At 47.3% G+C, this 551924-nt stretch overlaps 31 protein-coding genes, 5 long non-coding RNA genes, 3 other non-coding genes and 3 pseudogenes across 193 annotated transcripts in view; 19 read left to right on the top strand and 23 right to left on the bottom strand.

Annotated features, from left to right (window-relative positions):
* Gfod2 (glucose-fructose oxidoreductase domain containing 2) overlaps positions 1-4328 on the top strand; it is a 44623-nt gene extending 40295 nt beyond the window's left edge. For 5 of the 9 annotated variants that reach the window (NM_027469.5, NM_001368385.1, NM_001368389.1 and 2 more), the window contains one exon: positions 722-4328. In NM_027469.5, coding sequence (NP_081745.1) covers positions 722-1620 — 899 coding nt within the window. In that variant the 3' untranslated portion in view covers positions 1621-4328. The remainder of the gene's footprint in view (positions 1-721) is intronic. The other 4 variants (XM_030243753.1, XM_011248499.3, XM_006531348.4 and 1 more) reach the window with 1 other exon arrangement.
* Positions 4329-8126: 3798 nt separating this feature from the next.
* On the bottom strand, positions 8127-10083 carry 4933405L10Rik (RIKEN cDNA 4933405L10 gene). 2 transcript variants are annotated; one of them, NM_027655.2, is made up of 4 exons: positions 9857-10083; positions 9359-9576; positions 8788-8972; positions 8127-8711 (listed from the first exon to the last, which is right to left on the bottom strand). In NM_027655.2, exons 1-4 carry the CDS (start codon positions 9938-9940, stop codon positions 8275-8277), a joined length of 924 nt encoding a protein of 307 aa, NP_081931.1. In that variant the 5' UTR covers positions 9941-10083; the 3' UTR covers positions 8127-8274. The 2 variants fall into 2 exon arrangements, with proteins under 2 accessions (NP_081931.1, NP_001344185.1); NM_001357256.1 differs by having other exon boundaries at positions 8127-8684.
* Positions 10084-10150: 67 nt separating this feature from the next.
* Enkd1 (enkurin domain containing 1) lies at positions 10151-14723 on the top strand. 5 transcript variants are annotated; one of them, XM_006530544.2, is made up of 8 exons: positions 10151-10201; positions 10449-10548; positions 10629-10823; positions 11634-11806; positions 13612-13737; positions 13858-14021; positions 14123-14259; positions 14351-14723. In XM_006530544.2, the coding sequence occupies exons 2-8, from the start codon at positions 10464-10466 to the stop codon at positions 14509-14511; spliced, it is 1041 nt and encodes a 346-aa protein (XP_006530607.1). In that variant the 5' UTR covers positions 10151-10201; positions 10449-10463; the 3' UTR covers positions 14512-14723. The 5 variants fall into 5 exon arrangements, 3 of the variants coding, with proteins under 3 accessions (XP_006530607.1, NP_938041.1, XP_006530606.1); NM_198299.2 differs by having other exon boundaries at positions 10164-10215; positions 14351-14720; XM_006530543.1 differs by lacking the exon at positions 10151-10201 and adding an exon at positions 10222-10328.
* Positions 14724-14877: 154 nt separating this feature from the next.
* Pard6a (par-6 family cell polarity regulator alpha) lies at positions 14878-17224 on the bottom strand. Of its 5 annotated transcripts, none has more exons than NM_001047436.2 (3): positions 17055-17224; positions 15976-16198; positions 14878-15764 (listed from the first exon to the last, which is right to left on the bottom strand). In NM_001047436.2, exons 1-3 carry the CDS (start codon positions 17067-17069, stop codon positions 15010-15012), a joined length of 993 nt encoding a protein of 330 aa, NP_001040901.1. In that variant the 5' UTR covers positions 17070-17224; the 3' UTR covers positions 14878-15009. The 5 variants fall into 5 exon arrangements, with proteins under 5 accessions (NP_001040901.1, NP_001273273.1, NP_062669.2 ...); NM_001286344.1 differs by having other exon boundaries at positions 17086-17224; NM_019695.3 differs by lacking the exon at positions 17055-17224 and adding an exon at positions 16569-16725.
* Acd (adrenocortical dysplasia) lies at positions 17144-20217 on the top strand. Of its 10 annotated transcripts, none has more exons than NR_145825.1 (11): positions 17144-17452; positions 17533-17669; positions 17832-17925; positions 18014-18079; positions 18212-18368; positions 18477-18511; positions 18642-18793; positions 18881-18977; positions 19409-19758; positions 19873-19964; positions 20044-20217. NR_145825.1 is itself a non-coding variant. In NM_001012638.2 (11 exons), the coding sequence occupies exons 1-11, from the start codon at positions 17354-17356 to the stop codon at positions 20114-20116; spliced, it is 1251 nt and encodes a 416-aa protein (NP_001012656.1). In that variant the 5' UTR covers positions 17144-17353; the 3' UTR covers positions 20117-20217. The 10 variants fall into 10 exon arrangements, 8 of the variants coding, with proteins under 8 accessions (NP_001012656.1, NP_001335278.1, XP_030099521.1 ...); NR_145824.1 differs by having other exon boundaries at positions 18014-18090; NM_001012638.2 differs by having other exon boundaries at positions 18014-18090; positions 18324-18368.
* Positions 20177-32362, bottom strand: Carmil2 (capping protein regulator and myosin 1 linker 2). Of its 8 annotated transcripts, none has more exons than XM_017312739.1 (39): positions 32059-32247; positions 31721-31812; positions 31576-31626; positions 30941-31003; positions 30695-30819; positions 30497-30588; positions 30226-30302; positions 30041-30114; positions 29832-29907; positions 29660-29748; positions 29483-29577; positions 29322-29408; positions 29124-29236; positions 28951-29028; positions 28744-28820; positions 28544-28648; positions 28304-28373; positions 28108-28189; positions 27898-27994; positions 27758-27815; positions 27453-27625; positions 27127-27289; positions 26947-27045; positions 25943-26071; positions 25742-25855; positions 25409-25569; positions 25247-25334; positions 24976-25116; positions 24781-24847; positions 24123-24358; positions 23247-23347; positions 22804-23164; positions 22598-22720; positions 21475-21511; positions 21277-21348; positions 20934-21155; positions 20731-20811; positions 20427-20504; positions 20177-20341 (listed from the first exon to the last, which is right to left on the bottom strand). In XM_017312739.1, the coding sequence occupies exons 1-39, from the start codon at positions 32096-32098 to the stop codon at positions 20229-20231; spliced, it is 4200 nt and encodes a 1399-aa protein (XP_017168228.1). In that variant the 5' UTR covers positions 32099-32247; the 3' UTR covers positions 20177-20228. The 8 variants fall into 8 exon arrangements, with proteins under 8 accessions (XP_017168228.1, NP_001344262.1, XP_011246660.1 ...); NM_001357333.1 differs by having other exon boundaries at positions 30232-30302; positions 32059-32098; XM_011248358.2 differs by lacking the exon at positions 20731-20811.
* On the top strand, positions 32152-36116 carry Gm33578. Its single transcript, XR_387987.3, has 2 exons — positions 32152-32211; positions 34560-36116. It is a non-coding gene; the product is annotated as a predicted gene, 33578 (long non-coding RNA).
* On the bottom strand, positions 35450-81898 carry Ctcf (CCCTC-binding factor). Of its 9 annotated transcripts, none has more exons than XM_030243280.1 (13): positions 81652-81898; positions 74740-74856; positions 64825-64993; positions 53829-54618; positions 53346-53516; positions 51580-51713; positions 48021-48141; positions 46932-47081; positions 43343-43503; positions 42194-42376; positions 41022-41157; positions 38113-38301; positions 35450-36937 (listed from the first exon to the last, which is right to left on the bottom strand). In XM_030243280.1, exons 3-13 carry the CDS (start codon positions 64840-64842, stop codon positions 36753-36755), a joined length of 2238 nt encoding a protein of 745 aa, XP_030099140.1. In that variant the 5' UTR covers positions 64843-64993; positions 74740-74856; positions 81652-81898; the 3' UTR covers positions 35450-36752. The 9 variants fall into 9 exon arrangements, with proteins under 9 accessions (XP_030099140.1, XP_006530709.1, XP_030099142.1 ...); XM_006530646.4 differs by having other exon boundaries at positions 35450-36931; XM_030243282.1 differs by having other exon boundaries at positions 38113-38298.
* Gm5915 (predicted pseudogene 5915) lies at positions 54620-58205 on the top strand (annotated as a pseudogene). The gene has a single exon (NR_163601.1). The product of NR_163601.1 is annotated as a predicted pseudogene 5915 (transcript).
* On the top strand, positions 80898-94036 carry Gm5914 (predicted gene 5914). Of its 2 annotated transcripts, none has more exons than NR_151742.1 (2): positions 80898-81092; positions 93897-94036. It is a non-coding gene; the product is annotated as a predicted gene 5914 (long non-coding RNA). The 2 variants fall into 2 exon arrangements; NR_151743.1 differs by having other exon boundaries at positions 81022-81256.
* A 2116-nt stretch (positions 94037-96152) lies between these two features.
* Ripor1 (RHO family interacting cell polarization regulator 1) lies at positions 96153-124285 on the bottom strand. 7 transcript variants are annotated; one of them, XM_011248531.3, is made up of 22 exons: positions 124165-124285; positions 103847-103973; positions 103579-103731; positions 103351-103429; positions 102921-102944; positions 102775-102828; positions 102507-102659; positions 102330-102393; positions 102201-102244; positions 101989-102114; positions 101346-101494; positions 101141-101270; positions 99647-101056; positions 99437-99558; positions 98452-98584; positions 98058-98193; positions 97796-97957; positions 97364-97522; positions 97062-97258; positions 96895-96978; positions 96711-96801; positions 96153-96567 (listed from the first exon to the last, which is right to left on the bottom strand). In XM_011248531.3, exons 1-22 carry the CDS (start codon positions 124181-124183, stop codon positions 96470-96472), a joined length of 3714 nt encoding a protein of 1237 aa, XP_011246833.1. In that variant the 5' UTR covers positions 124184-124285; the 3' UTR covers positions 96153-96469. The 7 variants fall into 7 exon arrangements, with proteins under 7 accessions (XP_011246833.1, XP_006531525.1, XP_006531524.1 ...); XM_006531462.4 differs by lacking the exon at positions 124165-124285 and adding an exon at positions 123022-123211; XM_006531461.4 differs by lacking the exon at positions 124165-124285 and adding an exon at positions 104999-114617.
* On the bottom strand, positions 102799-102906 carry Mir1966 (microRNA 1966). The gene has a single exon (NR_035492.1). It is a non-coding gene; the product is annotated as a microRNA 1966 (primary transcript).
* Positions 124286-131487: 7202 nt separating the features above from the next.
* Gm45855 lies at positions 131488-133053 on the top strand (annotated as a pseudogene). The gene has a single exon (XR_001778644.1). The product of XR_001778644.1 is annotated as a predicted gene 45855 (transcript).
* Positions 133054-136103: 3050 nt separating this feature from the next.
* Gm38250 (predicted gene, 38250) lies at positions 136104-152192 on the bottom strand. Of its 5 annotated transcripts, none has more exons than NR_168531.1 (4): positions 152098-152192; positions 151902-152003; positions 140519-140908; positions 136104-137076 (listed from the first exon to the last, which is right to left on the bottom strand). It is a non-coding gene; the product is annotated as a predicted gene, 38250 (long non-coding RNA). The 5 variants fall into 5 exon arrangements; NR_168532.1 differs by having other exon boundaries at positions 140519-140825; NR_168528.1 differs by lacking the exon at positions 136104-137076 and having other exon boundaries at positions 139086-140908.
* On the top strand, positions 138527-151677 carry Agrp (agouti related neuropeptide). Of its 2 annotated transcripts, none has more exons than NM_001271806.1 (5): positions 138527-138722; positions 150646-150766; positions 150880-151012; positions 151170-151252; positions 151434-151677. In NM_001271806.1, the coding sequence occupies exons 3-5, from the start codon at positions 150883-150885 to the stop codon at positions 151614-151616; spliced, it is 396 nt and encodes a 131-aa protein (NP_001258735.1). In that variant the 5' UTR covers positions 138527-138722; positions 150646-150766; positions 150880-150882; the 3' UTR covers positions 151617-151677. The 2 variants fall into 2 exon arrangements, with proteins under 2 accessions (NP_001258735.1, NP_031453.1); NM_007427.3 differs by lacking the exon at positions 138527-138722 and adding an exon at positions 150071-150156.
* Positions 152193-152307: 115 nt separating the features above from the next.
* Atp6v0d1 (ATPase, H+ transporting, lysosomal V0 subunit D1) lies at positions 152308-193911 on the top strand. The gene is made up of 8 exons (NM_013477.4): positions 152308-152589; positions 178880-179051; positions 187379-187557; positions 189119-189198; positions 192671-192748; positions 192873-193049; positions 193138-193215; positions 193308-193911. The coding sequence occupies exons 1-8, from the start codon at positions 152460-152462 to the stop codon at positions 193467-193469; spliced, it is 1056 nt and encodes a 351-aa protein (NP_038505.2). The 5' UTR covers positions 152308-152459; the 3' UTR covers positions 193470-193911.
* A 472-nt stretch (positions 193912-194383) lies between these two features.
* Hsd11b2 (hydroxysteroid 11-beta dehydrogenase 2) lies at positions 194384-199626 on the bottom strand. The gene is made up of 5 exons (NM_008289.2): positions 199243-199626; positions 196017-196229; positions 195714-195899; positions 195470-195607; positions 194384-195311 (listed from the first exon to the last, which is right to left on the bottom strand). The coding sequence occupies exons 1-5, from the start codon at positions 199505-199507 to the stop codon at positions 194953-194955; spliced, it is 1161 nt and encodes a 386-aa protein (NP_032315.2). The 5' UTR covers positions 199508-199626; the 3' UTR covers positions 194384-194952.
* On the bottom strand, positions 214288-215173 carry Gm8838 (predicted gene 8838; annotated as a pseudogene).
* On the top strand, positions 221310-245953 carry Zdhhc1 (zinc finger, DHHC domain containing 1). 17 transcript variants are annotated; one of them, NM_001357252.2, is made up of 14 exons: positions 221310-221562; positions 230506-230581; positions 232864-232910; positions 233945-234183; positions 234589-234831; positions 239445-239620; positions 241254-241355; positions 241634-241758; positions 241843-242001; positions 242236-242333; positions 244806-244888; positions 245073-245166; positions 245303-245381; positions 245491-245949. In NM_001357252.2, exons 5-14 carry the CDS (start codon positions 234589-234591, stop codon positions 245769-245771), a joined length of 1440 nt encoding a protein of 479 aa, NP_001344181.1. In that variant the 5' UTR covers positions 221310-221562; positions 230506-230581; positions 232864-232910; positions 233945-234183; the 3' UTR covers positions 245772-245949. The 17 variants fall into 17 exon arrangements, 14 of the variants coding, with proteins under 14 accessions (NP_001344181.1, NP_780369.1, NP_001365937.1 ...); NM_175160.5 differs by having other exon boundaries at positions 242236-242348; NR_166407.1 differs by lacking the exon at positions 245073-245166 and having other exon boundaries at positions 234589-234768; positions 239512-239620; positions 242236-242348.
* Positions 245954-246949: 996 nt separating this feature from the next.
* On the top strand, positions 246950-250880 carry Tppp3 (tubulin polymerization-promoting protein family member 3). 2 transcript variants are annotated; one of them, NM_026481.3, is made up of 4 exons: positions 246950-247092; positions 249739-249932; positions 250063-250216; positions 250348-250880. In NM_026481.3, exons 2-4 carry the CDS (start codon positions 249745-249747, stop codon positions 250534-250536), a joined length of 531 nt encoding a protein of 176 aa, NP_080757.1. In that variant the 5' UTR covers positions 246950-247092; positions 249739-249744; the 3' UTR covers positions 250537-250880. The 2 variants fall into 2 exon arrangements, with proteins under 2 accessions (NP_080757.1, XP_006531387.1); XM_006531324.4 differs by lacking the exon at positions 246950-247092 and adding an exon at positions 247106-249653.
* Positions 250881-254285: 3405 nt separating this feature from the next.
* Lrrc36 (leucine rich repeat containing 36) lies at positions 254286-304774 on the bottom strand. 8 transcript variants are annotated; one of them, NM_001170788.1, is made up of 14 exons: positions 304662-304750; positions 292988-293115; positions 291422-291614; positions 290549-290645; positions 286759-286847; positions 274511-274638; positions 272116-272164; positions 268545-268991; positions 266073-266365; positions 263013-263178; positions 260797-260945; positions 259853-259976; positions 257240-257354; positions 254286-254629 (listed from the first exon to the last, which is right to left on the bottom strand). In NM_001170788.1, the coding sequence occupies exons 1-14, from the start codon at positions 304729-304731 to the stop codon at positions 254404-254406; spliced, it is 2274 nt and encodes a 757-aa protein (NP_001164259.1). In that variant the 5' UTR covers positions 304732-304750; the 3' UTR covers positions 254286-254403. The 8 variants fall into 8 exon arrangements, 7 of the variants coding, with proteins under 7 accessions (NP_001164259.1, NP_001164260.1, NP_001028543.1 ...); XR_387748.3 differs by having other exon boundaries at positions 254290-254629; positions 263013-263167; positions 304662-304774; XM_006531057.3 differs by having other exon boundaries at positions 254290-254595; positions 304662-304774.
* A 95-nt stretch (positions 304775-304869) lies between these two features.
* Kctd19 (potassium channel tetramerisation domain containing 19) lies at positions 304870-335571 on the top strand. Of its 4 annotated transcripts, none has more exons than NM_177791.3 (17): positions 304870-304918; positions 309748-310044; positions 321892-322042; positions 322910-323101; positions 324415-324546; positions 324741-324809; positions 326289-326499; positions 327932-328092; positions 329225-329328; positions 329765-329907; positions 330098-330181; positions 330492-330606; positions 330995-331622; positions 332851-333042; positions 333195-333349; positions 333540-333641; positions 335303-335565. In NM_177791.3, the coding sequence occupies exons 1-17, from the start codon at positions 304916-304918 to the stop codon at positions 335414-335416; spliced, it is 2853 nt and encodes a 950-aa protein (NP_808459.1). In that variant the 5' UTR covers positions 304870-304915; the 3' UTR covers positions 335417-335565. The 4 variants fall into 4 exon arrangements, with proteins under 4 accessions (NP_808459.1, NP_001288102.1, XP_011246701.1 ...); XM_011248399.3 differs by having other exon boundaries at positions 304900-304959; positions 335303-335571; NM_001301173.1 differs by lacking the exon at positions 324741-324809.
* On the bottom strand, positions 335512-348732 carry Plekhg4 (pleckstrin homology domain containing, family G (with RhoGef domain) member 4). Of its 10 annotated transcripts, none has more exons than XM_017312497.2 (24): positions 348649-348728; positions 348104-348254; positions 344510-344562; positions 343473-343619; positions 342517-342908; positions 342261-342356; positions 342059-342182; positions 341859-341952; positions 341704-341778; positions 341507-341623; positions 341237-341335; positions 340999-341147; positions 340695-340833; positions 340489-340605; positions 339890-340072; positions 339186-339691; positions 338871-339117; positions 338160-338249; positions 337857-338078; positions 337600-337770; positions 337344-337521; positions 336861-336977; positions 336514-336738; positions 335512-336431 (listed from the first exon to the last, which is right to left on the bottom strand). In XM_017312497.2, the coding sequence occupies exons 3-24, from the start codon at positions 344551-344553 to the stop codon at positions 336256-336258; spliced, it is 3708 nt and encodes a 1235-aa protein (XP_017167986.1). In that variant the 5' UTR covers positions 344554-344562; positions 348104-348254; positions 348649-348728; the 3' UTR covers positions 335512-336255. The 10 variants fall into 10 exon arrangements, 9 of the variants coding, with proteins under 9 accessions (XP_017167986.1, XP_006530585.2, XP_006530586.1 ...); XM_006530522.4 differs by lacking the exon at positions 348649-348728 and adding an exon at positions 345918-345926 and having other exon boundaries at positions 348144-348497; XM_006530523.4 differs by lacking the exon at positions 348104-348254 and having other exon boundaries at positions 348649-348732.
* Positions 348491-370216, bottom strand: Slc9a5 (solute carrier family 9 (sodium/hydrogen exchanger), member 5). 18 transcript variants are annotated; one of them, NM_001081332.1, is made up of 16 exons: positions 368800-370114; positions 364647-364949; positions 363065-363228; positions 362823-362901; positions 362348-362525; positions 361621-361841; positions 361199-361401; positions 360889-360978; positions 360721-360791; positions 359869-359998; positions 359192-359280; positions 358919-359045; positions 354939-355109; positions 354366-354435; positions 353556-353690; positions 348491-350366 (listed from the first exon to the last, which is right to left on the bottom strand). In NM_001081332.1, the coding sequence occupies exons 1-16, from the start codon at positions 368993-368995 to the stop codon at positions 349897-349899; spliced, it is 2697 nt and encodes an 898-aa protein (NP_001074801.1). In that variant the 5' UTR covers positions 368996-370114; the 3' UTR covers positions 348491-349896. The 18 variants fall into 18 exon arrangements, 9 of the variants coding, with proteins under 9 accessions (NP_001074801.1, XP_006531129.1, XP_017168338.1 ...); XR_003947298.1 differs by adding an exon at positions 356734-356811 and having other exon boundaries at positions 349025-350366; positions 361199-361841; positions 368800-370135; XM_006531066.3 differs by having other exon boundaries at positions 349025-350366; positions 361199-361512; positions 368800-370135.
* Positions 370217-370309: 93 nt separating this feature from the next.
* On the top strand, positions 370310-389212 carry Fhod1 (formin homology 2 domain containing 1). 3 transcript variants are annotated; one of them, XR_003947263.1, is made up of 22 exons: positions 370310-370719; positions 379412-379518; positions 379906-379970; positions 380275-380342; positions 380415-380520; positions 380603-380697; positions 380943-381054; positions 381155-381249; positions 381342-381485; positions 381576-381733; positions 381811-381990; positions 383570-383685; positions 384768-385462; positions 386180-386335; positions 386548-386730; positions 386883-387002; positions 387087-387243; positions 387795-387985; positions 388085-388277; positions 388363-388525; positions 388603-388803; positions 388893-389212. XR_003947263.1 is itself a non-coding variant. In XM_030243503.1 (22 exons), the coding sequence occupies exons 9-22, from the start codon at positions 381408-381410 to the stop codon at positions 388973-388975; spliced, it is 2679 nt and encodes an 892-aa protein (XP_030099363.1). In that variant the 5' UTR covers positions 370360-370719; positions 379412-379518; positions 379906-379970; positions 380275-380342; positions 380415-380520; positions 380603-380697; positions 380891-381054; positions 381155-381249; positions 381342-381407; the 3' UTR covers positions 388976-389212. The 3 variants fall into 3 exon arrangements, 2 of the variants coding, with proteins under 2 accessions (XP_030099363.1, NP_808367.2); XM_030243503.1 differs by having other exon boundaries at positions 370360-370719; positions 380891-381054; positions 387082-387243; NM_177699.4 differs by having other exon boundaries at positions 370402-370719; positions 387082-387243.
* On the bottom strand, positions 370716-372602 carry Gm46049. The gene is made up of 4 exons (XR_003947441.1): positions 372531-372602; positions 371998-372177; positions 371534-371920; positions 370716-371297 (listed from the first exon to the last, which is right to left on the bottom strand). It is a non-coding gene; the product is annotated as a predicted gene, 46049 (long non-coding RNA).
* Tmem208 (transmembrane protein 208) lies at positions 382887-392031 on the bottom strand. 8 transcript variants are annotated; one of them, NR_166208.1, is made up of 6 exons: positions 391898-391995; positions 391226-391321; positions 390143-390202; positions 389888-390050; positions 389680-389782; positions 389315-389600 (listed from the first exon to the last, which is right to left on the bottom strand). NR_166208.1 is itself a non-coding variant. In NM_001378965.1 (6 exons), exons 1-6 carry the CDS (start codon positions 391901-391903, stop codon positions 389463-389465), a joined length of 540 nt encoding a protein of 179 aa, NP_001365894.1. In that variant the 5' UTR covers positions 391904-391995; the 3' UTR covers positions 389315-389462. The 8 variants fall into 8 exon arrangements, 6 of the variants coding, with proteins under 6 accessions (XP_006531340.1, NP_001365895.1, NP_001365894.1 ...); NR_166209.1 differs by having other exon boundaries at positions 389680-389764; NM_001378965.1 differs by having other exon boundaries at positions 389914-390050.
* Positions 392032-392051: 20 nt separating this feature from the next.
* Positions 392052-406032, top strand: Lrrc29 (leucine rich repeat containing 29). Of its 6 annotated transcripts, XM_030243502.1 has the most exons (9): positions 392096-392145; positions 395006-395107; positions 402350-402426; positions 402786-403296; positions 404476-404691; positions 404808-404951; positions 405110-405327; positions 405427-405601; positions 405715-406032. In XM_030243502.1, exons 4-8 carry the CDS (start codon positions 403183-403185, stop codon positions 405593-405595), a joined length of 861 nt encoding a protein of 286 aa, XP_030099362.1. In that variant the 5' UTR covers positions 392096-392145; positions 395006-395107; positions 402350-402426; positions 402786-403182; the 3' UTR covers positions 405596-405601; positions 405715-406032. The 6 variants fall into 6 exon arrangements, with proteins under 6 accessions (XP_006530960.1, XP_006530956.1, XP_030099362.1 ...); XM_006530893.4 differs by having other exon boundaries at positions 392058-392145; positions 402304-403296; XM_006530897.3 differs by having other exon boundaries at positions 392052-392145; positions 402350-403296; positions 405427-406032.
* Positions 406033-407748: 1716 nt separating this feature from the next.
* Positions 407749-412911, bottom strand: Elmo3 (engulfment and cell motility 3). 5 transcript variants are annotated; one of them, NM_172760.3, is made up of 20 exons: positions 412543-412771; positions 412365-412405; positions 412185-412257; positions 411944-411994; positions 411607-411776; positions 411419-411518; positions 411182-411333; positions 411006-411084; positions 410859-410909; positions 410655-410777; positions 410439-410570; positions 410237-410338; positions 410032-410140; positions 409787-409923; positions 409537-409700; positions 409338-409450; positions 409154-409258; positions 408965-409047; positions 408793-408879; positions 407749-408707 (listed from the first exon to the last, which is right to left on the bottom strand). In NM_172760.3, exons 1-20 carry the CDS (start codon positions 412618-412620, stop codon positions 408495-408497), a joined length of 2163 nt encoding a protein of 720 aa, NP_766348.3. In that variant the 5' UTR covers positions 412621-412771; the 3' UTR covers positions 407749-408494. The 5 variants fall into 5 exon arrangements, with proteins under 5 accessions (NP_766348.3, XP_030099358.1, XP_006530953.1 ...); XM_030243498.1 differs by having other exon boundaries at positions 408379-408707; positions 410655-410909; positions 412543-412911; XM_006530890.4 differs by lacking the exon at positions 411944-411994 and having other exon boundaries at positions 408379-408707; positions 412543-412911.
* Mir328 (microRNA 328) lies at positions 409912-410008 on the top strand. Its single transcript, NR_029761.1, has one exon. It is a non-coding gene; the product is annotated as a microRNA 328 (primary transcript).
* Positions 412912-413001: 90 nt separating the features above from the next.
* On the bottom strand, positions 413002-420709 carry E2f4 (E2F transcription factor 4). The gene is made up of 10 exons (NM_148952.1): positions 420497-420709; positions 419982-420091; positions 419676-419837; positions 419333-419376; positions 418253-418314; positions 417756-418053; positions 416907-417119; positions 414140-414187; positions 413895-413939; positions 413002-413799 (listed from the first exon to the last, which is right to left on the bottom strand). Exons 1-10 carry the CDS (start codon positions 420629-420631, stop codon positions 413684-413686), a joined length of 1233 nt encoding a protein of 410 aa, NP_683754.1. The 5' UTR covers positions 420632-420709; the 3' UTR covers positions 413002-413683.
* Positions 420710-421405: 696 nt separating this feature from the next.
* On the top strand, positions 421406-428449 carry Exoc3l (exocyst complex component 3-like). Of its 4 annotated transcripts, none has more exons than XR_878821.3 (14): positions 421406-422466; positions 422666-422746; positions 422937-423112; positions 423188-423407; positions 424511-425120; positions 425193-425310; positions 425395-425520; positions 425623-425723; positions 425927-426037; positions 427218-427449; positions 427568-427690; positions 427768-427923; positions 428016-428140; positions 428222-428449. XR_878821.3 is itself a non-coding variant. In NM_177788.5 (14 exons), the coding sequence occupies exons 2-14, from the start codon at positions 422713-422715 to the stop codon at positions 428409-428411; spliced, it is 2220 nt and encodes a 739-aa protein (NP_808456.1). In that variant the 5' UTR covers positions 422259-422466; positions 422666-422712; the 3' UTR covers positions 428412-428449. The 4 variants fall into 4 exon arrangements, 3 of the variants coding, with proteins under 3 accessions (NP_808456.1, NP_001344308.1, XP_006531133.1); NM_177788.5 differs by having other exon boundaries at positions 422259-422466; positions 427320-427449; XM_006531070.4 differs by having other exon boundaries at positions 422320-422466; positions 422626-422746; positions 427320-427449.
* Positions 428450-428843: 394 nt separating this feature from the next.
* Positions 428844-437963, top strand: 4931428F04Rik (RIKEN cDNA 4931428F04 gene). Of its 4 annotated transcripts, none has more exons than NM_028888.2 (8): positions 428844-428968; positions 429207-429603; positions 432503-433116; positions 433199-433342; positions 433574-433706; positions 434892-435197; positions 435288-435385; positions 436228-437963. In NM_028888.2, exons 3-8 carry the CDS (start codon positions 432559-432561, stop codon positions 436390-436392), a joined length of 1404 nt encoding a protein of 467 aa, NP_083164.1. In that variant the 5' UTR covers positions 428844-428968; positions 429207-429603; positions 432503-432558; the 3' UTR covers positions 436393-437963. The 4 variants fall into 4 exon arrangements, with proteins under 4 accessions (NP_083164.1, NP_001159866.1, XP_006531496.1 ...); XM_006531433.4 differs by having other exon boundaries at positions 428852-428968; positions 429207-429579; positions 436228-436691; NM_001166394.1 differs by lacking the exon at positions 429207-429603.
* Positions 436433-442227, bottom strand: Nol3 (nucleolar protein 3 (apoptosis repressor with CARD domain)). 2 transcript variants are annotated; one of them, NM_030152.4, is made up of 4 exons: positions 441759-441925; positions 439102-439398; positions 438597-438956; positions 436433-438477 (listed from the first exon to the last, which is right to left on the bottom strand). In NM_030152.4, the coding sequence occupies exons 2-4, from the start codon at positions 439394-439396 to the stop codon at positions 438470-438472; spliced, it is 663 nt and encodes a 220-aa protein (NP_084428.1). In that variant the 5' UTR covers positions 439397-439398; positions 441759-441925; the 3' UTR covers positions 436433-438469. The 2 variants fall into 2 exon arrangements, with proteins under 2 accessions (NP_084428.1, XP_006531566.1); XM_006531503.3 differs by having other exon boundaries at positions 438305-438477; positions 439102-439401; positions 441759-442227.
* Positions 442228-442526: 299 nt separating this feature from the next.
* On the bottom strand, positions 442527-448958 carry Hsf4 (heat shock transcription factor 4). 10 transcript variants are annotated; one of them, NR_045689.1, is made up of 13 exons: positions 448376-448571; positions 447717-447825; positions 447476-447603; positions 447260-447384; positions 446923-446998; positions 446723-446787; positions 446164-446266; positions 445788-445912; positions 445439-445562; positions 443621-443726; positions 443459-443524; positions 443260-443329; positions 442527-442868 (listed from the first exon to the last, which is right to left on the bottom strand). NR_045689.1 is itself a non-coding variant. In XM_006531041.3 (13 exons), the coding sequence occupies exons 4-13, from the start codon at positions 447353-447355 to the stop codon at positions 442714-442716; spliced, it is 1086 nt and encodes a 361-aa protein (XP_006531104.1). In that variant the 5' UTR covers positions 447356-447384; positions 447476-447603; positions 447717-447825; positions 448376-448958; the 3' UTR covers positions 442527-442713. The 10 variants fall into 10 exon arrangements, 8 of the variants coding, with proteins under 8 accessions (XP_006531104.1, NP_036069.1, NP_001242971.1 ...); XM_006531041.3 differs by having other exon boundaries at positions 445439-445666; positions 446923-446994; positions 448376-448958; NM_011939.3 differs by having other exon boundaries at positions 445788-445926.
* An 87-nt stretch (positions 448959-449045) lies between these two features.
* Fbxl8 (F-box and leucine-rich repeat protein 8) lies at positions 449046-453724 on the bottom strand. Of its 3 annotated transcripts, none has more exons than NM_015821.2 (3): positions 453612-453724; positions 451207-451677; positions 449046-450362 (listed from the first exon to the last, which is right to left on the bottom strand). In NM_015821.2, the coding sequence occupies exons 2-3, from the start codon at positions 451356-451358 to the stop codon at positions 449390-449392; spliced, it is 1125 nt and encodes a 374-aa protein (NP_056636.2). In that variant the 5' UTR covers positions 451359-451677; positions 453612-453724; the 3' UTR covers positions 449046-449389. The 3 variants fall into 3 exon arrangements, with proteins under 3 accessions (NP_056636.2, XP_030099526.1, XP_011246738.2); XM_030243666.1 differs by having other exon boundaries at positions 449048-450362; positions 451207-451402; positions 453612-453708; XM_011248436.2 differs by lacking the exons at positions 451207-451677; positions 453612-453724 and adding an exon at positions 450506-450741 and having other exon boundaries at positions 449048-450362.
* A 53-nt stretch (positions 453725-453777) lies between these two features.
* Positions 453778-459797, top strand: Tradd (TNFRSF1A-associated via death domain). Its single transcript, NM_001033161.2, has 5 exons — positions 453778-453811; positions 457692-457850; positions 458385-458662; positions 458743-458935; positions 459077-459797. Exons 2-5 carry the CDS (start codon positions 457700-457702, stop codon positions 459385-459387), a joined length of 933 nt encoding a protein of 310 aa, NP_001028333.1. The 5' UTR covers positions 453778-453811; positions 457692-457699; the 3' UTR covers positions 459388-459797.
* Positions 459798-463121: 3324 nt separating this feature from the next.
* Positions 463122-465734, top strand: B3gnt9 (UDP-GlcNAc:betaGal beta-1,3-N-acetylglucosaminyltransferase 9). 3 transcript variants are annotated; one of them, XM_006531541.4, is made up of 2 exons: positions 463122-463368; positions 463530-465734. In XM_006531541.4, exon 2 carries the CDS (start codon positions 463618-463620, stop codon positions 464815-464817), a length of 1200 nt encoding a protein of 399 aa, XP_006531604.1. In that variant the 5' UTR covers positions 463122-463368; positions 463530-463617; the 3' UTR covers positions 464818-465734. The 3 variants fall into 3 exon arrangements, with proteins under 3 accessions (XP_006531604.1, NP_849210.1, NP_001258844.1); NM_178879.4 differs by having other exon boundaries at positions 463219-463341; NM_001271915.1 differs by having other exon boundaries at positions 463219-465734.
* On the bottom strand, positions 465319-493226 carry D230025D16Rik (RIKEN cDNA D230025D16 gene). 6 transcript variants are annotated; one of them, NM_001379098.1, is made up of 16 exons: positions 492886-493185; positions 487162-487244; positions 483807-483890; positions 479906-479949; positions 478622-478701; positions 478300-478394; positions 477434-477531; positions 477233-477345; positions 471818-471951; positions 471451-471534; positions 470194-470276; positions 469586-469629; positions 468910-469043; positions 468717-468775; positions 467581-467653; positions 465319-466774 (listed from the first exon to the last, which is right to left on the bottom strand). In NM_001379098.1, the coding sequence occupies exons 1-16, from the start codon at positions 492947-492949 to the stop codon at positions 466688-466690; spliced, it is 1359 nt and encodes a 452-aa protein (NP_001366027.1). In that variant the 5' UTR covers positions 492950-493185; the 3' UTR covers positions 465319-466687. The 6 variants fall into 6 exon arrangements, 3 of the variants coding, with proteins under 3 accessions (NP_001366027.1, NP_663579.2, XP_006530951.1); NM_145604.3 differs by having other exon boundaries at positions 468910-468953; NR_166492.1 differs by lacking the exon at positions 477434-477531 and having other exon boundaries at positions 468910-468953.
* Positions 493227-500382: 7156 nt separating this feature from the next.
* On the bottom strand, positions 500383-547698 carry Cbfb (core binding factor beta). Of its 4 annotated transcripts, none has more exons than NM_001161458.1 (6): positions 547319-547698; positions 546980-547066; positions 539663-539779; positions 523781-523897; positions 515794-515920; positions 500383-502468 (listed from the first exon to the last, which is right to left on the bottom strand). In NM_001161458.1, exons 1-6 carry the CDS (start codon positions 547394-547396, stop codon positions 502446-502448), a joined length of 549 nt encoding a protein of 182 aa, NP_001154930.1. In that variant the 5' UTR covers positions 547397-547698; the 3' UTR covers positions 500383-502445. The 4 variants fall into 4 exon arrangements, with proteins under 4 accessions (NP_001154930.1, NP_071704.3, NP_001154929.1 ...); NM_022309.4 differs by having other exon boundaries at positions 515825-515920; NM_001161457.1 differs by lacking the exon at positions 515794-515920.
* On the bottom strand, positions 516945-520316 carry AI225912. Its single transcript, XR_001778641.1, has one exon. It is a non-coding gene; the product is annotated as an expressed sequence AI225912 (long non-coding RNA).
* Positions 545770-545876, bottom strand: Gm22063. The gene has a single exon (XR_003947638.1). It is a non-coding gene; the product is annotated as a U6 spliceosomal RNA (small nuclear RNA).
* Positions 547699-551924: the final 4226 nt, after the last annotated feature.

Genomic DNA, 551924 nt, shown 5'->3' with positions numbered 1-551924 from the left:
TTGTCCCTGCTCTGTTAGTCCCAGGAACTCCCCTGTCAGGCCTCCCTTGGTCCTGGCCATCTCAGTGCCCACCACACTACTGAAAGGACTTCCTCTTGCAGTTACCGAGACCTTTTCAATGCGCTCTAAGTCTCCTCCCTCTGTTCCAGATCACCTGTTTCTTTCTATAAGCAACATTCCTAGGTCATCTACCTTGGAGGGGTGTGTGTGTGTGTGTGTGTGTGTGTGTGTGTGTGTGTGTGGTCTGAATGTTAGGTAATCTTCCTGCCTCCACCCTCACTCCCACCCCAAATGCTGAGATTATAGGCATATCCCACTTTATCGGATTTGAGAAATAAATTTGTGTGGTGATGGCACATACCTTTAATCTCAGCACCTGGGAGGCAGGGACAGGCATATCTCTGAGTTCAAGGCTAGCCTGGTCTACAGATCGAGTTCTAGAATAGCCAAAGCTACCTAGAGAAACTTGTCCAAAAAATAAACAAGCCCGGCAGTGGCGGGGCATGCCTTTAATCCCAGCACTTGGGAGGCTGACACAGGCGGATTTCAGAGTTCGAGGCCAGCCTGGTCTATAGAGTGAGTTCCAGGAAAGAGGGCTATACAAAGAAACCCTATCTCGAAAAACCAAAACAACAACAACAACAAAACCAAACAAAAGATTGTTTCTCCCTCCCCCCCACCCCAAAGAATTTTGAAAATTTCCCATTGTCTTTTGTCATAGGAATTGGGAAGAACGTGGTGTGTGAGAAGGCAGCGACATCCATGGACGCCTTCCGGATGGTGACCGCATCTCGCTACTACCCACAGCTGATGAGCTTGGTGGGGAACGTTCTGCGCTTCCTGCCTGCCTTCGTGCGCATGAAACAGCTCATTGCAGAGCACTACGTGGGTGCCGTGATGATCTGCGACGCTCGCATCTACTCCGGGAGCCTGCTCAGCCCCAGCTACGGCTGGATCTGTGACGAGCTTATGGGGGGCGGGGGCCTGCACACCATGGGTACCTATATCGTGGACCTGTTGACCCACTTGACTGGCCAGAAAGCCGAGAAGGTGCACGGGCTCCTCAAGACCTTTGTGAGGCAGAATGCCACCATCCGTGGCATCCGCCATGTCACCAGTGATGACTTCTGTTTTTTCCAGATGCTCATGGGTGGGGGGGTATGCAGCACAGTGACCCTCAACTTCAACATGCCAGGTGCCTTTGTGCATGAGGTCATGGTAGTGGGCTCCGCAGGGCGCCTTGTTGCCCGGGGAGCTGACCTCTATGGGCAGAAGAACTCTGCTGCACAGGAGGAGCTGCTGGTGAGAGACTCTCTGGCTGTGGGCGCAGGGCTCCCTGAGCAAGGTCCCCAGGATGTCCCACTGCTTTACTTGAAAGGTATGGTCTATATGGTTCAGGCCTTGCGTCAGTCCTTCCAGGGGCAGGGGGATCGCCGTACCTGGGACCGCACCCCTGTCTCTATGGCTGCCTCATTCGAGGACGGACTGTATATGCAGAGCGTGGTAGATGCTATTAAAAGGTCCAGCCGGTCTGGGGAGTGGGAGACTGTGGAGATGCTGGCAGAGGAGCCAGATGCCAACCAGAATCTAAGTGAAACACTTCAGCGGAACAACCTGTGAACCTGCGCATGCGCGCTTCCTCCCAAGGGCCAGAGGCTCCAGGGAGGGCACTGGGACCTGGGATTGGCTGTAGCAGAGACACGGTGTCGTTTTTTAAATAAATCAGCTTGGGCCAGGGTTAGGAGCCAACTGAAGGTGGCCAAGGAAAACACCCATCCATCCATCATTGATTCCTCAGACTTGCCTGGGGACCCCTAGCTATGACGCACCTGCTGTCATAGCTTAGGCTAGCAGTGTGTGCAGGATAGAGCTGTAGCCTGACCCCTTGTGGTTCTGCCAGTGAGCAGGGCCAATGAAGATCAATATGGGCTCTTCAGGCTGAGTTGTGGTCTCACAGGATGAGAAAACCCAACAGGAACTAGCTTGGTTGAGTCCTTAGGGTAGATGGCAAGAAACCTTGCCTGTTGTGGACCAGGGCATCTCAGGACTGGAGAAGGCGGTGACAGGTCATCCCTTAGGGATCTTCCCCCACCCTCCCATTCGATCTGATCTTTTCAGCCCCCTTGCAAGCCCTTCCAAGAGAAAAGGAGGTTTCTGTGTTATACATAACTCTGGGGGGGGGGGGCAACTTGGCAGAGAGAAGACAAAGGGGAACTGTAGAACATCTGAGAAATGTCAGTAAATAAGTCAGAAAAGAACTGACATCATGGTGTGTGGTCGTTTGTTTGGGGTTGGATTTCTTTAATAATGGAAGGCTTGTTTATGGCTGTAGATCTGTTGTTGTTCTCCCTTCTTCACGAGCTCGAGCTCCAGAGCAGCTATGAGAATATGGCTCCCAAACGCTCTCCAAATATCTGCAGCAGAGAGGATATGAGGCTCCCTGTTAGGCTGCTGCCAAACCTGCCATTCCGAGAAGACAGGATGAGAGCCTGGGGACCCCTAGCCTGGATGTCATGAGAGGTTCTTTTTATTTTATCTGTCTGTCTGTCTCTCTGTCTGTCTGTCTGTCTGTTTGTTTGTTTGGGACAGGGTTTCTCTGTGTAGCCCTGGCTGTCCTGGAACTCACTCTGTAGACCAGGCTGGCCTCGAACTCAGAAATCCACCTGCCTCTGTCTCCCAAGTGCTGGGATTAAAGGCATGTGCCACCACACCTTGCTCTTTTTATTTTTTAAAGATTTATTATATATTTATGTGTCTGTATGTGTATCTATGTTTGTGTGAGCTCATGAGTGCAGGTGCCCACAGAGGCCAGAAGATGGCATCAGATTTCCCAGTGCAAGAAGTGGGTGCTGGGAACTGAACCTTTAACTGCTGAGCCATCTCCAGCCCCGCGGTTCTGTTATGGAAGCTGTGGTGTGGCTGGCTCCAGGAGAGCCCTCGGGAGGAGCTTAAGGAGGAAGGGGCCTGTGCCACCCTTTGGAACAGGTTTAACTGGCACTACTTGAGTCAGCCAGCAAGCCACCAGCTGTGCTTATTAACTGGGACAGGTCGGAGCTGGGTGGGGACTTGAAGGTGGAGGATTCGGCCCCTTTTGTTCCCCTTGTCATCTGCTGGATTATGATGTCTCAATGAAGCCTGTTCTTTCTTCAGATTTCCCCCTTGTCTGGGCTCCTTGCCAAAAAGGCCTAGGGAGGCCTTCCTCTTCCTCTTCCTCTTGGCCCAACTTATAGAAACCATCGGACCTATGTCCCCGTGCTGCCCTGATTTCAAACATCGTCTCTGTGAGGCAAAGTAAGGTTGGAATGTTGTTGCTGGGCTGGCTCTCCAGAGTAAACCATGTTTAAGGCCAGCCTGGTCTACGTAGCAAGAACATGTCTCAAAGGAAAACAAAATCTATGCCTATTGTCTCTGACCAGGGGAAGCAGAGGCAAAGTTACTAGGTCGGGACTTTAGCTCCTAACCTTAAGGTGCCCTTATTCCAACCCTGGGGAATCTTCTCTCAGAAACCTAGGCATTCATTGACTTTCTGCAGCAAGATTCAGCCTGGCTTGAACGACGAAGGCGCTGCACAGTGCCCACCCTCAGGAAGCTAACAAGACTGGCCATTTCTAGCCCACTCAGCTCAGCTCCAGCTGCCCTTGTATATTTAATTAATATGCCAAGATCCCGCCTAAGTTGAGGATGTCCAGGAAGACCAAAGCTGTACCTGTGAAAAGTGTTTTTTGCTGACTTGGAAATGTTGGGTAGGTTTTAGAGATGTTCGTGCTCAGAGATCGCCTCCCAGTGCTGGAAGAGGGGGTAAGTAGACATGGGGCGGGACTACTATTATGAAGACACAGGGACTTTGAGGGCACCTCTCAGAGTCTAGATCTAGACCCCTGACAACTTCCCACCTCCCTGGAACAAGAACTTGCAGTCACTAAGAATGAGGTGAGCTGAGCCTTTATGGCCCAGATGGTGAGAGTCCCTGAGCGAGTGAGCCAAACTAGTTCTAGACTTGTCCTGCAGCGCCCCCTACTGGAAGAAGGCAGCAGCTTTTAGGTAGAAGTTTCTTCTGAGTTAGCCCTTTGATAGATCCCAGCCAGATGAGAATTTCCAAAATGCCTGTTAAGTCTTCAACCTCCGGAAGGGGGTTGGGGTGGCTGAGAGATGGTTCAGTGGTTAAGAGCACCAGCTGTTCTTCCAGAGGTCCTGGGTTCAATTCCCAGCACCTACATGGCAGCTCACAACTGACTATAACTCCAGTTCTGGGGATCCTACACCATCACACAGACCTATGTGTTGGCAAAAAAACAATACACATGAAATGAAAATAAATAAAATTTTTTTTAAAAAAGGACTGGAAAGAAGGCTCAGCGGTTAAGAGCACTGACTGCTCTTCCAGAAGTCCTGAGTTCAATTCCCACCAACCACATGGTGGCTCACAACCATCTGTAATGAGATCTGATGCCCTCTTTTGGTGTGTCTGAATACAGCTATAGTGTACTTACATATAATAAATGATAATTTTAAAAAATTTCCACTTGAAAAAAGGTCTTTGACCTCCAAGTAAATCTAGGCTTTCTACTCACAAAGTCATGATACCCGCTTCCGACCTCTCACCAACAGCTCACTCCTTGTTCTTTGCTTCATAAGCAATCTCTCAACAATGTCAGACTATGAGAGAAGCAGACCCCCAAGACACCACCAATCTGCACTCGAGTGACAGAGAACTCAGCTGTCTTACCTCGGTCATCCCCGGATATCTTGTCTCAGGCACTCAATATTGGCTGGATGTACAGTGTCACCTTTGGCCATTCTCCTGATTGGTGGGGCTTTGTGATTGATAGTCTGCATGGTTACAGACTTCTAGCAAGAAACTGTTTTCTTCACGTTTTAAACACAGTGCATGTACAGAAGCAGATAGGCAGCAAGACGTGTGAGGGCAAGGCGATTATTGTGATGCTCTTTTGCAAGGCAACTAAGATGTGGCTCTCAGCATAAAGAGATAACATTTTATCCTCAGTCTAGGCTACAGTAGAGCTTGGCTCCTTCCTCCCACTTAAGTCTCTTAGGCTACAGTAGTTTATCATAGGACTCCCGCTTGTTCACACTCCTTCATGCTTGTGCAGCCTGAGTCCCTCCTAGCCGTGTTCTCTGCTTCCACTACACTAAGCAGCCCTCCTGTGGGCCTCTTCCATACCCAGACTGTTCTGTCCCTGGGTGACCTCAGGCCAGAAAGGCTCTCCAGGAACAAAGCTTCTCTAGGTATTGCTTCTCCCTAGGGTAAATGGCACTCCCAGTCTCATCCATGCCCCTCCATGAGCATCTAACCATAGCAATGCTTGTCCCATTGGCTGCATTGGAAAGATGCTAGGAAAGCAGACCACACCCATTATGCACCATGCTAAGTACAGGACTGGGCCTCAGGAATTGTTCTCTAAGCATAAATATGAACTGTCTTCGTGGTACTAGATCCCTGCCGCTCCAGCCCTGGAGAACCGAAAGAAGAAATGTTGGTACGCTTGAGTCATGCATGCTACAACAGACAAGAGTCCCTTGGTTCATAGATGCTGTAGAACTCTGCACAGGACAGGACCCCAGAGTTTACCATAAAGCCATATCTGCAGGCATCTACTGAAGTCATAAAATAAGGAAGTCAAACTCAGTTGTCTAGCTCTGAAACATTCCAAATCATGAGTGGTCATCTCAGTAGGCAAGCTTGTGTCTGCATGGCCCGGGTAGACAGTATCACCTGATGTGATCATTGGCAGGAGGCAGATGGAGAGACAAATGTCCTGACATTATAGCTTGTCCGTGACCTTGCTGTGGGCCAGAAAGCAGCTAGAGAGGCTTGCAATGGAGGGAGCAGCCTGGAATGATGGTAGGAAAGTGGAGCACGTCCATTCTGCCATGGCCTCTATCACCCCCATCCAGTGACCAGAGGCCATGCATGAGGTGGTGGCCTTTAGATGTTTTTAGCTGCTCTGGTCCTGTCAGCCTCTGTATCTTCCTCTACTTTGGCCTCCATGCCTTGAGGCCTTTGAGCCTTTGATGGGAGCCCCCCACTAGGTAGGGGTGACCCAATGATAATCTAGGGGTGCACAGTCTAATGAAAATACAGAACTCACAGTAAGAGAGGGATCAAAAGTGCTACAAACTCAGGGCAATGTAGTGCTTTCTGACTTAGCTGAAAGAGGGTGTGGTGTGGTGTGGTATGGGTATAGTGTGTGTGTGGTGTATAGCGGGGTCATGCATGTGCTAGCCAGGTAGAAGGATGCAGGAACAAAGGAATAGTAGACAGGGAAAGCCCATGTAAACAATGAAAGCAAAAAAAGGCCTGGTTGATCAGGCAATTCCACACAGCCAATAAAGAATTTCAAAGCAGCCGGGCGTGGTGCACGCCTTTAAACCCAGCAATCGGGAGGGAGAGGCAGGTAGATTTCTGAGTTCGAGGCCAGCCTGGTCTACAAAGTGAGTTCCAGGACAGCCAGGACTATACAGAGAAACCCTGTCTCGAAAAACCAAAAAAAATAAAAATAAAAAAGTTTCAAAGCACCTGAGGTAAGAGCAAAATGCTAGAGGGACAGAGACATCGAGAGTGCAGGTACTCTGTGTGACAGAGACATCAAGTACTTTAGGTAAAATAGGATTGCGGCATGAATCTGTGAGGTCAGAGACCACAGGCACAGGGAACTTGAGGGTCCTACCCGGAGATATCTGAATTCCAGGCCCAGGTGCTCACCCTCTCAATAGAGAAGGTAGACTCCCTTGTAGGGAACAGGGTTAGTGGTGACACCAGGATCTTAGCTCAAGACAGGAAGAAATGCATTTAATGTGGAAAACTAGGTTGAAGGTTTTGGAGGAGCAACAGTCTTGTCTCCACAGATCAGTCACTCAGCTCTTTCCAGAGAGCTATCTCTGGGGTGAGGCAGCCATCCTCCAGGGAAGGCCTCATAGCTCCAAAAAGTGCATTCGTTTACCACCGCTCATCACCCGGGACCACCTGTGGGCAAAGTGCAGTCTGGCTGCTCTATGACAATGAGTAGAGAACTGTATTTAGAAAGTATTTTATGTACGTGAGTGTTTGGCCTGGTGCAGGCAGGGGCTGAAAGGGTGTTAGATTTCAGGAGGTTTCAGGAGTTAGACAGGAATGAGGCATTGCAAATTGAATCTGGGAAATCCTTTGAAAGAGCAGCAAGTGTTCTTAGTTTTTTGTTTTGTTTTGTTTTTGTTGTTGTTATTTTGAGAAAGAGGGTTTCTCTGTGTAGTTTTGGCTATCCTGGTACTTGCTCTGTAGACCAGGCCGGCCACAAACTCACAGAGATCCACCTGTCTCTGTCTCCTGAGTGCTGGGTTTAAAGGTGCCACCACTGCCCAGCTTAGCAAATATCCCTAACCAAAGCCGTCTCTCCAGCCCTCTGCAAAGTCAGGCCCAAGTCTGGCTCACCTGCTACAGGTGTGCAAGACCACACCTGGTTAGTAGGAAACCTTCAGACAGAAGAAAGCTGAGCCACACCGAAGACTGTCGGGTCCAGGCCAGACGCTGGGACAAAGCAGAATGCAGGCAAACTGCCTGGAAGAGGGTTAGACCAGCTGAGGTACCTGGGCAGGACACTCTCCACTTTCCTGTTTCGCTACCTTCAGACTATACAGTGTGCTCCAGGTTCCCATCTTTGTCAGCTGTCACTCATGCTAGGATGAGCTTTGGTGATGCAAACTGTCTTTGTGTGATTTCTGCCCCCCACCAAGTCACCCCATTAAGTCGGGCGTGGTGGCACAGGCCTTTAATCCCAGCACTTGGGAGGCAGAGGCAGGCAGATTTCTGAGTTTGAGGCCAGCCTGGTCTACAGAGTGAGTTCCAGGACAGCCAGGGCTATACAGAGAAACCATGTCTCAAAAAAAAAAAAAAAAAGTCACCCCATTAAAACCCATTGTTTCACGGAGTCAGACTTTGGTGGTCTGTGTACTTTGGTCTGCCTTGGACTCCCAATCTGGGGTGAGTAGACATGTTCTCTGACACAAATCTGGTAGTACTCAGGAATCCGTCATTCAAGGTCCCCACTGATCCACACGACCAGCCATCCTCCTCCCTGCTCCCCAACCTCTTTCCCAATGCAGGCATCATATTTGAAGAATCACATTCTAAAAGGGGGGAAATGTTTATTTTCAGTGAGCGCAAATTCTCAAGTGTAGACAAAGACTAAAATTCCTTCCTCCACCTGATGGCTTAGGCCGATGGACTTAGAGCCATGGTTTAGGCCTAGACCAGGGGTATTCTCAGTGGCTAGATGGTCACTTGTACTGAGGGGATAGAGGGGGCACAAGAGGGGCAGCACAGACACTCAACATCTTGTCGATATCCACTTGCGTCGTCTTATCCACCTCAGCCTTGAGGCTGCCACTCACCCTCAGACTAGACAGACCCCCAGGCTCCTCTCCAACCTCCTCTACCAGAGGAGGAAGATTATGGGTCAGTGGCACTAACGGATTAGGGCAGGGTAAAGCAAGGCCTAAGCCCAGCTCACCTGCCACGGGCAGCAAGGTCTGCAGCTGCAGCTGTTCCACGCCCGGCTCCTCGGGAACCAGTGCTAACTCGGCCTCAGGCTCTACCTCGGGCTCCCTGTCCCCGTCCTCCTCCTGATTCAGCTCTGGGTTGCAGTAGTTGATGTATTGGTACAGTGGCCGCAGGCGCTGGGCTTTTCCTGCAAGAACCCAAGGCAGAGCAAAGGCTAGAACACCAGGCTGTGCCATGTCAGCCTCAGAAGACAAAGAAAACAAGAGAAGAGCCCAGGGACTGCCACTCACGCTCCAACCCCAAGGTCTCGGCGGCGGGTGCGGATGCGCTGGCCACAGCGGGCGGCACAGGAGCCCCGCCACTCTTGCGTTTCTTGGCTTTTTTGTGCTGTTTCGAGGACAGTGAGGATTCACTGTGGCTGCCTTCTGGCTCCTCCTTCTTCTGCAGCACCCCCGGTGGCAGCTCAACTTCTGACCTAGGATGGACATGGTGCTTGGCCCTGGGAGGGCTGGGGAACCCAAACCTGGGACAAGAGGCCTGAAAGAGGCAGGCTTCAGTCTTTGGTTCCTATATCTTGAGCCTAGGGCTTACCCCTGCCTGTCCACTAGAGCTAGTTAGCTGTCCATTTCTTAGACAGTGAAGCTCCAAGCCCAGTAGAGGCTCAGCATTTATGGTAGCTCAGTCTCCTTGCAAGATCTAGAAGTCCCAAATCCATACCAACCCCCCAGCCCCCAAGTTCTAGAGTTGGGAGTGAGGGGTATTGGTCAAAGACAAGAATCTCTGCCTTGAAGGAATGGGGATTTAGGAATCTCCGGGCATAAGACCCACCTTCCCAGCCCTTCCCTCCGAAAGCCCTCTCACTTTCTCTTGGGCCCATGAGCTGGTCTCACGATGGATGACGTAGGCTTGGGTCCTCTCTCCTCTCCTGCTTCCACCCCTGCATTGAGCCCTTCCTCTCCCACCTTTATTCCTTCCTCCTGGAGCTCTGGCTCTAAGCTGTGCCCCACGGGACACTTGTCTTCGCCTGGGCTCCTGCAGGTCTCATGTGCCGGCACCAGACACTCTTCTGTTCCTGGACACTAGAAGATACACATAGGTCATTGGGAGCCGATGGCCAGGCAAAGTATTGTGGGGATCAGTTATTCAAAGCCCAAAGCTGCTGCAATTGGAGTACATCTCCCTTGGTTGGGGGGGTGGTGGTGTCTCCTAACTACATATTGGCCACAAAATATGAAGGTAACCAGCTTAGGCCTCTCTACTTGTAGGGCTTGGCCTGGCAGTTAGAGGGTTGGGTTACCTAGAGTCCCACCTCTCCTGCCCTACCCCTCCATCTCCCGAGCTTTGAAATGCCCAAGTCACCTCAAGGCTCTCTGCAACCTGGGCTAACCCTACTGCTGCCCCATTCTGGGTTTCTGGCTGCCTCTTGGCCCCTTCTGAGGCCATAGGCTATGAGGAATCAGTGCATCCCTCGACAGTTGATCAGAGAAAACCTCAGGCCCAGAGCGGGGCTGGACTGGTACTCAGTGCTGGTAGGGGAGACAGGTTGAGAGGTAAGGCTCCTGTTGAGACCCGAGACTTAGAATCACTCCTCATCTGGAACTACAAACCCCAGAAGGCTGTTCGCCTTAGTCATTTGACCCCTGACCTCAGGAAGCCATTTGTTGCCAAGCAACAGCAACTCCTACCGGCTTGCAACAGTTGGCGGTAAAACTGCTCCAGTGAGAGCCCTCGCTGGGGCTTGGCGGGGGAGGGGCGGCGAACCCCTCTGGGCAGTGGGCTAGTCGCGGGGCGGTGGTACAGTCTGCGCCTAGAGACGGGCGGTCGTCGAGGGGTGGGGCTCGGTGATGGGGGCTACCGCGGGGATGCAGGGCTCGGGTGGAGGGTGGAAGCACCCGACAGGGATTAGAGGGGAAAGTTGCGCAGCGCAACAGGCCCTGGTGCACTGTTGCAGGGCTGCGGTAGGATCATGTGCGAGGGCCCGTCCCGCATCTCTGGACCCATCCCCCCAGACCCCACTCTCTGCCCGGACTACTACCGGCGGCCGGCCTCGGGTGAGTTGCGGGGTGCCTCGGCGGGGCGAGTACCCCGCCCCACCCCTGAGCACGGCTTTCCACCGCGTCTTGCTCCTCAGCCCAAGGACGCCTGGAAGGAAACGCGTTGAAGCTGGACCTGCTGACTTCAGGTCGGGACCTGGACTCCAGTCCTCCTCGTGGCCCTCGCATCAGGCCTGAAGCCCGAGAGATCCTAGAGCGTGGCCAGCGAGGCGTGGGGGACGTGCTGCTGCAACTGGGGTGCATCTCCCTCGGTTCGGGGGTCTCTCCTAAGAGTAAGTCCTTGCAGACGGGGTATTGAGGCATTCTTAGGTCAAAAGCAGAGATTAAAATAGGGTGCTTCTTAATTGCCTTGAGCCCATGCAGTTAATGTTCTTTTCTGGGTCTTAGTTTCTCTAGCATAAAAGAAGGGCAAAATACAATACCTCCTGGCAGGATCAGAGTCTATCCTTCTGCAGAAAGCCCTCGCTTCAAGCTTTCACACCTTGATGGAGCATTGTTTACTTAGTGCCTACTTTGTGCCAAACCCTGTAGCTGTTAGGAAAACGGGGTTAAAAAGTATGGGAGTCGTCCCAGGGTAGGGTAGTATCCAAGGGAGGCTTCCCCTTCTCTGAGGAGAAGAGAAAGGGGTAATGGGGGGGGGGGGATTTGGCACAGGCAGGACTGGGAGTAGAGGGGCTACAATTGGGATGTGTGAATTTAAAAAAAATTGGCGGGGGGAGTATGGGAGTCACAGTTGGAGGCAATGAACAAGACAGGCCATGTGTATAATATACACGGTGATTAATGGTATGCTAAATCATAAAATGTAGAAGATAACCAGGAGGGTGACTGTGGAAGGGAATAAGCTGATAACTGTGCTGTGGGTATGATGTCTAACTTCCATGAAGAGGCCTTGGTTGTATTTAAAAATGTGTGTGTATGTGTGTGTGAACCCAGGGCCTCTCTTCTACCAGACATCTCCCAGATTGTCTGAGAGGTCTTTCTGCCAAGGGTAGGGTGTGAATCTATATTCGATCTAGTCCGAGGTGCATGGCCATTTGGTAGGGCTGTCCCTAGCAATATTCCTCCCTGCACCCTTCCAGGGAAGAATCCAAAGGACCATGAGAAGGAAAACTTGAGGCGGATCAAAGAGATTCAGAGGCGCTTCCAAGACCAGGAACGCAGCCGGGAACAGGGTCAGCCTAAGCCACTGAAGGCACTGTGGCGCTCACCCAAGTATGACAATGTGGAGTCTCGAGTCAAGGCCAGGATGAAGGTATCTGTCCCAGGGAGGCAGACCTATCCATCTTGGCCAAGGCAATTATATCTGATCTAACTTACAGAGCATGTGTGTGCGTGCGTTCATGAGTGCGTGCGTTGGGGGAGATGGTGATCACAAAAGACTAAGACATCTGGGTGGACTTTCTCTGGGGAGCTGATGGCATCAGGTCAAGGATTAGGCTAGAGGAAGAGAACATTCCACAGAGATAAAACCCCACAGGTAGATTCTGGCATCAGAGGGAGTAGGGGCAATGGGCATAGTGGGCATAATTCAGTTTGTAAGGGGGAGAAGCAGAAGGTTTGAACAGAAAGCCAGCAGGGTACATATCTGAAAGAACTACCTAAGTTACCTAGTTACATGTGATATTGGAGATGGAATCGTGAGACACATGCACACTAGGTACTCATATAATATACCCACGACCTTCCTGCTAACTCATTCTCGGTTCCCCTATCTCTGTGTCTCTGTTTCACGCAGCCCAGGCTGACCTCAAACTCTTTGACTTTCTTTTTTGTTTTGTTTTTGTTTTGGTTTTTTTTTTTTTCGAGACAGGGTTTCTCTGTATAGCCCTGGCTGTCCTGGAACTCACTTTGTAGACCAGGCTGGCCTCAAACTCAGAAATCCGCTTGCCTCTGCCTCCCAAGTGCTGGGATTAAAGGCATGGGCCACCACGCCGGGCTACTCTTTGACTTTCTAACTCTCCTTTGTCCACCTCCTGAGCGCTGGGATTAAAAGTGTTCACTACCACACTACTTTCTCTTTTTCTTTTAATTCATTCATGACTTCTTTGAGATTAAAAAAAAAAATTACATGTCTGTGTGGCTACATGATTGTCTGTGCACCAGAGTCCAGAGGAGGGGATGGGCCTCCTGGGACTGGAGTTACAGAGAGCTGTGAACTGTCCTGTGCTATTGCTGAGTTGTTTCCTACTCCCACCCCCAACCATACCCCACCCCCACCCCACTATCTCCACTGCTACTTTGTTTCTAGACAGAGTCTCCCTGTGTAGCCTAGAATAGCTTCAAACCCATTATGTAGCCCAGGCTGGCCTTGAACTGGCCTAATTTTCCTGCCTTAGTCTACCGGGTTTGGACCACCACTCTCAGCTCATTTCTTTGAGTTTATAGCTTGCTCTTTAGCCCCAGGCTCTCCTTGGGTTCTCTCCATCACCTATCCTGGCCCTAAACCCTTACTCTTTCTCCTTCAGCCTCCTGAGACTACGGGCATGCACCGCTATTTCTTACATTTTTTTTTTTTTTTCCTGAGGACAGGGGCAGGCAGCAGCACTTAGGTTTTGGAGGTAGTTACTATTTCTCTATCCAGGGACCCTGAAAGAGACTCAGGATTGAGAGAAAGGACAAGGTCACATGAGACTGGAATTAGGCTGGAGCATCTGTGGCAGTGCCAGGGGGTAGGACTGTGTCCAGGAAGCAGATGGATACACAGCTCTGGGTCTCACTGGTGAGCCCAAAATGTTATTGACAATCAAATCGAGGACAGTACGTCTAAGGGAGCAGCCCTTGGTCTTGGGGGCTTGGAGGCAGCCCTTTGTAATGTTCGGGTGCTAGCTAGGAGGAAAGGGTGGTAGTAAATGAGGCCGAAGGAAGTAGTAGGTTTTTTTTGTTTTTTTTTTTTTTTTTGTTTTTTTTAAGGCTGTGAAGAGACAGGAGGGGACCCACAGAGATGAGCATAGAAAAGTTCTTAGAGGAAGGAGGGACCGAAAGGGGGATGGCCTTGTGGGTTAGAACCTTAACTTCAACCTCCCTGGTTCTAATGCCGAACCGTACCCAACCTTCCAGGAGCTTGGCCCCACCTCTGTGACAGAACCTGCCCACTTTCTGCGGGCACACTCCCGCTGTGGCCCTGGGCTCCCACCATCCCGTGCCTCCAGTCCTCAGCTCGCCCTTCCAGGTCCCCAAGCTAAGGTGAGAGAGCAGGTCTGTGGGGACTTGACGACCATTTGACAGGAGTCCCGCGGGTAGAGTCGGTACAGAGGTGCAATGTAGTGCCACGGGGTCTCCACCGTGCTTGCCATGTCTCTGCAGGGACCCGGCCTAGGCGTGGATTTCATTAGTCGCAACGCCCTAGCTGCCAAGAGAGCCCCCCGGCGCCACTCCCGCTCCCTGCAGGTCCTTGCACAGGTTCAGGAACAGCAGCGCCAAGCCCAGGAGCGCTACAACGCCACGCAGAAAGGCCATGTGCCCCATTAGTGAGTAGGTCCCGTGCGCTGTCAAGTGCGGTGAGAGACCCCTGTGGAGGCTGAGAACCAGTGTGTCTTAGTGTCTTCAGCCCCGGGCCTTGCCTTCACAGCTTGTTGGAACGCAGGGACCTGTGGCGGAAGGAAGCGGAAGCTCGCCAGCGTAGCCAGCCAGACCCGTCCATGCCCCCGGGCCACACACTCATGCCTGAGAATCAGCGGCTGGAGACCCTGAACAATCTGCTACAAAGTGAGTACTTGGGCAAGGGTGGCGGAAAGGGAGCCCATGAGAGAACCATGCATCCCTACCCAACACTCACTGGTTCCGTGCCCCTTTGTAGGCCAGAGCCAGCTGCTACGTGAGCTAGTACTATTACCTGCTGGGGCAGACTCGCTGAGAGCCCAGGGTCATCGTGCTGAACTGGACCGGAAGTTGGTGCAAATAGAAGAGGCTATCAAGATCTTTTCCCGACCCAAAGTCTTTGTGAAGATGGATACCTAGTCCTTCCCCGCTTGGTACCCACCAAGAGTAACAGGGAGATATGTGTGCGGATCACCACGTGGCTGCCAAGGGCAGACTCAAGCCCTGTCATAGCTCAAAGACAGGAGCGTTGGGGTGGGCAGAATCGAAAGCACTTCTTAGTCACCAGGGGCTGCAGAAGGGCCACCAGCCTCCCAACTTCTCTGTCAAAATTAAACCTTTTGTACACAGTGGCTGTGTTCCATAGGAGCTGTCTTAGAAATGCTAAGCCCAGTGGGCCTCCTGCTGCATCACCCACCATAGGATGCCCTCCTGCCTATGTCCAGGGAAGAAGGCAGACGTACAGGATCAGAAGAGATCGGGGCTGGGACACAGAAGGACCACATCTACATTTGTAGAAAACCTTTAATGTTCACCAGACTGAGAGGGCTCTGTGAGCAAGCTAATCTTCTCTACCCAGCTGGAAAGTCCAGGCCATGTTCCCGCAGCCTAAAGTGACAAGGGCTGCATCTTTGCCTGTCAGAGGCTGAATCCGCTAACATCACCTCGCATGCCATTCCCCCAGCCAGAATTGGCTTGCTCTCTGCTATCCAAGGAGGGCAGAGAGCTGCCAGCACCAGGAAGTAGGCAGCCAGGTTGCAGGTCCCAGCACAGGGGCCCCTGAGACAGCCCATTAGAACAGGGAGGGTGGCGATTCTCAATGACCAGGTCACTGCTGTCATCGTCACTGTCAGGATCAGTAGGCCCAGGCCCTACAGAGGAAGGCCCTGTCAGACGCCCAGATGCCCCCCGTACCACATTATTACGCTGGTTGGCAGGCTTGACAGTGACGATGAGGTTGTGGCTGTTGGCGACCATCATGTCCGTCACTTGGTCCAAGGTCTTCCCGGCCACCTCAATGCCGTTGACCTCAAGGATCTCATCACTGACCGCCAGCAGCCCTGTACTCTCAGCCAGGCCCCCACGTACCAGGCGGGAGATGAAGATACCTGGAACCCGCTCCAGGCCCTGGGGAGCCACGCGAACACTCATGCCATCTCGAATGTAGAAGCCCAGGGGACGGTCTGAACCATGTTTGTGCAGCCTCACTCGTCGGTGGGTCTCAGGTAGTAGGTCCACATCTATAACTGAAGACACCTGGCGGAAATCTTGGGGCAAGCTGATTAACAAGGGTGGCCTGGTGCGCAGAGGTGCCACTGGTCGTAGCAGGAGCCCTTTCTTGCGCCTTTGTAGAGAGTTGGAGGCAAAAGCCAGGCCACTCGAGTCACCTTCTGCTGCAGGAGAGGGGGGGGGACTAAGATTAGAGACTTCTCCCAATTGGGCCTGTGATAGGGACAATGTCAACTGTTTTCCTGCTACTTGGAGGTCAGACCAAGGGCAGAGGCTACAGAACATAAAGCCTGGGGGCCCTGGGTATGATCTACCCTGATATACCTGTCCTATCACCCTAACCCAAGAAAGCTGCCCACTGTACCCCATCCTCACCCCGTTTCTGAACCAAGAGGCGCAGAGGTGGGGGCCCGCTGGCCAGGGCCCGGTGCAAACTGTCATCGTTGGTGAGGGGCAGCAAGTCACCGTGAGCATCCGTATAGCCAAGCAGGACGTCCAGGCCAGGGATCTGGTGTACCACACACAGCAATCGCGAGAACTCCTGAAAGCCTCTCACCGAAGTGCGGGGTAGTGCAAAGCGTCGGAACTCGGCGTCAAACTGGAGGCGGGAGGGAAAGGGAACGGAGTGTCAGGACATCCCAAGCCCCTTTCTCACCACAGCACTGAGGCTGTCAGGAGAGGGAAAGGTTGCTGGAACAGCTGCAGCCTTAGGCTTAAACCTCAGCTCCAGTACAAGGGACACTGTCCAAGGTCTTTCCCTTGCTCTCCACATACCCAGGCCACAGAGGGACTCTGGAAGTCCGTAGTGGGAGGGAGGATGCGATGAGGGGAGGCAGACAGAAAAGCAGAATAGGACGGAGGATGGAGGACAGAAAGAGGTGATGGAGAGCCAAGGAACTAATAAGGGAGAGAAAGGGAATTAGGAGCCCTAGCGCAGTGGCTAGAGCCGAGACCAGAGAAGCCCTTACTTTGCTCTTCACCTCGACGATGCTATCGGGACTGCGCGCCGGAGTCCTCTGCGGCCTGGCCATTGCAGGGCCTGGCGGGCGGGGGACAGTGCCCCACAGCAGCCCGCCGAGGCGCAGGTGCACAGCCCGGCCCGCTGGCCCGAGCCGCCCCGCCCCTGGCGGTAGCACTCGCCCCGCCCTCCCACCCAAACCATGACGTCAAGGGGGACGCGACACCGAGAAACGTGGAGTCTACGTTTCCTAGGAAACGGAGACGGAGGCAGAGAGGGCTTTCTCTGTTCTTACGTCATTACGCTATGGTTCGAGCGTCCCAAAAAGGACTCGACCAATCCGAAGGCAGAATGAGGGAACAAACATTTATTAAGTTGTCCGTGCTGTCATTTTCATTTTGTAAAGGAAACTACGGCAACATTTTAGGAAAATTCTGGAGGTCTTACACAGAGCCAAAGTGGCTTCAGGCCCCATTCTCTGCTGCAGCCTCCTAACCTGGATCGCTCTCATCCAATCTAGTCCTTGCCTTTTCCTTTCCGGCTCTAGAGTTGTACTGAGGAACAGCTCACGGGCTCAGAGAGATGCCCCGGTAAGAATAAACTGTCATCAGCCAGCAGCTAGGTCAGTCAGCAGGACCCGGGAAGAGCTTGCGCAGGCGCAGAACCGCGAGGGGGGCGGAGTCTCAAACTTAGGATCCGCCTGGCGGTCACGTGCTTCCTCTCCCGCTAGAGGCGGAGCGGCGGTGCTCGCGGGAAGACCCTTTCCTGGGGGTCGCCCAGGGTGCCGCCCTGCTAATGTCCGATTCAGGGTTGCTGGCCCTACAGCCCTGGATTCGAGAGCTGATCCTAGGTTCAGAAACACTGTCAAGTCCACGAACCGGGCAGCTGCTCAAGGTAAGCAGGTCGCTCAGATCCCAGAGACCCGGGTAGAGAAGGCGGGAGTGAATTGACACTAGCCACTACTGTTGTGTTAGGTACTCCAGGACTCGGAGACTCCCGGCCCTTCTTCCGCCCCTGACACACCTGACACCGGGGCCGTGTTACTTGTGTCAGACGGAACCCACAGTGTCCGATGCGTGGTGACGCGCAACGCCATCGACACCTCCGACTGGTAAGAGAAGTGCTACTTGTCAGCGGAAGGTGGGAGGCCAGCTGGCTAGTGGGGCATTGAACCTGAAGTGGGCGGGTACTGGAGAAGTGGGGAAAGCTCATTCCCCAGGCGTATGGGGGTTTGTGCCTGTGCTCTGGACAATGAGGGCTGTGCTCGCCGCAGGGAGGAGAAGGAGCTCGGATTCCGCGGGACCGAGGGCCGGCTCCTGCTACTGCAGGCCTGCGGGCTCCGCGTTCAGGTGGCTCAGGACCATGCGGTGAGTGGTAAGGCTCACTTGGGCGGGTTGGTTACTGTACCTAGCTCTTTGTCACCACTCCTGAGACACCACTCCCCAACTCCTCCAGCCTGCGGAGTTCTACCTCCAGGTGGATCGCTTTAACCTGCTGCCCACGGAGCAGCCCCGGATACAGGTGACTGGTTGGTAAGTGGTCCCTTTAAGGGAAGGGGATGTAGCTCAGTGGCAGACTACAGGCTTCGCATGGCTGAAGTCCTGAGGGCTTCAGTCTAAATCTCTCCATATTCCTCTCCCCAAAACAAAACAGTTAAATGAAGCTTCCACCTTTTGTCTCTTCACGCGCACTTGGCATAGATCTTCAGGTGAGAGGGATGGGCATCAATAACCCTGATCACCTACCACCCTCCTCTTTCTCCCAGCAATCAGGATTCAGATGTGCAGAGAAAACTCAATGAGTGTCTTGAGTAAGTTTGGGGTTGGGCCCTGAGGCTGTGCGCGGTATGGTCACGGGTGGCAGAGCTGGGTAGATTGGCATCAGAGCTGTCCCTGAGAAGTCTTCACTGTTTCTCTAGGGACCACCTCTCAGAGTCTGCTTCTTCCAGTGCAGGTACTGGTAGGGGTTTCCCCGGTAACCCTACCTAACTCCCTCTGTGGTTCCTCAGTAAGTCACTGAAATCTCTCACTTACCCTTCCTTCTTGTTGCAACTTCAATCCTTCGGCTAAAATGCTGGCCCCAGGCCTAACCCTGTCCCAGCTTCTGGATGAGGTGAGGGAGGACCAGGATCATCGGGGAGCCCTAGTGTGTCTAGCTAAGAGCTGCCTGGTGCTGAAAGGTCCTTGTACAACCACCCCCCTCACCGACTGGATCACCTCTGGCTCCCAGGCCTTGGTCAGTGCTGGGCTTTTTCTGGGAGGTTTCAGAGGGAGGGTTAGGCAACTGCCATGCTGAGCTCTCTCCCTCTCTCGTGTCCCGCAGGGAAAAGCTGTGTTCACTGTGTCTGGCTCATTGCTGCACATCCCTGAGGGTGAGGAGCAGATTTTGAGTTCTACAGGCTCCAGTCAGAAGGCTCGGGGTAAGAACTGAATGGGGACAGGGGGGTGGGGGGGGCTCAGAGCCCACCACAGTACTGATGATTCTCTCCAGAATGCCAGGGACCCACCTTTTTTTTTTGGTGTTTTTTTTTTTTTTTTGAGACAGGGTTTCTCTGTGTAGCCCTGGCTGTCTTGGAACTCACTCTGTAGACCAGGCTGGCCTCCAACTCAGAAATCCACCTGCCTCTGCCTTCCAAGTGCTGGGATTAAAGGTGTGTGCCACCACTGCCCAGCATCCAGGGACTCATCTTTGTCCTTCACCCAGTTCCTTTGGTTCAGGCTATAAGCACTCAGTACCCTGGGTCAGATTACTTGACTGTGGAGAGGCTGTGAAATGCTGTATAACACTCGCAGGCACTCAGCTGTCCTGAGCAGAGAGGTCTGTGCTCACACCCCGTTTCCTTTCCCCCAGGAACCTCCGCTTCACCCAGCCACATGCCCCTGGAGGAAAGTGGTGCCAGCGTTAGCCTTCTGTCAGCCTTGGCTACATCGGACCCTGGGCAGATGGACAGTTCCCAGTCTCCACCAGCTGTTGGCTCAACCTCCCCAAGAGCTCAGGCCCCCACTTCTCCACCCTGCAATTCTACACCCAGCTCCCTACTCTTGAACTGCAGCCCCAGTCTTTCACCCCTTCACCCTGCCCCTAGATCACACCAGTCCTGTGAGACCAGAGCTCAGGCTCCTAAGCTGGAGTTCCAGTGCTCCTTCAAGAAACGGCAGCTTCTCCCAAGAACCAGCGCCCAGGAGCTCTGCTCTGTGTGGGTGAGGACTGTAACTGGAAGGGAAACTGGGCACAGTGTGGACAGGGGCTAAGAGTAGACTTGGGTGGTATTAGTGGTCTTTACTGGACTCTCTGAGATACTTCACCCCTTCCAGGAACCCCCAGAGAGGCATCGTGATACTTCTGCATTCCAGTATAAATACGAGACACCCTCTGCCTCCCTCCACACCCAGGTCCAAACTGCCAGGTGAGTGTTTGGGGTGGCTTTGCCCGTGTTGGTCACCAGTCTTGGGTAACCCTGACCTCTGGGTGTGGTTTCCTTCCAGGCTCTCTCCTCAGCTTGTAGCTTGGGCCTTGAATATAGTGATGGAGTCAGAGTCTGAGTTAACCCAGGTATGAGGAGTCACTGGGACATAGCAGAGGACACATGGGCTGACGGACAGACAGTATTCCACGCTGTTTCATTCAAGTTTTTTAATAAAATAATTTCATGCGGCAGGAGGAGAGAGATTCAGGGGTTGGGGCCGCCGCCTCTTTGGTCTGTGGCTGGGGAGGGAGGGCTCCGCTCAGGGCTGGAGGGTTCTGTGGGGTACGGAGGAAGAGGCTTGGATCCAAGGCCAGAGCCTGTGAAGGGTTATGGAGAGAAACAATGCTAGGCTTGTACTGAGCAGTCGTATCAGCATCCCAGCTGGCCCGTGCCCACTCTCACCTAAGCTTGGGGATGGGGGTGCCTCGAGCTTCGGCCTACGCTTGAGGACAGGGGAGCGCTGCAGCCGGAGGGGCCGTTCTAAAAAGGATACAGAAAAAACTCACTGGCTGTCCCCAACCCTCTGGTCCACCTTGAGTGCACGCAAAACCATGCACATGCTACGCCCATAGATTGTCCAGCAAGTGTCCTCCCACCCTAGCTGAGGTGGGCCTTCAGGAGGTGGCGCTGTCCAAGGACCAAGACCGATCGAGCCCACCTCCCCCTTTCTCCTGCACTCAAGCACAGGCAGAGGGGTCTCCCTCACCCGCGGGGGCCTGGAGCTGGTCCTCATGCACAGACACTGCTCGCCGGCCTGCCGAAAGAGGCCTCGGCCTCAGCTGGCCATCTAGAGGAGGCCGAGATGTCAGAGGACGTTCCCATACTCCGCCCACACCCAGCCTTCGCCTCCCACCTTTGGCCTTCCCAGATGAGTCGGGTTCCTAGCCTAGGAGTGGGGTGCCTACCTACCTTCATTCCTAGGGCCCAAGCAGGGGTCCTCTGGGAGACTCAGGATGTCTGGGGCGGGGCTGGTTCTTCGGGGACTTGGGCTGGGACATGGGGAGGGGGGCCCTGGACCATCCTGTTGGCCCCAACCACGGCCTCTGAGCTCTGCATTCAGCTGCTGTCCCAATGTCTTCCAGGTGGCAGACTCAGGCCCCTGGCCTCCTGGCCCAGGTCTGCATGAGGGATCTGGGTAGAGAAGACAATGTCAGCTAACACCCAAGCCTGTCTGTGGAATGGTTCTGAGCAACAGTCCGATCCCCTCCCAACCCTTGCACCTCCTTTAACATATCCAGTGGCCCTCACTCACCAGCAGACACAGAGTGGGTACGGGACTTGATTGAGATGGGAGGGGTCTCTGTGGAACTGTCCATAATGTCACCTGCAAGGAAGGATTAGAGGCTTAGGTGTCAGACCTTAGTGGTGGAGGGAGGGAGCCTTAGGGGTTATCTGAGGCCACCTTGTTCCCCAACATATATCTCCTTGTCCCGGGTGGGGTCCTACTCACCATCAGAGCCTGCCTTCTTGATCTCGCCGTCTTTACTCTGTAGGAAACACATGAGTCAGGCAGCAGCCCTGCCGCCCTGACCCTAGCCTTGTCTCTGTCCATGTTGTTAAAACCCAGCTACAGAATGCATAGCATAGGCTGGCCAGAGCATGGTAAAGCCAGTTTCCACCCTCTGACCTTACAGTCTGGGATAGACAGATAGCTAACATGCAAAAATGTTCATGTTGGTCATGACAGGTAGACTTTGCTTTTGAGATAGTCTTGCTGTAGACAACTCAGGCTAGTCTTACTTGCAATCCTCCTGCCCCAGTTTTCTGAATGCTGAGATTACCGCCACATCCAGCAGATAATTAGTTCTATGACTTGCCACACTTTAACATCACTACATTCAGGCCAGGTCTCACTGCATGTGTTCTTCCTGGAAAGCTATTTAAATGGATGGCATACAGAGGTGTAGTTCCTAATAAAGACCATGATTGTAGTAATGTTATCCGGGTGACCATGGAAGGGTGTCAGGGAAGGCTGGAAAGGAGCCTGTATAATCCAGTACATGACCCGACAGTCAGAGAATAAAAATCAATGGCCAAGTGAGGCTTCAAAGGAAAACAGGTCTAAGGTGGCCAGTACCAAGGTCCTGTGAGATCTCACAGCGGGATTAGGAATCTGGATAAAGGGACTGGAGAGACGGCTCAGCAGCTAAGAGCACTGACTACTCTTCCAGAGGACCCAAGTTCAACTCCCGGCAACTATCTGTAATGGGATCCAATGCTAGTTTCTGGTGTGTCTGAAGACAGAAGGCAGGGACAGTGTACTCACATAAATATTAAAACAAAAAAAAAACATAAGGCATCTGGATAAGGAAGTTCCTGGAGAACTTTCAGGTAAAACAAGGTCAAATTTCTGTTAATTTCTTCTTCAGAAAAAGGAGTTCCCTATACCCTAGAAGATCTGAACCAGGTCAGAAGCAAGAAGGAAGAAAGTTCTCCTCCTTGCCTCTTGAGGGATGAGAACATGTAACTGATAATTAGATCTATTCCCACCATGTGTTTCTCCCTTCTTGGTCACATATGTCACCCACAGATTACCACATGCCACCTGCCCCCGCAGTTCACCCCCAACTCACTTGCTTCCTCTTGCTCTCGGCACCCCCACTGGCCCGGCTCACGCCGATCCTCTGTAGCATCACTTGTACCCGCTGCTCAAAAGATGGAGCCAGTTCTGTGTCTCCCCGTTCCAGAGGCCGCCTCTGAGGACAGAGATGCCTAAGTGGTGAGAGAACCCCACTGCTCTCTGTTCCTGAGGAGCCTCAGCCCCGGCCCCTGGCCTTACCTTATCAGGTCTGGTACCCACGGCTGCTTCCTCCTCAGCAGGTAGCAGGATCATGGAGTAGGCCTTGCTTTCCCGCGTGTACCGAGGCCGATTTCTGCGAGCAGGGTCAGGGCTGCTGGTGCCGCCTTCCGCCCCTCCAGGTTCCTCACCACGGCCTGGACGGGCCGGTGGTCGCAGGAGATCCCCAAGTGTGGATTTTCTGGCTCGAGCTGCTGCTCCAGGGCTGGTCTCCAGGTCAGGTCGCGGACCCCTTGTTGAACGAGGTTTCTTAAAGGCAAAGAGCGTACCCAGCTTCTTTCGAAGTGTGCGGGGGACAGGAGTGGCACCACCCTCAGTGGCTGGATCCTCCTCTGGGGCCCAGCTGTAGGAATAACCATCAGTGAGTGAAGAAACTCGGGGATGTTCCACCCTCCTCCGCCCCCAGTCAACCGACCCTCACTCACAAGTGATCCTGCTGGATCAGCCTTTTGGAGAAGAACTCCTCCACACCCTCATCCACGCGAGCAGTGAGCCCATTTCCTTCTTGAAGCAGGGCTGGGGGCACCTGGGAGACATTGGGAGGTTAGGAGTCAGGACTGGGAACTGTGACTCTTCCTAGACATCCTCTCCTTCCCAGTGGCCTGGCCTGAGTACATCCCGGAGCTGGAGACTGTCTGTACCACTCTGGCTTTCATTCTTCATTGCTGTCACAGCGCACCCACCCAGTCCAGAGGCTGCTATACCCTGAACCACCTGGCTGTCACTAAGCAAACACCTATGGGTCGCACATTGCAAATATGCCATCCCTTCTACTCCCAACAGTTCCCTGCAGTACCCTAACCTTCCACCTCCACACCACACCACCCGGCCTCTCATCCCGGCTCAGTGGCGCCGCTGCTGCGTCAGACCCTCAGGGGGCCTCAGGCCAGCTGCTCCTCTCCTTCTGCCAGTGCCCACTACCCTTGCCAGTACCCAACCCACACATACATCCACCCGCTGGTACACAGCAGACGCAGGAGTGTCCCGCGGTCCAGCTGCCCAGTGTTTTTCAGCAACCTTAGGAGAGGGAGGGCAAGGCGGACATCCGCTCTCGCATGTTCACCCATAGAGCAGACCACTACAAGGAGGGGGTCCACCATCTAGTAGCTCCTCACAGGAAAGCCACACACCATGGCCCGTTATTGCCATGGCCTGAGTATGAGGGTGGCCAGAAAGATGATAGAGCGCGATCCGGTGGCCTTGGGCCTCCACAACCCATCTTCCAGTCTTCTATCTCAAGTGAAGAGTGAATGGTCCACCCATGACCCTCAAGAGGGGCGAGGGGGAAGGGAAGCACTTACCTGGGGGCCCCCCGGCGGCGGGCGGTGGTGGTGCTGGCGACGTGGTCTCGGTCGGGCTCGGGTTGGGTGGCGTAGGGGTTGCCCGGCGGGTGGCAGGTCCATGCGAGGCAGAGGGCCGGCGGGTGGCCCCGGGGCGGCGGGGCTTGGAGAGCCGCGTGCAGACGGCCCAGCCTGCGGCTCTGCATCTTCCCCCGGAGCTGCCAGCTCGGGGTCCCGTTCCGCTTCCTCAGCAGCACCTGAGGCAAAAGCACCAGAAGAGCACAGAGCGTCGAACCCGGGGAGGTGGCGGAGGAGCTAGGGAGGGCGGCGGGGACCCGCCCAGGGCGCGGGGAGGGGCCCGGCTACGCCGCCCGCCCCTCCCCCAGTCGCCGCTGTCCGTGGTGCTGAGCGCGGCCCCGAGTGCGCGCGACTTTGTGCAGCCGCCAAGCATGCGCGTCCTGGGGTTAGGGAAAGGGGAGGAGGAGGTAGGGAAGGAGGTGTCTTAGTGTTATTCTGTTCTGGTCCCACAGGGTTCTGAGAACAGCTGACTCTGGCTTTCTTCCTGGCTTGGCTCGGGGAAGGGCTAGGGTACACCCGGGACAGGGCTGAAAGAGTGTCCAGATTTAACAGAGCTTCAGTCCACTTGGATTAAACTCTCTTACTCCAGGGCCTGACTTACCATGAAGGGAGGAGACCAGGTGAAAACAGTTACTAGGCTCAAGCCATTTCCATGAAGAACTCTCATCCTGGTGGGATGGGTACAGCCTCAGTCTAGGGTTAGGATGACCCAGACCTGCTCCTCACCTTCTACATTCCAGAGCAAGAAGGAGAAAGCCAGCCGGGGTCCTAGGCTTGAAATTCTGAAGACACTCACCTTTTCTCTCTCCTCTTCCTTCTCCGTGGGAAAGAAAAGCTCTTCCAATCCCCCAGTCTCAAGGGGGCTGAGCTCATTTCCACCCAGTGGTGGTACAGCAGGGGCCATGGTCACTGGTGCCTGCTGAGTTAGCCTCTCCACCTGTAATACCAGGCCACCCAAAGATAGGCAGAACTAAGTAGCTAGCTTATGACCCCAGAAGTCATTTCAGGGTTGCCCGTGAGGGTTAAACAAGTTACTCTATGAAATGTGTTCAAAGCTTCCCCCTCACCAGTCGATCTCGGGCTGCATGAAGACCTGCAAGAGCCTGAGCCACAATGCTCTCTGCTAGGGTCCCAGTGATTGACAGGCGCATGTCCCTAAAGGCAGGAGACAGTGAGGATTAGTGTGCTGTCTCTGTCCAGCATTGCCCAGCCCAGTTGGGCTTGCTCACCTCAGCCTAGAGAAGGCATCTTGCAGCAGATGTTCCGGAAGCAGCTCTGGGAGGCCCCCGGAGCCCACCAGAACTCCCTCTAGCTGCTTCCTCCAGCCAGGTGTCTGCAACATCTGTGGGCAGAGGCTCCTTGTGGTATCCAGGGTGGTCTGAGTGAAGTCCTGGGCAAAGGTTACAAAATGTTAGCAGTATGCCAAAACCCAGCCCCTTTGGCTTTGAAGGTGTGAGTTCCCATTAAACCACTGCTGACTAAGGGCCTATCCCAGACAAGCGTGTGGAATGAGGGTCAAGCCTGCATGGGGAGGTGCGGCTGGGGCAGGACTAGTATCTTACCTGGATGTCCTGGCGGCAGATCTCGCCCACCTGACCCAGGAGGCTCTCTAGCTTCTGCTGCAGCTGCCAGTGGTGGCTTGGGGATCTCCCAGCCTCATAGAGAATGGGGAGGATCTGGGGAGGCCAAGGAACAAAAGGACTTGCAAACTGGCACATGATTGGGAGCGGAAAGGTCCTCAGAGCAGGAAAGAGGGTGCTTACACTGAGAGAGAAGTTGGCATTCTGGATGGCGTCCTCAGCCTGGTGCACGGCAACCTCACCCTGGGGCCCAGCCCCACAGCCCAGCAGCTCCATATGCTCCTGTACTGACTGGCATAGCTCGTTCACCTCCTGGGGGGCAGGCAGGAGGGAGTCATGGATTAGTCCTCCCTTTGTTTCTCATCAGTCTCCCCGATTCTGCCTGTCTCCCTTCCAAGGTTTTCCTACAGGAAGACAAACTGTGAGGGAAACCCTATCTGATCACTTGATTATTTTCTCCAGGCCTAAAACAGGAAGGAAAGAAGCTTTGGTCACTCTGATTTCAAAGATGTCACCTTAACCATCCATACAGAGAACAGTTGTGTGTATGTGTGTGTGTATGGTGGCGCACGCCTTTAATCCCAGCACTTGGGAGGCAGAGGCAGGCGGATTTCTGAGTTCGAGGCCAGCTTGGTCTACAGAGTGAATTCCAAGACGGCAAGGATTACACAGAGAAACCCTGTCTCAAATCAATCAATCAATCAATCAATCAATCAATCAAGGCTTGGGCTGGGCAGTGTTGGCACATGCCTTTAATCCTAGCACTTGGGAGGCAGAAGCAAGCAGATCTCTGGGAGTTCAAGGATATCCCAGGCTACACAGAGAAACCCTGTCTCAAGAAACCAAAACCAAACAAAAGAATTGAGGCTTGGGAATGCAGAGGTAAGAATAATACAAAAAGATGGGTTAATGAAAGGAAATTAAAGCCAGAGATAGGACTGCTGGAGCTAGCCACACAGTCAGTAAAGAGAGGTTAGCCCTTAAATAGGAAGTCGAATAAAGAGGCTACAGCAAGGACAGCCTATTTAAACCCTTAAAGCAGCCAAATGTTACACGGGAAGCTGTTTCAAGAACGGTGACCAAGAAAAGGAAATTGTTTGAGACATAGAACTCAGCACTGTGGCTCAGAAAAGTCAGACTCTGACTCAGGTGCTCAGGTATTCAAGATTAGGGCAAGGGGCACTAACCTGCTCTGAGTGGTCTGAAATCAGACCTAAGGGCTGAAGGCAGGGCTTGAGGTCCGAAGTAGAGTCTACTTGGTTGTTCCTCCAGAGACAGGCTTGGATCTGCAGTCAAAGAGATAGTGAGAAACGCCAGGGGGTGGAGTCACCACACACAAAAGGGCAGAGAGAAGCGCGGACCCCCACCTGATGGACCGCTCGAGTTGTGAGTTCTGGCCGGCTGCGATGAGCCTGGGTTACGTCATTCAGTGGCAGCGGCATGGACTTGAGGCTGTGGTTCTGTTCCAGGGCTTGCGCCACATCCAGCAGGCCCAGAGCAGATGTGTTGTTCCGGTCCCAGATCACAGACCTGGGCCCCACCAGGCTTCAGCAGGGGCAGAACCCCGCCCAACCCTCTGGCCTTATCCAATCACCTGTCTCATCACCATGTATACCTTAAACCCATACACCCGTCTATTATATAACTCTTGCCCTCTCCTGCGGGTCCCAGCCCTTATCATGATCATACCCACCGTAGCCTGGTGTTGACGCGTAGAGCCTTGGCTAGCATCTTGGCCCCAGCATCCCCTATGGCATTGCCACTGATATCCAGCGCTGTCAGTTTAGGATTGGTGCCCAAAGCCCGGATCAGGATGCTGGCACCCTGCTTCAACCGCGACTCAGCCACGGATAGTGACTGCAAAGGCTGGGGTTAAAAGGAAGGCACTGATGGATACATGGGCTCAGGTTCAGCAAAGAAGGTTTGAAGGAATATACATAAGAAGCATTACAAGACGTTAATTGCTTGAGGACCCCCCACAGGGCTCTGTGAACTCACACAGTCGTCATCCTGCATTAGCTGGGCTATCCGATGCAGGACATCGTCCAGGGTCTCCCTGTGGAAAGGGGCTGCTGTTAGGGAACTAAATGGGTGATGCAGTCCTTCTTGAGAGGTACAGGGGGAAGCTTGGGACTCACTTGCACCGAACGTTGAAGTTCCTTCCAAGGGCCACGTGTTTCAGAGACCGGCTCCTCCCGATGGCAAGCACCAGTGTCACCATGTCGGAGCCAAAGCCTAGGGGTAACCAGAGTGATGCACAAATCACTCCTACCAGGTCAGGGTGCCCACCCTGGGGATCTGGTACAAATAACAGGAGCATGGATGGATGGGTTCCCTGGCGGCCTCACCATTATCCGACAGATCCAAGGAACTCAAGGCACCCGCATCACAAACCAAGTCTTGTATCACCTGGGCACCCACGGAGCGGAGCTGGAGGTGGAGGTAGGGTGCACTCAGGATTATGCCTGGGTAGGGAAGGCCTCCCAGCCTCACTCTCAATAATGTGGACGTGCTCTCAGCTCACAACCAGGACCGGGTACCTACCTCACACGCGCTGAGGTCTAGGTGCAGATCATGGATCTGAGTGTTGAGTGCAAGACCTTCTAGAAGGGCCCTGAGAGAGGGGTAACACACAGGTGACAAGATCTGGGAACACGGGACTCGGTGCGAACGAATAAGCGCCAGGCAGGTTGGGGTTACGAAAGATTATGGGTGTCATAGAGGGGTGAGGCAGTAGAGGTCAAGAGACACTGCTCAAGGTTGTGACTGCACGGGAGGACTGACCTGAGCGCTTCAGGTGGCAGCTTGCAGCCCGCCAGGCCCAGGTGCCGTAGCATCCTGGTACCGCCAAGGAAGCGTTGCAGCGCGGCTGGTGCCGCTTGGGACTTCCTGCGGTGAGGGGTGGAGAGCAGAAGTGGGATTTACGCTCAGGGGAGCTGATACCCTCAAGCCTCGTCCTTCCGAGCCTGCCTGGTGCCCCTTACATGCGAGAGAAGATATTCCTTGAAGCTTCCAGATGGGTGAGGCTGGAGCAGCAGCCACCAGCTAAGGCCGTGAAGAGCTGAGAGGAAGGTGGTATTAGCGATAACCTTCCAGAAGCCCTGGCTTTCTCTGCCACGCTCCGCTCTCCTTCCTTCCCTGCTCAGGCGCAGCCAAGCCCTGCCACGCATCCCCCATGACCACACTCTTACCGTGCCTAGCGTGGCGTCAGTGCCTGCAAGATTCAAATACGCCAGGACGTTAGGACGGCTCAGGAAAGTATACAGGCCCTACGGAGGGAGAGAGGGAGGCAGGGGTTGCCTAAGGATCTGGCATCCCACTGACTCGGCCGTCCCAGTTTCTGACTTTAAAAACTGCTACTCACCCCACTATCCTGTGAGGGTCCCAGTGCCCCAGGGTTCCCAGAAAGATCCAGGTGGGTCAGGGTAGAGTCAAAGGTGGCATTCGTTGCCAGTGCCCTGCCTAGAGCTCTCATTCCTGGTGGTGGGTGGGAGGAGCGGCTGAGTATCAAGACATGCTCACCTTACCTCGAGCCCTCCCAACCCTCCCCAGTCCCACCCACCTCGAGGTGTCAAGCCTGTCTGTGCTAGGCTGAGTCTCCTCAAGGCTCCTGGACAATGCTCTAGGTGTCTGCTGAGTGCAGCCATACCTGTGGACAGAGCAGCTCTGTGAACCTCACCTCTTCCGGCTCGGCTGCCTTGGGTCTCCCAGATTCTGCCATACCTCTGTCATCCAGCAAGTTCCCAGACAGGCTGAGCTCCCGAAGTCCAGAATTAAAATGTCCTGCCAGGGCCTGGGCTAGTCGCCTAACGAAGTCTCTGAGGACCAAGACCCCAGTTAAGACTGATTCCCAGTCTCTCCGCAGATCACAGGTTCCCACGCCCAGCTCAGGCCTCTCACCCTCGCAGACCACAAGCCTCCAACACCAGCTCCTCCAAATAGGAAGATTGACTCGTCATGTGCAGAATCTGTTCTGAGACCTCCAGGCTCTGAGAGCAAGAGGGTCGTGACTCATCAGGTTGAACTTTGACCCTTACACCCTTGGCACTCCCTTTTGTGTGTACTCTCTCACCAGCTTCATGTCCTCGCAGGAGAGGCGCCGGAACCACAGGTTATAAGATAAGGCAGCTACACTCAAAGCCAGGTCTCTATCGCGGGGAAGAGAAAATGCAGTGCTCAGGGCCTTCCAAACACAGGGCTCAGTCAGCATCCCCCCTCTACAGACAGACTAGGAATTTGGGTGCTGGAGTTCTCGCCTCCCAATCCTGGCTGGCCTCATACCGGCTGCCAAAGTGGCTGAAATCTCCAAGGCAGAAGTGGCGGCAGCCCTGGCGATGGTAGATAGTGTCCACATCCTAGATGTAAAGAAAAAAAGTCACAGCTAGCCTGGGGCCACAAAGGGTAGAGGGGCTTAGCACACACAAGGGGCGTCAAACATCCCCAGAACTCCCCCAAAAGGGCCCTACCCTCACCCACTGAATCTCCTCTCGGAATGGGAAGCCATTGTAATCGCACAGAGCTTCGTATGTTTCCAAGAAGCCACCTAGAGAGGTGTCGGGGGAGTGATAGGGAAACAGACAGGCACTAAGTCAGAGACAGGGGAAGGTCAGCCCCATAGTAGATGGCGGCAGTGATAAAAGTGGCCCTGTTCACTTTGGGGAGCCCCCCCAATACCAAGAGACTAGGATTGCATGGAGGCAAACTGGAAGGTTTATGCGGCTCTGACTTGGCCCTCACCGCACGGACTGCTGGGTATGGTGGACTCTAAGGGATGGCTTCTCTCCAGTCGAGCCAGCAGAGACGAGGGTGTGGGCTTCCGGAATAGCTTCCTAGGCAGGGGATAAGGAGAAGAGGCAAAAGGGACTTCTAGCTCCTTGAAGGATGAAAAGCTTTCACTGAGGCCCTGCCCCACCCCTTGGATTTTCTAAGCCTCACCCAAGGGTTGAGCGAGGGAAGACCTTTTTGATGGCAGCAGCTACATGCTGAGCCAGCTGTTCGAGGGCAGCCACACAGGGAAACTCCAGGACCAGTTCAGGCAGGGACTCCAGCTCAAAGGTGACCTGGGGAAGGAGGAGCCTTTTGGATCCCTGTGTGGTGGAAGCGCTGTCCATTCAGAGTGATATGTGTAGGAATAAATGATCAAGCGGAGTGTATGTTCAAGTTGGGGTCCAGCTTTCTTACCCGAGGGGGTGTTTCCTGTAGTGCCATGGCCTGGACCTCCAGGTAGCTGAATGTACAGTCCACCTGGAAAGCATCAGAGTCATTCCAACTGACTGTTGCTACTCTCTTGAGCCTAGTTCGTTCTTTCTTTCTTTCTTTCTTTCTTTCTTTCTTTCTTTCTTTCTTTCTTTCTTTCTCTTTCCTGAGACAGGGTTTCTCTGTGTAGACCTGGCTGTCCTGGAGCTCACTCTGTAGACCAGGCCTGCCTGCCTCTGTCTCCCTAGTGCCAGGACTAAAGGCGTGCACCACCACCTCCTAGCTTGTTCTTAAAATTTAAAAATTGTACTATTGGGTGTTTGCTGGCATGTTTGTCTCTGTACCACTCTTGTGTGCCTGGTTCCCAAAGATGCCAGAAGACGGTGGTGGGTGCCTTCGAACTAGAGTTCCAACCACTTGTGAGCCCACCTGGTGGTGGGAGAATTGAACCCAGGTCCTCTCTCCACAGCCCATGATTTTGTGGCATCCTGAGCTAGACCTGCCCAGACTTCCCTCCTGTCTGCTGTTGGAAAGTAAAAGCCAGCATGGGCAAAGAAGACAGCTGCGCAAGGCAGTCCCTTGCTGAAGGGGAAGGGGTGTTGGCCCGGCCTGGGACTCACCCTCAGGGGAAGGCAGGTGTGCAGCAAATATGCCCTCCATCGAAGCAGTGCCTGGGGGGAGACAAAAGACTAATACTCTAGGGAAATCAAGTTTCTTTGTGCAGGGTCTGGCCACTGTCCTGAGCTTCACTCCTGGCTACCATACCAGGATATGGCTTTGCTCGGCACCCTCCTGGGGAAGCCAGGTTTTCAACAGCAGCTCCGCCTCCTTGGGCCACAGGAACCTGGTGATCTCGCCTGTGGAAAGACAGTCTACTGGGTGACTTTGGCTCCTCTATTAGGGCCACTCTGTGCCCAAGGTCTGTGCTAGACTGAGTGCCCAGGTATTCATGTGTGGATCAGCTAGGAAGAAATGAAGCGGACTTTTAGGCACTGGCCCTCCCTCCAGAACAAAAACCCCTGGTCAAGTTCCCTAAGGCGCCGAGAGGAGAGGTCTGGTTTGGAGTCAGGCTCTTCATGGCCAGGTGGGCTCCCAGGGCTTACCTCGCAGTTCACAGGATATGTCGTCTGGGGTCTGTGCCATAGGGCCGGGACGGCCCAATGAGCTCTGGCGGGAAAAAGCAGCCGGCAGGAGCGTACACAGGAAGCCAGGGGCCCAGGCAGCAGTGCAGCCACCTGCTCCTCCTGCAGCGGAAGGTACGCGCTTCTTCCTGCCAGGCCGCCCCCGGCCCGGCCCCTCCCCGCCCCGGCTTCGTTGGCTGAGTTCGCCCCGGGTGGGAGGTTGTGGGAGGATGGTCGAATCTTGACTGTTGCTGTCGCTCAGGGACTTTTCCTTCCGCGTACTCGGGTACTCATGGGTGTGGTGTGTAGGGGAGAGGGTCTTGCCTTTTCACCCCTTGCCTGGTGCCCTACTTCCACCCTGCCCCGTAGTCCCGGGCGCAAACACCAGGGGACGCCACCCTCCAGGGGATGCCAAAGGCCTAACTAACTTGATCTATCCCAAGACACAGGTTGGGTAGGTTGGAGTAACTCAAAGGAAGCCAGAGCAGTTGTGTCTCTGTGCAGTAAAAATTACCCACCACCCAAGGTTCTGCCCTGCTCAGATACGAATTTAAGAGTCTGGCAACCTATTTGTAATCCCAGCACTGTAAAAACAGGCAGGAAGAAAAGAGGCTGGGCTGCACCCTTTTTTTTTTTTTTTTCTCCCCGAGACAGGGTTTCTCTGCGTAGCCTGGGCTGTCCTGGAGCTCACTTTGTATAGACCAGGCTGGCCTCGAACTCAGAAATCCACCTGCCTCTGCCTCCCAAGTGCTGAGATTAAAGGCGTGCGCCACCACCACCCGGCCTGGGCTGCACTTTTTAGAGGTGTGCCAGACTTTTTGACTGGACCATGGTTGGTGCCTGCTTTTAATTGGGAGGTCCAGGCAGGAGGACTCTTGAGTTTGAGGTCATTCTGGTCTATAGTCCTTGTCTCAAAAACCAGATTAGCCATAATCCTTTGTAACAGGTTCCTCTCATTTAGATGCGGGCTCTTTGGGAACATCTGTAGCTAATTTATGACCTGAATCTCACTGAAGGCTGGTGCTGGTATTTGTGTTCTCAGGTTGTCTGCATTGAAGTTCAGGGAGGATTCACTTGAGCCTAGAGCTGGGATGAGTATACTAGCCAGAAGCATGCTACCCTACAAAAGGGGCTGATTCAGATCTTACCCACACACCCCCACCCCACAGACTTCATTAAATCCCACTTCTAACTGCCCTACCCACAGTTCAGCAAAAGAGAAAGACAAAGTCTTGGAGAGCAGAAGCAACTATGTATTATAATCTCTTAGGCTTCTGTCCCATCTCTACCTTTCCCAGACAGAGGATGACTTGGGAGTGTCCTCTAAGCGGGACCCTCTCCACCAAGTCCCAGTCACTCTGGTTCATGTTAAGCCCAGGACTTTCTGGCTAACCTGGACAACACAGAGAGACCCCGTGTCTTCAAAATAAAATGGCTAATGGCAGTAGTATTTATCTACATGAAACCGGAGTTCAATTTCTTGTGCTGTGAAGCGACAGCCCTTTAACATGTTTGCCGACTTGCCAACTTCCACCGAAACATAGAAGGTGGAAAGTAGATATAAAGGAGAAACAACTTGGAGGAAGGCAGTGACACTTAGGCAAGTATATGGTATGACATATAAAGGCCGACAGGGACGGCCTCGCTGGAGCTGATACAAAAGAGCTGCAGAACCAGAAGGCCCCTATGCCTCTTAGCCCGAGCCTGAAATTTAACTCTAAGGCCATCTGAAGTCACAAATGACTTATAGGGTGACAAAATTTACTCTCGTGCACGTTATTGTGAAGAATGTGGGTTTTGAAAGCAAAGTAAATGAGTTTTTCTTGACACCTAACCTCACTAGTCTTTTGGAAGCTTTTGACACTAATTATTCTCAGAACTTAATTTTGTGTGTGTGTGTATCTGTGTATGGGTGCCCACAGAGCCCGGAAGGGCATCAGGTCACCTATAGGTAGTTGTGACCTGTCTGCAGTGGGTGCTGGGAACCAAGTTCCAGTCTTCTGCAGGAGCAGCAAGTACTCATAAGCACTGAGTCATCTCTCCAGTCCCCTTTTTGTTGGCATAGTGTCTTGCCATCCCTGGCTGCCGGGTACTAAGTAGTCCATGCTGGGTTTAAACTTGTAGCGATCTTTTCTGCTTCACTTCCAAGTAGATGGAATGGTGGGAGCTACAGAGCCTTGGAACTGCTGCCTCCTCCTCCCCAGTGCTGGTATTGTAGTGGTGTGCTAGCATGCCCGGCTTCAATGTTTCCTTTGAGATGTGTGTCTTGTTTACCATGGCAACTCTGCGATGTCAAAAATAGAGAAAACCTACCCCACAGGGATTTTTTTCTGGTTAAAATGATTGACTGCCAAAGGGCTATAGCAATGCCCAAGTAGAAGCACCCTCAAGACCAAGGCCAGATTTACACTGAATTAGTTCTATGCCTTGGGTTAGTGGCCTGTGGAGGAGTGACAAAACCAACCAACACCACTCTTTTACAGTTTTCCAGGTGAAGGCGGAACTCCCAACAGAACAAATCAACTGTTTGCTGAGGAACACGGGATGAGGGCCCCTGGTGCATCGGCAAGACTTAACTCGCGACAGGTGGGTTTTACTACAAGAGGACCTAAATAAAACCAATGAAGGCTCACTCAGGTGCAAACGGGCTGAAGACAGGCCAGGGGTAGGGTACACGTTACAGATTATAGACGCAGGCTCAGTAACTGACCTAACAGTGATGACTGACTTCTGATATTGAGGGGTTTAATGGACACACAAGAGAGGAAGCATGAGTCGTTCAAGAGCACCATTCTGTCTTTGTCTTCATTAGAACCTCACTTCCTATCCGAGCCTTTCCACCAAGACAGATGTACTCTTAGGTTTTAAGGTAATTTGAATACCCATGCTGACGATGCAGGTGAAAGCTAGCTGTTCTGTTAAAGGGACTTTCTGTTACATATGCACACAGCTAAGGAACAAGAATTACTACCTGAGCTTGCTCTCAGGCCCTTTTACCATTACCAATGCTCTTTATCTCTCCAAGGTTGAACCAAGCTTCTCTCTACTCCCCTGGGCCTGGCTAAGAACAGAGATGGACCCTAAGCCTTCCTTAAGCAGATCTCAAGAGCACAGGCTCTCTCCCATCAGCATCTCTGGTGACACTTGCTGTACAAGAGCAGCAAGACTTCAGGTCTATCACGGAAGCAGGGGCTACATAGCCACGCACTTCCCTACTCCCACACCCTTGTGGGACACAACTTGAAGTGGGCTGCATTCCACAGCCCATCACCTGCTAGGACCATCTCTCTCCTGTCTGTTGCAGAAGACAGCTGTGCACAGGCCCCCATGGGACCTGGACAAATAGGAGTCCCAAAAGACGGAGTCTTCAGAATGCCTGTTAATCCGTTATGATTTATTAGCTGTACAGCAGTAGATCCTCCTCCCCAGCCTTCAACCCCATTACATATTTTATTACAGGTCTCATGTTGGCATCCTAAAATAATGAAAAATATCACACAGTACAGCTAAGTACAAAAATGCATCAACCTAGATTCTGATAGCTAACTGATGGCTCTCTTAAAAGCAATACACAGGAGAAAAAAAGTGTTTGAAATCAGTCAGACTGAGGCTCTTTAAAAAACACATATAATATGTGACAATTCATGTGCAAGAATCACTTTTTAAGTTGGTTTGTTTCACATTATTAATAATTTTTTTTCCAGATGTGAAGTTTAAATTACTGACCTACTGAAATTTTTTGGCCCAGCTTGCCAGGGTTGCTGTGGCCACTCATAATCAACTCTTCTGGCTTGAACAGAGATTTTTAAAAAAATGTAACATTCAGCTACAAACAGAGCAAAGAAAATGTTGATGAGAAAATCATAAATGAAATTTATTTGTTCAAGGTTCAAACGCTGGCTCCATGAGCTGGAAATCAGGATTTTTCACATGGGTGTCCATGACTGGCAGGCAACAGGCCCAGTGCCCTCTGCTACATGATTGTGATCCGAGTCAACATTTACATACCACTAAGTCTGTGTCTGTGGCACCTTAATTTGCAAATAATTAAAATGCTGGGTTTTCTTACACTGTACTTCTTTTCAACCTCTTAATTAATGGAAAAGATTAAAATGTAAAAAAGGTTATTTACAAGCTTGACCATACCAGAAACTTTGCCAAGAAAGAGGCAAAGCTTTCAGGACAGAAACTGATCGTAGCATGCCATCCTACTGGTGTGCAACTGACTCTGAGCAAAGGGAGTCAGGAAAAGCAAAAGCAAAACCAGGTTAAAAGTCCAAGTCCTTCCCAAGTCTGCATTTACAATTAAAAATTCTCTTGGGAAGACCATAGAACTCTGGGAAACCCGTGGCCGTTCTGGAGTGGTTTACGATCAAGAGAGAGGGCTCAATGTCTCTGTTTCCATCTAAGAAAACTAGTTAGGCATCAACACTGTCCTCAACACTTCACAGTAAACCCTCAGAGACTTAGAACATTCCATGATTTGCTAACATCAAACAAGTTCTAGTTAAATCACATTTTTCTAACATCATCCTTGAAGTTTTCGTTCTCAGTATGTTTGGTAAAATGGTGTAAAATTATGCCGTTCCCAAAGCCAAAGAAAAAAAAGAGAAAAATTAAGATTTGGGCCGTTTAAACACAGCCCAATAGTCCTGGTGCCGAGCAAGGCCCCAGCATCACCGGTCCATCATGCTGAGGATCATCTCAGGCGTGAGGTCTCCGTTGGGGGCGTCTGTGGTGGCTGCCTGAGCCTCCTCTTCTTCCCCCTCCGCAGGCTCGGCATCTGGCTCCTTTTTGACTTCAACTATAATGTTCTCAATTGCACCTGTATTCTGATCTTCGACCTGAATGATGGCTGTTGCTGGCAAAGAAGGGCAGGAACAAAACAAAGGGTACGTACATTAAAGCCCCCAGCGAGCACAGGCATTGTTCCCGATGCTGACAATGAATGGGATGCAGCAACAAGAAAGCCTCAGCAGTGATGCCCAAGTCAGCAGAAACAAAACAGCCCTGCGAACGTTAAGTGGCCACACATAAAATCCCAAAAGGCTAGAAATTGTCAGATACCAAATACTGACATTTACCTCACAGGCCTCCACTTTAACATTTTTAGTTTTCCTTTATGTTCTGTATTTAGGATGTATAGTAATGCAGGGCAGGGAAAAAAAAATCCAGCCCTAGACTGCACATGACAAGGAGTATTTCACAGAGTATATGATGCAGTTGACATTTCTGACCCTGTACTGCTCTGAAATAGTTGTGTGTAGGTGAAATGACTGGGCGGTTCTAGATGCAGAGTTATCCCCCTGTTCTGTGATGGACATTTGGACATGGCGCTCAGGGAGCATAATTATAGATTAAGCCCTGAATTTAAAGAGAAGAAAAGGCTGCTTTGAGGCGATCTAAGACCCACTACATCCAGGCACTGTGCTAGAAAGGGAACACTCCTGGGACAATCCTTTCACCTGAATGGTTTCCCCTTCCCTTCTTCTTTCCATGTAGCCCAGGCCAGCCTCAGCCTCCCAAGTGTTGGGATTAGGGCTGGTAATAGCACTCCCGGCTTTAGGGGCCTGAGTTCCTCCAGCAGAACTGTCTCAGTCTATTCGTTGCTTCAGCCCTTCATTCCCTGAAAGCCTGGCTCTTTTCTACTTATAACCATGTCAGCTCTGCCATGTGACTGTGACCTTGGTTGTTTTATAATCGCTCCCAAAATAACAGCACACCCATCTTGCAGGACATTAGTACCCTTCTCCTCTAGACTTTTTCATTTGTAACAGGCTTTTAGAGACTGCCTCAGATGTTTCTCAGTAAAAAAACAAAAAACCAAAATCAAAAAACAAAACAAAAACAAAAAAACTTCCTTAAAAAACCAAAAAACCAAAAAACCAAACCAAACCAAACAAACAAAACAGGGCTTCCTGAGCATCTGTGCCTGTGTGGTGACCTTCACTTGTTCTCAAAGCTCAGTGCCCATCTTCACAAACACAGTCTGCTTCCTCACATGAGATGCTCACTGAGCCAGGGCAGGCAACTTACGCTGGTTCTGTTTGGGCTGGTTGGTTCTTCCAGGAGGTCGCCCCCTTCTCTTCTTGGCAGGTGGGGGGGCCGGGGCCACAGGCTGAGGTGGAGGCGGAGGCTGGGGCTGAGGCTCTGGCTCAGGTTCAATTTCTACAGCAGGCTCCTCCTCCTCCTCATTGTCATCGAGATCCGGCTCAGCATTTTCTTCTCAAGAAATCAAAGCACAGGTAGTGGGTCAAGCAGAGTGAGTGGTAAAAGAGAAAGCAAGCAGAGAGTTAAATGTTCTGAAAACACTGTTTTATATTCCCTTAAGGAAAGGTTGGGCACGGGGGGGGGGGGGGGGGGGGGTAGAGCAGTTGGGGGGCAGAGGCAGGCAGATCACTGTGTGTTCAAGGCTAACATGAGTTACAGGACAGCCATGGCTAAGAAGAGAGAGCCTGTATCAAAAAGAAAAATACCTACTTCCACATTTCATGTGAGCTGCTTAGTGTAAGAATACTGAGTACTCATATAAAAGTATACTGAGTCTAAGAATAAGAATGCCACATGGTGATAGAATTAATGCTTTAATTCTAGCATTCAAGAGTCAGAGACAGGTGGATCTCAGAGCTTAAGGACTACACAGAGAAATCTTGTATTAAAAAACAAAACCAACCAACAAACAAAAAAGCTGAGTTTCAAACCATACAGACAGCTTCATCTTTTATCAGTTATGTAACAAACTACAAAATAGCCCTAAAGTAAATAATAACAAATATTTCTCTTGTTATACAAAGGCAGAGCAGGAGACTGAGCTTAAGTTGACGCATGAAGACGGAGATGCTCATCTCTGACTGGACAGAGGCAGGAACATATGAGCATGTGCACACACCCACCTATATGAGAAGGAAATACAGAAACTGCAGATGCAATGAGAATCCTGTTTACCAGGGCAAGAGGCAAAGTTCTGGGACTGTTTTCTTTCTCTGATCCTCTTTGCCTCCAACTCCTAAATGTATAGGTGGATGCCATAACACCTACTTACCGCAGTGCTGGGGACTCAACTCAGAGCCGTGCATGCTGGGCAAGTACTACTGAGCTACATCCCACCTTTAAAGCTATGAAACGTAAAGGGGTAAATGAAGGGAATACTAACAAAGAACCAGAGAGTAAAGCTGTGAAGCCTCAGACCTCTTACATGGTGACTGACTTGACACACCTACCCTTCACTTCCTCAGGGAGTGTCTGTAGCGCCCACCCAACAGTGCTTTGAGGATTAAGACAGCAGACAATTGCATATGGTAGTGTGTGTATATATATATAATTCAGTTCATGAAAGGCTGAGGTAAGAGAGTGGGGAGTTTAAAGCCACCCTGGGTTATATTCTATATAAATACAGCCTTTATATCGTCCACTACAATAAAAAGTCCTTTTTATTAGGTTTCATTATTTCAGTTAAGAGGATGTATCCAGAGCTCGGGAGATAGCTCGGCTAGTAAAGTGCTTGTCATGAAAACCCGAGGACTCGAGAATTTGATCATCATCACCCATATTTTCTTTAAAGGCCTTGGAGCTGAAAGGATTGCTCAGTGGTTAAGGGCACTTCCTGCTCTTGAGTTCAGTTCCTAGCATTCACAATAGGTGGATTTAATGATTTGGGCCTCCACTGAAGTCTGAATTCATGCCACACACCTATATAAATATAAATGTGTATTAAATATAAATGTGTTATTTCCCCACATACACATATTATTAAAAGGTTAAATACTAATAAAGAGAGCCTGGAGTGATGATATGTGCCAAATAATCCTAGTATTTGGGCAATTTCCCAGGAGTATCCCGGGGGTGTGACCTCTGGTCTACGCATGCATGAGCACACACATACACACAGCACTGTCCTTATTTACAGGAAAGGCGAGCAGCTCAAACTGCTGTAGGTGGGATTCAAGCCTCTGACATTCATCTGAGGCAGCTTTGCTGTCAACACTTACAGGCAGCCAGAAAGTACTTAGTAACCCTTGCCCAGTACTATGTGTGGCACACAGGGTACACTGTCTGCTTCCCTCCAAGCTGCATGACACTCATTAACACTCATTATTAACACTCATTCACTGAGTGTTTAAAGTTAGAGCCATGGGTGAATGCCTCATCTGAAGATAAAAATGCTTCATGTTCCAGTAACTGAGGTCCTGAGAGACAGAACACACTGTAGGTGGCAGTATATCAGAAACAAGATGCTTCCTTGTGGAACTCACTCAAGTCTCCACTGCCCTATGCCTAGAAAATTAAACAGATACAGCCAGAAATGGGGGAAATGCAGAAAAAAGCTAACAAGGTCAAAAGGCTTTTGGCTTTGAGAAAGTTTGGAATAATTCTGTGGTCAACCCGTGCAGATGGCTAACAGAAATTATAGTGTAAATAAGGCTCTATGGCCTTCACTAGAATAGGATAGAGTCCAGATTGCCTCCAGTGTTCTAGTGCTACGTTATCTGTAAGACCTATGAGTGAAACCAGCGGTGAAGTCAGAAGAAAGAACAGTACAGATCTAGTAGAGGCTGTCAGTAGTTTCTTCAGAGAGAGAACATGAACATAATGAAGGGCATGGTAGGTAGCAGGGAAAGAGAAGACAATGCAGAGTCTACAGCAGCAGGGAGCACTGCAGCAAACTACACAGCTCTGCAACCTCATGCTTATGTCATCACTTCTAACTTCGGGGGCTCATCTGACATTTCAGATGCCAAGGCTAGCCTTGCACTTGCTAAGGAGAGTCTGGCATGGGAACTCTGCTTTGCTCTTCCGGCTTCCCCCTCCGTGAGTAGCACCTGGCTTTAGAAAGATTCCAAGCATAAAGGAGAGGGGCCTTCTTGCCTCTACTACCTTACACAGATTTACTGAAAACTGGGTCTCTGATGTGTCACCTCTAACCAAATCAACAATGACCCACTTACCACTGTCAGAGGAGTCTTCTTTTTTAGATCGCATCTTTCTTTTTCTTCCTCGTTTGCTCTTCTTTGTCTCCCCTCCATTTTCCCCCTCTACGCCATCTGGACCAGCACAGTTATCTGCATGTCTTGCCATTGTGTTCTGACAAAAGGAAGAAACCTTGTTTCACACTACTAAAAGAACAAAGTTCAGACTCAAAGTTCTCTTTAACTGAACAAAAACAAACTTTAAGGAATCCATAAAGTCTCAAAATTCTGCTAACTGTACTCAACATGTTCCTCCCATCCATTCAGGAAAGATGCACAGCATCTGTAGTCATCAGGGATGGGGGAGGAAACAGAAAGAGGAAAGGAGCGAGGAAGCACCAGTAAGAAGGCTGGGCCCCGTGCACATGGGTGTATGGGGGGCTGGGGTTGGGGCTGGGGAAGGGTTTGAGCTCAGTGCCTGTAGTCACACAGAAACTTGGGGGAGTTTCAGAATAGCTGGTTAGTGTTGACTTGGCTAATCAACAGAGAGAGCCGAGTCAGATTAATTAGGGATAGGATGAAATACAGATTTCAATCCACGCAAGGAAATGCCTTTTTACTCTCAGCCTACTCAAGTCATCTTATTTCTAAATATTTGACAGTTTCAACTCTCATAAAGAGCAATTTTAATGGGTATTTAATTAATTTATTTTTATTTAATTAGGTATTTTCTTCATTTACATTTCAAATGCTATCCCAAAAGTCCCCTTTACCCTCCCCCCCACCCTGCTCCCCAACCCACCCACTCCTACTTCTTGGCCCTGAGGTTCCCCTGTACTGGGGCATATAAAGTTTGCAAGTCCAAGGGGCCTCTCTTCCCAGTGATGGCCCACTAGGCCATCCTCTGATACATATGCAGCTAGAGACAAGAGCTCTGGGGGTACTGGTTAGTTCATATTGTTGTTCCACCTATAGGGTTGCAGATCCCTTTAGCTCCTTGGGTACTTTCTCTAGCTCCTCCATTGGAGGCCCTGTGATCCATCCAATAGCTGACTGTGAACATCCACTTCTGTGTTCGCTAGGCCCCCAGGAATAACTTTTCAAATGGCAAAAGTATCCCTACATTTATTACTCCAGTGGCCACAACTCCATTCTGTAACTGAAGATCAAGTGTGTGCTATTAAGAGCCATAACAGGAGCCTGAGCCTTACCCGGCGGGTGAATGTTTTCCCACACTTGGAACAGACAAAGGCAGCAGGGACAAAGTTGGGATCATGATAGCGCTTGAAATGCATGTCGAGGAGCTGTTTCTGGCGGAAGGTCTTGTCGCAGTGGCTGCAGGCATAAGGCTTCTCCCCCGTGTGAGTGCGCTTGTGCATGATCATGTGCCGCTCCTGAAACAGAACTGCTTGTCAGAAAGGCCTCCGAGAGTCACAGGGCTATCATCCTTAAGGGTTAACAATGTTTGCTGTGATGGTAACAGTCTTTTCATAGGGAAGCCAAAGTTGTCCCTAAAACCCCAGCAGAGAAAGCTGCTCACTCCAGTGTAAGAATCATTTTGGGGCCAGACTCTTCTCTCAAGTCTTGGACTGAATGCCCTTGGGATTTTTTTGGTTTGCTTTTATTCCAGGCATAGTCTCATGTAGCCAAGGCTGGACTCTAATTCACTATATAGTCAAGAATGACTGCCGGGCGGTGGTGGCGTACACCTTTAATCCCACCACAGAGGCAGGCGAATCTCTGAGTTCAAGGCCAGCCTGGTCTACAAAGTGAGTTCCAGGCCAGCCAGGTCCATATAGTGAAACCCTGTCTCAAACAAAAACAAAAAAAAAAAAATATCAATTGTGACCAATGTATATGTATATGGAGACCCAGATTCAAATGATAAAGAGTAGCATCTATGATTCCTTATACTTGTCTGAAAAATCTTCTTAGAAAGAGTTACTAGGTTGGGTGTGGTAGCACACACCTTTAATCCCAGCACTCAGGAAGCAATAGTCAGATGGATCTCTAAATTTTTTTTTTTTAAAGATTTATTTATTTTTATTATATGTAAGTACACTGTAGCTGTCTTCAGACACTCCAGAAGAGAGAGTCAGATCTCATTACGGATGGTTGTGAGCCACCATGTGGTTGCTGGGATTTGAACTTCAGACCTTCGGAAGAGCAGTTGGGTGCTCTTACCCACTGAGCCATCTCACCAGCCCGGATCTCTAAATTTAAGGCCACCCTAATGTACAAAGAGATTACACAAAGAAACCATATCTCAATTAAAAAAAAAAAAAAAAGAACCACCATACTAGTCATGATACTTGACATGGATAGAGCATCAATGGCTTTTTAACTAACACAGCACCTACCTGTCTACAAGCATAATCACACTGGTCACACTTGAAGCGCTTCTCATTTTTGTGTGATTTTTGATGCTGGATGAGAGCATATCGCTCATGAAACACAGCATCACAGTAGCGACATTTTTTGCCCTGTTCAATATAGGAATGCTGCTTTCGCAAGTGGACACCTGCAAACAAAATATAAAGCCAAGCTGAACTTGGAAAAATCACAAGTTAAATATTTCAATAAATTAGTACTATATTTAATTTACTTCTTAAGAACATGAGATCAGAAGTAAAACCTTTGGTTAGTAGGTGAGAGCCTGAGTCAGACCCTAGTGCTGTTTCGGCCCCACCCTTCTCCTTCTCCATCCAACAGTAACAACAGATGGGGAGATAACAGGTCAAAGATGGAAGCCTGAGGCCTGCACTGGACCCGGAAGCAATCGTAAGTGCTGAGGAATCCAGGAAGTGAGAGCAATGGAGCAATGGAGGTCAGAGACTAAATGTGAGGAAAGGCGAAGAGTAACGTGGGTGCTGGACATAACACCCAGTGAAGACAAAGCCACGTACTGAGGTGAGGAGTAGTGGAAAGGGATTAAGGCCAAGCTGTGTCTGTTCTGGCAGGGAAGTGTAGGTCATTCCAGACCTATAGTCTGACAGATACTGAATCCCAAACAATGACATTAAAATAGGGATGGGAACAGAAAAGGATAGTCTGGTACTAAAACAGGAGTGGAACCAGGGAGTTGATGAGGTCACTAAGACAAAAGGCCAAGAGTAAGAACTCGTATGGCCAGGCTTGTTTCACTGTTGAGTCAGGGTCTCTATGATTCAAATAGCTTACAATGTAGACCAGGCTGGCCTAGAACTCACAGATAACTGCCTAACCATCTTCTGAATGCTGGGATTAGAAGCCTTCACCACCACACCCAGCCTGGGTTAGGCTAAGAGTCAGGGCCACTGAGAAGAGGGACCAGTTTTAAAAAGGGGGGCTAGGGGAGGAACTACCAAAGAGAGAAACCCAAGAGCACTTTAATCATGGAGGCCGAGGAAAAAAAAGTGCTTTACAGAGAGTGCAGTGCACCACTTGTTTGTTGGGGTAAGGCACTGTTAGGGAAGCATATAAAATGAGTGGAGTGTTTCAGCAAGGCCCTTTACTGGAGTGCCAGTAGATAGTGCAAATGAAAGGGATGATAAACACAGGGAAGGAAAGACTACAAGGGACAAAACTGTTCATTAGGGCTGGCTGGGAGGAAGGGAGTTAAACCTAGGGCTAGAGATGTAACTCAGTGAGAAACAGCTTACCTATCACACAACATGACCCAGATTTAATTTCCAGCAATATGGGATGGTATGGAGTGTGTATGAGTGTTGTGGGATACATTTGGAAAAACTCAAGTTATTTTAAAAATGTTTTTGTGGTACTAAAGATTGAATGCAGGGCCCTACACATACCAGGTAAGCACTTGAGCACTCAGCTTTGTCACCAGCCTTCTTTTTTAAAAAAACCTTTGAGACAGGGTCTCCCTACATGGGTAAAGGCATATCCTCTTGCCTCAGCTTCTTGAGTAGCTTGATAACTTGTCTATACCATGAGGCCTTATCCAAAATAGTTCTTTTGTGGATAGGAGAGAAAGGAGTACACCAACTTGAAAAGAAAGATCCAGGAGTACGAGAGTGAAGATAAACAAAATAATAATGAAAACCTGTCAGGAAAACAGAAAAGTGGGGCTGAGGGTGAAGGGACAAAGAACAGATAAAGAAAGTCACACCAACTCCTAAAGATGGACAGGAAAGATGAAGGTAAATATAGATACAAGGATATTATAGTTGGTTTTATAACAGGAAATTTCACCCTGCTGCCTTTCTATCCTAAGAAGAAAAACCAGGAAGGTTAGTAGTTAAAAGAAAGGGAAAGACTTTTCTAACTCTACTGCATCATGGCACCTCCTACAGAGTAGAGCCAAAGGATCTGTGCCACAAATGAATTAATATACTAAGGAACAATAGGAGCAGCCCTGAAAGAGCAAGTCGGAGGACTGCTCCGGAGGAGAGCAGCCCATGTTGGGATTATAAACATATGATATGCAAAGCCAGTGTCTCTTCCCTAAGAGAAACTAAAACCCAAAAAGACGAGAGGACCAATTCTATGGACCAGGCTCAATCCCAGCATGGGAGGTGGGGGGAAGAGATAGATGGTACACACACTTCATACACTCATCTCTGGGCTCAGAGGCTGCAGAAGGACATCAGTGTCCGGCTATATTACTCTTCATGTTACTTCTGAGATGGCCTGGGTTCAATTCCCAGTACAATCAACAAAACACAACAACCCCTAAAGATCAAAATAAGACAAAAAACAAAGCAAAACAAACAACAACCCGAGGGAACTCTGGCTTCTGCCCAGCTTTGCCACTCATAAATTATATTGAACATCTGGTACATCTTTGTGAGCATTAAACTCACCGCTGTGGTAAAACTAGATACACCTTGCTTACTTCATACTGTAAAGATCAACTGTAAACAGAAAAATCTAAACCACAAAAATGTAAGTGAGGGCTGGAGAGATGGCTCAGCGGTTAAGAGCACTGACTGCTTTTCCGAAGGTCCTGAGTTCAAATCCCAGCAACCACATGGTGGCTCACAACCATCTGTAATGAAATCTGACACCCTTCTCTCTTCTTTGGTCTGTCTGAAGACAGCTACAGTGTTTACATATAACAATAAATAAATCTTTAAAAGAAAAAGTAAGTGAATGTAAAGAGTATTTCTAAGAATATAACTTAGTGGTACAGTGCTTGACTGCTAGCAGATGAGAGGCTCTGGCTTTGACAGTCAACACTTAAAAGTTCAAATATGTTCAGGAAGCAGTGAATTTTGGGTCGAGAGCACAGACTGAGTAGTATTTATGATTTTTTCATGTAGTAAAGCAGAGCCTACTAATTTGGCTAAAGCTAGGCTTAAACTCCCCAGAATCAAAGGATTCCCCTGCTTAAGACTTCTGAGAAACTGGGACCACAGGTGTTTGTCAATAAGTAATCTCTTTATCTTCTGTCTACGACAGTCTCACATAACCCAGTCTGGCCTTGATGCTTCTGCTTCAACTTTCCAAACGCTGGCACTTACTATTCCTGACTTCTATTTTTTGTTAGTAAGAAAGATGAAGCGAGAACTCTAGATGATCTAATGTGCAAGTGTGTGTTACATTAAAATTCCTATAGATGAATTCTCCCTCTGCTTAACTCTGGCTTACCAATACATAGGAATAGTTACCACCAAACCAATTACTCACAGAATGCACAAATACTCTTGAACAACCTGAAGGAACCTGGCCTTAACTGAAACCTTTTCCGTCCCTGTTTAGAGAATGGAAGCTACTATGACAGGCACACTGCTTCCCATTACAGTTCCCATTACCTTATGTATAATCTATATTTTAGATAGATTTAACTTGTGGTTTCACTCCAATAAAGAGAAAGCAGCCAGGGGGAGGAGGAGCTAAGCAATGGCATCACTAAGTGGTAAGCCATTCATTAACATACACAAAAGTTTGAGTTTAAGGTCAAGTTTTTATCTTGTTTTCATGAATTCTTTGTTTCTTACTGCTACTTACCCAAATCACTTTTTCGGGCTATGACAGTGTCACAATGGGGACAATGAAATTTGGCCACATTTTCTGTGTGCTTCTGTAAAATGTGCATCTTCATGGTACCACTCTGGGTAAACCGAGCGTGACAAATATAACATTCATAAGGTTTTTCCCCTTAAAAGGAAATACAGAATGAACAAATTAAATGAATGAATACTATAGCTTTAGCTTTGTAGGTGAATAGAGGAATGGTAGACAAATATAAAACCTAAGTAAGGCCTTGACTGAGAAAATAAAACTTGGTGTAATTAATTGTTCAACTCATATCTATCTTCAGAATTAGCAAACAAATCCTAGACCTAAGCTCAGCTTGGCTTTCTACACTCTTCTATTTTAGGACAGGATTTCTTATGGCAAAGCTTACTTTGGGCAGGGGGACTAGAACTAAATTGTTCTTTCTCTTTTATTTTATTTTTTTGTTTTTCGTGTAGCCAACTCAGAAATCTACCTGCCTCTGCCTTCCAAGTGCTGGGTTTAAAGGCATGCACCACCATGCCCGGCTTCTCTTTTATTTTTTGAAGCACGGTCTTGTCCTGTTGCCTAGGATGGTTTGGCACCAGAGATGCTCTTACTAAGTGCTATGACACTGAGCACAAGCTTTTCTTTTTATAAAATGATAGTACTTAGAAACCAGAGTAAATTGGATAATCTATCCAGACATAATTTTATTTTTTGAAACACAAAACAAGGAGTCACTATGCAGCCCTGGCTAGTCTGGAATTTGCCGTGTAGACCAAGCTGGCCTCAAATTCCAAATAGCTGCTCGCCTTTGCTGGGATTAGAAGTGTGTACCACCACATCCAGCTTCTACCCGGATTTTTAAAGATAAACATGAGATTTTAATTTCACTTGATGTCTCCCTTAAAAGGACCATTTTCACATTATAAGACTCAAATAAAATCGCCTTTGAGTGTATTTTCAAACCATCAATTCAGAGGATATTCCAGAGCTTTTCTTAATAGTCTTCCATTCAGGTAAGCCCTGGGTGCACATGGCAGTTTACAGGATTCACTGAGGAGCAGCTCATTAGTACCAGGAGGGGAGAAGTCCTACCTGAATGGGTTCTCATATGCCTTTTCAGCTTGTATGTGTCCCTGCTGGCATAACTGCACAAACTGCACTGGAACGGGCGCTCTCCAGTATGAGAGCGAATGTGTCGTTTTAATTTGCTGACCTGAAACATGAAAGCAACCGAACGAACCTCTTATACTTCTGTTAACATGGACTATAATATGAACTCTATGGCTTAGGTACAAAACCTTAATTTGGAGGCACTAAAGTTAAAGTCCCTTTGCTTCCTCTCAGCAATATTATAATCCAAGGAGACAGGGGTAAATTGACAGGACACACATTAGGCAAAACAGGCACACTAATAATTGAGTTGAGTTGGGTGGTAAGGCACATGATAGTATACTAATCTTTACCACTTAGTGTGTGTGGTGATGGTGGTCCTAAAGATTGAACCCAGGGACTTGTATTAGGCAAGAGCTCTCTACCACTGAGCCACACCTCCAGCCCTTTTATTCTATTTGAAAATCCACAATACTTTAGTAAACAACTCATGCCATATACATACATATATTTCCTACAAAATTCAACTCCAAGGTCATGTTTTAATTCCCCTACAAGCTGTCATCTCATTTGTATTTCCTAGACAGGCTGAGATTTATGAGTCTGGTCTCTCTTCCTTGCCACTCACCGTGCTTTCCATCTCTTAGTAAGTACCCTATCCCAAACTATAAGTTTCAAACATGACTCTAAAAAGTACTTTGGATATTCATAATATCTCTCTGAAATTTTTGGAAAAATCCTTCTGATTTTAAGAGAAACCTCTCCCATACCCATGAGAATTCTATATTAACTGTTCTCATTTGTTCAGTGGTCAAGTACCTATCCCTGCAGTTTCCTCAATGCCTGCTCCTTTTGCCATGTTCAGGATATGCCAAACGCAGGCTAAGAGTGCTCTTCCACTCACAGTAGTAGTACCTTGTCCCCATACCTGCCTGATTTACCAGAGTCTCACAAATCAACAGAACACATCTCTCTATATACTTTCAAATTTTTCTTTAACTTTTCATTCACATTTAGTCTGTTGCTAAAACTTTGGAATCAACTTGTAATCTTCACTTATTTATGCCCTTTGCAAAAATGTGTAACCTTTTCTGTCTAAAGATACAACAGAGAGCTGGGCATGATGGAACACACCTTTAATCCCAGCACTTGGGAGGTGGAGGCAGGTAGATCTCTGAGTTTGAGAACAGTCTAGTCTTGCTTACAGAGTGAGTTCTAGGACAACCAAGGGATACACCGAGAAACTCTGTCTCAAAAACAAAAATTACAAAAATGGTTTTTACTGTTATTTCAATCATTTCACTACTATCAGATTTGGAACCACCTCAAGGTTTCATAGTTCCTATTATTCTTAGTATAGGTGGTCTAACTCCAATTGAAAGAGGTTTAAAATTATTACTATTTAAATAATTAAATATTATTATTAATTTTAAATAATTAAATATTATTACTATTTTTCTCTTTAACAGTACTGGAGACTCAAGACAGGGCCTAGTATTCTTCCACTGAGCTACATCTACACCCAGTGTCCCAAATTAAAAAATTTTAAGAACCAACACATCAGCAAGTAGCAAATTTGATACTGATCTTATGTGGTGGGTCTCACCGAAAACAGTTACACCATAAGTAACTGCATAAAATTACATCTCTGTGCACAAACTTATGCTTACACTTCAGTCCCTTTGCCAAGATATCAGTATATTTATACAAATATTCTAAAATCCAAAACAAGGTGGGGTTGGAGAGATAGCTCAGATCAGTGGTTAGGACTGTCCAGTGTTCTTCCAAAGATCCATGGCAGGGTTACAGCAGCTCACAACTAATCTTCTGCAACTCCATATCCAAGGGACCCAACTTCTTGTGGCCCTTTGAACCCAAACCACTCCACACATAATATAATTTAAAAAATAAAATCTTAACTCACCAACCCCCAACAAATAACCACAAAAATCAAAACCTGGAAGAAATCTTCAAGCACCTTTGGTGTTAAGCATTACTGGTAAGAGATACACAACCTTTACACTAGTACGAGATGTTTGGAAACTGGAGACACAGCTCAGTGGTTGAGTTCATGCCTAAGAAACTGGGTTCAAACACTGGGTTCGTGCAAAAAAAAATGTTCATTTCTATATACTTGTTGTTGTTGAGGTAGGGTTTCTTTGTGTAGCCTTGGCTATCCTGGAACAAATACTGTAGACCTGGTTGAGCTCAAAGTCATAGAGATCCACCTGCCTCTGCCTCCCAAGTGCTGGGATTAAAGGTGTGCACCACCACTGCCCGGCCCATACTTTTATATTTGGTCTCCCTCCATTGAATTCCTCTAAGGTCTTTTACTGCTGTATATTCTCTAAAATTAAAAAATAAAAATTTTTAAGAAATGATGTTTTAAGGCCTGGGAAAATGACTGAGTAAATCATTTACTAATGATAGAGTTTCAAAGTAAAAATCCAAAGGGTGAAAGAAAAACTGCTATAGTCAAGGATCGGCAGGAAGCATCCCCACCCCCAACCCAAATAGAAAAATAGATAAGAAAAAAAAACCAAACAGCTGGGTGTGGAGGAACAGGCCTCTAATCCCAACACTCAGGAGGCAGGGGCAAGCAGAATTCTGTGAGCTCCAGGCCAGCCTAGTATACATAAATAGTTAGACCTTGTCTCAAATAATTAAAAAATCGTAATTTTTGTCTACTTGTAACATACTCTCTTCCCTTAGCTGTAATTCTCAATACAACAATGAAACAGTAGCATTCAGATACTAGATGATGATGATGATGATCTGAGACAAGGTTTCTAATGCTTAGGCTGGCTTAAAGCCTGCAGCACTCCACCTGCTTCAGCCTCCCCACTGCTGAGGTTATAGGCATGATAGATCACTTCAGTGATTCAGTTAATTAAGAGGGATTTGCTCTGGCTTTTCCCTAGTCTTGTTGGAACTTGACACAGTAATGAGAACTGAATTTTATTACCCCTCTTCCAGCTCCCTATAAAGTAATACACACACTGCTGAATTAGTTTTGTTTTGGATATACTTCATCACTTATTTTTCAATATAATATTTGATTTGGTTGCTTACTAATGTCATGTAACCTCCCCCTTTGTTAGTATCCTTATCCAGTTTTGGCAATAGGGAAATTCAAATAATAAAGCCAATTATCTTTCCTACACCCCCCAGCCCCTTTTTTCTAAGTGATGGGAATCAAACTCAGAGGCTCATGAACTCGGCTGCTTGGCAAGCACTGTACCACTCATCTATAGCTCCAACCCTAAACCTTCTAGCACTGCATTTATTAAGACAGGCTCTTAACTATATTCCAGTTGGTTTCAAACTCAGTATCTAGTCCAAGGTAATTTCAAACTAACAATTCTCAGCCTGTCCAATGCTACGATCAAAAGGGTATACCTCATCCGCTTCTGGTTCCTAAATGATGTGATTAAAGGCATGAACTAGCATGCTCAGCCTTAGAATAGGTATTCTTTAGAACAAACAAAAAAGCCCACCATAGTCTAAGAGAGCTCTCAATAATAAAGAACTAGACACTCACTTCTACACTGGCATAATCACACATGGAACACTTAAATGGTTTCTCATGAGTGTGTTTATAACGACGATGCCGCACCAATTCTCCACTGGTCACAAAGGCCATATCGCAGTCTGGGCACTTGTGAGGACGAGTACCTAAAGGAAGGAGGGAATAACAGGAATTAATGGCACAATTCATGACAGGGTTCAATGTATGGCTACCAGCTCTACAAGCTACAGGAGCCCTGGATAAATTCTCATCACTAGTCCCTAAGATGTGAGAACACATGCTAAACTTTAGTTTCTGCTAATTATCTGATTCTAGTGCCTTTGAATAGAAAAATCCTTATTTCTGTTTTGCAAATATAGTGGTTACTATGAATCCAACCATTAATAGAAATTCCAGTGTATTTTAGTCCTAAATATAACAACATTAAGTGGGCAGTGGTGTTGCATGCCTTTAACCTAGCACTTGGGAGACAGAGGCAGAGTTCGGGGATAGTCTAAGTTCAAGGCCATCCTGGTCTACATACTAAGTTCCAGGACAGCCAGGGCTACATTGAAACCCTGTTTCTAAACACCTCCTCCCACCAAAAACAATTGTAATTTGGAAAATCACAATGTCAAGAATAAGAAAAGACACCTGCAGAAATTATTCTTCCTTCCTTTCAAAGGTAAGGTCTCAATACATAAATATATAACCCAGACTGACCTTAAACTCTTGTGCCCAGTGCCCAGCCTCCCGAGTGCCCAGCCTCCTGAGTGCTTAGGTTCACAGGCATAAAAGACCATGAACAACTCTACAAAAATGACTTTCTAAAAAGATGAAGTATGAACAGGGAAGTGCTGATGGAAGAATTACAGTAAGAAAGAAATGGAAAGGAATGGCTATTCACTCGTTAAATTTGCTTCTTCAGTACCACTAAGTTAGGAGAGAATGGAGAAACTCTTTCTATGAAGCGTGTATATATAATCTGGTGGCACAGAAAAATAAAACAATTATCAAGGGAAGGAAAGCAGCACTAATTTCAGGAACAAGGTAATCAAAATAATGACCTCTGGTTTTTATCTAGTGTTATTTCGGGAAGAAAAGAGTTCTGTCTCTGGGAAACAAAGCTTGACGATTATTAAGCTGGAGACTGTTGTGGAGCATCCATCAGGCTGTACTACAAGACCACCATGTCCTCTGCTCAAGGTTCATGTTCAGCAAGTCTTTTTTTTGTTTGTTTGTTTGCTATAACTTTATAGCCAAGAGTACCCACTAGAAGCCTGGCACTGTGGTTCATGCCTTTAATCCCAGCACTATAAGCCAACCTAGTCTACATAGTAAATTTTAGGACAGCCAGGGCTATGTAGAAGACTCTGTCTTAGTAAAACAAACAATCCAAAGAATGCCTCCTAGAATGTAATATAAGCACATTTAGAAGATGAAAAGCTTATCTTCATCGGAAGTGGCACTCAATATGTGCGCATTTGACTTTTGCTGGCTTAACTAGGTGAGTAACTAGGTGAGTAAGTTTTACCAAGTCTGGACAACCACAGAATGAACTTTTCACAGCTTAAGCACAGTTTAAGACAGAGTACTCATGTCAATGTGTACACACTGACAAATTCTACCAATCCTTAACAACATAATGTTATAAAATCTTTATGAATTATGTCAGAGAAAAACTGCAGGTTACAAGAAGAAACAAAAATAATATTCTTCAACTTCTTACTGCAGTAATCGTGAATTAGGAACCGAGTTTTAACCTTTACCATGCCGTAGCCCACATTACTATGCAGCACCTGTGTGTGTGTTCAGATGATTCCTCAGGAGGGTCACTGTTCTGAATGCTCTGCCACACAGATGGCATTTGTGTGGTCTCTCATCAGTGTGGCTTTTCATGTGACGATCCAAATTTGAACGCCGGGGACATGTGTAACTGCAAAGCTCACACTGGAATGTTTTCTTTACACCTATATGCAAAACAAAACATAAGACTTGTTACAGTGCTTCAATGTTTAGATTAATCCCAAACTACAATGATATTCTCTTAACTTTTTATAATCAAAGTCAATCTAAGTAGAAATTAATTCACAGAATTAATACTCACTTCTCTTGAGAACTTAAAAACATAAATAAAACCCTTCTTTTGGACTGATTAAAAGCCATGGCACCCACTAGACATTTAAAAAAATTTTTTTTTTGACAAAATAACTTGCATAGAGGCTGTTGTATCCTTTTCCCCAAATGGTTGTACAAGTCCATTAGAGATAAACTCACTTTACCTTTTTTTTTAATTTTTGTTGGCTTCGGAGGCTTCATATTACCAACTACTTTCTCTGCATTAACCTCAGACAGCAGTCCTTCCTGCTGTTCTTCCTCAAAATCATACACAGACACATCCACGTCTTTGCCCTCTTCTGTGTAACGAAGTTTGCTCTTTTTGGTTTTCTTTGTTTTTTTGGCTGGTGGCTGATAGTCTGGGTCTTTTTGCCAGCTAGAGTCTTCCTGAGGAGGAAGCTCGCCCTGCTCTAGTGTCTCCACTTCTCCATTGGCCCCCACTTTCACCACCTGAAATCCTTCAGGCAAAGGTAAGGTGTGACATATCATCGGTTCACTTTCTGCAAGGCCCTCTTTAGACACTTCATTCTCATAAGCCCCCTGAAGTTCTTCTACTGAAGTAGTAGCAACAGGTACCGTCACAGGAACAGGTACTTGGACAAGCTGAAGCTCTCCTATGTTAATGGGCTGTTCCTCCATATTTACAACCTGCAAGGTTATGATCTGGGTATCGTCCACTGCAGCCTCTGCTTCCGGAGCCACTGTACCCTCCATGACTTCAGTCTTCATCTGGAGAAGGGTAGGATCCAGCTGTTCCATCATTACCATCTGTACACTGCTGTTGACATCCTGGACCACCTCACCCCCATCTGTCTGGTTCTGGGGCAGGTGGCAAGCATCTTCTTCCTGGCCCCCTTCCCGGCGTCTCTGGTAAGTCTTTCTTTCTTTTCCTTTAATGAAAGTTTCAGACTCCTCCACAATGGCTTCAACCGCCTCACCTTCCATCTCCCCTTCCTTTATTAAGGAGAACACAGATGTTATTTATGATGTGGTTTGCTCAAATCAAAGCACACATTTTAAACTAAAATCATTTGAGTGGCAGGTGGTAGTGGTGCACACACCTTTAATCCCAGCACTTAGAACCCACAGGCAGGCAGATTTCTGAGTTTGAGGCCAGCCTGGCCTGCACAGAGAAACCCTATCTCTAAGAACCAAAAACCAAGCCAAACCCCTAAAACTCAACCTCCTGACCCCCCAAAAAACCCACCTTAGTGAATGAATTAGGCATCCATCAATGGTTATTTAATAGATATCTTCCTCTTTGATGGAAGAAAAAAAAATTCACCACCTATATTATAAATCTTGCCAATCAAAACAAAAAAATCTGAAACTGATCAAGACTCTAGATTATACTCAAAATTAACAGAAAACTGGTGACAGCAGGTGTTAAATATACTGCAGAAGTTCAGTCTAAGAGAAACACTACAATGTTAATTTTGGTTTCTTATGCGAATAAACTGCCAAAAGAAAAAACAAGGAAAAGTTGAAGCTACAACTGAGAGAACTTAGCTTCTTGAGACAGTTGGCAAGGTCTAAGGCTATTTTTTAGTTGTTATTACTGAGATGTTATTAATGACATCAGGTGAATCACAGAAGGCATAGGTCAGTCTTCTACCACAAAGAACTACCAGTGCTAAGTACTGTGGGGCATGACTAGAAAGCTAGCATGTGTACAGCTGAGACTGGAGGATGAAATTTGAGAGTAGCTTGGCCACACAATGACACCCAATCATAAACAACAAAGAGACACCAGACTTTAGAAACTTTAATTCTGGATATTTAATTATATTAGAAATTACCAGTAAAGCTAGTTAAAAGCTTACTCATTTGGAGCACAATGAAGAATAAAAAATTTCAGTCAGAAGAATAAAGTTTAAGATAGCTATTGTACACTGTGCAGACAATAGTTAGCATTCTACATATCTACCTTTTCTTACTACAAATGAGAAAATATATGTTAAATTTAATGATTCCTCAACATATACACATTTCAAAATGTTAAACACAAATGCATTTACTTTTTTCTTCCAATTAAAAATTAGTTTAGCTGGGCAGTGGTGGTGCACGCCTTTAATCCCAGCACTCGGGAGGCAGAGGCAGGCGGATTTCTGAGTTCGAAGCCAGCCTGGTCTACAAAGTGAGTTCCAGGACAGCCAGAGCTACACAGAGAAACCCTGTCTCGAAAAAAACAAAACAAACAAACAAAAAAATTTAGTTTAGGGGCCTGGAGAGATGGCTCAGCAGTTAAAAGCACTGATTGCTCTAAAGAAGGTTGTGAGTTCGAATCCCAGCAATCACATGGTGGCTCACAACCATCCTTAATGAGATCTGATGCCCTCTTCTGGTGTGTCTGAAGACAGCTACAGTGTACTTAGATATAATAATAAATAAATCTTTTTAAAAAATTAGTTTAAAAAATACATTGTAGAGAGTAGGGCATGGTGGTGCACAGCTTTAATCCCACCACTATTGAGTCATTGAGTTTATGGTTAGACTACAATAGATAGGGCTACATAATGAGACCCCGACTCAAAAACAAGAAAGTACGCTTTATATCTATTTATAAAGCACTAGAAGAGACTTTGCTTGCTTTTAAATGGCTCTGGGTGTCAAATCCACGGCCTCACTGAACTACACTCCTAGCCCATGCCTTCCTTGCTGTTTTTCCTAAATTCTCCCTAATGACCATACTTTGTCATACCACTTTTCAGAAAGCTTTATTGTGTGGGGCTAGGAAGATGGCTCAGTGGGTGAAGTGCTTTCTGAGAAAGCAATGAAGACATGAGTTTGATCCCCAACACCCACTTGGAAAGTTGGGCATGGCAGTGTGGGCCTGTAATCACACTGCTAGGGAGGCCTGACTGCCTCTGCCATCATGCCTGTCTACAGTTTCTGTCTCTTGAATCTTGGTAGTATCTAGAGTAAAGTAACAGTCCAGCAAGATGACTCAGAAGTAGCACTTGCTACTAATCGTAATGACCCAACTCTGATGCCCAGGACTACTGTAGTAGAAGGAATCAACTCCTACAAATTTTCTTCTGACTTTCATGTGTACTGTGGCATGCCTGTGTGTGTGTGTGTGTGTGTGTGTGTGTGTGTGTGTGTGTGTGCGCGCGCACGCGCGCGCGCATGCGCGCACAAACACTAAATAACTAAGAACTAAAACAAACAAACAAACAAACAAACAAAAACAACAACAACAAAAACAACTTCATGAGTAAAACGGGGAGCTGGAGATGGCTTCTTGGTCAGGAGTACTTATTGCTCTTTCAGAGGACTAGGTTCAGATGGAGCTCACAACTGGCTCTAACTCAAGTTCCAGGAGTTGCAATTCCTTCTTCTAACCTCTTGGGGCACCACGCATGTGACTGGTATATGTACATGCACGCAGGAAAAACACCCATACACATAGATCTAAAAATAAGCAAAAAAACTAGCTGACAGTAAAGTGAGTCTGATTTAAAGCAATGCTGTAACCTAACAAAAACAAGAGAGAGAGAGAGAGAGAGAGAGAGAGAATGTGTGTGAGTGAGTGTGAGTGTGTGTGTGTGTGTGTGTGTGTGTCCCTAAACAATTTAAAGTGCTTTATGTTCTTGGTCCAGTCTCAAACAAAGCTCTGGCTACTTTACTAGAGACACAGTTCATGAATTCTCTGTGTGGGCACTGTGTCTTAGCCAGCATTCTGGGAAGGCATTATGAAATCTACAGAGAAAGAGCCATGGTCTGATTCAGGATGAAAAGGGTTCAAGGTAAAATAAGGTAGGCTTGGAGAAAAGTAGCATGACCATGTCAAAAGTTCTTGTATAAATTACAATTGGAATGTTATGAAACCCTACCTCAAAACAAGAAAAGAAGTCTGAGAATACAGTTCACTGTCAAAGCACCTGTCTAAAAAGGTCCCGCAGAGCTCAGCAGCCAAGATGTGACTTCACTGAGGACCAGACTGCAGAATTCAAGGAGGCTTTCCAGCTGTTTGACCGAACAGGCGATGGCAAGATCCTGTACAGCCAGCGTGGGGATGTGATGCGGGCCCTGGGCCAGAACCCTACCAACGCCGAGGTGCTCAAGGTCCTGGGGAACCCCAAGAGTGATGAGATGAATGTGAAGGTGCTGGACTTTGAGCACTTCCTGCCCATGCTACAGACCGTGGCCAAGAACAAGGACCAGGGAACCTACGAGGATTATGTTGAAGGCCTTCGTGTGTTTGACAAGGAAGGAAATGGCACCGTCATGGGTGCTGAAATCCGTCATGTCCTAGTCACACTGGGTGAGAAGATGACAGAGGAAGAAGTAGAGATGCTAGTGGCGGGGCATGAGGACAGCAATGGTTGCATCAACTATGAAGAGCTTGTCTGGACGGTGCTGAACGGCTGAGGACATTCTGTATCCCGAGCCTGTTCCTTGCCCAGTGTGATTTCTGTGTGGCCCCAGAGGCTCCCCTGTCACAGCACCTTGCCCATCTGGTTTCTTTTGGATGATGTTTGCCTTCACCAAATAAAATTTGCTCTCTTTGCAAAAAAAAAAAAAAAAAAAAAAAAAAACCAAACACCTGTCTAGTACTAATGAGGCCCTAAATTCAATCCCAGTACTGTCCTTCCTTCTCACCCAAATTGAAAGATGTATTTGGTTCACAACTTTTAACCCTAGGCTTGAGAGGCAGCTGTATCTCTGTAAATTTGAGGCCAGGCTGGTCTACATAGTGAGTTCCAGGAGAGCCAAGGATATATAGTGAGACCCTGTCTTAAAACAAAACATTATGTCCAACAACAACAACAACAACAACAAAAAACAACGAAACAATGATTACAACAAGAAATTGTATTTTTACCCAAACACTGTTGTTCTCCCTCCTTGTCCTATCCCTGTGTCCTTCCCATTTTCTTCAGATCCAGCTCATTCTTAGATAGTAAAGTTTCCTGAGGCCATTACTTTGCTGTTATATGGCTGCTAATAAAATAAAGCACTGGCTTTGTGTTGAACAATGCCTCAGAATAGTTGGGTATGGTGATGTACACTGTAATCCTAACCATTCAGGAGCAAGAGGCAGATTAGGAGAAACTTAAAGTCAGTCTTGGGTATATAGCAACTTCAATGCTAGCCTGAGCTATTTTAAAAAACTGTCATGCATCTTTTTAAAAGAAAGAAAGAAAGAAAGAAAGAAAGAAAGAAAGAAAGAAAGAAAGAAACAAACAAACAAACAAACAAACAAACATACATACATTCTATCCAGGACAGGATAGAATAGGGAGACTCAGAAGACAAAGGGAACTAAGGAAAATATAAGCCTAAGGAAGTTCATGAAATTTAATGGCTGAAGAACCTTAGAAAGTTAAAAGTTCTACAAACTCCCTCTTCAAGCACTTCTATACAAAGCGCACAATTATTGGGGTGTGGGGAAGACACTTTTCAGCAGAGTTGCTTTCAAAAGTTGGGCAGGGAATTCCTGTCCTGTGGTGGAACGTTTGGTCACACAACTGTCTGAGTAATATATGCTCCTATAAGTAACCCCAATAAATTTACAAATTGGTTTGTTCACGGAACTCAAATTGAGTGGAATCATTCTATGATTGTAGTTGATACCATACCTAAGGTAAAGGAATATCAGCTAGGGTTAGGGTTAGGTCACTTCAGGTAAAGTCATGCAACATACCACCTCAAAAACACAAAACAGAACCATCAAATTTAAAATAAAAGGAAAATCTATGAGACTAGGCATGTACAAGTTGTTTATCTCTGTCTGTGTCTCTCTCATGTTAGTTATTTTGTCAGTGGTGCTGAGGATTGCAAGACCTCTACCTCTGACCCATATCCTCAATATAGCAACTTTTTGGACCAATTCAACAAAGTCCAACATGTGTGGAATAAAGACAAGGATGATGGAAAACTTCTTAGATAGCCATTTTGGTTTGTATTGCTGTTATCTGCTTTTATTGTCCTTTGCTCTAAATATCTAAGAGCAAAACAATACAACAGGTTTTTTGTTGTTGTTGTTTTCTTTTTTAAAGATTTATTTATGTCATTGGTCTTCAGACATACAAGAAGAGGGTATCAGATCCCATTACAGATGGTTGTGAGCAACCATGGGGTTGCTGGGAATTTAACTCAGGACCTCTGGAAGATCGAAGTCAGTGTACCTAACTCCTGAGCCATGTCTCTAGCTCCCTTGGTTTTTTTTTTTTTTTTTTTTTTTTTTTGAGACAGCCTAGGCTGTCCTGGAATTAGCTCTGTAGACCAGGCTGGCCTTGAACTCTCTGCTTCCCCAAAGGTGACATCACCATTTGGCTAAATAATACAATGTTTTAGCACAATGGAGACAAATATAACAAAATGTTACTATAAAAGATAAGAGTCGGGCTGTAGAGATGGCTCAGAGGTTAAGAGTGCACTTCCAGAGATCCTGAGTTCAATTCCCAGCAACCACGTGGTGGCTCACAACCATCTGTCACGGGATCTGATGCCCTCTTCTGACGTGCCCAAAGAGAGTGACAGTGTAATCACATACATAAAATAAATTTAAAAAAAGAAAAAAAAAAGTAGGAGTCAAGGAACTTTATAATCTACCTATAAATTTAAAATTTCTAAGCATCAGCATGCCAGAGTTTTGTAAGATCTAGTACTTCTGATTATGAAAGTTCTCAACACCAACACTAGAACCCATGACTAGGCAACTGTGTTGCTCAAAGTAAGGTCTGAGGACCAACAACACTGGGATAATTCTGACATTTGTTTGAAACACAGAATTTTGGGCTCACCCCTACCCAACAATCAGGATCTGCCATTTAACTTTAAGCTATCATTCTTCTCATTTCCTTCTTTACTTCAGATAGGTGTTACTCTGTAGCCAGGCCAGCCTAATTCTGCCTCAGCTTCCAGGGTACTGGAATTGTTACTATGTAGCTTCAGAGCTCATAGAGAACCACCAGCCTCTGCCTCCTCTGCTGGGGTTAAAGGTGAGTGTGCCACCATGTCCTCACCAGCTATGACTATTTTTAAGTTTTCCAGATCATACAAGCTCCAAAGTTAGCATCATAGCAAACAAGACCAATAATACAAATAGCTGGAGTTAGGGAACAGAGAAAAGGCCCTATTTACATTACAGACACCATTAGAAAAGATACTAATTTCCATGTGTGGTAATGTTTAATGGTAGCCCTGCCAGAGAATCACTACATTATCTGGATTATTTAAATAAAGATCCCATAAAAACGGAAGCAGGATTCCGTATAGTAACACTCACATGTAAGCCTACCACTTGGTAAGTGGAGAGGAAAAAAAAAAAAAAAAAAATCAGGATTTAATGTTAAGCCTTGTTTAGAATGAGTTGAGGCAGGCCTGGGCTACATGACACCCTGTTTCTTTATAAACAAACAAACAAACAAACAAATGATTATAGTCAAATCAACAGTCGAGGAAAATTTTTTTTTCTTTAACGCCTTCTTTGGGGTTTTGTAGCACATAATTTGAACCCATAAAAATCAATTGTCTGAAAACTTAAAACATTAAATATTAAATAAAAATCCTATATAAAAGAAGTCACAGAATTATACCAGGTAGAAAAAAAAATAACATATAAAGGAATGCAAATCGAAAACAATTGTGTGCCAAGGAGTTGAGCTGACAATACTCAATGAAAGGAATACAGGACTTAAAATCCATGAACATCAGCATCTACTTAAGTCTTAAAGCAACAGCTTCTAGAGAAACATCACATAAAGGAAAAAGCAACCTATCCCTGCTTAGAAATCTCAGTGCATCTCTTTGAGCAGTAGATTCATTCCTTCGTCTAGCTTTTCTCCAGAAGTGATTCCCTCCTCTGAATCAATAACTAACCCAACAGTCTCTGGCTTCTTTCCTTTACTCCCTGGAGGGAATACTCTCCAGCTGCCTTGTCCCTGTTAGCAGTTTTAATCCATCTCCTCCCTTCTTGACTCCTGCTTTAATCCTCATTGCTTAAATCTCTGTCCTCTCCCATCTTCCTTGTTTATGACCACCACACCTTTCATAGATTTTATTAAACCTCATTTGTGGAATGATACTACTAAAAAGGGGTCTACAACATTGAATTTTCCTTAACCCCAAGGAAAGGAGTCTTTCTTTCTTTAGCTGCTCCTTGTCATGGTTCTTTTCCCTGAGCCTCTGAGAGCGATCTGTTTCTGAGCCTAAAGGTCACTTTCTCCATACAGATGACTACCTATTACTTTCTCAACTCAAAGAAAGGCAGATTGTAGCCTTCGGCATATCACAAAAAAAGGAAAAAATTATTTGGTTAAATAGTTCTACCCTGGGGGTTGCAGTATTACTATAAAATGATACATTGTTTCTTTGGTAATTGGGGTTTGTTTTTGTTTTTCTTTGGGGGCAGTGCTTGGGATAGAATCCAGGGCCTCATACCTATGAGAGGCTCTCTGCCCCTCTCCCACTCAATAATAGTCCCTTCCCTATCACAATGGTATTCTCAGAACAGGAATCTTCTATCATCAAGGTGGAAAAAATGAAATTAAAAAGAGGGGTTATGGGGCTGGTGAGATGGTTCAGTGGGTAAGAGCACCGACTGCTCTTCCAAAGGTACTGAGTTCAAATCCCAGCAACCACATGGTGGCTCACAACCACCCATAATGAGATCTGATACCCTCTTCTGGTGCATTTGAAGACAGCTACAGTGAACTTATTCTAATAAATAAATCTTTGGAAAAAAAAACAAAAAAGAAAAAAAAGAAAAAAAAAAAAGAGGGGTTACACCGGGCAGTGGTGGCGCATGCCTTTAATCCCAGCACTTGGGAGGCAGAGGCAGGCGGATTTCTGAGTTTGAGGCCAGCCTGGTCTACAAAGTGAATTCTAGGACAGCCAGGGCTATATAGAGAAACCCTGTCTTAAAAAAAACAAAAAACAAAAAAACAAAACCAAGATCACCCTCGCTTACATAGAAAGGTCTCAAGTACATCCCAAGCTACATAACACCTGTTTGAAAATAAAACAAGTTTTGTTTTTGAGACAGGGTTTCTCTGTATAATAGCCCTAGGCGTCTTGGAACTCACTCTGTAGACCAGGTCTGCCCTGAACTCAGGGATCTATCTATCTATCTGCCTCCAGAGGCTTGTGCCACCACTCGAGCTCAAATAATTTTTAAGGGGAAAAAAATTAGCAACTAAACCATTATCCCATCAACTTCTAGACAGAAGAGGGAGGGGGAGCTTCCTTTAGATTGAGCAAGTGAGATCGTAGACAATTGGGGGTGAAGGGTTAGAAGAAGGAAAACTGGTTCAAATAGTTTTGTGACCTTTGACAGAGTGGATACAAGGACCTAACTCTAACTGAAGACACCTGAAAAGTCATGCTCCTATGTCGTAACTTAATTATATATCCCTCAGGCAGTCTGCTAAATCAATCCCCTTTAGCCTTCTCTTGGCTTTTCTCTCAGCTCTCTGCTGTCCAAATATCTCCCATCTTCAATCTCATTTCACCGTGTAGTCTTTATCAGGTATTTTCTGTATACTTGACTCCACATCTGCTGTTTCTAATTCTTCTCTTCCACCTCTTAGTTCAGCAATTTTGGTTTTTATTCCTTAGAATTCTATTGAACTGCTGCTCTGAGGCAAACAATGACTGCTAATGGGTAAATCCAAAAGGGACTTTTCTGTCCTTATCTGACTAGATCTCCCTGTGGAATTTAATATTCTACCCTAGGCCTTCTGCCCAGTCTGGATCTTGACATCCAGGTCTATATACACATACACAGCCACACCCTGTCCCAAGAAAAGAAAAAGAAACAAACAAATAATAGTATGAACTAAAAAAAACTGAAATACCTATTTCAAAGTCAAAGAACTCAGAGCCAGGAGTTAGTGACAAATGCAGTAAAATCTCAGAAATCTTTACCTTAGCCTTAAGGCAGAGTATTAGGAGTCTGGGGGTGTCCTTCCTGAGCTACTGAGAATTCAAGGCCACTCTGAGCTAAGTAAGAGCCAAATCTATAAAACAAAACAAAAACTATACAGTACCTCAGTGGTTCAGTATATAACACACATACTCAAAGCAGTAAGTTCTAACTTCAGCATCAGTAAAGGAAAAGAAGAAAAATGACACAGATGAACAGTTTTTAAATCTGAGAACAAAGGCTATATAACATATACTTCGAAACAGGGTCCTGCTTGGTGGTACGCATCTTTAATGCCAGCACCTGGGAGGCAGAGGCAAGCAGATCTGAGTCCCAGGCCTGGTCTACAAAGCCCGAGGGAGCCAGGGCTCTGGTACAGAGAAACATTAAAAAGCCTAGAACGTGTGCACAGAGGGAACAGAAAATAGATATGATCACCTTAAACAAAATAAAGACTAGCAGGGATATACAGCTCAGTTGGTAGAGTGTAGTTGCTTAGCATGCACAAGGCCCTGTGCTCAATTCTCAGCACTATATAAACGGGAATGAAGTCAAGTACCTACAATCCTAGCACTCCAAAGATGGAGGCAGGACAATCTGAAGCACACGGTCACCTTCATCTTAACAGGAAGTTTGAGGGAAGCTTAGCCTACAGATCCTGTCCAAAAAAGAAGTATTCACAGCATCTATAACAATATATTAATCTTGTTATATAAAACAAAGAAACACTAATATTTATATGTACAGTATAAAGCCAAAAGAAAAAGCTGGGCAAAAACCACAAATATACTGGGGAAACCTGGAACAGTTTGCTCAAGTCAATACTCCAGAGGTACAAGCAAAGGACCAGAAGTTCAAAGACACCACAGGTTCTACCCGACATCCCCTTCCTTGAAGAAAACAAAACAAAAACCCAACCACCACCAACAACAACAACAACAAAAACCTCCAAAACACCACCACTACCAATGGTAGTAAAAACAAATGGCATAGCTTAATGGCAGAAGGCATGCCTGAGGCTCTGGGTCCCATCCTGTATACCAAATCTAACAAAACCCTCAAATGGGAGATAAAGAAAAAATATTTGGAACCTCACTAGTAAAGAAAGAAATAGAAGTAGTGTGGCAGCACTGGCTATAGCTGTCTAACAGTTACTTTCCAATGTTTGTCATGTTGCAGTGAAATTAGTAACTGATAACGTGAAGAAAGGAAAGCCCGGGATAGTTAAGTGCCATGATTAGCTGAGTGCTGCACATGTTCAAAACTGACACAAAATTTCCAAGTACCTTTGACAAAGGTTCCATTAATAGGTGGTCATGGAAACTCCTGATAAAGACAGTGCATGCTCCTTTGCACACTTGGGAGGCAGAGGCAGGTGAATCTCTGAATTAGAGGCTTGTCTGCTCTGCAGAGCAAGTTCCAGGACAGCCAGGGATTCATAGAGAAATACTGTCTCTAAAAACAAAACAAAAAACAAAAGAGTAAAGGGATCAGATTTGTTAACCACTAATATTAGAAAAATATTGTAGTGTATTTTTTTATTTTAATATTTTGTGTGTGTGTGTGTGTCTTGCACTCAGGAGCCATAGGAAATCAGAAGAGAGCATCAGATTCCCTGACACAGTATTTACAGACAGTTATGTTCCACCTAGTAGGTGCTAGGAACTGAAGCTAGGTCCTCTGCAAGAGCAGTTAAGTACTCATTTTTGGTTTTGTTTTCCTCTGTATCCCTGGCTATCCTGGAACTCACTCTGTAGATCAGGCTGGCCTCGAACTCAGATCCACTGGTCAAGTGAATCCCCTCCCCAGCGCTGGGACTTTGTGTGCCACCTTGTCCTGTCAGTTCAGTATTCTTGATTGCTGAGCAGTAGGTAGTTCCCCCCAAGGGTAAGAATAAACAGAATTAGTCATTAAGAACCAAAACCTTGGTGCTAGTGAGATGGCTTTGCTTTAGTCGGCAGACATGACAACCTGAATCCAACACTCTGGATTCCCTAGGTAGAGACAACCAATACCTGCAAGTTATCTGCTAACATACCCATGCCACTGTAAATGTGCTCATGAGTGCACAAACACACAAACCAAGAATAACAAAACACACACCAGAATTCCAATTCTTGTTTTTTCTACCAATAAGCAAGGAGATCTACAGTATATTATCTTCTTTGCCTCAGTTTCTCTTTCTGTAAAAAAATAATGGTACCTACTCCACAGATTTCTTTAAAGATAAGAGAACTACTGTATGGCGGCAGGCTTCTGGGACCTTAAAGGCCACCATCCAAGATGACAAAGAGCGTTTTAGGCATTTAGGTGAACTGTAGCACTAACATGCCTTTTTTGTTTGTTTGTTTTGAGACAAGTTTTCTCTGTGTAACCCTGGCTGTCCTGAAACTTGTTTTGTAGACCCTGCCTCTGCCTCCCAAATACTAAGAACAAATATGGGCATCACTACCCTCTGTTTGTGCATGCCTTAATTGCCTAAAATTCTAATAAAAAATCTTAAAAGTCCCCCCTGAAAATGTCTTTTTGGATAAATTCCTAAGTTTCTATAAGAATTGGTGACTGATTAAATACCAAAGGGGAGATTAAGACTTCTTTAAAGAGCCAGGCGTGGTGGTGCACGCCTTTAATCCCAGCTCTTGGGAGGCAGAGGCAGGCGGATCTCTGATTTCGATAGAGACCAGCTTGGTCTACAAAGTGAGTTCCAGGACAGCCAAGGCTACACAGAGAAGCCCTGTCTTGAAAAAGAGAGAAAAAAAGAATTCTTTAAAGAAACATGACTGCTGCACATTTGTGGCACACGTATATACATATACTCAGGTATACATACTTATCAGAATATACATATGTTTTAGTTTTGTAAGAAATCAAATTGGGAGGTAGAGTTGGGAGCCAAGTACTTTTGATGTCCCGGGTTTGGTCTCTAGTATTGCAAAAACAAAATAACAAGTAAAACAGGTAGGGAAATAGCTAAGTAAAACATTGGTCACACATGTGAGGACCCAGAGTCTAATTCACAGAACCTATGTAAAAAAGCTGGCCACCCAGCAAATCAAACCAGCACCATCAAATTTGCAATCACATGCCCAGGTATTAATTTTTGACTACATAAATCTTAGTAGTGTAGCATGTAAGATAATGTAGTTAAATGTATTCAATTGTTCCTAGGAAACTATCAAAACAAATACTTCATATTCATCACTGCAGCATTTAGTCATTGGGAGAAAAGTTATATTTTCAACAATCTGTTACTGATAAGATAAAACTGGGTTTGGCTAGATATAGTGGCATATTCCTTTAATCCCAGCACTCAGGCGACAAGAGGCACACGATCAATATACATAGAGATGCTGAGGAGAGCAAAAACCTGGGTTTCATGGTACATGCCTGTAACTGCACATGAAAGGCAGAAAGAGAGGACTGCTGAGAATGCTGAGGTCATCCTGATCTACATAGTGTTCCAGAGCAGCCAGGGATATGTGAGTGCTCGCCTCACAACAGGAAGTAAGGCCTGTGAGGTGGTGGGGCGAGCACTCAGGAGACAAGGGCAGCAGGATCTGGAGCCAGGGCCATCACTGGCCACAAAGCTGGAAGCCAATCTAAGCTGTATGAAACCCTAGCTCAAAAGTCCTATATGTACCATATATTGTAACGTCTGCTTCACAGCTTATATGAGAAATTCATTCTTATTATAAATTTACACTGTAAACAACAATAACAACAAAAGTCCTTCATGAACTGGGAATATAAGGTGCCCAGTGACAAAGTGCCTGCCTAGCATGGAGAGAATGATTAACAAGACAGTCTTAATTATTTGTTACAGAAAACAGATAGAATGTTAAACAAAAAGTTGTGACTTTGTTTGTAAAACAGACTCCAGTTGACTGACCAACTTATGATCCTGCCTTAGCCTCTCAAGTAGCTCAGATTATAAACCTATGGTAGCAAGCCAGGCATAATATATACACTATGCAAACAAACAAAAGTCAATTGGGATCTAGCTCAGTGGTAGAGTGCTTGCCTAGCAAGTGCAAGGCCCTGGGATTGGTCCTCAGCTCTGAAAAAAATAAAAGTAGGTAGCCTCAGCTGGGGATATCCTATATATATCAAGCCAACTGGAGCTGCCCACTTAAGACCCTGTCTCAAGAAGACAAAGGAGCCCTCAAGTAGTTCAATCAGTAGAGAGGACTTGGTTTGATAGATACTAAACACTGGGTTTGAATCTCAGAACCATATAAACCATGCAAAGTGCCTCCAACCTCAGCACTCAGAAGATAGAGGCAGAAAGACTGGAGCTCAAGGCCAGCCTGAGGCTACAAGAAACCAAGGAAAGAAAACAGGAAAGTAATAAAAGGAGGGAACAGTAGCACCAAGTTTTTACTGGCTTAAAACAAATTTTTTTTTGAGCCAGGCGTGGCGCACACCTTTAGTCCCAGCACTCGGGAGGCAGAGGCAGGCAGATTTCTGAGTTCGAGGCTAGCCTGGTCTACAAAGTGAGTTCCAGGACAGCCAGGGCTATACAGAGAAACCCTGTCTCGAAAAACCAAAAAAAAAAAAAAAAAAAAAAAAAAAAAATTTTTTTTAAAGCAACAATTATGAAAGTCTAACATGAAGGTCACTGAACAAAGGTCAATATGAACCATGAGATATCAACATAAGGCAGAAAACGAGGCAGATACTTTGATTTGCAACTTACTACGTAAATCAGGCTAGTCTTGAAACTTTTAAGTCTTTCCTGCCTCTTGCCTCTGAGCAGCTCGTGTAACTCAATTTACTTTGCAGATCTTTTGTTTTGTTTTTCAAGACAGCATCTCTCTGTGTATCTTTGGCTGTCCTAAAACTCACCCTGTACACCAGGCTGACCTCAAATTCAGAGATCCACCTGCCTCTGCCTATCCCAGCTTCCAGGTATTTTTCTAAAAAAGACTTTAAGTGCTCTGTGTCGTCACCTTGGCTGTCCTGGAACTCCATCTGTATACCAGGCTGGTCTTTTGCCTCTACACCTGGCAATTTTTCTCTTCTTTCTTTTGCTTTTTCTTCCCTCCTTTCTTTTTTTTAAAGAGATATTTCATTATGGCCAAGCTGCTTGTGAATCTTCTACCTCAGCCTCCAAAGAGTGTTAAGATTACAAGTGTGTGCTATCACACAAGCTTAAAATTACATGTATTTTTTTTATTTAAAAAAAAAAAAAAAAAAAAAAAAAGAACGCTACCTGGGTTAGAATTCTAAGTGTGTGGGCTGGTGAGATGGCTCAGTGGGTAAGAGCACCTGACTGCTCTTCCAAAGGTCCGAAGTTCAAATCCCAGCAACCACATGATGGCTCACAACCATCCATAATGAGATCTGACTCCCTCTTCTGGAGTGTCTGAAGACAGCTACAGTGTATTTACATATAATAAAAATAAATAAATCCTAAAAAAAAAAAAAAAGGAGATAGCTTACTGTTTTAAAAAAAAAAGAATTCTAAGTGTGTGATATCATGCCAGCTTGCAGATAAATAGATAGATGTGTTTAAAAAAAAAAAAAAAAAAAGGGGGGGGGGGCTAGCACAAGCCTTTAATCTCAGCACTCAGGAGGCAGGGGAAAGAAAAGAATGAGTTCAAGGCTAGCCTGGCCTACAAATCAAGTTCTTGAACAACCAAGACCACAAACTCTTGTCTTGGGAGGGAGCCAATCTGGTCACACAGTGATTTTGATGCCAGACTAGACTATGTTAGACTCTGTCTCAAGAAACTGCAAGAGGTGTTATGAGAGATGGCTGAGTGGTTAAGAGCTTGGACTGCTTTTGCAGAGGACCCAAGTTTAATTCTCAGCACTCAAAGCAGTGCATACAACATCCTTTAACTCTAGCTCCAGAGGAATCCAGGTCCAACAGTTCTGACCTCCAAATGTACGTACACTCATGAGCACATACTAACCTAACCCCCCAATCACTTAATCAAAAAAGATACCTGATGCTTTAAAAACAATTAGTAGCTCCTTAGCAAGTTAAAAGAAGTCGGACAAAGGTTGCAAGTAAAGCAGAGAGCACAAGCCTTAGAGGCATCAACCAATTGGTAACACTGCTCATTCCCAAACAAGCTTTCTACACACCACTTAGTTATTAGCTTCCTCATCTGACAGCGAGACAGGCAAAGGAAAAAATAGCAGCTAAATAATAGGATGAGTGCTGTGAAGAGAGGGTAACATGGGCTGGAGAGATGGCTCAGCCATTAAAGGCTAAGCTCATGACCAAAAACATAAGAGAAGTTAACATACTTCCTATGACTGTGGCAGAGAGGGCAACTCGTGTGGATGAAAAAGGATTTCAAGAGCCAAGCATAGTGTTCCACGCCTCCCAGCACTTGGAGGCAGATCTGTTTGAGGCTGGTCTGGTGTATAATGAGCTCCAGGACAGCCAGGGCCACATGGTGTGACCTGGTCTCAAAACCAAAACCAAAAAGACTGAAAACAAAAAAACAAAACAAAACAAAACAAAAAGAACTTCAATAAATCACTAAAGCCATAATCTCTCTCTCTCACAAGTGACTTATCTGTAGTTCATACATATGAACATTTTGCCTATACATATGTATGTGCCCCACTTGTGTGCCTAGAGGCCAGAAGTGGGCATCGCATCAGATCTTAGAACTGCACTTAACCTACATTTGTAAGCTGCTATATGAATGTTGGGAAAAAAAACTCCCATCTTCCACAACTTAACTGCTGAGTGTTCTTCTCTTCAGCCCCATAATTAGAATCTACTCCACCCCAAACTCATCTTGGTGGTGGTCCTAGCACCTGGATTGTAAACAAAGCATGTGCCAGTCCTCTGCTAGTTCCCCAGTACCCTGTCTTGGCTAGGGTTTTACTGCTAAAGATACAGGCACCATGACCAAGGCAACTCTTTTTTTTCCCCCAAAGATGTATTCGTTTTATTTATATGAATACATTGTAGCTGACTTTAGACACACCAGAAGACATCAGATTCCATTACAGATGGTTGTGAGCCATCATGTGGTTGCTGGGAATTGAACTCAGCACCTCTAGAAGAACAGTCAGTGCTCTTATCCACTGAGCCATCTCTCCAGCCCCAGGCAACTCTTACAAAGACAACATTTAATTGAGGCTGACTTACAGATTCAGAGGTTCAGTCAAGTATCATCAAGGCAGGAACATGGCAGTATCCAGGCAGGTTTAAGAGGAGCTGAGAGTTCAACATCTTCATCTGAAGGCTGCCAGCAGAGTACTCACTTCCAGGCAGCTAGGATGAGGGTCTTAAAGCCCACGCCCACAGTGACACACCTAATCCAATAGGTCTCCAACAGGGCCATACTCTCTAATAGTGCCACTTCCTGGGCTGAGCATATACAGACCACCACAACCACAAAACCCAAAAGTCTCAAATGTATAATTGTGATCTGGTCTTAGAGGCTCTTTATTAAGGGTAGCCCATTTATTCCACTTACTAAACATTTGCACAGAGAAAAGGCTTAGAGGAAGTCAACATTAGTGTCCCAGTATTAATGGAAAACTGGGTCCCAAGTAACTTCTCTACAACCCAACTCTAGAGTAATGCAACCTAACACCTTCCTTTCCTTACTTTCCTAAGAGTGACTGCCAAAAGTCACCAGAGCCTCTCTTATCCCTCCCTGAGCAGCAGCTCAGAATCATCATCCCTCAACGGTCCTACAGGCTTTCATCAGTCAGAATACTGAAAAAAGCTGAAATTGTGCTAAGCTTACATAATTGTGCTAATAATTACACAAGAGGAATAAAACACAGACACAATTTAGGGTTTATACAGAGCTAACAGGTAACCTATGTTTGGGGGCGGGGACACCCAGGACCAGTGTTTCTTAAAACGTTTTTTTAATACATCAGAATCATCTGGTGATCGCAGAGACTTTGATGCAGGAGATGTGGGGCAGATAAAACCTTATTTCATTACGATCCCCAGGGCACTAGGTATGACAACAGATCCTGTTTATAATCTAAACACTTGGGAAGCGGACAGGTGATTTCAGACTATAATCATATTTCATATAGAATGTATGTTCCACAGTTTTAAAGTCACTGGCCTAAAATATAATACTTTAAATATAGTTTATATTTTTCTAATTTGATACCCCCGTCACCCCCCCCCCCCTTTGAGACAAGACTTCACACTAGCCTCAAACTCACTGATGGAATCCTCTATCTCTGGAATGCTAGGAATGCAAGTATGAGCTACAATATCTGGCTTGTTTATTTTTAGATAAAAATCGGCAAAGTTGCTTAGGTGCAGTGGTGCATGACCTTAATTAATCCCAGCACTTAGGAGACAGAGGCAGGAGGATCTCGGAGTTCAAGGATTATACAGAGATCGTATCTCAAAAAGACAAAAATACCCTGCAAAGTCATCTCAGATTTATTATATCTCAGAGTAGGTCTTTAGGTTTCACCTCTCTCCTTTCTTAGGAGAAAAGAACGAGATTAGTTTTGCGATGTATCTCAGTACGTCATACACTGTACTACCACACAAAAACTACTTGATAGAACCACTACCATTTCTATTTGGCTGAAGGTGGGGAGTAGGGAGGAGTTCCTATAAGGTTAACATTAAGTCAGAAACCTCACAGCTTATATTCAACAACAATTACCTATACCACATAGCATGATGGTAAGAATAAATAGCAACATAATGCTCTTAACACAGATCAAGACTAGTTGGAACAAGCTCCAACATTCACACTGAGTATAATAAAGTACCATAGAATAAAATATGGATAATAAAATAATTATTTACCAGAAAAATCTGAAAAGCAAAGATACACATATATTCCATACTACTCATTAAAATTTAAAGAACAAAGAAATATTAGATTTTTAAAACAAGTTGTCAAACAGGATACTTCTTAGAAATACAGTGTTCTGCTTAAGAGCACCAAAGGGAAGTGTCTTTGTACTGTAAAGAAACTAACAATGGACACCCACTTAGTGACCCTGAACCTAAAAGTCAGTCAATGGTATATATCTAGAGAATGTAACACATAGAAATGAAAACCCAAGGATCCAGCCAGCCAAATCAAAGAATGCAGATACAAAAATAATGTCAGAACTGGAGTTACAGTTGGATGTGAGGAATCTAATCCTGGTCCTCTTGCAAGAACAGCAAGCACAAAGACATCTCTCCAAGTCCATGACATCACCCTCCAGCACAAATAAGAAACACTATGCTATATCCTCAACCCTCAAAATTGAGTATGAACTGTTAAAGGAGTGAGTATGTGGGGGTTGATGAGATGGCTCAGGAGGTAAAAACACATGCAACCAAATCTGATGGTCTGCATTTGGTCTTCAGAATTTACCTGGTGGAGGGAACTGACTCCTCCAAGTTGTCCTCGGACCTCCAATATGCACAAGAGCACAAACATGTATGTTCATGTACACAAACACACACACACACAAATTGAGACAGCCAGGCTTGGTGGACTGCCTGGAATTCTAGCACATGGGAGGCTGAGGCAGAATTGTCTCTTATTTCAGACTCAAAGTCTAGGTTATACACAGCCAGAGCTCTCTCAACAAGCCAGCAAGCAACAAAAACATCACTTCTCTCACATGTTCCCACTATGATGCCCACAAGTAATACTTTCCACTCTAGGCATTCATACCTCATTTTGTTGAAGACCTTACTTTTTAAGACAGTAATACAGTTTGCACTCTGCTTCAAATATAGTGACTTATTTAAATATAATTTTTGTTTTATTTTTGACAAGGTCTCACTTAGTAGTCTTGGCTGGCCTAGAACTCCTGGATGCTTGTCTTAAAGTCAACCTAACTGTATTTGATCCCTATTTTTCAAATTTGGGTATGAATGCCTTTAGGGTACAAAGTGATACAATTTTAGGGCATTTGAAGCCAAACATAAAATTGACCATTTTCCTGGAGCTTAAATTATGCTGATTTAGGGTGCAGTGACTTAAATAATTTAGTCAGAAGTAACTTTAAAAAATTGATATGTTTGCTAGGTATAGCGGCATATGCCTTTAGTCCTAGTGCTGGGAGGCAGAGGCAGGCAGACCTCTGAGTTCGAGGTCAGACTGGACTACAAAGTGAGTTCTAGGACAACAAGTGTTACACACAGAGAAACCCTGTCTTGAACTTGAAAAACCAAAACAACAACAAAAGGGGAAAAAGTTCTAGTAACCACTTAAATAGACTCATGTCAGTTTACATAATATTAGCATCTGAAGTTTCCACCTCTTTGGTAGGTGAGATGGCACAGTGGGTAAAGGCACTTGCCAGCAAGCCTGATGAACACAGAGAGAGAATGGTCCCCAAACTCGTCCTCTATCCTCCGACATTCAGCATACCCCCACTGACAGACACAACAAACATAGCTTCTTTTTTTTAAATGAACTTTGAATTCTAAACTCCTTTTTCCATTACACAAATGTACACAAAATTTTATATTTCCCCCCCAAGGGTTAAAAAAGGATGTGCTTTTGTTTGCTTTCATGCAACCTCCTTTCATGGAGGTAATCTTATATCAAATCCTACTTAGTTATTTAGAAATCTGAGAGCAGAAAAGACCCCCAATGTTATGAGATCTTTTCTAAATACCCTATGATAATCCATTTTAATAGCAAAAAGTACAGGTTGGCAATAATTGATAATGGCTATCATAATAAAAAGCAAACATGGGCCAGTTAGACTAACTCCAATTAATTAAGAAAAATTTTATCCCAGATACTATATACTCGAAGATAAAAAATTATACCTATTCCATATCAAAATTATAAAACTATAAACTGTCATTCACCATTTCACATCATCTCCCAAAGGTCAAAACACATAACCCAAAGTTGTCTACAGAAAGACATCATACCTGCTCTGTCAACCCACTAGTCTATGGTACTGACAGTTTCATATCCAGAATCTCATCCTGTACTGTTCTTGTCTGCTCTGAATTACACATGTGCTGCATCTTCTATGCTCAAAACTACCCAAAAAATCCTCTAGACCCAAGACATGTCATTACATCATACTCCTACCCACTGCACCCCCAGTACTGGAGGGTGAACTTAGGTTCCTGAATGCTGGCAGGGATTACACCATGCCTATTTTCTTACTTTTTAATTTTCCCAAGGGTGGCCTTCAACTTGTGGTTCTCAGGCATGCACTATTGGGCCCAGCTAGTCCCTTTATAAAGAGCAAACAATGGAATAGGCACTTACCTCTCCGTGGCTGCAAAATCAGTTTGAGGAAGGACAAAAGAACCCAGATCTCCAGTCTCTAGCTTCGAGTCTGTCTGCTAGTGCATCGTGTTCTTTGGTTCTAGATTTGTGGTCATTCTAAAAGAAAAACAGAAATCATTTCATGAAAACAGCAAATTCACATAAATACACCGTACAGCTTTAAAAAAAAAGGAGAGAAAACTAAAGATTACTATGACTGGGGAGAAAAAACAAAAAAACAAACAAAAAAAATCCAATAGACTAGGTGGTTGTGATAATGAAGGCCTACAACATCAGCACCTGGAAGCAAAGGTAGGAGATTGCCAACAGTCCAAAGCCAACCTGGGCTACAGACCAAGATCCTTTCTCAAAAACAACAAAACCCCACCACCACGCAATTGCTGCTACTATACTGACTGACTGAATCGTTTTTATGAATGCCTGTCATGCCATCAGTACAACAGTCATGTACTTTTCAGTCATTCACTGAATATATACAGATTAAAAGAATCTGCAATTGTTAAAACAGTACTCTTATAATCATGGCATATATACTCAAACACCAAAAATTAATTCCTATAGTTGAAGTAACAACCTTTTAGTTTGTTTTCTTATCTTCAATCAACAGTGAGTAGTGTTACTGATTAAGTTAGTTTACATCACAACTGGTAAGCTTATTAACAAATGAGACAGGAAGCTTTTGCTGACCTTCGAAAATCCCCGACACACAACAATCAATCAAATACTTGTTTCAGTGAAATAATGAATGCAATATTTTTCCTCCCAGAACTACCAATAAACTGCCATGTCTCAAGTAATGGTAGAATGAAATCTATCTCTACTTAAAAAAAGAGAGAGCGAGCCAGATCTAGTGACTCAGTATCTTTTAATCCCAGTTCTCTAGACTCTAAAGTCAAAAGCAGGAAGATTCCTCCAAACTTGAGGCTAACCTCATCTATACAACAAATACCAGAATTGCCCTCGCCCGAGCTACTTAAAAAAGACCGAGAGAGAGAGAGAGAGAGAGAGAGAGAGAGAGAGAGAGAGAATATGAATCACCCAAGTGAAATACGTCTTCAAAGATGGTGGTGTATACTCATAGTTCCAGCACTTGGGGAACAGAAGTAGGATTGATTTTGAGGTGAGACTATCTAAAAAAAACCAAAACAAAACAACAACAACAAAAAGAGAAAGGGGGGCTGGAGGGACGGCTCGGCAGTAAATACCACTTGCTGCTCTTGCAGAGGACCCAGGTTCAGTTCCCAATACCCATGTGGTGGCTTACAATTACAATTGTCTATACTCCAGTTCCAGGGACTCTGACCCCCCCCCCCCACCTTCATAGGTACCATGTATGCACGTGAGATATATAAATACATGCAGTCAAAAACATTCCTACACACAAAAAAATTAAAAATTCTTATAAACAACAAAGATTTAAAAAATGATATATAAGGTATAACAAAAATCCATCTCATAATTTAACTAGCTCAATTAGACCGATATAATACCTTTAAAATTCATGATAATGGACTGAGGAGATGGCTCAGCAGTTAAGAGCACTAGCTGCTCTTCTAGAGGACCTGGGTTCAATTCCCAGCACCTACATGGGCAGCTCAAAACCGTCTATAACTCCAGCTTTAGGGGATATAACACCTTCAGGAAGACATACATGCAGTCAAAACACCAATGTATATAAAATAAAAATAAATAAAATTTAAAAATAAATAAAAACAAAAAACAAAAACCCCTCAAAATATAGATATGGCATGACTCTTTGTTAGGAGGTAGCTTGCCATAAACTTATTTTTAATCCAAGAAACAATTTCATATTGAAGTTCATATTACCAAAGGGAATAGAATTTACATCCCTGAAAAAAATTAAGTTATTCCAGAAAAAAGACCAAGTGTATGAAAAATATACTACTCCCTAAGTATATGTTAATAGTTTATATACTGTTCCATCTTTACATTAAAGTACTGAACCACTAAAACAACAACAACAACAACAAACACTGAAAGTCCGTATGGTATTTTCTCCCAACAACATAGGGTGATATAAGCCTGTAATTCCTTCCTGTAGAAGCAGGACAAAGGCTTGAAGTTTGAGGCTAGTTTACTCTATCTACATCACAGTTTCTAGGCCAACCACAACTATATCTGCAACCTGTCTCACAACTAGCTTTTTTTATCTTTAAGAAAAAAATAAATTAAAAAAAAAAAATCAAAGAGATTTGTTTTTATTTTTTGAATGAGCGTTTTGCCTACATGTACCTAAGTAAGTACATGGAGGCCAGAAGTCAGGATAGTGAATATCCCTAAACAGGAGTTAGAGATGGTTGTGAGCCACCAAGTAGGTGATGGAACAGAACCTGGATCCTCTTAACTACTGATCCATTCCTCCATTTGCAGAGGGGGTTTCTTTATGTTTTGTTTTTAGTATTGAGACAGGAATCATATGGACGAAGATGGTCTCAAACTCATGATCCTCCTGCCTCAGCTTCCTGAGTGCTGCGATTACAGGCTTGTACCACCACCATGCTTGGCTTTAGGTGTTTTTGAAAATTAATGGGCTATGACAAGTCTATATATCTGAGAGCAGCTATCTGCAACATTATACATATTTGTTTCTATTGTTCTTCTGAAACCTGGACACTCTTTTAAGTTATTTGAAGGATCTATTTTTATCAACAGTTTGAAGCCATCTCAAGCCAAGACATGTAAATACGATATAAAGATGGCCAAGTCAGAGTTCCTACATTAAAGAAAAAGAGATGGTGCCTGTAAAGATGACAATGTGTGATGGCTGTGATGCTAGCAGCATCCCAGAAAAAAGGCTCAAAAGGAAACTTTCTGCCAGTAAGTACAACTGTTCAAGATTCTGTCCTAAGACTCCTCCCTAAAGCATTAGTCAGCCAAGTACGGAGTCTGCCAAGAACTCCCAAGCCAGTCATTAGTCCCAGTTGGGTTCCTTTAATTCTGGACATCCTTTTTAAAAATCTTAAAACTCTTTAGAACATACCTTAAGGTTAACTCTTGTACCTCTTACATTTTCTTACAAGGTTGGAGAGACCCCTAAGAATTTTTCAACTACTCTTAAGTAAGCAGGATTTTCTTATATATGCAGACATTAGTGTAACTGTGTCACATTATTGATTTAAGTAAGTTAAATCCTTAGGCTAGGCAAGAATGCTCTGTGGGTAAAATCTATTTCCAGGAAAGCCTAATAGCCTGAATTGAGAATCCAAGTAAAACCCCAGGGTTTTAATCCCAACACTCAAGAGCTAGAAGTAAACAGATCAAGTGGTGTGAGGCCAGCCTGGGCTACATAAGTCAGTTCCGGGACAGACAGGGCTACGGTTACAGACAAAACAAAAAAAAAAAAAAGAAGAAGAAGAAAAAGAAAAGAAAATGAGTATAGGGGAAGGATCTCCAAGAAGTCAGCTGTGATATGACCCAAGACTTCACTCTCAGCCCTTGGAAGGCAGATCTGTTCAGCAACAACCTAGTCTGCATAGCAAGTTCTAGATCAACCAGAGCTCCAAAGAGAAAGGAGAAAATGGACTCTACCGTGTTGTCCTGACTTTCACACACACAAAGGCCACTGAACATGGTGACTCATGTCTTTAGTCATGGTTAGAAGCAGGTGGATCTGAGTGGGTAATCTAGTCTGTTCTACACAGCCAGTTCCTGGCTAGCCAGAGCTAAATAGTGGGACACTATCTCAAAATAAAAACAACAAAAACTTAAAAACCTTTTTTTTCTTTTTGATTTTTGAGACAGGATCTCTCTAAGCAGTGCAGGCTAGTCTTAAACTCAAAGATCAGCCTATCTCTGCCTTTCAAGAGCTGGGATTAAAGATATGTAGCACTATACCCAACAAAAATAGTTTTTAAAAAAGTAGTCCCTTTGGGTTATCTTGCATTAATTCCCCTCCTCCAATTTATTTTCCTTATAGACTTAGTTGTTTCCTTTCCATTTTTAAAAATCATAAGCATACAAAACAACACATTTCATGACATTTTCAAAGGAATCATTGTACTTTGCTAATATTTGCTATTTATTTGTTCCAGTAGTATTGGGGACTAAATTTAGCCACTCAATCCTGACCCACCCTAACTTTAAATGTATCTGGATTCAAGCTTGTAATCCCAGGTATTTCGGAATTAGGAGGATTGAAAGTGGGAGGCCTACCTAAGCTACACAGTAAATTCAAGGCCAACCTAGGCAACTTAAAGAGACTTTACCTCAAAACTAGAAAGGGGCTAAAGAAATAGCTCAGAGAGCACTTGCCTGGCTTACCCAGGGCACTGAGTTCAAACCCCAGTGCTACAAAAACAAATCCCAACCACTCAATCTGCTAAGGCAGTCTCATGCAGCAAAGGGTTGCCTTATATTTGCTACAAAGCCAAGGATAACCTTGAACTCCTATGCTCCTGCCTCTACTTCTGAAGCACTGTCATTCACTACCATTGGGAACTTGTGCAGCTTCTTTTCATAAACAAAATATGGCACTTGTCAAACACAAACTTGACAGTAAAACTCTAAGAATATAATAAATTACATAGTTTGGCTTAATACATTTTAAAAACAAAGTTCTACAAGGCTGGCACTCTACACTACTACTAAAGAGAGAAGGTGAGGAAGGACATTCTGGAGAATTAAAAAAGGAATGAGGTGCTGCTGAAATGACTAAGAACACAGTGCACAGGCCGAACACTTGCATAGCATGCCCAAGCATCACGAAAGCAGTTTCATAGGATTTCAATGTGTGGCTAGTGTGGCCTAACCAGCCAGAGAATCCTGGGTTCATTTATGGAGGGCAGAAAGGTTGGGGAGTGTTCAAAGAGTTGCATACAATGTGGGTTGCTAAAACCTCCAAACTGAAATCACACACAGTAAACAACACAATCTTTCTTAGCATCAAGATGATGGAAGCGAGTGCGTCGTTGGAGCACATCTTTAACCACAGGGCTAGGAAGACAGAGAGAGAAGCAGGTGAATCTGAGTTTGAGGCCAGCCTGGTCTGCAGAGCTCCAAGGACAGCCAGAGCTAGAGAGACAGTGTGTTTGTGTGTGTGTGTTGGTGTGTTAAAGCACCTCATTATCTTTTCTTTCTGAAAATGTCAACCTAGATTTTTTTCTTAAGAACCTAAGCCACACATCAGTGGCTAATTGGTAAGAAAATCCGTGTTAAGCGTGGTGGGGAAAGGCTTTTATCCCAGCACTCGGGAGGCAGAGGCAGGCGGATTCTGAGTTCGAGGCCAGCCTGGTCTACAAAGTGAGCTCCAAGGCAGCCAGGGCTATACAGAGAAACCCTGTCTCGAAAAACCAAAAAAAAAAAAAGAAAATCCGTGTTAGAGTGGGTACGAAAAGGTTACTCCAGCAGTTTATCAAAGGAAGCTTTTAAATGCAAAAGACTTAATGCCAGGATAAATACCCTGTTTAATTTCTTTTCCTGCCTATGGATGCCTTGGAATTTTAGCTTTCTTAGTTGATCTAAACTCCAAAAAAGTATTAAGTCTCTTTGCTAATGTTTACTTAATGCTAAACTCAATACAGGAAGTCAGATACTAAAGAGTAGTTACATTAGGCACAGAAATTTATAAACCATCTGCTGCAAGTGACCCAGGATCCAATTACAACATCAACCCTCACATTTCATCCAACAGTCAAATTACCAGTCCAGTCATGAATAAGTTCATTCTACCCTATTGGCGCATTAGATCGGTTTGCACGATCTCTAGAGAGGGGCTGAACTGTCTTAGCCTAGCCCTAGAGCATCAGGTCCTAAGTGGAGTGCAAAGTTAGCGTCAGGACATTTTAAATAGGAGGCAAACTCCAGCGTCGCCTGTACCATCGCAACCAGCCCATGCTCCCGAATTTATGAGTTTATCACATCACTTGAGATGAGAGTGAAATTAAGTTTCAGTCCCTTTTGAGATTTCTGAGCGCACCAAGTCTGACTGCTATCGTTTCAAGGGGCTGAAAGAGTGCGAATACAGCTGGAGAAAAACTACTTTGGTGCAGGAATTCGTGTCTTTTTCCGCGCACCATTGGGGGCCGCACCGGTCGGGTCCCGCGCGATGCCCTGGCGTGAGTTTGGGGGCGCAGCGGGGCCCGGCGGGGGCGGCGAGCGCGCGTTCCCCCGCCCGCTCGGGCGGCGTCGAGGCGCGAGCAGCTCAGCCAGCCTTGCAGAGGGAGCTCTCGGCAGCTCAGGGGTCCCCTCTGCTCGCAGCCACAGCAGCGCCGCCTGCGACACTCGGCGGCGACGGAGACCGGCAGCGGGGACGATCGGACTACGAGAGACTAGAGAGCACCCCAGCTGCTGGAGAAGCAACGCAGGGAGATCGGGTAGGTTCCGGGACCGGCTGGACTTGAAGATGGGGAGTCTGAGGCGCGTCGGTCGGGACCCGACACCCACACGGTTCCGGGACCTGGCTAAGCGGCCGGCCGAGGGTTCAGAACCCCTAGGCGAAGCAAGCGGCGGCAACCGAGCCTCAGAGGGTCCAGACTCGGTAAGGGGTATCCGTCGCGGGAGGGGCAGAGGGCGGGCCGTGGCCCGAAGATCAGCCGGGCCAAAAGCCGGCCTCGAGGGTAGAGACAAAGGAAGGAAAATGGAGTCGCCGAGCGCGCAGGCCTCTGTCGCCACCGCCGCCAGAGGCCTACCATGTTGGGAGGAGGGAAGCTTAGCGGGCGGGCGGGCGGGCGTGGAGGGGGTTGGCCAGGCCCTGGCGGCGGCGCCGGGCAATGGCGGCGGCCGCGCCGCAGCAGGGACGGTAGAGGGAGACAAACACCCCCCGGCGGCGGCGCTGGCGCTGGCGCCGGGCTGCAGCCAGCGCCGACCGGAGCGGCCCCATCGTGACACCTAGAGGCGGCCCGCGAAACCTCCTCCACCCCGGGCCCCCTTTACCTTCGCGCCACACCCCCCGCGGCGCCCGCTCCGCCGCCGCTCCACCGCTCCGGCCACCTGGCGTCCCCGGCCGGCTCCGCGCGCCCGCACCGGCTGCTGCTGGTCGCCGCTGCCGCCAAAGAAGCAGCTCCGCGCACGGTTTAATCGCTCCACAGGCTCGGACACAAAATGGCGGCGGCGCGGTGCAGTGCGCCTGCGTCGGCGCTGCCGGGGCCGCGGGTGCTGATAAGGGAAGAGTCGGGTGGGGGGGGCCGGCCGGCGGCGACGAGGGCGGGGGAGGAAAGGTGAGGGGAGGGGTTGGCGCAGGGCAGCATGGGAGGCGGCCCCGGGCGCCAACTTTCAAAAGCCGGCGCGATGGCGTCACGGGGATGCGCCGCGAGGCGCGGCGTCACGCCGCACGCGCCCTCCCGCGCCCTCGCCGGGTCGCGCGTGGGCTCTGCCGGCGGCGCGGAGGCGGCCTGGTTCCCATTGGGGTGGGGCTTCCCTGGGCGGAGGCTGGCGGCTTCTGGGCGATCGGGTCTCCGCCTAGTTGCCCTGATTTCCTTAGCTCGCTCATTTTCCCTCCAAGCTGCGAAGGGCGGGAGGACGACGGGGAGCTGAAGTAAGCGCGCGGGGCTGGGGCCGTGGGGGTTGAGGAAGCGCCAGGGTTCTACCCTGCCCGGTCTCCTCCCACCCGGGGTTAGCTCTGCACCCTGTCCCGCCGCCGAGTCAAATGCAGTGAGTTCCCGCACTCTCTCACTTCTCCGACACTTGCCCAGTGCTCAAGATCGACTGCTAGGGGCTTCGCCCGGGGATCTTAGTAGTCTTCCTCCCAAGAAAAGGGCCTTAGAAAACCGAATGTGAAATTAAGAGAATCGGGACAGAGTCACCTCAGTCCGGAGATATAGCAGACCACACCACAGCAGTCGTGTTTAGCTGTATTTGGCACCGTGAACGTCTAAGTTTTTAAGACTGTTCTTTTTATTTCGGTTCCCAGTCGGTGGTACTTAATCCCTTCCCTTTCCCGGGAAGACCCTATTGGCAGGTGTTCTAATCATCTTCTCTCCCCGCCCCCCATAGCCTTGGAATGTGACTCGGGATTGTAGTCCCAGTTCTCTTGCTTTAGCTGTTTGGATAACAAATGCACCTGGCAGCAAGCTTCTGCCCTATTCATATACATCTGGGCTGTGTTGTGGGTATGCTGGTCCATTATCAATAGATATTGTTTATTCCCCCCAAAAGAATCGGAAAGTTAGAAGCATGTAAGATCCCACTGTTCAGATGTCAGTAACTAAGGCAAATGTGTTTAAACATCTTGAGTCCATTCACCCACTGTTGTGGAGCTTCCCTCCATGACTGGACTTAGAGGAAAGATAGAAGAGAAAGTCCAAGATTAGAAAGAGGATAATAGACAAGGAAGTAAACAGAAAGACAAGTCTAGACTGTTGGATTGTAGAATCCAAGACCAGAAGTAAGTTTGAGGCAGGAAGAGAGGTTTCTGGTTTTCAGATGCTGAGAGTTCCGGTACAGTTCAGCCAGAGGCTTAGCTATTGAGTTTATTACCTTGGAGATAGCTGGGAAAGATCATGGTGACTTTAGCTTGACTCATATGGATTAACTGAAGAGGTTAACCTGAGTAGAATGGGTTAAAAAGTAAACAGGAGAGTAAGGAAATAGAGACAGTGCATGAAGGCAGCCTGAGTTCTGCTGTGGGTAGAGCAGACATTGGGGAATAGGTGCAGAAGGATGTGAGGTCAGGGGGGAGTTTTGTTCTGTCTCCCTTTGGGCGGTATGAATCCAACCCAAAGCCATGGTCTCTGCCCTTGAGCATCATCTCAACTCTGGGGATGTTTTAAAAGGTGGTAGAGGGGGTCAAGTGGTGATGGCTTACACATTTAATCCTAACACTTGGGAGATAGAGGCAGCCAGATCACTTTGAGTTTAAAGCCAGCCTGTTCTACAGAGTTACTTATAGCCAGTGCTACACAGAGAAACCCGTCACACACACACACACACACACACACACACACACACACACACACACAACCTAACTAAAAGAGATGATATTGCCAGACAATGGTGGCACATGCCTTTAATCTCAGCACTTGGGAGGCAGAGGCAGGAGGATTTCTGAGTTCGAGGCCAGCCTGGTCTACAGCATGAGTTCGAGGACAGCCAAGGATATACAGAGAAACCCTGTCTCAAAAAAAAAAAAAAAAAAAAAAAAAAAAAAAGGATGCTATTATTCCCAAGCATTTTTATGAACTATCAGAAGTGATGCAGGGAAAGGGAAGCTTGCTTGACCTTAAAAGACTGAAATTGGCGGGAGGATGTATGAGAACCAGGAGAAATGGCCTTGGAAAGGAAGGCCCCATTGATTATAAGGGTAACGAGGTGAAGGGGTATGCAGGGGTGTGCAAATGTAGGAGGGAAGAAACCTGAGTTAGTAGGACAGCCCTGCTGGGATAGGGTGCCCATTTAAGGCTTGTGATCATTAGTGTAAAGTTAAACCAGATGACCCAGTCTGTGTTTTTTCTCCAGTAGCATTCAGCTTTTAAAGTATGTGTGTTTTTTATCTATAGAGTGTTTTGCCTACATATGTGTGTCTGTGTACCACGTGTATGCAGTGCCCATGGAGGCCAGAAGAGGGGAGGTACATCCCTTGGAACTGGAGTTAACAGAATGTGATAATCCACCATGTGGATGCTAACCCTAGGTCCTCTGGAAGAGCAGCCAGTGCTACTAACCATCAAGCCACTTTTCTGGTCTGCATTCAGCTTCTTGAAATACAGACATGAAAAAAGGGATAGTTTGGTTTCTCAATATCTGGACACCAAGTTTTTCACTCTTAGCCCTAGTTACTTGCTGTATATTAAATACTGTTTTTTAAATGTGTGAAATATTTGAAACTTTACCTCAGATCACCTTGAAAGTAATTTACAATAATAGCTGATGTGTGGGCAAATAAAGGCATTGTCTTTGGAAAGAAGGGAGAAAAAAAATAAAAACACTTCAGCTGTAGTTACTATGTATGACCTCTGAGGTATCAGAAGCCAGGAATAGGGTCCAAGTAACCTTAGGACTGCTTTCTGGAAAACAAAAAAACCTCTGTGCTGTTCTATCAGCTGAGAAAATGCTGAAAACACATAGGAAAGAACTAAAGGATGTTTTCTTTCCTATAGGAAATCCTGATGTCTTAAAGGAAAGCCAAACCAAAGAACAAGCCGTTTCAAGCTAGAAAGAGACAGGCTGAGAGGGAAGACACACATGATGGGGACAGGATAATAAGAGTAGAGTCTAAGGAGTACAGCTCAGTAGCAGACTGCCTCACATGTTTGACGCCCTGGATTTAATCCTCAGAACCGAAAAATAAGAGCAGATTTGTTGGACTGGAGAGATGGCTCAGTGGTTAAGAGCACTGTTTTTCCAAAGGTCCTGAGTTCAATTCCCAGCAACTACATGGTGGCTCACAACCATCTGTAATGGGATCTGATGCCCTCTTTTGGTGTATCTGAAGACAGCTACAAAAAAAAAAGCAGATTTGTTTCCTGAAGTACTAACCACAATCATCCTATGCAAAAAAATGATAAAGAAAACTGGGTATTATTTATGTATTTATTAATTGGGAGTAAGCATGCTTATGTGTGGAGGTCAAAGGACAACTTGCAGAAGTAAATTCTTTTTACCTTGTAGGTCCTGAGGATGGAACTTAAGTTATCAGGTTTGGTGGCAAATACCTTTACCAGCTAAGCCATCTTGCCAGCCCCTGTGTTTTATTTTTATGAATAATTGGGGTTTGGGGGTATTTTGTTTTGTTTTGTGATAGGGTCTTGCTATATAACCCTGGCTGGCCTTTTACCCACTTTTTAGCCCAATGTGGCCTCAATTTGAATTTATAGTCATCCCTCATATATTTCCTTCTGGGATTACAGGCATGAGCCACCATTCCTGACTTGTAAAGGATAGTTTTAGAATATTCTAGAATGTGATATAGACTAGAAAAAATATATATGTTTAGTATCGTTAGGTTGTCATTTAGGAAGAATTATAAGGATGCCCCCTTACTTTTTGTTTTGTTTTGTTTTGTTTTTTGTTTTGTTTTTCGAGACAGGGTTTCTCTGTATAGCCCTGGCTGTCCTAGAACTCACTTTGTAGACCAGGCTGGCCTCAAACTCAGAAATCCGCCTGCCTCTGCCTCTGCCTCCCGAGTGCTGGGATTAAAGGCGTGTGCCACGACGCCCGGCTGCCCCCTTACTTTAAAAGAAATTATACAAGCAAGCACTCTTACCTGGTGAGTCATTTCACCATTATCCCCTACACACACATATACCCTTTTTTTTTTTTTTTTTTTTTGTAAATGTAAGGAAGGGGGAATTTATTGTGATGACTTAGAGTCTGTAGTCCAGTTAACCCACCAATGGGCAGCTGAGGGTAGGAACTCCAAGAATCTAGTAGTTGCTCAGTTCCACGAAGCTAGTTGTTTAAGCTAGACTTCTGTAGAAGTAAGTTCAACAGATGTGCTGGCAAGTAAGTGTAAGCAGGCAAAGAAGAGGTAATCTTCCTTCTTCCAGTGACCCGATAGAGGCCTCCAGCAGAAGGTGTGTACCACCAAGTCTGGATCTGGGACTTGTTTTGTTCCATGCAATCCTTGAACTCAGTTGCCTCAGTCTCCTGAGATTAAAGGCGTGTACGACCTTGCCTGGGCCTAAGCTTTTCATGTCCACTATGCCTCAAGATCTCCATGTCAAGATCCAGGTCAGAAACTTGTGTCTTCTGGCCTCAAGATCTGGATCACAAGAGTACCCTCCAATTCTGGATTGTAGTTCATTCCAGATATAGTCAAGTTGACAACCAGGAATAGCCACCACAAGAGTCCTTCCCAAGGACTTTCACCTAGGTTTGTAGTCCATGGAGATTGGTCAGAACCTTTTAGCAGATAGCTGCCCAGTTTAGTATATGGTTTTAGTGATGTCACCATATTTTAGAACCTGTCCCTCAGCCTCTTTGGTGGGAGCAGATTCCTAAGAATAATTTCAAATTCTTAAGGGTTGGGCACCTGAACATGACAGATAAGCAAAATGCCAATCTGTCAAATGGTGTCCATGATGACGAAAGGGGTGTCATTGTAACTCCATGGTAGAATAATTTATCTAACTTGTGTGAGGATTTCAGGTGGATCTGTAGTGACACCAAAAAAATAAAGTTGGTGTTGTAGCCAAGTGTGGTGGTACACACCTGTAATCCCAGCATTTGAGAGGTTGAGGCAGAAGAATCATGAATTGGAAGCCAATCTGAGCTGTATAGCAAGACCTTGTCTTAAGAAGGAGGAGGGGGAAGTTTATGCCAGAAAATCACCAGATGAAAGGGCAATGTGTTAACAATAGACAAAAGGCTTTACTTTGGTATAAGACAGTGATTGTCAACCTTCCGAGTTCTCACACCCTTTAATACAGTTCCACTTGTGGTGACCCCTAACCATAAAATATTTTTTTGTTGCTACTTGGTGACTGTAACTTTCCTGCTGCTGTGAACTGTAATGTAAATGTTTTTTCCAGTGGTCTTGGGTGATCCCTGGGAAAGGACCTTTTGACCTCCCCCCCAGAGGACACACAGATCTAGAGAACCACTAGTATTAGGCCTAAGGATACATGTGAATTTTCTGTTGTCTTTGTATCTATTGAGAACATGTATGGGATATAACATGATCCATCTAGTTTATTAGATTCTCTCATATTCCCTCTCCCCTTCTCCCCCCTCCCTTGCTCCCTCTCCTTGGGCACACTAGGATGCTAGAACAGCATGGGGCCTCTGAACTATGCCTTCAGCTCCAGTCAAGCACATCTTTATTGAATACCCATTCCCTTGCAGCTCCCTGTTTTGAGCACTGGATTCAAGAAGTGCTTGTCAGCCAGGCATGGTGGTGCATGCCTTTAATCCCAGCACTTGGGAGGCAGAGGCAGGCGGATTTCTGAGTTCGAGGCCAGCCTGGTCTACAAAGTGAGTTAGTTCCAGGACAGCCAGGGCTACACAGAGAGACCCTGTCTCGAAAAACAAAAAACAAAACAAAACAAAAAGTTTAAATGTAAAAGATGCAACAACTGGGTCTGGAGAGATGGCTCAGCAGTTAAGAGCACCTGCTGTTCATTCAGAGGACCTGGGTTGGTTCCCAGAACCCACATGGCAGATTGCAACTGTCTGTAACTCCAGTGCCAGGGTATCTGACACCCTTTTCTGGCCTATGAGGGCACCAGGAATGTATATGGTAGCTACAGACACCCATACATAGACACACACACACAAAGAAAACTTTAAAAAGGGAAGAAATGGATTCACAGTAAAAAAAAAAAAAAAAAAAAAAGAGTTAAAAAAAAAAGAATCATTCTCGTAGCATCTCACTTCAGCTGGATGTGAAAGGCTGCAAAGGTATTAATAGGTGAACAACAGCTTGTAAGGTAAAGAGCATCTAAAGGCATAAGGACATAAAGGTATATAAATTGTGTTTGAGGGCAGTGGGTCAGCCCAGCAGATGTGAAGCTGAACCTCATAAAGCATTTGGATCCCTCTCAGTGTCCATGTGCATCAACTGTAAAGACATCATCTCCTGCCTGAACAATGATACCTCCTCAACAATGTCTTCCCTTATCAGCATCATCTCCTGCCCAGACCCCAGCATCATCAGCATCAGCATCATCTCCTGCCCAGACCCCAGCATCATCAGCATCAGCATCATCTCCTGCCCAGACCCCAGCAGTGTCTTCCCTTGTCAATGTCTTCTTTCTTTGGACCCCTGTTCCTTTATCCCTCAGTTGAAATGGTCGCCCTTTCAAGTACCCAAAACCCATGCTTGGGAAGTAGGTTAATTCTGGTTTTTGCTCTCTTCTGCATTTTTCAAGCATTGATTGTTTAGCTTTCTGTAATGCATCACATCTGCTTACAAAACACCTTAGCGACTGCCTTTCCAAACGTTCTGGGACTTCAGGTGTACCCCACCATGCTTAACCTAGTTTTATCTTAAATTGAGATGAACTAGGTATAGTGCTTTATACCTGTAATGCCAGTACTCGGGAGGCTCAGGCAGGAGGATTGTGAGTTTGAGACCATTCTGGTCAATACTGTGAGTTCCAGAACAGGCTGGAGGTCTTGTTTCAAAAGAAACAGAAAAGAAAAAAGAAAGAAGTTACTTATTCAAAACCAGAACGAAACACATGTGCTTCACCACACTTTTCTCGGTGTTCTTGTTCTGGCTGCTCTGGGTTCCTCCCTCCTCCATTAGACCTCTGATAACATTTCTTTCATCATCTTTTCCTTTTCTTATTTCTCTTCCCTTTGTACATTTGGGTTTAACCTGTGCCCTTGAGCACATTAGGCAGGTGCTTTACCGTTGAGCTATATCTCTGACTCTCTTTTGTTTTTTATTTGAAGTCAGGATTTTACTAAGTTGCTGGCCTTAAATTCACTCTCTAACCCAGGCTGGCCTTAAACTTTTCAGGCTTTGGAGTAGCTAAGATTATAGGCCTCTGCCAGCAGGCCTAATTTCAGACACTATCCCTCCTCTGCCTTCCCTTTCCACATCCCCTCCTTTTTTTTTTTTCTTTTTCTTTTTTTTTTTTTCCCCGAGTCAGGGTTTCTCTGTATTCTCTGTATAGCCCTGGCTGTCCTGGAAATCACTTTGTAGACCAGGCTGGTCTTGAACTCAGAAATCCACCTGCCTCTGCCTCCCAAGTGCTGGGATTAAAGGCATGCACCACCATGCCCAGCCCCTCCTTTCTTTCTTTGTCTCCACATCCCACCTGATTTTGAAGTCCTAGGCTCAAATTATCCTTCTCCTCCAGCCTGCTGAGTGCTAGGGTTACAGTTGTGCACTGTGGCTAGGTGCTCAGCATTTCTGCTTCTGTAGCAGCCCTCTAGAGAGGATGCTTTGCCTCCAAAGCTGCCTAGTAAAGAGAAGGGAGGAGATACCTCTGCCAAGAACTAAGCCCAGTACCTTGTGCCTGGTAAGCACTGAACCCCCACACTCCTAATTCCATGTGATTTGTTTAGAAGGGACAAAAAGATTTCTGACCTGAAAGCTAGCTGAACAGTAACTACTGCTTCACCTAAAAGGAAAAGCTGTCGTCAAGACTCATCAGACATGAGCAGAAGTACTTTTAACCTCTGAGCCATATAGAAAGGGCTTTAATGATGAAAATATCATGCAACCTTGGCAGACAGCAGAGATATTTGAGGCTATGATGTGCCAACTTCATGCCCTAGACAGATAATGCTGAAGGAGACAGGTGATGTGCTGAATTTTCAGGCTTTTCTCCACTAAACCTGTGGTACTTTCATCCTCAAAATGTTAGATGTTGCATTCTAGATAAGTGTAAACATAAATTGGGAAATTGAATATACGAAGCCCAGAGCTTGTAGGAATATATGTCCAGGGCTGGTGAGATGGCTCAGTGGGTAAGAGCACCACCCAACTGCTCTTCCGAAGGTCCAGAGTTCAAATCCCAGCAACCACATGGTGGCTCACAACCATCCACAACAAGATCCTCTTCTGGAGTGTCTGAAGACAGCTACAGTGTACTTACATATATTAATAAATAAATCTTTTTAAAAAAAAGGAATATATGTCCAAAGACATTTCTGTTATTGTGTTTAGAAACTGAATTCCACAATCTGGCCTGGAACTCATATGAAATCCTTCTGCCTCCGTCTCCCAAGTGCTAGGATTGCAGGTATGAGTTACCTCTCCTGGCCTTGTAAGACATTTCTTTTAAAAAAAAAAATGTGTGTATATGTTGTGTGTGTGTGATATGTATAGCTTATATTTATTTTAGTTACATATATGCCTGTGCCTGTGCAAAACAATGGGGGGGGTCAAGGGTAACTGGAAGGAGCAGGTTCTTTCTTCCCACCATGTGGTCTACAGGGATCCAACTCGTGTTGCCAAGCTTGTACATCTCATGCCTTTACCCACTAAGTAATCCCAAGAGTCTCAAAGACATTTCTTGACAACCTTCTGTGTCTCTGGCTTTAGGTACCAGAGGTAAAGGGGATACATAGCTAGGCACCATAGCACATACCTATAGTTCCAGCATTCAGGAAGTGGAAGCTGGAAGATGGCAGCTTCAAGGTCAACTTGGGCTATATAATATAATGAAGGCTTGCTTGAAACAAACCAACAAAAACAAGGAAATGCAGGCTGATCAGAGAGTAATTGCTAGGCTCTGTGGCAGACTCGCTGAATTGTCGGATATCTCTTAGAACCAGGTAAGTTGGTCTGATTCCATTTGTGAAAAAATATACAGGATAAGCAAATCTGTAGGGGCAGAAAATAGATTTCTAAATGTCTAGGCCTATGCAGGGGCTGGTGGGATAATAGCTAAAGGGGAGAAACATTCTTTTGTGGGTAGATAAAAATATTGTAAAAGTTTGGCCATTTGTTACAAAACTGAATTTATCCAAAGCCATTAGGTTAGATGCTTTATTACAATACTGGGGATTGAACCGAGGGTTTTGTTTGTGCTAGGCAAACACTCTACCAATAAGCTACATTCCGAGTCTGCCCACTCTCTCTTTTTTTTAACTTTATTTTGAGATTTGTTCTTGCTAAGTTACCCAAGATGGCCCCCTTGAGCTCACTTTATAGCCCAAGCAGTCTTGGAATTTGCAGTGCTTCTGCCTCAGGCCCCCAAGTAGCTGACATTAGACCCTTGTAGTATCAGGCATAACTGAGTTGTAGGCTTTATTGTTTAATTTTAAAAATTTGGTGGCTTCTTTTATTTTGTTTGAGACAGGGTCTCACTATGTAGCTGACTGTCCTAGAACTCACTTCTATAGACCAGGCTGTCCTGAGAACTCAGAGATCTGCCTGCTTCTGCCTCACAAGTGCTAAGATTAATGGTGCATGCACCAGACCCAGCTAAAAAATTGTTTTGTGGGGCTAGAGAGATGGTTCAGTGGTCAAGAGCACTGACTGCTCTTCCAGAGGTCTTGAGTTCAATTCCCAGAACCCACATGATGGCTCACAACCATCTCTAATGGAATCTGATGCCCTCCTCAGGTGTGTCTGAAGATAGCAACAATGTACTCATATAAAATAAATAAATAAACCTTAAAAAATATTCTGGAACAGAATCTCAAGTAGTCTGTGTTGACCTTAAACTTACTGTGTAGCTGAGGATGTCTTTGAACTCCTGATCCTCCTGCCCTAGCCTCTTAAGTGCTGTGATTATAAGCTTTATCACCATGTCTAGGAGACTGTACACTTTAAGTGGTTGAACCACATAGTATGTGAGTTGCAAATAAAGCATTGTTTAAGAAGGAGGTTGGGTGGGAAGTGAGAGCTCAGGGGTAGAGCACTTGGCTAGCAAACCCTAGGTTCAATCCACAGCACTCAGGAGGCACAGGTAGGTGGATCTCTATGAGTTCAAGGCCAGTCTAATCTACAACGCAATTTCTAGGACAAAATGAAAAGAGTAAAAGACTCTATTGGTCATCCTCAGACTTGTGTGGTGCCAGCTGCTTAGTAGACTCATCAGGGTAATTATGCATACACCAGAGATAATTATGCATACACCAGAGGTTACAAAGGAAATAAGCAATTGCAGTGAGCTGTGATTAATACAATAGAGTGGCAGTATAGGCCAAACAGGCCCCAAGATCACAGTGTTGCCCAGGCTGGTTTTGAATCACAGCAATCCTTTTATTACAAGCATTTGCTGATATAACCCAGTGAAGTTACAACGCCTAAAGAAAAGTATGTCTAAGTTGAAGGTTTTTAGGGGGTTGGCTTGAGCAAGGCTATGTAAGGGTGAAAATAATAGACCACAGGAGGAGTGATTCCAGCCTCAGGTGTAGACAAGCCCTGCAAGATAGCTCAGTGAAGCTCCAGGGCAGAGCAAGTAGTTCCAGTGGAAATGAGGATCCAGACTGGAATAGACAGACACAAAGGGCTCGTGAGCCAGGGTAAGTGGGCTGGGCTTTTCTCCCTAAAGGAAAGAAGGCTTGTAGTGGTAGACATGAGTTTTAGAAATCTTTGTGCATCGTGGAGAATAGATAGATCCAAGTAGTGCAAAGTAGGCTTTGGGCTGTTGAATTTGAAATGCTTTGGCTGCTCAAAAGGAGACATCCAGTCTGTAGTTGGAGTCAGAGAAGTGAAGTAAAAACTGAGTCACTGCCGGGCAGTGGTGGCGCATGCCTTTAATCCCAGCACTTGGGAGGCAGAGACAGGCAGATTTCTGAGTTCAAGGCCAGCCTGGTCTACAGTGTGAGTTCCAGGACAGTCAGGGCTATACAGAGAAACCCTGTCTCGAAAAACCAAAAAAAACCCCAAAAACAAAAAACTGAGTCACTGACATTAGCCTCAGCATATACATGGAGTCACGTGTTTCAAGAGTAGAACTCTGTGGAGTGACATTTAAGGGGTGCCTGAGGAGGACGAAAAGGTCAGAGAAGTGAACTAGGAACATAGATTGTTATTAGCTATAGCAAAGCAGCTGCTTAATCAGCTATCCTAAGTCAGCGTGTGCTGTATGTCCATATGCCTGGAATGTAACATAAAAGTCAGTGTTTACCGTATGTCCATATGCCTGGAATGTAGCATACATTCAGAGGCAGCTGGTCCTTGAATGTTAGCATCAACTTTAGACTATGGCTGTCACTGCAGGCCACTGACTGCCTGATTTTCTAAATGATACTTTGTGCTTCCTTAACTTTCAGAAGAGGAGGTGGAGTCTTTCCAGTCTCACCTTCTCATATTACCCACATCCAGAAAAGCTCAGCCCAGCCAGCATCCATGCCCAGAGCCAGCCTGCCTGCCTGCCTGCCTGCCTGCCTGTCTGTCTGTCTGTCTTTCTCTCTCTCTCTCTCTCTCTCTCTCTCTCTCTCTTTCTTTTTTTCTTTCTTAGACTTGTGTGTATGAGCATTTTGGCTGCATGTATGTAAGTGCCTAGAGATAGTTGTGATATTGGGAACTGAACCCAGTCCCTCTGCAAGAACAGTAAGTGCTCTTTACTGCTGAGCTGCCTCTCCAGTCCCCCAGGAGCCTTGGGGATGGGCATTCTGCATAGTACACTGCTTTCTGAGGGGATGGAGAGAAAGCAGAGAACATCTCATGTGCTGGTACTCAGCAAGTTGTGCCCACATACCAGACTCAGGATCGTACAAGGAAGGCACCCCCGCTCTGTGGGGGAGACAAAGAAGCAGTCCTCTTCCCATGTGCCAGCCCATCTGCTTCCTTGCCTGCATAAACATGCTTTTTCTTCTTTTTGGTCATGCAGCTTTGAATTCATGAGAAAGAAGAGTGTGAAACAAGAAGCAAAGATCGGGTTGGAAGAGGGCAAGAGGAAAGGGGGGGATGGAAGGAAACCCTGCAGCCACCAACACAATAAACACAATAAACTGTATCCTGACCACCTCAGCCTCTTCTTCTTCTTCTTCTTTTTTTCCAGTGTGCACATGTCAATTTCCTCCATGCAGAATTCTGAAGATGATAGCCAGGACATGGTAATGACCTAGGTGGCCTTAAATAATGAGACTCATGTTATAGAGACCTTTAATACCCATGACTCCTGATAGCATCGTAAATCTACCGCTTCCTGGGGCAGCGGTCCTGAATGTGAGCAGAAAGAACAAATGTCTCTCCAGCAGCCTAAGAAGTAAAAGGGTTCCGGGGCAGCTAGCTGAGCCCTTTGTATGCCTTCCACAATCTGACAGACAAGACCTACACTTGGGCTAAGAGACCAGCCAGCTGGACTTCAGGTCATGAGCTGAGGAGAGGTCAAGTGGTTGGTTGTCCTGCACCAAGTCCGGGAAGTCTTGAAGGACAAAGGCCTGAGGATCCCCCTGACCCTGATAGATCCTCACCTGGCTGTGCTCAAATTCTAGCTCCTATCCACCCTGGTCTCAACATTTCTCAGCTGGGACAGAAAGCCCAAGCTCTGGCCTTAGGACCCTCCTTGTAGAAGACAGAGAGAGGGGTCTTGATCTTTCTGTTTTGAAGAGCAAGATTTTCGGTGACAGCCAGAATTGAGCTCATTTCCCCATCCTATATTTCTTGCCAGGCACTGTCCTACGATGTTGTTCTGGTCCAGTCACTGCCTTCACTTTCCTAAGACCTGCTCAGCCAGGGTTTGACTCCACTTTTCCAACACTCTGAGCATTCCTGACCCACCAGTGGGCCGATTCTGTGGCTTCAGGCCTGCAGATGGTTCTGAGACTGCCTCAGAACTGACTAGCTATAGGCGGCATTGGTGTGGTCTGTCACCTAATTGTTTTATCTATCCCATTTCACTCCAGCTGACCATCCAAAAGCTGAACTGCCCTACCCTGCCCTGCTATGCCGGTATTTAAGTGCTGTCTGCCGGCCCTACCCCCACAGACCATAGTGAACCGCCAGCAGCCACTCACAGGTGTTTCCTGTTGCTGTTTCTTTTGCTCAGCATGGCCTCCCCAGCAGGTGGTGAGGGCACAGGCACAAACCTCTTCACAGCAGTTCTAAAGCACTGGGGTAAGGCTCCCCAGGGATCTGGGTCACCCCACCCCCACCTCATCTAGGCAACTGTTGACATCTAATTGGTTCTTCCGGAGTGCTCCCCATTTCATTTCCCCATGACAGCTTTGTGCACACAATGTCATACTGCTGTGTGCTATCACCTTAAGTATTGGGACAGCAGAATGGGCTCAAGCTGGGGAGCCCTTCCGCATGTCCAATCTCCTGGATACTAGAAATTGTGGTAGGCGAATGGAGGGTCCATTTTTCTAGCCATGGGTGTGGAACTCCCTCAGGACCTTCTTTGCAAAGTCCTGCCATGCCACCCTCAAGTTCCTCCCGAAGGTCTCCTAACCTGGGATAACAAACTCCTGTGCTGGAGGCAGGGAAGCCCCGTCTTGTGAGTCCTACTTCCTCAACACAGGTCTGCCGGCTGGGAGGGGACACAGAGTTCACAGGTTTGTTATTACAGGGAAGGAGGTGCCTCAGGGAGGGAAAGACCTTGCAGTCTTGGTTCACAGGGCAGCCATCCGGGTCTCCTATTTCCCAGGCGCAGGCTCCTCCCCTCAGCAAGGATTTCACACCTCTCCCCACAACCTAAAGTTGCTTCTTGAGGTCCACTGCAGGAAGGAAGCTGCCTGGTCAGAAGGGTGCAGAGAGAAGCCTGTCCACTGATGCAGTTCTGCTGCCCCCTGGTGGCGACAGCTCAGGCACTTCTTGCGGCGTACTCCTTGCTCTCTAGCCACAGCTGCCCTAGCATAATCAGTTAGGACCTTGTCTGGGCCAGCTGCAGAGCTTAGATGCACTCGGGCTATAGTTCCTGGTCTCAGCTGCAGGCTCAGCCTGCTCAGCAGTGCTAGTTCCCTTCTGTCTCTCTTCTCCAAGCCCAGCCCTGGACTCTGGGCTTCCTTCCACCAGGATTTCCAGGGCAAGCGCTCATGTGGTTGTCACAGCGGGGGTGTGGACACAACAGGGCCAGGAAGAACACATCAGAAGGCGTTGGAGCAGAGGTTCGGGAGTGCACCAAGCCATGTAGGAAACACAGTTTGCTTTTTTTTCTTTTATTTTCTGTAAAACTCTGTAAATAAAATACAAACCCAAGGGATGTGATGAGGCAAGGCAAGCTGACCAAATGGCCAGGCCTCCGACACTGTGTGTGGCAAAGACTGTGCAGAACCGCGGCTGGGAGGCACTTCATTTCAGGCATTCTGCCAACCCCAGTGGTAACAAAAGAATATATTAGATTTTCATTGATAGGAATTTGTGGGGAGAGGTGACTGGAACCAGCCTTCACCCTCCCTGCCAGTGCCTGATGAGCCCTGAAAACAAGGGAAGGGACACTGGGAGCCGGCAATTAAGAGTTCAGAATGCTGTGCTGGCCATGCTGCTGGGCCCAAAGATGCAGGGCAGAGCATCCAGGGACTCCTCTAGCTGTCGATGAGCAGACTGTCCTTCCTCCCCTGTAATGTCCAAATATAAGGTCAAGAGTGGCCCAGGCATCTTCCAGGCCTCCCCATACCTGGCATCCCCTCACCCTACCCCCAATAGCCAAGATGTTCCCAAATCCCCTTAACTCGTGGTGTCTCCCACTTCCCAGCCTCACCGCACTGCTGCAGGCTCTGCCGGGCGGCTTCCCTCACAGCTTCTGTGTCTGTTTGGCACAAGTACACCAGGGGCTCAATGCCCTCAGGAGCCTATCAGCAAACAGAATATGGAGGCAGGTTCAGTCTAACAAGTAGAAACAGCCCTGAAGTGAAAGCGTTTGAGGCAGGTCGGCAGGGACTCACCTTGATACAGCCCAAAGCCAGGCATCCGGCCACTCGAGTCTGCACGTCCCCATCTTCCAGCTGGTCCAGGAAGCACAAGAGAGCCTGGGAATGGGTAGAATGGGCAGACGTAGACACCAGGAGCCCACAACCCTAACCTCACCCCAGGAAAATCCTGCCAAACTCACCCTTTCCCGGAAGACAGGACCAAGTGACAGGCTCCGAAGCTGAGTGCTGACAGCAGCCATGACTTTGTTGTTGCCGTGGACCAGCAGGGAGCTAAGAGCCCGAAGCCCATCCTTTCGCAGGCGCCCCTCCGGTGCTAACCTTAGGGCTTTCAGCACAACGGCCTGGTCATCAGAGTTCAGGTTCTGTACTAGTAACACTGAAAGAAGTAGTTGGGGAGGGTGCTTTGTTCTCACCTTTCATCATTTACACCCTCAGGACCACCCACGGCACGAGTATTCTGTGGCCAGGGCCACCGCCTCACCCTCCTCTGCAGTCTCTGTCACATAGGCATCCATGGAGGGGCTGTCCAAGGCTTCTACATAACTCCAGAATTGGAAGATGGTGAACTGCTCCCCCGGGCCTGGTTGGGGCCTCCTGGGCAGCTTCTGTCCCAGGGCATCTTCCAGGAACTTCACACACACTGCAAAAGACAGTACCACAGCCTGAGCTGGAATAGTCCCAGGCCTCTAAGGGGGAAGACAATGCCCCTGTCTAGCTCATGCCCAGGGACTCCTTGGCCACCCTCTGGAGGGTCCCCGGTCTAGCTCATGCCCAGGGACTCCTTGGCCACACTCTGGAGGACACGGATTCTCTTCAGTGCTCAATTTGTCAGTCAGTACGGGCTGATGAGGACTTCCCTAAGGGAGCTGAGATGGAAGGAAGGGGCAGGTAGGTAGGCAGCCCACTCACTCACCAGCCTCGGCTAAGCCTGGCTGGCGCAGGGAAAGACGGGCACCGTACTGGCTGCAGAAGGTGAGGAGCACCCGCTCCACAGAGCAGATGAAGGGGCTGAGTCCCTCTGTACACTGGTCCCAAAAGGTCAGGAAGCCGGGCCGAGAGGCGGAGAACTGTACCACTGTGAAGGACGGGAAGAAGTATCAGCAACCGAGCGAACCAGGCAGGGGGAGCAGGCGGGTCCAGACGTACATCAAAGCCCAGGCCCACACGGCCTTTACCTTCCTGGGCAGATGTGGCAGAGTTCCCCCATAGCTTGCTGCGTTCACACACTTCCTGGAATACACGCGCTTCCCGCAGCAGCCGTTCCAGGGCCCAGGCCTCCTGGCAGCGCAGGGGTCCAAATGTGCCCAGTTTCTAGAGGACAAGGGTTGCCAAGTAGTTTAGGCTTCATGGCGAGGGTTGGGGAGGATGGGGGTCAGGAGAGTACAGGTCCCAGCATGCATTGGGAGAGGCCAAAGCAGGAAGAGTATAGGAGGTATTACATCCAATAGGCACCAAATGCCAGGACCCTGGGGCATTGCAGTATAGAACTGAGAGGTTTCGAGGGTTGGATTGGAGTTCAGGGCTCCTTGGGGTAAGTGGCTGGGGGTGGGGAGGACATTATCCCCTCACCAGCAGGAGGCGGCTGCAGTGGTACAGGTGCTGGACCAAGGTAGCATCCAGGGCTGAACACCCTGTGCTTAGAGACTGGCCATTTGATGAGTCTAGTCTGTCCTCTGCCACAACCTCTGGGCTGCTTGTGTGCCTGAGAGAAAAAAATGGAATCAACGCCCCACCTAAGAGCACACATCACCTTCTGGTCATCAGATTTTATTTTTATTAAGCTTCTCCCACCCAGAATGGAAGAACAACAGGAAGACACAGACACGAGGTAAGTTCACAGGGGACTTAGGGGAGAACGAGGCCATAACCAGCAATGAGAAATATGGGTCTTTATAGTCGGTCTACTTTTTGCTACCTCTGCTAGGACCAAAGGGACTGGTGGGCCCGAGATGGGCGCCAGTAGGATTGCAGGCGGGATGGTCTATGAAACGTGGGCTGTAAAGGACGCAGGGCTTGGGACTGGAACCTAGGAAGTCGTAAATGGAGGAGGGATCGGGTGCGACTCTCAAATCTGAATCGGTAAAATCTGTTCCAGGAATGAGAGCCCAGTGGCCGGGGCCTCCGGGAGAGTCGGGGTCTTGACGGAGGGGAGCGGTGCTGGAGGACACAGGGTGTAGGGGGAGGCGCTGAAAGAGCTGCTTCACAGGGTGGGTCCAAGGTGAGGTCAAGGGAAAGAAGAGAAGCAGGAGGCTCACAAGCTGATGGGGACGTGCAGGGGAGGCAGACATTGCTGAGATGAACAGGGTGGCCAGAAACACTGGGATGGACAGAGTTGGTAACATGGACATCAAAGACACATGAGGTATGCTCGGAAAAACACAGCTATTCTACCACAAGCCCATCCTCATGTATTCTACCTGGTCCCACCTGGCTACTTCCCATCCTGCATTTCTCCCAACCCACCTGCTCCTCTGCCTTACATCACTTTACCTCTTCCCCTTCATCTCTCCCTGCCCCACCAAGTTCCCAGTCTTGCCTTGCCTGGCTGCCTCACCTGTCCCCGGGACCATCGTTGTCTTCATCTTCATCATCATTGAGGAAGCTGAAGCTCTCCAGGGCATGCTCCACAGTGATGCTAAGACTGGAAGCCCGGCTTCGAGTCAGGCCTTGTCTCTGCTGGGATTGTAAAGAGGGTCAGAGCTACTGGCACTGGTTGGCAGCTGTCCCTGTGCGGCCTCAGCCCAGCCCAGTCTAGCCTCCTTACCATGAGCAGACTCTCCAGCCGAGTCACCTCCTGCTCCAGGCCCTGCAGCTCAGGGAACTGACCACGATAGTCATCAAGGGCAGACATTAGGGTCCCAAGAGCTTCTTCAAGCCTTCTGTCCCCAGCTCCTCCCGTTGCCTCAGGGACTGGGGCTTGAGCAACTGCGGCCAGGTTATGTTCTGAATGTTGGGGTTCAGGGGCACTAGATGAGGGAGAGGAACTTGGGCTCTTAGGGATTTGTTCTGGGGAATCCGGGGCAGGGCTTGTGAGGGGTTTTGAACCAGAGGAAGCAAGACTCTGGTAAGAGGTGCAGGAAGCTGTGGGGTCTGCTTTAGTGTAGGGAGGGGAGGCTGGGTGACTACAGGGCAGAGGTTCAGTGCCTGGGCCGGTGGATTCTGCAGAGGAGCTGGAGATTATAGCCACGTCTGTAGAAGGGGAGGGGCTTTCAGTTGTGGAAATGGGACTTGTAGTGGTCTGGACCGGGCCCACAGCACCGGTGGTATGAGTTGACATCTTGGCTTCTTGAGTGGGACTAGTGGTACTGTGGCCGGAGCTTGGAGTAGTGCAGGTGGGACTTACAGTGGTATGGGTGGGGCTCGGGGTAGTGTGTATGGGGCTCGGGGAGCTATGTGTAGGGCTTACAGTGGTGTGGGTGAGGCGTATAGTAGTATGGGTAGGGCTTGGGGTACTGTGAGTAGGGCTTGGGGTAGCCTGGGTTGAGTCTGTTGCATTGGGAACAGAGCCTGTGGAGGTGAGGGGAGAGGGCGTGGTTGTGTGGGCAGAACCTATAGTGGTGGAAGTTAGGCTTGGAACACTGTTGACAAGGCTTACAGCACTATATGCAGAGCTTGTCGTAGTATGTGTGATGCTGGGCAACTCAGAAGGGGCGGAGTCTGTGGTTTTGTGAACCAAGTCTAGCTGTGTCGTTGGGGCAGGGTCTATAAATGTGGGGGCGGGGCCAGTTGTACTGAGGGCGGGACTTGTGGCAGAATGGCCATTGTTGAGGACAGGCAGAACACTACTGACACGCTCCACGTGGGTGGAATCTGGATAGACAAGCGGGCTAGGCCCTGGGATTGGGCTTTGTGAGTCCACAGCTTCCACGGCCTCAGTCAAGGCAGCATCCACGCTGGCCTCGCTGATGTGGCTGAGAGTCCGGCTGTAAGGGGCATGCCCATTGACCAGGGATGGGGTCATGGCTGGCTCTTCATCCATGGAACCAGACGTGAGGCTCTCTGGCCTTCGGAAGGCAACTTGGACAGGCAGGGGCTCAGGCTGTTGCACCAGAGGCTTGGGAGTTGAGTGTCGAGCTGTGCCAGAGAGCTGCGGGCTTGATGAATCATCTGACGATTCAGAGGACAGGGACCAGGCCGTCCCATTCTCGAGCTCCTCCTGTCGCCGTAACATGTTCTAAGAGAGAAAGAAGTGCACTTCAGGGTCACACCAAAAAGACCCAGGGAGATGGTAAGATCTGGGGCCTGCAGTTTGGCTCACATAAAAGGCCTGTTCTCGGAGTGAGGGTGTGTCTGGCGGGCTCTGGCTATATGTGGAAAATCGCTTGGTGACTGTGGAAGCTTTGTTGACTGTAGAAGCAGCTGAAGGCTGGTCATCCTTGTCAAAGGGACTGTGAAGGGAAAAAAGATGTTAGTTATGCTGCCGCCTTCCTTGGCCCTGCCCTGAGCCCGTCGTGCCTACCAACCTCCATATGACTTCTAGGCTTAGCTTGATGGTGCCAAGATCATTGATATCCACAGCCACAACCTGGGGCAGGGCGGCAAACAGGTCCTTGGTCTCACAGGAGACACTGCCCACGACTACGTGGTTAGCCAGTCCCTTTAATTCTGTCACCTGTAGCCAAGAATGCACGGAGAGGTCACACAAGTGTAGGGGCTTCAGGGCATTCAGAAATCTGAGTTTGCATAGAGTTTATAAGATAGTCACAGGGTCACGAGGCCATGCAGGTTACTCGAGGAGAAGAGTTTCTAGGGACCATAAGGCCACGGAGGCAATCTGGGAACAAGAGTATCATGGAAATCCATGTTGGTATAGTCATTGGAATTACAGGTTCACAGCCTCATGGGAGTTCAGGAAACCAAAAATCCATAATGTCAGAATATCATAAAGGTCTCAGTATCAAAGTAATGAGGTATGGGAATTACAAAGTTGTCTTCAAGGCCCACAGAAAGAGGACTATGGGAGCTAAAGAGGTCATGAAGTTACATTTACAGGGCCATAGAGCCATAAGGGACCACAGGAATGAGAGATTGTCACAAGAAATTCACAGGATAACGGGGTTCACAGGAACAAGCTGGCTTATGGATCTGGTCGGAAAAAAAAATCACCTTGATAGACAGGAATTCTGTGAGTAGAGGAAGAAAGACGGTCTCTTCACTGTCCCACACCTGCTTGCCACTACTCTCTATCCGGCCTCGCAACTTCCAGCGCTGACGGCCATATTTCATGCAGATCTGGGGAGACAGGCAGGGTGAAGTAGCTCTCAGGACGGCAATTTGCTAAGCTTCCACCCCAGCTTTCTCATGCACAGCCCTCATACCTCATATTGATCGCCCACACACAGCCTGGCGAAGCCAGCCAGCCCTGGGCACAAAAGGAGAAGATGAGCCATGCTGAGGGCCTTAAGCATCCCCATTCCTGCCTCTCTTCTGCCTCTACAACTCAGTACCTTTCATCCGGAGATGAAACTCGCCCAACTGTGCCTCCAGCTCATTCTCCAGAAGACACATGCTCTGGGGGGAGGGGAAGGGTGGATATGTGAGGGAGAATGTGAGGGAACGAAGAACTAATCTACCCTCAGCAACCCACACCTTGTGACTCTGCCACAGTGGTCCTCATCTCTCACCTCTGTATACTCTCGATGGCCTCGAGTGGCCTCGGCCAGGCTGTCTCGGGCCTCTCGACTCCCTGGGGACCCAGTGCTATAGGCGCGGACCATGTTGTAGGCACCATCCCTGAGACGCCGCTGGACACAGTATGCTTCATACAACTCGTCAATCTGAAATGGTGACAATAGGGTAGAGGGAGGGGACTCACCACCGAGAACCGCTGGGGTTGTCCGGGATGGATGATCTCCTCCCACTACCCACGCTGCACGCATGCTGCACAAGTACCTTACTGGCATGGAATTCCAGTCGTCGAAGAAAGCGTTCAATGGACTTGACTTGCTAAGGGAGAGTTGAGTCAGAAAGAGCCTAAATCTCAGGACTCTCTCCTGAGCCAGCTCCCTTCCAACACTATTCTACATGCATACACTTACCTTGTCCAAGTCATACAGGAAGCCCTACAGAGGGAAATGAGAACAGATGCTTAGAAAGCAAGAGGAGGACCCCAGGAAGGTAACTGCCCATCCAGCTATTCTTCGGGACTCAACAGAAGTGTTTCCTCATTTGACAGTCCTCTTCCCAGGAAGAAGGAAGCACCCTGGCCCTCTCCTATGCACTGCCATATAATCTCTTGCTGTCCTGGGTAAGGCCTGAACTCTCGCACTGGAAATTCTTGTGGATCTCAAGCAGAAGGTACACGCCAAAGAAGTTAGGATAGATACGCCTACCAGCTCACCTCAGAACACAGCCCAGTAACCATACAAGGTTGATTTGCCCAACCCCTATACTGTAGAGGGTTGATTTGCCCGTCCCCTACTCTGTGGAGACGAGGAGTGGTCCAGGGCATCCCCTATCATTACTCACTAGGCGGGAATTCCTTTTGGACTCCTTTATCTGGCGCTGGAGCTTCTCCTGCTCCTGCTGATGCACTTCCAAGTAGGCCCTGGGGGAGAGGCAAAGGACAAGAGTCAACTTATCAAGCCTTAAGCTGACAGTTGTAAGAAAAGGGTGCAAGGCTAGAGAAGATTCAAACTTGCAGAGAGAAACCTCTGTGAAATCCTGGGACATTGCATTCAAGAGGAGATTGCTTACGTCAGTCCCCGCTTAAGAGCAGTGTACACCAGGTCCAGCCTCTCTGGCTGCGGCACCTTGGGAGCTGGATGGGCCACAGAAAACATCCTTGACACTCGGGAGAGCACTAGGGGCTTCCGTGGGGGCCCTGGTGGGCTGAAGACAGTGAAGCTCCTGAAGAAGAGACTGCCTTTAGAAAGGGATGTCAACAAGAATCCCCCAAACCCTCACTACCCCAGTCCCAACCCCATCTAACTCTCTCAACCCCACTAAAACCCTTGCCGCGTACCTGGGCCCGCGCTCGTGGCTGCCGAGGACGCCTGCGAAGGACTGGCTCCTACTGACCCGGGCGCTGAGCAGGCGGCGCTGCGGCCGCACCGACAGGGACATCATGGAATGAGTTCGCGCGGGGCTCCCTGGGGGTGGCGGGGGTGTGTGTCCAGCACCAATCGGGTCCCTGAAGCCCCTTTCCCGTGACTGGGTCCCAGGGTTGGGGCAAGCCCTCCCTGGTCGCCAGGTACAGCTGCCCCAGTGGGTTCCAGCCTCGGCAGTCTTAGCCTCATTGGCCCCCGCGCTAATGACAGGGCAGTGGCAGGAGACTCGGCCTCGGACTCAGCGTGGCCTCCGCCGGCCCCTACTTCCTGCGGAGGTGCGGGCTCCGCCTGTCGCGGGGCAGGAAGGGGGTGTCTCGCGGGGACCCTCCTCCAGCTGGGAAGGAGCAGGAAAGGGGCGGGGCGCGCAAAGAATGTGCGGAAGCGCCTGTTTACCCGGGGGCGGGGCGGCATCCCCAGCCCTTCCCCTGACCGCCCCCACCCCTTCGTGGACCGAGAGGTTGAGTACCACCACCCCGGTAGGCCGTGGGAGGTCATGGGGCGGGGCACGCATTAGGATCACAGTAGAGCTGACAGTCCAGGCCAGTGCAGGTTTGGCTCACCTAACCCACCACTCAGTGTAAACACTGCCCCCAACTCAGGCCGACTCGCGGGCGCCTAGAAGCCAGAATCCTCCAGGCTGGGAGCCCGGGGATTCCCGGGATTGGGGGTGCCGAATGAGAAGTGCCCCGCCACCTCCACTTTTCTATAAACGTGACTTGGAAACCGAGTCATGGACCCATGGTTCTCCTGCCCTTGGAGGGAAGGAGTTCACGGCCGAACCCCCAACCCAACCTATTCCCAACGAAACACGCACTCTAAGCCCCCAGAATCCCGTCTGCATCCCTTGTGGCCATCTCTGGAGACTTCGCAGCTCCAAGCCAAGTCCTACGTGACTTGGAAACCGAGTCATGGACCCATGGTTCTCCTGCCCTTGGAGGGAAGGAGTTCACGGCCGAACCCCCAACCCAACCTATTCCCAACGAAACACGCACTCTAAGCCCCCAGAATCCCGTCTGCATCCCTTGTGGCCATCTCTGGAGACTTCGCAGCTCCAAGCCAAGTCCTACCTCTCTTTTTGGAGTTCATAGTAAGTTCCGGACGGCCCCCGACTCACGCTCACCCACTGTGTCCCGCTGGCCCGGGGTTTTTGGTACCAGCCCCGTTGGGCTCCAAGCTCACTGCCAGCGGCTCTGGCCCCGGTTTCTGGCTGCTCTCGGCGCCTCCTGCCCGCCCAGTTCCTGCCTCCTGACTCAGCCCGCCGGGATGGGGCGGGACTGGTCTCCTGGACTAAGGGGACACCGAACCTCAGTCTGCTTAGCTTCTGTAAGAGGTTACTAGGGGCTTCCCTCGGCAGTGGGCTGACACAGGGTTTGTGGCTAGGAACGCTTGTGAAAGGAGTTGAATACTAGAATGAATATAAAAGGACAGAATAAAGAGACTATAGGAGGCTGTAATAGTTGTTCAAGGGTTTGGAGAGATGGCCCAGAGGTTAAGAGTGTTAGCTTCTCTTCCAGAGGTTCCAGGTTCAATTCCTAGCACCCACATGGCAGCTCACAACTTTCTGTAACTCCAGTTCCAGGGGATTTGACACCCACACACAGACATAAACAGGCAAAAAACACCAATACACATGAAATGAAATATGTCCAAATGAGCCTGCTGAGAAAAGATTCACAAAGAAAGACTGGGTTCTATATGTGTGAAGTGAGTAAGAAGGAGGTTGGGGTACAGGAGTTGTGCCAATGGATGACACTGGATAATAAGGACTCTGAAGAAGCTGAGAAGAGAGAGGAAACGAAGCGGTGGAAGTGGGGCTATCCCTAAAGCCCACTTGCACCTGTGTCTCTCCTTTCCCTTGGACCAAGGGAAAAGGATCAGGTCCTATTACCCAGCCAGGGTTTTCCCTTATAGCGGAAGATAGGACTGTTTTCTTCCACCCATAGCCTGAATTCCCTTGTACTGGCTTTCTGGATCCCAACATCTCTTACTTGAACATCCAGCATGAACTATGTGTTCCTATGGACTGCCTAGCTAACCCTTTATGCATCTTTCAGCTCCCCTACCCAAAACCCTAGCCTAATCATCTACTCTGGAATGCCCTTTTCCTAAACCACAGACAGCCTCACTGTCCGTAATCTCTCCATCATCACTACTGCATCTGTTTGTTACCTGAGACCCCTGGTCCCCCAGTCCCACAACTCATTTATTCAACTACCCACTTAATGACAAGCACGTGCCAATCACTGGAGATACAGCCTGAAGATTCATAGACACCACTGGGCACCTACCTCGTGGTCCGCCTCTGCTTGCTTTCTCTTCCAGCTCCCTCCCACCTTTCTTCCCTACCTTCTCTGCACATCCTCTTCCCAGCCTGCATCCACAGCCAGCCTTCTATCTCTTGCCTGCTGTTAGCATCCTCAGTGCCCTGCACTTCTGTCTTCCCTGGCAGACACCAAGCCTGGCAAAACACCTCCCTGTCCTTGCAGCTTCTACGCTCCGCCTGGATCGAGCTCAGAGGTCTTGGCACAGCAGCCCGGCTGGAATCACGGTGCAATCCTCAACCGCAGATGGTTCTCACTTCCTACCTGGGAAATTACCCTGTATGGCTCTAGTCTTTTTCTCCCTCCTCAGAGAAAATGGATACCTCAGATTAGACCATTCAACTCACCAGTAAATTCAAGTCACTCTCACATCAAAACTGAAAACTATCCAAATGCCCATTGATAATAACAGGATCACTATGTGATGAAAAATATGAAACATAAATAAGTACATGCAGTGGACCTTACAGGTATCGGCCAGTGACAGACACAATACACAAGTAAGTAAGGAGATATTACTCCCTTGAAAATGACGTTCAAAAACAAGTGGGAGGGCTGGAGGGTTGGCTCAGTGGTTAAGAGCACCGACTGCTCTTCCAGAGTTCCTGAGTTCAATTCCCAGCAACCACATGGGGGCTTGCAACCATCAGTAATGGGATCTGATGTCCTCTTCTGGCATGTCTGAAGACAACTACAGTGTACTCGCATACATAAAATAAAAATAAATCTTAAAAAAAGTGTGAAAGTGTCTGGGCATGGTGGCCTATCCCTGTTATCTAATCACCCAGAAGGCAGAGGCAGGAGGATAAGATGTTCATGGCTAGACTAGGCTACAAAGTTAGCCTAGGCCACATGAGAGCATGTCTCAAAAACAAATAAACAAACAAACAAAAACAAAAACAGAACAAAAAGCACACAAAAACCAATTTAGGATGGCAGGGGCTAGATTAGTAGTTGTCCTGGTCGGTTTCCTCCAACTTGACACAAGCCTAGATATATTTGGGAAGAGAATCTTACCTGAGAAAATATCTCCATCTTGGCCTGTAGGCAAGACGCCTTTTTTTGTTGTTGTTTTCTGTTTTTGTTTTGGGGGGACAGGATCTATGTAGCTATGTAGCTCTGATTGGCTGGCCTGAAACTTGCTGTGTAGACCAGGTTAACCTTGAACTCATAGAGATATCTACCTGTCTCTGCCTCCTGAGTGCTCGGATTAAAGGCAGGTGCCACCACAACTGACTTCCCAGTTTTTCTTGATTAATGATGAATTTAAGAGAGCCCAACCCAATTGGGGGTGGTGCTACCCCTTGGCAAGTGATCCTGGGGTGTATAAAAAAGCAAACTCAGCAAGCCCATGGAAAGCAAGCCAATAAGCAGCATTCTTCCGTGGCTTCTGTTTCAGTTCCTGCCACCAGGTTCCTGCCCTGCCTCAGTTCCTGCCCCAACTCTCTCAGTGATGAACTGTTACCTGGAAATATAAAATGAAATAAACCCTTTCTTCTCCAAGGTTGTTTCTGATCATAGTGCTTTATTACAATAATGAAGTCCTAAGTCAGACAGTAGTTACCCTTAGGCTGTAACTGGAAGTAGGCAAAAGGGGTCTTCCAAAGCGTTGCCAAGGTTACACTTCCTGATGGTACATTGGTGTGTTCCATTACAGAATGGTTCACGATGTACATTTAGGACAGACCTCTTTGTGTGTGTGTGTGTGTGTGTGTGTGTGTGTGTGTGTGTGTCTGTCTGTCTGTCTGTCTGTGTTTGTGTCTAGGAGTGATAGGGTCTTAGTTATATTCCCCAAGCAATTCTTAGGCTCAAGCAGTCTTGCTGCCATAGCTTTCTGATAAGCTTGGACCTTAGGTGTATGCCACAGTGCCTGCCTATTTTCTGCACACATTAAAGTACATTATACAGTTGGACTTAAGTAGATAACTACAGGTAGTCTAGAATCTAGCTCAGTGGTAAAGTATATGCTTAGTATGCTCAAAGCTTTGGATTCAATCACCAGCAACACACACACACACACACACACACACACACACACACACACACACACACAGAGCGAATGAGTAACAATAGAAAAGAAATTCCCTCCCCGTGTGTCCCGTGTCTTGCTCTCCCCATCCCCATCCCACTGCTCCTTCTGAGTCAAGTTTCTGGAAGAATGATCTACTTCCATTTCCTAGCCACACCCACCCACTCCTCTCCCCAGGCTAGCTGGCTTTTTGCACCCACCCGTCCAGTGGCTAGTCTTGACAGGGTCAACAATGACCCTCTGTTGCTGAATCAACCCTATATCTAATGTCTAGTCCTTATCCTGCTTGATCTCAATAAAGTATTCAACTTGGTGGTTCCCTTCCTATTCCTTAAGCCCTTCCTTCTCTTGAATTTCAAGAAGCAACTTACTTCTGTTTTCTACCTACCTCTTTAGCCGCACATTTTCCCTCCACAGAGGACCTGTTTCTCTGTTTATCCCCACTTAGACTTCATTGTTTGAGCCCTTGGGCTATGTACCCCTCTGTCAGCACCCTTATCTATCCTCAGCCAAACTGCCCTGCTTATCCAACTGTCTCCCAGATGTCTCCCCACAAGCTAACTGACAGTGTGTGGTGGCCTGTAAAGGAAGATGAACTGAGTTTGAGGTCACTGAACCGACCACATTTCCAGTCTTAACCACCCCAGGACAGTCCTGTTGCCTACAAGTCCAGTTGTTCAAAACAGAAACTGAGAGTCATCCTCTGTGCTGCTGTGAGTTGCACCTCACCTCCACTCAGTCACCCACTCTTGGCTCATCAAGCTGCTAGATGTCTCTAGATCCAGTGCTGATAGTACAAGCTTATAAATCCATCTACCTGGCAGGCTGAGGCAGTAGGATCAAAAGTTCAGGCCTGCCTGAACTAAAAAGTCAGCCTGGCTAGCTTACTAAAAGTCTATCACAAAATTTAATATATATGTAGATAGATAGATAGATAGATAGATAGATACATACATACATACATACATACATACATATATTTAGAGTTTGGGGGGGTATAGTTCAATGGTAAAGTGTTTGGTCAGCTTGCTTAAGGTCTTAGTTCAATATCCAGTACACACACACACACACACACACACACACACACAGACACACACACCCCTCTAGAATCCGCACCTTCACATCAGGACCAAGCTATGACTAGCTGTACTCTAGAATCATATAGCAGCATCCTAGTATGCTCCCTGTCCCCCCTTTATCCTGCAACCATCCATTCTCTATTCACCAACAGTCTAGAAAATTCTAGTCACCCACAATTAAACAAACAAACAAACAAACAAAACCATCCCTTTTAAAATGTTTACTGCACATCAGGCATTATGCTGTACAAAGATCATTTAATTCCAGCAAGGAAACCCACGTAGGTGAGTCTTATTAACCCTGCTTCACAGATGAGGTCACCTGGCTGTATGTGACCTTGGGCAAGTCTCTTAAGCTTTTGGACTTCAGATCTAATGAGGATAATAAGCACAACCCCTGCTGGAAGCATGAAGTGAGTGAGATACCTCCATCTACCGGGAGTGTTAAGGGAGATGTGTGTCATGCACAAGTATTAGCTGCTATGGCTAATGAATACTAATTTACCCAAGACTACACAGCTAGTAAGGAGCAGGGCCCAGATCCAAGCAGAGGCTTTCTGACCTAAGACCCTAAATCTTTCTATTTCGGAAAAATTCACAGCTACCTGCTGCCCCTAGAATAAAGACCTATGCTTCCTTCCCAGGTCCTTGTCCTCTTCTCTAGCAACTGTGACCCCTTCCTGTCACACTTAAGGTTCTTAGCATCTGAGCAGCAAAACCCATTCCTCCCATACCCTCTTTCCACTAGTGTGTGTGTGTGTGTGTGTGTGTGTGTGTGTGTGTGTTGTGTGTGTGTTGGTGTGTGTGTTGCTAGGTTCAGACTAAGACCTTAGGCAAGCACTCTACAACTCAGCTGCATCCCAGCCCCCCCCCCTTCTCTCTACCCTTAGCCTGCTTAACTCCCTCTCATTTTCTACTGTCCCCCTAACAACTTCTTCCAGGAAGCCTACCCTGAGTTGGTTCCCTCTTTTTGGCGCCTCTATAGCTTCCTCTCTCTGACCCTCAAGGCCACGTGGCTAGCTGTAGTTCTCCAGGTTCTATCTTCCCACCAGTCTATTAGCCTCTGAGTCCTGGGACCTACCTGCCTGCCCACTACACTCAATTCCTGGGCTCTCCACCAGCACCTAAGCATCTGAAAGAAGGAGGGAGCTGAGTTGGGGAGCTGGGCTGCTCAGTCTTTGAAACAGGATCCTGACCTGCTAGAACCCTGATTCCCTACCCAACTTAAGATTCTTCCCACTAGGGGGCGGGAGAGATGCCTCAGCGGTTAAGAACACTGACTGCTCCTCCAGAGATCCTGAGTTCAATTCCCAGCAACCATATGGTGGCTCACAACCATCTATAATGGCATCTGATGTCCTCTTCTGGTGTGTCTGAAGGCTGCTACAGTGGTAGTCATATATACAAAATAAATAATTTTTTTAAAAAAATTCTTCCCACTTCATGGGGCAGGCCTGCTCCCAGGGACAGAGACAGGATTGAGGTGTCCTGGGATTCTGATTGTTGTCATCTTTCATTTTCATCCTTCATTTTCTTTCCATGGCAACATCTCTGCTGCCATTTAACCTCTACATTCAGGAATCATGACAAGTGACACCAACCACCACCACCTCACCCCACTGCCATTAAATGGCCATAGAGAACGTACATCTGACTGCTCACTTCTGGGAGAGGCAGAATCTCCTTCCCTGTTGGACAGAAAGGGCTAACACCGCCTCCCCCGCCCCCCATCCTCACCCCTACCTGGAGCTAAGGGAGAGGAACTATCTCAACTGGTAGGTGCTGGCTGCTAAGAGAAGTCTCAGCTCCTGCCAACTCAGGTGAGTTCTGGAAACGATAAAGAATCAAGTCCCAAAGGTTATGAGGCGTGCAGCTCGACAGCGAATGGAATCTTAATTGCCTGCACGAACCCACTTTCCATAGACCTCCCGATCGTTCCTGTGTGCCAGGACAAAACCACCAGCATGGGGCGGAAAGTAAGACCAATAGTACTGTTCACCTAGCGCACACCACACTAGCTACAGCCTCTCCACGAGTCTCTAGGTCCAGCCCGACTCAGCTGTAGGGCTACAGTAGACTGAGGTAAACAGAAGCTATAAATAACCCAGGCAAAAGGGTGGCTGCAAGGGAGAAGGGGGTCGCGCGCAAAAGCCTGTCCCTGTCTCCATGGCAACTGCCCCAAACCTAGTTGCTGACGTCATCTGGCAGCCGCCAACCAGAACTGCCACTGAAAAGGGGAGGGGGGCCTGCTATGGCCTAAGACCCCCACCCCACCCCGGAACCGGGTGGAGACTACTTAGTGGCCTCACTTCCTGCCAGCCTCCTCCCTGGTCAGCTGGTCACATTCCCTGTCCCGCCGCGTTCTGGGAGCTGGACAGCCTCCCCCGGCTAGGTCTGGCTAGGTCGCGAGTCCCAGCGGTGGCGGATTGGGAACGCTCTGACTCACTCTCGCCCTCCTCGCCTGGTTTTCCACCTAGGCAGATCCTAGTCCAAACGCCTTGTGCGCTCCCCTCCCTCCCACCCAAACCCAGGCCCAGGGACTGCTCATCTCGCTCTGCTGCCCACAGGGCCCAGGACTGTGTGGGAGGTAGACGAGGGAGCCTTGGCAGTCCTTGTCCGGCTGTAGTGCTCCCAACCCCCACTGTCAATACTAGAGAGGTGGATAGTGAATTCTTGCTTCTTCCCAACCCAGCTGTGTGACCTTGAAAATGCTGCTAACCTCTCTGGCCCAGTATTTACATCTGCCAGATGGTCATACACCTTCTCAGAAGGCTGCATGTCAGTCGAATGTGCAGGTCCAAGACGCACGCAGCCACATAGACGGTGGCCAGGACACCGTTATTATTGTATTAGATTTTACACACGAGACCAGCCTGCACGCACATCAGAAATGATTTGGAAGGGCCGGTAAGAGAGGTCACACTCAGACTTAACTTAAGATAGGAGGACAGAGGGTCCTAAAAGCTGACATAGCCGGGGCTCTAGCCCTGGTTGAACAACCCCTTCCCCAAACCAGTTCTACAGGATGCTTAGTTCTGACTGTTTGCTGAGTCCCCATAGCAGCTTCCATTTCCAGGGACAGGGTCTGTCGACCGCCGCCAAAACGACCTTCTCCAGCTTCAGCTTCGGTTTGGGTGGAGAGTGTGGCCTCGGGCAAATTCAGTCTTCAGTCACCTCGGGCCTGGCCCCAAAGCAGCTTAGGTCGACCAGGGCCAGGAACACTAGCTAGCTCATCTAGGGGGTCTCCTGCACCCTGTCGCCCCGTTCCCATTCCCAGATCAGCCTCTGCCGCACCGCAGGCTCCAGGATAAAGCCAATCCCAGGCCCAGAAAGGCGTCTCAGGCTCGCCCTCGGGCCTGCCCACAGTGGAGCCCCGGGGCACTGCCGTGGCGGCCTGGGCGCGGAAGGGAAGGGAGGAGGCGGCGGGCGCGGCAGAGCCGGAGGCGGCGGCTTTTGTGGGGCGAAGCTGCGTTCTCCGTGCCCGGGGTGGGGGTGGGGGTGGGGAGAAAAGACACGGCGCGATCCGGGTCGCGAGAACGGGGTGAGGCGGGACCCGGTCGCAAGTCCGGGAGCCGATGGGCGGCGCGGGTGCAGGACGCACGGGATCCACAGCTCGCCCCTTCTCCCCGCCACGGCCTTAGGAAACGGCGCGGACACTCACATGGCTGCGCTGGGCTGCAAGGACCTCGCGCTGTCGGTACTCTCGGCGTTGCCCGGCCTGCTCGCGCTGCAGCTGCCGCTGTCGCCGCGGCCGGCGCCTGCCCCTCCCTCCTCTCCGCCGCCCCGCCCCGCCCCTCTGGGCCCCACCTCCTGCGCTCCCCTCCGGCTCCCGCACCCCGAAGGGGCGCCCACAGCTCGCTCCGCCTTCGCGAGTTACCCGGCAGAGTGGTCTGCCTACCGTGTCAACCAGCTTGTGGAAAGGGAGAGCGAAGGGAGAGCGAAGGTGTCTGCGGGAACCGGACAGCTTCCTGGGAACTGCATGCAGACCTTAAATCTGGGGTAGGGGGCGCTAGGGAACCCCTCCTACTTGCCTCTTACCCAGATCTCTGCAGCTCTAAAGACCTCAGGCTCCCTTCCTGTCACCATAAACAGGTTCTTGGAGCTGACACGGAAAGTTGGGGTGGTTGGAGGAAGTGCTTAGGGTCTGGAGAGGCTTAGATAAGGGAACCAGAATCTGGCCTAACCGTCGCACACCTTCTGGGTTGAAGTTCTGCCCCTCATCCCTTCCCACTTTTTCAGCCAGCCTCAGTTTCCCGCTGTAGGATCAGAGAGCCTTTTCGACAACGTCTTCCTTATAAATAGGGCTCATAGCTAGGCCAGGCAAGCGTGTAACCACTCAGCGGGTACTGCTTTCTGGGGAGTTACAGATTTTGTTTCTGGGATATAAGTGACTAACCTGGTAAGGTCTGGGTATGCGTACTGGGAACATACATTGGCCATGGGGGTCAAAGGCAAAAATGAGTTATGGTGTAACAGAGAGCTGGCCTGACCAACAAGCTGACTCCAATCCCCTACCCCTCCCATTATTAACCAGATGCTATTAGCTCTCTCCAACCCCCTGTCCCTATCCTCCACCTCTTGGCGTTCCTGTTTCCTGCAACATCTCATCTTTTGAGGTAGGTCAGGCATACTCAGGGGTGGTCTGATGGATTTTAAGAGGTGCCTGAATTTCTGAGCCTGACACTGATCCTGAGCGTAGGTCTCAACAACCCGATATGGTAGGATTCTGGAATACCAACATCTTCATCCCCCTAGGCTCTTTCCAGAGACACCCTCAGCCTCTTTCTCAACCCTCCAGGCTTTTCCCCCAGAACACTTGCTTGTTCCAGAGCCCTGGATGCCCTTGTGAATGCCCCCATCCCTTTCCCAGGATTTTTTTTTCTTTTAAACACAGGGTCTAACACTATGTAGCCCTGGCTGTTCTGGAACTCTCTCTGTAGAGCAGGCTGGCCTCAAACACCCAGAGATCACCCAGAGATCTACCTGCCTCTGCCTCCCAAGTGCTGGGATTAAAGGCATGCGCCACCACTGCCGGGCTCTTTTTTTTTATTTTTTATTTAATTTATTTAGTTTTATTTTATGTGCATTGGTGTTTTGCCTGCATGTATATCTGTGTGAGGATGTCAGATCCCCTGGTACTGGAATTACAATTGTGAGTGATTGGCCTGTGGGTGCTGGGAATTGAATCCAGGTTCTCTGGAAAAAACAGCCAATGTTTTGAACTGCGGAGCCATCTCTCCAGACCCCCCTCCCCAGAACTCTCAAAACTTGTCGTCCCTGGACCTCTGGCTAGCTCTAAAGCTTCCCCCTTCAGCAAAAGATTCTTCAAGTACTTTTTCGGCAGATGACCTCTTCTCTTTTTTTCTCGGTCAAGTTTCTGACCAACTCCTCTCAGACCTTGAATCAGGACCAGGTAGCAAGCAAGCCACCTGCATGTAGGGAGGGGCCCTGTGCGTGAGTTAAGGAATCTGACTGTGGTATCTAAGCATTTTAGTGCAGAGATCAACACTGTCCTGGCTCCTAGTGGGAGTTTTGAAGGACAATTTGTTGAATGAAAGAGTGAACGAGCCAGTATCAGTAACCTGCTCTGTCAACCCTCCCTCCCCTCTCTTCTTGCCCCACCCCAAACTTCCATTCTTTTCTTGACTCTTCTGGGAATCAAATCCAGGAGCAAGTGCTCTCCTACTGAGCTACACTGTCTGTCTTTGGTCCACAGAGACGGGGCCTTGCTATGAGACCAGGCTAATCCCAAACTCACACTATTCCTACTTCTGCCTGCTACGTGCTAGGATTGAGGTTGTATGCCACTGTACCTGGTTCCTAGTCCTCCAGGCTGTGCACACTTGACATCTTTAAAATGCATTATCTCCTCTTCTCTCCCACATTACCAATGCTCTGTCATCCATCCATTCACCAGTGAATATTCCTGAGCACCAAGAGTTGGGAAATGTGCTGGTTGCTAGAGTGGCAATGGCTTAGAGCTGTCCCTGTGCCACCACCACTTGGCTAATCAAGACACTTTCTGAGAAACATGTTCAGCTTTCAAAGACTGACATCATATAATTCTACTTCAAGAAACCCTTCCGGTCTATAGTACTTTGAATAGAACCCATGGCCCAAGGACTGCTGGGTAAAAATCACCCTACTGCTAAGAGCTTAATTTCAGCCTGAACATCCTCACATTATGAAAAAAAAAAAAAAAAAAAAAAAAAAGAAGAAGAAGAAGAAGAAAGAAAAAGTTTTGCCAGGCACTGTAGCACATACCTTTAATCCCAGCATTTAAGAAGCAAAGGCAGGCCGGGCACTTGGGAGGCAGAGGCAGGCAGATTTCTGAGATCAAGGCCAGCCTGGTCTACAAAGTGAGTTCCAGGACAGCCAGGGCTACACAGAGAAACCCTGTCTCGAGAAAAAAAAAAAAAAAAAAAAAAAAAAAAAAGAAGAAGCAGCAAAGGCAGGCAGATCAGTCAAGGCTACATAGTAAGACCATGTCTCTAAATGAATAAATATTTAGCAAAAAATTTTTATTTTCATTTTATATATATAAATGGTGTTTTTCTTGCCCAATGACCCAGGAGGCCAGAGAGGGTGTCAGGGTCCCTAGATTTGGAGCTCTAGGGTGGTGAGCTGCTGTGTGGGGTCTGGGTCCTCTGTAAAAGCACCAAATGTTCTTAGCTACTGAGCCATCTCTCCAGCTCCCCTGACCCCCCCTTTTTTCGATTAAAGGCATGTGCCACCACCGCCCAACCCAAACCCCATTTTTAATGAGTGATTCTTCCTCATTGGCCCCTCTGTCCTGTCTCTCTGTCCATGGCCACTACTCCTATGTTCACCTAGGCTACTATTTTTTTTTCTGCTATCCTTAGTCTTCTTTTGCTACCAAAAGTTGGTTTCCACTCATCACTCCAAGCAATCTTCTAAATCATTAACTCAGCCATAGGTTTTCCTACTTAAGAGGTTTCAATGGATCCTCATTGCCGTTTAGACTGTGAGTGCCTTAGAGAGAGCTAGCCTAAGCTAGCCTTTCTCCTTTACCTCCCACCCATTCCACCATGCCTATATTACCTCTACTAAATAGCTTGTCTATAGTTCCCACCCTCTGACTTCTGACTGTGCTCCTAACCTGTCTTCTGTTTGATATGTTATGTCCCCTACTCCATCCACTTAGAAAACAAATCAAATGCCACCCATATCTGTGCCCTCTGGTGTCCCCATTATTCAGCTGTATATCCATTCATGTGTTGTTTTCTATAGCGAGACCTGTGACCACCAGGGCGGATGGCACTTCAGGGATCAGATGGCATACTTCTGATTTTACCTGGCTCTCCCCCATCCCTTTCCAAGGAAGGGGAGGCCACGGCTCTCTGAGGGTCATGGAATGCTAGAGAAATGTCAGGCCTCTCCCCAGCCATTAGCCAGCTTGGAAAGATACAGCAGAAACTCACAAAGGAGACACCTGAAGCTAAGCGAAAGCCATAATTTTCCAGGTCATGTGGTTAGGAAGGGTTAGGCCTGACTTCCAAATTGGATCCCTGAGTCATAGTCAATTTGCTCTGCCTGAGTCAGACATCAGTTCCTGGGCACATCTTCTGCCAGGCACTGGCCTTTGAGCTGAAGCTTAGCAAGGAGACACAGGGACATCTAACCCGGGAGAGCTTGCATTCTTGGAGGGGTAGACACAGGCCCGAGAAAGTCCGTTTAGCAGAATCAGAGGGCAGTAAGGGCCCTCGTGCATGGTGCTTCTTGCCCCACTTTGAGAAACCATGCTCTCAGAGGCTTCCCTCTTCTTCATCCCCAACTCCCCAAAGGTTACAACTCTTTGAGACACAACTTTCCCTTGCTTTTTGGGATGAAATAAAATAGAACACTACCCCCCAACACACACACACACCACACACACACACACACACATACACACTCATACACACACACACACACACATACACACACACGCACAGAGGCATACACACACACACACACACTGTACTTTGGCAATGTCATTCATTCATTGGACAGATATTTACCAATTTTCAGAAAACATCCAAGAACATAATCATCTTTCAGGAACCAAAGTCAAAGCCCTCTGATAGCCTTAACTCTGGTCCTACCTTCCAGGGAGCAGAGCTAAGGCCACCACCACCCTTGTCCCTGAGGGCTCACAATCAGAACAGGTTTTGTTCTGATCTGTGAGTTTTTACACTTCTTGTGTTATCAAAACTAAGAATGTGTATACGTGAGAGTATGTGTGTGGGAGAGAGATTATGTGTGTGAGATTGTGTGTGTGCCTGTGTTCATGTTTGAGACTAGGTGTGTATGAGTGTGAGAGAGAGATTGAGTATGTGAGAGATTGTGTCTGACTGTAAGACTGTTTTTGTAAGTGTGTATATGTGTGTGTGAGATTGTGTGTATATATGTGATATTGTGTGTGTGCATGTATGTGTGTATAAGATTGTGTGTATATATATATATATATATATATATATGTGCATGTTTAAGTATTATAAGTGTATGTGTATAAGTAGTGTGTGTGTGTGTGTGTGTGTGTATGTGTGTGTGTGTACTGGTAAGTGGAAGTTGTTAGGAAAGGGCCCTTATGAGATGTTGCCAGTGTGTGTGTGTGTGTGTGTGTGTGTACTGGTAAGTGGAAGTTGTTAGGAAAGGGCCCTCATGAGATGTTGCCAGAGATTCCTTGACAGATGGGGAGCTCTTTGAGGCTCATGTGAGGTAGGATGGAAGCAGGGCTCAAGATGAGAAGAGAAGCAATCTTTTTTGCTAGAAGAGAACAAAAGCCCAACATGGCTGGAGAACTGTGCATGCATGCACGCACTGGTGAAGGGACTAGTTATGAGGAGCCTTAGGCACTGAGTGAAGCAAGACTTTATCCTTTGAGTAATGACAACCTTGGCTTTAAGCTGGTAGAGTCCTATCATATCTTTGCTTTGCAAAGGCCATCCAGGCAATAGGATATGTGTCACAAAGACCCTTGCCCTATTTCTAGATGAGTTGATATTAACTCCCTAGTTGGGGGCAAAAGGAGAAGAAGAGTGGGACCAACAGGGAATATTTAGGAGGCAGAATGCAAAGCTTGATGCTTCAAGGGCTCTGGAGAGAGGGAGGCATCCTAAATGGTTCAAGGGCCTTGGGCCTCCGTGTTTCCATGGGGAGACTTGGAGAATGGAGTTTGGAGGACAGTGACATCATTAGTCTGGAAAGGTAGCATCTGATGGGAACTCCCCACAGGACATCTGGACAGAGGGATTAGGGATCCAGGCTACAGACAGCATTCGGAAGAGCCAGGTCAGTCATGTCAGCGAGCCGTCTAAAGGGTGATGCATGCAGGCAAGCGCTTTACCAGAACACTCCAATATATGCTGCTGACAGAGACAGGCTCTCCTTAGGAAAAGGACTAAGTATGGGGGCTATTATGCCCCTACATTCATCCTCTGGACCCTTCCAGCCCCAACCTAGGTCTTACTTTGTTTGTTTGTTTTTGTTTTTTTGAGACAGGGTTTCTCTGTATAGCCCTGGCTGTCCTGGAACTCACTTTGTAGACCAGGCTGGCCTCGAACTCAGAAATTCACCTGCCTCTGCCTCCTGAGTGCTGGGTTTAAAGGCATGTGCCACCACGCCCGGCTGGGTTTGTTGTTGTTTGTTTGTTTGTTTGTTTGTTTGTTTGTTTTTGAGGGAAAGGGGATTGGTTTTTTTTTTTTTTTCAAGACAGGGTTTCTCTGTGGAGTCCTGGCTGTCCTGGAACTCACTCTATAGACCAGGTTGGCCTGGAACTCACAAAGATCTGCCTGCCTCAGCATCCTGATTGTTGCAATCAAAGGCATGTGCCACCACCGCCTAGGATTAGCTCTTACTTTTTATCATGGATGTCAAAGGTGATGGGCCAAGGGTATGCCTCAAATTCAAGTGTAAGCCTTACCCTTCCTACCTTGTTCTTGGAGACAATTCTTCCTGGGGCTTTAGCTGTATTGATCCATTCACTCATTAAAATTGCAATTAGAGGGCTGGGAATGTAGCTCATTGGGAGAGCACGAGTCAAGGATGTACAGGGAAGGTCCTGTGTTCCATCCCCTGAACTATTGAAAGAATGTGATTTAGTGGGGCACGCCCTTTATCCCAGCACTCGGGAGGCAGAGATAATCTAATCTCTGCGTTTCGAGGCCAGCCTGGTCTACAGAGTGAGTTCCAGGGCAGCTAGAGCTACACAGAGAAACCCTGTCTCAAAACACTAAAAAAAAATTTAAGGAGGGCCATCTCATTAATGAGCACCATATAAACAATGAGATACCCTCTTCAGATTGGCAATCATGGGCATACTATATGAGTGAGCACTCGGAAAAGGAGGAGGGATTAGCTTGAGTGTTTCAGAGCAATGTTGTATTATCAAAATATCAAGCACAAGCCTTGTTTTTCCCTGTTAACCTCCTTTGAAAACTTACCCCAAGGATGGAGAGATGGCTTAGTGGTTAAGAGCACTGACTGCTCTTCCAAAGGTCCTGAGTTCAAATCCCAGCAACCACATGGTGGCTCACAACCATCTGTAATGATATTGGATGCCCTCTTCCGGAGTGTCTCAAGACAGCTACAGTGTACATGTAGAGTGTATATGTAAATATAATAAATAAATAAATAAATAAATAAAAATCTGTGGGCTGGAGCAAGTTGGGCTGGAGTAAGCAGGGCCAGGAGAAGGAAAAATATGTGCTTGAAAATGTTGTTTCATCAGAGCTCAATTGATGGCGTACTGTGTAGTAGCAGGTTTGGAATTTTGGTTTCTTTAAAAAAAAAAAAAACAACAACATAAGAATATGTTTTTGTTTTAATCCCGGGGTGGGATGTGGGGCTGCTTCAGATTGCCCACAGCAGCTGACTATGATTTGCCTCATGCTCTAGCAAGGGTGAGATTCTGCCAGCTGCAGATAGTTTCTTCGACTGTGTGGTGTTTGGAATTCTGGGGACTTTTCAGATATACATGCTAGGGACCAAAGAGTCAGGGTAAATTGTTGGTTGGTTGTTTGTTGGTGTTGGTCATGTTTTTTTGTTTTGTTTTGTTTTTTATTTTTTTGAGACAGGGTTTCTCTGTGTAGCCCGAACTCAGAAATCTGCCTGCTTCTGCCTCCCAAGTGCTGAGATTAAAGGCGTTCGCCACTACTGCCCAGCTGGTCATGGTTTGTTAAGCAGTTGTGTACAAAGAAGAAACAACAAAAAGACAAAATTGGATATCCTGACTTTGAACATTAAACTTGCCCCAAGGAACTTGATGCCCCTAAGTAGTCTAACAATAACGTTTCTGACCTCTGACTTCATTCAGAGATTTCTTTTGTTCCCTCTCTATTCTTTTCTATTTCCTAGTGTTAGGGGGCTGAAGGGGTGGGGAGAAAAGGTGTGAAGAAGGGTGGAAGGAAGAAGAGCCCACAAGGCACCAAAGATCAGTGAGGGACTGGTGAAGAGTTCATAGGTACTCCATGGCCAGTGGGAAGGGAAGGTCAGAGTAGGGGCAGGGCTGGGTGGCAAGTGAGAATTTTGTATTTTTGTATATGTTGGGAGTTTTGGGTCCCTCAACACAACAAGCACAGCGTGGTAAAGAAGGCTCCAGAACCTCTGTCCATGAGAGCTGCCTGTGACTGGTTTCCTGTCCAAGTTGACCATCATGTCCCAGAGTTGTAAATGTTTGTTTGTTTTGAGACAGGGTTGTTTCTCTGTATAGCCCTGGCTGTCCTGGAACTCACTCTGTAGACCAGGTCAGAAATCTGCCAGCCTCTGCCTCCCAAGTGCTGGGATTAAAGGCATGTGCTACCACTGCCCAGCTAGAGTTGTAATTTCTTGATTAAATGTTCCTCTTAGTATTTACTTATGCCATGAAAGGTTTCAGCAAACTGGGCACCGTTTTGGAAAGGAATATGGCTATTACTTATTTGGACAACTCCAGGCTGAGTTCTGCACTCGGAGGTGTTAAGTCTCTAGGCTGGGCAAGGAAGCTGACTTCCCTGGGAGCTCACCCAGCACACCCAGCTGTGTCTCTGTTGTGGTCCTCGCTGGGCCAGTTTCAAACCTCCAGGGGGAGCAGTGAGCAGGGCCCCGCTGGTTTGGTATGGGTCAGGGGTGGGGTGATTGTGCCTCTCTGGAGTTGGGCTGGGCGTCCTTCCTTCCTTCCTGAGTCCTTTCTCCTAAGGGACAAGTGCGAGGCACGTCCTTGCCTCTCCCAGGTCATGGGATGAGCTGCTCCCCTAGGATCCTCTTAGGCCACGCCTCCTAGTAAAGGCTATGGAGTGGGGCACGCAGTTGTTTCTGTGTGTATTAGAGATCTTCTGACAGCAACCTAGGGGGAGGGCTTGGTGGAGGTGGGAAGTGTCCTAGACAGCAGGCACCTGGCATTCCCCTCCTACCCTGGATTATGACTTACTAGACTTAGGAAGGATCCCCAAACTGACCCCTGCCCAGTCAGGGCCAAATCAAAAGGCAGAGTTGGCCTTTGGTGCCACCGTGTGGGAAGTATCCACAGTGCAGTTACAAAGTTACCCGGGGTGCCCCATTAACTCAACCTGTCTTCTCGAATCGAATCGTGACTGGGGTGTGTGGTGTACAACATGCTCGGTTGCTGTTACAGTCCTGCCTATACTCAAACCTGGTCTCCGCTCAGGCACCCTGGAACACCATCACCATGAAGACTACCTACACAACCGAAAGCCTCTTTAGGAGGGACACTCACTTCCTGTCCCCTCACTTCAGTCCCCACTTCTTCCAGTCCCCATCTTTTCCTCTTTGGAAGATTCTTCTGGTTTCTGTAACTGCAACTGTGGGAATTCTAATTGCTTCTCTCTGGCTAGCTCTCTTTCTGGTTCTTGGGGGCTGGGTCTCCTTCCCTCTTCCTTGGTATCCTAACAGTTTCCAGGGCCCTGCTTCTGAATCCACAGTAGCGTCTTGAGTTTCTCTCAGTCCCTTCACTTAGGATGACCCTTGGGGACCTCAAACTCAGTGTGTGAAGTTGATCTCATCTCCTCGCAGTTGTGTTCCTGTGGCCATTTCTCTGACATTCCACTTTCTTCTATCTGTAAATAGAGGTGGACCCTGTCCACCCTTACCCATCTATCTGAAACTCTGTCCTTGATTTTCCTGACTTATTCTACTCTTCATAGGATGGGTTCCCTCTATAGGTTGGACCCTGCCCCTCCTCGCTTTCTTACTGGTTTCTCATCTCTGGCCAGTTCCCCAATAGGAGGGCCTAAGTCCTGTCAGACTTCATGTTCCCCGACTGCACCCCCTCTTATCTCTCTGTCTCTGCACAGGGTGGTCTGTGCACCTGAATGCTTTCACTGCTTTTGCCTACCTGACTCACACCCCCTTCCTTGTGAGCTCCCAGCTGGGATGCTAGTGCCTTTTGGATCATTCCTAGAGACTCCAGGCTTGGTCAGGAATCTGTCCTTTGTCCTCAGGATGTCCTAAATTTGTCACTTATCAACACCCTCATCTGCCTGTTCTTACATGGAGTACCCTCCTCCAAGGCCATATCAAGGCTGAATCACCTGACTGCTTAGTTTCCTATGCCCAGAAGACCTAGATATCAAAAACCAGTGAGTTCTAAGGATAGGAAGGTCACAGTCGCTGGTCATCACGGTAAACCGGTGACCAAGTTAAGCTGAGACCTAGGTTCTTACCTTCCTCTCCCGAGTTTCTTTGCTTCCCAAGATGCCATTGTGAACTGAGGAGTCTTGAAGGTCTGATAAGACTAGACAGGAAGAGAGTTGTCCTAGGTGATCTTGTCTTTGGACAGCAGCCATGAGCTCGGGTTCATTAGAACCCAGGAACTGTCCCAGGACACCGAGGGAGCTGGTATAGTGACCACAGGTCAACCCATCTGATGAAATCTTCCTGAGACTCCCTTTGCCTTCGGGGCTATGCCGTGGGAGTGCTGGCCGCACGTCATTCGGGGAGGGCCTGAATTCCTAAAGGGTGCTGGTGGCAGCAGTTATGGTCCCCAGGTTAATTATTTCTAATGTCATAGAGAAGAGAATGTGCTGAGTGGAACTCCCCCACTCAGCCTTGGCCTTGAAAAGTACAGATCTCCCCAGGCCTATTCTCCCCACGACCAGGCTAGCGTTTAAGGTCGGCTCAGTGTTTCTTCTGGCCTCGGGACCTCCACTGTGCTCCATACCACAGGACTTCTGCCCTGAGTGTTCATGATTACACCTTGGGAGTTTTGCTTGTTTGTTTGTTGGTTTGGTTTGGTTTGGGTTTTGTTGTTTTGTTTTGTTTTAAAAGACAGGATTTCTCTGTGTAGCCCTGGCTGTCCTGGAACTTGATTTGTAGACCAGGCTGGCCTTGAACTCAGAGATCCACCCGAGTGCTGGGCTTAAAATAATGCCTCCCCCCGACACGCTCCGCTATACCTTGGGATTTTGATACTGCTGCGTCCTCTGCCTGCCCCGCAGGTGGACCCAGTTCCCTTGTTCAGAGAGCTCAGTAAACAGAACCAAAATGCTCTGTGAGTGAACAAAAAGCCAGAGGATGCCGCCTGGCTCTTAGGAAGGGCCCCTTCCACCTTAACAAACTTACAAAGCAAACAACCAAAAATAGAATACAAAGGCTCCACCCAGTTTACTCTTGTGCCTCTGCTCCCCAAACTGCCTTCCTTGAAGTTCTTTAGAACAGCCCCCCAAATCCCCACAGTTGCGTGTCCCCCCTCCTCCCCACCATCCCCATCAATCCTCCCTCCTGTGTGTGATGCTCAAGGAAAACCTGCTGGCTTATGAGTGGCTAGAAGCCTGGGACACTGAACGGTTTTCTCGCCGTCTCCTTACCTTCCCCGGATGGTACCATCTTTGTTGCCCGGCACAGATGTTCAGAGTGCTTCTCGTCTGCGCTGCCAGGATTCACACGCTTTCTCCGGAGTTTCCAGCATAGCTCAGTGGCTTGACAGCTTCGCACTAAAATGGAAAACTTTCCCTGAGATCCCTCCTTGCTTACTTCCTGGAGTCTGCTTTCCATCTCCCTTGGCCTGTAAAGCCCGTGACTCATTTACCCAGCCCGCAGTGCTGTCTCCGCTGGGATTTCTCACAGGAAACCTGAGAGCAGCCCAGGCACCGCTGTTCTCAGCCTGCCCACTCTTGGCCCTGGCTTTTCTTATCGAAAACTCTGATTTGTTCTATCACGAGAGAGGCTGGAGTTGTTAGTTTTCCCCTAGATTTGAGCACCCTCGTTAAAACAGGGACTGATGTCCCCATGGGGCCCAGGCTGGAGCTTTGCAGAACTTCCAAATCCTGCGCAATTACAGAATCATCTTTGTTCCTGATTCTGAATAATGCGTCTCTAGATCTCCCTGGAAATCTTGAAAACTATAGGAGTATTTCTTTTTTTTTTTTTCCTTTTTTTTAAAAAAAGGAACAGAAACATCTATATCCATTTAAATATTCTTTAAAATAGTAGAATAATTGAAAGCAACCCAAATACCTATTCTTTTTTTATATGAATGCTTTTTAAAAAAATTAGGTATTTTCTTCATTTACATTTCAATGCTATCCCAAAGTCCCCCATACCCTCCCCCCATAGGAGTATTTCTAATATTTTCAATATGTGAAGTTTCTTATCCTCCCTAGGCAGCCATCACAAACACACACACACACACACACCACAAACACACACACACACCACATACACCACACACACCACAAACACACACATACACACACACCACACACACACACACACACACACACACACACACACATACACCACACACACACACACACCACATACACACTCACACCACAAACACACACATACCACATACACACTCACACCACAAACACACACACACACACCACACACATACACCACACACAGACACACACCACACACACATACACCACACACACCACATACACACACACACACACACACCACACATACACACTCACACCACATACACACACACCACACACATACATACACATACCACATACACACACACACACCACACATACACATACACCACACACACACATACACAACACACACACACACACACACCACACACCACATACACACACACACACCACACACAGACACACACCACATACACACACACCACACATACACACACACACCACACATACACACACACACCACACATACACACACACACCACATACACACCACACACACACACACACCACATACACACACACCACACACATACATACACATACCACATACACACACACACCACACACACACACACACACACACACTCACTCACTCACTCACTCTTACTTGTGTGCTCGCTTTGAGAGAATGTGTGACAACCAGTAGGGTGAGGGGTAGGGTGTGATTTTGATAGAATTGACAGATGGGATTCAAATCTAAATGGAATGTGTAACATCTCAGAAAGTGCTGGAAAGGCTGGGGAGTGTTTCTGTTGAATTCCTGAGGGTTGTGGAAGGCTCCAGTGGAACTTTAAAAATGCTTTGTTGTTGCTGTTGTTTTATTGACAGGGTCTTGCTATGTAGCCCGGACTAGCACTATATTGCCCAGGACAGTCTCAAATTCTTGGCAATCTTTCTATCTCAGCCTTGAAAGTGATGGGATTATAGGTGTGTGCACCATGCCATGCTAAAAATATGTTTTACAAATATATTGATGATAGAAGGCAGCTGGATGAACCTGGCAATGAATTAAGCTTAAATGACATTTGAAAAGCAACTTTGGCCGGGCGGTGGTGGCACACACCTTTCATTCTAGCACTTGGGAGGCAGAGGCAGCCTTTAATTCTAGCACTTGGGAGGCAGAGGCAGCCTTTAATCCTAGCACTTGGGAGGCAGAGGCAGGCAGATTTCTGAGTTCGAGGCCAGCCTGGTCTACAGAGTGAGTTCCAGGACAGCCAGGGCTATACAGAGAAACCCTGTCTCGAAAAACCAAAAAAAAAAAAAAAAAAAAAAAAAGCAACTTTGGAGTTCACTCTTATTTTCATCATTAATAACCCCCAGTAACAATAAGCATAGGTTTCTTCTAGTACTAAGGGTCGAACCCTGGACTTTGAGCATACTAGGTCTACTGTTGAATTAGATCCCAGCCCACCCCCCCTTTTTTTTTGACAAGTTTTCTCTTGTGTAGCCTTGGCTGTCCTAGAATTCGATTTGTAGACCAGGGTGGTCTCGAACTCAAAGATCATTCCAAGTGCAGGGATCAAAAGCACATAACATCATGATCAGCAGTTCTTGAGCTTTTACTTCTCCTGCCTCAGCCCCCAAGTGTCTGGAATTCCAAGTGCATGCCATCACACTTGGCAATACTTTAATATATTTTATCCAGAGCTATTCCTCCTCAGTCACCTGCTTCATTCACCCACATGGATGCTGTCGGAAACAAACCAGACAATGTAGCGGAAGCAAGAAAATTGCTATGAGTTTGAGGTCAGCCTCGGTTACCTAGAGGTGCTATATTAGCTAGGGCGTGATCCCATCTCAAATAAAAACATTCCCCAAAATAATGACAACCAAGTTGTCAGAATCAGTTGTGCCATACCCTAGCAAAATGGAGAAAGGAGACCATGAGGAAAGAGCTCTTATGAATACACATACTTGATAAAAGCTATTATTACTTCCTAAAAAGAAAAAAAAAAAAACCCTACAAACTTGCAGGAAGGTACACACGCGCACGTGTGCGCGCACACACACACACACACACACACACACACTTTTATAAGGACACTTACCTTGACACACTTCAGCCTTGAACAAAGGCCAGCTAGTTGATGGTCTTTATAGCCAAAGATAATTGTTTCCAAACTACTTGATACTTTATTTCACCTTTACAAATCTTTGTCTTCCCTTGTCTCTTCAGGTGTGCCTATGATTCATTATTAGCATGAGGAGTTTAGATTATAGTTCCCAGTTTATTCTTTTGCTGTTTCCTTTGGGACAGTGTCTCTCTATGTAGTCCTGGCTGCCCTAGAACCCCCTACTTATATCAGTCTGCTGACAAATTCACATCGATCCACCTGCCTCTGCCTCCTGAGATCTGATTTCAGAAGCGTGCACCATCATGCCCAGCCTTCCTCAGCTTATTTTTAAGTGTATCCATTTTTTTTTTGAGAGCCACTTTCTGGATATTATTTCAAACTGGCACACTTACTCTGCCTTGATCTTGAAGTATTTTACCCAGGATGCAATTTGTGGAACTCAGTGGGAAAAGAAAATGCAGAGTGCCTCATCCAGTAGACTATGAATTTCAAGATAACAATAGCAGGGCATGAAATTAATTCGTGGGACGCTTTGGAGCTTGGAGCCCATGCAATTACATAGTTACTAAATGATATTGAGAGGCTAGTTGATCTCTGATACACACCTGGACTAAAGTACAGCCTGTCCACATGAAAACGAATTTTGTACCCATCCAGTGTGCAACGTGACTGCTGCTGGTGGTGGTGTGTGTGTGCAAGATCTGTGCCTGGGTGCTTCTGATTGATGTTCACTAAACCTAGAGGGACCTCTCTATCTTGCAATTAAGTCTGTCTCTGAGAAGCAGCACTGCACAGAGGATCTAAAGTAATTTAACATGGAGTGTTGTTGTTGTTGTTATTTTTGAGTGTTGTTTTCTGGAATCTGATGAGGAGCCCAGAGACAGCAAGTGGGTTGGAGGTGAGGGTAGAGGAGGTGAGGGTGAAGGAAGAAAAGAAAAGAAAAGAAAAGAAAGGAAAAGAAAGAAAGAAAGAAAGAAAGGAAGGAAGGAAGGAAGGAAGGAAGGAAGAAAGAAAGAAAGAAAGAAAGAAAGAAAGAAAGAAAGAAAGAAAGAAAGAAAGAAAGAAAGAAAGAAAGAAAGGAGGCTGATAGGAATTCCTTCCTGCAAGATTTTTTTTCCTAGACTTTTCTCTCTTCCTCCTGGGTTTGGGCACCAGATGAATGGAAGGAAAAAGAGAAAGAAAAAGAGGACATGACTGCTCCGAAGGGGTTGAGGTTTTTATTACAGATAAAAGGGAGAGCACAGGCAGAGGCATCTGGAAGAGTCCAGACTGAACATGCCCAGCAAGCTGAACTGGGATGTGTGCGGAGAGGAGGAAGGGGGGTGGAGAGAGGATGAGCAAGAATAGCATGTGTGTAGTAAGAGAACGTCAATTTTTTTATTTTTTATTTTGTTTTGGTTTTGTGTGTGTGTGTGTGTGTGTGTGTGTGTGTGTGTGTGTGTGTGTGTGTGTGTGTGTGTTTAGGTGGAAATGTACGGGTATGTGGAGGTGCAGGTCCAGAAGAGGGAGTACCAACCCCTGGGAGTGGTGGTGGTGAGCCTTGGAAGTGAGTCTTCTGCTAGGAGCCTTCAGATGAAGCTGTACCTAGAACTCTCAGCTCCTCCTGAACCATGCCTGCCTGGACGCTGTAATGATGAACTGAGTCTCTGAACCTGTAAGCCAGCCCCAATTAAATGTTGTCCTTATAAGAGTTGCCTTGGTCATGGTGTCTGTTAACAGCAGTCAAACCCTAAGACATCTATGAAATATTTTTTTGTGTTTTGTTTTGTGCTTTCAAAATGGGGTTTCTCTGAAGCCCTGCCTAAACCTGGAACTTGATCTGTAGACCAGGCTGGCCTCAAACTGACAGAGATTCACCTGCCTCTGCCTCTGGAGTGCTGATACTAAAGAGCTGAGCTACCTCTGCCTGCCTTTACTATGAAAATTTTTACCTTTTTTTTTGTATTTTGTTTGTTTGTTTGTTTTTGTTTTTTGAGACAGGGTTTCTCTGTATAGCCCTGGCTGTCCTGGAACTCACTCTGTAGACCAGCCTGGCCTCAAACTAAGAAATCTGCCTGCCTCTGCCTCCCAAGTGCTGGGAAAAGGCGTGCTCCACCACACTGGGCATAATTTTATTCCCAGTATTCAAAACTCTGTTTTGAAACAGAACAAAAGAACTCAGCATGAAGATGATGTGTGATGTGTGCTAATCACCCCAGTACTGGGGCATGGAGGCAGGAGGATTGCTGCAAGTTTAAGATCAGCCTTGGTCTACAAATTGAGTTCCAGGCTACCCACAACAAAATATAAATGAATAAATAGATTTTTATTAACTGAGTGTGTCAGTGTATGCTTGCAGGCTCAGGTACTAAAGAGACTCAGGCAAGAGAATGGATTTCTTTTCTCTCTCTCCTCTCTCCTCTCTCCTCTCTCCTCTCCCCTCTCCCCTCTCCCCTCTCCCCTCTCTCCTCTCTCCTCTCCCTCCCCTAAAGCATGGTCTCTTTATGCAGTGCTGGATATCCTGGAGCTCATTTTGTAGACCAAGTTGGCTTTGGAAATAACAGCGATCCTCCTGCCTCTGTGTTCTCACCCGTGTGCTACCATCCCAGCCTCCCTCCAGGATTGCAAGACCAGTGAGAGCAACATAGAAAGTCGTCTTGCTGTGCCATGGTGGCAATTGGGAGGTAGACTCCTCCCAAGGTGGATCTTTGTGATGGAGGCCAGCTTGCTTGGTCTACAGAGGAAGTTCCAGGACAGTCAGGGGCTACGTAGAGGATCTCTGTCTGGAAAAGGAAGGAAAATCTTCATCTTGAGCCAGGCATGATCGCTGACAACCCCAGGAAATTATGTTGATCTGTATCATTCAACAGACCATCAACTGCTGTACCAGGTTGTGGGCCAGTCTCAGATGCCTGGGTAAGGAGGCATGAGTGCTCTGTATAATTTTGGAAAGTTGATCAGTTATTATGTCTTCTGGGGATCAGGTGGCGCCTCCTGTAGATGTACAGGTTGTGATAGGTACAGATATGTGATATGTACAGATATGTGACATGTACAGATGAAAGCCCAGGAAGAATTCCTCTCTGTAGTCCAAAGATAAGGTTCTAGGCCCATTCCTCCTAGGAGCAAGGGAGACACAGAAGAGCAGAGACGTTGTGGGGAGTCTTTAACCTCAGAAGCAAGGTGGAGAGATTCAGAATGGCAACAGGTCCCCATCTGCAGTGATCTGTAGTGATGGGGCCTAGAACTTGGCTTTCTCAGGAGCTTAACACTTGAACAATCAAAAAGACCACACCTTAAAACTCATTTGTGAAAGTCAAGACAAAGGGAACTGGGGAGGTGACTCAGAAGTTAAGAGCACTGGCTGCTCTTGCAATGGACCCGGGTTCAATTCCCAGCACCCACACAGTGACTCACAGGCATCTGTAACTCTACTTTCAGGAATCTGAAAGATCTTCTGATCTTCCTGGACACCAGGCACATATGGTGCACATACATATATGCAAGTAAAACACTCATATACATAAAATAAATCAATGTTAGGATAGCTAATCATATTAGCTTAATGTCTATCCTCTGTGCTATGAAATATGGAGTGCTAGACCGAGAAATACTCTCCAGACATTTCTCTGAGGTCTTTCTGTTTAAATTAATTCGCACAGTTCAGCACAATCCCTTCCTCAGCAAGATACTATGCCACAGCAGAGGAATCAGCTGAGCTACAGCTTGGAGGGCCAAGATCCGCCCTTCTTGAGAGCACACGCTACTCACTGAAGCCATAAACTGCTGTCGCTCCTTCACCTTGAAGGCTCTACTGCTGGCATGCATGCTATTCAGGTGTGATATCACTGAGATATAGGCCCAGTCCTTTTAGTTTCTTTTGAGATCAAGTATAAGTCATTTATCCTGGCTGCTCTGGAACAACTTTCCATCTTCCTTTGCTGCTGCTGCTGCTTCTTCTCTTTCTTCAGATTTATTAATTTTACTTGTATGAGTGCTCTATCTGCATGTGCACCTGTGTGCCAGAAGAAGGCATTATATGCCATTACAGATGGTTGTGAGCCACCATGTGGTTGCTGGGAATTGAATTCAGGACCTCTGGAAAAGGAGTCAGTGCTCTTAACTGCTGAGCCATCATCTCTCCAGTCCCTTAGATTCTTCGTCTTTTTTTGAGGGGGGGGGGATGGTTTTCGAGACAGGGTTTCTCTGTGTAGCCCTGGCTGTCCTGGAACTCACTCTGTAGACCAGGCTGGCCTCGAATTCAGAAATCCGCCTGCCTCTGCCTCCTGAGTGCTGGGATTAAAGGCATGTGTCACCATGCCCGGCTGTCCCTTAGCTTCTTAAATTGCTGGGCTTATAAGCACATGCCACCACACCTGGCTTTGAGGCAAAGTTTTGCTGTGTTGCCTAGACTGTGGTCTTAAAATGCTAGGTTTAGCCAATCCTCTTGTATCAGTCTCCCAAGCACTAGGGCACACATCACCACAACCAGTAGATTTTCTTGTGTGTGTGTGTGTGTGTGTGTGTAGTATACTTGTATGTAGTATGTATGTAGTGTGCATGTATATAGTATGTATGCATGATGTATATATGTATGCATGCATGCATGCATGTAGTGTGTATGTATGATGTATGTTTGTATGCATGTATGCATATATTTAGTGTGAGTATGTGTGTGTAGGTATGCATGTGTCATGGCATATGTGAGGGGGTCAGAGAAGAGCTCTGGGAGCCTGTTCTCTCCTGCCATGTGAGGTCTTGGGATTGACTCAGAGTAAGCTTGGTGGCAGGTATGGTTTTCCCCCTGAGCCACCTCATAGACCCCTTGTTTGTCAGTTGGTTGGTTTGAGAGTCTTGCTATGTAGTCTTGACTGGCCTGGAATTCACTCTGTAGATCAGACTGGCCTTCAGCTTGCAGACACCCTGCTACTTTGCCCCCTGAGTACTGGGATTACAGGGCTGAACTTGTCGATCCCAGTACGATCCCTTTTCATACTAGGGTGGGCGTGGTGACTAGGAGGGATGGCAAGGAAAAAAGGAAAGCCAAGAAAAGCGTCTTCCTGCTTCTTCTTCTTCGGGAAAACACCAAATGGCGGATGACGCCGGTGCAGCGGGAGGGCCCGGAGGACCTGGGGGCCCAGGATTAGGAGGCCGCGGCGGCTTCCGCGGAGGATTCGGCAGCGGTCTTAGGGGCCGTGGTCGTGGCGGAGGCCGTGGCCGTGGTCGAGGCCGCGGGGCTCGTGGAGGTAAAGCTGAAGACAAGGAGTGGATCCCCGTCACCAAGCTGGGCCGCCTGGTTAAGGACATGAAGATCAAGTCCTTGGAGGAGATCTACCTGTTCTCCCTGCCCATTAAGGAGTCTGAGATCATTGATTTCTTCCTGGGTGCGTCCCTAAAGGATGAGGTTCTGAAAATCATGCCAGTGCAGAAGCAGACTCGGGCTGGCCAGCGGACCAGGTTCAAGGCTTTCGTCGCTATTGGGGACTACAATGGTCACGTTGGTCTTGGTGTTAAGTGCTCCAAGGAGGTTGCCACTGCCATCCGAGGGGCCATCATCTTGGCCAAGCTTTCCATCGTCCCTGTGCGGAGAGGCTACTGGAGGAACAAGATTGGCAAGCCCCACACTGTTCCATGCAAGGTGACAGGCCACTGTGGCTCTGTGCTGGTGCTTCTCATCCCTGCCCCCAGAGGCACTGGCATTGTCTCTGCTCCTGTGCCCAAGAAGCTCCTGATGATGGCCGGTATAGACGACTGCTACACTTCAGCCAGAGGCTGCACTGCCACCCTGGGCAACTTTGCTAAGGCCACCTTTGATGCCATCTCCAAGACTTACAGCTACCTGACCCCCGACCTCTGGAAAGAGACTGTCTTCACCAAGTCTCCTTATCAGGAATTCACAGATCATCTTGTGAAAACCCACACCAGAGTCTCTGTTCAGAGGACCCAGGCTCCAGCTGTGGCTACCACATAAGGGTTTTTATATGAGAAAAATAAAAGAATTAAGTCTGCTGATAAAAAAAAAAAAAAGAAAAAAAAAAAAAAGAAAAGCGTCCTCCTCCAAGGGAGTTGCCCACATGAAAAACTAGGTAGAGCTTTCCATCAGGAGGGCCTCCGTGTCCCTGTGCAGGTTGAAGTTAACACAGACTTCAGAACTCCCTGGGTTCAGGATTTCCATGTGCACCTACCCACATATTTTAATTGCGAATCAAAAGGTCCCACTCTTTCCCTATCATAAATATGGATTTACGTGTGGGAGGGAGACTTTCAAGATGAAAACTGGCCTCCTCTGATGGTCTGCTGTGCTGCACTGAGTCCTGGAACTGGAGCCACTTGGCCTTCTGACATGAAGGGTTTGTGTGTGTGTGTGTGTGTGTGTGTGTGTGTGTGTGTGTGTGTGTGTTTGAGACAGGGTTTCTCTGTGTAGCCCTGGCTGTCCTGGAACTTACTTTGTAGACCAGGCTGGCCTCAAACTCAGAAATCTGCCTGCCTCTGCCTCCCAAGTGCTGGGATTAAAGGCGTGAGCCACCACGCCCGGCAACATGAAGTTTTATTAACATTAATGTTTTTTTCTTTTCTTTTTTTCCACTTTGTTTTGCTTTTGATTTTGTAGACAGGGTTTCTCCCCGCAGCCTTGGCTGACATTAATGGTTTTCACTGCTGAGTGATTCTTGTTGTTAGTGCTGGACAGGAGCAGATAATAAGCTAACGGTTTTCTTGTTGCTGTGACCAGATACCTGATTTAAAAACAAAACAATGTAAGAAAGGAAGGATTATTTTGGCTGATAGAGTAGCAGCCCCCGACAGCTGGGATGGCAAGGCTGTGGAGTATTAGTCACATTGAATGCTCAGCCAGAAGAGGCAGGGGAGGAGGGCATCTGATAATCTTTCAACCTCTCATTCTCTTTTATCCAGATGGAGACTCCAGTACATGAAAGAGCACTGTCCACATTCAGGGTAAAGTCTTTCCCTTCTTCTTCTTCTTCTTCTTTTTTTTTTTTTTTTTAAGATTTATTTATTTTATGTATATGTATATTGTAGCTGTACTGATGGTTGTGAGCCATCATGTGGTTGCTGGGAATTGAACTCAGGACCTCTGTTCACTCCGGCCCAACGATTTATTTATTATTATATGCAAGTATACTGTTAGCTGTCTTTAGACACACCAGAAGAGGGTCTCAGGTCTCATTACAGATGGTTGTGAGCCACCATGTGGTTGGTGGGATTTGAACTTAGGACCTTTGGAAGAGCAGCCAGTGCTCTTACCCACTGAGCTACCTTACCAGGCCGTCTTCTCCCAAACTCCCCCCCACCGCACCCCCGTACTGGCTGGTTTTGTGTCAACTTGACACAGGCCGGTGTTATCACAGAGAAAGGAGCTTCAGGTGAGGAAATGCCTCCATGAGATCCAGCTGTAAGGCATTTTCTCTATTAGTGACCAAGGGAAGAGCCCCTTGTGGGTGGGACCATCCCTGGGCTGGTAGTCTTGGGTTCTATAAGAAAGCAGGTTGAGCAAGCCAGGGGAAGAAAGCCAGTAATGAACATCCCTCCAAGGCCTCTGCATCAGCTCCTGTTTCCTGACCTGCTTGAGTTCCAGTCCTGACTTCCTTTGGTGATAAACAGCAATGTGGAAGTGTAAGCTGAATAAACCCTTTCCTCCCCAACTTGCTTCTTGGTCATTATGTTTTGTCCAGGAATAGAAACCCTGACTAAGACACCCTCTTAATTAAATCTCTTTGGAAACATCCTGGAAGGCTCAGCCAAAGGCATGTATCCCTAGGTGATTCTAGATCCAATCAGGTTGACAGTGAACATTAGCCATTATGCCGTTGGATGCCAGATTTCTTCCTTGGCTTGTAATCCAATGCACTAGGCTATTGCATGAATGGATGTATCTTCTTCATCCTGACTCCCGTCCCCATTTTCTGCAGTGAATATTTTATCACCTCACTGCTACAGTCTGAAGGCTCTCAGATACCACGTCCCATTAAGGACAGAATTCCTCTCACCATATAGACTAGTTCAAAACAAAACAAGCCGAGCGGTGGTGGCGCACGCCTTTAACCTCAGCCCTTGGGATGCAGAGGCAGGCAGATTTCTGAGTTTGAGGCCAGCCTGGTCTACAGAGTGAGTTCTAGGACAGCCAGGGCTACATAGAGAAACCCTGTCTTGAAAATACAAAAACAAAACAAAACAAACCATATATAGTCTAGTAGATGATCAGTTCCTGTCTCTCAATGGGTTTGATTTTTAAGACCCATCCTGTTTCTGTCTCTACCATGTAGGTGATTTATTTAGGAAGAGAATCTTCCCAGAAAAGGAATGAAAGAATCAGAAGAGGGGTCTAGAGAGGTGGCTCTATGGTTCGAAGTGTTTTTGCATGCAATCATGAGAAGTGGAGTTTAGATTTCAGCGCCTACATAATAAGCGACAAGCTGTGTAGCCTGCAAACATCTCCAACTCCAACTCCAACTCCAAGGGATCCTATGTCTCCTTTTGTCCTCTGCATGCACAGACACTTGCATCCACACATATGGACAGAAACAATTACACAGACAACACACACACACACACACACACACACACTCACGCGTAAATAGAAATAAGAAGAAACAGAGGAGTGCATGGGAGAAATTCTGGGGACAGAAGCAGTCTCATTTGGAGGCTAATTTCAGCTAGACCTCACAGGGATCTAGAATTATACCCCATAGTTGGTTCCACCGTGAAGTAAGAAAGTTGGCCTTATGGATTGTGTTCTGCCCCTGGGACTATTATCCAAGCAAGAAGGGGCTCATTAAGCTAACTAAAATTCTACAAAGAATGGGCAGCTGAGAGATGTTAGTTTTGCCAATATGTGCAGTCTGGACAGTGATGCTGTAATACAGTACTGATTGTGGAGGTAGGATGGAGAAGATGTGCCCAGTTTTTTTCCATGCACTCACACATAGACACACACACTCAGGTTTTTTGTCTGCTTACAGCCTGTGGAGTAGCTGGGTTCTGTGGGATAAAATATAGACACACTTTTTAAAAAAAGATTTATTTATTTTATGTATATGAGTACACTGCAGCTGTACATATGGTTGTGAGCCATCATATGGTTGCTGGGAATTGAACTCAAGACCTCTGCTCGCTCTGGCCTCACTTGCTCCAGCCCAAAGATTTTTTGATTATTATATGTAAGTACACTGTAGCTGTCTTTAGACACACCAGAAAAGGGCGTCAGATCTCATTACGGATGGTTGTGAGGCACTGTGTAGTTGCTGGGATTTGAACTCAGGACCTTCGGAAGAGCAGTCAGTGCTCTTACCTACTGAGCTGTCTCTCCAGCCTCTAAACATACTTTTTTTTTTTCCCTCTCCACACACAAGGAGTCAGTTCCTGCCTTCAGGTTCCTTCCTTGACTTTCCTAGACGATGGACTGTAAGCTGTAAGCTGTAAACTGTAAACCGAAGTAAACATTTCCCTTCTAAAGTTGCTTTTCGTCATAATGTTTTATCACAGCAGTAGAAATTCTCAGATGGGTTCTTGGATGAGGTTGGAACCCCAAATCTTCACACTTTAAAATGACATGTCTTTCTTTAGGTCTTTCTCCCAAAAGCCCCAGATAAAGGATCCATGCTCATCCCCCATGAACACACCAACAGCTTTTGCTGAAGCCTTGAGAGTCTGATCTCAGTATCACCTACCCTCCTCTTTGCACCCACCTTAAAGGACCTCCCTCTGTTTTCATCCTAAAGGATTTAAGTTTTATTAGTCAGTGGGAAACTGGGGAGACACTGATCCCACAATGCCCCTAGTGACTGGTATCAAATGAAGGGTAAGGCTGGTTCAGGACAGCTGCCGCTGGCACTGCCCTAACTGGGTGTTTGTCACCTGATGGTATCTTGATGGGACGGGAGTATAGATAAAAGCCTGCCAAACCCATGATGTGATTGAGCTGGTGTGAAGGCTTGTATGGCTCAGGGTCAACCTCACATCCTTTTCTCCAGTGGCTCTGGGACAAAATAGAAAGCAAACCATTATAGATCCTTCATTTTGGTGAGGACACAACCGACTCTGCTGTTCTTGAACTGATCACTTTTTTTTTTTTTTGGTTTTTCAAGACAGGGTTTCTCTGTATAGCCCTGGCTGTCCTGAAACTCACTTTGTAGACCAGGCTGGCCTGGAACTCAGAAATCCGCCTGCCTCTGCCTCTGCCTCTGCCTCCCCCTCCCGAGTGCTGGGATTAAAGGCATGCACCACCACACCCAGCTCATTGATCACTCTTGTATCCTTGCTTCCTACCAGTGAAACTCAACTAAGTACACAGCCTTTGACAGATCCATGGCCTGTCCCCTACAGGTCAGGGTATAGAGTTTCTGACACAGTCATGTGATTGTGAGGAGGACGTGATATAGAAAGAAATCCTTTAACAGTAGATCCCAGGCACGGAAGCCCTCAGGCTTTAGGCCAGAGCATACGTGTTACTGTGAGGAAGGGGAGGAAAGGGGCAGACTGCTAAACAGGAAGCAGAGGCCCAAGGAATCGTGTTTAGAAAGGATCAGGTAAGGTCATAAAACCAGCGCTGAGTTATTTCCAAAAATGTCACAAACCTTGCATTCACTCAGCTAGCAGAGTGCAGATACTGGAGCTTCTGAGAGACAAAGGCCTATCCCTGTTGTTCAACAAGGTGTCATTGTGTACCAGCTATGATCAGAGTTCCCTTAGATCGTGCCTTAGTGTTGGGGCTTGTGATGGCTATTCTTGATTGTCAAGTTGACTACATCTGGAATTAACTAAACCCCCCAAAGAGATGGCACACCTGTGAGGGCTTTCTGCTTAATTTGAAGTGAGAAGATCTACTTCTAATCCAGCTCTTTGAGGTAGGAAGACACACCTTTGATCCAGATCTAATCTGGGCCATACCTGTTGCTGGAAGCCATATAAGGACATGGAAGAAGGAAGCCTTTGCTCTTTGCCTGCTTGTTCTCCTTTGGCTAGCAAATCCATTCCTTCACTGGCATTACAGCCTACATCTTCAGGATTCCAGTGTTTACTGAAGACCAGCAGAGACATCCAGTCTCATGGACTGAGCAACTATCAGCTTCTCAGACTTTCCATTCATAGTCACCATTGTTGGATTATTTGTACCACTGCCTATAAGCCATTATAATAAATCATACACACACACACACACACACACACACACACACACGAGAGAGAGAGAGAGAGAGAGAGAGAGAGAGATTCTATAAATTCTTTTGCTATAGAGAACCCTGACTAATATAGTGTTCTTCCCTTAACACGAAAGACCTCAGGCAAGGGAGGGGATTTGAGCAGGCCTAGGCAGCAGGAGGAATCTGGTCCAGTTCCCTTAACACCTGCTTTTGTGCTGAGTCATGTAAACTTTTCTATCTACTGAGACTATCGTCACCTTGGCTGCCAGGCTCAGAGAAGGTCAACACAGCTTTGTTCCTTCTTGTCTATAGTTATTCCCCTGTCCTAGACCTTCCAGAACTGATGGGAAACTCTGACCAAATCCACCCCCTCCCCAAGAATGGACTGAGCATAAAGATGGCATGAGAGATGCCATCTTCCACCTTTGCAGCATTCCAGGCTATATAACAAAATCTGTGAGCTGGGACTGCAGACAACACAATGGTGAGTTTGGGGTCGGGGCAGGGGGCTATGATGGAGTTTTAACTGTATTTGGGATCTCCATGGTGGGCCATAACTTGTCCCAACTTATACCTTTTCTAGATTGACCCAGACACATGGTAGGCTTTGTTGTAAGGGGAGGAAGGCATTTTGTGTGCTACGTCTTCAATCCTGAAGACTTAGGCTGTAATGCTCCTCACTCTGTGAGAGTGTGTCCTGATTTCTAAGGTTATAGCCCTGTCCAACTCTGAGGGCAAGGTCTGCTCTACTGGGTTGTAGGGGAGCTTGGCAAAGACTTGAATTCTATTCTTTTTTTCCCCTCTTCTCTCGCCTGCCCTGCTCACCCCGGCTCTGCTTGCTTCTGCCCACAGATTTATTTATTTATTATATCTGAGTACACTGTACACTGTAGCTGTCTTCAGACACCCCAGAAGAGGGTATTAGATCTCATTACAGATGGTTTTGAGCCACCATGTGGCTGCTGGGATGTGAACTCAGGACCTTCAGAAGAGCAGTCTTAACGCTGAACCATCTCTCCAACCGGAATTCTATTTCTTTTTCTCTCTTCTTCTTTTTTTTTTTTTGTTTGTTTTTGTTTTTTCTAGACAGGGTTTCTCTGTGTAGCCCTGGCTGTCCTGGAACTCACTTTGTAGACTAGGCTGGCCTCGAACTCAGAAATCTGCTTGCCTCTGCCTCCCAAGTGCTGGGATTAAAGGCGTGAACTACCACCACCTGGCTAGAATTCTATTCTTTAAAGGGCTATTAGTAGCAAGAGTTGCATATGTTGTCATTGTGTGACACTAAAGGAGTTTGGAGAGTTAAGTCCTAGCATCCCGGCTGCAGGTGGAGGCTCTACACAGAAGACAAGGGGAGTTGGTGACACAGGGGGTATGGGAAGTTGTGGAAAAGGGAAGCAAAAAAGATCTATAAAATTTTCCGCCCATGGAATTCCAGAAAGCAGCCATCCCCTATCACACCCTGGAGCACAGTAGTTTCAGAAACAGACGTTCTGACTTTATCTCACATTCCAAAGCTTTTTTTTTTTTTAATTTTTCACAAAAAGCAGTACATGGATCTAGCTTCACCAGACCCTCCACCTTCCTACGTCACAGCTACGAAAACGGATTCTCAGACCTTGTGTGATGGGAGGTTCTCCTGCACCCCAGGATACTGAGTCACTCAGGGCTTAAGAACACCAACCTCTCAGACCAATAAAACTTTGCTCCAGCCATTTCGAGGCAAAACAGAGCTTTTATCCCTTCATCACTGATTTCTTTTTTTGGGGGGGGGGTTCGAGACAGGGTTTCTCTGTATAGCTCTGGCTGTCCTGCAACTCACTTTGTAGACCAGGCTGGCCTCGAACTCAGAAATCTGCCTGCTTCTGCCTCCCGAGTGCTGGGATTACCACTACGCCCAGCTATCATCACTGATTTCTTACAGAGTTACTTCAGAGGCATTGATGGGTTGGAAGAGGCAGGGCCTTTACACAGGAACCAGCAGACAGCATCCAGACCCTAAAAGATCAGTTGGGTCTAGCTTCTGAGGGCTTCTCTCTGACCTTGGTTCAACCCTGCAAGTTTGAATGTGGGTCTACCCGGTAGTCCATTATTCTTGGGTGGACTATAAGGACCATATACACTGGATGTTCCATCGATAGTGTAGACACACTGAAGTAGATGGTTCTCTTAATCATGAGAGAAGCAGGACCTTCCTGGACTGTCAAAGATGAGTTATGCCTTGCTTAGCATCTCTAAGGACTCATGGAGACCAAGGAGCTTCAAGAGACTCAGATTCCTTACCTGCCAGCCTCGGCTCTTTCATGTACTTCGTTTCCTTCATTTTCAGCCTTTTCCAAGTCCTAAGGATCGATGCCATCTCTGTATCAGGCACAGTCACACAGTAGGCACGCTGAGGGTTAATGGATGAAGATGCTCCTCTGTTGGTGATGGCTGCAGCAGCTGCTCCTTGCTCACTGGCACTTGGTCTTACATGAGGAAGTTGCTAGTAGGCACGCTGAGGGTTAATGGATGAAGATGCTCCTCTGTTGGTGATGGCTGCAGCAGCTGCTCCTTGCTCACTGGCACTTGGTCTTACATGAGGAAGTTGCTAGGGTTTGTTACAAAGTAGAATGAGGATTCTTAAAGCTCAGACACATCAAAGTCCGTTAAGACTGGGGCAGCTGGTGGGGGCTGAGAGATAGAGAACTCAGTTAGTGTTTGCTCTACTCCCACGAGGGACTGAGTCTGGTCCTCAGCCTCCACATAAAAAGCCAGGCACATTGGCTTATATGTATAATCCCTAGGATTCACTGGTCAGCTAGCTTACTCTAACTGATGAGAGCAGCCTTCCAGTGATAGACTCTGTCTCAAACAACAGGACAGCTCAGCTCCTAAGGAAAGACATCTGATGTTGATTTTTGGCTGTGACATACATGTGCACACCAGACACAAACACACACACACACACACACACACACACACACACACACACACACGAGAGAGAGAGAGAGAGAGAGAGAGAGAGAGAGAGAGAGAGAAAGTAGAGCCCAGACCTGGGAGTCTGCACAGGGCTAGATTGGAACCCTCACAATTTCTTGGACTACTGCTGTTGGTGCAAAAACTACCCTCAGAGATCTACATGCTTCGACATACTGAAACAGATGCTCTGGTATGCTACCTCTCCAGGAGAATAACTTTTTTTTTAAAAAGATTTATTTATTTATTTTATGTATATGAGTACACCATTGCAGTCTTCAGACACACCAGAAGAGGGCATCAGATCCCATTACAAATGGTTGTGAGCCACCATGTGGTTGCTGGGAATTGAACTCAGGACCTCTGGAAGAGTAGTCAGTGCTCTTAACCACTGAGCCATCTCTCTAGCCCCGAGAGTAACTCTTTTTTTTTTTTAAAGATTTATTTATTTTGGGGGCTGGTGAGATGGCTCAGCGGGTAAGAGCACCCGATTGCTCTTCCGAAGGTCCGGAGTTCAAACCCCAGCAACCACATGGTGGCTCAAAACCACCCGTAATGAGATCTGGCTCCCTCTTCTGGACTGTCGGAAGACAGCTACAGTGTACTTACATATAATAAATAAATAAATCTTAAAAAAAAAAGATTTATTTATTTTACGTATATGGGTACAGTGTAGCTGAACAGCTGGTTGTAAACCTTCATGTGGTTACTGGGAATTGAATTTTTAGGACCTCTGCTCGCTCAGGCCCAAAGATTTATTTATTATACATAAAAACACTGTAGTTGTCTTCAGATGTGCCAGAAGAGGGCATCAGATCTCATTACAGGTGGTTGGAAGCTACCATCTGGTTGCCGGGATTTGAACTCAGGACCTTCAGAAGAACAGTCAGTACTTTTAGCCGCTGAGCCATCTTGCCAGCCCCCCCCCTCCCCATGAGAGTAACTCTTAAGCTATGGGGATGCAGCTCTGTCCTCCTTTCTCTTTATTGAAGCAATAAGAGGCTCCATCCTCAAGGGTTAAGGGTAGGTGTCTCAGGAGCTTTGAGTCTTCCTTGCCAGTTCTAGGGAGTAGGCCTTAGCTTGACTTGCTTGAGATAACCAGTGGGGCTTGTTCAGCTGTTACTGGGTTTCAAGGAGGGGGGGGGGGGAAGAGCTGAATCCTATTTGATCCCGAAGCCAGGATGCTGCTGAAGGTGTACGGCATGGAGGTTAGGACCACTAGGCTTCCATTGTGAACAACTGTGCAGAAGTGGTCCTAGATACTAGATGTCTTTTTTTCCTTTTGAGATGTGCTCCTCATCTTCAGGCACCCCACTCTAACACCTTGCCAGGGAGCCCAAGCTTTGTCAGAGGCTTCATCATAGTCATGTACCCTCATTTGACACAGCAATGCCTTAGGGCATCTGAGGACCTTGGTATAGCTGGGCATTGTTCCAAACAAAACTGGGAACAGGAGTCGGGAATGCAACCATCTGTGTCTGCCCTACTGAGTGTTTATAATTCAAGAGGAGTTCTGTCGGCCCTCAATTGAAACCGGCCCTGCCTCTGTACTCTTTGAGGTATATGTGACACTATTTTTATGGCTTAAGATGATTTGGGTCAAGCTTTTAGCTTATTGAAGCTGATGTTAACTCACTGGTTTTGTTTCTCTAATAGTGTTTTGGTTTTTTGTTCTTTATTTTTTCATTGCTATTGCTGTAGCTGAATCTAAGGTTTCCTGCATGCTGGAAAGGGCTCTACCGCTAAACTACATAAGCTATAGTCTTCACCTGTGTTCTGCTTTTTGTTTTTATTTATTTATTTTTAAATATTTATCTTACATACATGAGTGCTCTATCTGCATGTACACCTGCATGCCAACCTGCATGCCAGAAGAGGGCATTCGATCCCATGACAGATGGTTGTGAGCCACCATGTGATTGCTGGGAATTGAACTCAGGACCTCTGGAAGAGCAGTCAGTGCTCTTAACCACTGAGCCATCTCTCCAGCCCCTTGTTGTTTTTTTTTTTTTTTTTTTTTGCTTTGAGACAGGGTTTCTCTGTGTAACAGCTCTGGCTGACCTGGCACTCGCTCTGTAGAACAGAACTCCCAGAGCTCCACCTCCCTCTGCCTCCTCAGTGCTGGGATTAAAGGCAGGCACCACCACACTGAGGTCTTTTTGTTTTTGAGACCTGGTTTTACTAAATTGACCTTGAACTTGTAACCCGACTGGTCAGGTTTTGTGAGTTCCGGGGATCAAACTGAGAGGTCTGGCTAAGGCGGCAAGTGCTCCACTCCCCCCCCCCCCCCCCGACCCCCCTGCTGATCCATCATGCAGGTCCCAGGTTTCTCTTTTGAATAGAGGGATACCAAGTCTTGGTCATTCTAGAAGTTCTTCTCTGTAAATCCGGTGAGAGAGAACAGCCTCAGTACTCTCCTAATGGCAAATCAGGGCCACTCTGGGGATAAGAGTACTTTACTGGCCGGGCGTGGTGGCGCACGCCTTTAATCCCAGCACTCGGGAGGCAGAGGCAGGCGGATTTCTGAGTTCGAGGCCAGCCTGGTCTACAAAGTGAGTTCCAGGACAGCCAGGGCTACACAGAGAAACACCGTCTGGGAAAAAAAAAAAAATCAAAGACTGGGCACAGTGGCACATGCTTTTAACCCCCCAGCACTCAAGAGACAGAGCTAAGTGGATCTATGTGAGTTTAAGACTAGCCTGATCAACATAGTGAGTTTCAGGCCAGCCTGATACAGTGTAGCACCCTGTATCAAAAATCACCAACTTCAGAGAAATGGCAGTAGTAAGAGTGCTTTTCCACTATATTAAAATACCTGAAGCAGGATATTTATGGGGTAATAACTTTAACTGGGAATAATGGTGCAGCTACAATCTCAGTACGTGGGAGGGAGAGGCAGGAGGATCAGGACTTCAAAACAGTAGTGGCTACCTGAGTCCTGGCAGTTGATGGCTACTGGAGAGAGAGATTTCTCTTCAGGGGTGTCAGGTGCATGCAGGCAGCACTAATTGGAGTCTGGGTTATTTTTAAAAAATTGTTTAAAGGGAACTCGTTAGGGAGGATCCAGTGGGGTTCCAAGGGGGGATAATGGCGGATATGATCAAGACATATTGCATATGTGTATGGAATTCTCAAAAAAGAAAAATTCTACTAAAAAACAAAAGGCTGGGTTGGCCAGATGGCTCAGAGGTTAGGAGTTTTTTGTTTTTATTTTTGTTTTTGCCAACTTGACACAAACTAGAGTTACCTGAGAAAAGAAACCTCAGTTAAGAAAATGCCTTCAGGGGCTGGAGAGAAGGCTCAGTGGTTAAGAGCACTGACTGCTCTTCTAGAGGTTCTGAGTTCAAATCCCAGCAACCACAAGGTGGCTCACCACCATCTGTATTGGGATCTGGTGTCTTCTTCTGGCTGGCAGGCAGAACACTATTTACATAAGTCTTAAAAAAAAAAAAAACCACCACAGCAACAAAACACCATCAACAACAATGAAACAAAACAAAAGGCTTATTTTGCTTACAGTTTTAAGGCTGAAGAAGTCATGTGGCAAACCACAGTCCTGGCAAGAGTCCAGTGGCACCTCTCCAATAGGCAGCAGAGAGAGAGAGAGAGAGAGAGAGAGAGAGAGAGAGAGAGAGAGAGAGAGCTGGGTGGAGCCAGGCTCTTGCTCCTTTTATAAGAACCCTTTGGCAAGAGCTTACAGGGTTTTCCTCAGTGACCCAAGGGCTAACTAGGTCCTTTTCTTTCTTCTTCCTTCTTCTTCTTCCTCCTCTTCTTCTTTTTTTTTTTTTGGTTTCCAAGATAGGGTTTCTCTGTATAGCCCTGGCTGTCCTGGAACTCACTTTGTAGACCAGGCAGTGACCAGGCTGGCCTTGAACTCAGAAATCTGCTTGCCTCTGCCTCCCTTCTTGATGACAAGAAATCCAAGCCACATTTAGGGGCACACTGGAAGGCGAAGGGGACTGGATTAAAGGTGTGGGCCACCACAACCGGCTCTTTTATTTTATTTTTTTAAAGATTTATTTATTTTATGTATATGAGCACACTGTAGCTGTCTTCAACCAGAAGAGGGCATTGGATCCCATTACAGATGGTTTTGAGCCACCATGTGGTTGCTGGGAATTGAACTCAGGACCTCTGGAAGAGCAGTCAGTGCTCTTAACCACTCAGCCATCTCTCCTGCCCCCAACTAGGTTCTCCTTAAAGGTTCTACCACCTCTCAGTACTGCCCTTTGGGGGTTAGCCTTTAATCACAAGAACCTGAGTAGGAAGGCAAACAGGACTTCTTAGAAACACAGGAGATTCCAATAGTAACCAATCAAAGTTGAACTGAGGCTGGGTGTGGTGGCATGTACCTTTCATCACAGATCTTGGGAGGCTGAGGGGCAGGCAGATCTCTGTGAGTTCAAGGCCAAACAGAGCTATATATTTTTTAAGACCCTGTCTTAAAAAATAGAGCATGCATGTGGTGGTGCATGCCTTTATTTCTAGCACTTAGAGGCACTTAGCAGAGGCAGGAGAATCTCTGCAAGTTCGGAGCCAACCTGGTCTACATAGTGAGTTCCAAGACAGCCAGGGCTACACAGAGACTCTGTCTCCAAATAAATAAACAAATAAATAAAATAAAAATTGAGTTTAATCAAAGATTGCTTTTTTGCCAAAAATCAATATAGGTGGAGCCTGGGGAGATGACTCAGTGGTTAGGGCACTTGCAGAACAAGCGTGAGGACCAACGTTTAGATGCCACCTAAATGCCAGGTTCTCATGATCTACCTGTAATCTTAGTGCTTGGAAGGCAGAGACATGGGATCTGAGGAGCAAGATGGCTGGCCCAACCCGTGTGTGGGTGAGCTCTCCCATTCATTGAGAGCCTCTGCCTCAATGAATGAGGTGCAATGAATGAGGTGCAGAGTGATCAAGGAGGAGTTTCCACCTGGGGGCCTCCAGGGGCACATTCACATCTGCACACGCAGAATTTTAGATCTAGCTATCTAATTATATAGAGATATATGTATACACAGAGAATGATGACAAGAAATCCAAGCCACGTTTAGGGGCACACTGGAAGGCGAAGGGGACTGGAGCGGGGAAGGGTGTCAACGTATTTATTTCCTCTTCTGGACTCCACTTGCGCTATGGATGAGGTGAGTCATATGGAGGACTGTGGCAGGCTGGCTGAGCCCACGCACACTCCCAAAGGTTGTATAACATATGATGGCTACGGATGTTTGCCGACGACTCACTGGCTGAACTACAGAGGATGGCTGGCTTTTCAGTTCCAGATGAAATTAAGTTGACTGACTCTTTAGGAACCAGGTTTGAGGCAGAGCACATTAAACAGTGCTAACTAGACTCTGAGTGGCAAAGTGTGTAAGTTATGAATCCAAGGAACTTCTCCTGTCCTGGCACTCCTCAACTCCTACTCAAGTTTCATGACCAAAGAAAGGTTTCCTCCCCTTGAAAGCCTTTCCTAACCAACACCCTGCCCACTGTTCAGCTGAGGTGGGTGCCCGAACTGGCCCAACAGGCCCTTGAATAATTCATGTATCAAGGGACTTAGCATGCTGATGTTTGTTTTGAGAAAAGTTTGATGTAGTCATGGCTGTCCTGGAACTCAGAGATCTGCCTGCCTCTGCCCGCTGTGTTCTGGAGTTAAAGGCATACCCTGACCTTAGCTGTTTTAAAAACAGCATTTTATAATGTAGCCTAGGCTAGCCTCTAAATCATGACCCCACTGCCTCTTGCTGGGATGACAGGCATGTGCCACCACACATGATCTTTGTCACTGTTTTTTAAAATTTTGATGTGACTAGTGAAACATCTCTATGTTCTACCCATCTTGTCCCCTCATGTTCCATTTCATACAGCCACTTTCTCTGAATATAGTTACAATTTTTTTTTGTATTATCTTCCTAGTCTTTTTGTTTTTTATAAGGTTTTCTTTTTTTTTTTTTTTTTTTTGGTTTTTCGAGACAGGGTTTCTCTGTATAGCCCTGGCTGTCCTGGAGCTCACTTTGTAGACCAGGCTGGCCTCGAACTCAGAAATCCGCCTGCCTCTGCCTCCCGAGTGCTGGGATTAAAGGCGTGCGCCACCACGCCCGGCAAGGTTTTCTTTTTTAAAAATGTTTAGTTTTTATGTACATTGGTGTTTTGCTTGCAAATATATCTGTGTGAGAATTACAGTTATGATCTGCCATGTCCGTGCAGGGAATTGAACCCAGGTCCTCTGAAAGAGCAGCCAGTGCTCTTAACTGCTGAGCCATCTCTCTAGCCCCCTGGTTTTATTTTATTTTTTTTAATATGAGACTTGTTCTCAACAAGGCAAAGCATCCAGATACATAAAATAAAAATCTTTAGCTGGGTGTTGGTGGTGTACACCTTTTGGAATTAAAAGAGAGGCACTAGAGAGACAGAGGCAGGCAGATCTTTGAGTTCGAGGCCAGCCTGGTCTACAGAGTGAGTTCTGGGACAGCCAGGGCTACTAAGAGAAACCCTGTCCAGAAAAAAAAAAAACAATAAATAAATAAACCAAAAAATAAAGTGAAAAGAGCATAAACAATTAGGTAAGTTTATGGAGAAGATGACCAAGCCACATAAATTAGAAGATACAAATATCTAATTTTTTAAATATTTTTCAAATTATCTATTTATAGTTAATAAAGTTTTATCTTGTTATTTTGGAAGTCCTTTACTGTAAAGAACATTCTTTTGTCTGATGGCAATCACAGCTATGATGGTTATCTGGATCTCCCCACTATATGAACTCTGTTTCTTGAGACAATTCCTTCTGTATTCCTGCACTGTCTGTTGGACCTTGATGCATCAGCAGACCTGTCGCTGACTTCCTTTCGAATGCTGTGAACTCAAGAGTGAGATGGCAGCTTTGCTGAGGCTTTGAGGTTAGGGTTGTCTCTTCTGCCAGAGAACCGTATTAAATGGAGCATGTGGCTTTGTTGCCTGGATGTCTCTGCTGGATACCCTCTTGCCGGCCTATCACCCTTGTCACTGTACTTTGGTTTGGGTTTCTTGCCCATCTCTCCTACTGGACTTGTCCAGGGTTGTGAATTGTTCCTATAAGCACCGTGGCCCTTGTTTACCATTGCGCGACGCACACTGTGCATATACAACCAGCTGAAGACAGCTGACCTTCAGGGTGGGAGGAGGAACCACCGGAGACAGGAAGACCTGTCCTGAGCATAGATGGTAAATAGGTACTGCCTAGTGTCCAGAGCTTGGCAATCCTCCTGCCTCAGCCGCCTAAGGGTTGGGATGACAGTATGCATCAGCTTGCTGGGGGCACCTTTCCAGTTCCCAAGCTGCCCCTGCTTACCTTTTCAGACAGAACGGAGGCTTAAAAAAACAAATGATCTTGAGGGCTGGAGAGATGGCTCAGTGGTTTACAGCACTGATTGCTCTTCCAGAGGTCCTGAGTTCAATTCCCAGCAACCACATGGTGGCTCACAACCATCTGTAATGGGATCTGATGCCCACTTCTGGTGTGTATGACACCAGACAGCTACAGCGTACTCATATACGTAAACTAAATCTTTAAAAAATGATCTTGGGCCGGGCAGTGGTGGCGCACGCCTTTAATCCCAGCGCTTGGGAGGCAGAGCTAGGTGGATTTCTGAGTTCGAGGCCAACCTGGTCTACAAAGTGAGTTCCAGGACAGCCAGGGCTACACAGAGAAACCCTGTCTCGAAAAACCAACCAAACAAACAAAAAAAACAAACAAAAAGATCTTGGGCAAGCACCTCATGTACACTTGGTGGATTGCTGTCCCTGTGCTCTGAGAGGCTCTGAGAGGCACAGATAGTCGCCCAATTTCTCTTCCCTGTTACTCCAAAGAAGACAAAGTCCTGAAGTGGGGCATCAGACTTCCAGATCAGCTTCCAAACAGGTCAATGACAGCCTCATCAAACTGCCTATACCATTCTTAGGGGAGAAAAAAAAGAACTGACCCTTGTTCCCTTGCTGTCTTAAGGGAGAGTTTGAGGACTTCTCCCCTAGAGGGGCTTCCCCAGCTCCTCAACCTGGGAAGTAGAAAGTAGACTCTGAGCTCTGAGGACTGTATCCCGAGTCACCTGCAGGAGAATGAAATGCCAGCCTGACTCCAGATACCAGTACTTTATTTAGGCCCATCCTCTGCAGAGCACCTTCTTCCTGTGAAGCTTGAACCCAAACATTGATGTGGACTCTAGAGAAGGCTCCCAGAGGGCAATCTGCTTTTTCATTCTTGGGGGGGAGGATTTCCTTAGGCAACCACCTTATCAGAAGAGTCAGTATGGACTGGGCTGTATACCTGACAGGTCTTTCTTCTTTTCTTATTGCCTTGTGGACTGGGGTATATCCCTTCTCCAAATGAGCATGTGTATGCTTTCTAGAAAGCCCACCAAACAGGGGCTGGAGAGTTGTCTCAGAGGTTAAGAACATTTGCTGCTTTTTGCAGAGGACCCAGATTTAGTTCCTAGCACCAATGTGGTGGTTCACAGCCATCTGTAACTCTAGTTCCAGGAGACCCAAAAGCCCTCCTCTGACCTTCGTGGGTACTGGCCATGCACTTGCTGCACATACACACATGCAGGCAAAAACAATAATAATAATAATAATAATAATAATAAAAACCTCACCAAGTGTCATGGCAAATGCCTTTAATCCCAGCACTTAGGAGGTAGAGATAGGTGAATTTCTGTAAATTGGAGGCCAGCCTGGCCTTACATAGTAAGATTCTGTCAAAAAAAAAAAAAAAAAAAAAAGTCCCATGGGTCCTGTTACACCCACAAATGTGCAGTCCTTACTCTGTCAAGCTGATGAGGCCAGGCGTAGGCAGAGACCTGACAACACAGGGCGGAAGGGAGCAGCCATTAACACTAATGAAGCAGGCGGCCTGAAAGCTTTGTCCTCTGAAGCTGTATGCCCACCGGGGGAACAGTGTTTTCTGCTCCCTTGGTTTCCAGGAACCTTAGGTAGAAAGGGGGCGTGGGGATGGAAATAGGTGTAGGGGGGGGGGTCTTAAGGAAAGCACAGAGGAGGGAGAGCCAGGAGGGTGGGTTTGGTTTTGGCTATAAGGGATTTTTTTGATCTCTCTTCCAAAGAAACCTTGGGTCTAGTTTTTCACTTCACTGCTGCATGGTGATACTGACCCTCTTTGGTGCCCTTGACAAAGTTCCTGGAAGCAAAGGAAACAACATGTCCTAGGGAGACTAAGTGAACATCTGTGGGGACAGAAATTAAATTAAGATCAGAGGGCCGCCTGCCTTATTATTGCTAATGGTTCTAGCATGACCCATCCCTAGGTTCTGCTCTTATGGAAATTTTGGGGTCTGGACACCCTATCTTGTTCCCAAAGTTTAATTGGTTCCTGGCTGTCTCATGCCAAATTGGAGATGTTCTAATAGAACACCCAAAGGTTCAGGTCTTAGGGAGAAAGCCTGAATTGTGCCTCCATTTTCCAGGGAGGCACCTCATGCCCTGGCTACAGGAAGCAGTCACGTGTGGACCCTTTATTAGGCACTGCCATATAAGCTCAGGGCACAAGAGACCAGGACATCCCTAGGCAAAGATCAGCAAGCAAAGGTAAGCACAAAGACTATACAGGAATTGGGACTTTCTGGGAGCATCTCTCTCAGCGCTGGTAGGGTACCCTAAGGATGAGGAGAGACTAAATGGGGGTTTTCCTGCTGAGCCAGGCCATGCTGACTGCAATGTTGCTGAGTTGTGTTCTGCTGTTGGCACTGCCTCCCACACTGGGGGTCCAGATGGGCGTGGCTCCACTGAAGGGCATCAGAAGGCCTGACCAGGCTCTGTTCCCAGAGTTCCCAGGTGAGTATGGTCAGGTTGGGGATATGTGGGGCAACGACCATTGCTGGCCACAGACCTGCCCGCCCAGGCTTAGACCTCCTTCCCCAATCCCAATCCCAACCTAGGGAGGTGGGTACTTGGTGCATGGTGGGTGTGGCCCTCACATCTTCTGCCCCAGGTCTAAGTCTGAATGGCCTCAAGAAGACAACTGCAGACCGAGCAGAAGAAGTTCTGCTGCAGAAGGCAGAAGCTTTGGCGGAGGTAACTCATTAGGGAAAGGGATAAAGTAGAAGGTAGGGCGCATCAGATACCATCATCTCTCCCCACTTCCGGATTACCCAACCTGGGCAGAACTGCAGCCCCTCCCTGACCTCAGTCCACTGCCACCCTACTGGGGTCGGGGTTTGAGAGTTTCCTGAACCTTATTCCCCTACGAATGCAGGTGCTAGATCCACAGAACCGCGAGTCTCGTTCTCCGCGTCGCTGTGTAAGGCTGCACGAGTCCTGCTTGGGACAGCAGGTACCTTGCTGCGACCCGTGCGCTACGTGCTACTGCCGCTTCTTCAATGCCTTTTGCTACTGCCGCAAGCTGGGTACGGCCACGAACCTCTGTAGTCGCACCTAGCCAATGGATGTTGTTTGGGCAAAGGCAGGGGATGAGAATAAAGGATGGGACGGTTTAACCTTAAAGCTGTGGTTATTTCAAACGTGGCTGTCGAAGGGTTGTCGGGGCGTCGTCATGCTGGAACCACACACACCATAACCTCGGGGTCTAAGCTACACCATCATCTGAACCACATATATGGGCGAGTTTAAGGCACCAGGCCCCTTGGGGAAATCAGAAGGCCACACCCCGGTCCTAGAGAACTAGTGCAACAAACGCCGGGAAAGCGGGCGCAGTGCGGCTTACCGGGTGTAAAGTCTAGTTGGAGGATAACCATTTGGCTCCGAAACTCTCCCCTCCTCTTCCTTGGACCTCGGTTTCTGTCTGGTAGGAGACAGCCTCGACAGCCTAAGGAATAGCACACCCGCTCAGCTTTACCCGGCTGGCCCTAATGAAGCCAGACAGAAGCGCCAAACCCAGGAAAACTCAACTTAGGGCCCACCTCGCATCCTGAGGGTATTAGCACCACCACGCGGTCGATTTCCATCATCGACCTTTCTTTGCTCTCCGCTAGGCGCTCCAGGGCCGCCTTTCCTTAGTGCGCAGGCGCCGGGAGGGCAGTTATAGCCGGTCGGGCACTCCAGAGTAACGCATGCGTGCCAGGGTGCCCGGAAACTGGAGCCATTTAAGAGCCAGGCCCTACTGCGGTCACGTGAGACGCGGTGCGTCACCTGACGCACTTGACAGCCCGCTGCGGCCGCCGCGTCAGCTGATCCGGGGAGTCTAGTTGCGTGCGGGCAGATCGGGGCTCTCTGGTCCCGCCGCCCCCCGCCTCCCCTGCCGCCTCCCACCCCCGCCGCAGCCATGTCGTTCTTCCCGGAGCTCTATTTCAACGTGGACAATGGCTACTTGGAGGGATTAGTGCGCGGCCTGAAGGCCGGGGTGCTCAGCCAGGCGGACTACCTCAACCTGGTGCAGTGCGAGACGCTCGAGGGTGAGCCGCGGGTCCGGGCTGTCTGAGGGGGGCCTCCCTGAGCCGGGAAGGGCACGCGAGGCCTCTGGGAACCCGCGAGCTGATTGATGGTGGGCATGTCAGGAAGGAGTCTGCCTCTAGCTGCGGCTCTGCGCGGGGGCCCAGACGTAAACAAGCCTTCAAGAACCGCAGTGGTTTACCTGGGCTCGGGTTGCCTCTAACCTCGTCGAGCTAGTCCTATAATTTAGAAGGACGGGTCCCCGAGGATTGGTTAGCCGGCGCGACGAGTGCGCCTCCAAGCTTCTTCCCCCTGGCCCAACCCTAGGCCTGTTGGGTGGCAGTGCCTAGGGAAGTTAGATGGAAAAGGCTTCTCTCCTCCCCCAAGGGCTTTAGAATCGTTGTGTCTTGGTGGTGTTGGTCTGAGGGTTGGGTCGTCCTGGGGAATTGCTAAGCCAGTTTAGCGAGAGGTTCCTCCCAGCTCTGAACCGCTGGCTGTGTAGAGTCTTCAAGACTGTTTGGAAAAGCAAGAGGTGGCTCTGTAAATCAGAAATTCACGTACAAGTATTTGGCCCCAACCTGCATTCACACCCCACCCCAGCACTGTTGGGGCACCAGTTTGTTTGTTTGTTTCTTTCTTTCTTTCTTGGTTTTTCGAGACAGGGTTTCTCTGTGTAGCCCTGGCTGTCTTGGAACTCACTCTGTAGACCAAGCTGGCCTCAAACTCAGAAATTCACCTGCCAAGTGCTGGGATTAAAGGCGCACACCACCACGCCCGGCAGGGCACCAGTTTCTTACACAAGAGTGACAGAAAGCTAAGTTCCTCTTTCTTTCTTTTCCTTTTTTTTTTTTTTAAGATTTATTTATTGTTATATGTAAGTACACTGTACCTGTCTTCAGATACACCAGAAGAGGGCATCAGATCTCTTTACGGATGGTTGTGAGCCACCATGTAGTTGCTGGGATTTGAACTCAGGACCTTCAGAAGAGCAATCGGTTCTCTTAACCGTTGAGCCATCTCGCCAGCCCCCAAGTTCCTCTTTCTTAACACATAAATCTAAAGCAACAGTTTCCAACTTGTGGGTCACCATCCCTTTGACGGTCATAAGGGTCACCTAAGACCATTGAAAACCACAAATATTTATGGTTAACAACAGTAGCAAAATTACAGTTGTGAAGCAGCAATGAAAATAATTTTTATAGTTGGGGGTCACCACAACATAAGGTGTTTTAAAGGGTTGCAGCTTTAGGAAGGTTGAGAACCACTGATCTAAAGTTAGATGGCTCAACTGTAGCAGATGTACTAAGCTAGAGATGTCCCTAATTCTAGACCCTCCACGCACATGGTAGTAAAGGACAGAGACATGAGTTCCCATCTCTGAGTCCTAAAGGATTCCTTTGAAGAAAGGGGCTTGTAGCTGGAAGAGGCTGGGTGATTCACCCAATGTAGAAACTTCTTATCAAATACTTCTGATGTTAAGTTGGGCTCATACAGTTAATGTTTACCTTGAAAACTAGTCCCGTCAAGTGAAAAATAATGTTAAAATAGGAAACTTACTAAAGTTAAAGAGCAGTAGTAGATTTTATGATTTTTATGTTAACCTGCAAGAAAAAATTGTTCACCTTTATCATATGAGTGGAAGCAAGGAAGGAGAGGTTCAAGATGTTGGGCTGTGGGAGCCAGCCCCAAAGGTTTAGATGTGACTGTGGGAAGAGGAGAAGTAGGCTGCCTGGCTGCCTGGGGCGGGGCTTAACACTGTGCTTGGCACTCAGTGTGAGCTCTGTGGATCAACTGGGACTTGGGAGATTTTTTTTTTCCTGTTACAAGGAATTTAGTGTTTAGTTTTGTTCTTTGAGGAAGCTCCTTACTTGGATAAATCTAGGGGTGGACACTGTTGCCTTTTCTGGCTTCTGGCATTTCTTACTCCAGCTGCTGCCAGTTCCACTGTTGAATTTCTGGGTGCTTGTGTTTCTGTCTTCCCAGCAGACACCCCATCATTGGCAATAGTCACACTAGGGTATTCTTCCTGATGAACTGTTTAGCAGTGGGCCTCCTTGTGGAACACCATCCAGATCTTTCCAGTAGCACTTAGGGACTACTTGCTCTTTTATTCATACTCATCTCCTTTACACACAGTATACCCCAGCACTTGGTGCTCAGAGGTAATAGGAGTTCAGAGTCAAGCAAACATGGGTTACTGGATTATTGTAGGCAAATTGTTTAATGTCTCTGGATATAGACTTCTTCATCAGCCATATAAGCACTATCTATCTCATAAAGACTGTGAGATGGCCACAGTGCTACTTTGTAAAACGCTTAGCCCAGCATGAAGAACCCAGTAAGCACTAAAGACAGAATCAGCATCCAGGAAAGGTGAGTTTATGTTGTCTTTTACTTAACTTACTTTTTTCTCTGCTTCCTTCTTCACCCATTAAGCACTGCCCCACTACCACCCTTTTCCTCCCACCAATTTAAGCCTTAGAGATACTTGGCAAGTGAACTTTGCTGAACTGTAGCCACAGCCCTTTTGTTTTGAGACAGGCTCTTTTTCAGTTACACTGGCTGGCCTATACGCTGTAGCTTAGGCTGGCTTTGATATCGTGATCCTCCTTTTAGCCTCCTAAATAGCTGAAATTGTTTTTGTACTTTTGTATTTGTTTTAAAAGATAATGTGAATGTGTGTATGTATGTGTGGACATGTACATATGAGTTGGAGTGTCCCTGGAGGCCAGAGAAGGAGTTGTGCCCTCTGGAGCTGGTGTTACAGATGGCCGTGTGAACCATGTGGATCTGGGAAATGAACCTAGGTCCTCTGGGAGAGCAGCCAGTGCTCTTAACTGCCACACTCTCTCTCCAGCCCCCATTCATCCATTCTCTTTCATTCTCTTTCTTTCTTCCATATTCATCCATTCTCTCTTTCTCTCTTTCTCTCTCTCATCTAGGTTGGCTTAGAGTTTACTATATATCCCTGGCTTGTTAGGAGTTAGCAAAGTCCTCCTAAATGCTGGGTTACAGGTATGATGTGAGTTTCACACCTGGCAGCCAACCTCATCTTTGAAAAAAAAATGGCCATGGTTGACTAGAATGTTGTCTCCTCCATTCAATCATAACTCCTGTGGTATTTGTCAGTCATATTTTTCTAGAAATTTCTTGACACATGTTTGGGATCCCAAGGACTTTGTATGTTGGAGCTACTCAGGACTTTTAAGGACAGAACATAATCAGAATTAGGAAGGCGGGCCATCGAGACAGTTCAATAGGTAAAGGCACTTGCTGTCAAACCCGATGACCTGAGTTCAGTCCTTAGGACTTATGTAATAGAAGGAGAAAACTCAACTCCCACAGGTTGTCCTCTGACCTCCAGAAAGTGGTACTTTTTATTTGTTTGTTTTATTTTGAGGCAGGGTTTCTCTGTGTATTCCTGGTTGTTCTGGAACTCCTCTGTAGACCAGGCTGGCTTTGACCTGCAAGATCTGCCTATCTCTGCCTCTCAAGTGCTGGGATTAAAGACCTAGCCACCACTGCCAGGCTCAGAGTGGTGCTTTTAAAAATCAGGAGGAGCAGAGAGATGGCTCAGCAGTTAAGAGCATTGGCTGTTCTTCCAGAGGACCCATGTTCAATTTGTAGCACCCTCATGGCTCACTGGAGTTTGTAACTCCAGTTTCCACTGGATCCAGCACCCTCTTCTGGCCTCCATAGGCATATATCTACATGGTACACATATATACATGCAAGCAAACACCCATACACATAAAATAACATAAAAAAAATTGAAAGGAGTTACCCAAACTTCCTTTTGCACAAAGGCTTTCTTTCTATGCTTTTGAAGGTGATAGTAAAAGCCTGGGCTTCAGGCTGCTATTGCTAGATTTTTTTTTTTTTTTTGCCTCCCCCATCTTTAAGGGGAAGACGGAAAGAGATGAGAAGTAAGAGAAGTAAGAAAACTGAAGAAACTTGTGGGTCCCAGTAAGGTGTGTGTGTGTGTGTGTGTGTGTGTGTGTGTGTGTGTGTGTGTGAAGTTTTCAAGATAAGGTCTTATCTAGCTCTGACTGTCCTGGAACTTGCTATGTGCCAGGATAGCCTAGAACTCATAGAGATCCTATTGCCTCTGCCTCCCAAGTGCTGGGATTAAAGGCGTGCACTGGCACATACAGCTCCCCATTGAAGTTTTCAGGTATGCTCTGGGGTGATACAGATTTCAAAGAGGATGTTTCAGGTGTTGGGCAGTTGGCAGAAGGAAGAGAGGGGGTGGGGCTGGAGAGATGGCTCAGTGGTTAAGAGTATTGACTGCTCTTCTGAAGGTCCTGAGATCAAATCCCAGCAACCACATGGTGGCTCACAACCATCTGTAACAAAATCTGATGCCCTCTTCTGGAGTGTCTGAAGACAGTGTACTTACATATAATAAATAAATAAATAAATAAATAAATAAATAAATAAATAAATAAAATATTAAAAAAAGAGAGAGAGAGGGCATGACTAAGGATCTTTGTTTGCTTTGCAAGACAGGGTAAGTAAAAGACAGGTCAATGGTGTGGTTCTGTAATTCCAGCACTCAAGTTTGGAGAATCATGAGTTCAAGACAGACTTAAGATCCTAACTCAAAAAATCAAAACAAAACAGAAATACATAGCAAGTATAGCATTTTAGCTTTCCTGGGTCCACTCAAATAGGGTATCTACCTCACTACACCCTCTCTCTGATAGAACTGTCTCTTTAAGATGTCCTGTACTGGTCCGGAGAGATGGCTCAGAGGCTCAGAGCCATGACTGCTCTTCCAGAGGTTTTGAGTTCAATTTCTAACAAACATATGGTAGCTCACACCTATCTGTAATGGGATCTGATGCACTTCTGGTGTGTGTCTGAAGATAGCTACAGTGTACTTGTATAAATAAAAAATAAATATATTTAAAAACAAACAAACAAAAAGATGTACAATATTTTACATGAAATATTCCTTTTGATAAGCCGAGGGAACAGAGATGGTGGTTGTAAGAGCTCTTCATAGTTCTGAGCTTTTTGTGTGTGGAGATTGGTGAATTTGTTCTTAGGTTGAATCTTGTGCTAGGAACTTGATGGTGCAGGGAGTGGAATAGAGATGTACACATGAAAATTATACAGAATTACTTTGAATATATTAGTCTACTGGGCTTTTGGTTTGTTTGTATTGGGTAGTGTTTCATGTAGCTGAGGTTGGCCTTGAATTTCTGATCCCCCTGCCTCCATTCTCCAACATGCTCAGCTTCATTCATTCTTCTTTTGCCAGACACTGTAGGGATTGAGATCCCTTATTGAATGGTGATTTCTTGAGTCATATCCTGGAGATGGCTATCAGCAGGCAGGAAAAGATATAAGAGATCGGTAGAGTATAATATAGTATAGTGGTTGCAGATGAGGACTTACTGTCATATGACCTATGGCCACGAGCAAGGTATGTAACCTCTTAGTTTTTATTTTATTTGTGTGTATGAATGTTTTACACACACACACACACACATACACACACACACACACACACTATGTACATGCCTGGTTCCACACAAGCCAGAAAATGGCTTGTGTAGAGTGACAGATGGTTGTAAGTTGCCTTGTAGGTGCTAGGAATTGAACCTAGATTCTCTGCTAGAGCAGCAAGTGCTTTAAACAACTAAGCCATCTTTCCATCCCCTCATTTATTTAGTGTGTGTGTGTGTGTGTGTGTGCGCGCGCGCACGCGCGCTAAGTGGAAAAGTACATGTACTAGGCCCTGAGTTGGATCTTCATTACACCTTCCCCTAAAGTAAAGGTTCATGTATTACCCGACTCCAGAACATTTTGAGGTAAAATTTAGACATATTCTTTCTTCTGTAAATATTTCAATAATTCTGAAAAAGGTCATGACATTAAATAGAATCAAATTAATATTATTTTAAAAAGTAATAAAGACTGGAGAGATGACTTGAGTGGATGTAGAGTTTGTTTTGCAAATGCAAGGTCTGTAGTTCAGATTCCCTGCACCCACATAAAAGGTGTCATTTCAAGGCTCAGGAAGTAAAGACAGGCTTTTAAGGCAAACTAAACTAGTCTCCAGTCTTTGAGATCAGTGAGAGACCCTGTCTCAGAAATAAACTGGAGAGTGATTGAGGAAGACACCCGACATCAAACTCAGATCTCCATTTGTACTCTCGCACGCTTATGCACCTGTATACATGCACATAGCATGCACATAGCATGTGTACCATATACATTAAAAAGCCAGTAATTGATAAAGGCCTGCAATCCCAGTGTTTGAGAGGCTGGTGGAGGAATATGAGTTTGAGGACAGCCTGGGCTGCATACTGAGATATTATCTCAAAAAACAAAAGTGAGAGAGGAAGAAGGTAAACTTAGTTAGTAGAGTACTTGCCTAGTGTGCACAGAGCCCTCAGGTCAATCCACAGCTCTGCAAAACTGGGCTTAATGGCTCACCCCAATAATCGCAGCACTCAGGAGGTGAAGACAGGAGAATCAGAAATTCAAGATCATCATCTGCTATGTAGGTTGTTTAAGACCAGCCAGGAATACATGAGACATTGCATAAAAACAAACAAACAAAAGAAAACACTCTTAGTAGCTTAATATAATCAAATATGTATTAGTGGCCAGCATCCACACGCTAGCTCACAGTCGTTTGCAATTTCAGTGCCAGGGAATCTGAACCCCTCTTCTGGCCTCTGAGGGCACCAGTCATGCACATGCTTCACAGACATATATGCAGGCAAAATATGTGCACATAAAGTAATAAAAAGGGTTTTTTTGTTTTTGTTTTGTTTTGTTTTTTTGAGACAGGGTTTCTCTGTGTAGCCCTGGCTGTCCTGGAACTCACTTTGTAGACCAGGCTGGCCTCAAACTCAGAAATCGGCCTGCCTCTGCCTCCCAAGTGCTGGGATTAAAGGTGTACACCACCATGCCCAGCTAATAAAGAGTTTTTAAAAAATAAAAAATTATTTAGTGTTAGGTTTATGATTGCTTCAAGTTGTTGTTATTTATTTATTTACTTTCTTATTTATGTTTTTTTCAAGACAGGGTTTCTTGTATAACAGCCCTGGCTGTCCTGGAGCTCACTTTGTAGACCAGGCTGTCCTGGAGCTCACTCTGTAGACCAGGCTGGCCTCAAACTCAGAGGTCCTTCTGCTTCTCCCTCCAGAGTGCTGGGATTGAAGTTGTGGGTCACCATGCCAAGCTAAAAGTTTTTAAAGTTTAATCAGAACACAGACACACATTTCAGTCCTCATGTTCTCAAGAATTTTTGGGGTGTCATCTGTTTGATGCATGCGTGTGGGGTATAGTTGCACCCAGCCATATGCTTACATGGAAGTCAGGTGAAACCTTCCGGAGTCGATTTTCTCTTTCCACCTTGAAATCTGGGCTTGCTCAACAAATGCCTTTACTCACTGAACCCTCTCAAATTGTTTTTTAGGGTGGTGATTTGCCTTCCCCCTTCCCCCCCCAAGACAGGGTTTCTCTGTGTAGCCCTGGCTGTCCTGGAACTCACTATGTAGACCAGACTGGCCTCGAACTCAGAGAAATCCTCCTGCCTTTACCTGGCAAGTGCTAGGATTAAAGGTATGCGCTGCCACTGCCTAGTGGTGATTTGTCTTGTTGATCCAGGTGGTGCATGGTAATCCCAGGCTGTCCTGAAACTCACAATGTAGCCCAGATCAACAGTAAATCTCTCTCCTCTCAGTTTAATATGTGCTAAGATTAAAGCTGTGAGCTACCATGTCTGGTTCAAATATTTTAAGATTTACTTATTTATTTAATGTATGTGAGTACTCTGTTGCTCTCTTCAGGCATACCAGAAAAGGTTAACTGATCCCATTGCAAATGATTGTGAGCCACCATGTGGTTGCTGGAAATTGAACTCAGGACCTCTGGAAGAGCAGTCAGTGCTCTTAACCACTGAGCCATCTCTCCAGCCCCTCAATTATTTTAGTATATTGTCTGTTTCTAATTTTTCTTTTTGGTTTAGTGAAGAGGTTGAGTCATTTGATTAATAGACTTTCCATCCATCTCAATTTACTCATTGTACCTCAGCTATATGTGTTTACCTGTCCCTTGAGTTTGTTAAAAAAAAAAGAAAAAAATTATTATTATTATTATTATTATTATTATTATTATTATTATATTCAAGGCAAGAGAGATTACTCAATGGCTAAGGGCACAGGTCACTCTTCTCAGGACTGGAATTTAATTCCCAGCACCCACATCAGGCAGTTTCCAGTGTTCTTAACTCTCATTCCAAGGGAGCCAATGCCCTCTTTTGGTCTTTTCAGGGACTGAATTCACATGCATAAACCTACACACACACACACACACACACACACACACACACACACACACACACAAATTTTGTGTGTATGGGTATTTTGCCTGCATGTCTTTGTACCATGAGCATCCCCACCAAGGCCAGAAGAGGTGGGTATGATTCCCTGGAACTGGAGTTACAGATGGTTTCAAGCCATTATGTGTATTCTGAGAATCAAACCCAGATACTCTGGAAGAACAACTAGTGCTCCTAACTGGACAATTCTCCAGCCCCTGTCCCTTGACTTTCTTTTCTTTTTGGGGGTGGGGTGGGGTGGGGTTGGGGGGATGGGGAGAAAGTGGGATTGAACCTAGAGCATTGGGCATGCAAAACTGTCATTCTACCATTAAGTCCTATCTTTAGGCTTTCTCTTGCTCTCTCTTTTTGCCCCTGTAAATCAATAGATCTAGATGTTTGATTAGGTTCTGATTCTGGCTGCATTCCTTCAGTTTTATTGTTTCTTGTTTGTTTATTTTGAAGCAAAGTCTTACTATATAAAGAGAACAAGGTTGTTCTTGGACTTTTTTTTAAGATTTATTTATTATATGTAAGTACACTGTAGTTGTCTTCAGACATACCAGAAGAGGGAGTCAGATCTCATTATGGATGGTTGTGAGCCACCATGTGGTGGCTGGGATATGAACTCATGACCTTCAGAAGAGCAGTCAGTGCTGTTAACCGCTGAGCCACCTCTCCAGCCCTGTTCTTGGACGTCTAAACTCACAATTGTCTTTTCTTAGCCTCATAAATTCTGGGATTGAAGGGATAGACCACCACCATGTTCAGCATGATATATGTGTGTGTGTGTGTGTGTGTATGTATGTATAATTTGTGGGTGTTTGTTTGTTTGTTTGTCTTATAAGGCAGAGTCTTGTTATGTAGCCATGGTTGGCCTGGAACTTGCTGTGTAGACTAGGCTGACCTTGAACTTGTATAGATCTGCCTGTTTTTGATAAAAGTGCTTGCTACATGTGCTGGATAGTTTTTATGTCAACTTGACATAAACTAGGGTCATCAGACAGGAGGGAGCCTCAATTAAGAAAATGCCTCCATAAGATCAAGCTGCAGGCAACAAGCTTGTAGGGCGTTTTCTTTGATTAATGTTGGAAGGCCCAGTCCATTGTGGATGGAGCTACCTCTGGGCTGGAGGTTCTTTAAGAAAGGAGGCTGAGCAATCCAGGGAGAGCAAACCAGTAAACAGCACTCCTTCATGGCTTCTGCCTTAGCTCCTGCCTCCAGAGAACTAGTGGTGTTAGACACATTAGAACAAAACTACAGGGTATCAATCTTGCAACCAGGAGTAGAAAACATGAAGTGTGTGTAGGGGTAATATTGTGTCTGAATAGATACTGAAGTATTGTGTCTGAGTAGATAGATGTCCTGCTGGTGTGTGGAAGGCCATGGAGACCTCAGAAGCACTACTGCTCAAGAGGGATGAGAGTTAAGACTTAATTATTTATTTATTTATTTATTTAATATATATGAGTACACTGTAGCTGTACAGATGGTTGTGAGCCATCATGTGGTTGCTGGGATTTGAACTCAGGACCTTCGGAAGAGCAGTCAGTGATCTTACTCAGAGAGGTCTCCCTGTGGGAGGTTAGGTTAGGGGAAGACCTGCTCCATTGCTCCAGCACTGAGGGTCCCGATGAGATGAGACAGCCTTTATTTATTTATTTATTTATTTATTTATTTATTATTTATTTAAATTTTTATTTATTTAAATTTATTTATTTATTTTTTATTTATTTAAATTTATTTATTTAAGGCCTTTATTGTAGAAAGGCAGAGGGCGGCCATGGCCACGTGGAGGGGGGGGAGAAGAAGGGGGGAGAGGGGAGGGGAGCAAAGGGAGCATGAGTAAAAGCAAGAGAATAAGAGGTAAAAGATCGAGGAGGGGCAAGTAGCTCCTTTTATAGTGGGCTGTGCCATCCTGGATGTTGCTAGGTAACTGTGGGGAGGAGCATACCTGGCTATTGCCCTGTAACCATGGGGGTGGAGTCCAGACAATACCTGGAGCTTGGGGCATTGCCTAAGTGACTGATGGCCACACACCTCTCTGCAGGGGGCTGTGGGATGCTGTAGCTGCTACTGGAGCCTGGGGCCCAGGAGGCATGGCTGAACTCCCATTGTCCCATGAAGGCGGAAGTCACCACCCACCAAGTGTCCTGGGTTCCAGGCCTGTGCTCCATCAGGAACCAGGCTGCCTCTGCACAGTTCACGGCCCCACAGTTGTAGTGTTTAGTGCCCTTACGGTAGAACACTAGAGGAAGTTTTCTAAGTGCTGATTTAGAAATATATTGTTAGGGGCAAAGTTGTAAGCCATTGAGCGTAATCCTACTGTAGTCAAACACTAGAAGGCATGCATGTGAACAAGCATTTGGAAGCAAAGGCCCTACGCTGTCTAGAGAGGCTAGGAGGGAGGAAAGTTTTCAATGGCTAATTTATGTTTTCTTCTGCTGTTTGAATTTAAGAATAAAAAACATGGAATAGGGATAGAAAGATGGATAAGTGATTAAAAACACTAACTTTTTTAGAAGACCCAGGTTCAATTCCCAGTACCCACATAGCAACTCAAAATTGTCTTGTAACTCCAGTCCCAGGGTTTCTCTGTAGCCTTCCTTGGCTGTCCTGGAATTCACTTTGTAGACCAGGCTAGCCTCAAACTCAGAAATTTGCCTGCCTCTGCCTTCCAAGTGCTAGGAATAAAGGTGTGTGCCACCACTCCCGGCCTTTATTCATTTTCTTAAAAATGTGTATGACTGTTTTACCTGCATGTATGTATGTATGTACATATATGTACCGTGTACATACATGGTCAAAAGAGAGCATTGGATTTCATTGAACTGTAGTTAGGTATGGTTAGAACCCATCATATATGTGCTAGGAATTGAGTTTGGGTCCTTTACAAGTTCAAGTGTGAGTTTGGGTCCTTTACAAGTTCAAGTGCTTTAAGCTGCTCTCCAGCCCCCCTAAATTTCCATTGTTTATGATACATGTCTGCACCTCTCTGCAGGTGTCAGCAGTTTCACACCTGCAGGGTCTGATGGTTGGGGGAGATGGAGACCTAGAGTCTGAGGCATGATGACATTGGAAGAATGTGTTGAGTGAGAACTGGAGATGGAACACCCTCTTCTTGCCAAGAGCCAACCCCCTCATGGTTGTCCATAAACCATCATTCCTTTGTCCACAAGAGGGTGCACTAGGACCACTCTGCCACTAAGAGCCTGGATGGAGGTGCAGCATGGTTCTGCTGTACCTGTCTATGGCTGGTGTCCTTTAGGGTTCTGTCCTGGGCTCTTCTGTCACTGAGTCCACAGTTAGCCTCCCAGATTAGGTATAGGGTTTAGTGTTTCCTGTTTGTTTCTTTCTACTCTTTTCCCTCTGTGTCCCATATTCCAAGCATAGGAAGAAGACCAAGGACATTCTCTGATATCATTCTCTGTCCTGAAGCCTGGTACAGGATGCTCTGACCGTGACTAATACACTGTCTGCATTTACTTGCATCTAGATCATCTGGCAGGTGTCAGACTTGGAGCAGCAGCCATTGCAGTGTACTAGTTTACGAGCTCTTAAGATGTCTTGGGGGTTTCAAATAGGACCTTAAGGTTCCCCAGGGGCCGAGGCCTTGCTTTTCAGTCTCCTAGAAATATACCCTTCATGAGCAATTCACCCTTGGTGGTTCTCCCCTTGCTGGATCTACCCAGAACTCATCCATAGTATAGACTCTCTTCAGTTCCCTTTGGAACTCTAAGAAGGACACTTAGGCATGTGTGTGGCATATCCATATGTGTAAGTGACTCTGAGAGAACTAAGCATGGTACTAAACTCCACGTAAGAAATGTTGGCTCTGGTTACTCTTTTTTTTTTTTTTCCGAGAAGGTTTCTCTGTGTAGCCCTGGCTGTCCTGGAACTCACTTTGTAGACCAGGCTGGCCTCGAACTCAGAAATCCAACTGCCTCTGCCTCCTGAGTGCTGGGACTAAAGGCGTGCGCCACAACACCCAGCCACCAATGGTCACTGTTAAATTTGCAATGAATAGTTTGATTCATAATTTGATAATTACTGCTGTCTGAATAAACAGAAACAACAAACACCCTCAAGTGACACCTCTAAGTGATTTAATACAATGCCTGTGCTCTTTAATCTTTACTATGCTCCCTTTATTTTTATATTCTGATAGTGTTTTATTCTGAATAAAAACATTAGCCCCAGCTTAAAAAAAAAAAAAGAAATGTTGGCTCTATCATTATACCAACATGGAGTCATTAATAGGTAACTCACAATTCTTTATTTTTGTTGTTGTTCCCCTCTGCTCTCACTTGAATGCCTTTCCAGTGAGGTTGGTGCTTCTGCTTAGCCAGTATTGCAAGATTGACTTCCTTTGTCTCCCTGTTCCCTTTAAGAAGACAGGAAAATGAAAGATCACTTTAGCTAGACTGCTATTTCACAACCTAGATGGCTTTTCTGCCTATTCATACCCAGCATCCTGTAGTTTCCCTGATGGACTATGAATGTGTGCTCAGAGGCCTGGACTGGACTAACCATCTGAGGACAGACTGGCTGACTTTCAGCAGAGGAAAGGTTCTCGTAGGAAAAGCCCTTACTGGTTGCTGGACACTGTTAACCTAGCCAGCTCTGCCTGGTCTAGCCAAGGGTACTTGACTTTGGACATTCAGGCAATGGATTCAGGACTTGATCTCATCTAAGACTTCATATTTGGTTGGTAGATGAGGCCCCCTTCCTTCTTGCTTGTCTTGTTGCTGCTGTATTCTGAAGGCTTTAGACTTCCCCAGTGTCTTTCCTGTATCTGCTACTAGCCCTGCCAAGACTGCTTCACTGCTGCCTAGGCCACCAATCTAACCTGAACCTTTGAGTGGCCTTTGAAGGTTGTGTTACAGGGTGTCAGAATGACCTGGGCCTGACCAGACTAGGATATGGCAGATAGGTTCCTGAGGTAACTCATCCAACCTTCTTATTTTATCTGAGAAATTAGGTCCCAGCTAAAGCCAAAGGACTTACTCATAGTCTCCTGACACCTGTTTTAGTTCTTCAGGTCCAATTATTCTAGATTCTCTCTTTTTCCCTTCATTTACTATTTAATTTGTTTATTCAAGGCTCCCTGGGCTATACCTGTGTTTATTTAGCCCCTGACTCAGTAAGGGTGGTTAGTGGAAAGAATCCCTGCTCTGGGGCTCTTGCCAATTCCTCAGGCCTTGCCAGAAGAAATCTAGATTAGAGTTAATGAGTTGGGAGTTGAGGAATTTAGGTGAGGTGTAACCATGATCTGCTGCATAGGACCCTGAGGCTTCCAGGTCACATGTGGCAGCTCATTCATTTTCTCCACCCACTAAATTTCAAACTATGTTCCACATGGCCAGACCTGGTGGGAACAGAGAGTAGGAAGGTCTTCCCGTCATTGCCAAGACAGTTTGCTTCTCACGTCTTTATAGTGGCTTCCATCATGTGGATCTAACTTTTGTTTCATTTTGTTAGAGAGAGAAAATGAGAATGTGTGTCTCTGTGTGTGTCTCTCTGTGTGAGTGTGTGTAGGAGTGTCTATGCATGTATGTTGAGGTATTCATGGAGTGCAGAGGAGTCAGGTCCCCCAGCAGCTGGAGTTATAGTAACATCCACATGATGTGGATGCTGGAAACCTAACTTTTCTGTAAGATCAGCAATGTTTTTAACTGTCGAGCCATTGAATCTACCTTTTAAATTATGAAGGAGCTGGGCGTGGTGGTGCACACCTTTAATCCCAGCACTTGGGAGGCAGAGGCAGGAGGATTTCTGAGTTTGAGGCCATCCTAGTCTACAAAGTGAATTCCAGGACAGCCAAGGCTATACAGAGAGACCCTGTCTCGAAACAAAACAACAACAACAAACCAACAAAAAAAATGAAGGTCCCTAAGCACGAAAGCACTGCCCTGCCAGAGTCCAGCCAGGACCACAGTGCTGACCACATTTAGCCTAGCATCTGACTGCTGCCCCACAAAGGTCTCACTCTCCTTGAGTGGCTATGTAACTGGGGGTAAGCTTGAGCTAGGGTGAGAGAAGGGTACTGAACAGGACCAGTCTGGATAGTTACTGCTGCATGTTGCTGTCTTCTTGCCTGGTCTAAGTCTGTTGGCTCTGCAAGACATATATATGGTGTGAATCAACTCTGCCCCTGGCCTGGGCTATTCTCTGCAGGTTCCATGAGCTATAGGGAGTGGAGTTTCTTACTGAAGGTAACATGTCTTCATATTCTTGAATGATGCTTGATCCTTTGAGCCTATTCATAAAGCTGAGGTCAAAGCAATATTGATTTATTTATTAATTATAATTATTAATTATTAATATTTTAATTAATAATGATTAATTATTAATTATTAATTTTTTCTGAGACAAGGTTTCTCTGTGTAACCCTGGTGTCCTGGAACTAACACACTCTGTAGACCAGGCTGGCCTCAAACTCACAGAGATCTGCCTGCCTCTTCCTCCTATGTGTTGGGATTAAAAGTGTGCATCATTGTTCCCTGGCTGAGTATTTCTTTCTTATGTCTCTCCCTTGGGCTCTCTCTGAGCACCATGGATTTGGCAAGATGCTCCTGCCAGGATCCTGGTATAGTGGAACAGAGATACTAGCCCTAAAACTGGCCTTCTTTATCTGAGCAAGCCCTAGCTTTCCTTCCCGTTCTTCTTCCAGAGGTCTGTGTGTAGAACAGGAGCCCAGCATCAAGGGCTGACTAGATCACCCAGGTACTGTGGTCCAGCAAACCCAGGACGCTCACTGCTACTGGGACTCTTCATTTGGCTGCTTGGCACCTAGCTGAGTCAGACCACTTTACCTCTTTTACACAAAAACAGTTCACATCTTTGAGAAGTGCAAACAGTGTTCTTTATAGCCCCAGATTTATTCCATTCTGCAGATTCTATAACTGTAGTAGCAAACCTTAAGAAGAAAGCTTACATAAGGCCAAAGTGCACAGTAGCAGCAGAAGAGGTGTGGTCCCCAACTCCCAGGGTAAGTTCCCTTGATTGTCAGGCGAGGCTGTGGTTGGAAACACAAGGAAACTACTCTGCAAGCCTTGTGTCTTTTGGGTCATACCAGTCCTGTGAAGTCTGTGAAGGACCAAGGAGGGAATAGCTTGATGAAGGCCATCCTGTTGGATTACCACTCAGTTAGAGGAGAGCTTCTTGGAACTTGCCCTGGGTGCAGCAGTAACCAGTTCTGCCCCTCCCTTTGGCACATGAAGCTATTATTGCCTGACTGGCACCCTCCTGATTGTCAGATGAGTTGACTTCCTCATGGGTTATGAGAGATGCTTTCATTGTCCTAGCTACAGGGACGGGGTGTTCCTGAGATCATGTGGGTAATTAAATGTAACTCTGCTGCCACCTGCCACCTGTCCCAAAGCTGGGAGTGGGTGGCTAACATGGGGCAGACATCCTGATGATTCTTGGGCATGGGAAGTGATCTTCCCATCAATGTTTGATGTTGGTGGGTGGTGTCACCAGTATCATCTGGACCACCTCTATGGGTTTAGCTCCATCTCCTGCTGTCAGTGCCTCACCTTAATTTATAAGCCTCCAGCATGAAATAAAATTCAGGTCTAGAGACCAAGGAGGGAGTACTCCTGTCCTTGCCGTGCAGGAGCTCTGTCTTACACCAACTGAAACTCAATAACTGAGTATGGCTATGCCAGCAGTAGACTCCAGGTTCTGATGGCTTGCCAGGTCCTAGGACTTCCCATGGAGCAGAAGCTACACTTGGCTACTCTACCTCCAGTTTACCCCCAAGACTCTAGGGCTGAAGCTCCTGAGGGAAGCCCAGAGTGTAGTGGGGGGATGGGTGTGGGGGAGTTGGGCTATAACCTTTGTCCAGATTTCTGGGCTGCTCAGAGCTTATTGATAGATGAAGTAACACATGGACTTTGGGTCATGTATTCCAGATCTTGAGCCAGCCCTATTCTTCTTTCTTCTTCCTTCTTTCTTCTTCTTTCTTCTTCTTTCTTTTTATTTCTTCTTTCTTCTTTCTTCCTTCTTCCTTCTTCCTTTTTCCTTCTTCCTTCTTCCTTCTTCTTCCTTCTTCCTTTTCTTTCTTCTTTCTTCTCTTTCTTCTCTTTCTTCTTTCTTCTTTCTCCTTTCTTCTTTCTTCTTTCTTCTTTCTTCTTTCTTCTTTCTTCTTTCTTCCTTCTTCCTTCTTCCTTCTTCCTTCTTCTTTCTTCCTTCTTCCTTCTTCCTTCTTCCTTCTTCCTTCTTCCTTCTTCCTTCTTCCTTCTTCCTTCTTCCTTCTTCCTTCTTCCTTCTTCCTTCTTCTTCTTCTTCTTCTTCTTCTTCTTCTTCTTCTTCTTCTTCTTCTTTTTGGTTTTTCAAGACAGTGTTTCTCTGTATAGCCCTGGCTGTCCTGGAACTCACTCTGTAGACCAGGCTGGCCTCAAACTCGGAAATCCGCCTGCCTCTGTCTCCTGAGTGCTGGGATTAAAGGCGTGGGCCACCACACCTGGCCCGCCCTATTCTTCTAACTCCAATAAATAGTAGAGTTGTGCTGGTGTGTTTGCATTCTCACCTACAGGTGGTAACATGGAGGACATGCTATCAGCCTGGAGGAAGGATTTCTATGGACCATGAAAAGCAGGATCAGGGAATTATTTGGAGAGCTAAATAGGGCAGCTCGATCCATGGCTGGAGTGGTGGAGACTATTGGGCTGAGAGTGTTCATTAGGAAGCTTTGTATGGCACCCTTTCTGATGAAAAAAGATGGTGTATAGTACGTTGTGCTGATATCTTTCTGTATACTATTACTTCAATTTAATGTTTGTGTGGGTTCCCTGAGAGTGGGAGTGGGCGCACAATGCATATGCTGGTCAGGAGCCAAGAGCCTGGATATACAGATGTACTATAAAATACTCAAGGCCAAGTTGCAGGACAAGATTTAAACTCACATTTTTATGGCTCCAAAGCTCAGATTTTTCTCATTTTGAGCCAGGCAAGATTGTAGGTACATACCTGTAATCCTAGCACTTATAGACAATAGGGTTTTGTTTTTTTGTTGTTGTTGTTGTTGTTGTTTTTCTTTTTTTTTAAATTGTCACAGAGCATTTATTTGCAGAATTAACAAGTTATTCCTTAAATTAACAATGAAAACATCAATTAAATAATATGAGCTAGCATTGCCATTTATAAATGAAGGTTAAAAGGGTAGGGGAGGAAAAGGAAAACCGATTTTCCATCACACTATAAGGTGAGAATACAGAAATTTGGAACATGAACTCTTAAAAATATGAAGAGGACATTGTCATTAATTTTGGAAGACCTCATTTTAAGCCAGAGAGCCACTCGTCAATCGTTGGCTGGACATTTGCCATTCGGGAAGCACTGTCCTAGGCCCTAAAGATCCAGTGACATGTTCCTGTGGAATGTGTCATACAGAGTGGATCAGTAGAGGAAGACAATATGAAAACTAGTCAACATGATAGTGTTAGAGACTGTTATATAGAGATATTGTGAGAACATGATTGACCTAGTGTCATAGAAATGGCAGGAATGTAATCTTGCTAGGAGAATATGAAATATAGCTGAAAGGTAATAGTCTTCAAATAAACATTTTGAAAATGTGATCATCAAGTCTCTATGTTCATGATAGCAGAAAGTAAAATATATGGGAGTTGTTGTTTTTCGAGACAGTGTTTCTCTGTATAGCCCTGGCTGTCCTGGAGCTCACTTTGTAGACCAGGCTGGCCTTGAACTCAGAAATCCGCCTGCCTCTGCCTCCCGAGTGCTGGGATTAAAGGCGTTCGCCACCACACCCGGCAGACAGTAGGGTTTTAAGTTTGAGGGTCACCCTAGGTTACACAGCAAGCCCTGTATTTAATAAACACACACACACACACACACACAATTTCCTTTTCTCTGTCCCAGGAGTGACCAATGGTTTGTCAAAGTGAGCTGTAGAGGGAAGGGAACTAGAACCATAAACTAGCTTTTGGAGGAAGGGTATGCCTTCACTGTCCAGGATAAGTGGCTCTTGACAATCTAGGGGTGGTAAGGAGGAACAGAAAGTTTGTGGGGAGGGAGAAAGCTAGCATTTCGTAGAAAGAGTTGAAACACAGAGGTGATTAGTTGGCATTTCCTGGGAGTTTTCGGAGCACTTTCTGCCATAGTGGAGGCTTGAAGGCTAGAGAGGATATTCAGTGTGTGCTGGTGCCTTAGGTAAACCCAGAGTTAATAGTTCTCATGCAGAGGCTCCCACGCGTGTGTTCCAGATGTGGTACTCTGACCCTGCAGATCCAGCCAGCCAGTGCACACATCTGTTTTAGAGCTGACACGAGCCTGAGAAACTCCCCTGAGCCTAGGGAGGAGGTTTTGGCACAGCATATTCATCCAGAAGTATTAGGGTGGCACAGGCTTTATTGAATCACCAGACTGGCCATCCCGTGTTTTCTCATTTTGAACCTCTAGAAGTAATAACATTGGAAGTGGATCCTTGTTCCTTCAAAGCAGATTCCTCACTTGGACCCAACAGGCCAATGGCCTAGCCACCCTTGCAGGCTTGGCACATTAGGCTCTATGGAACATATTCTGGCATCTGGTTTCATATAATTCCTGAAAACTCCTGAGCGTCCCAGGAGAGAGTCATTGAGTAACCTCTGGAAAAGCAGAAGTGAAGTCTGGGAACACACTGTCCCTTTACACTTCACTCAGGCCAGTTGGCCAGCAGGAGCTCTATGTGGATGGACCATGAGGCCATAGTGACTGTAGATCTGGGCCACCCTGTTTAGTGTGTTGGTTCCGTAAAGCATGTGGGACCAACCCCTTGACATAGGCCATGACCCTCTTTTCCTGCTTGCCTAAGTCCTTGGAGAACTACTGTAAGGGCCAGAGGGCTGGAGAGGGAGGCCATGTGCTACCTGGCCCTGGGAGCTAGTTGAGTGACCTGAAGGATCCCCTTCAGGTTGGCAAGCTTAGGGAATGCTTTCAGGAAGAGGGTGGGGGCAGGGCTGCTTAGCTCCATCTCACACAGCTTGGCTGAGTCACTGCCAAGACAATATTTTATCATACAGAGCAGAGAACACTGGTCAGGTTGTTGGTGGGACATGGTACTGTACTGTTGAGGAGTCTGGGGTCAGTCAGTATGGTCAATAGTATCAGCAGTGACCAGACCCTTACTACTGAAAGAGACAACTGGGGATTAGGGGTAACCAAGTGGGTTTTCAGGACAGATGGAAACTATGAGGCTAGCCTAAAGCTGGTGCAAGCTTATAAGCTGAATAGCTGTGCCAGGTGGGTATTAGGCTGTGGTCTTCCCAGGTACCTTCAGAGAGCTCTCTGCTGGACCTGGATCAGTGGCATTTGACACTCAACTCAAGGATGACAGAGGCTACCCTGTGGAAGAGGAGGACAGAGGCTCTTGGTTTCTAGGGTGGGGGTGTCTCTTCCTGTTCAGTCTTCCTAGCCTGGCCTGAGGAAACTTCCAATTCAGGGCTTTTTAGTAAGGTCTCCTATGGACTTCCCTGGAGCATTTTCAGGGATGATAGGAAGGTAACTGTTAAGTCAGAGAGTCGTCGAGTCGAGGGCTAAAGCAGTGTAAGGGCTGAGAGTCCGAGACCATGGGCTTTTGGGAGAAACAGAGCTGTAGCTCCAGGGCCACAGAGCCTGGAAGAAAGGTGTTAGTGACATATTGGAGTTGGGTGACTTCACTCTGAGCTTGGAAACTGAGGAGTAGAATAGGATGCCTTTCCGGCACTGGGAGTTGGAGGTCATGTCTCAGAACATCTGAGACAGGAACGTAGGAAGCATAGGTGGTTTAGGGTGGTTCTGGAGGTGGGCTGGGGAGGAGCAAGCCCAGAGTAGACACTGAATTAATCTGTCTCCTCTGAGCTAGGGTTTAACCTCACACTAAAGCAAGACTTTCCTGATCGCAGCAGCATCTTCTTCAATTTGAGAATCAGCCTCTGAGGAAGTCTTTTACTGTCAGACATCCCAACTGTCCAGACACTTGGCACTGGGCCACTGATAGAATTTGGGGTAGACAGCTGGGCTTGTGGGTAGACCAGTGTTGTCCCCAGAGTCTACTGTAACTAGAACACAGCTCATACCTCAAACCAGTCATGCCTGGTCCTCTCAAGGACTGTCACTGATGCTGTTAGGCTGCTGAGCCCAGGTCCCATAGCAAACCTAGCCCCTGTTGTCCTCGGGTGCCCTTGAGGGGCTGGGCTAGGGCCGGGTGGCTAAGTCTCCCACTAGGCATCTATAAGTTCCAGGCCTCTCCTAATGCTTGGATTCTATTCCCAGTCACATCCCCTCCTCCACAACCTTCAGAAATAGCAGGAAGCTGAGGAGAGAGAATTCTAACCCAGCTTGTCCTAGCCCTGGCCAGGCCTGTCTGAAGGGCTTAGGGTTGCCAGCCACTGTTTCTGGGCGCCAGGTTTCTCCAACAGGGTCAGAACTGGTTTAGAAGCCCTGTGTGGTCCCCTCGTGGGCGAGCTAAGGAATCAGCCTGTCTCCCTCCCTCCAGTTGCCTTGGCTGGCAGGCTGTCCCTTTTCCCTTGGTCACAGGGAAATGTGGGTCTTAGCCAGAGAAAGTGGTCTGGAACTGGCCCTTTGACATTGTCTCTGGGGGCTTTTAAAAATGAGTTTCCTGGTAAGGCAGACTCTTCCAGCCTTGGGCAGGATTCTCAGTAGAGTCTCCCGGGTTTGCTCTGATCTGACAAACTCCAGCAGAAACCACCCAGCCGCCTGCATTCCAGCAGTGCTCAGAGCCGTGGCTTCTCCCGATGCAGTGTCAGCAGAATGCAGCAATGGAAGCACAGGGGTGTCTGCTCTGAAGCTTGTGTGAAGTCCCAGGGGTGGGGCTGTACAAAGGAGCATTCTAGCTTTGTTCTGCTCAACCCCAAGCATATTTTCCTACCTTCTTTAGTAATGGTTGATGTCAAAAGTGATGCTAGTGGGATTTGTCACTGAGTCATGAGAGTGTGGGCCTATGCCTACTATTGACAAGTGGGCAGTGAGTGTCCAGGTGGTCTGCAAGCCAGTGGTCAACTCTTCTGGCTTTAAAGGCTGTTTGGACAGCTGGTTCTATACCTAAAAGGTCTGCTCTACCAATGTGTTCAAGGAGGCTCAGAGAACAAAAGACAGCCGAGGTGGGGACTGACAGAGTCCCACCAGGCCTGCCTGATATCCTAGCCTCTCTATACTCTTGACTGTGAGACTCTGGACAAGGTTCTGGCTTTTAATTGATAAGCCTTTGAAATTGACATGTCTGAGAGGTCCAGCACAAAGATTGCTCCTGGCATGGGAAGGAGACCATTGCATAGCCTGTGTATGTCCAGGCCTTCTGAGGTGAAAACTCTCACTGGAGTACCAGGTATTTGATGAAGACTATCTGGTTGTTAAAGAGAAAGTATTTGGCAGTTGGGGAAGTTGCTGAGCTAGTCTTCTGAGAGAGAAGTTTTGTGATGTAAGGCAAAGTCTGGGATAGAGGAAGTGTCATGCTGTTGGAGAGCTTATCTTCAGGATCCCCAGTGGGAGTTGATAGCTTGCCTCGGGAATCTTCCCAGAGCATGTGCCAGGGCTTAGAAGGACAGAGTGTGCAGGGGCCTGGATCCTCAATGCTTTAGGAATGAAGGATCAGGGGATCCAGTAGGGTAGTGGGCTTGCTACCCTGGGAACTGATGGGGCCAGTGACAGGAGGCACTCCAGTCAGAGGACTGAGTTTTACTCTGGAGCCTTCCTGTGCCTGTCTTGATCTCTAGGGAGCTGAAGAGGAAGTCTTTTGACCTGAAGAGAATTTTAGGCTGACTGCTATGACTGCATGGATAAACAGACAGTTTGGCCTAGCTGCTGTCAGCTCTAGAACTTCTTGTAGTAAACGTTTGAGAACTTGGTGGCCCTGGACCAAAACCCCTTGTTCATGTTGGTCCCTCAGGCTCCGGTAGCAACATGTTTGCTGGTAGATACAAATATATAAATCAGGACACGACTATGACATGGTAAATGAAGTCTGCTTCATTTCAGTACTTATTAGGTGGGATAGCTCATATTTTTAACCATTTGTTTCATACCCACAAAAACCATTTCAGAGGCATTAATAATCTTTCTTTTTCCTTTTTTCTTTTTGAAAGTCAAGTGAAGCCAAAGTTTATTTAAGAGGACAATTTTATAAGAGTTTCAAAGAAAAACCCCAGGGCAAGCAAGTTGTAAATCTCAGTAGCTGCCTGGAGGAGGAGAATGGAAAAGGAAAAACAGCCATGCAGTTTGAGTTAAACCATTGTGGAGGTCAGCCATTTGGCAGCATACAGAGCTCCATGGTGGGAAATGGGGCATTAGAGGAGTGAAGCCCAGTATGTTAAGAAAAATATGCTTAAATAAGGGAGGAGAAAAGAAGAAAGTTATGCTTCTCAAAGTAATTCAGAAAAGCTGGCAGACTTATGAAGCAGCATGGCTGTAAGGAACTACTAGACAAGTGTTCTAAGATAAAGTATTGTCCTGTCTGTACCCCACCCCCTAGTTCTGTTTTTCTTTTCTTTATCAAGACAGGGTCTTATAGCCTAAGATGGCCTTGAGCAACTGAACTACTTCTGCCTCCAAATGCTAGTATTATAGGTATGTGTCATCACACCTGGGTTTGTACAGTGTTAGGAAATGAACCCAGGACTTCGTATATGCTAGGTAAGCTTTCCGCCAGCTGACCTAAAACCTCTCTTCCATGTTTCTTTTACAAAGATTGTGCACTTGTCTAGTCTCAAGGTTATTACAATGTGGAGGTAGAAATGCAGGCAATAGACTGTTATAGACTGTTATAGCAATAGCCATCAATATAATTAGATTTTTTTTCCTTGAAAAACCCATCTGAATTACTACAATAATCCAAGTATTTCTGAGTTGAATACCTCCTGTTACCCATGCCTTACTCTCAAAGTAGCCAGATTGTGAGAATAAGAAAGAACAGAACCCCTTATCAGAGTCATTGCAGATGCCTGGGTTAGAGACATTGGAAGATGTGCACATATCACTAAAAGCCAGATGGCTTCTTTTAACTTGCTTTGCCTTCTCTTTTTTATCATCTTTAGGATGGCCATGGGAGAAAAGTAGATGAAAGTGGCCAAGTTGGCACGAACACATTGGATCCTCCTCAAGCTAAGGTGCACCCTATTAGTGCCTAGGAGCCACAGATGATATAAATTCTGTTTATCACCAGCCCCCACCCCCCAAGGCATATAGGTGGAAACCCCAAGGCATATAGGTGGAAAGTATCTATTCCAGCACGTTTATACACGTTCCCCACATTCAGCAACATGTGCTAATCCATCTCCTTTTACATACTTGACTGCAAGTTGAGCATTCTTTATTATGGTGGTTGTTCATTTGTTTGGGTTGAGACAGGGTCTAGTTATGTTGCTCTGGCTGGCCTGAAACTGCCTATGTAGAACTGGCTGGCTTGAACCCACAGACATCCTCCTGCTTCTGCCTTCTGAGTACTGGGATTGAAGTTGTATGCCTCAATGCCACACACTGCTGAGGCATTCTTCATGTGATAGAGTATGAGGGGCATCAGAGAGGTGCCTGAAGTCTATGGACGAGTTATCTGTTGTACCTTTCATTCTCTCTGAGCAGATCCAGCTGGTGTCACCCTCTGGGCCTCAAGAACACCTGGGGCATCCTTCATCTCCTTCCTACCTACCTGTCACTGGCTTTAGTATTTCCTTTGAGACCATAGTGGCCCTCATATAATAACGCAGGAGTAATTTTCCAGCCATCATCACTTATCTTCTCCTGTTTTTTTTTCTTTTTATTCTATAGTAATTTTTAGAGCACAAATAATTCTTTGTGTGTGTGTGTGTGTGTGTGTGTGTGTGTGTGTGGTGTGTGTGTGTGTGTGTGTGTGTGTGTGTGTGTGTGTGTGTGTGTGTGTTTTCAAGACAGGGTTTCTCTGTATAGCTCTGGCTGTCCTGGAACTCACTTTGTAGACCAGGCTGGCCTCGAACTCAGAAATCTGCCTGCCTCTGCCTCCCGAGTGCCGGGATTAAAGGCATTCGCCACCACGCCTGGCTTCTTCTTGTGTTTTAAGAAGACCACTCTCAACAGGCAAAGGCACTTGCTACCAAGCCTGAGTGCAGTACCTGAAGCTCATGTGGTGGAAGGAGGGAACACATTTCTGTAGGAGTCCTCTGATCTCCATAGGCACGCAGTGACACTGCATGTTGGGAACATGTGTGGGCACCTGCATGCTCACACCCACCTCCACACACATATAGATGTAACTTTTTAAGAAGTGTCAAAGCTGATGATGGGGGTTAGAGCCTGTGATCTCAATACCAGCACTGGAAAGGCTGAGGCAAGAGGATTGAAAAAGTTTGAGGCCAACCTGGTCTACATAGTGAGTTCCAGGCCAACTTGTGCTACATGACAAGATTATGTTTCAAAGAGGCTGGGTATAGTGGGACATACTTTTAATCCTACACTTGAGAGACAGAGTCAGGGACATCTCTGTGAGTTCAAGGCCAGCCAGGCTCCATAGGGAGATCTTGTCTCGAATGAAAGAATGAAGGAATGAATGAACTAGGTTGATGGCTCTGTAGTTTAGACTCCCAGAATCTGTAAAAAGCTGGGTGTGGTGGCATGTATTTTTATAACAACAATGATGAGATGGGAGGCAAGACAGTTGGATCCCTATTAAGTTGCTGGACAGCTTGTCTAGCCTACTTGGTCAGGTTCCAGGCCAGTGAGCAACCCTGTCTAAACAAAAGGAAAAGCTGAAAAATGATACCTAAGATTTTCCTCAGAACTACAATCATGCATATACATACATGTGCACACAAACATATAAAAAAGTAAAAATAATAAAATAATACCTCAGTGATACAATATAGCCTAGCATATATGAAGTGCTAAGTTCAGTTCCCAGCACTGCAAAAATAAAATAATCGGGGGCTGGTGAGATGGCTCAGTGGGTAAGAGCACCCGACTGCTCTTCCGAAGGTCCAGAGTTCAAATCCTAGCAACCACATGGTGGCTCACAACCATCCGTAACGAGATCTGACTCCCTCTTCTGGTGTGTCTGAAGACAGTGTATTTACATATAATAAATAAATAAATCTTTAAAAAAAAATAAAATAATCACTGGCTACTGTGTGAGGAATGGACTAGAGGCAGGGGTGAGTCATATTTTTTCATATGTTCCTAAAAATTGAAGAGAATTCTTAGTATTAGTTTGTCTACCTCCAGCCACTGTTAAGGGGAACCCATTCCTAGCTATAAATCCTTCAGGTCCCATCTCACTTTTCCTTCATGCTTCCTGGGCCCCACCCTTTGCTGCAGTCCAACCCAGCATGGCCTTTTCTGCTCAGCTATATCTTTGTGCTGATTCTCTCATCTACCTCCAGCAGCTTTGGATCTTTCTTTTCTTTTCTTTTCTTTTCTTTCTTTCTTCCTTTTTTTTTCTTTTTCTTTTGTTTATTTGGTTTGGTTTAGTTTGTTTTTTTTGAGACAGGGCTTCTCTGTGTAGCTCTGGCTGTCCTAGAATCCACTTTGTAGACTAGGATGGCCTTGAACTCCCAGATCTACCTGTGTGTGCCACCACTGCCTGGCAGAATTTTTTTTTTATTGTGCCTCATGTCTGAATATTTTGCTCTTCCAATTTTAATGTGCTGGAAAGTAGAGCCCATGTTATATTTTCTTCCAAGTCAGGACCTCAAAGCCCACAGATGATAAATGACACCTTATGTTGAGGCTTCCCAACCTCATCACTTTGGTGGACAGTTATTCTACTTGTGTTGTACTCTGGGGCCTGGAATGCTGACTTGTGTTCCTAGGGTCTGGGGCATCTGGGCCTTAGCCTGGCTACTTTGTAAATTGGCACTGAGCTATTAGGGAGATGAAGTCAGGCGGCAGCAGGATGCACCTTCGCGGGAGGAGCAGGGCTTAGAATTGATTAGGGATGGAAACTTAGGGCAACCGGTAAGGTTCAGAAAGCCTAGCCCTTACCATCTTTCCTTGGGTTTCAGACTTGAAGCTGCACCTACAGAGTACAGATTATGGCAACTTCCTGGCCAATGAAGCGTCACCTCTGACGGTGTCAGTCATCGATGACAAGCTCAAGGAGAAGATGGTAGTAGAGTTCCGCCACATGAGAAACCATGCTTATGAGCCGCTCGCCAGCTTCCTGGACTTCATAACGTGAGTGAGCGCACAGTGCTGGGCAAGGTAGTTCTATGCCTGCAGACGATGGCACCAGAATGGTCTTGGTCAGCAGCTATTGTGCTTCTGTCAGGTGACCAGATGGCAGCTCTGTCAGGCCAGCTGTTGTTAAAGAATGTCTTTAAAGTCTTCTCAAGTGGTATAACTAGAATGGTCATTCAACAACTCTGGACTCTAGGTCACCACCTTTAAAGTGGTGTTACCAGTTTCATTTCCTTCTCTCATTGTTGTGGAGGTGTTAGAGCTGCAAAAGCTGCGAGAATTGGAGCTCCCCTATTTACTTATTCTACAGCACCTACATCAAACACTTGTTAGGTTTCCCCTACTCCCCTCTTGGTAGAGTCAAGGTCTGGGTGTAGACAGGGCTCTGGAGATCCTGGGGTGAGCCATACAGTTCTTCTGCCCCTTTCTAGGCTGAGCATCACTGGACTGTCTCAACCCACTAGTACTCAATTAATGACATGGAGACTTACTACTGTTTATGAATGATTAGGCCTGATATCTAGGCTTGTTCTCAACTACCTCATATAACTTAATAGCCCATTTATTCTAGTCTGCTTTCTGCTGTGTGGCCCATTACCTCTGTGCCTCTGACTCTTTCCCAGAGTCCCTATCTCTCCTGGATGTCCCACCTGTCCTCTCCTGCCTTGCTACAGGCTGTTCAGTTCTTTATTAAACCAATCAGAAGAGGCAGTTGAGGAAGGACAGAGACACACCTTCATACAGTGTACAAAAAGATTATCCCAACAGCTGAGGGCTGTTCTTCATGTGCTCTGACAGGTCAGAAAGCTAGGGGATGGACTTGAGTTGGGGGAGGCCGAATGCCTTGCTGTTCTTCCCAGGAGCTAAGGGGAGTAGGTTGTTTATTAATAACCCTTGTTGCTCCAGGCTTCCCCATTGTGTAACCCTTTGATGGAACTCTTAGAGAAGCTATACACCAAGCTCTTAGAGAAGCTAAACAGAGAAGACCCTAGAGTTGAGGGCTAGAACAGGCTATTTCAACTAGACCTGTGTGTCTGGGACCCTAAAAGGTAAAGAAATTGGCTCTGAAGGAATGACGTAGAAGTCCTGAGTCAGAGCCTGGCAAACAAATAATGGCTTCAGCCCAGGTGGCTGCCTCATGCAAGTGGTGAACAGAAGTATGTTCATTGGGTAGCCTCTGAGCGTGTTGTTAGATGTATCCCCACATTCTTCTGAATGTCTTGTTTTTCCCTTCCCTAGCCTCTTGTTTAGGACCAGACACATCACTTCACTTGTCTTTTCAGAGACAGGGTTGTATGTGGCTGTCTAGCCCATCTCCTCCTTTCAGCCAAGAACAGTCACTTGCATAAAATTCATCTGTTCAAATGGGGTATTTAGGCAGAGGGCTCCAACCTCAGTTCTAACAGGCTGGGACACTTGAAAGGCACAGAGTACTCCAATAAGTTGGAAAGCAAGCCTTCTTCTGGCTGTAGATCTTTTTCTTCAGGTACCTCTTTGCTGCAGAATCCCATATGGGTTCATGATCAAACTGTCTTTCTCTTCATCAAGGTATGCCAACATGAACCTAGTGGGACAGGACAGATAGAGTGTATTATATACTGATGCTTTGTGTGTGTGTCACACATCATTCTACCATCTGTCACCTAATCCCTAGCCTGGGCCTGCGTATCCTCTACCCCACAGCGAGAGCCGAGGACATACCAGGAAACTAAATTTATTGCCATCGCTCAGCCTTCACCTTCAGCTTGTTTGCACAAGGCTTCTCCAGCTTCCTGGTTAATGTTCTGGTCTTGCCAGCCAAGCTGGCTGGATGAAGCTTGACCCCATGCCAGTGGTCAGAGAGTAGATGTTACCTATCTTGCTGCCAACTTGCCCACCTGCCTGTGCATCTACCCTGGCCTGTTTCAGTGTCAGCCTGCCAGGCTGTGAAACTGGAGAGGGCTCTGAGAGTGACTGAAACAGAGCAGCTGCCAGCTCTCTGCTGGAGGTTGGCTCCAAGCACCAAGTGTGCTTAAAGATGATGTGCGGCCAAGTGTTATCCTGTGGCAAACTTTCTGAATCTACCACTTCCTGGCCTCTTCCAATCATGGGTGATTGTGGCTTATAGCCTTTCTCTCTACCACCATCCAGGATGTCACATGTTGACCAGTCTGAGCCTGTGGCTGCTTGTCCTTGACCCCTTCATCTGCAATGCCTCCTTCTCTACTCTCCACACCCCCCCACCAAGCCCCCAACTGATGACTGCTTTGTCACCACGTAGAACTACTACACTCCTGACATTGCTCAATCAGGTGACCATCCTCCACCCACAGCCTTCAGGCTCTCCAGCCCACTCTGAGTCCCTTGTAGGACATGGGATCCAGATTCAGCAGGGTATCGGGCCTTGTTTCCTTCTTTGCTATTCCTCTGTCTTCATTTCCTTACCTCTGTAGCTGATGTTTTCTGGTCTATCATTTGAGATCTCTTCTGCCAGCATCTGTAACTCTCTTGGCTTCCCAGCTTATGGTCCCACCCTACTGGCAGCCCCCCAGCCCTGGAGGAATCCCAGAGCCTCCAGCCTGGAGTTGTCCTTCCTCCACCTCCACTTCTGGGAGCAGAGCTGGGGAAGCCAGCAATTGGCAGGGTGTGTGGGAGGGAATGTCGTTCCTACTAATAGACGTACATGCTCACCTACTCATCCTCAGCTTGTTTCTGCCCAGCAACTTCTTGCTGTCCCTACTCAGCACCCTGCAGCTCCCATCATGAGCAGGATGACCCCTCCCCATCCTAAACATCAGTCCTCTCCTTCCTGTAGCCTCTTCATCCCTGTGCAGACGGCCCACCTACTCCTCCACGGAGTCATCAGAAGCAAGTACACCTTCCAATTCTGCATCTGCATCTCGCCCCGAGTCCACTCCACCTTCCTTCCCTGAGATCCTTCTGCCCAACATTCTGAATCTCTTCACCTCACCTGGACCCTGAGTGGCCACTCCTCTTTACTTCTGTGTTGTCATGTTCCCTTTTAAGTGCTTCTAGCACCACACCTACATCTCTAAGATCATTAAACACCCTTAAAACTCATTTTATGGGGCCTATTTTTCTCATTCCTCATCTTTTTTCTCACCTCCTCTATCACTCAAGCCTGCAGTCATTTCCCAGAAGTTTTGTCACTCCATAACAAGGCCCTGGCTATGGTCACTCTTGGCCTTCATTGGCCAAGGTCTCTAGGATTGGACATTGGTTGTATCCAGCCCTCAGCAGTTTCTTCTCTCATGATATCTGACTAAATTTAACTCCTATTTTTTTAGCTGCTTTCTATTTCAGTGCCCTGTCAGACTATTCAAATGTGAATAGAACTTTAGAAAGAATTGAGTGAAGTTTTCATTTGAACCCTATACTGGGCCTGGGGACTCATGACCATGTCCTGGGACAAAGTTTCCTTCCAGGTGTTCACTTCCACTGATGGTCATTCTCCCAGATAGTACAGGTTAAACCACACAATTTCTGCCAGTGGACACGTAGGCTACAGGCAATTGTTATACACCAAGGATGGCCCTTGTTAGAGACCTGCTTCATTTAAAAACAATGGCACTTAGGTGCCACCTGAAGATGTCCCAGAGACCAGGTTGACCCTTCTACATGACTGCTTTCCTTAAGGAATGACTACTGGCTGAGAAGAAAGGTGTTTAAAGCCGGGCATAGTGGCTCGCGCCTTTAATCCCAGCACTCGGGAGGCAGAGGCAGGCAAATTTCTGAGTTCAAGACCAGCCTGGTCTACAAAGTGAGTTCCAGGACAGCCAGGGCTACACAGAGAAACCCTGTCTCGGGAAAAAAAAAAAAAGAAAGGAAGAAAGAAAGAAAGGAAGAAAGAAAGGAAGAAAGGAAGGAAGGAAGGAAGGAAGGAAGGAAGGAAGGAAGGAAGGTGGGTGTTTGAGGGAAGAACTAATAAGGATGGGAATCTAGACTGAAAAAAACTTTGGCTGAGTCCAGAGCCAGGCCAGGAGGGCACTACACAGATGCAGAGTGAGTGGTGCTGAGGGGCAGACAGTGACAACAGGGGTGGTTGTGTGCCTGCCACAGAGCAGGCAGTCTGTGTGAAGTAGACTCTCAGCGTGTAGTTTTAGGTGACCTACTCAACATTCACAATCCTAACACATTTAATATGCTGCTAAAATGAGGGCTGTTACCAGGCCTAACTTGCCCTGTAACTTGTGATAGAACCTGCATTCAGGGTTCTTTAGCCATGAAGGATACTTTTACTTGGCCCATTTCATGGTATTTTCTCACAGGAGAACCCCCTAACCTTGGAAGAGAAGTTGGGAAAGTTGTTTGTAGAGGGTCAACTTGGTCTCTGGGACATCTTCAGGTGGCCCCTAAGTGCCATTGTTTTTAAATGAAGCAGGTCTCAAGCAAGGGCCATCCCTGGTGTATAACAATTGCCTGTAGCCTACGTGTCCACTGGCAGAAATTGTGTGGTTTAACCTGTACTATCTGGGAGAATGACCATCAGTGGAAGTGGACACCTGGAAGGAACCTTTGTCCCAGGACATGGTCTCACATGTCTAGTGGGTCCCCAAAGCATCTCTTACCTCCTAAGTGAGGCCATGTTGCCTCACGTTGGCCCTTCATTGTCCTAGAGTGGTCACTGGGTTTCCTCAGGCCTTCTTATCCTGACTGTTCCCAATGAGGCTCTCGGGCTGCTGTGGGTTGTTCCCTTATTGCTCTTTAGGATGGAAAGGAAGCCAGCACTGACCCTGTTCTTTCTGACCTAGGAAAAAGCATGACTATGAGGGACCCTTCAGGATTCCAAAGGCTCAGATCAAATAGGATAACTCAACTGGGCCTTTGAGGAGGGTCAGGATTTTAATGAGGAGATGGTCAGAGCCTCACTAACTCTTCTGTAGTCCACATCTCATTCATTCTGGTTGCAAAGGGGAACTTGAGGCTTAAGGGGTAATGTGCTAAGTAGAAAAGGTCATAGCAGAGACTTCTGTTCATTTTCAGCCCTGGGTGGGGTTCCTTGGAACTAGATGTAGTTTAGTACAGATAATGTCACTAGCAACAAATGAGGCTCCTTGGTGGGGGCTGCAGATAGGCCATTTGGCACAAGTACCTGGTTATACACAGCCTGCCAGCCCAAGTGCAGAAAAGCTATGTTGCTCCAGCAGGTGGCACCAAAGGGCACAGTGGAGAGACAGGGTCGGCTAGGGACTCTAAAGGTTTCTTGAAGGAAGTAGCTTCCTAAACTGTAGCCTGAAACTTCTCCCACTCCAAGCTATTTGGAGGCACAGGGCAAGGGAGGGCCTTAGGGCAGAGGATTATAGACTGCTCTACCCCCTTCCCCCATCCCCCACTCCAAAAGGGCCTCTTTGGCCTGGCAGGCAGTGGGCCATCCACTCCCCAGCTGTCTTCCTCTGGAGGGAGATGCTGACCAGCTGGAACTTTATTCTCTCTTTTGAGGCCAAATGAGGGGAGACATGGCAAAGCAGCTTTCTGGGGGCAGGGAGGCAATTTCTGAAGACCAGGCAAAGAGGAGGGAGGTTTCCTGTTTGCTGAAGGTAGGAAGGCATATGGCTGGGTCTTATCTCTGCCAGGCCTGTCCTGCCTTCCATCTCCCAGGAAAGACGATCCTGAGCCTTGCTGTACAGGAAGGGAAAGCAGGGGCCTCCACTGAAGCAATCTTAGAGTTGGCCCCGGGGAGGGAAGTACTCAGCCTGGCACAGGATACAGGCTGGCCTGGCCTGTGTAGAAGGAGGAGTTAGAAGGGGCTGAGTGCTGTGATTGTGAGTGGCCCTAACTTGGCCCAGCATTTTTCTCTGTACTCAACTAAGGCTTATAGCAAGGAGAGGTTTGGGGAAGCTAGAAGGGAGGGGAGAGCTACTACTGACTTCTGCATACAGTGTCAGAGCTGAACCATGAACTACAGCTGGTTTCTTCTACTCACTAGAGGTATAGCAGTGAAGTCAGGTGGCAGCATTTCCCTACAGGGCTTTCTTCTGAGGCTGGTCCAGGGCTCTTAGAAGTACTCAGACAGTCTTATTCCAGTCTTGTCCCTAGCCTAAACAGATAAACAGAGACCCTGGCTTGTGGGCACAAGGGGGAAGGAAAAGTTTAGACTAAGGAAACTGGGGTTGTGGGGTCTCTCTGAGAGACAGAGGTGGGAGTTTAGAGCTAAAACATAAAGCTTTGGCTAAGCCGGGCGTGGTGGCGCACGCCTTTAATCCCAGCACTGGGAGGCAGAGGCAGGCGGATTTCTGAGTTTGAGGCCAGCCTGGTCTACAAAGTGAGTTCCAGGGCAGCCAGAGCCATACGGAGAAACCACATCTCAAAACAAGCAAACAAACAAACAAACAAACAAAAGCTTTGGCTAAAGGTAGCCATAGGTGTTTTATCTGTTGTGGCAGTAAGGTCACATAGAATCACTTGAATAATGTAAGTTCCAGAGATATGCTGTTGTTCTTCAGCATATCAAAAGGGGATATGAGGGGAAAAGGCATTCTTATCTCTGGGGTGAGGTCTCTCTGGATGTCTTAGGAAGACATTAGTTTTAGTATGGCTGGAGTGGGTGGAAGTTAACTGCCAGTTCTGTGGGGTCAAGGACAAGAGGCTGGCCATATGTTCCTTTTAGCTTGCAATTACAGATGGATCTTGCTTGAGACCCTTGTTTTTGGAAGGTGAGGTGTGACTCTTCTCAGTGCATATTCTGTAATGAACCATCTAGATTGGGTATGGAAAGAGATCAGCTGCCTAGCCCCAGGCCCAGGAGACTAGAGGTTAAAGTGGCATTGAATTGAGTGGGAGCTGTGTTCATCAAGCACAAGGAGTATGGGTTAGGCTGAGACAAAACTCAGGTATTTTGAGGGGCTTATAGGAGTACCACAGTGACTGATACACTGGGCCACCACCTTTTTCCTTTTATTCCTTTGGTACTGAGCCCCACCTCCTACCAAGGCCTTTCCTTGGTAAAGTCTCAGACTTAGGTACAAGGATTTGTTACAGGGATAGAGCCTAGCTCTGGACCTCCCAGAAACAGAACAAGAACTATGTCCAGGGCCAGATTGACAGTAGCCTCCATTTTTAGTCCTTACCCTTCCAAGGCCCAGCTTAGCCTTTAAGGACATTCTCCACTTCCTCTATACTCATAGTTTACTACTTGTAACAGGATGGATAATAGTTGGGACTACCCGGCTCCTCCTATTCTTTATACCTTCCCTTTTCCCCTACTACCTCATCCCCATAGGTGAGTACACAAAACTTTCTGTCCTAGCTCCTCTTTGGCTCTGCTTTTCAGTTGGAGACAAGTTGTCTTAGTTGTTCCTTGCCAAGTCTTAACTAGGCAGCCCCACCCTCCCCAGCTCCACAGCCCCCTCTGCTGTCCATGGTGCACAGAGTATCCGATTGCAGGGCAAGCCTATGAGACTAAGCCTAGAACTGACTTGAATCAGACCTGCTTCTGTATCTCATTCAGGTCCTCCTGAGTAATTGCTTGAACTGGCTCTAAAGAGTAGTGTATTTTTTTGTGTTCACAGTGGGGCTCTGCAGTCTGCCTGACTCTGTCCTTTATTCTAGAAGGGGCCTTTATGACTCTTCTCTGGCCCTTCTTGGAGAAGCCTTTTCCTAGCCTGTTTCTTAGTCTTTCTCCTCTCCTACTCTGGACTCCCAACTCCCATGGAGCCAGAGTGGCCCTGATAATATTGTGGTTTCTTATTTTCATCCCACTATGGCTCCGTAGTATTTGAGGTAAAGTTGGAACCCTCTGCCTGACCTGAGCTCAGTCTTCAGGCAGCCTTCTGCTGACAGCACTGCCTTGCCTACAGCTGTGCCCTCCCTTTCCCTCTGCCAGTCTTGACAATACTCAGTTCCTCAGATCAATCCAGTCTCACTCAGTGTCTGCCCCCAGGCCTCTGCATACTGTTCCCTCTATCCAGAACACACTTTCATCTCCCAGTCCTTTTATCTGTCAAGCTCCTGAGTGCATCTGTCCCTGGGATGGGTTATGTGCCTCACCTGCATGTGCCCATGCGTTCTGTGTACTGTTGGAGCACTGTTCACACTATAGGCTATTTACTTGTGTTCCAGTCGTTTATGGGGCATGACTCTACCATCCTGTTAAAGGAAAAGCTATATTTATCCGATGTTCTGTTATTGGGGGTTGGGGTCATGGTGGTAGTGGTGACAGGAGTCTGTGTGGGGAAGGGTAGTCTCTCTGGAGCCCATTTACAGCATCCACAAGCCAGCACTTACTCTTAGGAGTTGTGTGAGCAAGGATGTGAGCAAAGTTGGGGGCCAGTCCTCCCCACTCCTCTACTCTAACAGTCTGCCCTGTTGTTGTCTGCTTCTCACAGTTATAGCTACATGATTGACAACGTGATCCTGCTAATCACAGGCACACTGCACCAGCGTTCAATAGCTGAACTTGTGCCCAAGTGCCATCCGCTAGGCAGCTTTGAGCAGATGGAGGCTGTGAACATCGCACAGACACCTGCAGAGCTCTACAATGCCATTCTGGTGGACACACCCCTGGGTGAGCCTCTGTGGTAGAAACAGCAGCTAGGCAGTGGTCTTAGCATCAGAGCCTCAGTGTGGGTTTTATGGATTGTAGGAGGTGGGGCAGCCCTAAAGCAGGAGACTGTGCTGCAGCTGACCTTGCTCCCTCAGCTTCCTGTTCTCATTGTTTCCCATCCCTCTTTCTTTACTCTCCCATTGCTTTTCCTAGGCAGACGGGCAACCCAAAGGGCAGACTGAGACTATCTAACTTTGGAAAGAATGTGGTTTTTTGGGACTCAGAAGGGGGCTGAATGAACTTATGGAGAAGAGCAAGGAGCTTGTGTCTCTTGGAGTCCTGAGGGGTCTGGCAGACTGTAGCCCTAACCAGGGCTATAATAATGGCTGGCTTCTTATGAGACAGAAAACAAAAGCAAAAAGCTTCATTTGACTCCACTGAGCAGGTCCCAGGGGTCAGGTCAGATGGTGTCCAGCAGGATGCCTAGAATGCTGGAGAGAAGGCATGAGTATCATAACTAGCTAGTACCCTTATAGCCACAATCTAAACCCTGGGGAACTATTCCAGGAAGCCACCAGAGTTGAATCAGAAGGTCCTAAGCTGAGAAGTGCCAGCCATATCTACTCACCTAGTTTGCCTTTGATTGTCCCTGTAACTCTGAGCTAGTTCTGGGCTGTTTGTGGCTTCTGCAGTTTCATCTTTAAAGGAAGGACATCGGATACATCTTCAGGCCCTCCCTGGGATTCTGCCCTAGCCTCTCCTCCTGCAGTGGATTTCTAACTACTCCAATCTTAGCTTGCTCTTCTCCATAAGATCATTCTTATGTAAAGAAGAAGAGGGCTGGAGAGATGGCTCAGCAGTTAAGAGCACTGACTGCTCTTCCTCAGAGATCCTGAGTTCAATTCTCAGCAACCACATGGTGGCTTACATCCATCTGTAATGGGATCCGATGTCCTATTCTGGTGTGTTTGATAACAGCTACAGTATACCCAAATACATGAGATAAAATAAATCTTAAAAAAAAAAAAAAAGAAGAAGCCGGGCACTGGTGGCACACATCTTTAATCCCAGCACTCAGGAGGCAGAGGCAGGCGGATTTCTGAGTTCGAGGCCAGCCTGGTCTACAGAGTGAGTTCTAAGACAGCCAGGGCTACACAGAGAAACCCTGTCTCAAAAAACCAAAAGTAAAAGAGGAGGAGGAGGCTAGTTTCCCATGTGCAGGCTCTAGGCCTTCGTAGGGTATACATAGCAGTGGTTTCCAGTCCCCAAATTGATAGCTGCCCCTGGAGAAGGGAAATCTCATGGCCTCTTATGCAAGCCTGTCTTTGGCATGGTCTAAACTTGGGTCTGCCCCAGCAGTGATTAGATCATGTTATGGCTGGCCGCCTCCTTTATAAATCAATTTTAGGAGCAAAGAAGCAGGAAAAGCTCAGGTCAGCACACAGGGCCCAGAGAATTGCTTCTCCTACTTCCAAGGCAGTAGCTCAGACTGGATTGGGGGTCTCCATCCAGTACTTAGCTTAGTGCGCCCTCTCACTGAGGCTGCTGTCCTGCTCTTTACATCCTTGTCTTCCCTTCCCAGCGGCTTTTTTCCAGGACTGCATCTCAGAGCAGGACCTTGATGAGATGAACATCGAGATAATCCGAAATACGCTTTACAAGGTAGTGTTTTTGAGAAGCAGTGGGGGTGGGGGGGTTGTGTGTGACAGAAGGTAATTTATGTGAGATGCTGGGCCAGCATGCACCTGCATCAGGCTCCTTTCTGGGGGCTTAGCCTCTCACTCTCAGGTTCCTGGGGTGGTTTCAAGGTTTTGTAGAACAGGTTATCCATTCCAAGGTGTCTGCAGCAGGCTGGAGTAGCTGGTGCTCTGACACTTGGCCTGTCAGAGCTGCCTCCTGGACAGCCACTCATGTAGCATCCAGGAGTGTCATGGACCACCACCCAGGTCATTGCCCTGAAACCTACGCCACATGAACTCTTGGCAGCCAAGACAGGCACCTAGGCAAAGGCAGTGATATGTGCTTAGTTAGGTGGGGAAAGATCCAGCCAGGCACAGCCAGTTTATTATGACCCTTTCAGGTTCCCAGACCTTGAACCAATGCCATGTATCTCACTGTCTTCAGCCTTTATTCACCTTTTGCTTCCTATTAGACTATGGGCATAGACTGGCTCGTCTATGGAAAGAGAATGGGCTTGAAATTCCTCAGTTTGTACAGTCATTATGGAGATTAAAAGGTAGCTATCAGTTAGGGACATTTGGGAAAGGCTGGGTTAAGTTTGTGGTGTGATTCTAAGCTGTGATGCCAAGACTCCTGGAAGACTTTAGTCAGGAACATAGATCAGCAATAGGCAAACCTTGAAGAGAAGCCGGGGATGGCACTGGCTAAGGGACCCAAGGACATCTGTCTATCCAGTCTCCACTGGGGAGGGGGGGGTGAGGTGTGTGTCTTCTGCCCTGATTGTAGCTGGCTGGTGGACATCTGGCTCAGCCTGAGTACAGACCTAGTCTTTCTATGGGTCCTGTGTCAGCATACAGATAGGATCTGCAGGTAGATGATAGAAACTATGATAGCATAGGCAGAAGGAAGGCAAGGAGCATGAGCCAGGCCACAAGGCAAGGGGTTTACTGTGAAAGTGTAGGTTTCACATGGATAGTGGGGAGGAGATCCAAGGGAAGATACATACACTGAGTGAGCCAAGTCACCCAGGACCTTGAATGCATCGGCAAGAGTTTGAACTTTAGCTGGGAGTGGTGGTACATACTTCAGAATGCTAGGACAACTTGAGCAAGAAGATTTTTGCTAAGTTCAAGATTAGCTTAGTATATGTAGTGAGATGCAGGTCAGCCATGTCTCCATAGTAAGAGTCTCTCAAGAAAAGGTAAGCCAGGCATAGTGACTTTCAGTCCAGTGCTTGGAAGGCAGAGGCAAGCAGATCTCTGTGAATTTGAGTCTATGTAGTAAGTTTTGGGACAGCCAGGGTTACATAGTGAGACCCTGTCACAAAACAAACAACAACAATAACGAAAACCGTAACTTTGGGCTGACAACATTGCTCAGGAAATGAAAATGCTTAACTGCCAACTTGGACAAGCTGAGTTTGATATCTGGGACCCACCCACATGGTAGAAGGAGAGAACTGCTACCCACTAATTGTCTTCTTACCTTTGCACATACATGCACACAAAATAAGTAAAATGTGAAAAAAATTAAATGAACTTTAGGCTGTGAGCATAAGGTCTTCTAATAGAGCGTATCTTAGAAGGCCCTCTATGACTTTAGGGTGGAAGGCAGATTATTGGTAAGGGGTAAGGTAATATGCACACGTGTGCACATGTGTACACACACACACATAGTGCTCCCACCCACTCACCTGGCCTATTGACAGATTCCTTGCTCCAGACAGGATGAGGGGCGTGGCTATACCCCTAGCCTTGCCCACACCCTCTCTGGGCCTGACTGGTTTTAGCTGGAGTCACTGACAAGGACTGGCCAGAAACCAGCTCATAAAAACTGACCCACCGCTGTGGGCCTCATGCCAAGGCTGCCTGCCTGTCAGGCAATGTCCCAGCCCAGTGGCCACAGATGGGAGATTAGGTGGACCCTCATCCATCTGGCAAGTGAATTGTAGGCAGCTGGTGCAACAGACATGGGCTGGCAGACTCCAGGGGACAGGGTGGGGTTGTGGAGGTGACCTTGGTACCTGAGTCTTGCCAGTTTCTTTGCTGCTATAGCCTCTAGAGGAAAGTGTGAACCTTAATCCTAGGGTCAGCTTCTCTGGAGATCAATACATCTTGGCTAAGCAAGCAGGTAGGAACAGGGAATGGAACCTCAAACTGGCTAGTAGTTTCCCCCCCAGATAGGAACTACAGACTCCACTAGGGTAGGTCCTAAGATTTTTAGCATAACCAGCTTGGCTAACCACAAACAAGGCCACAGAGGACTGACTCCTGGAGGGGCTGTGAAGTACCACCGAGGTGGGAGATGGGAGCCATTTCTGCCTACAGAATGGCTGTTGATCCTCTGTGCTGGACTCTGTTGTTGCTTTCCTGGCTGTTTCTTATTGCTTACTTAATAGTAACTTTGATTCCTGTGAGCTCAGTGATCAACTTCAGGTTCTCTCCTGAGCCCATCTTGTTTAGTGTCACTGTGGCTTGTGGAGCTCTGGGAATCATCAGCTTATCTGAGTTTGAATGCACATCCTATGGGTCCCAGCCAGCTTGGATGGCTCACTCGGATGTGGAAAGCTTTCTACAGCCTCCCAATCCCAACTCAGAATAGTCCCCAACACAGAGATCTGAGTCTCTGTGGTCATGCTACATGTGGGACCTTAGGTGGGGTCTGAGGCAAGTTTCATGCAAAAGTGTTCCCCATGGAGTCTGCAAGACCTTGATGGGGGGACAGGTATTGGAAAGAAACCTCTGTGTGACCTTGCAAATGAGAGTTAGGGAAGACCTTGTGTGTGAGCTGACCTGTCCTTTTCTCACGCCCAGCAGATCAAATTTGCCTCAACAAAATTACTTGTTTCCGCTGGCAGCCCATGTCCCCAGTTAGTGACTGTGAGGCTGCTGTTCGCATAGGTGATAACCATCCTTCAGCAGGAATTGACCTGATAATTTGGTTTCTGCTGTTGAAGCCTAGGGACTGTCTGAGGGTGGGAGGAGGAGTGCTCAGTAGTGTTCTGCAAGGAGGGTGTTGCAAGGGAGGATGCATGAGTTGAGTCTGGACCTTTGTGAACTCTGAGGATAACTTCCCTCATTAGCCCTTGGACACCTGGTTTTCTGAGGCTGGGGAAGGGGAAGTCTCTGAAGACTAGGAAAGGAAGGCAAAGCACTAGAAAGAAGACAGAGCCCCCTAAACCTGGCTACAGAGAGGGGTGGGACTATGTGTTCTCAAGCAGAGAGTGGGTCAGATAGCTGGGTTTTCTCACGCAGCTAGAATGCACCAAGCTACTGCTCCTTGGATGATTAACTGTTGAAATTAGTAGATGTTCGGTAGAGGGGAAGTTGGCATAGAATGAGCTGGCCCATCCCTACCATGAAAGGTTTTGAGAGGGGAGATCAGCTGACTGGGTTTCTAACCAGTCTCCCAGCACTGCAATCCTGGCTCTAAGCAAGCACTGTCCTCTCTACAGGCCTACTTGGAGTCCTTCTACAAGTTCTGTACTCTGTTGGGTGGGACCACAGCTGATGCCATGTGTCCTATCCTAGAGGTGAGTGCCTCCCCACCTCTCTGCCTTTTGTTCCCATTGAGCCTTACTAGGGGGAACTCTGCCAACTGACTAGCGTGGTCTCCCTCATCTTCCCTCTCTCCTCACCTATGCACTGGCCCTGCAGTTTGAAGCAGACCGCCGCGCTTTCATCATCACCATCAACTCTTTCGGCACAGAGCTGTCCAAGGAGGACCGTGCCAAGCTCTTCCCGCACTGTGGCCGGCTCTACCCTGAGGGCTTGGCTCAGCTGGCGCGGGCTGATGACTATGAACAGGTCAAGAATGTAGCTGATTACTACCCGGTGAGTGCCCTAGCTGACAAGATTAGGTGGCCATGTGGGCAGCCCAGCACCCAGCACTCATACCTGTGCTCTTCCTCTTCCCGGCCAGGAATACAAACTGCTTTTTGAGGGTGCAGGTAGCAATCCTGGAGACAAGACCCTGGAGGACCGGTTTTTTGAACATGAGGTAAGAACAGGGTCTTGTAGAGCCGACCCCGTATAGGGAAGGTTGTGACTTAGGCCACAGCGCCTGTTCATCACACCTGTGTCTGTCCACAGGTGAAGCTAAACAAGCTGGCCTTCCTGAACCAGTTCCATTTTGGTGTCTTTTATGCCTTTGTGAAGCTTAAGGAACAGGAATGTCGCAACATCGTATGGATTGCTGAGTGCATTGCCCAGCGCCATCGCGCCAAGATCGACAACTACATCCCCATCTTTTAGCATTCTAACTTAAGGTTCCCAAGTGCACTGTGTGTGTGTCTGTGTGCTGTGGTGAAGCCCAGGGCTCACTTGTCTGACCTGGTGAGGTGTAGCATTGTCCTGGGATTGTTTGCCCAGCTTCCATGACCCCTTCTGGGACTACTCTTAGGCCTAAAAAGGGGTTAGGCACCTCTCCCCTGATCAAGAATGGACCAAGATTCCCTCCAGAGCAGAGAGGCCCCCAGCCCTATGTTTACAGCCACTGACATGTCTAAGAAACTTGTATGACTTTCATGTCCCTCCTTAGCCTAAGGACCCCTGGGACAGTGTCCATAGGTCATCCCCAGAACCTGTGGGAAGAGTAGAGAATATGTATTCTTGGGGTATTGGGAAAGCAGCTTTGTAGCCTTCTCCCTCCGCTCTGCCCCTCTGAGACAATAAAATTGCCCTCTTTAAAAACCCTGCTGTCTGTCTGCTCCCTCCTTTGTGTCCTTATACCTTTCCTCGGCTCTCAACTTTGTTCATTACTATACCTTGATGAGTCTCTCCTGCAGTCAGCAGCCACAGGGCCAGGGAAGTCCCTGGAGGATGGCTCTTTCTGCTGGGAGCTCAGGTAGGAAGATAGGCTGGGGTGGGGGTTGTTAGAGAATAATTATATCTTGGCTCTAGAAGTCCCACACTTCCCTAACTGCTTCACTAAGCCCTGTAACTCCCTGAAATTAGCCATTACCTTCATCTCAGTATGAAGAAACTCAGACCTAGGGACAAGATTTGCCTGAGGTCAGCAGATACGTACCACGGAGTGTCTGGGGAACATCCTCAGCTCCCCTGATGAGTCCCAAGATCTCCCAAGAAATACCCAATCTCTGTCATATCGCCATACCCTGTCACCCAGGCAACCAGGCAGTCACCTCCTCCAAACACTATCTCTCCCATTCTAGTAGAAATAAAATGTATCTTTATTTTAAAATGCCAACAACCAGGCAGGTACAACATACAGCTTCCATGTGGCTGGGGGCCAGTAATTGAGGACCTAAATCTTGAGCCAGTCAAGAGGCAGTTGGGATTTACTCTGGACTTGCAGCACTGAGACTGTGGGTCCCAAAAGAATTCTGAGGAGGTCCCCACCTGCCTAATCATTCTAAAGTTAGCACAGAAATGGTCTGTAGAGTACTATCAAAGGCTACAGCCAAAATCTTATACTAAACTCTCCATCCACCTGGGTTTTCCAAGCTGCAGTGTAGAGCATTGTGCCTGGTAGGGTATGTGTGGGCTCAAGAAGCAGAGGAGAGGTCCAGAGGCTCACTAGCAGACTTCCACGTCCTGGGCTGGACGAGGCATCAGCAATAGAGGCTGGGCTGGGCTTAACACAGACTCTAGGGTAAGGCTGGGGGGGGGGGGTGTCTATAATGGGCAGGGGAGAGGGCCAAGGGCTGAAGAAGCCCATCCTGCTAAAACACCTAGGTTTGTGGCTCACAGAGCTGCCACTGGGGAAGGGTGTGTCTTAAGCAGGAGCAGGGCCATGTTGGCCGGGCCTCAGTGCTCGGGGCAGAAGGTGATTGATAAAGAAGTTCTGTAGGAAGCAGCGTCGCAGGCCCTCTGGCAGGTAGTGGTGGATGAAATACATGAGCCCCAGGCCACGGCCTGGGTAGTAGCGGCTTCGTGGCTGAGCTGCCAGCAATGCATCGATGATGGCATCTACAACTGGGCTAAGGTCAGGCAATGCCATTCTGAGTGAATTCAGGAACTGCCCGTGCACGTGCTCAATGTAGTCTTCACCATAGGCCTGGAGCAGCTCTCTAGGAATGTTGGCCAGCAGCAGTTGCTTGCGTTTCTCCCAGAGGTTCACATTAGTCACTGCATCTGAGGAAGGGGTGACAAGGTCAGGAAGCAGCAGCCAGAAGAGCCCAAAGGCCATTAATCTATTTAATGTAAACCACGCCTGTAAACCAAGCCACACTCTATCCTCAGACCACACGTCCCTGCTGCATGGGTGTCCCACCCCAAACCTGAACCCTCACCTGTCTTGAAGCAGCCAGGCTTGATAATGCTGACCTTGATACCCCAGGGAAGCAGCTCACAGCCGAATGTGTCCATAAGCAGTGCTATTGCTGCCTTGGAGGTGCCGTAGGCTGCCAAGCAGGGGTATGGCATGTCTCCTGTGGATTGCACGGGATGCTCAGCCTCAGCCTGGGATTCCTCAAATCATTCTTCACCCGATAGCAGCTCCTTTACCGCTTTGTCTCTGAGTGGAAGAGCACTTACCTGCTGGGCTGCCAACGGTCACAATACGTCCCCTCGAGTGACGCAAGAGTGGCAGGAGGCCCTTGGTCAGCTCAAGTGCACCAAAGAAGTTCACCTCCATGCACTTGCGGAAAGTCGCCACTGGAGACAGTTCCACGTCAGCCACTACGATATTGAGGCCAGCGTTGTTAACCAGACCCCACAGGCCTGGAGGCATAAAAGCAGGAGGGAAGGTTCAGGTGATCCTGACAGCAAACATGCAGTCCCTTCCTCCCTCGTACCCACCCAGCCCTGCCCACCCCTAATGGAGACACATCTGCTGACCAGTGCTGGCCGTGTGGGCCTTGGTGATTTCCAGAACACGGCTGATGTCCTCTGCCTTGGTCAGATCCATCTGCAGCAGCTTCAGGCGAGGAGAACAGAGGTCACGCAGTTCTAGGGCACCAGGGCTATTCAAATCCAACACTGTGGCCAGCACCGTGAAGCCCATGGCATCCAGTTTCTTAGCTGTCTCCTTGCCAAAACCAGTGTCACAACCTAGCCAGGGTAGGAGAACCAATGGATTTCCAGCCCAAGACAAGCCGAAGACCACTAAGGTCTGGGAGGAATCTAGCCTCCGGGACACTCAGCCCTCCCTTCTTCCTTACAAATGTGTGTTATACGTTGGCCCTCCTGACTGAACCCTGAGCATCAGTTCTGTGACAGTTGTCATCTATCTGGTTCCCTATAGCTATCCCATCAAATGTGATTGATAAACCTTACTTTCTAGAAGAAACAGACCCACTCTGGTCCCAACTTGTCTCGTGAATCTATCATCAGCCTAAGTCAGAGGGATATTTTTTAAAATGACAGTATCACCCTGCTGCTGACAAGTCCTAAAGGCTTTTTGCTTCCCCAGGATTCTATGGGCCTTAGAATAAAGCCCAGATGCCATCATCCTGGCCGTACTCAACCTGAGTACTTCTGCAGCCTCAGTTGCTCCTACTATTGTTCCAGACTCAACTTGGAGCCCGTTCCCAACTCCCCCTTGATCTCTGCCCTTGGAATTCCAATCATTGACTTCGGACGTATGTATACATTTGCTGAGCCCCAGATCACTTTTCCTCTCAGGCTAGGAACCATGCATGGTAAGTGAAGAAAACAGACCTGCATTGGAATCCCTTCCCACACCACTAAGTGTGACCCAAGGTCGGTGACTACCCATGGAGTCTTCATTTTCTTGCCCTTGGTATGCAGAGATAAGAACCACCAGGCAAGGCCCCAGTGTGGGGGTCCCTGGTACTGATAAGCCCTTGCTTCCTTGATGGTTTCCATGCTGATCCTGGCTCTGTGGGTGGCCAGTGAGAGGATGAGGAGGGCCAGTGGGGGAGGGGAGTCTGTGGAGCTGCCAGCCCCGAGGTCCTGCTGTGCAGAAAAGCTGCTTTGCAGCCCAGCTTCCCCACTCCTGGACAAACAGCACCCCTCCTCGTCTCAGCCCCTCCCCCCTGAGCTGAGAAGAGAACAAAGCTGGTTGGGGGCTGCAAACCGGGCTTTGTGTAGCTGGGGCCTGCTAGTCTGTGTTGAGGGGTCCTTCCCAAGCAAATCTGACTGGGGGAAGGGAGTGTGTGTGCACACACATGCACTCTTGCTTCTGCTTCCTTTTGGAGGAGACAGAACTTTACTAAAAGCCTCCCAGAAACTCAGCTCCGGGGTCCTTACCCTCTTGCTCACCTGTAAACCTGCCTGCATGTTCACACACGAGCTTGACCCCTGTCTCCCTTCAGCACGAAGACACATACATAATGCATGCACACAAGGTACCAAGTCACACAGCCCAGACATGACAGCATGGCTGAGCTTGTGGCCTAGGTTTGACAAACAATTCTTGGGCATTCTTGGGGAGGGATGAGTGTAGGCAGAAAGCGCAGTGTTCTTGGCAGGTGGGTCAAGAACCGGTCACTTAAGTGCTCTTGCTGCTTGGTGGTGACTCGGAAAACCCCAGAGTTTTCAGGCATCAGGAAGCTAGAAGCCAACTTCCAGTGCTTACACGGGAGTAGGCTGGGGCCAAATTCTCTTCTCCCAAACACTGAGGTTTGCAGAGATGGAAGGAGCCTGGGGCACAGAAAGCATCCCTCTTCTCACCTCTTGCTCAGGCTCAAGACTAGACCAGTAGCAAAGACCTGAGGTGAGATCTCAGGATGCCCCAGCTGTATCAGTAGAACCTGAAGTGGCATAGGATCTGGTGAAAGCCGCTCACACAGGACAGGAAGAGATCTGTTCCATGTTTGAAGGCAGAGCCTATAACGAGTCCCTGCTTCATTTCAAGGGAATTCAGTAGCTTTCCTTCCTCAGGCTCCTGAAAGGGGGGGGGGGGGGGGGCTTGCCGTGGCTTCACACTCACTCTGGAAGTCTCTTCCATATCACCTGAGTCCTACTCAACCTCCACCCTCTCTTCCGAAGCCATATCACCTTAGTGCAATCTGGTTTCTCACCTGACATTCGGGTCTCCTCCCAAGGAAACTTCACATCCCCCCCCCCCCCCAGCCAGACTGGTTATTGACTGTCCCCTTCCCAAACCGTGCTTATTTCTTTCTGTCTTAAACCTTTGTCTCACGCCCTTTCTAGGATCCAAGACACCTTTCAGATTCCACCTGTCACTACCCAACTCCCTCCAAGGTCCAGTTCAAGGATTTCCTCCTAAAGTCTCCCGGCCCTATCCTATCATGCAGACCACCCATAAAGGACCAAGACCTCCAAGAAGCCATGGTGGTTGGGGGAGAAACAGCTGCCCCTCCCCCCATGCAATGGACCAATGCCCCCTGGCCTTCCTCCCCCTCCCCATTTCCTGCTGGGTCTGCAGCCCCCCTCCCCTCCCCTTCCCTCCTGATGACAGATTTATTCCCTGCTCCAGACAAAGAAAGCACAGGCAGGCACTAGAGACACCTGAGTCCAGCTCTCTGAGGACCCTTTCCTGGGCACCCAGGGCTGGGCAGGATGAGGTGTTAGGTGTAGACTGCAGGCGGCTGCAGTTTTGGCAGTGGGTAGCTGGATCTAAGAAGCAGCTACTCTCCAGCTGCTGTGAACTCAGGCGGTTCTGAACTCCAAGGATTCCAGCCAGAGGAGGTCGGGGAGCAGAACTCACCATCTAAGCACTCTGCCCCCAGAGAATAGCAGATACTGTGTTCTAGTGATGTGGGGGATGTCAGGCAGAGTTCAAGAGATGGCATTATCCCCGTCTCGGGTCTTCTGAAGTCCCCTAAAGTACTGTCTTCTGCTCCACACCTGATCTCTTAAGGAGCTCAGCATAAACTAAGTTTCTCCTCTTTCAGTCACTAGTTTCCTTTGAGCACCTGCCCACTCTCTACTTTCTCACCAATAATCCTCGCGGTCGCAGGTAGTTAACCCAGACTTGGTGAGGTGCCCGGAGCTTCCTACTTGGCTCACTTTCTTGCGTTTAGAGAAGGACTCTTACGTCTGAGCTGCGGAGTTCCCCTTGATGGCGCCCAAGGGAAACCCTCTAGGTGTGCGGTCCCGCCCTCCAGCCTGGAGTCCCTGCGCTCTGCACACTCACCGGTGATGAGCACCGCGCGAGTGGCCACCGGCAGGCGAGGAGGGCGCGCTAGGCGGGACAACGCGATCCAGCCAGCACCAGCCAGCACCACGAGTGCCGCCGGCGGGGGCAGCAGGCGCTGGCACAGCCAGTCGAGAGCAGCCAGCAGGGCCAGTGCCGCCAACAACGGGCGGCCCAGACGCAGGTCTGAGCGCAGCAGCTGCAGCAGCGCGCGGGCAGCCACCAGCAGCCAGGCGCCGCCCGACGGCCAAGGCCAGCGCTCCATGACTTCGGGGCCGGGCTGGGGCGGGGCGGGGGCCTGGTTGGGGAGCGCCGAGAGGGACTCGAGGCTAGGACACGGAATGCAGAGGAACACCGGCCTGGGGTGGGAGGGATACTCGCTTTCTTTGCGGGGTCCTCGGACCCAGCTTATAAAGCGCCCTGGGGGCGGGGTTGGGGCGGTGCGAAGGCGGGGCTAGGGTGGGGCTTTCCTCCACTTCTATCTTAGCACCCCACGCCAGGCAGGTGCCCCCCCGCCCAGCCCCCCTGTCTAGATCCGTTTTCGAAGAAGCCGGAACAAAGTCCCCAAGTTGCATGAGGCGGAGCCGTCAGTCGCCAGCTTCGCCCGGGAAAGGGCCAGTCTGCCCAACCCTGTGCCTTACATCTCATTCACTCCTGTGCGCCTATTGGCATGCCAAGGACTCTGAGCCTCCGAGCTCAGGAGTGCACATCCTGCTCACGCTTCCTCAGGGATACTTAACACACACATACCACCAACATCAGCACCACCACCACCAACTTTCATTCAAGTATTCCACATTGCTGTGGCTGTGACTGCCATGACTTCCAGAACACTGCATGGAAGCAGCCAGAGTCTGCTGCCAGCCACACCCGCCCCCGCATGCAGTGCCAGGCATGGCCTTAGGTCCCTGGTACACACGCCCAAATGTGCACTCTCACCTGGGTAGTTCTCAGCCACAGCTAGGAGAGAAGGGGGGTTCTGTTTCACTTCATTTTCTTCCATAGTCTAGAACTGGGGATGGAGGGAGAGGAAGGAGGAGGAGGAGAGAGACATACATACAGAGAGACAGAAACACACAGAGAAAGACAGAGATGGAAAGGTCAATGAAGGCATCAAGGTCTCCTTTTTTCTTTAGCTTCATCTACCCCCTCCCCAGGAACCAGTTAATGGGAAGACCTGGGAGAAGGGTCAGGACAGGGTGGTCCCTGATCTGCTACACTGAGTCCCCAGGGGATGAATTAAGTAGTGTGTGGGTGCATTTCCCTCCCTGTGTGTATGAAGGTCCTTGTTTGTGTGTGGCCTGGCACCCTGCGCCACCCCCGTGTCTGGCAACCTGTGCCTAACATGCATGCCAGGGCTCTGGCAGGCACTGGGGGTTAAGTGCAGAGCGAGGAGCAAAGCCGAGCTGTGGAGATCCCTACGTCTGTGAACCCCCAGACCTTCCCCCCTTGACACACACACCTCCCCATTCCTCATCTCTATCCTTTCTAGGTCCTGAGAGGGTCATAGATTCCTTATCACAGCTCTCTGTCCTGCGGTTCATTCTCTTCCCTGTATCCAGAATCCGGTCCAGTGTTTCATGTAAACACTCAAAGCCCTCCCTTCCATCCGGGTGTGGGTTCCTGAAGAGCCAGTGAACTCTTCGGGAAGGAGCTGGTGTCCAGACTCTCTTGAGAGGAAGAACTCTGCATGAAGACCCCTGTTCCCCACTCAGAGTCACTCCTCTGTCCCCACTCAGAGTCACTCGTGTGTTTCCATCCACCCATCCTCTGTCTATAAATATGGACAATGGTGGAACCCTGGCCTGGGTGTCAGGACTTGCCTGAGTAAGCTGTGTGTCCCTGACCTTGGGTGTGTGGCTTTGAGTTCTTTTATATCTGTGTCTATGGGGTTCTATGCCCTGTGTCATGTATGACCTTATGTGTGCTTGCACATAAGTGTGTATGTGCTACGTGTGCTTCCTATAGCTTCTGTCTCCTCTTCTTGCTTCTAGGAACTCAGAGAAACAATCCTTTTCTAAACCCACTGACTCCGGTTGTTCTGAGTCAATTGTCCAGGTCAAGAAATGAATGACATGCCTTGCTTTAACTAAGTTATCCTCCTTAGAATCCAGCTACAGTTTTTCCAGCCTCAGCCACTTTAAGTACTTTCCCTAAGGTAGGAAAAAGAGAGAGAGAGAGAGAGAGAGAGAGAGAGAGAGAAAGCAGAGTCCTAGGGGGAATAGTCAAGCTTCCCCCGCCACACACACACACCAGTTCTCAGAGCAAGAAATAGACACAAGAGAGCAAGGTGGGGAGAATGGGAAGCAGGGCTCTACCCTAGTCCCATGAAGTACCTGGGGAAACCCAGGACAGGGAGAGAGGGAGACTGGCTGAGAGTAGATGGGTGGAGGGAATTGTCTTTGAGTAGGATGCTTCTAGAACAAATACTTCTTCAGGTGGAACTTTTCCAAGTCTTGATGAGATTGGTTTACCTGCCACACTTACATGACACCCCTTTCCTGAGAACCCCATTTTCTAAGTCAGGAGACCAGGGCACCTTCCTCCCAACTCCCTGCGGCCTCCTCAGCCTCTGACCCTTCCCCTTCATCAGGTGGAGGTGCTCTGGAAGTGGAAAGTGTTTCAAATAGTCATAACTGGGAGGGGCTGGCCCAGCCCTGTCTGAGGCTTGGTGCCAAGTTGAGCCTGCCTTGGAATAGGGAACTAGCTTCTGCCAGAATCAGGACTCTGGGTTGGTAGGGGTCTCCATGGAAAAGCAAGAAAGTGGAGCGGGACAGAGGGCAGAAGCCCTAGCGGATAAGGCAGGTAGCCAGAAGGAGGAGAACTCCTGGAGGCTCTTGGTCCCAAGCACTCAGACCACAGTCTGAATCCTTTGTCTCGGCTCCCAGCCCCACCCCCACCCCTTCGATCAGAAACCTGGTTAGCCAACCATTGCGTGCCGCAGGCGCTGGAGGACCAAGTGTCTGGAACTAGAAGCTAGCTGCGCTCTGCTTTGGTGACCAGTAACTCACTAGCACCATCTGCTGGCTTCCTGGGAGGGTGCATCTGTAAATGCGCACTACCTGGAGCTAGACATTCATTCCGAACGGTTTCCTCTGTGGTCTGACAAAGATGCAGCCCACTCTCGGGGTTGAGGGCGGGCAGGGGGGGTACCCTATATGATGCTCACCCGCGAACGAGCTCGCCTCTCTTCTTTGGCACAGTGGCAGAGGGACTCCATTTCCTGCCAGTGACTAGCTCTTTCACTGTGTACTACACCTCAACTCACACCATTCTTAAAAAGATAGCAAGTTCTTTTTCGTATTCAATATTTCAGTCCTGGGTTTTGTGCATGCCAGGCAAACACTCTAATACAAAACAATATCCTCAGTCTCCAAGATAAGCTCCCTCTCCCTCTCCCTCTCCCTCTCCCTCTCCCTCTCCCTCTCCCTCTCCCTCTCCCTCTCTCTCTCTCTCTCTCTCTCTCTCTCTTGTGTGTGTGTGTGTGTGTGTGTGTGTGTGTGTGTGTGTGTGTGTGTTCCTCTATCCCTTTCCACCTTATTTTTTGAGAAAGGGTCTCTCACTGAGCCTGGAGCTCACCACATCAACTAGACTGGTTGATCAGAAAGTCCCTGGGATTCACCTGTCTCTGCCCCTCTGAGCAGTGGAGAGTTCCAGCTGGGCACTGCCAAGCCTAGCCTTTATGCGTGCTCTGGAGGTCTGAACCCAGGTCTTCATGCTTGCACAGCAAACACTTTACCCACAGAGCCACGACCCCGCACCCCAACATAGCAAAATTTTATTGACTTCCTCCTGGGTGCGAGATCCTATGCTTGGGCCACTTCCCGCAGCCTCTCTCCCTGGCAGCCTCAATCCTGCATCCTTTCCGCGGGCGCCGTTTTCATGCGTCCTCCTCTCTTCTCAGGCACTTGTATCCCAAGTTCTTTGAGTTGCCACCGCTCTTTTCTGTTTCCTCAGGCTAGCCCAGGGTCAGCTCCTATTACTCCTGTCTTCACCAGACTGCCTATTCATAAAAATTCAGATCCATTTCTGCCTTCAGCTGTCTTGGTCTCCTCAGAGCCTCTCTTCTGCTGGCCAGAACAGGGGCCTCTTGACTGGCCCAGATCTGTCTCTTTGATGCCTGTGAAGCCATACTGGTTTTCCTCCGAGTCCTCTGGCCTTCCTTTAGCCTTCTTCATAAACTCAGTCTTCCTTGTGGATGAGTGAGTGTCTGGTGGTGGAGGCCTCACCCTCACCTCCCCCACCCATGAGCTCATCGTCCTACTCACATGCTGGCGACACCCACACTCTCTGGCTCTCCAGCCAAGGCCTCCCTCTTGACTCCAGGCCCACACATCCAGCTGCCCTGGATGCCTCCCTTGGACACCATAAGCTACTTGCACTTAACATGTCCAAAGTTGGTCTCATTGTCTTCCTAATTTCTGGCAGATGACTTCTTCCCACCATGTCCTTCATTCCACGCACCGACCTCCAAAATACTTGTATTCTGAGCTCTGGGTTTGATGCCTAATGCTGCTGCTGCTGCTGCTGCTGATTAGGTCTGATTATCACTATTTTACCTTCAAGCGAACAGAGGCTCTCAGACCCTGCCTCAACATTTAAACTCCAGTTTAAACGCAAAATCTGTGCTTTTGAGAACTGTGTCAATCCAAAGCTGCATCCGCCACATGTGGCCTCCTGGACTTCATTTTATGGGCAAAAGGGAACATGATGTGGTCTTGAGCAAAGGAGACCTCTGTCCCAGCTGGCCCGAAAGTAGATTCTGGAGAACTTACAGGTCTGGAGTCTTGTTGCTGCAGCCAGAAAGGGATGGGAATGTATAATGTCTTAGATAGACAAACTGACCTAGGGCGTCTATAGATATGCAGGGGCCGAGGCCAGAGGCAGCTGGATGCTTGGGGGCCAATGTGGCATAGACAACAGCTCTGGAGAGTACAAACTCCTTTCCAAGTACCATACATGTGAGCCAAACCCCCCTCTCATTTTTCAAAGGTATCCATCCTCTTTAGTGTGAGTGCCTGGAGGTTCTGCACCTTGGTTACCTGGGGGAGAAAGATTAGATCCAGGATACAGCAGCATCACTTGGATTCCCAGACTGTGGCTCTCTCCTGAATTGTTTTATGGCTGCCCAGATTGAAGGCAGATGTTTAGGGAGTAGGGTCCCGGAAGGTGGGAAACATTTTGTGCTCTGCAGCATTTTCTGGATCAGCCCCAGGGGGAAAGCAAGGCCCAGCTGAGAGGCCTCTGGGAGACGACTTAGCCGACTTGAGTCAGGCCTTTTGGGTCCTCCACTGTGAGTTATCTGTAATCATTTCACATTTATTTTGTATCTTCGGCATGCCAGTTCTGTGTTCCGCTGGACTTGTGTTCAACTTGTACCTCGTCTGCAGTGCTCCGGCCTCCCTCAGAAGCAGACACTATCATTAGCCTCTCTCTATACAAAAGGGCACGGGCTCAAGAGGGATTCAGTGCTACGCTCTCCTCAGGCTTTCTTAAAATTTTCCATTCACAGCTTCCTTTACCCATGGACAAAGAGATTTTTCTGGGGGAGGGGCAGGGCAAGGTCTCACTATGTAGCTTGGGTTGGCCTGGAGCTTGCTGTGTAGACCAGGCTGGCCTCATAGAAATCCCCCGGTCTCAGCTTCAGAAGTGCTGGGATTAAAAGTGTGAACAACCCTGCCCAGCTGCCCCCAATTTTTTTTTTTTTTGTGGTCCCGGGTATAGGTATACAAAATGGGTATACTTGCCAAATGTGGCAGTGCACCTGTTTAATCTCAGTACTCAGGAGGCAGAGGCAGGCAGATCTCTGAGTTTGAGGCCAGCTTGGTCTACAAGAGTGAGTTCCAGGACAGCCAGGGCTATGCAGCAAAACCCTGCTTCAAAAAAAAAAAACCCCAAAAAACCCCCAAAATATACAAAATTATAAAAAGTACACAAATTACACATTTACTGATAAGCCATTAAAATTAATTTTAGAATAATTCTTTGGTGTATATATCATTTTATCCTCTTTAATAAAAAGGAATGAAAATGTATATGCTAATGAAGTATATATACTTGTAAAATTTTACTTATAGAATTAAATCTCTGTTGAATTGGTTGTTGTTGTTATTGTTGTTGTTGTTGTTTATTTTGGCTTTTCCAGATCAGTTTTCTCTGTGCAACAGCTCCCACTGTTCTTAAAATCACCCAGTAGACCTTACTGGCCTCGAACTCAGAGATCTGCCTGCCTCTGCCTCCTGACCTGTTGAGTGTTAGGATTAAAGGTGTGGGATACCACCACCTGGGATGTTTTGTTTTGAAATATATATTTTAAACATTTTCCCTCTCTCTCTCTCTCTCTCTCCCTCTCTCTCTTTCTCTCTCTCTCACATACACACACACACACACACACACACAGAGAGAGAGAGAGAGAGAGAGAGAGAGAGAGAGAGAGAGAGAGAGAGAGAGAGAGAGAGATTATGTATCATGTATCTGAAGGGCTGTGAGTACCAATGCACCTCTTGTGGACTCAAGTTTTCTCCTTCCACCTTTTTGTAGGTTCTGAGGATCAAACCCAGGATGTCAGGCCTGAGTAGCTGAGTCATCTTGCCTGCTCCATTTCTGTGGTTTTGAGATAGGATCTCCCTATGTAGTAGCCCAGGCTGGCCCTGAGTTTATGGAAGTCCTCTTGCTTCAGCCTGCAAGTCCTGGAGTTACAGGTATGAGCCACCATGCTCATGTTGGTTAAATGTTTGATTCTGGATGGCATAGAATATCTATATGGCATAGAACATCTGTACGACATAGAACATCTGTATGGCATAGAACATCTGTATGATATAGAAAATCTGTATGGCATAGAACATCTTCATTGTTCCTCTGAGTTGATCAGGATTTTAGTTTTATATGTGAAAGCTGGGAAACTATTTTTTTTAATAAATTTGTAGTATAAAACAGGAAATGTATGTTTTGGGAATTATTGGAAATTCTGTACTAAGACCAAAGTAAAATTCATTTAATAATTTTGCTGTTGTTCTTTTGTTTTGCTTGTCTTTCTTTTTTAAAAAAACTTTTTTTTTTGAGGGGGCTGGAGAGATGGCTTGGTGGTTAAGAGTACTCGCTGCTTTTCCAGAGGTCCTGAGTACAATTCTCAGTAGGAACATGGCATCTCACAGTCATGTATAATGGGATCCTATGTCCTCTTCTGGCCTGCAGGAAGACAGCTCTCAGATACATAAAATGAATAAATAAATCATATATATACATTCATTATACATATATACTATATGTATATGTATGTGTGTGTATGTATGTGTGTATATATATTATATATATGTATATGTGTGTGTGTATATATGTATATGTGTATATATATGTGTGTGTGTACAGGATTTACACTGTTTTCCTGGCTAGCCTGGAGCTTACTGTATAGACCAGGCTGGCCTCAAACTCACAGAGATCCATCTGTCTTTGCCTCTCAAGTGCTAAGATTAAAGACATATTCTACCACACCTAGCCTTGTTTTGCTTTTTCTTGAGACAAGGCCTCACATAGTCCAAGCTGGCTTCAAACTCTCAATCCTCCTGCCTCAGATTCTGAAATGATGGAGTTATAAGCATGTGTCACAATGCCCAGCCCCCTTTTAATGTTTTTTTTTAAATGAAACTTAACAACTGAAGCAGAAATTAAAAAAAAAAAAAAAGACACACTAAGTTAATACAATCTAAAAAAAATCTATAAATTTCAAAAGTGACAGTAACTACAGTTACAGACAGTTGGGAGCTGCCATGTGGATGCTGGGAATTGAACTCAGGTCCTCTGGAAGAACAGCCAGTGCTCTTAACCGCTGAGCCACCTCTCCAGCCCAGAAGAAGTCTTTTTTTTTTTTTTTTAAATCATAGAACCGTTATGTTTCTGTGAGAACCAAGAACCCTGTATAAATAGAAAACGATCTAAATCTATAATATGAACAGCCTCAAGTCTGAGGTAAGACGTCTCAGGCGCCCTTTGTTGCTGTTGCATAGCATAATGGTATACACAGTGCAGGGTTTGCATGTCAAGTGTTCAGAACCAAGTCTGTGGTGAATTTGCAAGTTTTAACACAGGTGAGGGCTACCAGAAACACCTCAGATTCACTACGAGTTCCGTTTTGAACTAGTTGTGTATGTGTGTATTAAAAAACATTTTATCATTGTCAAATTTTTCTCAGCCCCGCCTATATAGAGTTTCAACCTAAAGTTTCAGATGCTGGACCCCAGGTCATACAGTCCTCTAGACTCTTCCTTCTTAACACACTGCTCTGGCCTCTAGTTAGGAGATGGACATTCCTCAGTGGGAAGTCTCCAGGAGAAAGACTATCAACTCCCCCACCCCCCCTTTTGGATCAGAAACAAGTCTCCCAAAGGCAGAATTAAGGCAACTGGATGTTTACAGCTATTTCCAAAGCCATTCTCCCCTCCAGCTGCCGTGGCCTCTTATCCAGGCCCTTTCTTGGTAGAACAACCGACTGCAAGAGACTCAGAACTCGGTTACTTGGCCGGCTGGTGTCGTTTATTTGCATATACATAATTCTGCCCCACCCTTGGTGGCTAATACGACTCTGGGGAAGCCCAAGCTCTCTTCTCATTGCTGGTGGGGAGGGGTGTGTGTGTGTGTGTGTGTGTGTGTGTGTGTGTAAGCAAACTGAAACCAGATGGAGGGGTTTGTTCAGAGTCTTGCCTCCAGTAAATTCCATGAAAAGGCAAACACCTATGAAAGATGTCCTTTTCTGTGAGGTCTTTCACCCGCTGGTAGGCAAATAATAAGTAGGTGTTTCAAAATTGGTGTTTCTGAGAATGGGGTAGGGTACGGGAACGTGTGTGCTCTGTGGCCTGGGGTTTTCTGCAAGGTCATCTGTAGCCCTAACTGTTCTCTAATCTCACCAACTCTCTCCTCCCTCTGGTTCCCTTCCCTCCAGCTTGGGATCAGCCGAGGGAGGAAGTGTGGGACTAAGTTCGAGTCAGAATGACCTAAACCAAGCATTTGCTAAAAACATGAACTGCAGATAGCTATCTATATACAGCCCGCTTAACTCTCTGGATGGGTTGGGTTTTTACAGCTAGGGACCCCTAATGGAATTCAAAGCCACACTCTTGCTTCCATCCTGGGAAGGTGACCACTATAAATCTTTTATTTGCTTGCTTGTATATTTTTGAGACAGGGTCTCAGGCTATCATCCCAGTTAGCCTGAAATTCACTATGTAAATTAGAATAGCTTCAAAATGGTGTGTGTGTGTGTGTGTGTGTGTGTGTGTGTGTGTGTGTGTGTGTGTGTGCGCGCGCGCATGGAAGTGTCAATGCAGTGCACATGGGAGTGTCAATGCAGGTATGAGTGTGAGTGCCTTGGGTGTTGGTCCTCTACTTCCACCTTGTTTGAGACAGGGTCTCTTTTGTCCCCCACCCCCTGCCCCCATGTACATGTCACAGGCTAGCTGGCTAGCAAGCTTCCATGATGAACTCTTCAGTCTCCACCTCCCATCTCTCCACAGGAACACTAGGATCCCATGTACTCACGTGTTCAATCAACTTTTGTGTTGGTTCTGGGGATTCAAACTTAGGTCCTCACGCTTGTGCTTTTTATATACACCGAGCCATTTCTCCAGCCCGATTGAAGTATTTTTAACTGCCAGCCAGGTCCAGAGCTTTGTAATGTGATCATTAAGCGATTCCTTGTTCAGAGAGAACAGCCAAGTGTACCCACCGGTCCCTGTGTGTGGGGTCAGCCGTTTTTCTTTGGAACGTGAATCGGGCATTGTCATGGTGAGGTGGGACCCAGTCCCCAGGCAGGGAAGAAAACAGTGCCTTCCCAGTGCTGACCTTCGTTCCTAGCTCAGAAAGCAGTTCTTTTGGATTTGGAGCTTTTCAGATAATTGTGTCCGGTTACACAAGGCTTCAAGATAGGAGCACTCAAAGAAAGCCCTGGCAGGAGCAGGCTGAAAGGTCCCCGCAGCGATGTCTGCTTTAAAGGATTTGAGGGAAAATTCAGGTGTTTCGGCCATGCACAATTCTCCAATAAAGTAAGCAGGAGCAGCCAACAGTTTAGCATGCATGGACCATTCCCCATAGAAACAAGCAAGCAGGGTTGGATTTCAGACTGAAAGGAAATCTCCTCCCCAAGCCCTGTAGGGCCAGTGGGGGTCAGCTGCAGAGCCAGTGTCTGGAACAGGCCTGGCACAAACTTGGAAACCTCAGCACTACAGGATCCATCTCTCCTCCTCCCCACTCTCTCCCGCCTTCCCCCTCCCTTCTCCTCCCCCCCCCCCTTGCCTTTCCCCCATCACCCTTCTCCTTCCTCCCCTCCCCCCTCCATCTCTGTTTTTCCTTTCTACATCTTAGGTAACACACTCACTTGGTAAATACAAGCCTCTAGTTTTCCAAGAAACATAAAATAAAAATTGAATTATGGGCAGGCAAAGCCTTAAAAATCTTTGCTTCCTAGGACTCTCTGGGCACATTTTTCACACTCCATGATTTTTTTATTTCATTTGTCTCTGAGGAGCAGCCCTCCAGCCGATGTGTTGTGTAAGGGGCTGGTTCCAAACACCTTGTCCCCAACTAGAGACACGGAGTAAATTTTATCTAGCGCTGAGGAGAGTTCTGGAAGGATGACATTGTGTTCCAAGCCTCACTAGCTACAGTCAACAGAAGGAAGGATGCCGGACTCTCACCAAGGACGCTAAGAGACTATTTTAAACACTGGATGCTAGGACTTCTTGCTTAAAGCACAGAACAGCCATAAAAACCTCTTAACAGGGAAAAATTAATGGGTGCAAAATGTCTTGAATGTAGCAAATAAAAACCAAACAGAAACAAAAAGGTACCCCCTCCCCCAATTCACAAGGGCTGTGGGGAAGGGATAGTTCACTATGTTGTAGCACTATAGTACTACCAGAAGTGAGCCCTTTTTTCCTGTGCCATGCTGGATATCCAACAAGTCACCTCATGCATGCCAGTGGTTTGTCACTGAGCTACACCTTGAGTTCAGGAAAACCAACTTTTATGTAAAAATGATTCAGTGAGTGGTTATTTACTTTATAAAAGATGATTTTTCTGGTTCTTTTTTTGTTTTGGTTTGTTTGTGGTTGTTTGTTTATTTGTTTGTTTTGAGACCAGGTTTCTCTGTGTAGCCCTGGCTGTCCTGGAACTCACTCTGTAGACCAAGCTGGTTTTGAACTCAGACTTCTGCCTACCTCTGCCTCCCGAGTGCTGGGATTAAAGGTGTCCTTCTTGGTGTTGCATAAAAATCTCCCCAGTTTTAATTTATGCTTCACATCAGAATAACACCATTGAGGTGGCAGTGGTGGCCGACGCCTTTAATCCCAGCATTCAGGAGGCAGAGGCAGAAGGATCTCTGAGTTTGAGGACAGCCTGGTCTACAGAGTGAGTTCCAGGACTGCCAGGGCTACACAGAAAAGCCCTGCCTAGAAAAACAAAACAGAAGCACACCACCATCTCTCTCTCCTCCCTCCATCTTTTCCTGTCTCACGCAATCATCTATTGTTTATTATTATTTATTACTGTTTATTGTTGTTGTTTGTTGTTTATTTGAGACAGAGTCTCTGCTGTGTAGCCCAAGATGGCTTCCCGTTTATTGTCCTTCTGCATTGCTGTCGTCCTACGAATCTTCCGAAGGTTGAGCTGGCAGGCGTGTGCCACCACGTCCCACACTTCGGGTGTTTCCTGTGTGCTTCCCTATCATCTGTTAGGGAAGCAGTGGAGAACAAGAGAAAGGTGATTCCTCTCTGTGGTTCGCCTTCCTGTGATCTGGCTGGAGGAGCTGGCCTGAATCAGATCAATGCTGCAGAGTAGCAGAGCCCCTGACAGAAAGAAAGCAGAGTCCCCTAGAGCTCTGGGACGGAGGCACTCTCTACTTTGAAGCTCAGAGCGAGGTTTTCTGGATGAAGTGATATTACCACAGGTTTCGGTTCTGCTGGCTGAGGCCCAGATAGGATGAGCTCCCCCAACCTCCACCCAGGAGACGCCTCTGGCAGTTCTCAGAGCCAGGAGAGCCTGCCTTGCTAGGGTGGAGGGACTGAGTCTTTCCAGGAATGGAAGGGTAACCAGTTAAGCACAAAGATCAGCTGCAGTTAGCAGGCCGGCAATGTCTTGAAGACTGATGGCTTCAATTCCAATTTCACAGTAGGAAGAAATGCAACTTCTCTGCGAGAAGGAAGACTTGAGGATTGTAAGCAGGAAATAGAAGAGTGGACTTTTACTTTCCTTTTGTTTCTTTTTCTTTCTATCTTTTGCTCGTGTGTGTGTGTGTGTGTGTGTGTGTGTGTGTATCATGTATGTGTACAGATGAGTGTACACATGAAACCTATAGATTGTCATTGTCAGTCCATCCTAGCAGTAGGGGAGCAGAGGCAGGCAGATTTCTGAATTCCAGGCCCACCTGGTCTACAGAGTGAGTTCCCGGACAGCCAGGGCTACACAGAGAAACCCTGTCTTGGAAAAATGGGGGAAAAAAACACACACAAATAAAATTTGTCTGAGTGTGGTGGCGCACACCTCTAATCCCAGCACTCGGGAGGGAGGCAGAGGCAGGTACATCTCTGTGAGTCTGAAGTTAGCTGAGTTTACAGAGTGGATTCCAGGCCTGCCAAGGCTGCATAGTGAGGTTCTGTCTCAAAAGAAAAAAAAAATGATTTGGTACTGTGTGTATGAGGCGAAGAGGGGCATGTGTGCCACAGTGCATGCGTGGATGTGTGGAGGTCAGAGGTCATCCTTATGGAGTTGGTTTTCTTCTACCTTTACACGGGTTCTGGGAACCGAACTCAGGTCATCAAGTGTTTAATGTCCTGAGCCATCTTGCCTGCCCAGTTATTATTTTTGAGGTAGGGAGGCCTCCTGACTCTGGGGATTGGTGGTTTTCCTAGATTGGCTGGCCAGCAAGCTCTTTCTCTCCAGAGCTGGGGTGACCCTCCTAGCTTTTATGTGGATGCTGAGAATGGAACTCATTTGACACTTTGCCAGCTAAACCATCTCCCCAGCTCTCCCTCCCCCTTCCTAAGGTCTGCATAGCCTGTGAGGAGACAGGAGTGGGGATGAGTCCCCAATGAAAACATTAAAACCAGTTAGTTGGTGGTGATGCTCACTACGGAGGAGATGCTAGCAGCCGTTGGGGTAAGCCAAATGGATGGGCTTACTCTCCAAGGTCCACGGAAGAAGGTATTGTGACCCAGATAAAGTGGTTCCAGACAGGAAGAACTCTGGCTGGCCACCTCCTGCCCATGATCATTTGATAATTAAATCGATGAAACGAACAGACCAAACTGAGATTTAGTTGTGCCACTAGCTGGTGACTGGAAGAGCTCAGTTGGAAACAGGTAACCACCGGTCTGCCCTGTGACAGGAATCCAGTTCCAAAGAGCCTGAGTGCACACGGTCCTGCCTGAGACTTTCCTCTGGATCAGGGTAGGATGAGCCCACTCTGTCTTCAGAGTGTAGCCTCTTACAGTTCCCAGGAATCATGATAGCCAGCTCGTCGTCTCCCAACTCAAGTGTGTTTCAGACTTTAAACCAATTTAGACACATAGGCATTTTTCCTCCCAGGTTTATGGTTCTTCTGAGGTGGGAAGCCCTGCCTTATGGAATAGGGGCAAGGGGTAGGAAGAAGCCTGAGGGGCTGACTCCTGACCCAGAAAGAACACAGGTCTTGTGTTTTCACAGAAAATGGCCCCAAGGAGAGAGCATAGGACAACATTCTCAGTGAAGGGTAACCTATTAGAAAAGGCCTGAGGGGGAAGCCAGGGATGCTGGCTCGGTCACAGGGGACGAGAATGGCCTCACATGCCAGGGAGGTGGCCAGAAGGGGTTGAACAGGGCCTTGGCAGCCATGCTTGCTCTGTGTCTCCATTGATTCCCAAAGGCAAAGGGACTCCTGGAGGAGCTCAGTGCTTTTGTTTTGTTTTGGGAGTCCCGGTCTCCCAATGTCGCCCAGGCTCAATTTAAAATCATAAGCCTCCTCTTGACCTACCTTCTGCGCACTGAGGTTACAGGCCCGCCGCCACATTGGGCGTTTCCTTGAGGATAGGAAATAAGACTGTTGTGGTTGCTTTTTACACGTATATATTACTATGTATTTATTTATACTGTGTGTGTGTCTGTCCGTCTGTCTGCCTGTCTGTCTGTCTGTGTGGGTACACCTATGTGTGGAAGTCAGAAGAGTACTTGCATGAGTTGGTTTGCCTCCTCTGCCTCATGGGTCTGGGGAGGAGCTGGGAATTGAATTCCAGACAGGAAGAACCCTTCCTGTGTCTTTGGGCTTGACAGGAAGTACTTTTCCTATTGCGCCATCATACCAGGACAGGATGTTGTTTCACAGTAGGAAGACTTAGTTCTCTCTGACATTTCTCAGACAGTGAGGTCTTGGTGACCAGACTGGGAACCCCAGGCTAAGGAGAACTCAGAAAGAGATTTGGGTGAGAGCAATCCTCTTCTCTGAGAGTCTCCTTTATAGGGACATGGAGTGGGGGGTGCGGGTGAGGAGAGGGAGGCACATCTGAGCTGTTACTTAGGTTTTTGATTTAGATAAAAACAGCTGTCAGTTATACAAAAACATATCACTGGTTGTATATCTGTGTACTAATCCTTACTCAAAATTCACTTTGTTTCTTCCTGCTGCCACGATAAATTACCACAAATTTAGTGGCTTAGTACCACACAAATTTATTTTCCTGAAATTCTGGAGGTTAGAAGTTTGAAGTGGCTTCACTGGAAAATAAAGGGGTGGTAACAGCAGTCTGTTTCCCATGGAGGGGGAATCTGTTTCCTTGCCTTTTTTTGGCTTCTAGAACCTTCTTTCCCTGAATCATGGCTCCTTTTCCTATCTTCACAGTTGTCAGTGCAGTGTCTTCAAATCTTTCTGACTTCTGTTTCCATTGTTCTGATTCCACCTTGGCATTCCTGCCTCCCTCCATAAAGACTCTTGCGATTATCTTTTTCTTTTTCTTTTTCTTTTTCTTTTTCTTTTTCTTTTTCTTTTTCTTTTTCTTTTTCTTTTTCTTTCTTTTCCTTCCTTCCTTCCTTCCTTCACTTGGGAGAGGCTCCAGGGCGGTTACAAAGCTACCCAATGGCTTGAGAAGTTCATTCAGGTGGAGGTCCTGAGGTGGGCTGGTGCAGAGCAGAGGAGGGAGCCCCTTGGATGGCACAGAGGCCTCCTAGTTGTGCTTGAGAGTGAGGTATTCACCCCGAGATCCCTGGGGCACGCCAGTCTGCACTGGTTGTGGCCCCGTCAGGGTAAAGAGGTTCATCAGGTGGTTGGCCATCTTCTTGATGAGCTTCACCTCCTTATCCAGGAAGTGGCTTCCAAGAAGTCACAGAGATGAGGGTCTGTGTGGGCAGAACCCAGGATATGCAGATCCAAGAGGGCCTGGTTCAGGTTTTTCTCCAGGGCCAAGGCAGCTTCCATGGCCTCCTGGGTGTTACCCCATTCATCTTGGGATGGCTTCTGCACATCTTGGAAGAGTACATGGCCCTGCGATCTCGTTCTACAACTTGAGAAGATGCTTGGGGCTCTCACGCTTCTCCTCAGCCAATTTGCTGAAGGAGTGGCCTAACACCCCCCAAAGCCACTTCACTCCGATCAAAAGAAAAGAAGCCCAGAGAGAGGTAGGTGGAGGAGGTCCCGCAGGTGCGGGTTGACCAGGCAGTTCACGGCAGCTTCCACTTCAGTGGAATAATTCTGATGAATCTGAAGTCATGGCTGATCCAGAATAGGAGGCTAACAGTGAAGACGGTGCTGGCTGATCCTAGGAGCCCAAGGCAGCGAGGTGATGGTTCCAGAGGCTGTGGCTGGAGAGACTTAGGTGGCTGGAGGCTAATAATAAAGTGTGAGTCCCCAGGTCTGTTCCATCCAAACACTGTTGAAGCAAGACCCAGATCCACAGAACCTCCAAGGCGCTGTTCTCTTATGATTATCTTGAGTCTCTTAACTTCATTGCAAAACCCCTTTAAATGAATAAGGTCTCCTGCCCACACCTTTAATCCCAGCACTTGGGAAACAGAGGCAGGTGGATCTCTGAATTTGAGGCCAGCCTGGTCTACAGAGTGAGTTCCAGGACAGCCAGGGCTACACAGAGAAACCCTGTCTCGAAAAACAAAGCAAAGCAAAGCAAAGCAAAACAAAACAAAACAAAACAAAACAAAACAAAACAAAACAAAACAAAAAAAGCAGTTTAATGTTTTAAGCCAAATTTAATGGGTCATCCTAGCAGGAACCTGGAAAACCACAGTACTGAGAGCAAAGTGGATTGTAGAGGCCTCAGGTTTCAGAAGGAAGCAATGACTTTAACAACAATGGGGCCAAAGCCATATCTGTGATATCTTGACAAAGAATCTAACTGCCTTCTACCTTTGTCCTAAGAACTTGGCTGAGGCTAAACTAAAAAGCAATAGACTAATTTCTTTAATGGAGAAACTTCAAGACTGAATGATGTTGGGTCTGCAGTATGACTATTATTGATAATGCTTATACAGGTCTACAATGAAAAAGATCAAGGAGGGCAGAAAGAAATAAGAAATGTACAGTTTGGAGAGACAAACAGCCCCAGTAAGCTTAATGTCACAGCCAACAGTGTTTGCTGAGAAGAGAAACTGTAATTGTTTAGGAGATTGGCAGCATTAAGGAGAGGCCTGGTCTGCACTAAAACAAAGGGGAGAGCAAGACCTCTGCCAAGCAAGTGCTGGGGGATGATTTTGTGCACTGTGTATTCAGATGCTGATGTCGGTGCCCAGAGATCTGGCTGCAGTCAGGGGTTGCTATTGTCAAGCATCTCCAGTCTCAGCATTGTGTAAAAATTGGTTTCCATCACCTCTGATTGATTAATAAAGAGCTGATTCAGTCAATAGCTGGGAAGAGGAGAGAAGGCAGAACTTCTGTTCCTAGTCAGGGGGGCCCCAAAAGTGGGGAGGGGGAGGAAGAAAAGTTGTATGATATGGGTAGATCATGTGGAAGAACCAGGAGGAGTCACCATGAGGACACACATGGAGCAGAGTGAGCCAGGACAAGACTTAGATCACAGGACCGTGTGGCTTGGAAGTAGGTAGCTTTAGAGGATTAGTTATAGAGCTTGAAGCCTTTTGATGAATTTATTAGGTTTTTGTGTCATTTACTTGGAAGCTAAAACAGGCTAGAATGGGTGTAGAAGCACCCATTTTTGGGAGCGAGGGGGATGAGGCCCCGCCCCCTCATCTAAGTACTTATATATATGGCACTCAATATGGGACCAAATGTAAATGAAATTGGGGGGTTGTTTCTTTTTCACTAGCTCGGTTATGATTTATTATATGTAAGTACATTGTAGCTGTTTTTAGACACCCCAGAAGAGGGCATCAGATTTTACGAATGGCTGTGAGCCATCATGTGGTTGCTGGGATTTGAACTCACCACCTTTGGAAGAGAAGTCGGTGCTCTTAACTGCTGAGCCATCTCTTCAGCCCGAGCATAAGACTCTTAATCTCAGGGTTGTGGGTTTGTGCCTCACGTTGGGCACCAAATATAAATGTAATCCTGTTTTGTTTTGTTTTGTTTTTTTTCTACACCGCCCCCCACCTTGTTCCCAAGTAAATGACAGAGACCTTATATTTATTAATAAGCTGGAAGCACTAAGCTGGGCAGGTTCTGATCTATTCTAACCCAGCTATGCTGGCCTGGACACGTGCCCTGTTACTTGCCATCTGAGTCTTACTCTGACCTGCTCTGGTCCATGTGTGTCCTCATGGCTGCTCTCTCATCGTGACCTCATGGCAAATCCTCCGGTCCTTCCTCTTTTCTTTTTCTCTCTCCTTGGGATCCACTGATGGGTTTGGAATTCCTGCCCTATCTCTTCTCCTGCCCAGCTATTGGCTGATTCAGCTCTTTATTAACCAGAGTAGATGAAAAACAATTTTTACACCTCACTGAGACAGATGATGCTCCAATAATCACGACAGTGACAACATCTAGACCGAAACCTGATCTCTGGGCACAGTAATCACCATCTGAATACACTGTGCACAAAACTATTACCCGACAAGTAAAATCTACAACATGTATGTTTCTGTTCCTAGAACTAAGCTGTCAAGTAAGATTGCTGCTAATGTGTTCAAGCATGCGCTGCATAACCATTCTGGCTTTTGAGGCTTGACAGATACAAGAGTGAAGGATCACACACAACTCTCTCTTTGCAGTTCCAGAGAGCTACTGAGGCCAGGCAGTGTGTGGCAGAGGGAGTTCTTGCATAAAAGCCCCGAGAGAGGGAGGAAGGACTTGACAGGCCATTGCACGAGGCTGTAAAAGTGAAGTCTGGGATACAGTGGAGCTGTAAGACATCTGCCTAGGAAAGCTGCAGACAGGTAGAGGAACCAGTCCCAGAGAGATGTGTCTCGTAAGCTGCAGAGCTTGCAGGGCAGAGCTAGCTAAGCTCTCTGATACCAGATATTGAGCTACAGGGTTTGCTGTTTCCACTGCTGAGTTCCAATCTTGCTTTGGTTTAGTATTTCTTCTCTGTGTGGCCATTCCTCCCCTTTGAAGTGATAATATATATTCTGTGCTGGTATATGTTGGAGAATGTAATTTGTGTTTTTATTTTACAGAGGGTTACAATTAAGAGATTGTCTTGAAAGCCAGGCGTGGGGGCGCATGCCTTTAATCCCAGCACTTGGGAGGCAGAGGCAGGTGGATCTCTGTAAATTTGAAGCCAGTCTAGTCTAAGTAATGAGTTTCAGGCCAGCCAGGGAGACATAGTCTCAAAACCAAAACAACAAAATACAACAACAACAACAACAAATAACCAAAAACATTGCCTGAGTCTCAGAAGAGACCTGAACTTTATGCTGTGTTGAGAACTATGAAAGAAAGGCTATGAAGACTTTTGAAGTTTGATTAAATGCATTATCATAAGGCTAATGGCCTGTGGGGCCAGAGAGTGGAAGGTAGTGGTTTGAGTGAGAAATGTCTCTCACATGCTTAGGCACACTTGGTCCCCCGCTGATGGCGCTGTTTGGGGGCGGTTAGGAGCTGCAGCCTTGCAGAAGGAAGTTTGCCACTGGGAACGGACTGGAGAGAGTACGGTGTCACTGTACTTTCAGTTTGCTTTCTCTGCTTCCTGCTCCCCTCTCTCGGTTTTCCTGCCCCTGCTACACAGACTGCCGCTGGCCACCATGGCTGCCTTGCCCTGGCGGACTCATGCCTCTGCAACCATAAGCCCAAACACATGCTTCTATAATCCGCCTTGTCGTGGTATTTTAGCGCGGACACAGGAAGTAAGTAACTAATGTGTTTGTGAAGATGCCTCTGAGATGGGCTGCTAAGGAGCTTGATAGTGCTTCTTCCCAAAAGGCTCAGTTGGAGTAGTGCTCTCCAGGAGGACCAGGGTTTTCGGTAAAAAAAAAAAAATCTAAGAAGGAATATAGGGATCTGTTGCATGCAGGATGCTCTTTAGACATGCAGGAGATGTATCCTGGAGGTAGGAGACTCTGGGGTGTAGAAGGCTATGACTCTGAGTCTCTTTCCTTGCTGGGGACATTAATTAACCCTTCCTCCATCTTCATTTCTCTATCTGACTCTGGGTTCTCTGTTTCCAGATAACAACTGAGGAGTCATATGTGTTTCTGAAGCCAGAATAACCTTGATATTATCTTCAAATTTGAGCTTTATCAGTCAGTCCTAAAAGCAAGAATTTAAATTATAGAGAGGTTAACTTGCATAAGGACCCAGATTGGCATGTGACAGAGCAGAATTATGTCACATTTACTTCACACATGTGACTTACATATTTGTAGTGATAGATACACTTTCTGTTCCTATCTGCCCAGTGTGGGGTAGCTACCCCAGGAACTTACCATTTTAGAGCTTTCAAAACTGTCCTGGGTCTCACTATGTAGACCAGGCTGGCTTCAACCTCACAGAGATCTCCCTGCCTCTGCCTTCCAGTGCTAGGAGTAATATGAGTGCTGCCAGGCTAAGGGGAGAGAGAGAGAGAGAGAGGTTCTGTCCCCTAGAAGTTCCAGAAGGGGCCCCCAGAGTTCTAACTAGAAAATCTCTGTAGCCTGGGGCAGTAGCAGAGAGGAATCCTGACAGGAGAGTGTGGTGTGTGTGTGTGTGTGTGTGTGTGTGTGTGTGTGTGTGTGTGTGTGTTTCTAAGTCCTTTGGAGTAATCTGGGACGAGAGAGTCTAGTGGAGGAGACCTATATTGAATTTGAAGATGGGAGCTTCTAAAAGGAATTATGCTTGATTTAAGGGCAATAAAGAATTTAGATCTTTTGGGGCTGGAGCAATGGCTCAGTGGTCAGCAGCCTGTATTTCTTTTGTAGAGGACTTGTGTTTGGCTCCCAGCACCCAGCACAATCACCTGTAATTCCAGCTCCAACAGGCCCTGACATCTTTGGCTCCATGGAGTACAGACACAAACACATATAATAAATAGTAATAATAATAATTGTCTTTTTCCAGACAGAATCTAACTACATAGCCCTGAGTGGCTTGAAACTCACTATATAGACCAGGTTGGACTTAAACTCACAGAGATCCTCTTGCTTCTGCCTCCAGAGTGCTGGGATCAAAGGCATGAGCTGTCATTCCTGGCCCCCAAACAAGTCTTTTTATTTTAATTTTTTAAAATGTGCATTGGTGGGCTGGTGAGATGGCTCAGTGGGTAAGAGCACCCGACTGCTCTTCCGAAGGTCAGGAGTTCAAATCCCAGCAACCACATGGTGGCTCACAACCATCTGTAACAAGATCTGACTCCCTCTTCTGGAGTGTCTGAAGACAGCTACAGTGTACTTACATATAATAAATAAATAAATCTTTAAAAAAAAAATGTGCATTGGTGTTTTGCCTGCATGTGTGTCTGTGTGAGAGTGTCAGATCTTGGAGTTACAGACAGTTGTGAGCTGTCATACATGTGCTAGGGTTTGAACCTGGGTCCTTTGGAAGAGTGCTTAGTGCTCTTAACTGCTGAGCCATCTCTCTGACTCCCCCTGACCCACAAATAAATCTTTTTCTAAAGGTTTGTTTATTTATTTTATATATATGAGTGATATATATATATCACTAGGAGAGGGAATCACATCCCATTATAAATGGTTATGAACACCCCACCCCACCCCCTATGCAGTTGCTGGGAATTGAACTCAGGACCTCTGGAGGAACAGCCATTACTCTTAACCTATGATCCATCTCTTCAGCTCCCCTCAAATAAATCTTTTCTTAAAAAAAGCATGTGGTGGCACATGCTTCAATTCTAACACTCTGGAGCCTGAGGCAGGCAGATCTGTGAGTTTGAGGCCAGCCTGGTTTACATAGTGAGTTTCAGGTCAGCCAGGGCTACTACTCTGTCTCAATCCCCATCACACCCCTAAACAAAAACAATAAAACCCCCCAAAACAAAAAACAAAACATTTGAAGAAAAAAATTAGACATTTTGTGTTATCAATACTAAATTCTTATACTTCACACCTTACATTGTAGTTGCTCACATTTTCAGTTGGGTAAGGCATTTGTTTAGGTCTGTCTCCTTCAACCTGTTATTTCCTTCAAGGGCAGGAATCCCTGAGTGCTCCTCATGATGTGCCTGGCACTTAACACATACTTTGAGAGTGCAGCAGCCATATCTTTACTAGAATTCCAGCAAATTTGGGAGGCAAAGGTGGGAGAATCGCAAATTTGAGGCCAGCATGTGACCCTGTTTCTAATACACACATGCACACGTGCGCGCACATGTACACACACTCACACACAATTTAAAATAAAAGAAAATGAGCAAAAACCCTAGATTAGTTGGGGTCTTCCCAAGAGTGATTTAGAGGAGAAACTAGATACATGACACGTTTTGAGGAGAGTAGGATTCTTGGAAGACAAATTGTAGATGGGAGGTGGAAGAGAGTGTATTTTCCCTGTGAAAGGTTATGGGGGAAAATGAGAGTGGGCATGCTTTAGAGTCAGGGGGCACTTGGCAAACTCCGCCCAGAGCCACGATGCTCCTGCGAAGTGACGCAGCGCGGTTTGGCCGCTGTGGGGCGCCGTAGTTCGCGCTGTTGCCAGGGGAACGGGCCCCGCGCCGGGCAAGGCCCAGCCTGCCTTGGCCTGGCACGGCTGCACTGCCAGCGGGTCCTTGCTAAGGCGGAAGGACTCTGAGGCCCAACCTCCGTCCGGGATGGAGCCGCGCTCCGGGACGCGTCTCCTCCGTGTCCGGGGGACCGACTTTGCCCGGACGGTCTGAAGTGCGGCCGCCCTGGGGAGGGTGGACGGGCAGGGCGGGGCCGAGCCGCTGGCTGACCTTGGCAGGCCGCATCTGGCGCGGCTGCCACCACGCGCAGGTGAGGAGCGGCTGCAGCGTTTCTCACCTCCGAGCTTGGCCTGAGCCACCGGCCCGCGCTGCGCCGGTGCCTGGCGGGACTCTGGGCCTGTCTCGGCCTGCTGCTGGGTTTCGCCGACCCAGTGGAGCGCGGGACTTCCTTTTATCATTAATCAGGGCCATAGATCCGCACTGAGCGCCCACCGATCGCCAGGCAATGTGCCATGCGTCGGGCCTCCGAGCCTTCAGCCTTCGCAACCCACAGAGAATTAAGTGATGGGTTGGGGAAACAGGCGCCAGACACGTGACTAGAGTAATTTCAGGTCTCATTAAGGGTTCGGGTGGGCCCTAAAGGTGATGCTTAAACACGGAGGCTGGGAAGGAGCCGGAATTGCGACTAGGGGAAGGGTGTTTCTGAAAGAGGGAAAAGCGAACAAAAAAGTCCAGGTAGCAGAGCATTAGTATAGTATGGGACGGAAATGCTAGGGTAGTTCCTAAAGTGAGGGTTTTCAACTTTTATCCCAGAACGTGAAGGGAGTCCCTGAAGCGTTTAATGAGTTTCAAATTTTCAAAAGGGCTTTATCCTCTCTGTCTGCTGAGCAGAAATCATTTGAAGATTACCATAGTGCAGCGAGTGTAGCCGAGCCTCCTGGAACCCACAAATCTCTCCCGGTCCTCATCTGTGCATACGGAGTGTTGTTGTCATGTTCTCGTGTCACGTGTCATGAGACAAAGTAACAGGGGATCGTGGAGGTGGGGTGGATGGGGGAGGCCACATATGAGACCAAGGACTAGAGATCTGTGGGAACAGTTTGAAATCATAGGGCTACCTCAGAGTATTGAATTAAGTGAATTTCTGTGTAAGCGCTTCAAGCAGCGCCTGGCGTAGAATAAGTGCCTTCTAAGTGGCAGCAACGGCTGTTATTATGGAAACAGCATAAGGGCTCAGTGATCTTAGGGTAGCAGAGCTGGTAAGAAGTGGGTGGCTTCACTTCCTTTACCAAGGGCGAGCTAGGTTAGATGAGGGTGGTCACTCCTTTTGTGGAGCTGATGTTTTGGTTGTGGGAGACCAGCTGTATACAGATAATCACCAGGAGATGTAATAAAAGCAGCTGTGGTGTTTAATTAGCCTAGATTTTTCTCCCCCTATTGTTTTTCTTACTTTGTTCTGTCACCCTTTGTTCTTAATGACTTTTCTTGGTGGGTGTTCCCCGAGGCTGGCTCCTACAATCACCAGTTGATTTCCTGGTTAGAAGTCAGCAACCCTTGCCTCCTTCCCTTGATTTGGTTTCTGGTCCCTGCTGCCCTCTGTTACTCTTCCTGGACTTGTATCCCAGTGTTTGTGGTGGCTGCTGCGGAGGAGAACAATATGGAAATGTTTGCGCAGCATGTCAACTCAGGAACCATTTCAAGTTTCTCTTGCCATAGCAACTGACTTCAGCATATTGTTTATGAGAGAGAGAGAGTAAAGGCCCAGCCGCATTATCTGAGACCAAAGACCAGAGAGGCCTTTGAGAACAGCTTTAAGCTCTAGCTTATTTTCTGGAAGTGATGTGATATGTATCCCTCAGTTGAACCGTAGCTACTTAGACTGTTTAAGAACACAGATTTTCCTGGCACCTGTGGGGAGTTTTAATAAACACTGTACTTGCCCTAGAAGTCTTTTATAAGTGACTCTCTGCACTTAAACCAATGTGCTCTGCAAAGCGTTTTCTCCCCGGCTCCCCTGTATGCGGTCTAAACGGAGGCACAGTAGATCTCAGTGAGAATTATTTTAGAAGCAGGTCCTGGGGAAAGACTGAAAACGTGATTTAGAATTACTCAGGGGAATCTTAGGAGAGGAAGGCCAGCTGCTCAGGAGTGTACCCCTCCTGTAGAGTGCACCTCGGCCTTGTTCTGGGCTCACAGGGTACCACCCGTTCTTGGTCAAGGGCTAGACAAGTGTCCTGCCCAGCAGCTCTGTTTCATGCCCAGTGTCTGTTTCCAACTTTGACCAGACCCCTAAGAGTGCCAGGAAGTTCTGTGGCCTTTCCTCCAAGTACTGAATGGCTCAGAACTGCCTTCAAGGCTAAGAAAGCCCTTCAACAAGCACTCTTGTCAAATGGTTGTTAGGCAGGAATTCCTGGTTTTTCCAGCCAGGTATAAACCTCTAGCTCACACAGGTTCATTTGGTTCACATGGCAGCACAGTGGAGCAAGGAGGGCTAGAGGTGATATCCTTCAACGGTTTATTTGGTATGTCTGTCTCTCTCTGTCTCTCTGTCTCTCTGTCTCTCTGTCTCTCTCTCTCTGTCTGTCTGTCTCTGTGTGTGTGTGTGTGTGTTGGTCTCGTTGTTGGAGATTGAATCCAGGCCTTCCTTTCCACAGAGCTATCCTTTTTTTTTTTTTTTTTTTTTTAACTTTGAGAGCTTCATAGAAATTGCCCATATTTGGATTCTGCCATTTCCTGCCCAGAGTACTCTGTGCCTATAGAAACATAGATATCTGTCTGTCTGTCCATCCCTTCTGGGTGCTTGTTTGTGTTGACATAGTCTTGCTATCTAACCAAGGCTGGGCTTGGGACTTGTAGCCTTCCAGCTCTAGTCTCCCAAATGGTGATGGTCTTTTAAATATATGTATGTGTGTGTATACATATATATATATATATATGTGTGTGTGTGTGTGTGTGTGTGTATTAATGTGTGCATTTCTGTATGTGTTTACCTGTCACATATGTTGGGTGGGTCTCTTGGAGTAGGAGTTGTAAGTGGTTGTGAGCCTCCTGGTGTGGGTGGTGCTGGGAACTGAACTCTAGGCCCTAGAAAAGCAATAGCTGCCTTGTTGGTTTTTTTTTTTGTTTGTTTGTTTTATTTTTTATTTTTTATTTTTTTAGGTCTATTCTGAAGACTGAAGCTGTCTTCAGACACTCCAGAGGAGGGCATCAGATCCCATTACAAATGGCTGTAAGCCACTATGTGGTTGCTGAGAATTGAACTCAGGACCTCTGGAAGAGCAGTCAGTGCTCTTAACCATTGAGCCATCTCTCCAGCCCTTTTATTACTTGTTTTTTAGTATTTATTTTTATTTTATGTAAGAGTGTGTTTTGCCTGCGTGCATGTCTGTGTAACTTGAGTATGCCTGGTATCCTTGGAGATCAGAAGAGGGTGTCAAATTTCCTGGAACTGGAGTTCGAGATGGTTTTGAGCCGCCATCCTAAGGCTGGAAACTTGGTCCTCTGTAAGAGCAGCAAATGTCTGCTGCTGAGCCCTCTCTCTTTAGCTCCCTGCCTTGATTTTTATTTATTTGATAGCTCAGTCTACAATTATGTATTTTGCTTGTTCATGCAACTTTATCTTTAAAATAATGTCATCATTTACTTTTGATGCTGCTAGCATTCCCTTGTATGTATGTACCGTAGCGTGTTTATATTTGTTTTTGTTCTTTGTTGTTACAAGGAACAATACAATGAACTTTTATGTGTTAGGAGAGTGTAAGATAAATACAGCAGTGGAATGTCTGGGCCACAAGTTAAATGTGTTCGCAGCTTTGGTAGTCATTGCCAATTGCCTTCTGGTTAACTTGAAAGAAGACACCCAAAGAAGTGGGGTTTGTGAAATTTGCCCCCAGCTTCCCTGAACTGTGAAGAGCAGTGCAAGAGCCAGAGGAAGGCTCTGTCTCCAGACAGCCTGATTCCTGTTTCCAAGCCCCCACCCACACCCCCACCACACCAATGTTGTTTTGAGACAGTCTCCCTACATAGCCCTGGCTGTCCTGGAACTCACTATGTAGAACAAGCTGGCTTTGAACTCACAGAGATCTGCCTTCCTCTGCCTCCTGAGTGCTGGGATTAGAGGCTGTGCCAAGCTGCCCAGCTTCGTGTTACTTTTTTATCCGACCCAAGCAACTTACCTTCCTAGTTTCTTGGCTTCTTCCTTGCTATCCCTCATTATTAGTTGAGTTGATTCTGAAGTCCTCAGACACCTTTCAGGAATCCAGGGCTGTTCACAGGCTCTCTAGGACCTGGGCTTTGCACTTTAGTCTAGGTGATTTAGCTATCTCATGCATGAATTTCAGAACAACAGTCTGAATTTATTGCTGCTGCTGCTACTACTACTACAATAATAATAATTATAATAATCATTATTATTATTTGAGCTCGGATGTTGGCATCTTGCTGTTACCCAAGTTGGCTTTGAACTCATGGGCCAAGTGATCTTCCTGCCTTAGCCTCCTGGCTGCCTGAAGTTTTTCTTTGTTGAAGTGGTGATGGGCAGGAAATACATCAGTCATGCAGCAGTTATACCATTCATCATGAGAACTTAAAATACTAAGATTTTTTCCTTCTTATTCCTTCCTTCCTTGCTTGCTTGCTTGCTTGCTTGCTGTTTTGAGACAGGGTCTCACTCTCTATCCTTGGCTGGGCTGTAATTTGCTATTTAGAACAAGGTTGGCCTCAAACTCACGAGATTCACCTCCTTCCCCTGCTAGAGTTCTGGGATTAAAGTCATTTGCCACTACTTTTGGCTAAGATGTTCTTCATTTAATTTAAGCTTAATATAACGTTATACAAGTTAAGGAAGTTTAAGTTTATTTTGAAAATGTTATTTAAAGTGTTTAGCAAATGAATGTTAAATAGAAAAGATTATTGTCATATTAGCGATGGTCCTTATCTCATAGTGACAAGGGAAGGGCCTACATGCTCTCTTCAGTCTTCCACAGATGTCAAGCAAGTCCTTGACTTAGGTGGCAGATACTTGTGCCTTTTAACAGTCTGTGTGTCTCCTTGCCCTTTCTCCCTTCCATCCCTGACAGCATCTGTATGTTTTGTCTTTTTAAAGTAGGTTTTTATACTATTCAGCCCATTAAACATGCAGCAGGGGGCATTGTATGGGCAAGGAGGAGCTGTGCACCTGACCTTAACCCAAAGTACAGGGCTGCTGAGCCGCTGTCCTACTGGGACAGCCTCCTGCAGTGTTACCTTATCCCATGTCCTTTCTGGTTTTGTTCATACCTGAGACTTTTTTTGCTCTCCTGAGACTGGAAACAAAAGCTGTGTGTCATACTGTGCTTTAAAATTCCTATGACTCCTTATGGCATCTTCAGCAATGCCCAGAGCGTCCCACCTGGGCCTAAGTGATCCTGGAGTCACTGGGGTTCATTGCCCCCTTGCATATTCCATCTGAACAGCTAGTCCTTGCAAAGCATTACCCAAACACTCCTGTACTTACCTACTGGCCACTGTTGCTCTGTGTCTCTGGACCTCAGAAAGGAAAGCTGGAGAGGGCAGGTACCTAGCCTTATCAGTGTTTATACCCTCAGTGCACACAGGCCTGGGCCCCAGTAAGCCTTGCCAGACAAGTCGTGCTTTGGGGGAACAGAGCTACATATCTTTCAGTTTGGACTCCCAGGGTGCTGTTGAGAGGGAAGGACAGCCAGAGAAAGTTCCCAAGCCTGATGACAATACTTGGTCTCATCTGTGGACCCCATTTTGGATTTGGTCCAACCTCCCAGCCCTTGTGATGAATATCTTTTGGGCCAAAAAGAATTTGTGAACTTCAATTCAATGATAGAAAATATTATCAAGTTCACAGTCTGCTCTCTTAGGGTTTGGGGGCAGGAAGCCTCCTCCTGGCTTGTCCTTTGTGTCTGTTCCTGAATGTTGCTGCTGCTTCGAAGGTATTCGTCTGTTCCTGTATCTGAAGTCGTAGGCAAGTAGCACCTCTCTGGACCAACGAACAGTATCTTCATTTGGAGTCAAAGCTACCCCCATGAATATTAGCAGCAAGCCTCCATCTTAGGATGGTGATTCCTCCTGCCTCTGACTCGAGTAATTTAACATGTGGGATGCCGCTAGTAACTGTCAAGCACTAGGAACATATCAGCCACATGCGTGTCTCTCCTTCATGATGCAGGGCTTTTCATTTGTGGGGCTGACAAAACCAAGACCAGGCTTTGGGATTAAATCCATACATTCCCTTCAGAGTGCTTGCTTGCTTGCTTGCTTAGTTAGGATATAGCCCAGGGAGATGTGCCTATGTAGTTTATGCCAGGCCCTGGGTTCAGGACTGTGGAATAGTGCCCTGATGGTGTTGTTTCTGAGCCCACTGCAGTCCACAGAGCTCTGGCTCAGAGAACTTCTATGTCAGCTGTATTGACAGGGCTTGACATGATGACCTTTGCTGATTTTCACAAACCAGGGACAAAGATTTGTTCATTTCAGAATGTTCCAAAGGAAATGTTGTCAGTTTTTATTTTCTTTGTCACCTGTGGTCTAAATTTGGACCCAAAGCCTGACTTGCCCCCTTTGATGGCTGATCAGCCCTGAACCCTAAGGCAGTTTCCAAAGAAAGAACCAGAAACACGTGGCTGATAATGCCCTATTTTTGGTAGTGGCCATAGGCATCTCTAGGTAACAAGGTCAGAATATCAATCCAAGACAAAATGGCGGCGTATTCTTTACAATCTAAAGGCTATCCTGACCTATACATCAAGTTGAGATAAGTGGAAAATCTCTTAATCCAATTATCCAATTGCTTCAGCTAAATTCAAGGGAAAGTGCAGATAGAGAGCTTGTATGTCTGGATCCTGGAGCTGGGCATGCTGGCTCATACTTGCAGTCTCAGCTCTCAAGTGGATGAGGCAGGAGGTTTGCCAAGGGTTTGAGTTAACCTGGGCTACATAATAAGTTTTAGGTTGATCATGGTTGCAGAGTGAGACTTGGTCTTATTTTATTTTTTTGAACTTCAGTGTGGTTTTTCCATGGGGCCTTTAGCTTAAGAAAGCAACTTCAGTAACCAGACAGGTCAAGGATGCCACGAGAAAACCTACAGAATCAATCAACCTGACTCGCAGCAACTGAACTGACTGCCAACTCGGGAGCATGCATGGGGCTGACCTAGGCCCTCTGCACTTACCTTACAGTTGTGTAGGGTAGTCTTCATGAGGGACTCCTAACAGCAGGAGCAGGGGCTGTCTCCAACTCTTGCTGGTTTGGGGGACCTTTTTCCTCCTACTGGATTGCCTCATATGAGAGGAGGTGCTTAGTCCTACTGTAACTTGGTATGCCATGCTTGGTTGATATCTATGGGAGGCCTGCACTTTTCTGAAGAGAAACAGAGAAGGAGAGGGAGGGGGCTGGTCAGAGGGAGGGGGAGGGGTGATATTGGGAGAAGAGGGAGGGAAATTATGATCCATATTTAAAAAAAAAAAAAAAAGCAATGTCAGAAGTGTGTTCACAGTCAGGCTGTAACTACTCTCCAGTGCCTGGCTCTCCAGAGTCCAATGGAAGGAGAAGCAGCCACAGTCTCTATGCCATGGCTTGAGCAAAGCAGACTGCTTGCAACTCAAAAGCACCCAGGAAACTTTGGCTACAAAAGCCACTTGGAAGAATGCACCCTCTTGGGGGGTAAAAACCTCGTGGTACACATCTCTTACTGTGGGAGTTAGTGAGGTTAGATGCTATCACTGAAGCATTCACTGATTTTTAAATCTGTTATGAGAAATTGCTAAACACTTTAAAACATGGGCCAGCAAGATTGCTTAGTTAGTGGGTAAAGGCATGTGCTGCCAAGCCTGACAACCTGAGTTTGAGCTCCAAGAAGAGAACATACTCTTAGTAGTCCTCTTAGTGTACACACACACACACACACACACACACACACACACACACACACAAACACACACACACACACACAGACAAACACACACACGCACGCATACACACGCACGCACACACACACACACGCACACAAACACACACGCACACACACACACTCAAACACACACTCAAACACACACTCATGCACATACACACCCAAATGTAAAAAGAGAAAAGATTTCAAAACGGATCTGTGCTGCCAGAGTGTAGCTGTTGGTGCTTTACAGGACACAAGTGGCTTCTCTAGGTTGAGGCTGTTAAGGATCCTAGCTGTGTGCTGTCTGTGGCTTATAACATTTAACACTTATGTTAACATTGCACATTTGGGGAGAACATGCTTGAGAATCCACTATAGGGCCAGAGTTAGTAACATGTTTGCCTTGCCAGCATGTGGCCTGAGTTGGAACCCCGGAACCTACAGAAAAAGCCAGGCAGGATGGCTTGTGTAATCCTAGTACTAGGGACAGGGAGACCAGGTAGATCGCAGGTCTCACTGACCAGCCAGCCTCAGCTACTTGTTGAACTCTAGGCCAGTGAGGACAGTTTTCCCCTGTTGCAAAAGGGGGAAAATGTGGGCTGTGTCTGGAGAGGTGGTTCAATGGTTGGGAACACTCACTGGCTTCTCTACCAAAGGACCCAAGTTCAATTCCTAGCTCACAACCATCTGTAACTTCATTTCTACCGACATACATGTAGGCAAAATGCCCATAAATATCAAAATAAATTTTTTAAAAAATCATTTTTTATGTGTATGGGTGTTTTGTTTGCATGTATGTCTGTGTACCATGTGCATGCCTGGTACCTGTGGGGACTAGAAGAGGGTGTCAGATCCCTGGAAGGAGAGATACTGCTCACTGACTGTCCTGCCAGAGGATTCAGATTCAACTGCCAGCATCCACATGGTGACTCATGTAGCTCAAGTCGCCTCTCTTTTGAAAGGGTAAAATGTGTCAGGAGTGATGGCTCAGTGGGTAAGAGTACTTGCTTCTCTTGGGTGCTTTGATTCCTAGAACCAACACCAAATGGCTCTGCCTGCCTGTAACTCCAGTTCCAGGGGATCTGACGCCATCTTCTGAACTCTGGGATCCTGTGCTCATACACACGTGCACAAGCATGTGCTGACAATAAATAAGCAAATAAGGAAATAAGGGTAGATGGCACTGAAGCAGTAACACCAAGGTTACACACACACACACACACACACACACACACACACACACACACACACACACACACACACGAACTTACATGGACGCACTTATGAATACACACAAACATTGAAGGATTTATTACGACGGAAAGAACTTCATTCTCCATTTTTCCTTTGCAGCTGGGTGCGGTGGCGCATGCCTGGCATCCTGGCCCTGAGGAGGAACAGGTAGATCAAGACCAGCTATGGCTACATAGTGAGTAAGAGCTTGCCTTAAAACATTTTTTTCCTCTTTTCCTATTGTTGTTAGTTCTGAATGTTAGATTTTTTTTTTCTCCCACAGGATGCAAAGGTATGTTTTGGGGGGAGGCATAGTGGCACACTCCTTAAATCCCAGCACTTAGGAGGCAGAGGTAGGTGAATCTCTGTCCGTTCAAAGCCTGCCTAATCTACAGAGCAAATTTCAGGATAGTCTATATATAGAGAGCCTGTCTCGAAAAAAAAAAAATACATGTATGATTGTGACAGAAAAAAATAGGGACAGGAAATCAGATATTGTCCATTTTCCCATTGTGTGTGTGAATTTCTCTTTTTGAGACATGGTCTCACCGTAGATCCCTGGCTACCCCAGAACTTACCATGTACACCAGGCTGCCCTCTAACTTACAGAGATCCATCTGCCTCTGCCTCCTGAGTGCTGGGATTAAAGGTATGTGTACCACACCTAGTGTGAGTATGGATTTTGAATATATAAAGATATAAAGTATTAATGCTAGTCAAAATATTCTAGTCAATAAGTTTTGGCAGTTTAGTATTATAGCAAGTATCAATAAACCTAAATTCTGAGTAATAGTGTTTAGAATTAAAAATATAAATTTCTTTCTGAGGGCAACTGAATGGTTTTCATATCATTTTTATCATAGGGTAGATTACATTCACTGTACTTTTCTGAGTTGTCCTGTATGCAAGTATGTGCACATGCGCACATGCATGTGTTTGTTTAATCTAGGGTGTCATATATGCTAGACAAATCCTTTATCACTGAACTATATTTCCAGCCTTCAAGTCTGTGTTTTAATGCATCTGTCTTCTTACTCCTATGGAGAAATCACAGCAACCTCAATCAGTCCTGTCTTTTTATACCTTAGAGACTATCAGACACAGGAACACATTTGATTGTCTTGAAGCCTAGAAATAGGAGACAAACCAGAGAGCTGGTTAACACAATTACATTTACTATGAAGTGAACATTTCCATGTAGGATTTGCCAGCAGGATCACTGATCTATGCACTCTGGGAGGCATCCATACCCCTACTTTTTAGACGAGGAATTCCAGTCCTCTTGGCTAATAAGTGCAAAGCCAAAGCCAAACTTAGTCGTCCTGGGTTAAATATGCTTGGCCCAAGTCTGTGTTTTAAGTGGCACTATTAGGAGTTGTGGTCTTTTTGGAGTAGGTGTGGCCTTGTTGGAGGAAGTGTATCACTGTGAGGGTGGGCTCTGAGACACTTTTCCTAGCTGCCTGGAAGACAGTCTTCCGGCTGCCTTTGGATCAAGATGTAGAACTCTAGGTCCTTCTCCAGCACCATGTCTGCCTGATGTTGCCATGCTTTCTGCCATGATGATAATAGACTGAACCTCTGAAACTATAAGCCAGCCCCAATTAAATTTTGTCCTTTATAAGACTTGCTTTTGTCATGGTGTCTCTTTCCAGCAATGAAAACCCTAAGACACTAGACCTGTTTCCTTCAAAGCCAGGGAATCTCCTATCCTATGTACTTCTTATCGAAGATGGGCTAAGGGATCAGAGGACTTGACCTAAGTCTCAGAACTAAACAAAGGTCACTCCATTTAGCTTTGAGATGAGACCATTCAGAGATGACTTCACACGCTTGCTTGGCCTGCAGGAATCTCTCAGCCTTAGGAGGGCTGAGGGAAGTGTGACTATGAGTGAATGTCCAGTAGTTGGGGTGACAGCCAGTTGGCAGAGGATGTAGGGTTAAAAGGTATGTCACTGAGTAATTGTCATGGCCACGTGGAAGGGGAGAGCTAGGAGGACTGAAGGCAGAACAGACAGGCACACTGCCTTGTAAGAGAGTATAAGAGTTCTTTAATTTTGATTGTTGACAGAGAGAGGTTCACACCTCAAAGTGTCTTAGCACTGAAGCTCAGGGTGTAGTGTTTTTAAAGGAAAACCCATAAACCACAATTACATCAATATTAGGTGAGGTCAGAGTAACCTTGAAACATTTGTGTAGTCAGAACATAGTAGTTATTTCAGACACAACACGACAATTAATTTCATTTATATTTTCAGTTATTTTAGTTTATGTTTGTATAAACACTAATTATTTTGGACTATGGTCAGGGTCATGGAAACCCCAAGAGTGCTGCCAAGGCAGATGTGACCGTTGGACAGATAGAGGGCTGAAAACCGAGCAGCCGCAAAATGGAGTCAGAGCACGATGGTAGCACCTTAGTCACCTTGGTTGGCCAGAATTATACATCAGTTAACTTATTCATATTTGGCTTTATTTCAGATGTTTTCACGTCAGCGAACATTCACTGAGCATCTACTACGTACAAGGTATAGCTCCTGAATCTTGGGGGAGGAGACACCGGGGGCAGAGGTGACTGTATTATAACATGGCCACTGTCTTCAAGGGAAGCTAGAGTAGCAAAATGGTAGATCAGGGATGGCAGAGTGTTCGCAACTGCAGCCACACTCGCAATAGGGACTGAACATAAGGGGCCCTGACTCCACCTGGGACCCCAGGGCAATCTTCCTCTATTAGGGGATGCTGTAGTGGGCGGGAAGATGCAGCTGCACTCTGGTCAGGAGGTCAGGTCATCCGAGCAGAAGCCCAGGTGCTTGAGGTGCCTCTTTTCCTCATTCAGTTTATTTTCTACTGTTGTGCGGCTGCAATGACTGCAGCTGACAGACAGAAGAACCCAAGGACGCAAAGATTACTCCTCATTGTCTCAGGGGCTCTAACCTATCATGGCAGAACAGCCCATTTCATGGTGGTGGAAGCTGTCACATCATAGCTACCCAGGCAGTGGCAAGGCAGGAGGTAGGCAGGAATAACACCGGTAAAGCCATCTCCATTCCCTCTAATAGTCCTATCTCCCCGAGTTTCCAGAAGCTCCCCAAAACAGCATCTCTAGCTTGAAATCAGACATTTGTAACCTGAGCCTGTGAGGGGCATTTCAGATTCCAACCAAACCGTATTAGCGTTTGCTGATTGTGGGTCAGGGCTCTGGAAAAGACTGCCTAACTGCCAGCTCCTGGCCTTCCCACCAAGCGCTCAGACCTGTCCTGTTTTCCCAGGCATAACACTGCCTGCCTGGTTTGTCTGCCCAGAAGACACTGGTAGATAGGGCTCTTTCTCCTGTAAGAACAGGCTAGTCCCCTGCTCTGTGGGAGTCTTGGTCAGCAACTGGGCTTCAGCAAGGCAGGGCAGGGTAGGGGGTTGCTGCCCTCTGGTGGTCTGGTTCTGGCCAAGGCCTGGCTTTTCTTGTAGCTTTCTTAGTGAGTGAAAGGACATTAGACCTTCACCCTTCTGAGTAAATCAGGCCCAGAGTGACTGGGAGAAACATGCTCATTTGTTCTGCTTGAAGGAATCAAAGAAGAGTCCTCCCTTCTCTTGTGTGCGGGCTCATCCCCAGCTGAGAAACCAGAAAGAACCCCTCTGAAGCCCAGGGGAGAAGTTGTTGGTCCCTGGTCCTAAAGGGATTATGTGCCTGCCAAGCAGTGAGCAGTGAGGCCAGCTCTCTCTGAACACCCCCACTGCCTGTTTCCTTCAGCAAAGAAGAAGGGGCCCCCCTCTCTGACACTTGATTTGGATCTCAGGACGGAGGTGACTAATCCTAACAGAATCAGCATGTGTTCTCATCGCTCTGGCCCCAGCCTGATATTGTTACCAGATGAGAACATGTCTTATTGAGTTTCACTCTTATGGCTGCAGAGACAGGACACTTTGAGTAACAGGCAGCCACACGGTGTCCTTTGAATAACTCTGGACCCTCCTCCCATGACCTGGCGAGGCTGGGGTCAGAATCTGCTCTTGAGTTTTGGGACAGTACTTTATTACCACCCTGCCCCCAACTGCATATTTTAATTAGGCTAAGACCCCAGGTTTCCCTGCAGAGTGTATAGCCCCTGCCAGTCCCTGCCATCCTGCTAAATCCTGGCTGTAGCCAGGCCCCTGTGCTCCCATCGGACCTTTTTAGGCCTAATGCTCTCTACTCTTCTCCCTCTGGAGATGAACATCTGCAACAAACCCTCCAACAAGACAGCCCCCGAGAAGAGTGTGTGGACAGCGCCCTCACAGGACAGTGGGCCTTCCCCAGAACTGCAGGGCCAGCGCTCTCGAAGGAATGGATGGAGCTGGCCGCCCCACCCGCTCCAGATTGTGGCCTGGCTGCTCTACCTCTTCTTCGCGGTGATTGGCTTTGGGGTCCTTGTTCCCCTCTTGCCTCACCACTGGGTGCCTGCTGGCTATGCTGTATCCTTGGAATATATGGGACTGGAAAAGTTGGGGAGATGGATAGTTGGAAAAAAACAGAAGCCTGAAGCTGGGTGCATGTGAGGTAGAGCAGGGTTGACTCAGTTGATTCTCTGCCAGGCTTCAACTTGTAACGTGACCCTTCCTCTGGTAAAAGCAAGTGGACAGCCCCTGCGTTTCTCAGAGCACTTAAAACACCAGAGACGGTCTCACAGGGCCCTAAAGCTTCTTCAGACTCGTTATACCTGGGCTACAGGAAGGGTGTGTTAGGGGTTGGGGAGGTAGCTCAGTTGGTAGAGTGCTTGCCTGGCATGTGTAAGGTCCTGGATCCAGTCCTCATTTGAGACAGCAAGTTTGCGAGCAATGACTCCACTTGTGAAAGAATTTGTCATGGTATAGTTTTTCCATATAAGTTTCTTGGTATACTTAAAATGTGGTTTTATTTATAATCACATTATTTTGCTATGCCTGAGACTATTTACACGCTTATTGATTTTAGGATGAGGGTGCTTGTGCCAAAAAGTGGCACAGATATGTCCTTCAAGCCCCTGGGAACAGTGCAAACACTAATTTGCTTGAGTCTTATAGTATAGACTGTTCCAGTCCTGACCACAGCCCCAAAGACCTACAAGGCTGGGTGCAGGGGGTGTAGGGTGCAGTAGCCTCTGTGTGCCCCTGTGTAGGGAGTTCCTATTTCTCTCTGCTGCCATCAGCCTCCTGAAGAAGATTTCTGAGAGAGAGAGAGAGAGAGAGAGAGAGAGAGAGAGAGAGAGAGAAGGAAGGAAGGAAGGAAGGAAGGAAGGAAGGAAGGAAGGAAGGAAGGGAAGGAAGGAAGGAAGGAAGGAAGAAAGAAAGAAAGAAAGAAAGAAAGAAAGAAAGAAAGAAAGAGAAAAGAAAAGAAAGAAAGAAGGAAGGAAGGAAAGAAAGAAAGAAAAAGAAAGAAAGAAAGAAAGAAAGAAAGAAAGAAAGAAAGAAAGAAGAGAAAGAAGCTGGAGAGCCCTGGTCTCGGCTCAGCCTCCTGTGCTCCTGTGGGCTGTGCTGGCCAGAGCAGCTTCTCAAGCCCCCTGGTTCAGCCTCCTCTGTCACACAGGAAGGGTTCCATTTGCTTCCAAGGGCGGGGTTGAGAATGACGGCATCTTAGGAAGCGCATGGCCATGAAGAGCTTTAACTGTTAATGCACGTGTGCGCTCTCGGCCCCGAGCCCTGGGATGTCGAGTGACAACAGCAGCTGAATAAAGGAACTCTAGAGAAGATTGTCACCTCAGACACTGGCAGAGTCACTGGGGCCTTCCTGGTTCACAAGAGCCCAAGGCTAGACCATCAACTTGGTGAATGAATGGGAAATGACTGTTCTTAAGGTGACCATGGGCCTTAGTGTGGTTAGGTGGGACATTCTCCTGTGGTCTGGAATAATTCCATCACTGACTGGGTTACCCAGGGGCCCACCTGCAGGGCATCGGGGACCCAGAGGAGTGACCACCTGGTGAGGAGCGAGAGCATCAGCAAGTAGCAGTAAATAAGCCACTTCCGTTTGCCAAACACCAGACAGGGACGGTCTCTACTAGTCCGGCTGATAGCCCTGTGGGGAAGGTATTCTCCCCACTAAGGAAGCATATTAGTTATGTTTCTCTTGCTGTGATGAAATACCGTGGCCCAAAGCAACTGATGGAAGAAAGAGTTTATTTTAGCTCATGGTTCCAGAAGGTTAGGTATTGTTCGCAATTGTGGGAAAGGTGTACCGGAGGCAGGCAGGAGGTCGGAGCCGGAAGCTGGCTGAGCACACCTTAGCTGCACTTGGAAAGCAGAACAAGGCTGTTAAGCCTCAAAGCCTGCCCACAAGGATGTCCTTTTCACAGAGGTTCTATAACCCCCCCAACAGCGCCACCAGGTGGTGGCCAAGTGAACATATGAACATACGGGAGACAGTTCTCACTCAAGACCTTCTGAAGAAAGGTGCTCAGACAGGATGGTGACTTTCTGAGGTCACACAACTAGTACCCAGTGAGGCCAGATGGGCTGCTCAGGCTGAGGAAGTGGACTGTTTTCTCTTTTTTTGAGCCATGTGGGAACTTCAAGAGCCCCTAGTCTGGCAGCCTGACCAGGGCTCTATGGTTCCCTCAGTGTCCTTTCATTAAGCAGGCTTTCAGGACCCCTTAGGAATGACGTGGGTACCAATTCCCCACTGTGGGCCTAGAATGGCCCTAGGCTTCAGGAATGCAAAGATGAGCTCTGGGTGTTTAGGGGCCAGGTGGAGGGGAGATGGGAGGGGGGTTGGACACATTGGTCACACCCCATGTAAATGTTGGAAAGGGCTCAGACCACAGTCTAGTCTGGCACACATCCGGCAGGCAGCATTCTTGGTGCTTGCAGCCTCCTTCTCCCAGCTTCCTGCATTCATGTGTGGCTCCCCTTTCCTCCCCTGCTGACAGCCAGTCATCACACTGCAGAGTTTACCTCCCCTCCCCCCCACCCCAGCTTCCCACCTTCCCTTCCCACTGCTCTCTGCCTCCCTGACCAAGTAACTCTCCCCTGTGTGCCCCTGCTCCTGGCTACCTACAGCTGCAGGCAAAGCACTCTTACAACTCTGTCTCACACACAGCTCACCCACCTTTCTCTTTCTTGATGTCTGCCCCCTCCCCCTCTCCTCTCCCTTTCTCCTGGACATTTTTGTCCCTACAGAGCCAGAGCACTCTTTCAAAACACACACACAAACACACACACACACACACACACACACACACACACACACACACACACCCTCTGATAATGTTTCACCAGCTCAAAATCTTTTTCCTGCCTTAAACGAGGCTGAAGATCTCGTTAGGTCTGCATGGCTTTCTCCATGTGCAGTCTTCCTGTCTATTCAGCTTCCTTTTATTTCCCCGTTTTGACAACAGTGGTGTCTTTCTAGAAGCCCTTGCTCACCACCCAGCCGATCAGAGGTCAAGAAGTGACAGATGAATGGGCCAATCTGCTTGGGAAATTATGGAATCATTAATACCCAAACTGCACAGGTCCTCTACATGTTTTGAGATCTTTTATTTCTTTAACATTTAACATTGGGAGAGCTCACATGGAAGCCTAGAATTATGTTATTGTTTCCCTTGAGAGCTCAGATTTTGGAAGCATGGACCGTCATTATTATCTGATAATCATGAGCTGGGACAATAATTTGGCCACTCCTCTGATTAACACCTCTCCTGTTCCTATAGCGCTTAGCCCCAGTCCTTGCCCTCTGCCTTGCCTTCCAAGGCCCTGTTATACATTTTTTTCCATATCTCAGCTGAGATGACACTTCTTCAGAGAAGTCTTCCAGATTCTGTTGAGCTAGATAAAGTCATCAGATACAAATACATATCCTCTCCTCTAACTGACCTGTTGTTTGTGCTTTCTGTCATGCAGCAGGGTTCTTAGAGCTCAGGGCCAACGTGCCTGGCACAGAGGAAAGACCTGTGCATTCAGCTGAGTGAATGAGCCCGTGAGGGAAGCTGGGAAAGCAGGCAGCTCAATGTTTGCCCACACCAAGTGTCTAGAGTTGGGAGAAGCCAGAGGAAGGCCAGCTTTGGCCCCTGGCTGATGCATGAACTTCAGCTAGAGAGCCACTTGGAGCCACTGTAGGCCTTGATGCAGGGAAGAGCTTAAGTGTAGGCTTTTGAAAGCTCATTTCTGGAACCCATACAGGGTAGACTGTGGAGAAGAGTGTGAGGTTCTTAAGTAACCCAGGCAAGAGGTGAAGAGCTGACCAATAGCATTGGCCGTGAGGACAGAGAGCTCAGGGCTGAGCTTCCATTTGGCTCTTTGAGCTCTGTACAGCAACTTCTGGAAGAGCCTGGCTCATTCCGACAGGTAGAGGAATCTGGCTACTGAGTGACGGTAAGGATGTAGGACAGTGGATGGGTAAAGGATGAATCATGCGTAGGTCCTGAGTGACAGAGGGATGCTGTCTGCCTGGCTAGCAGGTGGAACCTGTTGGTGAGTTTGTGTATATATTTTGCAGCCAGTAGGTAGCATACTCATTTCCTGTGTCTGGCTTAGCTAAGTCCTGGGAAAGCTTCATCTCAGTGCCAGGAGTTAGCTCTGGTGCCCTGGCTAACGCTAAACATGTAAGGCCAGCCCAGACATGTAAGCCCCAGCTGAGGGCCAAGGACCTGGACCTGAGGTGGGGGGAAGCTACAAGTAGATGAACCCTGTCTGCAAGTGGCTCTCCATCTGCAAGTGGCTCTCCATCTGGCCCTGGCTATTGGAAGGGAGCAGTTACTTCCGTCTCGGAAGTAGCTTCCTGTGAAAGCAAGAGAAACAAGCTCAGAATTTCAGCTACAGTCTCTGGACTTTAGAAGGTGATGTCTTTTAGTCTCCTTCACAAACTGGCTTGTACTTGGCCTGAAATGTTAAGGCCAAGGCCATTTGGCCTCAGTGGCAGTAGTTAAGAACTACTGGTTTTTGGACTCCGTTATCATGTGACTTTTTGATGGAGGGTACAGGGGTCTGATACAGGAGCTTGGTGAGGGAACTCCTATGGGGCAGGAGAGCATAGCACAGATGTAAAGGACAGGAGAGTGGGTGGGACTCCTGGTTTGCAGAGTACGGACTGAGTCTTTAACCTGCTGGGCTAGTGCATGGGGGCCATCTTTGCTGGCCACCTTGTGGTGCACCTGACTGCTGTCTCCATCGATCCAGCAGATGCCAATGTGCGGGACAAGAGCTACTCTGGGCCCCTGCCCATCTTCAACCGCAGCCAGCATGCGCATGTCATTGAAGACCTGCACTGCAACCTATGCGACGTGGACGTGTGAGTGCGAGTGAATGTGTGGGCCGTGAGCCAGGCTCCCCTGCACACTTAGACCTCTCAGCACTTGTACTTTCCCTAATGAAGGTGTGGAGGGTGGGTGTGCTGGGGCCACGCCTTAAACTCCAGCACTCAGGAAGCAGAGGCAGGCAGAGCTCAGTGAGTTACAGGCCAGCCTAGTCTACAGAGTTCCAGGACATCCGAGCTACACAATAAGACCCAGTCTCACAAAAACAAAAAGAGTCTTGGTGGAGCTGGGCATGGTGGTGCTTACCAGTAATCCTAGCCATTGGGAGGCTGAGGTGGGATTTCAGTGAGTTTAAGGCTAGTCAGGGCTACATAAAAAGACAGGTTCAAAAAATAAAAACATCAAAAAGTTTGGTGGAGTGACCTGAGATAGTGATTAGGAAAAAAAAAAAAAAGACAAGGCATAGCATTTTCTATAGCAAAACCAGAAGGCATTTGGCAGCACCAAAAACCTTTCTAAACGACTAGCTCTGCCAGTGACAACTTTAGCCTCTAGAAAGTACCCAGATAAGGGGAGGAGGGCAGTTAAGCTTGAGTATTCTGCATTAAGTGCTACAATCTTTAACAAAAGAGTCAGAGCCTACTGCTCAGAAAGCTGGACGGTGTCCTGAAGTCACAAAGCTACTGAGCAGCAAAGTCAAGGGCACACTAGCTGTCTGGTCCCAGCACATTCACTCAGTTATCTGTGAGCAGTCTGAGGCAGAGAGGCCAGTGGCTCCAAGCCCTCCTGCTAGTGAGGAGAGGAGACAGAATGCAGAACACCCGCTCTTCTTTGGCAAATTACAGTAACTCTCTGGGACTCCTCCCTACATTACTGGAGCTTTGTCATCTCCCAGACTCATGTGTGGGTTGAGGGATAGAGTGCAGCCCGAGGCCAGCTCCACACTTGGAATCTGAAGAAGGGGTCTGTCTACAGGAACCAGAATGCCTGCTGCCATTCCCTAAGCAGCAGCCAGCACATGAGCTGAGTGGCTCTGCCAGTTTCTCACTGAGTGATGGAAGGACTCACTGTTCTCCCATGCTCATTTGGGTCTTCCGTGATGCGACCCCATCAGTATCCTGATGTGGCCCTCTCTCACCAATTCCTTGCCTATGAGTTTCGTTAATGCCCCTGGATGACAGTGAATACATCTCCATTTGGCTCCTTTACAGTTAGCCCACACATGGCTTCTGATTGAATGCCAGAAAAATTCCCGTAGGATGGCAAGGAAAGTGACCCCAAAATGGAGCTGTTAGAAGTGCAATTAAAGTACTAGTCGGGCAGCTATGCACTTTGCCTCGGGTCCCACACCTGCATCTTGTGTGTGGTCTGGCACACACGTCCTTGCTTGGAAAGGATGCCTCCTTCCCTTCTCATGTGACCTTTATGTAGGTATGTAGTTCAAGAGTAGGACCTCAAAAGACACCCATCTTCCCTCTACCGTGACCCTCAGCACCTTCTCCAGGGATCCCACCTCCTGTTTCCACCAGAGGGCGCGTGCACTCCTCATTGCTGCGGTCCGAGGAAGGGCAGAGGTGCCTGTGGGTAATCAGGAACCAGGCTTGACTCAGGTCGCTATGCTGGATGGGCTGGCTGACCATCAGGCGCCTTCCCCCCAAACTTCCACAGGAGTGCGCGATCCAAACACTGCAGCGCCTGCAATAAGTGCGTATGCGGCTTCGATCACCATTGCAAGTGGCTCAACAACTGCGTGGGCGAGAGGAACTATCGGTGAGAACCAGCTGGGGCCTGGGCTTGCCTGGTCTATTGAGGACTGCTTGTGATACACTATACAGTTGTGGGTGGGGATGTGTGCCCGCTGAGAAGGTGATACTTGGGTTGGCAGAGGGTGGGTTCAGAGCCCGCCATCCTATTGGTTCAGGCTAAGATGGGCAGTCAAAGAGTCTTCCCGCCCTAAGCCTGCGACTAATGAGTTGTTGGGGTCAGGAGCCTGGCTTCTTATTAAGCTGGTGCTCCTGAGGGCTGACAGCTGCCCGTGGTTGGGCCAGGCTCTTTCTACACAGTGTGGCATCTGCTTTATTGGGTGTCCTGCTCCTGGTGCTGGTGGCCACTTATGTCTTCGTGGAGTTCTTTGTCAACCCCATGCGACTTCGTACCAACCAACACTTTGAAGGTCGGTGTCGGTTCTAGACACAGACTTGTTTTCGTTAGCGCACCCCCGACCCCTGGCTAAGCACAGTCTGCCTGTGCCCTTCAGTCTTGAAGAACCACACGGATGTGTGGTTTGTGTTCTTGCCTGCTGCCCCTGTGGAGACCCAGGCTCCTGCCATCCTGGCCCTGGCCGCCCTGCTCATCCTTCTGGGCCTGCTTTCTACAGCCCTGCTTGGCCACCTGCTCTGCTTCCACATTTATCTAAGTAAGTGCCTCCTCCAGGTTTGCCTCGAAGGGGATAGAGTCTCCACCTTTTCGGGCTGTAGAACCTTGAAGTCCTAAACCGTACAGTGCTAGCTGTTTGTGGTTGGCCTAGTTTTGCCCTACTGCTTAGTACATGTGTGATAGGGATTTGAACCTAGTGCCGGCTGCCCTAGCTTTTGCGTTCCAGGGTTACCTCTCCACTGCTGACCCATGTCTTTCTTCCCATACCCACCAGTGTGGCACAAGCTCACCACCTATGAATACATCGTGCAGCACCGTCCAGCTCAGGAAGCAAAGGAGACCCACAAGGAGCTGGAGTCATGCCCCCGCAAGGTGCGGTCCATTCAGGTATAGAGGCCTTGAGAGGTGGGCTTGGGTGTACATGTGTGTGGTGGGGAGTGAGGCTGTGCAGCAAGAGCCATTGAGGAGACCATGCATGGGAAGCGAGCCTAGAGCAGCAGCTATAGTGGAGTCCTGGAGACGTAGGACCCCGCCTAAGCTGGGCACACCAGCACTAACATAGCCAAAAGGAGCCCCGTGTTTCTGTAGTCCTTTGTACCTTCCTGTGCTGGCACTGGCATGTGGTAGAGGAAGCCAGCCCTCAGTTGACTACTGGCTGGATTAGAATAACCATCAGCTCTCTTCATCTGTAACCTCTGCTCCTTACATCTTATTCTACTTTAGTTTTAGAGCAGGGACAACTGTTACCATCCCTGTTATAGAGAAACATATTGATGTCCAGCAAGGTTAAAAGGCAGCCTGCTGTGAGGAGAGTTAAGGTCTTCGTGCACAGAGAACTAGGAACCCTGCAACCTAGGCTTTGGCCTGCTCAGCCCAGCTGCAGACCAGCCTGTCCCCATTCCCACGCCCCCCTGGCTTCCTGAGGTCAGCAGCTGGGGATGGAGGTGGTCCAGTCTTCAAAGCCCCTAGGGACTATAAAGGCAGGGGGCCCGGGCAGGCTTCACTGGGAAGGCTGAACCCTGGATCCCAAATCCTCATGGCAACTGGATACAAACACAGGCTGGTAGGCGGTTTGGAAAAGGACCCTGCCTCTTTTTCTCATCCCCAGGGCTTGGACCCTGCCTGTGGGCCAAGCTGAAGAGTGCTACCAACTGGGAGAAAACCCTGGTCTCCCCATCCCATCCCTGCCCTTTGCTGGGCACTAACTGTATGCAGATAGTGGCAGCCATCCTAGAATAGGGTAAGTAGGCAAGGTTTGCTCTGGGATGCCGGAATCCCAGGCTCCTGGGCTCTCTGCTCTGCCTAGGCTGTGGGCCCAACTGTGACTGCAGCAGAGACATTTCATTCTGTTCTGTCTACAGCTAACGACAGGGCAAGCCTATCCTGTAGGAGCCAGGTGCTTGCTCCCTTTTACAGAAGAGAGAGTTAAGGCTAAGAGCCTCCAAAACACCACTCAGTAATGTGGCAATGTTTGAAGGTTTCTAAGGAAGGGCAAGGCTCAGCTCTGAGGAGAGGAGGAAGTCTAAGCAGGCACCTTCCTGTGATAGCTTCACTTTCTTTTAGCGGCTTAGGGCTTGGCTTCTAGCCTATCCTGGAGTCGAAGGAATCCGAGGTAGCCTGTCTTTGCTGCATTCCTACTAAAGGAGGGGAGACATGAGCAAAGTGACCGTAGGTCCCAGGACTGGGACTTGCCTCTGATCCCTGTGCTGTCCTGCTTGGGCAGCTATTCCCGTAGCCAACCCCAAAGGGTCATCCTGGGCAGAATTTGAGCCTGGGTTTCATCCGGGACCTCAGTATTTGCACCTGTGCAGTCAGCCAGTGGTTGGCTGGGCCTTGTCCTAGTCCCTAAAACTCTCAGGGACCGGGCAGGCAGCCTCCCAACCCCCACCCAGAAGGAATTTGGGAGGGGCCCCTCTCTAGAGCCGTTGCCCCCAAAACATAGGCTTGTTTTAGAGACGGCTTTCTGTTACAGTGTCGTCTCTGCCTTAGTCAGGACGCCTCTGTCACCATGGAAACGACTGCCTAGCAGGCGACAGCTGTCTGGGTGCTCCCTCCAGCTCACTGGCTCCACCCTTTGCCCTCTGCCCCACTCCCTTTCCCGAGGTGGCTTTTCCCGGTCTTTTATTTCTTCACCTACAGTTCTCTCTAGCAAATCTGGGGACATCTGGCATGCACTGCCAGCCTAGCCACTCCCAGCCCTTTTGCTTGGGGTTCCTTCTGCTGTCATCACTCCTTCACGGTTCTGGGCTGCAGCACTGTTCCGTCACCTGTACTCTTTCCTTTTGGGGAATACACATAACAATGACTGTACTCAGATTCTCCTTCCCAGCAGCCAAAAAACTATGGCTGGTACACTGAGGTGCACGCAATATGCTGCAGACCCCCCTCCACAAGGGGGGGTGTTCACAGCCTGGAGCGCACAAGCTGGCCTGTGAATAGCTTTGTGGTTTCCTGGCCCCTGAACAAGTTAGTTCAGTGGCTGGAGCCCTAAGAGGAGTCGGGCAGGTGAGGGCAACACGGTTGTCTCGTCCCTGTGAACCTCTTGGTTAAGCTACAGTCTAGGCATACTGGGCGTAAGGGCCTGCAGCTTCCCCCTGGTAGAATAGCTGCAGCTTGACTAGATAAAGCAAGTCCTTGTGATGAGGTAGGATTTAGAAATGCGTGTGTGAAGCCTTGCCTTGGAAGGGCTCTCCCAGCACATCTGAGAACCAGGAAGCCACCCCTAACCTCTGGGACATGAGACCACTCAGCTATCAGAGAGGGCAGTAACAAGGTGTGCTCGGGGCTGAAGAGCCTCTGGATCTACACATAGTCTCTTAGCCTTCCTGACCCCTCTCTCCCAAGGAGATGGAGTTCTACATGAGGACCTTCAGCCATGTGCGTCCAGAGCCCTCTGGCCAGGCTAGGACAGCAGCATTAAATGCCAAGTAAGTGTCACCTGGCTGTTCCCATCGGAGGTGGGAGAAAGGGTAGGCCAGGGTCAAAACATGGGTCTGGGACCAGCTCAGCACAGTCTTGGATGGATTAGTCTCTGTCCTGCTAGGAAGGGAACCTCTAGCAGGAGGGACTCCGGGGCAGCATCTAGAGTTTGCTCTCTGGCTTTTACCTCAGTCCTTCCCAGTTTCTTGCCACCCAAGGCCAAGTGGAACCACCACTACCCTCCTCCTCAGACACACTGGCTCTGCCTCCACGGATCCAACCCCAGGTAGGAGGGACTGGGTTTGGACCTCTGCCCAAGAAGAGGGACATGGAAAAGAAGCCTGCACTCTGATGAGCGCCTCTGCTGCTTTCGGCAAAGTGGGGTCTGGAGAAGCAGCCCACACTTCCCTCTGTCTTTACAGAAAAAGAGGAAGCGGCGAGTGTATAGATTGCCCAGGTCTGGGGTCTTGGACCGAGAGCTCCCACTGCCCAGGTTACGGGGTGAGCGCCGCTCTCTGCTTGGATCCTATTGGATTAGTTCGTGGGAGGGAAAGGTTTTAAAGCCCTAGCTGCAGCCCTTATCTCAATCTAAGTCCCCCTCTGTGCGCAGAGACTGGGACTCCTAGCCGCCGCTCCAGCTCTTCATCTGATTCCACCAGTGCCAGCCCAGTGCATGCTGGTGGCTCTGCAGGCGCCTACTACTCGGCATCAGCTGAGTCCATGGAAGAGATTCCAGTGGCCCAGACGCGCCTGGGCAGTGCCGCACTGGGTGCCCCAGGAGCCAGGGGTCGAGAGTCTGGGCTGGCTCTACAGGCACGTTCGCCTGCTGTTTTTGTGAGCCCGAGCAGTGGCGAGCCCGGAACACCTGGAGGCGGCGACGGCCTGCCTTAGCCCACTAAGGCTAAGGACTAGAGGCAGGAGGGCCTTGACTCTATGCAACACCCCACATTCGCGTAACGAGTGCACTTTAGGGACCTCAAGGTCGACAGGATCGGCCTTCCTTACCCAAGACTCAGCAATATCCGCTCCACCAGCCCTGATGCCCCAATAAACTTTTTTTTTTTTTTAATGCTTTTGCGGACTTAATGCTTATTTTCATAGTGGAAAAATCCATGGATCTCACAGAAGCAGGACCACCATTGCTAGCTTGGGGCAGAGAAAGAGGGGCGGGTTAGGAAAGGTCTCTGGACAGGGTTTTTCTTTTAAGTGTTGGGAATCAAAAACATGGGGTCTTGTTCAAGAACTACCACTCTCCTCTGTCCCTTCTCCCATTTCCCAGGGTAGCCTCGAAAATTTGAATCTACTGCTTCAGTCTCCCGAATCCCCAGATTGCAGGCTTGTGCTACCACACCCACCCAGCAAGGTTTATTAATTAATTAATTAATCAATTAATATTTAGTATTTTTATTTAGTTTTTTATTTAGTATTTGCAGTTGGAAACTGAAGAGGAAGCAGGCTAGGGAGGCGCATTGGAACAAGAAGCTGTGAGGCGGGGAGACGAGAATGGGAGGAGGCAGCCATTCTCCGAAATTTAGGAATTGCTGCCACAAAAGTACCCAGCATTTGGGGGGGTGGGGTGGGTAAGAATGCGTGATCCACTGATTGTCTCAGTCTTCTAGTGCTTCAGAATGTGGCCTGCTGAGAACCTAGGAATGAGTGAATGCCACAGGGTTAGCGGCAGCTGTGGTCTTGGAGCCAGCTGTAGATCCTTGTCAATGAGGGGCGGGATCCCCTTCTTCAGTTCAGCTCCTAGACAATCTCAGGTGGATTCTTTCAGCAGTCCCTTGAGGGTTGGGGACAATGGAATTTGGGGGGGGGCTGTTTTCCCATTGGCCATGGGAGTTCCTATCTTAGGACATCCAGGACTGCAGAGGGCAGCTCTGACCGCTTGAGGACCGCGGTTGAAGGGGAGGAGCAGGATAAGGCTGTCGCTGCAATTCTGCGGGCCCAGCGCCCACAGAGCACATAGGGCGGGGTCTGGTGGGAGGAGCTAGCGTGACCTTGGTCACTCTCCCGCCGAGACAGCCTAGGGGGTGGGACTCACTGTCTCTATGGTGACCGAGAAACAGGGGATAATACTACGGAGCCGCCCGGGCTGCAGTCCCGCCCGGGAGCCGGCAGGGAGCGGAGCTGTGGAGCCTCCTGGTCTCCAGCATCAGTTCCTGGGTCCTGTCCGAAGGCACGCTCAGGAGCAGCCAAGCGGTAGAAGCCGGTAGGAGACTGAACATCGACCACCCTAATTCGTATCCCCCAAAAGGAGGGGTGGGTGGGAGCAGCCTGAACCAACCTCAGATGGTACTGAGCTGAGCCTATCAGCTGAACACCCCGGCCCTGGCCCCAAGGGTTCCACACACACTCCTGCCCCCACCTTCTTGCCAGGCTGATTGATGACTGCAGCTGTCCCAGCAGGAGCTGACGAGCGGATTCAGTTCAGAGGCATGAACACTGTGCCCAGGGTCTGAGGACCCCAGAGCAGCTGCTGTGATTCTGTTCCACATCAACAGCCCCCAAATTCATCTTCCCATAGACAGGAGTGAGCAGTAGCCTCAGGATCCTCCCATTTCCTTGAGAAGAGCATCATGTAGCACCCCAAACTCCCCTGGACACATTTACCTGTGGTGTTCAAGTACAGGGCTTTGGGTCCCCGGGCGGGTTGACATCTTTGGGAGAGGCAAAGGGTGTGGCGGACCCCATTTACAGACCCACAGAGGTCCCTGCAGAGTGCAATCTCTGGGTTTCTGAGTCTTAAAAATTGCAACTTATGGATGAGTAGGTGTGGTCACCAGAAAAGGCCTTTCAGTGTGGACCAACTAGTAATGGAAGAAGAGGAAGTTGTTCGGGGGCCAGGTTGTGGTCATTGGACACTTTTTTTTTTTTCCCCTAAGAGGCAAGGTAAAGATGGTGGCTGAGAACAGGAGGCTGCAGTGGGTGTGGTGATGGTGGTATGTCTTAACATGATGCCTGGCGATGCCAGTGCTGGTTAGACTCTGAGGGGCTTTAGGTCAGGTCTGTGTCAATAGCTTTAGCATATGAGTAAAGAGAGAGTGCTGAGGGTGTGGTCAGGGAACTCTGCGCGTGTGTGGTGGTGGGTGTTCAATGCTTTGCATGGAAGTATGGAAGTGTTACTGCATAGACTGGGAGATTTCAAGGCAGGGCTGTGTCAGAAGCTGTAGCTATATGGATGAACGGGAATGCTCCAAGGGTATGGCCAGGGGGCCTTTGTAAGGGTGCAGAGTCCAGCTAGTGACTGTGGTTGGGGTCTTCAGGATGTGAGTTAAAAGGATGCAAAATGGATGCAGTGTACACAGGGTTTGATTTGGAGAGGGACTTTCAGGGTGGGGCTGAGGGTGTGGTCAGAGATCTGCAATGGAGCTCTGAGGAGGGTGTGGTCAGGGGTCTGTAGTAGGACATGCACTTGACTGCAGGGCTGTGGGCATGCTGGGGAGGAGTTTCATTGCAGGGGTCTTAATGTCTGTGTGGGGATGGAAAAGGAAAAAGGGTCAAATTCAAGGCTTTGGGTGTGGGTGGAGGAAGCCTCGGTGCAAGGCTGTGGGTATGGTTAGTGGGTACGAGGCAGAGGGTGTGGAGGGCCAGGGCTCAGTGCATCTGAGCTATGGGAACGTGGACAGGCGTGGTCACGCTCAGTGAAAAGAAGACCTTAGTGGAGGGCTGAAGTGTAGACAACGGGATTGTGCCTCAGTGAAGGATTGAGGCACCAAGATCATGGCCCCATGGAAGAATTTAGGGGCTACTGTCCAAGTCTCTACCCAGGTTTCTTCGTTTCCCACTCTTAAGCTCCACAGACTGGAAGCTACAGCTTCAATCAGTGGCAAGGGGCCAGGAAGCCACGGTTGTGCCCTAGGCTTAGGGAGTGCTGGTATGCCCCACCCTTGGGCCCCTGATCCCCAGCCCAGCCCAGCCCAGCCCAGCAGCACTGGGAGCTTCTCCCTCAAGCCGCCCTGACACCATCCTACCCTTAGCAACTGTCTCCAAGCAGCACCACCCTCCCTTAGCAACTGTCTCCAGGCTCCACAAACTGTGGCCAGGCCAGACCCAAGTTCCTGCTCCCCTCCTGTTTTTGTTTAACAGCAAATAGTAACAAGGCCAGGGCTGGGCCAGCTGCGCCCCTGCCTAGGGCAGGCACTGCTGCCCTTGCTCTTGCTCCATTGTCAGGCCGAGGCTGGGCCTCCCTAGGTCTCCATGACCTTTACAGAGACACTGCCCTCACTACATACCTGCCCATACACCACCCTTGTCTGGCGTTGACCCAGATTGACAGGAGTTTTCAGGGAGGCTTTTCTGCCACCACCCCCACTTCCACCCAACCAGGCTTTGTGCCAGGGACAGACAAAGCCATGGCCCTAGCTGCTATCATCACAGTCTTTCAGGACAGTGCCCTTCTGTTCCCAGGGCCGTGTGGGCATCATGACTTCATCTTCTGAGCCCTCTTGACATCCAGGGCTGGCACCGAGCGACAGCACCTTTCTGCCCATAGCTCTTCCTCAGCTCTGGGCATAGACAGACACAAGGTGCTAACCCTTAGGCATCCCAGTCCTGACTGAGGGACTGATGTGCTGCCAACTCATACCTCACAGGTTTTTTTTTTTTGTTTGTTTTGTTTTGTTTTTCGAGACAGGGTTTCTCTGTATAGCCCTGGCTGTCCCGGAACTTACTTTGTAGACCAGGCTGGCCTCGAACTCAGAAAGTTGCCTGCCTCTGCCTCCCCAGTGCTGGGATTAAAGGCGTGCGCCACCACTGCCCAGCACCTCACAGGTATTGAGAAGGCAGTAGGGGCATTCTGGGTCTAGAGGAGGTGGGAATAACTTGGCCGGGAGGTGACTGTGGCGGATCCTCGCAGGGTGGCATGGCAGCGAGCACGGACATAGCTGGGCTGGAGGAGAGCTTCCGGAAGTTTGCCATCCATGGCGACCCCAAGGCCAGCGGGCAAGAGATGAATGGCAAGAACTGGGCCAAGCTGTGCAAGGACTGTAAGGTGGCCGACGGAAAGGCCGTAACGGGCACCGACGTCGACATCGTCTTCTCCAAAGTCAAGTGAGCACCAGGCAACCCCTGTTTCTCATGCTTTCAGAAAGTGGGGGGTGTGGGGGTGGTCGTTAGGGGGCTGGAATCAGGGAGGATGTCAAAAAGGGGGGATCCTTACGGTGCACACGGTGTCTGGCAGGGCGAAATCTGCTAGAGTAATCAACTATGAGGAGTTCAAGAAGGCCCTGGAAGAGCTGGCAACTAAGCGGTTCAAGGGGAAGTCCAAGGAGGAGGCCTTTGATGCCATCTGCCAGCTGATAGCGGGCAAGGAACCGGCCAACATTGGCGTCACCGTAAGTGCCCTGCCAGCCCTGCCACGGAGATGGGTGGGGGTGGGGGAGGGGTGGATCTCAGCAGAAATGGGGGTGGGTGGGATGGGCCAGGTTCCCTCTCACAGGACTCTGTGGGAACTCTATCCAAACAGAAAGCTAAAACGGGTGGTGCTGTGGACCGGCTGACGGACACCAGTAAGTATACGGGCTCCCACAAAGAACGCTTTGATGAGAGCGGCAAGGGAAAGGGCATCGCTGGACGGCAGGACATCCTGGACGACAGTGGCTACGTGAGTGCCTACAAAAACGCAGGCACCTATGACGCCAAGGTGAAGAAGTGACACCTGCCAAAGCCCCCAGGGAGGCTGTCCCACTGGAGGCCCAGGCCTGGGGTCCAGGGTCACATGGAGCAAGAAAGCCTGGCTCCCTCCCTGCTGGATCTGCCACCAAGAGCTTCCTGCCCAGTCCCAGGGCCATCCCATCAGGCCTCTGACCCAGACTGCTGTGTCCCTTCTTCCTGTCTCCCTGTCATCTGTCTGGGAGTCAGTGCCTATATCCTCACCGCCCCAGCCTGGTCCCAGGCATGGCTGACTCTTGCCTGCTTTTGCCTCATATTTAAGCTGCTGCTCTGGCCAAGTGCCTAATTCTTACCCAGACCTCAATAAAGATACCTTTTGTACCAGGATGGACTGACTCAGTCTACAGTGATGGGGTCACTCACACTGTAGCACCCCTATCATCCCCTCCTGCATACACACCCTGCTAGGCTCTTCCTTCCCATTGGTAGCCATGCCAAGGATAGATGCTATCTCCTTCCATTAGCGATTCCTTCCCATTAGTGCAGAGCAGAGCCAGCCAGCCCAAGACAGCCTTAGGAAGATGCAGAGCTTTTTACTGGACCCTGACCCTAGGGTGATGGCATCACAGCCTGTTATCCAATCAATAAGGCCTCAATCTGCTCTCAACATTTGCACAGGATGAAACATCAGAATTGGCCTGGACCAAGCCTTGGCAGAGGCTCAGGGCCAGGCTTCAGCACTGTGGCTGCCAACAGGGGGCTACTCGGGTAAGGCATTTTGGGCTGTAGCCCAGAATCTCAGACTATTCTGGGATAGAAAGAACTAGAGAATAAACAATTGATGCCCTTACTCTATGGCCGAGGAAGCTGAGAAAGAGATTTCAACAGATGAGCCCTGAACTATAGACCTCTTATCTTCATGCCAGCCCTGTTCTGGAACAGCAAGCCCCAACACCATTTCTCAAAAACAAAAACAAAACACACACATGGGACCTAATGGCCAGTGATGAGCCTGGTGTCCCACAGTGAGGGACTTCTGGCTGACTCCCTCCCATCTGTTCACCATTCTGATGGGGAAGGTGTGGCCATTCTGTTCCCTACCAGATCATCAGTCCTCGGAGTCGCCGGTGTCTGGCTAGAGCTGTTCCCAAGCACGCCCTTCACGTCCTTGCTGTGGTAGCAAGGAGGCTGGTGGACTTAGGGCCTGTCCATCAGAGGGCAGCTTCTGGGTTTCAGAGGCTCAGGTCCACAGTAACTTCTTTTCTGTGTGCCCCATTCCCACAGGCTGTCCTGGGACGCTCTGCTCACACTGGGCTTGAGCCCAACCAGGTGGGAAGGAGACATTCAGACAAATGGTGTGAGATGGACAGGGATGAAGAAAGGTCAGGTGGAAAGCAGAGGGCCCCAGGCTAGCACCTGTCTCCCAGATGCCAGAGGGTGGCTCTTCACTGGGATGTCCCTTCTCAAGCTACCCGGGAAGAGTTCCAGCTTTCCCCTCCCCAGCAGTAAAGAAGCAGTCCCTCCATCGAGCCTGGGAAATCCGTTTGAATCCCAAGCTTCATGTCAGTGAGCATTACGGAAATGATATTCTTACTGAAAGATTGTCACAGCGAGTGGGGTTACCTGTGTGGGCCTCACTCTCAGCTAGAGTTGCAGGGGTGTGCGGAGGGAGACAGCTAATGAGGAGGGGGACAGCAGCCTGTTATCCCTGTGACTGGTGGGATGACTTGGAGAAACGGGGAGGAGGGTATTGCCTGACCCTAAACTCCATGTAGTAGGAGAAAGAGCCCTCATTTTCTCTGAAAAGGCACATAGAGCCAGAAGCAGCTCAGTGTCCACTTAGGGCCAGGGAGACTCCTGAGGTTAAAATCCACAAATGCCTTCTCTAGTAAGGCTCTGCTGATAAGGACACCCCATTAACTACCTCTCTACAGAGACTTCTGTTTCGGGAGAAACCTACCTGAGAACTGGTTGCACACCAACCTTGCACCAGTCAGTCCACTGTAGGGCAGGCTTAGAGTGCCAGCCTCTCCACTAGTTTTCCTCTGCTCCAGAGGTTTTCCTCTGCCCTCCAAGTTAGGTCCAGCTAGCCCTACGCGGTGACAACGATGGTCTTCCCCTTGACTTTATACTAGCTACCTCCTGTCCCTGGGACTACGTGACACATCAGGAAAAATCAGAATCTGAGAGAACTTACTTCCCCCAGGAGTGCCCAGCAGCTCAAGAATGGCCGGCCCGAGTCAGCCATTTCCTGTGACAAAGGGAGATGGTCATGGAGGTAGCTTTAGCATGGCAGGCTCTTCACTTCTCTTTAGAGGAGCTCTGTGGAGATGCTGGGTGACCACTGTAGGATGCTCAGACGAGAGGCAGGAAGAGGCGGATGGTACAAAGAAACACCGTGTTTGCCCATGGTGGCTCACACAGCAGGGTGGTTTGTGCCCTGAGTTGTTTCTAAAGTGACAACTCAGTCATCCCCCTTTTTAGGCAAAGCTTAGGCTCTATGGAGACTTCTTAATGGGACAAGGAGACAGAGAAGCTGGCTTTTGTAGAACATGCAGACAAAAGCTTATGTCTCCTCTTGAAAAGCCAGATAAACCCAGGTGTGTGTCTGTGGGTTTATTTATAATTCAGAAACATGGGGGCTTCACAACCCACAATGTGGCACAGGACTCCTTCCCTGCACGGCATGTGAGTTAGTTAGCTCCTTGCCTCTCTTCCTGACATGGTGGCATAGGTGAAGTGGCATCAGAGTGACAGCAGTTTTGTTTCCTGGCCACACTGGCAGCTCTGGAGAGTGCTGATATTGAAGCAGACCCACAGAAGTTTGGGATACCTGATCTATCAGGACCAAAGAATGTACAGTCCTCATGTGGGAAATGACACTGAACCCAGGCATGTCACAAGCTGCGCCTCCCGTGGGCCTGTGCCTGCCGATTCTGCTGTTCAGCTTCTCTGTGCTTAGCCTGTCCTGTTCCAGCCAGCCAGTCAGTCTCCTTGTAGAGGAAGCCTTTTAAATGCAGGCCTCTACTCTTCTACCCCTTAGTGGAAAGTCTGCACGGAGCCATGCGGCCGAGCTCCTCTGTCCTCCCAGCCCCCAGCCCTGGAGCGGTGCCACTCCCTTGGTGACACAGCAAAGCTGCAGCTCTCCTCTTGTTCTTGCCCTTAGTCCTATGCTTTGCCTGGTAACCTGCTTAGTCTCAGGTCTCATTTGACTGTCCTCTGGGGACATTTTCCTGACCTTGCATTCTCTGGGCAAAGACTGATGTCCTATCACATTCCCATGCAGTACCACATCCCACTGTTTCGTATCCCTGACCCATGATCCTTCAGGGACCACTGGACTCTGCATCCTAGTCTAAGAGGCTCTGCATCTTTTCCTTAGCATCCTAATCCATGAGACTCACTAGAGCCTCCACGTGGACCCCACCATCCACCCACATGCTCTACTTCAAGCTCCCATTAGACGGTCCTCTGTGGACCCGAGTCTTAGCAGGCCAGGGGCTCCTCCAGAGAGTATACACTTGCACTATGGCAGAAGGAGACTTCAAACACTTCAGAGTCTCTGGAAATTCTTCTAACACAAAAGACAGTGACAGATGTTCTTTTGTAACTTTCCGCCACAGTCTCGAATGACACCGAAATGTGTCCACTAATTTTTCCTTTCTGACATTTTCAATCAAATGTTTCTGTGTGAAATGGTGCCTAGGACCAAGCGCCAACAATTTGTGTGGGCAGAGGGGAAGAATGGCCAAATGGGAGGAAATAAATGGAAGAAATAAGAGAGGGACAATAGAAAGTCATCATAATACGTTTTTCTTAATCTTTGGGGGTAAACACCAGTACCCACCACAGGGACAGCGGCCCTGAGCGTCCTCCGTGGGCGAGGGAGCTGGTGGGGCGGGCTGCGGTGCTAGCTCCACAAACTAGGCTCTGGGTCGGCTTCTGAGACACTCTGTATTAGGTACTGACCCGTGTCGTGTACCATTGGTGAGGAGGAAGACAGCGTGCTTTTCCCAAAGGGCGACGATCTCCCCAAAGGATGACTCTTCTCGGGAGGCAGGAGAGATTTCCCGGAATAACCTTTCTGCTCTTTATGCAGCTGCTGCAGCAGATACTCATTAGTTACCACCAGGGACCTGAGGCCCAGGGGGGAAAGGCAGTCATGAAATCACAAAAGCAAAGCACAGGCCATTCAGGTCTGAAATGGCTGCTAAAGTCAAACTCAGTGCAGGGGCTCCTTTCAATGGAACTGTCCAACTTAGCAGTGGGTTATCTTAAAAGCAGGCCATGGTTCCTTTGTTACAGCTCATGGACTGCGCTCCACACTGACTGAAGCAGTGACGTAGCTCACATTTCATGGAATGGTTCTTCCATTCTTTCCAAAGCCCTTTCTTGTTGAGGGAAGGAGGGAGAAGCTCAGGGACACTGGCATCTGATCAGGCTGTCAACTCCCACTCCCTAGTCACCGCCTCCTTTAATAGCCTGTCTCTGTGCCAGACCAATGGTACAAGCCCCTACTGCATCCTTGAACTCAGAATTACCACACAACACCAAAAGCCATCCACACACACCAGCACAAATTATGATGTGCAACAGCCAGGTGTAGTGGCTCTTGCCTTTAATCCCAGCACTCAGGAGGCAGAGGCAGGTGGCACCCTGGAACTTAAGGCTAGCCTGGTCTACATAGTGAGTTCCAGGATAGCCAGGGCTATGTAGAGAGATCCTGTCTCTAAAAAAATGTATATAAATATTATTAATTACAGCGCTATTTTGCGTTGGGGAGTTTGGTGTTAGGAATTGAAACATGAACCTCATACTTGCCGGGTACACACACATCCCAGCTCATACTGTACTGTTTTTGGAAGCCAAATAAATACGGTTCATCTAAACTGATATTAACAGGGAACTATTTTTTTTTAAATGTATAATCATACAACGAGTACTAGGCATTTATAAAAAGGACTGAGAAGTAGCTCACAGTCCATTGTGAACTGTTTTTCAAGATAAAAGTGTTGATCCACCGATGGCTCGGTGGGTAAAGGTGCTTGCGGGCATGCTTGACAACCCAAGGCTGATCCTTGGGACTAGCACGTTCAATTCCCCCTCCCTCATCAAACAAGCAAACAAACAGGTTAAAGCAGGCCCAGGAGGTGACTCCCAGAGCCCTGACCCTCAGAGGCTCCCAGTTCAATTCCCAGCACCCACATGGTGGCTCACAACCACCAGTAACTGTGGGATCCTGGAACCCTCTTCTGGATTCCATGGGTATCAGGCCAAGTACCTGATAAAATAAAACATTTTTGAAAAGTAACAACAACAACAAAAGATTTAAATAAGTAACACCTGTGCTCCTTTTTATGCATAAAAGGTAAGCAGATAACAGCGCGGCTGGCATCCACTACAGAAGGCCAGTAAGAGGAAATAGTAGATGCTTCTGGATTTACCTTATTTATGGACTTGGCTTTGAGATGATGGTATGTTTTATAAAACTGTACAAACAAGATAAACCAAAAAAAAAAAATTTCCCTAAGCGTCAAAGTGAAAATAAAACAAATGAGCTGAGCGGCTTAGGGAAACAGAGCTGTTTCAAGTTCATTTGAGTGTCCAGCTCTTGGGAGATACTCTAATGTGTGCACAGTGTGGGCTCCAGAGCAGTAGGCACAGCACAGCCTGGAAACACCAGAAATGCAGATTCTCAAGTTCCCAGCCTACAGGACCAACTAGAACTCTGGCCTGGGACCCAGCATCTGCAGTCAACAAATCTTCCCTGTAATTCCCATGCAGACCTAGGTTTGAGAACCATGACTTTATGCTATTCTCCCTGTAAAGCTTGAGATTGTAAAAGACTTCTGTTGTTGCTTGACATTTGTTTGTTTGTTTTTAGAATCTCAGGTGGTACAGGCTAGCCTTAAACTCACTATGTAGCTGAGGCTGTCCTTGAAGTGCTGACCCTCCTACTACCGAAAGTTCCAGCAAGGTGCCACCATGACCAGCTGAAAAGCTGTGGGGCTTTGGTTTTTTGGTTTTTGTTTAAGTCACCCAGAAAGGGCCCGGATCTGACCCTCTGGCTTTAATGCTACTATTCTACTGAAAAATCAACGGTGAGATCTGGGTTTCAAGGTGAGGGTTTTGCTTTTTGTGAACATCAGTGAGAGAGTCTTAGCAGAGGTAGGGCGGGCAGATCAACTCTTCAAGAGCTTTCCATGATCGCCTCCTTCAGCCACCTCCCACGCCTCCCCCGCCCCCAGGTGTCTCCGGTCTGCAGCTTGAGGGTGCTTTCTCTGTCAAGAGGCTGATGTTAGAGTGTACTTTAGATTCTTTCCCCCATTACTCCCTACTGAGTGCTCTCGGTGAGTCTTTGGGGCCCAACAGCAAACACTTTCCAGCGGAGCCAGAGGACTGATCTGAGGGGTTGGTAATGACCAAAACAATCGGGTGACCCTAGAGTCCTATTACAGTCACCGAGGGAGAAAGTAATTATTGAGTAGGTGCAACCCACCGACGCCAGCAACAGCAACGCCAGCAAGGGTTTGTCCCTGGTGTATCAGAGCAGTACTGAAGCAGTCCTTTGATCCCTGGCTAACTGGCCAAGTACAGGAGATTTACATACAGACTGCACTAATTTACACAGGTGTGGAGTCTAGCTTCCAAGAAAAGCAGAGGAGATAAAGAGGAGTGAACACAGACTCAGAAGCCAGCCAGCCAGCCAGCCAGCCAGCCAGCCAGCCAGCCAGGCCTGCTCCTACCTCTGACTCTCATGGAGAAGAGCAACTGTCTCCTCCAGTCTTTTCAGCTGAGTCAGCTCCTGGGTCAGGCAAGCCACCTGTATGGTCAGCTGTTGGTTTTTGCGCAGAAGCTCATCTACAAAAGGTACAACAGCCAAGGAGTGAGCAGGACTCCAAGTTCACTTGTGAGTGGCGCTCATGTTCTCAGGCACATCCCAACTGTGTTCCCCCATACGCACCCCCACATGCCACCGTTCCCTCCCTTGGAGACCAGGGATATTTGACAAGAATGTGGCGTTTGGCAACAGATATCTGACTTACAATTTGGCCAGATACAGTTGCACATAGGTGTACCAAGTTTCCAGTTTCACTGCAGCTGATGGCCACAGCCTACAGTACCCCCATGAGGACCCAGGGGCACACCTGCCTCTCTCTCTACCCAGTAAACAATCTCCTGCATTCTCCATTTTGTTTTGGAACCGGGAGCCCTTCTTTTCCTAGTTTGTGAAAAACATCTACTATGGTGTCAATCTATAAAATTATCAGACTGCAATAGCTCACTGATAGCGAAGACCATTACGCCTGCCTCACACTCTGCCACCGGCCTGCAGCCCTGAGGGGGGTGAGAACACAGGAACCCTGGTTTTAGAAGAGCCAGTTTTCTAGAATTATGCTCTGAAAACGCTAACGTGCTTACCAATCACCTGGGATCTTGTTAAAAATAGATTCTGATTCAGTAGGTGGTGGAGAGGACCAATACTCCCTTGTCTAACAAGCTCCCAGGTAATGTTACCATGGATCCCGTTTTGAGTGACAAGGTCTGGAAGGTGAAGACCAGGAATGCTATAGCTGCAGTAACCCCCCCACCCCCGTAACCCACCATGCAGAACCAAGCCTTATGACTGAATGAAAGGATTGGTTCTCAAAAATAGGTAGGAGAAAATTGGTGTTCCCTCTTTATCTGGGGTTTGTGGCTATTACCAGGTGGTGCTGAGTTTAACAGTGGAGGCTCGGTGCTCCCAGGCAAGTTTCTCACAGCTGTGTGAGTGCTGTATTTACTTATGAAAGCTGGGCTAGAGGTTTGAAGTTGAGGATAGACTTTAAAGTATAAGCTAACCTATGATAATGAAATAGTGGAAACCAGTGCCTAAGTGAGTATTGTTTTTCATTCATCGCAATGGCAAACCTAAAAAGAAATGGTAGCATTTTCAGCCGGGCATGGCGGGCAACCTACACATTTAATCCCAGCACTTGGGAGGCAGAGGCAGGTGAATCTCTGGTTGAGTTTTCAACCAGCCTGGTACACAGAGCGAGTTCCAGGAGAGCCAGGGATACACAGAGAAATCCTGTCTCAAAACAAACCAAACCAAAAAGAAAGCAAACAAAACAGACAAAGGTAGCATTTGGGGGCTGGAGAGATGGCTCAGTGGTTAAGAGCACTGGCTGCTCCTCCAGAGGATCTTGAGTTCAAGGCCCAGCAACCACATGGTGGCTCACACACATCTGTAATGGGATCCAATGCTCTATTCTGGTGTGTCTGAAGACAGCTACAGTGTATGCGTATAAACAAATAAATCAATCTAAGAAGAAGAAAAAAGTAGCATTCGGAAAGATGGAGTGAAATGGGAGCTCAAATAGTGATGTGCGTAATCAAAACCACATTTCTGCGGATGATTTATCAGTGTGTGAAACGTCTATGCCCTTCGACTTCTCCTAGGAAGACGGGCTGAAGTGTGGGCCAACAGCATGAGTCTTGGGAGCTGTAGCTCTACCCCCAGGGAAGGGAGGCGGTATCAGAAAACTGTTCATCCCCGCTGTTCTCCACCTTAGCTCTTCCCTTGGAACAGTCGGAGCAAAGGCAGCTTTATGGTTATTAAATACTAGATACAACAGTATAGAATTTGACAGACAAATGAGGCCGACTCATGCAATCCTGTGGGAGTCGCCGGTGCCATTTAATTAGTGGCATTAAGTGAGGATGTAGAAATAGCTGTGTGGTTGGCTGGGGTATGGAGGGGAAAATGACTACACAAGTATAGATGGTAACTTTCTGGTGTTACAGAGTGTTTTATAATTTCCTTAGAGTCAAATTTAAGATATATAAGACTATATATAAGATATATATATATAAATATATAAATATTTATACTTATATAAAATAAAAGACTATATTTTGAATGTACATTATCTTTTAAAATCATGGTATAATTTAAATTTTTGAGTTGAATGTCTCTCACATGGAGATTATCTGGAAGAAAGAACTACTCAGACACAGGGGTGGCATTCACTGCTGGGTCACGGAGCTCTGTTTCCTTAGACATTTTCTCCTGCTGTGGTGACAAAAGGCAGTGTCATCCTAAAACCGCCATTCATGTATGTCTAACACGGACACAAAGCTTTATGTGGTAATTCAAAGATGTGCACATTACAATTTTCTGGGGACCTAGCCTGGGTTGGATTCCAAGCACCACAGAAATAAAAGTCTCTGAAGTAAGATCCTAATTCCCATTGAGTCGCAAAGACAAATAATGGCTAAAAGAGACCAAAGGCAGCCTGTGGCTGATGAAGCTCATTAAACAGGTCATTTGCCAACAGTTCTTTGGGGCAGTTTCGCTCCTGGCTTTCCTAACTTACCGTGTGTGTGTGATGGGTGCCCACTCACAATCGAGGTGGCAGCGGTTCCCTCCAACTGCTGAATTTTTTCTGACAGAACAAGGTTTTCCTCCAGCACTTTGACCAGTTTTTGCTTCAGACTTTCCTTTAGACCAGAAAACAATGCACGCACACGTTAAGAGTTTGAATTCCTGGGCAGTGCCTTTTCCTCTAGAAGCAGACAGAATGGGGAGCAGCTGTGTGGCCTCATTACAAGTTTGATTCATATGAGGGTAGCCAGACTCCTGCTGAACAGTGGTGCTTTTGCAAGGGGCTGGCATTCAGAGTCATTAATCAGAAGTTCCTAGGGCCCAGAGTGGCGCCTGAAAACCCACAGAAGGTAAGAAAACAGAAACGAGGGACTGTAAGATTCTTTCTGGCCGGGCGGTGGTGGCGCACGCCTTTAATCCCAGCACTCGGGAGGCAGAGGCAGGCAGATTTCTGAGTTCGAGGCTAGCCTGGTCTACAAAGTGAGTTCCAGGACAGCCAGGGCTACACAGAGAAACCCTGTCTCGAAAAACAAAACAAAATTCTTTCTGTCCTGAAGCCAGCATCCAGATATTCAAATATGGCCACTGCTCCAGCAGACGGGACAAAGATGGAGGCGTCATTGGGACCACGCTATGGTTCTCAACAGTATGATCCTACATATTTTTACCCTAGAGTTTTTGTCTGCTTTCAAGTATTTCTTTAGGAGATTCGGATTTGGGCTAGGAGGACGGAGTCATTCCCGAAGAGCCTGCGTGTTCCCGTCCTAACAAGTTCTGTTTCTTAATTTGTCCCACCTGCCTTTTCCCTATTTTGGTTCTGGAGTGTCTAAGTGTCCGTGGCAGTGATGCTCCCAGGGGCCCAGGGCTGTTCTAGTCATGATGCTCTACTCTCTTCTGGTAAAGAAAGAGGGGGGAGCGGTGGGGGAGGGGCCGTACCACATCGTTAGGAACTAGCAGCCCTGCTTCCTTTAGCTCGGTCTCCCTCCAGCACAAGGCTTTCCCTGCCTTATCGTCAAGCTTCGAGCGCCGCCACTGCTGAGAGGGTGCAGGGACCACCAATGACAGGAGCAAGTCTCTGGCGGGACCTGATTTAAAAAAAAAAAAATCAGGTTGGGTACGTGGGAAAATCTTAAAGACCGCGGCTCAGAATCCAAACCAACAACTGGCAGCTCTGCAATCTAACCTTATCCGCGTTTGACATGAGTTTTAAGTGACTGACCCCCCAAAGCCTCCGTGAAGGGGTAACTCAGAAACCTCTGTGGATGGTCCAGAGTGACCGTCCCAGCGAATGATTTCCCACGAAGTGGCACAGAAGACTGTTTCTTCATCCTCTCTGTCCCTTTAGAATTAAGAAGTTTTTAAACTAGCATATATTGATTATACATAATGGTGGATTTTATCATGACAGTTTCATACATGTACATAACATATTAGTATGCTCACATACATATTACCCTCTCTGACCTCTTCCCATATAATTTTTTAATTAAAAATATGGGGGTAGGGGTTTGTCGAGATGGTTCAGCAATTAGGAATATTTGCTCCTCTTGAAGAAAACCAGAGTTCAGTTTTGAGCACCCCGATCAGGTGGTTCACAGCCTCCAGCTCCAGCTCCAGGGAGTCTAACACTCTCTCTGGTCTCTGTGAGGCACCTATATGCGCATGTATACACCAATGTTCACAACTAAAGCTAAAATCTTTTTTTTTTTTTCAAGACAGGGTCTCTCTGTACAGCACTGGCTATTCTGGAACTCACAGAGATCAGCCTGCTTCTGCCTCCCAAGTGCTGAGATGAAAGATGTACACACCATTACTGCCTGGATAAAACTAATTTTTTAAAAAAGATTTGTTTATTTATTTTATGTATATGAGTACATTGTTGCAGTCTTCAGACACACCAGAAGAGGGCATCAGATCTCATTACAGATGGTTGTGAGCCACCATGTGGTTGCTGGGATTTGAACTCAGGACCTTCAGAAGAGCAGTCAGTGCTCTTAACCACTGAGCCATCTCTCCAGCCCAAAACTAAAAATCTTTAAAGAAAGTTTTTTAGTGCTGGAATGGGGCTTGTGCCTGCCGGACAGTTGTTCTACCACTGAATTATAGCCTCAGCCCTTAAAAATTAAAAATATTTTTTGCAGCCTGTACTGGCTAGTTTTGTGTCAACTTGACACAGCTGGAGTTATCACAGAGAAAGGAGCTTCAGTTGAGGAAATGCCTCCACGAGATCCAACTGTAAGGCATTTTCTCAATTAGTGATCAAGGAGGAAAGGCCCCTGGTGGGTGGTGCCATCTCTGGGCTGGTAGTCTTGGGTTCTAGAAGAGAGCAGGCTGAGTAAGCAGGGGAAGCAAGCCAGTAAAGAACATCCCTCCATGGCCTCTGCATCAGCTCCTGCTTCCTGACCTGCTTGAGTTCCAGTCCTAACTTCCTTGGTGATGAACAGCAGTATGGAAGTGTAAGCCGAATAAACCCTTTCCTCCCCAACTTGCTTCTTGGTCATGATGTTTGTGCAGGAATAGAAACCCTGACTAAGACACAGCCCAAACAATGTTTAAGTTTCTAGTTTCTCCTTAGAGCTTTTCTAACAAGTAAAAGTCCCTTGAGTTCTCTTGCCGTCAAACAACAGATAAACACTTGGAGCCAACGTTTATAAAGCTCTCTGCCCATGCATCTAAGAATTAACCCCAGAAAAGAGCCCAAGAGCATTAATTCATTTGCATTTTTAAAAATCAACATTTCAACAGTCTCTGCAAATTTCAGATAGCCAAACCTAACTTCTGTTGGCCTCAATACTGGCACTTTCAAAGGAATATAAAATGGTTTTGCAATTACTAATATAACTACTTCTATTACATATGTCTGGTCATGCAACATGTTACCAAAGACCACACACGAGCACCCACAAGCAAAGCACAAGAAGAAGAAACCCATTGCTACAAAGCAATCGGACAAACAGCTGATTTAAAAAAAATAGGGAAGACGAACGAGACAAAAATGCAGATTCGTTACTTATGGCGTTTCTGGGAAATGTCTGCGAGTGATATAAGCTTCCCCTTTTGGGGTAAGGGAACTGGATGGCTTTTAACAAAACCAACCACAGGGCAGAAGCGAGGTCCTGCCCTCCTCAGTGCAGAGAGCTATATGCACTTACCGAGAAACTTCTTGTCCAGGAGGAGGGAGCCAGAGCCATTCCAGTGCTTGTCCACCAGCTCCAGGAGCTGTCTGAGGACAGTGGCCACGTGGGGGGTTCTGGCAGAGATCGGAGGACTGTGGTTTCCTGATAAACCATGCAAACTGCCCAGGTCACTAGAGAGAGGCTCAAGAAGACAAAAACAAAACCAAGACCCAGGATCGTTTGTGTGATTCTTACACAATAAGGATCCAGACATATAAAGCATCAATAACTCTTTAAAGTAGCAAAACTTTCATCTCTTGGTTTAGATGTGAATTGCATATTATGATGTCCAAGGCAAGCACATGAAATATTCAGGGAAATTTCATGTTTCCTTTTTCTTTTTCTTTGATTATCCCCAGGACCCTGGACATACTGGTAAGTGCTCCACCATTGAGCCTCATCTCTAGGCCCTCAAGGACAAATTCAAAAGGAGTGGATCCCTCAGCGTTATTTTTCCATGGAGGTTTTTAAGAATTTGTTAACAATAAAAATATGTTACTTAGTGTACCGTGTAATACAAAAAGAAGATTAAACTGCAGGATGGTTTAAAAAGTACCATATGTGATAAGATAAAATCGAGAAATTAAAATTCATAATAAACTTCTATTTAAAATAAAATAAATGTTCTATAACATTTTAAGAATATATAAGTTAAATGTCATTGTTGGGTCAAGTACTAATTGTTTTTTTATATAATGAAATTACAGATAGATCTGTATAGTAAAATTCACATTTGCTTTTATTCATTCCAACCTGACACACGTTATTATGCATTTTTTATATATAAGTCTAGTTCCTAGTCTTTGTGTCTTGCGGACTTCAAAAAAGCTAATACCGGCTAGAGATTTAGCTCAGGGATAGAGCACTTGCTATGCATGTGCAAAGCCCTGGCTTCTATCCCCAGCACCACACACACACACACACACACACACACACACACACACACACACTGAAATAAAGACAGCCAAATCGTTTCTCAGTTCTTGGCTCCTTTGATGTAAAAGACTATGGCTGATTAATGAGGTAAGGATGCCCAACACCCGGGACAGTGACTTGAGTTGAGTAACATCTGTGGCCTGTGATTGGTAGGAAATGACATCACAACTGGGATAAGCATGCACTCAGAAAGTCTGTAGCCAGCTCTGATCAGGACAGAGTAAGGACCGGGGATGTATGAAGGACACAAGGCGGGATCATTTGGGACGTTAACCTGATTTGGGGTTAGAGCATAGAAAAGTCTAGTCATATCAAAAGGCTACTTTAGGGAAATCTATTAAAAATAAACATTTACTGTTAATGGTTTTAACTTTTTTTTTCTTTATTGGTCGAGACAGATTCTCATGTGGCCCAGGCTGGTCTTGAACTCCTGATCCTCTCACCTCTGCTCCCCAAGTGCTAGTGACACAGTCCACCATGCTGGGGACCTGGCACGTGTGTGGGCCCTGAACTCATCTCGGGCGCACATGATAAGCAAAAATGTCTGACCTTGTGTTTACATTAAGTTAGCACTTTGGACGCTCTCCATAGCAAGAAAAACAACACCTAACAGGAAAAAGTGGGAATAGTAAAGATAGTCCAAAAATGTTGAGATTTTTAACAATATATGAGATAGAATTTAACAATATATGAGATGAAATTTTCTTAGGCCGTTTTAGTAGCGTAGCATCTCAAATATACTAAGTGTTCCTGGGCCTTCACCCTAAATATACCATCACGGTTAGTGTTTTCATCTGATAAAACAGTCATTTGTGGCTGAGAATCTAAAACAAGCCAAAAAAAAAAAAAAAAAAAAAAAAAAAAGGAAAATATTGCAAGACTGCCCCCTTTAGTGCACAAAAAATATGACTGTCTCCAGAGGCCCTTTATGACTTGTGGTATGTGATTGTGCCTAGGACCTTGTATGTAACGGGCAAGCTGTACCCCAGCTTTCCCCACCAGAGTTCTGAAAACTGAGGGGGAAGAATTCAAAGGATCGAGGAACAGAAGTTGCCTTCAAGTCATGTTAATGTGCAAAGACATTCCCAACAACTGGATCTTAGAGCGGCTGGGGACAGCTTTGATCAAGCACTCTGCTTCCTTAGGAGACAGGAAATGACTGGTGCCTGCCTTACAGTCACGGACTGTTGGAGATTCGTTCTCCAGTCCAAAGGAAGGCTTAGCCTGCTGGCAAAAGCTGGAGAAAATTAGCACTCAGAAAAGATAATTCTTGATTCTGAATTCATTCCCAGCGAAAAATCCTCCGGGTGATCTAGTTCATTTGCCTGTGGACACTTTGGGGAAAATTTTTAGAATCACCTGGTTTTCTGTACAGAGAAGCAAAATAATGATTTTAGCTGAGCATGGTGAGGCACGTCTTTAAAATCTCAGCACTGAGGAGGCTGAGGTAGGCAGATCTCTCGGTTTGAGGCCAGTCTGATCTATGTATAAAATGAGTTCCAGACTAACTAGGGCTACACAGTGAGACCCTGTCTCCAAAAAAAAAAAAAAAAAAAGATTTTATAAAAACGATTTCAAGTAAGTTCCTTGTGACAACTTTTTTTTCTTCAAAGTCTATCTATCTAGATATCTATCTATCTATCTATCTATCTACCTATCTATCCACCTATCTATTTATTTATTGTATATGGGTACACTGTAGCTGTACTGATGGTTGTGAGCCACCATGTAGTTGCTGGGATTTGAGCTCAGGATCTTTGGACAAGCAGTCAGTGCTCTTAACCTCTGAGCCATCTCTCCTCATTGTGACAACTGTTTTACTGCTTCCTCTTGGCAAACCCTTGTGGGACATTAAAGTGTTCCCTACCATGTACCATGTCTATGCTCTCAAAGTAAATCAGGGCCAGGTCCTTTGTGATATAAAGCTTTTCCTAGGGGCAGGAGAATCACAGGATTTATCCTGGTAATATTGGTCATAAGCCTCGGAAAATCCCAACTAACTCCTAGCACTATTGGTGGGAACCACCCTAAACGCTGACAGTAGCACATTCTGTTCTAGAGCCTTTGTGTTTTCTTGTACACACACAAACAAGTCAATACTTGCGCCTCGCTGCCTGTAGCATCTTGGAAACCACGCTTCAGACTCGGGTTGGCAAGGATACCGTCCTTCCGCTTGAATCCTCTCCTTGAAGGGCTTAATGACCTCTTAGTCGGAATCTCCCTGTTTTCTGGAGTCCCAGGAGGCAGCAGCAGTGTCCGCAGAGAATTTCCTAGGGCAGGGCTGCTTGGGAAAGAACCAGGTGCTGGTGTAAAGTCACGGAGGCTGGAAAGCTGTTGCTCCACGTTGGCCAGCAGAGCGGGGTCACTGTTGAAATGGGTTGTGGCATAGAGATCTGTGGAGAAAGTAGCCTGGGAAATGAGCCAGCCTTTCAGCTCTCCCATACCTTGCCTCTGTTGGTATCTCGGGTCATGATAACTACCCTTTAGCATACGCCATTAGCTCTTTGTCCCCCACCTGACATACACCATTAGCTCTTTTGTCTCCCTCTACCTGACAAAACCTCAATTCTGATTATGCTCCTAGCCTATACCAGAGCAGTGGTTGGAGAACAACACATCTCTTCTGACCTTTTTTCCTTTAATCCATCACTGCTAGGTTACTTTGAATATTGTCTCTTCCCTCCTTTATCTCACTGAGAAAACAGAGACAATCAAGCCCCCCATGCCACCTCATCACTGAGTAAAAAATTATCATTTATCTGCTGTCTGAATAAATCCTCTGCCTCCCCCTTATAGATGATCACCTGAGGCCGGCTTCTTTATCAGCCAACCAAATTTCATCTCTTCTGGACAGACAAGAAGTTTCCCCTGCAGCTGTTCTGGTTTTTTTGTTTGTTTTGTTTTGTTTTGTTTTTTACTATATCATTAATGGTCCCTCTACTGATGGTTCTGGTCAGTTTTATAGGACTCCATCTCCATCCCCTCTCCCATTTCTCTGCTCCCCACCATTGCGAAACTCCTTGACGGGGTTGTACATACTTAGTATTCTATTGCTTCATGCCCAGGCTTTTTTTTTTTTAAACTCAGTTCAATAGAGCTTTTATTTTAATGTATCCCCTGAAGCTATTCATTAATTCCTTTGTGTTTCCAAATAACTGACAGACCCAGCTCTCCTTCCCTACAGCCTCCAACACAGAACACACACACACACACACACACACACACACACACACACACACACACACACTAGAGGGTTTCTCTACATAGCCCTGGCTGTCCTGGAACTTATTCTGTAGACCAGGCTGGCCTTGAACTCAGAAATTTGTCTGCCTCTGCCCCTTGAGTGCTGGGATTAAAGGCATGTGCCATCATCCATGCCCAGCTCACTTCCCCCTTCTTAACACACATTCTTCCCAGTGTAACAATCCTTGGCTTTCTGTTCTCCACTCGTCTTCATCCATTATGACAAATTATTAGATCACAAGCTCCGGGAAGTTCTAGCAGCATCTCAAACTTAAGATACCCAAAACCAAACTCTTGATGTTTATCTTAAAACTCATTTCTCCTGTCCTATTCATACACACACACACACTCCATTCTTTCAGTAGTTTAAGTTGAAACCCTGGAATCACTGAGTCTTTCTCCCACACTTTATTCCCAGGCTGTCAGCAAATCAAAGAGTAATTTTCTTATAATATAGCAGTGAGAATCTGTCATCCACACACTGTCTCCACTGCTCTCTCTAGCTGAAGCTGCCAACATTTATCAACTGACATATTTATATGTTAACTTACTATCTCATCTTTTTTAAAAGATTTATTTATTTCATGTAATTGAGTACACTGCCACTCGCCACTCTCTTCAAACACACCAGAAGAGGGCATCGGATCCCTTTACGATAATTGTGAGCCACCATGTGTTTGCTGGGAATTGAACTCAGAACCTCTGGAAGATCAGTCAGTGCTCTTAAGCATTGAGCCTCTCACCAGTTCCTACTATCTTATCTTGTTAGAATAAAAGCAGAGGTTTAAAACTTAAGATCAAGTATACATGGAATTTGAATTTGCTCTCACTTTACCTCAGAACTAGAATAGCATCTGGGTATTCAATAAGCTTTAAAAAAATATATAGCTGAAGACTACTCTCTATAACTTACCCTGAAACTATCTTTTTTGGAGGATACATTTTCCTATTTTGTTCTCAACTCATCACCTCAAGAAGTTCTTGTTGTCTTGCCCCCTCCCATACATGTGTATACATATTGCATCCACATGTGGTCACCTATGTAGAGGACAGAGATTCATGATGGCTACCAGAGAGAACTAGCTGCGGCTGGCAGTAAGTGGTGGTATGCTGCTTAACTAAAATCATGTGCACTTGTGAGACTCACATTTCTCTATTTTTCTCTAACTCACCCATCATGTCACACCCATGCCCTCCAGATTTCTTGACGTTCCATGAACCACTCATGACCCTAACACACAACTGAAGAAATACGGATGCAATTCAAGAAATCCTAACTCCGAACTTCATGAGTTTAAAAAGACTTGCAAACGGACAGGAAGCTATTACCTGAGCTAAGCCTCAGCAGCCTTCCCGTGCTGGAGTCGGGGTTTGACAGGGATGTTAGTAAGTCTCCACAGGGATGGGATGTGGTGGCCTTTTTGTCCTGTGAAGGCTTTATGCTATGTTCTCGGTAGTTCTTGCCCTTCTGAGCCCTTTTGACAAGACTTCCGTGCAGGCAAAGAGTTTGAGAATATTGATTACCATAGTGGTCCAGACAAACCTCAGAAGGTAACTGACAGGGAAGGATCTGGTTAGAATCACCCACATCCAGGCGTTTACCCAAGGAGGCATCATGGGTACATGGATAGGCATCAGGTTTTGGTATCAAGTCCTTTTCTGGAGAAGAACCTGAAGACTTAGTGTCTAGGAAAGACACTCGGTATCCATCTCTCGTCATCTTCTCTGGAGATCGGACTGTGCTCTGAGGAGGCGGGTAGAGCCTGAGTTCTAATCCTCACCAAGGGAGAGACAAAACAAAAGACGATGAGAGCATATCTTGGCCCAGGCAGGTTTCTCTGTTCACTAGACCAGGAGAGGGCACTGGAAGAGGTGGTTCTAATTCTAGTAGCCATCGAATGCCTTCCACGGGGACGATGACAACAGGACATGGGGGAATGCTTTGGAAACGACAAGCAATATATATTATTCTGGTGACAAACGTCATATTGACAGAGTACCCTAAGTATGGTCTCTTAAAACTATCATTTCAAAGGTGTCTATGTACTGTTTTTTGCTTTTTTTGTCCTTTGAGACAAGATCTGCCTGTGTATCCCAGACTGGCCTTGAAGTCACAACCCTCCTCCACCCTCCATTTCCCAAGTGCTGCTATTACTGATGTGTGTCACCACGCATGGCTTCTAGATAGGTAATTTCATATAAAAAGTGGGTGGACCTCCCCACGACAAGAGTTGTGGCTTTGTGTATTCAGTTTATAGACAATAGTTGGTCTATGATTTTATAGAGTCTTTGCCTTCGTTCACCCTTAAAACTCCACCCAGGGGTTTTAGTTCACTCACTGGGAACTGATATCTAAGACTTGAGGCTGGGTTAAAGCTGCCCCAGACTGATAGTATTCTAGGTACTGGGCAGAAGCAAAGGAAAATTTGTTCTGGAAAAGACAAACACACATAAACAGCAGGGAATGCAAACTGTATGAAAATCCTGGCCGAGGTGCTAACCCAATTCTAAAGCATTTCTCTGAGCTCTGTTTGCTATGTAATGTGTCTCACAGTTTAGCGAGTAGGACATCAGAGAAAGGAGCAGGCTCTGTGCTCCTTGATGTGCTCACAGAGTCTTATGCTTGAAGGGCTGCCTTAGGAATAGCTATGCTGTTTCTGAGTTGGTCATATTAACTCCTCTAACCGTGATGGTCCTAAGGACCTCCAGACCGGCAATGTTTTACCCAGGGCACTAGTACACACTATAGTAAGAAAATGTGGGTAGGATGCAGTGCTAAGGGTGAAGATAAGCTGGAAATAAGGCATCTCTGATAATGACTTGTGCTGGAGTCATCAGCCCCAGACTGATAGTATTCTAGGTCCTGGGCAGAAGCAAATGAAAATTTGTTCTGAAAAAGACAAACACATATAAGACTAATAATACCGTTCATATAGTTACTCAAATATAAGAGTAAGCAAACAGTCCAAACAAACAAAAACCAAAGTATTAACATGAATGAAAACCAGTAGAAAAAAAAAAGACTTCCAAAGGTCTGATGTTATAAAATAATATATGCCATATAGCTATCAGACACCTATGTTTATTCTGATTACGGAAATATTAAAAAAAAAAAAAGCTTACATTTTCCTTAGAAAAAGTGACCCAGACCAAATCAAACATACTAAACAAAGAAGAAAAATATTTGGAATTAAGAATTTAAGCCGGACAGTGGTGGCTTACGCCTTTAATCCCAGCACTTGGGAGGCAGAGGCAGGCAGATTTCTGAGTTCAAGGCCAGCCTGGTCTACAGAGTGAGTTCCAGGACAGCTGGGGCTATACAGAAAAACCCTGTCTCGAAAAAACCAAACCAAACCAAACCAAACAACAACAAAAAAAGATTTTAGCCCACAGTTTTAATAGCGGAAACATAGCTAAGGAAAATGTTAATAAGATGAAAGGTGGACTTTTTGTGCAGTGGTGGCCCACGTCTTTAATGCCAGCACTCAGGAGGCAGAGGCAGGTGGATCTCTGAGTTCCAGACCAGCCTTGACTACAGAGTGAGTTCCAGGACAGTCAGGGCTACACAGAGAAACCCTGCCTCAAAAAACAAAAAACAAAAAACAAAAAACAAAAAACAAAACAGAACAAAACCCAACAACAACAACAAAGAAAGGTGAACCAGAAGGATTATTCAAAGTGTTAATCAATCAAACAAACAAAAAAGATGAAAAATATAAAAGAACAAGAGATAAATAAATTAGCTGGGCACAGTGGAATACACATCTACTCCCAGCACAAAGGCAGAGGTAGGAGGATCTCTGTAAGTTAGAGGCCAGTCTGATCTACATAGTGAGTTCCAGGACAGCCAGTGAGATTCTGTCTTGAAACCACCACTTTGGAGGCGGGGGGTGGGGGAGGGGGGAGAGAACAAACTGTGATATATTTGTTTAATTAAGAGTTCCAGAAGAATAAGAAGAGTGTATAAACCATAGTTATATTTTTCAGAACTAATGAGTTCAGTTCATGAGTAATAGACACCAGTGATCCAGTGGAATAAGGCACCGTTCTGAAAGAAGCATCCCGCAATATAGAACCCTACCCTCACCCAAAATCCCCTTCAAGAATAATGGTGAGCTGGGTAGCGGTGGTGCACGCCTTTAGTCCCAGCACTTGGGAGGCAGAGGCAGGCAGATTTCTGAGTTCGAGGCCAGCCTGGTCTACAAAGTGAGCTCCAGGACAGCTAGGGCCACACAGAGAAACCCTGCCTCAAAAAAACCAAAAAAAAAAAAAAAAAAAACCAAAAAAAAAAAAAAAAACACCAAAACCACCAAAACCAAACCAAACCAAACCAAACCAAAACAAAACAAAACAAAACAAAACAAAAAAAAAACCAAAACCAAAAAAAAAAAAGAAAGAAAGAAAGAAAAAAAAAAGAATAATGGTGAAGGGGAAGCATTAAGCCAACAAACAGAACAGAGAGTTCATCACCAACAGGCCACACCGAAGGATGCACTATAAGCTGGAGGAAATGATCTCAGAAGGGATTGGATGCCTGGGCTAAAGAAAGAAATAAAAACAAAGATAAATCTAAATGGAAATTGCATTAAAGAAATCTTGTGGGGTTTAATCCCAATGAGCAAAAAGAAAAAAGAAGAAAAGAAAAGAAAAGAAATGGTAACGGAGATAGTTTCCTAAATGACCATATTGTCATTTGGAGGAAAGCAGGAGAAGAAAGAGAAACGGTGTAGAAGGAAACAGTCACTCTTCAAGCAGAAAAGCCTCCCAGATGGTAAGCTCTGAGCCAGTCCCTGGGGAAAGCAGAAGGGTCAGCTGACCAGAAGATGGAGCGCTGCCGGGTCATCTTGTAAATCTTATCCCATCCAGATCTCTCTGGATACCCAATGAGCAAAATATTTACCATCTTCCTGGTGAAGGTCACTTGTCTCCCTTCTTGTTGCTTCCTGCATCTAAAAAAAAAAAAGTTTGAAAATTTAGGAAGAAAGGCATCTGTGAGTGTTCAGATAAAAGCTCACTGAGAGTGGGAGTTCAGCATATTTTCCTGTTACCATGGACACACATCCCTGGAGGTTGGGAAACAGACCTTCCAGCAGGGGTTGAGCCCATTGTAAAACAGTTACAGCACGAGGAGGCTCCAGAGTTGCTTTAGAGTGGGATGGAGGCTCCTTGAAAACAAACACTGCGATGCTGAGTTTTGTCTGCATGCAAATTAGTTCAGGCCCATGTTTTCATTTTCGTCTGGAGGGGGAGGTGAGAGGGTGGTGTGTGTGGAGGGATGCGCATAAGAGTTAACCATCAAAGGTTGATGTTGGCTGTCTTCCTTTAGTACTCTGCAACCTTAATTTTTGATGCAGAGCCTCTCATTAGACTTGTAGCTCATCTATTTGATTAGTCTGGCTGGCCAGTGCGCCCGTGATCCACCTGTCCCCCTTTAACTGTACACGGCTTTTACATGGGACTCCAAACCAGCTGCCCACGCCTGCACAGCAAATGCTTCACCTACTGAGCCATCTCTCCACCCAGATCTCGGTTTCCAGTTTTATCTTCTCTATTTATTTGGTTTTTCTGATAAAGCTGAGTACTAGCTACAGAAGCTAACAAGAATTTACGTTCATTCTTCTTTTTCTCCGGAGACAGGGAGTGCAGTGCAGCCCTGGCTGGCCTGGAGCTCCCTGCATAATCAGGACAGCCTAACAGTCCTACTTCTGCCTCCTCAGTACTGGCATTACAGGTGTGTGCCCATTGTGCCAAGCAACTGCTGGAGTTTTAAGAAGCTGTAAATTAATCTGAGGCATAACTAGGCAACTGAAGCTGAAGCAAAAAGAAAGCAATCTAATATGTATTTTTTTTAAATCTTAAAATATTTGGTTATAATCTTAAAATATATTGGCTAGGGCTATACTTCTGTGGTACTGTACTAGCCCAGCATGCCCAAGGCCTTGGGTTCTATTCCAGCATATACTGGCACCCACATATACAATTTATGTAACCAAAAAAAAAAAAAAAGGAGGGGGAGGAGGAGGGAGAGGAAGAGGAAGGAGGAGGAGGAGGAGGAGGAGGAGAAGGAGGAGGAGAAGAAGAAGAAGAAGAAGAAGAAGAAGAAGGAGGAGGAGGAGGAGGAGGAGGAGGAGGAGGAGGAGAAGAAGGAGAAGGAGGAGAAGGAGGAGAAGGAGGAGAAGGAGGAGAAGGAGGAGAAGGAGAAGAAGAGAGAAGGGAAAGAATTATTTGCACTGCTTTATGCTAAATTTAAAGATTATAGTAACTTATTCAATTCTTTTTTTTTTCTTCCTTAAGGAAATAATTCTAGAGAGGGTGTTTTTATTTGTTTTTAACTCTGAAGTACTACTTAATTGTATATTGGAATAGACATTGTCTCTGTTTTCTCAAATAAATAGCAAGATTTAAAAGAAAAGAAAAGAAAAGGAAAGGAAAAGAAAAGAAAAGAAATGGTAACTGATATAGTTTCCTAGCACCCAAGTAGGACCTCTAAAAACAAAGAAACAAATGCTAAGTGCCTTGAGAACTAGAAGGCTTTATAGCACACACGTATTGAAAAACCCTCACTGTCTCTTCACTAAAGCTGCGCTGACCATTCTCATCTCCATTAGCCCTTCCTCTGGCCGACTGTTTTCCACCATTCTGTTGCTTACTTAAAAAAAAAAAAAAAAAAAAAAAGCAAAGGAAGAAGCTGTCTGTTCTTATGTCACTGGCTCACACACAAGCTTTAATAAAGAGATTACATGACTTCTACCACCTTTTTTTCCCCTCAGAAAACTTGGGGGGGGGGTTGTTTGTTTGTTTGTTTCCAATACAGGTTTCTCCGAGTAGCCTTGACTGTCCTGGAACTCACTCTGTAGACCAAGCTGGCCTCAAACTCAGAGATCTGCCTGCCTCTGCCTCCCGAGTGTGCTACCACTGTCCCGCTGTTATCTTTAATTTTTCCTAAATCTTGCACTGTCGCTAATCTCTCATTGCCTATCACTCCTTGCCACATTACCCTCCCTCGCTGTCTGTTACACAGCAGAGACTGCTTTGGGGGAAAGCTGCCTTGATACGTAAAACTTTGAGTTTAAAAAAGGAGGAGGGAGAAAATGTGAGAGGTCAGAGAACAGGAGATGGGGGCGTTTGGTAAAGAGAAGGAATTTTATAGCCAGCTCTGAGCTGTTAAACATGGATGCATCCCTGCTTGAAGACCAATGCCCAGCTTCCAGTGTGCTAAGTAAGGTCCCACATATAAGTAAAGACAACACCATATTATTAGTATTGGTCATTCGGCAGGAGAGTGAGTGGATTACCTGTGTCCCCAGCGGAAAAACGTCTAATTTCTGAGCTGGTGTGCCACTGCCCTGGGCTGCACAAATGCTGGTTAGGGAATCCTTTATTTCCCGGTTGGGGAAGGGAATAAAAAGTCCTTTGTTTGCGTCTATATTAAAAGGAAAGGAATACAGTGAAGTCCCAACATAGTTCAAAGGTAGCATGTCTTATAAAAAAGATACTAAGGTATCACAAGACCTGGGGTTAACTCATGGCGTCACCGCTTAGAAACTATGAGAACCTGGGCAGGTTGCTTCATCAGCTCTCTGAATTCCCTCACTTTGTTAGTTCAGCAATGCTGATGAGACGTATACTACCCGTCTTTCAGCAGCAAAGGGAGGCAAAAACAAGACCATGGGTACAAAATGGTCTCGTAAGTTTTGAAGTGTTCTGTAGACACTCAGAAGTCGAAACGTATTTTGCACACTTCCCATTGAGTAAACGGTGAAGCCTAACATCAATTCAACAATCCCCTTCCACAGGAGATGCTGAGAATAGACTCTGGTTTTATACACATCTCCTGGGCTCTAATCAGACCACCCTGATTTGTCCTTTCAAGACTGGCTCTTTCTACCTTGATTGCCTCATTTGTAAAAAGAGAATAATATCTAATCAGAACCTATTTCATAGAGAATACTGAATTCTTAGGTCTCCCAGTATTTCTTACATGTGATTAGAGAAATAACTTAAAAACGAAAACTATAAAACTTCTACTGGTAGGCACTCTGGAAGTCCCCATTTGAACTGGGTGGCACACCGCTGTGACCCCAGGATGGGAAAGGCTGGAGCAAGCAGGTCCCCAGCTTGTTCTTTATAAGTTCGAGGGCAGCCTCCACCTTCTGAAGGGACTTTGGAAACTAAGTACTTTGCATTGGTTTAGGGAAAATTCTTTTTTAGCAGGATTGTGCAAGATCCTTTCAAAATCTTGGCCTTCTTCAAGCCATGTGTTCTTCTGCAAGCTTTCTGGCAGCCGAAAACCACCAAGAGCCAGGCTAATGCCAACACAGCATGGCAACAGCCGTTAGGTCCATCTGAGGCTGAGATGCGTCCCATCTCTGAGTTGCCTTTTGGTTTTGAGATGTTGTCAGTAAACACAAGACAACGCTTCTTTCCCTGAGTCTGGTAAAACTACATTTCTAAGAGTAACACAAAACTCTCACTCTTTGTTTCTCTGGTAGCTTTCACGGTGGCACTGGGTACGAAACAAGGCGAAGCAGAGACTGGTGGTTGCGGCCTGAGCACTGGGGCAAAGTAACCTGATTTGGGTTCAGGCTCTGCCTGTCCTCACCCTGTACAAGATGACTTTTTCTGTTTCAACATTCAACACTGGTTTCTAGACTCACCGGTTCTTTTTCTTTCCTTCAATCTAATTTTTGGTTTGAGCAAATCCTCCATTGTCGGAGCTCTTTGCCAAGTGCTGGTATACCCCCTGGGATTAATGATACTCGGAGTCTAAATGATCCCAAATCAAAATCCCTTAGCTCTAGTCTCTGCCATTTTCAACTGGCCTCTCTTTCTTTAAAGGTAGGATGTCATGTAGCCCAGGCTGGCCTCCAATTCATTAAGTAGCTGTATCTGACCTTGAACTTCTGGTTTTTGTTGTTGTTGTTGTTGTTGTTGCTGTTGTTTTTTTCGAGACAGGGTTTCTCTGTATAGCCCTGGCTGTCCTGGAACTCACTTTGTAGACCAGGCTGGCCTCGAACTCGGAAATCCATCTGCCTCTGCCTCTTGAGTGCTGGGATTAAAGGCGTGCGCTGCCACGCCCGGCGACCTTGAATTTCTGATCCTCCTGTTTCTATCTCCCAGGTTTGGGGATTGGAGTACATCATGACACCTGGGTTTATTCTGATCTCCTCCTTCTTTCCCTACCTCCCTGTCTCCCTTCTTTCCTCCATCCCTCCCTCCCTCTTTCCTTCTCTCCCTCCCTTTCTCCCTCCCTTATTCCCTCCCCCTTTTTCTCCCTTTTCTTCTCTTTCCTATCCTTCTCCTCAAGACAGGGTCTCTCTGTGTAGTCCTGGCCTTGAACTCAGAGATCTACCTACCTCTGCTACCTGAGTGCTGGGACTAAAGCCATGTGCCACCACTGCTGGGCTCTGATCTCTCTTTATGTCCAGCTCTGCATTTCCTGAACAGTGTTCCCCATAAAAGCACAAATCCACACAAGCAGTATTCTCTAAGTCAAGCTTACTACCGTCACTTCCAAGACGCCCCCTGCTGGCACTTCTCCAATTTGCGCCCTGGCACTCCTGACCTCAACCCCTCAAATCAGGAGCTTCTTCTGGATTCTCACCCTGGAAAGCTCTCTCAGCCATCACATTCTACAGACTCCCTCTCTTCTTGGGATGAGAGGAGAGTTTTTATTTTAATCGAGATGGAATCGCTGGACTGCTGCTTTCGTCTTTTTACAGAGGACCACCCAGTGACTGAGTATGTTCACAAAGTTGAGCGACTATCTCCTTGATCTCACTCCAGAACACTTCATTATTCTAAAAAGAAGTCCCATACTTGTCAGGTTCAATTCTCCCTCTCCTGCTATCTCCTCAAAACCTTCAATACACCTTCAGTTTATATAAGCTTTTCAGTTCTAGGTACTTCATATAAATGGGTTCATACAAATATGGCCTTTATTTAGCATGATGGTTTCAAGAGACAGTCTATACATCTCAGCAATTCATTCCTTCCATGGCTGAATTCTACTTTTTGTTCTGTTTGCTTGTTTTTATATTTTTTTAATTTTTAACAGTTTATTTTATTTTACTTTATTTGCATTGGTGGTTTTCCTGCGTGTATGTTTGTGTGAGGATGATAGATCCCCTGGAACTGGAGTTTTAGATAGTTATGATCTGCCATGTGGGTGCTGGGAATTGAACTCGAGTCCTCTGGAAAAGCAGCCAGTGCTCTTAACCACTGAGCCATCTCTCCAGCCTTGAATACTTTATATGAATATATCTATCACACTTTGCTTTGTTTCTATTTTTCCCAGGAGACAGATTAGAGTGGAATTTCTGGTACCTCTATATTTAACTTCTGAAGAAATTGCTAAACTACTTTCCAAAGACTGTACAATTTTGCTCTCCTATTAGCAATGTATGAAGGATCAAAATTTCCACATCCTTGCTCTCGCTTATTATCTGTCCTTTCGAGTCTTGTAAACCTAATGCGTATGAAGTGGTTATAAATTTGCATTTCCCTGATGCTTAGTGGTGTTGAATATTTCATGAACTTGGTCAGTTGCATATGATTTTTTGGAGAAGCATCTATTTAAATCCTTTGCCCATACTTTAGTCAAGTTGCTTATCTTTTAAGAAATATTGTGTTGTCTGGGTGGGTGCGTGGGTGCCCAGATGAGCATGTGGTGACCAGTGGGCAGCTTTTAGGCGCTGCTTCTCACCTTCCTCTTGTTGAGAGGCCGGGTCTCTCCTTTACCCTGCTGTCCTGCTGTATACACAACCCTCAGACTTCCAGGGGGTGGCCCTGCTGTCACCTCTCCTGCTGGAACTGCAGATGTGTGTCTCCACAGCTTGTTTTTCCCATGGGTTCTGGAGACTGAACTCACGTTATCAGGATTTTTTGCAGCTGGTATGGCTACCTGCTGAGCCATCTTCCCAGTGCCAAGTTGGACATCTTTTTGTTACTGAGTTGTAAGAGCTCCCTGTATAAAACAGATGCTAGACCCTTATCAGATATATGATTTTTTTCAGTCCTTCCATTATTTTGTGGGCTCTCTACTTTCTAGATAGGGTCTCCCTACGTAGCTCAGGCTAGCCTAATGATCCTCCTGCCTTAGCGGCTAAAGTACTAAAATTCTAAGTGTGTGTTATCATGCCCAGCTGCTGTAGTACTTTTAAATTTTTGTTATGTTTTACTTATTTATGATGTGTCTGAATGAATCACTGCCATGGCAGACATGTGGAGATCAAGGATAATTTAGGGGAAGTTGACTCTTTCTTCCACCAAGTGGGGTCATCGTGTGTCTTCCTTATTTGCTGACCCACCTTGCCTGTCCTGCTATGTTCTCCTTGAACTAAAAACTCTGGTAATTTATTCTCACACAATTATGGCTAAATTTTACACATGCCACATCAGGAAAATTTAGGAAAAAGTAACGATTTGCATTCTTAGATACTTTTTTTAAATCTTATACTTTATTTTTCTTCAGATAGAAAATATGTTGAGTGCTTAATCCCCAAAACAAGTACAGTTTTCAAGCCCATTTTCACACCCCCATATCAAGGTAGCAGGAATACACTGTCTTTATAATGCTGGGATGGAGGCAAAGAACGAACAGTTGACTGCTTCGACTGCCAGCAATCACTTAGCTTTGTTTGGACAAAGACCCTGCAGTCCATGATAGGTTAAATAGAAATGTATTGCCCAGATCACCAGCAGGGTAGGACTTGCTGTCCAGCTATGGGAAGGCACTTCAGCTGTTTGCTCTTCAAGGTCCATGGGTATTCTGTCCCCTCAAACTTTTGTCTCCTTCCTCTCACTGTGAAACTTTACACCTTATTGAATTCCAAATAAAAAATTAAAAGCAGAAATAACTGGAGGGGGGCCTGGAGTGATGGTTCAGGGTTAATTGCACTTGCTATTCCTGAAGAGGACCTGAGGGGGGACGGGGCGGCAGGGGGGGGGGCTGGAGTGGAGTGAAGATGGTTCAGAGTTAATTGCACTTTGCTGTTCCTGAAGGGGACCTGAGCTCAGTCTCTGGAACCCCCATGAAGGCTCAGAGCCACCGGTTACTTCAGTACCAGGGGATCTGAGTCCCTCTTCTGGCCTGTGTGAGTACTGCATGCCTGTGATCTACATACATGCAGGCTAAAGTCATACACAGAAAGTTAAAATAAAAAGCCGGGCGGTGGTGGTGCACATCTTTAATCCCAGCACTCAGGAGGCAGTGGCAGGTGGATATCTGTAAGTTCAACAAGACTGGTCTACAGAGTGAGTTCCAGGACAGCCAGGGCTGTACAGAGGAACCCTGTCTCAAAAAACAAACAAATCTTAAAAAATAAGAAGTTACTTGTGTTCTACTAGTCCCTAAAAAAAAAAAAAAAAAAAAAAAAAAAAAAAAAAAAAATGAAACTGAGCCATTTTCTTTGATTTACTAAGACCTGGTAAAAATTTAATTCCCAAAGGGCCCAGATGTAGCTGTCTCTTGTGAGACTATGCCGGGGCCTAGCAAACACAGAAGTGGATGCTCACAGTCAGCTAATGGATGGATCACAGGGCTCCCAATGGAGGAGCTAGAGAAAGTACCCAAGGAGCTAAAGGAGCTAACCCTATAGGTGGAACAACATTATGAACTAACCAGTACCCCGGAGCTCTTGACTCTAGCTGCATATGTATCAAAAGATGGCCTAGCCGGCCATCACTGGAAAGAGAGGCCCATTGGACACGCAAACTTTATATGCCCTAGTACAGGGGAACGCCAGGGCCAAAAAGGGGGAGTGGGTGGGTAGGGGAGTGGGGGTGGGTGGGTATGGAGGACTTTTGGTATAGCATTGGAAATGTAAATGAGCTAAATACCTAATAAAAATGGGAAAAAAATTTAATTCCCAACTTGAAAAAAATTTTCAATGATATTCACATTAAATGACAATCGTTAAAGAAAATGAGTATTTTCCCACCACAAGACTGTCATGAATTGTAACTTCAGTATCGTTGTACTTTTATCTTTTCAACATCTCTTGAATATTTTATTCATAAATTCAATTCTTGTTAAATTTAACTTCTGTAACGAAACATCACAGGCAAACCCCCTCAGCGTTTGTCTCTAGGTTTCCCTTCATCCTTGAGGCTTCCATCCGAAGTTCCATCCCTGGGGATCTATTCAGACGGGTCCTCTTTTGACTGAATCAGGCTTCAGTTTCTCTCTAGAGACACACCTAATAAATGCCTCTCCCTTCAAACAAATTGCTACCCACTTTCCCTTGAGTATAAAAATGAACACAGTTACCAGTACAGAGGCTCTTTGCAGTTTGGTCTTTGTGCCAGTCACAAGCTGAGTCGATGTCCTTATCTGTCACACCTCTATTTGGTGACTTGATGTACCTGGACTTCCTGCCCACAAGTCTCCTTGCTTCTCAGAGCTACGTTTGCAGCTTCTTTTCTCTCTAATTTGACAACTCTTTCTTCTCAACGATGCCCACAGAGAGCCTGCTCAAGCAACTCCTGCCTAGTGAGACCTTTCCCAGGTCCCCAGGCAGCATCTGAGCACTACTGCTTCCTTTTCCCTTTGCTGTCTCTGTCACAGTGGTGTTCTTAACTCAGTCTGACCTATAACCTAATTAACTGTGATAAATCACTCTGGACTGGGAGTACAGGAAGAGTTGACACTATCATGCCATTTCCCTGATAATGTAGCACAAGTTCTGCCAGTAGACACACAGAGCTAAATTGCTCTCCTTTGGACTCCTTTGATCACTGGTTACTCCTGCATTTATTCCACTATTAAAACTCCCTGATCTCACAACAGCCTTGAAGGGCTCTTCTTTAGGAAAGAGAAATGAACTTCTGTCTTGTTTAAGCTGGTAGGTTGAGACGTCTCTGCTATTCGCCGCTGGCATTTATCCATGTAAAACACCATCATGGCCAAATTGAGATGGCGAGAACCAACAAGTTGAAATGGGATGGGTTTTAATGAGTTATAAAGAAGGCCTTGGAGCTTGTGAGATGGCTAAGAGGGTCAGGCACCTGCTGCCAGGCCTGGCCACCTGAGTTCATTCCTGAGATCCACACAGTTGAAGGAGAGAACCAACACCTTCAAGTGGTCCCCTGACCTCTGTGTTGTAGCATGAGCTTGCGTGTGGCTGGAGGTTGATGGTTGGTGTCTCTGTTTACTTCGCTCCACCTTAGGTTTTGAGGCAGGGTCTCTCCTGGATCCACTTCCCCAACCCCAGGATTATGAACATGTGCCACTGCACTTGGCTTTTTGGGTGAGTTCTAGGGCCCTGACTGGGCCCACACACCTGCTCTAGCAAACACTTTATTTACTGAACCATCTCTCTTGCTTGCGAGGTGGATTTTTGTGAACACTTTTATTTCGGTTTTTAAAAATATGATATCTTCATGAAATCAGTGTATCTTAATTGTGATTTTATTTAAAGGCAAAAAGAATTGGCTAAAAGAGATCCATTCAATTCCAAATCCATGTGCTCTATAAACACATATCCACAGGATAAAGTTCTCTGTCTTTTAAGTCAGGGTCTCACTATGTAGCTCTGGCTAGTCTAGAAATCATTATATAGAACAGACTGGCTGAAAACTTACAGAAATCCTCCATTTCCGCCTCTTGCATTCTGGGATTTATGGCATGTGTCACCCACTGGGCATCCATTCTCTTTATTAAGGCATCCATTGTTCTTTGTAATCTGATCAGATTCGACCCAACCACATTTTCATTAATGCTGTCTGTGCCAATCAAAGTGTGCTGATCATTCTTTCAGGCCTTTGCCACGTTGGCTGTAAAGCTCTTGTATAACCCCAGTGGTTTACTTGGAAGTTACTCAAGTAAGGGAAGATATGTTTATAGAAAAATCTGTACAAGGAGGACTGAGCGTGTTGGCACGCACCTCTAATGCCAGAACTCAGATGACAGAGGTAGGCAGATTTCTGAATTCATGGCTACACAGAAAAATCCTGTTTCCAAAACCAACCAATCAACCAACCAACCATCCAACCAACCAACCAAAGACAAAAACCAAAAAGAAAGATCCTATCTCAAAACAAAATCTGTACAAGGATATTTATAGCAGTTTTTTCATTATAATTTCAAAATTTAGATGCAATCAAGATATCCTTCATATGTTGAGTTTACTAAGTAAATTAAAAGTCAATGGACCACTTATTCAGTATTAAGAAGAAATGAGCTAACAACTCACAAAATGTCATAGAATAATTAGACATGTAGTACACACTTTTCTTCTTCTTCTTCTTCTTCTTCTTCTTCTTCTTCTTCTTCTTCTTCTTCTTCTTCTTCTTCTTCTTCTCCTCCTCCTCCTCCTCCTCCTCCTCCTCCTTCTTCTTCTTCTTCTCCTTCCTCCTCCTCCTCCTCCTCCTCCTCCTCCCCCCTCCTCCTCTTCCTCCTCCTCCTCCTCCTCCTGGACAGGATCTCACTATGTAGCTCTGGCTATATATCCTGAAACTCACTCTGTAGGCAGGCTAGCTTGCCTTGAACTCACAAAGATCCCCTGCCTCTGTTGCCCAAGTACTGGGCTTTTAATTCTAGTACTCAAGATGCCAAGGCAGGAAGATCTCTATGAATTTAAGACCAACATGGTCTACATAGAGAGTTCTAGTCCAGCCAGGAATACATAGTGAAAGAAGCCAGAATTGCCAAATAGCTGAATTGGTGAGCTCTAGATTCAACAAAACACCCTATTACAAAATTAATAAATAAGGAAGAAAGAGAGAGAGAGAGAGAGAGAGATTAAAAGGGCTGATGAGATTACCCAGTGGTTAGAGCACATGTCATGCAAGCATAAGGGCCAGGGTTTGGATCCCTAGCACATACCCAAGTATTGGTGGGCACAGCAGCTTGCCTGTGATCCTACTGGGGCAGGCAACTGGCAAGTTCTGGGTTCAAGTGAGAGATCCTACTTAATTAACATGCAGGATGGAAAATGACCAAAGAGGACAGCTGACATCACCCTTTGGCTTGTTTCTATGCTCCTGCCCAAACATGTGCACCCACATACATGCACACACATGTACACACATTCATGCACAACACATGCAAAATGAAAAAATATAGGTAGAGAATGATTAGAAAGACCCATCAACATCCAGCCTCCATACACATGTGTGCATGCACCCAAATACATGTACACACACAAACAAAATAGGCATTTGGTTTTTTAAAAATCAGAAACATCTTTTTGTAGATTTTTTGTTTGTTTTTGTTTTTTGAGACAGGGCTTCTCTGTACAGTCCTGGTTGTCCTGGAACTCACTCTGTAGACCAGGCTGGCCTTGAACTCAGAAATCCACCTGCCTCTGCCTCCCAAGTGCTGGGATTAAAGGCGTGCGCCATCACCGCCCGGCTTGTAGATTAATTTAAAAAGTTTTGCTAAATGAAAAGACATTGAGGTGCATCATAAAGAACAGGTGGCATTTGATGCAAGCTTTTCAGAGGCATTAGTTTGCAGACGAGAGACAGGAAGAACTACCTGGGGGAGGAGGGGAAGGTCGGGCTTCATTGGGGCATTGCACAGTGTGGTCGTGGGGGAGAAGGCTTCGGGGGTAGGCTGAAGAAAGGTTGGGACCCGAGGTCTGGGGAACTCTGTATATCGGGTTAAGGAGTTTAAAATGAATGTAGTAGTTGGGTGGGAGCCATCAAATCTTTACGCAGGACTGTATAATTAATTATCTCAGCTGTGTTTTAAGAGAATTAATCTGGCATCAAAGTACAAAATGAATGGAAAAAAAAAAGCAGAGGAAGAACTTTGATGATATATAGGTCACACTTGGCATCTGCACTCTGCCACTTACTACGTAAGTAGGGCAGGTTATTTCACCTCTCTGGGTTTCAATTTCTTCACCTGACAAACCGACTTCAAGGTTGTGTGGATTAGATGAGATCACAGACAGTCCCTGGGCCAGAATTTGTACTCCGTAAATATTAAGCAGAACTGTTAAGCAGAGGCTATTAAGGGACGGAAAGGAGTGTTCAGAGTCACACTGGAGGGTAAAAGAACTCAGAGGAGCAGCAGTGTCAAACCTGGTGCAGCTTTGTTGTTTGTTTTTGTCAACTTGACACAAGCTAAAGTCATCCAGGAAGAGGGACCGTCATCCAAGAAAATGGCTTGAAAATCTGAAAAGGGGGGCATTTTCTTTACGAATGACTGATGTGAGGGGGCCCAGCTCATCGTGGCATTGTGACCTCTGGGAAGATTGGTTCTAGGCTGAATACAGAGCAAGCTGAGCAAGCCATGGGAGTGAGCGAGTAAGCAGTGGTCCCCCTGGGCTTTGCTTCAGGACCCGCTTACAGGTTTCTGCCTTGCTTGACTGGGTTCCTGCTTGACTTTCCTCACTGATGGACTGAGATTGGAACCTGTAAGGCAAAGGCATCCTTTCCTCTCCAAGTTGGTCGTGGTGTTTATCATAGCAATAGGAAGAAAACCAGGACAACACCCATGTGATTCTGAGCCAGGATAATAGCAGAGCTGGGAAGAGTTCCATGAAATACAAAGAGCTGTTCGGGCTTTGTTTGCTCTGGGGGGACTTTTAGCTTGAGGGGCTGGAATGTTAAGCTGAGATGATTCAAGTTAGTTTAGCAGAGTTGAGGGACTGGTGCAGAAGAGACACTGGTACAGATGCCAAGCTAGACGGATATTTTTAATAAATGAGAGACTAGGAAACAAATAATAAATCTATTTACTTCATAAATAAAACCATGAAAATGGGTTAGATCAGCAAGGACAAAGGGAGGGGAGAGAGCAGGAGGCTAAAGATACAGCCTAAATTGCTTATTTCGAGGGTGTGAGAAGGGTGTCAAAGATTACGTGCTTAAGAGAACAGGACAAGAATCCAAAGCAGTGGATTCGTTGCCTGCTTGTTCAAGAGCACCACTTTGAAAACCTGAGTTGGTACAAGCTGAACTGGAGGAAAGCCTGAGGCATGTCCCTAGCTTGGCAGGACTGTATTAATTGTATTGTATTACCAATGGTGCTTACTGGCCGTCCTCCCCGAGGACCTAGCACAAACACAATTTGCAGTGGGAAGCAAGGCTCTTTAACGTCTCAAAGCAGCTAAATCAATTTTACATTAAAAAAAATTAGGGACCAGATGGTGCCTCAAAGAACCTTTGGAAATGGGGTTGTCTAGTGCAGCAGCTTTTTCTCAATAGAAGCTGTAAACTTAAAGACATTTTAGCTCATGGGGTGAAGTCTTTACATACACTAATGCTATATTACGTTAATGTAGACTAATTCAATTCAGCTCATATAAGGGCCAGTCAAATTGTGCTTCAAAGCACTTTTCCTGTCTGAAAATGGATACATAAATGTGTGTACCCAGAGAAAAAATCTAGGCTATATAACCAACGTAGTCATTGGGATTCTCGCTTGTGGGGAGACTCTGAGGAACCGGAATGTTGCTCTTCACGCACTTCAGCATTTACCAAAATAATTTCAAAATGGCATCTATTTGAAATATAAAAATGCTTTTAAATTCAAAACAAACAACCCATACTCCTCTTTTATATGCACAGAGACATCAAAGGGAAAAAGGAAAAGGAAAATATTACCTTATTATGGTTTATCAAGAAACTCTGTCAAAGTCATGTCCACATGAATAGATTAAAAAGTCAGGAAAATGAAGCATTGTATGTCAGCAACTGAAGACATTGAATATCTAAACTGCACAGTGAGTCTCTTGTTACTAGAGTTCTTTCTGGGACTTTGAACACAGTCTACTGCTTCTTAGACTTTATGTACAATTGAATAGGTCTTTTAAGGGGACTAAGCCTTGAGGCCAAATAAAACTCTCTTAAGTGAAGGTCATCTGTTTAAGAATGGCAGGCTAATTCACAAGGGTGCATCAGATACAACAGAAAGCTTTCTCTGAGTCTGAGGCGTGGCCATTAATGTGGTACAATCACCTTAATTTGTACCGGAAAACCAACAGTGGTGTTTCTAAAGCCCTTGGAAAATGGGCTGTCTACTAAGGCAGTTTATTCTCAATGGAGATTGTATACTTTAACTCATTGTATATTTTAAGTCATGAATTTTTGTCTGTGCTAATGTAATACTGTTCTGTTAATGGCAGTTACGTTACAGGTTGCAAACACAAGAGATTCTGCAGCTGGGGAGGAGCTTGGTTGAGAAGCCAGGGAGGTTGAGAGTATTCGCAGCAATGGATGCAGATGACTCACCAGTCTCTAAGGAAATCAATTATCTCAATTATCGCCGCAATCAATGTGCAGGAGCCTCGGGGATGGGAGGTGTAATTTTAGGGAGCTCTAATGATGTAAGGTGATGTAAATGAAACTGAATTCTCTGAATATATATACAGCTTGTGCTTTGAAAGGTCTGGGGTTGTATAACACAAGGTCCCCTGGCAGCTGGAAAGAAAGATTTTTTTTTTTTAAAGCAGCCAAAAAATATTGGACTGGCTTTAAATTTGTGTTTTCACAATTTTCACAATTTTGTCTTCATCCTACCCGAGATTGGCTATGACGGCAAAGGCAACCGATGTCTTGGTTATTTTACGAATACAGAGGCAATGCTGACCTGTTTCCATCCTGGCATCAACCTCAGGACTGACGTGTGACGCGGGGCCCTCATCTGTCACACAGTTTTTCATTGTCTTCTCCCTAGAGCTTCCACACAGAAGGATTTATTGAAAACTCAAAAGAAAGCCTCTGAGACCACTGGTCTATGCAGCTTATAAAATACTAGTTCTTCATTTCCCCAAATGCTCTAGGACTAATAAAACTATGCTTTACAGATATCCCAGTGGAGGCCATGATTTGTTTTTGTTTTGTTTTGTTTTGTTTTTATTTTCCAAGACAGGGTTTCTCTGTGTAGCCCTGGCTGTCCTGAAATGCCCTCTGTAGACCAGGCTGGCCTCAAACTCACAGACTGACTTCTGAGTGCTGGCACTAAAGGTGTGTACCACTGTGCCCAGCTTGAGGCCCGCTTTTCATACTCATCATCTTATTTACTCATAAAAGCCCCTCTGAAGGACTGGAGAGATGGCTCAGTGGTTAAGAGCACTGCTGCTCTTCCAGAGGACCCAGGTTCAACTCCCAGCGCCCACAAGGCAGCTCACAACTGTTTGTAACTCCAGTTCCAGGGCATCTGGCATCTGGCACCCTCATACAGACATACATGCAGGCAAAACACCAATGTACATAAAATACAAAAATTCATTAAAAATAGTGACAGCAGTGGTGGCATTAGAGGTGGCAGCAATGACCCATGTATGCACATATGCCTTTGATCCCAGCACATGGGAGCTAGAGGCAGGCAGATCTCTGAGTTAGAGAACAGCCTGGTCCACAGAGCAAGTTCCAGGACAGCCAGAGAAACCCTATCTCTAAAAAACAAACAAAGATGTTTTAAAAGCACCTTACTACCTTTTCATAGATAGGAAAACTGGGAGGCTTAAAAACTTTACCTAATACTGGGGACCTTATATGACACTGTGTAATACTGGACATAGAAGAACATTTTAACCTATGACTTAGCAATCACTTAATGGAACCTAAACAGATTAATGATGGAATTTTTTACCTAAGTAGAAATTTTATTCAGTTATACCTTGATTTATCTCTATCTTACTCTGTTAAACAGGAAATTATACAATATTTAAAATAGGATTTAGTTTACTCTATATGCTATATATATTTTTATTAGAAATATTTCATTTATGTCTATAGTAAGGTAAAATTTATTCTATGTAAATTAACCTTAATAAATGATATATATATAAAAATAGGGAACTAAGGGGAAAAATAGAAAATTATGGGTGCTTTCTGAAGGCTATACCATAAAACAAAGATCATAACAAAGATAGCTAAAATCACTTGGAAAAAAGATGGCAGCCCAACAGGTATTGGTTTCATTTATTCATCATTTTAGTTCTGTTGTTGTTATTATTGTATGAGTGTGTAATGTGTCTGGATGAGCAGGGATGTGACTATATGTGTATGGAGGTTAAAAGACACCTTTGTGGCGCTGCTTCTCTCCCCCCTGCCTTTCTTCAGTTTTCTGAGACAGGGTTTCTCTGTGTATCGCTGGCTGTCCTAGAACTAGCTCGGTAGACCAGGCTGGCCTTGAACTCACAGAGATCCACCTGCCTCTGCCTTCCCTCTCCTCCTGTCTTTATACGGGTTCCATCTCTGGAACCCAGGCCACCAGACTTACATAGCAAGCACCTGTAGGCCTGCGACGCCCCATTTTCATCACTGAACAATTAATTAATGTTTTTTAGCAACGCCTATATATCAGGCATTGCTATAGGCACTACAGATACTACAGTAAACAAGGTCCTTGTTCCCACACGTTTATGTTCTTGAGATGGGAAGAAAAGAAACAGGTAAGCAATGTGGGGGCTGTAGGAGTACCTCCGTGGTAAAGGTCTTGTCTAAAGCATCGAGGGATCTGGGCTTGATCCTCAATGCCACAAAGGAAAAGAAAGCAAAAGGTAAATAGATAAAAGACATATGGTGAGAAATAGAAAGATAATGTGGAGATATGTTCAGGATGTCTTGTTAAAGGAAATGCTGTACATGTAGGAAACAAACTACCATAAAGCCATATATGCGTGCGTACGGATACTGCACACACAACCCACGTACTTGTAACACACGTACATATATAATAAAAATAGGGTATTTAGTGTGTGTGTGTGTCTGTGTGTGTGTGTCTCCATGTGGGTGTGCACGTGGAGGCTAAAAGCGGACATCAGATGTCTTCCTTGAGTGTTCTCCATCACATTGTTTTATACTTAGTCTTCCATGGAGCCCCAGAGCACACTTATTTGGCTAGGCTGGCCGGCCATTCAGACCCCAGGTCTTGTCTTTGCCTCTCCTGCACTGGGGTTCATACATGTGCTGCTATGCCTGTTATTGATTGATTGATTGATTGTCATTGTTGTAGTTGATGATGTGGATTCTGGGGCTCCAAACTAATGTCCTCGTGTTTGTGCAAGCAGCTGCTTTTCCTGACCGAGTCACTTCCTCAGTCCTAGAGAGCGATAACTAGCATTTGTTTCCGGGTGTTGAATAATACACCAGACAAAATGAGCAGACTAATAAATATACTCATGTGTATTTAGAATACACAGAAGAGTGTTATAAATAGCTCAGTATCAATAGCAAAAGTATAGGGTGGTTTTTGACTTTTTTGAATTATTTACACTGTGAGCAATTAATTTGAGAAACTAATGAAGCTAATTTAAAATTTTCAAATTACATTCATTCACTCCTGAGCGGATTTGTTTCTGTGATATGTGTGTTCATGGGTGTTATACACATGTGTACAGAGGTCAGGAGACAACTTGTAGGAGTCAGTTCTTCCATTCTACCATGTGAGTCCCAGGGATTGACCTCAAGTTGTCAGGCTTGGTGGTCAGAGCCTTTGCCCAGCAAGCTATCTCACCAGCCCTAAGGAGGCTAACTTTTTTTTTTCCATTGTTGTTATTGTTTGGGTTTTTTTAGGTTTTGTTTTGTTTGTTTTTTGAGACAGGCTTTTTCTGTGTATACCTGGCTATCCTGGAAACTCACTCTGGAGAGCAGGCTGGCCTTGAATTCAGAGATCCACCTACCTCTGCCTCCCGAGCCCTGGTACTAAGAGTGTGCTCTACTAGGCTAACTCTTAAAAGCATGAGTTTAGTGTAGAAGATATGTTTTCCTTTGACAGGATTTTATATCCAGAAATTCAAAACTCTGCCATTCAGATACCTGGGAACCTCAAGGTCTCTTTACTCTTTGTTTTGGAGTTTTTGATCTGTTAGAAATTTGCCAAAGCAACAAAACAGCCTTGCCTATGGTCATGAAATCCTAGTTCAATGCGAACAGACTGTGCGCTAAGGATAACTCTGCCAAGATAGGGTAGGTAAGAATTCACAGAGTGAGAGATCTTCTAGTGTCCTGTCACTAAGCTGTGGCAATAATGATGGGGAATTTCAGCACTCGGGAGGCAGAGGCAGGCGGATTTCTGAGTTCAAGGCCAGCCTGGTCTACAAAGTGAGTTCCAGGACAGCCAGGGCTATAAAGAGAAACCCTGTCTTGAAAAACCAAAAAACAAACAAAAACAAAAACAAAAAAAAAAAAAAAAAAAACCCAACCAACCAACCAAACAAACAAACAAAAAAAACGATGGGGAATTTATAACAACCACAGCCAAAGGAAACTCTACAGGTCAGAAAAGAAGAGGGCTTAGTTCTCGTCCCTATAGACCTGTTTTTAAACAGACAGTTTTATTCTAGATCTGAGAGTTCTGCTGGAAAACGAGGAAAGCAAACTAGAAATCCCCTTGAACCAAACTGAAAAAAAAAATAGAGAAGTTTTCCTACCTTTTTTCCACCTCTAAGAGAAAATTTTCACTGTTGCCCAACTGACTGAAATGTAGCTTGGCCGCTCTCCTCTCGCTGTCACGGACGGCTCGGTCATCTGGAGGCGAAAGCCACGGCGTGAGCATGTTTCTTTTTCAGAGTCAGAAAACCATGTTTGCGGAGGAAAAACTGAAGCCCAGAACTCAAGGCATGTATTAGAGACAGGTCACAACACAATTCTATTATGTTGTCACTGGAGCAAGCAGTAACTCAGTTGTCACAGCAACCACTGCCACTGGTTCACCTGCTCCTTCAGGGAAGTGGAGCTGGGACAGCAAACAATCACATTGTCAGGCTCAGGGTCACATTTTTTTTCCCCTGAAACAATTTTTAACTTAGTTTCCCAACAATAGCCTTTCCAGGACCATACGAGATTAAATTGTATAGCAACAAGAAATATATATTAAACAAGGAAATTATGTAGAAATACAGAGCAGCTAGCTCACTCTAAGGAATGGGTTTTGTTTGTTGTTGTTTCGTTCCTTGACGACTAGTTCCCAGTGAATTATACTGGGCTCCTATTACTATTATGGTTAATAGAGCTGGGCACCTGGGAAACTAAGGCTCAACTTGGAAATTTTATGTTGAGGAGGAAACAGTGGAGAAACCATCAGCTGAAGAAAACTAAAGCTGGAAGTAACTGATAAAATCACAGATGGCCTTTCCCTAAACAATAAAAGTACTGCTCACACATCCTGCCAACACAAAGAGTTACGTAAATATTGACTGATAAACAAATGTGCCGGTGCACAGTTTGTCTACCATGCAATAGGTTAAGAGGCAGCTGAGTTCAGTAAGATTTTGGGAAGGAGTGGGAGAGGAAGCGGGTCTCACCCAGTTTTTCCAGCGTTTGCAGCGTGTACACGGCAAAGAGCCTATAATCTGTATCTTTCCTTACAACAGGATTGAGTCTCAAATCTAGTTCTTTGAGGAAGGGTAAGGGCTGTAGTCGGGACACCTCCACTAATGAAGGAATGTTGTTATAATATAAGTTCAGCTCTTGGAGTGAGCATAAATACTGGATTCCCTGAAAAAAATAAAATTAAAGCACATTAGGAACTATGCATTGCTGATCCTCATAAATAGATCATGTGTCTTTCTCTCTGCTGCTCTCTGTGTGTCTCTGTCTCTCGTGTGTGTGTGTGTGTGTGTGTGTGTATTTGTTCTCTCTCTGCGTCTGTTCTTTATCTCTGTCTGTCTCTCTCTCTCTCTCTCTGTGTGTGTGTGTGTGTGTGTGTGTGTGTGTGTGTGTGTGTGTGTAAGCCAAAGGATCTACCTTAATTTAAGAGTCTTCCTCAATTACCTACTACCTTATTTTTGTTGTTTGTTTGGAGACAGGGTCTCATTGTCTAGCTCTGCCTGTCCTGGAACTCACTATGTAGACCAGGTTGGCCTCAAAGTCACAGAAATCCTCCTGCCTCCTAACTGCTAGGATTAATAGCATGTGCCACTACACCAAACACCATTTTGTCATTGAGCCTGTAAGCTGGCCAGCAAGCCTCAGGGATCATACCATCTTTGCTTTCCCAGAACTTGAATTTCATGTGCTGAAATCTAGAATGAAAACCTCATGCCTTGTGCAGCAAGCACTTTACCAACTTCTTCCTACTCCTTTTCCAACCTTTCTTCCTACTCCTTGTATTGCCCTCTGCTCTTCTGACCTGAATACTTTTTTCCATTGAGATCATTTCCTGATCTTTCTAGAAAAAATATCCACAGTGACAACATTGCAAGTATTGTTCGATGTGTACTGTGCATCGCTCCACCAGAGTCTCCTGGGTATATCCTAAGCCCACCTAGTCTTCCTTTTAGAATGGGGACTAAGAATCTGTATGTTTACAAGTCAGAAACTTAGTGCTTTCTACATGCATTGAAATGTGTACTATTGCCCTTGGCAAAGCAAGTTTCATATGGTTTCCCCTGATATATATACACATATATCTATGTCTATGTCTATGTCTGTCTATGTCTATGTCTATGTCTATGTCTATGTCTATGTCTATGTCTATGTCTATGTCTATGTCTATGTCTATGTCTATGTCTATGTCTATGTCTATGTCTATGCCGTCTATGTATTGAGATTGGGTATCTCTGCATAGCCCTTGCTGTCCTGGAACTCACTGTGTAGATCAGGCTGGCCTTGAACTAAGAGATCTGCCTGCGTCTACCTCTCAAGTGCTGGAAACTAAAGGGATTTGCCACCCGCCCTGGCTTTACCTAATACTTTATAAGAAAAAATTTTAAGCATAAAGGTGAAAGAACTTATAGAAAGTAATAAAATGGAGTTGGGAGCCTGTAAAAAGAAGATCCTCTATTTCCCAGCTGACATTTTCTATCTTATTTCTTCTCGTGAGACTATAAATTGAGTTAACCTGGCTGATCATGGAATAAGGAACCCACCTTTAGACTAGTGATCAAATTCCTTGATAAATCTAAGGATCGGAGACTTTTGAAATTTCTGAAGGCATCACCAATAGAGTGGATTTTTCCGGCATAAGATCCCTGCAATGAGAGAGACTCCACCAGTTCTGAAAAGAGATCAGTGGATGCATTATCATTTCCTGCTGGATGAACAGTAGTCAGCTCACCGTCCTCCCCTGGGACTCTGAAAGGTCCTCCACCCACAGCTTGTAACGTCAGATCTTTTGCCTTACTTGTCTGTTGAGCAGGGACACCTGTCCATTTGGAAAAAAATTAGCAATTGGCTGAAGATTAAACTATTTTTTTTAAAAAAATTACTTACAAATAGCAATATTAAAAATATTTTTAAAATAGTAGTGTGGTCAAAGACACTCATATGAACTGCAGAGCAACAGCTCTTGGGGTCCCTAATCACCTGGCAGCTGTGGTGCAGGACCCTAAAAGCTCTTGAAACAAAATTTACTGATCCATTTGGAGTTTTGATGCTTTGGTCTGCTTGATTTAGTTTTATTTTGAGACTGGGTCTTACTAGGTAGCCAGGATGTTCTCAAGTGCTTAGTAGTCTTTTGTATCTGTTTTCTGAATGCTGGGATTACAGGCACAAGTCAACCACACTTCCTAAACAAAATTTGAAAGGTACTTTGCACTGCTAGAATTCAGCTTTTTAGAAAACATCCTCGGAATTTTCCCAGGATATATACTATAGACATAGACATAGACATAGACAGTGCAAGATGTCAACTTCAAAGATATTTGAAGATAAAAGCAAGCAAGCAAGTTGAAGTTGCCAAGGGTTCCTCACATGAAGCTAGAAGGAAGCCACCTAAAGAACACACACAGATACAAAGAATGAAGCACAATGCCTGTGACCTGCACTTGTCGTTTCACCTCCTGGTGCACGGGCTTCCTATCTGCAAATGAAAGGAAGTACTATAACTTCACTCATAAGATGTAAGAATTAAATTAATGTATATATAAAGTTTACGATAGTGCCCATGGGAAGTGGGGTTCAGCTTGGTGGCACAGCATTTGCCAAGAACCCTGTCCCCAAAGTGTACATGGCTCATGAGTGATATCAAAGTATTAATTAATATTTTGTGCAATAATCACAAAGAACCAAGTATTTTTTTTCAGAGCCTTACATGGAAAATCTTTAAGGTATTGATGGGGTACTGGGAAAATAGCTCAGCAATTAAGAGCACTGGCTACTCTTCCAGAGGACCCTATTTGGTTCTCAACACCCACATGGTGGCTCACAATCATTAGCAAGTCCAGTTCCTGTGGATCCAATTCTGATCTCTGCAGGCACCAGGCATGTAAACAGTGCACTTACAAACATGAAGGCAAAACAGTTACATGCATAAAGTAAAATATATCCAAAAATCATACTAAGAGGAGGAAAGAGGGAAAGTACAATCGTGTGTGCCTCTGTGTGTCACTGTGTGTATGGTTAAGTAAAGTCAACTAGACTTCCAAGATGATTGAGAAGAGATGAGTCTCAAATTTGCCAATACAAACTACTAGATTTGGTAAGCCAAACTGAAAATAGCCACTAAATCTGGAAGGGGATTCTACAAGATCCAACTTGTAGGTGAATGCCAGAGAACTTAATTGAAATAAAAATTTTAAGTTGCTGGAGCTGTTTGGGTCTCATCATTTGTTGTTGTTGTGATGGTGGTGGTGGTAGTGCAGGGTCTCACTGTATAGCCCAGGCTGGCTTCAAACTCAGAGATCCACCTGCCTCTGCCTCCTGAGTGCTAGGAGTAAAGGTGTGAGCCACCACTGCTCAGCTCTCAGGAGCTTTTAAAAGCCATAAGCTGGAGATCTCGCTCAAGACAAGAGCCATACTTCAGAGAAGTTGGTATTAGCGGAATCTAGCTAGAAAACCTCAGAGGTGATGGTTGCAGGTGAATGTGAAGGTGTAGGCACAGGTCTGGGAGGGAAGGAGACAGAGGGTGGACCTCGGGCTGCCGGAGGGCCTGGTTCTCAGTACTTTCTGAACGCAACAGAAGAGGGGGCTCCACAGCCTCCAGCTCTGAAGACTGTTCTGACCCACCCTTTCCCCAGAAGCACAGGAAACCTTACTGCATGCAAACAAAGAGCCACAAAACCAAACAAATGAATGAACAAATGGATAAACAAGTGAGTAAATAAATAAATAAATGGTTACAGTGGACTTTTCAAAGAAAAAGCAGTACAGAAACATCCATAAGGGATGAAAACCCTCTGGAGAGATCCCCCCTCCAAACAATGGGAGACATAGGTTCTTAATATGTGACCCCCTGACCCCTAAAGGTCTGTGAGACATGTCCACAAGGTGAAAATACTTTCCTTAGAAGTTATTTTCGTAACAATCTGAAAACATGAATTGCCTTTTGTATGTGTTGATTTTGCACTTACAGTACAAAAGAAACTATCCATTGGCCCTTTAGGGTCATGTGTTTCTTCTCTGGTGTGTACTGAAGAAAGCAGATGCCCAGACGCATATGGGAAAATGTGGTATAACTAGACACTTACCTTTTCATTATATTTCATTTATTCAGTGTGCGTATAAGTGTGCATGCAATCATAAGTGTGTGTGTGTGTGTGTGTGTGTGTGTGTGTGTGTGTTTGCGCGTGCGCGCATGCTACAGTGCACATGTGGCAGTCAGAGGACATCTTGAAGAATCAACAGTGGTAGGATTATAGGTGTGTGATAGCATACCTGACAGTAAACATTGTTTTAAAAATAAAGTAAGCCTGTCATCTCAGGAAAGCAACTAATAGTCACTGCTGTCTGTGATAACATTTTACGTGTATATTTATTACACACACACACACACATACATTATATATATATATATATATATACATATATATATATACATATATATATATACACATACACACACACAATTTGGGGGGGGTGTAGATGTAGCTCAGTGGTAGAACAAAGGTTTAGCATGCACATAATTCTAGGTTTGATACCTAACATTTTATTTTTCCAAAATAGAATTCTGAAACAAGTCTATCTGTCCACCCTGAATTGTATGCTTCCCAAACACTTAGGTTTTTCTAATGAGATTAGTTGGAAATACTTCAGATCTGGACTAGAGACAAGGCTCAGCAGTGGAGAGCACTTGTCCTTCTTGCATGGGACCTGGGTTTGATCCCAACACCCACATAGCCATCTGTTATTTCTAGTTCTAGGGTATATCCAACACCCTCTCCTGACTTCTGCTGGCACGAAGCACATACAGACATGCAGGCAAAACACTAATACACATAACTATATTGTTAGAAAAAAATTGATTTTTTTTCCTGTTTGTGGTGGATTAAATAAGAATGGCCTCCACAGACTCATATATTTGAATGCTTTGTCAGCAGGGAGTGGCACTATTTGAAAGGACTAGGAGGAGGAAGTGTGTCATTAGGGTTTCAAAAGCCCATCCTAGGCCTAGAGGCTCTTTTGGATCAGGATGTAGCTCTCAGCTACAACTTCAATGCCATGTGAGCAGCCGGGATGATAATGGACAAAACCTTTGAAACTATCAGCAAGCCCCCATTAAATGCTTTCTTTTATAAGAGTTGTCTTGGTCATGGTGTCCCTTCACAGCTATAGAGCAGTGATTAAGACAATGTTGTATGAAGATTATCTGTCAATATTTAGAAGAACTGCATAACTCAGGGCATCAATATTTCCAAATGACCAGTGCATGATGTTTCGGAATCACACATGGGTAAAGAGCCATTCAAATGCAAGATGTACCAATAGATTTCACTATAAAAGTGAAAAAGGACAGTTACACAATTTCAGATTCCACACACAACTAAAAGTCAAGAAACTACAAATTCCCCGGTCTTCATGTTTTATCAGAGGAGGAAAATATCCATAATCCTCATAGAGGCTATGAAAATATTCCTCCCTCTTGCAACTATGTACTGTACCATGCCAAGTTCCTAAAATAGACATTTAAACAAAACAACATCATATGAAAACAGAATTTAAAATGAAGCAAGTAAGAGAATAAGGCTGTCTTGCATTAAGCCAGATATTAAAGAAAAATTTACAAATATATATGTATATGTGTGTATATACCTATACACACATATCTAATACTCTCTTTGAATTTTTTATTTTGAAAGGCAGATGCTTTTGACCAAAATATTAGATTAAGGAATTAAAGAGATGGGTCAGCCCTTAAAAACATGTATCCATGAGAAAAAAAAAAAGGTGTGGTGGCTAGTACATGTCATCCCAGTACCAGGATGGTGGACACAAGAAGACCTTTGGGGCTTGCAAGCTGGATGGTCTATCTGAATGGGCAAGACTCGAGTTCAGGGCAAGGCCCTGTCTCAAAGGAATGAGTACTTGAGGGAGACACCCTATGTCAATGTCTGGTCTCCATACACACGCAAGCACACATAAAGAAAAGAGAGAGAGAGGCGTATGAAAACAAGGACGAGAAAAAATAACAATAATTGATAAATTCTACCTCAGTATTTTTATCCAAGACAACAGAAAGCAAGACTGAGACATGACTTGCACCTCAGTGTTCACAAAAGCATTAGTCATAATTAACCCCAAAGTAGAAACAGCATCCATGTTCATCCATGGGCAGATAAGCAACGTATATAATATACGTAAAAAGAAATCTTGTTCAGACTTAAAAATGGAGGAACTTCTGATATATGGTTCTGATGTATGCTGTAACACAGATGTCTTTGAAGACTATGCTAAATCAAAGAAGCCACACACCAAGGACAAAGTCCGCATCATTCCATTTCTATATGGAACACAGACTTTCACGAACACCAAAGCAATAGGCCACCCATTCATAGACTGAAGCCTCTAAAGGCACGATTCATCTTAACTACTTGTTACAGTAATGAGAAGCTAATTCGCACAGTGGGAGGAACTATTTGCTGACTATGTTCTCCAAGAAAGGATTAGCGTCGATCCAAAATACACCAAAAGCTCTTTAACTTCAACAATCATGAAATAAACAATCCAGTTTTAAAAAATGGGAAGACCAAAACAAACACTTCAACAAAAATCTGTGTGTGTATATGCATATATATATATACATATATATATATATAATATACATACATACACACACATGTGTGTGTTTGTACACAGATTGCAAAAATGAAAACTGTTCAACATCATAAGTCATAGGAAATAGCAAATTGAAAGAAATAGATACCACTGCATATCAAAATTATCAAAATCCTAAATATTGACATCAAGTGTTACCAAGATTGTGGGACGCAAATGCTGTAGCTACCACTTAAGACAGCTCAGCATTCTGAAAAGCTGAACACATCTTTTCATGTCATCTAGCACTCACACTCTTTGGCATTGATTCACACAAGCTCAAACTTTACGTCCACACAGAGACTGCACACAGATGTTTATAGCAATTTTATTCATGGCTGCCAAAACCAAGTGACCAAGATGTCCTGAATAGGGAAATGTATAAGCAAAACAGTAGACTACATCCACACAGTTGGAACATATTCAGCTATAAGAAGAATGAGTAACCAAAACACACAAAGACGCGGAAGAACCCTTTTTTCTTTGCAGTTCTCAGGTTGAATCTATGGTATTATGCACACTAAGCAAGTATTCTACTACTAAGATTTATTCCCAACTTTTTGTTTGTTTGTTTGTTTGTTTGTTTGAGACAGGGTCTGTGTAGCCTAGGCTGGCCTTGAACCCCTGAGACTCTTGCTGCCACCTCTCAAAGGCTGGATTTACAAATGTGTGTCACCATATAGAATAACGTATGTATCTGTTGTTAGGAGAGAGAAACCAATCAGCTAGATAGTGTGTGATTCCAACTCTGTAGCGTTCTGAATAAGGCAACAGTGAAAATATGTTGTATGGAAGGGCATAATGTCTGCACTTGGGAGCCAAGGCAAGAAGATCACACGTCAGAAAGACCATCTTTGGCAATAAGATTAGTTTAAGACCAACTGGACTATGCATAGCGAGGCCCTGTATCAAATAATCAAGCAAACAAGACCAGAGACTGTCAGGAGTTTGGGGTAAGGGAGAAATAAATAGATGAGGTCCAGAGTTGTTTATTTATCTTTTAACCTTTATTTTTAATTTATTTTTAAAGTATGGGTACTTTGCCTATATATATGTCTGTACATCATGTTGTGCAGGGCCCACAGAGGCCAGAAGAGGGCATTAGATCCCCTTGGGACTGGAATTGCAAATGATTGTGAATGCTGGGAATCAAATTTGTGTCCTAAGAGCAACCTTTAACTGCTCTTAATCCCTAAGCCATCTCTCCGTCTCCTATTTATTAATTTTAAAGTACTGTTAATTAAACCTAGGGATTTGCACAAATTAGTCAAGCTTTCTACCACTGAGCTATATCACCAGACCAACAGGGGATTTTTAGGGTATTGAAACCATTGTTTGATATTGTAATATTAGACATAGAACAACACAAACTTGTCAAAACTCACAAAACTATACAACATAGAGTAAAACCTAATATAAACTTAGTCTTCAGCTAAAAATGTATCAATATTATAGCAACTGTATCACAAGGGAAGATTATTGCTAATAATGGAAGCTGGAGGATAGGGGATAAATGTAGGTGAAGAAGGGTATATGGGAGCTCTGCATTTTATGCTCAAATTCTCTGTAAATCTAAAACTGCCCTAAAAATAAAGTCTTTTAATAAAAAGTGATAAATTATTGATATGTGCTAAAATATAGATAGATCTCCAAAATATGCCAGACAGAAAAGGGTACATTATCCCATTTATAGGAAATATCCAGAAGAAGCAAACTCACAGGGTTTAGTTAGATTGGTGATTGCCAGCGGCTATGGAAAGTGGGAAATATGTGATTGCCAGCGGCTATGGAAAGTGGGAAATAAGTGATTGCCAGCGGCTATGGAAAGTGGGAAATATGTGATTGCCAGCGGCTATGGGAAGTGGGAAATACGGCGATTTTCTAAGAGGTCCATGAAAACATTCTGGGCTAGATAGCAGAAGTGATTGTTGCCCTAGTTAGCACTAACTGTTCATTTGAAGATAGCCTCAGTTTAATTTTTGCCTAGATCAGACTGGCCTGTGGCAAGTCTGTGGAGGGTTTTCTTGATTGTTAATTGCTATAGGAGGGTCTAGGCAGGGTGAACTTGGCCGAGTAAGAAAGCTAGTGAGGCAAAAAGTGAGTCAGCAAGCAGAGTTTCTCCACAAATCCTGCCTCCAGTTCCCTCAATGACGAATTGTGACCTGGAAGTATAAGTCAAAGAAATCCTTTCCTAAGATACATTGGCTAGAATATTTTATCACAACAATCATAAGCAAACTAGAACAGTTATACAACTCTGCAAATGTTCTAGAGGACCTTGAATTTAATAGCATGCGAATATCTTTTTTAAAATGTCCTGACTTTGACAACAGTGTCTTGGTAACTTTATTCATGATAATCTAATACCCTAAGATTCTGCTATTGCGAGAAAGGCTGAGGGCAATTAGTGGTTCCACCAGTGATGTGTGGGATTTCTCGTGGTTTTCACTGCGGCCTCATTTGAAGAACAGACAACGGGACCCCAGGATCATCATTCAACAAATAAACTGTGAGGTGCAGACTGCTAAGAACATGTGCGTTTGGCTCCAGCACTTATAAAGTGTTAACTACACATAGATCAAAGAACAAATCAAACACAGCACTATCATATAGATTAACAATAGAATAGGGGTTGGGGATATGGTTCCATGATTAAGAGCACTAACTAGTGTTCCAGAGGACCCAAGTTCAATTCTCAGCATCCATGACAGCTAACTTCAATTCTAGGGGATCCAATGCCTTCTTTGGGCTTCCTCTGGAACTAGGCACACATATGGTGCACAGACACACATGCAGGCAAAGAATTCATACACATAAAACCAAAATATATACATGATACATACCTCAATGGACAAAATCTCATCTTAGTTGTAAAAACAAAAACTCAAGTTATCTCTCTCTAAAATGAAAACAGAAAGGGGAGCTGCTGGGGGAAGATCAGTGTGTGGCATGCATGGTGTCTGAGGGTTTTACTGCTGTGAACAGACACCATGACCACAGCAACTCTTATAAAGAACAACATTTAATTGGAGTTTGCTTACAGGTTCAGAGGTTAAGCATGCCAGTGTCTAGGTAGGCATGGTGCTGGAGGAAATGAGAGTTTTAAAGGCAGTTAGGAGAAGACTGGCTTTCAGGCAGCTAGGACAAGAATCTCAAAGCCCAAACTCGTAGTGGCACACTTCCCCCAACAAGGCCACACCTCCAAATAGCACCACTCCCTGGGCCAAGCATATTCAAACCACCACACATGGGGATGGATGAGAGGAAGAGATTCACAGAAACAATTGATGCAAATGTTTTTACAAAGCCATTACTTTCTCTTTTAATTTTTTAATAATACATGAAACTAAAAAAAAAAAAACCTAATAAAACATGAAACTAAAGGTGAAAAAAGAAAACCATTTATAACTTCACTAGGAAACTCAATTAATAACCTATCACAGAGCTTGTTTCTAATGACAATATAAAATTTCAAACAAAGATTTTTAAAATGTCCTCAGGAATCAAAGGGGAAGGATCTCCCATTAGCATCAATTATAATAATAACCAGAATGGATTAGGACACACCAAATATTGTTGAATCAATGTGTTTATAATGATTTGGAGAAAGTAAAGCAGTCCTCATTGGTTATCTTCAAAGAAATAAACTCACTTTTAAAACTGGTGTCAGGTGAAACAATAACAATAACAAAAAAACCCAGATACCTAATAAAAAAAAAAAGAATGAACCAAAAAAAAAAAAAAAAAAAAACCAACCAACCAAACAAACACACAAACAAAAACCCAGACATCAGTCTTGCCTTTTCTACACAACTGGTACCTCATGACAACAAATGATTGGTGTGGAGACTTTTGTTTTTATAGAATTATCAAACTAGTCAAGAACAACGGAGTTTTTGTAATTCCGCATGAATTAACAGACCTGGGCAAGCATGGTCAATGGCTATCCCAAATACAAAGAACATCAGGCATTGCACACTTCCTTATAGAAACATACAGGGTTATTCAAGAAGCAATCTGTGGGAAAGGCATGCATAATCAAGTCTGAACCTGATTAAGCCTCATATGACTACTAATTCACAGGTAACACAGAAAACAAGGAAAAGAAAACATTTTAGGGATAGAGCGAGTAAAATCCAGATTGTGTAATGAACGCTTCAAAACAAATGGTGCAATTTTCCTCCAATATGATGAAAATTCAAGGGGAAAGTAGGGAATATTTAAATCAAACAAGCTGGCATATGCACTTTATAGAGATTTTTTTTTTAATGTCTCAATCGGAGGCATGACACTATTGTATGAATATTTGTCCCACCAGACAAAAGAACTGGTAAAACTGAGCAAACCTAAATCCTGGAAAATCTCAGAACTGAGGACAGCAGGCATGGGGCCAGCTCCCTGCCAAACTACCTGATCTGGACCTACCACTACACCCAACTAAGAGGACCATGACAATCAGCTACATGGCATAAAAACCTGCTATGCTAATGAGGTGTCTAGATAGGCCCTCCTTCTCTAAGTTGTCAGTGGGCCACAATATTGACAGCACTTATGGACAAAGAGCCAGTCTACAGACTTCTTGTCTAATCTCTTGTATATTTATTAAAGATTTAAAATTTTTATCTGCCTGAGCAGATAAAAGGTGATGCACACCTTTGAGCACTTGGGAGCCTAAAACAGGCAAATCCCAGTGAGTTTGGGTCAACCTAATCTAAATAGTGAGACCCTATCTCAAATAAACCAAAATAAAATATATTTAACTGCCTTATATTGTTCTAACTGGAGAATGTAAGGGGTATATGCCCTCTTCCTCAAATATCATTACTTTTATTTTATTTTTTAAAGCTATATCTCCAGTTTGTGGATTCAGGTCCCTGTACCTCAGCCTCCCTAGTAGCTGGGATTACTGGCATTCACCGCTACAGCCAGTTTTGAACCTCTCTATCCTCAATATCAAGGTGAATCATTTCTATAAAATTATTTTAATAGGCTGGGTGCTGGTGACACATGCCTTTAGTCCCAGCACTTGGGAGGCATAAGCAGGAGAATCTCTGAGTTCAAGATCAGCCTGCCTGGTCTACAGAGCAAGTTCCAGGAGAGCCGGGAGAAACCCCAACCTGAAAAACCAATTAATTAATTAACTAACTAATTAATTAATTAAAAATATTTTAATGGAAGGGAAGACACAGATGTGTACCAAGCCAAGGATGTTTATTTTATCTGACTTGTAAAATAGAATTCACAGTAGTTTTAAAAAGAAAATTTACAGGCTGGGCAGTGGTGGCACGTGCCTGTAATTCCAGCACTTGGGAGGCAGAAGCAGGTGGATTTCTGAGTTCAAGGCCAGCCTGGTATATAGAGGACAGCAAGGACTGCACAGAGAAACCCTGTCTCGAAAAACAAAACAAAACAAAACAAAACAAAAAGAAAAGAAAAAGAGAAAAGAAAAAGAAAATTTACGCTGGGCTGAGGATGTTGTCCAGTTGGTAGAATGCTTGCCTAGCATGCACTGAGCCCTAGATTTGGTTCCTCAGAACTGCATACAACTGGGCATAGTGTCAAGTTTGAGGCCAGCCTGAGCCACATGATGAGACCTTGTATGTGTGTACATAAATATACATTCATCAAACTATTATCTTTGATTACAGAAAAAAAGATTAATACCTGTTCGACTTCTCGGTATTTGTTATGGTTTTAGCACAGACTTTGGAATCAGTCCTGGATTAATTAACCCTGTCTGTACCATCCGCTGTGACTCCGGGCAAGAGTCTAAGCTAATTTTATTGATTTGTAAAATGGGAACCATGACAGCATAAGACATTAAATGCAGGTAAGGCACTTAACCCAACGAGTGGCGATAACGACATCACTAACTTCCTAGGGAGCTAAGAGTTTTATTAGGAATACTGAAGGCTTTCCCAGCGCTCTTCTTCCTTAGACACTTAGAAAGCAAGCTTGTCAGCCCTGTCAGAGGTTAGCTCTCTCAGGAGGAAGGCAGGGCACAGCACTGGGCTCAAGACCGATGGATCGCTTAGTAGTTCCCACACAGCCTCTTGGAGCTTTTAAAAGATTGATCAAAGAAAGGCTTTGGTCTGGAAGTTCTTCACAGAGGATAACGGAATAGGGTGTCCTTTCCCAATGCACCCAACTTGAAAAGTCCTCCTAGGCGGGAAGTTTAAGAAACTGCCCAAGTTAACCTCCCTTGTTAATCTCAACAGCGCGCACCACCACAGTCGCCCATCTCAACTCTTCCCTCTCTCACCAACATCCATGTCCTCCTACTAGTGGAGACTTCTTTCTTTCTGTCAAATAATGTCCCTTGCCACACAGGGGTCCTTTCCTCCTCTCCTTCAATGCCTCACCCTCTGCCTTAGACTCTCCTATTACTTCAGCCTCTGCACCTCAGTGTCACCCTTTCTGCCTCGATTGCCTCTTTCTTCTTCGCCTTAGGAACCGCGCTCCTCTGCAGTTCCTTCTTTACCTCTGCCTGGGGCTCCCAAGACTACATACACACACCATACTTTCCTCACAGCCTCTGAGCCACGCTCCAGATCCACACCCTCCCGGCCCTACCCGGCTGCTCCAGGGTCAGCGCCCCCAGGCGGCGGAGGCACTCCTCGTCCAGATCCCACTGCTCCGCCATTCGCGCCCGCCGCTCACCTGCCGCGGCTCGCGAGACCGCCCCCTGCTCGCCAGGCCCCGCCCCGCGTGCCAGGCCCCGCCCCCGACTCGGGCCCCGCCCCTCCCACTGGCCGCGGGCCTTGGTTCTCTAGGGACCGTTAGAGGGACCGGTCACGAGTCTGTCGTCTGCCACGGAATTTAGGACTATGGTATGGAGCCCGTCCCTGAGAAGGGCGTCAAAACCACTAAGGTGGAGATTTGGGGGGAGCTGGTGCCCGAGATGAGAACCTCGGGATTAGGGATCTGACTTTGGGGTATGAGGATCCGAAGGAGCCCCCAGTTTAGAAGAATCTGGGGAGGGCTTGTCTGAGAAGTGGAGAGACCATGCCATGCTGCCTTGTGAGATGAACTGTTCCACACCGCTGAGGATTTGAGGGGGCTCCAAGTTTGTGGGGTGAAGAAGGTGTAGCTCTTTGACGGATGGAAGCCTTTGTACCTTAAAGCCCATGTTTATTCTAGAGCAAGATGAGGATGACATTTAAAGGGGAAATCCAGATCTGACAGTTGGGGGGGGGGCGGGGCAGATTTTGGAGGCACGATGGGAACTCCTGATCTGAAAAGGTCAGAGAATCCTGGCTCGGGGCATTGAGTCCTGTCTTTTGGGCACTGAATTTCTATCACTATAATGTTCTATGGAAGAAGGTTGTGTGTTAATGAGATGCTCTTTGGGATGGAGTCATGATGGATGACCCTCAACTACTACAGGTTTCCCAAGCTGTTGATGGCTGGAGGCTCTCCCCAGACTGAAATAGTTGTGCACTAATAAGTTCCTGAACAATCTTTGGGGAAGAAAGCTCTGGCAATAACAGTTACATTCCTAACTTTTACCAGTAAGCATCCCTTGAGAGTCCTCCCATGGGTGATATATGTGGAAGCAAATTCTTCCTGTTTTTTAATAAGTGGAGCTCAGCCTCCAAATCTCCTTACCTTTCTTTTCAACCAGCTATGTACCTTTAAAGAAATCAGATCAAAAATCAAATCCTTGTATATCTGTGCTTTTGGTATAGGTGGGACCGTTAGTTACCATGTTTATCATGCCCAGCCTACGTCACATTTAAAAGGCCCAGGACTCAATGACATTGGATTAGCTTTTCCAGTTCTGCTGCTGAGCCATTAATCCATTTCATAATCTGTTTCTTTCTCTTCTTGACCACCCAGTGTTCTTCTAGTCTTAAAGTGGCATGTCTAATAGCTCCTCTTGATTTCAGACATTTAGACAGGGCTTACTATAGAAGAAGTGTCCCTCTTGTTTGATACAAGGATCTATTTTCCTGACTCAGAATAAGAGATGTGGGTTTTGGATGGAAGAGGAGGCATTTCCTTTCTTGAACTTTAATAGTCTTGTTCCCACTGCCACCATTCTTAAGCAATTTTGAGTTCATTTTTTTAGTTAGCATACCAACTAGTGGGATTCACTGTGACATTTTCAAACACATACAGCCTTCTTCTTTGTTCTGATGAGCCACTGTTCCCTTAAGTAGTCCCATCCTCTGCTTTTATGCCCCTATAGTCCACTATTCTCTCTCGCTTCCCCTTCCTTTGGGGCTCTTCTTCCACTCTCATGGCCCCTCTCTCCTTTCATATCATATGTAGATCTGTGAAAATCTATATTCCACATATTAAGGAAACATGATTCTAGCTTACTTATCTCCAGTTCCATCCACTTTCTCACAAATGTCAGAATTTCATTCTTTACAGCTGCATAAAATTCCATTGTGTGTCTCTACCACATTAAAAAAAAAATCTATCTGTTGGTTCCATGTCTTGGCTATTGTGAATAATGCAGTAATAAACATGGATATGCAAATAAATCTATGGCATGCTGATTTAGAATTCTTTGTTTTCTTTTTTTTAAAGATTTATTTATTTATTATTATTATACATAAGTATACTGTATGCCTTCAGACACACCAGAAGAGGGTGTCAGATTTTGTTATGGGTGGTTGTGAGCCACCATGTGGTTGCTGGGATTTGAACTCAGGACTTTCGGAAGAGCAGTCGGTGTTCTTACCCGCTGAGCTATCTTGCCAGCCCCTGATTTAGAATTCTTTAGGAATATAGCGGCTAATCTTCATTGCCTACCTGACCAGAGTTGGAATTCCCTAAGAGGTGCTCTTCTAGCAATGCCTGTGAGAATATTTCCAGAGAAACTTAACCTAGGAAAGAAGGGTCATGCCGAATGCAGCAGCACCGTCTCATGGTCTATGGTTCCTGAGTGGAAAGGAGGGAAGGAGCTTCGGCATCCTCTGCTCTCTGCTTTCTGGTCTTCCCAGATGGAGGAGTCCTAGTCTCATGCTTCTGCTCCCGTGGATTCTGTCACACTGTCTGTGTCATGTGGACTCTGTCACACTGTCTGTGTCATGTGGATTCTGTCACACTGTCTGTGTCATGTGGATTCTGTCACATGTCTATGTCATGTGGATTCTGTCACACTGTCTGTGTCACGTGGATTCTGTCACATGTCTGTGTCATGTGGATTCTGTCACATGTCTGTGTCATGTGGATTCTGTCACATGTCTGTGTCATGTGGATTCTGTCACATGTCTGTGTCATGTGGATTCTGTCACACTGTCTGTGTCATGTGGATTCTGTCACATGTCTGTGTCATGTGGATTCTGTCACACTGTCTGTGTCATGTGGATTCTGTCACACTGTCTGTGTCATGTGGATTCTGTCACACTGTCTGTGTCATGTGGATTCTGTCACACTGTGTCATGTGGATTCTGTCACACTGTCTGTGTCATGTGGACTCTGTCACACTGTCTGTGTCATGTGGACTCTGTCACACTGTCTATGTCATGTGGATTCTGTCACACTGTCTGTGTCATGTGGATTCTGTCACACTTTCTGTGTCATGCTGGACTATGTGCTTTTAAACCAGGAGCCAAAACAAATTCTTCTCTTAAGTTACTATTATTATTATTAATTAGTTATTATTATTATTGTTATTGTGTGTGTGATGTTTATGTGTGAGTGCTGGGTGTACATGCCATGGCACATACCTAGACGTCAGAGGACAACTTTGTGGAATCAATTCTTTTTTTTTTTTTTTTTGGTTTTTCGAGACAGGGTTTCTCTGTATAGCCTTGGCTGTCCTGGAACTCACTTTGTAGACCAGGCTGGCCTCAAACTCAGAAATCAGGCCTCTGCCTCTCTAGTGCTGGGATTAAAGGCGTGCGCCACCACGCCCGGCGTGGAACCAATTCTTTTCTTCCAATTTGACATGGGAAGCCAAGTGGTGGTGGTGCACACCTTTAGTCCCAGCACTCAGGAGGCAGAGACAGGTGGATCTCTGAGTTCAAGGCCAGCCTTATCTACAGAGCAAGTTCCAGGACAGCCAGGGCTACACAGAAAAATCCTGTCTCAAACCAACCAACTAACCAAACAAACAAACAATTTGAATGGATCCCAGGGATTAAACTCAGGTCACCAAGCTTGCACAGTAGTGTCTTTACCTACAGAGCCATCTGGTGGCCCCTTAGATTGCTTTTTGTAAATATTGTCACAGCACTGAGAAATATTACTAATACAAGGTATATATCCATGAGTGGTATTAGTGAGACGTGTAATTGAATCATATGGTGGTTCTATGTTTATTTTCATTTATTTTTTTGCTCCTTAAACGGCGCGCGCGCACACACACACACACACACACACACACACACACACACACACACACGGGATGCTTTTGCATAAGACCAAGGTTTGATCCCACCACCCATATGAAAACCCACAACAGTCAGTAACTCCAGGCTCAGGAAGCAGCCGCTTGTGGCCTCTATGAGCTCCTGCGCACACTCAGATAGTGTACATAAAGTCACGCTGGCACACACACTAGACATAAGTAATAAATGGATTTCTTAAAATAACCATATACATATGATTTAATATTTTGGGTTTGTTTTAAAATAGGCTCTCACTATGTAGCCCTATCTAGCCAGGAACTCATAGAAGTAAGAGATAAGATGAAACCAACCTGCTCTGCCTCCTTAGAGCTGGGATTAATGACATACATCACCATACATGGCTGACTTACCATTTTAATAAGTATAATTCAATGATCTTATGTTTTCAGAGTTGTACAACCACCACCACAACCAAGTGTAAAATGTTTTTATCTTCCTTTAAGGAAACCTATACCCCCAGCCCTAGTAACCATTAATCTTCATCTGGGTAAATTTGCCTTTTCTTCATATCGTCTGCTTTGTTTAGCATAATGTTTCAGGATCAATCCACATTGTGACATGTATCAGTCCTTCATTCCTTTTTATTAATATTTCATGAGTAGGCCTGAGAGTACACCACACCTGTCTTTAATTGTAGCACTTGGGAGGCAGAAACAAGTGGATCTCTGTGAGTTCAAGGCCAACCTGGTCTACATAGTGAGTTTTATGCCAGCCAGGGCTCCAATGTGAGACCCTGTCTCAAATAAACAACCTACCAGAATAGTTTCAATGTATGGGTACATTATAAGTTGTTTATTCATTCACCAGTTGATGGGCAAATTCAACTGAACATAAAGATTTATTTCTAGGCTCTAGTCTATACTATGTATTCATATGGCTGTCTTTGTGCCAGTGGGGATTTTTATCCATCAGTCCAGCTTTTCTCCCACCTCCCACCTTTTAATACAGGATCTCACTGTGGCCTTGGGTTCAATATGTACTGGCCTCAGACTTGTAGTGACCTTCCTGCCTCCAACCTGAAGTGTTGGCATTACAGATGCATGCGAACATGCAACCATGGCTGGCTTTTTAAACTGTTAGTATGTAAAATATAATTGGTTTTTAAAAATATTCTTCAATATTCTGCTCATAACAGTGTGTGTGTGTGTGTGTGTGTGTGTGTGTGTGTGTATTAGTTCTCTTAGATGTTGTATGTACATTATTATGTTGACAGAAAATGTAGTTTAGTACTTCTTGTCAGGGTGCTTTCAATTTCTTTCTGTTACAGAACTCTCTCCTCATTCTCCCTTTAGGAGGAGCCTGGCGGGCTCCATGAGTCAGCAGAGGATTTGTTTCACTTCAATGTCGGGGGCTGGCATTTCTCAGTTCCCAGGAGCAAACTTGCTCAGTTCCCAGACTCGCTGTTGTGGAAAGAGGCTTCAGCCCTGACCTCTTCAGAGAACCAGCGGCTCTTCATTGACAGAGACGGCTCCACGTTTAGGCATGTGCACTATTACCTCTACACGTCCAAGCTCTCCTTCTCCAGTTGTGCAGAACTGAACTTGCTCTATGAGCAAGCCCTGGGTTTGCAGCTGATGCCCTTGCTTCAGGTAAGAAGTGCTTTCTCCAAGAGTGATGATCAGTAGCGTCACTAAAAGTGAGGCTCTTTTCTATATTGGGTTCTGAGATAACTCTTCGGTTGGGTTGTTTTCTTGTTAAGATTTATTTATTTATTTATTTATTTATTTATTTATTTATTTAATGCATATGAGTACACCACCATTGCTCTCTTCAGAGACACCAGAAAAGGGCATCAAATCCCATTACAGATGGCTGTGAGCCACCATGTGGTTGCTGGGAATTGAACTCAGGACTTCGGGAAGAGCAATCCGTGCTCTTAACTGCTGAGCCATCTCTCCAGCCCTTGTTTTGTTTTGTTAAGACTGGGTTTCTTTGCATAACCACCCTGGCTGTCCTGGAACTCACTCTGTAGACCAGGCTGGCCTCGAACTCACAGAGATCAGCCTGCCTCAAGTGCTGGGGTTAAAGGAGTGTGCCACCACAGCCAGCTCTGAGGTAACACTATTAATGGACAGTAGTCTGGAACTGCATCATGGCTTTTGAGACAAGGCCTTACTATGTAGCCAGGAACCACCTTGAATTTATGATATTCAGCCCCTGTTGGGCAAGTGCCACCATGCCCAGCTCCTCACTGCACATCCTTTACAGAAACTCTCACCCTGATTCTGCTTCATTTATCTCAGCAGCCACCAGGGACCGGAGATAGGATTTAACATCCAGGGGACCTTTGGCTCTTTCAATTCTTTTTTTTTTTTTTTCGAGACAGGGTTTCTCTGTGTCGCCCTGGCTGTCCTGGACCTCACTCGGTAGACCAGGCTGGCCTCGAACTCAGAAATCCGCCTGCTTCTGCCTCCCAAGTGCTGGGATTAAAGGCGTGCACCACTGTTGCCCTGTGATTTGGTAGTTTTTGAACAATGATTTTTTTTTTTAACTTGGAAAAACTAAATATTATGACTGGGAAGGAAACCTGGGCATGTTCGATATCAATCCCACTGTCTTGATGAGGTGTTGTTTATTCCATTTTCATAAGAGCTAGTCCATCGACTACAGTGCATCTCTGTAGACCACTAAGTATGCCTCCTCAGTACCTCTTGGAAGAAAATTGACTTAGATTGTGTTGGTATCTGGGTCAGGAGGAAAGAGACCATTTATTTTGTAATATATGTGCTTAAGGATGATTCTTGCTAAATAATTCATGTTTTATATTTAGGAATCCAAGAACTCTAGCATAGTGCAGTGCAAGTTGTAGCTTTCTGAAGTTTTTGGCTTCCCCCTTGAATCTAAATCTTGTCACCGTCTTTAGGATAAGGTATGAGAATTGCTTGCAAGTGGCTTCAAAACCATTTAAATGCCTTGGCGGGTTAGGTTTGCTCGTGGCTCTATGCCAGGCCACCTTTTTTGTGTGGAGAGGGAGTAACATGTTCATTGCAGACAATCAGAGAGATCCAGGCAATGTTTTACAGGATCATTGAGAAGAACAGGAGCTTCCCGTACAGTTTACTAAGCCCTTGAAGCCCTTTGCAGTCCTCACTTCCTAAACCCAAACCAAACCAAACATCCCCGAGAGTCAACTTCAAAGGAGGAGGCAACAACACAGAAGCCAATGGGTTGGTCTGATTCCAAGATTCCAAGATGTGTGAGTTGCGGAGTTTGAAGAATTATGAGGCTCTGCCTCCCTAACACAGCCTTCGAAACAAGTGCTGAGGCGTTGGAAATGGTGTTTTCGAAGAAATCAACATTTGGGCTGGCCCAGCCTAAGTGGTATTTATTCATTGAAGCAGAGAGTAAATACAGCTGGGAACCAACAGCCGCCTCAAGCAAGCCAACCGCACATTTCCCCCACTTTCCTCGCTGTGAAGGCCTAGCCAAGTACTGGGGTTTGCCTTAAAAGAGCAAACGGTGGTGCTTGGAGAAAATGAATTTTGCCAACTCTTCGTCTAAAGACCCTTCGCAAGCAGGCCCACTTCAAGCATTTAACTATGACTTAATGAGAGCACTCTGGGTTCTATTTTTATTCCTATGCACTTTAGGGACAACAAAGATTAGTATAATAAAACACAATGTGAGCCATGTATGTGGATGACATACGTAATCACATGTAAATTAAGAGATGTGGGTCTCCCTGTGCTGCCTCAGCTGGCCCTGCACTCCAGGATTCCACTGATCCCCCGGCCTCAGCCTCCAAAGTCACAGAGAGACCCACAGGTACATGCAATAACACCTAGTTTCATAGGCGTTATTTAAATTTTGTAGTAGCCAAACTTTAAAAAGTGTAAAGAAATGAGTGAAATCAAATTTTGATGGTATATTTTATTTAACCCAATATTTTCAAAAATTTACACTTGAGATACTTTTCTTTTATACCAAGTTTTCAATATCTGATTCTTTTTTTTTTAACATTTAGCACATCTCATGTTGAGAATACTGTAGTTCAACAAGGCATACCGTCACAATGACTGCCATATTGGATAGCACATATCTAAACTATTCCAGATTATTAATACTCCTTACTACAGAGCTCTCCATAATTAGCACTTAACAATAAAAACAGAGCTGGGCGCCTGCTAAAGGGTTGTCTTATTCAGTCAGAAGGTAGCACATATTGTTCAGGTTGGTCTGTAACAGCTTTGTTGAAAGGCAGTGTGGAAAGCTGGATATGGTGGTACACACCTATAATCCCAGGACCTGGGAGGCTGGGATAAATTCAAGGCCAGCCTTGGCTACATAGCAAGACCCTATCCCAAATAAGTAAGTAAGTAAGGGTTTTAAGAGGACAAAGGAGAGAAGAAGAGGCATAGAATGAGCCAACAAGCAGGATAAGACTGAAGCTTCTGGAAGACAGTGCCTTAGCTCCTGTGATGTACGCCGCTCCCTCCACAAATGCCCCTAATCCCAGCCCCACTCCATTTACCCACCTTTCTACAAACCTAACCTGGACCTTCACCTCTAAAAGATGCACCTGAGAGCTGGAGAGGTGGCTCGGTGGTTAAGAGTACTGACTGCTCTTCCAAAAGTCCTGAGTTCAATTCCCAGCAATCACATGGTGGATCACAACCATCTGTAATAGGATCTGATGCCCTCTTCTGGTGTGTCTGAAGACAACTACAGTGTACTCATATATATATAAACTAACTAAGTAAATAAATAAATATTTTAAAAAAAGAAAAGGTACACTTGAAGTCTCTAATTCTAATCAGAACACTGTGTATCGACAACCAATCCCATGCCAGATTCTAGAGATAAAGAAATGAGGTGGGAAGCTATACAACTCCCTACTCTTCAATACTTAGGGTTAAACACAGGTTTTTGTGGATGTTAGGTAAGTGCTGTACGATTGAGCCATATCCCCAACCCTGTACCTACATAAAAGGGCCATACATTTTATGATTGCTTTATGCAGTTTCTGGAGATAGTAACTTGTGCTTAAAACCCCAGCACTCAGAAGGTAAGCCAGAAGAAAAATTGTGAATTCAAGGGTAGTCTTGGCCACAAAATGAAACCTCAAGAGAATAAAAAAGAAGAATGCATACATTACTTCACTCCTGTTTGTTTTGCTTTTGTTTTTCAAGGCAGGGTTTCTTTGTGTAGCCCTAGCTGTCCGAGCCACCACTGCCTCTGGAGCTCTGAGACTGAAGGCATGGGCCACCACTGCCTGGCCTCCTCTTTGCTTCTTGATTATGGGTCCCATGTGCCCAGCTCTCTTGAGCTCTTGGCATTGTGACTTCCCCACAGTGATGTACTGAAACTTGGTACTATGAACTAAAATAAACACCTTCTTCTCTAGAAATTGAGAGAATTAGAGAAGTTCATAGAGACCAGAGAGAGAGAGAGAAGGACAGAGAGATGGGTAAGAGAGAATGGATAATGGGCTGGATAACAATAGGCAATGGTAACCCAGAGTGGACAGTGGATGCTGAGCAAATAGTCTAAAACCCAATGGAGCATCATTTAAACTGGTGTGCTTTAGTTGGGCCTAAGTATTTGGAAACCTAAGCAGGATTATGTCAAGTTCAAGACCAAACTTAAGTACTTTAGCAAGACTGTATTGGGATTGGGGGTGAAGCTAGGGCTATAGCTTAGTATTAGATTGCTTGCCTACCATGTACAGGCCCTGGGTTTGACTTCTAGTTTTCATAGACGTGGGTTTTAAAGTATGTAAAAATAAAGTTGTTGGAGCTGGGAAAATAGCTCGGTAGTGCTTTCTAAGTTCTTGAGGGGACCCAGGGTCAGTTCCCAGCCCCCACACCCTTGCTCACAACCGTCTGTAACTCCAGTTCCCAGGCATCGGACATTCTTCTGGCCTCTACTGGCTCCTGCATGCTCATGATACACACAAACTCATGCAGGAACATACATGTATATTTAAAAATAATAAGCAAATAGATCTTTAAAACAAAGTTGTAAGGAAAAAACCAGTGACTACTGGCTTGACAGTATTATCAGAGTCTACAAACCCCATCTAGGTCATGGACCAAATCCAGTCCACTCCAGGGTGTGATTGAAAAAATGGTCAAATTTCAGTGTTATTGGTAAAGTTTCATTCAAATACAGCTGCGGGGCCGTGGGTGTGGGGGAAAGAGGGAAGTAGGAGAGAACATACAGCCACGCTTCTCTGTTTTTATTTTGCTTATGGCTTTTTTGAACTACAAAAAGAGCTGAGTATTTGAATTGACAGAGACCATATGGCTAGCAAAGTCTAAAATATTTAGTATCTGGCCTCTCACAGGGGGGAAAATGTGTTTACTGCTGGCCTAGATTCAATTGGGGCGAAGGAAAATGCAGGAAGATCAGCCGGGAAGCTCCAGCAGCCTCCAGATCAGTGATTCTCAACCTTCCTCACGCTCTGACCCTTGTGGTGAGCCGCCGATCATAAAATAATTTTTGTTGCTACTCAATAACTGTAATTTTTGTTATGAGTTGTAAATATCTGTGTTTTCCGATGACCTTAGGCAACCCCTGTGAAAGGGTTCAACTCCCCCAGCATATTACAAGGGGCTGTGACTCACAGCTTGAGAGCCACTCATCCAGATGAAAGATAAGAATGGTTTGGTCTTGAATGGTCACAGGAACAATTTAAATCCTGGGTAAGTCTTGATGAGTTTGCTAATGAATTGGATGCAGGACATGAAAGAATGTTTCTACCCTGAGCAACCAGGTAAATGGTAAATTTTGAGAGACATGAACCTTTAGGGGGCAGGGATCACAAGACAAGGCTGAAGACCACATGTTAAGCTGAAGAAACAGTGCCCGGTCAGTAACATCCAACTAGAGAGTTGAGGAGTCACTGAATAGACAGATCTGAAATTCATGGCCGCAGTTGGGACCAGAATTATAATACAGGAATCATCAAGCTGATAAGTAAATCTTTGAACCTGAATGTTTTGGAGTGTCATATATTATTCATAGGAGAGATATAAAGAAGTCATTGCCATCCATACATCAGCATCACGAGGCTTCCGAAAACTTCATGAGGAATTTGAGAAGCCCTCTTAAACATAAGCTACTTGGAGCCTTCCACAAGCCATCAGACTGGTCAGGGGTCACAGCGGCCACTGGGGAATGTGCAGTTTCCCTTCAGGGTCACTCACAAGAGTTTAAGGTTCTATGCAGACTATTGGTTCACTGTTACATGCCTCCTGAACCCCACTGAGGCTTAAACATAGGGCCTCTCTCATGCTAACACACATTCTACCACTAAACTACACTGTGGCTCAACTTTTCCTATTTCACCTCCTTCTGGGAACTTCGAAGTTTGGACCATAAATTGCTCCATTTGTCAGCAATCTGCTCCCAGTAAGGAATCCAAGTATGTCTACATTCTTTGTGTTCAAGGAAGCTAGGGAGTTTTTGTGCTGATCACACAAATGATGCCTTTAGTAAAATAGGCCAGTGGCGGTTTCACATTTTCTATTATGATGTGAGATAGGTTACTTTGTAATGTTGGAAAAGAACACGGCAGATAATTATTCCAACAATGTGGCTTGTGAACAATGGCTTCAAGGGTCCCCATATACTGTTTATCCTGCTCATATCACATATGTGTGTGCATATATATATATATGTGTGTGCATATATATATATATATATGCACACACATATATATTTCAATCATACCCCTAAGTATCCCCTATACTTACTTTCTATGCCTCCTGCACTCATTTTTTTTTAGAATATTCCCCTTTTAAATTTTGTTATAAATATAGCCCACAGCCTAGCCTGACATTTCCAGACAAAGTTATTGTTGCTCTATTCTGATATTAGTGCTAATTCTGTTGGGATCATTTTTTTTAATGTCTTTCTCCTTTTCTGGTTTCTATTCCTTTCATGTCTGCATTTCCAATGGTTTTCAAAGTATTTGGCATCTAGAGGTGTTTAGCTACCATCTGCTGGGAGAGAAAGACTGGACCCACCAGCAGCATAACCAGCAGTAGAGAGAGAAAGAGACAAGTTTGAAACATTGAGAGCTGCACCTTGTTTGGCTTCTTTTGTTGCACATCCTTTTGGTCTAATAGCCTTGCTCCTTTTAGCATCAGCATCTTTACACAGCAGTCAGGGGTTTGCCGGGCCCCCTAAGCTCCTTTACCATGATGCTCCTCCCAATAGTCCAGAAGCACACAAAGCATCTCCAAAACCCATTCCTCCTTGAAAATCCTGTTAAGCCCAACTGCTCTGCCAGCAGGGTGCCTTGTCAGCCATCTTTTAGCAGCACACATGCCGCGCAGTCAGATTTCCATTGCTTCTGACTTGCCTTTACTACCATCTAGGCCCAAAGCAACATCAATTGTCCTTAGAGTAGCAGTTAGCCTTGTAAGTTCACTGTATTTCCCATTTTCCAGGCACAGTGGAGCATGCCTGTAATTCCAGAACTTGGGAGGCCGAGGCTGGAAAAGAACAAGTTCAAGGACACCCTGAGCTACATAGCAAGACTTTGTGGAAAGAAAAGACCCCTCTGAAATAACTTGCCATGTCATAACATAGGAAGAGTAAAGTTCCAAAAAGTAATATCCAAGTGGCCCTGAATATGAAAGTAGTCCTGAAGTCGCCTATAGAAAACCAGCCATATACACTGTGACCACTAGAGTCAGTAAAGCCAGAACCTGTCCCCACCCCCCAGAAGCAGGCTCCCTGGAGCATTTGTTATTCGTGCATTCTTTCAACAGAAAATGCAGTGACCCATTTCTAGCAGAGAACAAAACAAGCAGAGTCCTTGGGGTCTCAGGGAGGTTATACTATTAGAAGAGAGCTGACAGGGCATAAATAAGTAAAAAGGTAAGGGAGTTGCAGAGTGCTCCTGCGGTCTCTCAGAGCATCCTAATGCTTCCTGTGAGCAGAGATTTTGTTTCTAGCTATCAGAGCAAGGGCTCACTGAAGGAGTTCAGGAAACAACCTTGTTGAAGCTCCTGGGCCTAGGTGCAAGCTTGACGCCTTTGGTTAGCATATAGCATGTCCTCACTGGCTGGGGACTGCAATCTTTGTAGATTTGATTTGCCCAACTTCTTCTCCTTTTAGAGTTTGGCTGTTTCCTTTCTTGGAGAAAATCGGGCTGCCCACAGTTTACTAGAAACCCCAGAACGCAGAGGTTTCATTTCTAGAAAACGGCTCATCCTGTCCTTCATTAGCATATTTCCTCTCAAGCTAGTTGGACAGACCTACTAGATTATATACTATATGCATACATTTTTTTGCAACCTACTTTTAATAAGGGTTCAGCCTCTCCTCTAGCCCACCACCCAGCAGAGGTAGTGGGAGAAAAAATTATTAGGATACGGGGGAAGTGGACCTGTTCAGCAATGGTTCTTTGGGGGGTGAGCTGGATCTTCTTTGGCAGCAGTTCAGTCCCATGGCAAACACCAAACACAAATCAGCAGCTGCAGAGCAGTCCTCTAGGCAGGCAGACAGCACACAGAACTGGCAGCTACAATCCATTCCTTTTGTTTGTTTGTTGTTTTTTTCCAAGGCAGGGTTTCTCTGTGTAGCCTTAGCTGTCTTGGAACTCACTCTATAGACCAGGCTGGCCTCAAACTCAGAAATCCACCTGCCTCTGCCTCCCAAGTGCTGGGATTTAAAGGTGTGAGCCACCCTTGCCCAGCCAGTCCAGTCCTTTCGACAGGCAGACACACCAGGCACAAACCAACAGCTCCAGTCCAGTCCTCTAGGCCGGCAAACACCAAGCATGAACCAGCAGCTGTAGTTCAATCCTGAAGAAACCACCAGGCTTGCCAGCTGGCCTGAGGCAAGGCTGTGGAAGCCGCAGCTGCCACAGGGACCTCGAGAGCAGTTCTTGGACAAGTTTCTCTGAATGGTGGCGTTAAAACAAGCTGAGCTCAACAGTGCTATGTAAGGCGAACTAATACATGCATGTACTTAGTGAAGAACAGCGAGGCAGAGCAAACCAAACCAAAGCTCAGTGCTCATCTCCCACTATCTATGGGTTCATATTTATACTCCTTCATCAAGCGTCCTTTTATGTGTTATCTATATCAAAACATCCTTTCACCCGTGTCTGCTTCAGGAAAACAGTCTTTCCTGTGTCTGCTTTAGCAAGATATCCTTTCACCTGTGTGCCCCAACAAACTATCATTTGACATGACTAACTTTCCAAAGAAACTAGAAGTTGTCACTTCAATATACCCCATAACAAACAATACCTCCAAACAGACCTGGGGTTTGGAGATGTTGTGTGACAATGAAGTGAACAGGCCTGACTCTTAACTCAGAAGCCTATAGAGAGAAATGTTCAGGTAACAGTAGTTAAGAGGTTGGATTCTCTGGGCTGCAGAGATGGCTCAATATTTAAGAACACTGGTTGTTCTAAAGATGTAGGTTTGGGTGCTGGTCTCCAGTGCTGCTTTCTGGCCTCTGTGGTAACCAAGTATGCACATGGTACACAGATATACGCATAATGTTTTTATTATTTTGAGAGAGAGTTTCTCTATGTAACCCTGACTATCCTGGAACTCACTCTGTAGGCAGGCTGGCCTTGAACTCGGACATCTACCTGCTTCTACTTCCCAACTGCTAGGATTAAAAGTATGCACCACCACACCTTTCAGTTTGCTTCCAATACAACTTAGGACTACCTACACAGGGTTGGTACCATCCACAGTGACCTGGGCCCTCCCATATCAATCATCAATCAAGAAAATGCCCCACAGGTTTGCCCATAGACCAGTCTAGTGGGGGCACTTTTTCTACGGAGGTTCCTTCTCCCAAATGACTCTAGCACATGTCAAGTTGACACAAAACCAACTAACAGATCTTTGAAGGACTTTTATTAGCCAGCAGAATCATCAAAATGCCTTAGGCAGCATGGATGGTCCTCTGCTCTGGCCTCTTGTTTACTGTTCTCAGTCCACCACTTCTTTCCTTCAACCTCAAACAATGTTCAAGGCAGAGGTGTGTGGCTGAATATGTATACTTCTAACCCACCTTGCCCTATTCTGTCCTTCCTGGACAGTTACCATCTTCCTTCCTTTGTCCCACTTTTCAGCACAAATGCTGTCAAGTTGTCATCCTTCATCTTGATTTATTGCTTTCCCATTTGCAATGTACACTCTGTTCTGACCACCTAGTCACTATCCTGGCGCCTCACTGTACATCTCCTTTGCCCGAGGACAACTCTTTGCTCTTACAGAAACCTTTCTCTACTGATGTGTCTCCTCTGAAGAGCTGACAGTTTGACACAGAAGCTAAAGCTGTGTCCGTACTTAACCAGGAGGGAACAGAAAGCTACGTTCTTTTCAATGATGTGAAAATGAGCCCAGGGTCCCGTGGGATCCATATATTTGTAACTGATGCTAGACCTTGCTGTATAATATACAAACTATTGGCTTCTATGTCCATATGTGTGTTTTGTGTGTTTGCATGAGTGGTCATGTGTGCACATGTGTGTGCGTTGCCAATGGATGCCACAGATCAATGTCCAGTTGTCATTCTCCGTTGTTCTCTTTGGAGTGTGCAGGGAGCTTGACAGCTCAGTTGGATTTGATGGCTAGCAAGCTCCAGGGATCGACCTGCCTGTGTCTACCTACCTTCTGGGCACTGGGATTACAGATATGTGCCGTTGTACCTTTAACATCGCCTCTAGAGAGGCTCCAGTGCTTGTGCAGCAAGCGTGTTAATGAGCCATCTCCACAATCCTTCCACATCTTTCTTTTCCCCTAAGCCAAGAACTCTTTTGAGCCTAAGCAGGAACCTAGCAAAGCACAGCAAGTCTGTCTTAAGGCTCCCAATATTCCACACATGCAGTCTTCTTCGCTGTGGTGCTTAAGGGAAATACTCCCCATACCCCTGACATTGCTCAGTCCTCCCTAAGGCCCTCTAGTCACCCATAACGGGGATGATTGTCCCACTCTGGCTGGACTGCCTCCTTGTGAGACCTTAAACAGCTCTGAGAGGGCCAGTTCCTATCTATTGCCACAAGAGGGCTCTTCTCATTACTTGGGATCCCAAGAGCAAACTCCCAAGGGCTTCTTCCCACCTGGGTAGCTAATAACTAGAAGCAGTTTGGTGGTGGCGGTGGTGGTTTTTGATTTTGTTGTTGATTTGGGGGATTTTTTTTCCTGTGTTTTTGTTTTTTTGAATTGGAGGCTTTCTGATCACAACAGGGTTCTTTTTTTGTTTTTTGTTTTTTTTTCTGATCAAGGCTCAATTTTTAATTGTAGGGCCTTGGATTTGAAGTGGGGAGACCTATCCCCCACTTTGACAGGATCTCATTGCTTTTGTCAAGATCAGGAAAGCAAGCTCACTGCTCAGCAGGTAGCTTCTTGCAGGAAGCTGCAGATGTGGCACACAATAGACTTTACCCAGGTTGGAAGACTTCACCCTAGGTGGGCTAGCCACAGATCCCATTACAGATGGTTGTGAGCTACCAAGTGGTTGCTGGGAATTGAACTCAGGACCTCCGGAAGAGCAGCCACTGCTCTTAACCACTTGAGCCATCTCTCCAGCCCCCACAACACGGTTCTTAGAGGGGAAAACTGATCACATGTATGACCTATAAAGGACTGCTTGCCCCGTTGTGTCCAACAGTTTATTAGGGAAACACTATCTCCTAGAGTGAGGTCGAACATTTTGGTTTCATAGTATAATTTGTTCTCTGTTCTCTGCAAGCCTGGAGAAGGAAAATGTGTCCTTGGGTAAGGGTGGGATGAAGATCGCCCCTCACCCACCCTCTGCCCTGGGATCCAGCTGAGCTCAGTTGGTGTGCTCCACTTGACCCTCACAGCACTGGTCACCTCACTGTTAGACTACTTCCCAGAACGGGGATGAATACACATAATGAGCACATCACACCAATCATAAAAAAAGTGGGGTGCCGGGCAGTGGTGGTGCACACCTTTAATCCCAGCACTTGGGAGGCAGAGACGGGCAGATTTCCGAGTTGGCCAGCCTGGTCTACAGAGTGAGTTTCAGGACAGCCAGGGCTACACAGAGAAACCCTGAAAGGCAGCAGCAAGACAGGTTCAAGGCCACCCTTAGCTAGTCTATGAGTCTGAAATCAGCCTGTGCAGCATCAGGCCCTGTTTCAAAACAAAAAAAAAAAAAAAACAAAAACAAAAACAAACAAAAAAAAAAAAACAAAAACAAAAAAAACCAAAAAACTCCATAGATTTTTTTTCCAAGGAAAATATCCTGTTATTTGATATAAAATTAGAAGAAAAAAAATGCTTCAAACTCAGAAGAAAAAAAATCATTGAGAATTTTAATTATTACCTTGCCATTTTACATTTTGGGATTGATTCCGTTTATTTTAAAATACCGTCCCAAAGCAAGTCACATGCTATTTTTTCTGAGTATTCAGTGTCAAAACAAAACAAAACAAAGTTGGTTATGAGGTTTTGATGTTGAAGGCAGCACTCTTCTCTGTGGGACAGACCCTAGATAACCTGAAGGAAGGGAGACACCACCTCCGTGTGCGGCCTGCCGACATTCCTGTGGCTGAGAGAGCATCCCTGAACTACTGGCGGACATGGAAGTGTATCAGCAAGCCCTCGGATTTTCCAATAAAAAGCCCCGCCTTCACAGGTACCGTCACGGGCAGGCCCACACCCTGAAGTCACCAGCTTCGACTCTCCTCGCCCGAACAGACGTTAACCTCCATCTGAACTACTTCTGGGTGCTGCCTCTCTTTTCCTCTTCTCTTTTGACCCAGTACTGTCCTCTGCATGGCTGCTTGCTTACTGGGACTCAGCACCCTGTGCCATTCCGTCCTGCTGTATCTAGGCTTCCTTTAGGTGATATGATGTCATCCAGTCTCTCCTGGCTCCATCATTATTTCAACTTACCTCAGACCACTACACAAAAATGCTCAGTGGTCTCTGGCTTCTGAGGCTCTTGCAGCATAGGGACATAAGTCCCTATGCTGGGACATCAGGAGTTCATGATTATTAATGGGTTTTTAATCTGCAGTTGACAGTAGTTGGTTTGATCAATTAGAAAGACCGTGGAGGGGCTAGAGAGATGACTCGGCAGTTAAGGGCACTAGCTGCTTTTGTTGAGGACCCAGAACCCACGTGGTAGCTCCTAACTGCCAGTAATTCCAGTTCCAGAGAATCGGATGCCCTTATCTGGCCTCTACATGGAGAATGTACATACATACAGGCAAAATATTCATACATATAGATAAATCTTAAATAAGAGACGTGAGTAACTGGATATAGTGACTATGGATACATAAGCCAAGATATATCATTCAGTGTCCTTTTACTGTCTGTAGAAAAAAGATTTTTCACACTTAGCTTCCCAGAATACTTCTTCTTACCCTTAAATATACATCTGAAAAGAGAAAGGGGGGGAAGGAAGTGTATGGCAGAGACTGTCCCTGAGTGGTCCCCTGGGTCAATGGGAGCATCACAATGCCTTGGGGAGGTGATGGCACCTTCTGTATTACAGGTCTTCATGACAAGGCCCCTTTGGGACTCATGGACACACCGCTGTTGGACACAGAAGAGGAAGTGCACTACTGCTTCTTACCCCTCGACTTGGTGGCCAAGTACCCAAGCCTAGTGACCGAAGACAATCTGCTGTGGCTGGCTGAAACGGTGGCCCTGATCGAGTGCGAATGCAGCGAGTTCCGCTTCATTGGTGATTGCCCTGTCCAGCGGTGGCCACATACTCATCCCACACACCTGTACCCTCCCCTAGCAAGGGTCCATTTGTGGCTTACGGCCTGAGGGCTTTCTCTGAGCAGAGGCTGTAGGAACACGATGACCTTCCAGGAGGCAAGCAGAGCCCAGCATGGGGTTCTCACTGAACTCAGGGCTTTTTTGGCTTTGTTTTGTTTTGAAACATGTTCTCTCTATGTAGTCCTGGCTGTCCTTGAACTTGCTATATAGAACCTCAAACACACAGAGATCCACATGCCTCTGCCTCTTGAATGCTGGGATTAAAGGTGTATGCCGCCATGCACAGCCCAGCTCTGAGATATTTTAGCTCCTATTTCTTTTGTGATGGCCTCGCCATTTAGGGACACTGAAACACCCTAAGGTAGTGGTAAGGATCCTGGAGATGATGGTAAAGGTAGGGGACTCAGTTGAACTCTGGTCACGTCTCATACTTTGCTTATGTCTCAAGGCCTCAGCTAATCTCACCTACAGCAAGGAAATAGGATTGTTTCAGAGACACGATCTGCTGTCTCTCCCATTACCCTCGGAGTGTAAAGAAAGGGGGTAAATAATGGCAGTCTTCCCAGAACCACGCAGAACCGGCAGCCTGAGCTGAGGAGGGATGAGCTCTCGTATCCTTCCCAGAAAGGAGCCTCCCTTCCCTCACTGCCCCAGGATTGGCTTTGCTTGCCCGTGAGCCGAATGGCCTCTCTGCTATCTAGCTAACCACAACCCGATGGATAGGACAAGAGACCCCCAAGAACCCCAAGTTATGTCAGGGTCCAAATGCTTGAGGTCCCAGCTATCCAGATTCAGTGTCACCTAGGAAGTTGTCTGTGCTGTGCTCCTGTATCTCTGAGTTGATTCTCACAGGGACTTAGTGCTGGTTCCGTCTCTGCTTCCCCTACTGCAATCCAGCAGAGACAACCTGCAGGCGCCTGCTGGCCGCCCAGGCTCCCCCAGGCCTCTCCTCTCTAACAGGACAACTCCCTCTGTCGGAATGACTTGCTTAGGGTCAAGACTCTTAGGGTAAGTCTCAGGGTCTTAAGGTTCACAGAGAGGGCCTGGGTGTGCCAGACCAGGCCAGGGGAGGCCACACCCATGGACTCAGACACCGGAAAACTAAGTGGGGTCTTTGAAAAGCATTGCCCCAGAACAAACGTAATGAGGTATGTTTAGCAATTGTTTGAGAACAAGGAGAGCCTGACGTAAGACTAAGAGTCTGCCAGGACATGGACACATTAGTCATGAATGTGTTTCGTTAACACATGTTGTTTCTTTCTGCTTTTCAAGTGAATTTTCTACGCTCACACAAGATTTTACTACCAGATAACTTCTCCAACATAGATGTGTTAGAAGCAGAAGTAGAAATTCTGGAAATCCCTGAGCTTACAGAAGCTGTACGGTTGTACCGGATGAATATGGGTATGTTGCCTGAGAACTTTGGCTTCCCCTGGATATTCTAGAACAGTCTGGGCTTGAGCTACAGAAGCCAAGAGCATGCAGCTCCCCTGACAGCCACTTTGGACTTGGGTGGTAGTGACAAACAGGTGTAGTGACTGACTTAGACTTGGAGAAAAGGAATTTGGCTTAAAACCCTGCGTGTCCTCTCTACTCAGCGTTGCAACCAGCGTTGCCAGGGCCGAAGGGAAGCCAGCTTAGCCTGGAGCAGGAGGAGCCTAGCCTGGGTGAGAAACCAGGAGGGAATGCCCTGAGAAGCAGGCTGGTCCTGAGGACAAGCTTCCTCGGCCTATGCTGTCTGTTCCTTGGTGGAATTCCCCGAGCGTCCACCTGCAACCCCCATCTTTCCTCTTCCGGGGACCCCTAATGAGGAAGTGAAATGAAGAGCCTACTTTCTAGCAGTGTTCCAGTTACTCCGTGCCCAGTTTCCCTTCCCCCTCTCCACCTCATTTCACATCCTCTGACTTCTGGTCCCAACATGTTCTGACCCTTGTTCAGGTCAGTCCTCTGTGCTCTTGGCGTTGCCTTGTTCCACCAGCTGTCCCTGCTTCACAGTTCTGATTTGCCTGTCATCAGCTCAGTCACCAGGTCCTGCACATCGGTGGACACTACACATGTGCTTCAGGAAGCTGGCTGCATGGAGCAGGGGCAGCTGGTCCTTTGAGACTGTGTAGAGCCTTTTCAGATAACAGGGCTACCGCCATCACCACATGTAAAGTGTGGCCTGCTTGTGTGTTGTCTCATGGAATGAGGCTCAGCCTTTCCCAGGCAAATGCAATGCCTTTCCTGTATTGTGATGGGGGAGTGGGGAGTGGTATTCTGAAGCATCTGTCAGGAACCTGTTACAGGACCTTAGTTTAGTGTGAGCTCAGCACCTTCCCCAACAGCTTCTGGCCCTCAGGAAGCATGGGGGTTAAAGATGGCAGCATGTGTATAGACAGATTTTCCTCACACTTGTGAGACATTAACCTTTTTTTTTAAAGATTTATTTATTTTTATTTATATGAGTACACTGTAGCTGTCTTCAGATGCACCAGAAGAGGGCATCGGATCCCATTACAGATGGTTGTGAGCCACCATGTGGTTGCTGGGAATTGAACTCCGGACCTCTGGAAGAGCAGTCAGCTCTTAACCACTGAGCCATCTCTCCAGCCCGGTATTAACCTTTTATAAAGTAAATAATCAAGGTAAATGTCTTTCATAGCCCTTTGACTATGACAAAGCTCAAACCCCAGCCCTGCATAACTCTGAAGTTACTGGTACTTTGCCCTAAACCACAATGTCAGACAGGACAGAACACAGTTCATTCATCTGTAGATGGCTAGGTAGTAGACTGGAGATAACCTGTGAAAATTCTCCAGCAGGAGGCTGAGGAACTTGGGAGACAGAGGCAAGAGAATCACAAATTTGTAGACAGCCTGGTGTATATAGTGAGACCCTATTTCAAAATAAGGATTTGAAAATCTCCTGGAAGCTTGTCAGCTGGCTCGGTGTTGCTACTAAGTCATTTCCCATGAGTTTTGACCTCTAACCTAAACATGTGTACACCAAGTTATACCAATGTTAAGGTGATCCAAATTTGGACTGTGCAAGCACACAATTCCCATCTTACCATATAAGTCCTAACTGGGGAAGCAGGAGGACCCATGGTGTCCAGTTCAGGAATGATCAAAGATCTAGGAGTCACCTCTGTCTCTCCAACACAGGTGGCTGTTCCCGGACCTCCTGCCCACCTCTAAGTCCTGGAAAGGGGGGTCGTACAGCCAGTGTGGAGTCTGTGAAACCACTGTACTTGATGGCCCTGGGCCTGCTGGTCAAGTATCCAGACTCTGCACTGGGACAGCTGCGCATCGAGAGCACGCTGGACGGAAGCAGACTATACATCACAGGGAACGGGGCCCTTTTCCAGCACGTCAGGCAAGTCTCGGCCTCTCAGGGCACTATCAGCCTGGGCTCTTCCCACCTTGGAAAGCAACCTTAAGCCTCTCCCGTGAGCTCAAAGGGAAAGATGCCTCACTATTTTATCTCTTCCACTGCTGACACCACCAGGTTTGGGTCTCTGAGGAGCAAGCCAGGACAATTTACAAAGCTCTCCATGATTCAAAGCTTCCAATGGTCTCCTTTTGCTATTTTCTGCCATTCATTCCCCCTAGGCTAGATCTGAAGTTCCCAGGCTGCAGTCGTAAATTCAGAGTCCTGGATACCTCCAGCAAACCTCTTTACAAGGCTTCTCTCCCGTCTTAGGAGGCTTTCCAGAGCCCAGAGTATCACCTGAGAACAAAGCAAGGCAGGCTTCCCAGGGGACATGGTTCCTTGAGAAATGAGCTCAGAGTGTCCCTGCTAGTGCCAGGGCAGGGATTACTTGCCATTTCTGCAGAAGGTTAAAAAGGAACAGCTCTGGTAGGGCCACGAAATTCACTAGTTCCAAAACTGAAGATAGGAGTGGGTTTCCCAGTTCCCTGGGGAGAGGCTCGCCTGACCGAATTGTGTAATTTTGGAGCCCTTAGGCCTATACCATCATCCATCTCTCCCAAACATATGTACTTAAAATGTCACAGAAGGCAAATACCAGTGCTTTTTGAAGGCAGGTTGAACTAGAGGATTGGTGTTCATACCTTAGTCTCTTTCTAGGTACGAAGGATGTTAGTAATCTTTCAAAGTCATAATAGGCAGCCATACCGTGGATGAGAGGTCTCAAGCAGATACGTACATAAGAAGACAGGAAGGAAGTGGCTGGATGTTAAAGGCCTATCTCAGGCTTCCAGGCTTGAAATGAGTGGCTTTGGTTGGTTTTGTCTGAAGAGTGAGCTTATAGCCAGGCTTACTCTCCTTCAAGAATCACCAAGTTAAACCAGGCATGGTGACACACACCTTCAATCCCAGCAGGGAGATCTCTGTCAGCTTGGGACCAGCCTGGTCTACAAAGCAAGTTCCAGGACAGCCAGGGCTATAGAGAGAAACCCTGTTTTGAAGAACAAAACCAAACAAACAAACAAAAAAGAAGTCACCAAATTGGGGCTGGAGGGATAGCTCAGTGGTTAAGAGCACTGATTGTTCTTCCAGAGGTCTTAAGTTCAATTCCCAACCACACGGTGGCTCACAACCATCTGTAATGGGATCCGATACTCTTCCGGCATGTCTGAAGAGACTGACAGTGTACTTACATACATAAAGTAAATAAATGTTTGGAAAAAAATTTTAATCACTAAGTTAAATCAAAGAAATGATGCTTCCGATGCCATCTTTGATCCAATGCTATGACGAGACGCCTTAGTCATGGAGATTGACAGGCTAGATTCCTTTAAGGTAGAGTACTAAGGTGCCGCATAATGGGCTTTCCTCTGGGCAGGAACTGGCTGGGCACTTGTCGGCTGCCCCTGACTGAGACCATCTCCGAGGTGTATGAGCTCTGCGCCTTCCTGGACAAGAGGGACATCACCTACGAGCCAATGAAAGTGGCTCTGAAGACTCATCTGGAGCCAAGGACTTTGCTGCCCGTGGATGTGCTCAGTAAATGTTTCCTTTTCTGTGTTCTCAGACACACAAGAAAGCTTCTGTGTTTGAAATTAGCACTAAAGGAGGCTCTGTCGACTAGGGAGGGCAGGAGAGGGTGGCCAGGACCAAGAAGTGTAAATGAAAGAGGCAGAAAATGTGGGCCGCTACTCTCTTTCTAAGGGGAAACTTTCACATTACATGCTCTCTCCTCACCGTCAATTCTATAGTATATCTCAAAATTATAGACAGACCTCCCAAAAGCATGCTTGTCCTAGTCCCAGGAGCTAACACGAGTTGCCATTTCTTTCTCATAGCTCGGCAAGGAGAAATGGTCTGTAAGGCCATTTAGAATGAAGCAGAGGCACAAAGAAGAATTAAAATTACATAGTGGTCAAACTAGGGTCTACATGAGTCCAAATCCAGTGTTATCTTCATAAGCTAATAATTTTTTAAGACTGAATCTCTCTGGGTAGTCCTGACTGTCTTGGAACCCACTGTGTAGACCAGGCTAGCTTTGAACTCCCAAAGACCCACCTGCCTCTACCGCCCAAGTGCTGGGATTAGCGTGTGCCAGCTACCATGCCCAGCTAGTTAGTAAATAATTACAAGTTTTTGTGTGAAGTTTAAGCTATCTTACTATCAACCAGCAACACTTAGCGTTTATTGAGCACTACGTGCACCAGGACAGGTATAGATGTCCGTGGGTTCAGCTTCTCTCTTCTGGAGTTCACAGTCTAACCCTGTATAAAGAGAGGGATCCCTAGCTCCCTGCTGAGAGGGCTCATGAAAAGCTGCACACCCAGGACATTAGCAGCCACAGGCCAGAGGGAGCTGGCAGTGTAGACAGACAGGAGCAGCAGCAGCCTAGCATGCCTTGAGAAAGCTGCGTCAAGTGAAGGAAGAACAGTGCCTGGAACTAGTACTCCAGAGGACTTCCCAACTCACCCAAGACAGCCATCCATCTCGCTCTCCTTGGAAGCATGCCAGCAGCAGGGACGGTCTGAGTCCAGGGTGGTTGTTTCGTGGAGAGGCAAAACAATATGAGTTTTGAGAGGGTGGAGTCTTCCTGTGTAAACACCACTGACCAAAGAGCTCCACTAGTTTTCCTTCTGGTCAGACAATGTGTCCCCTCTCGTTGGTTCCTTAGGTGAGGAGTGGACAGCTGAGGTCACGATATACTCACCACAGCAGATCATCAAGCTTTATGTTGGAAGCCATTGGTATGCAACGACCCTGCAGACCCTGATGAAGGTACCGCTAGGCCCAACTGTCCTCCCACTTTGGCTTCCCCCACCCGAGCATCTTTGGGACTTGCCATGTGACCTTTGTACAGCTTCCTCTACTGCTTAGCCTAAGAACCTTTCCCTAGCTCCCTGGCCAAGAGTGCTCAGATTCTGTAGGTAGAAATGTGATGAGCAGCATGGTGGGAAGGCCTCGGGAATGTGGGGAGAGAAGAGTCTGGTTCTCAGGGGCCAAGAAGGAGGTGGGGTTGAGCTCCAAAGGCTGGGAGGTGTGGGGAGTGGGACGACCAGAAGTTGAAGCAGAGGCAATGAATGCACTCCTCCTTAGATTCTCTCCACTTTGCTTACCTATAGTCAACATACAGAGAGATAGAAATCTCCAAACCTACTCTTTACTAAAGCCCAAGACCATGGGACTGATTCTGATGTCTAACCCCTTCCTCTAGTACCCAGAACTGCTATCCAACACTCAGAGAGTGTACTGGATCGCCTACGGACAGACCTTGCTCATTCACGGGGACGGCCAAATGTTCCGACACATTCTCAACTTCCTGAGACTTGGAAAACTGTTTTTACCATCAGAATTTAAGTAAGCCAACACAGGAAATCAGATTATAAAACACTAAGGCTGACTCTCTGTAGCAAAGAGAACCCTCTGTTGTAGCCTTTGGGGAGGAGGTTCTATTATTTTCAACATGGGCATTACTGTTCAAGGCAGCTTCTTTAGAGGCCCGTGTCTCCCCTCCCCCCATAGTTTCCCATCTCCTTGTCATTTGCAGGGAATGGCCTCTCTTCTGCCAGGAGGTGGAGGAGTATCATATTCCAGCCCTCTCAGAAGCCCTGGCACAATGCGAAGCATACAAGTGAGTAGATTTCACTCTGGATTCTATGTTAACAATTTGGACCTTGATAAATTCCTCTTACAGATGTTTTTATCTGCCAGGGAGACCTACTCTCCTGAGAGTTGAAGGAGGGAGTTGGTGAAATGGGCTCTAGATGAGTCATTGCCCTATGAAAACCCCTTTAAAGGCCCCCTCCCATCCACTGTTGATAATTACTCACTCCCAGCCAATGGACAGGCCTGACCTTTGATAATTGTACAACAGACCCACAGCTACCTGACAGGCTGATGGAAGCTTCTTCTCACTGACCAATCCCTCTTGGTCTCTATAGGTCATGGACTCAGGAGAAAGAATCTGAAAATGAAGAAGCTTTTCCCATTAGGAAGCTGCATGTGGTGACCGAAGGGACAGGGCCAATGGCAGAGTTCAGCAGAGATGCCAAGGAAGTAAGGCCCAGGAGTTTTTGTTTGGTGTCCTTAAACATCACCTCCATAGGGTTCAAGGGGAAGACCTAGCTCCTGAGGGTACGGTACCGTAGAAAAGCAGGACCCCCCATGTGTTACTAGTAGAAGAACTAGTTTCTGAATTTTGAGGAGGCACAGGAGTGTGCTAGCTACTTGTGGCCTGGAGTAACAATCTCTCCTTTTGAAATATAAAAGTTGCCTGGGCTGGTATGACTCCCTCTTGGACTGAGTGAACTTAAATGATGATCCATCTCAGGGGGTAAGATTGTCCTGAGCAAACAGGCTGTCTTAAAGCCCAGTTTATTAGGTCTTGGGAAGACTTTGATAATTGTACAACAGACCCACAGCTACTGTGTCCCTCCCTCCCCAGACCACAGCCTGCATGCCTGTGGACTTCCAGGAATGCAGTGACAGGACTCCATGGAACAAGGCCAAAGGGAACCTGACCAGGTCCAGCCAGATGGAAGAGGCTGAGCAGTATACCCGGACTATTCAGGTCTCCCTCTGCAGAAATGCCAAGAGGGGAGGCAATCCCAGCACATACTCACACTGCTCTGGTTTATGTGCCAACCCCAGACATTGGGGAGGTCACTCTGAGAGTCCCCCCAAGAAGAAGTGCACCACTATAAACCTCACACAGAAACCTGATGCCAAAGACCCTCCTGTCACCCCCATGCAAAAACTCATATCTTTAGTCAGGGAATGGGACATGGTCAACTGTAAACAGTGGGAATTCCAGCCACTGCCAGCCTCCAGGAGCAGCTCTGTGGAGGAGGCTAGCCTGCATGTCCCCTCGGGAAGTGAGGCTGCTCCGCAGCCTGGTACCTCAGCTGCTTGGAAAGCTCATTCCATAACCTCTGAGAAGGATGCTGGTCCCCAGACTGGACCCGGAGCTGGAGTGAAAGACAAGGGTCCAGAGCCAACCTTTAAGCCATACTTCCCTACAAAAAGAGCTATTACCCTAAAGGACTGGGGCAAGCAGAGGCCCAAGGACAGAGGTGAGTCTTGCCCCATCCTTGACCCAAGTCTCATTTCAACTGAAAACAGATCTCCCGGCTAAGACCATAGAGAGTTCTGAGCAGGGGCCAGAACCTCCTATGCAGGTACCAGCTCTGTGCGAGGTAGCAGGCACAGAAATGAGTAGTACACTGGCTTGTTAACTTGAGGAGTGAAGAGGTCATGTGAGGAGGAGTGATGAGCATTGTGGGAGAGAACCTAAGAAATATGAGCTAGAAAGAGGCCAGCCACTGGGGAGTCAGCAGGCAGGGAGAACATGTAGGGTGTTGGTGGAAGCACAGGGCACTGCTCTAGCTGGAGGTCTGGATTCTAGTGCACAAGCCATTAGGAATGACACTGAAGCCAGGAGTCATCTGACCAGGTCTTAGGGACCAAGTTCAGAATGTGGTGCTCTCTTCTGCCCTTAATAAGGATGACCAACTCCTAGAGGATCTTTTAAAGGGAACCCATGATGAGGTGTGTGCTTCTGAAGTGAGGTCATAGGAGGCCAAGCATCAGCGGTGTGGATGCATTCCAGGCTGGACAAAGGAGGCTGAGTAGTGGAGGGAGGCAGAGGTGCCACCAAGAGGCCAATCATCTAGGGTGGCTGTGAGCAAGTGAAAGGGCCTTTAATCAAAGTGGGTGACAGTAGAAAAGAGACCTCTGGGAAAGGCACAGGTGGCATGGGAAATACTAGGGCCCTTTCACGAGGGACTTTGGGGACTGAGCTGATGCTAGTTTGTGGCTGGCAGTGGCAGGAAACACAGAGAAGTTTGCTGAGAAGTGCCATGTCAGGTTATTTTCTCAGCTTCCCTTCTAGTGGCCTGGGTCCCACTTAGAGGTGCCCTCTTGGACTCTGTGAGGCATAAAGTTGGCCTGTCACACTTATGGATAGTGCACACCATATTTTTCCAGCGTAGAGAAACGTGAAAGGCTGCCTAGAAAAGGTCTGCTCACTTTTTAGTTTTATAGCTTCCAAGTCTTCCACTGGGCTTCCGCTGATCATATTTCATGCTGGTCCTAACTGGAAGAATCGTAGAGTTCTGAAACTTAGGCTCGGGCTTGCAACAATGTCAGGACAATGAAGCGGTGAGGCCAGGGTACTCTTTACAAAAAGTGGGAGGATTCTGGGAGTTGTGAATGAATGTACTGATCTGTCACCAGGAGCCTCTCTGCTTGCACTGAGCCTAGGCTCCCAAGCCTAGGAAAATCCCTTCTTTCTTTTCACAGAAAGCCCTGCTCCTGAGCAGCCTCTGCCTAATGCTAACGGGACCGACAATCCAGGGGCCATCCTCAAAGTGGCTCACCCCCCTGTGGTGGGTAATGATGGCTCCTGCATGTTCTTTGAAGACAGCATTATCTACACCACCCAAATGGATAACATCAAGCATACATCACTCACAGCCAGCCCCCAACTTCGAGGTGAGGCCTTGCCTGTGGAGATGCAGAGCCCACACCCAGGGTATTAAGAGTGTATGTCCCTAGAGAGTTCTACACTTCTTCCTGCCCTGTGTTTCTCTCTGAGGCCTTAGCCGTGGACTGCTTTAGTCATAGCTACTCTTTCTACTCCACAGAAGTGACTTTTCTGAGCTTCTCTCTGTCCTGGGAGGAGATGTTTTATGCACAGAAATGTCACCGCTTCCTGACCGACATCATCTTGGATTCCATCAGGCAAAAGGATCCCAAAGCTATCACAGCCAAGGTGGTGTCTCTGGCCTACCGACTGTGGGTATGTATGACAGGCCTTGGAGAACCCTCTTTCTTCTCCACAGGTCCCTTACCCACTTGTGATAAGTTGTATAAAACAAGAGGAGGAGGGGAAGAAGCCAGGGACAGAAGAGTAGCTGAAAAGGCAGGAATAAGAATGCAGAAGCCGGGAGCTGGTCATGGCTCTGCCTGACTACAGGCTCTCTTGATAGACACTGAACATCAGCCCCAAGCAGTTCGTGGTGGATCTGCTGGCCATCGCTGGCTTCAAGGATGACCGGCACACTCAGGAGCGTCTGTACAGTTGGGTAGAGGTGAGGTACCTGCCCTGTATAGGGTTCGGCAACTTTGTGAATGTCACATGGATATTGTTGGGCCAGGCCAGTGCTGTCATCTAAAAAGCTAGCCAGCTAACTCAGTGGTCCCAGATCCCATGGTGGTAGATGGCTGAAATTAATCAAGTCTAGTCAAAAAGCAACATTTGGGAAACCTATTTTTATAGTTTTCCTCTAAAAACTATGACACCAGCTATGCCCTCACCACTAACAACCCTGGTCATAGTTGGGAAGCACTCCAACACATGAAATGGAGTCAGGCCTTTAGAGCCAGTAATAGCTAGTTCCCCTACTGAGCTATGATGTCACCATATTTTTTTTTTATACTTAAGTTCCTCTATAGCATTTTTTAGGATTTACTTTCAATGTATGTGTATGGGTGTTTTTGCCTGTATGAATATTTGTACACTGTGCATACAGGGCCCTCAGAGGCCAGAAGAGGGTGCTAGACCCTTGGCAACTGAAGTTACAGATAGTTGTTAGCTACCATGTAGATGCTGGAAACCAAACCCAGGTTCTCTGCGAGAGCAACAAAGCACTCTTAACCACAGATCCATCTACCCAGGCCCTAAGCATCTTCCGAAAGCATTTTTGAGGGGTTTCAAGGTTGTTTTTTGTGGGGTTTTGTTTGTTTGTTTGTTTGTTTGTTTTTGTGGGGGAGGGATGAGATAGCATCTCTCTATGTATCCCTGGCTATTTTAGAACTCACTATTACTGGCCTCAAACTCACAGAGATGCAGATCTGCCTGCCTCTGCCTCCCAGTGCTGGAATTAAAGGCCTACACTACAATACTGAAAAGGCATTTTTGTAAAGAAAAAAAAAAGTTCAATAAGGGCAAAAGGATGGTTAAGGCTTGAGAAATTTTCTCCAATTTAGTTTGGTTTTGCTGTACAGGGGATTGAACCCTGAGCATCATGCAACCCAGGCAAGTACTCATGTCCCAGCCCCTCCCTTTGAAAGTGTGAGATGCAGTGTAGCCAAGATGCCTACTCTGGCTTTGAACTCATTTTGTTTTGTTTTTTGTGGTTTTTTTTTTTTTTTTTTTTTTTTTTTTTTTTTTTTTTTTTTTTTTTTTTTTTGAGACAGGGTTTCTCTGTGTAGCCCTGGCTGTCCTGGAACTCACTCTGTAGACCAGGCTGGTCTCGAACTCAGAAGTCCGCCTGCCTCTGCCTCCCAAGTGCTGGGATTAAAGGTGTGCACCACCACTGCCCGGCTAAACTCATTTTGTAGACCAATTAAGGTTTTACATATTCTCTTTTCTGATTCTCTAGAGTAATTTCAGAATTATGTGTGATTTAGTGAACTTCTCAGGAACCTAGCCTTTTATAATCAAGTACATAATGCTAATGTCATTTACCTTAAACACATGATTACCCAATTACTGTTAGCTCTCTAGCTTGTATGTTAGTTATAAACATAAAGTCAGCATCTATGTCTAGAAAGTGGATACGAGCTTCAGGGAGCACATTTTTTATGGTCACTGTGCTCAGTTCTCTGGTAGCCAGAGCCCTAGAGCACCAGAGCTCCCTATAGCCAGGCTCCCTTCCCTTCCCTGCTCAGATAAGGGAGCACCCCTCACACGGAGCTAGAGTGAGAGGCCGGCCTAGAAATCAAGGATAAGATAGGCCTTTCCTTGCAGCTCACACTGCCTTTCGCCAGAAAATATGGCCGTTGCGTGGACCTGCTCATCCAGAGGGGACTGTCCAGGTCTGTCTCTTATTCAGTCCTGGGCAAGTATTTACACGAGGGCTAGAGAACCCAGAAATGTTGGTCCCACAGACGACCAACACAGACCAGTTGCCCAAGGCTCATTTTCTGTGGAAACCCCCAGAATGCATATGCCCAGTCAACGGTGCAAATCACTTATTTTTTATTATAAACAAATAAAAAAGTAAATAACAAGAAAAATGCCTAGATTTCTTCTCTGAGAAAACAGAGTGTCACTGCCAGTGAAACCAGTAGACAACTCTAACCAAAAGCATCAAGTCAAAATGACCAAGGGGGCCCCAAAAACAAGAGGTTGGCGATGGGTTTGCCAAGGAATTCAAGAATAAGGGGGCTATAGGGCCAGGCTAGGCCCTGTGTTTGGAGAGATTAGTGTTACCCAAGGGTTGAGGAACAGCCGCTGGGAATCCACTTGTGTCCTTCATGACTTCCGAGAGCTCCACACTACTCTACCAGCCTGCAGTCTAGAAATACTCCCCTCTGCCCTATCATGTCCTTAACTCACAATTGGGGAGGTAGTTGGAGAGGGGACAGAAGGGTCCTGGGACCCAAGGTGTGTAACTAGTCTCTGCAGCCAGATGCCCTTGGAGAGGCCCTAGGGCTGTCGGTTGATGGCTACAGACATCAGAAAGGATAATCAACAAGGATATTCCTATTGGGTATGAGGGTGCTCTGATTATAGCACATTCAAAGGCCTGGTATTCCTTGGAGTTACTGAGTGCTGTTCATCTTCAGGCCGGACTCAAACCTATGGTGCCAAGTTAAGCAAAGTCAATGTTTTGCCTCTCTGGTTCTAGGGGTGGACATGGAGTCCTCTGGGGAATGGCTCTGACCCACCCATTTCCAACTCCCCTAAAGAAAAGGCAGCTATAGCCCAGGGTAGTTTTGGGAAGGACTGATGGGCATAAGGCAAAAGATGGCACTCACACAGGACAAATCCTCAAGGCCTCTGCCCATGGTCTGCCCTGACACACAGCTGCTGTCAGAATCACTAGAGCCACTGGCTGATGGGCACTGGGATGAGACCTCTGAGTCCTCGGGAGCTAAGGAGGGAGACTGGGTGAGTTGTCAGCAGGGGAGACCCAGACCTACGCCATCCTCCCACTGGAGTAAGCCCATACATACTCAAAGAAGGCTGGCTGCCCAAATCTAGTGATGCTTCCTCTGAGAAGTTGGGTGGATACAAGGACCAGTGACCACCCATAAGAGCTGGATCTCTGTACAGGTGTAGATTAAGAGAGCCCAGAACAGAGCCAGAGGCACGGTCTCCAGGAAGGGAGCCCAAGGCACCCAGATAAGGGTTGTCACAGTCAAATGGGGCCACAGCAATGGAGGCCCTAGAGCGAACATCTGTATAAGAAAGAGGGACAGGTCAGAGCCCCATCTGGCCTGAGGCAGCCAGGGAGCACAGGCCAGCAGTAACAGAGGGTCTGGTCGCCACCTCACTCCACCCTCTGTAGGATGCCGACTACCTCGTCTCTTCAGCACATAGTTGATGTTGCGGTCATTGATAGCTTCCTCACTGGGGGCAATGTCCCAGAAGGCTTTGCTCCCCACACCCATGGATGCCATCTCAGCCATGCGCACCTCTGAGTAGAGAATAAGGTGCAAGTGAGGCCTCTGGAGAGGCATCTATAAGTTTTCCCTATATACCCATATCCCAGAAATTAACCACTCTATGCCAGACTCCTGTCCCCACAACCGCCCCTGGGAAAGGTGTCATAATGTCCCTTTCAGGGCCTAAGCCTCTGATATCCCGAGGAAAGTTATGTTCTTTTCCTGCACTGCCTGCTGCTGCCGCCCCCCCTCTTCCCAAGCTTTTCCAAGTCTCTAGGCCCAGCCCGGTCTCTGACAGGATACACTCTAGGAGCCTCACTTCTCACTCACTCCCCCCATTAAACCCTTCTCAGGCTCCTGGGAAGGCATATATTTTGGGAGTTTGTACACGGACTCACCCTTGTTATGGACAGCCTGTCTCCACAGGAGACGGGAGATATCGGCTGTCCAGGCTTGTTTGGTGGCCACATCGGAGGCCTGCAGCACAAACAGGTCCCTGGCCTTGCGTCGTCGGAACCAGATTTCAAAGCGCAGTTGGCTTTCCCCACAGCACTCAGTGAGGCCGAGGTCTGCCATCTACACGGCCAGCAGAAAGGAACACGGTGAGGCACGGATGGGGCACTGGAGGCAGAGGTCAGGGTCATGCAGACTTACTTTGAAGGATCGCTTGTAGGTGAATATGTCAACCCCTGCAGGCCCACGGCGGGGCTTGCTGAAGAGCAGCAGCTCCTCAAACAGGAAAACGCGACGACAGGCTTTGTGGCGCCCAGCCCGCACTGTGAACTCATCCTGCCGTACCAACTGGCCCTGTTCCTTGAGGTTTACCTGCAGAGTCGAAGCCCTTAGCTGCCCAGCTGGCCCACCCACTTCGGCATCCACGGTGCTTCCCCACATGGCCTGGGGTGACTCACGTCACAGCCCTGGATGGCATCCATGGCTAGCAGGTCATTGCCGTGTCTCAGCTGGAAGTGCACAAGGCTCTGGGCTGCCTGGAGGGCACCCAGCTCTTGCGCTGGGCCCCCACAGGCCCTTGCCAGCTCCTGCAGCAGTAAGGCATACTTGCTCATGTGCTGGATGGGCTTCAGTAGGTAGGAAGCCAAGTCCAGGTGGTCCCCCAGTGCTTGCTGCTTCTCCTGCCGTACGTGAGGAAATGACAAAGTGGTTTTGGGGTATGCCACCCAAGCCCTGCTCTTCCTATGGTCTCTGGCTCCTACCTTAAAGAAGGTGTGACCATAGTTTGTCATCAGAGCATCAGAACGAGGTTTGTTCTTGCTGTAGAGGGCATACATTCCAAACTGCACCCTCTGCAAGGATACACAACTCAGCCCAGGTGTTGGAGGACCAGCTCCTCAAAGCTACCCCACCTCTTAGCTTAAGAGGACAAAGATGCCAGTGATGACCTGCCCTACGCTACAGACCCCATTTTGAATGAGGATGACCCAGCATGAAGCAGTGCTATGCAAGAGCTGGCTGGGCTGCACAGCCAGCCTCACATTCAGCTCTGCCCCTCCCAGGGTTCTGGGACCGTAACTTGGATATCATAAGCACAGCTGGGGATAGTGAACACTGTGAGGCCTCTCCTGGGGTTAGAACTCACTCTCTACTCCTCCTTGGCCTCTACTCAAACATCCCCTCTTTTAAACTGGGAACCCTGCCCCAAACGTAATTCACAGACAATCGACCTGCTTATCCCATCCTAAGTGTAATCTAGAATGATCTTGTTTATTTTTATATCTCTCCTGCAGAACTTAAGTTCTGCCCTAAGAGGCAGACATTTCTGTGGGTCTCATTCATAGCTGCACCCTAGTGGCAGTTTGCTTTCCCCCACAGCACTCGATGTGACACAGTGCTCTCTGTGCACGGAGCCTGACACTAAGTATGTGTCTAGATCTCAAGGGTTCCACATGGTGGCCTATGGAACTTACATGGCGCAGGAAGGCATGAGCCACTCGAGGTGGGTGCCGGGTGCAAGCCTCTAGCTCACGCAGGAAGAAATTGTAGTGGAAGTCCCGAAGCTTTTCAAGGTTGCCAAAGAGGTGCGCACGCTGGCCACGGAGGCCCTGGGGCACATCGGGTCGATCTAACTCAGGGAAGTAGTTCTGTATGGTATAGTCAAGGGCCCGGACATACTCACGCTCTGTGGCCACCATCTCCGCCAATACTAGCTGTAGCCTATGGAGTAGGTGGAGTCAGGACCCAAGACCCTCCACAGACCTCCCTGCCCTGCCTTCTGTCTATACCTGTTGGGGCTCCTGAAGTCAGAGCTGCCTGAAAGAGGCACAGGAGGAGACGACCTGGGCCGGACACCTCCTCTGGCCTCAGGTCTGTGGCAGTCAGTAACAATGGCTGCACAGTGGCCACGACTGGAAACATCTTGGAGATGCCTCCCCAGATTCCGGTCGAAGCTGTAGGCCTTCCGCAGTGGAGGGACAGTGGGTACAGCAGGAGCCCGCCTGACATACAAAGTAGCGGTGTTGTTCGTTGCTGGCATCGGCTTCAGTGCAGCCTCACGCTTTTGGTCCAGAGCCAACCAGGTGTCCTGGCACTGTGCCCAGGCACAGCGACATTCCTGGCGGATGCCTTCAGAGCCCAGGCCTGTGGCCAGAGCCCACATTTTCCGGAAGTGGGCAGGGGGCAAGTCAGGGTGTCTGGTCCAGTGCAGCTGCAGCCGCTGCAGCACCACCTCTGGGCGCTCCTGCTCCAGCTCTGTCAGTAGCCGCCGCCCCTCCTCGGTCCACGTCGAGGCCTGCAACACCAAGGCCACAGAGACATAAAAGTGGGACCCCAGCAAGCTGCAGTGCCTTCTGTTATGCTCCCTTGTCCCACCCACTGGCTGATCTGGGGACACTGAGCCTGGGATCAGACTGAAAGCAAGAGAACAAGCAACCAAGCCGATTGAGACTCTGGTGGAGCTCGGGCAAAGCCAGGATAGGACCTCAGCCACCTGCTTGAAGAACTGAAAGAGCTTCTCAGCATCTGCCAACCGCTGGCGCCGCTGGGCCAAAGCTCTGGAAAATTCCGTCAGCTGGGATCTCAGGGCCAGAAAACGCTTTCCAGGGGACCCCAGTTCAGCAGCCTCCAAGCCAACCAGGGGCTGCAGTAACTTCTCCCCTTGCGTGACCTGTTCCTGGAGAGACAGGGCTCAGCTGGTGATCAGCTCAGACTCAGACCCTTCCTCTGGCATCACATAGCATCTCTTATGCTGTACAGTCCCGGTACAGCAATCCTCCTGCCTCTGCTTCTGGAGTGCTGGGACTAATGGCATGCATCGCCACACCTGACTTTCTGCCACAGGAAGGTTTGAACATACTATTTTCCAGCTTCCTCTCCCCATCCCTAACTCATTTTGCTCCAATGAGCCTAAACTATACTTCCATGCTGCTGCTTTCCAGAGTCCTTGTCTCTGTGTGCAAATACATCTGACTATGAGCCCTTTACTAGGCCTGATCTCCACTGACTGGACAGCCTCCAGTCAGAAAGGATTATTATTGCCCCTGGCAAGGTGGCCCAGTACCTGCAGAATGAGCAAATAACCAAACTGACCTGGGCAACCAGGTCCAGCTCTTGAAAAGGGCCTTGAGCCTGGAGCAGCGTGTCGAGCGAGGGCTCCCCTGGTTCCTCCACTCCTGGCCAACCCACCTCCTGTAACCATACTTCAATCTGGGGGAACACAAGCGGAGACACGCAAAGGCAGCTGCTATAGCTAAGACCAAGGGCGGGTGGGATGCAGTCTGGACAGTAGCCCCCACCTGGCGCAGCACACCCTCCTGGGCTTCCAGCGCTTGCAGGAGCTCGAGGGCCCGGATTCGCTGGTTGCTCTTCAGGGCTAGCTGATGCAAAAGTTCATCCACCTGACCGTAGAGCGCATCAGCCTTGTCTACTGCAGACCTGTGAAAAGCACACAATCTTGTCTTGTGCTCTGACAGTCCTGTTTCTCCACTCTGTTATGCTGGGACTCAAATCTAGCATGTGCCGAGCCAGCCGGTTGAGTGCTTGACACAAACACAGGAGGTTGAGCTGGGTTAAGTTCTGATAGCTGGGGCTTGCAGTTACCTGTAATCGGGGCTCAGGGTCACCCGGGGCGTCCCTTGCTTCAACCATGCCAGCTCCTGGCTTCCCTGGCTTTGTAACCATGACAACTGTGGCGAATCTAATACCTGCTGCATGAGGGACTGTGTCTGCTGTAGCAGCTGAGCGACTTCCTGTAATGGAGAGTAACAGGCAACTGGGTGACATGGGGGAGAAAAAGGAAGTCAAGGGACCCTCAGGGAGACTTGGGAGGGACACTCACTCCAGACTCCATGGGTGGCCGCAGTGCCTTCATACTGTCAATGACACCCTGAAGCAGGGCACAAGCCACCTGGCAACTCTGCTGCAGGGCTTCCAGACGCTGTGAGCAGAGAGAAGTATGACCGATGTCCAGGGATGCTCCCAGCCTCTAGGATCTAGACCCCTGCAGCCAGTTTCATCCTGCTCAAGCTGACCCAGGAAAGGTTCCCCAGCAGGTTCGTTCAGGTTACCTGTATAACCATAACCCTCCGCCCCCACCCAGTGCACTGACCATCCGGAAATCCAGCCAGCCTTGGTGGCAGTAAGACAGGCTCCCTCCTAGCGAAGTAGGCAACTCCACGTTAGGAATGTGGGTCAGCAGGCTCTGGTGAGAACGTAGCTGCTTCCACTGCAGAAGAAGGCACCATGATGCAGGAACATGTGGGCAAATATCTCCCCACTTCCATCCTAGCCAGCCTGGCTCCATACCTGAAGCCCGACAGGCACGTCCTCTGGCATCTTTCCAATGAGCAGCACTTGTTGTACAGACCCCGGGGATGCTTCCTGCAAGGAATCAAAGGTCAGCTCTACCCTGTGACTATCCGGAAAACAACAGGCCAGCGTGCACACCACGATCTACTCACCTGTAGCCGGCTGAGGCCCCAGGTGAGGGAAGAGCTCGGCGAGCAGACTCGGGCATCGACTAGTACGGTCAGGCCCAGTGCCTGCACTTCAGGCCTAAACGGTGAGTTTTGTTTCAACACCCGATTCACAGATCGTAGGACTTCACGGGTCTAGCCTCAGCACCCTCCTCCCCTCCCCATTCCAAGTTTCTCCCTCTAACCTGGGGATGCCTCGCAGGTAAAACAAAAGGCTCAGCAGCTCATGGCTATTAGACTTGGGATGGAGCCAAGCTGGGCTGTGGGCACACAGAAGCAACACCGCTCGGCCTTCGACATCCCGTGTCCCTGTGGAGAGGAGAGGGTGAATACTGGCCTAATCCAGCCACCGTTCCTCCACCTCATCTAAGTCCTCTTCCTAACTACCTGGTAGGGCAGCCATGCCACTGGCCAGTAGCTCCCAGGCGAGGTCTCGAGCTAGGAGACAGTCAGCAGGCTTAGGGAAGCTGGATCCACTAGGGTCTTGGGAAGAGAAATGGCTTGGGTCTGAATCGGGCCATTCGCCCAGAGACACTGTCCACAGACTAGGGCTTCAGACAGAGGAGGGTCAGAGACCTCCCAACTGTCAATGCCCACCTCCAGAGAGCCCCATTCCCTCCCCAGACTTCCCAGCCTCCCTTACCTGCCTCCAGTAGCTTTGGTGATGTCTCTGATAAAGGGCTACAGCCAGCTGGCAGCGTTCTGCCTGGACCTGGGTCCCCTATCAAGCCTTCCCCTCGATAGTCATTGTCACCCTGTGTCAGGTTAAGGTGAGAGGACCCAGAACACAAGAGGTTTTCCAATTCAGAGAAGGCTGGCTCCTCTGACTGGGTTGGGGGGGCTCCTATTATGCTCCTCTGGTAGCCCCGTGGCCCATCCTCAGCCCTTTGTTCCGGAAGCGATTGAGGCTCCTTGGCCAAGAAATCCCCCTGTAGCCCTACGCCTTGGGTTGCCCCTGCTGCTGGTCTTGAAGGTCTTGGGTCCATAGCCTGTATCTCGTGAGCAGGTTCCTCCTCCTTCCGGGTGTTCCTGAAACTGCACACAGCAAATCTCTTCCCATCTGCAACATGGCCCTGGGAGTCTGGGGACACATCCCCACACTCAAGAGGCCCTTCCATCACTCCCTGGTAAGAGTGGGTCTGCTCTGGACAAGTGGATAACGGGTTGGACTTTGACGTGAAAGGAAACTTCAGCTCATCCAGGAACTGGTTTGAAAATGGTGGGGCAAGACTCCGCGGTTAGGAGGAAGTGCTAGGCTGGGTACCAGGTCCCCTGAAAGTAAAAGTAAAGTAGTCCAGCCTGGTGTGCTGGTGAGGGAAGAAACAGGGTCTCCTTTGGGCCTAAGACTGGCTTACGCTTCCGTGAACCACTACTGGGTGGCCATACCTTCGGGCACACCTTCACGACAGGCTTAGCCGGCTCACGCGCAGCTCTCCGCTCTAGCCCACCCTGCCAGGCCTTGGCCTAGGCGCCTGTCCCAGTGCTCCCGGCCCCACACGGGTCACCCGCACACTCACACCCCTGGGACGTGCAGTGGGGAACTCTGAAGCCGGGAGGCTACACCACCAGAGCCGTCGAACTAACGAAGAACAAACGCACCGCAGCCTCGAGGATGGGTACAGCGAGGCTGCCCAGATTCCAAGGGCGCCACCTTCTGGTGGCTCGAAGGGCCGCAAGGCCGCTGTGGACGCGGCGCTCTCTAGGGGCTGGAGGACCGAATCACAGGTTCTTCCGGAAGGCGCCGCTCTGCAAGGCCGAGGGTGCGGAGGAGAGCTGGGACCACGCCTACTGCCCCCTGCCTAGAGCATCCGCGCCCGCCGGCCGCTGGGTTCCTACTCTCAGTGCCTCGGAGACTTGGCGAGCCCTCCCTTGACTTCTCATTCTGCCGACCCCGGCAACATTCATTCCACTGTGCTCACTGTGCTCAGAGCTGGAACTGTCTGAAAGGGTGAGTGAGCCGTGGCTCTGCCGATGGAAAGAAGGCTCTTGCACGAAGCAAAGGACGCCCTTGTGGGAGGAGGGCAAGGCTCCTTTACCATTCCCGTGATGGGACATGGGAATACTTGCCCAGCTTCCATGTACAAGATGAGGACCACTCAAGCCCTCGTGGTCCTCAGAGCTGTCCCACCACCCACCACCACACACTCACACACACACACATGTGAGTCCATGATTAGGGGCCGTCTCCAGAGAGACTCCCTATGCCCTGGTAGCTGCGTGTGGATAATCTTCACGGATAGTGGGAGGGACCACCACTCCTCTGTAGCCTGAATCTCCCCTTCAGGTTCTCAGGCCCACCCACCACGGAACAGGTTGGATGGGCTGTGAGGTGTAACTCAGTAGCAGAGCCCTTGCCTGACTTGTGTGAGCCCCCAGGTTTAATTAATAAAACAAACAACAAAAAGACAGAGAAATAAATTAGAGATAAACGGTGACATCCCATGACTTGTTAAACCCGGAAGGTGAAGAGGGTAGGTAGCTATGTCTCTGGGTGGGAATTGACCCAGGCCTGCCAACATACATAAGGCTCAAACCCTCATTCCCTGAGTTCTTTTTCCCTATCCACAGAAAAGGGTGGCTAAGAAAGCTGGTGCCCTGGGGCCAGAGACCAGCTGAGATCTGGTTCCATCACTCACCTCTTGTGGGCTGTTCCAGGGACCCTTTTCTCTTTGCACCTCATCTTCCTCTCCTGTAAGACAAGAAAAGCATTCTTTTCTCCTGGGGTTGCCCGATGGACCAGGGAAATCCTGATGGATGGATCAGATATCTGTGTTCATGCCCTGCCTTCCCACTTCACCCTTCGTTAGGGAATCTTGAACTGATGAAAGACACTGGGATAGCTGGGAGACCCCTACTCGTTCTTAACTCTAAAGTCTGGGGTCCTTTTGGAGGAAGTGGGCCTGGCCTAACACTCTTGAATTTGTGGAAAGATCATAAGAAAAAGGTTATCTGTGCAACCAGACAAAGGCATGTAGCCCCCACACCATGGCCTTGGTCCCTGGGAGGAGAGGACACTGGACATAATGCCTTCCCTGGCTCTAAGTCAGGCGATTCCTTCATGAATCTAGTTATCAGCTGCAGCCATGGTAGAAACAACAGGCGTCCCCACCCATCTCTGACTCTAAGGCAGATTCTGAAGAGCAAGGGGCAAGGCTGGCCTTGGAGTTGTCCTTCTCCAGCCCCAGCTCCTAGGCATGTCTTCCATCTCTCCTTCCTCTAGCTTCAGTGAGCATCAGGTCCAGTCTTGGCTTCTGTCCTTGGTTCTTGTCCCAGGCCACCCCCACTGAGTCATTGCCCCTCCCTCCCTCTCTCCTTCCCTCCCTCCTGCTTCTGAGGCTCACCTCCACCCACTAGCCAGGCCCCCAGGAGCTGTAAGAAGATGGACTTCCCGGGAGGAACATAACCCTTCCCAGGGATGAAGCAAATAAGAGGCATCAGGTCTCAGGCCCTAACTGACCCAGGCCCTCTGAACACAGCAGGCGGTTGGGGGAGCGCAGGCACGCGTGCTGAGACAGAGGCAGAACTAGGCTGTGGTTTTCTCACTCCACACAGAATGTGCCCTGTAAGCAGGCAGACTGAATATTGTCCACTTTGATATTTCGAGCTCTGTATGTCAGGCCTGGCACAGAATAAATATTTAGGGGTATCTAAGACTAGTCACACCGCCCCTCCCGTCCTGAACTCTTCCCACGTGGGTGACGTGGAAACCAAGGTTAGAGAAAATGACTGACAGACAGACTCAGACAGAAGAGGCAGAGAGCTGTGAGGCACACGTATCTGGGATGGGAAAGGCATGGAACAGCAACAGGGACAGACACTGGCCCAGTGCGGGACAGTGGGGGGCTAGGCCTGGAGCCAACCTGGGGTGGCTGACCACAGCGGGCTTCCAGAGCTGAGCTTGCAAGTCTGAACAGTGACTCACGAAGGCCATCTCTGGTTCTGCTGGTTGCTGAATCTACTCAGAGAAGTCTTTTCCACTGAGATTGTAGAATGTGGACAGCCCCCCCCCCCACTCCGCCCTCCCCCCTCCCCAGCCCTCCCTACCTCTCTTTTCTTGACAACATCCATCCATAAGGAAAGAAAAGGGAAGAAAAGAAAAGAAAAGGCGACTCCTTAGCTTTGGAGATCTGGGGATACATTCCCTTAAGTCTGTGTATGACTTAAGTCCCTTAAGCCAGGACCACTGTAATCAGCAAAGCAACTGATTTCTCAAACCTCCCAGACCCCTCTCATCTTTGACCCAAATAAACCCAGGCTCCTGGGAGTGGCATTCAAGGCCACCAGGGGCATCACAGCCTTTTCTCTTAGGTCCCAGACTGCATGGGGAAACAGAGCTGACTAAAACCCTGTTGTCTCAGACCACCTTCTTTGACGTAGAACGGCCCTCATTGTGACCAAAGAGTGCATGCCTCTAATCTAGGGCTTGAGATGAAAGGGCTGGACGATACACAAGTTCAAGGCTAGCCAGGTCTAAAAAAAAGGGGAAAAAAAAAGTTCCAGACAAGACAGAGCTTCATAACAAGATCCTGTTGTTTTTTTAAGATGGAGGGAAGCTAGGGAGATAGCTTTGTGGATAGCATAAGGCCCTGTGTTTGATTCTCAGAACACTTTTTTTTTTTTAAGCTAAACATGCTGGCACACTTGTAATCCTAGCACTGGGGAGGCAGAGGCAGGCAGATCCTGGGCTAGCCAGCCCAGCCTAAATAGCAAGCTCTAGGCCTATGACATCTGGATCCCCCCTCTCCATTCATTCCAGGTAAGATAACCACCCTGTCATTTTTGTCCAATCAAGTGGCCAAACTTTTTTTTTTTTTTTTTGGTTTTTCGAGACAGGGTTCCTCTGTATAGCTCTGGCTATCCTGGAACTCACTTTGTAGACCAGGCTGGCCTTGAACTCAGAAATCTGCCTGCCTCTGCCTCCTAAGTGCTGGGATCAAAGGCGAGCACCATCACTGCCCTGCGTGGCCAATTGACCTGCTTGCTCCTACAGAGCAAATGCCTGATAGCTTTACCTAATTCTCAAGCTGTGCTCACTAGCTTTTTGGGCTTCCCCAAGACCTGTTAAATCAAAACCCTTGGAGTAGGTGGGTGTGACCACACATGCCTTTAATCCAAGCATGGGGGCTGGGGGAGGGGCAGGAAAAGGGGATAGGGAGAACAGGTATGGGCAGGCAGATCTCTGTGAATTTGAGGCCAGTGTGGTCTGCATATTGAGTTCCAGGTTAGCCAGGTCTGCATAGTGAGACCCTGCCTCTAAAAAACGGACACCTTGGAGCAGGCTCAGAGATCTGTTGTGACAAGCTCCCCAGTTATCCTGACTGAAACCTGGTGGGAAGACTTCTTACAGTTTGGTCCTCTTCACCTACTCTGAGCCGCTGAAATAGCATCCCCAAGGCCCTTCCATGTCAAGCTTTCCTTTCTTGGAATCCACTATTGGGGCTTCCAGATAATCTACTTCTTCCTGTCCCCCTTCTTCCCAGGACCCAGAGACCCACAGCCTTTTCCATGCAACTTTACCTTGCATTATGAGCAAGATAATGCAAACAACTTAGGATCCATTACCCCGGAGCCAGGGCTGGGACACTTCTTTCCCATTTTAACCTTAGCAGTAATCTTATGGAGTGTTAAGTTAACTTTTGTTCTTGTTAAGTATGACTGTTAACTCTTTTGTCCTTATTGGTTTGCTTTGTTTTCACTGGGTACCTCTGGCTAGCCTCGAACTTGCTATATAGGCCAGGCTGGCCTCGAGCTCACAGGGATCCATCTATTTCTGACTCTTCAGTGCGTGTTCCAGCTATCCCATTTTAGAGATGAGAAAACTAAAGCTCAAAAAGCTTAGGCAACAGGCCCCAGATGATATAGATAAATAGGAACGGCTAGGACTGACTCCAGATCGTTAAATTAACTACCAGGTCTTATCATTGTGAGCAACTGGAAGGCAAAGCTACGTCACTCTTCCTTCTTATCCCCGTGCATAGCATAGGGGGAAAAAATGACCAAGTCTGTGGGTCGTTGACGTGTTTTAAGGTCCTGAGACTCAGAGACATGGATGTGGCTAGCGACTGCCTACAGTTGGGTGGTGGGTGGGTTGAAGAGTAGCTTCTCTCGAGTTCAGGGCTTCGTTGGGGGATGATGGAAGTGTTCTATCTATTCTTACATCATGAGGTTTGTACAGCTGTGTGAACACACTAAACACTGGGGCTAGACAGAAAGTTCCGTGGTTAAAGTACTTGCTGGTCTTTCTGAGAACCAGAGTTTGCTTCTCCGCACCCATGTCAGAAGGTCCACAAACACATGCGGCTTCAGCTCCAGGTGATCCAGAGCCTCTGGATTCTGAGGGCACCTGCACTCCTGTGCATACCTACATGCAGACACACGGGCCTACACACACAATTAGAAATAAAAAATTAGCCTTGTCTTGAGACAGTGTCTATGTAGCCCCGGCTGTCTTTGAACTTGCCACATAGACCACAGTGGCCCTGAAACCATAGAGACTTGAACCCATAAAGACTGGCCTGAGTGCTGGGATTAAAGACATGCACCACTGTACCCAGCAAAAAAACAAAAACAATTAAAAAAATCAAAACAAAAAACTTAACTGTACCTTTTAAACAAGTGAATTTTATGCCATTTTATTCTCAAAGATGTGTTTAAAAATTCTTCAGACATTAGGAACTGGACTTGGGGAAAGCTGTTATCTAAGGATTTCAAGGCCCACATTCCTTTGTCTAGTAAATGCTCAGGGGACCCAGCTCTCCGGAGCTTGAATTCCTACCTGTCATGTGCAGAGTGACACTTGTTCATCTGGCTCGCAGCTGTTCTTACACTTTCCTAGAAATGTCTCCGTGGTACTGCACATAGAGGCTTCGTCCGTGGATAGCGTAGACTCTCAGCTCCCTGCTGGCCTTTCCCATTTGTGGATTCCCAGTTCTGAGACGCCCTCTTCTCCAACCCATACATTGATCCCCTAGACTGACAATCCATGCCTCCTGCTAGTGGGATAATACTGGCAAAGCCCAGGGACCAGGGGGACTAATGGCTCTGCCTAAGCTATCCCCTACTATTCTCTACTCCTGAAAAATCTTGAAATAGGCAGACCCCTTCTTGTCCTTACCCCTAAAAGCTTGAGACAAATGGACAGAGGACGCTCATTCATCTGAGAGATGTTTAATGTATCTCGGGTTTAAGGTACAAAACACACGGCAGGGGCTAACCCCGGGAAAGTCACCTGTTAGTCAGCTAGCTGCCCCCAAACATTGCAGCCAGGCATCCCAGCTCCACCAGGAACGGTGCACTGGCCCTGGGAGACTTGGTCCCTTCTCCCTTTGGGAAAATTCTGAGGTGGTGACGGGCCCAGAGACCTGTCTCCTACTCTAAAAAAATCTCAGATCCAAGCCTCAGAAAGTTCAGATTTAGACCTAATGCAGTAGACTGGCTATAAAGCAGCTCTGAAGGAAAGCCTGGCCCAGCGCCTAGGTCCTAGAAAAAGACTCACCATGACCTCAATAACTGAAAGCAGAGGGAAAGGGTTAAAGCAAGATGTGGTACTCGTGTGGCTGACCCCACAAGTTAGCTGACCTGACTGAGCTCTCTCCTAGCCCAGCTGCTCTGAGGACCAGCCCCTCCGACAGCCTCGCTGCCAGGGCAATGATCCTGACCTGGTGCAGGGGAGAGGGTGGAGGTCAGGGGGGACCAGTGTCCACTGAAGAATGATGGTTTGTGGGGAGGAACAGCTGCCAACACTAAGTCCAGAAAGACGCCCTAGGGAAGGGACAGCAGCTTGGGGGCCTATCCCTTAGAACTCTGGACTGGATCCTGAGCCATTTTTCGAAATGAAAAGTGGGAAGGGTTGAGGGCAGGGAGAGAGGGGAGAAGGGTCCCTGTGAGGACCAGCCCAGGAAACCCTTCTGACCAGTCCCAAGGAGGCCGTTACCACTTCAGTCCAGGCTGGGTAGGCTCCTCTGCCCAGGCTGAAGAGCACTCCCCACAGGGGCTCCACTCCTGCTCCCCCCTGAGGCCTGGGCTACAGCCTGCCTCCTCGGTTGAACTGGATGCACCAGTGGGAGTTGGCAGTGCCCGGACTAAGGTGAGTGTGGTCCTTGTGGCCCATGAGGGGCTGCAACTCCTGCTGGGGGATGTCAGCGCTGCTCTCACTTCGAGAACGACCAGCTTTGGCCAGGCTTGGGGGGAAGGCAAAGCTAGAGCGAGGGTCAGAAGACAGGTCAATAGGAACCTGGGGCTCTTCAGTGACCAGAGGGTGGGGGGGTAAGCGGGTTAAAGTCGGGGGCTGGGTGCAGGGAGGGGATGCCAGGCTCTCCAGGGACGAGATGCTCTGGTTCCAGCCTGTCTGCATGTCCACAGGCACGATCTTGGTTGTTTCTGAAGACACATACACAGCCAGGTCTCCCTGCCCACTCTTCCAGGGTAACTCCTTCTCTGCACAGGTTGGGGATGGGGGAATGATGCGTGGGCTTGGACACACCTCAAGGCTTCCTGGGAACGCAGAGAGAGTACACATGAGTTTATTGTCAATGCAGGGGAATCCTCAAATGTACCCGAGGTCACCATATTGCACTCATCTGTGCTGTACTCAATAAATGTCTCCCTGGGAGGAAGCATCGGACTGCTTTGGTTGTCTTGTGTCCTAGCACTAGCAGAGAGTTGCACACAGAACCGCTGTCCACAGGTACATACTGAACAAATGGTAATTAACTACAGCTCAGGAAAACCAAACAAGAAGGATGCCTTGTCTCTGATCACCCTCAGTTAGCAGCAGCAGCTCAGAGACCGGATCTTGCTAAGGCTCATTCTGACCAAGCAGTGAGACACCCTACTGAGCTGTGACAACAACTGTGACAACTCCACTTGGGACTGGAGAGGTGGCTCAGAGGTCAAGAGCACTTGCTGTTCTTGCAGAAGACTCAGTTCCGTTTCCAGGACCAGGTCAGGCAGCTTACAACCGCCTGCAACTCTAGCTCGAGGGCATTCCCTGCCCTCTTCTAGCCCCTGACAGCATCCACAAATACATGGAATAGACAGACACACTCACTACACTTGTTAAAATAAATCTTTAAAATGTCTCCAGATGGGGACTGGAGAGATGGCTCAGTGGTGAAGAGCACTGGCTGCTCACCCAGAGTTCCTGAGTTCAATTCCCCCGACAAGCACATGGTGGCTCACAACCATCTATAAGGAGATCTAGTGCCCTCTTCTGGCCGCAGGCATATGTACAGGTAGAATGCTGTATACATAATAAATACATTAATTAAAAAAGAGAAGATTCTGGACTTCACTGAAGTCCCCTTTGGAGCAAATTTTTTATGTTTTGGTTGTGAGCCTAGCCTTTAACTGCTGAGCCATCTCTTCAGCCATGGAGCAAACTTACTATCCCACCACATTCTTTTGTTTTATTTTGTTTTGTTTTTTTCAGATAGGGTTTCTCTGTGTAGGGCTGGCTGTCCTGGAACTCGCTCTGTAGACCGGGTTGACCTTGAACTTAGAGACTCACCTGTCTCTGCCTCCTGAGCACTGAAATTAAAGGTGTGTGCCACTACCACCACCTGGCACCACCACCTTATAAACCTGGTATAATTTTTATAAGTGAATGAATGTCATTTTCTACAGGGAAACTTCTGAATCATAAAGTTAAGAAAAAACCCTTGATTTGTAGGTGATTTAAATTACATCAAGAAATTGTAAGTATGTATATTTAAATTTCTCAAAGTACAGAGGAGTTTAGAAGTCATGTAAAGCTGATCTGGACCCAGACAGAAAGAAATCTGTCCTTTTGAAATCTGATTCAGGGAATTAAATTATTTAAGAAATATTTTCCTGATTTTTTTCCCTAAAAGTTATTTTCATAGAAACCACAATACAAAGGCACAGCAAACTTTTGATCATACACTGTTGGGGAAAATGAGAGGGAAAAAAAGGAATATCTTTTGTTTTGAATGTACTTGAATATCAAACTCCCAAAGAGTTACTTTGTGAAAGAGATAGAATTGGTCTTGTACTGCTTCAGGCTGTGCCTGAAGATTTTACAGAAATGATGGTCCAGTATGAGGAGAAAAATTCACAGAAAGATCAGATGGTGGATTTTTGAGAAGGAAACTCTGAGGTGGCCATTTTCTCCAAGACCATGATTGTGAAGTTCAATAAGGGCCTGGATTGCTTCTTCCATAGATCCCAACGGAATGAGAGCCATCTTAAGGTCTCTCTGAAAGAACTTAAAGCCTTCACTGAACGTCCAGCCTCTGGGAACAGGTTCTTCTGATCATGCATTGTAACAGAAGGAGCAATGTTGGAAAGACACCGTGTGGCTGATGCAGAGAAGATATTTTGGAAATTCTTTTATCCGGGCTTTTTAAAGCAATGCAGGGGACTATTGCTGAAGTTCTTGGTCAGACCTTGGTCTTCCTGTCCCTCTCTAGGGAGCTGGATGGCTTGATGTTTGGACAGTGTAGCCTGAAGTACTTTAGAAGGGACTTATTAACTGAATGTAAAGTGTGGTCTATGCTGCATCTTTACTTGCACAAAACTGCTGCAAAGGGGCTGGATGAGGTAGCACACACCTTACTTCCAGGACTTGGAGGCAGGGTCAGGAGGATTGTGGGTTTGAGGCCAGCTGGGCAAGCCTGGGTTACATAATGAGACCTTGTCTCAAAATAAACAAATACAAATAAAAATCAAGGGAATCCTCCCAGCTAGGATTTTTTTTTTTTTTTTTTTTTTTTTTTTGGTTTTGGTTTTATGAGACAGGGTTTCTCTGTGTAGCCCTGGAACTCACTTTGTAGACCAGGCTGGCCTCGAACTCAGAAATCCGCCTGCCTCTGTCTCCCAAGTGCTGGAATTAAAGGCGTGCACCACCACCGCCTGGCTCCAGCTAGGTATCTTATGAGAAAGATTTTATATATATGGTTATGATACTGTGGTTGTGTCTTTCGGAAGAACACTTGTCTTGTACGTTGTATGTTTATTGGTTGATAAAATGAGGTATTTGAGATTTTCTTCCTACGAACCCTGGGAGCCGGTGTCATAGGTCACAGTATCCGTGAAGGAAGACAAGCTATGAGCAGGTCACGGCTGAAGCTGGACATGGGCAGATGGGAGGTCGTTTCACTACTGTGTCATTTCATATTTTGAAATTTTCTGCACTAAACTTCTCTAATGTCCCCTGAGCGTTTGTGCGGACTACCCTTGAAACCTAACATTAGGAGAGAGATCTCCAGGTGCAGAAACGTGAATACTGCTTTTTATGCATAAGGATTCCGTTTCGATAGACTCAGGCTCCTCCCAACCTCCTCACCCAGAGCTCTACGTGCGGGAAGGTGTGCTAAGCCTGGGTCACAAGAGACCTGGGTCACTCGCTTCTAGGTCTGCTTATCACTTTGTGTTCCTTGGGCTGTGCTCTTTGAACCACATGACAACATAGGTCAAGTTCAAAGCCCGTTTGTATCACGTGATTCTGAACCAGGTTCTAAGGCTCTGAGTTTGGTTGTGAGTCCTTGGATACGGTAACCAGAACCGAACCACATGACAACATAGGTCAAGTTCAAAGCCCGTTTGTATCACGTGATTCTGAACCAGGTTCTAAGGCTCTGAGTTTGGTTGTGAGTCCTTGGATACGGTAACCAGAACCGGCCTCATCTGCACAGGGGAGCGAGCCCACAGGGAGAGCATTACCTGAGACCTTGCCTTCCTGGAGAACCTCACTGGTGGCACGAGCCACAAAGATGATCCCTTCATCGTCCTCTTTCTCTGTCTCTGAACTGTCGCTTTCTTCCTCCTCCTCAGACTCCACGGTTAGTATCACTGCAGCTGGACAAGGGTGAAAACCGATTCAGGCCAACCAACCCAGTGGCTGCTTCTTGATATCAGACAACCTCACGTCAGCTCCTGCCCTCCCCGCTCCCCCTCTAAAAGCCATGTAAGCAGAAGCACCTGCATCTCCCTTCAGCCGTTTTGGGCAGTGGCCTAGAGTGTTGGACGTGATGGGGGGTGGGGGGTGGGGGATTCCATTGCCCAAGGAGGCAATCCAAAGGTGCTAAGTCCTCAGAGGAAGCCATGAGGGCCACACCTCTTGGCTCTTTCTGTTGTCAGCCCAGACCAACTGATGATCCCCACACCCGCAAGGCTGGAAGGTCCGCTAGCAAATGCGGCTCGCAAGGAACTAGGTTTGAGGACCTTATGCCTTTGGTTCCGCCTATCCTTGGAGGCCCAGGCCACTCTACCTGTCTGTCTCTCTGTGACCTTTCCCAAGTCCTTAATAGTCGATAGTCTGAATCATCAATTCTGCCATGCATTCTATACAGATGTGAACTATTCCAACACTCAAGTGTGCCCATCTAGTCCCTGGGGGGGGGGGGGGGGTACCCCCAGCTCCTGGCGCTAAGTGTTCCCAGAGGAGAGCCTCCAGGATTGGAATGACAGGCCTGCTCTCTCCCTTCCCCACCTCCCTTCCAGCCCTGCGGCTCCCTGCAGTTCCCTGCTTGCCTGTGTCCTGAAAGCCCAGGTCTCGAGGAGGCTTCCCATTGGTAGCTTCGGGATTAGCCACACCATCCTTCTGAGGACCAGAAAGCAAACCTAAGAGTGTGACCACCGTCTTTACCACCCCATTTCCCAAACCCTGTGAAATGGCAAAAGTCAACAGAACAAGCTTTCCTAACCTAGAAGTGGCAGGGAAGGGTCGTTTATCACAATGGTCTTCCACTCCACTATTTCTTGGTCAGCCTGGCAGTAACTGTGGAGCCTAGAGTGACCTACTTCCTATCAGAGGCTCTGAATACATGGGCCTGAATTGGCCGAAGGACTCCTTTGCCAAGAACTCTGCCCTTTTCCTGTCCGTTTCACCCCGGGTAGCAAATGGCCCCCACAGCCAAGAGGCTACCCCTCCCTCTGAAGCCCAGACTGGGCTGAAAGGAAACCCAAACTCTAGAGTCACCAAACCCTGAAGGTGATTAAACAAAGCATCTCCTCGAGCTGAGTTGAGGATGTGAGAAAACTCAGAATTATTTGTTACCAGCCTATAGCCGTAAAGGAGGTATCCCAGAGAAAAGTCACACCCACCTTCTTATGGCTGGTCTTTCGGGGCCGAGGTTTGCTCTTGGTGAAACAGATGTTATGTTTGGTGGACTTAAAGGACTCAAGCCGTCGCTTCATGTTCTGCTGGAAGATCTCCTTGTCCTGTCGCTCCTGGGCATCCTCTGAGATGAAGTGGCGGCCGCAGCTAGCTTTGTACTGGCAATGACAACCCGACCTTGCCATGAGGCTGGGGGCCTGAGCCTCCACAGGAATCTCAGGCCGCACCCCCCAGCATGTCCATCACAGGTCCTGCCAGCCTGGCGTTTCCAGAGTTCACCATGGAGTAACAAATAAAATTTAAAATATACAAATGGAATATAGCCAGAGACCCTGTATTCAGTTCACTAAGGAAAAATTGCCCTTTTTTTGACAAGTCCCTGGCTGCCTTTCCCTCAGTTCTCTCTAATTTGAAGTGATGAGAGGCAGGGAGTCCTGTACTTTGTTCCTGGGGCTACTATAAAACCACAGAGCCACATCCTCTGAGTTTATGGCTGTGTCCCGATCCCCAGATAGCAACAGAGGATCCTCCTGCCAGCTAATTTCCTTCTAACCTTTTCTACAGCTACCTCAGCACCAGGCCAATGCTCTGGACTTTCCTAAGTATCTGCCCTGAACCCTAGATCCTCTTGGTCCCAGCAACGGTTTATTTAATACAGAGGCAACCCTTTATCTGCTTCGTTTAACTCTTTCTCAGGAAGACCAAGACATCCATACAGTCCCCCAGCCTACCTATTTCTGCCGTTGGCAGCTTAGCCATCTCTTCCTCTCCAGTGGGAGGAAATCGGCCAAGTACTACCTGGACCATTCCTGGTCACTCCATTTTGCCTCACATTCTCTTTGGTTCTTTTCCTATTCCTTGTACTTCCTGTTTCTCTGACCCTCTTCTGAGAGCTCCTTCCGGTCTCCCATCTGCCTTTCTCCTTTCCCTATGGAGCTGGAAATGCCACCCTACCTCTGGGGCAAGGTGGCAGTGCTGTGTCAGCTGTGCTCAGCTGCTTCCTGGATCCCTCAGCTACGCCCCCCAACCCCTGCACCTTTGCTTTCCTTACTAAGGAATCCCAGTGTCCACTTCCCATCTGCTTTTAGAAAAGCTCCTGCCCTTGTTTTTAAAGTCCTTTCATTGACACTACCATCTCCCCCCCCCCCACTTTTTTTTTTTTTTTTTTTTTGAGGCCAGGATCTTATAAATCGATTTGGACATTTTCCTGTCTAGTACTTCCTTAAATACCAAAAACGCTACATCCAAACTTCCTGCCTGGTCACCAGTCCTGAGGCCTCTGGATGGCAGCCAGCCCTTCTTCCACCCAAGGCTTTTCCTTCTCTAAGGGGTCCCTTCTCGCCTTGGCTGGCTTCCTGGCCCTTTCTTCCATGTATATTTTTCTGTATTGCTCTTGGCCCTGTTTCTCTAAACCCTCTCCCCAGAGATCCTATGCGCTCTCTCCACTTCAGCTAACCAGGCGACACGATGTGAGGTTTCAAAACACCAGGCATCAGAGCCGCTGCACTGGAGCTATCTGGGGGCTTATTAAACACACAGCCTCTTCATCCCACTCCATATTACAGCATCTAAATCTCTAGGAGGCGAAGCCAAAAGCATTCCATCAAGCTTCTCTATGAGGAGACCTCTTCCAGAGCTTTCTCTCCAGCCCCTCCTCTCTCTTAAGCTATATCTTAGTTGACTATATACGATCTCTAACGCTGTTTCTGGAAAGAACATAAGGAGTTAGGGACTGTGTCATGGTGCGACTAAATGCATTCAGAGCTAGTCAAGTAACCGTACCCCAAAAACGCTCCATCCATGTCAGCCTGGAAGAAAGTCTTAAGGAGCTTGCCACAGGGTTCTGTCCTCAGCTCTATCCTGTTCAATGTTTATGATGGTTTAGATGGATGTAAAGTTAACAGGCTTAGCAAATGTTCAGATGATATGGATCTGAGAAAGAGACATTTGGTGGTAGACATGGGATCCAAATGATGGAATGATGGCGAAATTAAATAAGATGACATTTGACAATATCTTTAAACTATGCAAAAAAACCGAAGCCAACTCATCAGCCAGACACACACACACACACACACACACACACACACACACACACATGCACACCTCTATGTACTCTCTCTGATGTAACATAGTAAGAAGGATACAGCATACCTGAAAGGCCCTGGACCTGATCAGGCTCCAGATTTTTTTAATGATTTATTTATTTTATGTATATGAGTACACTGTAGCTGTCTTCAGACACACCAGAAGAGGGCATCAGATCCCATTACAGATGGTTGTGAGCCACCATGTAGTTGCTGGGAATTGAACTCAGTACCTCTGGAAGAGCAGTTAGTGCTCTTAACTACTGAGCCATCTCTCCAGCTGCCAGGCTTCAGATTTAATAATCAGAAAATATAAGAAATGGAGTAATATGCTAAATAACACTTGGCTGGTCAGCAAAATCTAGAAAAAATGGTAAATCCTCCAATATAAAGAATTTAGTTTCTTCAATAAATAGCAAGGAGGAAAAGAAAAACTGTTATAGGTTTGTCTTATTGGAAGACATATTTCCCAGACATAAATTGTGAGCTTCATTTGGATCCTGAGCTATGCAAACCAGCTAGGAAAAAACAGATATTTATTGAACAGTGACTGAGCATTTGCTATAAGGAATTATTATGTTATAATAGTAATACTATGATTTGATTTAACTTGATTTTTTTGCAGTGGGGGAAGTCAAACTCAGGGCCTCATAGATGCTAAGCAAACGTTCTACTACTGTCCAATATCCTCAGCCTGACCTAACGTTTTAAAGATCTTGCCAGCTCAGTGGTGGCTTCACACTTGGAACCCCAGCATTTGGGAGGCTGAGGCAAGAGGACCCCCCAATTTGAAGCCAGTCCTAGGGCGGCTAGCAAGACTGTCTTAAAGAAACCAAAAAATAAAAGAAACAAAGAGTTCTTGCCGTATACTGAGATATTTATAGATAATATCAGATGATGTCTGGAGTCTGCTGTAAGACAAAGTGTGGGCAGGGTGTGGTGGGTTATGGAGTGAAAAAATTTAATCACGCACAGATAATTATTAGAGTTGGGTAATGGATAAGTGACTTATTTCGTTCTCGCTACTAAAATTTTGCACATGAAAAACATTAAAAGGAAAAGAAAACTTGGGATGAGGTGGGTTTGCCAGCCACTATATGAAGGTCTGGCAGAATGTGAGGACAATATGGTGAACCAAATCAGGGGTCCTGGGCAGCCGAAACAGCAAGTCCAGAATAGAAAAATGAGGGAGCCCCTGTCACTTGCCCTAGACAATCACCTAGCAGCTCTTCCATGGGGTGGGGGAGGGGCTTCTCATGGGCAAACACACACCAGAGGCAGAAGGGGCTGCGAGGTGGGGTGGGGGGTGGGGTGAGGGGGGGTGGGGTCTGAGTAAAGCCACCTGCACATCTTATTCTGCAGAACTGGAAACTAACGGGAGGTGCTCCCAAATCCAGCCAATTCTGTCTCAGTGTTCTCTGTAGTGCAGCCATGAGTAACAGTCAAGATTCCTACTTCAAAAGGTCCAGGATAGTGACCTGCTGCCCCCTTGTGGGATTATAGAAGATCCTCTCCTGGATAGGATGGACCTTTCCACCCTCAAAGCTCCAAAGCTGCCTGATTTTGCACAGGACTAACCCGCCTCTCTCTCCTTAAACTGATTCCGAAGGCCTTCTCAGGTCCCTGCTTCCCTTTGACCTGCATCCTCAAAGCTCCCTGTCCTCTGTCTCTTCCTCTCCCCTCAGGGACATTAGCCATGGGTGCTCCTCTCCTTCCTAAAGCCCAGTTTCGAGTCCAAAGTGTTCCCTTCTAGAGTCCCAACCTGTTCAGCTTTCAATTCAATTCATTACAACCGAATGCCCGAAGAGTCTCCGATCATGGGCTCTACCATCCACTCCCCACCACCCTGGGAACTCCTCCCACATCCTGCAAGCCCTCACCCTGCGCCGTGGCTTGTAGAGGCCTCCACAGAGCAGATGATGCATCACGGCATCCTCCCGGTCTCGGCCGCTGCGCACCGTGTCAATCACCTGCAGATCCAGACACGCTCCACTGCCGCTCTCCCTCCTGTGGGAGGCAGGGATAAGTGTGCTGAGGACTGGGCAGGACAGGTGAGGGGAAGGGCACAGGCAAGGTGTTGACACGTCCCTCCCCAGAGGGATCTGGGGAGAAGAGCTTGGGGGAAGGGAAGAGGGAGCGGCTCGTGGACTCACAACAGGTTGGTGACAGAGGTCTCTGCCACAGAATTTCTGCTAGGCATAGAGGGCAGAGTGAGTCCTGTGGAGGACAAGACATGGCCTCCCTGTAGGAGTCAAGACAGAGGTCAGACAAGGGTCAGATGAGGAGGGGGCCCAGACAGAGAGTAATAAAAAGAATTACAAGCGTTAACAATTATTTTGAACACTTTTGTTTTGAGCCAGGGCTGGGGATCACCCAGGTTCTTGAATGCTACACAAGTGGTAAACCGTTGAGCTATACCCACGGGCATTATTTTGTTATTTGTTACAGCAGACACTGAAACACTTCACACTGAATTCTCAGAGTCGGGCCTGGGCAGTTCCATCCTTATGGTTACTTTCCCCTCACTGAGAAAACTGAAGCCCAGGCAATGTAAGTAACTTATCCAAATATCAGCCCACCCGTGATAATGGCTGAACTGTGTCTGCTGACTTCAGCACCCAGCTGTTTCCCACCTTCTTGTACAAGCCTGCCAGACTCTGTCACTACCAGGCTTGCCCCTGCAGCTGTGACTTCACGACACCGTGGGGCCAGCTGGAAATTCCGGCTAATTCCTTGCTAACAAGCCTGCCTGCCTGTCGTTCCTTACAGCCCTACTCTGCTGACCATCTGTCTAGCCGCCACTGGCCTACCTGGTAACTGCTTGGCCCACCTGGTCCACAAAGCTGATGGCATCTCGGATGTTGAGTCTGTAGTACACATCCCAGATCTGGTCGCGGATACGATAGGCTGACCGCCGCATCAAGAGCTGACTCAGGTACTTCTTGTCAAACTGTTCCCACCTATAGAGGATGCCAGGCCCAGTCCTGAGTATTACCCTCACGGTGTAGCTGGCTGCCCCTTCCCCTAGACAGGGCAGGGACAGTGCCAGCACTGGCCTGGCTTTCTTGGTATGAGTCTCAGCTAAGGAGAATCTCAAGGCTAGTCCCTGTTCTTACAGCCTTTACAGTTTCAGGAGAGAGTCTGTCATTAGTTAAAGTTATTTAAAATAACTGTAAAAAATTATAACCATGACAAAAAAACTACCAAGGATAATTATAACGGGGATTTGTCCTTGTCAGAGAGGCCAGAGGTCTCCAAGGAATCAACGCCCGTGGTTAGGTCTGAAGGATGATTCAAAGCTAAGCTAAGAGGGAGGTGAGGCAGGGTTCTGGTAGACAACACATCCAGTGGTCTTAGTGGCCAGGCTTGGACTGCATGGTGGGCTCTGAGTTCTAAATAGGGTCTGTGTAATTATCAGACAGACCACCAAACGCAGAACAGAACAGAACAGAACAGGGCGGGAGTCTGGCAAGTGCCAGACCATGCAGCGTCTAGCAGGCCACCCTGGTGGGGGGCTCTATCTTATCCTGAGGACACTGGGGTGCCACTGAAGGGCTTCAGGCAGAGGTCACGCAGCCTGAACCTGGCTGCGTCCCCTTCTCAGAAGGGTGGCATATCTCCCATGCTGCCCTGGCTGATAGGGGCCACTGTTGCTGAAGGAGCCTTGGGGCAGCTCCCTCACCTGTCCCTCCAGTAGTGGTAGCCATGGTGCCCCACAACGTCCTCCACTGCGGCCAGAATGTGGTCAAAAGTCTAGAATGGGGGTGGGTAGGGGGACTGCATCAGGACTCTGCCAACGTAGGAGGAGGGAGAGAGGGGCAGGGGAGGGGAATGGGGCTCTGGTACCCACGTGCTCATGCAGCTCCTGGTTCAAGGTGGGTTTGTGGTAATCACTCCTCTTCACCCTCAGCCACTTGACCAGTGGCTTGATGGTCAAACCCTACGGACAGGCAAGAGGTGAGCCCTGTCCTGTTCGGTTCCCTGCTGCCTTCCCCCACCCCCCCCCAAAAAAATTGGGCCTCAGTTATATCACATTCAAAGCCTGGGAAGTCAGGTCCCTGCCTCCCCCGGTGGAAACGAAAGGCCCTGTCCCAAAGTGTTCCAAGACTCTCCCAGGGCCTGCTGAACCTCTCCCCGCCTAGCCTCCTGGGCGCTCCCACCTGCACGATGACGGTGAAGAAGACCACCACAATAGTGGTGGCCACAAAGTAGTCCTTGGCAGGGACTTTGGTCCTGTCCAGGAGGATGACGAGAGCAAAGGCCACAGCCCCCCGAAGGCCCCCATAGGACATCACCACCTGGTCAATCTTGTCCAGAGGGACCAGCCGGAACTGATTCAGCGCCCACGTCTGCAAGACCACGCCTACAGCAGGAGGGAGGGCCAGCGGGAGCAAGGAGTTGGGAGTGGAGGACACTGGGAGCCCGGCACCAAGCATCTGGGCTAAGGTCTGGCAGGGGTCAGGACAGGTGAGCGCTGCGGGGAGGCATGGGAATTGATGTGGATGTGAACTTGGACTGAGGGGATGAGGGGCGGCGAGAGGGGAAAGGAAGGGGACAGGGGAGCAGAGGGCGCCAGCAATACCGAGGGCTCGGAAGAACAGGATGAAGAAGAGGGTGCCCAGCACCAGCCCAGAGTCCCAGGCCCATTTGGAAGAGTCCACGGCCGAGATGCCAAGTAACATGAAGATGACCGTTTCGGCACAGCTGGCGAGTGTTTTCATCGTGTACTTGACAGCCGTGCGGGACTTATGGGAGATGTTGGCTTCCACGTATTTCTTACATCCCAGGCCACACATGGTCACCCTGGGAGAGGGACAAAGTGCAGATGAGGGAGGGTCCCGAAGGCTCAGTCCCTCTCGGCTTGAACCTGCAGCTGGAGGGGGTGCTGCCCATCACAGGGTATCAGGTGTCCCATGTCCAAGTTCAGGGATGCATGAAGATTACTAGTTAGTGGTAGTCCTGGAATAAATACAGATCTCCGGGTTTCCCATTAGTGCCTCTTGCTCTGACTAACAAACCCTCTGGGGAGTGCTATACCCATACCACCCAGTGGTTTTGGGCCTTGAAGTATGCTGGCAACTTAACCTGCACTTCAGGTAGAGGAAGTGTGAGCCTTCAGGTGCTCAGACAATTCTGGGTGCTAGAGCACAACCTGAGGCTTGCGTCCTCTGAGGAGAGAGTATGAGGTGTCCGCTACCACAAGGGCTCCATGAGGCCTACAGGTTCCCAAAGACCTTGCGTTTGGTCACGTAAAGTATTGACTCTCCCTTTCCCGGTTTGCCTGCCTGTGATAGCCCCCCAGGACTCACGCAAGAATGGCGGACAACGAGGCCATCTCAGCAGTGAGGTAGGCTGCGTAGGCGAGGAGGAAGACCAGCAACGGCTCGATGATGCGGACCCGCTTGGTGAAGCGTGTGGTCAGGGCCAGGAGGAAGGCAAAGACTAAGCCCACCGCTGCCCCGCCCAGACTGACCACAAACAGGGAGGCTGGGGGAGGAGTGGGTTGTCAGCACGACCCCTGGCCCAGACCCTCCCCAAGCTGGGCTGACAAAGTCTGTTGCCCAGTAAGAAATAGAGAGGAAGGCACCCACCACACTCCCTGGGGCTCAGGATCCCAGACTAGAATTCCAAGGCAAGCTCCTCCCAGACCCCATTTCTCCATAGAGGAGAGGAAGGAATGAGACATCGGAATAGCCTCCTCTGTCCCAAACGCTGGCTGGGTGAGTCGCAACAATCCAGAGAAGGCAGACATTGAATGCAGGCCAAGTTGGGGGAAATACTGACCGACGCCCTTTAGGTAGTCAGTGGCCTGCACGTTGGCAGAGCCCATCTCCACAAAGGAGTTGCAGACCTTGTACAGCACCTGAGTGACAAGAGGGGAGACAGGAAGTAGGAGGGGGCCATACGGGGGAAGTGGGCGGGAACAGAAGAAAGCTCAGACATTTCCTCCCCAGGGGACTAGGAGGAAAGGTCTAAGCCCGGTCACGCCTAAGGTCAGGGGTCAGCAAGCCACCAGATGTTCTTACCACAGTTACTGCATCATTGAGCAGAGACTCGCCGAAGATGATGATAAAGAGGGTCTGATTGACATGCACCTCCTCAAAGACGGCCAACACGGCCACAGGGTCCACTGCTGAGATGAGACTCCCAAACAGCAAGAAATCCAGCAGGCCAGCCTGTACCCTAGGAGCTGCCAGCGAGAGACAAGAAGATAATAGGGCTGGTTGATGAAGATGACTCTGTCTCTGACAGGACTTCCGGTGACAAGACCACAAGCTTTCCTACTGGGAAGAAATAAACCCAAAGGGAGTTTGGAAAGGTGGGGGAACGGGCCTGTGTCCTACGGGCTTGAGCTGCCGTGTGCCTAAGACCTGGCTTTGCCCATCACCAGTTGCTGTGACATGGGCTCTTGTTGTTGTAACAGGACTCTTTCTTTGCCTAACTCACAAGATGGCTGCAAAACCATTCAGCAGGTGCTAGTAATAAAACTGCAGCAATCGTAAAAGGAAAAGTAGTTGACAGCAGGTAGAATTGGCTGGCTTTATTACCCAGGATAACAGGACATGGGTTGTCCCACACCTGTAGTTCTCAGCCAACAGATGGATGTGCTGTGTACACAGTTCTCAGAGGGAAAGGAAGGCTGGATCAGAAGGCCGGATTGCAGTAAGAAAAGTACCATAGGTGGGACTTGAGTATGTCCCATAACCCCGTGAGCCTCAGTTTCCCCATATGCAAAATGGGGATGATATCAATCTCAAAATGTTCTTTATTTAGTTAGCGCCTAACACACGGTAAGACACCAGTACCGTTATTATTTAGAATTACTACTATGCTTAGAATCTGAGGTCCTCCCTTCATTTCCTGCCCCAAATAGCTCACTTTTTATTAAGAACACGAGACTGGAGTTCCAGCTGGGAATTGCAAGCTTCTCCTTTTTTACCTTAAATGAAGTCTGATTTAATATCAGGACTGAATGGATTTCTTATGACAGGAAATAAAGAAGAGGTTGGGAGAGGGCCTAAATGCAGAGTCTCAATAAAACGGAGGCTAAGCACAGGCCCTGATTTCCAACGAACCCAGAGGGCTCTACTTTCTCTTCCATTAAATGAGGTACATTCTACCTTGCCAGAGGTAGTAAGAAGACACAATACAAAAGAATGCCCGGTTATACCAGTTAGCATTTTGTGGATGTAAAATATGCACTTATTAGAAATAAAAACTGGAAACCACCTGGCATAGCTTGGGTAGCAGACCTAGAACTATAAACCCTTGCAGGGCTGGCAAATGGCAGTGTTGTGACAGAGGGCAGGAGAGCACAGAGTGCTACTGCAGCCTCCTGAGCTCTAGCAGCCCACACACAGCTGGGAGCCTGGCCCCTGATCAGCCGTCACGCTGCAGAGGCACAGAGCCAACTGGCAGAGACCAAAATTAAGGCCAAAGCCTATCTGGAGGACCGCCATTCACTCCAGGTGAGTCGGACCTGCAACTGAGCTCCCAGGGAACAGGACTTGTGCGTCTGACCTTCAGGCTGGAGAAGGGACTTAGGGGATGGAGCTAGCAAGACTTCTAATTTTTTTTTTAAACAGCCTAGGCCCTAGGGTTACTCACCCACAAGTCCAGCCTGCTGCAGGCCCCAAAGGGCAACACCTGTTGTGAAGGCATTCCAGAGTGTGCCCACCACGGCGTAGGTGAGGATGGCACCCAAGTTGTCAAAAAACAGCCGGCTGGGCATGAAATAGCCTGAGTCTAGCACGATGGGAGGGAGCAGGAAAAGGAAGAAGGTCCCCGGCTCCAGCTGGTACTCAGCCTTCTTGGCCACGGCTAAGACAATGCCCCCTAGCACCAGGCCCAGCAAAATCAGCAGGCAGCTCTCAGGGACCAGAGATGTTACCTTCCGGGACAGGTGGAACACTGGAATGCAAGGAGGCAACAGGTAAGAAAGAAGCCGTGGGGTGGCCTCCCACAGCCTGGCTTGGAATACTTTGTCTTAAGCAGTTTACCCAAAGTTAGACTCCCTGGCCCTAGGACCAAGGGAAGAACTACAGAATCTCCGACTCCAAGGCCACAAGTCCTCCATGGCCGCAAGGCTGTTCTTGCCTCCCCTACCCCTCCTTCCTGAAAATGCCCCCTCCTCTGCATTGCCATTCCCAGGGACTGACCTTATCTTTCCCTGACTTCCTTTACCCATACAAGTGGTCTGACGTTTAGCAAATGCTAAACAGGCTCTCTATATCATATCATGTATAGGATTGCTAGGGAAGAAGAAATCAGGGCCTCTAAAATCAAGCGGACTGGGTTTGAAGACTCATCCTTTGACTCTCGAATGTTCCCATCTGCAAAATGGGAATGAAAAGGATAACTAGCTGGGCGTGGTGGCGCACGCCTTTAATCCTAGGACTCAGGAGGCAGAGGCAGGAGGATTCCCAAGTTCGAGGCCAAGCCTGGTCTACAAAGTGAGTTCCAGGACAGCCAGGGCTACACAAAGAAACCATGCCTCAAAAAACCAAACAACAACAACAACAAAAACCAAGAAAGAAAGAAAGGAAGAAAAGGATAACGATCAAATCGGATGGTTGGGAAGATTAAATAAAACACCCTGTTTTTCAGCATTTAGAGCAGGGCCTAGTAGGACAGACCTATGATCAATGTAGCAACCCTCTCTCAAAATAAGGTCAGGATGCAGCTGAGCTGTAAGACATTCAACGGCAGGGCATATCCTACCACTCACGAGGTTCTAGACTCAATCTTCAGCAACGGGATGGGGGCAGAAAAATCAAGTACAGCGGCACACATTGGTCATCCTGAGACTTACAAGGCTGAGGTAAGAGGACGGCCGTAAGTTCAAGGTAAACATTGTGTAGGGTTTTTTTTTTTAAAAAAGATTCATTTATTTATATTTTATGTGTATGAGTATTTGCTTGCATGTATGTAAGGGTGTCATGTATACGCCTGGTGTCTTAGGCCGGGAGAGGGTGTCAGATCCCCTAGAGCAGGCGCCACAGGCTACTGTATGTGTCAGTTGCTGCGTGTGCACTGGGAATTAAACTGGAGTCCTCTACAGGAACGGCCAATGCTTTTTTCTTTTTTTAAGCACTGAGCCAACTTGGTTTATATAGAGAGTTCAGGGCTAACCTGGGCTATGTAGCAAGACTTTTTCTCATCTGCTCCCCCTACCCTCCCCCCCACCCCAAAAGAAAGCACTTAGCACATTGATTTATAGTAAATACTCAATAAACCTTTGCTATTAATATAACCCAATCTATGCTAACATATGTACACATAGCTCCTTTTAGATGCACCTTGGGCCTCTCAACCTAATGTACATATTTCATTCAATAGCTCAGTTTAAAAGGCTTTCTGTAGCTGGGTACCGTGGCACATGCTTTAAGGCCAGCACTCAGGAAGCAAGTAGAGGCAGGCAGACCCCTGTGCGTGTGAGTTCCAGACTAGCCAGGGCTGTATAGTACTCTCAGTCTCAATAAAGAAAGAAGGAAAGGAAGGGAGGAAGAGAGAGAGAGAGAGAGAGAGAGAGAGAGAGACCGAGCAAGCTTTGCAGAGAGCAGTCAGATCTCAAAGCCCCTTGACCTTATCAGGGTCTAATGATGTGATCCTAGGAAATAAATTTATTTATTTATTTATTTATTTATTTATTTATTTATTTATAACGTGTATTTGTGTACCACATGAGTGCAGGAGCCCACAGATCCTCTGGAAATTGAGCCATGGTCTGACGTTAGCTGCCATGTGGGTCCTGGGAACTGAACCTGGGTCCTCAACCGGAGGTGCTCTTAGCCACTGACCCAAGTCTCCAAACCATCAGGCGAGTTCTTTGATCTACCTAAACTTCAGTTTCTCTCCTTTGGCGTAAGAAAAACATCCATCGCAAAGGGCAGGGACAGAGTATACAAGATGGGCAAGTGTGCCTAGCTTGGTGTCAGACACACAGTAGGCTCTCAACAAATATTAATTACATTTGACTCTGGAGAAAAGAAACATATCTGTCTCTAGGGGAAGAGGGTCTAAGAAAAGGATTTCTGACATTATTGCTTCTCCTACCTTTGTCCCTAATATGGTTCTCCCTTGGGTTCTTGCATGTTGGACACAGCCCATATGGCCCAGTCCCTCGGGCAGATAGGGGAAAGATCCTTATTAACCTTAAGCTTATGCCAAAGCAAGGCCCTTTGGAAACTGCACCCAAAGGCCCTACATCTTATCTAGAACATAGGGGACTCTGCATCTATATGTACTGAATGAAAGGAAATGTATGGAATGAAAGGGCATTCTAGTTTTGAAACTGGAAGGTGTTCCAGAATACTGTGAATGCCACCCCGCCCCCCCCCATCCTTTTTCGCTGGAGAGGACTCATTGTCTTCCTCTGTAGGAGGTATTATCCAAACTAGAAAAGGCACTGTTTATTTAGGATGTTTAAAGCTATAAACTTTAAGTAAGAGAAGGCTGTTCTACAACCCATGGGCTTGTCCACAAACGCAGTCCTTACTCCAAGTTGAAGCTGCTTTCTACACCTTGCTGCTGGGCCTCTAAGGTGAGCTCAGACACAGGTCCTCCTCTCTCCAGCCCCATCTCTGGTTTCCTTCTTCCCTGAGCATGTCCCATCCCCATCCCTGCAAACCCACGACCTACGAAAAAATCAGTTCTCTGGCAGAATCAGGTCCCCTGAAGATACTTAGAGCTCCATTATTAATTGAGGGCTGCCAAGGTGGAGTGGAGAGTTCTATCACATCTCCATTTCCCGTTCTATACCCCCAGCAATATCCCAGGAGAAGGAGGCAAACACTAGGCTGTGGGATTCCTACATGAAGGTTTCACTGGGGAGACTGGAGTACAAGCTGTGCCAGCATAGATGGAGAGTGAGTAGCAGCGCTCAGCTATAATTAGTCACCCCCACAGCAGAGCTTGAACAACAGTGAGAAAGGAGGAGGGTCTCCATCGAGGAGGAGGGACCACTGGCTGCCAGAAAGCGGGGAGAGGCAAGGAAAAGCATCTCTGATGGGGGAAAAATGTGTGAACCTGAAGCACAGCCTTCAATGTGAGGGCGGAAAGAGGGAGAACATATGAAAGCACCCAGGGTAGCCAGCACACAGTCAAGATCCAATAAACGCAAGTTTTTTAAACATCGAAAAGAGGAATGTGAATTGGAGGGTGAGGTTGCAAATGGGCTATAGAAGGTGGCAACAGCTTTAAGTGGAGTAGAGAGATATGCTATAGGAAAAGTGGCCTTTTAGCTATCTCAGGAGATATTAAAATCTCAGACTCTTGGCCGTCTCTCCAGGGCAGGAAAATTTCTCAGAACCAGAATGCCTAGGGTTTCCAGGAGAATATCATCCCTTCAGTGTCCCCTTGCGTCCTCATTGCTGACAGGTTTCTGAGAAGCTGGACGTCTGGAGGAGAGGCCTTACTGACGTTTATTGAGGAGAGCTAACTGCAAGGGGAAGGGGAAACTGGGGGAAAGAGTCTAAGGATGGAACGGTGAGAGGAGAGCGGCGACAGGCAGCTCTTAGGAAGGCAAATCCCCTGAACTACCAACCAAGAAGGGAGACCCACAAGAGAGCAGGAAATGGGAGAGAACCCAGATTTGTGGAATTGGAGCCTAAGTCCCCGCACAATGCAAGACGCAAATCTGGAGACCTAGGGGCTTGGGGGCGGGTCCTCTGCGGGCCGCTAGCCTGGCGTGCGGGCGCGCGAACACACACACACACACACACACACACACACACACACACACACACACACACACACTCACCGATTTTGGCTAAGCTGGCCACCAGGATCCACAGGGCCACCAGGTAGGGCGCCTCCACCTCGTGCCACTGCCAGCGGAAGAGCGCCAAGCCTGGAGGAGGCTCACCCAACGGCCCGGACTCCTGGGTGGGTTCTTCTGTGGCCCCCGCCCCCGCCAGGGGCAACCCGGGCAGAAGAAGCAGTGCGGCGCTCAGCATCTTGCTGTCCTCCGGGCACTGCACGGCCGCCGGCCCCGCGTCGCTGCCGCCGCCGCCGCCGCCGCTGCCGCCGCCTACCCGGCGCCCCCGCGTCACAGGCACGTGGGGCTCACTCCCCCCAATCCGAGCTCCGATACCCCCAGGCCAGGTCCGGACCCCGAGACCCTGCCCAGGATCCTAGCAGTTAGGATCCCCTCCTCCATCTCTTCTAGGTTAATCTCATCTCCGGAAATTCCCCAGCATAACCCTCCTAACCCCTCGAGTCCTGAAACCCACTCTTTCGAGTGTGCTCTCCTAAACCGCCTCTCCTCCGGATTCAGAAAGGTGACCAGCCACCGCGTCCCGGAGCACCAAGAAGGACGGGGGTCTCGGGAAGCAGAGACAAGCGCAGCTACTGCAGAACACCGCCCAGCAGCGGGCCACCCGTCCCAGGTGCTCAGGCTGCGGGTCCCAGTGCTAAGCTGAGAAAACCGCAGGGGGCGGTGCGCTGCCGCCTTCCAGCACGATCTCCAAAACCTGGGACCCCCCTACCGGACCACAGCTGCGCACGCGCACTGGGCACACCCAGAAAGCCTAATGGACAACGGTGCTCTCAACGTACCCAGAAACCTCAAGGCCGGGACGGACCCGGCTCTTTCCAGGCTGAAAAGCTGGCTATTCCTCATCTCTCCAGAGCCCAGAGGCGCCGCCTTCCCTTTCCTTCAAACTACAGGGAACTGTTTGCCTATTCCATGGATCTGAGAGGACCTTATGGAATTCCCTTTAAATTAGGAACAACTTGGGGCATTTGACTCATCTCGCCCCAAACCGAAGAATGTCTCCACTTTTCATTCATCACCCAAGCCGAAAAAACATGTGCTACCTGCCTCCTCACAGTGACTCATCCCATTCTTTTTCGAGAAAGAGCACCCGTCCTCTTTTTTTTTGCCCCCACAGCTAAAGGGGACTGAATCCACCTCTTCTTTCAAATATAAAATCTATTTCCACTTCTTATTCCACATTGAAAGAGATTCTTCTTACTGCTTTCCCCAAATGAGAGAAATGCTTTCATTTGTCTTTCAAGCTAGCAATTAGTCCCATCTCGTCCCTTGAGAGTGGCCCAGCTACCCAGATTATCCGAAGAGATTTACCCCCCCCCCCCCATCTGCCCTAAAAATCCTTACAAAGATCCGCTGCAGCCTCGCCCATACCAAATCTAAAGAAAGTCTCCCCGCCCTCTGCTCTGAGGCGGAGCGGGAGCTCGGGTTTTCCCGCCCTCCTAGCAATGGAACTAACGGGATCACCAGCTCTCTGAGTGGCTGGCCCAAGCGCCGCCTCCGGCGGTGGTTAACCCCGAGCGCGCGCTCGCCGCTCAGTCTTGGCTCCACCCCCTTCCTTGGTCCTACCTTCATCTGGCTCCGCCCCTCGAGCCGCGAGCGTCCGGCCCAGCCTGGCCCGGCCCTAACAGCAAAGTTTAGTCGAGTTGAAGTTGCAGCATTTGCAGGGGACACAAGAGGCGTCCAGCGGTAGCCGGTGGCAGAGCCATGGCGGGCGAGGAAGAGCGCGGGGATGGGGACCCAGTATCCGTGGTAACTGTGAGAGTGCAGTACCTGGAAGACACCGACCCTTTCGCTTGTGCCAACTTCCCGGAACCACGCCGGGCCCCCACCTGCAGCCTGGACGGGGCTCTGCCCCTGAGTGCGCAGATCCCTGCTCTGCACCGACTCCTGGGGGCGCCTCTTAAGGTGAGGGGCGCTGCGGAGGTTGAGGTGGGCGGTGGACAGACAGTGCTTCTAGGAGAGAGATCGTCACGGGCGGGTGCTCGCCTCCAGAAAAGTCTCCGGCCGGGGTCCTAAGGTCTATGCTCCTCTGCCTACAGGGGGAGACTCAAGTTGAGGGGACAGTATAGAAGCCAAATGAGAGTTTGTGATTTGTTCCACTCGGGCTTCCCTTGAAAGTTAGGCCCTCCTGAAGAGGTGCTTGGAGTCCCCTCGCTGCCTCTTTGCCAGGGTTGCTGCTGTGGTTGTAGCGGATTGGGGAAGTGGAGTTGGGAAGGGACAGACTTCCACCTGCTCCAGGTAGTCGGGGGCGGGGCCCCAAAGAGGGGCGGGTTTAGGGAGCAATCATAGAAGGGATCGAGGCTACCGGCTGGGTTGGGTCCTTGGAATACAGTCTCTCCAGCGCTGTTGAAGACTGGAGTCCCAGCCAGGATGAGAGGAGTCCCTTGGAAGCGGCCGTGCGCTCATGGGAGGCTGCCCGGGTGGGAAAGCCCTTTGCGTCACCGCCCCCATGGTCCCTTAGGCCCGCCGCTGGTGGCCTACGCCTGGAAGGGAGGGGGTGGATCAGTCTAATTTTAAACCGCTGGCCTACCCTAGTTGCCGACGTTCCTAGGCCGACTTTGCTCAGTTAGAGAGGCATTTTTCCGTATGTCCAGCAGGACCACCCCTCCCCTCCTGCTGGCCTCCCCTCCACCTCCCCGCAGGCATCCCTTTCCGGCTTGCTTTTTCCGGGCCAGGACTCCCAGAGGCATACACACTACCACCCCCCAGGGTTCCTGACCTGCGGGTTAGCTGGGAGCTGTGAGGGAGATGGGAGGGAGTTGATGGGGTGCCACAATTGGGCGCGGGGTTGCGTAAACATGGCCCTTAGCCCCGGGGTCTCCCCTGGAATGTGCCCTAGGCTCCAGGCCTCTAAACTGCATTCCTCGCGTTGCAGCCAGCCCTGCCTCCAAGTGCAGTCAGGAGGGGGTCGGCGAAACTTGGCCTGGGGAGTGGCCAGTGGCCAGGCAGAGCCCCAGCTCTTTAAGACCACAGCTGGAAGAATGCAGCATACTGCCCACCTCCAGAGTTTTCTGCGTAGTCTACTTTGTGTTCTTCTACTGCTCTGTTCAGAGGGGTCTGGAGGAAGCTTGCCCAGTCTGAGGTCACCTGGCATTTAGTATACGGACTACAGAGAAAAGGGTGCAGAATTGCAACTGTTTAGACAGACCAGGGAGAAAGGGGTGTGGAACTGAGTCCACTTACCCGCAATACTAATGAAAATCCGTGGCCAGGAATAAGGTGATGACGGAGACGGTAGCACTTTGCCTAGTATGTGCAAGGCCCTGGGTTCGATCCCCAGTATCACAAATCCATGCATGTATAAGGCTAGAGAGCAGACGATACTTCTCTTACTCTAGACCCTTCTTCACAGTGGGACCAGGCCTGGCGTGTTCAAAAACGAGATTCAGAACCTCTTCTTCATTTAGAAAACTCATTGCATGTTTTTATCTGTACAACAAGGCCCCTGAGTTCAGTGTGCGTGGTGTGTGTGTGTGTGTGTGTGTGTGTGTGTGTGTGTGTGTGTGTAGAAATATGAATGGATATAAAATTGTCTCCCCAACCAGGTGCTGTGTCCTGTTCTCTGCTCCGTAACTGAGGACACTCCGAGCCCCACCCAGCTCTGTACTTCCTGATCTGACAGGACCATCTTTAGGATCTCCTACCTGCTGCAGGGAGAACTGCCTCTACCCCACCCCCCACCCCCCACCCCGGCTTTGGGAAGGGCATAAAGTTACCACACTGTGTAGAGCCAGAACTCTCTGGAGTCGATAGCTTTGCCAGGAATGGTCAGATGCACTGTGATGTGCTTATCCCAAATATAAACTGTGACCACAGACTCAAAATAGAAGGCAGGAGGAAGAGGGACTGAGAAAAAGGGCAGGGGCAGGGACATCCAAGAATGGTGGGAGGAGGAGATCAGGGCTCCTTGCAGGAAATTTCAACAGCTGGTTCCTCTCCAGGTCTCTAAGTGGGTGCCCCAGGGGCACAGACGTGGGTTAAGTCGACCTTGCTTGCCTTCCAGAAGAGAGATGGGCTGGAAACCCAGGCATCGCATGTGTAGGCTATTGGGCAAAAATAGGATGATAGGTTTTCTCTATCCACTGCTTCCTTCTCTGTGGAATTGTCTGGCAGAAGGTAGATCACAATCAAGAGACCTCTGTCCTCCCATTCTGGATTCTGTCATCCCTGCAGACCCTGCAGCCTCCCTGGGACTCCTACCCCACACCCAGTTGGACTCAAGTTTCCCCCAGGGGCTCCTTTTTAAGCCATTCAGAGCTTTGCCAGCCTGAGAAACTTTGCTCATTTCCTCCATGTCTAGGAGGAAGCTCCTGGCCACAGCCTCTGACTCATCTTCTGTCCTGGCTGGGGGTGGGGAAGCCTGGCAATACCATAGGCTAGGCCTAGTGTCCCTAGGGGAACTCCAGAGTCTTCTGGTTGCCCAGGGACTTGTCCGGCCCCAGGGGAGAATTGACCCTTTGATGTCAATACCCTAATTCCAATTTACCAGTCCTATCTTTATTTCTGGGAAGAGCCTTAGAAGTTTTTCCTGAGAGCCAAAGCCCCACTGCATCTATAATACACATTTTCCTGGGCTCTGGGAAGAGGGACTGGAATCGATTCTTTGACCTTGCTGTAAAGGCTACAGAGTCCCCTCATCTGAGTTTGCCCTTAGGTGTCCTGCTCATTACCATTGTTTCCTCCGCTGGCTGTGACTAAAAGAGGACAAAGGTGAACAACAGTGCCAGAATATGTCCCGACACCCCTGGTCCCGCTTCAGTTTATCCCTCAGAGCTCGAGTGTGAACCTGACCCAAAGGGATAGATGCTAATCGGAGGAGTCCCCAAAGATGTTTGTGGTTCCGTTTGGTTTTGGCAGTGTTGAGGATAAAACCCAGGGCTTCCTGCAGTCTAGATAGGCACCTCGCAGCTGAGCTACAGCCCCATCCACCCTACTCCCCCACCTAGAATGTTTTCTTCCAGGCAAGTTTCATAAGTTGTCCTCAAATTCCTGTTCTTCCTACCTTGGGCTCATGAATGCTAGCTTTATAGGCATATGCCACCATGTCTCCCCCCCACTAAGGGTTAAGAGGCCTGTGGGGTTTATCTGTTGGTCAATGAGCTCTTCAGGCCCCTGCTGCAGGAGTCTTTGGAAGACTAGAAAATTGGAGCAGGAGCAAGGAGTGGCCGTTTCCCAGCCTGCCTGTAGTCTGCACGTTCCATCAGCCGGTCCTTCTAAACTAAAGGTGTTGGGCCATAGCCAGGTGAGAGAGCCCACAGCTTAGGTCCTGGAAGTGGTAGACATGTAATAGTAGATAGGTTTGTGTGTGTGTGTGTGTGTGTGTGTGTGTGTGTGTGTGTGTGTGAGAGAGAGAGAGAGAGAGAGTGTGTGTGTGTGTGCGCGTGTGTGTGTGTGTGTGTGTGTGTGTGTGTGTGTGAGAGAGAGAGAGAGAGAAAGAGAGAGAGAGAGAGAGAGTGTGTGTGTAACTGCACTTTGTGTTCTCTCACTAGAACTGGGAAGACCAGTTTGGGGTATTTGCAGAATCCAAGCAGTTTAGTAACGATATTGCAGGTCCTGGCCCTCTGTCCACTTCTCTGTCAGGGTTTTCTGGAACACATCCAAGACCCACGCACCTAAAATACGGGCCAGCTAACCCTGGTTTCATTTGGGGCTGTGTTTGCCTGCAGCAGTTAACTAACTTTTGTTTGGTTTTTATTTTTGAGACAGGATCTACCTGTGGAGGCCTAGGTGGCCTGGAACTCACAGGGACCCACCTGCTCCACTCCCTCTGCCCCCAGTGCTATTTTGTTCTTTTGAGATTGGGTCTCATCATATATCCCTGGCTGGCATGGAATTCAATATGCGTGTCATACATCAGGCTTGTGACGCTCCTCCTCTGGGTGCTGCAAGTTTAGGTGTGCACCACCAGACCTGACTGATTCACTGTATTTCTGAGCTGCTCACTTGTCAAACTCACAAACCTATAGGCAGCCTAGAGTGAGGCGTGGTGGCTTGCACCTACTACCCCAGCATTTGGATAGCTAAGTCAGGAAGCTTGCCCCGCATTTAAAGCCAGTATGGATTGCAGTAAGAGACTCCTCGATCCAGAAAGGAAGAGGGGAGGAAAGGGAACAGGAGAGGTGAAAGCAGAAAAGGAAAACTGGACATTGTAAGCCAGGCATGGTGGTATATATTATATACTATGCGTGTTATAGAGTGTGTGTATGGATGTATGTATAGGCTGTATGTCTGTGTGTATGTGTGTATATGTGTGTGTGTATAGGCTGTATGTCTGTGTGTGTGTGTATATATACACACAGTATGTCTCTGTGTGTGTGTGTATACATATATAGGCTGTATGTCTGTGTATATGTATAGGCGGTACGTGCATGTGTGTATATGTATGTATGTTTATGTATATGTGTATGTTTATGTATGTGTGTGTATATGGCCTATAACACCAAACCAACACTTGGGAGGTGGAGGCAGGAAGATCAGGACTCGGCCTCATCTATATAGCTCTAGACTAATCTGGACTATAGGTACCTTTTTACCTTTATTTTTTTTATCTTTTAAAAGGCAGTCTGTTATCTAGAACTGCAGAGGCGGATAACAAAGGCAGGTTTCTTTGCCTTAGGTACATCCTTGTCTGCTTATCTAGGTGATCACGGGGTAGCTAGAGACTCAGATAACAGGGAAGCTTGCTATTCAGAGCAAAGGGTCCTGTAGTCTGTGGTCCAATTACAAGAGTCCTTGAGCACGAATTCTACCCTCCTCTCTATCCCCCTTGTTCCCTGCCCTGTCTATTCTTTCTTAGTGATTACATTGTTAGCAAACACAGAAGGGGGCTAGTGTTATGGCCCTGGGCAAGGATGCCACGCCTGTACGGAGTACTGAGTAAGGGAGAGGTCTTCTCCTCTGTCCTCCATGAGCAGCTTGGCGTGCACACAGATACTCATACACACAGGAGTAAGAAAATAAATTTGTTTGTTTGTTTGTTTTTTAGAAATGTGTTTTGTTTTTGAGACAGAGTTTCTCTGTGTATAGCTCTGGCTGTCCTGGAACTTGCTCTGTAGACCAGGCTGGCTTCGAACTCAGAGACTGGCCTGCTGCCTTTGCTTCCCAAGTGAAGGGATTAAAGGCGTGCACCACCACTCCTGACAGTAAGCCATTTTTTATTAGATATTTTCTTTATTTACATTTCAAATGTTATGCCCTTTCCCAGTTTCCCCTCCAAAAAATCCCCTATCCTCTCCCCCTACCCCTGTTCCCCAACCCACCCACTTCCACTTCCTGGCCCAGGCGTTCCCCTATACTGGGGCATAGAACCTTCACAGGACTGAGGACCTCTCCTCCCATTGATGACCGACTAGGCCCTCCTCTGCTACATATGCAGCTAGAGACACGAGAGCCTCCGTGTGTTTTCTTTAATTGGTGCTTTAGTCCCAGGGAGCTCTGGGGGTACTGGTTAGTTCATATTGGTGTTTTAATTTTTTTTTTTTTAAGTAAGAAGTAGATAATAAAGTAAGGATTTTGCCCAGTGATCAAGTACTTGTCAACATGAAAAAGGCTGTTTGGTTCCCACCCCTGTAAAAAAATTTATTTATTTATTTATTTATTTATTTATTTATTTATTTATTAAAAACAGAGAAGCCAGGAATAGTGCTGCATGCTTTTAATCCCAGCACAGAGACAGAAGGATCTCTGAATTCAAGGCTAGCCTAGTCGATGACATGAGTTTCAGAACAGTGAGTGCTACATAGTGTGCCCTGTCTCAAAACACCAAACCAACCAACCAAAAACCCAAAAAAACAAAAAAACAGGCTTGAGCCGTTGCCTTTACTACTCCTGCAAAGGACCCCGGTCCACATGGGTTTTGGCTGCCAGGAAAGCCCAAGCTGGGGGACTAAGGAGATTCATGGCTGGTGGCCAAAGTGAAGGAAGCCTGGGAAAAATGAGGGAGGGAGTACCCGAAGATGGAGGCCAGCTGTGAGGAAGACAAGAGCCGGGGTTTGAGATAGAGGCCCATTATTGTGCCGGCCTAGAGCAATGTCATTGGAAACTAGGTCTTGCTCAAGCCCGGCCGACCCCCAGGGTGTGAGAAAAGAGTCCCAGAGGTTTGCCTCTCAGAATGTCGATCCCAGGAAGGGGCCAGAGGGTGTGAAGGATAAGCCCCATCTTGCTGGCAGGAAGTCTGTCCTTGCTCTGGGCCTGGGCCTGGCGCCCGACCTCCTATTTCCACTCAGGACAAATAGCTGAGAGCAGAAACTGACGTGATGGTACCAGGCTGCATGCTCTCTCTAGATCTTTCCCTATGATGGACCCTTGGTGGGATGGATGGGTGAAATGTTTGGAGAGCTTGCATCTGCATCCAGGACAAAAGCTTAAACCTGTTTAGCCGAGGATGCTGGAGTGGTGGCCCCTTAGCCTTCAGGGCTGGACCCTTGGCCCGGATCTCATCACGGAGGGAGAGGACCATTCCCAGTTTACTTAGGGTGGCGATGCATGTCCCATGGAGGAAGGAAGAACGGAATGGTGGGCCTAACATCTCCAGATGTGCTACTTTGGCCTGTGCTCAGCCATTCCTAGCCACACATCTGGGTATTCCAAGTTGTCAGGCACTTAAAGCAGTTTGATACCTCCTCTTAGAACTCATGGAAGTTGTGAGTCCACCTTTATTAATTAGTGAGTCTCTTCTGAGTCAAGGATGACTTGTCTCCCTGGCTGGGCTGGAAGGAAAAGTCAGCAGAGATGTTTCCTGCTGTGTCCTGCAGACCTAAAACCAGTTTCTGGTTCATGGTTGTTCTGTTGAATGAGCTAGTCTGTGTGTGATTTGGAGGCAATCCTTGGGAGAGGTATATTTAAAGTCCCCAGGTTCTGTAGTTTAACCAGTACCGGGGGCCTTGTAGCTGGGCTTCAATGGGGTGGGTTCGGGAGCAGGCTGATGAGTCTGTGTAGGAAGAGAGATTGGGAGGAATGTTGGCTGCTGTCAGTTGAGCTCGCACTGACAAGATTACCTAACCCGTGTACCTTGCTGCCTCCTCTCAGACCTGTTCCCCAGTAGACCCAGGAGATGACTCTGCTCCCCTGGAAGGAAAGAGAGGCCAAGCCTGCCCAAGGCGCCCAAGGAAGGGCAGGCAGCCAGGCAGGAAGTGGGACAAACAGGCTGGAGTGTTTGTCCTGTGTCCCATGTCCCAGGCAAGGGGGTGGGGTGGGGTGGGGTGGGGTGGGGGTGGGTGGGTCACCTAAGGGCCCCACAGGCTAAACTGTCAGGAAGGAGAAAGTTCAGGCTCTGAGCTAACCAGAGGCAGAAGAAGGGATAGAAGCTGCACTGGCCCCCAGCCCCTCCACCCAGGGACCAAGAAGAGCCGAAAGCCCTTGGGTGAGGTTCAAAGCTGGGCAGAGTTGAGCAAGTCATAGGAAAAATGATAGAGGTGACTTGCCTAGTAAGACAGCTACCAGAAGGTCCCCCTTTCTTCCCAGAGGCATTCTCACCCTGTGACACAGCACCTCAATAACAGTTACTCAGGATTGTGGGCGGGCACACAGATTTTGATTAGCTCTGCATATCAGCACTGTGCTAACGGGGGAAGTGTCAGGGAGAGAGGCACAAGGTTACCCCTGGAGGATCTGGAAGTTACCTCATTCAACCTTCTATAAACATTCTCTCTCTCTTTTTTTTAAGATTGATTTTTTTTGCTAGGAGGCAGAAGCAGGCAGACCTCTGTGAGTTCAAGGTCAGCCTGCTCCACAGAGCAAGTTTCATGACAACCGAGGATACAGAGAGAAACCTTCTCTTGATAGACAAGGAAACAAAAATAAAAAAATTCCTGTCAGGATTTTTATTTTATTTTGAATGAGTAGGAGTCTTGGCTTTCCTGTCTGACTGTGTACTACCTGTGGGCCTAGTGCCTGTGGAGGCCTGGAGCTGAAGTGACAGATTACTGTAAGCTGTCATGTGAGTGCTGGGACCTGAACCCAGATCCTCTGATAGAACAGCCAGTGCTCTTAATCACTGAGCCATCTCACTAGCACTTACAGTCATTTTTTTTTAAAGACCCAATATTGAGCCAGGATTACAGGGGTAAACAGGAGAAACAAACCAGGGATGGGGCTGGTGTCTTCTCATGTAGGGTCTGATGGCATCAGACTCAAAAATTAGCTTACCTGAAGTTTACCTAGAATGGTTGTAACTGTAGCTTACTTGGGGAAAGGACAAAAAGGGGACAAGAAGCTGCTGCGACCTGGAGGGAGTAGGGAGTCTGGATTGGCTCCTGACAGGAATTCCCAGCTGGCTCTGCACCTCCATAAACCGTTAACACTTTCTCTCTGAGCTTGAATACTTTTGCGGCTGAAGCTTATCACCCCTCCAGGCTGTGAACTTCCTTGAAGGCAGCCACTTCCCTCTCTCCTCCTCCATGGCCCTTCCTTATTTGTGGTTTGTTAATGCAAAAATAAAAAGCAAAAACCAACCAACCCCAACCCCCAAAATACCCTCCAGGGCTGTAGCTTGATGGTTTAACATGTGGGCTTGATTCCTAGTAGCACAGAAACAAAACAGACGGCAAAAATCTGAGCTGCAGCACCAGCCCTGATAGTTCTGTCCCTTTGTTTCCAGCTGGAGGACTGTGCATTGCAAGTGTCTCCCTCCGGATACTACCTGGACCCGGAGCTGTCCCTAGAAGAACAGCGGGAGATGCTGGAGGGTTTCTATGAAGAGATCAGGTCAGAGTTGAAAGGGTGAGGGAGGCCAGGGAACCCTTCCCATTTGAGGAGGTCTGGCCAGAGCCTTCAACCCCGGGCCCCACTGGGGCCCAGCTCAGGTATCAGCAGCTGAGATACTCTGTGTACAGCCTGGGCTGTAGGCCAGTGCAGAGAACAATGCCGGGGGCTGGTACCCACAATTATGTGGAAATGGGGGTACTCTCATACCTCAGTACCTGTGTTTATAAAAACTCTCCTGTTCGGCTAACCCTTGGACCCCCAGATTAGTAGTTGGGAGGGAAGGAGCGGGCCAGGGTTCACATGTAGGTGTCTTTAGATATCTCTGCTTTGAGGCTGGGGACTCAGCAGAATCTGCCGGGAGCCACTAACATGGCTACTTGCTTTTAGCAAAGGGCGGAAGCCCACGTTAATCCTGCGGACCCAGCTCTCCGTGAGGGTCAATGCTATCTTGGGTAAGTGTGTGTCGTCTCCTGCCGTCTTGTCCCCTTCTTTTCACACACAGCCTAGTGGGCCTTAGCTTCTTTCGGACCTGTGCTGGGCTATGGACTGGGTGGGTTGGAGATCTGGTGTGTCCTCCTCTCTCCCTTTCCTGTCCTTCCCTTCTGGGTCAGGATCCATGCCACAGCTGGACTGCAGTCATGGTGACAGAGGAGGGTGCCCAGAGTCAGAGTAGAAGGCAGGCTTGAGAATACTAGAAGCTTCAGTTATGCTAGTGGAAGAAGACAGTGTCTGTGTTCCCCCACTTATCCCTTGTAGAAAAGCTGTATGGCTCCAGTGGCCCCGAGCTCCGCCGATCTCTCTTCTCATTAAAGCAGATATTCCAGGTAAGATCCAGAGGTGGGCTGAGGGTTGGCGTCCCACCCAGTCCCCCTTAAACTTGCCCATGGTGCCCACAGGAAGACAAGGACCTGGTGCCCGAATTCGTGCACTCGGAGGGTCTGAGTTGCCTGATCCGCGTGGGTGCTGCTGCAGACCACAACTACCAGAGCTACATCCTTCGAGGTCAGCACCATACTTTCCCCCTTGGTCTTCGGTCCCATGCCTCCCCTCCCCGCCCTGACCTCTTCCCATTTTCTGTCTCTAGCCCTGGGCCAGCTGATGCTGTTTGTGGATGGGATGCTGGGGGTGGTGGCCCACAGCGAGACCGTGCAGTGGCTGTATACCCTGTGTGCTAGCCTGGTAAGTGGCTTTACCCAGACATATGTACCCTTTCCCCTTTGGGTCCCGCTGAGCCTCAATTTCCTCTTCTGCAAAGTGGTTGGAGTAAGCCTGAGGTCCCTAGAAAACTAAGCTGCACCTCCAAGCCCAGGCCCCAACCAGGGTCTTCCTACATCTTCGGATCCAGCCCCAGGAGCCCTTCCCCCTCCTCCAGGAACTAACAGTCTGGTCCAAGCCCCACTCATGTGGATTGGCTTCTCCCCCAGTCCCGCTTGGTGGTAAAGACAGCCCTGAAGCTGCTGCTGGTGTTTGTGGAGTATTCCGAGAACAACGCGCCGCTGTTCATCCAGGCAGTCAACGCAGTAGCCAGTGCCACCGGTCAGAGCCTCTCTTTCCCTTTCTCCATCTCTCAGCCCTCTCTCCTACTGCTCCGCCCCCCCCCCCAACCGTGGTTACTCCTCCCCTTTCTGTGCGGCAGGTACTCTTCCCTGGGCCAACTTGGTGTCCATCCTGGAGGAGAAGAATGGAGCTGATGCAGAGTTGTTGGTGTACACTGTCACTCTCATTAACAAGGTATGGAACCGAGACTAGGTGCCAACTGTGGACCCTTGGCCCACGATCCCCCACATCAACCTCAGCCTTGGCTTCCTGCATCCACCTTCCAGACGCTGGCGGCACTCCCAGACCAGGACTCCTTCTATGATGTGACAGATGCTCTGGAGCAGCAGGGCATGGAAGCGCTGGTCCAACGTTTCTTGGGCACCGCTGGCACTGATGTTGACCTGCGAACCCAGCTAACGCTCTATGAGGTGTGCCGGGGGAGGGGTGCAGCTCCCAAGTACCTATCCCATTTATTGGGCCTCAGCTGCTCGCTCACATGTCCTGACCACCTCCGATAGAGTGCCCTTCGGTTAGAGGATGGAGATATGGAAGAGGCTGCAGCCGCCGCTGCTGCAGGTGGCCGGCGAGAGCGGCGGAAGCCATCCTCGGAGGAGGGCAAAAGGAGCCGAAGATCACTAGAAGGTGGAGGCTGCCCTGTGCGTGCCCCAGAACCTGGGTAAGTACATACCTGGGTCTGTGTGAAGTGGGGAATCTGCCAGGCGTGGCGCCACTGTTAACAGGCCCCGCCTCTAGCTCTACAGGCTCCGCCTCACCAGTAGGCTCCACCCCCTCCACTGGCTCCGCCCCGCCTACAAATCCAGCCTTCAGCTCTACTGGCCCAGCCTCTGGCCTTCTTCGAACCTCAGTGAACCTCTTTCCTACCATTTCCGTGGGGCCGTCAGTGGACAGTTCCTGTGAGAGAAGCGTCTACAAGTAAGTGGGGAGGCCAAGTCCCATCCCCAAGTCCTGTCTCCCACTGTCCCTCCGCTCTGCGCGCCTCCACGGGCTCTCGGCCTCCTCTGCCCAAAACGCCTTGCTCTCTCTCTCTTTTCAGACTTCACCAAACTGCTCCCGTTTGGTAAGTGACTGCTGGAGGGTGAGGACTGTCCCTAATGGGGCCTCCTTCTCCCGTGGCTTCTCTTTATTTCTTTCCAGTGTTCCACCTCACCTGCCTTGGCCTCTTGTCATGTCTCCCTCTTCACTCTCTCCTTTCGTTTCTGTCCCTCCTTTTGTGCGCAGTCTTTGTGATCCCTGCACCCTGTCCAGCTTCTGGTCTGTTTCCCCCATGTCCCACCACCCCTAGTCCTCTCTCCTTACCACTGTGGATGGCAAGGCACTGTGACACTCCTGTCCAGCTCTGTACGGGTACAACAAGCGGGCCTTGGAATCGAGCTGGCACCATAGTTACCACGTCTTCCTCTCATCCCCCTACCCAGCTCCCCTGAGAGTCCACCTGTCCCCCAGTCCCTTCCTGGGCAGGCCAGGCTAGAGTAAGTATAGAGGCCAGTCTGCCAGGCCTGCCATGTGCTCAGGGCTTCAGCCTTGCTTGCCCAGCAGCAGCTGATGTAGCCACCCGAGGAGGATTCTCGGGAACTCATTCTTCTAGACTTAACGCTTCCTTAGTAACCCAAAGGCTTAACCACTGGGCACAGTTTCCTGGGATCATCGTGGTCCCTAAGCTTCAACAGTGATAGCTGAGTAGCTTAGACCAGAGATGTGGATGTGGCAGAGAGCTTGTGGATGCATTTGGAGACGTATTTACAGTGAGGTGTGTGTGCGCCGAGGGAGGAGGGGGTACAGGGACTTCAAGCCAAAGGAAAGTCAGGAAGTAACAGGTACGGTGGCAGCACACACCTTGTAATTCTAACACTTGGGGGTGGAGACAGAGCATCAAGAGGCAGGCAGATTTCTGAGTTCGAGGCCAGCCTGGTCTACAGAGTGAGTTCCAGGACAGCCAGGGCTAACAGAGAATTCAAGGTCATCTTCAGCTACATAGTAACTTTGGAATAGTCTGACCTACCTGAGACTTTGTCTCAAAAAGAAAAAAAAGAGGAGGTTGAGAAGAAGAGAGGAAAGGAAGGGAAGACACAAATAGGTAGCATTTATATTTCAACACAAATTGAGTGCACACTGTTAACAGAGCCTTTTCTCCACTGTAACTCCCAAAAGCAGACAGGCCTGTAAGAAGTCTGTTGTGCCTGTTGGGACAACTATCTCCTTCCCTAACTCTAAGGATCTTATTTAGAATCGGGACAATGAACATAGATTCCTTAACAAGGTTTCAAGTTAGATGTCAGTAGAACTTCTGTACTTTGACCAAGAACAGCGAGTTGGTTGTAACTCCTGGGATATGGGTTGGCGGGTTGGCAGAGGTATACCTAGTGCATGGACTGTCCCACGTGCCTGTGTGTGCTTGCAACTGAGGGCAGTGCCCAGTGGCTCAGCAAGGCATGTGTGCCACCCTGGGCTGGACTTGGGTCAGACACCACCGTTGACATGCCTCTCTCTTCAGAGCCCGGTTCCTGGAGAATGTGGCGGCAGCAGAGACGGAGAAGCAGGCTGCTCTGGCCCAAGGCCGAGCGGAGACGCTGGCTGGAGCCACGGTAGATGACACTGATGGATCATCAGGTGGGTGATGCTCAGGCAGAATCCAGCCGCTAAAGAAACCAACCCTGGGGACCGGAGAGAGGGCTCAGTTGGCAGCCGAGAGAGGTCCTGCATTGGGTTCCCAACACTCACATGGAAGTTCACAAGGGCCTAATAACTCTAGTTTGGGGAAATCCCATGCTGCCTTCTTAATAATTGTTTCTGTTTTTCAAGAGTGGGTTTCTCTGTGTAGCCCTGGCTGTCCTGGTCTTCACTCTGTAGACCAGGCTGACCTCAAACTCAGAGACCTGCCTGCCTCTGCTTCCCAATTGCAGAGATTAAAGGTCTTTATAACCACCACCAATTGATACATTTTTATTAAAATATAATTATATCATTTTCTCCTTCTCTTTTCTCCTTTCACCCCTCTCCCATGTATCCCTCATCTGGCTTTTTCAAACTCATAGCCCTCCCCCCCCTTTGTAAAATTTTATAGCTTATTACCTCTATGGGTACTGGGCATGCACCAGTTCACAGACATACATAAAGGCAAAACATTCATATACATAAAATTAGTTTGTTTTTTGAGATAAGATTTCACTGTGTAAGGCCGGGCTTGGTGGCGCACGCCTTTAATCCCAGCACTCGGGAGGCAGAGGCAGGCGGATTTCCGAGTTCGAGGCCAGCCTGGTCTACAAAGTGAGGTCCAAGACAGCCAGGGCTACACAGAGAAACTCTGTCTCGAAAAAAAAGAAAAAAGATTTCACTGTGTAGCTTTTGCTGTCCTGGAACTTGCTCTGTAAACAAGGCTGGTCTCGAACTCATAGAGATCTGCCTGCCTGCAGACTAAAGGTGTGTGCCACCACCAGCCGGCACATTAAATGTTTTTTAAGAGATACTAAAAACAAACCACCAAACCTCCTTTCATTTGTGTATCCATGGGGAAGGGGCCTTAGCGCTCTGAGACTGGAGTTCTGGGTGCTTGGTTATAACCACCCAGGAGTAGTGCTGGGAGCTGAACTCAGGGTCTTAACAGCTGAACCATCCCTCTTGTCTCTCACTGTCATGTTGCTTTAGTGCCCCACAGAGGGCCTGCGGCTGACAGTCACTTTATTTTTTCCTAGGCACAAGGGAACTGTGGGACTCCCCAGAGCCAGCCTCTGCACCCAGGACACCCCAGAGCCCTGTTTCCCGAATCCTGCTGCGCACCCAGCGGAGTCTTGAGCCAGAGCCCAAGAAGCCAGTGTCACCACCAAGCCCTAAGGCTGAGCCTATCCAGGAGCCTCCCACCTGTGTCCCCAAGCTCTGCATTGGGGACTTGGACTTCTCAGACCTAGGGGAGGATGAAGACCAGGACACACTGAATGTGGAATCTGTGGAGGCTGGAAAAGCATCTCCCTTCCTGTCATCTCTATCGCCCTCACTCTCTGGGGGTCCCCCTCCTCCGCCCCCACCTCCTCCACCCATCACAGGCTCCTGCCCCCCACCTCCGCCCCCACCTCTCCCCCCACCCGCCACAGGCTCCTGCCCTCCACCTCCGCCCCCACCTCCCCCACCCATCATAGGCTCCTGCCCACCGCCTCCACCCCTGGCTGCTCCTTTTACCCACTCAGCACTTGACGGCCCAAGGCACCCCACCAAAAGGAAGACAGTAAAACTTTTCTGGCGGGAACTAAAGCTGACTGGGGGCCCTGGGTGCTCTAGAAGCCGCTTTGGGCCTTGTCCTACCCTGTGGGCCTCGCTGGAACCCGTCTCGGTGGACACAGCCCGCCTGGAACACCTATTTGAGTCCAGAGCCAAGGATGTGCTACCAACCAAGGTAAATGGGCTTGATGGGCATGAACTGGGAGTTGAGGGGGCCGAGTTATTAGAGCTAATGCTTCCTTCCCTACATGGGGAACCGGCAAGGAAAGGAAACTCATTCTCTCTGAGTAAGCAGAACCCTCATGAGAATTATTAGTCCATTCCCAGGCTGTGTATCTCTTATCTCCAGTCATGGGTTCATTAGGCCATTCAGAGAACTTAAGTGCCCTCTTTTTATCCCCCCCAGACAAGGCTTCTTTGTGTGGCCTTGTTTGTCTGGAATTTGCTCTTTAGACCAGGCTGGCCTTAGCCTCACAGATACCCTCCTGAGTGCTGGAGTTAAAGGTGTATGCCACCATGCTAGCTTAAGGTGCTACCCCAGCTAGTCCCCCCCCCCTTTTGTAAAGATTTAGTTATTAATTTTATGTATCAGACATACCAGAAGAGGGCATTGGATCCCATTCCAGATGATTGTATCTACCATGTGGTTGCTGGGAAATGAACTCAGGACCTTCGGAAGAGCAGTCAGTGCTCTTAACCTCTGAGCCATCTCTCCAGCCCCTCTTCCCCTTCTTTTGGTTTTTCAAGACAGGATTTCTCTGTATAGCCCTGGTTGGCCTCGAAATCAGAAATCCAACTGCCTCTGCCTCCCAAGTGCTGGGATTAAAGGCCTGCACCACCATGCCCAGCTCCCTCTTCCCCTTCTTAAAATGCCATTCTCCCAACCTTGCAGAAAGCTGGTGAGGGCCGCCGGACAATGACCGTAGTGCTGGACCCCAAGCGCAGCAATGCCATCAACATTGGCCTAACCACTCTGCCACCCGTGCACGTCATCAAGGCTGCCCTGCTCAACTTCGATGAGTTTGCTGTCAGCAAAGATGGCATTGAGGTGGGGCTACCCTAAGGATAAGGAGGGAAATGCTGGCTCTTCCCTTTGGTCAGTAGAGCTTCCAGTCCTTCCAGCGGTGGGCACAGGCCTGCCATTTCTGTAAAGCATTCTCCCAAACTCAGGGCTCCCCTGGAAGGCCTAGGGCGGGGTAAGAAGACGAGGTCAGGCCTCAGGTCAGTCCTGAGCCTCTGGGGCGGTGGCTGCACCTTCAGAAACTGCTGACAATGATGCCCACGGAGGAAGAGCGGCAGAAGATTGAGGAAGCCCAGCTGGCTAACCCCGATGTACCCCTCGGCCCCGCTGAGAATTTCCTGATGACGCTTGCTTCCATTGGAGGCCTGGCTGCGCGCCTACAGCTCTGGGCTTTCAAGCTGGACTATGAAAGCATGGAGCGGGTACGCGGGGGTCATGGAGTTGGGTACGCGGGAAAGCATGGAGCGGGTACGCGGGTCATGGAGCGGGTACGCGGGTCATGGAGCGGGATGGGGTGGTAAGAACAGGTGAGTGATGACCATGTGGCCTGATGGCTCCTCGTCCCTCACACCAGGAAATTGCAGAGCCACTGTTTGATCTGAAAGTGGGCATGGAACAGCTGGTACACAATGCCACCTTCCGCTGTATTCTGGCTACCCTTTTGGCTGTGGGCAACTTCCTCAATGGTTCCCAGGTAAGTGAGAGAGCACTTGGGGACTGGAGGTCCAGGCTCTGGATCCAGCTAGGACCAGACTGAGACAGGGTCCTTTCAGAGCAGTGGCTTTGAGCTGAGCTACCTGGAGAAGGTGTCAGAAGTGAAGGACACAGTGCGACGGCAGTCATTGCTCTATCATCTCTGCTCCCTGGTGCTCCAGACCCGACCTGATTCCTCTGACCTCTACTCAGAAATTCCTGCCCTCACCCGCTGTGCCAAGGTTAGTACCAGGCAGTGATTCCACTAAGACTGGCTGATATACAACAGGGCATTGCTTCTTGGGGGTGACCCCTTCTCCTCCTACCTCACTGGGCTGCTGCCCCAGTTTCCTCAGGATGTGGGTATGCGCTGTATCCTCTGCCGGTGGGCTTTAATAGCTTAACACAGCCATTCAGTTCTCTGGGCCTATTTACTTGCCACTTCTTCTGAGTAACCTGTTCTGGTTTTGCTTGAAGCAATGGACTGCTATGTCATTGTACTGAACTCTACGGTTTTGGTTTGTTTGGTGATGCAGGGGCCTCAATCCAGAGTCTTATACAATAAATGCAAACGTTCTACATCACTGAGCTATACCACTGCCCACATTTTTGCTTTCTGAGACAGGATCTAAGTTGCCCAGGCATACAATGAACAAACACTGTCAACCAAACTATCCAGCCTGGACCCGGGCACAGCTGCGACATGGCCTTTTATTGTCACAGGCCAGGCATGGCAGTGCTAACATGAGGCATTCAGGCCTCAAGCAGTGACATGTACCCTCTTGCTTTTCAGGTGGACTTTGAACAGCTGACTGAGAACCTAGGGCAGCTGGAGTGCCGGAGCCAGGCTGCCGAGGACAGCCTCCGGAGCTTGGCTAAGCACGAGCTCTCCCCAGCTCTGCGTGCTCGCCTCACCCACTTCTTGGCCCAGTGTACCCGCCGGGTAGCCATGTTAAGAGTAGTGCATCGCCGAGTCTGCAATAGGTGGGGCCAGGAGCCAGAGGGAGGTAGGACTGCCACCACCATCCCTTAAACACCAGGAAGACTCATGATCCAGTCTCCCACTCCTTCCAACCTGCCTAGGTTCCATGCCTTCCTGCTCTACCTGGGCTACACCCCACAGGCAGCAAGGGATGTACGCATCATGCAGTTCTGCCACACACTGAGAGAGTTTGCCCTTGAGTATCGGACTTGTCGGGAACGGGTACTGCAGCAGCAGCAGAAGCGGGCTACATACCGTGAGCGCAACAAGACCCGTGGTCGCATGATTACCGAGGTGAGTGCCCACCCCCTTGCAGGGCTTGCCTGCCACCTCATGGTTCCTTCCCCTTGCTCTTAACCACCCTTCTTTCCCTGTCTAGACAGAGAAGTTCTCAGGTGTGGCTGGGGAGGCCCCCAATAACCTGTCTGTCCCAGTGGCTGTGGGCAGCGGGCCAGGTCAGGGTGATACTGACAATCATGCCAGCATGAAGAGCCTGCTTACCAGCAGGCCGGAAGATGCCACACACAGCCGACGCAGCAGAGGTAGGGCTCACAGCTGCTGCTAGGGGAATGTGTTCTAAAGCCACCTTTGTCTGATTTCCCTCTGCTCTCTCCCTTAGGTATGGTCCAGAGCAGTTCCCCCGTCTCACACACAGCAGTGGGGCCCTCCGCTGCATCCCCTGAGGAGACTGCAGCCTCCGGCTTACCCACCGACACGTCAGATGAGATAATGGACCTGCTGGTGCAGTCAGTTACCAAGAGCGGTCCTAGAGCCTTAGCTGCTCGGGAGAGGAAGCGCTCTCGTGGCAACCGAAAGTCCTGTGAGCATCCCCTTACTAAGCTGCAAGATGTTCCCCATACCTCCCCTTGCCCCCTCTCCCGCCCCTGTAACCCTGCTCTGTCCCTGCAGTGAGACGGACACTGAAGAGTGGACTTGGAGATGACCTGGTGCAGGCACTGGGACTAAGCAAAGCTCCTGGTCTAGAGGTGTGAGGTGCTACCACGCCTGGACATGACAGCGACATGCACAAGAGATGGAGTGCGGAAAGGGCCTGGAACAGAAACCTGGTTTCAGAAGCTTATACCCAGAAACCAGTATTGTGAACAGTATTAGGTGTGTGTGTGTGTGTGTGTGTGTGTGTGTGTGTGTGTGTGTATACACGTACATGTATTTTGCATGTGTGAGTTCCTTATTTGGAACAAAATAAAGTTTACCTAGCTAATCTATAAGAGCCTTTCTCTTCTTTAAAGATCTCTGCCTTGCTGAGCCAAGACAGGAGCATCCCGAGACTAAAATTCTTTCTGCTTCGTGCATCATCACCCACACGGCCGTTAGCCACATTCGAAACTATTTATTTAGTGATCCTATAATCCAGGCTGCTTTGGCCCTTAAACTAGGCCCTCACTGCTCCAGGCATGGGGCCACGCAGCATAACAGAGCCAACCAGTGCCCAGCAGCCTACAGCCTCAGTTAAGGATGCTATAACCTTTTCATCTGCCGCCGCTCCTGTCGGCGTTGTCGTTTCTCATTGAGCTCTGGTGCAGGGGCTCCACTGTCTGCTGTGAACCAGGGGCCCAGCACGTTTACCCACAAAAGGTAAAGGGCCCGGCCTGGAGCCTAGGAGAGAAAAGACCACGTGAGGCCACTCGCAAAGACTGGTGAGCAGTGGGGAGGCCCAGCACTCCAGCCCACGTACCAGAAGCCAGAAGGACCAGATGTAGAGGGAGAAACAGCTGAGCACCTGAACAATGGCTGTCAGTAGGATCACATCCTTAAGGTGCCTGCGGGATAAAGGGAGGCTGCCAAGGATGGTATGTTGGCCCTAAGGCCTGCCCCTTCCACACTGTTTAGTTGTGAGTCTTGGGCTGTGTGGGCCCCAGCGCCCCAGCCCTGGGGCCGCTCACCTGAGCTGGCGATGGGGGACACTCACTCTGCCATGCCCTGCTCCATGTTGAGGTCCATGCCACCATCCATCAAGGACCCATCCTCAGAGAAGGATGCCCGAGCCATCGAGCTCATAGAGTGGTAGCTGGCCCCGTACACGGCCAAGCTAAAGCCCAGGGCCATCTGTAGGACAAGAGTGAGAATGTCACAGGCTGGCACCACTGACCATTCATGCACGGGCGCGCGCGTGCACACTCCTTTCCCAGGATACTTACCCAGGCCCAGAATGAGGCAGAGGAATAGAAGAAGACCAAGGTTACAAGGCAGTAGATGGCCTGCAAGCACACAAACACGATCAGGTTAGGGCTGAAGGCCAGCCCCCCACCCCGCAAATTATGGGCTTTCCTCAACTCTGACCGAGAACTGGGCCAGACTAGGAGGAAGAAACCTGGTGGTGGAAGACCTCTGCTTTCTGAGTCAGATAGCGCTTAGACTCATATCTGTCCAGGAAGAGTAGCCTTAGTATAACATGTATAAGCTTGGTATGGCCTCAGTATAACAAATCTCAGCTGGGACTTTTTATTTATTTATTGTTGTTTTGCTTTGTTTCCCCTTCATTTCTTCATGTTTTGCTTCTATGTCTAGTTCATATTTCTTCTGTGCCTGGCTACTTTTTTTTTTTAAATGGTTTAAAATTAAAATACATTTTACATGTATGAGTGTTTTTGCCTGCAATGTATCTATGTGCACCATGTGCCTGACGCTGTGCCTGGTACCATAGAGGTCACAAGAGGGCATTGGATCCACTCAATGAGAAGGTTTCGAGCTACCATGTGGTGCCCCTGGAGTGGAACCGAGGTCCTCTGTAAGAGCGACAAGTGCTCTGACCACTCAGTCCCTGGATACTTTGGGGGGAGGAGGGCAGTGTTTGCTGGCGATGCTGGCAGAGCCTAGCCAAGGGCTCCACCACGGCGCTACACCTGCTCTCACTCTCTCGAATGAGACTTCAGTCTTTCTGTGGGGCTCTGGTTACCACTCAACACTCTGACCTCAGTCTTCCAAATAGCTAGAAATACAGTTATATGCCACTATGGCCAGCTTCACTTATTAACCCCATCACCCCTTTTTATTTTTATTTTTAATTTTTTTTTTTGAGATAGGATTTCTTTGTTACTCAAAGCTAACTTCAAACCGCCCATCTTTCTGCCTGAGCCTCCCTGGTGCAGGGATTACAGGCTGGTGTCTGCCTGGCTTCATTTCTTTACAACGTTCTCTTTTGGAGCCTTGGCTGTCATTTGCCAGCGCTCCTAATCAGATAGGAATGAGAGGGCAGAGAAAGCACAAGGCAAGCAACTTACGTTGGCTCCCAGTATGATCCGAAGGTAAAACTTGAGAGTTTCTTTGTTCTCTTCAAATATCTGTTTCTTCCCTCTGGTACCCACTTTTCCTTTGGGCTGCGGAGGGTTGGTGAGATGCTGTCAGAGCTGTTTTGCCTCAGTCCTCCTCACTCCCTGTACCAGCCTGGTTACCTGCAGCTTTATCTACCCCGCAGCCAAGTCCTTAGCGTGCTTTGTCAACCCTAGCAATCCCTGAGATACCGACCACTCCTCTAGTCCATCTTCCTAATATAGTTAGGACACCGACTTTACTGTACCCCCAGTTATGATCGCCTAATGCTCACCCCAAAACAATTCAAATTACGTTAGTATCTTCTTTGGCTTTCCTCGTAAGGTTCAGCTTTGGGTTGAGATCCTCTCCGGGAAAACTCCAGCGGAACTTAATGGCGTCCCTCTGGGGTAGTGGTTTAGATCTGGAACTGGCAACTACCCTCGCCCGCGCCCGCCCTAGCCTCCAACACTAGTCCTGGTGTAGTCCTGCACGGCCACTCTCCCCGCATCCCGTTCGGTCTAGCACAGTCCATTGGGTGGCGCCCCTCTCTGGCCCAGTGCCTTATGCCTTCGAGCCCTTCTGTTTTTACTTTCCCAACATCGGGAAAGCTTTGCCGGTGCAGACCACGCCTTGTCCCTTACCGCCATGGTGCGCAGCAGACACCCAGCCACTGAAACAAGGGCGAGTAACTGGAACTGCAGTCAGTAGACACCACATCGGCAGCACATGCACTTCCGGTAAAGAGCGCAATCGTTCGCTCCTGGGCGGAAGTGGATTTCATTTCCTTCCGAAGCCCCGCCCCCTGAGTCGGTGGGACTACACTTCCCAGAAAACCTTGCGTGGGGGCGGAGACGGCAGAACTGCGATGGCGGACTCGCTGCCTCTGGAGGTGAGAGGAAGCGAGCGGTCCTTCAGGCCTTGGTCGGGGACAGGCCCCGCCTTCGGGGTCCCGAGCTTTGGGGAAAGGCTATCTGACAGCTCGCCCGGCACCTCCCGCCAGGCGGAAACGAGCCGCCCGGCGGATCCCACGACCTGAAAACTCTGGGTAACGGTCCTCTTTGGGGCCACTTCGACCCCTTCGGTTGGGATACCATTCCCTCTTTACCCATTGGCCCCAGAAGATGGCTGCTCTGTCACCTCAATGAGGACGGACTCACTGCCCATCCCTTTCCCTTGAGATGGCCGTTCCCTCCCCCTCAGTTCTAGAAGATGTCCGCTCCACCGTCCCTGAAGGGTAATCAATTTTATCCCCATTGGCCCCTTGGAATGGTCGTTCCATTTCCTCCACCCCTCCCCCACCGTCCTCGCAGTTGGAAATAGACTGCTCCCGCCCCCTAGTTCTGGGGACCATACCCAATGTCCTTAATGTAAGACAAGCCTGCTCCTCATTCTAGACCCCTAGTGATGGCTGCCCCTGTATTATTCAACCCCATGGGGTGTTTGTTCCTTTAGCCAGGGGCAAGGAGATACAGATGCAGGCTTTGTGTCTTGCACCTTTTTTGAAATGGCTTCTCTATCCATTTTGCCCTGAGGGTTGGCAACCCCCTCTCGTTGCCCTAGGAAGTCAGGCCTTTTCCCTTGAGTCGTGACATCCTATTCCCTTTTGGCCCCAGAAGGTATCTATTCATCCCTGTAAACCCCATGGGTTACCAGTAGTAGTAATCTTTTGGGGTGCTCTCATGGGATGACCACTCCACCCCTATCTCTACTCCTCTAGTGCTAGAAAGGCATTTCTCAGGATAATGAATTATGTATGATCCTTTCCATTAAGACATGTTGTCCTTTAGCATGGCTCCCAGGGTTGATCATTCAGAAGATAGGTCAGCCACTCTCTTAGTCCAGTCTTCCCTCTTAGCCCCCTAGGGATGGGGGCTTAGTCATCCCAGTCCCATCCATACTCTTCCTCATGTCTCTCCTCTCTGGTCCTAGTCATTTTCCTCTGAATAGTAATCTCCTTTATCCCCCACCCCTTCCCTGAGCAAACCTTTGGTGAAAGTAGAGGCAAAGGACTATCTTTAGTCCAGTAAATACTGGGTGAGTACTGCGTATGTACTTAGCATCTGAGAAGAAAGGAGAAAACACAGCGGGGCTAGTGAAGTCACTGTAGAAGGACTTTGCAGAAAGAGCCCCACATACGGGAAAAGAGATGCTGTGTTGGTAGTGAGGATGGGCTGGGGGTGTTCTGGGAGCAGCAGGCCCAACCAGGCATGGAGGTCTGGACTGTGAGATTAGTGGTGAACCCAGGTTTTTCACGAGGGGCACTGAAACTGGACTATATATGGATTAGCAAGGCTGAACATAGAAGGAAACTGTAAAAGGAATCTAGCTCCATTGGATAAAATTTGGAGCTATTAATATGGTGATGTTGCAAAGGTAGAAATGCTGCTAACAGCCATCCAGTCCCTGAAGAACTGATCTAGGTGGTTTTAAAATGCCTTCACATCTTCATATACTTCAGACACGGAAGCTGAGAGAAGTCACATGCCTCTAATGGTTACTCTCTTGGGTAACTTTCTCCAGTAGAGCTGGGATCGGGGAAGTCTGGGTTAGCCTTGTCTAAACCGTCAGCTTTGTGAGTAGAGAATAGAAGAACATGAGCCCAAATGTCACTAGGGACCTCAGATTGAGAGTGCAGTTGGCATTAAAGTCCAAGTGTCACTAGGGACCTCAGATTGGGAGAGCAGTCGGCATTAAAGGGTAAAATTGGACTGAGGGCAAAAACCACTTAATGACATTAAGGTTGATAACTATTTGAGTAGAGGACCCCAAAGACAATTGTACTAGACTAATGCTTGGTTAATAGGACAACGTAAAGCTATTAAATTGTTGAGTATTCTTATGCAAATAAACTGAAAATCAAGAGATTAACATTGAAAATCATGAAAATTCAGAAGAATGGTAAAAGCCTAGAAAACATTGTCATAGGACTCAACGAGGGAAGATTCTAGAAGAAAAAGGCAGTTAATAGGAAGTTGTTCCTGGCCTCCCAAGTGACCCTTTTCTCACTCCAGACAGAGCCCCACCAACCTCACCACCTACAGACTCATTGAGCACTGTGGGAGGGAAGAGTTGAGTCTCCCAAGTTTGTTGTGTCGTCCTACCTTAAGCTGGCTGAGAAAACAAGCTGATAATGGAGAAGATGGGAAGAGAGTAGGGGTCCCAAAGCTGCTCATCATGGCTCATGCTCACAATCCCATCACATGAGATAGAGTTGTAGCTAAAGCAGGAGAATGGCTGTGCCACATGGAAGCCAGTCTAGTACACAGCATGTTCCAGGACAGCCTGGGTTACATAGTGAAACCCTGTGGTCTAGATGTGCGGGAAAAATGCTATTTTGTAACTTCCCACAAGAACCTTTTTAAATCTCACAACAGTTGCCATTTTACAGACAAAAAAAACAAAACAAAACAAAAAACAAACAAACAAAAAAAACCAAGGCTCAAGAAAGTCAGCTAGCCAAAGGGAACTTGGACCAGGTTTGTGTAGCCCCAGTGCTCGGGCTGTTTCTACTAAACTGGGTATGAGTTTTGGTTATTATTTCGTACAAACCTGTTCTCAGAAGTGGCTCATGATAGGTTCATTCTCATGAGGCATGCTTCCAGGCTGGAGAAGGGAAGTCAGTGCTTCATGAAGCTTTAGGTCCGAGATGGACTGGAAGCCAGTGCTCTGATGTCCTCAGACCCAGAGGGGAGGGTTCTAAAGCCCTTCTGGCTCTAACAGCTCTCAAACACCTTATCTTTCTCCCTCAGATGCTCACATATATCCTGAGCTTCCTGCCTCTGTCAGATCAGAAAGAGGCCTCCCTTGTGAGTCGGACCTGGTACTGTGCAGCCCAGAATGCCCTTCGGGAGGTAAGACCTCACTTGGTCCATTCTTACTTATTCCTCTATTCTCCTTCTCATGGCCCTGCTTATCTATCATCTGTCTATCCATCCTTATATACTTACACATTCATTCTACTAGTCTCGGGGTGCAGAGCTTGGAGTGCACAGGTGAATAGAACATCATCTTCCTAAGGAGCACATTGTCCAGTAAAGGAAAATAACAGTTAGCGTGGTACGGTGTGTTCAGTGCCATATCAATGAAAGTGTGAAACCCAGACAAGGACACCAAGACGAGACCATGCAGTGGCATCAGGGCAGGCCTGAGAGATAGGATGGGAACACAAGTTACTCTTTCTAGAACGGGCATTAAGGTATGGAAATTCCACATAACTGGATTAAGTTTTTTGTGTGGGATGTGGTAGGAGAAGAGTCAAGAATGTGGTCAAGATGGCAAGGTGGCAGATGTGCCAGGCAGCAGAGAGAGCTTGGGCTTTCTTCCAGTTACTGCTGTGGGGCCGTAAAGAAATGGTAAGACAGGGCTGGAGAGATGGCTCAGCAGTTAAGAGCACTAACTACACTTCCAGAGGTTCTGAGTTCAATTCCCAGCAACCACATGGTGGCTCACAACCATCTGTAATGGGAGCCGATGCCCTCTGTGTCTGAAGAGAGGACAGTGTATTCACATACATAAAATAATAAATATTTGAAAAAAGAAAAGGTAAGACAGGCAAGGACAGTGTGAAACAGTTCTTAGAACTCCATACTCCAGAATGGGTTAGAGGGTAAGATGGAGGTTGGGGAGGCAGCCCAGCCAGGAGGGCAACACAAACATCTGTGGTATTTGAAAGCAATAGCTTGTGTTAATTTTTATTTAATTAGTTTTGATTTAGTTATAGTGAAGTTAAGGGTTTTTTTGTTTTTTTTTTTGTTTTTTTTTTTTTTGTCTCATTAGCTATTTGTGTTCTTTATCCACTTAACTGGTAGGGTCTTAGTAATTTGCTTGTATGAACCTTTTATATATGAAAAATAAACTCTTTAGCTGGGCAGTGATGGTGCATGCCTTTAGTCCCAGCAGTCAGGAAGCAGAGGAAGGCAGATCTCTGAGTTCAAGGCCAGCCTGGTCTGCAGAGTAAGTTCCTGGATAGCCAGGGCTGCACAGAAAAAAAATCCTGTCACAAACAAACAAACAAACAAACAAACAAACAGAAGAACAAAACAAAAGATTTATTCTCTATATATTGGTTAAAATACATTCCTATTTGCTCTTTCATTTTATTTGTAGATAGCAGTGTTTACATATGAGGTACAATATTAAGCTTCTGTGTTCGTTCATCATTGGTTACTTAAAGATCCCTTGCCCCCCAGCGATGTCATCAATGCATGCTCATATTTTTATTCTTTTAAAGAATATAGCTGATTTTTAGAGTAGTGATTGGTTCAATAAAAATAAAATTTCTGTTTTATGGTTTTAATGTTTTGTTTTCTTTTTTAATTTAATTGGGGGTGTGTGTGTGTCTCACAATGTAGCCCAGGTTAGCCATGAACTCAGCAGTCTACAAGCTGCAGCATTCTAGGAACTTTAGATTATAGACTTGAGGCACCACGCCCAGATTGGCTTGAACTTTTATTGGTGAGAATTAGGTTTCATTCATGAAACTTTAATTTATATGATAAAGTATGAAGCTGATCTGTTTGGTTTTCAAATAGCTCCTACATAATTTGTATTTTACCTTCCCTGTTGGATCATAAACTTCCTCTGTAACATGAAATTTGTATTTGTGAGTGGAGCCTGTCACTGGATGGTCTGTCTGCTGTCATGGACTTACTTAAAGTGTGAGATACCCAGATGACGAGATTCAGTTGATAGTTGAATATCTGTGTGAGACATTCAAGGGGAAGGTGTGGGTAGCACACCCAGACTCAGTGTCACTGGAGAAGGGGAAAGTGTGAGTAGCACACCCAGATGCAGTGTCACTGGAGAAGGGGAAGGTGTGGATAGCACACCCAGACTCAGTGTCACTGGAGAAGGGGAAGGTGTGGATAGCACACCCAGATGCAGTGTCACTGGAGAAGGGGAAGGTGTGGATAGCACACCCAGACTCAGTGTCACTGGAGAAGGGGAACGTGTGAGTAGCACACCCAGACTCAGTGTCACTGGAGAAGGGGAACGTGTGAGTAGCACACCCAGACTCAGTGTCACTGGAGAAGGGGAAGGTGTGGATAGCACACCCAGACTCAGTGTCACTGGAGAAGGGGAACGTATGAGTAGCACACCCAGATGCAGTGTCACTGGAGAAGGGGAAGGTGTGGATAGCACACCCAGACTCAGTGTCACTGGAGAAGGGGAACGTGTGAGTAGCACACCCAGACTCAGTGTCACTGGAGAAGGGGAAGGTGTGGGTAGCACACCCAGACTCAGTGTCACTGGAGAAGGGGAAGGTGTGGATAGCACACCCAGATGCAGTGTCACTGGAGAAGGGGAACGTGTGAGTAGCACACCCAGATGCAGTGTCACTGGAGAAGGGGAAGGTGTGAGTAGCACACCCAGACTCAGTGTCACTGGAGAAGGGGAACGTGTGAGTAGCACACCCAGACTCAGTGTCACTGGAGAAGGGGAAGGTGTGGGTAGCACACCCAGACTCAGTGTCACTGGAGAAGGGGAACGTGTGAGTAGCACACCCAGATGCAGTGTCACTGGAGAAGGGGAAAGTGTGAGTAGCACACCCAGATGCAGTGTCACTGGAGAAGGGGAAAGTGTGAGTAGCACACCCAGATGCAGTGTCACTGGAGAAGGGGAAGGTGTGGGTAGCACACCCAGATGCAGTGTCGCTGTAGAAGGGGAAGTGTGAAGAGTGTAGCTCGGTGCTGGAGTCGTGACTGGCATGGACAGTGCCCTGGCTTTTAGTTGAACTCAGCTGGAAAAAAATGGAAACTGGGAAAAAGTGGATGGAAGAAAAGCCCCAGATCTGAGTAGCCCCACCTCAGGGAAAAACTGTAAGGAGCAGAGGAACAGCAGAGCATTTACACCGCTGAGAGGATCATTAATGATGTAAAGTCCCTTAGAGAGACTGGCAACACAATGCTCATGGGCAGGAGCTGTCCTGTTGAGTGTGGTGGCACAGGCCTGTAAGCCCGGTACTTGGAAGGAGAGGCAGGAAGGCCAAGAGTTCAAGAGTTATCACCATGCCCAGTGGGATACGGTCAGTACGGTCAGTATGTGGAGGAAATGGAGCAGAAGGGACAATGGGTGGTAATAGTGAGGGTAACTTGGATCAAGGGAGTTAAGAGTGCAGGAGGAGAAGTGTATTCAGGGATAGATGGTAGATTCAGAATTGAACATTTTTCATCAGGGTTTCTAAGAGAGTGGCATGAAGGGAGACATGGAGGAAGTGGGATAGGGTAAGCCATGGCTTTCTCAGCAGTATTCCATTATCTGTGGCACAGGCCACAGTAGGCAGCTGGTTTTGTTATCTGCAGCTAGGCAGGAAGAATTGGAGGAGGATACAAGCCCTCGGGAGAGAGACGTCTCATAGTGTCCAGCAGGGAAGAAGAGGACAGAGGGAGTGGGTAGGCTCCTGGGTACAGGTGAGATGGAATAGGAGGAGCAAGGAGGAAGGAAGAGATCTTCATGGCCGAGATCTTAGTGGCTACTCTTGTAGAGCTGGCATTGCTACCTGGGAACTCCAGGTCATGTCGACAAAGACCCTGCTAGGCCAAGAACAGTGGAAGGCCAAGCTATAGGTATACAGACACCTAAGGCACTGCTTATATGTCACCAGTACTATATCCCAGAGAGTAGTCTACAGAGCCTGCTCTCTAAGACCCAGATGTTGACAGGTAGAGCAGGAGGCAGTTGCATAAGCCACTGGTGCCATGGAAGATAGTAGCCAACTAAAGCTAAGCTGGGACTAAGTCATGCCAAGCTAGGGTACAATACATGGACTATATGACTTCTGATTCCCCTAATCCTCCCTGACTTGTGTATTTAATCCTAATGCACACCAAATAATAAAACAGGAAGGGCCCCACATGCTCCCAAGTTCTGCCTACTGCTCTGGAAGTCCTGGTGGCCACCACTGGATTGGTCACTATGGAGCATAGTCTCTCCACTGCTGTCCTCCTGGCCAGAGTACTTAGCTGCTCGAGACCAGGACTGCTGAGCACCAGGGCTGTATTTCACTGCAGTTTTCTGGATGGAAAGCAGGTACCTTAGCTTTTGGATTCCTGAACAAGCAGATGGGCGGAGTCTTCTATTAGAGGGCCCTCAAAACCTGTACACGAGCCTCTCTCACCGTGAGACTTCACTAGGCACTGCATCCTGCATCTGACAGTCAAGGGGTGCTTGTCGTTCTTAAAAGTGGGCGTTTCCAAAGCGACTGCAATTGCTCATAAGATACCAACATGGGGAAAGGCGGCCAGGGCTTACTTGTCATCTGTGGGTGGATGGCTGAGACTAGAGCGGGTATCCTTCTAATCCTCCCTCAAGCCTCCAAAAGCAGTTTCTTAGGGCCTGAAAAAGCCGAAGTCCAGAACGCAGGAACCCTGCTTGCACCTGCCCCTCAAAGAAGCAGATATTCTAAAGACTGCCCTTTCACCCCCTCCTGTTCTCTCCTGCTGACATCAGGAGCAGGATGGCCATTGCATGAAGTGCTCTAGGCTGCCTGCCTGGCTAAGAATAACAGTGGTTGGGGGTCACTGGGGATGTGGCTCAGTTGGTTGAATACTTGCTTAGTAAAAAGTCCTGAGCTGGGTTCCCAGTATTATGTAAAACTAAGAGTAGTGAGTGCCGCATGCCTATAATCCCAGCACTTGGGAAGTGGAAGCTAAGATAAGTTCAAGGTCATCTCCTGCTACATAGCAAGTTCAAGGCCAGCATGAGCTATGTGAGACCGCATCTCAAGACAATTTGACACAAAGCAAAACAGAAAAACCAGCATGGACCAGGTATGGTCTCAAGTCTCCTCTCTCGTCAAGAAGCTGGAAAACCCTCTGTTCCAGACCCTGCCTGTTTGCCTTGTGTCTGCCAACTGTGGACTGCACCCTGGGGTGATTGCCAGCTGTGGACTGCACCCTGGGGTGATTGCCAGTGCTCCCTCTTGACTGTTTATCCATCTTGTTCACAGAGAGGTAGTTTAAGATGGCAGAACATTCCTGGCTGCTTAGGCTCTCAGGAAGGGAAGGCAGCTGAGCTCCTTTGTCCTTGTAACTGTTGGCACAGAGTGACTCTTAGGCTCCTGAGCCACATGAGTGGTGGGGTGTGTGCTGCCCGGGCAGCTGGTCTGCTCATAGATCTGGTTTCCTTGGCAGTAGACGGATTCACATGGTGTACAGGGCTTCTCGGTGGCTTTCTACAGCCTGCCTTCTCTGAAGTTTTTGTCTCCTTCCCCAGCTTGTCAGCCTTTGAACTTCCCTTAGCTCTCCTTAAATTTGAGAGAGGGACCTGGGACCTGTGGTGAGGGCTCCTCTTCGGGGAACAGGGAAAAAAACACAATCTAGACATGGGATCAGGAGGGGGATGCTGGCCAGCTTCTGACTCCTCTGAGAAAGACCAGGAAGATGGGTCCCTGTTTTGTTCCTTTTTTGAGACAGGGTTTCCTGCAGCCCAGCCATGTCTTAACCTGCTATGTAGTCAAAAATGACCAAGAACTTCTGATTCTCCTGCCTCTAACCCTCAAATGCTGGGATTATAGGAATCTATCACTATGCCTGGTTTCTGTAATGCAGGGTATTGAACCTAGGACCTTGTGCTTGACCACCATCTACCCTACCAACTGAGTTACATTCTCAGCTCCCAGTTCCTGGCTCTTCCTTACGGTGGCTGTTTCTGCTAAGGAAGAAGCCAGCGGTCCCCCCCTTACTAGGGATGGATTGTGTAGGCTGGGAGGACACTGCTAAGGTCTGCAGGCTTGACTGCTGCCCGTCAGCACTGCCCTTTCCACTCCCTGTTGGTTGTTATTCTGAGGGACACCGAGAACAGGGGGGGTTTGTTGTTACTGACAGAGGTAAGTGTTTTCCAGAGATCAGCTTTTCTGCATCAGAACCATGTTGATAGAACTAACGCCTTCTTAAAGAACCACTTTCCTGCTACCTAGGCAACAGGTATCGAGAATGGACTAGGTGATTTTTTTTTCCCTGAAGATTCAACTCAGCTTCACACAGGCTAGATAAATACTCTACTCCCGAGCTGCGTCCCCACGCCAGTGGATAGGATTTTGGAACTCAGCTGTTCTTTCTCCCACTGCAGATCAATTCCATGCAGATGCATTGACTTCCCCTTAACTCCTTTTTTTGGTGTGAGTTCAGGGAAGGGTCTAAAACAACATTTCCCTTAGTTGGTTGCTCCCAAACTCCTGCCTAAGCCATCATATTGTTAGGTCTTAAACCTGAGCTGAACTCCTGTGTTGTGCCCCAACTCCAAACATGAGCTCCTTATTCTCTTTTAAGCAAGTCCAGCTTAATGTTCTTTGCTTGTCTGGGGTTTAGCCTAGGTCCTGCCCCCTGCAGAGATGTGATATAGATGTTCCAGACAGCTACACATGTTAGAGTACACGCATGCACATGCATGTGCAAACACACTTCTGCTTACACTACTTGCAAATATTCAGGCCACCAGGGGACTAGGCTCAGTGCTAATTCCACTTGTATTCCAGAGAGATCCAGTGCCCTGGTACCTGGATTCCAAGAAGCTGAGTGGTATCTGCTGCCCTTCTGCCTTTCAGTCAGCTCAGTGCTGTCTCTATCCTCTCTAGAAAGTTGGGGGAGCTGGTTACTAATGCCAAGATCCTGGCTGGGTCATGGATCTAAAAGATTATGATCCAGCATCCTGTGTCCTCCCACCCCATGAAGGCATCACCGGGTGTCCTATAGGTCACAGCTCTCCTGTGCTCAGTTAGCTCACTTCCCACACTATCCTTGTCCCTCTGTGGGCATCTAGCATGGTCCTTCACTCGACTTCCTGCTAGCCCAATAGTCGTTTTCTTCCAAATGCCAGCATAATTTGTCTTCCTACTTCCTGCTTTGTTTCCCTTCCCAGTTCCCACTTCCTGCCTACACCCTCCTCAGCTACACATCACACACACACACACACACACACACACACACACACACACACACACACACACACACACACACACACCAGGGATGGGTGCTCATTGTAGAAGGGCCTTTCTTGACTATCTTCATCCTCTGAGAAGTCTAACCTCAGGCTTACTGCTACCCTGTAGACAAATGTGCGCTACAACATTCCCGTGTCCTCTGCCTCACTCTCAGCCATCAAGAGTTTGGGCCTCAGGGGCATTTCATGCATCAGCTTGACCAACTTGGACGGCTCGCCAGCTTCGCACCAGGTACTGCAGTCTGTTGCTTACCACTTAGGCCCACACCTGGAAAGCTTGTGCCTGGGTGGGGGCAGCCCCACAGAGGCGTCCTTCTTGGCCCTGATCCTGGGATGCCCAGTCCTTCGTACGCTTGATCTCAGTGGCTGCAACAGTCTCTTCACATCAGGCACTCTGCTGGCCCAGCCTGAGACAGCACAGTGTGTCCGAGAGGCATTGAGTGGCCTCCGTGATCTTAACCTGGCTGGCCTACGTGACCTGACTGACCTCAGCTTCAACCATCTCAGTAGTTGTTTCCCCAGCCTGGAGCGCCTCTCCTTGGCTTACTGCCATCTTTCCTTTGAGTTAAGCCCAACCTGGGGCTCCATCAGCCCCCAGGTTTCCTCTCCCTCCCAGCTTTCCTTCCACAACTTGCTGAAGTTCATCAAGGAGCGAGCTGGTACGCTGCGTGCCCTAGACCTCAGTGGTACTGGTTTGCCACCGGAGGCCCTACAAGCCCTGGGCCAAGTGACTGGATTGAAGTTGGAGGAGCTGTATCTGCACAGCTGCAGAGACCTCTCCTCAGAGGCTGTGACCATCCTGTGCCGCCAGCAGCCTGGTCTTACTTCCCTAGACCTTAGTGGCTGCTCAGACCTGACCGATGGGGCACTCTTGGCTGTGAGCCGAGGCCTACGCCACCTGCGGCACTTGAGTCTGAAGAAACTGCAGAGACTGACAGATGCAGGGTGTGCAGCCCTAGGGGCCCTGCGTGAATTGCAGAGCCTAGACATGGCTGAATGCTGTCTGGTGAGCGGTCGGGAGCTGGCCCAGGTCCTAGGCTCAGTTCGCAGAGCTCCACGTGCACTGACTTCCCTCAGGCTGGCTTACTGCTCTTCACTGAAGGTGAGCTACCTTCCCTCCCTTCTGCTTAGGGCCTGTTCCCCCCCTCCCCCCCAGGAGAGGCTACCCAGTGTTGGCATCCCAGACATCGTAGTTAGGAATGAATTTGAGACATGGTTTGGAAAAGGACAGGAGCTTAGACAGATGGCAAATGCCTTTACAGTCCTCACTGGCCAGGTTCATGAACTGATTCTACCCCGTATGTGAGTTCTGGATGTAGGAAGCCTAGAAAGAATGAGTGGTAGGAAACTCAGGGAGTGGTAGCACACACTACTAACCCTAGCACAGAGGTCAGAAGCAGGCCAGTCTCTGAGTTCAAGGCCAACCTGGTCTACAAAGAATTTCCAAGTCAGCCAGGGCTAGTCAGAGAACTCCCCACCCAAAACATAGGTGTTGTGTTGTACCAAAGAAGATGTTCAGCGGGCAGGGCTTTGGGGTGGATAATATCACTTGAGAGCTGCAGGGTCACCTCTTGGGTGAAGTTAGATCCTTCATAGGGCTCAGCATTGCCCAATGGGTGACATTCCTGTCTGAGAATATCAGTTGGTCCTTCTTGTGTGGGTTAGCCCTTTAACCTATTATTATGACAAGAACATTCCAGACCAAAATCCTATGTCAACTTCATTTCATGGCAAGCACTTTTCTCCCTAACCACTCCTTGGCCACTAAGCATTTCTTGGCCACCAGTGTCTCTTAGTGTTCACCTGCCTCCTCAGGTCCCTCTGCATCTGCACCCAGCTTCTCTGCTCTACATTTATTTAGCTCCTGCTGCCCCCAGCTTCTCATGGTAGTGGCAGGCTAACACTTGAGCTTCAGATTCCACAGGAGACGCATCTGATTGGTTCGCCTTTCCACTCCTGGTCCAATGGGCTGTGGTTAGAGTGCTGCCTCAGCACATCCTTTCAACAGGGCTGGGAGCAAGGGACAACAGCAGCCTGAAACTCTCTGTTCACTGTCTTCCTTGTACCACCCACCCATAGGCTGCCTCTCAGCACCCCCCTGGAGGTCTCCCCACCTTCACAGCCCACCCTGTGCACTCCAAACTTTCACAACCAGCATAGGAACAGTGCTGCTTCTCTCTTTGGGCCTCTGGCCAAGGAACCTTATCAGACCCTTGCTGGTGCCCCCTGCCAAGCGTGGAGGCCCACGCTGGCTGATCCTAACCTTCTGTCCTCCTCCCAGGATGCCTCGGTGCTCTCCATGATCCCAGCATTGGGTCCAAGCCTCAAGGTGCTAGACTTGTCCTCCTGCATGGCCCTCACTAACCAGACCATGCAGGCCATTTGCACCTACCTCATTCACCTGTCGGTCCTGCGCCTGGCTTGGTGCAAGGAGCTCCAGGATTGGGGGCTTTTGGGGTTGAAGGAGCCAAGTGATGAGCCTGTGCTAAGTCCCCAGGTATGAGATTCTTAAAGTTAGGGAGGGTGCGGTGACCTTGGCCCAGTCTGCCCTCTGCGTGTCCGGAATCTTTGACAAAACTTAAGAACCTGAGAAGCAGGGGTTTCTTCCCACAGCTACACCAGAAGGTGGACAATGAGGCTCCAGACCCTCAGGAGCCCAGTTCTGAGCCACAGGGCTCCTCCCTGCTCATGCTTCAGGCCCTGCAGGAGTTGGATCTCACAGCCTGCAGTAAGCTGACTGATGCCAGTTTGGCCAAGGTGTGACTAAACTGAGGACATTAGGGCTGGTGCTTGGGACCAGGCCACCCACTTTATGCTTGGCATCCCTTTCTCTTCGGTTTCTGGTACAAGCAAGAAACCTGGAAGGGGCCCAGGCGTTGGGGCTTTGGGGCCATTCTCTATCTGCATTCTTGCAGGTGCTCCAGTTCCCTCAGCTGAGGCAGTTATCATTGAGCTTGTTGCCAGCTTTCACAGACACGGGCTTGGTGGCTGTGGCTAGGGGCTGTCCTAGCCTGGAGCGCTTGACATTGAGTCACTGCAGCCACCTCAGTGACGAGGGATGGGCCCAGGCAGCCAGGTTGTGGCCAAGGCTACAACATCTCAACCTGTCCAGCTGCAGTCAGCTCACAGAGCAGTAAGTGTTTGGTGGCATTGCAGCGAGCAGGTGGAGCCAAGCCATGGGCTGGGCTCTGGTCTCACATTGGCTGGCACTCATCCTGTGGCCTCCTTACAGAACTCTGGATACAATTGGGCAGGCATGCAAGCAGCTTCGAGTGTTGGACGTGGCCATGTGTCCTGGTATCAACATGGCAGCCGTCAGACACTTTCAGGCACAGCTACCTCAGGTGACCTGCATCCAGTCTCGCTTCGTGGGAGGGGCTGACCTGACCCTAACACTTTGAGGCCAGGTCAGTAACTAGCCCTGAAGCTCATCTTCCCCTCACCACTGTAGTCCTAGGCCAGCCAGGCCTGTGGACCTGAGTTTGCCCCAGTGCCTCCTGCCTGCCTTCCCCTGTTCTAGAACCTTTTCTAAGACTCTGGACGGAACCAATCCAGGGCTCTTGCAGCACTAGTGTACCCCACAGATGGCAGCCACCACTTCCCAGCTACACTTGCTGCCACGAGCCCCTCTAAAGGTCAGACCCACAGGTGAGCTGGGCCTGGTGCTGGGGATGGCCAGACTCTGCCTCCTGCCAGCCACCTACTTAGACTAAAACCTTTGTTCTGCCTGCTCCCAGGTGTAGGGTGATGGTGGGGTCTCTTCCAGTCCTTCAGAGTTTTAGCAGCCAGCCACCAACTTCATTGTAAACCCAAACAAGATTAAAAATTCCAGATCTTATGACTTTCTCTGATGTTCTCAGAATAAAGGGGTCCTGGCTTCTTCCACATGGGAGATTCTGGAGGCCTCTCTCAGCATTTCCCCTTTTCATACCCCTTGGGCATACCCCGCTGCAAAGACACTGGTCCTGACCAGACCTGGGGGTAATTGTTCACCAGATTCTCGTGCTGTCTTGGGATAGGGTAAGACATAGGACAGCATGTCTGAGTAGAAGGATCCCATGTGGCCATGGAATCCAAACCCTGAACAGTGCCCCTGACTTCCCAAGAGCAGCTCTGAGGTTGTCTTACCCAGTTGGTCCTCTGTGTGTCCCCATACTGTGTCTATCTGTTTATCAGTTCTAGAAGCAGCTACATGCATCGTGTTGGGATTTACAAGGGCTGTTGTTCTCCCAGTCACCAAACCCAGTAGGGAGGCAAGCCAGCCAGCAGATGGGGCAGTGTGATATGCAGGAGATGTGTGAGCAGGGAAACAGCAGTGAGGGCAGGGAATCTACAACAGCAATGAACTTAGAGGGTCAAGGAATGCAACAAGGCAGTGAACATGGCAGAAGGGGCACAAAGGTCAGATGGACAGACTGGTGTTGGCTCAGTCTGGAAAGTATGTGTAGGCTCTGATGGAATATAGGGAAAATGCTAGCTTGTCTACAAGAACCCTAAGGACCAAATGGAAGACTAAAACACATGTCTGTGTAACTTTTCAATTCAATTCATGGTAACCATGACAACAGAACAGTAGTGAGGTATTAAACAATACAGGACATGTCTTAGTTACTCTTCTATTGCTGAGATGAAATATTATGACCAAGGCACTTATAAAGGAAGGTATTCAATTAGGGGCCTGCTTACAGTTTCAGAGGGTGAGTCCACGATGATCATAGTGGGGAATATATGCTGACAGATAGGCAGTAGTTAAGAGCCATAGGCAGCAGGCAGAGAGCTAGACTGGACCTGGTGTACGCCTAGTACATACCTCCTCCCACAAAGCCACACCTCCTAATCCTTCCCAAACAGTTACATTAGCTGGGGACCAAGCATTTAACTACACGAGCCCATAGGATCATTTTCTTTTCTTTTGTTTCTTTCTTTTTTTTTTTTTGTTTTTTTTTTTTTTTGGTTTTGGTTTTGGTTTTCCAAGACAGGGTTTCTCAGTGTAGCCCTGGCTGTCCTGGAACTCCCTCTGTAGACCAGGCTGGCCTCGAACTCAGAAATCCACCTGCCTCTGCCTCCCAAGTGCTGGGATTAAAGGCGTGCGCCACTACTGCCCAGCCCATAGGATCATTTTCATTCAAATGGAGTATGTATGATTATATAACCACATCCACTTTGCAGTGTTGGAGTGGCAGCTGTTGAGATGCTCAGAGCAGCAAGACTAGAAACTAGAAGTCAGGGGCTTAGTGCTAAAATGGTGGTGGCATGGACAAGTAAGGTACTGAGAAGAATTGACTTTTGGGACATTAACTACAACTGGGATCCCTACTCTCTGTTGCCAGTTTGAACTCAGAAGTGTTCTAAGGCACTGTGCCCAGGCATGGACACTCTGAAGCCTGGGAATACAGAGTTTTTGTTTTATTTTTTATGGGGTCAAATGTTTTACTGGCACTTTCTCCAAAGGAAATGGCATTTAATCAAACTTTAAGGCACAGTATTAATAACTAGCATGCTAAATGTAGTATTTGAGGAGTAATAAATGGTAGATAGCAGTTATTCAGGGTAGTGGTAGCTTTTGGCCTACCCTGTGGGGCTACTGGGTTGCAATTATTTGTCTTAGGGGCCTGGAGTTTGTGACTGTCGCCTGGACCCACCATGTCTCAGCACTCCTGCGCCCACACTGTGGCTTGTCAGATCACCACCTCACTACGATCAGGAGTTAGATCTTAATTCTCTTATGCCGATCTGCCCCTTTCTGTCCCTCACGCTTGTTACCAAAGGTTTCTGCCCCCGACAGAGGACAAGGGCAAGGGCCAAGCAGAGTTGAGAAATGAGGGCAAACCATCAGGAGCCTTCTGAAAGCATGACTTCCCGACAGACCCCTGTTGCTAGTACCTAGGAAGGCATCCGTTTGGGGCAGCATGTCCTGCCTTGCTGCTTCTGTCAGGAGGCCAACATTCCTGTCGCTTCTTGGACTGCTCAAATGACAGACCACCCTTTTCCTCATGTCCAGAACTAAGGGAGGCTAAAGAATCTCTTCAAGAAAGGCAGTAATCCCTACCTATTCCCACCCAACACCAGCCTTGCAGAGGTAGCTAGCTGTACAAGTGTCTGGTCTCACCTGGTGCCCTTATGTCATTTACTATGTTTGAAGATGTGTATGTTTATCAACAGGTTTAGCCCACAGGTTCAGAGCTGATTTAACACATACCTATAAGCCAGGCTAACTTTATTTCTGTTAGAGGCTCTCCTAGTCAGGTTGTCTGTGATTTCGTGGCTGCTATAGCAGTATCAACTGTGGCCTAACTTGAGTCACGGCTCAGTGATGCTGTAGTCATAGCAGAAGTTAAAGTTGGTAGGGGGTGGGGGTACTGGGGGAGGCTGCTCAGGAATGGGCACGTTCTCCAGTTCCAACAACCGCAACTTGGTCTCCATAGTGAGCAGCTGCTCCAGGTCTAGCCGAGTCAGCTCACTGCCCATGGTACTGCCCAGCAGGGCACTTAGCCCGTCTGTCCACAGGTAGAACTAAGGATGGACAGGGCCAACTCTGTGAGGGCCTGGCCATCTGTTCCCCTGCCCATTCGCCCAACAACCCGGCCCAGACACTTACATCCCGTTTGGAGGGGGCAATGAAGTTGAGGTATGCTTCTTCCTCCCCGTGGTCATAGCTGATGGAGAAAGCCAGCTCATACAGGTCCTAGGAACGGGGGAGTAAGGACACTAAGCAGGGAACAGGCGGGAGGGGGATAGGGGGGCGGGGCCTCTGACCCTACTGCAGTCACCTTGTTCTGCTTCCCAGAGCCCTTCTCCCGGACATGGGGGCAGTCCTTGCCCATTAGGAGTGCCCTGATGTCTGCCACAGGGACTGTAGAAAAGAGACCTGCTGATTACCACGGCCCAAGGCTGACCCGAGGTATGTGGCCTATAGGGAGAGGGAGCAGGTGTAGGAGCCCCAACCCTGCCCTCCTTACGCTGTTCAGGTAGGCTTTCTAGGGTAGGGGGCTTGGCACCCTCCTCCACATCCCCATACTGCAGTACTTTGTGGTTGGGGGATAAACAGCAAAACCATAGCTTGTCTGCAGAAAAGAGAGGAGTGATGAGAGGGCTCTGGCTCCAGATAACCCCCCACCCCACACCATCAGCCCATTCAGAGACCCTGTCGTCTCCGGCTGCTGATCTTGCGGAAGAGCATTCCTTCACAGAGTCGGAGCAAACGCTGCTGGCGGATTAAGCCCATGAGCTCTGGCTTCAGTTTCTCTCGCAATTCCCTGGACGATTGAGAGTCGTTAACCAGGGCTCCCCACAGCACACTGGAGAAGGTGGGGACTGAGACTTGGGGTCCCTACCAACTTACAGTATAGGAGGGGCCAGCGTGCCCTCCTGGTGCAGCCGCTCTGTCTGCCGCAGCCTCAACACTTCCCCATAGGTGAGGGCATTCACTTTGGTTCGAAAGAGCTCCAGGGAGGTGGGCTTCAGAGCCAGGGTACGGGCCAGCTGCTCCCGAACCACTTGCATCACCTAGGACCACCCAAGCTCAGTAGAGAACCTGCGTTCAGGACCCCTTCCCAGAAGACCCCTGGCCTTGCTGTTCCCATCCCCCCCACCTTGTCAAAATCTTCCTGTGTTGCCCGCATCTCCTTCCAGGTCTTATTCAGTAGCTGGATAGCCACACAGAAGAGCTCATGGAAACTGTGGTCTTGGCTGAAGAACATGGGCGAGAAGTCCTGGGCTGTCTCGGAGCCTGGGGCAGGGGGGCAGGAGGGGCTCAGGGAGAAAGTATCTACAGCCCCTGGCCCTCTCTGCCCTTCCGTCCCCTGTCCCCAAGTACACTGGACCCAGCCCGACTCACAAGGCTCCCCAACACGGAGCAGCTCACACAGCAACGCTGTCAGCTGGATGCTGCTCCGGGCAAAGGGGCATTCATGCTTGTCCTCTCGGCTACTGTTCTCCAACACAAACTATGGCAGTGGGAACAGAGAATGGTAACAGGATCTCCATGCAGACCCTGATGAAGCTGAGCTGCTGCCATCCTCCTGCCCCAGCCTGTTACTGACCCGACTGTATGCACTTGGTGCATGTCTGGAGAAGTAGAGCATATTGTCCAGGGCCAGCAGGCCGGGGGGCACACGCTCCAGGTCCTGGGCTGGGTTGCTGTTCTACAGACGAGAGGGCAGGCAGCTCAGGAAGGGGCCCGAGCCCTAGAATAACTGTAGCCTGGATGGAGGCTTGGGTGGAAACTAAGGTAGGGTAACTCACAGAGAAGCCTAACTTGCGGAACTCTCGGACACAGAGAGACCGGCGGCGGTCTGCACTGAGCCCTGTGCCCAAGGACTCCCCCTCTGGTTCAAAGGCTGCCTGGCGCAGAGCCTGCAGCTGGTCCCGCTGTTCCTGGAGGTCATGGTAAGGGGCATGTCAAGATCATAGATCCAAAGCAAAATTCTAGGTAGCCCTGCAGCCTTTGTCCCCTCGCACCTGGCTGTAGGGATCAAGTGGTGTCCGCATCCGTGGCTCCAGCAGCCCTAGGGTAAGAGCCTGCAGCACATACAAGTGATGAGCCATCTCGTCACCCATGGGTGTTGCACTGTGGATGATGTTCTGGAAGACAACAAGGCTTGGGTGAGACTCCCAGGGGAAGGAAGACTGGGGAGAGGGTCTCCTTGGCCTGGTCCATCCTACCTTGTAGATGAACTGGCGAAGATTCTTCTTCCATAGGTGGTCAAGCATTTCCTACAGTGGGTGAGAAGGGTTCAGATGATTTTTTGCTCTAAGTTGGAGCACAGCACACACTAGCTGCTGATCTTCATTTAGTCACCGTGGACTCGCCTTGCGTTCAGTGGGGCTGGCTCCCTGCAGCAGGGCCGTCAACAGAGCCATGGCCTTGGTTTGCAGCTGGTGGTTCATTCTACGGCAAGAGGAAGAACAGGCCCAGATCTCCACCTGGAGCCCAGCACTGCTTCCCCCCCCCCCCCCCCCGTTCACACAGTACCCTAGAGGCTTACACTTGCAGGTGCACCAGCAGCCTATCCAGTGGCACCTCACTCTTCACCAGCTGGCCCAGGGCAGGACTGCTCAAGGTCACACTCTCCAGCAGTCTCAGAGCCAGGGGCTGGACAGAGGCATCCATCAGGTTCATGTTCACATAAGATATCACCTATAAGGGATGGATAGAGGCTGTCATTGTCATTCATGAGGGCTAAATGCTGGTACTGCCCCATTGCCCCTGGACAAGGACACACCTTCCTGACAAAGGAGATGCTGAGTGTCTCCCAGGACACTACACCGTGTTCCATGAGCTCCAAGAAAGCCCTTAGACCAAGGGCCAGCATCTCCCCTAGGCTACAGAGAACATCTGGGGATGAGTAGGATCAGAGCAAGATTTCCAAGCCCTACCACGTCCTCCAGTCCACCTGGGCCCTGTGCTCACTCATCCCCATTTTCAATGATGGTGCTTAGTTTCTGAAGCCCATCACGACTGATGACCTCCTGGGCAAAGGTCATGTCTGAGGCCAGCAGGACCAGGTTTCTCAGGACTTCACAGCACCCTTCACGACTTGTATTCTGCAGTCTACCCAGTAGCTGCTGGGCCTTCAGATCCTGCCAGGAGCAGTAGAGGAAAGATGGATGTGGTTAGAGAATGTTACCCCTACAACTGGAGCTGTGATGGTCTGGGTGCCCACTAGGTAGGGCACTAAGGAGCTGGGGCCTCCGAACCAGCTGCAGAGGGGGAGGAAGGGAGAGGAGAGGGCTGAAGGGAACATTACTGGGGCAGTGCTGAGACACAGGATGCTTCCATTCTTGATCTCCAAGCGGTTCTGGAGGGAACAGCAGAAAGGAGCACAGTTAAGGAGGGCTCTGTGAAATAGTCACCCGGCTCATCCACTGGTGGGGTTGGGGTTGTCAGTACAAGAGCTCACATTCAGAGCAGGGAGAATGAAACCATGGAATCGAAACCAGGTGGGTTAAAGGGATCCTGAGGAATGTGGGGCTAGGAGGGGGGCTCACATTCTCTGTGATGTATTTCCTGTGCCCATCAGCAAACTGCAGGGCATAGTGCTCCGGATGAGTCAGGCTCCACCTGTGTTGGGGGGGGGGGGGCGGGCAGGAAGCTGCCAGGGACGTCCAGGAGCGCCTCTCCCACCTGCCCCTCCCCCACTTTGCCCAGGCTTGCGGCACAGCACTTACGCGTCACACACCTCCTTCAGTACAGTGGCCAGGGGCTTTGCCTGTAAGTGGAGTTGTCACTCAAGTTGCGACGGTAAAGAGTTGGGGTGAGGGACTTCTGGGAGGGGTGGGCTGGGCTGGCCAGAGGGAAAAGGAACAACCCAGAAGCGAGAGGCGGAGTTTGGACAGTCCCATTGACCTGGTCTAGCTGGATAAGCTGTGGGATGGCGTCAGACATCTGAACAGCAATCTTCACCACATTCCGCGGGGGCGCCATAGTCCAGCCGCGGTGGCCGCTGGCACTTGGCACTAATGTGCCACCTCCCGCCGAGAGTGCACCCGGTCTAGGGTCTAGGACTTGTAGCCTGCACTCACAGCCCAGGTTCCCACTCCTGATCGGGCTCCGAGGCCTTCCCAAAGGAGCCTGTTAGTTCCGGGTTAATCTCAGGGGTAGGAGGGTAAGACCCCGCCTGCCCTGCCCTGCTCCGCCCCGTAGAGGCCTGCCTGGCCCCGCCCCACACCAAGGTGCAGCAGGTAGAGGCTGTGGCAGCAGGCTTCCTACACAGCAGCCACACCTCCCATTCCAGTAAGGTGACCCACCCAGTCTCAGCAACAATCCAGCGTCCCAGGTAGGGGCCCCAAAGAACCAGATCAGAGATAGCCTTAGGCATGTCTTTATTCACTTGAATGCTGTACAAATATTACATTTCCTTTTGTTGAAAAAAGTATAAAAATAATCTTTATATAGGAATTCATTCGTTACTGTAAATCTTTCTAAATCTCTGCAATGGCTCTAAATGAGGGTAAGTGAATAAGTGGAAGTGAAGGGAGATGGGGGTGGGTGGGCAGGAGCTGGAGCCATTCTTAGGTACCAACCCTCCCAGACTCCTAGCTAGACACAGCAATTCCTTATTAACCCCCTCCACCATGACTGCCCAGAGATCCCAGGACTCTCAGGGAGCATCCGAGATGTCCAGAGGCTGCAGGGTGAGCAGGTGGGAAAGGAAAGGTGATGGTAGGCAACCACCCAGCACCACCCTCTCTCTGAACCTCCTTCATAGTGACTGGTAGGAACAAGGCAGAGGTGCCACTGAGGGGCAGCTGAGCCTGGCTGGGGAAGGCTCCATGTAGAGAGGGCTAAGCTCTCTGCCCAGCTATGCTAGCACAGTCACAAGTGCCAGTGCAAGACAGGAGAGCACAGCCCGAACTGAGCGACCAGAAAAGGCTGAGTAAGCCAAGAGTTGGGCTCTTGGGGTTAGGGTGGGGGTGGGGGGCAGTCCCTAGTTGGCTCCAGGCCCAGACAGTCTGGGTTGCAGCTGCACAGGACATGTCCCTGTCAGTCAGAGTTTGAGAACAGGAACATCAAAGAGATCACAGACACCTTCACTCTCGTCCAGGTTGTAGATGTAATCGTGGTCTCCGGGAGGTGGAGAAAGTCGGAGGAGGGGGGCAAACACTGCAGAAAGCATTAGGCTGAGGTCTTAGGCCAAGACCCCCAGCAGTCACCCACCCCCTTGCTCACAGCTACCCTTATCTTCCTGGGCTACCCACCTTCTGAAGACATCAGTTCTTCCAGCAGCTCGGAGCTCATGCACTCTGGGAATGAACACAATTCATTCAGATTCTGGCTCTTGCGCCTCCACCCACCAAAGCCCAGGAATGAGACCCCCACACAGGCCCATTAGGAACCTCACCCTTTTTCTGGGATACCCAGCAGATACCCTTAGAAGGGAACCCAGAACTCAAACTATGCTCCTTATGCCCTGCATCCAATCAAAAGGAGGAACACCGCCTACCTCTCGTGGGGTCGAAGATTTCTGACAGCTCTTTGGGGAGATCCAGAACTGAAAGAGAAGAAAGCCAAGCTCACAGGAAGCTCAGCTGAGTTCTACTATAGTTCAGCTTGCTTCACGTCGTACACCACTAGGCTCCAGGGCTCTACACATTCCTCAGGTTTTTATCCGCTGACCTACATTCTTCGATGCTGAGCCAAGGCTACCAAAGGTCTAGTGCAGGTGACACATCCAGCTATTCTCAGAGGCACTGTAGAACCCCCTTTCTGAGCCAGCAGTGCACATCTTGTCTTACACAAGATGGATGCCCTGTCTCACAACCACGTCTAATTCCAGCTCCAGGGGAATCCAACACTGCCCGTACACAACACAGCATTTACACATTTACACACACACACACACACACACACACACACACACACACACACACACGAAATGTTTTAAAGTTTCGGGGGGGGGGGGTAGACGACAATGAAATAAGGCATCAGGCACAAATGCTTGTCTGGAACACTGACATCCTAATGCCAATCCCTGGAACATCTTGGGGGCAGGAATGCACATGCATCACTCTCCATCCCCAGCGCTTCCTGTCGTTGCTGGCGACATGTCCTCATTCATGCTTAGCAAGCACTTTACCACTGAGCTGTATTTAAACACTGAGAAATACCAATCAGGACTGCATTGCTGAGTCATTCCATTTCTGAGAATAAAGAAAAGGATGGCTGGGCGGTGGTGGTGCACGCCTTTAATCCCAGCACTTGGGAGGCAGAGGCAGGCGGATTTCTGAGTTTGAGGCCAGCATGGTCTACAAAGTGAGTTCCAGGACAGCCAGAGCTACACAGAGAAACCCTGTCTTGAAAAAAAATCCACAAAAAAAAAAAAAGAAAGAAAGAAAGAAAGAAAAGGATGGTTTAATGGGTTAACAGGCAATAGACCATGCACGATATAATACCAACCTACCTGGCAATGTGGCAATGTGCCTCCTGGTACAGTAGTGGCGTAACTTATGAGGGCAACCAACCCCTTTCCTTGTCTTTAAGGCCAGCTCCACAGGAAGTAATTCCTACCAGACTGATACTGTAAACCTTGTCAAACACCATGGCTAGAGAGATTGTTGACCCTAGGGGGAACTTACTGCTGTTGCTTTGTTAAATGCACACATTACCAAACTGCCTCCTCAATTTTTATGCTTCTTTGTTGCTTAGAGAAAATGGCAGGAGTCAATGCAGAAACTCATAACTGATAAACTGCTGAGATTATGTTGGGCGCTCTGCCTAAAGTTCAGGGAATATTGCTAAAGAGAGTAAGAAAGATTGTACAAGCCACAGGATGGGGAAGAGCATTGTGAAAGACCATCTTCTGGATTTAACATGGTCACTGTACTCATGAACTCACAAGCCTCTATGGTTACCTACACAAGATCAAGCCATCCGACTAGCTGGGAAAGAGGGAGTCATTGTCTTTGGATCTGTGCATACATGTAGTGCTCACTAGAATGAGAACATGAGAATGGAAGAGGAAGGAAGTACTAGGAGGGCAAAGGGGGTCATTTTGTAAATGGTCAAAATATAGAGAGCTGGCTGTGGCACACATCTTTTAATCCCACAATCCCCGAGGCAGAGGCCAGCCTGGTCTACACAGCAAGTTCCAGGACAACCACAGCTACACAGAGACCCTGTCTCAGACAAAAAAAAAAAAAAAAAGCATAAATATATGAAATTACTGATAGGTAGATATAGATTAGATAAAATGTTCTAAAGGATGACTATAAATTAAAATTAAAATGGCATATAGTTTTCTGGTGTGCTGAGGATCTAAGAGGGATGAGAAGAGATGCTTCGCAGACTTTACCTAACCCATGTAAAGTGGGTAGCCGAGGGATCCAGAACTGAGAGGACACAGAGACGTCTTAAGCCTGGTGGTGACTAGAGCCAGCTGATAGAGTCCACTCAGAACTTGAAAGGCAAAGTGGAAGCAGGATGGTTAAGTTCAGAGGTGCAGAAGACAGATGCAAGACATAGAAGACTGGGTAACAGAGCTACACTATGTAGAGGCTGAAACCTACTATCAGCTCCCCAGAGCTGAGGCCCACCCCAGATATAAAATGGTAAGTACCAATAACTAAGGAACTGTCAGATGCCAGTGAGGTAGAAAAGCCAAGAGCTGACAGTAAAGACAAAGGAGGAAAGAGCATCAGCAGAGACCAAGAAAGCACCAGATCTCGACCTTAGAAACCTGCTGGGCCAGGCACTACACCAACAGCAGCAGAGCTACCCCACTGTGGTACGGCCTAATTTTAAAGGCATCCACACAAAGAAAGGAAAACAGGGGCTGGTGAGATGGCTCAGTGGGTAAGAGTACCCGACTGCTCTTCCAAAGGTCCAGTGTTCAAGTCCCAGCAACCACATGGTGGCTAACAACCATCCGTAACAAGATCTGACGCCCTCTTCTGGTGTGTCTGAAGACAGCTACAGTGTACTTACATATAATAAATAAATCTTTAAAAAAAAAAAAAAGGAAAACAGAAAGGTGAGGTGAATACAAAGAGTAGCAAATCTCAATTAGTGATGTTCCAAGTGGCAGCAGAGGGAAATGGAGTCCCAGGAAGGAGCAAGAGGCACCAGCACTGACCCTGAGATTAGACATCCTTCTCTGGCTGGCAGAGAGCTGAGCTTAGCAGGAAAGGAACTCCCAACTCCAAGTGTTTGATACAACAATGGGCTAGGGCTAGACTCTCCCTGCTAGCCCCCACCTCTCAGTAAGTACTCACCGCCTGTGGGGTCTGCTTTGATGGGCTCAAAGGAGGTAGAAGGGTTGGGTCCAGATGAACTGCTGCTGCTGCTACTGCTGCTGCTGCTGCTGCTGCTACTACTATCCAGCAGTGCAGAGGACTGCAGAGGCCGAGTGTCCAGTGCTGTCAGGCCCAGTGGGAGTGAGCTGACTTCACCACTGTCCTTGTTCTCAGTTCCAGGGCTACCACTCACTGCAACCACATCCCAAACCACACAGTCAGGAACTGGATTGTACAGCTGCCATAGGCTAGATCCTATGGCCAGGACAACCAGTGTGGTAACCAAACCGAAGGAGACTTAGACTAGTTACCAAGAAACATCTAGAAAAGATCACTATAGAACACAAGTCTTGGAGGAGGGAGACTCATGGGGTCACCAGGATCCGTCAGACACTGTCCAATTTGGGATAAACTGCCCTAGTAATGTTGCCTATAGAGTCAAAGCTTCCTTGTTAGAAAGGGCATATTCAGGGCTGGAGAGATGGCTCAGTGGTTAAGAGCACTGACTGCTCTTCCGGAGGTCCTGAGTTCAAATCCCAGCAACCACATGGTGGCTCACAACCATGCCCTCTTCTGATGTGTCTGAAGTCAGCTACAGTGTACTTATGTATAATAATAAATGAAAAGAGTAATTTAAAGGGGCACATTCACTGTGACACCAGGGAAAGCTCAGTGGGGACTCAAGGACTTCTAATTCTTAGCACAGCACGCCATCACACAGAAAGCTTCTTGTGGAGTCCAAAAAAAAAAAAAAACCAAAACCAACCAACCAAACAAACAAACAAAAACCAAAACACAAAACCCCATCACACCTTACCACTGTCTCACCTGCAATCTCAGATGTCTGGCATGCCACCTCTGAGACTTGAGTGCTGCCAAGGACAGGAGTGGGGGTAGTTAGCTGGGGGCTGCTTGGAGGAGAGGATTCTTGGGGTTGAGCTAAGGCAGGCTTGGGCAGAGGTGGAGGTGTAGAAACAGCAGGTGGACTCTGGAGTAGATCGTCAGGGGGAGGGACAGGCACAGCCACAGGTGGTGAACTCCAGGCCTCCTTGTTCACTAGCAGCACCTCGATAGGCCCACTCATGCTCTTTAAGTGAATCTGGTACTTCTTCTGGCCATTGAGACCCTGGGGACAAACAGAATTGTAAGCAGGCATGGCTCCTGCTTGCCTGGTTCAGAGCCAGACTGTCGTCCTCCTCATCTGCTAATCCACCTAGATAACCCCAAACTCCAGGCCTCCCCTACCTGCCCCACCCTGAACTTATCAAGCCTCACAGCCAGTATCCACCCTCGGCCGACACCGCCCTGCAGGGATAAGTACCTACCTCTGGGATGGGCACCTCTAGACTGGTGCCCGATGGCGCCCGGATGGCAAGGAGGGTATCTCCTAGAACGACAAGGAGAATGTGTCAGGGCCCATGAGCTCAATTAGAAAGCAAGTGTCTGTTCCTTTCCTGTCTTGTCTGGAGCAGGACTAGAAATCAGTCTCTAAGAGACTGGATATTAAGCCTCTACCTCCCTAGAGCACTGGGTACAGCAAAAATTCTTCTCTCCGCAAAACCTCATGCTCAGAAAATCTAGGTCCAAACACATTTCTTTCTTTCTTTCTTCTTTTTGAGGCAGGGTATTTTTGTGTAGCCTTGGCTGTCCTGGAACTTGCAATGTAGACAAGGTTAACCTCAAACTCAAAGATCTGTTCTCCTCTGCCTCCCAAGTACTGGGATTAAATGTACTATTATATTCTGGAACAAGTCACCAGCCACAGGTACCACCACCTCACTCTTCAAATGATGCTGATCCCTAGAAATAGATGTTCTGACCAAGTTTTTCCAAGATGCAAGATGGAATATAAGATAAAGAAACGAGGGCTGGAAAGATCGCCCAGCAGTTAAGAGCACTAAACTGCTCTTCAAATCCCAGCAACCACATGGTGGCTCACAACCATCCGTAATGAGATCTGACACTCCCTCTTCTGGAGTGTCTGAAGACAGCTACAGTGTACTTACATATTATAATAAATGAGTAAATCTTAAAAAAAAAAGGAACAATTCGTATATACATAGTGGGACTAAGTACAAATTAGAAACAGACACCACCGACCCCTACATACAAGTATGTAAGATTGTGCACACAAGTTACATGTACAAATTCTTTTTGTTCCTCTGTGCCACTATATTGCCCAAGAACCAAACTCAGAGAACACTGCTGATAAGGGCAAACCCAGGGACACACTGGGGACTCTTGTACCCTACAGAGTCCCAGTGACTTCCAAACTGACACCTGCTGCCTGTTTCTCTTTAAGTAGGCATCACGAACCTTCGAGAGCTGGAACTTCTTTTTGGACCATGGGTCCATGACTTAGCTCAGCCCCACCCCCCACCTCCCTCTACCCAGGCTCCGCTCACCAGCAAAGCATCTGCAGATGTCTTCATGAGTCACGTAGGCCAAGGTGTGGGGGTTAAGGAGAACAGCTGAGGCTTTTTTTTGTGCCAGATGGCAGACCACAGAAGAGACCCAATGTTTCAGCCTATGCCTTCCACACAGCCCTCAGAGGAAATTTCTGGAACCTGGGGTCCAGGTGGGTAAGGATCATGGGCTAAGGCTGGAAGAGACTGGAGCCTCCCGTCTGAATCTGACCAGGGGTTGCTGGAGCATTCTTTTAAGAGGTACAGGACCCAGAGCGCCACAGAGCAAAACCAGCTGAGCGCCCCTTGCCCACTCCCCGAGGCAGGGACTGGCAGAGGATATCAGCTGTTCTGGACGTCCTCAGTGACATTCCGGATGCTCTGCTGCACCCACACCTTGTGCTGGTCCAGTTCTTGCTCTCGTTGCTGCAGCTCCTCGATCTCTGCCTTGAGCTCAATCAGCTTGTCAGCGATCTCCCGGGTATTGCAACCTGGCCCGACGCCCCTGAACCATGGGATTGAGAGACTGAGCGTGGGATCCCTAAGATCTCTGGGTGCCAGACCCCAACTCTCTCCTATAAACATCACCATCCCCTCCCAACCCCAACACCCCTGACACTTCTGCCCTCCCCAAACAGCCCACACTCACTTCCACTGGATGCTGTTCTTGGATTTCTTCTCGATCAGACCGATGCCTTCCAGCACGTTGGTGATGTCGTAGATCCGCCGTTTCTGGCGCACAGCAAGAGTGTCGGCTGCCTGGCAGGTAGAACAGAATGGAGAATGGAGCCCCACTCTTAAAAAGTGTGCACCCTGAGATGTTTAGTCTGGAATGGGAGGTAGTCTTATGTCCCAACCCTGGCGTTCCTTCCAATCACTCCGCGAGTGTGTCGGGAAGAGTCTTGGCTTAGCTGTGTTCTGATGCTCGGCTCCCTGTCCTAGTCGCCAAGGGCCACGAGGGCCTGCACCTGCAGCCGGGACCCAGACAGAGCTGAGGCTTAATGGCTTCGGTGAATGGAAACAACCTCCCGCCTCTCTCATCAGGGTGAGAAAGCACACGGATGGCGGCCGGAGGACTCAGTGGGGCCGCCCCGCTGGCTTCCCGCTCCCGGTCCAGGCCTGGTGCCCCCATCTCCCCAGTCGCCCCCTCGGCCCGGAGCGCACCAGCTTGAGGTCAAGCACGCCGTCCTTGGCTTCCTGCAAGAGCGACACGAACTTGGTGGTGAGAAGTCCCAGACTCTTCTCGTGCCGGCTTGGAGTCCCCGGGGGCGGCGGCGCCTGTGGCCCGGCCTCCGCCATCGCGCCCGCCCGCCGCCTCCCCTCAGCCAGGCCAGGCGAGGCCGGCGGCGGCGCCACTTCCGCTTCCGTTCCTAGTCGCCGGGCCACCGGAGCTATCAAGGCTGCTTCCGCTTCCGTCTCGCGCCTTCCCAGGGTATCTGGTGCAACTCCCGTCTGCTGATCCGGACGCAAAACTCCGGGGGACCGTCGGCAAATGTATCATTAGCAAAGGAAACCAAAACAACTCCTTAGGGCAGCTAGGAAACCTGAAAAAATTGTATGGTAGGAAATGGAAGAAGTTAGTGAGCAGTACCGGCAGTTGAGAAGCGAGAACCACCCGACTCTTCCTTGCTAAGCTGCTTCTAGACTACTAACTGCCTGAACATTCCATCCAGGGAAGGGAAGCCATAAGCCACAAGCTTAGCCTATTTGCTTAAAACTTATTCTAAAGGCTTCCCTGATGTTCAGAGATAATTCCTGCTGTTCCTGTTACTTCCTGCCAAAACAGCAAGCACTAACAATAAATAGCTTGCATACTTCTATCTCTTATTTCGTTCCAGCATCATTTTTCGCTGGCCTCCATGCTACATACAGTTCACAGTGGCCAGGAGTCTTATTTCCAACCACTACTTAGTCCATGCAAAGGTGTTTGCCTGCGTGTGAATATAAGCAAAGCCTTTAAGGCATTTTCTGACACATGGGAAGAACTGTGTGTTTGCAAGTCTCATTTATTTTTGCAGTTTTTAAAGGTTTATATTATTATTATCATCATCATCATTATTATTATTGTGTGTGTATGTGTTTATGTTTGTCCACATGTGTGCAGGTGCTCAAGGAGGTTTAGAAGAGGGTGTCAGATCTCTGGGAGCTAGAGTTAACAGGCAGTTATTATTAGCTGCCGTGTAGGTGCTGGGAACTGAAGCCCTGTCCTCTGCAAGAGGAGCAAGTGCTCTGAGCCTCTGAGCCATCTTACCAGCTTGCAAGTCTTATTTATTTTTAACAGTGTTATCACTTATGGTTATGTCTTTATGACGGTCAGTCCCTCTAGGACACAAATTGCCTTCCCCAAATTGATTGATGATTCACACTTGTGAGAAAGCAGACTTCGGAAGCTCTAGTTATAATGGAGCCTGAAGTTGGGGTAGTCTTCCTGAGGTCTTAGCTGTCAACCCTTCTGACAGTAGGAAGTGAGGGTCTATTATGATGGGTGGATTTGGGTGGTGCTCCATTATATCTAGTGTCCTCCCTAGCTCCCCATCACTTACAGGAACAATGTAGCTTTTTGGATCCCTAACTGCCATCTCTCACTATTCTTTTGCCTCACCACATGTGATCTTTCCCCTACCAAGGCATATACCATCTGTGGTTCTCAGACTCGACTGCGGTTTGCTGAGGCTCTACCACATAGGGGGTCATCCTTCAAACCAGCTTGAGGCCAAATCAGCTTTAAATATGCATATGTGTTTCCGGAGTATTTAGAAGTCTAAGGTGGGCTGATCAAGACTTGGTGCTCACCGGGGGAGTCCACAGCTGCCCCCACCCAACAGGAAATGGCGCCCAGCGCTCCCCACCTCAATGCAGATGCTTTTCCTGTTGGGAATAAAGTGCCAGAGACTCAACTTCCTTCCTTTCTGCTTTGAAGGAGGGGCCTTGGGGGAGAAGTAGGGGTTTCTGGGCCGTGAAGTGGGAGAGAGGCTTCCTTGGGGAGAGGAATTTGGCTGCTGGTGCCAAAGGAGCTGGAGTCCCTCCGGTCCCGTGAGCAGTGAGGGTGTGCCCAGCTCTGCAGGAGCGAGAAGGCTACTCTCAAGGCCAAGGCCACTTGCAGAGGAGGGAGAACTGGACACCGGTCAGATCTGGTAAGTTCTGTACCAAACTATCCTGGGCGTTACAGAGCAGGAAAGGGGACTTACAGTTTTGCCTATTTGCATAGTCCAAGCCAGAGGACTGAGGCCTCCCAGGTATCCCCTTCTTACTTCCTGAAGGGGGTAGGCAAGGACCCTGCTCCTCTTTCTCAGCGGAGCCCAAGGAACATCCGCTCTGCCTGATCTCCTCCAGGCACTCGCTCCCACTCCTACCACATCGGCAGCAGCTCTAGGCAAACTATGGACAGCAAGATACAGCCCACACTTCGTCCTGGTATGAGCCTCGTTGGCTGGGCTTGGGGAAGGATGATGTCAAGACAAATGGGAATTAGTGGGGTTGGGTTTTCCCGTCAGGTCTAGCTAGAGCTCTATAGGATTGCCAAGAGTGGGGCTGTCCCGAGGAAACAGAAGAGCAGCAGGTGCGTTAGCCACAGGCCCTCCCTGACTGACACAACCAACCCCAGGATCTTCCTGCCCAAGGCCTGAGTGGCCAGAGCAGGAGAGGGCCGAACAGCTGGCTCGGGGTGCAGCACTCAAGTGGGCTTCAGGCATCTTCTACCGGCCAGAGCAGCTGACCAGGCTGGGCCAGTACCGAAGCCGTGAAATACAGCGTAACTATTCCCTGGAAGCAAGAATTAAGGTGGGTGAGGAGCAGGAGTGTTAGACTGGGCTGGAGGGCTGGCCAGGCCTTAGGAGCGGCTACCTCTCTCCACAGTCAGTGGTGCAGTCCTACCTGGAAGGTGTGCAGACTGGTGTGTGGCAGCTGACCCGAGCCCTCGAGGCTGTGCAGGGAACTCGTGAAGCTTTGAGCCAGGCCCATCACTTACTAAAGGGTTTGTCTCGGACCTCACAAACCCTGGAACCCCTGAGGGAATGTGTTGTCCAGCACAAACAACTTCAGATCCTGACTCGGTTGTTGCCAAGGCTACAAGCAGGTGAGTGGGGGCGGGGAAAGCGGAGGTGGAGAGCCCTGGACTTTAGCTTCTAAGAATCCACAAATCCCATTCTGATCAGCAGCTGGGGCACTAGGAAAGGGATTACATGGAGAGAGACACCAGGGACATCCCAGAGAATAATCCCAGCTTCAAAGAGTGTGAGAAATAGGCGCAGTCGCCTCATCCTGGGCTTCTCAGGCTTGGGATGTTAAAGTCAGCACGGGAATTCCATGAAGTGGCTATAGCCACAGTAGTTTACTTACTGAAAGAACGTTGGCTGTAGCTCTGGTAGAGCATGTGTTTAGTATGTGCAAGGCCCTAAATTCAATCTCAGGCATCACCCCAAATAACACATATATACAAAGTACAATACATACCTGCATCCATACATATATACATCAATGTACACACACATACATAACAATACATATGTAGTTATGTTTGTAAGTATTTCATAACAAGATTGGCAAATAGCAACCAGCATGGCCTTCCATTTATTTTGTCTGCCTGTAACATTTTTTTAAGATTTATTTATTTTTTATTTATACGAGCACACTGCAGCTGTCTTCAGATACACTAGAAAAGTGCATCGGATCCCATTACAGATGGCTGTGAGCCATCATGTGGTTGCTAGGGATTGAACTCAGGACCTCTGGCAGAACAGTCAGTGCTCTTAACGACGGGGCCATCTCTCCAGCCCTGTAACATTGTTTTTAAAGATTACTGTAAGTGAGTGTTTGAGTGCCTGGTACATGCAGGGGTCAGAAGAGGACTATGATGGCCTGGAACTAGAGTTACAATTGTGAGCTGCCACATGGGTGTTGGGAATCATAGCCAGTGCTCATAACCACTGAGCCATCCATCTCTCCAGTCGGCCACCCACCTCCCCGGCATGCTTGATTTCATGGTCTGTTGGTTCAGGGGTTAACATATGGCCCAACTCTATAGGCCTTAGCCTGGATGTTCAGATGACCCGACGCAGTACCATGCTTATTATTAAATAGTTAATACATCACACCAGTCTCCAGACCTCAGTGTCCCTTGCTGTACCCATAGCCCAGATGGGAAGGCTGAGACCTCAAGCCGTCTCCTTTCTTCCTTAGTGCCGGCTACAGTGGCCCACACGCAGACCCTGATAGACTCTGAGCGACTCTTGGAGGCATATGTGAGCCTGCGGGAACTAGAGCAGCTGAAAGAGGAGACACTGGCACCCCTAGGAGGTCTGGAGTTGCCAATCTTCCAGGGGCTAGGCCTTCTGGCTGAGGCCCTAGGCCAAGCTGTGGAGGCGGCTGCAGGAGCTGCGGGGCGGCTGGCACGAGAGGACCCAGCCCTGCTGGTAGCTGCTATTCGTGTGGCAGAGGTGGAGACTGAGCGCACAATCCTGGGGCAGGCACCCCGAGACTGGCGGCAGCGATGTCTTCGGGCGCTACAGGAGGGCCTGGAGCGGGTCCACTTTGCATCGCCTGTGCTTCCGGAGCCAGGGGCTCTGGCGGGGTGGCTTGAGGCTCTGCAGGTAGCCTTGCCCGCCGAGTTGGCAACAGCGGAGGCATTGGTGGCACCCTGCTGCCCACCAAGCTACCGTGTGGTTGAGCTATGGGCCCACACCCTGCACAGTGGCCTGCGCCGTAGCGTGCAGCAACTCCTCGCGGGGCCCGAGCTAGGAGCTGCTGACACGTTTGCCTTGCTGCACTGGGCACTGCATGTGTACACGGGGTGAGTGTCCTTGGAGAAGCGGGAAGTGGGACGATTAGAGGCTCAGTGTGACATCCTGCTATCCATCTCTAGGAAGGAAATGATGGGGAACTTGGAACTGGGGCCTGAGGCTGATGTGTCCCAGCTAGAGCCCCTCTTGACCTCAGAGAACATTGAGCAGCTGGAGGCAGCCTTTGTGGCTCAGGTTCAGGTGACTAGTGACTGTCCGGTTGTCTAGTTGAACGTCATGTCAATACCCTGATATAGCTCGCTGCTCCTTACTCTTTCTTGCCAGGTAAGTGTGGCTCAGTGGCTGAAGAAGGCACTGGATGGAGAGGTAGCAGAGTGGAGCGGGGAACAGGAGCCCCCCACAGATCCATCCGGTTTCTACCACTCCCCAATGCCAGCCATTGTCCTGCAGGTAGGTGGGAAGAACCCAAGGAAGTAGGCAGCTCGCATATGGAAAGGGGAGAAGGGCAGCGGGTCTAGGAAATGTCTGAAGGCCGCTCCTCCCTGCTTGTAGATCCTGGCTGAAAACATTCAAGTGACCAACCTGATTAGTGACTCATTGCATCGGCGGGCGCATAACATGGCAGTGTCAGAGCTGGGCGCATTCTTGAGAAGGTTTGCCAAGCAGGGGGGCCCATCCACAATCTCCAGCCCTGCTCCCAGACAGCCCAAGGGCTCTGAGTAAACTGGACAGGACACACTAGTGTGTGTGTGTTACCCTTAAACAAATACTTGAAAGTGGGACAAGAGTTCTGGGGGTGCAGCTGTGGGGGTGCCACATTAGCAGCAAACCCAAGAGGCTCCTCTGCCTACTGCAGCTTCAGCGACGCTCTGATCCGATTCTCTCGAGACCATCTCAGGGGAGACGCCGTGGCCCCTCACTATGTGCCCTACCTACTGTCTGCCTTCAACCACCAATCAGCACTGAGGTACCACACTTTTCCTAACACACTTCTGAGTTCCTTTAAAGTCTGGATGCCACCCACACCAGAACCACTTTGGGCTCACAAAGATGGGGTTCTAATCCTCGCTCTGCTAATTATCAGTTGTATTACAAGGTACCTGTCACTTTTCTTACTAGTATTATTTGGATAATAATAAAATCGTCAGAGAATCATATTAGATAAAGATGTTAAATCTACTACATTCAGGAAATAAATTTTTTAAAAGATTTATTTATATGAATACACTGTACCTGTCTTCAACCCACCAGAAGAGGGCATCAGATCCCATTACAGATGGCTGTGAGCCACCATGTGGACCTCTGGAAGGGCAGTCAGTGCTCTTAACCACTGAGCCATCTCTCCAGCCCCCCCTTTTTTTTTTCGAGACAAGGCTTCTCTGTGTAGCCCTGGCTGTCCTGGAACTCAATCTGTAGACCAGGCTGGCCTCAAAGCCCGGCTGCAAATATATTTTTTTAAAGATTTATGTATATGGTACACTGTAGCTGAACCAGATGGTCGTGAGCCTTCATGTGGTTGTTGGGAATTGAATTTTTAGGACCTCTGCTTCCTGGTCAGCACCCCCTCACTCCAGTCAACTCCGCTTGTTCAGGCCCAAAGATTTTTTTTTTTTCTTTTTTCCAGACAGGGTTTCTCTGGGTAGCCTTGGCTGTCCTGGAACTCACTCTGTAGACCAGGCTGGCCTCGAACTCAGAAATCCGCCTGCCTCTGCCTTCCTCCAAGCTGGGATTAAAGACGTGCACCACCACGCCTGGCTCAGGCCCAAAGATTTATGATTATACATAAGTACACTGTAGCTGCCTTCAGACAAGCCAGAAGAAGGCATCAGATCTCATTACTGGTAGTTGTGAGCCACCATGTGGTTGCTGAGATTTGAACTCAGGACCTTCGGAAGAGCAGTCGTTCTTTCGTCAGCCTCCACCAGGCCTGGCTTATCTTGAGTGTTATGCTCTTGGTGGTGTGCAGAGAGGACAGACATACATGCGGGGAATTTTTACTCTTTTAAGAGCTCCCCTCTAAAACAAAATAAAAGGAAGAATAACTTAACTTGAGGTTACATTAGAGGCAAGTCCGCTGGGCATACTCTTCCTAGCCTTACAGAATACCTGAGCCCTTCATAAATTCAGAGCCGCCCTTTCCGCCCCAGCTCCCACCAGACACTGTACCACAAGGTGGCGCCAGAGTGGATGAATCCTAGAGGGCCATGCGAGCCTTGGCCTTGGTCCTGAAGTCACACTTTTTGGTCCAGATCTTCGGTCTCGGTCCTGCTGCCGGACGGGGAAGCTTCCGGGGTCTTAGCTCCAGTGGAAGCTGCGCTGGACGACGTACAAAGGAGGATCTGCCGCCTGGTTTTGGAAGTACTGCAGGTTGAGCTCCAGGTGAGGTCGCCATCCCAGTCTAGATTGGTAGTGTGAGGGAGAAACACGGTCTATTTATGGTGGCCTCTACGGGATCCGGATCATTTCCCTAGCCCTGTCTGTGCTATGCTTTCCCTAGCCCCTGTTCTCCGCTCTGCCCTCGCGCCGGTGGCTATTGAGTTCTGAGTTGCTAGATGGTGTGTGTGAGCAGACGTCGCACTTCTGCCAGGACTTCTGGCGCGTACGGAAGCCTGGTGTTCAGGTAGGGCGAGGAGAGGAAAGCTGGGGAAGGGGTTGTGCTGGTGGGACCCTATATTCAAACTGATTACTGTCCTGCAGCTGCTGCTGGCAGAGGCGGAACGAACCGTGGTGTTACAATACCTAAGGGCTCTGATGCAGGGCCGCCTAGTGTGCCGCGGTACGGACGAGCGGAGCCAGGCGGCTGAGCGACTTCGGCAGGATGCTGCCCAGCTCAAAGAGCTTTTCCTTGGTTTGGTGAGAGCTCATTGGGAGGGCAGACAGTCGAGGATCTCTGTAGTTGGGTGGGAGCCGAGGGCCCGCTGGAAACCCTGTTCCCATGTGTTCAGGGCCTGGAAGAGAGCGCTCACTGCGCGCCCGTCCTGCTCGCGCTGAGGGAACTGCTCAACCTCCACGACCCCACACTGCTTGGCCTCGAGGTGGCAGGCTTGAGGCAGCAATTTCCCGACGTGAGGTGCGAGGAAGGGGACAGGGGAGGAACGGCCCAGGAGGACGAGGGAGGGCTGGGCTGACGCACGTGGTGGTATTCCTGCAGCGAGGATCACGTCTCTGCCCTCTTGGACCTGCGCGGAGACGTGTCCCGAGAGCATCGTCAGGCAGCACTCAGTTCGCTGCAGGCGGGTCCACCGCCCTCACCGTCCACTGGCCGCCGGGCGCTCTTCAGCCTGGTACCGACGCCTACGCCCTCCCTGTCCTCCTGCCTCCCTTCAGGTCCCTGCTCCTGACACCCATCTGTTTGCGTAATAAAGCCACGTCTACGACACGTCTGAATCTATGTGTTGGGGGCGCGCCGGTGAAAGCAACAGTGCAATTAGGGGTCCGTGCACAGTGGTACATCTATAATCCTGGCTGAATCCTAGTATTCTGGCAGCATCTCACCTATGCAGACATCTGCTCTCTTTGTGGACTGCGTGCCCCGAACCCTGGGCTCCCGTGGAGTACTCACTTCCTATGTATCTACTACCGGCAAGCAGTAAATGGTTTCATCGCCCTCGCCAGTCGCTTTAGAAGCGCGGAAGTTTGAAGAGGGGGAAGTCTAGGACCAGACGCGGTCCAGGGGCGCAGGGTGGCAGCGAATCCCGCCCCTCTTCGCACGTTTGGCTCCGCCCACAGCGAGCTTAAGCACGCCCCCTACGGCGGAGACGGACGTGGCCCTTGCGTCTTCGTGTGAGCGTGCGCGCGCCCGAGTGCGCGTGTCTTTGGCGCGGGCTTCCATGGTCTCGGCGGCCAGCGATCGGCTTTGAGGAGCAGGAACTGCGGGCAGCAAAAGAGGCGTGATCAGGTGGGGGCGCGGCACGCGGACCGAACCCCTACCCCACTCCAAAAACCGAGACTAAATATGACTAAGACTTCACCCTTCTTGATTTACCAGGGAATTCCCCCAAGTCCATTGTCTCCTAGCTCCGCCCTCCATTGGGCACGCCCTTCACCCTGTCTCACGCCCTTTATTTGTCTTCAGGGCACGCCCTCCCAGAGCTCTTGGTTCCTATTGGTTGTTTTCCCACGTTATCTCTTTCCAGGGGTTCTTATTGGTGTGGGCCACACCCTCTCATTTGTCACCAGACCCCGCCTTCAGCAGTCAGGGACTCCAGCCTCACCCTGAATTCATTCATTCTGCAACTAGTGAGTGCGTGGGACGAGAGGGTGAATCAGACCCTTCCTGACCTCGGGGAGTTCAGGGCACGGTGGGGAAATATGGATCTAGCCTCCAGCCATGACAGCCTAGGGCTGTCAAGAAGCCATCAAGACCCTGGGACCCTTTACACATCGGGAAGGCTTCCCAGAGAAAGTGAGGCCTAAACCGGGCCCTGAAAAAAATGGTTAAGAGGTTGCTCCAGGGACACATTGGCAAAAGAATTCTTGGCAGAAGAACCTGAGACGTGAAAGAAACAGGTGAATTCTGGTAATTACGTGGAGGTAGGTGGAATGAACGAAGGGAAAATGGAAGAACTGGCCCATATAGTGGTCAGTAGACATCCAGAAAAGTATACAGTTTGAGGGTGAATGAGATCTGAGACTAGAAGTCATTTTTTAAGCAGCCGATCACTAGGTAAGGTGGAGGAAGACTCCGAGAAGGAGGAGGATGCCGGGGTGGGGGTGGGGGGAGTCTAAACAGGGTATCTAAGTTTGCGAAAGGAATGATTATAGTATTTTTGCTTTAGAGGTCTATTTTTATTATTTCTGGGTATGGGTATATGCATGTGCCCGTGGAGGCCAGAAGAGGGCCTTGGGTCTCCTGCAGCTGGAGTTAGCCTGCGTGGACACTAGGAACTGGATTTGGGTTCTCAGGGAGAGCAGCAAGTCTCTCCAGCTCCATGATTTAGTTCTTACAAGGACTCAGGTTCATCCATGGATCACAGTGGATTACAGTGCTGGATCAGGGACTGTTCTGGGTTCTGGAAGCACAGTTGCACATTATAGAAAGGAAAACCCAGATAAAGCCTTCAGATCTGCCATGCAGACAGTGAGCTAGCTGCAGTAGACTTCAGAGACAGCAACAACTACAGAAAAAGCTTAGTTCCAGGAGAGAGAGGAGGTTTGCTCTTTTGTAGAGATTTGCTAGTGCTGACTTTCTTTTATTCTTCTTTCCCTTTTTTTTTTCCTCTCTGTTTAAAGCTTTTAAAGACAGGTATTGCTGCATAGCCCAGGTTGGCCTGGAATTCACAATTCTCTTGTTTCAGCCTCAAGTGCTGGGATTACAGACATGTGCCACTACATCTGACAAGCTTTTCTTCTGTTTTTAATTTTTTTTTTATTAAAACACTTCCATGTAGTTTGATCATGTTTTTATCCACACACCCAAACTCCTCCCAGACCAACTTTCTCTCTCTCTCTCTCTCTCTCTCTCTCTCTCGTGTGTGTGTGTGTGTGTGTGTGTGTGTGTGTGTGTGTGTGTGTGTGTATGTCTAGGGCATCTCTTCTAATATGATATTTATGAAGATTTTTAAGAAAGTGACAAGTGACCCATGCTATTCTGGGGTGTGTGTGTGCGCACATTTTTATACAATGGGTATGTTCCGTTTAAAGTACCTGTTAAATAGTAAAGATACCTTGAAGATTGGGTATGTTGGCTTAATCCTGACCCAAGACTAGAGAGGTTGAAGTAGGAAGATGGTGAGTTGAAGGCCACATGGGCTACATAGGGATGCTCTGTCTAAAGCAAAGTTAGATAGGTGTGAAGAGTGTTGATCCTGGTCTTAAGGGAGGAGTCCAAACTGATTTATTTAAAACCATGATAGTGAAGTTGGGTATGGAGGTCAGTGGTTGAGGGTTTGCTTAATGTGTACAAGGCCCTGGGTAAAACAAAACAAGAAGGACTGGAGAGATGGCTCAGTGGTTAAGAGCACTGACTGCTCTTCCAGAGGTCCCGAGTTCAATTCCCAGCAACCACATGGTGGCTCACAACGGTCTGTGATGGGCTCCAATGCTCTCTTCTGGTGTGTCTGAAGATAGCTACAATGTACTTATATACATAAAATAAATAGTTGTTTTAAAAAACAACAGCGGCAACAACAACAGAACAGAACAGAACAAGAAACCACAAAATTAGATGGAATCCAGGGGCCGCTAGGGGGTGTGAGTGTAAATGGAATAGAGAAGTTGCCATATACAAGCCTTGGGTTATTACAGTGTTAAGAGGTTGATATTACAAGGAAGACCAAGAAGAAACAGCCAGTGATGTGGGCAGACAAGCATGCCCTAATGTGTTCAGAAAGGAAGATGGGAGTAATGTCCCCGGGCTAGAAGGATCAGCTGCACCAGGTGCTACAGACCCACACCATACAGATCCATTGGTGACCTTGAGCAGCTCAGTTTGATGGACAGCAGGACGTCTGCATGTCCAATGGCAGTTTGGGAAACAGAACTCAGGAGCGCACGGGAAAGAAGAAAAGGGAGATGGTGTGTAAGTGACTCAGGGTATCGTGCCGCAACAGGAGAGCAGCTGCGGGGAGTTAGGCGCGGACTCTCAGAAAGGTTTTGTTTTGTTTTTTAAGATGTTTTTTAACAACAGCATGTATTTCTTCAGTTGCCAGAAAGACTGGTGATGTAGGATCAAGGAGAAAGGCTACAGTTGAGTTTCTGAGCAGGCAAGGGGAGTTCAGAGGCTGACGCCTTCAGTGTGTCTCTGGGGAGAGAGTGGATTGCACTGAGCCCTGACACGCAGTCAGGGGTGAGTTCTCTGACAGTGGCCTTGGATGCCCACTGGGAAAGATATCTCAGCTAGGTGACAGGCCAGGGGCTGGTTTGAATGCGCTGGGTTTCCTCTGCTTCCCAAAAGCAGATTCTAATTCCATCCTGATCAATGGGAAAGAGAAGAGTATTTCATGTGGGGACTGGCCTGAGCAAGTGCATTCATTCAAACTGATTACCAAAGGGCGGGAGGCTGTAATGAGCTAGGTGAAGCGGGGAGGTGGGACTGGGAAGATGCCATCGGTACAAAGCAGATTGTGGGCTTCTCTCACCTGTGGTCCATCTAGGGATCTGAGGCGGTCTGTATTCTGCCAACTTCCAGATTGGGTAAGTGCTAAACACTGAAATTAGAACCATGTTTAAGACCTTAGTTTTAGCTCTAGATCTGACCGTCAGAGAGAATTCTAATAAATAGGAAAATGTCTACAATTCGTTGCCTTGCTTTGCTCCACCTCAGACTATTGGATAAGCCTGGTAGAAGGAATGCATACTTCTGGAGGGTGGAGAGTTTCTTGAGTTCCTGGCAGCAGACTCTGGACTCAACACGGATAACATGGGACAGGGGGCTTCCTCCTCTGACCACATCCCCTCATGCTGGTTTCTGCATGCCGTTCTGTGTCCCTAGAGGTCAACAGTCTGGGAAGTTGGCACGACAGAGCTGGATGTGACCCTCAGGAGAGAATGGTGCTGGACTCGGGGACACAGGTGTATGAGCAGGCACCCCCCAGGCCCCCTGCCGGTTCCCCATCTCAGCACCATAAGCTGAAGCCCTCAAACGGAAATGGGCCACCCCTGTACCCCTGGCCTGAGTCCCTGGGGATGCCCTTGGCTCTGGCAGTCCCTTCAGCACTGCAGCAGCAGACTATGTGGCAGACCTTCTCAAAGCTGCACTTGGAGCAGAGTAGCCACATGCGTCGCAGCGAGAGCACCTACAGTGTAAATAGTACTGGCCGGCGGGGGCGTGGTAAAGCCCCGATTGGACGGGGATGCGATCCAGGAGGGACCCTACGGCCTGCAGCCTCCTTACCTCACATTGCTAAGATTCGAAAGGATGTAGGCAGTAGTAGCAGCAAGAGCCCCTGTATGTTGGTGGCCCTGCGGCCAACTAACATGGACCAGGAACGGGAAAAGTTCTTCCAGTCTCATTATACCTACAATCCACAGTTCGAGTATCAGGAACCGATGCCAATGAGTGTGCTGGAGAAGTACCAGGAGGCCTCTGCGCAATTCATGAATCAGGTCAGCTCCCCCTGCCCATTTCACCCTGGCCCTGACTACCCAAGGGACCTAGCCTGACTAGTGACTGTGGCCCTGTGTACAGGCAGTTGGCATCATTGAGGCTGTCCTGGAGAAGTTTGGCACTTATGAAAACTTTGAGGCTGCCACAGGGGGCCAGCTGCTGACCAAGTGCCAAATTTGGTCCACCGTGCGCAAATACATGCAGAAGGAAGGCTGTGTTGGGGAGGTAAGTTTGCCCTATCTACAAGACCCATCCTCTGTGTGCCCCAAATCAGGTCACCTAGCTCATAGACCCCTACACGTCTGGCCAGCTCTAATTCCCCAGACATGTCCCTGCCCCAGTCCCAGAGAAGTAAAAGCCAGCTTTGAAGGGTGGGTACCCTAGCCAGCGCCCGGCCTGTAGCACTGGGTGTCAGGGCTTGGAAACCGTGACTCAGGGATCCCTGTCACCCTGTAGATTGTGGTACAGCTGAGTGAAGATCTACTGTCCCAGGCTGTGATGATGGTGGAGAACAGCCGACCCACACTGGCCATCAACTTGACTGGAGCCCGCCAGTACTGGTTGGAGGGCATGCTGCGGCACGAGATAGGTCAGGCTGTGGGTGGCCTTTGGGTGGGTGGGTAGGATTGAAAGGTATGGAGAGATGGGGGTAGGGTAGTGGGGGGTCTCAGTAGTCCCCTTCTTTCTCCCCCTTCCTTCCCTCTGGAAGAAGACAGGCTTATTCATCCCTAAGCAGACACCTCTTCCTTTGCATTAGCAAACATGCCTGCCCACTCTGTAGGCTGACCTTCATCTTCTTTTTTTGAGACTATCTCCAATTCTTCTTCTTCTTCTTCTTCTTCTTCTTCTTCTTCTTCTTCTTCTTCTTCTTCTTCTTCTTCTTCTTCTTCTTCCTCTTCCTCTTCCTCTTCCTCTTCTTCTTCTTCTTCCTCCCCCTCCCCCTCCTCCCCCTCCCCCTCCTCCCCCTCCTCCCCCTCCTCTCCCTCCCCTCTCCCCCCTCCCCCCTCCCCCTCTCCCTCTCCTTTTTCTTAAGATTTACTTATTTTATATATGTGAGTACACTGTAGCTGTCTTCAGACACACTAGACAAGTGCATCGGATCCCATTACAGATGATTGTGAGCCACCATGTGCTTGCTGGGAATTGGACTCAGGACCTCTGGAAGAGCAGTCAGTGCTCTAAACCGCTGAGCCATCTCTCCAGCCCCTATCTCCCAATTCTTTTCTGATTTTCCTTTGACAGTGAAGGAGTTCTAAGGGGCCAAAAAAAGAATCCTGTGGGCTTCCACTAGACCAGCCCACCAGTTCCACCTGGGTGGGTGGCAGACTAGAGCCTAGAAATGGTATTGCTTGCAGATGCATAGATAAAAGAAGACAGACCAGGCTAGGAAGGCAAGCACAAGACACTAGTTACTCTGTCCTCCCCAGACAGGAATCTTGTTGCTCTGGGCAAAAAGTGGTTTTTGATTGGAGCATTTGAATGACTGTCAAGATGATTGGCTCGGGCATTAGGATGTTGGGAAGCGGGCAGGTGCTTAGTATCTGTGAGGGCTGGGGCACACAGAATGAACTGGGACGAAGGAGATGAGAACGTAAGTAGAGAAGAGCTTGCCCTGAACCAAGAAGTTGTCTGGAGTAGGCTGCGAATGGATTTAGGTAGGGCTTGGGATGACTTGTAGGGTGTGAATTTTGGGGCGGGGCACGAGGATCTAAGAGTCTCTACTAGAGGTCCTTGGAGTGAGTTCTCCGCCCCCTCCTCCTCCTCCTCCCTGCAGGCACCCACTACCTGCGTGGTGTGAATAATTCGCGGCAACCGTGGCACAGCACTGAAGGCAGATTGCAGTACGGCCTTCAGCCAGCCAACCCTACTGAGGAGGGCCTGGCTAGCCTGCATAGTGTGCTGTTTCGAAAGCAACCATTCCTGTGGCGCGCCGCCCTGCTCTACTACACCATCCACCAGGCGGCGCACATGTCCTTCCGCCAGCTCTTCCAGGATCTGGCGCAGTACGTGCAGGACGAGGGTGTACGCTGGGAGTACTGCGTCCGTGCCAAGCGAGGACAGACGGATACCTCCCAGCCAGGTGGGAACTGTGGAGTCGCAAGAATGCTCAAGCTGGCGCAAGGTGAAGGGTGGCTTTTGGGTAAGGCTCGATTGGTTATCCTTCTCACAGGCTGCTTCAGCAAGGACCAGGTGTACCTGGATGGCATTTTGCGCATCCTACGGCACCGGCACACCATTGATTTCCAGCTGCTGACCTCGCTGGGCAAGGTAAAGGGCCGAAAGGCCCAGCCAGCTCTTTCTTCTTTAGAGTTATGTTTGGTGAAGGCCTCGACACTTGGGAAGGCAGACAAAATGAGACAAAGTTTTGGTAGCACAGATCAGGTGTGTGACCTAGCCTGCAGATGTGTACATAGGTGTTAAGGGAGGTGAGCACTCCAAGGCAGGGAGAGGTCAAGAAGTTCTGGGGAAGAAGGTGGGAGAAATGGCCAGGGACCAAAGCCCAGGTCTTGTACCAGGTTGAGGCAAACCTCGATAGAAGCAAAGGGGGGGGGGGAGTATCGTAAATGTGTGGGCATGGATTTTCTTTAAAAGGCTCCAACTGAATGTTCTGTGGGAAGTGCAGGAAATGGAAGACCTAGATAGGCAAGAGAAGGAGGTCTTCCATCACTCTTACAGAATTGATAATGGCAAAGCTATAAACTACAGATAAAAGAACTGTTGGACTCCCTGAATGGGGAAATGAGAACCTAGTCGGCCTTTCTTGGACCTGATTGTGGTGACTATGCAGAGGGGAGGACAGACAGCTGACATTCAACAGTCTCCTGTTGGATGTGGGAGATAACCCGAGAGAGAGACCCAGGTATCAGTTGGATACCATTTAGAGGTGAGGAGATAAGGTGGGCTGGAGAGGAATGGGTTGTACAACGTAGATAAAAGATAGAGAGAGAAAGATAGAAGATCCAGGGCAGAGCCTGAAGGTATCTATTGTAGGAGTCGATGAAGAATATACACAATCATCTCAGGAGCAAATGGCCCTGAGCCATGGGTAGATCCTGGACTTGAAAGCCAGGCACTTTGATTAGCTCTGAGGCTCAGTTTGCTTCCTATAGGTCTCCTATGAAGACGTGGAACAACTGCGGCCCTACGGGGTGCTAGACAATACCAGAGTGCCCCACTTCATGAAGGACTTGGAACGTTACCGGCAGCAGCTGGAACACATCATGACCACCAACCGGCTGGATGAAGCGGAGCTGGGCCGCCTGCTGCCTGACTGATGTTGACTAAGGGTTATAGACAGACGCTCTTGACAGAGGTCACAGATCGGAATATGAAGTTCTTTATGGTTCCATAGCCTAGGTGTTTCTTGGGGGCATTTGGGAGGCCAGGAGCATCGTGGGCAGATGAGAAGCAACGTTAGAAGGTTTTTGTCCTTGCTACCCTTCCTGGGGCCTGTGAACTGCAGCAGCATGTCACATAAACTCCTGAGCAGGGGAGATGGGAGGGCGATGAGATGGGAGCTGAGTGTGAATAGAAATGTGGGTTGGTTTGGGAATAGAAACTTGTTCCTGCATGAGATGGCTTTGGGTGTCTGGTACCACTCCTTCCCTTCCCCCTACCTGGCCGATTGGTGCTCCTTCTACACTCATACCTCTACCTCTCACTGGGGCCAGCAGGAGTTGGGAACCCCTCTGAGGTGATTTGCCTGAGCATGGGGTTCCGGCTGTCACTCAGGCTCAGAGACCCAGCTGGGCTGGGCTTTGCCTTTCAGCATTCTGTCTGTCTCACTGGTCATGCATTGTTCCATAGTCGCCCTCATGGGGTCATTTCATGCCTCCAGGCGGGGCCCGGAAGTAGTAGTAGTAGTAGTAGTAGTAGTAGTAGTAGTAGTAGTAGTAGTTCCATGTAGGGGCAGGATCCTTTGGAAAAGTACCGTATGTTCCTAGACCCCTTCCTTCCTTCCTTCCTTCCTTCCTTCTTTCCTTCCTTCCTTCCTTCCTTCCTTCCTTCCTTCCTTCCTTCCCTCTCCCTCTCTCCCTCTTCCTTCCTTCCTTCCTCCCTCTCTCCCTCTTCCTTCCTTCCTTCCTTCCTTCCTTCCTTCCTTCCTTCCTCCCTCCCTCCCTCTCCCTCTCTCTCTCTCTCTTCCTTCCTTCCTTCCTTCCTTCCTTCCTTCCTTCCTTCTTTTCTTTCAAAGACTTATTTATTTTATGTATACGAGTACACTGTAGCTGTCTTCAGACACACTAGAAGAGGGCATCAGATTCCATTACAGATGGTTGTGAGCCGCCATGTGGTTGCTGGGAGTAGAACTCAGGACCTCTGGGAAAGCAGTCAGTGCTCTTAACCACTGAGCCATCTCTCCAGCCCCCTAGACCCCCTTTCTTATCACTCACACAGACACACTGTGTCTTGTGTCTTGTGAGTCCAGCACCTGGTCCCACCCTCAGTCCCCATGTTAGTCTTGGTTGTGCCTGTCTTTAACCACAGCCTCACAGCTGGTCTCTGGCAGTGGTTAGGACAGGCGGGAGCAACCACAATCAAACCTACAGGGCAGGCCCTAGGGTTTGTTATCCCACGTTCAGGCCAGGATTAGTACAGAGCTGGTTAAGGCTTTCATTTCACTTCAGATTCAGCGGTGGGAGAGTGAGCTAGTACTGTCCTAACCCTGGCTTTTCAGTTAATGTTTCCATCTGTGAAGCTTGGAAACACAGCTGGGAAGTTTGTATTCATTTACTTAGTAGATATGTGCAGAGCTCCTTGTGTATGTCTGTGACTGGTTAGACCCCACGCCCCTCACTGAGCTCCCAGTTCAGAGGAAAGCCAGACAATTAAACAGCAGTTACAATGATGTGTGTGGCTTCTGTCTACTCAAGTTTCCTCTCAGGTCCTCCCTGCAAGACTGTGAGCGCCAAGACTTCTCTCCATGTGTGGATGGACATCCCCCTTCACTTGCTTGGTACACCAAGCCGAGTGATTTCCATGGATTAGAAGTGTTGCCCACTCGGCCTCCCAAATGGCCCCTGAGGGGAATAAAGTGGGTGAGGGAGGGTCAGATTTGGGGGCCTGCATCTGAGATCTCCAGAATTACAGCTTGGGCTCTTTGGGAAGTGGAATGTTTTTGAGGGGATGGGGGTATTTTCACACAAGCCTGCTCAGGTCAGTGGGATTCAGACCCACGCTCACCCTCAGTTCTTGAGCAAAGAGCCAGACTTGTGGAGAGTCAGGAACAGACTGACCCTCCTGAGTTTATTCATTTGGCAGTAGGTGTCTCGGTGCATCGATGGGGTCAAGCTCTGGCAGGTTTCCAGGTCTTATCCAGCACAAATAGGATTGGACAGCTAAGGATTCTGGCCTTCAGGAATCTGGAGATGAAAATGATGGTTAGTGGAATAGGGATCAACCCCCCCCCCCCACACACACACACTTTGCAGTCCACAACCCGTAACAAGCCTGCAAGCAAGGGTTTAGGCGCTCTCACAACCTTCAGATTCATCCTCTTCTTGGAAGTCGGGCTCGGGTTCGGGTTCCGGCTCGGGCTCGGGTTCTGGCTCGGGCTCGGGTTCCGGCTCGGGCTCGGGTTCGGGTTCTGGCTCGGGCTCCGGCTCCGGCTCTTGTTCTGGATTCATTTCTTGTTCCAGGTCTGGCTCATCCCCTTCAGTAGCTTCAGCTTCTAGTTCTGGCTCCTCTGGAGTTCGAGGCTGCAGTGCCTCAGAGCCCTCAGGACCTCCGACCTCCTCTTGCTCTGACGCTCTTGGCAGCTCAGGACATGTGGTCCCTGAACTGGGTGCTTCTGGCGTCCAGTGGCCTGGGCATGAAGGGTCATAGCTGCGGTTCCGGTAGCCTGGGAAGGAAGAGGGAGTACTTGAGGTTCAGTTCACCCCTCTGTGGTTACCTCCAAATTCTCTGCCCTCCATTTACCCTTTGCTTCGCCCTGCCCCTAATCCACGCCCTTCGATTCATCAAGGCTCCACCCTCTTGGTGCTCACCGGGCCCCACGTGCTGCCAATCCCAGGCCGGGTCTGGCATGCGCACTGTTTGCTGGGCACAGCGCAGTAGCTCCTGGCAGGCTGCCTCGCCCTTGCTCTGCACCAACAGCAGTAGGCGGCGCACCCTGCGCTCTGCATCGGGCAGCGCATCCAAGGCTTCGTACTCGGGCCCAGTGAGGACGCCCCGGGCCACCAGCGCATCCAGCAGCAGCCCAGAGTCAGCCTGCAATGTCTCTACCAGCCGTTTCCGTTCCCGGTCAATGGTCTCTGATGGGCGCTCCTGCACGTTGCCCATTTCTGCTGTGTCAAGAAGGAGAGAAGGGGGCGGGGCGTAATTTGCGTTACTCTACGCTGACCAGGAGTTATCTAAGTTCACCTCAACATCAGAGTCTGGATGGTTGCTCAGCGCAAGACCTAGAGGCCAGGGGCCCAGAACGCACCCTCCAGCTTCTTGGCTGCTTCTGTCCTGATTCCTCAGGTTTCTTTTGCAGACTCCACCTGTCAGTGGAGTGCTCTTCCCAGCTAGGACCTCCCTCCCTCCTAAGCCCCAGACACCTGCACAGTTGGCTACCAGTTGAGACCCAGTTTATCCAACTGAATTATTTTGTCTGAACCCAATTCCTTACCTAAATAGGCAGAAAACCCTAGGCTTGATTCATACCTTCTTCCTCGCCCCTGCAGCAAACCTTGGATCAAGGGCAGCCTGCCTGATCGCTCATACAATCGGGTCTGCACCCGAAGGGCCAAGGCACCCGTGTTCCATTCACCTAACACGGAGGTCCAGGCATCCCAGAACCTTGCCCCTTCATTCACCACCGTCCGCAGCCTCAACATAGTCTTGGGACTCTTCCAGGTTATCGTAGCACAACTGAACTTTAATTTTGAGAGATCTCCTGGTATCAGGGACCCACTTGTTTCCCTAATGGCCCGGCAGTCACTTACAGCCATTTCTTATTTGACCTTGAAATGCCCAGCTCTTAAAAGCCACTAGGAGTGCTTACCAGACTTTTAGCTTCCCCTCCATGGATTACCCATTTTGAGAGGCTGCCTGTACCAAACCGTAGGAACCAAGTATGAATTAATCTCCTCTGCTCATTTTTTATCAGCTCCTGCCTATCATGACTACCTCCCAACGAGTTGGGTGTCCTAACCCAGCCAATAAGGGCCCTGACTTTAAGGAAAAAAGAAACCTGGCCATTCCCTCTGCCTTCTCTTTATTCATACAGCATCCTTCTAAGTCTCCCCTGCCTTTTTGTTTGTTTATTTGTTTGCTTTTTGTTTTCGAGACAGGATTTCTCTGTGTAGCCCTGGCTGTCCTGGAACTCACTCTGTAGACCAGGCTGGTCTCGAACTCAGAAATCCGCCTGCCTCTGCCTCCCAAGCCCTGGTCTCCTCTGCCTTAAATGTTCCTGTTTCTACCTTCTTCCTGGCCCATTGAGTCATATCCCCCAACCCCTGCCCCACACATATCAAAAGTCCCATGCCTCAGTACTCACACTGTCCTGTCCCTGGGCACTTCACACCTTGGGTCTCCATCCCTCATATCTGTTGGTCCTTCTCCCCCAAGGCCACTAAGCGCAGACAGGGTACTCCTCCAACCCACATCTCCCTTCATGCCCCATCCCTGTCAGATGTCTTTTAATCAGTCTCCATTAGCTTCTTCTCCTTAAACCCAGCAGCAGCCGATTGCCTCCCGGGACAATAAATATCTCTGCGCACTTCTCTCACACCCCACGCCTCCCTTCACTCCAACATTGTGACTTTTGACAACTCTGGGGTAGAATTTATCTTTCCGGTTTTATGGATGAAGAGGCAGGTTCGGAGGAACCCAGTACAACTGGAATCTGACTTGCCCTAGCCTAAACTATAATGTTCCTTGTCTAGCTGAATGGCAGGCGTAGACACCCACCCTTTGTCTCCAGTACTCACCAAAGAATCTAAGCTACTAGTCTGGCTATTTTAACCCCCTCCCACCACTCTGGACAGCTAGGTTTCCATCCAACCATTCAGTCCTGTGAGAACTATGGTCCTAGCACTTTAGCCTTTGCCAACGCTGGTCCCTGGGCCTGGGATACTTGTCTCTCCCCTCTACTCTGTGGACCCAGCCCTTAACACTCAAATGCTCCCATGTCTACCCCAATTCCTGAGAGTTCAAAGGTTCGGAGCTCCTTCTGTGTGCCTTGGTCCTCACTACTGTGTTTACTGGGATCCACACTACACTGTATTCAGGACCTCTGCTGTCCTCAATGAGGCTTCCAAAGACTGTCTCCCACCACTGGTTACAGAGAAGGGGGTGATGTCAGCTCCTGTTCTGGCCCGACTTCGAGGCAGGATTGGCCTCCTCTTTCCCCCCTCTGTACCCTGAGTTTATGTTAGCTGTGTTTCTCTGAGGTTATCACAGCTCTAAGGTGAATGCTGGCTATGCCCTGTTCAGTGCATCAAAGAACAAGTCTAAATAGTACCCTGAGCCCCAGGTGGAGAAGTAAGACCTGGTAATTTTTTGGGATCCCTAGCTTGCTGGCTGAATGAGATTTGTTATTGTGGGTGGGAAACCAGGAGCGGGAGCTGGTCACGCATGCGCGACTGCAAGGGTACCCTCACCAGCCCTCCACTCAGTCCTAGAGCTTCAGTCCCGCGGAAGGGTGGGGCCCACAGACCTTCGAACTCCGCTGCTGGTGGTGAGGCCTGGGATTCTGCCCAATCTGTCTCCTTTCCCTCCCTGCTGGGTGGAGTCGGGCTTGTGGTCCGGAGCGTTTCGGATAGTCCCACTCCGGAGTTGAGCCTCACCGGGGCAGATGACAGTGCAGAAAGGGCCAAGCGAGCGAGCGAGCGGGGTGGGTACGCGAACAGCAGCTGCAACAGGGGCGGGGCGGCCAGGGCTGCTGGGAATGGCGTGGGGGAAGGGCATGCTTCACTGGCTCTGCGAACTCTGGTGGCGACGCTGGTGGAGGCGTGCTGGCAGGGGTGGTCACATAGTCCGCTACCCTTCCCTGTCCCAAAGCACCCGGATTTGAGTCAGGGGGTGGGTACAGCTCACAGTCTCACTTGTCCAGCCCTCTCTGGACCTTCTAATTGCTAGGTGCTTTTAATTTTCCTTTCCACGACTCCTCCATCTGCCTGTCACAGGTAAGTTTAGAGAAAGGAGCCGACTTGCCCAGAATCAGACACACGTGTATTGAGCTGGATGTGGCACAGAAACTCCTGCTTCCTGGAGGTTACAGTGGCCGGGGCAGGCCAACATCTCGGTGCAAGTAGGAAAGTTAGGCACTGGCTCTCCAAGTACACTGGCTCTTTCTCTTCCATGAAAGTCCGAGCGTATAGATGTTTCTAAGTCCAAACACCTGACCACTTGTAGAAACGCAAAGTCGTCACCCACTCACGACTCTAGGGATCTTTGGTTGATAGTAAAAAAGAGAGACCAGAAACAGAGTAGGGAATGCAGTTTATGTTGCAGGATTCACTGGGGTAGTGGAGAGGGGCTGTCGCATACAGAGGGCTTCGCTCACCTCCTGGGGCGGGGGCCGGGGGGCGGGGGGGGGCGCCAGGAAGCCTAAAGGGGTGTGCTGTTGCGTGCTAGTTCCTTAGCCAGGCTTTTTCAGAGGGATGCAGATCTCAGGGAGAGGAGGGACTGGCTCCAGGATCCAAGTAGGAGGCGTTGCTCTCGGTGACGTTGTACAGGGTTAAAGCCCCAGGCACAGACAGGGCTGCACCCTCCAAATCCGCCTGGACATCTAGCATGAGTGGAGTTCCCAGTGTGTGGTCTTTCCCTAGGACCAGTAGGATGTGCTTAGGCTAAGGGACCCTCTCCCTTTCTTCAGGAGGAGAGCCCCCTTCAGTTAGGGTGTAGCATCACCCATACACACATCGATTTTCAAGGCAGGGTCTTGTTGCATAGCCTAGGCTGTCCTTGAGTCCTTGATTTTCCTATCTCAGACTCCCAAGTGTTGGGATGACAAGCGTGCACTACAATATCTAGCTTAAAACATCATTCTTGACCTTACCCTTCTCACACAATAATAAATAGTGTGGGTGATTCTAGAAGTCACTTCAGGGAAGCCTGAATTTAGGGTCCCCCCCCCAACTCAAGCTGCCAAGCCCACCAAATCATGGTAATTCAGACCGTGATGGCTTCTACCCAGGAGTCCCCACCACCATTACCTACACCAGAAGAATTCAACTCCTTGACCGTCAGCTCTGCTTCATCCGTCTCTGGTGCCAAGGGCTGCATCTGCATGGGAGAATCCCATGAAGCGGCTGAGAAGGAAGCCCAGAAGCTGAGGCAGAGAGCTGAGGGATCCCTGGGGGCAGTCCTTCAGCCGTGAACCCAAGGGTGTGGCCCTTCCCACTCCCTTCTTACCAGAGACAACTCCATGTCCAGATCCATCAAGGTCCATTCTCGTCCATGCAGGCTAGGGCCGAGCACCTGGGAAGAGCTCGGGTGAGTGGTGCCTTCAAAGTCTGCACAAGAGGGCTCAGCCTCATGTGTCTCATGTCCTACCCCAGGCAAAGAGATACTCACATCCACAGGTGCCACGGGCTCCAGAGTTTCAGGGGCAGGCCGAAGCAGCATTGGGGGTAGCAGACTCTCTGGGCTCCGGTTACCCCGATCCAGGCCCAGAGTTCCCCTGTGCATAAAGAACTGCTATTGGTCTATAATACCAACCTACTATTAGCTCCTAAGGAACGTGTATCATCCGATTTAAATTGCTCCAACAACTAGAACATGCTAGGGGATGGTGCTTTCCTTCAGTCCTCTCCCTAATAAGGGAGATTTTGTTTTCCTTTTTAAAAATCTCTCAGAGGAAGGAGAAAGACAATGTCTTGCTGTATAGTCCTGGCTGGCCTCAAACTTACAGCAATGCTCTTGTCTTAACCCACTGAGTGCTAAAGGGGCATCTTTACTACTGTTTGACACAGGGTCTCATGTAGCTTAGGACAGGCACATTTACTAAGCTAAGTGTGATCTTGAATTTCTGAACTCTTGGACCACCACCTCCTCCCTAGAGCCCGCATTATAGCAGGGTGGTATCACCATACCCAGAGTCTAAGCAGTTACCTTGACATTGCCTTTGCTTCCTAGCCTAGACCTGAGATCTTTGGAAATGCCCCCCTTCTTATATAAGCGTGAATACTGTTTATGTGTTTGTTTGTGTTCCAGTCTTGGAGTTTGAATTTAGATCTTGATCATGTTAGGCCCATACTCTGACTAAGTTATGTCCCCAAGCCAGCCACCCTTCCTCTTTGTTTTTAATTAATTTATTGTTATTTTAATCTTATTTTATTTTTTGGCTTTTTGAGAAAGGGTTTCTCTATGTAGCTTTAGCTGTGCTGGAACTCATTCTGTAGACCAGGCTTGCCTCAAACTCTGAGGTCCACCTGTCTCTGCCCCCTGAGTGCTGGGATCAAAGGCACACACCACCACCACCCAGCTTACTTATCTATTTTTATTTTTTTTTATTTTAATTTTTTATTTTTTGTTTTTCAAAACAGGGTTTCTGTGTGTAGCCCTGGCTGTCCTGGAACTCACTTTGTAGACCAGGCTGTCCTCGAACTCAGAAATCTGCCTGCCTCTGCCTCCCGAGTGCTGGGATTAAAGGCATGTGCCACCATGCCCGGCTGATCTATGTTTATTATCACTGTGTGTGTATTATGTGTCTGGGGTGTGGGGGATGTGGAGAGGCCAGAGGATGGTTTCATGAAGTTGCTTCCCTCCACTTTACATGGGCTTTAGGGGTTGAACTCAGGTCAAGAGACTTTTGTGACAAGCACTTTACCTGATGAACCATCCTGCCAGATCTTCTTTTATACTTAGACAGAGTCTTACTAAGTTACCAGCATTAGTCTTGAGCTCACACTGTAGCCCAAGCAGGCCTTGAACTTTCGATACTCCTGCCTCAGTCTCCCAAGTAGTTGGATTGACATCCCGTACCACCAAGACCAGCTATAACTGGTTCTTAAGTGTATATATTATATATCTCACTATCTCACTATCTATCTGTCTGTCTGTCTGTCTGTCTGTCTATTTATCTATCATCTGTCTATCATCTATCTATCTATCTATCTATCTATCTATCTATCTATCTATATTTATTCATCCCAGTGAACTAATTTTAAATGTAAATTCCAGAGTCCTACCTCAGGATGCTTAGTGACTTGACTGGGAGTTTCCATTTTCTAAATGATGTTGATAGTCTTTGGAGAATACCCTGAGAAGTCAGGGTCGTGAGAGTCTGATGCCCAGTATCCTCCCTTAGCTGCCTCAGGACCATAAAGCACTGCCTTTTCTTTGGCCAGTATATATGGATCTATCTATAAACCATCAATTGGCTCTGCTCACCTGTCAGGTACCTCCCTGGGGCCCCTTGGTTCAGGCTGTTGTACACTCCTGGGCCCCTCAGGGCTGTAGCTCCCTTTCCCTTCCAGGATGGCCTGCACCACAGCCACGGGCAGCGGTGGGGGTGCTGTCACGCAGAAGTCACACTCGTTTGGGGCCAGGGCCAGCCCGGCCTCGCCATCCCCCCCTGGACTGGCCGGCTCTTCTTTGAGCAGTGCCAGGCCCTTCACCCTGCACCAGAGAAAAGCTTCAACCAGACCCCGACACTGACTGTCCCCCACCTCCACAGGCTTGTGGGCTGCAGGCCCTTTCCCATAGCACCCCCAGAAGGCAGCCCCCCAGTCCTCCGTACCTCCTGCAACCACCGGAGGGAGAAAGCCTGTGTCCTTCAGGAGATGGAGAATCTTCTGGGATGTCAGAGATGATGGGCCCTCTGGCCCTGTGAGGGCTGAGGCCCAACGTGGTCTCTGGGAGGGGCTGCAAGGAGAAGGCTAGGCCCAGCTCTTGACCCCTAACTATAGGAAGAGCCCAACCAGCATCCACCATCCACCGGGACTGGGTCTAAGGATCAAGGTTTGAAAATGATCTGTGCTGGGGGGCCTAGGTCTGGGTGGTCGAGTGTTGGCTTCCATCTTTGGGGGTGGGGGTGGGGATAGGGAGAAGAAACAGCTTCCTCACAATTCTATCTGCGCCCCAGGAAGAGGAGGTAGATGGGAAACAGCACCTACCGACTGGATAAAGTAGGGGTCCTGGAGGAGAGCACCAGACACAGGGCAGGCATTGAATTTGGCAGATGCTGAACAGGCGCTCCCCTCATCTAGCATTAGGGACCTGTGCAGGGTCGGCAGGTTAGGCCTCCATGCCCCTCAGCCTGCACCTCCCTCCCTCTCCCTCTCCCTCTCTCTCCCTCCCTCAGGCCCCAGCAGCCAAGTCAGCAGAGCTGAGGCCCCGTTGCCAGGGCATCAGTCACATGCTGGAGTGGAAGGGGCTCCCTGAGAGATGGGGGGCCCTTTTGGGGGTTGTGAGGGAAGGGAGGGAGCTTAGTGTGAGACCCAAACCAGGGATGCCTACTTGGGGCCTAGGAATTTGAGAAAAAGATCCTGGAGGGAAGGGTGGGGGGGAGATAGTGGCCTAATGGATGGTTGAGTTCAGGGATAGGAAGGGAGCAGGGAGTCCTGGTTAGAGGATTGAAGATTCCTGGAGGGTCTTTGGATGTGGGTCCCTGTCAGGGAAGGGAGTTCTGGCGGTGGGGATGCAGGTGTCAACACCACAGACTTTCTTACTCACAGTTTTCTCTTGGCTCCTGTACTGCTGGGCCCTGTCTGAAGTGGCCCAAACAGGCACTGGATTAGCTGAAAAGAAAGGGCTAATTTATACTTCAGCCCAGGCCTTTCACCCTAGAAAGGCAATTCCTGGTCTAATGGGAAGGGGTGGAGGTGTGGGGTAGCCATGAGTGGGGAGGATAAGAAGTTGGGGCAGAGGAACACCTTGCCGATGACCCGGTGCTGCTGACTGTGGCTCTGCCGCAAAGTTACCACCTCTCGCCACAAGATCTCGTTCTGCCTGGGGAAAGCGGGAGGAGGATGCTGAAGCATCTGAGTTCGCCCAGGTACAATTCCCCCCCACCGCCTCCCCCTCAGAATGGAGAGGTCCAGACTCTGTTGCCAGCAGAGGGGATACTCATCTTATAAGACTAAAGTTTCAGAGTTGGACCCATTGTCTTCATGGAGGCTCCAACCAAAGAGCGGAAGGAGCTGCCCAGAACCCCTAGGTGGCCAGTGAGCCTCTCACCCCTAACTCCACCCTTCCTTCCCTGTCCCGCACTGCCTGAGTTCCTGCAGCCGTGCCTCCGTGCTCTCCTGCACTCCTCTCAAAGCTTGCACCTCTCCCAGCAGTCGGCTCAGGTCTTCCGGACGCCATCGACTGTCATCGCCTCGCAGCGCAGGTACCTGCAGGCAGGAGGCACCATCCGGGACACATAAGGCAGAGCCAGAAGTACCAACATTGGTGCCTTCCCATTTTTTCTGCAGTTTGTCCCACCTTGCGGCGCACGCGCTCCAGTAGCTGCTCGCGGCCTCGCACGAAGCTCGGATGCTGAAACTCAACGTGGTCACGCTCTGGTCTGAGCAGGCCACCTTGCTCGATGCTCACCACCTTCCGAAAACCATCTAAGGAACAGTGTGCGGAAGGGCGGGGCGGGGCGGGGTGTGAGCGTGAATCGCTCCATCCTCTGCACTTAGTGACCCCCCAAACCCACTCCCCGCTTGGCAAAGGGACTCACACATGTTGAGTTGGCGAACAAAGCTCGCCATGTTGCTGTGCTTGAAGTACTGGGGCAGCACTTCCTTGGCGAAGCGGCTCTGATCACTTACGAGGAAGCTGGTGCCACTCTACCGAGAACGAACCACAAACACCCGCAAGCGGGTGGGGACCAGACAACGTGAGTGGGTGCCATTCACGGCTGGGCCATACTCACTGTGGGGGTCCAGATTTGTACCTCATTGGGAGGTAGGACTTGGCCAGGTCTGTACCATGTAGAGCCTATCCTACCATAACCGCAAAAGAATTCCTACCCTAACTAGACCTACACGCAGTTCTCAGAAAGAATTAGCACACACCCACCCCGGGTCCATCTCAGACTGGTCCCAGACTCACTACGTGACTCTGAGCCGGAGATCGAGCCAGCTCTTCTCTTTTCTTGGCCTGTTTTCTCATCAGTCGATGAAGTAAAGTGAGAATTACCCTGGTCTCTGTGGGCTCTAGGACCCTTACTTCTCCCCATCTTTGCTTCACACACCCCTTCCACCGTGATCCACTCTGGACAGCTGAATTGAGGTACTCACAGCCCAGGCCCAGGCGGGGGCTGGGTGGACAGGGGTGTTCACGACATTGGAGGGATCCCGGGGACCACTGAAGGAGTTGAGGGGCCCCAGCCCTCACCGGGCTCCAGCGGATGAGGTGGTCGGTGCCTGGGTCGCCTACCAGCGCCCATAGCTTGCCGAGGAAGGCAGGTACCGGGCTGGGGCCTGGCTCCGTGGGCAGCGCAGCTGGCGCTTCCTGCATGGCGCAGTCTCGGCCGGCCGGGCTCAGCGTTCCAGCCCGGCCGCTGCGGGCTTGTCAAAGCCGCGAAAGTGCTGCGTTTGCCGCCCGCCCCGCCCTACTCCGCCCCTGGGCGCCGGGTCAGGCGGGGGCCGCGTGCGAACCCAAGAGGCGGGGCTCGGACAGCGGCCCAGCCACCGGCGGAGAGGAAGGGCTGGCTGAAACGTAGGTGTGTGGGTGGGTGAGCCCACGTTCGAGTCTCGAGTGCCTCTCTTTCTCTGTTGTTTTGGGAGAAAACATCTGGTGGGCTCGGAAAGTCCTAGTTCATCTGTGGACACATTGAAGCCTAGGTAAGGGCGGGCAGATAGGGCGGTGGGTGAAGTTGGACTTGCCCGGTCTGCGAGGACGCTAGGAAACTGGTCATTCCCGAGGTATAGGGTGCCCGGATCCCGATCCCCCACAGTCACAGTACAAAGGCCCTTGAGGTCTCCTTGAATGTCGGGCCTGACTGCCCTTCCAGCCTTTGTGTATTTCCTGCCCCCCACCCCCACAGCTGACTCGAGATCACAGGACGCAGGAATATTAAAGGATTTATTTACTTTACACTCACCCTTGACTCTTGGCTCCTACTTGTGCCTGCCCTCCCCCCAGCTCTGGACCTGAGCTAGAGCTAGTGCGAGTGTACAGAGGGGACGGAGGGCCCAGAATAGACAGAGACACAGAGGTTGAGAGGGCTCGCTGAATTTATGGTGCCTGAGATTGGTCTGGATGCTTTCATAGACCCCCAGTTCCCCAAAAGCGCCTTAGTCAACGGAGCCCCTAAAGAGACTAGCAACTGGGGCGTGCCTGCGCAACTTGCTTAGGCCTTCCCGAGGCTTGGGGTTCGCGCGGCCCTGGGGGGGCTAGATTGCCCAATCACCGCACCAGTGTGGGCCGCCAGGGATGCGGCTCACGCTTTAGCTTGAGCGTATAGCTGCGCAGGCGCGGACAGTGCGCTCGGAAGGCGTCCAGTACCGAGGGTCTCACCACGCAGAAGCAGTGTATTTCTCTCAAGCCCGCGCAGCGCGCCGCCAGCTCCTCCAGCGCGGTGTGCAACTCCGGGGATGCGGACGCGCGCACCTCGAGGGCGCGCAAAGTTTCAGCGTAGTGGCGCGTTGCGAAGCGCACGGGTCCTACAGTGTCACCGGAGAGGTTGAGACGCAGCACAGCCACTGGTACTGCTGGTTGCAGGATGCGCGTCACGGCCTCATCTGGAAGCACAGGCTCCAGCTCCAGCTCCACCTCCAGCCCAGGATGGCGGCAACTCAGCGTCGCCCAGGCTTCATCAGGCAGAGGGGAAGCACGAGCATCTTCGGGGCACGCGCACCTCAGTGCCAGAAGTGCAAAAGGGGAGCGATGCGGAGCGGCTAGCAATTCCAGCGCGGCGCGCGACATACTAGCAAGGTGCAGTCCAAGGGCGCGCAAGTGAGGACAGGCCTCCAGTAGTTTGAGCACAGAAGTGGGCTGCACGCTGTTCACCAGTGCATGGTTGTCCAGGAAAAGACTGCGGAGCTCGGGACAGCCAGCAGCAGCCTTAAGCACCAGAGTGTCGTCCAGCGTGTAGGGCAAGTGGCGCAGGTCGAGGTGGCGAAGTTGGTGAGCAGCTCCGCAGACTGCGTGCACAGCTCCCAGGATGTCCTGGCCCGCATCAAAAAGCGGTTTCTCTCCGCGGCACTCCAAGCGCAGGCCTCGGAGCCTTGGGGCTCGGCTGGCCAGAGCGGTCAGCAGCTCGGTGGCCGTTCCGCGGCTGGGCTTCTTTGATGGCTCATATTCCAGCCTTAGGTTGTGAATGTGGTCCAGGCAGGAGGACAGATATGGTGGCAACAAGTCTTCCAGCTCACAGTCACAACTTATGTTAGAGCGACATAGAAAGAAATTAGCGGTGTCACCATGAACTAGGAAAGAAACTTTTTTTTTAAATTAATGTTTTGATTTGTGTGTGTGTGTGTGTGTGTGTGTGTGTGTGTGTGTGTGTGTGTATTCTTGCTTTACCTGCATGTATGTCCGTGCACCACAGGCGTGCCTGGTGTCTGAGGAGGCCAGAAGGGGGTGTTGGAATCCCTAGAGCTGAAATTACAGCCATAGCTTCGAGCTGCTGTGTGCGAGGCAGGAATCGAACTCAGGTCTTCTAGAAGAGCCGCTAGTGCTCTTAACTGAAGAGTCATTTCTATGTGCCTTTCACTTTGCCTCTTGCCTATGACAGGAATTTCCATCCTATTTCTTTAGAAGACTTCAGAGGTTTCTGCCTGAGGTTGAACCCTCTCCCAGCAGCCCCCCCACCCCCACCCCGCCACTCCAGGAGTGTGTGTGTGTGTGTGTGTGGGGGGGTATTTAAGGAACTTGGCATGCTCAGTAGTCGGTGGAGATGGAGCAGGGCCTCCAGACCCAAGTGATTAAGTCTATAAGCCTCCATTTCCTGTCTGTGCAAAGGAGGCACTACTCCAGACCCACTACCCCTCATCTTCCTGTGAGCATTAAATGAGTTAACTTATGTAAGGCACTTAGGATACTAGTTGGGGACTTGGGACAGAGTGAGTGGTAGACTCCTTGCCTAGCAAATGTCAGACACTGGGTTCAATCCTCTGTTTCGGAAAAAAAAAATAATAAAAAGACAATGCCAATTGGTATATAACAGGCAGCCAATGAGCCTGTCTTCACAGATGAAGATGAGTGGGCCACAGGAAGCAACTCACCTGATGCTTTTATCAGACCACACGGTGCTGTTGGCGGCAGCCGCCGCCCAGGCCCTGCAGACTCTGGTGGCTACAGCAAGGTCCCTGAGAGGCAGGTCACGGAAGATGAGCGCCAACACTTCCTCTGGCAGATTGTCGACCAGCTCCCCCATGGTGCGGCTGGAGGGGAGGGGCCTGCTGCTCCCAGCTGCTGTGACTAAAGTGAAAGAGGGAGTCCCCTGGGTCAGAGGGGCGGATGGATGCTTGTGCACAGTAATACTGGGAGCCCAGGAAGCGCTATGTGGTTTGTAGAGAAGGCAGAGATCCCAGGCTGTGAGATGGCTTAGCAGATAAAGGCATTTGCCCCAAACACGGACGACCTGAGTTCTGTCCCGGGGTCAGAACTCTTTCAGAAGAACTGACTTCTGAAAGTTGTCCTCTGATCTCCAAGAATGCATGTGTACCCTGATTGGAGCACTTCCACACACATACCTGAATAAACAAACAAACAAACAAAAAGTTTAGAAAACATACAACAAAAGAATGGGACTGGAGGGATGGCTCAGCAGCTACAAACAAACAATCAAACAACAAAACCTTGGCTGTACTTGCAGAGGACCCAGGTTTGGTTCCCAGCACCCCACATGTGGCTCACAACTGCCCTTAATTTCAGGTTCAGGAGACTTGATGCCCTCTTCTAGCCTCTGTGGGCACCAGAGACACACATAGTGTACAGTGTACGCAAACACTCATACACATAAAAAAAAGTGTAAATCTAAAAATTGTTTTTAAGACAAGGCACTGGAGAGAGAGCTCAGCTGTTAAGAGCGCTTGTTGCCCTCAAAGAAGGTAGGACTTTGGTTCCCAGCACCTCCATAGCCAGTAAAAACTGTCTATAGCTATAGGTCTAGGAGATCTAAAAACTTTGTAGCCTCTGTGGCACTGCACGCTCATGTTACACAGACGCATGTGTAAAACCATACACATTAAATAAATTAAGCTAATTTAAAAAAGAAAATGCAGGGCTGGAGAGATGGCTCAGCGGTTAAGAGCACTGACTGCTCTTTCAGAGGTCCTGAGTTCAATTCCCAGCAACCACATGGTGGCTCACAACCATCTGTAATGGGATCTGATGCCCTCTTCTGGTGTGTCTGAAGACAGCTACAGTATATTCACATACATTAAATACATAAATTTTTTTTTAAACAGAAGTCTCTGCTCAGAATAGTAAATCTCCCTAAAGGCTTAAAGGTATAGTTCCAGTGGTTGTGCCTACACACACACACATACATACACACACGCACACACACACACACACACACTTTCCTATCTACCCTCTCTTTTTTTTCTCTTTTCTCATCTCTGCTGTGTGGCCCTGGCTGGTATTGAACTTGAGAATACTCCTGCCTCAGTGGTTTGGTTTTTCTTTCTTTTTTAAAAAATAGGGTCTCACTGTCTAGCCTTGGCTGGCCTGGAACTCCCTATGTAGACCAGGCTGGCCTTGAACTCACAGAGATCCTCCTGCCTCTGCCTGGGAAAGCTATGACTAAAGGTGTGTGTCACCAAGCCTGGCCCTCACTGGCTCTTCAAACTACTTTCTCGTGTGTTGAACAAATGAGAAATAGGTTTCAAGTTGAGGAATCCTGTCCACTAGAAACTGACTGTTGGGGCTAATCAGGCACCAGTCTTAGAGAATATTTTTTGTTTGTTTCTTTTTGTCTGAAATCACAGGCCAATCAGGAAGTGATGGGCGTCCCAGAAGGGGAGTCACCTTTACACTGCCTCCACCCCCTAGTAACGGACTGACTTCCTGCATGCTTTCTGTGACAGACCTGTGGTAAAAAGCTTGTGGCTCTGTCTGGGGCCGGACCGCTCTGGCACCCTTGAGGAGCTGTTGTTCAAGTTAGGACCCTGACCCTCGCGGAGCCTTGGTTCCTGCTAGCTAATAAAGACTCGGGTGGAACCCTGCAGACACACCCCAGAGCTTGGCTTTTACGAGAGGGGTGGGATCGGAATCTGCGTTTTCTCTGAAGCTGCCAGTTTTGCTTCAAAGTGCTGTAAGGTTTTTGTAAAGGTTCACACTTGCCGTTTCATTTCCCCATGTCTTCCAGGTGTATGGTCTCTCGTGGAATTTACCTCAAGTATACACTAGAGTTCCCGGATACTCCAAGCTAGGCTTGTCCTGGAACCACAGCACCCCATTTTCTGTGTTAAAGACTAGCAGAGATTAGATCATCAAACCAGATTTCCTAGGGGGCGCCAGAAAAAATTCTCATCTCCAGGAGATGCCCTCTGATTGAACCCCAGGAACTAACTTAAATTTGGCGGCTCTCACTCTGAAGCCCTTTCGGCTTCAAAACCCCCAAACTGCTATGTCCAGTGGGCAGTTCGTCCTGCCATCTAAACTTGGGTGTCCGTTATCTTACCTGCTCAGCGGACTAGGTGGGCTTTACCCGGAGACAGGGGACTGGCCACGGAGGACAGCTAGGGCAGGAAGGAGAGGCCCTGGGCGGAGAAGGCGGGACGCGCGGGCGGACCCGGCGACTCTGCTAGGGCACCGCCCCTGCGTCTCCGCGCACACCCGGAAGCCGCGCGCAGCAGAGCCAGGCGAGTGTGCGGCGGCCAGGTTAGTGCGGAGGGTGGGTGGGCTCCCTCGGTGCAGCCCCAGCAAAGCGAGAGATCTGGCTTCCCGAGGGCGAGCACCGCGCGGTGGTGACACGCGATTGCTGGCCAGTTAGTGGCAGCGGCCGGTCGGACTGTTTTGGTGGGAGGTACGAGGGACTTCGGACCTCCACCTTCTCTGGTTTTTTGTCCCAACTAAGGGTTTCTGGTGGGTGTCAGGGCCCTGCGGAGGAGGGGATATGGCTGCAGGGCTGGCCGGGAACGGTTCTGAGAACCCTCTTCCTGTCTGAGCCCAGTCGTGCGCGAACCCCCAGTTTGAAGGTGGGGTAGTGGGCAGACTGGGAACCTTCCTAGGCCAGGTCGCTTACTGCGCACCCGAGCAGGGGGCGTGTTCTGATGGTCTGGGAATCTCAAACTTTCTTTGAGTTGGGAGCCAAGCCCTTCCACCTAGCCAGAAGTGGGGCTACCTGGGGACTGTTATTTGTTAATGAGACCGGACATCTGGGTAGAGTCATTTGTTCTGGAACCCAGCGTAGAAGCCTCCTGGTGGAAGGAGGCCTGAGAAGGATTCTTTTTTCATTTTGGTTTTCCGAGACGGGGTTTCTCTGTGTACCCCTGGCTGTCCTGGAACGCACTCTGTAGTGCCAGGCTGGCCTCGAACTCACAGAGATCTGCCTGTCTCTGCTTCCTGAGTGCTGGGATTAAAGGGGTGCACCACCACCACTCGGTTTGGAAACGAATTTTTTTTTTTAAAAGACACACACACACACACACACACACACACACACACACACACACACACACACACGAGATTCAGATGCACCAGAAGAGGGCATCGGTTCCCATTACAAATGGTCGTGAGCCATCATGTGGATGCTGAGAATTCAGGACCTCTGAAGAGCAGTCAGTGCTCTTATCTGCTGAGGGAAGGATTCCTAAGGGGACAGTGAGAAACCAGTTCCCTCCATCTTGTCTGTTCTATTAACCTCACTTCTCCAACTCCGCGAACTCCAAGGCGGCTATTTCCCCTATTTGCCCAGTACTAGTGAATTTACATATCGATTACTCTGCCATCTCCAGCTCTACCGCACTTGTGCTGACAGGCCTGGTGGATAGTACCCCGACACACACCAGTACAGTTCCAAATCTTCTCCTACCCCTTGGGATGGGATCACATCCATGGGATAGAAGGGTAGGAAAGTGAACTAGATGTTTCATGAATCACGAGCTACTTCTTAGACGTCCTTGCTTGTTTTATACCTCGGTAGCTGAAGAGTTACATCGTGATGTTTTTGCCTTACTTTTTACTAAAGACATTTATGGGCTGGGGTGGGGCTCAGTGGCTGAGAACTACCGTACACCTGGCTCAGGGTTCAATCCCAAGTACGGAAGTCACTGGAGCCCTGCCCTGTAGAACTTCCTGGTGTTCTTGCTCTTGGTTCCTGAGGGCTGAGGTTACAGATAGGATGCCATCACCTCAAGTTCTCTCCTTTTCTTTTTTGGCTTTTTGAGCCAGGATCTTACTCTGTAGACCAGGCTGCCCCCTCAAACTCAGAGATTTGACTGCCTCTGCCTCCCGAATACTGGGATTAAAGGAATATTTCATTTACAATCCACCTCCTCTGCTTTTTTTTTTTTTCCTTTTTGAGACAGGGTTTGTCTGTGTAGCCCTGGCTGTCCTGGAACTCACTCTGTAGACCAGGCTAGCCTCAAACTCAGAAACCCACCTTCCTCTGCCTCCCAAGTGCTGGGATTAAAGAAGGTGTGTGCCACCACCGCCCAGCGACTCTTTCTTTCTTTCTTTCTTTCTTTCTTTCTTTCTTTCTTTCTTTCTTTCCTTCCTTCCTTCCTTCCTTCCTTCCTTCCTTTCTCTCTCTCTCTCTCTCTCTCTCTCTCTCTCTCTCTCTCTCTCTCTCTTTCTTTCTTTCATTCTTGTTATTTGAGACAGGGTTTCTCTGTGTAGCTTTGGCTGTCCTGGAACTCACTCTGTAGACCAGGCTGGCCTCGAACTTAGAAATCCACCTGCCTCTGCCTCCCGAATAAGAAACATGTCTCTTATATATAAAGTAGGAGATATTGCTTAATACAAAGAAAATTAAAACCATCCCAACCTGCCCAGAGATAGACAATAATTTTCAGACTGTTTTAGTAAATATATGTATATTAGTATTAAATTTTCTGATGGAAGAGGAGTTTCAAAAATCTATGTTCCTTAGCTGGGCAGTGTTGATGCACGCCTTTAATCCCAGCACTTGGGAGAAAGAGGCAGTGGATCTCTTGAGTCTGAGGATAGCCTGGTCTACAGAATGAGATCCAGGGCAGCCAGGGGTACCTTGTCTCAGAAAACAAACACCCCAACAAACCAACCAACCAAAAACATACAAAAACCCCGTGTCCCCATGCTTAGACCTAGATAGGGCCATGGACAGTTCATCATTTCCCTCCACCAGGTCTATGCTATGCCCTGCCCAGGTGCTTTCTTCTTAACCTTGACTCTCTATTAGAGGTTTGGAAGCAAGATTTTAACAGGAGATGGATGGAAGTGATCCTGGCGTTGAGGGGCCCTCATGTCTCATGTGGAAAGTTAGGGAATTTGTTTAGGAATAGCCAAAGAGAACACGGGCCCAATCACAAAGCAGGATGACTTAGCGCGCATAACTGAGCAGTCAAGGATGGTCCGAGATAGCTGGATCCGTGAGTGCATGTCCTGTCCTCAGGCGGGCGTGGCAGCACTTGCAGATAGACCGCTGTGAGTCAGAGGCCAGCTTCCTGTAAAGGGAATCCAGACCAGTCAGGGCCTAGTACACAGAGAAACCCTGTCTTGACACCCCCTCCCCCACAAAAACCCAACAGTGTGTGTGTCCTGAGATGGAACCCACAGTGGAACAGTTCAGAGCACTGTCAGCTCTTCCAGAGGAAGCTGGTCAGATTCCCAGCACCCATGCTGCGGCTCACAACCATCTGGAACTCCAGTCCCAGGAAAGCTGATGCCCTCTTCTGGCCTTCCTGGGTACCAGACACGTATGTGGTACATAGGAAACCATGCAGGCAAACCAAAAAAAAAAAAAAAAAAATGAGTGTCCTGCCAGGTGTGGTGGCTCATGCTTTTAATCCCAGTACTTGGGAACCAGAGCATGCAGGTCTCTGAGAGTTGGAGGCCAACCTGGTTTACATAGTAAGTTCCAGGCCAGGCCAGACATGTCCACCGTAGACACGGACCCTGTCTCAGAAAAACAAAACAGAACAAAACAAAACAAAAAAAGTGTGTCCTCATCTCTTGGCTTTATTTCCTTCCATGTAGACTTCCTCCTTCCCTCAGATAGGTTCTTCCTAAGCAGGAGCCAGAGAACTCAGGGGAAAATTAGTGCCTCTTCCTTCACGGTCCCCCAGCAATGCAGAGTTGAGTGTCATTAGTCCAGTTTGAGCCAATATCAAGTTTTGACTGGCTCCTGAAGAGTGGCAAGTGGGATATGTAGACTGGCCAGCCTTGCTTTCACATTCAAACTTGGATCTAGGCAGGGACAATTAAGTGGAGCCGTGTATAGGAGGAGCAGTAGGACCTGCAATGGCTTTGGGAACTTAGGCTGAAGGCAAAGCTAAGACGTGAGTCTGGTTGGTTCTGGAGCAGGAGCACCATCCAGAAGGAAGATGTCTTTTGTCAGCTTTAGTAAGAGAAACATACTGGCTGAGGGCCCACTGTCCTGCTGTGACTGTGACCTTAGACTTTTTGTTAAAGGCAATGGAGGGGCAATCCTGAATTCATGTCTGGGTTGGGCAGGACTAGGAGCAGAGTCCAAAGCTGGGGACTCAGGGGAAGGACTGCTGGACTACGTGAGACTGGAGAGTTGTTTCCAAGTCTGGAGATGATCTCTTTGCATCTCTAGGAGGCAAGATGGCAGCCGGTCAGAATGGCCACGAGGAGTGGGTGGGCAGTGCATACCTGTTTTTGGAGTCTGCGGTAGACAAGGTGATCCTGTCTGAAGCCTACACGGATCCCAAGAAGAAGGTGGCAATATACAAGGCTCTGCAGACTGCACTGTCAGGTGTGTGGCTGGGCAGGTGTAGTGACTCTGGGACTTTGTGGGAGGGGCTGGGATTGAGGGCCCACTTCTTTGCCTTGTGGATTTAGGCTCAGACACCTTTAAGAGAAAGACTATTGGGTGAGGTGTTGGAAGAGGGATGAGGAGAGAGGGTGCACTTCCGGCTGTGTGGGGTCTGGAGCCTTTGCTTATTGCACATGTGTCCTCGAGTGTAGACTTTTGTATACTTGTCTGTGTCTGCCAGATCCACCTGTTTTTTTTCTAATACCACCTTGCTTTAGAGCCGCCTTTACTTCTGAGCAGCCTGTTCTCTTTGCCTCTAATTGCACTTTTCCGTTTTCTCTTCCTCTCTCACCGCAGCAGCATTCCTTGCCCCAGTACCTACCCTTTCTGTTCCCCTTCTTGGCAGAGAGCACTAGAGGCTGACGTTGGGGGTTGGGAGAGTAGGCCGACTATGGGCTTAGCTTTCTCCTCTGGCTGCTTGGAAAAAAGTCCTGTTTGGGGGACAACGTGTGGCCTGACTGCTCACCTCCGCAGAGAGTGGGGACAGCTCTGACGTACTGCAGATACTCAAGATCCACTGCAGCGACCCTCAGCTCATCGTCCAGTTGCGGTTCTGCGGGCGCGTGCTGTGCGGCCGCTTCCTCCAAGCCTACCGCGAGGGGGCGCTGCGCACCGCGCTGCAGAGGTGCATGGCCCCGGCGCTTGCCCAGGAAGCGCTGCGGTTGCAGCTGGAGTTGCGTGCAGGTGCGGAGCAGCTGGACAGTTGGCTGACTGATGAAGAGCGCTGTTTGAATTACATCTTAGCCCAGAAGGTGCTGCCGTCCGTAGTTAGGATGGGATGGGCGGGGATTCGCGGCCCAAAGCCGCACTGACTGTGCACCCCTTCGTGCAGCCCGACCGGCTCAGGGACGAGGAACTCGCGGAGCTGGAGGATGAGCTCTGCAAACTGACGTGTGACTGCACTGGCCAGGGTGGAGCCATACAGGTAGCTTCTGCAGGTTCGAAGTTCCCGGTTTCCTCTCCGACCGAGGAGAAACCACTGCCGGCCGCCTGCCAGACTTTTCTGTTCCACGGGCAGCTCGTAGGTGAGGTTCATCAGCAGAAGCGGGGGGTCACCAGCAGGTCGATCTGAGCAGGGCTGGGCCCAGGTATCCGAAGGCAGGTGCGGAAGGGTGCGGGCTCCAGGGAACCGGTGCTCACTCACCTCTTGCTCACTTCTTCTGCAGTGAACCGGCCACTGACTCTTCAAGACCAGCAGACGTTTGCGCGCTCGGTGGGTCTCAAGTGGCGCAGGGTGGGGCGCTCGCTGCAGCGTAACTGTCGGGCACTGAGAGATCCTGCCCTCGACTCGCTGGCCTACGAGTATGAGCGTGATGGGCTATACGAGCAGGCCTTCCAGCTGCTGCGCCGTTTCATGCAAGCCGAGGGCCGCCGTGCCACACTGCAGCGCCTGGTGGAGGCGCTGGAGGAGAACGAACTCACTAGTCTAGCAGAGGATCTGTTGGGCCAGGCGGAGCCGGATGGCGGCCTGGCCTAAGTCTAGTACTGTGGGGAAGGGCGGCCAACCAGCAGTTCAGTGTTTGAAACCCACGGGTGGCTGTTGGGGTATTTTTTTACCGCTGATGTTGCTACTGCTGACCACTTTCCATCTACTGGACTTGGAGAGCATACGCACGCCCCACCTAGCTGAGCTGCTGGAGTGCAACTAACTGCCCCTCCCCCCGCCCCCCAGGAGCCAGGCAAGCAGCGCAGGGGTAAATCACTGATGATCATACAAAAAGAGGACTTGCTGCAAAGACCCTCTAAGTACCCGGACCTTCTGAAACCTAGCTCAAGGTGCTACAAAAACTGTCGGGAGCAGGATGCACGATTTTCCCCGCCCTTGGCATATACTCATCGTGGGACCGAAGCACCTTGTCTGCAGCGATAATAAAATGTAACTCTTTTACAGACTTGCGGAGATGCTGAGGTCTAGACCTGGTTGGGGTTAGTCACCTTCAGTGGAATAGTGAGCCAGGTAGAGTAGGGAGTGGAGAGACAGGCAGGGTTCGGGTAGGGCCTTGAGGAAGGTGAGAGGAAGGGGTTGCTACCTGTCCTGTTAGTGAAGGATAACCGGGGGTTTGGTGAACCATCATATACATTAGGTTTGGTTTTTGTTTTTGTGTGTGTGTGATCTAAGTATGTGCTTAAAACATCTACCGTGTACCTGAATTAGAAAATTAAAATTTCAGCCAGGTGGTGGTGCACGCCTTTAATCCTATTTAGCACTGGAGGCAGAGTCAGGTGGATCTCTGTTTGTTACAGGCCAGCCTGGTCTACAGAGTGTGCCTTTAATGCTATCTAGCATTGGAGGCAGAGTCAGGTGGATCTGTTTGTTACAGGCCAGCCTAGTCTACAGAGTGTGCTCCAAGACAGCCAAGCTCTCCTCCACCCCCACCCCCCACCCCTTTTCTGTTGAGATCTTCACCCTTGTTTCCACGGAGACTGACACCTATAAGATTCAGACTTTTTACATACCATGCGGTATTCAGGATGTTGAGGCAGGAGGATTGCTTCAATTTGGAAGTCAGCATGAGCTACATATTGAGACACCCCCACCCCCACACAAAAACAAAAGCAAACAGACAATCTGGGTTTCCCCACTTCCCCTGCCCCAGGATTTCCAACTTACATTGTTACTAAATTCAACCTTCAAAGTTTATTTGAGGTGGGGGGCTTGGCCAATGAACTTACTTCTGTATCACACATACTCAGAAACCCTAGTTTTCTGATTGATTTTTGTGGCAGTGCGGATATAACCAAGGCCCTGAGGAAAGGTCTACCACTGAGCTACATCCTGGCTCTTGCTTTTTTGTTTTTTTGAGGCAATCTCACTGTGTAGCTCAGGCTGGCTTTGAACTCATGACTCTCCATCCAGATGCTTCTGACTCCCGAGTGCTGGGACTATAGATGTGTGCACCAAATGTGCTAGAAAGTCATCTACCGACCTGGTGGTGGCGGTGGCGGCACATCTATGATCCCAGCACTTACTTGGCAGGTGGTTCCCTATGAGGCCAGCCTGAGCTAATTAGTGAGTCCCAGGTTAGCCTGGCTAGGGTTCTGCTTCAGGCCCTTGTACCCACATGAACACACACACAATTAAAAAATCTTCAGGGGTTGGAGAGATGTTTCTTTCTTTTTTTTTTTCTTTCTTTTTCTTCTGTCTTTTAAGACAGGGTTTCTCTGTGTAGCTCTGGCTGTCCTGGACCTCACTTTGTAGACCAGGTTGGCCTCAAACTCAGAAATCCGCCTGCCTCTGCCCCCCCCCCGCCCCCCCCCCCCCCGAGTGCTGGGATTAAAGGCACGCACGCCACCACGCCCGGCTTTTTCTTCTGTTTTGTTTTGTTTTTCGAGACAGGGTTTTTCTGTGCAGTCCTGGCTGTCCTGGAACTCACTCTGTAGACCAGACCGGCCTTGAACTCAGAAATCTGCCTGCTTCTGCCTCCCAAGTGCTAGGATTAAGGTGTGCACCACCACCACCTGGCCTTGGGCTCTGTTTCCTAACTTCAAGTTAAACCTTTGTCTTCTTCGTGCTCTTCTGAGACTTCACTTTTTTGTCTTTTACTGCCTTCTACCCGGCACCCAAGCCTAATTTTAAAAAAGGATTTAGAAATGAAAAAAGAACAAGGGATGTGTACATAAAATGCCCCTTTCTGCCACACAGTTGCTGGGTGGAAAGTCCAGAGCAGCATAGAGACCAAGGAGTTCAGATCCTAACTCCCTGCCCCACCTCCTGACCCCATATACCACACCTGCACATCTGTGTGTGCATACGTGCACACCTATCCCCAAAGTTCCTCCTTCCGTGGCTGTTTAGAGACTCCAGAGTTTGACCCTGCCCCTTATTATGAGACAATGTCTTATGTAGCTCAGGTTGGCATCAAGTTCCCTGTGAAACCAGGGATGGCCCTGAACTTCTAACCCTCCTGAGTGCTGGGGTTACAGGCATGTACCACCGTGCCTACTTTATAGAACGCTCGAGCTTAAACTCGGGGCTTCTCACATGCTAGGTCTGCAACCGAGTCACACCCTCAGCCTTCCAGAGTTGGGATTTTATAACAAGGCCAGTGAGACACCTTTGGAGGCCTTTGGGCAGGAAGCCTGGAGAGGAGAGAGGCCAAGACAGAGATAGATAGAGAATGGGATGAATATCAACAGCTGCTTGGGAGGAAGAATGCAACAGGCCAGTGTCCTTGGCTGAGGACTAGGGCAAGCTGATGGCCAGGAGTCATATTTGCCAGTGGGATGAAGGCCTGGGGAGACCCTGATCACTCTATTCACTAAGAATGACTATCCTGGTGACTCTGGAGCTCAGCTGTCTCTATAGTTCCCCAATTGAGGAAACCAATCAAGAATGGAGCTGGAATACTAGTGTAGGCTTGTAATCCCAACACTTTGGGCGTCATTAGCTTGAGGCTATGCAGGGTACATAACACAGCTTATCCTCAGAACCCTAAAAGACTAGTGGGCAGGTAAGAGTGGGTGGTTTGGCCTGGATGACAAAGCAGCTCAGAGGTAGGAAAACCAGGGGATCTAGAAAACAGCCTACCTGGGCTCAATGGGCTCTTCTAGAAGCCTCCCGCAAACACCAATCCCTGACACCCCAAACTGTACTGCAGAGGCAACAGCATGGGCAGTTCTACCTCAAGGATGCTATGTTGGGGAGCAGGAACGGGCATGGAGTGACAGGAATGAAGAGCTTGTCTGGGAAATTACTGTAGGCAGAAGTGGTTCCATTTCCTGTATCCAGTGGATGAAGAGAACAAAGGAGCGCTGGGTGGGAGATTCCTGGGGGCAGTGCGTTCTGGCTGTGTCAACCTGGGGCAAGTCACTTAGCTCACTAAGTATTGGTCCTCTTTGGGTAGAGCTGCTGGTAAGTCTGCAGGAACAGAACTTGCTGTCTTGATTGTTCGGGTGTGTATGCTTGTGTTTACTGGTGGCAAGCAGGGCAGAGTTCGGAGGGCATCCCCCACGACCAGACCACCAGCGCGAGGAGTAAGGAGACAGCTTTATATTATTGGGGCAATTCGTGGCTCCTGCTTGGTGAACCAGGGCTGCTGAAAGAGATTTTCTGAAAGATGGCCCGGTATGGCGGCCAGAAGAGCTGAAAGTTAAAGCACTCAGGCTTAGGGGTTGGGGGCCTATCAGCTGTCTACTTCTTGAGCTTAGAAACTCGGAGTTCCAGCGTCCTATCAAAAATACTAGGCTTTCTCAGCAAGAGTCTCCCGTGAGAGGCCCTCTCAGGGACCAGCCCACAGTCAGAGATGGCACTCCCTGCACCAAGGCGGAGCTGAGCTCCAGATGTCGGGGCGTACACAGCTGGAGGATCACGTGGCACGGCCTCAGCCCCCTTCCTGCCAACGCTGCATTTGGCTCAAGCCGGGGTCATGGCTGCCCTTGGGACCCTGAACTGACAGTTTCAGGGGTTGTCACCCCTCCCCCGCGGTCAAGCGTGAGTGCTGGGGTCCTAAGGACCAAGGTCAGAGGCGGGGAGGGGGAAAGGTAGAAGGGACCCAGCTTTGATGCACTGGATGGGTGGGTAAGGGGGCGGTAGGGGAGAGGCCTGCGTCACCCTGTCCAGACTTTGGCATCCTTTCTGGGCTGGAGCTGAGGTTAGAAGCTGAACTTTTTGTCCCTTAGGCTGCTGCGGTGGGGGCAGGGGCAGGGACGGAGGTCGACAGAGTGGATGAAGGAAGGATAGAGGGCCCTGTGAAGGGCGGGGCTGGACATGAGGAGGAGGAGGAGGCCGCGCCTTTGCCCAGACGCGTGGCTTACGCTGCTGCTCAGCGCCGCCCTCGGACTCCTGCTCTACGCGCAGCGCGACGTGGCATCCCCCACGACCAGACCACCAGCGCGAGGACCCCAGCTCCCGCGGCCCACTCCTAGCCTCCGAGCACGCGAGCTCCCTAACACCGCCCGCGCGGCCCCGCTGGCCTACGAGGGGGACACTCCGGTGCCGCCCACACCTACGGACCCCTTTGACTTCGGCGGGTATCTGCGCGCCAAGGACCAACGGCGCTTCCCGCTGCTCATTAACCAGCGTCGCAAATGCCGCAGCGACGGCGCATCCGGCGGTTCGCCGGACCTGCTCATCGCTGTCAAGTCTGTGGCTGCGGACTTTGAGCGGCGGGAAGCCGTTCGCCAGACTTGGGGAGCCGAGGGTCGCGTGCAGGGGGCACTCGTGCGCCGAGTGTTCTTGTTGGGCGTGCCCAAGGGGGCGGGCTCTGGCGGGGCAGGCACCCGTTCGCACTGGCGCACCCTGCTGGAGGCGGAGAGCCGAGCTTATGCAGACATTCTGCTCTGGGCTTTCGAAGACACCTTTTTCAATCTAACGCTGAAGGAGATTCACTTTCTATCTTGGGCCTCAGCATTCTGTCCAGATGTACACTTTGTTTTTAAGGGCGATGCAGATGTGTTCGTGCACGTGAGGAACCTGCTGCAGTTTCTGGAGCTCCGGGATCCCGCACAGGACCTTCTTGCGGGTGATGTGATTGTGCAGGCAAGGCCAATCCGAGCTAGAGCCAGCAAGTACTTCATTCCCCGGGCTGTGTATGGACTGCCCGTTTACCCTGCCTACGCAGGTGGCGGCGGCTTTGTTCTTTCGGGAGCCACGCTCCGCCGCCTAGCTGATGCTTGCTCACAAGTTGAGCTCTTTCCCATAGACGATGTCTTTCTAGGCATGTGTTTGCAGCGCTTGCGGCTCACACCAGAGCCTCATCCAGCGTTTCGCACCTTTGGCATCTCCCAGCCTTCAGCTGCACCTCATCTTCGAACCTTTGACCCCTGTTTCTACCGAGAACTGGTGGTAGTACATGGGCTGTCTGCAGCTGACATCTGGCTTATGTGGCGCTTGTTGCATGGGCCTCAGGGCCCAGTCTGTGCACATCCGCAGCCTGTGGCAACAGGTCCCTTCCAATGGAATTCTTAGTTATCTCTCACGGTATCAAACTTCTCTTACTCAGCTGCAGGACAGAACATGAAAGAACCCAAAGGGGTTTTCCATGTGGGTTTATGGTGTACATGACTTTTCTCCAGATCACTCACTGAGAGAGCTAGGGCTGGGATGAAACAAACACAAGTGGATATACCCATAGCCAGGCCTCAGCCCTCGTGGACCTGGCAGGCATTTTCGTATAGTTACTAGCTTCCTTCCTTCTCTCATTGGATTCCCAGTGGCCATATCTTATCTGTTCCCTTTGAGGTCTGGTGTTAGAGCTAACTAAGCCCTTCAGGTCGAGGTTTGCCTGTAGCATGTGGGGCGGGGCCATCATGTGTCACCGTCTTGCCCACTATACACACACACACAAAACCATGCCAGTGTACTTCTGAAGGGTGACCCATCCCCCTCCCGGAAGGAGTCCTAAGATTCCTCCACTATAAGATTGCTCATATTCTTCAACTCCAGCTTCAAGGAAATCAACAGCTCACATTTTAGTACAAACAGCCCAGTGGCAGCACATGGCACGCTGTCACTGTGGGCATAGGTGCTTTATTGGAAGGGGGACGAGGAAGTCTCCTCTGATCACGAGGATGGGAAGAGTCCTGGCTACCCTGACAGTGGGATGTGCAGGGTCTCTGGCCAGACGAAGGTCCAAATGGGAAGACACCTGTCAAATCAGTCATGGGAGTGCCACACAGGCCTGGCTGTAGGCCCAGGAACCATACAGACAGCTGGGGCAGGTCCCCTGCACATTCATCATGAACTATACAAGATGAGGCTGTACATGAGTTAATTACAAAAGTCATTATTTACAAAAATCTGTACACACATTTGAAAAACTCACAAAATTGTCATCTATGTATCACAAGTTGCTAGACCAAAATATTAAAAATGGGATAAAATTATATGTTTCTCTTCTCAATTCTTTTCAAAAGGATTACTATTTTAAAGCACATATATGCTACTTCCCATTAGCAAGACCCATGTAAGAAACCAAGCAGCCTAGTGTTCCTTGAGCCTCTAGGCCTCAAACCAAGTAGCCAGGCCAGGCCAGGCCAGTGCCCAGAACTAGGGCAAGGAGCTGGCCCACAGTGCATAACAGAATGCTGTAATGTAACAAAAGGAGGAAGGTGTCTTTGGCTAACACTTTGGCATTAAATAAAAGAGGCAAACAAGATGGAGACATGCAGCCCTGTCAGCCAGGTTGGACCAAGAGACACAGGTGACCTTAAAGGCTGGCTCCCAGAGCAGCAGTGGGAACCAGGCCTGGTACATACCTGGTAGGAAACGATTTCATCCACTTAGGTGCCACCTGGGCACGGCAAGGAGCACTCACAGGAGAAGCAGGGAAGGGCAGTGGGCCACACCAGCCACAGCCAGCTCATCAAGTCACTAAAGTGGATGGAGTGCAAATATTGCAACCAAGTACTACCGACATGCTACCTGCTCTGCTCACCTTAGGGGCCACGTGGCAATGTCGGGCCAAAAGCAGGAGCCTGTTCTCATCCTGGGAATATTTTCTTAGCTAGAGAAAGAGTCCTGTCTTCCCTATGTGAGCAGGGCAGGGGCTGACGTGTCCTTTATTACATGTTAGTTATGAGAGCCCTCATCATGGCTCTAAGTTTGTGCTTCTTTTTGCACACTGTGTTCTCTCCTGGCAACAGCAGGCTTAGGACAGAGTATCTGGGTCCTCCGTCCCACGGCAGAGGACTCAGCCCAAATCCTACTTCCAAACCCTTCTGAGTCCCAGGGCCCTTCAACACTGCCAAGGTGTCCAAGCAAACACACAGGGTGGCACAGAGACCCACTGAGCTGGATGTGACGCACAGTTCCATGGACAGGGAAAACAGTGATGTCCTTAGGGCAGCTCTGCTGTTCTCAGGTGGGCACCAGGCCTGGGGGGGCCATACAGGGTCACTGAGGCAATGTGGTTGTTCTGCATGACCTGGTGTAAGAAGAGAACAGCAGATCACGAGGGAAGGACTGGGTGGGCTAGAGGGTGCACACACAGCGCACTTCACACAGGCCCGGGCCCTGCATTTCCTCAATCACCAACCTCCTGTCAGTGGGGCTTACTTCTGCTCAAGGCCTGCCTGTTGTTCACAGGACACATGGCTTTTATAAACCCGCGTATCATATCTAGTCTCTACAACTACGAAAGCCTGCTGAAGTATGGCATCCAGATTAAGGCGGGGGGTTCCCAAGGCTTCTCTCAAACCAGTGGGGTGCCCAGGGCCTCTCATGCACATGGGGTTCAAGGATCAGCACACCCAAGTGTGGCCACACTTGCTCTGAGGTGCCCGCTCCCTGCTGTACTGCTTACTGATAAATAAGGCATCGCTGATAGGCTCATCCTGTTGGATGACCTTCAGGTTCGGTGACCCCAGATTGCCCCAGCCTATTTTTTTTTCTTTTTTGACATTATTAATTTTGCCTGTGGCAAGGGGCATGCACTTCCCACAGTATACATGTAGAGGTCAGAGAACAACTTTCAGGACACTGTTCTCTTACCATGTGGGTACCAGGAACTGAACTCCGGTCCTTAGGCCTGGCCGTGAGCACCTTTAGCTGCTGAGCCACCTCTCTGGCTCCCTAATCCTCATGTCTGAGCTTCAGACAGCAGAGATGAGGAAGGACTCATCTGTCCAGCATGGCTGTTACGTCAGCCCACCTACAATTCTCCCCAATCACTTGCTTGGCCTTGCTACAACGACAAAGCCCTTAGCAGCTTATTTGGCCTCTAGGACTCACCTCAAAGATCATCCGCTGAAGACCAAAGCAGAATGTGGAGCCAAACGGATTGGTGTTATTTGGGGATGAGGACCTGAAGCCAGAGAATCCAGAATTAGAGAAACAAAGGTCAAGCAGCAGAAGGTCCGGTTCCTTCTGGGATGTGGGTTACAGGCCAGTGGGCTCTCATGACAAAGTGTCTGTCGAATACAGAGGCCCTCAAGGTCAAGTGGCTTCTTTAAACTCTTGGAGTCAAAGATCAATATAAGCTGCTGTGCAGGTTAGTTTTTCTCAACATGAACTGGCTTCACCTGGGAAGAGGATACCCTTGTTGAGGAATTGCTTCATCAGACTGGCAGGATGGTCTGTCTGTGGGGGATTTTTAGTGACTGATGTAGGAGGGCCCAGCCCACTGTGTATGGTGCTACTCTTGGGCAGGGGGTGCTGAGTTGTGTAAGAGAGCAAGCTGTAGCTGAACATGGCAGTGAGGGTCTTTAATCACACCCAAAGGGCAGGAGCAGGAGGATCTCTGAGTTCAAGGCCAGCCAGGCCTACATAGAAAGAGATCCTCTTTACCCATTCCCAAAGAAAGCTGAGCACGCCAGGGAAAGTCAGCCAGGAAGTGGCTTTCCTCCATGGTTCCTGCCCCAACGATAGATTTTAATCAGACTGTGCAAACCAAATCCTTTTCTTCCCACAGCAACAGAGGTCAAACTAGGACAGTTACTACAGAACTGAATGGGATGGAAATGTCAGGAAGTCCCCTTCGAGTGAGAGGGAGCCTCAGCATGGCAGCAAAAGGTTAGAGCTTATAGCAGGTAGCAGATCTGATGGGAAAGGAAAGCTGAAGGCAGGGAGTCAGACAACTGCTTATTCTGAATAAGGGTCACGTGAGAGAGGGCAGGGGACAGGGAGATGTACCAAGGGCAACCTTTCATAGTAAACATGAAGAACAACTCATCTAATCCTAACATGCATGACAGGTTACCGAGTATATTTTAGCAACACCACCTGGAGCTGGAATCTAGCCCAGGGCTGCTGGCACATGCTAGACAAATATACAATACTGAGCTGTATTGCTAGCCCAGAAACTTATGTAGCTTGTACATTAGCCCCGGCTAGACTTCCCTGAGCAGATGCAGCAACCTCCCACTTACCTGTGCAAGACAACAGGCTTCTCCACAGGATGGCCCAGAAGCTCCTGGATGCTGTCCCACTGCAAAAGGGATAGGGGCAGCAGGGGTCAGCAAGGACCCAGACACAGCTGTGACTAATGCACTGCCCAGAGAACATGGCCCTAGACATGCACACCTCCTTCTTAGACTACCAGACAGGAAGATAAGAGCTTACCTTGCTGTAGGTTGTGCATATTTCAGTCTGACCACCTGCATTTTCTGGAAAGAGAAGATGGTGCAGGCTGGGTTGAGCTGGCCTGTAGGTCCAGCCACAGGCAGAATCCAGAATAGCCACTCTTTGTGCTATGGCTGGAGTACACAGGGAGCAAAGGCAGGTTGTTTGGAAGAACGTAGAAAGGCAAAGGGAGGCCAATCTTGGTGTGAGCTACACTAGTTGGCCATGGGCACAAAGGATGTGTAAGGCACACTGGGTGTTAATCTGCAGACAGGAAACTCCTCTGTCCACTAGCCAATAGTGCCAGTCACAGGAGAACAAAGGATCATCCCAGAGGAGATAAGGCTCTAAGGCTCTAGGGAGAAGACAGTGAGCAAGGACACTGCCAGCCCAAGCACTACACTTGGCTGGCTTCTCCTCTTTCTTCCTTTCTTTTTTTTCTTATTTATTATTATATGTAAGTACACTGTAGCTGTCTTCAGATACCCTAGAAGAGGGCATCAGCTCTCATTACAGATGGTTGTGAGCCACCATGTGGTTGCTGGGATTTGAACTCATGACCTTCAGAAGAGCAGTCGGCTCTTAACCGCTGAGCCATCTCTACAGTCCCCCTCTACTTTCTTCATACAGGCAGGTAACTGCATGTCCCTTTAACCTGAGGGGACTCTCGACTCACCTTTCTTTATGGCCAGTGGGATCTTGAACTCACAGCGGTGGTAACTAGAAAGAAGACAGACAAAGATAAACCCGTTTCTCGGGAGGCCTAACCACTCTTACATCTCTACTCAGCATCCCAGAAAAGGCAGAAGCCCATGTTACCTGCCCAAAGTCCTAGCTTGGGATCTTTCACAACATTCACTGGGAGGAAGGCCCAACTCAGACACTGAAGCCCAACAGAAAAGCACATGGCTTTCAGGTCTAAAAAGACTACTAACTATTGCTATAAGCGATAAAAGTTTCTGGTCGGACACAGAGACTCATACTTGTAATCGCAGAAGGAGGAGGCTGAGAGATGAGGATTGTTTTGAGTTTGAGGCTGGCCTAGGTTACACACATGCACCAGACCATAAGACCCTGCCTATAAATGCTAACAGTACACACAGATGTACTGGGCAGGGGCACAGAAGGCACCTAGCATCCATTTATTTCCCACAAGCCAGAAGTGTCAGGTAGAAGCCGTGAGTGCCTTGAGTGCCGACAGCCCACTCGAGGCACTGGGTTCAACGGCCAGCACCACATTCAGCCCCAAGTTCTGTTCCTCTTGCTCACCTAAGGTATACTCACATGTTAAAATTATAATGCCCAGGGTAATTGGTATGCAGGACAAACTTCTTCACTTTGTGTGTATTTGCATCAAACAGGATGTCCTGACAAAGGAAACAAGGTGTTCAAGTATGAAAAGTCAGCAAGGCAGGTCAGGGGCCTTTCCAAGAGAATTCCAACTTGGAGCATTCAATCATGAAAACACTAGGAACTTCCTTCACATATTTAGAGGCCTTAACCAGGCATCTTTGGTGGAGGGGGCCTGGCAGGAACTGGGGTTCTAGTTCCACTGTTGGCAACTTGAACAGCAAGGAAGGGAAATCTTATTTTTCCAATGGGACCTAGCATTTTTTTTTAGTCAAATGCAGATTCCGGCTCAAAGCCACCAAGAAGACTCAGGGCAGTTTACTCTGGAAAGGTTCAGATACCCACCTACGGAAACACTATAACCAAACGGATCCCAGCTTCTATAAAAATTGACAAGTAATGGAAAATAACCATTTATCAGAATTGAAACCTGAATTTGATGCCATATGCTAATCATTTCCTCTTGTAACTACTAACTTTCCTAGGCACTAAGGGTAATTTCTTGCTCTGTCTCTTTACCAACAGAATGCAACCTAAGCTATCCATTGTTGCCATCTTCCTCACTGGTCCTTGAACTCTGACTCTCTCAGCCCCATTCCTTCCTGGCACCTGCCATCCTACCCTCAGAAGTCTGTCCTCACAGAGCTCCCTACAGATTCCTGGCTTGTGTAGGTTAAGCAGCCTTTTTCTCTCCCTCTCTATAATCTACTTTTCTGCCTTTAGACTTCAGAACATTGAAAGCTCAAAGCCACTTGAGGATTCATGGTCCAGTTGGGTATAGTAACACATGCCTGTCCTCACAGACACGAGATCATTGTTAAGTCTGAGTCTAGCCTTGGCCACACAACAAGACCCTGTCTCAAACCAAAGTTAAAAAACAATGATGACCGACGGCACATGCCAACTTGGCACATTTATACAAGCATCCTATCTACCAGCCAGACTGTCCACAGTCCCCATATGTGAAGGACTTTCCTCGGGACAGAAAGGCAAGATGTACCAGGAAAGCCAGTATCGCAGCATTCCTCCATAGTCTTGACTACACTGGGATACCAGAACCCATGAAAAATAGACCGGGCACAAGCAAAAAAGACAAAAGTTCTCTGATTCCCGGGAGGAACGGTCACACAGCACCTGACAGCGCCCTGCCTACGCCAACAGCAGTGAAACCCGTTAAGGCCTCGTACTTACCACTCCGAGAGTAAAATAGTTAAAAAAGTAGTCGTTGCACTTGGACGGAACTTGTTTATGAGGGGAAGGAGAGTGAATTTTCATCTGTTGGGGGGAAAATAACAAATTAAAATCCCTTTAAAATAGCCTCTAGTTATACTGTGCTCCTTATGTAACACTAAGCTGTTGGATAAGTGAGGCTGAGGAGCCAGGTCTGTTAGTGTGGACACATCTCCAGGTTACAGAGATGGTGCCGTTACACCGGAGGGCCCGCGGGAAGCTTTTCCTTCATGGAGAACAGACTATTCAGGGGCAGACCTCATCTATGCTGAAGTGCTGAAGTACTGGGGACACAGAGGCTATTCACACTGTAAGTACCTTTCCCTACCTTGTCTTCAGATTTATAGAAGACTTTGTGTGGAGAGCCAAGCATGCTAAGAACATCTTGGCAAGAATCACCAAAATACACCGCACGCTCAAATACTCTCATTTTGGCATCTGCTAACACTCCAGGTCCACAACCTGCAGACAAGGGAAAAGAAGGTTCTGCTCAGAGCTGGAGGCACTGTAACCCAAGGGGCTCCAAAAAGCTAACAACTACCTCCTGACCGATCAGATCGAGCCAAAGGGCAAGACTATTAAAGTGTAAGTACCGGATTAACAGGTTAATTAAGCAAGACTTTGAAAAATCACTATTTGAAAATTGTACCAGGGATCCTAGAGGATTACCTAACAATCTTTAAGTATTTATTTTCTTTTTTTATCTTTAATATGCATTTCTTTCTGAGCCTGCTGTTGCATACCTTCAATCCCAGCCCTCAGAAGGGTTTCTCTGTATAACCTTGGCTGTCCTGGAACTCTCTATAGACCGGGCTGGCCTTGAACTCAGGGATCTGTCCACCAAGTGCTAGAACTAAAGGCATATGCCACCAGGCCCAGCCTTTTCTTTTGCTTTTGAGACAAGATCTCACATAACCCGAGGTGGCCTCAAACTTGCAAAGGAGTCAAGGATGACCTTGAAATCCTGATCCTGTGCCTCTGCTATCGGCGCTATGATTATACGGGCAGTGTGACACATGCTCAGGTTACCTAGTCGTTCTTCATTACCTACCATGGGCTAGAACACTGTGCTAGGTGTTGGGGAGATTCTGGAGAGTAAAACTGCCTATGTCTCCCAGAAAGGTCTACTGTTAAGAGTTTACATAGATATGGTATAAACAGAGGCAGCTGTGGGCATTACAAACATGAATAAAAAGCCTCAGACTTGTGGTCCTTCTGTCCCAGCCTCCAGAGTGCTAGGGTTAAAGGCATGTAGTACCACACCATGACAACATCAATTGTACCCTCAAGACCACTTTTCCAGAAGAGTCACAATGACATATGTGTTGGTTCACTTCTTAACCCTACAGAAAGTCTGACAGTATCTCCAACCCAGGGAATAAGAGTGTTATCATTTGCGCCGGGTGTGGTGGCTCACGCCTTTAATCCCAGCATTTGAGAGGCAGAGGCAGGCGGATTTCTGAGTTCGAGGCCAGCCTGGTCTGCAGAGTGAGTTCCAGGACAGCCAGGGCTACACAGAGAAACCCTTGAAAAATCAAAAAAAAAAAAAAAACCAAAACAAAACAAAACAAACAAAAAAAAAAAAAACCAAACCAAATCAAAAAACCAAAGCATTCTGCTGTGCAAGAATTTCCTCTTTGGGGGCTGGTGAGATGGCTCAGTGGGTAAGAGCACCGACTGCTCTTCCGAAGGTCCCGAGTTCAAATCCCAGCAACCACATGGTGGCTCACAACCATCTGTAATGAGATCTGACTCCCTCTTCTGGTGTGTCTGAAGACAGCTACAGTGTACTTACATATAATAAATAAATAAGTCTTTTAAAAAAAAAAAAAAGAATTTCCTCTTTGGTGCAATGATACAGCCATACATGGAGAAGTGCTTGCAGCTTAAGCAGCAGGCACAGGAGCAGTAAAAGCTTCACATTCCTGTGTGGGAAGCATGGGCAATTAATATTTTACCCAAAAATTTAAAAGTAGCCAAAAGTCAGAGAAAAGCCTCCATTTCTAGTGTCATGTTAACAAGACACCACTTTTCTCTGCACAGGGCATTCCATCTGTCCAAACCTTTTCATGTCTAACAATCAGCTTGCTATATTTGAACAACACCAGAGAACCCAAGTAGGCAGTGAGTTCTCCAACTAACTCAATTCTATTCTCAGTACACCAACTCTTTGTGAGATAGGGTCTCTCTATGCAGAAGAGGCTGTCCTCCAGACTCACTCTTGGATCCAAGCCTCCCAGGGGCTGGACTTACAGGCATGTGGGACCACACCTGGCAGCACACATATTCTGACTGGCAAACAAAGGCTGTTTAAATTAACCAGGTCCTAGGAAAAGTTTAATGCTTATGTTTCTAATGTCCATAAATACTGCAGGTTAGGAAGGCCTAGGTGACCTACTGAATACACCCTGCTAATATAGGCCCAGAGTCTCCAGTTGTCCCCCATATTTCTTTAGGTACTAAATTCCTAGGAATAGGGCTGTAGGAAGTGACCTTTCACAGATGCAACTGTTGTTTCATTCACTGCTTGGAAGATTATAATGATGTATATTTTTTAAAAACCTCTCTCTCTTGAAACAGGGTTTCTCTGTGTAGCCCTGGCTGTCCTGGAACTCACTTTGTAGACCAGGCTGGCCTCGAACTCAGAAATCTGCCTGTCTCTGCCTCCCGAGTGCTGGGATTAAAGGTGTGCGCCACCACACCCGGCTTCTCTCTCTCTTGAAACAGGGTTTTTCTGGGTAGCCCTGGCTGTCCTGGATGCCTCTGTCTCCAGAGTGCTGGAATTAAGGGTCTGTGCCACCACTGCCCAGCTATGAAAATATCCCTTGACCCTTGAATGACTGGACTTTTTCTAGGCCTCTGCTTGAGATCATTTAGGACTGTGTGCTTATGCTGTCCACTATGGATCTAGTCTGGTTAAATCTAACTAACAAGAAACAATGTATCAATCTTACCATGCCTGGATTTCCCACCCAACCAGCTTTTATATCCTAACCCATAACTTCAATCCTAAATTATGTACACCCCACCATCACTGCTGTCCCGTTTATGGATATTGCAGTAATCATTTGCGGAAAGCAGCCAACAGGTTAGAAGCAACTTTATAAAAAAAAGCATCCACCATAAATGTTGCAAACATGGCTATAGTTTAATAACATTTGTTTTCTGTTATGTCTGCTGTTCTAAGTCATGTTGGGTAAGTATTGTCTCTTCCCTTGTAGAATTCTATTAAATATCTCTCAACCCTATTCCATCTGATGCTTTCTGTACTGGTCAAAAATACAGAGCAAAACCCTTTGTGAGAGACAGACAGATTCAGACACATACAACAGACACAGGAGAAGCAGTGGAGATCACTCTTCTTTAAGTTAATCTAAGAAGTCTGTAGTATTTTTCCTCCACTAACAGTTTTAGCAGTGAGAAGTGTTAGAAGTGAACCGCATAGGCAGGCAGCACTGGCTGAAATCTCTACACTCACTGGTTCCTCCTGCCACCCGATCACTACTGCTCTAGATCGAGACCCTGCTATTTCAGGGGTGATCCTCCTGAGAAGAGAGGCAGCACACCCCTGACTTTGTTTCAAACAGCAGCTCAAACGCAATATTCCTTTACACAGTTGTGCTGTCTTGGTTATAACACAGTTCACCCACCACCACCACCACCACCACCACCACCACCACCACCACCACCACCACCACCACCACCACCACCACCACATTTTAGAGTTCTAATCCAGAAGTTGTAGACTACTTGCTTTGGAGTTAATTTGAGGCAGGGTCTTAAAATGTAGTCCAAGATAGTCTCGAAGTCATGGTGAGCCTTTTGCCCAACTCTTTTAAGAGCTGGAATTACAGACTTGAGCCACCACACCCAGAAACTGATACAAGATCCTAGTGGGTGAAAATATATGCAGGTTGGACCCTGAGCTTCAAGATGGCATGGTCCCTGCAGCCTGCACACACCCAGGGACAATCTGGAACCGTCTCTGCAGGGGACTCTGCAGGACTTGTAGTGCTGCTGCTGTTTATTCAGACTTGCTAAAAAGACAAGTGGAGGTATTCCTCAGGAGGAGGAAACGGGAAGATGAGTTCCAGTTCCTGGACGTTATCTGTCTCTGGAGGCTGGAGAGATGGCTCAGCGGTTAAGAGCACTGTCTACTCTTTCACAGGTCGTGAGTTCAATTCCCAGCAACCACATGGTGGTTCATGACCATCCATAATGGGATTTGACAGCAACAATGGATGCACATACATAAAATTAAACAAACAAACACCAAACAAACAAAAAGACTGTGTCTCTCAAAACCAAACCAAACCCCAAAACACACTTAGTGGAGATAAAGCTGAGGAGCTGGAGAGAACGCTGGTAGTTAATGTTTGGTAGTTAAGTTTGAACTCCCATTACCCATATGGTGCACGCCTTTTATCCCAAGTACTCTGGAGACAGAGAGAGGCAGGTGGATCTCTGAGTTCGAGGTCAGCCTAGTAAACAGAGCTAGTTCCAGAACAGCTGGCTGCATAGAGAAATCCTGTCTAAAAAGAAAGCCAGACAATAGATACTCATGCCTTAAGTCCAGCATTTGTTGGCTGATCCCGAGAACTTGCCTGCCACACAGTCTATCTCATGTTGCCAGAGGCCTCTGTCCTGAAGCAGTTCGAAGGAGAGAGGACATGTAATGTTCTGCTCTGGCCTCTGTAGTCACACCTTAGAGTACACCATCAGTATTCAAAGGCATGCACACAAACAAAGGTAAAACTATGTTTTGTCTCCTTGATTAAATTAAAGCTGCATCAAATTGTTATTTAATAAAATAAGTAACCATATTGCTTGTTTTCTATTAAAACTTGTTTGTTGAATCTGAACTTTTTTTTTTTCTGAGACAGGGTTTGTTGGGGGTTGGTCTGACGCTACTATGTATTCAAATATTAAATACTGCCCCCCCCCCCCACCGCCCAGATCTGTCTGCAGTCCTGAAAACCAGATTCTCATGCACACCAAATGATGCTGTATAAACTTTGCTCACCATCTTTTCTGACTGGCTAAATTAAAGTGGCTACAGCCAATACTAGGCAGGCCAGGTTTCAGCTATTGACCACAAAGAGAGGGAGGAGAGAGGAAGAGAAAGAAGGAAAGACCAAGGGGTCTCCATTAGATGGGATGAGTAGAAGTGGCTGAGGGAAGTGCACCCTGAGGACAGACTGCCCAGAACAGCTGAGGCTACACTCAAACAGCAAGTAATTCGGGGAGCACAGCTAGGAAATAAATAGCCAGTCTAGTGTAGAAAGTGGTTAGGGTAATTGGTCAGTAATTGTGCTAAAGCTGATTAAATAAATCAGTGGGACTCGGTCTTGATTATTGGGGGGCTGGCCAAGTCATACTAAGAACAAATAGAGTTATTGATAGAATTCATAGCAATGAGGGTTTCTCTGTGTAGCCCTGGCTGTTCTGGAACTTGCTGTGTAGACCAAGTCCACCTATCTCTATGGGAATTAAAGACATGTGCCGCTGCCTCCTGACCAAATCTGAACCAGTTAAGGTGAAGGTACTAGAAGCTCTGCCTTCTGGGAGGTTGAGATCTCACAATTAGAATTAGTGTCCATACAAGGAAACCCTTGAGATTTTATGGGCCCTTTCCAACACAGGAATGTAACAATGAACATGTCTACAACTCAGGAATGAGCACTCAGCACATACTTCAAGTAGCAGAAGAGTCTACACCGATAAGATATAATGGAGAACCTACCTGCAGCGAGCAAGCGAAGTCGCAACCCTGAGGGTCCAGTTCCATCTCGAAGAACGTCTACACTTTCAGCATATACATTCCCCAGGAAACAGCTCAAGGGCATCACAGGAGCCCTGGAGAAGGCACAGAATGAACAAGGCATGGGCCCCTGTTTCAGAAAGGCCATGGGCCTAGTACAAAGCTCATGTTCCTCGCACTCACTTGGTATCCTGGAGGCTGTTCCCACTATAGATGTACATTCGTTTTACAGTTGCTCCATGGGGTATCTGAAGAGAAGCTAGACCATGGGCAAAATTGGGCTGCAAACAAGGCAAGAATTTTACTAAGGATATGTAGATCACGTAATGCAGGTTCTAATCCTCATTAAGAACTGGTATGGTAGGGGCTGGTGAGATGGCTCAGTGGGTAAGAGCACCCGACTGCTCTTCCGAAGGTCCAGAGTTCAAATCCCAGCAACCACATGGTGGCTCACAACCATCCGTAACAAGATCTGACTCCCTCTTCTGGTGTGTCTGAAGACAGCTACTGTGTACTTACATATAATAATAAATAAATCAAAAAAGAAAAAAAAAAAAAAAGAACTGGTATGGTCAAAGCACACGACTGAACTTGGCTCTGAGTCAACTCGGTCACTTGAAATAAGCAAGTGCATCTCCCATCTTTGAGTTTTTTTGCCTGCCTGCCTTCCTTTCTCTTTCCTTTGAGACAGGGTTTACTAATTCAGGCTGGCCTCGAACCGAAGATCCTTCTGCCTCAGTCTCCTAAATGCTGAGATTACATACAAGTGTGCGTCATTACTCTGGCTTGTGAAACTTTAAAACTGAAGTGACTGAAGATCCAGAGAATGCACTCTTCAAACTGTTTAGGATGCTGCAGTTAGAAAATGGCTGGATATGCTGCTGACAATGTGAGGGCCTTAATGGCCTCTACAGTGCAAAGTACCCTCTTCCTAGGAAAGAGTGCTGCAGCCCCCTTCTTCCTGTGAACTCTATCTCTTGTCTGTTAAAGAACTCAAAGAAAGGTGTCCTGCCTACTTCCTTATCCCACAAGGACACAGAAGTGCTAACCTCATACTTGGGAGCCTCCGTCCACGAGTCTAACTGAAAAGAGAAAGACAGTCCTCGGAAGTTGAGGTGGAAGAGCTGCTCAGTAGAGTTGTACACTGTGGATAAGCAAGAGAGAACACAGGGTTGACTGGAAGCTGCTTCCCAGTGCACACCAGCTCTGCAGGCAGCAGGGCTTTTGTCTAGTTTCTGAACTGACCCACTAGGATGAAGACAAGGTCTGAGGTGCTACACACCCATCCAGGGACCTGAATGAGGAGTGACGGCACCACCCACAGGCTTACAGCTAAGGGCTATCCAGAGGAATCAGATAGACTTGGCTTACCTCCAGGATGGGTTGCGCCAAAAGACTGGTCAATTTGCTCAATGGTAGGAGCGATGGCCTGAGAGTTAAAATGCACTCCACTGAAAAATACAAGTACTTTTTAATATCGGGTTTAACAAGATGGGCTTAGATCATGAGAAAAGGTGGCTGAAGTTATTAAGTGGCAGAATCCCACTATGTACCTCTGGCTGGCTGTGAGAAGAGCACAGTCCTCCTGTCTTGGCCTGCCAGCATGTGACACTGTATGCAGCATAAGCGTTAATTCTTAAGACATTATATAAAAATAAAATGACAAGGCATGGTGATCTGCACCTTTAATTAGCACTTGGGGGGTGGATATCAGCGAGTTAAAGGCCAGCCTGGTCTATATACAGAGTTCCAGGCTACCCAAAACCATATAGTGAGACTGTCTCAAAATAAATGAACAGATTTAAAATCAAATAAACTGTAAATAAGAGGAATTAATTAGGTGAGAAATAGGTCAATTTTGGAAGCCCATATATAATGTGGACTCTCTTGGGCTTCTCAATACAGTACTGACTCTAAATATAAGGACAAATGGACCCAGTGCCATTACAGGCTTGCCCATTCCTATGCTAGCAAATACTGCCAGAACTGCCCCAGCAAGTGGGTCCTTGTCATGCTCTCAGTAAGGGCGTGTTCCTTACTGGAAGGTACAGTTTTTACTGTTGCAGTAGTGAGGAAGGAACCAAGGTCCCTCATATTCTGGGCAAGCTCACTAGCACTGTGCTGAAGGTACTCCTAACCCCTGAAAGTTTGTTCTAAATGTGAGCATAGCACTTTGTCACTTGGCTCAACTATCTAAGGCTTTGCATAGGCCTTATTCTGTTCTCATTCTGACCTGCAGCTTTGGCTCTGAAATGGGGGTCTCGTTAACACTGGTTTGAGTCAGAACTACCTGGCTGGTTCTATTTCTGTTACTCAGAAACCTGAAAAGATGTGACAAAGAAAGGCTATGCAGGAAAGGGCCATTATGACTCAGGAGACTGTCACAGGATTCCTAAGCTCAAGTAGTACTTTGATGGGAGAGTTGAATTAGATTTTATATACATGCAACGTGTTAACCACCCAGCATGTTCTTAATGAGGCCTACTTCCTCGAGAATCTGAGTAGGCTGGGAGGCTGCCTCAGGGAACTATGGCGGTCAGTTAGTTCTACTTCCTGGATTTCGGGAAATGCAATCCTTTAGTACTTTAATGAAGATAAAGCTGGTCTTTTGATCTTTACCAAATATAACATATACCAGTAAGGGAGAAAACTTACCAATACTTTAACTTTACTTTTGTCAACTCACAAACTTCAATCACCTAAAAAATAAAGGAAATTGTTTAGGTACTGTAATTGTTCAAATTGTTACAACGACAGATATAGTTAAGAGGCTGTGAGCTGGGTGTGGTGGCACATGCCTTTAATCCCAGCACTAGGGAGGCAGAGGCAGAGGCAGAGGCAGGCAGATTTCTGAGTTCGAGGGCAACCTGGTCTACAAAGTGAGTTCCAGGACAGCCAGGGCTACACAGAGAAACCCTGTCTCAAAAAACCAAAAAAAAAAGAAAAAAAAAAAAAAAAGAGGCTGTGGCAATAGGATTAAGAGTTCAAGGCCAGCTTGAGCTGTGACCCTATCTCAAATAAAACATACTCCCCAAAAGCAAACTCGGGGATACAGCTCAACAAAAACATGTTTTATATGGTTTCAGTGTCACACCCAGTGCCCCAGACTTCAAAAGACTCTCCCAAAGCACTGCGTGCTACCCTCTGTGAAGCTGCGTGAAGAACTGTGCGTCTACAGCCTCGCCCACTCAGGAGGCTGAGGGTGGAGGGTCACGTGAGCTGAGTCTGACCCTGGCCCGAGCAAACAGTTCAGACTCCATCTCCACATAAACGAGGAACAAAACGGGGAAGAAAAACACAAATCATAACCTCCCTCCATGAATCTTTTTTTTTCTTTTTGAGACAGGGTCTCATTATGTAGCCGGGCTATCCTAGAATTTATTATGTAGCCCAGGCAGACCTCCGACTTGCTCCTGCCTCTGCCTCCCAAGTGCTGGGATTACAAGGTGTATAAAACCACGCCTAACCACAACTTCCCCATTTTGATAACCATAGATGCTTTGGATCAAGGGCCTTCCAACTAATCCAGTGTTGAAACATATTAGAACACATAACCTTTCTACAAGACAGTGCCACATCCCAGGAAACATATCCACCCAGCTTGTATATGCTCAATACAGAAAACTTTTCCTCTTCCGCACCAGACTTTTTTATTTTTTATTTTTGGTGAGCGTCAGGGTTTCACCATGTAGCTCTAGATGCCTGGGACTAACAAATGTAGACTAGGCTGGCTTTGAACTCAGAGATCTTCCTGCCTCTGTCTCTCAAGTACTAGGATTAAAGGTGTGACTCAGTTCACCAGGCCCTATGCCATATTTGATAATTATAAAAAAAAAAAAAAAAACCAACTCTCCAAATTAGCTTATTTTATTTACAGTATAAAATGAGAGAGGAGGAGGTCTATTTTTCTAGGAAATAGGTCCTACATTAAGACACAACAAGTGTGAGACTATTAGATTATGTCCTTAATAAAGGGGATTTAGTTGAACCTGAAGATTCTGAGGGCCCTTGTGAAATTGTCCCTTTAATAGGTTTTGCCTCAGATGAGATGCCAGGAGTCAGAGCAGAGACAGATGAAAGGGCACTGAGCACTTAGGCACTACTGGCACCAAATAATAAGCACTACAAAGTCCTTGATCCTGTGATGTCATGGCTTCGCATCCAACAACACAGCTGGCTGGGGGCTGGAGGTACCATTTATTATCCTCCAGTTGGGGTGGCACAGGCAGAGGTGGCTCAGTATCTGAGGTTGTGAGCAGCACAGCACTGACACGGAAACTGGGACACTCAAAGTACTGAGGCTCTGACAAGAGACTGTGCCTCTCCCCCCCCCCACCCCCCCCGTCTTCTTTTCCTTTTTTCTTTTTGTAGCCCAGGCTGGCCTTCTAGCCCCAAGGTTAGTCAAGTATGATCTTGAACTTTTGATCATCCTGCCCCTCTCTGCCAGTACTGGAATTACAGATGTGTGCTACCACTTCTGGTTCATCCGGTGCCAGGGACTGAACCACAGGCAGACACTCCACCAAGTCAGCTGTATTCCCAGCCCTGTCCCTAAATTTTTTTTTTTTAAAAGAGAACATTAGCCGGGCGTGGTAGCACTCGCCTTTAATCCCAGCACTCGGGGGGCAGAGGCAGGCGGATTTCTGAATTCAAGGCCAGCCTGGTCTACAGAGTGAGTTCCAGGACAGCCAGGGCTACACAGAGAAACCCTGTCTCGAAAAAACAAAACAAAACCAAACAAAACCAAACAAAACAAAACAAAGGGAACATTAACACTGGGCCGGGTAAGATGGCTCAGAGGTAAAAGCCTTTGCCATCAAGCCTAAGGACCTGAATCTAATTTCCAGCACCCGCATGTGAGAGAACTGACCTCTACATGTAGATTGTGGCACATATATTTGCATGTGTGCCTCCCTCTCTTTAAATAAGAAAACATGACACTGAATCAAGTTAGAAACCTCGCCACTATTATGATCCCTCCTGCTAGAAAGAACTGCTCTGTCTGCTGAGCCTTTATAGTACCTAAAAGAATCCTTTTTTTCCAGCCTGTATGAGCTAGTCATACACTGCATTAAGACACTTAGTGGAGGGAGCTGGATAGATGGCTCAGTGGTTAAGAAGTCTGAGCTCAATTCCCAACAACCACATGGTGGCTCACTACCATCTGTAATGGGAATCCAATGCCCTCTTCTGGTATGTCTGAAGACAGTGACAGTGTGCCCACATACATGAAATAAATAAATCTAAAAAAAAAAAAAAAAAAAAAGACACTTAGTGGGCAATAACTTACTCTGTGCAGGGAAGGTAAGTCTACCTCATATGAAACTACTTCAGGGCATTAAGAGAGGCCATGCAAAGGAAGACAGGAACAGGGTAGTTCAGAAGGTGGCCAGGGTCCTCTTCAGAGTACCTGGGCATGGTAGTACAGCATGCCAAATCGACTGCCATTTCACTGATGTCAGGACATTATGCTGACAAGACTGCTTTCAGCCAGAAGCCCTGCTTGTAGAAGATCTGGCATTCTTTATCTGGCAATTACAACTATGGCTGGCCAATGACCTCCCAGAAGGAACTCCTCCAAGAAAATCCTCTCCATGTCCTATTTTTTCTTCTCAGTAGCTCACTTGTGATTAGATGACAGGAGCTACAAGCATGTCAGCATTTGGAAGGACTACTTCATAACCTAAGCAGGAAAACAGTACTGGTGTTCCATTTAACCCCATGACTCTGAGGCATGAGTCTGTCACATGACTAACCTGTGCAGTGCAGGCGTTTGAAACAGAGTGTATTAAAAACATCCTGGACTGAACAGGTGCTGGCAAACTGCATGCCAATGCCAATGCCAATTAAGATACCCTACACATCAACAAGCAGTTCATGTTTCCACAGTGAGGCTAAAGAATCAATTCATTCCTGGTAGTATTAACAATAAGCCCTAAGTCCCAGAAGAAATTTTCATTTTTCAATCTTCGGGTCATACTGTCTGGCATAAAAATGAAGAAAGCCAAGATTCATAAGCCCGAATAAAGTCATTTGATCCTGCCCTATAGTTAGGCTCCATTCTCAGCATCCTTTAAACAAGGCTTGGGTTACTGCTCCCCCAAATCTGTAACACTCTCTTCTTAGCTCTGAGCAAAGGGCCACAAAAGCTCTTTTTCACCATCCCAGCTCAGAGCACTTTTCTACCCACCTTCAGAAAAATGGGCATAGGGGCTGGAGAGATGGCTCAGTGGTTAAGAGCACTGACTGCTCTTCTGAAGGTCCTGAGTTCAATTCCCAGCAACCACATGGTGGCTCACAACCATCTCTAATGGGATGCCCTCTTCTGGTGTGTCTGAAGACAGTTGCAGTGTACTTACATATAATAAATAAATAAATCTTTAAAAAAATGTTTAAAAAAAAAAAGAAAAATGGGCATAGCTTTAGTTTTCTACTGAACCAATCAAGTCTACACCCACTTATAAGTTTCCAAAACACCTCACAATAGCACATGTTAATCAGCTCCAGACAGACTGGACTAACCAGGTATGAAACTATAGTTGTCATGTATGGTTACCTTGAGTCTCTGGTTGAAAGCATCAAACAGTAGTGTGATCCCGTCCTGAGTCAGGTTAAGGATGAGGTCATGGCTTAGAGGAGACTACAAAACAAAAATAAAACACACTTTGAACAACTGATTTATTTACCAGCAGCTACAGCCTTACAACAAAGCACCAACACACAGGGAATATGTAAGGCAGTCCTTTCCCCCAACTAACCAAGTTTGGAAGCTTAAAAACAAAACTGGTGGATGAATGCCATGTCTCTCGCTTCTGGCCCACAGCTCCTGCTTTATAATATTGGCTGGAAAGAGCCTTTCCCTTTCAGACTTTAGTACAAATACAAGGGAAGAATAAACAGAATTAGTGAGTGAACAGGCCCCAGAGTGATATCCACCTTAGTAGTTTACTGCCATTAAACTAGCAGAGAAGTCTACTAGTAGTAAATGTCACTTGAAAAGTCTCAGAATCCAACTTGGAAGATACTGGTTATGCACACCAGCTGCACCCACATCTGTACACAGGCTCTTGGTACTATCTACAGCGATCACATGTTTTATTTTGAATATTTTGGGTCAAATTCTTGGAATAAAATACCTTGTAATCTAGTGATACAAAAGACAGAATCTTTTCTCCTGCCCATTCCATTTCATATGCTTCTTTCTGAAAACCCCAAGATCCAAGGAGTGACACTTCTGTGCCTGTCCCTTCTCAGTCCTGTAGGGAGTGGCAGTGTGAGCTGCCTCCAGGACCTTAGATCTCTTCAAACCTTCAGATTCTGGTTCCTACCTAGGAATGTCACCTCTTTCTTTCAAGGTTGTTTTGAGGACAAGGATGGTAGGTCAGAATGCATAAGAACAGGTGTCTGCCTCATCTTCCCCCTTGCAGCCCAATGCAATCACTTCAAAGATTAAATGTTTTAAAGACTATCAGAGAATTGACTCAGATTGCAGCAAGTTGAAAGGAAAAACACAGCTATCTCAAACTCTATCCTTGAACACAGCACAAAGCTGTTCAAAAGATTTTAACTAAAGTAAACAAAGTGAATAGCAGGCGTGGTTTTAAGAGACAAAGACATAAATTAAAAAGTCAGATGCTACCCTGGAAGGCTTTACAGAGAAATTCCTTCCTAAGACCCTCCTAGAATTAGCTTAAATTGCTCCCCTTCAGCACTCACTACCAGGGAGCAGACCCAGGTGTTACCATCAATGCTTGCTTTGGCCTCTGAAAAAAATGAAGGTCACTTGATAATCAGGCTTAAAATTCCAAGGTGTGACTTGCACAGATAAGGTATTTTTCTGGGGTGGGGTGTTGGGGGTGGGGTGGACCTTAGTGGTAGAGTACTTTTAGTAGACTTGAGGTCCCAGGTTACATCTCCAGCAAAGAGTAAGAAAAAGAGTGAAGGAAAGAGGAAAAAGAAAACAGGATGAAAATTTTTTTTTTTGTTGCTGGAATAAGAGTAAAAACATTCTTAACTTGGAAGCATGGAGGAAATACATGGAGGAAAAAGGTAAGAGAGAGAGCAGACCCTCGTCTAAGAAGTGCCACACAGAGCTAGTGTAGTGGCATGTACCCATGACCCCAGCACTTGGGAAGCTGACACAGGAGGATTACAAGTTGTAGGCCAGTCTGGACTACCTAACTGTGTCTAAGAAACAGTACTACACTGGAGCTCTAATACCATCTTTAAATCCTTGTCAAACACTGCTCAAAGGTCAGCATGGTGGCATACAACCTTAGCCCCAGCATCTGGGAGGCAGAGGCAGGAAGACAGCGCTTGGGTTTGGGGACAACCTATATAGAGTTTCAGGCCAGCAAGGGCTATACAATGAGATCCTACCTTAAAAGATTGTTCTAGTAATATATGAATTTAACAGACTAGTCATTAAATCTTCATTCAGAAGCTACACAACTAAAAGAATAGGAAGAATGTAGATCTAGACTAAAAAAAAAAAAACCCATGTTTTTGGTTGGTTATATTATCATCTCTCAATAACCCCAGCACTTGGAAGGTAAGGACAGGAGGCTCAGATGTTAAAGCCCGGCCCTGGCTACATGAAACCTGGTCTTAAAATTCTAAAGCCAGCTGGGCGTGGTGGCGCCCGCCTTTAATCCCAGCACTCAGGGAGGTGGGGGTGGGGGGCAGAGGCAGGTGGATTTCTGAGTTCAAGGCCAGCCTGGTCTACAAAGTGAGCTCCAGGACAGCCAGGGCTATACAGAGAAACCCTGTCTTGAAAAACCAAAAAAAAAAAAAAAAAAAAAAAAAAATCTAAAGTTAACTGTGTCTATTAAATACATTTTTAAATAAAGAAAATACTGGAGAAAATGAACTTAACGTTAGCATTCCTACAAACTCTGGAAGATAAATGATAATCAAGTATTTGGACAAAATGGCTGGAAATCATGAAGCCTATTTTCAAAGCCAGAGAGATAACTGTACAGCTCAAGGCTTAGAAGAAAGGCCACTTCCTTATTTTAACAGCCACTTCTTTTCAGGTTAGGGATGAAGGAGAGAGCAAAGAGTTTAAAAAGTCATTATGCGTCGTTTAGAAACGAGAACCCACTGTGTCACCACCACTCCAGGAACCCCTGTACGTTCTGGCAAGTTCTGTACTCTGTGGCAGGTAGCACATGAGTGTCTAAGCGCGGCTTGGAGACTGAGAGCTCCCCTTTTAGACTCTTCCCACAGCCAGGGATAAGGTCAGGGCTAATTCAGCCCCTGCTCCACAGCAAACGGGGCAGCGGACAGAGCCCTACCTACTTATCATCTGATTTGCTTCAAGCGTTCAAACTCACTAAGATCCAGCCAGTACTCAAAGACGTCTCAGCAAAGCCACAGGGACAGACTTTGGCCTGCAGGCTCTCAAAGCTTTGCAACACAAAGGCTATTTTACAAACTGCACTTGTTCTAATGTCACAGAAGACTGCAGGCTTCAGAGCTGGAAGGAGAGAAGATGGTCATGGAGAGAATGGTTGTGGAGAGGAATCGGGGTGAGTTAGGCCTACTTCCTGTCAAGTCACATGCTCTGCTAGCTAGAGATCTTTCCTGAAACAATTCTGAACAAAGGACAACCAACAAAGCAGAAAAGATACTTTAGGAAATCAGAGGCAGCTTCTGAGGTGATTTCCCATGAAAAGGCCCCCATGTGAAGGGTGAGTAGCTAAGCACAACAAAACAAAACAAAAAAGCAGGGTTTTTTGTTTTGTTTTGTTTTTTTGTTTTTCTGTCCTTCTAAAACCTGGCAGCACTAGATTATCAAGACTGAAGTTTCCACACCAAGACAAAGAACAAACCTGACTTAAGATTCCCATTGAACCACAGCCCCAACTGCCCTCTCCCTGTATCTTCTGAGTGGAGACGCCAGCACTCACCTGCTCACTGTAGAGAACCTGGACGTTTCTGATGATGCGACAGTGCTTCTGAAGAATGGCGACCGCCTGCGCCAGAGGCATTCCTGAAATAAAGCAAGGACGCCGTGTGTGTCTATCCAGTTACTGACACATACAGGGGGCTAAATCATTAAAGTCAGTCAATTAGGATGAAGTTAAACAGCAGACACCAAGGGGCCACTCAAAATTGTCCAAGGGGAGAAAGTGAACATGGAAAAAGCTTCCTAGAGACAGACAGCCAGACTGATCCCAAGCAGCCAGAGCTAAGATAGGGTAGCAGCCGAGGAAAAGCACGTTTCATGACGCTGCACCGGTTCCTGTAACCCAGCACAGTCCCATCTCTTCCTCTCTAGCATCTATCTCAGCACCTCAGACCAGAGTTTATCATGGCATATGACTTATATGCATTCATTTAAAAAGTTTAAAGTCACTAGGCATAGTGGCACTTGACTGTAAATCTCAGTCCTTACAAGGAAAGAGGCAGGAGGATTATGAATTTGAAGCAAGTCTCAAAAACAAAACAAAACAAAACAAATGAAAGTTTAAAGTCACATACTGATCAAAATCAACTTTTTATTTTTACAAAGCATTTAATTTGATTCCTACTTAACAACTCCTAAGTATCTCTTAAACATTTAGTCTTGAAGGTAATGACCATTACAAGCAGAGTCACATTTGCTTTTGGTTTAAGTGATCCACAGAGACACCTCTAACATCCTAGGGACCCATGGCCATACCAGAAGTTTGTTCTCAGGGAGAGCATTAATAGGGAGAAGCAGAGACAAATTCTACAAAATCTAAGGACAACTCAGGCTCTTGAATGCAGTGACAATTCGAGTTATTTACTACTCTCTCATTTCCCAGCCCTCCGCTCACAGTATTTATCTAGTGGCTTTAGAATACTTACTTCTGGAGCTAAGGGATAGGAGAGTGAGTGACAGACCAAAGGGAAGAAGGGTGACTAAAATATCACCCAGGGCCATAGGGAAGACCGTCTGCAGACAAGGGGCTCTAGACCGAGAAAATGAAGTACGCCGAAAACAACTTTCAGATGAAGACTTAGAAGTGGTGGTTTATCTCATTTAAACAATCCGAAGACCAGATGTAATCTTCTTTCCTATGTGCATGTGTGTACATGCACACGTGTTCATGTAAAAGCCAAAGGACAATGGAAGGTTGATTCTGCAGGAGCTGTTCATCTTGGGGTTTTTTTTGAGACAGTATCCCCCATTGGCCTAGAGCTCCCCAAGTAGGCTAGGCTGGACAGTAAGCCCCAGGAATGTACCTGCCACTAACTCTCAATGTGAGATTTCAAGACCATGTTATCACACCCAGTCTCCTTGTCTGCCTGCCTGCTTTTCTTTCCATCCATCTATCCATCCATCCATCCATCCATCCATCCATCCATCCATCCATCCATCCATCTACCCATCCATCCATCGATCCATCCACTTTATGGTTTTGAAATAGGGGTTCTTTGTGTAGCCCTGGCTATACTGGAACTCACTCTATAAACCAGGCTGGCTTCAAACTCTGAGATCACCTCTGCCTCTGCCTCCCAAGTGCAGGGATTAGAGGTGTGCACCACTACCACTCGCCTATTTTTATATTTTTAAATTTAGCTTTAATGTGAGTTCTGGGGAAAACTCAGATCCATGTTTGCTGGACAATCAACTTACTGAACTAAACCCTGGGTCCTGACACTTTTTTAGCCTTCTGTAACATAGGGTCTAATGCACAGTAGACAAAGCTGCTAAGATTTGGACATGTCATTCAGCTTGCCTTTCCTGCAATGGGAGAGCATCTGTGCTCCACATGCGCTTCTCTCTCTCTTTAAATTTATTTATTGTTATATGTAAGTACGCTTTAGCTGTCTTTAGACACATCAGAAGAGGACATCAGATCTCATTACCACATGAGCCACCATGTGGTTGCTGGGATTTTGAACTTAGGACCTTCGGAAGAGCAGTCAGTGCTCTTAACTGCTGAGCCATCTCTCCATCTACTCTCATATCGCCATCTTCCCATACCTCTCTGTAATACCACCCCTTCCTGCTGTTCCTCAATCCTTCTTAGTCTCTGCGGGTATGTGACCGGGTATGTTTGAAACAGTTCATTTCTTGTGCTTATCTGTTTTCTGTGTATAAGTAAAGGCAAATTAGAAGTAACAGAGTAAAAGTGTTTTGTTTTGTGTTTCTCTTCTCTGTATTCTGGGTCTCTCTTAGTATTTTCAATATTCAGTGAGTATATCTGACATCAAAAACCTCTAAATTCTTTCTTTTCTAAATTCAGTTTATAAACTGTACTTCCTAATGCAAGGCCATAACAGGCTTTACCTTCTGTCCCATGAACCCAGAGCCTCCACCGTGCCCAGGACAGCTAAAACCAAACAGAGTTAGGGTGCCGGGGGTATCAAGACAGGGTCTCACTGTATCTCTGGCTGTCCTAGAACTCACTATGTAGCCCAGATTGGCTTCAAACTCACAGAGACCCACCTGTCTGCCACCTGCATCCTGGGATCAGAGTCAGTTGTGTTGGGGGGTGGGGTTGTGCCACCATGCCTGGCCATTATTCTTTTGCCAGCACACCATGCTTTAATTATAAATCCAAACTGATTATGTTTTCCTGCATACATCATCTATCCTTTTTTTTTTTTTTTTTTTTTTGGTTTTTTTGAGACAGGTTTTCTCTGTGTAGCCCTGGCTGTCCTGGAACTCACTTTGTAGACCCAAGTGCTGGGACTAAAGGCGTGCACCACCACACCCGGCACCTTACCTTTTTTATGTCTAGGTAAAAATGGAAAACACATCCTGATCTGCCTCAGGGTTCTTATTGTAATCTGTGCAAACGCAGATGTAATCACTGCCTAGCATTATAATGGAGAGCTGCGTTCAGCCTCTTGGCTGCCTTCCTGGCCTTTGTATAATGTTGGAAGACCAGGAAAAGACCAGGAACAGAGACAAGAAAACCTAAGTAGAATCTCTGCAAATACCGCGCATGCTTTGACCATTGTGGAATAAAGGCATTGCAATTGAAATAATGGTTTCAGTAAGACTTGCAGAGTATATTGATGTAAAAGCTAGTATCTAGATTTGTTTTTAGTTTTCTGAGACAGAATCTTGTCCATACTAGTCTGGAACTCTACGCAGTCCTCCTGCCTTAGTACCTAGGTACTGACTGGGATTACAGGTCTGAGTCACTATGCTTGGCTTGGATTTGCTTTTGAATATTATCTTTAGAAGGCCTAAAGGCAGTTATAAAGCGTCATTTGAGAAACATCCTCCAGCATTGCCTTGTTGTGCAGAGACAATGGCTTGCTGTATCCAAGATAATATGCAAGTCAGTGGTCTCTGATCACAAATATTGGAATTTGTGTAGGAAATTATCTTATCCTCTGAGAAACTTAGGTTAATGGTGCAGCAGGAGTATAGAAATAGTTCATTTATTATAATGCATGTTATTATAAAGTTTATTTTATTATAACAGATGTGTGGGCTATTGTGAAGAAAGAAGGGACTTGACCTAACCTAGGGGCCCAGAGAAGGGTTGGTATTAACCTACAGAAAGATAGATGAAAGCCAGGAGTGGTGGCACATGCCTTTAATCCCAGGCGGATTTCTGAGTTCAAGGCCAGCCTGGGCTACAGAGTGAGTTCCAGGACAGCAAGGGCTACAAAGAGAAACCCTGTCTCGAAAAACCAAAAACCAAACCAAAACAAAACCCAAAAAACAAACAAACAAAAAGTTCAGGTTTTAAGGGCTGCTAAAATGGCAGTGGGCAAGGGTGCTTGTTGACAAACCTGGTGACCTGAATCTGATCACTAGGATTGGCATGGAGGAGAGAACCAACTCCTGTATGCTGTCCTCTGACTTTCAAATGTGCATGATATTCCCTGATACATTTTTAAATGTATATGGGTATTGTTTGGCCTGGAATGTATCTGTGCACATGACGTGTATGTATGTAATGCCTGTGGAGGCCAGAAGTGGTTCTAGGAATCAAATCATCGTCCTCTGAAAGAGCAGCCAAGACTCCAACTACTAAACTTCCCTCCTGCATAAATAAATGTAAAAATGTACACTTTCGACTGATATTGTGGGTCACTTTGGTACTTGTCACTGGGTTTGATCTCAAGTACTACACAGACCCAGTATGGGGAGAGACACAGAGAGAAATATTTTAAGTTCAAACTCAACTTCAGTTTCACTGGGAATCTGAAACCAGTCTGGGCTAATTGTCTAAAAAACAAACAAGAGAACAAACCCTAACTTCAAAACAGGGATGAAGAAGTAGCAAGTCACCACCAAGGCTCAGGTCTGCCCCCAAGTTCAACTCTCAACCTAGGATTTTTGGCTGATATGAAGACAGTGTTTAAAAAAAAAAAAAAAAAAAAAAAAAAAACAACTATTCAAATTCTTGGTTCTTGCAAATTTGCCAAAAGCCCTGGGTAGTTAGTTATGTTAGTTATAGTTCAGTGTTCTGGAAATTTCCTGACCCCAGCTGATCTCCTGTTTGCACTAAATCAAACAAAGAGATACACAGTCTCAGTAAACCATCTGTAGCTGTGGGTCTTAACCAGTCCTGGGATGTCCAGACTAGGTAGGAGTTGTCCAGGGGAGAAAAAAATGTTAATCAGAAGTCAAACATCATTTGCTTTTCAACCACGCTCTTGATGCCTCATATGAGGTTGAATGGAACATGTTCATAGCAGATTAAATTTTGAGAAGTCTACAGGAACAGGCAGTCTAAGTTCTGAGAACCAAGAGCCCTTGATGAAACTGGCTTTTATAATGGGCAAGAAAGAGGCAGGCAGCCACCAAGCCCCAGCAATCTACCCAGCTAGGTAATTCCAATATGCTGTCTCTATAGACAGAGTCGTCTACATTCAAGGATAAGCCATAAACAAATGGAGCAGCTGACTCAGTCCAAGAGCTCCCAGTAGAGAGACAGAGGTTGAGGCCCACACAAACAAGCAGCAGGAACACCTTTTCCCAGCCCCTTCGCTTAGTGCTGCCACTAAGTAAACACACTGGAGTCACTAAATGCAAATACTCTTGTTCACATACGAAGGCCAACTCTCCCCAAGTGACCTAACTGATTTGTCTACCAAGCCAATGTGTAATTTCCACTTCACTCAATTTCAACTTTTAACTCTGGTATCTGGTATTGCGACACCACACGTTAAGAGTACATTTCAAAAGAGAAGAAAACAAGTCGAGAGTTCCTTTTAGAAAAGCAAGCTCATTCCCCCACCACCCCCATCTGATTGTGAGGCATGAGCTTAGGTTTCCCCCACTCCCCTAAAACCAGAGAGAGACAGATCAGAGACCAGAGTGTTGATTAGGTGTGCTACCTAGTTCTTAACTATTAGAGTCAGCAAAATGGGCATAATACTATCGATATTCAGACTTCAGGGAGTTGTATTAGAGATAAATTCAAAAGAGCAGGACCTTCCCACTCCACTAAGTATTTGGTGTGTACTGGCTATTACTATCATAGAGGTCCAAAGAAGGACCCTGCTGAGACATCGCTGATCCTATGACAGACGGGAGGAGCGGGATTCTAAAGCCCGGAGCCGAAAGACTAAAGGGTGAGAAAAGGCGAAGAACCGCGGGCGCAGGGGCATCTGGGGCAGGAACCAGAAGCGGAAGGGACTAGGGAGAATTAAGGGCCAGCCAACAGGATCCCAAAAGACCCCACACTCACCCAGAGTGAATTCCCATTGCTCGTTCCCCAGAGAGCGTTCAGGCACCACCTCCAGGTCCAGCATTGGGTCGGTTCGCTGGGCCGGGCGGCCTCCCTGCGGCAGCGCAGACAGGACCCGGCCTGAGGAGAGCACGCAGCTGCTGACTGGTCGCTCTCGCCAGCCCGCGGACGTCCGGCTCTCCACTCGGTTCCGGGCGGCGACGGCAGCACGAACACAACAACACACTTCACCTCCCTTCAACCTCCCGGGCAGCAGCCCCGGCAGGAGAGGCTGTAGCAACAGCAGCGCCCAGAGCAACTGCAGCAAAAGTGGCGTGCCGGGCCGTAAAGCGTGGCAAAGGCGGGGCTAAATCATGAAGGCGGGGCTTGAGGCGGAGTCGCGCACGCGCAAACTCTGGATCAGAGGCCAGACCCGCGCGGGTAGAGCTGGAGGGAAGAGCAGCTGCTTTAGAACTTAGGGGCCACATTCCAGAGGTCCTGAAACTGCACAGCGCACCATATATGCCTACGCAAGAAAAGGCACAAGGCGGGAAACATGTCACACAAAAATAAAGTCTTCCGTCTGCACACTTGTCCCACTAATCTGCACTAGGAACAAAACGGACAGGAAGGACCCAGTCCCAGAGACTCACGGCCCCGCGGACCATTATCAAGCTTGTCACGTACTGACGCTGGCTGCCACTGCCTAAATTGTTCAGAAACCTACTCTCCTTGGACCCAGTGGTCTCTGAGCAGGGTCCACCTCAGAGTCGAGGATGTATGAGTCCGTTGGCAAGGGTTAGAGCGAGAGGATTTGAGTTAGAAGGCTGAAGAGTTCCGGGCCAGGTCTCATTTCCAGAAATGCTCAACCTAGGGAATACTTTCTAAGCACAGAGGCTGCCTCCTGCAGCTCCGCCTGGAGTCACCATTGCTGCTTGCCAATGCTTTATGGTAGTGACTAAAGCTCTTAAGTGTTCTGTGCCTCCGTTTCCAGTGAGTAGAAGAGGGGCTCCTCTAGTTATTCAGCCAGAATTTTCGGCTTGCTTGCTCTAGGGCACCCTAAAATTAAAAGGCAGCTGAGGCCTCTTTTGATGACAAGACCTCACACCCTCAGTCTCATTTTATAGACGAATAAATGAGGCACAAGGAGGGTAAAGACTTTACCCAAGCTTCCTTGATCCTAGGCAGCAAAGCTCGATTCCCATTATGTTTCCTAAGGGTAGTATTTAGCAGGGAACTAAGTGACAGACTAAATACTCAAACTGGCTATAAAGAAGCCTAACAGTGGATACGTCACAAAATTTCAAGTCAGTGCTATGGGATTAAACAAAATAAAATAAAAATAGTAGAACGTCTTTGAGAAGCATTGCTGCACGCCAAAACAACTGGGTCACTGGGCTGTCTGTCCAGTGGGAAAGTGGCTGCAGAAACGCTGACGTGTGTAGCTAGCTATGTTTAGAGGCTGGGTGTGCTGATTTGTGCCTGCTTGGAATCCCAGCAGTTGGGAGTGAGGCAGTAAAGAAGTTCAAGGTTAGGCCAGCCTGGTCTACAAAGTGAGCTCAGGACAGCCAGGGCTATACAGAGAAACCCTGTCTCGAAAAACAAAAAACAAAAAACAAACAAACAAAAAAAGAAGTTCAAGGTCGGGCTGGAGAGATGGCTCAGCTGTTTAGAGAAGTCAGTGCTCTTCCAGAGGTCCTGAGTTCAATTCCCAGCAACGACATGGTGGCTCACAACCATCTGTAATGGGATCTGATGCCCTCTTCTGGGGTGTCTGAAGACAGCTGTGGTGTACCCATACACATAAAAACAAGCATAACTTAAAAAAAAAAACGTTCAAGGCCATGCTGGGCTACAAAATGAGTTCAAGGCCAACTTGAGATAAAGTAGACGCTGGCTCAAAACAAAACAAAAGAAGGTGGACCCTTCCCCCACCAACTTTCTAAATTGAATTCTAATGCAAAGCAGAGTAGGAATAGTTATATGCTAACAATAACCAAGCAAGCAAGCACCAAACACTAGCTTTTATTTATGAGGAGGGGAAAGGGTCTGGGTTCTGAATAGGGATGCGGTAGGCTGAGCGGAATCTCAGGAAAAGAAAGACAAAGTCCCAGGCTTCTAAATAGGAAGAAAAACGATTTTTAAAGTTTGGATAAGCCACAAAACTGGGAATAATATTGAAGCAACTCCTAGGAGACTCCCAGTTGGTGTAGTGTGTAGTGATTTCTGTGAATTCAGGATGTTATCTTTGCTTATTTAAATGTGACCCATTCAAATTTTGTCCTAAGTAAAAGAAGCTTTGAGCTGGGTATGGCGGTGCACTCCTTTAATCCCAGCACTCGGGAGGAAGAGGCAGGCAGATTTCTGAGTTTGAGGCCTGTCTGGTCTACAAAGTGAGTTCCAGGAAAGCCAGGTTATACAGAGAAACCCTGTCTCCATAAACAAAAACAAAACAAACAAACAAAACAAAATAAGAAGCTTTGAATAGCCGAAAAGCTATTGGCAGAAGCAACAGAAGCAAATTCCAGGCTAGCCTGATCTACATAGTGAGTTTCAGGAGATCCAAGGCTACCTAGAGATCCTGTCTCAAAACAAAAACAAAGTCATGAACAAACAAACAAACAAACAAACAAACAAACAAACAAACCACTCAATGAATATTAGCGAAGAAGCTTAATTCCAGAGGATGCCTTTAAATGACAATTTTCCTAAAATAAGGGATGTTCAAAAATATGAGAAAGTAATCAATGAAGACTGTGTTCAGGAAGATAAATAATCCTGGTATCCTACAAATTGGATTTTGAGGGCAGCCTCAGAGAACAGCAGCTAATTAATAGCAAAACAGATGGACTGATAAATCCCAGTTCTACCTTAGCTCCGTATCTTGGGCAAATTAGTTCATTTCTTCAGGCCTGTTATCTGTTTGTAAAACAACCATGCACCTACCTCACAGATCTGTTAGTGGGTCTGCGCGCTTTTGTGTCTGGCTTATATGAAAACATTTTTAAATGTAATTTACAAATTACTTGATGGAATTGACAGGAGTTACTGTGTGCACATAGGAGGAGAGGAAGAGGCGAGTCAACCCTGGGGCTGTAGAGATGACCTACGTTCAGTCCCCAGAACTCAAGCCCAGCACCTCGCAACCACTTGTAACTCCAGCTCCTCTCTCTCTCTCTCTCTCTCTCTCTCTCTCTCTCTCTCTCTCTCTCTCTCTCTCTCACACACACACACACACACACACACACACACACACACCCCTAAATCAGGTGGATGGCTGAGTCATTTAAGAAAGGAGCTGGAGGAGCACGCATTCTTTCTGGTAATAATCGTGCTAACTTGGAAAGCAAGCTATCGACGGGCTTAAAAGACAAAGAAATCTCCTCAGAAGAGCTTTCCAGTGATATGCCAGTTATACACCAAGAACAGTAACTTCCTTCTTCAATTATGATTTATTTTCATTTTATGTGCATTGGTGTTTTGCCTGCATTTGTATCTGTATGCCAGCTTCTGATCCCTTGGAATGGGAATTATAGACAGTTGTGAACTGCCATGTGTGTGCTGGGAATTGAACCAGGCCATCTTAACTGTGGAGCCATCTCTTCCAGCCCCCCCCCCCTTTTTTTTTTTGAGACAGGGATTCTCTGTGTAGCCCTGGCTGTCCGGCAACTCGCTCTGTAGACCAAGCTGGCCTTGAACTCAAGAGATCTGCCTGCCTCTGCCTCCCAAGTGCTGGAATTAAAGGCTGGACTCTTTTCTTTCTTCTTGTAGTGCTGAGAATCCAACCCAGAGCCTTGTACATGCTAAACAAGTACTATCACACAGTTACACTTAAGTATTTAATAACTGAGAGTGGTATGTATGTATGTGGTAGTCATTAGAGCTAGCCATGAACATCCTGATTCTTCTAGCCAAAAGTTGGACTGCAATCCCTCCCTCCACTTGGAAGGTGAGCGCGGCAGCTGTGACAAGGGCTGTAAGTTGACTATGGTAACTCCATTTTGGTACCACAGATGAATTTTTGTCTTGCTAAGTAAAGTGTCAGTAACTGTAAGGGAGAATTTAAGGAAAATAGTTCTGGGGAGAAAAATAACTCAAGGCTGAGGGCTCTTTGAAAGGTTGCTTGCCCTTGCTTATTTTTGTTAACCGAGCATTTTGGCTTTTGTGATTATGTACTCCGCTTTCAGCAGCAGGAAGGGAACCTTGGGCCTTCCCTTCCAGCTTCTGTAACTAGCATCTTGCAGTTAGGAGAAAAGAATTTTGGGGGCTTTCCAGACAGGGTGTGTGTGTGTGTGTGTGTGTGTGTGTGTGTGTGTGTGTGTGTGTAAAAGACTTGGGGCTACACTTGGGGTTCTGGTTGGAATAAAGACTTGAATTGGCTCTTAGACTGTGTCTGAGTGGTCTTCTCTGGGGGAGACTAGCTTGGCCCAATAAAAATAGAAGATGCACGTCAACTCTAGGTATTTCCAAACCCCTCTTTATGATACCATCTCCTTTCTGGTTTGTCTCAATGGTTGGCAGTGTTCAGTTCTGCTGTATAAGGCTTAGGCGTACCATTGGTATTTGGCTCAAAGACTTCAAGCTGTTGGCTTTTCAGAAACTAGATTTTAACCACTGAGCCATCTCCCCAGCCCCATCTTTTGTTGGTTTTTTTGTTCGTTTGTTTTGTTTTTTGAGACTTTTGTTATGTTTTAAGATAACACAGTAGCTACCTCGACACCATGCCGGGCAAGTAGACCATTTTTAACAGATAAAAATGAGTACAAATGCAGGGTGGTGGTGGCTCACACCTTTAATCCCAGCACTTGGGAGGCAGAGGCAGGCAGATTTCTGAGTTAGAGGCCAGCCTGGTCTACAAAGTGAATTCCAGGACAGCCAGGGCTATACAGAGAAACCCTGTTTCGAAAAACCAAAAAAAAAAAAAAAAAAAAAAAGGTACAATTTTTTAAAAATTGCAGTGCCTATACATTTCCCCCTTAACACTGAGTCTCCATACCCACCAGGCCACTATATCTAAAAGATCACTTTGATCTTTAACCAAAAAATTTCTCAAACCTCCTAATCTGTTGGCCACTTCTTGTCCTGGTCCAAATGTCTTCCATTTGATTGACATAATACATTGAGCACTGCTCCTGTCTCACCCATGCTGTAGCCCTTATCTGATGCTCTTTCAAACCTGCTAAGCTCTGACCAGCCGGCTATGTGCATTCAGTATCTTCTCTAGTTGATTGTAGCTTTCGGCTTGGAAGTCTCCTCAGGTTGATTGACTCTAACTACCCAGACCAGCACAGACAGTGCAACTGCCAAGGCTTCCTATATAATTTAAAGGTTGCTACTACATTGGATCAATTTTGGGCATAGACTAGGTTCCAGGAGGTCAGAGACAATGTCTTTTTAGGGCAGTCACTTTATATTGTTTCTTCTAAACTATCCTCAATGATTAAGTGTCCTGCTTGCACATGTATTATATGTAATACTGTGTATGCCTAGTGCCCATGGAGTTCAGAAAAGATTGTTCTAGCCACTGCTAGCTGGAAGTAGGATGGTTATTGAGACACCATGTGAAAGCTGAGAACCAAACCTTGATCCACTGCAGGAGCAAGTACTTTTAACTGCTGAGCTATCTTTCCATCCTCAGATACTTTAATACTTTTTAAAACCATTAATATAGTTTCAACATTTTCTTTGAGCTCTTTCCATTTTATAATTCATTACTGATTTATAATCTCGCTAACATTGATAGCAGCAATATAAGCAATTTTAAAATTCCTTCGTAGCTAGCTACCTTAAATATTGTCATTTTAATATATAGTGTTAGGTCCAAAGCTCCCCCCCCCCCCCCAAAGGGCAGTGCTTGTGGCATTGTCTGAAACTCTGGGTTTCTATTTATCAGGAGTCTCATTTAAGCCACCAGGAGCCTCTCTTAATCGACTGCCCTAAAGGTCAACTACCTCAGGTAAAGGCATCTAGGTCCTGGTCAATCCAGTTTATATCAGCAGCTCAAAGATCCCACTGTTAACACAGTAAAAATGGCTTGTTCTCCCCCATTTTGCTCTTCTGTCCCCCAACTCCTGACAGATAGCCTTGGCAGTCTGACCCCCAGCAAACCTTCCGTTCTACTTGTGAACTGGTCTGCTTCAGTGGTTTCACCTCACCCTCTCTTATAGTTGAAATTTAAAATTGTTTAATACTTTTTTTTAAATAGGGTCTTATTATGTAGCATAGCTTAGGATGGTCTTAAATTCACAATCCTCCTGCTTTGGTCTTCCTGATACTGGTTCAAAATCCTAATTGTGTCAATTTAGTATATAAGGTTTTTTTTTTTTTTTTTTGTCCTGGAACTTACTTTGCAGACCAGGCTGGCCTAGAACTCAGAAATCTGCCTGCCTCTGCCTCCCGAGTGCTGGGATTAAAGGCGTGTGCCACCACGCCGGGCAGGTGTTTTGTTATTTGTATAAAACCTGTTTATTACAAACCAAACCTATGGAATGCTTCTAAAGTAATTTTCTGATGTAGATCCCTGTTCTAGGAATGTTGGGTTTAATACCCACATAATAATTTCTAAAAATAGCCTGGAAGGATATATAATGTTAGAAATTTCCCCCGAGGTCACTGTTTTAAGGTCATACCTTAGAAAATGGATAAACCCCTGAGACTGTTGTTGCCTGGGGGTGGATAGGGGAGGGGCTTTCTCTAGATCTGGTCTCTATGGTATAAATCCATGGTGATCCTCCTGTCTCAGCTGCCTAAGAACAGGGTTACAGATGTGACCCTAAGTTTTTGTCTTAAAATTTTATTTCTTGTATGTATGGGTGTTATGTACAGGCATGTCTGGGTGCCACATTTGTACCTGAGCCAAAGGAGGCTATATGTGGGCTTTAGATTCCTTGGAACTGGAGTTATATACAGAGTTGCCATGTAGGTGCTGGGAATTAAACCAGGACCTCTGGAAGAGTAGTCAGTACCCTTAACCACTGAGCTGTCTCTCCAGCCTCCCCGCCCCCATTTTCATAGTCTATACTTACAAAACCTTTGTAAGTTTTTGTTTTTTATCAATCATCTGTGTATCCATGTGGATGTGCGCTATGTTCACAGAGGCCAGAAAGAGGCGCTTGATTCCTGGGTACTGAGGTGAGTGTGAGCCGACTATTCTGTGTGCTGGGAATCACACTCCTGTTCCTACTATAACCTTCAGCAATAACTAAAGCTCTTAACTTCAGAGTCATCTCTCTAGCCTATTTTGGTTATTGAGAACAGCCCAGGATGGCCTTGAACTCGCCAAGAATGACCTTGAACTCTTGATCCTCCTGCCCCTACTTCCTATATCCACACTCAACTTCAGACTTTTTGAAAACCACATCATGTAATGGGAAGTTACTGTACATTGATTTAAAGGAGTTAGAAGATATGACCACTAGATGGCACTGTTGTTGCTGTCCTTAAAAAAACTGTTATAAAGGATCAAAGACTTGAAGCTAGTAAGACAGAAATCATCACATATCAATAAAGAGTCATGACTTTGTTTTCAGTACACAGAATTTTAATGTGAAAGTAAATAAAACATACAAATATACAGTAAAGCTAACGGCAAAGCAATCTGGAAGCTTAAGGCAAGTTTTAATGGAGATGAATCTTTAAAAAATGATGCAATGATGTCATTTTAAATACAGATTATGAAAAATATGAAATTGCATCAATAACTTAATTTTCAAAGCCTGCACTACCGAAGAAAAGGAGTTTATGATCTTAACGCCAGCATTAAGACAGACAGAAGCAGTGCAGAACCAGTAAGGAACATTTGCTATTTACAGAGGGACGGCCACATTAACACCATGTGATCTTACTGACTGCCGGACTGGAAGCTCTTGGCGAGAAGCAACAGAGAAAATGTACCACCGAGATGTTATTTTAAAAAAGAAAGGATCACTTTAAAAAGGTAACTCCCGAGAGGCATCAGGGCACTGAGAGTGTAAACATGTGAGCTGTACAACACCAAATACCAAGCAAATTCATTCATAGTGCTCAGTAACACAAGGTCAGCATCAGCTTCTGTAACACATTATTGTTTATAATAATTCAAACACAATCCTTATCATGCACGACTTCAAATATATAACAAATATTTTTATTTTGAGATACAGGGTACTTGTTTATGAATTATAAGACCTATATACAATGAAAGACACACTTCCACAATCAAGTATCTTTATATGCTTTTTAAATGCAATGACCTTATTCAGACTTTTCTGAATTGACCATGTCAGTTTTTAAAATTTTCTAAAATAATGCCATTTTATGATAAAATACATTTTTGCAAAAATTCAGAAATGTAGTAACATTTAATGAATACGACCACGGAAAGTATTGTAAGCATGTGCCAATGACTTAGCACTTTTTCCAGTTTTATATTTAAAAAATTGCAATTTGACACTAAGCCTGTTTTAAAAATATCGTTACATTGATTCATCTCAAAAGGCACTATTAATAGTCCTTTTGTAAAATACCATCATCTATATCTGTGAATGTTTTGCCCGGAATCAATGGGAGAAATGCATCTTCTGCCCAGATGAACATTTTCTAAGACTCATCTTCATCACCCAATTTTGTTTCTACAAAAGCATGCAATACAAAATACAAAATACACATGAAAGCAGCTATCTTAAACATTATTTTAACACAATTTACCTGTGTAGCTGATTTATCACTGCCTCCAGTTTAATATGCTGTTACATACAACAAGTTCCAGTATCCTTTTTCTGACTGATTAAAAAAAAAATCCCTGAATAAAACAGAAGCCAGTCTGTGGCTTCTTTGGGCATTTCTGTAGAGCATTCTCACCTGTGAAGAGCATCTCTACCCAAACTCATGATTACAAGATATACCTTGAAACAGGGTCTGAGACAAAATTTAATACTAATGTGAATTTTTGTCTAAAGGGGATAGGGTGACTATCAGCATTTGAAAGGATACTGTGGCTTTAACAACTGTAAACGTTTGTTTTAGGAGGCTGTGGCAGACAGCTCTATTCTAGGTTTATAGCTGGAAAAAATAACTGCAAACACATCTTCATTTGTAAAATGGTGCAGAATACAAAAACACGAAATGATGTAGAGAAAACAAACAAAAACCAAGAACCCTTATCTAAGGAGGAAAGCTGTATAACCAACTCGTCTGAAAGTATAAAAGAATGTTAAGCAACCCTGATACAAATTTTAATTTCTTATCTTGTTTCTAAATGACATGAGCTTTTAAGTTAAAATGAAGAAAGTATATACTTTCGATACAACTAAAATAATGCCAACAAGATAAGCTTGCATAGAAAAAAATTTCAAATTATTACTGGCTACATATTTTAAAAATTAGAAATGCAGGCATTATAGTGCAAAACCATGGCAGTGGGTGACGTCTTCACTGCCTCAGGCCATGAAACCAACTGCAGTCCCTCCAGTTGTCACAGTTTCTGGTCGCCCAATGAGTTATTTATACCAACTAGAAGCAGTGTGTGTAGAGATGGGGCACATAAGCTGTGCTCCACTTAACGAAGTTTGAGATCATCACCGCCACCTAAGTTAGAACCAGGACTAGGGTCTTGCTGTCTTCTTGCCTGCAATGACAAAAATCGAAATAAAGTCATGAATGTGGTTTGAAAACTTAAATGACAGACATACAAGATATTAAGACACAGTGTCATACAAAAAATGTTCATAATGAAAAACTTTTCAACCAATATATATATATATATTTTGGTTTGTTTTTTATTTTGGTTTTTCGAGACAGAGTTTCTCTGTAGCCCTGGCTGTCCTGGAACTCACTCTGTAGACCAGGCTGGCCTCGAACTCAGAAATCCGCCTGCCTCTGCCTCCCAAGTGCTGGGATTAAAGGCGTGCGCCACCACTGCCCGGCCTCAACCAATATTTTAACAGGCAAGACATACAACTATATATGATATTTTGTAATACTCAATAGTAATCATTTCATATTCAAAAGGATACTATGCACACATACTACAGATAAAAGAAAACTCTATCGTTTTATTTTTAGAACTAGAACTGTTTTCTTGTTTTGTTTTAGATTTACTTATTTGATGTATGTGAGTACACTGTAGTGTCTTCAGACACACCAGAAGAGGGCGTCAGATCCCATTACAGATGGCTGTGAGCCACCCTGTGGTTGCTGGGAACAGAACTCAGGACCTCTGGAATAGTGGAAGAGCAGGCAGTACCCTTACCCACTGAGCCGTCTCTGCAGCCTAGAATTAGAGGTTTCACTTTACTACACCAATGATCAATCATCTTAGAAGCAACCTTTTCTTTTCGTAGCAGCTCACATTTACTTAAGCAACAGCTAAATGCTAGGCATTGTCTTCAAGTACTCTCCATGAATGAACATAGGTTCAACATCTTAAAAAGGTACTATTTTTTATTTTCCATTTTATAAAGAAATTGAATGGCTGGGCTGATGGTACATGCCTTTAATCTTAGCAGTCAGAAAAGGCAAGGGCATCTTTGTAGGTTCAAGGCCAGCCTGATCTACACAGTGGTTTTGAGAACAGCCATGGCTGTTACACAGAGAAACCCTTTCTCAAAAACAAAACAAAAAGAAATTGAGTCACAGAAATATTAATATGTATTATTTACTAATTAGCTGAAAAATATGACAATAAACTTAATCTTCGCTCAATGAATTTTAACTAGAAAGCGCAAGAAATAAAATCCAAAGCTGGGCAGTTGTAGCATACACCTTTAATTACAGCATTTGGGAGGCAGAAGTAGGCAGATCTCTAAGTTGAAGGCTAGCCTGGCCTAAAGAGCATGTTCCTGAACAGCCAAGGATTAAAGAGAAACACTGTCTTGAAAAACCAAAGAAAAAAAAGGAATTAAATCCAGAATATTAGTTTTATAATTTAAAATAGTACACACCTTTAAGTATCTTTTTAAACAGTACTTAACAATTAAGTAAAAGTAATTACAAACACTGAGCATTTCAAGGTTGACTGAAGAATGCATACCCTATTTAAATTACCACTTAATAGCTAACATCTATCAAGTAAAATATCATGTATGGCAATGTAAAAAATATATAATATAGAGCCCTTTTGGTCCATGCACAACTTTAAAAGTAAAGATTTATTTTTTATTATATTTAACAGTGTGTGTGTTGTACATGCAGGAGCCTATGGAAGCCAGAAGAGGGAGTCAGATTCCCTGAAGAGAGAGACACAGATGGTTGTGAGCTGCCTGACATGGGTGTTCGGTTCTGAACACACTCATCTGGGAGAGCAGTAAGCACTGCCCTCGGGGAATCAGGCTCGGCAGAAAGCACCCTCAGTCACTGAGGTATCGTACTAGCCCCCCACGTGCAACATTTTCTTTTGGTCTCTTGTACAAATATTAATGTATTTTACAGTTTCTTCAGTCCTTCCAAATGTTGGCTAAGTACAAACATCTATTTGTATCTACAACCTTGTTCCTGCAACACAAGTTTTTCATTTTTAGAAAACGGCAACTTCATTTTGCCAGCTGTTTAGGCAGAAAACCTTGGGTCACCGTTAACTGTTCTTTCTCCATACCAATAACAAATTCTGATGGCTCATCTTGAAAGATATCCTTAATTTGACCATCTCTACTTCCGCTATCATTTTCTCTCCAGATCAAGCCACAATCATGTTCAGCTTCCACGTTCTTCTTAGCTGACTTGTTACATGCCAGCAGTTAACTGACTTCAATTTCCCCTATGATTTGTTTAGCTAAATTTCTGGAATCATGTACTAAAGCATCAATTAATTTTCCTATTGTCTATGTAAATTTTGGAAGCAAATTTAACAAAGAGATCTTACTTATTACTTAGGCTGACCATAATGACACACAGAATGAGACTCTAGCACCAGCAAGGCTGAAGCACGGAGAACAAGAGAACAATTAAGGCCAATAACCTGAGCAAAATCTTGTTTTAAAAACGGATCTTAGAGAAAGAACATCCCCGGCCTTCCTGCTTTAGGGTCAAATTTTATCTTTTTAGTACTAGGCATCACAGCCAGGGCCCTGTGCACACTAAGAATGCATTCTACAAACAACGCACAACCAGTACCAAGGCTAGGTTTACAGCCAGCCCTAACCAAACCCTTTGGTTAGACCATGCAGAGCTGTGTTATCAATTAAGAACATTATGTTGGGCTGGTGAGATGGCTCAGTGGGTAAGAGCACCCGACTGCTCTTCCGAAGGTCAGGAGTTCAAATCCCAGCAACCACATGGTGGCTCACAACCATCCGTAAGGAGATCTGACTCCCTCTTCTGGAGTGTCTGAAGTCAGCTACAGTGTACTTACATATAATAATAAAAAAAAAAAAAAAAAGAACATTATGTCATTTGTACAACTGCCTGGTGTAATGGCACTCTAGAAGCAGAGACAGGCAGATCTTACGAGTCTGAGGCCAGTCTGACTACACAGAAGGTCTGGGTCAGCTAGGAGACCCTGTGCCCAAATAACCAAAAATGAAAAAACAATCCAAAAGCCAAATAAACACAACAAAAGGATAGCTTGCCTTAGTTAATTCTGAACAAAAAAAATAAAATTCATCTAGCAGATGGATTCTGTCAGGAGACTTCTTAGCACACCGTCACTGCCCAGTGCACTGTAAAGACCACACAGTCACTGCCCAGTGCACTGTAAAGACCACACCGTCACTGCCCAGCGCACTGTAAAGACCACACCGTCACTGCCCAGCGCACTGTAAAGACCACACCGTCACTGCCCAGCGCACTGTAAAGACCACACCGTCACTGCCCAGCGCACTGTAAAGACCACACCGTCACTGCCCAGCGCACTGTAAAGACCACACCGTCACTGCCCAGCGCACTGTAAAGACCACACCGTCACTGCCCAGCGCACTGTAAAGACCACACCGTCACTGCCCAGCGCACTGTAAAGACCACACCGTCACTGCCCAGCGCACTGTAAAGACCACACCGTCACTGCCCAGCGCACTGTAAAGACCACACCGTCACTGCCCAGCGCACTGTAAAGACCACACCGTCACTGCCCAGCGCACTGTAAAGACCACACCGTCACTGCCCAGCGCACTGTAAAGACCACACCGTCACTGCCCAGCGCACTGTAAAGACCACACCGTCACTGCCCAGCGCACTGTAAAGACCACACCGTCACTGCCCAGTGCACTGTAAAGACCACACCGTCACTGCCCAGCGCACTGTAAAGACCACACCGTCACTGCCCAGCGCACTGTAAAGACCACACAGTCACTGCCCAGCGCACTGTAAAGACCACACCGTCACTGCCCAGCGCACTGTAAAGACCACACCGTCACTGCCCAGTGCACTGTAAAGACCACACCGTCACTGCCCAGCGCACTGTAAAGACCACACCGTCACTGCCCAGTGCACTGTAAAGACCAGTCAGATCTGAAGAAGCAGAGACTGGGATGAGGCGTCTGGTTTCAGTCAGTGAAGGGCAGAAAGAAACACTAAAGAAAATCAATCCCAATTATATATTTATAAGTCACTAACCTACCAATACAATACTTTGTGACTAGTATTGCCTTTGTCTTTGGTAAGTTATTTTCAAATTTTACTCATGATAATGAAACAATTTCCAATAGGTGAGTCACCAAGAGCTGGAGTTCTCTGTACCAGTCCTGGTTGTGTTGAAGCAGCCAAGGGACACTTGTCTACAGCATTGTATATTTTGATAGAAAGAATGGAAAACAAAGAAAAGGAACCTTGCTGTTTACTTGTGAATTTCAGCCACTCCCTGTCAGCAATGAAAGGTAGGACCAAAAGAAAGAAGTCAGACCAGAGAAGAGTGGGAGCTCTGAGAGATGGAAGGAAGTCTCTGAAGGAGACACACACAAACAGCCTGTGACCAGCTTCTACAGATACAACTTTCTTTGACAAGCTATGCTATCTATTTTGGCTCTTTCTTTTTTAAACATAGGGCCTCAACCAGGCAGTGATGGCGCATGCCTTTAATCCCAGCACTTGGGAGGCAGAGGCAGGCAGATTTCTGAGTTCGAGGCCAGCCTGGTCTACAAAGTGAGTTCCAGGATAGCCAGGGCTGCACAGAGAAACCCTGTCTCGAAAAAAAAAAAAAAAAAAAAAAAAACCAAAACCAAACCAAAACAAAAAACCCAAACATAGGGCCTCACTGTATAGATCTGGTAGCCTCAAACTCACAGAGATCCACATCTCATGTAAAATTTGGCCATTTCTAACGTAGGTTGGATGGTTTAGAGGAAGTTTCCTGGATAGTAAGCCATACACATGCATAATAGCAAAGAAATTCTCTCTGAACTCACTCTAAACATTAAGGTCATAATTTGTTTTTAAAAATTAATGTAGACAACTCATTACAGACCAGGGTATTATCTGTTCTGCTTCTTATATGTTTATTACAATGTCATTCAGAAATAGAGCAAACCCAGTTTCCAGGACGTCATCACAAGATGAATATAAGAGTGACAAAGCAGTTACTAGCAAGGTCTTGGAAAAATAGCCAAGAGCAGGGCTAGCTGAATAGACCAAAGGTTTTAGTTGATTGCTGTTCTTTTATTAAACAAAAGTAAACAAATGTGGAAAACTCTCCATGGAGAAATGCTTTAGTCATGAAAAGAGCTGCAATCCACTGAGTATGTACATATAGACAGATATAGTCTCCTCATACTTTATATTTGGTACTTGGCGACAAGTTAATATTGAAGAGGTCGGGCTTCACTCTCACTATATAGCAGGTAAGACTGCAACATGGAGGGGTTAGTGATGCCTACACACACAGGGCAGTAAGTCTAGAAAAACCTAAGTGACAACATCCCTAGCCAATGCTAAGGCTCAGAGATATAAAACCTAAGTTTTAAGTTCTGAGTTGATGCATTTCCCTTGTAACTCATTAAAAGGTTAAAGCTAGGTCAGAGATGGTTCAGTGGGGAAAGGCACTTGTTGACAAGCCTGAATTCAGCCCTTAGGACTCATATAGTGCAAACAGGGAACCAATTTCTGCAAGTTATCCTCTGACCACCATATTATACACACACAAATACAGATGATGATTTTTTTCTTACAAAAAAAAAATAAGGTATTTTGTGCAAAGTTAAATGTGCTGAAAATAAAAATACTGAGGAGTTTAAGATAAACAGAGGCCAAGTTATCTATCTATCTATCTATCTATCTATCTATCTATCTATCTATCTATCTATCTATGTCTTTCAAGACAGCGTTTCTCTGTGTATCCCTGACTGTCCTGGAACTCACTCTGTAGACCAGTCTGGCCTCGAACTCAGAAATCTGCCTGCCTCTGCCTCCCAAGTGCTGTGATCAAAGGCGTGCGCCACCACTGCCCGGCCTGAATTATTATTTTTGCTTGGACCATACAGTCTCTAAAAATAAAACTCACATAATACTTTTGTTTTATTTCCAAGTGGTTTCTAATCTAAATCTTCTGAATATTCTGAATATTCAGTAATTATTAATTCATTCTGTGCTATCAAAAGTAAATACTTACTAAAACTTCATAATCCAGCCAGAGAGAAGCATTTTGTAGACAGTGCTAGGGAACATTTGTTGTAGTGCCTTGTGGCCAAGTAATTTGCCAATAGTACTTTATTAGCTTAGGTCAAGAGGACAATTCAACTAAAGGCAGTCTCTAGCAACAGACAGTACATGAACTGCTACTAGACAGGCAAGAGAGGCACTTTTCCACCAAAACACTTTCCAGGCACTCTGCAAGCCTAGGAAACTGCTATCTTTGTAGTCAGCAGAACCAGGCAAAATTCAACTTTTTTGGTTGCTTGGAAACTGTCTTATCACTACCACCAAAAAGCCAAAATCTAAAATGTTCTGGCAACATATCTTTGTGTTTCAGTCTAAAATTAGAATAAGCCCACTTACCTAGCATAACAGATACATTGTAAGTCACACACTACATTCCATTTAGCCTCCATGAAAAAGGACAAGTTAGTGAGACTCCAGGAGAACAAACAACTTTTGAATTGCCAGAGAAACAGCAGTAAGAGAAAGAGCTAGCATTAAAACAAGGGGTCAATTATATACTGTGGTAGTCTGAATGAAAATTGTCCCCATAGGGAACTGTCTGAATACTTGGTCTCCAGCTGATAACAGGGAGGATTAGGAGGCCTGACCTTGCTGGAGAAAGTCTGTCAGGCTTTAAAAGACTCCCGCCATTCTGAATTGGCTCTCTCTGCTTCCTACTTTTTAACCAACATGTGAACTCTGAGATCCTGCAGCTATGTCTTTGTTCTATCAGACTCTCCTAAAACTTCTAAAACCCTAAGGCCAATTAAACATTTCCTTTTGTAAGTTGCTTAATGTTATATCACAGCTATAGCAGAATATGTTGATTCTACATATCAAAGGTCCTCAAGCAATCTACTGCCAAGTCATGTCTGAGGCCCTGAAAACACTGCAGGAACCCCAGAGGGAGATCAATCATTTCTTTTCTTTTCTTTTTTTTTTTTTTTTGGTTTTTCAAGACAGGGTTTCTCTGTATAGCCCGGGCTGTCCTGGAACTCACTCTGTAGACCAGGCTGGCCTGGAACTCAGAAATCTGCCTGCCTCTGCCTCCCAAGTGCTGGGATCAAAGGCGTGCGCCACCACGCCCGGCTGAGATCAATCATTTCTATTGCTTTGACTTTTCTCTACTTTACATATTGGGGCACAATACAAAATTTAAAGGGGTTTGCTGTCTTAAAAAGTAGCCTATTTACCACAGGATGTAGTGGCATATGCCTGTAAGAGCAGCATTTGGGAGGCTAAAGTGGGAGGATCAGATGTTTGAGACCAGCTTAGGCAACATAGTGTTACTCCCTCAGCAAAACAAATCAAAACAAAGAAAGCTAATCTGCCAATTACATACAGAACACAATTAAAGAATCTTCTGCTCATTATTCTGTGTTACACCAAGGACAAGTTTTCTATTTCTTAAAACAAAACCCAAAACATTTATTTTATGTTTTGTCTGCGTGCCTACACACATACATGCATGCTGATTCCTGGGGAGGCTAGGTGATACCAGATATCCTGCAGCTGGAGTTACCTATGGTTGTGAGTGCTCTGACACCCAAAGTAGCTACAGAAAAATCAAACTCTAGTCCTCTCTAAGAGCAATGAGCCCCTTATATAGAATTTTCTTTTTTTCCTAAATAAAGAACAGATGCATGTTGATACCAGACCCATAAAGTACTAAGAATATACAGTCAAAGATAAGCCCTCCATTTAGAAATTTTTTAAAATTTAAAATTACATGTATCTCTGTATGAATTTGTGCACATTAGTGCAGGTGTCCAGGAAGATCAGAGGCACAAGACCACAATGGCTCTGGAGGTAGAAGGCAGTTGACATGAGCAGCTGACATGGGTACTGACAATCAAACTCTGTAAAAAGTTAGCATTCTTAATTGCTGAGTCATCTCTTTTCAGCCCCCTATGGCTTATTTACATGTATGTGTGAGTTTGTGAATGTATGTGCAGGTTCCCATGAAAGCCAGAAAAACATGTCAGATACCCTGGATCTGAAGGTTGCTGGGAACCAAGTCGGTGCTTTCCAAGAGCAGTCTGTACTCTTAACTGCTGACCCATCCCTCCAGCCCCAGTAGCTCTTCATTTTGCCACCCATCCCTCATATCTGATTTCTACTGGTTTCCTGTTTCAGTTTACATTATCTACTAGAGAACTATCCATATTCAAACAAACATATTCATCTTAAAAATACTTATAAGATATTACACATAAATTTTTATCTCATTTTTGAGGGGGGGGGTTTCGAGACAGGGTTTCTCTGTGTAGCCCTGGCTGTCCTGGAACTTACTCTGTAGACCAGGCCGGCCTCAAACTCAGAAATCTGCCTGCCTTTGCCTCCCGAGTGCTGGGATTAAAGGCGTGCGCCACCATGCCCGGCTACATCTCATTTTTATTTTAAGATTATTTAACAATATCTCATTAAGGTTACTAAAATGTGTATTTTTTTTTAGATAGGAAGTACTTAAAATTTTTAGAAAAAAGTTTATCATGTGTCATATCAATTAAAAGGTAGAAAAAAATACTGTACTACTGAAAGCCTCTTCCTGAAAAGACAGAAAAAAGAAATGTTAAATCTTACTGTGAGTGATGGAAAACAATCTCAGCAGTTTAGAGATGGAAAGCTGGAAGCATGCACGTGGAGCCTTATGCAAGGAAGTTCATATTAAGACAACAGAGACAAACTGAAAAGCCCTAAGACACCAACCACCTGAAGTTCTGCTTCCCTCAAACACAGCACTAACTTTAGATACACATTAAATGCTCATGAGTATTATCAATGCAACTTTAGTATAGCAAGGCTAGAGAGTTCAGTTATTCAGGCAGTGGTGGACAGCCCTAAGCTTCAGTGCTGCCAAAAGTCTCAGGCTTCCAAAAATCATTACCCAGTGCCACCCACGAACGAGTTACCGCTGTTCCCTGGCTCTCATTTCCAGTCAGGCATCAGGACCACCCACTAGAACCAATATTATTCTTTTCTGCCTCAGTCTTTTCTATTCCAGGGAAAATGATTTCTAACGTCCCCTGACAGATTTTATTTTTCAGCTTAATCCTCTCTACTTCCTACTGCTAAACTATATTTGTGCAGACACCCTGTTTCAAAAACTCTGGCATAATTTCTTGCTCTTTCGTCTGCCAGCAGACTGTTAGAAAGGGAGCACGTCAGTTATCCTGGGGGTTTTGTTTTACGTGAATTAGAGGAAGCTTAAATCCCAACGATATTTGATTGTGTGTCTGTCCTTGTGTATTTTGAGACAGGGCTTCACTACATAACCCTGGATGGCCTGGAACTTGCTATGCAGATTAAGCTGGCCTCTCCTCCTCTGCTCCATAATGGGTAACCATACCCAGACCCAAAAAAGTTTAAATTATAGGGAGGAAATGTTTTCTTCCACTGTTGCTTTTTTAAAAAGAGGTAAAGAGCAAGAAAGCAAACTTTTAGAAGTACTCATAGGTAAGACAGGAATATAATGGAGAAGGGCAAAAAATATATATACACAAAACACAAGACACACGGACCACAAAGCCCTCTTCAGTTGCCAGTGTGTACTCTGGAGACAGATTCCAGCCCAGAGCTTTTAGATGACAGTTCTTTAAAAGAACTAATATTTCAAATTATTGATATAAGTGACCAGAGCAGTCGTTCTTAACGTTCCTAATGCTGTAATCCTTTAATACAGTTCCTCGTGCTATGGTGACCCCCAACCATGACATTCTTCTTGTTGCTACTTCATAACTGTAATTTTTCTACTGTTATGAATTGTAATGTAAATCTATGATATGCAGGATATCTGTTATGAGACCCCTGTGAAAGGGTTGTTCAACCCTCAAAGGGGTTGTGACCCACAGGTTGAGAACTGCTGGACTAGAGGCTCTTAAATCATTGATGAAAATTTAACTGTTTTTTCTATCTTCGAGGTCATAATGCTTTAGTGCCTAATACACTTTAGAGAACTAAGAGGATGCTCCACCAGACAATTCAATTAGCTGGAGCCAGCAGCAGGGAGAGCTTTTAGCACTAAGGAAGCACTTTAGAGCTATTAGTTCTGCTGGCACACATGGGCTGAGCACTGTATTAAGTGCTTTCTAAGTGTTTCTCATTCAATTCTCACAATTTCTTTCTGTGATAAAACTGGGGTCTCAGAGACTGGGAAGTGACTGAACAGGAATGTGGACTGAGCCTGACTACAAAGCCCAGGCTCTCAACTGCAGATCTGCTCATGGAATACCTACCTGAATGACACATTACTTGGCACCTCTGTCAACAGGCTTTATTTTTGTTTACAACCATCAAAAATCAAAATCAAAATATGTTCAAGCGACAACACTGTAAACTAAAAAGAGTACCTAAGTACTTATTAAAATAGACAATCTGTGCTGGGCACAGTGGCACACATTTAATCCCAGCACTAGGAGATTCTCTGCCAAGAGTCTGGGCCAGCCAGGGCTACACAGTAAGACCTGTCACAAACAAACCCTTTCTCTAGTAATTGAACCTAAGGTATATATGAACATTTCCTAAGTTCTATTAGTTCTCAGTTATTTCTTCAAGTATATTGCATGTATTTCAGAAAGACTGACCACACCCTCTGGCTTGACAAGTTCCATCCACTATTCGTTCATTCCTTTGCACAGAAAAGTCTTCCCCAGTCTGCCCACCCGACAAGCACACTTCTTTTGAATCTCTCCAAGTGTATTCTGTGACGTGCCTAAGGAGAGCCGACTGTTACATGCTCCACTGAAGTGCTTTAACATAAGGTAAGCAACACTGCAGTTGCCTGTTTTTACATCCACTTTCTGTCAAGTCTGAAAGGTGTGCACACCTTTAGTCAATTAATACAAATCAACAAAGTTAGGTATTTTTATTAAAATCTTTGCAGAAGCCGGGAGTGGTGGTGTACTTTTTTAATTCCAGCACTTGGGAGGCAGAGGCAGGTGGATTTCTTTGGAATTTGAGGCTAGCTTGGTTTACAAAGTGATTTCTAGGATAGCCAGGGCTACAGAGAGAAACCCAGTCGCAACGCAACGCAACGCAACGCAACGCAACGCAACGCAACGCAACGCAACGCAACGCAACGCAACGCAACGCAACGCAACGCAAAGCAAAGCAAAGCAAAGCAAAGCAAAGCAAAGCAAAGCAAAGCAAAGCAAAGCAAAGCAAAGCAAAGCAAAACACCTCTAGCTCTCAGACAGGACTAACTGTTTTTTGGAAGATGTTCAAAATGGAAGATGTGTTTACCAAGTAAACACAATGGAGAAACACTATGGTAGATAACTCAGGGGACACAGAGAGTAAGGTCTTCTTCATTTTATGGGATCTCAAGGAAGGGATGGGCAGATATATTTACAGCCCTTTCAACATACAGTTCAATAAATGCTTACACAGACCTAAGAGGTAGCTGGGAGGGCGGCACATGCTTCGACCCCCAGCATGTGCAGGCTGGAGTCAGGAGGAGCAATCACCCAGCTCTGGTTCTGCTATACAGCGAGTTCCTCAGGAGCTTGTGCTAGATGAGACCTTGTCTCAAAAACAAACAAAACCCCAAAGCAAACAGACAGAAAAAGTAAGGGTGAGAGGGGCAGGAGGAAGGAAAGTGGTCCAAGTCAGGAGGAGAGGCAGAGGGAAAATAAGAGAGGAAGAAATTAAATGCTGTGGAAATTCCAAAGCAGAAGATGGTCAAGACTTGAGAAGGGCTTGATGTAACTTAAGGTGCAGTCTGCCTGATGAATGGGGAGAAAAGTACACTGCACAGAGTACAACAGGTAAAATGATAAGAAATATAAGATATAAGATCTGTAAAAACTTCCCACAAACTGCACTGTGGGTTCTGGGAACTGAATGTTCTTAAAGGCTAAGCTGTCTCTTTCATTCCTTGCCACCCTGCAAAGCCAGTCAAATTTGGTAATGGGAGTGGTGTACAACATTAGGGACATGAATATCAGCACTGACAACCCATTACCATTGGATTGGCGTTACTGGCTTTTTTAAAGTTGGTGTTTCCTGAGCTGTGGGTACAGAAGAATGAAGGAACAGGTCTGAGCTTGAGCTCTGGCCGGGAAGAGTCAGTGGGAGGAAAGGTAGGCAGAGGGAGACAGAATTCGTATTCCCAAGAATATGTTTAATTTAAAAATAGTTAAATATTAACTTTTTCAACTAAGTCCATTTAAATTAAGAAACAATTTTATACATAAAGACTGAACACAGGTACTGCAACCATACAGGAAGAGAAGGAAGTAGTTATTATACAAACTGAGATAATGATTACTTTTTAAAAAAATTTTATTTATTATTATATGCAAGTACACTGTAGTTGTCTTCAGACACACCAGAAGAGGGAGTCAGATCTTATTACAGATGGTTGTGAGCTACCATGTGGTTGCTGGGATTTGAACTCAGGACCTTCGGAAGAGCAGTTAGTGCTCTTAACCGCTGAGCCATCTCACCAGCCCAATGATTACTTTTGAGTAGAATAAGGTTATAATCATACACGCATACAAAGGGGATTGGTATGATATCAAGGTTTTATTTTGTTATCTTGAAAGTAGTTATAAGGATATTAGATCTATAGTAATTCGTCAAGACTACGTATTTCTTCTATGTAGATATAATCTGTACCTTACTTTGTAATAAATTAAAAATTTTTAGATTTATCTCTCCAATCCCTAAATAGATACTAAATAATCCTGTTAAACTCCATTCTTGGGGTATTTGAAAATAATAAGCTGTCCTCTCAACTCAAGAGTTACACAAATGATGAAGACTATTCTGTTTCAAGATGGTCATTCCCAGTGATATTCATATGATAAAGCAGCTATGTACCCTTCCTCAGGCCAGGGTTAAATGTGAGAAAATAAAGCAAAGAAACCTACCTTTGTAACTTTCAACATCAAGGTAAATATTCATAAAGAAGTAGAAAATAGTACTTGCCTTTAAGGATTTTTTTGTAATGTTTTATATTACTGGTTATAAGCCTGGCCTTTAATGCTGAGCCATCTCTTCAGCATTTTAGCAATGTTTACATGTTTTGATCATGCTCTATATTAACAAGAGACACATTTTATATGTAGGTGTGTGATGGCTCACACCTGTATCCTAGTACTTAGAAAGTGGAGGTAGGAAGAGGTGGAACAAAGATATTTCAATCAATGAATTAAAAGAAAAATATACCTTATTTTGTATATATAGTAAGACTTTTTTTGTGAAGACCAATAAATGAGAATAAATGCAACCTTTAAATTAGAATAATTACATTTTATAGACAATTGCATAAAATCAATTCAAGCAAGAATATACAATTTTAAAAAATAAAAGACAAAGTTAAACCAATTAAAAACATTATGCACAAACATCAAAAACACAGCCTGAGAGTTTGGGGAAAGTACTAACCAGTTACTGCCAGCAGCTGTGAAACTCTCACCTCCATTTCCTCCCGGTGAGACCTGTCTCTATCCTCAAATTCTCGAGTTCTTCTTCGAGCCTCTTCAAAGGCCTGTTGTGCTAATGCATCTTCCTGCTGTCAGGGTACATGAAATAATTATTTTGATTTATGTAAAAAAAAAAAATTGAATTTGGGGATTTTTTGGAAAGAATCCAACCGAAGAGTAATTCTTAAAATATCAGTATTAATCAATCCCCTCCATCCCGCACTAATTTCAGAGGTACTTTTATTTTGGAGTGAGGGTCTCGTTATAGCCTTGGCTGGTCTGAAACATAATCCTCCTGCCTTAACTTCTCCAGCACTGGGATTACCGACATGTGCCTCCTCATTCTAACAGGAATCTGAACCATCTTTGTAACCCTTCTTACCTCTGTAAACTAAAGTAGCACTCTACCTATTTGCTGCTTATATTTTTGGAATCTTCATTTCTATAAACACTTTTCTAACTTGGAACCCAAAGAGCTGTAAACTCGATTATTTTAAGTCCCCCAAACACCGCCCCTGTTCCATTCTGTTCTGGCACCTCAGAGCTGCCCCTGCGATCCGTGTGTGTGTGTATAGCTAAAGCACAATGTGATCACAATGACTCCTAACCTTAAATGCTCCCTTACTGTTACTCTCTTCAGCATAAAATGTTCAAGCTTTGCCAATCACGTACAACTTAGTATGCACTTATATTTTTGATGATTTGCAGAAACTAAAAGATACAGAATACCCTCCCCGCAAAAAGAAAATAAAAAAGCAGCCATCAATATTCACTTCCCTACAACAGTACAAAAGTTGGCAGTGTAACTCACTTCTGCCAATGAGGTAACAGCAGAAGACCCAATGGAGGCTGGTGAGATGGCTCAGTGGGTAAAAGCATCATCGCGTGCTCTTCTGAAGGTCTGGAATTCCAATCCCAGCAACCACACCGTGGCTCACAACCACCCGAAATGAGACCTGACACCATCTTCTGGTGCATCTGAAGACAGCTACAGCGTACTTATTTATAATAATAAATAAATCTTTGGGCCAGAGTGAGCAGGGACTGAGTGAGCGGGGCCGACTGGAGCCAGCAGAGGTCCTAAAATTCAATTCCCAACAACTACATGAAGGCTCATAACCACCTGTATAGTTACAGTGTACTCACACACATAAAAATAAATAAATCTTAAAAAAAAAAAAAAGACACCTAATGAGGTTTTCAAGAAGGCTATGTAAGAGAGATTTCACTATTCTTTCCTGGGAACTGATATAGTGTTCAGAGAGTTAGCAGCCATCTAGCAAATAGGACAGAGCCGCAGGCTAGAGGCAGCAGGAAGATGAAAAAACCCAGGCCTCTGATACTGTAATAAATGTTATACCAGGTCTGACTATGCTAGCTATCTTACTATGTGCAATCAATTAAGTTAACAAGACTAACGCTTATGTTTTCACACTCTGTAGAGGCCTTTTATTTACATCCAGAGTTTTTACATCTCTAGAAAAAGAACAACAAGATTTTCCCTTCTGTGTGTCTTCCTCTTGTTCTTCATGGTCCATGACTCCAGCTGAAGTTGTCAGTACACTGGAGCCAGTGACAGGTGAGAGCAGATTGTTCCGCTATTTTCTGGGTCTTTGAGTTGCACATTAAATCTAGGGCTGATCACTTTACACTTGTTCAACCAGCCTGTGAAGTTCACCATGATTTCCCCAGCTTGGCTATCATCAATGACATCAGATTCTGCAATGTAACCACACTTCATCATCACAGTTAGCAACTGACTCTTGACTTAAGAGCATGGTCTGAAGACCTGGTGCCTGCCTCTTTTCTCAGCATTGTTGATGCTTCCAGGACTTTCATGCGCACCATGCTGAGGGCAGGGAAAGATGGCAGAAAAACATTTCCAGTGCCTGTAACCCTAAAGATATGACCAAATTCCTATTCTTGGGACTGGAGATGGAGCTTCGTGGTAAAGCGTTTCCCTAGCACACACAAGGCCCCGGGTCCAATCTCCAGCACCTAGGAATAGAAAAGCACGTTCTTTTTCCTTTCCTAATTTTTTTGGGGTGGGGTGACACTTTGCCTACATGTATGTCTGTGTGCTACTTGTGTGTCTGCAGCTTGCAGAGGCAAAAGACACTGTTGCAGTTCCCTGGTATAGGAATTCTCAGTTGTGAGTTGCTACATGGGTGCTGAGAATTGAACCTCAGTTCTCTAGAAAAGCAGCCAGTCCTCTTAACTGCTGAGCCATCTCTCCAGCCTCCAAAACACATTCTTATGATATACTTACTAGTGATAGGATCCAAGGCAAGATACTTAATTTTTATAAGCCTCAGTAAATGTATATAAAATACAGGTATAATAATATTTCACACATCTGTTAAAACTATACAAGACAATACGCAAAAATGCTTAAGGCAGTATTTATTCAGTAAGTACTATTATAAGCACTTACAGACATATAAAAGTCATACACATAACTAAAACTAATTACTCCATCTACGATACTTCAGAATATCCTATACAGGCCTGAGCTACCTAGAAACGAATGCTGTCTGTTCCTAAGGGCACTCTAGTTCTAGTTAATAATCAACTGGGGCTAGGATAACAAGGCATCTATCTGTTCTGCACATTTACTTGTTTTTTCTCAAAAATTATTACATTTAGTGTGTGTGCATACATTTGTGCATATATGTGTGCACATACTGCAGCTGAGATGTAGAGGTTAGAGAACAACCTGCAGAGGTTGGTTCTCCTTCCAATTTTGTGGGGCTTGTGGATCAAAGACAGGCCTGGTGACAAGTGTTTTTATACCATGCCATCTTACTGGCTTTTATCACTTTTTCATTTATTTCACAAATATTTACTCGGCCTTTATTATGGGCAAGCCATTGTGCTTGGTGCCATTAATACAGAATGAGACAATATTGTTTTTTACCATATAGCTGCTGGGGTCAGTGGCAAATAAACCTAATTAAATCCACATCAATTTATCAACTGTGACTGTGTACAACAAGAATTATGAGGATACAATGAGAGTCCACAGGAGCTGTGACCTGATTCCCTAAGAAAGCTATTGAGACACGGTGTACTCTCGAAATGAGCATAAATTCTCCCCATGAAATGACTGAAAAGTATTACTAGTTGAAGCAGGAAAAATGAGGTAGGAAGACTTGGTAGTTCTCGATTTCCTAGTTCCAATTTCTGGTGACAAGTGAGACACGTGTATGATAAACAGAATTCTTACTCTCCGAAAACTGGTAAAGCGGGAAAGCCAATGGGCAACTACTATCCTTACCATTTCCCTTAAGGACACCACCTGCTAATTAAATGACTGCTCACCCATGAAAGGAGACTAATGGCTAAGGACAAGCAACTCTATCCTGCCTCAGGCAATGCTTAGAGGAATTTGCAAATTTTTAGTTTCCTCAGCCATGTGCCATACTAAATTGTTTTTCTATCATTTATATGAAAACATGCATAAAGCAGCCAGACGGGTCAACATTACACAGTTGGAGTGGACCATTGTGGCAAGTACCTGCATCCATCACGTGGGAGGCTGAGGCAGGACAGTCATATGAGCTGGGAGTGAAGGTACCAGGCTCAACAGTATCAAGAGTCGTCAGAAAACAACAAAACAGGGGCTAGAGAGATGATTCAATGGCCAAGAGCACTGGCTGCTCTTCCAGAAGACCCAGGTTTGATTCCAGAACCCACATGGTAGCTCACAACCATCTGTACCTCCATTCCCAGGGATGCAATGCCCTCTTCTGGTCTCCATGAACATAAGACACACACAGTACGGGGGCTGGAGAGATGGCTCAGTGGGTAAGAAAACTGACTGCTCTTCCGAAGGTCCTGAGTTCAAATCCCAGCAACCACATGGTGGCTCACAACCATGAGATCTGATGCCCTCTTCTAGTGTGTCTGAAGACAGCTACAGTGTACTTACATATAATAAATAAATCTTTAAAAAAAAAAAAAAAGACACACAAAGTACATAGACATACACAGAGGCAAAGTATCTCTTTACATAGAACACCCCCCTCCATAAAAATGGGATTAAAGGAGCCGGGCGTGGTGGTACACATCTTTAATCCTAGCACTCAGGAGGCAGAGGCAGAGGCAGGTGGATTTCTGAGTTCGAGGCCAGCCTGGTCTACAAAGTGAGTTCCAGGACAGCCAGAGCTACACAGAGAAACCCTGTCTTAAACCACCCCCCCTCCAAAAAAAAAAAAGAAAAAAGAAAACCAAAACAAACAAAAATAACCACCACCAACAAAAAAACCCAAAAACCCAAACCAAAAAAATAGCCCATCTGGAACCTTTCAGTAGGTGAAGAGCGGTAGATCCCCGAGGTTCACTAGCCACTAGTCAAACTGGTGAATTTCAGTTTTTGTTAGAGACAGTGTCCCCCAAAATAAGAGAGAACAGAGGAAAGCCTCCATCATCGACTAGCTGCCACATGCATGCACACACATATGCACCCACAAAGGTACCTACACATAAACATACAGAAACACACACACACACACACACCCCAACAGCGAAACAAAGAAGAAATCTTAAAACAGGTCTAAGAGATGGCTCACCAGAAGTCAATCCTGACTACCTTTATTTGATCTCTGGGACCCGGGAAAGAAATAACTCCCGACAAGTTATCCCTTGTCCTCCAAACATACATGAACATGTACACGTGTACACACACAAATACATACATACAATAAAGTAATTAAACCAAAACACAGGTGTCCCAAGTCCGCATGGAAATAAATGTTTAGCATCCTGTCATAGAGTCATGTAGAATATTCTGACCAATCTTGCTTCAGTGTACTTATTTTTACTATGTAACCTAAATCTATAATTGTATTTATTTAACTTGGTGGTTCAGCAATGAATTTAAGAAGTATGTAGTGAAATTAGTAGTCAAAGCTGTGCAGTGTGACATACACACCTTTAATCCCAGAACTCAGGAGGCAGAGGCAGGCAAATCTCTGAGTTTGGGGTCAGCCTGAGCTACAAATGAAGTTCCAGGACAGCCAGGACAGTTACACAGAGAAACCCTGTCTCAGGAAAGAGACAGCAATAGAGAACTAGTGAACAAATCTTTAGAAAGTTGGTGGTAACTATGTAATTCGCACAAATACTGACATTTACTATTCTGTGAAAATCAAAATGATGCCACTCAAGGTAGGAAAGTCAAAGGCAAGCAACCTCCTCAAGTGTTAGTGTCTACTTCAAAGTCACTGAGCATACACTGTGGCAAGTGGTACATTATTAACTCATCGTGCTGTCCAACACAACTTTTCATTTAAATCATGGGACTCTTCCCAGTTCTACCTATGCTCTGTGCAGAGGAAAAAGCAAACTAGCTCACATGTTAACTCCAATTGCAAGAAAACCTTACAAGCTGTTACAGGACACTTGGCTTTACATCAGCGTCCTCAGCCTGGTCTACAGAGTGAGCTCCAGGACAGCCAGGGTTATACAGAGAAACCCTGTCTCGAAAAACAAAAAAAAACCCCAGAAAAACAAAAAACAAAAAATCTAATTAAACTATTTAATTGTCAAGTGTAAAAATTTTAGAACTGTATTTAAAAACAAGGCATTTAACAAACAAACTCCCAAACAAACAAAAAGTGAAATTCCAAACCCAAACAACTGATACAGTAAACTCACACACTTGACAGTAGATACGATGCAGCACAAGGAAAATTAGTAATCCCAGCACTTGGAGTTCAAGGCCAGCCTGGTCTACAGAGTGAGCTCCAGGACAGCCAGGCCTACACAGAGAAACCCTGTCTCGAAACACCCCCCACCAAATTAGTATGCTTAAAATAGACAAACAGATTATGCATTATGAAGAACAAAAAGGGGGAAAAAAAGACTACAAACAGAGCCCCAGAGACCTATGGGCCATTACCACACACACTAACTCTACCTAGTTAAGTCTCCACTACTGAGAGCAAAAATAACAAAATGTGATGAAATAAAGAATGGGTAAAGACTTCTCAATTAAAAATTTTCCTACATGTTTTTGTTACTGTTACTGTCATGACATATTAGGCAAGTGCTCTCTCCCTGAGCTACATTCACTATGTAAGCCGGGGATAGTCCTGAATTCACTTTACATGGGTTCTGGGGATCTGACCTCCAGTGCCCACACCTGCATAGCAGGCTCTTTACCTGCTGAGAGCCATCTTCCAAATCCCTCCACTTTTCTTTTTAAGGCTTGCTTTCTGGGTCAATATAGCTTAGCTGTTAAGTCAGTGCCTGATCCTCTATTTGGTTTAAATTCAGATTGGGGTGGGTGGGTGTGTGTGTGTGTGTGTGTGTGTGTGTGTGTGTGTGTGTGTGTATGTATATAGACTGCTCAGGCAAATGGTTTTCAAGTTCAGAGAATTTGCCAAGCCCACTCCATGTTTACACCAGCACTAAGTGCTCCCACAGCCTTCTGTGTTCTTTCTGGGGCAGGTGTAGCCTGCATGTGCACTAAGCTTTCCAGATCACATGCATGTGGCTTGGGTTGGGCCACTTTAGCTGTTTCCCTGTATCTACATGAGATGGTCTGTTAGCTTGTTGTTTCCTGCAAAAATAACCTTGTTAGATTATCTGCCAATGAAACCTCTGTTGCTTTCTAACATGACAGCAGAGCTAGCAGTCCTTCTATCTTGCCCAGAGGACAGCTTAAAGGACCACAGACTGGGGAAGGGCAGCAGCTCCTGCCTACAATCAGCAGTTCAACTACAATGTCACATATTTACTAATCTTAACAAAAACCAATAGCTATGCCTGAGCATAAACATCTCAATCTGTATCCTTTGGTCAATTTCACAAAAAGTGGGTTTGGTTTGTTTTCGAGACAGGGTCTCACTATGAAGCACTGGTTGCTTGGAACTCAGTGCAGACCAGACTGAACTTGAACTCATACATGTCCACTTGGCTCTGCCCCTCAAGGGCTGGGATGAAAGGCGTGTGCCACCAAATTGTTTCCTTGTTTTAAAGCAATTTTTGTCCAGTTTATTAATGCCTTTTAGGGAGACTATTTGCCAAGATCCTCAGTTAATCTAAGGGAGTTTCTCATGTGTGCTTTTACAAAATTGTTTCTCTCCTTCTCCCCATATTGTACTGATAAATCAATAAAATTACCGAAAAGATATTGGAAATTACTGAAAAGATATTCCCACCAGACAGACACAGGCAATCCAATGATTAACCAGTGTATTTCCATCGAAGCAAAGACTCCCAACATCAGGCCTGAAGTGTAGTTCTCAACACTGTCAAGATCATTCATTGTACAGCATACACCTTATGTCAGCTGGTTCTGCGTCAACTTGACACAACAAGCTAAAATTATCACAGAGAAATTAAGAAATGCCTCCATGGGATGAGGTTCTAGGCAAGCCTTCAGGGCATTTTCCTACTTGATGATGGTAGTGGAGATGGGCCCTTTCCTTCCCAAGTTTTGGTCATGGTGCTTCATCGGAGCAAAACTAATCCTACTACTACTCTTTAAAAATATTTTAAAGGGCTGGAGAAATGGCTCAGCAGTTAAGAGCACTGGTTGCCTTCCAGAGGACCTAGGTTCAATTCCTAGCACCCACCTGGAAACTCACACCTGTCTGTAACCCAAGTTCCAGGATTTCTGACACCCTCAGACTTACATGCAGGCAAAACGCCAATAGACATAAAATAAAAATAAAATTTGAAAGGTGGTAGGGAGGGGGGTGTTCACTACATTTTGTTTATTATTTTATGGGTGTATACATGTGTATGGGTGCACACCAGTTACACAGCATGTGTACGGAGATCAGTGTGGGTCCTGGGAATCAATCTCAGGCCCTCAGGTGACTTTTACCTGTTAAATCATCTCACGAGCCCTATACATACTACTCTAAAGACGAGTCAAAGTAGTTCCCCAAAGACAAGTTTAGGGACTATATTCCCAGCAAAGACTGAAATCACCCTACCTGGGCTCGCTCCTCATCAAACTCCAGGCAACCCATACCATCCAATCTGTGGAGATCAATCCAGCCCTTCCATATAACACACACTCCATTCAGAATCATGGGAGCCTTCAAGTATACCTAAAAAACATAAAAAAGACTGGTGAGAACCAGTAAAAACCAGACATGAAGTTTTCCTTAGGATATATATAAACATATACATATGTGTGTTTGTGTGTGTAACTTTTTTCTCCTGTTACAACTGTTGTCTCGGAGGCTTACTGCCTGTCTATTAACTAGGCTAGTCCTAGAAGCTTCTAGCCTGAGATTTGCTGCTTTTGCTGCTGAATAATCTCACCTATTTGCAGATCTTTCTGATCTCTGGCTGGCTAGTTCAACTTAGCTCTTCCTGCTCAAACTTCTCTTCAAGCTGACTGATTCAAACTGGCTTCTCTCAGCTTCTCCTGAATTGCTCTCCTTGGCTTCATACTAACTTTTGGCAGTATGTCCTGACCTTCTGGCTCCTGTCTTCATCTGTGTCTAGCTTGTTTTCTCTCTATAATTGTCCTGGCAAAACTGTCCTTTTTCTTTTTTCTCTGCATTACTCCTCAAGTAGCTTCCCTTTCCTCTCTTCTCATGAGAGTTGGGCAAATCCTATTCTTTTGTTACTCTGCCACTCAACTAGACATCACTTTCAAACATGGGTGTTTCCTTCTACAAACTAACTTTACCTTCAAGTTTGGGGTTAAAAGTTTGTGCTAAGGAATGAGCAACACCACAACTAGAAACATGGTTGTTTTTGTTTTTTTTTCCTGTAAATAACACAATCTGGGGTTACAGTATGATCAAATATCTTGCAACACATATGGATTTTTTTTCTAAATGTACATTTGCACACCAAAAGAGGGCACTATATTCTATAGGACTATAGTTATAGACAGTTGTATGTTGGAGAAATATCCAAAAGGAACACTCTGGGATGCTGTAACATCTTACGTCACTGAAAAATGTAAAATAAGCCGGGCGTGGTGGCGCACGCCTTTAATCCCAGCACTCGAGAGGCAAGCGGATTTCTGAATTCGAGGCCAGCCTAGTCTACAAAGTGAGTTCCAGGGCAGCCAGGGCTATACAGAGAAACCCTGTCTCGAAAAACCAAAAAAGTAAAATAAGTAGTACATGTTTTGCTGTAAGTTTAAAAAGGTTATCAATAAACTTTATTTCAAATTTACTGAGTTAAAAAATATCCATCCTATAGACCTTTAGCACTATCAGAAAATACCAACATCCTCACGCACGTGACCTGAACGATTACAGCTTTATTTCGTCTTCTCTATAAGACAACCAATACAGCCACCAAGTTTCAAGTAAACAACCGGCAGCAGAGCAGTCCTTTAGTAGAATTTCCAAACCGAGGCTTCCAATCACAGTAATTCTCAATTAGCCGATTTTGCTCAATAAGGATTTAAATGTAAAAAATGGTTGTCAAGACAGATACTGGATGACAGAGATGAACCAAGAGAGGAATTTATCATAGTTCCTACAATCTTCTCTGCCCTAATGTCAAATTGTTACAGATTTCAGGATGGCTCTGAACTCAGACTCATTCTACTTCCACTTTAAATGCTGAGATTACATTTTAGAGTCACCATACCCACCAGGCTTGGTGGCACAAGTCTTTAGTCACAGCACTTGGGAGGCAAAAGCAGGTGGATCTACTTGCGTTTCAGGCCAGCCTGGGGCTACAAAGAGAAGCCCTGTCTTGAAAAACAACAACAATAACAACAAAAACAAAAGCCAAACAAGACAAAGTAGTTAAGGAGGAAGAAGGGAATGGGAAAATGATGTGATTATATTATAATTTCGAAGTTTAAATAATTGTTATAAAAACAATAATTAATCAAAGTCTGTTTGTCTCTCTGTCTCTGTTTCTTTATCAGAACATCATGTAGCCCAGGCTGGCCTTGGCCTGATCATCTTCCTGTAACTAACCTCTCAAGTACTGGGACTGTAGGCTTGTGTCCACCATATCTGGCTCTACTTAATCTTTTTTTCTTTATATCTTCTCTACCTCACTTATCACAAAATAAAAATCAGCATAAATTTAAATCATTCACTACCTTAAGTAAGATTTAAAATATAGAGTGGAACTCCAATGAATTTTCAAAGCTCCAAGTAGTCAAACACATGCTCATAAGTGGGGTTTTCCTCGGTGCACACAGCACATGTTGTCCCCGAGCGAAGCTAGTGCGTCACGAGCTAAAGCTGGCACTGCTGTTACTTATAGACAGAAAAATAGCAGGAAAGTTTCTCATTTTAAGAGAAAAGTTGGAAGCATACTGTTTTCCTTTACTCAAATTTAGCAGTCTCCTGAGCAAGGTTTTGGATTTTTGTTTTCAGAGATACTTAATAAAAACTGTCAGTTTATAAACAATAGAAAAGTGACTCCCCAAGTACTGGTGAAATAAATCTACACGTTTTATGTTTTTATGTTGCATAGGTTCAGTTTTCTCCTTATGCTAAAAACAACTTCTTTTAAAAATAAAAGTTCAATGAACCATGTTGCACCAATTTCTACCCTAAAAACGTAAGGTTTTATTTCTCTTCCTATTGGAACAGGGGAAACTGTCTACAGTTATAGTTACAACCGTCTGACCACATATTTCCTTTTGTTCTGATAAGTGCTCATTTCTTTCCACATTATAAATTCGCTATTATTTATTTATTCTTTTTTGAGACACAGGTTGGCCACTAACTCGCTATATAGCTGAGTGTCCTTGAATTCCTTCTGCTTTCATCTTCTGTGTGCTGGCAACCACATCTACACACCACCAAGTCCAGCCACATTTACTCCATCAGTGTGCACTTTTAGTCAAGTGACAATGCTCCCCTCCTGTGCAACATCCCAGAGGAATGTAAGAGCAACGTCCCTCTATACTTTATATCAAAGGCCTTGACTTACCGTATCTTCAGTGAAGACTTCTTCGATCCTTTCAGTGCATGATAGAGAGTGCAACATTCTACTACCAAAGTCTCTCTTATGCTAAATCCTGATACAAACCATGGCTAACTCTTCTCATAGAATAGCTGAGAAAAAGTCAACCTCATGCTTCTTTTAAACCACATTTGTGTTCTTCCCAAATGGTTTATGTTTTTTAAAATTGCAGATTCTATAATCTTTTTAGCTTATTCATATTAACAGCCATAGTAAAAAATATTTTTTAAAGTTCATCTTTTACTTCTTTATAAATCTTTCATGAAAAGGAGACCACCACTAATATGTTTTGGGAAATTTCTAAATGGCTTTAGAAAATGGATACATTCATTATGAAGAATAATGTCTGAACTTCTAATTTAAAATAACATTTGATGATCCTGGTGATTTATTTAATGTTCACACTGAAATAAACAGTTTTATGTATAATCTTCAAAGTAAATGTTTGGTGCTTTTATATACTCATGAATAGCAGCCTCAAAGTCTGAAGAAAATATACTGCTGTCTCTTAACAGCTGGTATTTTGTAATGTTAATTCAATAATGTCATTTAAACACAAAGAAATTATTTCACTGAAAATGATGCCTTATTTCAGTCTTTGAAAAGAAACGTTATTGTATGTCCCAAAATGAAGCTCAATTGTCCAGGAAAAAATGTTATAGAAAACGGACTCCACAAAGCCGTAAAAACTGGTATAAAGATGCAGGCAATCACAGGATGCAACAAAACAGCTTCTCTTTCTAAGAGTTGAATACTACAGCTGAGACCTCACAGGTTCAAAACTGACTAGAGCCTCATTTTTTTAAAAAGTAAAATGTGGTTTAACAAAAAAATTTTCTTTTCGAGACAGGGTTTGTCTGTATAGCCCGGGCTGTCCTGGAACTCACTTTGTAGACCAGTCTGACCTCGAACTCAGAAATCTGCCTGCCTCTGCCTCCCGAGTGGTAGGATTAAAGGCGTGCGCCACCACTGCCTGACTGTGGTTTAGCAAATTTAACTCAAGAGCTAAACAATATTTTTGATGTCATGTTTAATTCAAATTACATAAATTACTTTATTTTCAACTTAAAGCTTCAAATTCCCCATCATTCAAGCCAGGAAAGACGTTAAATAAAAACATGCTTGTATCATCCAACTATATTACTAATATGAGGGTGTATTATCTAGTCATAGAAAGGAATGAATGCTGGACTATGATGGCACATGCCTCTAGCTCCAGCACTTACTTAGTTAGAAGGCCAGCGTGGAAGGACCAGTACAAACTCAGGGTCAGCCTGCACTACACAGGATGACTGTCAAACAAACAAACCCTATCATCACAGACACCAGCAAAACAGAAACTCAGACAACAAAAATCAAGTACCGCTTCCATAACACAGATGAACCCAATATTACACTAAGTGAAATAAGCCATAAAAGGTCAAAATTATTAAACTACTCATAACAGACAAATCTAGAGAGAAAAAAATATGAGATTTCAATTTTTTTTAAGAGGTTTAGGTTAATATAATAAATATGGTGACCACTAACACTATGGGCTCAAATCTGGAAGGAAGAAAGATTCCTTGAGGAATAAATAGGAAATGGGGGCCGATGAAGAACTCTTGATGAAGTTCAGCTTTTCACTCAGGACAGAAGAAAACAACACAGAGCAGACAATGAATAGCAAGCTAAGCAGATGAAAACACATTGTATCAGGTTCAAGTTCCCCTTTGTTGGGTATATTATGCAGCTCAATGTTACAGGACTTTAGGTCCCTCAAGTTTTTAGTACTATTTTTATTTATATTAACAAAGTTTTTGTCATAAAAACACTGCCTTTAATCTTTTTCAGACAAGGTCTAACTATACAGGCCTAACAGGCCTGGTACTCACTACTTGCTAGTGGCCAGGCTAACCTCAAAATCAAGTTTCCTGTCTCAGCCTCTGGAGTTCAGTGACTTCAGGTCTACTACCATACCTAGATAAGAGATTCATTTTGTTTTACTGAGACGGGGTCTCACATGTAGCTCTGGCTGGCCTGGAACTTGTAAATAGATTAGGCTGGCTTCAAACTCAGAGATCTACCTGCCTCTGTCTTCTAAATTTAGGGATTAGCTTTCAGAAAACCCAGAAGAAGGTTTGAATTTATATAGATACATTTCAGTAAGACCAAACACTTTGTAAAATTCTAGGTAATCATTTACTTGTGAATCCACAGAAGATTTTTTTCCCTAGAGAATATTATTGCTTCCATTTGATTCTCAAAGGGGTTTGCAAAGCAAAACAACATTCAATATAGTGGTAAGAACTGCTAATCTTCCTTCATAGACAAAGCCCCAGATCTTTGTAGTGCAGAACATAAGATGGTTTAAGTACTGTTTCGTTCAGTAAATGGGCAGAGAGGAGAGAACAGAGGAAGGGGAGGGGCGGAGAGAGAACTGATTTTGTTACTAGGGAGCAAACCTAAAGCTTTATGTGCACTAGTGTGACCACAGAGTAAGATCCTAACCTCACACTTCTTTTAACTGCACCCCCCCTTTCAATAGCTAAGTAAACTTGGGTCCTGAAATTTAGGTGTCAGAAGAAAAGTATGAGGAGATCTGATCAACTTCTCATTTGCTAGCTTGTACAATATTTCCTTCTTTGAGGGTCTTGAGGCTGCTTGTTCTAAGAATAAGCAATTTGGACACAGCAGTGACACCTTCAGCCCAACTGTCTGTCACCTACTATGCCAACCCCGTTTTAGGAAAGAACAGTTTCTAGCTACAATCCCCAAAGGCAGGTTGGATGGGTTTTGGTTGTTTGATGGGTTTGTCACCATTAAAAGGGAAGTATGTTGCAAACTGCTAAATGGTCTTGATTAGGGAGGAAATAAGGTATAGGAGGTTAGCGTCAGGGATTTCTTATGTAGGGAGAGAAGGAATAAAAGGGGAGAGAAAGGATGAAAAGGAAAAAAAAGGGATATAGGAATGATAAGAAAAAAAGGTAGATTATTAAATCTAATTCTAGACCAAAGAAAATTAACAAATCAAATTTTACTTTCAGTACAGGCTGTATATTGGTACAGTTTATTATAGTTTTATAAAAATAACAGAATAAAAGGATAGACTACTTAATCTACATCTAAACCAAAGAACATTAACAAGCCAAATAATTCACATTTGGTATGGACTTTGTATATTGATACAGATTAATGTTATATTGTTATAAACATACTTTGTATGTATGTTTCAACTCTTATTCAAGGTATTGTACCTATGTGTTCTTAAAAAATGCAATGTTAAATTCTAGTCCTTTTGAAGGTTGCTATCATAAAACTGTTTAGTATAATTAAGTAGTTCAAGTTAGTAGCCAGTCAGTCAAACTCATGGTCATGTTAGATACTAGTTTAGTTACAGAAATGTTTCCTAGGTTAAACAGACAGTAAATAGCTATAAATAAAGAATGTTTGCCTATTCAGATATACTATAGTCTTCAAAAACCTCAGATTGACAAAATATGGATTTAAAATGTTTTATTGATAAAAGGATTTTTTTTTGATAGTGAGACATGTCTAGTTCCTAGGTAGCTGAGGTGAAGCAAACTGAAAGTAGAGAAGCTGTGACTGAAATAATTCCCACACTGAGTTATTCTAAAGGTAATTCTGTGATAAGGCAAGCAGAATAATTGTAGATTTAAACATACCCAACGCACATCAGTATTGAGTCACAAATCAATATGTACAGAAATCAACCTCAAAGTTATTGACAAAAGCAAGCAGACTTCATTCTTTAAAAAGGAAAAAAAAAAAGATAATCTTTTAATTGGAAAGAGTACCTCACTTCTCTATAATAAACTGATAAACTGGGAGGGATTGGTGGCACACACCTTTAATCCTAATGCTCGGGAAGGAGAGCCAGCCTGGTCTATAGTGAGTTCCAAGAGTCAGGACTACCAAGAAACATTTTTTAAAAAACCAAACCAAACCAAACCAAACCAAACCAAACCAACAAACAGTTAACATTCAAAATGTTTATGAGTCTTGTCTATAAACTGAAATAGCAGGGAAACATTAAAAGAGAGTGATTTTTACTATTACCCCGTAAGTCTCTGAATATTTAAAAAATTTAAAAATTAAGTATATGTGTGTTTTGCCTACATGCATGTCTGTGTACCACATGTCTTTCCCGGTATCCTAAGGCCAGGAAAGCACAGAGCACATCCACTGGATCTGCTGGAACTGGAGTTATGGAAGGTTCTGAACCTGCCCTGTGCTGGGGATTGAACCAGAGTTCTTTAGAATAGTTGCTGGTACTCTTAACCACTAAGACATTTCTCCAGGGCCCCAGGATAAATATTTAAATCCTTATTAATAAAACAGCAAGAGAAAAAGCTCTTAGTTTCCTTGTATTAATCACTCCCACACTACGTACTTTTCAGTTGTTATTGTTTATTTAGGTTTCTGCTTTTGAGACAGGGTCTTGCTATGTAGCTAAGTCCAGCTTAAACTCCCTGTCTTAGTTTCCTAAATGCTGGGATTATAGGTGTGTGCCACCTATAATGCCTGGCCTTCAAAATTTTTTTTCACTTAGCACCAGAGACCTCACATTTTAAAATCAATGAAAATGTCTCCTTTAGTAAAAATTTGAGAGATCAAAGTAAGTAAACTGTGTGAAACACAGACCATCACAGAAACTCTGCTTACACACACATTTCCACCAATACTCTACATGGCAGGTTTTTTTCTAAGGCAAAGAGCTAGCTCCCCACCCCACCCCCACCCAGACAATGAACAGTTGTTCTATCCACAAACTAATGAATCATCAGACAAGCTAGCTGTAATGCTAGACTGGCCAAAAGCACCCAGGAAAACAAGATTCCACTGATGAAATATGTACTGTGCTGCCCAGCTGTAATCATTTCTGTAGACTGTTAACAGATTCCTTTAGAAGACTTTTCTGATTCATGCTCCTTTAGCCACATGGTCCTTTCTGTTGTTCTAAGTGCATAGTCAGCCACTGTCAGATGATCACTACAGTCATTCATCCACATTCTGAAACAACTGGGTTGCACACGTAGGAGAAAGCATGTTTCTTGTAGTGGTCTAATGCAAGATATAAACCTACTTCATATAGTGCAAGTGACAAACCATACAATAGAAAACATTTCTGAAACTTGTATGTCCATACATTTAAACACATATTCAGTCATATTAGTAGGCTGCTAGGAACATGGCAAAAAAATGTAATCCTAACACCTGAACTAAAGTAGGGAGGTCGAGTTTGAGATCAGCCTGACGTAATAGTAAGAACCTATCTCAACAGAGAAAAAGAATTGTCTGTGAGTTGACCTCTGATTTCTGTTAAGACCTCAGGAGAGCTGGGCACAGCGGCTCACACCTGAAATCCCAGCGCGTGGGAGAAGCTCAGGAGGTCACCCTGCCCTTCTGGGCTTAGTTCAATGCCAGTCTGGGCTACTACATTAAGACTGAGTTACAACCAACCAACCAACCAACCACCCCCACACACCTACCTCTGCCACCAACAACATGAGATCTGGACACTTTTCCACATAATAAAAATTGTACTAACATGTCACTAATATGCTTTCTATACACTTTTTACTTGATTTCACTGTATTTTCTCTAAGTGAAATGCCTGTCATACTTCTGAGTTAGAACTCGGAAAAGTGGCAGCATGACAGTGCTGCTGCCCGAGAGCCCGTGAACATCTGCAACAGAGCCTGAGATTCATCCAGCTTATCCTCTAAGAACTTCATCTGAAAATGACAGTCCTTTTCCTCATTCATCTAAAAACACTCCTGGCTGGTTCCTTCTGAGCCATTAGTACATATTTATATATGTACTACATATTTATATATTAGTACATACCCATATTGTGAGATATACATAGTTTTTAAGTTAAAAATATCAGTGTAAGTTGAAATCTGGTAAGATGGCTCATTGGTGAGAGCAACTGCTGCCAAACCAGGCAAAATCTGAGTGCAATCCCTAGAACCCTCATGGTGGAAGAAAGAGAACCTATGCCCACAGCTGCCTACACAGACACAGACGCACACAGACACAGACGCACACAGACACACACACACACAGACACACACACACTGTTACAAATTAAGAAGGAAAGAAGGAAAATAAGAGGAATTATATATCTTTGGACAGAGGAGCCTACTCAAAAATTAATTCTTTATCCATTAGATAAAATTGTTTTGCTATTTTATCTTCTTATGAGTTACGGCTAAGCATGGTCAAGCCGACAATCCCAACACGTGAAAGGCCAAGGTAAAAGATCAGAAATACCTTATGACAAGCATGGTGCCTTTAGTCCTAGCACTTGGGAGGCAGAGACATGCAGATTTCTCTAAGCTGGAAGTCAGCTTGCTCTACACAGTGAGACCCAGTCTCAAAAAAGTCAGGTAGCCGGGCGTGATGGTGCACGCCTTTAATCCCAGCACTTGGGAGGCAGAGGCAGGCGGATTTCTGAGTTCGAGGCCAGCCTGGTCTACAAAGTGAGTTCCAGGACAGCCAGAGCTACACAGAGAAACCCTGCCTCGAAAAAACCAAAAAAAAAAAAAAAAAAGGTAGTAGGTAAACCATACTAAGCCATAAAATTGTTTTTTTAGAGAAGAGTTTCTCTCTTCCTGAGCCCAGTACAGGAACAGAATAGTCAACTTCCACCGGGTGGGGTGGGGTAGAGGGAAGGATGGTTTAATGAACAGCAAAACAATAAAGTGCAATTTTTGACATCGGTTTTCATACTTGTTAGACTAACTGGACCATACAATTACCATATATAGTCATTAAATCAAAATCCCAATGAAGCTTTATAAAACACAGATTATATGGGGGGGGGGGCGTTGTGACCACTCAAGACTACTAATTATGGTCAACCAAAATCATTTGTATTCATCTGAAATAAAATATAAGTGGAAATAAGATCTAAGAGGAAAGAGCAAAGAAATTAAGCTAAGTTTATGAAATTTCAATTTAGGAATGATTTAAGTTCTGATAAGCTGCCTTTTCCTAGCTGTCATCTGACAGCTAAGTTACAAGGAAGCAGTTTAAAGAATTAAAAAACATCTTGGTTACAAAGGTTTATAACACACAGGATGGACTGCTTGGGAAAGATGACCTGTTCCAGTAGCACTGTATGCCTACCTGGAATGAACTTACCCAAGTCATCCAAATCACTAACTATGATTCAGTTACAATTCACCCTACAAAACCATCTAATAGCCTAATTGTGCAGAGGAGTTTGCAATTGAAGACGCATTTTCAGGGCTGAGCATACTGGCACACGCCTATACTCCATATACTGGGAGGTAGAAGCAAAACAAGGCACAGTTCGAAGCCAGCCTGTGCTACAAGAAGACTAGTCTCAAAACAATTCAAATTTCAAAATATACTTTTCATATATTCTGATACTTCATGCAATTTTTACACGAGGAACAGTCTGCTTATCGCAAACGTTAAGCTGTGATCGGCTTTGACTCTGCCTTTCCCCTATGCTGTAATTTAAACCTTTCCTGAAAGACTCTAAGAGCCAAGGTAAGGGCTGGGAACATAGTCAGTGGCTGAGTTCTGAGTGACCCATGCAAGGCCCTGGGTTCCATGTCCAGTTCTATCTAAAGCACACAAAAACAACAACGTGCCAAATACAATCAGTTCAACTAGACAACTGGTTCAACTGTTCATGGGGCTGGAGAGATGGCTCAGAGGTTAAGAGAACTGGCTGTTCTTCCAGAGGACCAGGTTCTATCCCCAGCACCCATGTGACAGACAGTTCGCAATCCTCTATACTCTAGTTCTTGGGAATCCAATGTCCTCTTCTGGCCTCTTCCGTGGGCACCAGGTGCACACAGACTTAAAAACAGGCAAAACACCAATATACTTAATCTTTCTTTAAGTTTCAAAGCCAGTCTGATTCATAGATCCTGTCCTCCCAAAAGTTTCAAGTACTTCAAAACAAAAATATATAATACTATGCTCTAAGTTGATCTCACACAAGTACCTATTTATAGGTAACAGTTACTAACAGACCTTTCTTATTAAAGACACTTGGTGTGAAAATTTTTTTATAAAATGAAAACAAAAGCTCCTAAGTTTGAGGGGAAAACCGAGTGGTGGGGGTGTGTTTGAACCTAGGGCTTACAGTGCTAGACAAGAGCTCTATAACTAATCTATATTTCCAGGCCTCTTTGTGCCTTTTATTTTGAGTCAGTCTCCTTAGGTTGCCCAGGCTATCCTTGAACGCATTCTACAGGTCAGAAAGGACGTGAACTTTTAATCCTATTTGGCTTCCTGAGAAACTGAGATTATAGACCTGTGTCAATTGGCCTAGGTAAAAATACTCCTGCTATCACAAAAGCCAAGAATGAATAAAGGGGGTTATTTTCTGAAGCATTTCCTTAAATCACAAAACTACCCTTTTAAATAAAAGAATTCTTTGTTTTTTCTTTACTAACATTGTAAGCTGTTCTTAATTCACTAAATTTAAGAATTAGCATTGTGGCTAGGCTCCAACATGGCCAATGATCCCATCATCCTGGTACTCTCCCCAAGTGTAACAATCCCCTTCTCGGTTGAATGTGGCCTGGACTTAGTGACCAGCTGCTAATAACCGAATGAGACACAAATGAGTGGAGAAGTGGTCATAAAAAGCATGGTGACTTCATTCATTTTCTCTGCATAGAGAGAAGCACACATGTCTAGAGACAGAAGTCCTATGAGCTTGGTTCTAGACAAGTCTTCAGAGACTGTCCAGCCTTATCTGACAGTTTGACTGTAACCTCAAGAGAGACCTTGACCCAGAACCACACAGCTACAACCCCAGACTTACGTAAAGGAGCATGAGAAAATTTCTTGGCATGGCTGAAACATTATTTTAACCATAAAGGCATTCATATGTACACAAATGTTTGTTAAAGTGAAAATTATGCCATTAATCTAGGAGCATTTTATTGTATTTAAACAACATTTCAATAATACTGACCTTTTTCCAAGGTCACTGGACTCCTGAGATAAACAGATGAAGGGGCACTTTAAAAAGGAGTCTGCTAAGCTCTGGTAGTTCAGGGTAGGCAGTAAGGAAACAGAAGCTATAAAAACAGCAACCATCACAAATCCACATGTCCTGAATTGAGCAAACCTGTTTCTTACTCCATCTACACTGCCTTTCCTATCTCATGATGGCACCCATATTTCCAGTTGTTCTAGCCAAAGAGGTGGAGTCGTTCTTAGTACTCTCTTTCCCACCCACTGCATCCAGTCCATAAACAAATCCAGATGGTTTTATTTCAGAACACATCCACCTCTCACTACACCTCTACTGCCTTGCCAAGATTACTTCAATAGCCAAACTGGTTCCCCTACTTCACTCTGGCCCTCACAGTCTATTATCAACCTAGAATGCTGAGTGAGCCTGTCAAAACCTATCACAGACCATATCATTCACCTGCGAAGAACCCTGAAAGCACTCTCCATTTCATTCAGAATATAAGTCCACGCCAAGCCTGGTGCAAGGCCTCACAGACTTTACCCAGGATACTAGAGGACGAGGGAAGAGTACCGGAAGTTCAAGACCAGACTCAACTGTACAGCAAAGTCAAGATCAGTCTGACCTATGGGAGACCCTGACTTTAAAAATTAAAACAAATAAACCAGGAGAAATTAAAAAATAACAGTAAACAAACAAAACAAAAACAAAAAAACAGCACCTTTGGGCAGATCAGACAGCTCAGTGGGCAAAAACACTTGCTGCCAAGCCTGATAACCCGAATTCAATTCCCAGGACTGACACATAGAACAGATTCCTACAAGGTGCCCTCTGACCACATGTATAATCTCACATGAGTATACACAAATAAAAATTCATTTAAAAAAATCTGTCATCCAGTCTGTAGTGATGCACACCTTTAATCCCAGCACTTGGGAGGCAGAGGCAGGAGGATTTCTGAGCTCAAGGCCAGCCTGGTCTACAGGGTGAGTTCCAGGACAGCCAGGGCTACAGAGAAACTGTCTCAAAAAACAAACCAGCTCCTTGTTTTATTTCCCTTACCTCATCTACTACTCCCATCCTAGGCTAATCTAGCCATACTAGACTATCTGCTGTTTATATACTATATAGTGCACGTTCTCACTCTGGGTCCTTTACAGTGGTAAAGGACCTTTTTCCTTATCTAGAACATTCCCCCTTAGATGTCTACATGGACATCATTTCTTAATCTTTTCTAGGGTTTGTCCAAATAACAGCTTCTCTCCCAACACCACCTATTTAAAATCGCAAATATTCCTAGTCACTTATCCGTCAAGAGAAACAGAAGTTTGGAAGGTAACTCGGTTAAAGCAATGGGATTTACACCATCACAAATCCAGCACTTGGATGGTACAGGCAGGACGATCAGGAGTTCAAACAAGGTGAAAAAATATGAGATGATACTCATTTCGTATCTGATAAAAAGACTTAACATTGGCAAATAATTAGCATTTTGGAAAAGTTCTAATTGTTTTTTGGTAGTTAATCCTAAGCCTGTGGAGACAGAAAGTCTAATGATAATAAAAACAAAGCATAAGGGCTGGCGAGATGGCTTAGCGGGTAAGATCACTGACTGCTCTTCCGAAGGTCCTGAGTTCAAATCCCAGCAACCACATGGTGGCTCACAACCACCCGTAATGAGATCTGACACCCTCTTCTGGTGTGCCTGAAGACAGTTACAGTGTACTTACATATAATAAAAAAAAAAAAAAAAAAAAAAAAAAAAAGCATAAAAAGGGAGAAAGAAAATACTTGATCCCATAGTCTGAATGCCATGAATGAAAAAACCTAGTCTCAGTAAACCGGAGTACTTTATTTCAGCAGCACACAGCAATATGTTAGGATGATGTTTTTTTGTTTTCTGTATTTTTGTTGGCAAAACTATATATGAAAGATCTGTCATCTATATGTACAAACAATTTGTCATATAAAAGATCCTGATTTTGGCTAGCATTACCACATTCTTGGATACAGCCCCACCCACTTGTTTATGTGCAGTATTTAGCTCTCTAGACACTACAACTACAGAGGTGAATAGCTGCAACAAGAGAGCAAAGCCTGCAAAACTGAAAATACTTACCATCTGTCTCTCTCTTAGAAAAACAAACTTCTAAATCCAGTATTAATAAGACATAAATTTCCTGATATCGTACATCAGTTTTATCATTTGCTACTAAAATTTACAGATTATGAATATGAATTTTCATTTTCCAATTAAACAAGTTTATACAAGAAAGTAAATTATGTAACTATTACTCATTTTTAAAACAAATCCTGCAGTCTTTCCCCTTTCAATCTAAAGATTAGCTGGTTACCCATAAAAGATAAAATATAACATCACAGAACTAAACAAAATCCTTCACTGTACTTTAAACAGATAAAAATCTTTTAATTAATGTATATATGTTGCGATTTCTTTTTTGGTTGTTTTTTTAAGAATTAAGGGTACAGATGTGTCTTAACTCCAGAGGACAACTTTTTTGGGTCCCAGATTGTCTATTTTGTTTTTAGGCAGGGTCTCCCTCCTGTTGTTTCTGAGACTGAGATATTTACTCTACTGTCTTCTAGTAGATCCTCTGGGCTCCAACTCTCACCTTGTGGTAGGAATGCTGAAGCTGTGGTAACAGCTCCAGCTCTGGACTTTTTGTAAGAATTCTGGGGATCCAACTCAGGTCAAGGTTGCCAGGCACACACTCTTACCTGCTGAGCCACCTCGCCAACATTGTTTTGTTTTGAGGTAGGGTCTCACTATAGCCCAGGCTGACTTGGAGCTCACTAAGTCCAGGAGCTGACCCCAAAATCTGTCATTCCACAGGCAAATAACTCAAAAGTTTATGCTACTCATAATGACACTTGGAAAAATCATTTAGCATGTTGCTAGAAACAGGAATGGTAACATACTACAAGCCCGGTGGGAAGACACACGCCTGTAACCCTATTAGTTCAAGGTGGAGTCAGGAGGAATAAGAGTTCTAGGTTGGCGATAGCTACAAGAGATCATGTCTCAAGCCAAAAATAACCCAGAGAACAAACAAACAAAACCTCCAAAATACCAACCAAAAAACAAATAAAACTATTCTACAAAGGAAACAGAAATACTGAGTATAAATTGGATACAAAAGTTCTTCAAATTTTTTCCATTAAATCAACTCCTGACTTTAAAAAAAATTTTATTCTTTAAAGTTTTATAGATTTATATCATATATGCTCATGATATCTCCCTGACTCCTTGATCAAAGATCAACCAATCTAAAATACTATTAAATTTTTATCAAGTAATGCACAGATTTTTAATAGCTATTAGTATAAATATTCCCATCTATACTTTCATAATTCTAACTTCTAACATAAAAATTATAAGGCATATTTATTTTAATTTCCAGAAACTTTTCTTAAAATAGAAAATATTTTAAAGAGATTTCTTATTTTTCTAAAAATCAAATCTGCTACATTAACAAAATAGTTATCTATACTTTGTTTCTAAATACAGAAATGTAAAACAAACAAACAAACAAACAAAACAAACCAAAACAAAAAACCAAACTTTTAAACATAGTCATGTCAGGTCCCATCATTCCCCCCACCACCAAATTTCACAGGCCTATAGTAACATTTTAGTAGACACAAAAAATTTCTTGTTAACTTTTAAAGAAATTAAAATTTAATAGTAAATGTAGAATATTACCTTTCTATAAGAACTTCCCATAGTAACTATTATATCTATGAAATTAGAAATCAAATGTTATAAGTTATTAAAATCATTTTACATTCTTTTATCGTGAAAACAAATCTGACCATATGTCTGGGTGGTCAGACTAATAATCTCCTTATTAAAACGCAAGTAATCAGACAATAATAAAACAATCAACAATACTTGAAATTGCAAAAAGATGTTTCCTACCTTGCCTGCTTCTCTCTCTAAGTCGACATATTCCCGGCTAGGTGTTTGTCGCTGTTCTCCCTGCCAGCTGGCCGGAAAAAACTGGAGAGACAGATTGGTTCCTGTAGCCACAAAAGCCTTTTAGAAAAATCAATACAAACAGGATCAGAAGCAGGACATTACATAAATTATGCAGGCAGTCATTTATTTTTACATCAGTTTATGTCTTAAGCTAGGCAGCACCAAGAATACTTAAAAGTAAAAAACATGCACTCATCATTTTTCTTAAGTATTAAGTTACAAACATCTGATTCCACTTTAAGGACATTTGCCATTGGCTGCTTAAATATAAAATCAGACATGGAATCAATACTTTATTTCAGGTCATTTTTTTGCTGACGTTAGGAACTCAAATTGCTTGTGTCTAACCAGAACCTCTATCCTTGCATTTAAGCTTTATTTTCAAATGTGAAAAATCACTCATGGTTTTGAATTTAAAGCATAATATAAAGTTGTATATATGAGATTTTTTTTTTCTTGAGCTTTTGACTCAAGAAAATGTAACCATGTGTGGTATGTTTATAAAAACAAAAACCAATGCAGTATTTAAATATATGTTTTTAAGCATGAGCTCCAAGGCCCATGATAAAAATGTACTAGGAGGCCAGGTGTGATATCTTCAACTCTAGCAGTACTCTGGAGAGAGGCAGGTGGACTGCTATAAATTCGAGGCCGGCCTGGTTTATATAGTGAGTTCCAAGACAGCTAGAACAACAAAATGAGAGCCTGTCTGAAAAAAAAAAAAAGTTAGATGGCATAGCTCAAATCACAGAACAATCTAAAACGGCCTAAAAGTGCCACAGTGTCATATTATATAGTCTCTGAGCAACTTAACTCTTACTTCCTTACATACTAACAAACAAAAACCAGAAACACCATTATTCCTCTTTCCAAGAGAGCTTTACAAAGAAGTAAGTAAAAGCTGTATTTCTTTTTTTTTTAAAAGATTTATTTATTTATATATGTTGAGTACACTGTCACTGTCGCTGTCTTCAGACACACCAGAAGAGGGCATTAGATTCCATTACAGATGGTTGTGAGCCACCATGTGGTTGCTGGGAATTGAACTCAGGACCTCTGGAAGAGCAGCCAGTGCTCTGAACTGCTGAGCCATCTCTTCAGCTCAAAAGCTGTATTTCAAAACAAAACAAAACAAAACAAACCCAAAACAAAACCCCAAAAACAAAAACACATTTTCAGCTTTGCACAGTGGCACATGCCTTTCATCTCAGCACTTGGGAGGCAGAAGCAGGCAGATTTCTCTGAGTTTGAGGCCAACCTGGTCTACACAATGAGTTCCAGGACAGCCAGAGATACACTGTGAGACCAGCTTGAAACAAAAACAAAAACAAAACAAAACAAAAAACCCACAATACATTTCAGGGGCTGGAGAGATGGCTCAGTTCTCTAGAACACTGTATACTCTCCCAGAGGGTCTGAGCTGGATTCTAAACCTTCTTGTGGTGGCTCACAATCATTTGTAACTTCAGTTCTAGAGGGTCCAGTGCCCTTTTCTGGCCCGTGGCCATCATATATAATGTTTTAAAGTCATCTAGGTATGAATTCCGCTTTGCTGGAGCCAGTTTTATCTTGCTAATTAAACTTTGAAGCATCAATTCTTTAGAAACATAATATTCATTGGAAAGCAAGGGGCTTGCAATCAGGGGATTTGCTCAATGTCAGTAGATGATACCTTTATCCTTAGTTCCCTCCACCCCCCCAGGATTAACAACTTCAAAAATGGTGGCCTCACTATGCAGCCCAAACTGGCCTTGAGTTAATCCTTTTTCCTCTACAGCTCCTACTTCTATTACTGGTACTGTACGTATATTTCATCAGCCTAACTGCTCAATCTCTTAACTGGGTAAGTTTTACCCATTAAAAGCCCCACCAGTACAAGTTCAAATGAAAAGCATTCACAAGTTCAAGTGCATCTTTGGCTACATCTTAAGTGTAAAACCAGCCTGGGCTACATGAAATCCCGTCTAACCCCATCCTCCCCGCTAAATGAAAACCATTATTGTAGAAGGAAATCTGCCTATGCTGTATGACGGTATACCTCAGTTTCCTTATTTTACCATTCATCACTAACTGTATGCTGAATAATATAAGGGAAACAATCCTCCCCCTACAGAATGCCCTTAACTTGGTATGAAGTTCAAATTCAAGGCAGTCCTCCTGTCTTGAGTACCCAAGTCCTGTGATTATAAGCATGAGCTGTCTAGCATGCTAACTAAGCTTTGTCTTTGAAGACCATATCTGGCTATTTTGCCCAGGCTTTTTTCAAATTCCAGGGCCTAAGTAATCTTTTTCACTCAGTTTCTCCAGTACTGAGACTACGGGCTATAGGCACAAAGCCTATCTATCCACACAACCAAAGAGAAATTCCTGAGAGCTAGCCTTCCATAATGGCAGAGAGTTTAGCAGGTTAAATCCAACCTGGGGAAGAAAAGTAACAAAAACTGATAAGCAAGTACTGCAATCCCATCTTTTTCTTCTTTTCTTCTTTCCTCCCTACCACCCCCCGACAGAGTCTTACTATTGAAGGCCTGGATAGCCTGAAACTCACCAGAGACCAAGCTAGTCTGAAATTCATATTGATCTGCCTGTTTCCTGAGATCTAGGATCAAAGAGGTTTGTCACCTGATGTTTTATTCCATTAAAATATAGGGTCTTTTTAAAGGAATAACACATATAAAAGAGTTGGAAAAACTCTGAGAACAGTAAAATGGCATACTTTATTTTAGAACCCCCATACTTCTTACCATTCAAATTTCATGATTAAAAGTATATATTAGGGCTGGTGAGATGGCTCAGTGGGTAAGAGCACCCGAGTGTTCTTCCGAAGGTCCAGAGTTCAAATCTCAGCAACCACATGGTGGCTCACAACCATCTGTAACAAGATCTGACTCCCTCTTCTGGAGTGTCTGAAGACAGCTACAGTGTATTTACATATAATAATAAATAAATCTTAAAAAAAAAAAAAAGTATATATTAGTGGGCTAGAGAGATGGCTCAGTGGTTAAGAGCACTGACTGCTCTTTCGAAGGTCCTGAGTTCAAATCCCAGCAACCATATGGTGGCTCACAACCATCCGTAATGAGATTTGATGCCCTTTTCTGGTGTGTCGGAAATCTTTGGGCCTGAGTAAGCAGGGCCTGGAGTGAGCAGAGGTTCTGAGTTCAATTCCCAACAACCACATGATGACTCAAAACCATCTGTACAGTTACAGTGACTCATATACATAAAATAAATAAATCTTTTTAAAAAAATGTATATATTAGTGAGAAAATAAAAAAGTTAAAAAAAAAAAAAAGGGCTGGAGATTTGGAGAGATGGCTCAGCAGTTAAGAGCACTGACTGCTCTTCCAGAGGTCCTCTCTGTAAGTTTTCTTTGGAGAAAAGGGTAGGTATGACCTCAACTACTGGCTGTAGCAGCCCTAGCCCATAGGATCCTATATTTAAATGTGAGGAAAAAGAATCAGTTCAAGGCCACCCTCAGCTACATGCTGAATTAATTTAAGGCCAACCTGGGCTACTTGAGAACTTGCCTACTGCCCCTGCTCCTAAATCCACCAAAAATAAATGAAATAAATAGAAATAACAAAATCCTGGCTAGTCAGAAGGCATGAAGAGCTACATGGTAGTGATCCACTAAAAAGCAAAGACAGGAAGATCTCTGTTTCATTTGAGGACAGCCTGGTCTACAGAGCTAGTTCCAGGATAGCCAGGACTACAGAGAAACCCTGCCTCATGGAAAGATCACAAGTTCAAATCAACTTAGTAGACCCTCTCTCAAAGTTTAAAATACATTTTTTTTTCAAAAGGGCCAGGGATACAGCTCAGTTACATGATACTGCCTAGCACGCTCGAGGCCGTGCTCAAGTGGTGGCACACGCCTTTAATTCCAGCTCTCGGGAAGAGGCAGAGGCAGCCTGGTCTACAGAGTGAGTTCCAGGACTACCAGAGAAACCCTGTCTCGGGAAAAACCAAAAACAAACAAAAAAACCCGTAAGGTTCACTTCAGTACTGGGGTGCTCAGGAGAACAGGTAAAAATTAATTAAAAGATGAAAATCAAAGAGAAGGAAATGTGAAATTCCTTCCCAAGTACAAATAGTTAAAACTACTCAGCAAAGGGCCAATGATTAAGGTAAAGGTTCTTACAGCCAACTCTGATAACATAAATCCAAACTCTGGGACCCACATGGTGAAAGAAAGAAAGAAAGAAAGAAAGAAAGAAAGAAAGGAAGGAAGGAAGGAAGGAAGGAAGGAAGGAAGGAAGGAAGGAAGGAAGGAAGAAAGGAAGGGAGGAAGAAAAAAGAACAAAAGGTGACCCCCACCTATTCACCATGGCATACACTCTGCCCCCTCCACTAAATTAAAAAATACAATCCCTGTTGTGGAGCTAGTCCCAGTGGATACATCTACAAGGCATTCCTGCACCTAAGGCTTGGGGAACACTGAGGAAGCCAATGATGCTGAGGGCCAGAGGCTCAGGGAATTCTATGAGACTGTGTTGCCTAGTAATGTCAGAAGCTATACTCACAAAACCTCACCAACATGACGGTCTAACCGGAACTAAAGAAGGATGACACTGGACATGCCAAAGTGGCTGGGGACAAGCCCACGAGGACTCAACCCACACAAAAAAACCAAGGCAACCAAGGGAAGCTGGGAGTGGGAGAGGTAGTCTAGCTAGGGAAGAGCACACTGATGGGCTGTCCTGTGCCAGATGGCAAGTCTTGAAAACATACATAAAAGCAACAGTATATGGACTGAACACGTCCTATTTAGAAACATATATGCATATATGTATCAGAAAACAATGAAAGAAGAGACCGTGAATTTGAGGGAGAGTGAAGGGCATGTGGGAAAGCTTTCAGGAAAGAAAGGAAAGGGAGAAATGTAATAATATTATAATCTCAAAAAAGACTCCAAGTATGGAATGAAAACATGTTCTTCAGGAGGACAGCTGTGCAGACAAGGCTAGCCTGAGCTATAAAGTCATATTTTCGAGAAATAAAAAATAAAATGAAGAGACATATTTCCAAGTCAGCTTCAGAAAAGAAAAATAAGGAAAAGGGGGACAAGGCTTGGAGAGATGGCTCAATGGGTGAGGATGCTTGCTGACAGACTGACAGCTTCAATCCCTGGAATCTACATGGTAGGAGGGAACTGCTGTCTGACCACCATGTGTGCCCTGGCACACGTGCACACCCAAATACTAGACAGATTACCTAGAACCTCTTCTCAAAGAAAAAAAAAAGGAAAAATACAATTTGTAGGATCGAATATTTAGATGAGAGCCTCGAATGTCTAATTCATTCTCAAAGGAAATTTATGACGAATACAGCAAGCTGTAACACTGCTGTGTCACAACAACATTAAAATACAGCTGTTCAGACACACTGTGTCCTACGCCCAGTCTGTAATGCATGCACCAAACTCTGACAGGACACATAAACAAATGTGCCACTGCATTTAAGAAAGAAAGTCAACTCAGCCTGAGCATACAGCAAGTCATTATACTTTATCTTATCTTCTATACTTAACATTAGTGACATCCAGGAAACCCTTTACCGGTCATCCCACCCACCCACCTTTTGCTACACAAAGCAGGCCAAGGACGCCATCATCACTAAAGGGTGTTCTTCTACCGCTTAGGGCCAAAACTAAAAAGCATTCTTATGTTTTTTTGTTTTGAATCTCGTAACTAGAAATCAGGTATGGGTTGAAAGTGGTAGGCTCTCTTTTATGAAACACCTGAATGATTAAATATTCAATAGCTCTTGCTATATTTAATTATAGTGTTACCTCACTAGCAATTCAATTCCAACAGCCTTCATTTAAAATATTAAAACATCTTTAAAAATAAATCTGGTTTCAGTGACAAAAAGTTGTTCATTGTTTTTTTTTTTTTCCTTTCCATTTTTTATTAGGTATTTAGCTCATTTACATTTCCAATGCTATACCAAAAGTCCCCCATACCCACCCACCCCCACTCCCCTACCCGCCCACTCCCCCTTTTTGGCCCTGGCGTTCCCCTGTTCTGGGGCATATAAAGTTTAAAAATATGTAACGCTTCACGAATTTGCGTGTCATCCTTGCGCAGGGGCCATGCTAATCTTCTCTGTATCGTTCCAATTTTAGTATATGTGCTGCCGAAGCGAGCACAAGTTGTTCATTGTTATACGAACTACATCTCAATTAAAAAAAAAAGCGACATTCACCAACAGCCTTATACTGTTAACCTGTATTCAAATTGTACCTTTACTTAAAGTTTGGGCTAAGGCAATGGGTCTGTCACTTGAGCAAATATTAGGATTTCATTACACAGTGCTTCAGTTTAAAACAAAACAAAACAAAAACCACCCAACCAAAAAAAATCTCTTTCCTACAGTTCTTCTTTTCGTTGCTTCCTAACCAACACCTCTAAGGAGGATAACGAAGAGGCAAGAGAGGAACTAGATCACTTCGATATTTTTCAACCCAGGACTTGCCGAGTCCATAGCAGTCTTCAAATATAAAACAGGAACCTCTAGATGAACTATGGGATTTGTCTGTGTAGCACCAGGCAATTCTTTAGCAACTCCAATACTCAGACAGGCACATCGAGGTTAGAAAAAGGAAAATATAGATTTCTTTCGGATTCTTAACATTTTAAGAAAAGAAAATTGTTCATCCACTGGGGCCCTTTCTCTCGTCTCTCTCTTCTATTAGGACAGTCTCTCTCTTCTATTAGGACAACAGATAAGTGGAATAGATTTACTCTCGGCTGTACTGGGAGATAGCTTCTCATATAGATTTACCAATCTCGCTTCTCAGAAACAAGCCTATCGCTGATCCCCCTCCAATGATTCTTTACACGTAGGGCTGTATCCTTCCTACAAGCACCCCGATGTCTGGCGGAGGTCACAGCCTAGGCGACAACCTCCGCCAAGCTCCGGTTGGAGCTCCGCTCGGATTGCCGAGCCGGCACTAGGACACGCAAACCATCCCACGAACCGAACCATCGCGGCGGGCCAAGGAGAAGGCGGGTCCGCCCGAGGGCCGAGCCGAGCCGCCCCGCCAGCATCTGCCTCTTTCTTGCTTTTCGAATCCGGACTAAGGAAGTGAGCCTGCGCCCCCGGCTCAGTTCCGGGAGCCGCAGCGTCCGCGGCGCCGTCCGGAACACGCCCGGGGCCGCGCGCAACAAGTGACTGGCGCGCGCCTGGGTCCCCGCGGCCTCCCCGCGCGCACCGGGGGTAGGGTGGGGGGGTCCCTCCCCGGCGACTTACGATCTCCGAGCGACCGTCGCGGCAGGCGTTCTGGAAGCGTGTCTGGCGCTCCTCGTGGGGCCGGTCCCTGAAGCCCGTGTACTTAATCTGCAAGGCAGAGAGACGGCCCCGAAATCAGGAGTCAAATCCGCGGCGGCACCCGCCGGCCCGCCCGCCCGCTCCCCGCGGCTCCGATAAGGGCAAGCAGAGCCTGTGGGCGGACTGCTTGCCGGGGCGAGATTCCCCCTCGGCCGGCGCGCCGTCCCGGGGGCTTCCCGGCAACCGAGCCGCTCAAACTTTTCTCCTCCCCGGGCCCACTCGGGGCGCGCCGAGGCCTCCGCGCCTCCCCAACCGCCTCACCTCGCACTCGCGGCTCAGCTTCCTGAAGAACTCCTCGTTCTCGAACTTGCTCCTCTGGTCCGGGACGACGCGCGGCATCTTCCCGCCCTCAGGCCGCGCCGGCCGGCCGCGCTCCCCAGGCTCGCGCGGGCACCCGCTGGCGGGCTCCGGTGCTGACCGCCTTGACCGCCCACCCGCGGCACCCGGACTCCCGCTTCTCTTTGTTTCAGGAGCCCGCCCGCGTGGCCTCCCGCTCCAGGGAGGCTGAGGTGCGGCCGTGTGCTTGGAGCCCAACCCACGCTACCGCCGCCCGCCTCAGCCGTTGCCGGCCGTCCTCCCTCCCGCCCGCCCGCGCAGACACAGCTTCCAGCCTCCCCCGGCTGCGGCCGCCACTTCCTCTCGCCGCCCTCCTCGCTCTCCCGCCCCGCGCCGGCCCCACCCCTCCTCCTCCTCCTTCTCCTCCTCGCGCGCCCGCCCGCCTCAAACTCTAGCAAACAAGACGCACCATTCACAACTCCACGACCCGCGCCGCGCATGCGCCACCCACCCGCTTGCGGGGCCGCTGGGTTGCAGTGAAACCCTGCTCCTTCCTCAGCACTTCCCCTTGCCTGTCCGCGGGCTTCTCTGCGAACAACCCGCCCAGAAGGGATCCGCCCCTCTCTTAGCAACTAGAAGCGGACCCGCAGACCTTTTTTTTTTTTTTTTTGGCCCTTTGTGAGCGATCTGGAACTTCTTGGCTCCCCAGCCAGCCACGCAGAGTCACCCCCAGAAGGGCCACTTGAATTCAAGGAAACCTAAATCTTAGAGGACTTTGCATACAGGGAGGGATGTGGACTGTGCACTGAAAGGTGGAAGTAAGCATCTAACCAAATCATGGTGTAAAAAGGTGGTGGCTATTGAAACGGGGTTGGCCTTAGGATTCCGTGTAGCTCTGCCTGCAGACAAGGTTTAGACAAGTACCAGACCAGTAAGTCTCAGATTAGTAATTTCTAAAATGCACACTCATAAGTTCATGGCGTTAGTAGGAGAGTGTTTATGTAGATCTAGCACATCATTTAAAGGAAAACTATCTTAATTATATGTAACCGGTTGCCAGTCCATATTTTTACCCAAATGTGCAATCAAACAAGAAAAAAAAAAAAAAATCCAAGATCTGCAAGTTCTAGAGAACTTACCAGAGCAGAAGAAAACCAGACTCGGGGTTTGCAGCAGAGCTTGAGCTAAAGCTGACCCTCAATAAACTCTGATCCTTAAAAATCGCAGTTTGTTAAAAGTTCAGTTCAAGGATGGCAGGTAAGTGCCAACTCTTGGCAGCAGCTGGCCAGATGCTAAGGATTGTGAAAAGATACTCATAAGTCACTGGAATCAGTTCTGAGGTCAGTTGTTAATGCCTGCTTGAATACAGATTTTGGCAGAATTTCACTGCTAGTCCAGCCCAATCTCATTTATTAGATAGGGACCTAAACGTGGGTAAGGAACTGTCCTAGTTTGCCATAGACAGCTCTCATTTTTAGCAATGACCTCCCCCCGCCCCCCAAGCCTTCTGAAGCTGCTCAGTCCCTAACAAACTAGGAGGGTTAATCATCTTAACTGAAGTCTGGAGAGTTGATTACCCAAAATTAAAGGTTTGTTGGTGGGAGTGGTGTGTGTGTGTGTGTGTGTGTGTGTGTGTGTGTGTGTGTGTTTTGAGTAAAACATACTGCCATGATAAAACACCATGTCCAAGGCACGTTATAAGAAGAGTTTGTGTGAGCTTACCACTCCAGAGGGTTAGAATCCCTGAACGGTGGAGCATGGTGACAGAGGCAGGAAACTGAGGGCTCACATCTTTAATCAGAAAGCAGAATAAGATTTAGGAATGCCAGTGGCTTTGAAACCTCAAAGATGGCCCTGGGGACACATTTCCTCCAGCAAGGCCACACCTCAACAGTGCCATCACAGGGGATTAAGTATTCTAACATCTGAGCCTACGGGAGGGCCATTTCTCACTCAAACCACCACAGTCTAGGCGGTGCAGTTCAAACCCAGGGATTCACCTCATCAAGCGCTTTACCACTGAGCTGCAGTCCCAGCCTTCATGGTCAGGGGTTTTAGCAGTGAAATTTGTAAGCAGCACGTACTTACAGTGCCAGCGACTTTGGCCACCGAGGTGGGAAGATTTCTTGAGCCGAGGACCTGTGCCAAAAAAGAGAATCAAAAAAGGAGGAAGGAGGTGATTAGGTTGATGGTTTTAAAAGACATACTCCTTCCATTAGCAAATATGGAATTATCTCCTTCTTGGGGCAGGCACCCTCCATCCCACCCCAAGCCTATAGAACAGATTAGGTGCATGAATGGATGCCAACAACTTCTATCGATGGATCTTCAGCTATTTTACCATCTTTTCACTTAGTCATTCATTTATTTATCTATTATTTTTGGTTTTTTGAGACAGGGTTTCCTCTGTGTAATGCTAGCTGTCCTGGAATTTACTCTGTCCACCAGGCTGGCCTGGAACTCAGGGACCCACCTGCCTCTGCCTCCCAAGTGCTGGGACTAAAGGTGTGTACCACCACTGCATGGCTTCATTTATTTATTTATTTTTAATGTTTGTGTATATGTGTGCCCGTGCATGCACACACACGGGTATAGTGTTTGTATGCGGGCACACATGCAGTGGCTTGTATGGAGAGTTCAGAGGACGACTTTGTGGAGTCAGTTGTCTCTTGCCACCTTAACTCCCAGGAATTGAACTCAGGTCATCGGGCTCTCACACAGCAAGCTCTCTTTAGCTTGCTCAGCTCTCTTGCCAGCCCTGCTCAGCCCTGTTTCAATTTCAAGGGACAGAAACCCTATTCCAACAAACTTAAAACTGAAAGAGGTCACCTATTTCAAATAAACAAACCAAAGACAGACAGGCACAAATGAACATCACCCAGACTGTAAGAACCCACTTCTGTTTCTCCTTTCCCTTCACTCTTAATTCTCAAAGGCTCTCTTAGTCACCTAATCTGTTTCCTGGCAAACGCTAGCATCAGCCATTCTTCAGCTTCTTGAAAATTATTACGGGAAGGACTTTGATTGCTCGTCCTAGGTTCACATAGCTTCCCTTCTGTAAAATGTCCAGACAGACGTACTGATATAATCTACCAGTTTACATTATCTCACCATCCATCAGGGGTTAAAGGCCTGTGATCCGCAGCAACAGAGGCAGTTTGATGAACTGAGAGAGAAAAGCCTTTTTCCCCCAGAGAGGGAATGAATGAAAATGTGGTATGGGCCCACTGAGTGGTCTGTATCAGCTCTCTCTAGCAAAAGATACAATTTTTTGTTTATATATTTATCGTTTTCTGTGCGCTAATTGTTTCTCATATTGGAAATAAAAATTGAAGCTGGGAAGGATGACCCAGTCCTGTAATGCTAGACTGGTACTCGGAGACTGAGGCAAGAGAATGTCACATCTCAGACCAGCTTGGGCTGCTACACAGGGAGACTGTCCAACAACAACAACAACTCAATCAAATAAACAAAAAAAAAAAAAAAAAAAAAAAAAAAGAAAAGAAAAGAAAGAAAGAAAGGAAAATCAATCATTATTGTCCCCTGAGAGGAAAAATAGTCTCAAGAACAAGGGATCTGGAGGTAGATAGGGGTTACTTCAGGGGAACACAGAGCAGAGTATCCTGTCAGCTGAAGGGGGGTGGGGAGCAGCATCCTCAGGGAAATAAATGGCAAAATCTGCCCAGCAAACAGAGAATGAGCACAGCCTTTGGCAACTCCAGGGCACAGGGTAACCCACACTCACCATGGTCTGGCATCTGAGCGTCCTGGCCAGGAAAAGAAACAAGCTGTTGGCTGTAGGGGTTCTCCTCAGCTGACCTCAGCTGACCTCAGCTGACCTCGGTATGCCTTTTTGATTTTGATTTTGGTTTGTTTATTTGTCTTTTTTGTTTATTTTCAAAAATGGGATTTAAGAAAAAATTATAAAGGAAATTTTCATCCAGATGAGGTACATTCGGGCCTGCACTCCTGGCAGTCTGGTTGAGTATGGATTGATTCAGACTCTGCCCTGTGAAGTTTACTCAGATCCAGATCTAGAAGGTCTGAAGATAGGTCTTTGTGCTGCTCAGAAATACCCTTCCCATCGCTTGTCCCAGACACTCATAATTCCTTTGGAGCCTTGTTACCTGGAACCTTTCTGTCCTAAGCATCCAACTAGCTTAGACTCCCCTGAGCATCTCCCCACCTTTCTGTCTGGGTAGTCACTTCCTGGGACCCCGAGTCCGATCTCCAGTAGACGAACAGAAAGTATACACTAGAGATCCTGTGGGGAGACGGCTCAGTCAGGAGAGTGCTGGACACTAAAGCATGAAGACCTGTGCTAGATCCCTAGATCTTACCTGTTTGCTTGTTTGTTTGTTTTTCGAGACAGGGTTTCTCTGTATAGCCCTGGCTGTCCTGGAACTCACTTTGTAGCCCAGGCTGGCCTCGAACTCAGAAATCCGCCTGCCTCTGCCACCTGAGTCCTGGGATTAAAGGCGTGCGCCACCACGCCCGGCTGTTTTTTTTTTTTTTTTTTTTTTTTTAAAGTAAGGCCTGGGTGGCTCATGCTTAACACTGGGGAGGCAGAGACAGGAGAATCCCTGGGACT

This window comes from Mus musculus, chromosome 8 (assembly GCF_000001635.26).
Source record: "Mus musculus strain C57BL/6J chromosome 8, GRCm38.p6 C57BL/6J".
NCBI classification, from domain to species: Eukaryota; Metazoa; Chordata; class Mammalia; order Rodentia; family Muridae; genus Mus; species Mus musculus.
This window is presented reverse-complemented; position numbering and strand designations above follow the sequence as displayed.

Excerpts from the sequence above, each read along its gene's own strand:
- Fbxl8 (XM_011248436.2), bottom strand. The coding sequence starts at position 450,726 with ATGGAAATTCCTGTCATAGGCAAGAGGCAAAGTGAAAGGCACATAGAA. Across the intron at positions 450,363-450,505 it reads GTGCACGGACATACATGCAG|TTGTGACTGTGAGCTGGAAG; the intron begins GTAAAGCAAGAA and ends CTCTAACATAAG.
- Kctd19 (XM_011248399.3), top strand. The coding sequence starts at position 304,921 with ATGGAGCCCGTCCCTGAGAAGGGCGTCAAAACCACTAAG. Across the intron at positions 304,960-309,747 it reads AGGGCGTCAAAACCACTAAG|GAGGAGCCTGGCGGGCTCCA; the intron begins GTGGAGATTTGG and ends TTCTCCCTTTAG. Across the intron at positions 328,093-329,224 it reads GCTGCCCGTGGATGTGCTCA|GTGAGGAGTGGACAGCTGAG; the intron begins GTAAATGTTTCC and ends TTGGTTCCTTAG.
- Zdhhc1 (XM_017312960.1), top strand. The coding sequence starts at position 234,562 with ATGCTCTCTACTCTTCTCCCTCTGGAGATGAACATCTGCAACAAACCC. Across the intron at positions 241,356-241,633 it reads GTGGGCGAGAGGAACTATCG|GCTCTTTCTACACAGTGTGG; the intron begins GTGAGAACCAGC and ends TGGTTGGGCCAG. Across the intron at positions 244,889-245,072 it reads ACAGCAGCATTAAATGCCAA|TCCTTCCCAGTTTCTTGCCA; the intron begins GTAAGTGTCACC and ends CTTTTACCTCAG.
- Tppp3 (NM_026481.3), top strand. The coding sequence starts at position 249,745 with ATGGCAGCGAGCACGGACATAGCTGGGCTGGAGGAGAGCTTCCGGAAG. Across the intron at positions 249,933-250,062 it reads ATCGTCTTCTCCAAAGTCAA|GGCGAAATCTGCTAGAGTAA; the intron begins GTGAGCACCAGG and ends GGTGTCTGGCAG. Across the intron at positions 250,217-250,347 it reads CGGCCAACATTGGCGTCACC|AAAGCTAAAACGGGTGGTGC; the intron begins GTAAGTGCCCTG and ends CTATCCAAACAG.
- Lrrc36 (NM_001170788.1), bottom strand. The coding sequence starts at position 304,731 with ATGGCGGAGCAGTGGGATCTGGACGAGGAGTGCCTCCGCCGCCTGGGG. Across the intron at positions 272,165-274,510 it reads TTTTTCCGCTGGGGACACAG|ATGCAGGAAGCAACAAGAAG; the intron begins GTAATCCACTCA and ends TTTTTTTTTTAG. Across the intron at positions 263,179-266,072 it reads CTACAGGCAGCGAGGCGCAA|CCTCTCTCTAGTGACCTGGG; the intron begins GTATTGACTTGT and ends TGTCTTCTTGAG.
- Elmo3 (XM_030243498.1), bottom strand. The coding sequence starts at position 412,620 with ATGGCGCCCCCGCGGAATGTGGTGAAGATTGCTGTTCAGATGTCTGAC. Across the intron at positions 411,519-411,606 it reads ATCATTGAAAATGGGGATGA|CCTAGGGGAGATGCTGGCCC; the intron begins GTGAGCACAGGG and ends TGTTCTCTGTAG. Across the intron at positions 410,910-411,005 it reads CCAGCCCCACTGAACGCAAG|GAAATGCTTGACCACCTATG; the intron begins GCGAGTCCACGG and ends CACCCACTGTAG.
- Enkd1 (XM_006530544.2), top strand. The coding sequence starts at position 10,464 with ATGTGCGAGGGCCCGTCCCGCATCTCTGGACCCATCCCCCCAGACCCC. Across the intron at positions 13,738-13,857 it reads TTCCAGGTCCCCAAGCTAAG|GGACCCGGCCTAGGCGTGGA; the intron begins GTGAGAGAGCAG and ends ATGTCTCTGCAG. Across the intron at positions 14,260-14,350 it reads CCTGAACAATCTGCTACAAA|GCCAGAGCCAGCTGCTACGT; the intron begins GTGAGTACTTGG and ends GCCCCTTTGTAG.
- Atp6v0d1 (NM_013477.4), top strand. The coding sequence starts at position 152,460 with ATGTCGTTCTTCCCGGAGCTCTATTTCAACGTGGACAATGGCTACTTG. Across the intron at positions 179,052-187,378 it reads AGCTTCCTGGACTTCATAAC|TTATAGCTACATGATTGACA; the intron begins GTGAGTGAGCGC and ends TGCTTCTCACAG. Across the intron at positions 193,050-193,137 it reads ATGTAGCTGATTACTACCCG|GAATACAAACTGCTTTTTGA; the intron begins GTGAGTGCCCTA and ends CTTCCCGGCCAG.
- Exoc3l (NM_177788.5), top strand. The coding sequence starts at position 422,713 with ATGGACAGCAAGATACAGCCCACACTTCGTCCTG. Across the intron at positions 425,121-425,192 it reads GCACTGCATGTGTACACGGG|GAAGGAAATGATGGGGAACT; the intron begins GTGAGTGTCCTT and ends ATCCATCTCTAG. Across the intron at positions 426,038-427,319 it reads AACCACCAATCAGCACTGAG|ATCTTCGGTCTCGGTCCTGC; the intron begins GTACCACACTTT and ends TTTTTGGTCCAG.
- Nol3 (XM_006531503.3), bottom strand. The coding sequence starts at position 439,396 with ATGGGCAACGTGCAGGAGCGCCCATCAGAGACCATTGACCGGGAACGG. Across the intron at positions 438,957-439,101 it reads TTGGCAGCACGTGGGGCCCG|GCTACCGGAACCGCAGCTAT; the intron begins GTGAGCACCAAG and ends CTTCCTTCCCAG.
- Ctcf (XM_030243280.1), bottom strand. Across the intron at positions 47,082-48,020 it reads GCATATGAGAACCCATTCAG|GGGAAAAACCTTATGAATGT; the intron begins GTAGGACTTCTC and ends TTTCCTTTTAAG. Across the intron at positions 36,938-38,112 it reads CCAGCCCAAACAGAACCAGC|CAACAGCCATCATTCAGGTC; the intron begins GTAAGTTGCCTG and ends CTTCTTTGCCAG.
- Lrrc29 (XM_006530893.4), top strand. The coding sequence starts at position 392,122 with ATGGCGGACTCGCTGCCTCTGGAG. Across the intron at positions 403,297-404,475 it reads CTTACTGCTCTTCACTGAAG|GATGCCTCGGTGCTCTCCAT; the intron begins GTGAGCTACCTT and ends TCCTCCTCCCAG. Across the intron at positions 404,952-405,109 it reads CTGATGCCAGTTTGGCCAAG|GTGCTCCAGTTCCCTCAGCT; the intron begins GTGTGACTAAAC and ends GCATTCTTGCAG.
- Fhod1 (NM_177699.4), top strand. The coding sequence starts at position 370,519 with ATGGCGGGCGAGGAAGAGCGCGGGGATGGGGACCCAGTATCCGTGGTA. Across the intron at positions 381,734-381,810 it reads GTGCGTGCCCCAGAACCTGG|CTCTACAGGCTCCGCCTCAC; the intron begins GTAAGTACATAC and ends CCCCGCCTCTAG. Across the intron at positions 388,278-388,362 it reads GTGGTCGCATGATTACCGAG|ACAGAGAAGTTCTCAGGTGT; the intron begins GTGAGTGCCCAC and ends TTCCCTGTCTAG.
- Tmem208 (NM_001378965.1), bottom strand. Across the intron at positions 389,783-389,913 it reads ATGGAGCAGGGCATGGCAGA|CCTCCCTTTATCCCGCAGGC; the intron begins GTGAGTGTCCCC and ends CATCCTTGGCAG. Across the intron at positions 389,601-389,679 it reads TCTGGTCCTTCTGGCTTCTG|GCTCCAGGCCGGGCCCTTTA; the intron begins GTACGTGGGCTG and ends TTTCTCTCCTAG.
- Acd (NM_001012638.2), top strand. The coding sequence starts at position 17,354 with ATGTCCGATTCAGGGTTGCTGGCCCTACAGCCCTGGATTCGAGAGCTG. Across the intron at positions 18,369-18,476 it reads AAACTCAATGAGTGTCTTGA|GGACCACCTCTCAGAGTCTG; the intron begins GTAAGTTTGGGG and ends CTGTTTCTCTAG. Across the intron at positions 18,512-18,641 it reads GTCTGCTTCTTCCAGTGCAG|GCCTAACCCTGTCCCAGCTT; the intron begins GTACTGGTAGGG and ends TGCTGGCCCCAG.
- Pard6a (NM_019695.3), bottom strand. The coding sequence starts at position 16,631 with ATGGCCAGGCCGCAGAGGACTCCGGCGCGCAGTCCCGATAGCATCGTC. Across the intron at positions 16,199-16,568 it reads TCGTCGAGGTGAAGAGCAAA|TTTGACGCCGAGTTCCGACG; the intron begins GTAAGGGCTTCT and ends TCCCGCCTCCAG. Across the intron at positions 15,765-15,975 it reads CCTCTTGGTTCAGAAACGGG|CAGAAGGTGACTCGAGTGGC; the intron begins GTGAGGATGGGG and ends CCTCTCCTGCAG.
- Hsd11b2 (NM_008289.2), bottom strand. The coding sequence starts at position 199,507 with ATGGAGCGCTGGCCTTGGCCGTCGGGCGGCGCCTGGCTGCTGGTGGCT. Across the intron at positions 195,900-196,016 it reads GGCCCACACGGCCAGCACTG|GCCTGTGGGGTCTGGTTAAC; the intron begins GTCAGCAGATGT and ends TTATGCCTCCAG. Across the intron at positions 195,312-195,469 it reads GCCTGGCTGCTTCAAGACAG|ATGCAGTGACTAATGTGAAC; the intron begins GTGAGGGTTCAG and ends CCCCTTCCTCAG.
- Agrp (NM_001271806.1), top strand. The coding sequence starts at position 150,883 with ATGCTGACTGCAATGTTGCTGAGTTGTGTTCTGCTGTTGGCACTGCCT. Across the intron at positions 151,013-151,169 it reads TCTGTTCCCAGAGTTCCCAG|GTCTAAGTCTGAATGGCCTC; the intron begins GTGAGTATGGTC and ends CTTCTGCCCCAG. Across the intron at positions 151,253-151,433 it reads AGGCAGAAGCTTTGGCGGAG|GTGCTAGATCCACAGAACCG; the intron begins GTAACTCATTAG and ends CTACGAATGCAG.
- D230025D16Rik (NM_001379098.1), bottom strand. The coding sequence starts at position 492,949 with ATGCTGGACCTGGAGGTGGTGCCTGAACGCTCTCTGGGGAACGAGCAA. Across the intron at positions 477,532-478,299 it reads CGGAGGCTCCCAAGTATGAG|CCCAATTTTGCCCATGGTCT; the intron begins GTTAGCACTTCT and ends CCTTGTTTGCAG. Across the intron at positions 471,535-471,817 it reads TCTATAAATCTGAAGACAAG|ATGAAAATTCACTCTCCTTC; the intron begins GTAGGGAAAGGT and ends TCCCCCCAACAG.
- Carmil2 (XM_017312742.2), bottom strand. The coding sequence starts at position 32,098 with ATGGCACAGACCCCAGACGACATATCCTGTGAACTGCGAG. Across the intron at positions 30,115-30,225 it reads AGGAGATTCAGTGGGTGAGG|GATGTGGACACTATCTACCA; the intron begins GTAGGGCCCTTT and ends CTTTACATCTAG. Across the intron at positions 23,348-24,122 it reads CGCCGCCGGGGGGCCCCCAG|GTGCCCCCAGCCCTGCTTCA; the intron begins GTAAGTGCTTCC and ends AATGTCTCCCAG.
- Cbfb (NM_022309.4), bottom strand. The coding sequence starts at position 547,396 with ATGCCGCGCGTCGTCCCGGACCAGAGGAGCAAGTTCGAGAACGAGGAG. Across the intron at positions 547,067-547,318 it reads AGCTGAGCCGCGAGTGCGAG|ATTAAGTACACGGGCTTCAG; the intron begins GTGAGGCGGTTG and ends TCTGCCTTGCAG. Across the intron at positions 539,780-546,979 it reads GCGACGGTCGCTCGGAGATC|GCTTTTGTGGCTACAGGAAC; the intron begins GTAAGTCGCCGG and ends TTTTTCTAAAAG.
- 4933405L10Rik (NM_027655.2), bottom strand. The coding sequence starts at position 9,940 with ATGGCCTCAGAAGGGGCCAAGAGGCAGCCAGAAACCCAGAATGGGGCA. Across the intron at positions 9,577-9,856 it reads AGGTTGCAGAGAGCCTTGAG|TGTCCAGGAACAGAAGAGTG; the intron begins GTGACTTGGGCA and ends TGTATCTTCTAG. Across the intron at positions 8,973-9,358 it reads GCTCATGGGCCCAAGAGAAA|GTCAGAAGTTGAGCTGCCAC; the intron begins GTGAGAGGGCTT and ends TGTCCATCCTAG.
- Tradd (NM_001033161.2), top strand. The coding sequence starts at position 457,700 with ATGGCAGCCGGTCAGAATGGCCACGAGGAGTGGGTGGGCAGTGCATAC. Across the intron at positions 457,851-458,384 it reads TCTGCAGACTGCACTGTCAG|AGAGTGGGGACAGCTCTGAC; the intron begins GTGTGTGGCTGG and ends TCACCTCCGCAG. Across the intron at positions 458,663-458,742 it reads ATTACATCTTAGCCCAGAAG|CCCGACCGGCTCAGGGACGA; the intron begins GTGCTGCCGTCC and ends CCCTTCGTGCAG.
- B3gnt9 (XM_006531541.4), top strand. The coding sequence starts at position 463,618 with ATGAGGAGGAGGAGGAGGCCGCGCCTTTGCCCAGACGCGTGGCTTACG.
- Plekhg4 (XM_006530523.4), bottom strand. The coding sequence starts at position 344,553 with ATGAGGTGCAAAGAGAAAAGGGTCCCTGGAACAGCCCACAAGAG. Across the intron at positions 342,909-343,472 it reads TACCCATCCTCGAGGCTGCG|TTTCAGGAACACCCGGAAGG; the intron begins GTGCGTTTGTTC and ends TGCTGTGTGCAG. Across the intron at positions 339,118-339,185 it reads GACTTCAGGAGCCCCAACAG|GCTACAGCTAGTATTGGCGG; the intron begins GTATAGACAGAA and ends CCTACTCCATAG.
- Slc9a5 (XM_006531064.3), bottom strand. The coding sequence starts at position 368,995 with ATGCTGAGCGCCGCACTGCTTCTTCTGCCCGGGTTGCCCCTGGCGGGG. Across the intron at positions 364,950-368,799 it reads GGCCAGCTTAGCCAAAATCG|TGTTCCACCTGTCCCGGAAG; the intron begins GTGAGTGTGTGT and ends CTTGCATTCCAG. Across the intron at positions 362,526-362,822 it reads TGACTACCTAAAGGGCGTCG|CCTCCCTGTTTGTGGTCAGT; the intron begins GTCAGTATTTCC and ends CTCCTCCCCCAG.
- E2f4 (NM_148952.1), bottom strand. The coding sequence starts at position 420,631 with ATGGCGGAGGCCGGGCCACAGGCGCCGCCGCCCCCGGGGACTCCAAGC. Across the intron at positions 419,838-419,981 it reads AAGAACAGCATCCAGTGGAA|GGGCGTCGGGCCAGGTTGCA; the intron begins GTGAGTGTGGGC and ends CCCATGGTTCAG. Across the intron at positions 413,940-414,139 it reads AATCTTCGACCCCACGAGAG|AGTGCATGAGCTCCGAGCTG; the intron begins GTAGGCGGTGTT and ends GTTCATTCCCAG.
- Ripor1 (XM_011248531.3), bottom strand. Across the intron at positions 102,245-102,329 it reads GTTTCATCTCCGGATGAAAG|GGCTGGCTGGCTTCGCCAGG; the intron begins GTACTGAGTTGT and ends TTTTGTGCCCAG. Across the intron at positions 97,259-97,363 it reads GACAGAGACTGCAGAGGAGG|TGTTACTAGTACAGAACCTG; the intron begins GTGAGGCGGTGG and ends TACTTCTTTCAG.
- Hsf4 (NM_001256042.1), bottom strand. The coding sequence starts at position 448,498 with ATGCAGGAAGCGCCAGCTGCGCTGCCCACGGAGCCAGGCCCCAGCCCG. Across the intron at positions 445,913-446,163 it reads ACCCCTACTTTATCCAGTCG|CCCCTCCCAGAGACCACGTT; the intron begins GTAGGTGCTGTT and ends TTCTCCTTGCAG. Across the intron at positions 443,525-443,620 it reads AGCCCGTGGCACCTGTGGAT|GTGCTCGGCCCTAGCCTGCA; the intron begins GTGAGTATCTCT and ends AGCTCTTCCCAG.
- 4931428F04Rik (XM_017312991.2), top strand. The coding sequence starts at position 432,469 with ATGCTGGTTTCTGCATGCCGTTCTGTGTCCCTAGAGGTCAACAGTCTG. Across the intron at positions 435,198-435,287 it reads GACGGATACCTCCCAGCCAG|GCTGCTTCAGCAAGGACCAG; the intron begins GTGGGAACTGTG and ends TCCTTCTCACAG. Across the intron at positions 435,386-436,227 it reads TGCTGACCTCGCTGGGCAAG|GTCTCCTATGAAGACGTGGA; the intron begins GTAAAGGGCCGA and ends TGCTTCCTATAG.